This window comes from Castor canadensis, chromosome 13, assembly GCF_047511655.1.
Source record: "Castor canadensis chromosome 13, mCasCan1.hap1v2, whole genome shotgun sequence".
Lineage (NCBI taxonomy): Eukaryota > Metazoa > Chordata > Mammalia > Rodentia > Castoridae > Castor > Castor canadensis.
In genome coordinates, this window is record NC_133398.1 from 51,544,343 (window position 1) to 52,121,058 (window position 576,716).

General features: G+C 37.8%; 1 protein-coding gene, 2 non-coding genes and 2 pseudogenes across 8 annotated transcripts; 1 reads left to right on the top strand and 4 right to left on the bottom strand.

Annotated features, from left to right (window-relative positions):
- Positions 1-769: 769 nt before the first annotated feature.
- On the top strand, positions 770-277,550 carry Mllt3 (MLLT3 super elongation complex subunit). Of its 6 annotated transcripts, XR_012440426.1 has the most exons (12): positions 770-1,025; positions 2,461-2,641; positions 158,755-158,837; positions 169,016-169,159; positions 201,525-202,229; positions 245,060-245,135; positions 246,916-247,045; positions 249,332-249,431; positions 255,217-255,288; positions 256,406-256,477; positions 263,403-265,022; positions 268,539-277,550. XR_012440426.1 is itself a non-coding variant. In XM_020185764.2 (11 exons), the coding sequence occupies exons 1-11, from the start codon at positions 1,014-1,016 to the stop codon at positions 263,532-263,534; spliced, it is 1,707 nt and encodes a 568-aa protein (XP_020041353.2). In that variant the 5' UTR covers positions 770-1,013; the 3' UTR covers positions 263,535-268,087. The 6 variants fall into 6 exon arrangements, 5 of the variants coding, with proteins under 5 accessions (XP_020041353.2, XP_020041354.2, XP_020041357.1 ...); XM_020185764.2 differs by lacking the exon at positions 268,539-277,550 and having other exon boundaries at positions 263,403-268,087; XM_020185765.2 differs by lacking the exons at positions 770-1,025; positions 268,539-277,550 and adding an exon at positions 1,291-1,514 and having other exon boundaries at positions 263,403-268,087.
- LOC141415422 (acyl carrier protein, mitochondrial pseudogene) lies at positions 84,704-85,232 on the bottom strand (annotated as a pseudogene).
- On the bottom strand, positions 150,928-151,029 carry LOC141415907 (U6 spliceosomal RNA). The gene has a single exon (XR_012440858.1). It is a non-coding gene; the product is annotated as a U6 spliceosomal RNA (small nuclear RNA).
- A 49,849-nt stretch (positions 277,551-327,399) lies between the features above and the next one.
- On the bottom strand, positions 327,400-329,158 carry LOC109700556 (dnaJ homolog subfamily A member 1 pseudogene; annotated as a pseudogene).
- A 100,790-nt stretch (positions 329,159-429,948) lies between these two features.
- LOC141415867 (U2 spliceosomal RNA) lies at positions 429,949-430,133 on the bottom strand. The gene has a single exon (XR_012440820.1). It is a non-coding gene; the product is annotated as a U2 spliceosomal RNA (small nuclear RNA).
- Positions 430,134-576,716: the final 146,583 nt, after the last annotated feature.

Genomic DNA, 576,716 nt, shown 5'->3' on the forward strand with positions numbered 1-576,716 from the left:
GGCACCGCTTTGTGAAGCTTCTCAGCCGGGATCACTAAGGCGAGGGGTGGGGGGCGTTCCCTAGGAAGGAAACAGCATTCTCCTTTCTTGTTCATTTCATTAAAAAAAAAAAAAAAATTGGTGGCGGTGGCGGAAGAGCGGGAGTGAGGATGGTGGGCGGGTGTTCGTGAGTAGATGGGGAAGGGGCCGGGGGATTGTCACGGGTTGCAACAACCAACGAGTACTATCTCGATGCTCGTTTTTTGTTGGGTGAATTTCTCTCGCTCTCACTTTAAGTTTGTTTGGGTGTGCGTTCTTGCCTTTTCAGCACAAAACCACAAAAATACGTGGTGGAAAGTAAAAGAAAGCCCACTCCCCCCCTCCGCGAACGTGCTAACTAACGCCGAAGACTTGATTTAACACCCCTTCTCCGGCTGCTGGGAGCTCTAGGCAGTGGCTACATTCCAGCAGTTTTAATCCGTTTTTTATTGTAGGGCGAACGGAGTTTACACAGGGGTTGGGATGGCTCCCCAGCTGGCCGCTTTCCCCACTCCAGGGCCCCCTCCCTCCACTTCCTCCCCACCCCCCAGCAGGAACCTGTTACTTTAAGCGAGGCGTTCCAGTGTGGCGCTGCGGGCCGCCGGGGTTTCGCGAGGTGGCCGGTGATTGGCTCTTTCGAGCTCCCCCTGGCTCGCTCGCTCGGCCTCCCCGCGCGCTCCGCCCCGCCCGCGCGCCCTCCCTCCGCCCCGTGAGGCTCGGAGCCCGGGTGTCAGGCGCCACGGCGCATGCTCCGGAATCATCCTCTGGCCCTGGAGCTGCTGCTGCTGCTGCTGCTGCTTTTGGTTTTGGGGCTGAGTTTAATAAGCGAGCGAGCGAGCGAGCACTGGGGGAAAAAGGCAGAGAATGTCCGCCATCTACCCTCCGCTCCTGGGCGCGCTCTCATTCATAGCAGCCTCTTCATGAATTACAGCTGAAGGGGGGCAGGGAGGGGGGGGTACCACACAACACCCCAGCAAACCTCCGGGCCCCCAGGCATGGCTAGCTCGGTAAGTACATGCAAAAATAATAATAAACGACCCCCCTTTTCTCCTTTGCCCTGCGCCGCCGCAGCCCAGACAGCGCCAGCGCTCCGCGGTTCCAATTAGAGAAAGGTTGGTACGGCTTGCAGGGAGCTGCTGCCTCTCCCTCAGCCTTCGCTCCCCCCTTCTCCCCCCACCCCCCCGGCGCGCGCGCACACACACAGACAGACACACACACACTCGCACACACTCGCCCCTCCACCCCCCGCGCCTCCCTCCCTCCTCGCCTCTTTGCAATCACAAGAAGCGCACTCGCACACTCCCTCTCGCTCACACGCGCGCACTCACACACACACTCACACACGGTGGAAGGAGGCGAATAATAACTCAGCCATATTTCAGCCGCCACCGCCGCCGCCGCCGCCGCCGCCGGGAGCTGCGGGCACAGTCCGGGGACGCGGCGAGCAGCTCGCCTGGGCGGCCGCACCTCCGCCAAGCGCCGCGGCCGCTACGATGGTGCGTTCTCCGCGGCGCGCGTGTGTGAGCCGGAGTGTGCGGGCTGACAGCGGCGGGGCTGCACGCAACTTTGCTCCAGCGCCCGGTGTGCGCAAGCCGAGGCTCGGTGGCTGTCTGCCCGCCGCCCTGCCTTTCTGAATTTTTTTGGGGGGGTGGGGGGAGGTAGGAGGTACTTTGGGACCACTTTGGCTCTCCAAAGTACGTTGCGGGGGCTCTGTTCGGCTGGCCTCGCCGATCGCGTGGGGCTTTTCGCAGGGGGTTGCGGGGTGTTCTAAGTTATGGATGGCTCGGCGTGTTTTCCTGTGGGCGTGTGTGTGTATGTGTGTGTGTGTGACGACGTCTCATTTTTGTTGTGCACGAACCCCTGATAAGAAAGAGCACGGGAGTTTGTGCCCATCAGCAGAGACTGCCTGTAGTTTCCATTCCGCCTGGCACAGCGCTCCACACGCACGCACACATACACGTACACAAAGACTTCCTCGGCGTGTGCCTGTCGCCGCGGTACTTTCGGGGAGGGGGCTCGATAGAACCTCCCCGCTCCTATGGTCCCAGCCACCTCCCCTCCCACGCCGGGAAACCGCCCCGGCATCACCTCCTAATTGTCCCCTAATTTGTTACCGATGCATTTGTTGTCGTGCTTGTCGTGACTGAGTGTGTCTCCCTCTCTCCTCCCGACCCCCTTTCCGACTTGGGGGCAACATTCCGTTACCATCCTAGCGAGTGTGATGCGGGGCCCGCGGCGCCTGGGGCCCCACCGGCGCGACCCGGCGTATTTGGGGGTGTGGGGTGTGCGCGCCCACGCGCGTGAAACGTGGATGCAGAGGGCACTGCCGTTTCCTTTTATGTGCGTTTCGAGAAGCAGGAAAAAAAATGTCAGGCGCAATGTTCAGTACCGAACGGTCGCCTTCCTGTTGTTCACGGCTGTCTCTCCTCCCCCTGCCCGCAGTGTGCCGTGCAGGTGAAGCTGGAGCTGGGGCACCGCGCCCAGGTGAGGAAAAAACCCACCGTGGAGGGCTTCACCCACGACTGGATGGTGTTCGTGCGCGGCCCGGAGCACAGTAACATACAGCACTTTGTGGAGAAAGTCGTCTTCCACTTGCATGAAAGCTTTCCTAGGCCAAAAAGAGGTAGGGCTCGAATGCAAAAAGAGACTTGATAAAAACTGTCTTTGCTTGGCGAGGAAACAATCGCTTGGCCCCGGCGGTCCTTCTGCCTTGCTCCTCGCCCCCCCGCCTCCACCCCCTGCGCGGCGCTCGCCGGCGTAGCCTCGGGACCCGGGTGCGCGGCGCCGCGCTGGCCAGGTCCCGGTTCCGCCCGCGCGCGCGCGCGCGAGCGAGCGAGCGAGCGACTTCGGCTTCGAGAAAGTCACCGCAGAGAAAGGACTGTCAGGTGTCGAGTGTTTATTCATCCGAAGCCAACCCTCTCTGGTCCTCTGGGGTTAGCCGTGGGTTCTGTGGGGAAGGTGCAATTAGTTGTTGGGTTTGGAGGTTTGGGGAGTTGGGCTGGAGGGAATAGTTTGTGCCCTCCCCCGCCCCTCTTTTAACCTAGAGAAATTGAGATTTACCTGTGTTACTAGGAAAAAATGAATTACATGTAGTTATTGTTACGATTGGAGAAATCGATTCTCTTTGGGGTCTTTTCTGCCTTCTCTGCGAATGAGGGGCTGGTCACCAGTTGCCATAGTCTTTGCTTTTGGGGGTTAGCCATTGCCACATCCCACCCCAATCTGGCTTTTACTTTGTTGAGGGGCTTACGCCCACCCCCGTGGCAATTGATTGCTGTCTCTCGATTTTGGGCATCGTTCTTGAAATGTCTGTCGGATGTGATCGGCAGGGTAAGGGTTTCACCAAAGGTCTAACGCTAAGTTTTCAGAGAAAAGATGCTATATTGTGTGCCTATTTCTTCTGTCTTTCTTCACCTTGGTTCTTAGCCTTGGAGTCTGGTTTGCATAATTTTGCTGAGCCTCTGCAGTCCCAAACATTTTCCATAAAGGGTAGGACAGTTTTGGAAAAAAGAAAAGGGTGTCATTTTAAAAGAAATTTGAAGTGGGGGGGAGTTGATAAATCCTGGTTTCTATTCCCTTCAACCGCTGGAAAGCTACTGGCTGCTTATTTTAGTTGGATTAGTGGAGGGAACAGTACAAATACAATAAGGTGCTTTGTTTGTGAGCAGGTTTATTTATCTAAGTGGACACAATGGTTAGTAGTTATCTTCCATTTGATCCGTAATCTTTATTGGCATCAACTCCTGCAGTTTCTTAGAGTAACATCATAATAAATCCATTCTGCTCAGAGCTACGTGGAAATGATTGAACACTCGGGCTGGATAAAGAAAGGAGAAATGCTGTGTGCCTTTGAGGTGGCAGAGTTTGTGTTGATGCTTATTTTTGTTTCCAGTGCTTATGTAATGGGAAGTAGGATTGGGTTTTTGTGCCTTTAGTGGTTTGGTTTACAGCTTCTCTTCAAAACTTGAATGGTTGAATTTTTGATGGGCTTTGTTGGATGGTTAATAAATGCATCCAGCTTCTTATAGAGGGCTAGGAATATGCATTGCCTACAGGAAATAGGATTTAGTATTTGTTAGCATTTTACATCAAAATATAGAAAGAGGTATTATACTTTATATTTCCTCAGAGCTATGGTAAGGATGAGCTTTGTCAAGTTTTTGTCACTGTAGATGGTTGAATATGAGGCTGATTGGAATCTCTCTCTCTTTCCATGTGTCTGTAGAGCCACTGCAAAGGAGTTTAAACAAAAGAAACCACCTAAGATCCTTAGTACACACTGTTACTGCTACTTGGCTACTTGACTGCTGTTCACTTTAAGGTGAAATACACTTAACAAAAAGCAATGTTTATTGTGTTAGGAAAATTAACTCAGTTGGCAGAAGATGTAGCTCTTAAGGTAACTTGGTCTAGGCACCATGACAGTCAACAAATTGGCATTATGAAATTAAAGATGATCACCCTCTTCCGTATTTTACTAGTGTTTCTCTGCTTCAGTGGCCACAAGTGGTGATGTTTCCCTTTAATTCTTATTCTTAATGATTTTCTTTCCAGCCTGAGGGAGCGTGAGGGTACTGCCACATAGCCCACACTTGGAAGATGTTCCTAAGTGTGGTGAGCACTTGATAATTATGATATCTTCTCAGACCTCTCGAGTGAGGGATGTCTGTTGGTTAAACCCTATAATTTTTGTTCTCAACTGCGGAGTTTCTTTATGAAGTCTATAAGCCATTGTTTTAAAATGTTTATTTTTGGATTTTTATTTGTGTGTGTGGTTCCCATGATGTGACAAGTCCTGGGAAAAATGCCAGTTTACATCGCCCAGGAGAGACCTTGTCATACTGTAATTACACATGATTCAGATTGCAAAAGAAGGTTTCTCTGTTCATTGGGAATAGTTCTAAGTTCAAGCAATATCAAACACACCACTTAATACTGGGACTTATTTTTTGACTTACAAAATCTTCTAAAATGATAAGAATAAATGGAAAATAAGAATGCCAGGCATTTCTAAGTCTACTTCTAGTGCCTTTTAAGGGAGTTTGTGTTGCTATATTGTAGATCTATAAGTGACAGGTTAAAATTTTGCCCAATGGAGATGGAAGAAATTGCAAAAATGAGCTTGAGAAGGATCTGAGTATAGGATATTTAAAAGAAATGCTCATACTCCAAATTAAACTGTAAATGGCTATTAAAAGTGACAAGTTAAATCACTTTCAATAGATACAGTAACTGATAATCAAAGATGGACCCTAGAACCCAGCGAGAACTGCTCAGCCATGAAGGTGGATGAGTCCTGGTTTTGTAAATCCTTGGTTTAGAAAAGTGAATGGATTTTCAGGTTGGTTTCCTTTACTTCAAAATAATACTATGAAAACATGTAGAGAAGGAAGTTATACTATTTTCAACTTGTTGCCTGATGAGAATTACATATACCACTTCAGAATTGAGCTAACTGAATTTTAACTAATGAGGTTTTACTCTGTTTCATAGAAGTATGGGAGAGCCTCAATTTATAACTACTGCCACAAAGTCCTAGAAAAAGAGATTTTGAGGGAGTAATGAAGCCTGTAATATGCACTAGCCAGTACAGAGTAGACGGGTTACAGTATGGTGCATTAAAAAACTATCTACCTGTGAGAAAAAATTCGCATCTTATTTATTAGTCCCAAAGATTCATACAGTCTAGTATGTGAAATAGTGAAATAGTCACATTCAAAACATTTCATTTAAAATATTAATGTTTTCCTTTTCAGTATGATGTGAATTTTAGTGAACTTTCTCTCCAATTACAGCCATCCTTACTGTTGCAGTCTTTTCCATTGACATTTATGATATGAAATATGTTGCTTATTATTTTATGTAAGCTAATTTGGTTGCTGGTATGACTTGATAGCTTTTTATTTGTAGCCTTTAGTCCTTGGAGTGGGCAGATAAAGCATAATCAATCCACTGTTACAACTTTCCTTTGATTTAAACATTTGGAACTAGCTTTGGTGTATAGTCCTGATTTGCATCTTCTGAAAGTATTTAGATAACGTTTTATCAAGGCACATATTATTGGAGGGTTCACCATAGGATTTTGTGTTTACCTGGTGGATTTTCTCTTCTGAGGCATTTCAAAGGAAAGTATAAATTTAAAAAATAAGGATGGATGGAATTATTTATGTACAGTTGTGATTAGAATTCAGATGACCAGTGAGAACAGTTTTACTACTTGTCGTTTTGAAGCAACATAATTTCCCAAGACACTTAAGAGCTGAATTATTGGAGGAAATCTCTTGTCCTGCTGGTGAGAATGTCAATTGGGCATGGGTATTTTGGAGGGTATTTGGCAAAGTCTATTAAGATTTTGAATGTTTATACCCTTAAGCAAATTTTTAGGAATTTTCCAATAGATACAACTTCATAAGTACACAAAGATCCTACATATTTCTTGTGACTGTTTTTGCAATAGCACAGTTTTGTAAAGAGGATCTCAGTTGGGGCAATTAAATGATGACATTCTGTAAAAAGTAATCTTATTTGTAGGTGCAGGCAGATCTTAAAGATGTATTAAGTGAAATGAGGCAAGTTGCTAAGCTCCTGTGATCCCATTTAAGAAATGTGCGTATTCAGATAGAAAGTACATATGTGCATATGAACGTATATGTTAATAAATCCTGGATGAGTGGGCACCAAAGTTGCACCATTACTTTTCTTCAGTGGCTACTTGTGGTGTTAGTAGGATGGGATTTTATTTTTGTAGTGTTTGAATTGAGAGGGAAAAAAGTTAATTCCATATATTTAAAACATCACAAGCAGCACACATTACTTTGTAAGACTGAAAGACAAAGCCTACAGAGCCAATATAGAATATTACTTTTAAAAGACAGGTTAGCATGTGACTATGTAAGAGTGATCTTTATCTTAGGTGGGCATTATTGTTTAATGGTGAAGAGGAGCTAGGGTCAGGAATTACACATCTGCATCCAGAGAGACTCCTTGGGGGATCTTGGGCAAGTTATTTATCTGTTTTCTCACTTTTGTTATGGGAATAATGATTGATCTACAAATTCATCAATTGAAGATCAAATATAAATTCTTTATTTTCAAATTCATTGGACTTAAGACCTCTTTATATTCTTACAAGTTGAGAACTCCAAAGAGCTTTTCTATGTAAGTTATATCTGTTAATTTTACTGTAGAAAAAAATTAAAACATGAATTGTAAACAAATAATTTGTTTAAAGGTAAAAATAACCTATTCCCTGTTAATGTTTATCGTTTTAATGAAAAATAAGTATTTTCTAAAATAACAAAATTAAGTGATAAGAGTATAATCATTTATTTTTGTAAATCTCTTTAATGTCTGGTTTCATAGACAAGTAGGTTCATATCTATTTCTGTATTTAGTCTGTTGTGTTATCACATGTTATATAGCCTCTGGAAAACTGTACTGTCCACTAATGAAAGGAGGAGGATGAAAAAGGCGTATCCTAGAATTATTCTGAAAGTACTTGTAACTTTGCCAATCACCTGAACAGGTTTTAGGGGCAGACTGCGCTCTTTGAGAGCTGCTCCTATAAAGCGTTCAGCATATGTCTGACACAGATAAATTGCCCAATATGTGCATGAAAGCTAATTCTTTTTTAACCATTATTGTTCCTAATAAAAATATTCACTTAACAGAAAAAGAAAAGGTAGATAATTCCGAAGTGTTTGCCTCTATATTTTAGTGTAAGAATTATCAATTTTTTCAGGAAAGGATAATCCAGATTTACGATTTACTTAATGATTTTATAGTTATCATCATTGTCCATTCTATGGTATATTGTCTGCCTTATGCAGAAGTCTTTTACAACTTATTTTAGGTGGTCCTCTGTGGAACTATGTGAACTAGGCAGGACAGGGATATCAGTTGGTTTGATAATTTTGCCTTAAAAATCCTTTGTTCTTTCTATTTGTATTTTGTAGTTTCTTTCAAATGGTTCTTGCCTTAGCCTCTTTTTTTTTTTTTTCTGGCCATGATTTACAGATGATTCCAACCACTTAATGTAGCTTTTACACTGGTAAGGTATAGAACTTCTCTCAGTATCTTTGAAACTGGGAGATTACCTGGCACAATTGAGCAATGTAGCCTTTATGAAGAGCTCATAGTTTCCATTTTCTTACATGCATGTGGAAACCATGTTTTTTCTAATTTTAGACATGTGTATTGTAGAAAAATAAAACTATAGAAACTTAAAGAAGTTACCTAAAATTTTTATAGATAACCAGAGTTACTATTTGTTAAACATCTATCCACCCATCCCTGTATACACGTAATTGCTAACCACTATTTAACATTAATTCACTCAAGAAGTATTTTTTCAAGCTTCTACTATGTGCTTAGCTTACTTCTTGGGGCTGAGATAACCATACCTGCCCTCAGGGAAGATCATCTTTTTATATTGCTGAATTTTACATCATTCCATTGAGCATTGATTTATTACACTTCATTTGGACCATTAGATTGTTTCCAGTTTTAATTTGTTATGAATAATGCTGTAATGGACATCCTTGACATTCATTTTCATGATTTTTTCCAGTAATTTTCCTTGTGTTAATTTTCCAAAAGGGAGGTGGTTGAGATGTACAGATTTTAAATTTTTATATGAGTTATCAGCCATTCTTCCAAAAAGTATAAACTTTCCACTCTCTACTTACCCAGGGTAAATGGATGGTAATTTTCTCACATGGTTGCCAATACTAGAAATTAATAGCTTAGAAAAATCTTTACCAGTCTGCTGCATAAAAATTACCTCATTTTATTTTTCATTTATTTGATTAGTAGTGTTTTATTTGTTTTCATATATACATGTATTTATTTACCATTTGTCTACTGTTATGTGCTCATTTTGTGCCCTTTGTAGTTCATTTGCCACTTTATTCTCAAAAAATATAGAAAAATATGAAGAATAATACAATAAACACTCAAATCCCCACTACCAAGAATGAACAAAAGTTTACATTTTATCTTATTTTATTCCTTGTTGTGATTTTAGGGAATTAAGTATTATAGACGTAGTGTTTTCAAATGCTTCTCAGTCTTTTCTTCAACTCTTAACTTTTCTTTCTGTTTAGCTACACTTACATGTTTGTGTTGCTTATAAATGATAGTACAGTGTGTCTTAAAATCAATATGAGGGGTGTCATATTGAATGAATCTTTTCAACTGAAATATAATTCATATACCTTGAAAGTCACTCTTACAGAGTATACAGTTCATTGGTTGTTTTAGTGTATTCACCAGGTTGTGCAGTCTTTGCCACTATATACCAGGACTTTTTCATGAATGAATAGTTTGACATTTTGCCTTCTCTCCACTCCCCATTCAATATGTTTTTGAACCTGGCCACATTTCATGTTAAGGCAATTAATTCCCCTTAATCTCCTCTTCGTAATATTCTGTATCATAGGGATATATTCTATACCTTGCTTTCTTTCTCTCTTCTAAATCAAATAAGTGGTTCATTTTCTGTCGTATGTAGTGAGGCTCTTTGTACATGTTACCTTGGACAAATGAACAGAGTTTGGACATAGGCCTAGAATTTGAGTCATTGGATTGTACACACGTGTATTTTGATTTGTAGTAGACATTGTCAGATTGTTCTGCAAAGTAACTGTGACAGTTCATCTGACATCAGAGAATGAGTACCATTTCTCTATATTTCTGCCAACCTTGGCTATTTTAATATTTCTTATTTTTGATATTTAGTTGGTATATGGTATGCTTTTGTTTTCATTTGCATTTCTTGAGCTCTGAGTGGGAAACATTTTAAGCATTTTTATATGTTGTTTATTAATAATTTGGATTTCTCCTTTTTTTTTGTGGTACTGGGGACTGAACCCAAACTTGATTGAACTCAAGTTTTCCACCACTTGAGCCTTCTCCCTTAGCATACACTAATTATACAGAGGCGTTTCATTGTGATATTTCCATAATGCATACAACATTCCCCAATTAAATTCAATACCTCTGTAACTCTTCTTCACCCCTTTTCCCCCCTTCTTAAAACAGTTTTAACAGATTTCATTATTTTACTTTCATGCATGTGTGTAAAGTACTTCACCCCGCTGTACCCTCTCCTTTCACTCTTCCCCCCCCCCCCATGGTACTTACTCCCATATAGAACCTGTTTTTCATTCCTGTCATTCTTTTTTCTAAGGACCGTACTCTGTATATGAGACAGAATATGCCATATTTGTTTTTCTCATTCTGTCTTATTTCACTTAATGTGATGATCTCCAATTCCATCCAATTTCCTGCAAACTACCAAATTTAATTCTTCTTTATGGCTGAATAATACTCCATTGTGTATAAATGCCACGTTTTCTTTATCCATTCTTTGATTGATGGACACCTAGGCTTAGGCTGATTCCATAGTTTGGCTGTTTTGAATAGTGTCACTATAAACATGGTGTTCATTTATGTTGACATGTATATTGAGATGGAGTCTTGCTAACTTTGCCTGAGCTAGCCTTGAACTCACAATTCTCCTGCCTCTGCCTCCCCAGTGCTGGGATTAGATTTTTTTCTTTACATATCTTTTTAATACTTTTAAAAAACTATTGGGATGTTCATCTTTTTACTGTTTGTAGGATATAATTATTAATTTTGTTATTTGTGTTGAAAATGTCCCATTTTTTCTTACAGCCTAATTTATGGTATAATTTATGATATAATTTTTGCCATATGAGAAATTTTAATTTGTCAAAATCTATTTTTTTTAAAGTTTTCCTCTTTAATTCTTGTTTAAAGAATACAGTTTATAGGCATGGTAGTTTGCTTAATCAACAGACGTTCTATTTGCAGGATACAGTGGAAGATTGGTGACATGTAAAAAGGAGTGAGGAGGTCCCTGCCTTCAATGAGCTTGTATCTTTTAGAGAGGACACTTGAGAGTCTTCATCTTTGTTTACCCTCTGGCTTTACTTTTAATCAGAAGCCTAGAAATGTGGAGTGTTCTTGCATGTAGACACAATGAGTCACAAGTGTGCCTAGGCAAAGATAACTAGTAATAAATGGTGCTCAATGTTTACTTTTAAAACATTGAGTAATTATTCACTTATATTAGCAGACAACTGTTCAGCAGTAACAGGATCTAGGATTTAATTAAAGCATGGTAGATGCTATTTGAGAGGAAAAAGTTCTGTAGCTACATTTGGGCAAAATCAAATTCATGTTATGGATCAATTGAGGATGTTTTCCTTTGAGACCAAGTCATTAGAAGCATTGTTGCTGAGTGGTGGGTATCTCTTCACACTCTGCCCCACCTCACCCTGTGGCAGGATTGCAACTACATTAGGGATCCAGAGTCCTGGTTTAAGAAATAATGACCTAAAATTTCATACTTTTAATATAAGTGTGATAAGTTTTCAGTGGTTAAGGCCCAAAGAAGGTTATTATTATTGAGTTTTGAAAAAGCAAGGCTAGCATTTGGATGTGATTTAGCTGGTGAATAGCAGCTAACAATTAACTTTGTTGGATAAAACCAGGGCACTCTCATTTATTTATTAAAGAAATTATGGTTTACCTTTACTTCTAGTTCTGAGGTCAAATTATTTAAAATAATATTCATTAGTGTTTATAAAAATGTCTGAAGTTAATTAGTGCCATTACCCATGTCCGAAGATTGATATGCCATGAGCCAAATATAGCTTTTCTATTTTAAAGTATTTTTCTTAAAAGTGGATTTTTTTCTTTGTTTCTTTTTTAGTTGATTCCACAGTTACTTTCCTATCAATACCAGGCCAAATATTTTGTGCATATATGTTGATTTATAAAAGCAAAATATACATTAAAAATTTACTAAAATACTAAAAATAATAGCAGTGGCCTAGAGAATAAGGAAGTTTCTTACCTCTTAATGTTTCTAGATACAAATGTAGTTTTAGGATGCCTTTTAATTTTGGCAGGTAGATTTTTATGTTTAGCCCAGGCTAACCTGGAACTTGCAATCCTCCTGCCTCAGCCTTCCAAGTGCTGGAATTACAAGTGTGTGTCACCACTCCCAGCCTTTCTTGTTCTGTGGCAGGTAAGTTTTTATGTCCCATTTTCCCCTCTCCAAGAGAAGAGGGAGAGACTGGGGAGAAACTACTGTGTAATTATTTAAGGTATCTGTTCATCTTGATAAACATTTAAGATACCTTGACTATTAAAAAACAAGGTCCATTGTCGATCTTATATCATCCATACCTTTTACCCCAATACTTTGTTAAAGCCTTGCTAAATAATGAAAGTTTTATTACTAAAATAACAAACATCTTATTTTACAAGTAAGAAACATCTTATTTTATAATAACATTTTTTCATTTGATTTCTTTCCCTATTCTTGTATTATAATAAGCATTTGTTTTATAGTGACTCAGGAATGGAGAGTTCGAATTTGGTTGCTTTTTTAGTTGGATAGATTATTTAAATGTTGATATAGGTCAATATGTCATATCATACTTGTATGACTTTTCCTTTGTACACATAGAATTAGTATGCTGGCAGAAAGCTTCTTTCTCACAGGGAGCATCAGGTGTTATGTTCTAAGTGCTTTGATCTGTCTTGGCCTTCCTCTCCTCTGTGTATCTGTTGTTTCTCTTGGGTTGTGTTAGAGTTATACATGGGCGAGATGAAACCTCTGTCTCCTTAGATACTGGTTGATAACTTTATCAGTGTAGTCTCCAGACACTGAATGTTTTTGGCAACAATGTAATAAAGGTAGATACTGCAAATTGGGAAAAGGGTTTTAGAATCCTTGACTTTAGCTGTCACCCTACTAAACTGAATTATTACTTAATGTTCTGAAACTTTTGGATGTCTTAGAATTGACATTGTGTAAATAGAACCACCACTTGAATTTTGCAGGAAACATTGTGTTTGATGAAAATCACATTTTCTAGAATGAGTTCTACCTTTTGTAATAGGCAGAAATTAATTTTCCCCTTTTTTGTCTCCCCCCATTGTTATTTCTTCATCTGCTTTGGGTGCTTTTTAAAAATCTACACACAAATTTGAAGGACTTGGACATCTCTAACATTTTTTAAAACTACCTAATCCATGACATACATTTAGTCTTCTAACTTCAAAAATAAGGGTCAGATGTATTTCTGTAACTGGCAGAAGCAGTATTTAGTAATGCAGCAGGAAGGTGCTGACCTGGGAGGTAGAAAGGATATGTTTGTACTAAATAGGATGTGTGGGCTTTTACAGCTCTGAAATGCTATTTTTCTTTAGTTTTTTTTTAAATGATAATTTCTATACTCATGATTGATCTAGTGCTTTTATAAAAAAGAGACAGTAACCACCATGTATTAAATATCCACTATATATTGATTACTGTGCTATACAAGTAGGTATGTTATACTGTATTTAATTTCTCATTTTTTGTGAGTAAAATAATTTGGAGAAAGTTTTTTTTTGCTCTCTTTTTGTGATGGTGGGGAGCCAATCCAGGACCACGTATGCTAAACCACTAAGTGTCCTACCACTGAACTTACACACCCAGTTGGAGAATGATTTTTTAAAAAACCCAAAATATTGGTATATGAACTTCAGTATATTGGAATCTTAAGATGAATGGACAGTAAAATGAGATGAGTAGTTCTCCAAATAGATACTTAAATTTGGGCTATGAAAGTTAATTTCTAATCATATTGGTGCTGGTGACTATTACATTGACCATTAACTATGACTGTTTATCGGTTGGAGCATCCCAGGAACGCAAAAGATCCTGCATTTATTTGAAACTTCTTCCTAAAACTTGGGTTTTGACTGTGTCATTAGATAATTGGGTTTTTCATGTTGACTAGATTTTTGTTTGTATTATATCTAATGTAGGCCAGACCTTGAAATTTCATCACTTAGTTTGCTTTTCTAAACTACCTGTGTTTCTATTGCTAATAGACTAATAATTGAGGACTTGGAACTATGTCATTAGGTAAACAGGATAGAAGACAGTGTATCAAATATTTTATCATTCAGCATACTTTCAGGGCTTTCTGTTTAATAATTCAAGTAGAATTATAAAATTCTATTAATTGATTGCTTAATTGAAGTTGTTTTGAAAGGCAACTTCTCAGTTGCAACATGCTGCTTACCTTTTAGGTCAAAGAAAAAATAATTCCAGTTACTATTCCAACTTGAAAAAGGAAATGTTGGAATGACCGACTGGAGCCAACAATTTAATTAACATAAAAATATACAAATGCAGACATTTAAAATAAATCACCAAATAAATGAGAATCATCTTATGTTGTGAAGGCTGCACAATAGCTTATAGTTAATGCTTCTTGGCATAGTATCTTCCTGCAGATGCTTATCATCATTGATTTTAAAACTTGATCCAGTTCATTTTCTTTATATAAAAATGGCCAGAATTGTACATCTTTACACCCATTTTGAGAATTCTTTGACAGATAAAAAATATATCAGTGAAGAGAGGAAAAGAAAATACTATAGCAAAATTTTTGTTGTTGTTACTTGTTTACTTGCTTGTATGTAAGTAAACAAGTGCTGCCTGGAATTGAACCCAACCAGGACCTCATGCATGCAAGGCAGGTGCTGTACTACTGAGCTATATGCCCAACCCCATCAAAATGGTAGTAGACATTATCTTTAGGAAGTGGGGTATCAGGAGCTTCTTGTCAGCAAAATTTGTTGGCTATTTCAGGCTCTCTTGATTATATATATTACTGTGTGAAAGTAAAGCTAATTTAAATGTATATAGGAACAGATTTACATTTTTTTGCCATCTTGTCATTTTGAATTCTTCCCTTTGTTACTATGAATAGATGTACAAATATTTCATAAGTTGCTTGTAAGCTTTAATGAGAAACGTAGATCTTAACAATTCACATTGTATTGAAGGTGTAAAAGTAAAGAGATTAACTTGATTATATGTATTTATTATTCCTATAAGGTATTCTTTGTACCAGTAATATAACCGTGTTTAATATTTCAGTATATTTCAGTTGTCCCTTGGTACTTACGGGGGTTGGTTCTAACACTTCTTGACACCAGAATCTTTGGAGGTTCAAGTCTCTTTTACAAACCAGCATAGTATTTGCTTGTAAACTATACACGTCTTCCTATGGGACATATACTTTAAATCATCTCTAGATTACTTATAACACCTAAAGCAATGTAAATCCTATGTAAATAGTGGTTTTTTGTGGGAGCCAGTGGCTCACACCTATAATCCTAGCTACTTATAAGGAAGAGATCAGGAGGACCGCAGTTCAAAGCCAGCCTGGGCAAATAGTTCTTGAGACCCTATGTCGAAAAAACCCTTCACAAAAAAGGGCTGGTGGAGTGGCTTAAGGTATAGGTCCTGAGTTCAAACCCCAGTACCACACACACACAAAATAATTATTTGTACTGTATTATTTAGGGAATAATTATAAGAGGAAAGCCTCTACCTTTTAACTATGGAGTTTTATTTTTCCAAATATTTTCCACATGTTTGGTTGAGTCTATAGGTGTGGAACCTATAGAAACTGAGGCTGACTGTTTATATTTTTAGAATAAATGGGAATGCTTTGAAATGTTCTGGCCTTTTTTTCCCTGGGCAGTTTTGATAACCTTGTTAATTAACATGTTTATCTTGATGTGTGGTGTTCAAAATTTTTCCAGAATCTGCATCTGACTTTAAGAATTAACTACAAGTCAAAGAGCTCTCATCATATTATTTAGACATACACTGATGGTATTATGAATAAGTAGGATCTATAAGTGGAAATTAAAGACCCATTTCCAGTTTGTGGGTCTTTGGATGTAATTTGAAGTTAATTATAAGGAAAATATAAGGAATAAAAAGTATCAAAACCAGTACCAAAATAAGGCAGAAATAATACATTTGGGACAGGGAAAGAAGTCCATTTTGGGTGGAGAATTGATACGTAATTGCATAAAAACAAATTATTTTAGCAGTAAAATGACTTTAATGAAATTTCACATATAAGTTATGAAAATAATGAGGGTTAATATCAGCTGTCTTCAGAGGTCTCTCTGCAGTGCAAAATTGGTCTAAGTCTATAATTGTATGATCTGTGAGAAAACATCTTTGTTTTTTTTAATCATGGAAAAACCCCCATTAAAAGTGTACTGTGCACTAGAGCCAACAGCAAAGCTGTATACTGAACAAAATGAGTGTTTTCTCTTTAATATTATATGTTTTTACAACATTTATAAATTACATTTGGTCAGATTAACTGTACCTTAGAATGTCTATAGCATATAAAAAGTAATGTTTGTGATCAGGGTGTTTCCTATTAGCTGCTTAATAAAGTTACCACTTTAAGTTCTATGTGCTAGCATTTGGAATGACATTATTTTGCATGATTTTAATTTAGTTCTGTTAATAAAAATACTCAACTATTTCTATTGCTTTTGAGAGAATTCCAAATGTGATTCATAATGGTCTGATTCCTTTCTCCAGGATTAAGGTATGTACGAGAATGAGGAAAATATACTGGTCTGTGAATATACAACATTTACTTGCTGTTTTTAATTATTAAATTAATTTATATAGATGTTTTAGCTGAAGATATAGAAAATAAAACAAGTGTTTTAAAGTAAAGTAATTGTTTTAAAATTTTTTCTAACCAAATACCCACAGGACCAAGTTGAAGACTTGAGAGTTTGAGCAACACAGTGACCTGGTTTGGATATTGCAGACTATTAGAGATTCCAAATTTGGTATTAAGTAAATATACTTGCAGAATTTTGTTATAGGATGGACAAAGCTATGGTAGTCCAAGATAGTGTATAAATAGCCTTTATTTGGAGCGTATGGAGTGGGAGCATATTTTGCAGTGAAAGGGGGACCAAAGGACAAGGTGTTCTCTACTTGTGGGCTTGTAAAGACCTCAGAGTTTTCTTTATGTTATTGTAGAAAGACATTATTTTTGCTTTGGCGTGCTTAAAACTAAAGGGCAAATGATCCAAAAGAATAATCTTGAAATTGAATAGCAAGAAAACTACTTGACATTGTGGGCTGGAGGCCAGCAAACATGGGGCTTTCATTGAATGCGTGGGAAATGGGGCAGGCCTGGAATTTAAAGAGACAGGGTGCAGTACCCTAGAAAAGAAAAGCCCTCCTGTATGATTTGCTTACTTGGAGGAAAAAAAAATAGACTTAAAGTTTTCTCTAAAGGATCTTTATTGGATCAACTATTTAAAGCATTGAAAGACACTGAGTGAATTTTTCCTAACTACACCTCCCACACTCCCTAGCCATCCTCTCTTGTCTGAAATTGGTGCACAGTAAAGTTGTTTATAACAGAAGAGAAGCAGTTTTTCAAATAAAAGTACTTTGTAGACTGTTCAAATGGAGTATAATGTAATTCTCTGAAATTGAGCACTTAATACTTTGATTATGTAGCTGTTTAAAAAGTGGCGGTGGAATGAGGAGTGGGGAACTTCTGCTTTAGAAATTGCTGGTTTTTCTATGTCTGAGTTTTCCTCCCCCATTCACTCATGAATCCCTCCTCCCCTAAAATCCCTCAATAAAATAGTATTTAAAAGACTTGAATAACCAGTCCTATGTACCAGCTTTTCGCTTGAGGCAGTAATGTTGTACTATGTTCAATGGGTGGTCTTGAATCTCCATGGGAGATTTTACAGGCAGTGGGCTCCAAGATCCACTAAATGTATTATATCAAACATAACCAGTTAAATTCCCAAGCCACAGAGAACATACAGAGAGAGTTTTGCATTATTGAATTTCTATCATTAATTACTAGAAAACCAATTTATTTAATTTGGTTTGAAGAATTTATAGTTTAAATCCATAAAAGTGAAGAATATTAACCTGATTTTGGGAATTTACTTTCTAAAACAAGTAAGCCATTCATAAATATTTCATTTCAGGAATATCTATTTGTGTTGTGTATTTTAGCTAATACTTTTTAAACAATGTTTACTCCTTTAGGAAACCAACATGTAGCAGTCATTTTCAAATTTTAAACAGTTGAAGCCGCATTTCTCTTACTTGAGATGATATAAAGTGATGGAATATACTTATTATCAGGAAGTCTGTCTAATATGTTTATAATCAGCTTCTCTTACCTGTCCGTGGCCTCAGGTATAAGTGTATAATGGCCTAAAATTTAAAATTCCCCTGGCACAAACCTTTACTAAAGTAAATAGGATTGAAATTATAAATTAAATACTAGATTAAAATTGGCCTTTAGGAAACAAATTTCTCCACAGTCACACTTACTTGAATAAAGCAATATATTTACATATACATCCTAGATATTGAAATGGGAAATGTTGAAGTCATGCATATTCCCACAAAACTTAGTTTTATACTATTTCAGTACTTCTTTCAAGTATGAAACTGTGGTTATTAACCATAGTGGTAATACAACTTTGTTGATTGCTTTCTTTCCTTTATTCACATACTTCAAAAACTTGATTTATGAAGAATATTGGATTTCTATTTAAAATAAATAAATATTAGTTCTGATTAGAGGTTGAAATACTTGTTTTCCCAGGCCAGGTAGAAATTCAGGTATCACAGATGTGTAGTAAATGGCTGATGGTATATAATGAGAAAGCCATTGTGTTTTAAACAATATAAGTAGTTTTAGGTAGAAAATTGTAATCTTTGAGGAACTACATTTAGTTTACAAGAATTATTCTGTAGTATTTTAGGCCATATGTAAAATGCTGTGTGAATTCTGTGGTTTTCTTTACTGATGGATCTATAGCTCAACAGTTTATAGCAATGGCTAAGTGTTTGCCTTTTCTTTTTTAGTACTATTCTTGAACAGCTAAACACCTTTCCAGTAATTTTTATAAGAGGGTTTAGAGATGTGATAGCCATGTAAAGTTTATCTTGTGTGGCATTATTAAGGTTGTCTACATACAAAAAAGGGACACAGTTCTTATGATTACACATGAGAATAAATGGTAAAGATTGGTAAAAATTAGCTTGTCAAGTAAACTTACTGACTGAGGAATAATTTTGTTTTCACTGTCCATTCCCTTGGCTGCAACGATCTGGTTACTAAAGGCCAGTGTTGCCTTGGATCACTTCCTTGAGCTTTTGCTATGATCGTTAAAGGGAAAGTTAGACAGCTGCTGTAGATTTTGGCAGCGGCCTCACAAAAGAAATTGTTTAACCCTATTAGTTTCAGACACTACCATTTCTGCTTTGCAGATACACTTGCTGTGTTAGATATGAATGATACACTTGCTGTGTTAGATATCAATCTCTGTGGTTATGATTTGAACTTCTGGTTTACTGGAATGTAGTGTAGCAGAAAATGTAATTTTAACACTCATATTTTCTTATCTTGGAATATGACAGATCTTTTACATTTTTTTGCTTATATTCACACAGATTTCAAAATTTCACCTTACACTTCTCAGAGTTAGACTTTGCTTTTCTGTATCTAAAGATTTAAGGGAAATTGTCAAAATCAAGTTTGACTTGTAATCCTTGATAATTGGTTATTTTAATGTCCTTTTTAAAGTTAGGCTTGAAGTGTAGAGGAAGAGGAAATACTAAGTCATTGACTTCAAACTCTCATTTTAGAGTAACTGTAGAATTAGAACAATGCCATCTACTCCCAAAATTGATGTCATAATGTTGAAAATCCCAACAGTGTTGAGTCCTTTTGTATAATGTGTTTTCATTATTGCTGTCGGTTTAAAGGGCAAGGAAATACTTGATGGTTCAGACTGAAGGGGGCAAGATTTTGAAACCCAAGGCTATGTGATTAAATCAGTACATTTGCCCTGAGGCTTTAGCCACTTCATCTGAATTCATAGTCTGAAATTTTGGATTCCTTCTCTGTTTGAAAATAATACTTCTTAAAATTTTCAAGATTGCTTTTGCCTACTAACATGAAAACTACTGAGGCAAATTACCAGGACTAAGATTTTCATGCAGTCAAGACTGAAGATACATTCCAGTATTTTAAAGAGAAAGTTCACAGCCATTTTACATAAAATTTTACTGGGCTTTTCATTAATCTAAAATAACTGGTCTATAAGTACTTTATCAGTGAAAACTGCTCAGCATGTAAAAGGAGGAGTAGAAGAGCACAAAGGCTTCCTGCAAATTAAGGGCACAATGAGTACCAACGGACTTTCCAGCCATCTCCAGCTGTGAGATTATTATAGTTTTTGCAAACCCTTTTCTTTCAAAACTAAATCAAGAATGGTAGAGTCCTGATAAAAAGAAGTGTAGAAAAGCCTAACTAATCCTTAGATGAGTTACTTCAAACGTGCCAAAATAGAATAAAATCAGTTAATAGCTTGGATTAGAGGTTACTTTTAATGCATTTTTATCACTTAAATTGAGAATTTTGCTGTATGTTAATGCATTTGGCCTTGGTTAAAAACTCCAGAGAAAAATATAATTAAAGTTGAGAGATTGCACAATCATGTTGTTATGAAGAAATTTAGCATCAATGGTGGATGCCAGATTTGACCTAAGAGATAAAAGCTGTGTTTTTGAGATCACAAAAACAGGTGGCTCTGATTTTGACTGGTAAGATTTTGGGTTATAAGAGAATGCTCATTTGTGTAATTCTAAGAGTTGACTTGTATAGATTTTAGAAAACAGTGTGGCTGGATGTTCTTGGATATGTATGTACAAGTGGTTGCTTGCATAAGATGATAAAAGACTGCTGAAGTCAGATCTGGACTAATGTTTTAAAAGTATTTAATTCGTGCTAGTGGTAAAGAGAAGGAGAAATTGGATGCAGATTTTGGGCAAAAAGGAAAAGGTAGTCTTTGCTTTTTGTTCATATATCTAAAATGGTCTCATATAGAGAGGGAGACAGTATCAACTACACTTTTAATTCACAAGCATGTTTGGCAACTACTTAATTTGGGAAATTCTGGCATATTGTGATAGAATTACCAAAAGTATTGGGTTAAGGAAAAACTGATTTGGTATGATTGATAGGAAGAGGTAAAATAAAAGTGGCATGTCTTTTTTTTCTGGTGCAGATACAGAGATACAGATAAAGATGTATGTGTGTGTGTGTCAACCCTAATAAAAATTTATTACGAGAACCTGGGCTGTGGGAGATTTTATAATCATGTTATGTTTGCCGCCCTGCAAGATGCTAAACTGTAAGTTTCTCTAATTGAACTTCACGTTTATTTCCTTATTTCAGTAGGTCCATTGCTTTCACTGTGGCTCAGCAGGCAAATAGCCTGTCAGTCAGAGCCCATTCTTGTGCTGTGTATGTTAGGTATTTGTGTGTATGCCTCCTACATACCACACATATAGTGACTTTTTTTATAAGTCATGTGAGAACACACTCCGACTATAGTCAAAACATGCAATTGCTCATACATAAATTTCCTCTGTTGATATCCTGACTAAATATAACGTTATTCACAACATCTAGCTTGAATGAGTCTCACTACATGATATAAATACTATGCTGCTATAGAGTTATTTAAATTCTCGAGAAGCCAAACTTTCCTTCCATCCCAGTAACTTCCCCTGGGATAGGTTATTTTAGTAAATCAGAAAATTTCTCTGAAAGCAAAGTAATTCTTAATTTTTTGGAGGCTTGGAAATGGGCAAAATATCCTGAAGATTTCTGGGGTAGACATTCTAGTGTGGATAGATCCACATCGCTAAAAAGCAATTCAGAGGACTTGGACCTCTCTAATTCTGTCGGGGGACCCCTCCCCTCCACAATGCTGCAGAATTGTTTTATTTCTGTAGTTATGTCTTTGTGTGTTTATAGGAGTGGGAGCATTTTATCTTCTGTGTTTCTGTTGAGGTTGTTTTTTAGCAGTGCCCCAAGAAAAGTCTTGGAGATCAGCTTTGAAGCCCTGTAGACAGGCTGGATATCAAAGAGCCAGAGGAATTCGGCAGTAATTGTTTTATGGCTGGCCAGAAATCAGTCCTATTTGTATAGGTAGCACACAAAATAGCTGTGATTTGACAATTTGGTGCTATTTATACCTACCATAAAAAGAGAAAAGAAAAAGTTAAAGGGGTATTTTGGAAACAGGAACTAAGCTGTAAATGCAAATTGCTTCACCATTTTCTCAAAGGAACAAAAAAGGAAAAGGGTTTAGGAAGTTTTTATTGAAGCTATGTTATTGAGGATCTGTCTACTTTCAGGACATTTAATATTGTACTCACACTGAAATTACACCTCTTTATGTTTGCAGTTTTTTTTTTCTTTTCTCATCTGGCTAAAATTATTTTTGTGGAGCAAAAGAAACTGGAGGAGGAGGGATAGTAAAATCACAGTTTCCAAGTCTATCTTGGTAGACATTTACTGTTTCATCTTACTGTTGTTATTGAGTTTGGGATAAGAACAAGCTGTTGCTAGAGTTGTTTTTTTTCCTTTCAAGTAAAGTTGTATTTTCAACAGGCAGTTGCAGGTTGTTACTGTGCTGGTTGGGGAAGATTAGCCAGGTAAATTTTCATGGCCCTTGGGAAATAGGCAGAAGAAATTTCTTATGACTACTCTTGATCTGTCAGCTGGAGAAGTATTTCTGAATACAAAATGCCTAAATCATTTCTTCTTGTCATTTAGAATATTCTGAGCTCAAGGCGGCCTGTGTATCACAGTATGTCTGTACTTTACTGAGTAGCCCAAAGTGAAGTTTCACTGTTTCTGTAATGCCATTCAGATTTTTGGAGGTTGTCAAATGCTTCATTGTTTTGTCTTGAACATCCCCTAGTGCAGTCTGAGTCTGGGGGGCAGTGATGCAGAGAAAGCAAGAACATGCCTGTGATTGACTCTACTTTTTTTTTTAAGAATCCCTAGAAATGCTTTGGGGATCCCTGGGCCTTTGTCACAAATTAAAATCTTTTTTTTTTTTTAAACCATTGAAGGCATTTCAATGTTGTTGAATTTTGGACTAAATTAATTTGCTTTGATTTTAATTGTTTTCTCAGTGGATTGTGATGCTCCCATGATAACTAGAGAAGTCTTTGTCAAGTATATCTCAATTTCTGTGAGTAGCTTTACAATTTAGATGAAGAAAGTTTACCAAGAGCAGGAGAAAAGAGGACATTGGTGGAGGTAACTTGGTGTTGTTAGCATTGGTTTCTTTGAATGAAGAATAAGAGTTTTAAGAATCTGGTGTGTAAAGATTCAGAAGCTTCAGTATAAAGATTTAAAATGTGAATCTCCCCAAATCTTATCTTAATTAGAGTTCACAACGGGCTACCACTAGGGAAATGGCAAAGTGACTCTAGAGAAGCAGCGTTCTGGATTACTATTACCCCTCAGGAGAGTGATGGGAAAAGACAAGGACATATGTAGGTACAGACCTTTTTTTTTGTCATTGTTGTTTGTTTGTTTTGAGACAGGATCTTGCTATACAGCCCAGTGTAGCGTAAAACCATGCCGGCTACAGATCAGTTTGTAAATGTGTGTACACCAGAGAGTCAGGACTGGCTAATGAAGGGCTGTATTTCTAAAATATTGATCATTTATTCATTCAGCTTTGAGCACCACCACCAAGGTTCTTGATGCACTAGGCATTGAGAACAATATAGGAATAGAAGTGGTTCTTGTCTTCTAGAGTGCTTAGTCTGGCATCAGACATCTTTAAAAAAATCATAATACACAAGATGAGTGCTTTTATGAAGCTGTGAAGAAGAAAGCTGTGGAAACAGGACATGAGTGGTTCTGCTCAGGTAACAGAATTTGAGCTAAGTATGTTAGAAAACTACAAGTGAAACATCTGATAAGAGACAAAATTAGTGTGGGTTAAATTTTTTTCCCTTAATCTATTAAGATTAGATTTTCATCTCTCTGAATTTCACTTTTTAATGACTGTGTGATGTTTTTGCAGTTTCTGAACTCACTGGATCAACTTCATAGAATATAGTAGTATATAGCTGAAAAGAGATAGTGAAGCAATTTTTAGTTACCTAAGGTGTAATTCTGCACCTTGTTATTCACTTTTTACAGATGCAGGGTGACAAGATTGAAAATTAAGTAACTTGCCCAAGCTCCATGTGGCTTGTGAGTATAGTGACCAAATGTCCTATAAGGCTGGGGATAGTCCCCCTTTATGCCTATTGTCCTGTATCTCTGTCAAGGGTATTGCTCTTTGGATGATAGGTAGTGTGGTCACCCTGATTTTGATAGTATAACTAAGATGTAAATTCATTCCTTTGACTCCAACTCATAAACTCACCACTGCTGTACTGTGGTTTGTGCTATGCTTTTGCGTCCTGTGTCTGCCTTCAGGTTAGTCTAATGAGAGGCATTCTGAGGCTATAATTCTTGGCTTGGCAGATTTACCATGGACAATGGAGAGAAATATGGTCAGTTTTCATGCTACTTTTTTTTGCATACTATTACTATTTGTTTTAGAATGTAACTTAATTTCCGTTTAGAAACTGAAGGCACTTGGGAGAACTTAATATCTTAGGATCATGTTTTTAAAAATCTGTCATCACTGCATGGAACTAATCAAGAAAATTCTGGTTATTTGAGCCTTTTGGATGAGTGGAAAATTGGTGCATCTCTTGGTCATTGACATGGTGCTTTTCCTTTGATTCTCATTCCCCCTCTTTTCCTACTTGATCATGAAGTAGAGCAGAGAAATGACCTTGAGGAAAATAACTCTAATTTGGGAAAGAAAATTACAGACTAATGGTGTGATTTGCTCAGACTGGTTAACTTTCCTACCAGGTTCATTGTATAAATACAGAATGCATTCCATTTATGTAGCTCAACATTTCATGAAAGTATAGTTTTAAAGGGGTATTGTGAGGTATCTAAAACTTGAATGGATTTTATTTAATAAGAATCAGTTCTGTGAATGCCATAACTTTATTTGGTGATTTCTTTTATATACAGTGCAGTTTACCATTAAAGAAGATATGATCTGATCAGTGCTTCTCTGAAGGCTGTAGTCACCTCATTTTAACAATGATAGTGAGGCCTGGGCATTGTAGCTTAGTGGTAGAGTACTTGTCTACCATGGGCAAAGGCCCTGTGTTTGATCTCTAACACTGTATATATACATATACGTATACACACATATATGTATATACATATACACACATACACATAACATGGTAGCTGTTGGTTAGCTTTTGGATTAAGTAGAAGGGTAGGGTAGAAGCAAAACTAGAGCCTTTCTTTTTTGTGGTATGGGATTTGAACTCAGGTCCTTGCATTTGCTAGGCAAGTGCTCTGTCTCTTTATCCACACCTCCAGCCCTTTTTGCTCTGTTTTGGAGAAAGGATCTTGGTTTTTTTGCCCAGACTGGCCTGGACCTTGATCCTCCTAGGTAGCTGGGATTATAGGTGTGTAATATCACACCCAGCTTTTTTCTGTTGAGATGGTCTTGTAAACTCTTTTCCTGAGCTGGCCTGGAACCATGATCCTCTCAATCTCATCCTTCCAAGTAGCTAAGTATGCAGATGTGAACCACCAGTGCCTGGTTTAAAGTCATTTTTAGTGAACATCTGGTTAGATAATTGTGGGGTGGGATAGAAGTGCCTCAGGTTGCATGTTTTACTTCTCTCCCAGATTTACACATCTATTCAGCAGCATGACTTCTGCGCTTGTAAAGCTCTGACACTTGTATGATGGGGAAGGGAGACAGACTAGTAAGCAGGTGAATTTCAATGTAATTTAATTGAGTTATAATAAGAAGGTAGGGAGTTTTGTGGAAGCATTAAGGGGCAAGTTAAGATTGAAGATGAGCACAGTTATGTTTCCATTTATGTAGCAGATGTTTGAACCTGAATCTCTTTTCAAATTTGTACCATTTTTGGTGTATACAGCATTTTGATGTTGTTTTGCTTTTCTTTTCAGAGACTGTTTATGACCCAACTTGAACAATGTGATGAAATTCTTTAGCTCAAACTGTTATGAAGTTAAAAATAGATCTGGGCTAAGATTGGACTTTGTGGCACAAATTGTGGTTTGTAGGTTGTGGCTGTTATTTTTTTCAACAAATAACTATAATTTAGAAATTATTTAAAAGCAAAGCAAATGTTGCTGAGACAAAGGAGGACCTGGTTGATTTTTAAGTGGTGTTTTAGAACACTAAGCAGATGTCTAAGCTAGAAGACTGTTTGGAATGGAAGTGTTTCAGTTAAAAAAAATATTAGTAAGCTCTATAGAATAATAGGATCAGTGACTGCAGTACTGTAGAAACCTTACCTATTGTAATCTCTCTCTTCCTTGACTCCCATTTTTCTTTGTTCTCTTTTCTGGAAATTCAGAAGCATGAAGTAGGCTTCAGAGAAAGAAAAACCAAACTACTAATTATAAGACACTAAAACTTTCCTTGTCCTAGTTGAGTACAGGGCAGTGCAGCAGCAGCATTCTGCAACAATACCTGTATTCAGAGAAGGTATGGAAGAGTTTAGTAATAAACATTGAAAAAATGAGGAGGCTTAACCTCATTTGCCTGGCTCACAAATAGGCAGCTTTCTGAGGCTCTTAAAGAGTGAGCAAAGGCAATTTTGTCATGAAGGAAAGCAGTTATCTAATGTCTGTATAAATAACTTGATGAACAAGTGGGTCTATTTCTGCTCTAAGATTGTTAGTTCCTTGTGGACAGAATTCTAAAGAATCCTTGTCTATCACTTATGAACATAGGTGCTGGGTAAATATTTTATAGTAAGACCCTTTTGTAAAGCACTTGATACATAAATATTTTAGTAGTAGAGGCCACTATTTAACATCTACTGTTGCTAGGGTGAGTGCCAAGTACTCTCTAAGATTTACCTCCTTAGTGTATCAGTTACTGTGAATTGGGGTGTTATCAGTACTACCCCAAAATAAATGTTTGTCAAGGTTGCAGGTTATGAAATTAGTATACCAAAATCAATAGTATTTTATATAGTTGTAATGAACAATATGAGAATGAAATTAAGAAAACAATCCCACTTATGATAGCATCAAAAAATGAAATACTTAGGAATATACTTAACAAATTAAGAATAAATTTATGCTCTGAAACTATAAAACACTTTAAGAATTAAAGAATGTTTACACAAGTGGAAAAACGTTCCATGTTCATGGATTTGAGACCCTTAATGTTATGAACATGGCAATACACCAAATTGTTACAGGTTCAGTGCAATCCCTAACAGAATCCCAACTGACTTCTTTGTAAAAAATTGACTAGCTGACTTAAAATTCAGATATAATTGCAAGGGACCCAGAATAGCCAAAACAATCTTAGAAAAGAACAACAAAGTTGGAAGACTCATACTTTCCAATTTCAAAATTTACTTGAAAGCAACAGTAATTAAACAGTGTTGTACTGATATGAGAATATAAATTTGTGGAAAAGAACTGAGAGTCCAGAAATAAACCTAGGTATCCTTGGTTAACACAGGTGTCAAGGGAAATAGTAGTCTTTTTAACAAATTGTGCTGGGAGAACTGGATATTCATATGCAAAAGAATGAAGTTGAACCCTTTGCTCACATTATATACAAAACTTAACTCAAGATAAATCAATGATCTAAATATAAGGGCTATAATTTTAGAACTTTTAGACGAAAATGGATTTATTTTTATGACCTTAGATTTGGCAGTTGATTCTTACATATGCCACCAAAAGTACCAACAATAAAAGAAACACTAGGTAAAGTATAGTCTATTGAAATTAAAAAGTTTTGTGCTTCAAATAACACTCAAGAAAGTGAAAACAATGAGAAAACATTTAAAAATCATATATTTCATAATGGAAGTGTATTTAGAATACACACATGTACACTTTTACAATTCAGTAATATGACAAGTCAACTAAAATGGGTAAAGGATCTGAACAGATTTTTTTCAAAAAAATATAAAGAAATGGCCAATAAAGCACAAGAAAAGATGCCTGACATCATTAGTCATCAGGGAATTGGAAATCAAAATGATAGTGACAAACCACGTCCTACCTGGTATCTGGCTATAATAAAATACCAGGTAGCAAGTATTAGTGAAGATATGGAGAAATCAGAAACCTAACACACTCCTGGCAGAGTGTAAAATAGTGCACTTCCTTAAATGTTTAAACATAGAGTTATTGTATCACCTGGAAATTCTACTGCTTGGTGTATATGCGAGAGAAATGAAAACATAGGTCCAACACACAAACTTGTATAAGAATATTTATAATAGTATTGCATAGTTGCCAAAGGTAGAAAGAACTCATATGTCTGTCAACTAATGAATGAATTCACAAAATGTGGCTTATCCATGTATTATTTGGCCACATAATGGAATGAAATATTGATATATGCTCCAACATGGGTGAAACTTAAAGTCGCTGTGCTCAGTGAAAAACGATCACATATTATATCATTCCATTTATACCAAACATTCAGAACAGGGAAATTTATAGTGGTAGAAAGTAGATTAGTGGTTGTTTAGGGCAGGGGAGGTTGTAGGGTGGAGTGGGGAGAGAACAGTGGGAGTAGTAGCTGACAGGTATAGAAGCTGTTTTTGAGTTAATGACAGTATTCTAAAATTGACTATGGTGATGACTGCAAAATATTTTAGTATACTAAAAACCTTTGCAGTACATACTTGAGTAAGTGAATTTTGTAGTATGTAAATTGTATCTCAATAAAGCTGCTTTTTTTAAAGTTTGCCTAACTTTCGTTAATAAAAATGTTGATTCAAAAACAGTTTTGTCTATTTATACATCTGGGAAATAAATAAACAGCTTGCCTTTTTTTGGGGTGGGGGGCACATGTCAACATTCCAGAGTTTTCAATTGCCCCATATGAGTTTTTGAAGGAACATTGTTTGGTATGTTGAGCAAGACTTAAATAAGAATACATCTAGCTGCTTTTGTAAACGTTACTCTGTTTAGCTTTATATGTGTGTCTTGTTTCTCTCAAGATCTAGGTGACAGGAAGTGGTAATAGCTAATATTCATTGAATGCTTACCATGTGCCAGTATGAGTCTAAGTAATTTTCATGTGTAACTTAGCAAATTTTATAGTAATTCTATAAAGTAGGTATCGTTACCCTGAGAGTAAAGTATAGTTATCCCTGAGGCACAAAATTTAGTCAAAGTCAAGTAGCAGGTAACTGACTGACTGTGGTATTACATAGCAGCAATACTTAATAGTAGTCTTAACTAGGCCTGTCTTACCATAGATGTCTCTTGCGGTATGTGTTTAAAATAACTTATTCTAAGTGAAACCATATTTTTGATGTTCTAATGGAGGTTATTATGTGAAATGAAAACCACCAAAAAAATTAGTTCATTTTATCAGTATTGACAGTTGTGACAGCTGAAATCCAGGTACTCCATATACATTTGATTAAAAGCACTGTTTTTCCTAGTAGTTCTGTTGATTTGGGGGAAAGTTTAAAGCTTAATTAGTTTAATTCTGCAGGCTTTTATTTAGGAATGTAATTTTTGGAGTATGGAAAAGTACTATAAGAAAAGCCAAAGGAGACAATTCCTGAATTAGAATTAGTTGGTAACAAAGTCTTCTAAAATAGTTTTTCCTTAGGTCTGCCCATAATTTAAGTTTCTAAGTTATGTTGTCTTTCATTTCTAGCTTTGGTATTGTCAAAAACAATATCCACTAGATATATATGCCAATTTAAATTTAAATGTAAATTAATTAAAATTGAATAAGAATATTAAAACATACTTCCTCAGTTGTTAGCCACATTTCCTGGACTTAATAGTCACAGGTAGCTTGTGGCTGCCATATTGGACAGAGCTGGACTAGACAAATGTATACATCTGCAGGACTTGTTTGTACAGTGTAACAAAGATGGTGTATGTGATTTTGTGGGAGGTGGAGAGTAGAGAAAAAATCTGATAGTAATTTTTATATAAAATTAACATTGGATTATGATCATTAAAATACATAGAAATTATGTTCAGAGAAGAATGAAGCAAATGCTCACATGTCCCCATTTGTTAACATATGGCCAATTTTTGATGCATGTGCATGTCATTTAAAAGTGAGTTGCTGTCACCATGCTCAAGGCCTTGAAATGTAGGCACACACTCTATAAGAATCAGGATGTTATTTTTTAAAATAATATTACCATTATCACACACAAGAAAAAAATAATTTTTTTTTTTGGGGGACTGGGGTTTGAACTCAGGGCTTTGTGCTTGCAAAGCAGGTGCTCTACTGCTTGAGCCACGCTTCCAGTCCAAGAAATAAATTATCTACTAGTATCTACTATTATAGTAATATGAGGCCTTTTTAAACTTCCCATTTCCTTCCAGATACTCTTTTTGGTTCTTTTTGTTTTGTTTTGTTTCTCTCTCACTCTTTAATCTTGAGTGGTCTTCACACCTTTTATTTTTTATTTCCGTGACATGACTAGAGCATCAACTTTATTTTGAAGATTTTCAAGCCTACAATAAAGTTGAAAAAAAATACAATACCTCAGATTCATTAGCTGTTAATGCTTTGCTTCATGTGCTTGGTGTCTGTTTATATTGCTTTTCCCCAATCCTTTGAAAGTAAATTGAAGATTCATGACCTCTTACTCCTGAACACTTCTAATGGGTGTCCTAAGAACAATAATAATTTTCTAGATACCTCAAAACCGTGATCACATCCGAGACTTAACATTAACCGTTAGGTGTCCTATCTGTTTAGTATCCTTTGATCTAGGGCATTCCCTCCTTGTCTACTTTTTTGTGGTCTTGATTTTGACATCTTTTAAGAGGCCAGGCTAGTTGTTTTATAGATACTCCTTCAATCTGGATTTATGTGATCATTTGCTTATAAAGTCATTTACCTTGAATTTTTCTATCCCTGTATTTCTTGAGAATTAGAATTTGACTGACAAGCTTTGTGTGATGTAGGCTAAATATTTTTAGCAAGGAAGTTCCATGGGTACTTCGTATGTCACTTCTTATCAGGGGGCACCTAGTGTTGATTATTCCAATATTAGTGATACTGAGTTTTATCAGTTGACTAAAGTGGCAAAAGCCATTTACAAGATATGCTTTTCCCTTCACAATCACAGAGTGACTGGTGTGAGACTTTATATCTTTCGAATGTCAAGTTCCACAAGCCTTTCATCTAATGGTTTTTAGCATCTACTGACAATCCTTTATTGATGAATCTGAGTTTGCTATTTTATTGGTACTGCATGCTGGTGATTTCTTTTGTTTAATAGCACTTACATGTAAAAGGACAGATATAAGATCTATTCTGTTTTCCCCCTCTGCTTTTCCTTATTGGCATATGGTTTTTGACATTGTTTATATCATGGCAGATGTTTACTGTGCTTGATCTTATGATTAATTTAGTGAAATGTGGTAATATAAAATTTTGTCTATAACCCAATTTCTCCAGTAATTTTTAAATGTGGAGATCTGGGGATGGATGGAGAGAGGTGATTCTTATGAGTGGAAACTGATTTTAGTCAAGTATGTAGCCCATTTTAATTTATAATACTGATGTTCTCTTTTTTAATTTCATATATGCTTATGGTTTCTGAAGAGTCATGCTGCCCCAGAAGTAATGTCTGTGTCAGTAAATTTAGCTGTAGTTCAGGAAAATTTTGTGAGCTTTTACCGAGTTCTGGAGATGGACATCAGGAATGCCATCATACACTTAACAGCTTTGGGAGCAAGTGTTGGAATGTAACTACATAAACTTTCCCCCACCTTTGCCTTCTCTTTCATTGCTTCTTTGGTTTTATCACCAGGGATGGGTGTGAAAGCAACTTGTCTGAAATTTTGTTGCCCTTATGGAGTGACTTAAAATTCCCAGGATAGTTTCAGAGCTGATTCTTAATCTTGGAATGATGAAACAGACTTTTGGTAACCCTCTGGCTGAAGTGAACTTGAATTCTAGGGGAGGCATGGCTAGTCCTGAGCGTAAGTGGTTTTATTTATTGATTTTTGCTCTTTGCTTATGAGTATTTATTAAGGAATTTTTTAGGCTTTTCTGAGTAAAGTTTACTTTAAATATGAGAAATCTGTATAGCTAGCTATAGTGTTATAAGCCAAATTATGTCCTTCAAAGTCATGCGTTTGAAGTCCTAACTTAAGAATGTGACTATATTTGGAGGTAGAATTTTTCCCTTTGGCAGACAGAATCTTTTAAGAGGTAATTAAGGTGAAATCAGGTCATAGGGGTGGGCCCTAGTCAAAATGTCTGTTGTCCTCATAAGAAAAGGAGATTAGAGCCAGTGCTGGTGACTCACAACTGTAATCCTAGCTACTCAGGAAGTAGAGATCAGGAGGATCACAGTTCAAAGCCAGCCTGGGCAAATAGTTCTGTGAGACCCTATCTTGAAAAAACTCATCACAGAAAAGGGCTGGTGGAGTGGCTCAAAGTGTAGGCCCTGAGTTCAAACCCTGGTACTGCAAAAAAAGAAAAAAAAAAGGAGATTAGGACACAGACACAGAGAGAAAAGATCAGAAGGCACAGGGAAGGACAGCCAACTATAAGCCAAGGAGAGAGAAAGGCCTTGAAATCAACCTTAGGGCTGTTGGAGAGTACTGCCAAAAAAATAAAAAGAAAAAGAAAGAAAAGAAACCAAACCAACCCTCCTGACACCTTGCTTTTGGACTTCCAGCTTCCAGAACCGTGACAAAGAAAATTTTTGTTGCTTATGCTACCCAGTCTTAGACCTAGCAAACTGACGTATGCATTATTAACTAATATATGGTTATTCTGGTTTGTTTCTAAAGTCACATATAAAATGGAAGGGGAGATGTGGATCAGAAATAACCAAATGACATAGTTAAGTTGTGGGTGGATTATGAGATTAAAAGTCCAATTTCTCAAGAGATTCCTGCACACCCATGTTGATTGTGGCGCTATTCACTTGGCTCTGTGTTATGAAATCAGTCGAGGTGCCTATCAACAGATGAATGTTATGAAGAAGAATGAAATTATATCATTTGCAGAAAAATGGATGGAACTGGAGGTCATTATGTCAAGTGAACTAAGCCAGACTAAAACAAATACCAAATGTTTTTCATATGTGGAAGCTAGAGCTAAAGAAAAAAACTGAGCATGAGTATAAATGGGGGACCGTCTGGGGAAGAACTTAACAGGAGGTGGGAATTGGAAGAGAGGATGTGGGGAATAATGTGATAATGTATGGAGAAGTCATAATGAAGCTCATTTGAGAAATGCAAGAAGGATAAAAAATAAGGTAGGGGATAAGAAAAGTAGAGAAGGTGAATATGATCAGAGTTTATTTGGAGACATCCCAGTGGAAACCCCCACAGTACAGTTAATATGCACTAGTAAAAATGGGAAAAATCCAATTTCCCATCTTTCACTTAAAGTTATTGGGATAGTCAATTGGAAAAGGCAAAATGCTCACCCATAGGCTTGTCCCTGGTGTTTTGCTTTTGTTTTGTTTGTTTCTGATGTAAATTTTACTTAGTGTCTCTTGGGAATGAAAATTATGTGATCGAGATCATTGACTCCCCAATTTCTATTCATTCTAATTCTTAGCAGGTCTTATATTCTTTTGGGAGCTCATTTTCCGCCTTTAATTTCATCTTCCTTACAAAGCAGCCTTTACAGTGCCAGTGGTGGTGACTTGTGTTTGTGACAGGATCTTTCTCTAGTCTAGGCTGGCCTGGTACTCTCTGTCCTCTTTTCTCAGCCTTGAAGTGCTGGGATTACAGGCATATGTCTCCTCACCCACAAAAACATTTTAAAACACACGTGTTATCATTCACCTCTTTGCTACACCTTTCTCTTAAAACCCTTTTTTCTGTGAAAAAATTTCACATTGACCATCTATGGCAAGGATGAGTTCTCAGGTTGTACACATGTTTAGTAATTCTTAGATAATTTTTGTTTCTCAAACATTCCATAGTTCCATGCCTTTGCACAAGCCGTCCCTGTGTCAGGAATATACTTTGGTGCTCTCTCAGTCATCTTCAGTCACTTTTTACTTTGCAGTGCTGGGGATGGAAGCCAGGGCCTTGCATATATTAAAGCATGGTACCTTACCACTGAGCTAACACTCCAGCCCTCACAAGTGGCTTTGATTTTATTTGTCAGTACTTGGGTTTGAACTCATGGCCTCACACTCCACCAGCCCCAGGTGTTTTTAAATGTCTGTTTATAAGTTTGTTTGAGTCTTTCTGTGGCAGTGTTTGCTGTGTGCACTTCTCGGAATACCACCTACAGTAGAGTCCTGCCATATTAAAAATGCTGTGTCCTGAAAGCTAAAGAGACCTACTGACTCGGATCCTTTTGAGAGTGAAAGCTGGGGAACTGCATTCTATAAAAGTGCCCTGATGATTCTACAGTGAAGCACCTCTGCTGCAGACTGGGGGCAGCAGCATAGGCTTCTTTCCTAGTGACAGGCGCATTGTCAGTTAGAGAAAAACCCTACTGAATCTGTTAGGGAATTCAGTAAACTAGTTAAAAAGAAAAAAAGAGTTCTAATAAGTTCAAAATGTCACTACACTTACTAAAATGTCAACATTGTTTGAAAGTTCTTTGGGTTTGAAGACTTGAAACTCAGTCCTTTAATGTTAGAATTATGATCAGTTACTCTCTGAAATAGATGTTTTGGAGGGAGAGATAAATGTGTTCAAGTGTCCCTGGTGTTCTTATACAAAGTCTCACGTTGACAGTAAGTGTAGATGCTCTTCGTATTTAGTGCTAATCTCAAAGGGTGTCATGACTCCTGGGAAGGAAGGATGCCATTTTCATCTACCTTGATGTCTTGGCTGTTTAGAAGGTTGGAGAGTTGGTGACCTCTGAAATGAATGTAATACTGCTGTGGAGGCTTATTAAGATAGAGAGTGGTGAAAGGAAAGGTAGAAAAAGGTTTTTCAACCCCTGTCATAGGTAACTTTGTAAAGGGCCATTCATCATCTACAGAGTAGCTTCTCCTGGCAGGTAGCATTGCACTATCAAGGGTTTCCTGGAAGTTAACACAATGATCTTGAACTCCATCACCATCATAGAAGGACCTTAAGAAATACAAGCTTGTGAACGTCCCAATATTTGAATCTTTTTACGGGCTTTGTAGTGAACTCAAAAGCCAAATTAATGGATTTTTTTTAATTCTTAAAAATGAGGATCTTCATTCCTGTGCTTCTTATAATTAAGCACTTTTATAAGGTGGAAGGAGTAGGGGGTTCCTTGATATCTCAGAGATGGAAGTCATAGGTTTGAATTTGGCTCTGGTGTGCTAAAGGCCATGCAGTTAAAAAAAAAAAAATTTCCCTAGCCTCCAGGGACTCTCTGTCTTATCTGTAAAATGAAGAGAGACAGATTAGCTTCCCATGTTTAACTCCCAGAGTAGTGATAATAGAAGTGAATAAAAAAGAGATTGTATGATATGCTATAAATGATAAAATGCTAATAAATTAGTGGTTTAAAATTTTATTACTATATGCTATTACCAAAAGAATTAAGTTTTGACTAAATAGTCTGATTTATAGTTGATTATAGTTTGAGAGAAATCATTTTAGTCATGAGAGAAAATCATTTTATCTGTTTTATATCTTATTGGTGTTTTTGAAAGTTCTCTATGCAGATATGAACTTACTGGGAAATTGTTTTCTTGACTATCTGTTGGAAATATGCAATAATTAAACTACCAATTTTCATTTTTAAAAGTCTAAAAGAAATTAGTATGTTAACTTTATCTTAAACTGTAGAATCATGCATTTAAAATTTTATATGTGGTATTTTATCAATGAATTGGATGGCTACTACCTAGAAAGTTTGAAGGAAATTAATTCATCAGATCTTCTACTTAGGAGAGAATAATGGTTTTTGTTGAAAAACAAATTGAAGGTTTCATTCAAACTATTTTTAAAAAAATCAAAATAAAGCCTATAGAAAACAGATAAGAAAAAATAGTATACTAGAAATAGTTCTTTTCAATTTTCTTATTTTTTTGCTCCTTTTCTTCTCCCTACCCCCTGTCTTGTTCCACTCACATGAATGGAAAACCACACCCCACTGCCCAGTGAGGCAATTCTGCCATTTCTGTACTTATTCTCCCCCTCAACCCCTTCCTCAGAAAGAAAACAATAATAATAATAATAAACCCTCTTTGGGTTGAATTTAGGGCTTTAAATTTGAGTTTGATTTGTGACCTGTCATACATTGAATAATTAGCTTCTATGGTGTTTTTCTTATCTCAGTTTCCAGCTGCATGCCCAACTTGTGCCTCATCTCTTTTATGGCAAGTTAGTTTAGCTTATTTTGGGAATAGATCCAGTCCCTTCAGGGTCCTCCCTCCCCTGAAATAATTTCCTAAGGGATATATAGGAAATCAGTGATATCACATTTGGGATAGAGGTCAGATGCTTCAGTTCCCAGTTTCCTTTTTTTTAATCACTGAATGATCTTGACCATCTGATTGTAACAGTAGCCATCCATGTTACAGTTTTATTTTTAAAGAGATTTTGTGATTAAAAGGTCAGCAACCTGTGAGAAAATATGGTTACAGGTCCCTAAACAAATGAGTCCAGTAAGAGTGAGGCTGACAATTCCAGTCGTTTTTCCCTCCCCCAATTATTTATCTTGTCCATTTAATGCTTCTCAGTCCTGAGTGCATTATTAGAAAAATCTAACACATTAGCACTAGATGAGACCCAATCTGCATTTCTAACAGGCAGTACAGGTGCTTTCACCCCAAAGTGGCCATGAGACAACACTTTGGGAAATACTCTTGAACAGTGAAAAGGATATCTTACAGATACATCACCAAAGAAGATGCACATGGTATATAAGTCTGTGAAAATGCTCATATCATATACTGTAAGGGAAGTGCACATTGACAGTAACAACAATGAAGTCCTACTGCACACTTGTGAGAATGGCTGAGATCTGCCACACTGCCAGGAAGGATGTGGAGCAACATGAGCTCTCAATCCTTGTTGATAGGAATGCAAAACGATACAGCCACTTTAGCACTTTCTCACTAAGCTAAACATACTCTTACCATATGTTATGGACCATTCTCTCCAAATTTCCATGTTGAAGCCTCACCCTCATGTGACTATATTTGTACATAGAGTCTTTATGGAGGTAATTACGGTTAAATAAGGTCATAAGGGTGAGGCCCTGATAGGATGAATCAGTGTCCTTATAAAAACAGACAGGATGTTGTATACCATCAGTATATATAATTTTTATTTGTCATCTAAAAATACATTTAAAAAGAAAAAATAAAGCAAAAGATAGCAAAGAGCCTCCCCTTATCTGCCAACTGCCATTTAAGGACACAATGAAAGTGGCCATTCACAAGCCAAGAAAGCAGGTCCTCACCAGAAACTGGAGCAGCTGGCACCTTGATCTTGGAGTTCCGAACCTCAAAATCTATACGAACTAAACTTTTGTTGTTTTAACTACCCAGTCTGTGATATGGTGCTATGGCACTGAAAAAGGTTTAATACATAGAACAATCCAGAAATCATGCTCCTATATGTTTACTTGACTGGGTTGAAAAATTTGTTCACATGAAAACCTAGACATGAATATTATAACAGCCTTCTTCATAATTGCCAGAAATTTGAAGGGATAAATAAACCATGGTACATCTAGATAATGGAATCTTAATCAGCAATAAAAAGAAACCAGGTGTCAAACCATGAAGGATCATGGAAGAACCTGAAATGTATATTGTTAAGTGAAAGGAACCAAATTTAGGAGCTCACATTGTATGATTCTGATTTTCTGGAAAAGGCAAAACTGTGAAATCAGTAAAAAAGATCAGTGGTTTCCAGGGGCTTGGAAAGAGGAAAGGAGGAAAGAATAGGTGGAACATATTAAGATTTTTAGGACAGCCATACTATTCTGTATGATACTGTCATGGTAGATTCATATCATTGTGTATTTGTCGAAATGCACAGAACTTTACAAAACGAGGAGGGAACTCTGATTTAAGAGATGTCTTTAGTTAATAATCTGTCAATATTAATTTATCAGTTGTAACAAATGTGTCACACCAATGCAGGATATTAATGGGAAAATGGGACAGAGGGAATATATGGGAACTGTGTACTTTTTGCTTAATTTTTCTGAAACCTACAATTCTTCTAAAACTGGACTTTATTAATTAAAAAAGGGGTATTTGGGGTTCACCCTTGTTTTATAAGGAAAAGAATTATAGTTAAGAATTTAAAAATGAAAAAGTTTTTGTTGTAGTTGTAGGTTGAGAATCAGATACAGGACTTTTTTGTTTTAAAGATTAAAAGGGATGCTGGGTATGGTGGTACATGCAGGTAATCTCAGCACTAGAGAGTGGAGTAGGAGGACAGTGAGTTCTAAGCCAGCCTCCATGGGGAGGCCCTGTTTTAAAAAGAGGAGGGAGGAGAGAGTGAGATGGAGAGAAAAGGGTGGGAGGGGTAGGAATTGAGCCACTTTCAAACTAGAGGGAGGAATTTCTGTTTTTGAGTAATGATAAAGATCCTCAAATGCTTTTTGTAGTTGTTAATTATCACTTAAAGAAACAGAGAAAGGCAATAGTATTTTCCTACCAAAATGGAAAATACATCTGTGAAGAAGTATTGAATGTAAAGTGTTCACAGTGTTCCTGCATAGTGTGAGGGAGATCAATGTGGTGCTTCAGCAATTGTGATGGAGTCTCAGTCCAATCTGTGTTAGCTGCAGGCCCTAACAGCTTGAGCATTTTAATCAACTGTCCTTGCTCTCAGGATCTTATTTGAGACCAGCCCTTTAGGTTGTGTTCAGAAAACAAGCCAACCACACCAAGGGTTAAAAGAATTGCATAGTCTCCTTTAGTTTAAAACAAAACAAAACAAAACTTTTTTTCAAGTGAATTTCTTGTGTGAATTGAGGAGACTTATTTAGACTGCCCTTTTAATCATTAAAGTGGCCTCTTAGAACTCCTGATTTAATGAAAAGATAAAAATGTTTTGTAATTAGCAGATCAAAGCACTACTGTGGCTGCTGTTTACATTGTCAGTATGTAAATGAACTTCTAAAGGGAATGAAAAGAATTTGTTTAACACCTCTTTAATTTTGTTTATGTAATTCCTTTGCTTAAAAATCTCTCCCACTCCCACTTCACATTGATAATGCTAAGGTAAACATTAACTTACCACTCTCTGTTGTATCTAGGAACTTGAGAAACAGCAGAGTCTGAATTGTTGAGGTTTGCTATATTTAAGTCAGATTGAGTTCATCCAGCCTCCAAAAAAGAAACATGATCTTGAAAGTTTCCTTCATCAACCCTAAACCCATTGATAAATTGAACTTAAAGATGCACCAGAAGAATTGAGTGTATCCATGGTAATCTGGAATTGGAATTTGGCAATATCCTTCTGTGTAAGTTAACAAATGCAATGTAGCATAGCTTGCATTGCTTCTTTGGAATACAGTTGTCCTTTGGTCTCCATAGGGGATTGGTTCCAGGAACCCACTGGATACCAAAATCTGAGGATGCTCACTTTCCCTATATTAAATCACATAGTATTTCCATATAATCTACACATATCCTTCCATATATTTTAAATCACCTTCAGATTAGTTAAAATATCTAATACAATGTAAGTGCTGTGTAAGCAGTTGTACTGTTTAGGGAATAATGACAAAAAGTCTGTACACATTCAATTTATTTTAAGTAAAAATTGAATGTTGATGGCTTTATTTCAAGGCTCTATCTCTAGGCATGTTTGAGGAGGAATGTGTAATAGAAACCTTGGTAAGTCTTACCTACTGGAAAGAAAGTTGTATTTCAAGTTGTTCTGTTGCTGGTTGCTTTTTTGGTTTGAGCCTTGGTCTTCTTTGTGATTCACCATTACAGACAGAGTTCTGGGTAAAATTGCTCAAAGCAAATGGATTAAAAAGCTCTTTAAGAGAGGCTAAGAACTTATTTTGCAAGATTCTCAGCTCTCCAGTGGTGGGTTCCAAATTTGAATTTATCCAGGACTAAAATGAGTTCGAGGCAGTAAAGTGTGTTTTTCAGGAGTTTTCTTCTGATGTCCAAACTGAGCTTGAAAAAACCAAAAAGGTATGTTAACTAATATGCAAAGTGTTGGATATAACTCGTCACTGTCTAGTGCATAGTGATCCTGCATAGTGTGTGGGAGATCAATGAGGTGTTTGAATGTAATTAATTTTCATAAATAAACAGACAGGATTTTGACCTTTTTAGTTTGTTGTAAGGAGCTAATACTTATTAAATACTCATGATGAAGAAAGAATATAAAGAAGTAAAGTGTAGCATGTGTATTTTTTACCATTATGAGCATGTATGGGAAGAAGAATTGAGAATGCTTTGTTACCTTCCCCTACAATAAAGGTTCCTTTCTTTTTCTTTCATTCTTTCCTTCCTTCTTTTCTTCCTTCCTTCCTTTCTTCCTTCTTTGTTTTTAGTTCTTTCAAATTTTGTTTTTTAATCTACAAAATTCAAATACAAATAAAAAAAAAATGAGCATGTATGTCTGTCAATGAATAAGACTGGTAAATTTTGTGTACTGTGAGACTCTGGTCACCAAGCCAGAGTCCTTGGGTTTGCTAAGGTGACAACAAGCTAGGGTTTTCTTTATTTAATGGGCCTCATTAGTATAACTGGGAGAGGACCTCATTGCTCCCTACTTACCTCACACAAAGTCTGGTGAGATTTAATTAGTTGTATTTACAAAAAGGTACCTGGAGCCTACATTGAAGTGTTTGAATTCACCTAGTACCTGCCCCTCCCCTGAAGAAAACAAAAGATGGCTTGCTCCTTGGTCCTTTATACCTGGGCACGCTCACCTCTGTGAGTCACAGGCTTAAGGCCTTTTTCATATTACAGTGGTATACTGTCCTGCTTAGTCCCTCCTACTTGTGCCTAACTTTATTTTGGAAAAGAGTAGGGTAAGAGGAATGAACTCTTCCTCTAAGCAGAGACTACATTTCCTCATAGGTTTCATACTTTGCTAGTTCATAGAAAATTAACTTGCATATCTCTTTCCCCTCCCCTCCTCCTTCTCCTCCCTTTCCCTTTCCTTTCTGTTTTTTGAAACAGGGCTTTACCTTGCAGCCCAGACTGGCCTCAAACTTGAAATCCTGCCTTCTGCCTCCTGAGTACTGGGGTTACAGGTGTATACCAGCATGCTCAGCTTTTTTTTTTTTTTTTTAAGATTTATTTCTATTTGTTTATTCATGAGTCAGGACTATTGTGAGTAAATTATGTTACTTTAAGGGAACCCTGTCTGATAGACATATATGTCAGCCATATTTGTCATTTTATGTTTTAAAAAAGAAAAAGTTAAATTTTAACAATATCCAAAATATTGTAATTTCAACATGTAATAAAAATAATTTGCATGTAGTTTGCATTTTTTCCATACTTAAGTCTTCTAAATCTGGAATGTATTTAGATTTCATAAACTGTATAGTTGAACAATGTAGATTCATATGCTCAAGTTGTTTCAAACATATGCAACGATTTTCTAGCAATTGAATTGGTTATAGTTTTAAAATTAAAATCTGCATTAATTAAAATAATAAAATAAAAAATAGAGTTCCACAGTTTCACTAGCCACATTTCAAGTGCTCTGTAGCCGTATGTGGCTGATGGCTACTATGTTGGATGTCATAGTTTTCTTTATCTGAAATTATTTGTTTGATAGTTTTCCTATTTACAGACAATTAAACAGATTTATAATCACTTTTTTCATTAGCTCCATATGATTTAGAACAGATCTTAATTCAGAATGATTGAAAAGTTTTGGACATGTTTAATGTGTCAGGTATGGCCAGGGAAGGACGACTTACCTGGGATTAGCTTTAATTCATGTAGCAGTTCTTACATTCTTATTTAGTCAAGGTCACTGGAAGAGTCTGGAGTAGAATCCAGATCTTCCAAATTGTTGTATGTCTTTTCTGTGATGCTGAATTTTAATAATTCCCTTGCTGTGGAGCACCTTTTTACAAATGCTAAAAATTTCAAGGAATCTTTTTTTGTTTAGTGTACATAGGTCTGGATTCTCCTGTTGATGGCACAGACCACTCCAGCCAGTTGTAGCAGGGTAGGATTTGATATATAGGGGATTTGGTGTTTAATATATCTTAAGCAGGCTGGAAGGGCAGACTTTGGGTTGACTTTCTAGGAATGACTCCCAGAATATGATTTCATTGGCCAGCTAAGGAAACTGCTACCTAATCAGGAAGCCCAGCAGTCAAAGAGGCTGCTCTTATCACTGCAGCTGCCTTTACCTTCAGAGCCCTCAGGACCTATGCTCTCCATAGCTGGCTAATTGGCATGGGTGTTGACTCTTCACCCTTGAAACTGAGGATTGAATATTAGGACTTCAGTATCAGGAGCTCAGTCCCACCCCACAGTGTTTGCTTCTACCTTTCAAATCTCTCCAGGTGGCATTCTGTCCTCTAGTATGCAGTAAGTGGGGGGAGGAAGGAGGGGATAGGGGAGTGGTAGAACATATCTGAGTGAACAAGTCTTGCAGTAATTGCCCAAACCATTAGCATATAGGTGTGAAAGTCAGGTGTGAAAGGACCAAGTGAATCTCTGTTGACCTTGGGGCTGTTTGTCTTGCTGGGAGGATTTCTGAGATACAGAGAAGGCACATGAGCAAAGACAATAGGTGCTATGAAATGAATGCTGTTCTTTCTTCCACTGGGGAAAATAAGAACAATGCTCCTGAGTCAGACTTGGATGATTTTATGTTTTGAAAGAGCTGAGAGTTCAACTCCCCATGCATATATCAGTGTTGTTTAAATTTTCAGGTTAGTGTTCAAGCCTATTTTATGATGTTTTCCTGTGTCTAAATGCTCAGGACCTTTAAAATATGAGGGAAGGAAGATTAAGTTGAAATTTTGTCCTACTATTGTTTTAACTGGGATTATTAAATCATCAAATACAGGGATAAATCAGGCAGATTGAAAGAGATGTTTCTTGGGACTTCTGTGGGTGAAGATAACAGATACTGAACTATGCTGTAGAACTGATCCTGGTTGAAAATTGACTATTCTGTACCATGGTGACTCTTCACAAAATTATCATTCATCAGAATGTATAGTATAAATCAAATACTGTCACCTCTCAGATAGCTTTCCAAGGATACTGAAGTCCCTTATATAAAATGGCATAGCATTTGCATATAACCCATGCATATCCTCTTGTATACTTGAACCATCTCTCCGTCACTTATAATGCCAAATATAATGTAAATGCTATGTAAATAGTTGTACTGTATGTTTAGGGAATGATGTCAAGAAAAAGAAGTCTGTACATATTCAGTACAGAGCCTTTAAAAATATTTTTGTTCTGCAAATGATTGAATCCGCAGATGTGGAACCTGTGTGGACATTGGAATTAGGTTCAGTTGAATACCATTCATGGTTCTTTTGTTGCACCTCTAAATCTTTAGCATGTCTCGTTTTGATTAGTGTAAGGCAGTGAGTGTCTTAAGCGTGGTCCCTGGAAGAGGACAAGCACATTTTCACCTAGAAATGGAGCTTGTTAGAAATGTATGCTATTGGACCTTACCTTGAATCTGTTGAATCAGAGACCCTGGGTATGCTGCCCAGCACCTAGCAATCTGCATTTTAATAAGTCCTCTAGGTGATTTTTATTTTCCAGTTTTAGAACATGGCTATGGAGTGAATTAGTGTTGTCCTTTAAAGGAAATACCATATGTCATTTGCAGGAAAATTGATGGAACTGGAGATCATAATGTTAAGCATGATAAGCCAAACTCAGAAAAGACTAGTATTGCATGCTTTCAATCATGTGTGGAGTCTAGACCTAAAAAAATGATAGTATGACATGATTGTAAAAGGGATACTGTTGGGGAGGGGAACCAAGGGGTGAGGGGAGGGGGAGAAAGTGACAGGGAGGGGGTAACATATGTTATATAGATGAAAATAGGTAATGAAATCTACAAAAAATTATTAAAAAGTTGGGGAGAAGAGGGAGGGAGTTTAAGAAAGTAATATAGATGGGGTGAATCTAATAAAAGTGCATGACATGCATGGTACAAATCCCTTTGAACAATTAATTTGTAATAATAAAAATTAAAAAGGAAATACTAGAAACCAATTCTATCCCAGTCTGTTCTCCCTTTCTAAAAAACAAAACAAAATAAAAAAAAAATCAACCAAATTTTTTACTTGGGTAAAAAACAATGTCTGAATCGCAGTTTTCTCTCTCTTTCTCTTTGGCAGTACTAGACTTTGAACTCAGGGCCTTGTATTTACCTCTAGCCCAAACTTAAGTTTCTCATCTATTAAATGGGAAAATTTATAGTTATGGCTTTGGTGAGAATTCAGTGAAACAGATAATTTATATCACATGCATAGATTAGCACAACAATTAATTACCTCTATTATTATTATTATCTATCATTATGTCCCAGTTTTTCAAAATCATTTTGGCAGTAGCAATGATTCCATTTTACCAAGGGTAGACTTTAGCTTGGTATAGCTTTGATTTAATCTGCTTTAAAAATAAAATTTACTTGAATTCCTTTAACTTCTAGGTCTTTCTCCATTTATTTTCATTTTGATTCTGCTATTTGCATCATGTCTCAGTGATTAATTAATTATTCTATCTTTTCTTTGACACAGAGTGTCACTGTGTTTCCCAGGCTGATCTTGAACTCCTGGGCCTCAGCCTCCAGAGTAGTTGGGACATAGGCACATTACCACTGTGTCCTACTTGAGTGACTTTTAACAGCTTTCTTCTACTGTGGTAGTGAAACCAGAGTTTTAGACTCCAGGGTCCGATCCTGGGATTTCACATGTCAGGTCCAGCCACTTGCCCTATACACCAAATGAAGAGACATGGTGACGGGCAGAGAAAGGAGGTTTGTCATGTGGCATGGACAACCACAGTTCAGATAGCACTTCAGTTTCATCTTTAGGGTATAGACATGAGCTTCTGGCTTAAATAGAAAAAGAATTTAGGGGCAGGGGGAGAGAGGTGTGCATAAGTATTGAAAGTTTTGGTAACAGGTGTGTTCTTGTGGATCATTATTAGCCCTTGTTTTGGGAGGGGTTCTGGAGAAGTTGTCATCACTGGTCAGGATAAACAAGTCATTGTTGCCTCCCTAGTGGTCTGTTCTTAGGGTCTCTGCTGTTTCTTTGGGGTAGTTTCTGTCTCTTGTTATAAAGATGTTATCAGTCAGTCTGTCCTTTGTCATAAAAATATTATCCCTCACATTCCTGGAATCCAAGGTGATTGCAAAGTGACTTGCTTAGAGCAAAGACAGATACAAATGGAGTCAGTGATACCAGCCTTGTCTCCTGCTTTCAGTTAACTCGTGGGCCCAAGTAAGGAGTCAGTTACTTTTCAGCAAAAGCAGTATAAGTACATGTTATAATAGTCTTGGTGGAAATTGTGAAAGGATCAACAGGAGAACAAACCAAAAGTCTCATTAGGTCATTTTGTGCAGTAGCCTGGAGACACTTCAATTTATATGCACATGTAACGTGTACACTTTTTGGAGAGGCTGTATCTATGGGTGGAGAAAACACATCTTTTATCAAGAAAAGGTTCGTTCTTTCTCTGTCTCTTTCTCTCCTTCCTCCCTCCCTCCCTCCTTCCCTCCTTTTTTTCTTTTCCTTTTTTTGTGGTTTTGGAGAACCCAAAGTTCTCATGTATGCCAGGCAAGTTATCTGTCTGTTGTTCTTTACCCAGAGGTATTCTAATGTAAATTTTCATTCAAATAATAGAAAGTTAGCTCAGAATAACTAAGTGGAATGAGAAATCTTGAAGTTATTAATTTTAATTAGCAAAATTGCCGTATTTGAGGAGTGTAATGTGACATTTGTACACACACATTGTGAAATGATTAAGTCATGGTAATTAACATATCCATCACCTTACATACTTGTTTTTTTGTAGTGAGAACTTAAAAATCTACTCTTAGAAATTTTCAAACATACATTATTACTAACTATTATTGCTCGTGCTATACAATACATCTCAGGGCCTTGTGCTTGCTAGGCAGGCACTCTTCCACTTGAGCCATGCCTCCAACCTATTTTGCTTTAGTTATTTTTTCAGATAGGGTCTCAGATTTTTCCTACAGCTAGACTCAGACCATGATCTTCCTACCTACAGCTTCCTACGTAGCTTGGATTACAGACACCTGACATTTCCCCTGGCTTATTGGTTGAGATGGCCTGCTAATGTTTTTGCCCAGACTGGTCTCAAACTGCAGTCTTCCTTATCTCTGCCTCCCAAGTAGCTGGGTTTATACCATGTCTGGCTTTCTCAAAAGATGAATGTTTATTTAAGTCCTATGCCCATTTCCCAGATTATGTATGTTCTTGCTAGCTAGTTGTTTTAGTTCTTGGATATTAACCTCTTATCAGATGTATAGTTTGCAAAACCTATTTTCAGTTTCATTGGTTGTCTGTTTTTCTGTGGATTGTTTCCTTTGTTGTGAAGAAGTTTTTTATTTCTTAATTAATTTTTTGGTTTTGTAAGACAGGGTTTTGGTATGTAGCCCAAGCTGGCCTCAAACTCACAATCCTCCTGCTTCAACTCCCACCCTAGTGCTGGGATTGCAGGTGTGTACCACCATGCCTGATTTCAGACATTTTTTAGTTTGATATAATCCTGTCTATTTTTGCTTTTGTTGAGTTTTAAGTTTTTAAGTGTTTGTATGACTTACTTTAAATATTTATTCCTTTGCAGAGTTCAACTGCACTATATCAAAATAAATTTGATTCCTAAGGGATGATGTGTCCATGTGTGGGTACCTGTGGTGGTCTTTGTTCTCTTTGTGTGACTAAGCAACTCTGTGCCTTTCCATACTACAGTAGTCACAGGTCTTCTATTTTCAGTGAGTAATAAAGCATAGAGTTTTACTTAGAGCTTAACTTTGTAGGAAATACAGTCTAGTAATTGTGTTAGATAGTTTGCAATGTCTGCCTGTGACTCATCTTCAGGCAGTGACTTAAAGGTCAGAGTCTACTAGTCCTTAACTCTGCCTTTTCTAAGTGGGAAGTAAGAGTCAAAAGGCGTAAACTGGTGGGAAAAAAAAATCCAGACCAATAGGTTTTTTATTTTAAGGAGTTGATTTTGAAAGGACAATCAACATTGTTTTGAATTCCCAGAGCTGCTAACTAGTTTGAAACTTAATGTATTTGACAATGTTATTCATGAAAGTTGCGCCTTTGAAGTTTTAATTTTATTTAAATGTTTGATTTCTGTATCACACTGACAAAAGCAAACTGAAAAATACAGGTTCAAAATTCCTTTTTCCTTTTTTCACTCATGCCATAATTGTACATATACCTAAATCTGCTTCATTGTTATAGACATGGCAAGAATCTTAAACAAAAATAACTTGAAGTAATTCACTGAAAAATTGTTAAAACTGTGATAGCTGTAGGTGAAGTAATTTTCATATTTGTTTGAAAATGTAGTGTTTCTCTTTAGCCTTAATAATTTTAGTTTCATTTATATTAAACTGTAGTGAATAACATTCAAAAGATAAAATACTTTGAGTCCTCAGTTATATTTTGTTTCTACCAAGCTAGTAAGGTTGGCGGAAGAAAATTAAGACTCTATGACTTAATTCTTTGGAATTCTGACTGTTGTCACTGTTTAAACAAATAAAGAGAATGCTGGCTGCTCACAGAATTTTTGTCCCTTGGACAGTTATAATGTCCTGGCATTTTTCATATTCTGTTATCAAGCCAAGGTCTAGAATTTTAAGTGGGAAGTTGGCACCTAAATAATCAAATACCAACAAAGCCCATCTGAAAGTTCAATAAAGTAAAATTATAGCATTGCAAAATAAGAGAGTTACTGAGCTAAATCCCCACAATTTGAGGATCTTTAAAACAGTTATTGTGTGAGAACAGGGGAGGAGAGGTCGTTTGAGCCAGCTGGGGCATTACTTTGATCACAAATGGGGAGCCAGGCTCATTTTCCCCTTGGAGTTCCTGAAGAGGAAAAGGGCTTGCTGGTACAGACCCCAGCATATCATGGGGAAGAAGCCGTTCCTGAACTGTGCTTCTAGTAGACTGCCAAGCACGGAGCTAGTGCTTTCTGCAAAAATAAGTAGGTGTTGTTAGCTCTCCTTCATAGGGACCAAAGTGAGATGGACATAGCTAAAATGATAATGTGCTTAATTAAGTCAGGAACTTGTAAGGAGAAAAGCTGTCTGGAAATGATCTCTTGTCTCCCAAATCTTGTTCTAAACTGGGTGTGCTAAATACTGAGGATCCTTGTCATATTTCCCACAACTCTTGTTTTCAGTTTTGATAGTCATCATAGGCTTTCATATTTTTTGTAATGCCAAGCATAATTTAAGATATGTTTCAGGGACCCCCTTGGGTAAACTTTCTAACAACTCTCAGTCTTAGAAAAGTCAAGGGACAGCTTGGTAACTGTTTGATTGGGTGTTAATAATTTGAGAATGAAGATGATTACTTTTCAGAGTAGACCTGTAACCATTTTTAAAGAGGGAGTGAACCAGGTTTTCAAGGAGTGACATTGTTTAGTGGTGTGTGCAGTAGCCTGTGGAGGCCTTCTGGTCTAAAAACAGTTTTTGCTTATTAGCAGGTATTTTGAGCAAGTTCCAGGCTTCTCTGAGGCTTGACTTTTGTGCAGTGGGAATAATAGTTCCTTTAGTATGTTTGTGAATAATACAGTGCTGGGCACGTAAGCATTCCGTAAATACTAGCTGCTCTTGTTGATCTTACTGAGGTTTACAGAATGTAAATAGAATGTATTCTATTTACAATCATTTTTCCTTGAGCCTAAGTATGGACAGAAGGAGTGTAAATGCTACTCAAACATAGTGTTGAGTTGAAATCCAAGCCCATGGATAGTTTTACTTGGGGAATGTTTTGAATACATTAATTTTTCCCTTTCTGCTTCAGAACTTGATATTTTTTCTGGAAGGCATCACAGAGCTGTGATTCTTGCACTCTTGATAAGAATCCTTATTCCAACCCCATTCTTTTAAACTCTCTGAACTTCAAGCTCTTCATTTCTGAAATGCAGATATTACTTGTTTCCTGTCCAGCTATTGAGAGGATTAGATGAAAATATAGTTAAATTATTTATACATAGCAAAGGCTCAATCAACTTTAACTAAAAGGGAAAATAAACCTTTTTAAATAGATATTTCCCTTCAGGAGAAGGAATTTGTTTTACTTTCTGTTGGGATATTTTTATCAGATTCTTTTCATTCTATACTTGTTAGAGCCTCACATGAAACTTTATGTGGATTCTGGGTGTGTGTGCCTCAGGGCTCACTAGTTTGAAGTTTGGGTCTTGCTGCAGCTAGGTTTGCTAGGGTCAGGTGACATCCAGACAGGAGTGTCTCACGGGAAAGTGTTTTGTGCTATTATCATGTTAACAGTGTATGCTTATTTTCTGCACACAAAAGTAACATGATTTTTATAGAAAAACTCACAGGAGAAAGTAAAAGTATTTAGAATTCCTCCATCATGTAGTCATTAATATTTGAATTTTGTTGAATATGTACTCCTCCCTCCCATAGCTTTTGGTTGTGGAAATTTAAAAATTTTTTGAACAGTAAAATAGCATAATAAATTGTAATGGGGCTTGATTATGGTCAAAGTGGTAGATGTGAGACCCTGAGTTCAAAGCCCAATACTACCACTAAAAAAGCCTGAAAAAAAGCCTTATGTATTTATTACTCAGACTCAATAATTATTAACTTATATAATAAGTTAATATAATAAGATAATGTTGTATCATCCATACAAACCCCATTTCTTTCCTGTCTTCAACTGAACTTATTTTTAAATCTGTCATAGAATTTTATTTAAGTCATAAAATACCTCAGTGCCATATGCTTTTAAAAATGTTATTTATCACAGTTTCTAACACACACACACACACATACACACAAAATACACACCCTCTTTACCTCAGGGTATACACAAATTTTTTATTATTCATTACTGTATTTAATTTTTCTTAGCTAGAGTTGCTTACTTTGGGATTATTGATCAGTCATGGAACTAGGGCTCTAAGCCTCTTAATTGTCCCTGAAGGCAGCTCTGGAGGTAAGTATTTTGGTGGGTAGGGTTGAGGAGTGGGTGGTTAGAATTCCTGCACTTTTCTGTCTCTGCCTTTCCCCCTCTCACCCTTCTTCCCTCCCCTTCCTGCCTCCCTCTCCCTCTCTCTCCTCCTGAACAGAATGAAGAACTGTTAGTTCTCAGGGCTGGAAGCCAAGTGTTAGTCTATGTAGCCATTCTTGACTGAGCTGAAGACTTGCTTGGTTAATGTATAAGCCAATTGGACAATTTGTTCATTTAAAAATATATGTCACTATTGGACGCTTCCAGTCTTGGTCACTGGACCCATTTTGTAAATCTAGGTAATGATATGATAATGTGGTCAAGGCTATTTTATTGACCAAGTTGGGAAATGTTCTTGTGCCAAGTCTTGAAGTATGCTTTCTTGGAACCCTGGCAAGGAAAAGGCGAATGGTAAAGATGAAATGAATTAACTCTTAATTTCAATGCTGAAGTCTCAAGATTTACTAAAATTGAGTTTGATGTAGAACAGTTTTCTATGACACTTTGTGTTTGGGCCCATTATTGCTTGGGGTGAGTTTTGATAATTTGAGATTGCAACTAGCAAGATTAAAAACTTTTTTAAAAAGCTAAGAAAATAACTTGAATTATATATTAATTGGTAAATTTATGTTAAAAAACTTTTACTGAGGAGAGCATTTCTTTCAGCTCTTTTCATTGTGGAAGTCTGTGAGGTTTGGATGCTTGGAGAAAAGACCACCCTAATTTTAATCCTTTCAGCCCTATATTTTAACATCTAAGTTTTTTTTAATTAAAAAAGATTTTTTGGCAATACTAGGGTTTGAACTTCAGGCCTCTTGCTTGCTAGGCAGACACTCTGTCACTTAAGCCATACCCCTAGCCCCTATGCAGTTTTTTTCTTTTTGGGTCTTTGAATGATACTGTGATTTTTTGTTGTTGTTGTTGTTCTTTGTATGTATTCTGAAATTACTGCTTTTTCCTATAGGGTCTCACATTTTCCAGCACAATTTAGACAGTTCCTACTCTATGAATGAATTATTCCTTGGAGAGGCTGATGCCGTAAGAGTCTTACAGGCAGTTGCTGGTCTGTTCTTTGAAGACAGTTAATAGGGACTGCCTCCCAGAGTCTTGACTCGGTCTCCCTCTTTGGTCAACTGTTCTGGGTGTTTTTATTTTTTTAACAAGATAGATGTGCTACTATGCTTCAGTATCCCTGTCTTGGGTAGCCATTGGTCACTTCGTCATTTGGTATACCACCTGGTGCCCTAAATTCATATGTTTTTTGACCCTTTTCCTCCTTCGAATCACAGGTAGGCATAAGCACAGGCAAGTATAAGGACACAGACATCTGTTTCCTATTGCATTTGGTACCATGAGGACTGCCATAGATGCTCTCTGTTTATCTAACCTTTGAATATTGATTGAGTAAATTCTTATTGAGCAACTATTTGTCTCAGTAGTGTGCCAGGCACTAGATAAGGGGTGTAAGGTATTTCTTATTCATATGGAATAAATAGTCTGTTGGATATGATAGATCTGTAAACCATTAGCATGTGTCCATGCTAAGTATAGGAAATGGGCTGGAAAGATATATAATGAATGTAGCAGAGGTCACAGGGAGAAGAGAGGACTCTGTTTTTATTGTACATGCCTAAGTATTTGAACTAATGACTATGTATTGTTCACTCAATTAAAATAAAGAGAAGATGCAATGTGATAGAGGTATATAAAAATACACAGAAAAGGGACTAATTCCATGGGGAACAGCCCTTCATGCTGGGGATTCAACCCAGGACCGTGAACATGCTAGGTAAGTGCTCTACTGCTGAGTTATGTCCCCAGCCCAAGAACAGTTTTTTTTTTATTCTTTTATTCACATATGCATACATTGCTTGGGTCATTTCCCCCCCCTGCCTCCCCTGCCCCATCTTCTTCCCCCTTCTACCCTCAGTTCCAGGCAAGTCCTGTTCTGCCTTTATCACTAGTTTTATTAAAGAAAAGAGACAAGCCTAATAAGGAAGACAAAGTGTTTTTGCTAGTTGAGTTGAGGATAGCTATCCAGAAATATTCCTAGCATTGCTTTCGTGTACACGTGTTATGATCCATGTTGATTCATCTCTAACTGATCTTTACCCTGGTTACTGATCCCCTTCTTATGGTAACCTCTGTTGCTCTAAGGTTTCTATACTAGCTCCTCTGGAGTGGGGACATCAAATGCTTTCATGTTTTGGGTTTTCTGCCTATATCTATATCACCCAAATGAGCTCTCCCCTTATCATGTGATCCAAGTCCAACCACATTGCTGCATTTGCCCTAGATCTAAAGTCTGCATATGAGGGAGAACATATGAGTTTTGTTCCTCTGAGTTTGGCTGACCTCACTCAGAATGATGTTCTCTAGTTCCATCCATTTACCTGCAGGTGATAAGATTTCATTCTTCTTCATGGCTGAGTAAAATTCCATTGTGTACAAGTACCACATTCGTAGTGGGGCATCTTGGTTGTTTCCATAACTTGGCTATTGTGAATAGTGCTGCAATAAACATGGGTGTGCAGGTGCCTCTGGAGTAACTTGTGTCGCATTCCTTTAGGTATATCCCCAGGAGTGGGATTGCTGGATCATATGGCAGGTCTGTGTTTAGATTTTTAAGGAGTCTCCACATTTTTTTCCAGAGTGGCTGTACCAGCTTGCATTTCCACCAGCAGTGGATTAGGGTTCCAAGGAACAGTTTTTAAATTATTTTTTCACACTGAGTGGGAGTTATGGGTGGAGGAAGAAGGGGGTTAGAGAAAAGTCTTTTCATGTAGAGTGACTAGAATGTGCCCAAGACTAAGAGCAGGGCACATGTTTAGGGCTTCTGTAGTGACTGGCTTATTTCAGATCTCTGGGCACCACAACGTTCCTCTCTTGAGGAGTGGAGAGTAACATGCCATCATGTTTTCTTTGGGAGCTTGGCATATAATTGCTGAAATATATTTAAGATATATTTAATAGTTTTGAACAGATGCCATAATTCATGGCCTGGTCTCTAATGAAAGTTTTAAAACCTAGACCGTGGTTAACTTTGTTTCATTGGAAATATTGCATTAGGTGGAAGGTTAGCTAGCACTGTATATTAGATTGTGAAGGTAAGGATGTATTTTTGGTAGTAGTCCTATATAGAAAGTGAACAATTAGTTGTTCAGTCTCATGGAACACCCTGGAAGCTTTCCTTTTTGGGCAATGAATTAATTAGTTCTTGGTGTATATGTGCCCCTAAAGGCACAGTTGCATTACTGTTCATTGTGATTTCTTCATCCTTCCCAACTCCTGAGCTCAAAACTACCTGAGGTAGTCTTTTCAACTGGAAATGAATACTAAATGAGGTATCCTTTTATTCTTCCAATTGATGGAAGAAAACTCAGTACCAAGAAAAAAATGTATGATTGGGCATCAAATTTTAGCTTATTTATGAAGAATTAAAGCACCGATTTATTGTCCATACATGCCAGTTTTGTAGTGATACCATTTGTGGAAGTTTCCAGGGAATTTTTATTTTCTAACTTTCTATAGATAGATGAAAGGCATGTGAGCTGAGTTTCACATACCAAGTGGTCATGTTAGGTGTTACCCATTCTGTGTGGGATATCTCCCCAGCCGATGAAACATTTGCCTTTTGGAAGAATGGATGGCTCAGGGGATTAGTGATGGGAAGTGGAGGTTTTCACATTGGTTCAGATTTGACCTTGGTCAGTGATGCTTGAAATTCAGCACTATTTAATAGGCATTAAGAGAGCCCACTTTTTGATCCTCTTCAAGTGGATAAATATCCATAGTTCTTTAATGCCATAGTTGTGGAACTAATTGGCAGAATTAAATGATTTAAGAACTTTACTCCTCCTTTGCCCTTGTTAAATAGTTGGTTGTTGTTTAAATGAGAATGTCGGAGATTGCCTGGGTTGTTTCTGAGACCTGAGACTAGATAGCTTTTGCAGCAATTATTGTGTTGGAAAGCTTGTGCATGTCACATTGCTTTTTGTAGGCAGTAAGGTTGAGGAAAGGGCCATTTTTTTTCTTTCAGTTTGCAGTTTCCCCAAATTCAGGACTTGCTCACCTGATCCTAGATGCACATAAAAAATACCAGAGTCATTCATCATCCAAGATTCATTCCTCTTTTTCTCTGTGATCCAAATAAAGGAAATGTAAGGATGATTTATTTTCTGTCTCTTCATTTTCCCTCCCCTGAAAGAATTTCAGTACTTAAAGCTTTTTATGACACCTTACTTCTGATTGATACAGGGACTTTTGCTCAAGTGAAGTTGGTAATGTTGTTTAACATTTTATACTACTCGGTATCTGCCAGTCTTGATCACTCTCTATTTATAGAGCTTCCAGGGAAGGGTATGCACCCAGAGATGATATATTACCTGCTAATTTGTTTGCTGAAAGATGGGCCCATATATTTAGATTGATGACAGGTCAGAATATTTGGCTAAGTGTATCAGTCAGTGTCTCATTTTTCAAAACATGAAAACTCCAGTATGCTACTGTAAAAATTCTGTGCTGTAGATTGATTTTACTGACTAAATTTCTGTCCTGGCTAGACTCACTTATTCATTCATTTAAAAAGCATCATCTTTTGTTAGGTCTTACCTTGAATAACAGAAACTTAAGGCTGATTCTTTTTCTTCTTTTGCAAGTTCTGTTTCTCATTCTTGCTACTGACATCCCTTTTTCTTACTGCAGCATTGGATACCAACATCTTTATCACAGAAAAACGGTCAAGTACAGAAATCTAAGGAAACGAAGACCCTGTAGTCAGGGCCTTAACTGAAGAGGTAAAGGGAAAAAACAAAACAAAAAACGAACCAACCCAACAATGGGCTTCCTAACCAAGCACCATGCAGGAAGGCAGGAAAGCACTGCTTATTCTCTGCACCTAAGGGTGCTCCTTATTCCCCATGACCCTGTGGACATTTGTTGAACTGTTTCTTTCCCCATGAACATGGAAAATCTAGAAATGTATTACGTTTGCTTATTTGAATGAACTGTCAACCAGAAGAAAAGAAAAGGAAAAGTCTGTCTTTAACTATTACTTGCCAAATATGTAACAATACTCCCCTCCTCAGTAGGGTCTTAGCTTAGGGACAGCAAGATTAGATAGTGAGTGAATAAAAGGTATTCTCCATTGTAGTTTGCCTCAATATAGCAAGTGATCTTAGAAAAAACAAGTATAATTGCTTAGAAATTAGATCAGATTCCAGGTGAAACCATTAATGCTGTCCCTCGGTGATATGTTACTGGTTTTCCCAGAACTATACTTGTAATCTGTAGGATTTCAAGGTATTTACATTTGGAGGTGATCATAGCCAAAGGAATAAAGTTTCTTTCTTGAACTCTGCCTAGATTGCTTCTTTAAAACTCCCCAGCAGGTCTGACAGCTCTGAAAGGCTGCTGTGCTTCTCTGTCCTGGGTTTGGATTCTGGCACCATGCCAACTGGGCTCCGAGCTGTCATTGGGTGGGAGTGGGGTTCGCTGCAAGTTGTTGGGTAGTGTAAGTATACTGTTGTTATGATCCTATGACTCTCATTAGTTATGACTTGAAGCTGTTCTTCAGAGGAGTACCTAACACCTGTTCCACCACATAAAGTTTTAGGAAACACTTTCATTTCTCTTTTCCCCACCACTAGAAATATAGGCAGTCCCACTGAGGCTATTATTGTTAAGAACATTGTCTTCTCTTAGGAAATCAAAATGAAAAGTTCTCTCTACTTAGTCACACACTAAATACTCCCAATAGCTAACATTATGTGTGTCCAAGAAGGGATCCTTCTGCCTTTAAAAATACTTTTTTCTTCCCTGTATAGCTATCCTTATCTCAACCAGCAAAACCCCTTGTTCCTTCCTATTATTGCTTATACTCTCTCTACAACAAAATTAGAGATAAGGGCAAAATAGTTTCTGCTGGGTATTGAGGGGGGGAGCGGGAGGGGGTGGAGTGGGTGGTAAGGGAGGGGGTGGGGGCAGGGGGGAGAAATAAACCAAGCCTTGTATGCACATATGAATAATAGAAGAAAAATGAAAAAAAAAAAAAAAAAGAAAATGAAGAGAAAAAAAAAATACTTTTTTCTTGACCCTCTTCACATGGTACCATGTGAATAATGGTGGTAGTACAGTAGGCTTGGAAGCAGGCATGGCAGAATTCATCCAAATTTTAAATCAATGAATTTCCATTGCTACACCATATTTTTGCTGTTGAGTCTATGTAGCCAATGACTGGAAAATTACACAGATTATAAAACTGGTTTTATTCTGGAAACTACAGTCATTTAGTGTAAGGACAGAGCCCTTTTCACAAGCATAGCTCTCTGTGCTACATTGTAAATATTGACGTGTTTCGCTTTGTGTATCTTTTCAGTAACAAATGTCATTACATAAAAATGAGAAATACTACATATATAATATGCATATAGAGAGAAGATTGAAATTCTTATGTCTCTTATCCTCCCATAGAGCTCTCCCTTCTTGTCTCTAATGCTCCCCTACGCTGCTTCACACAAAAGCCAAGCAAACCAAAAACCAAAACTCTACATTCTTAAAAAGGATCATAGAGAGTTAATTATAGTGATATGCAGCAAGTAGGACAATTGTAGCTGTTGGTCTGTCCTGAAGCCTACAGAAGGTTCTTATTTCATAAGCAGAGATAATTTGTTTTTCTCTGTGTGCCATATGGTTTTGCAACTGCAGAGATCAAACAGATTTGCGGATGTAAACCTCAGTTCTGTACTTTAAAAAAACTTGAGTCGTGTGGAGATTTTCATGAAGTACTTGGATCATTCATGCCAACCAGGTCTGTTGGAGTCAAGGATACTTTGTCAGTTTTGAAAGCAGCTATGGATGATGGTTTTTATTTGCCTTGGGCTTTAAAGACAGCTTTGGAAAAGAAAGTTGGAACATAAATTGTCAACTGAAATGCAGTGATTATTTGTGTGTGTTTTTTTTTATAAAGACGATGATTAAAACCAGCAATCATTAGCATAGAAGAATAATAGTTCTGAGGCTGCCCAGGTGGTCTCTGGAAAAGATTGGAGTTTTGTCTAAGAGTAGTTTTAATTACACTAATTTATTTTGGAATTAATCAATTGGGGATAATCTTTAGAATTAAGAATGAATTTTTTGATTGTTATTTTTAAAAGGAAGAAAAGAACATTGAGTGTGCCAGTGACTTCCCTCTTGTTCTTAATGTCTACATGTATGTGTTCTGTCCTTCTGGTCAGCGTGTTGGCTTCTTATACAGTGCTCTGTTTATCTAAGGTAGATAGGTAGTTCCTGGTCCTGTGTTTTGCAATTGTAAAATTTAATGGCATATCCAGATTGTATCAAGTATCTCCATTTACAGATGTAAAATTTGATAGAGTCTAAGGCTACCCTTTCTGCTTGGAATGTTCTCTCCAGTGAGCATGTAGTGCTCCCATCCCACAATCCTGAAATCTTAGATAACATATTATTCCCCAAAGAAAGCCTTCTGGACTTCCACATGCAGCTCCTTTCACTCTTATGTTTTCTGGGAACCACCTATATATTTTTCTTTTGTCAGCACCCATCACATTTGCAGTAATTAATTCTTTAATTTGGTTTACCTGGAACCTCTGCTGTTTATCTGACTTCAAAATGTAGGAACTATTTATCTTGTTTTCTGCTCTGTTCCCAGCTCTTGGCTCATAATGGGTGCTTAGTAAATATTAAATAAATGACAATATAGTTGGTGTAAATCAGGCTTAATATGTATAAGGTGTAAGTCAGGCTTTGTATGTATAAATATAACTTTTTTCCTTTTTCTGATTTTCATATAGAGAGTTTTCCAAAATAGTAGTTCTGGCTTTTTTTTCTTTTTTAATGACTACATACCTTCTGCTAATATGTATTCAAAAGATCTGGTGCCTGGATATCCAGATGTTATCCTTAATTTTTTTTTCACTTCAGTTTATGTACAGCAGCTATTATTTTACTATTTTCTAGGCTTATAATTCCTCAACCCACAGCAGAAATAAATAGACAGTATTGAATTTCTCCATGAACTTTACAGTATGCTTCATCTTTGTTGGTAGAGAGAATGAGACCCAAGACTGCTTAAAAAGCTCTTAGGGATCATGTTGTCCAATTCTCTCATTTTATACCTGATGAAACTGCAGGCACAGGTACTTCACTTGGCTTTTCTGGAAGTAGAATTAGTTTAGCTAGTACCCCGTCACCTCACTCTCAGTACTTTTTTCTGCTATAAAACCTTTGTGTTTGGCAGAAAATCAGTTTTTCTGTTTACTAAAACTTTGTTCTGCATATAAAACATTCACGAATGTCCCATGCATACTTATTTTATACTCACTCAGGCAGTGGTGGTAACAGATACTCAACACTGATAGCACAAAGCACTTTATCTGATATTACTCAGGTGGAGATGGCACTCAAAGAATGCAGTGTGATGGGAGTGATGCCCTCCAGAGGAACAAAGTGATTTGGCCAAACACTTTGCACTAATAAGATCTGTCACCCTCTCTTCCTAACCCCTAAAGGCATTGGCTTTGAAAGGAATAGCCTCATCTCACAAACCCAGCAATGTATTTGGGGGTGGGGCTTCAGGTGAGTTACATGGAACACTGAAAAGAAAAAGAGGAGTTTCATCCTATCTAAGTGCTGTTCTTACCCCTGTTCAGAAAAGTGCTTTTCTGAGTAGAAACCTCTTCTTAGACATCATCTCGTACAATCAGCTTGGAAAGTTGGAATGTTAACTTGGATACTACACACTTGAACCAGTTAACCAGAGCTTTGTTTATTTTATGTTGTTTTTTAATAACAGAAGTCAAACATGTCCCATCTTTTAAAAGTAGCCAAACGTACATTTTCCAAAAGAGTGCCTTTTATTTTCTTGCTTTTGGAACCCAAATATTAAAAAAAAAAAACCTTGTAGTTATATCAGCATTTTAAAATGGAATCATAAAGTGTAAGAACTATATTTCTACATAAAATTATTTGTAATAAACACAACTTAGGGAAACTACCCAGGGAAAAATGATTTCCCAGGGGTCATATCAGGTCAAGTTCCTTTTGTCTGCTATAGTTCCCTGTACCTTAATGGTGGATCCAGGATAGGATAAACCAACCTCAACCCATCCTCACTCTGCAGCCTTTTGGTTAGGGGAAAACAATAACAGCCAACAGCAGCAACCACGAAAACAAGCAGTGGTCATAGTATCAAAGTCAGACCAATTGGACCCTTCAGGATGTTGCACAGAAGTGATGAAAAAGATACTCTTCCCTTCACTCTGTTTGCAGTGCCTGCAGATTTCAAATCCAAAGCAGTTTACAGTCATGGTTCTAGCCTCGTGGAGACAGAGCCTGCCAATGAAAATGATGCCAGCAAGTCTCTCAGAGTGGGTAAAGTGAAAATGAATTTCATTTACTAAGTGATATTCAGGGGTGTCTTTCAGGCATTGGTTATAAAACTCTGGTATACTCAAGAATTCCCTGGGAGTTTATTTAAAAAGGCAGATTCTTGATCTTTAACCCCAATAGAGTCAGACTCCCTGGGATCCAGGAATCTGCATTTCATACAGACGTTCCTCATGATGCTAATGCTTTTGGATGCTGTTTATTGACAAGAGCCTGTTCTTCAACTTGGCAGCTGAGGAGGTTATGTCGGTTTGCATTTAGGTGTGAGGGAGGTTTATGTTTATTGCAGTTAAAAAATTGTATTACCATTGGATTTTAGAAGATCCTTCCCCAAGGCCAAATATCGGGCCACATTTATTACAGCAAATTATTTGTTAAAAAGAAACTTTCTTTCCTAAAGCTGTGTTTTGGGGTTGGTTGGGGGATGTTGCAGTGGTCATTGAAGTCAGAGTTCTCTCATGGTCCTTTCTGTCCAGGGCTGCTGCCATGTCCCTTGCTTTCGTTGCCTTTGTGTAGTCTCTTTTTGTAGCTAACTGTAGTCTGAAAGGCTGCTGAGGAATGGTATAGGTGGACACCTATTTATGAAAGTGAGGTCTGTCAGAGTTTGGGGGGATTGTCCTTGGTGGTCAACACAGTTATCACTTTCTCCAGTTATTTTCCATTTGTTGTCTTGTGATACAAGGTGAAGAATTGAAAGAAGCTCCAAGGATAGAAAATACTCCCTCCTCTCTGGAATTTCTCTTCAGACTTTACTCTCTCTCTACATTTCTTCCTGTTAGATTTTTTTTTTTGGTCAGTGAAACACAAAGGATGAGGCCATTAGGAAAGGTGAAGTTGGAATTATTTGCCAGAAGTACCCATGATTTTATTTCTCTCCCTGAATTTTTATGGACCCTATTGCGTTTTTACTAGCTATCTTTCTGTAGGAAGGGACAATTGGAGTCCATAGATAGTTTGTTCTTTCCAAATAAATATTATCCTGAAATGGGAAGGGGAAGTAGTTAATTATGAAGATGTGCACTTGAACCTGTTCCATAAAAATCTAGATCAGGGAGTGGGTATGGTCCCTGTAGTAATGACTGTGATGGTGCTGGTAGTGATGATGTAGCATAAAATTGTGTGTCAAGCAGTGCTTTAAAGGTTTTCAGTACATTAACTCAGTTTTTGCAAAATTCCAATCAGGAACTGTTGGTTGTAACCACCCATTTTGTAGATGAGAAGAAACTGAAACACAGAAAGATTAAGTAACTGACTTAAATTAGTAAACTGCAGAGCCAGATTTCAAAGTCAGGTGATCTGTCACCATATTCCATGCCCTCCACTGCACTTTGCTATTCTGCTCTCTTACCAAATTAGCAGTACACAGCACCTAACCTAGAGCTGATCCTTTCAGAGAGAATGGTGGAATTTGAGGAGGGTAGGTCCTTTCTTGGCAGTGTGAACAGAGGCTAGGAGAGTTGTGAAAGTACAAAGCCGATGGAGGAAATGATGTTCCCTGAGAGACCTCCTGTAGGCACAAACTGAGGAGTGACTATTAGTTACTGGCTGGAAAGCCAGGCTATAGCCTTCATCTGAGTGACACAGCCTGATAAGTTTTATAGTTTTGTGATCTTCAAATTTTGTTTCAAAAGATATAATTTTTGGCATATTATAAAAATTGACTTTTTTTTGGAGACAGGGTCATTCTATTAGCCTAGGCTGGCCTCCAATTCATGATCCTTCTATTTCTGTCTTCTAAGTATTGGGATCTTAGGCATGTGCCACCATGCCTGCCTCAGAAGTTGACATTTAAAAACAAATGTTTTACATGATGCATTTAAGTGATAAAAATCTAACATTTGCATATCAATCTTCTTTTTTTTGTTTTTAGATGCTACTAGGGTTTGAACTCTTTATTACTTGAGCTACTCCACCAGCCCCTTTTTGTGTTGTTTTTTTAAAAAAATAGGGTCTCAACCAGCTATTTGCCTGGGCCGACTTTGAACTGTGATCCTCCTGATCTCTTTGTCCTGAGTAGCTAGGATTATAGGCACAAGCCACCAGCACCCAGACTCAGCCACCTTCTACTTAAAAAACAGTGAGCAACCTCTATTTGAAACATTTTTTTTCCTGTTTACTTGAACTCTTTTTTTTTAATCTCAGTTTTCTCCCACTTTTTTTTCTAATAAAATACATATTCATGTTTCAAAGTGTTTTATGGATTTTCATGTCATATTTATATAATAAAAATGTGTAAATACTTAAAATTTAACATACCCAGTGTCTCTAAGCATTATGCAATACAGAAGTAATTATTTGAACATTTTAATTTTAGTAGACTAGACTTGATGAAAATAATTTCATTGTTTTATAAGTTCTGATAAATGATTAATAAAAATGAAAAGTAAAAATGTATCCTTTAAACATTTATCTCTTAATCTATATTGGTGTTTCCCTCTGTGTTCATTGATTACACACACATACATACGGACACTGAAAAAAAGTTGTTCCCAGAAATGAAAATGAAAGGAGTTTTACTGCAAAGCCAGTCAGTTCTTTGGACTCTTTCTGCAGTTACATGGAAAAACTCACAGTGATCTGTCGTTGTAAATTATGTTTAATGATCTATTGGCCGAGGGCTTAAAGATGAGATCTTCCTTTAATTTTGTTTGAAGCAATCTGACTCACAAAAGCATTTGTTTCCCTGCTTCTAGATGTCTTCATTTCTTATTTATTTCTTGGCATGAAGACTAGTTTGCTTCCAGTGGCTCTCCTAGCTGTTACCTTGGAGGTTTTATGTTCATAGTGACGTAGCAGAAGGTGATGGTCTAGGACAGTCTCACTTTGTACTTCCTGTACAAAAATGAATATAGAATTTTTAACCTGTTGAAATCAACATAAGAAGCGTACTAAGGTAGAGAGAAGAAAAACAGAGGAGATGAATCAATTTGGGTTATAATGCATACATACATGAACATGTCACAAGGAAACTCCTTGTGCTATCTTAAACAAACAAAAATGTCTTTTTTTTTTCTTTCTTTTACAAAATCAGAGAACGGGAGGGTAGAAAAGGTCCTGCCTGGGGCAGGGGTTGGTTACAGTGGGAAGGGGGAGGAGATAGGGAAAGGGTGTGGGAGGGTGAATATGGTACAAATGCTGTGTACACATGTATGTTAATGGAAAAATGAGACCCATTGAAACTTATTCCAAGAATGGGGGGACAGGGGATAGAGGAGAATGATGGAGGGGGTGAACTCAAGTATGAATTTTAAGAACCTTTGTGAACCCCTCCCCAGCACAACAATAATTAAAAAAAAAAAAGAAAAAGAAAGTGAAAAAAGGGCAGTGAGTCAAGAGAGTGATATTTTCAAGCATATCATTTTTAGGGAAGAGGACATCAACAAGTTGAACATGAAGGAATATCTTTCTTTCCTTCTGAGTTTCCATGTACCCTAAATATTGTATATAGACCAATTTGAAGGCCATTGCTGTAAGATGTAGTATATAAATAAAATTAAAGTTTTATAATTCCCCAGCTTTGTGTGTTCAAGAACTCACTTTCAGCTTGTAAAATGTAGTTGCAGGCGAATTCATGTGTCAGCTTACACAGGAAACTGAGTTTCAACTCAAAATACTGTTTCTAGCATGAAAATAAAACAGAGAACCATTTAAGTTTAGTTAGGTTCACAGGATGATTTGTGAGGTTAGTTAGATGACTTTCCGGAGGAGAAATGGCCAAACACTGGTCTGGCAGCACAAGGAGAAGGGTAGATGATGGGAGTGGCCACCACCTCAACGTTTGTCATTGTTCAGTTCCAAGACACCCTTCTTAATTCTAGGTGGGCCTGCTACTTGACCTAGTTTTACTTTTTATGTTAGTGTATTTGTATAAATAAATAATTAAAATTAAGATGGAAGCTGGGCATTGGTGGCTCATGCCTGTAATCCTAGTTACTCAGGAGGATCATGGTTCAAAGCCAGCCAGGGCAAATAGCTCATGAGACCATGGCTCAGTGTAGGCCCTGTAGGACTCCTGTGACACACACAAAAATAAAATAAAATAATATGATTGTTTTACTCAGTCTTTCTCTTTCTACAGTTTATTGGGCAGATATTTATTTAGTTGCCGGTCTTGTTTGTGTCCAAAATAGTTTAGTTTTCAAAAGTCAAAAGTAGTTTTTTTTTTTTTTTTTTTTTTTTTTTAGTACTGGGGTTGGAATGCAGGGCAAGCACTTTTACCACTTGAGCTATACCTCCAGTCCAAAAGCAGTCACTTTTTGCCATCATTTCATTAGTTTGCAAAATAATAAATTACATAATTAGAAGAGGAAACAACCAAAAGCAAAAACAACAATAACAACAAAACACATATGGGAACAAACAAGTGCCTTTTGGTAAGATTATCATTATTGGAGAGGTACTTACCTGTAGACATCCACTGGGGAGGGACCACTCCAATATTTTGCTGAGAAAAAGTAGGTATGCTTGACAGAGCAAGGTAAGTGAAATAAGTTAAGAATTTAAAATATATTGTAATTAGCTTTGTTTTGTGGAACTTTGTTTTGTTGAGAATTCATAAGAATATTTCTCTCATTGGTTTTCTCTCCTGTTGCATGCAGTGTTGATTATTATAATGTTCTGTGAGTGTGTTTTATTCCTACCATCCAGTTGTGGTCTTCAGTAATTTTTAAAATGAGTTTTAAGTAGGGATAAGAGCTTAGATATGGAACTTGTGTTTTCTTGACTTCTAGAAGCTTTCCTCTGTTGGAGAGTGAGTAGTAAAACTTGTAACTAGGCTATGAATTTTCTTAAATAATAGGGAACAAAGGTCTTTAAAAATTGTTAACTGAGATTTTTTCCAAAGGTGAAACGAAAGCAGTCCTGTACAGGAAATAAGTTTTGGGGTGAGGAAGTGAGATTGGTCTGATTTAAATCATTAATGTGCCTTTAATAAAGGATTATATGAAAAATGTTAAGCAGAAAGTGTGATGCCAGTTAAAAATCATAAATGTGAAATTTATTCAGTTTGAACAAACAGTATTTGGAACTGAACAGAGAGGAAAGGGAAAATTCTTATGTGGAAAGAATTTGTTGTCATTCTCAAGGGTGTGGAATGCTGGTAGACTATTACACTTGACTTGCTTTTCTCTAAAGAGAAATACCTGACTAGGAAGTTTGTGATTTCACTTTGTGAAATTCCCTTCAAATTTAGTACTGTAGGAACATATTTTTGTTGACAGTGTTGTGTCTATATTTGTGTGTTGCAAATTTAAAAATCAACCATTTGTTTCTTCTAGAAGCTAGAATTTCTAATGTGGTTGTAAAAACTTAGTTACATATTCAAGCTCCTGTTTGTTTCCTGTCATCTAGATCTGTAAGATAAGAAAGTTTAAAAGTTAAGTAATTTGACTTCATTGAGGGAAGTCTGGTGAGCATTAGCTTTAATTTTGGGAGATGAATTTTCCATCATAGACATGGACTAAGCCTCACTGCAGTAGGGAGGCAAGGAAATGAGCAGAATCTTATTTGTACAAAACACTCATTGCAATCATTTTGGCTGGCCCAGGAGGTGCTTAGTAAATGCTGTTTAATGAGTGTTATGATGAGGCGAGGCCAAGTGAAGTGATGTAGGCACTCACTATGGATGGAGGAATTTGCCCCCTTTTACTCCTTATGAAGTCCTGGGCACCTGGCACGTGACATGCCCAGCATGGTATGTGGTTCTGTACTATCCTTGGAGTCTGTGAATGAATCCCTGTTACTACTTCCTTGTGGATGGGGTTATAAGCCCTTCTACAGTGTTTTGGAGCAAGTAATAATTAAAATGATAGTCTTGTCTCTCTTTTTATTCATTTGTGAAATTATTTTCCACAGACTTACACTTAGGGCTTTTAAAGTTATTACAAGATTCATGAGATTAAAGTATAAGACTGTGGCCATAAAATAAGTATTTACTTCTGAATGATGTCTGGTGATGAAGAATAATGCCCATTACTTACAATAAGATCACATTCTCAGATGATCTCGAGTACTTTCTGAAAGTCCAATACAGAGAAAGTCTTTATTGGAAAAATATTTTTGTGGGGGGGCTCAGCTACTCAGGAGGCAGTGATTGGGAGGACACGGTTTGAGGCCAGCCAGAGCAAAGAGTTGTTGAGATCCCATCTCAACCAATAAAGCCTAGCTATGGTGGCATGCACCTGTCATCCCAACTACACAAGAGGTGGGAGGTGTAAGTAGGAGGATCACAGTCCAGCCAGCCCAGCCAAAACCTGAGACCCTATTTGGAAAATAACTAAAACAAAAAGGCTAGGGGTATGGTAGAATGCTTGACTAACATAACATGAGGTCCTGAGTTCAAACCCTAGTACAGAAAAAAATCTGTGTATTCGTTTGAATTTTTTTATAAAAAAACTTTTTTATCTTGCAGTTTTTAGACACTTAGGATGAACTTTTCAAGATTCACTGAAATAGAAAATGTGGAATTTATGTGGGATTTGCATATGCTGATAGAAGTCTTCCATTTAACTTTGTAAAATTTCTATTAAAACTATTTCCTAAGTAAATCTAAGTTTTATTTAGCTACCAACTACATTGTTACCAAGAAAATCACTAACATATTTGTGAAGGGTGCCAAAGTGAGCCGTTTTAGATCCATATAAATAAAGCTTACCAGAAACTCAAAACTTACCCCTAATTTGTACCCGTTCATTGGGTTCCTAGGTCTTCTCATTCCTTCTGGTCTCAAAATGCCTTTTCTCCCCCTGGGAACACTCATACAAACTGGAGTGGGAGATGGTCTAGCAGCTACAGTCTAGCAGTGGTGCTGCAGTTACAGCAGAGGTTGCAGTGTCAGGCTTTCTCTGCTTTACATGAGTGATGTCAGCCTTTAATTAAAAAGAAAAAGTAGCTCAGGAAAGTGAAAGGACAGAAGCAGTGTTGCTAACTTGCATCTCAGCTTTGCCTGGTATCTACTGGGTGGACTTCTGCAACTGGCTTAGCTTTATTTTTTTTTCTGTGTTGAATAGGATTATAAATGCTTCCTTTTCCAGCTGTTTTATAAGAAGGCTGTAGATGACTGTAATGTTCTTTGCAAATAAGACTCTAAGTAATAAAGAAAAATCTTGAAACATCTTTTGCTACTGTTGCTCACTATCCTTCCCCAACATGCTTCTGAGAATTGATCAGAGCTCTATAAAAGGAAAAGTGGTTATAGTGTATCAGGAAAAGAAAACCATGAGAAATAAGTAATCCATAAACTTTATAGTCATAAGGGGATCCGGGTGGGTGGATCTGATGACTTGGCAACTGAGAGACGGAAGCAAGCTTAATTGCTGATTTTATCAGAGCAGGTTGAGTATTTGTATGTGCACATAGGGGGATGGGGATTGAATATAGACTTAACGATTAACATGGATTTCAAGAGGTTATAAAAGTCTGCTGCATAAATCCCAGGTAATTTTTCTGTGTCCGTAGGATGTGACACTAATGTTCAATAAATAATAATGTCAACTTCTGTCAAAATAGTAGGTGAACAAAATATGTAGTTTGCATTCTTTCATAGGATTTGTGTTTTGGGGCCTCCAGGTATTTTGTATCACTGGGAGTTTATGAAAGTTGATTATAGTTGATATATAATTAGTTGTTAGTTAAATATAGAAATCTGAAACTGTCATTTTGATCACTCAGCAAGATTTTTTTTTCCTATGTGATTCTAGAATTTTAGCACTTGCAACTTTGAAGGTTGCTTTGGGTTTGTTTTTGAATAGAAAATGTCATGGGAAAGGCTGGGTGTTAAGTTCATGATCAACCAGGGAAATGTACAGAATTCACAATGTTTGGTAGATACATTTCATTAGAAGATACTTGTTCTGAATCTTTTCCCAAGGAACGAAGTTCCATGTAATAATTTACCAAAGGGGAATTGGGAAAATGTAAATATTGCCTTTTCTTGGGAAGAGATTGGGCTAAAGTGCTTTTAAAATGGTCTATTCTTTGTAGAACACACTGGCTTGAAGAATTACACAGGACGTAAAAAGAAGCATAGTCAGTTATGAAATGTGGGAATACCTTAGGAATTCTTTCTTGAGGAGCTTGAAAATAAGTTTAGGGATTGGGATTTTTCCTTTTTACTCTTAGGTCTACTAGCTGCTAACACCATTTGTAAATTTAAGTTAAAATGTAGACTTTTAAATTTTCATCGAGTTTTTTTTAACCTTAACAATATTGGCCATTTATAGAAGATTTTGCAACATATTAAATGTGCTGTAGCATGTTATAAAACACATACGCACACACACACACAGTTAAGAGTTTTAGAATAAGAACAGGCAGGTGGAAAGCCATCTCTAAATATACATCTCTGATGAAGGTAGGACTGCATAACCAGGTCTTTTTTTATTTCTCTTTCTTCCAGTCGAGTGTCCCTTTGTTATTTATTCTATACCACTTCTCTCATGAGGTGCTTTATGCTTTTAAGCAAGTAAATAGGGTAACTTTAACTAGTTGGTTGGCAATTCATTAACAGCCCTGCTATAAGGATTAGAACTACGATCTAAAATGGAATTATGAGTTCTTGAATTGTAGGTAAGATTTTATTGCTTGCTTCCATACCCGCATTTGGAATTTGTGATATTGGAAGCAATGCCTTGCTTAAGGGTTCCTATAGATTGTAAACTGTAGGATTTCTGTTGATATCAACAGAAAAGGATTTTGTGTGAAATCCTTGGGAGGACAGTGAAGTAAGAATTCCCTAATTTGACAGAATTAATTTCTAATTTCTAGAACCACAATTCCTATGTGCATGTGGCAGGAAGAGAGGCAGTGGTCACAATGAATAGAAAGATTACTGAGCATCTTTGTTGTGTAAGTGTGGGAAGATATTTTTATCTGCTGCTTTAAAAAATGTTTTATTTTTAAATGATTTTATTAGCATATAATAGTTGTACAGGGAAATACACTGTGTTATTTATATACATGCTTACAATGGGTCTTAGATTTACTCCTCCATCATTCTCCCTCTTCTCCCTCCCTTGCTTCTTAGAACAATTTCAACAGGTTTCATTCTTCTATTTTCATATATGGATAGAAAATACATCCATTATACACCCTCATTTCCCCTTTCCTTGTGCTAACCCCCTCCCACCATTATCTACCCCAGGAAAAGATTTTTCCCATCTGCCCTTCATTTTTCAAAATTAAGTGTATATTACAGTCTGAGGGGGTTTTGGCTTGGTACTTCAGGTCTGTATGTCTGTATATATCATGCTTTTATCAAATTATGCTGCTCCCCGCCATTACTTACTCATTCTCTATCACCATGCTCTCCTAATATTGAACAGCTTACTGTACAGTGCATTATGTTATATTCATATATAGATGGATTGTTTCAATATTTTTCATTCGCTAATTTTTCTTTCTCTCTCCCACCTGTTGTAGCCCCTCAGACAGACTGACTCATACAATTTTGTTCTCTTTGTCACTGTATATATATATACATATATATATATATATACATATATATATATATATATATATATATATATATATGTATGTTCATATATGTTTCTCTATATACATTTAACTTATATAAGTCTAGCTTCCACATGTGAGGGAAAATATACTTACCTTAACATGAAGTTCTCCAGTTACATCCATTTATCTGCAAACAACATAATTTCGTTCTTCTTTGTGGCTGAATAAAATTCCATTATATAAATATATATATATTTAAAAATCACATTTTCTTCATCCATTCATCAGTTGTGGTACATCTGGGCTACGTCCAAAGCTTCGCTATTGTAAATAGTACTGTAATAAACAGAGTGTGCAAGTGGCTCTATCATATCCTGGAGTACATTCTTTCCAATATATGCCCAGGAGCAGCATCACTGGACCATATGGTAGTTCTGTTTTTAGTTTTTCGAGAGATCTCTATATTGCTTTCCATAATAGTTGCACTAATTTACATTCCCACCAATAGTGTAGAAGTGTTCCTTTTTCCCCACATCCTGACCAGTATTTGTTGGTTTTTTTTGTGTTATTGATGATAGCCATTCTGACTGGGGTGAAATGGAATCTCAGTGTAGTTTTGATTTGCATTTCCTTTATGGCCAAGTATGCTGAGCATTTCTTCATATGCTTATGGGACATTTATACCTCCTCTTTTGAGAATTGTGAGTTTAGTTCATTTGCCCATTTATTCAGTGGGTTGGTGATTCTTTGAGAGGTTTTTGAGTTCCCTGTATATTCTGGTTATTAATCTCTTGTCAGATTATAGCTGGCAAAGACGTTCTCCCTTTCTATAGGCTGTGTCTTTAGTCTGGTGATTGTTTCCTTTGCTGTCATGTGCTTATTTTTTATCAGAGTGGGATTTGAAGGTCCAAGTAGTTAGTGATCTTACTATTCTCAAACCAACCAGGACAAATTTAATAGTCTTGTCTGTGTAGACTATTTGTTAAAAGCATGTCATCTGGAACTAGACTGTTCAAGTTCAAATCTCAAGTTCTCTCCCAGTCACCTGTATGACCTTTGTTCATTAACTACCCTTACTTTCTTTATCTTCAAAATGGGGATCTTAAGTGTGTTACTCAGACTTCCCACTGCTCTGACAAAATACCCTAACATGATGTGTTTTGGTTTATGGTTTCAGTCCATGGTCACTTGGCTCCATTATTTCTGGGCTGTGGCCAGGCAGAATTATCATGGTGGGGAGCACATGGCAGAGCAGTGCTGCTTACTTCATGGTGGCCAGGAAACAGAGAGAGACAGGAAGGGTCCAGGGCAAGATTTACCCTTCAAAGGCACAACCCCTGTGACCTACTTCCTCCAAGCAGTTCCCACTTCTGAAAAGCCTGTTTATAATGAACTTATCAGTGGATTAGCCCACTGATGAAGTTAGTGTCCTTTTGGTCCAGTCACCTCTCAGTAGTACCACCAGCTGGGGATGAAGCCTTGAACACATGAGCTTTTGGGGGCATTTTATAGCCAAACCACAATACAAAGGTACCCATTTGATAAGGTTATTGTGTAGATTCCTAGCACAATTGTAGCACACATGAAACGATTCCTGGCACAGAATAACACACATGTTAAGTTAGCTGTTTAAACATTATAATAAATATTATTGCTAGGAACTATTTAACAGTTATTCATTGTTGTTTTTATAAGCTATGTTGGGTTGGTAATAGAGACGGTGTTGTTTTAGAGAAAGTTAAGCTCAATATCATTTTTATCTCAGCATTGGTGTTTTGGTTCATATATAGCCTCTTAAAAATTTTTTACATTTATAAGGAATCTCCATAATTTGTCAGTGATTTGAGTGGCTTATGTCTTGTAAAATGAAGGCAGTGTTCATAGATCTTGCTTTATTTTAATTATTTCATTTAAAATGATTATCTGTGTATCTATCTATCTATCATCTGTCTATCTATCATCATCCATCTTTGTTTTTTGGCTGTATGCTAGCAATCTCACTATGTTGTCCAGGCTGGCCTGGAGCTTGTGGGCGCAAGTGATCTTCTGCGTAGCTGGGAGTACCGGTGTATGACACTGCACCTAGCCTGGTATTTTATTTTTATGTTAATATCTTTGAGCAAAATATGTGTGTTGATAAATTGAGCAGACTGACATTCCCAGCTAGGGTAATATTGACTATGAGTGACTTTCAAAGGCATGCAGGTGAATAGTGTTCTCCCTCTGTGATTCTTTACTGCCCTTGATCAGCTTGCTGTCCAGAGCTGGCAGGGAAGATTACACCTAGAGCAGGAGATGACTTTCATTGAATCTGACTCATTAGGCCATACCAAATGAACACAATTAGGGAATAAAAACTTTATCTCTGGTGTTTCCAATAATTAATTATTATAATTAAAGTATATTTACTGTGTGTTTCAAAGGGATGTCAAATCTAATCTGTATTTAATAGCTCCTGGATAGCCTTACATATTTTCACTTACTGTTATTCAAACTTCCAATGCTGATCCCTTTTCAGTCTTCCTGTGGACTAATTTCAGGCTGTACCAAGTAGATGCCATGAGAGAGTCATCAGTGAGCTGTAGAACTGGAGAGGATTGACAGATGCCTTTTCCTGTTCCTATTACAGATATGCTGTCTAGTAGGGTAGTCATTAGCCACTTGGCTCATGTTTCGAGCACTTGAAATGTGGCTAGAATGAAGAACTGAATCCTAAATTTTATTTAATTTTAATTAATTTTAAATTTACATCAGAGACTGGATTGAGTTATTGGAAAATTATAAATATGTTTAGAATGAGCTATGTATGTGAATCTACTTTTTCAACTCTAAATTTTTGAGCTGTACTTACAGGTTAAGTAGTTCTAATGAAAACTAAGCATCTGAATTAAGATAAATTTCAAGTATAAAATATATACCAGATTTTCAAGATTATACAAAAGAATAAAAGAATATACAAAAATCTCAATAATTTTTATTATGTATTTGTTTTCTGGTGCTAGGGATTTAACCAAGGGCTTCATGCATGCTAAACATCCACCCTACCTACTGAGCTACATGAACAGCCTTCCCATAATTAAAAAAAAAATTGATGACAGTTGGAAATATTTTGGATGTATTTTGTTAAATAAAATATAGTATTAACTTTACCAATAATCTTTATGTTTTCTCATACTTTAAACTCTATGTGTGGCACATGTTGTAGTTCTGTGGGCAGCACAGTGTCCAACTCTGTCCAAAGTCTCTGTCTTTGCAAGGTTTTTGGTAAACTCTTATGTTCCTGTGCATTGGAGGATCATATTCTGTTAAGAATTCAGAGGAAAAAAATAATCTGGAAATAATATGATTAGCTTCATATAATTATGAACATGAAGAACAATCTCAACCCTGTCCTTTTCATGATTTCAAATGAGTGTTTCACAAGTAGATTTGCTCTCCAGGTTGATTGAGGTCTAATAGAGTTAAAGGGGCACGACTGAACTATGAGGTTGTTTAATAGCACCTATGTATGCATAATGTATTCCTATGTACTGCTTCTTTTTTTTATTGTGGTTTGGATCCCAACCCACAAAAAAACCAGTGAAGTTCACTCTCCCAACAATTTCCGAGTTACAGCATGATGTTGTCAAGAGTGTGCACATTGTTGTACAACAGATCTCCAGACTGCCCCTACCGCTCTCTGCCAGACCTCAGGCAGCTACCATTCTATTTTCTGTTTCTATGAATGTGACTACTGTAGCTATCTCTTCTACAACTACATTGTAGAAGATCATTTGACTAGATATTTGAGTTTATTTTTGGGTTCTCTATTCCATTTTTGTCTTTCTTATGATAGTACCATATTTTTTTTGTTGTTATTGCTGTTGTTTTTGTTTGTTTGGTGGCACTGGAGATCAAACCCAGTATTTCTTGAATGCTAGGCAAGTGTTCTACCACTGAGCTATGCTCCTAGTCCCTATTCTGTTTCAATTACTCTAGTAAGTTTAAAAACCATTGGTTTTATTTCTTTTTTCTTTTTCTTTTAGGTTTTATTTATGTTTTTAAGAGTCTGGTAAAAATGGTTAGCAAACTATTGTTAATACCTCACTTCTCTTAATTCTTTATAATGTATTGCATTTGTATCCATCATTTCTTCCTGGAAGTATAAGGGAATATCTTCTCTTTTTGCCTTTCACCTCAAGTGTGTTTGGAACAATTGGAAGATGTGAACCTACTTTTTCAAAAGGTATCCCACATGGTATGAGTTTCCTTAGGGACTTTGCCTCCTCAGGTGTTCTTCATCTTCCCATAGTGTTGGGAAGTCAGGGAGGGAGGTTGGGGTTATTTAATGCAGCCTGCTCTAGAAGTATGGTCAGGAGTTGAAGACTCTGGAGCCAGATTGCTTGGCTTTGAATCTCAGTTATGGCATTTAATAGCTGTAAATTTTGGGCAAGTTATTTGACCCCTTTGTTTCAGTTTTCTCATCTATAAAATAAAGTTAATGTTAGATTTTACCTCACAGCAATATTTTGAGGGTTTAAATGAAGTAAGCACAGTGCCTAGCACATTTTAAATGTGCTGTATAGGGTAACTTACTTCATTACTTTGAGTAATGAAATAAAAATGAGAACTTTGGGTATTTCTTAGGTTCTTGGAATGGCCACACTTCTAATTCTCTCAGAAATAATGAAAAAAAAATCCAACAATGAGGAACACACAGTTTTTGTCCATAGGAATTCTAAGACCGGGATGAACTATAGGAGATTATAAATTCCTAAATCAGTGGATGTTTCCAAATCTTTAAATGATTATACGACCATTGCATTTATATTAAGGAATATTATAAAAGCTGTCACGTGGTTTAACATTTGTCTTCGGGTTTGTAATTAGTTTTTTAAATGTATGAATAAAACCTGGGGTAAGATGAAGATTAATGTATTCGAGCAGCATAAACCATGATGATGCTTTGATACTGGAGTGCTTATAATATGCCATGTATGTCAAATAAATTTTGCAACTTAGACTTTATTTTCACATTGCAGTAAATCATCTGAAGGATCTGAAGTCTATAAATTTGATGGTAGTGCCTTTAAAATCTATTTTCTTGGTGTTTTAATTACATTTAACTTTTATAGTTTGTATTGCTTTATATTTAAATTATTCCAAATGTTTGAAATACAAGCACATGAAAATTCCCATTGGAATCAAGGATTACACACACACACTTCTATCGAGTGGAAGGACTCCTCCCCCTTTCATGTGTAAATGTACAAACACTCTCAAGTGTTTTTATTAGGAAAATCATGCACTGGAGTTCTTGATTCCAGATGTTTGTGAATGGTGAGATGATCATCTGTACAGGAAGTAAAAACATTCTTCTGATAAGAAAATATCTAAAATATCTTTGCTTGTACAAAAGGAATGTAATATATCTTTTTTCTCTAAGCTTTACATTTCTGTAACTGATAAAAATAACCCTTGCCCCTACTCCTGATAAATAGAGCATTGTCACTTTCATAGAATGATTCTCTGAGAAGAAGGGAGAGATGCCCGTGTACAGCATCACCAGTTCCCTCAGGAAATATATAGTAATTTGGTCTTACTTTCTTGCCCAACTGTAGTAACACTGCTCATTTGCTTTGTCTAACCTATTTAGAATGTGCAATATTTTTAATATCTTCAATTAAGTGAAGATAAGTGTATGTGAATGTATATTTTAATAATTGGCTACTTTGGGGCTTCTCATCTATAGTTGTCTAGTTGCAGTGCAGGGTACCTAGGTTTCAGGTCCCTGGATGCTTGTGCAGTCAAAAAACTTATTCTGAGTGAAGAACCAGGCATTTGTTCTTCGTTCAGATGCTGGTCTTAGATGTTCCACAAAGCTGCTCCTGTCTATAAATGTAGCACTTATATTTTCTGCATACTCTTTGCCTGTTGGCCATGGTTTTGTTTTTCTAGTTAAACAGCCACTACCTGCAGAAGGAGTTACATACCAGAACATGGAAGAAATAGTCTTGGCTGAGTAGTTTGCAATACTTTTGTTATTTAAAAAAATACACAGTAGATTTTATTAAAACAAACTGTCCTTCTACAAAAGATTACCCTTCAAGAGCAAATTTAAATTTTAGGGACTTTAATTAAAGTGTTGAGTAAGCAGGAAGAAGAGTCTCTGTTTTGCCTATGGTACTATTCTATTCCCTTCATTCTAAGCTTTTTCTTCTAAGCTAATTGTGGCTCCAATTGGCTCATTAGATGGATTAAAAAAACAAAAACCATGGAAACAGCATTTTATACTTGACACCTGGTGTTGCATAGTGGTTTTTTTTTTTTTTATTTGCTCACTGTTAAAGGGGGTAGAGTAAGGGTTGGATAATCTCAGTGTATTTTTTGCCTAAATGATAGCCATTCAAGTTATGAGTCAGAAATTTATTTATTGTGGTGCTATCTTCTATCACTGTATGCACTGCCAAATCTGGGGCACTTGCTCACTCCCAAGGACCTGGCGTGAGCACTGCGCCAGTTATAGGATAGATACCACAAGTCATTTTTTTCTTTCTGTTTTGCTCTCTAGTTATCCTCTGCTGTCCAGTTGAAAAAAGGATGCTAGTAGTAATACTCTTCGCGTGGCTGAATTAATGACACAGCATAGATTTCTGGCTCTTTGATTTTTCTAATGGATTGATTGGCGCTTTGCCTGCTTGACTACATTAAGAAAAAAAAATCTCCCTTTAAAAATTACAGTCCAAAATATACCTGTGATGGACTTTAAAAGCTACTTTATATTTAATAAGTGTAGGGGGTCCTTATAAGTTTGGACTAGTCTCTTACTGCCACAGTGCTTCATTTAGTAATAGAATCCCATTGCCACGTCTACCTCTTGATGGATTAAATGGCAACCTCATTGGGCCTAATTTATGCCTTGTTTGGCTTTCTCTCTGAAGAATAGACAGACATCTTCCCATTTCTCCTGTTCTTAATGTTTGTCAGGATCAAAGAGCTCTGTATTGATGTCATTGAGCACATGAGACATTGAGGAATTGGGGATCACTGTGCTTACTGGTGTTGAGCACCTCTGCCCCACCAAGATTCAGTGCCTCAGTACCTATTGTAATTCTGACTAATCTTTGCAGAGTCTGTTCCTGCTCAGTGAATGTGGTTTTCTTTCCCTGACTGTTTTGCCTCTCATTACTCAAATATTTTGTGATTGATTTTTTTTTTTTTGGATGTGCATTTCCTTCCTTCCTCTTGGTTTCTATTAAAAGTACATTGTGTCTATGTAAACCTTTCAGGCTCTGGCCTCTTTGGCATCAGGGCTTTCTGGGACAGCCCTGATTAACTGTGTGCTGTTCTGTGATTCCTTTCCTTGTGTTGATGTGGCTGGAAAGGCATTAGTTAGTACAAGCAGGCCAACATGCTCGTTCTTGTTCATCTAGACCATGATTGAGGTCTTTGGTACCAACACCCCTTTTTTTCTTTTGGTTTTATAAGTGTTTACTGTGCTTATTGAGAAGGAATTTTAGAAAACTGTATATTTTTAATTCGAACTCATTTTCTATTCATCCAGGGAGGACAGGCAAGGGTAAAATGAAGGGAGGTTTTCATATGAGTCTGTCAATTTATAACTGTTTCTAAATTTTAAATTATCTGAAATTTTCTGTTTGATAGCTTATATCAGGACTGAAGTAGAAACACAGGGTCACTATTTAAATTGGACCTTTGCCAAACGTTTTCAGATGTAGAAAACTCTAAAAATGAGTCGGTAATGAAGATTTTCTTCCATCATTGCCATTTCTGTTTATCTTACTTGCTTTTTAAAATTTGGATGTGAATTCACACACAACTTTGTAGTAACTTTCTAAAGACATACCTTGCAAAATTTTCACAGATAGATTTGCTAATATTCCTCTTTTATGCCCCACCACTGACGAATGGATTAAGAAAATGTGGTATCTGTACACAATGGAATTTTATGTAGCCATGAAGAAGAACGAAATGTTATCATTCGCTGGTAAATGGATGGAATTGGAGAACATCATTCTGAGTGAGGTTAGCTTGGCCCAAAAGACCAAACATCGTATGTTCTCCCTCATATGTGGACATTAGATCAAGGACAAACACAACAATGGGATTGGACTTTGAGCACATGATAAAAGAGAGAGCACACAAGGGAGGTGTGAGGATAGGTAAGACACCTAAAAAACTAGCTAGCATTTGTTGCCCTTAACTCAGAGAAACTAAAGCAGATACCTTAAAAGCAACTGAGGCCAATAGGAAAAGGGGACCAGGAACTAGAGAAAAGGTTAGATCAAAAAGGAATTAACCCAGAAGGTAACACACACGCACAGGAAATCAGTGTGAGTCAATGCCCTGTATAGCTATCCTTATCTCAACCAGCAAAACCCCTTGTTCCTTCCTATTATTGCTTATACTCTCTCTACAACAAAATTAGAAATAAGGGCAAAATAGTTTCTGCTGGGTATTGGGGTGGGGGGGAGAGGGAGGGGGCGGAGTGAGTGGTAAGGGAGGGGGTGGGGGCAGGGGGGAGAAATGACCCAAGCCTTGTATGCACATATGAATAATAAAATTTGAAAAAAAATCTGCATTTTTGTGTAGTAACAGTTGAATTTTTTGGTGGTAGACTGTTTTGGGAAGCAAATGACTTTACTTCAGATGTTTGTTAAAAAATTTGTGACAAATAAAAATTGAATACATTAATGATATACAGAGTAATGATTTGATATGTGTATATATTATACACCAGTTAGCACAGTGAAATTAATTAACATTCATCACACCATCCATGCTGTACATTAAATATCTAGACCTTGTTTATCCCATCCCTCAGCCATTAGCAACCACCATTTTATTTTGCTTCTTTGTTTTCAGCTTTTTGAGATTCCACAGTGAGATCATGCAGTATTTGCCTTTCTCTGTCTGGCTTACTTCACTTAGTATAATGTCTATCAGGTTCATTGATATTGTTACAAATGGTAGGATTTCTTTCTTTTTTATGGCTGGATAATATTCCACTATGTAGATACATGTGTACGCACACACAGTTTGTCTATCTATTTATCTGTTGGGATAGTCACTTAGGTTGTTCCCATATCTTGGCTATTGTGAATAATGCTATAATGAATATGGAGGTGAAGATGTCTCTTTAAGATACTGTTTTCATTTCCTTTGGATATATATGTACCCAATAGTGAGGTTGCTAGATCTTATGGTAGTTCTTATTTTTAATTTTGTACATAACCCTCATACTGTTTCCATAATGGCTGTACTAATTTACATTCTGGGACAGACTTTTAAACAGCCATTAAGATGACATTTTCTTAAATGTTCTAATGACAGAGGACAAAGTTCACAATAGAAGTTGAAAAAATAGGCCCAAATTATATACTTTATGACTGTAAATATCTTAATTTTTCATATGTATGGACATAGACTATTTTGTGTCTTTTTCTATTCTGGAAGTATTAGCAGTGTTTATTTGTAGGTGGTCACTTATGAGTGTTTGCTCGGTTTTTCATAGTGTATTTCTAGCTAAAAATAACCTTTGAAGTGTTCAGTCTCTCTGAACAATAGTTGCTGGATTACTAGATCACTGCAAAGACATTATCACATAGTTGAATATCTTAATTTTACAGATTAGATGGTAGCTGGTAAGGTTTGATGTATTGCTTGAAGTCATGACACTTAGGGGCCAATACCAAATCTGTAATTGAATACAGATGTGAAAACAACCTTGTGATTAATTCAATTTGGTCATTTTTGTGGGTTTTGAACAGTGCTGCCATTTACACTAATAAATAGTGAATGTTTTGTAAATATTTGTTTAGTTACAGAGTGTAAACTAAAATTAAGTTTTTAAGCTTTTCTAAGAATCAGTAGTTTACAGAGATAATACTGAGAGCCCTTATTTGGAACAGGAAGGGAATCTTCAAGCCATCCTTTCCCTAAAAGATTTTTAGAATCTGTTTTTAATTATTGCCTTGTATGTTATTACTCCCTTGTATGTTTGATATTTTCAAAATGATAGGGAATGAACAATTTCTGAATGTGATGTGTAAAGTGCAATTATACATTTAGTGGAATACTTCCCATCATAGAAGTTGAATCAAATTACTAGTGAAAAATTACTAGTGAAAGTGAGACAAAAGGAGAACATTTAGGGGAAGGTAAGTGAGAGGTGAAACTACTTTCTCAATGAGGAGAGTATAGGGTTAGAGTGGTGGCCATGAGGACAAAATCAGAAGTAGTTGACAGAAATGAAAATAAAGACAAGCAGTGCTTTATAAAAGATAAAAACAGATGAATAAAAAGCTGAATGGGACCTGTGGATGAAAATCCAACTTGTAATAGATAAAGGGGGAAGGAGGAGGAGTAACCAGTAGTGTGTCATAAAAAAGTTAAAAGCAAGTGTATGAGTGTAAGCAAGGCATCATAAGGTTATAAGTAGATGAATTAAAGTACATTTGGTGACAAGAAGTATGATGTAAATGAAAGATGTAATCTGTAATTCATTGAAAACATGTAAGCAGTTGACAAGGGAGTTTTGGATTGTGAGTTATTGAGTACCTATGTGTATTCAGTAATTGTTTTTCTAAAGATAATTGCCAGAGCACAGTGTACAAATCACAGGTGTAGATTTCTGAAAATGTTTTTCAGATCCTGAAAGAAAGTTGTTGGATAAATTTTCCTTTATGTCATCTAGGAACTAACATCTTCTACATCTTGGCAAATTTAAACTTCAAAAAATTTAATATTTCCATAGGAGCCTTTTTTTTTCTCTGTATTGTTTTTACACATTTAAAATTTGTATTATTTGTTCTTTTTCCTTTTATTTGCTGTTGTATTTTTGAGTTCCTTTTATATTCTGGATATTAATCTCTTGTCAGAAGAATAGTATTTTCTTCCATTATTGTAGGCTGTTTTTTAACTATTGATTCTTTTGCTGTGTAGAAGTTTTTCAGTTTGATATAATGTCATTTATAAATTTTTGCTTTCATTGCCTATATCTTTTGGCTCATAAACAAAAAACTTTGCTCAGACCAATATCCTGGTGTTTCCCGTGTGTTTTCTTTTAGTAGTTTCTTGGCTTTGGGTTTTACATTTGTGCCATTCATCAATCTTAAGTTGATTTTTGTGTATGGTGAGAGATAGGGATTTAGCTTCAGTCTTTTGCATGTGATTATGCAGTTTTCCCAGCCCCATTTATTGAAGAAATATCATTTCTCATAACGTATGTACTTGGTACCTTTGTTGAAAGTTAGTTGGCTATAAGTTTGTGGATTTATTTCTGGCTTCTCTATGTGGTTCCATTGGTCTGTGTGTCTTTTTATGCTAGTACCATGTTGTTTTGGTTACTATAGCTTTGTAGTATGTTTTGAAGTCAGGTATTGTGGTGCCTCCAGCTTTGTTCTTTTTCTTGATAATTGCTTTGGTTATTTAAGATAATAACCAGTTTGTGGTCCCAGTCTATTTTAGGATAGTTTTGTTTTTCTCTTTCTGTGGAGAATGTCATTCAATTTTGATAGGCATTGCATTGAATCTGTAGGTTGTTTTGGGTTATATGGTCATTTTAACAATATTTATTTTTTCAAATCCATGAAAATGGGATATATTTCCATTTTTGTGTCCTTTTCATTTACTTCCATCAGTGTTCTATAGTTTTCACTGTAGAGTTAATTAAATCTACTCACAGTTTTTTGTAATTATGTAAATAGGATTGCTTTCTTGATTTCTTTTTCAGCTAATTTGTTATTGGTATGTCGAAACACTACTGCTTTTGAGATTTTTTTTTTTTTTTTTTTGGTGGCACTGGGGTTTGAACTCAGGGCCTTACGCTTGCTAAGCAGTTGAGCCACTCTGCCAGCCCTGCACTACTGCTTTTTGTAAGGTGATCTTGTATCCTACAACTTTATTGAATTCCTCTGTCAGGTCTAACAGTTTTTGGTGTAGTCTTTAGGTTTGTCTCTATATAAGATTGTGCTACCAGCTAACAGGGATAATTTGACTTTCTCCTTTGCAATTTGAATGCTTATTATTTCTTTGTCTTGCCTATTTGCTCTGGCTTGGACTTCTTTTCTAAGGAGCTTTGAAGTGTTTTTCCACTGGCCATATATTTTGTATTTCACAGTATACAGATGTAATGTATATGTCAGATTAAATATTAGTAACTCAGCAATTTTCATATTGAAAAATGCATGTGTTTTAGTCTTGATAAGTAGGTAAGTGTAACAATGAAGATTCAGCCTTTTGGTTTTTTTTTCGTGGTACTGGGGCTTGAATTCAGGGCCTACCACCTTGAGCCACTCCACCAGCCCTTTTTTGTGGTGGGTTTTTTTGAGATAGGTCTCTTGAACTATTTGCTCAGGCTGGCTTTGAACCACCAGCCTCCTGATTTCTGCCTCCTGAGTAGCTAGGATTACAGGTGTGAGCCACTGGTGCCTGGCAAGTTCCCTTTATATGACTTCCTGGTGTGATCCTACTATATTTGTGAAATTAGTTTATTGAGGTATTGTTTTTCCAACCTTAATAAAATAAGACATTTTAAAAGCAAAGTTAACAAACATTAATGCCTCCTAATTGGTTTATGTAGGTTTCCCTTCAGTATAAGCATTTAAAAAATATACATCAAGAAATAGAATCATCTGATTTTTTTAGTTTCCCTACTCTTTCTTTGTAGTGGAGATGATAGGTAACCCTATGTAAATAGTTAAAAGTATAGCCCCAGAAAAAAGGGAGAGGAATCAGAAATAAGGAAATAAAATATTAGCCAGAAGCAGTCAGGCCTGTAATCTCAACTATTTGAGAGTCTGAGATCCAGAGGATGGTGGCTTGAGGCAAGCCTGGGCAAAAAGTTAGTAAGACCCCATCTCAAGAAATAAGTTGAGTATGGGGGGCATGTGCCTATCATCCCAGCTACTTGAGAGGTGTAGGTAGGAGGATACTGTTCAAGGCCTACCCAAGGCAAAAACACAAGACCCTACTTGAAATATAACTTAAAGCAAAAAGGGCTAGGGGCTGAAGCTCAAGTGGTAGAACTCCCGCTACCAACCAGGAGGCCCTGAGTTGAAAACTAACTGCCAAAAAAAGTAAAAAAAATTCTGAGTTTGGATAATCAGCTTTTGCCATAAAAAATTGGATTAGTCTTCTTTGCCAGTATTTGAATTGTAACTGTCTTTCCATGTCTCAGCCATGATCCTTATATAAAAATAAAGTCATGAAGCAGCAAGGAGAACTCTAAAATCATTTTAATATAACATGAATATTTTCATGACCTGATTGTTCTAAGGAAGCATAGCTTGATACTTTTAGAACAAAGTCAATTAAATGAACTAACTTGAGGTTCCTTGCTAGGAAACTAGACATTTATTTTGTATTATGTCTTTGTTGGCTGTCCCATCACCTTACTGTGATTTAACTAAAAGAGCTATACAAGTCAGTTTTCTCATCTCAATATATTTTCAAATTAAATTAAGAATATGATTTTTAAAGGGATTCTTTTTCCCAGTGAGGAAAGTGGTTTCTTTACATTGGTTAAAAAAAACCAAAACAGGGCTGAGGGTGTGTCTTAAGTGTAGAGTGATTGCCTAGCAAGTGTGAGGCCCTGAGATCAAGCCCCAGTACTACCAACCAACCAACCAAACCAATCAAACAAACAAACAAACACCCTCTCTACCCAAAAAACCAAAATCAAATCAAACAAAAATCCATTCCTGTGGAATTAAAGTCTCCATTTCATTTTGTGTTTTCTGCCTGAGCTGATGTTTGCAGATATGGATCATCTGAGTTAAACATGAATAAGTTTCTCACCCCATATCCTGAACAAACCTGGGCTGCATAGCCTAATTTTACTGATTTCAGGTGGGGCCATAGCATCATCAAGGATAAATGTTATAGATGACTTTAATGTTCAGCCAGAGTTGATAATCCTGTGTCAGCTTTTGTTATCAGCAAACAACCATATTATGACATTGGCAGTCTTTGACTTTTTTCTGGACATTGGACTTCAGTTCACCCTGGACTTTCCTAGAGTACAGATTAAAATTCCTTAAACTACTTTTCCTATACTCAGAGCTTTGAGATATTAACTGATGAATTCTTTGAACTCTTTTGACAATAGACTGCCTATGTTCTGGACTAAATAGTTGTCTAAAGATATGTCCATGTTGTGATCCCTGTGATGTGTAAATGAACCTTATTTGGAAAAAGATTTTTTGCAGATATGGTAAGTTGAAGATCTTGAGATAAGTAGTTCATCCTGAATTATCTGGACTTTTATGCATACCAAAATAAGTATTCTAATAAGAGAAAGGAGAGGAAGATCTGGCAGACAGACTCCCAGAAAGCCACGTGAAGATAAAGACACAGCTTGGAGTGATGGGGCACAAGTGAGTGATAACTCTGGCCACCAGAAGCTAGGAGAGACAAGATTCTCCCCAGGAGTCTTTGCAGGGCATATAGCCCTGATTACACCTTGACTTTAGCTAAATAAAACTGATTTTGGACTTCTGGTCTCTAGAACTATAAAAAGCCAAATTTCTGTTGTTTTAAACCACCAAATTTATGATAGTTTGTTTCAATAGCCACAGGAAATAAATATAGTTGCCCTTCAGCTAACAGTTGGGTTTTGGTAGTATGTTATCCATGTCTAGATAGTACCACGTATTTGTGCAATAAATTATTTTATTCTATAACTCCATTTTATAAAAAGAGATTGAAATCAGAGAAAGGCTTTATGTATGTGTGAACCAGACACGTATATATTTATGCACACAGTGTTATAGCTATAATCTTAATGTGATTGAGATAAAGATGGAAATCATTAGGCCGAGTCTTTAACCTAAATTTGATGCTCATTAGATTTAAGCTATGTTTAATGGTGAAGCAAAAGAACACAATTAATGATCATGGACTGGTTGCTGGAACTATTTTGTTGAAAATTGTTTCTAAAAGCATGAGTGATAATTAGGAATTTTAATAAACTTCTGTTGCACTGGGAATAGATATCTCTTATAACATTTACTGTGCTTCCTTGATTCTAAGGTATACCACTTCCTCATTTCTGAAATCAGGATATTGTACAGTAATGGAGTTAATTTAATGTCTTTTCTCTCACCCAAGATGATGCAGAAGTAATGGTGTCATTCTGAAAAAAAGGTGTTTTAGAGTTGTGGCCCTCCTGTTGTTTAACTCCTCAGGTTTGACTCTTGGACACTGTTGGCATACATTTTCTGAAATGCTTTATGTAAGAAGAAAAGCAGCGCTGATACAAAGGTCTGAAATTCTGATGTTCTGATTTACTGCTCCTGGCTTCAGTTTCTAGACGCTACTGTAGTAGAAACTAAATCTTAAAGTATCTTTGCTTATCGAGATACAGAAAGTTTTGTGGGAAAATCATGGACTTTTCAAGTAGACCACCTTAGTTGCTTAGTTTAGTTCCACTACTGATTAGCTATGACAAATAGGTGAGTGGTTTGATTAGTTTCTTTGGTAAGTGGGTATCTATTACAGGCTTGGGGCGGTTAAATGAGGCAATGTGTTTAAAATGTTAGAACAAGGCCTATCTGGAACTCCACAGCCCACATTTTGATTCAGCTTACTTCATGCCTGATAAAGACTTGAACTTTAGGGAAAAAAAAATCAGTGTTTACTTAGGAATAAAGCTCAATAAGATTTGAATTTAGCTGCTCATAGGTCTTTATACTGTTGGTATGAATCTTGCATATTGTTCCACTTATATAAATTAATTTCTTGATGGTCTGCCTCAGTATTTTCCTTCTCTGTTTATCCATCTCTGTCTACAACAACCTTAAATTGATCATTCCTTGTCCTTGTGTTTCTGGACTACCTGTAGAATGGTCTTTTTTTTTTTTTGGTTTTATAGATTTATTTTCAAAGGGCAAAGCAAACTATTTAAATACAAGTCCAGCAGAGTGACTGTCAAATCTCCCTTGCAGATGCTCACTTCTATCATCTGAGTCCTGTCTGATATTTTATTCATATACATCCTTCTTGTCTACAATGTAATCTATAATTTCTTGTGGACACATTAACTTTTCTGCATCTATATCAGGAATTTCAAACCCAAATTCGCCTTCCATGGCCATGATAATTTCCACTTGGTCCAAACTGTCCAAGCCCAGGTCTTTCATAAAATGGGAATTACCGAGAGCTTTTCTGGGTCAGTCTTGTCGTAGAGTTTCAAAACGTACAGAACTCGGTGCTTGGTTCCCTCTAATGTCAAAGGGGGCAGGTCACTGTACTGACGACGCCACTGGGTAACACTCCCTGGAACCTGTGCGAACGCCAGGCCGGCTGTGCCCCCCCTCCCCCGAGTGCCCGCGGGACACGAGGCAGTGTTGAGCGGCGGGCTAGGCCAGCGTGGGGATCCGTGGCAGCGGCGCGAAGGGCGCGGGCGAGCGGCGGGCACAGGCGGAAAGGACAGGAGCCGCCATGGCTACTGCCCTGTAGAATGATCTTTGGTCTTACCCTGTTCTCTGTGTTCTTCGTGAATATATATAATGTTTGTACCAAATAGATTAAAAGCTTTTCCCCAAGGATTTATGTGTATAACATATAAAGGACTTTGCTAAATCAATGCAAAAAAACCCCCAAAAGACTGCCAGTCCTATAAAAAAAGTGAATAAAAGACTTCAGATCTTCATAAAGTATCTAATATGTACAATAAGACTGAAAGATGCCAGACTTCATGACTCAGGAGGCAAATACAAATTAAACTACAATGCTGTCTATCCAGCAGAATGACTAGAATTAAAAGAACACTAAAGTGTTGGCAGGAATGTAGAACAACTGAAACTCTCACACTCTGCCAGTAGAAATATAAATTAGTGCGAGCATATTGGGAAACTGCCAGTAAAGTTAAACATAGACATACCCAATGATCCAGCTATTCTCCTAGGAATGTATGTATAGGCGTGTGTGTGTACTTGTACATGACCTGCAAGAATACTCATAAATGTGTTACTTGTAGAAACTTAAAAACTGTCTATCATGATAGCATGGAATATATGATAGGATGACATAATTACATATAAGTGGGATGAACTACCTATACTGTTATACTCCACAATGTAAGTGAAACTCACAAACATATTGTTAACTTAAGAAGTTAAGCAAAAGCATCTGTTCTACCTTCTGTTAATACAAAGTTCCAAAACAAGGATGGCATTGCCTTTGGGCATGTTGCATTTGTGGAACATGGTACTGGAAGTGGCCACTGAGGCTGGCTTTTGAGAGATCTTTCGTGTTCTGTTTCTTTACTAGGTGGAGATTTCTTGGCTTTGTTGATTTAGTTGAAAGTTCATGAAAGTTTCACTGCTTTTGTTGTTGTACTGTTCTGTATGTACGTATACTAATCTTCAATGAACCTTTAAAAAAAAGTTCATCATTGTAAGTCAGAGGAGGGCTTGGTAGTTCATGGGTGCCTAATAAACATGTTGGTTTTACTTGAACTTTATACTCCTAATGCTTTATGGAATTTTCCATGAAATCTTAACAGTATTTTCTCATCTTGAACATATATATTTTCTCCCAAGCAACATTTCATGCTATCCCTTCCATTTTGTTGATCTCCATTCATGACCAAGATTACAAAAGATACTGCTGTTTTAGTCTTGGTACAAATATCCTCACCATGAGTTTTCATAAATGCCTTTAAAGAATGTCAGAACATGTAAATTTAAAGGGTCAGTCTTCAAGCTACACTACCATGGGCCTTGTGAGACCAGTTATGAGTAACAGTTTGATGAAATGTATTAAAAGCCTGCGCTGACACATTAAAAGGGCTAAAAAAGAAATCTTGCAGCAATGAGGTTGTATAGCAGACCTATTAAGTGGAGAGGCATGTGTGCATAGTGACCTTCGGACTGCATGGACCTGCATTTGAGAGTTGACAGGAATGGTTTACAGATGAATGAAATAAGAAGCATGTGTACTGGGGATACTGTTACATTTGATAGGAAGAATGAAAACAAGAGCTTTAAATTTCATTTTAAACCTTGGTACTTAAAAAAAAAATCCCTAAGAATTGAATTTATTTTCCTGCTAGTAGAACTTATAAATGTAAGGAGTTAGGTGTTTTTATCACTGCCCTTTTCCTTTAGTCATTCTTGTTTAGTTCTTCTTTCTTGTTGATATCCTCTCTTGTCTTCCCCTTCTTTTCCACCTTCCTCATCTTCCCTGTCCAGCCCCAAGTCCTACTCCCTTCCACTGTAGCTTGCAGGGTTCCTGTTTTCTTTTGCCCAAAGAAGCTTACAAGGGTCTGTCATTTCCCTTTACTGTTTGGGAGGATGAGTTTTGACTTCTTGTCTCTTTTTGGGAATACATTTAAGAAAATAAGTGGTGGTGGAGGGGATATGGAGTTGGGGAACCCTAGCCAAGCAAAGTTCCAAGTAGGAACCTTATTTAGAGGTTTGCTGGGCTGGTTTGAAGGAAATGGGAAACAAGTATGAGTGGTAATTACATTTGTGGCCATTGGGAAATCTTTTGGTGGATCATTCATGACAGCAACTCTGTGCCACAGTAATTTTCTTAAATATTTTTATTTAAAATGCTACTTGTAGTTAACCACAGATACTTCTTTCCTCTGCTTCAAAAAGTATGGAAGATAATTTTTATTTTATTTAGTACATTTCATCAGCAAGAACGATTTCATTATTACATTGTACTTACTATGGTCCTAAGTTTTATGGAAATTTTTATAGAGACAAAAAGTTGCAGCCAGAACATTAATTTTGTTTTTTGATACAAATAGTATTATTTTAAGAGACAAAACATTTAGCTTTAAAAGGTTTTATAGCGAAGTTTTGAGTTCACAACAAAATTAAGTAGAAAATATAGAGATTTCCCATATACTCCATGGCCTGCACATCCATAGCTTCCCCCATTGTCAACATCCTCCAGTAGAGTGGTATGTTTGTCACAATTTGTGAAACTATGTGGACACATCATTATCACCCAGTTTACATTGGGGTCAGTTCTTGTCATACATTCTATGGGTTTAAATAAATTAATAATGGCATGTATCCACCATTACAATATTATATAGAGATGTTTCATTGCCAAAAATTCCTCTGTGCTCTGCCTATTCATTCTTCATTCCTTGCTAATCCCTTGTAATTTTTGATCTTTTATTACTGTCTCTATAGTTTTACCTTTTAAAGAATGTTTTATAGTTGGAATTGTAAGGAATGAAGCCTTTTTAACTGACTTCTTTTTTCTTAGTAATGGACATTTACATTTTCTTATGCTTTCCTCCCACTCTTCTTTTATGCCTTCTCAAGGCTTGATAGCTCATTTTTTTCTTTCTCTTTTTAGACAGTACTGGGATTTGAATTCAGGTGTTTGAGCTTGCTAGGCAGGTGCTCTACCACTTGAACCACACCTCTCATCCTAGTTCATTTCTTTTGATACTAAATAATAGTCCTTTCTCTGGATGTGCCACAGTTTATTTTCCATCCACCTACTGATAGATACCTTGATTGCATCAAAGTTTTTGTAATTTCAATAAAGCCATTACAACCATCTATGTTCAAGTTTTTATTTGGACTGAATTTTCAGTGCCTTTGGGTAAATACCAGGAGTGCACTTGCTGGGTCATGTGGTAAGAATATGTTTTGTCTTATAAGAAATTGCTTGACTGTCCTCCAGAGTGTCTGTGCCATTTTGCTTTCCCACCAGGATGACTGAGACTTCCTATTGCTCTGCATCTTCATCAGCATATGGTAGAGTTGGTATTCTGAATTTTGGCCATTCTAATACTGTGTAGCATTATATCATTATTGTTTTAATTTGCATTTCCCTGATGACATATGATATAGAGCATCTTTTCATGTGCTTATTTGCCATCTGTGTATGTTATGTGGTGAGATGTCTGCCAAGGTCCTTAGCCATTTTGAATTGGATTGTTTTCTTATTGTTAATTTTTAAGAGGTTTTGTACATTTTGAATAACAGTTACTTATCAGTTATATCTTCTTAAATATTTTCTTCTAGTGTGTGGCTTCTCTTTTTATTCTGATGATATTACCTTTAATAGAGTAGGGAAAAACACTAATTTTATTCATGTTTGTTTTCTCCCCTATTCTTACACTATTCTGAAGATTTCTATTTCCCCCTAGAAGCCCATGCTGGGCAGTGAACTTAGACATAGGAAATGAGAGAATAAATGTCAAATATAACCTCAAAATTTAATATCAGAAAAACAGAACCCTTCGAGTAAAAAATTAGTAAGCAAGAATTGTATCTTTCTTAGACAATACAGTTTTATTGTTGTGGTCATGAATGGTTATATTAATATTTATATTAATATTTTGTAGGGGAAAGGCTAGTTTTAAAATGTGCTATTTTCTTCTTCAAAATTATATTTCAGCCCTAATATTCATTTCTTCCTAAGTACAATATAGGCTCATATTAATTTTTTAAATTAATGCTTCCTTTGGTTACTTTTAAAGTGGAAAGAGATATCTTATTTGATTAAAGTGTGAATTATCTAAGATTATCTATATGGAGCTTGCTTCTGTACTTTAGCGATACTTTTAAATACTGGACCATTTTGGTGGTGGTTGTGGGACTCTTTCTTTCCTTTAAAACTTTTTTTTAATCAAAACTTGACTCTGGGTTTTAGAAATCAGTTTGTTTCTACATTTTTACGTTTGGTTTCGTGATGAAACTTTTTACAGCATTATTTTCAAGTGTAGAAATAAATCAGCAACAGTCAGAACTAACCTATACTTTCCCCCTTTAATATCAATTGGTAGGTGTCTTTCTGTAGTTCTTACTGTGTTTCTTGTTTTCTTCTATTTCATTCTTTGCTTCTCTTCTAGATTATTGTTAACCTTGAAAACTAAACTGTACTAAATAAATAGAACAAGAAATTATTACGGCTATTTTTTCAGTAATTAGTGAGTTCTAGTTGGTCTTAATTGCTTATGGTATCATGAAGAACAAAAGATTTCTCTTTCTTAAATCAGTAATTATTATTCAGTAATTAAGATTCAGTAATTATTTTAAAAACAAAGCATTGGGTTATCTTTTTTCATTGTCACTTGAGAACACATTTTTCTACCTTTTCTTCTTGCTTGGAGCATCTGTGTCAAAATTCTTTGTCAATTTAAGCCTTCCTTTTTTTGGTAGAACTTCTGAAATGTGAGATTGAACCCAAAGTTCAGTGAAGACTTGGATTTGACTTACATTTAAACGATTCCTTCTGTTGTCTTGAGGGGTTTGAACTCAGTTCCTGTCTATTGCCTCCCGTTGCACACACCTGCACACACGTGTGCACACAAATCAAGAGGTTTATGTTTTGGGAGGAAAAACTTCTCAGTTGATTTGGTTTGAAGACTGTACATGGTTTGGCTATGCATTTAGTTCTAATTTTTTTATATCAATTTAAAAGTTATGTGAATTCTTCTACATCTTCAACCTGTTTACAGCTCTTTTGCTTTAGAAATCTTGCCTTTTCTGCATGTTCAGCTTCTCTCGGCCATTACTCTCCTTTGCTCAGCTTTAGGACATGTTGATCCTCTGGCTGTGCTTCCCTCCTCTCTCTTCCCTCCGCTTTACTGCTCTTCTTTCCCCTTTTAGACAGGATCTCACTGTATAATCCAAGCCAACCTGAACTTGAGCTTTTGATCCTCTTGTCTCAGCCTCCCAAGTGCTGGGATTATAGATGTGCACCATACCATGCCTGGCCCTCTGGCGTTCATATATTTACTGTGTGGTGGCCATTGGCTTACTCCTGGTCTGCTTTTTGTTTTTTTGGAGGTACTGGGATTTGAACTTGGGAACCCCAGCACTTTTTTCTTTAATTCCTTCTCAGACAGGGTCTTGTGTTTTTGTCCAGGGCCAGTCTGGACTACCATCCTCCTATTTACATCTCCTATATAACTGGGGTGACAAGCACACACCACATGCCCAGCTTTTGTCTGGGCTGGACTTGAACTGCAGTCCTCCCCATCTCCAGGATTGCAGGCATGAGCCACTGCACCTGGCTATTAACTCCTGCTCTTTATTTAACGCTCCACGTAACTATCACCTCTCTAGGGAGGTCTGAGCTATCTCCCAGTAGTCAGTCCCCCTGCTTCCTTAGTAGCTAAACTTTGTTTTTCATTGACATGGTCTTCACCTTAGCTTCTGTTTATTTTATGTGTTATTTGTCACATTATTCTTAATTATTTCTATGCCTTCCTATTTTACTAGACTTATGCTACACACAGAAAATTGATAAACACAGCACAGAGGATGGAACCTAGCTTAGTACAAAGGAGCACTTTTTATTTTTATTTTTTTTGATACTGTGTCTCACTTTGCAACATAGATCTCCTCAAACTTGTGATCCTCCTGCCTCAGTCTTCTGCATGCTGGAATTACAGGCATGTACCACAACACTCAGACTAGTATTTTTTAATTGATATAATTCGTGTGCATTTATGTGACTGTAGTTCAACTTATTAGAGTTGCGACTCACTGACACTCTGTGAGTTCAACCACACGTCATAACATATATATATATATATATATGCACACAAAATACATATATAATAGTATACATATTTGTCATATAGTCAAATAGGTTTCTGCAACTGTTAATGTGACTTCCCATAATGACACTCCTCCACTGAGCAATCACTATGCACACAAAGTGGTGAAACAGAAGTATTAAACGTTCTACTTAGGAATAAATTTCAATTTATCGGATAGTTGTAGAGATAGTACAGGGAATCCCTCACCCATTTTTTCCTGTTGTAAAGTCTTACATTGCCAGGGTGCTTTTGGTAAAAAGTAAGAAGCGAACATTGGCACATCACTGCCAACTAATCCCTATACTTCATTCAGACTTCTCTAGTTTTTCTAGTAAGACAGTTTTTGTGTTTCAGGGTCCAATCTATGATGCCACCTTATAGCTAGAAGACATTTGTTTTAAAAGTCCACAATTTAAATACTATTCTAAGTTTTTTCTGGTTAGTATTTCTAACTTTTTCCTATTTAATTATTTAAAAATTGTATTTTTTCCTTTTGTCTATGAAAGGAAAGAATGAAGGAAGAATTAGGTCATTGTTAATTAGATTGAGCATTAATTAATTTAAGAAGTATTGTAGGGTCACTGTGTATCAGCTTTTCTGTCACTGTGACAAAATACCTGAAAAAAACAACTTAAAAGAGGAAAGGTTTATTTTGACTCAGATAGCTTTGTAGTTTCAGATGTTTCAGTCCATGGTCACCTGGCTCCATTGTTTTCGGACGGAGCCTAGGAGAATACCATAGTGATATGTGTGTGTCTAGGACATTGTTGCTTCATTGTGGGCAAGAAGGGGGAAGGAGGGAAGAAGAGAGGGGAGAAGGAGACAGACAGGCAACACACACACACACACACACACCCCTCACCTACACACACACACACACACACACACACACCCCTCACCTACACACACACACACACACACACCCCTCACCTACACACACACACACACACACACACACACACACACACACACACACACCTCACCTCCTAATGAGCCAATAAGCTATGAACTCATCAAATGGAGTAACACATTGAAGAAGTTAGAGTCCTCGTGATTCAGTTACTTCACAACAGCCTGTCACCTGGCAACTGAGCTTTAAGCCCATGGCCTTTAGGGGAACATTTTAAACCCAAGTCATGATAGTCAGCAAAATCCAAACAGTCCTCCCCTCTTAAAATTCAAAATAAGCGCTGAGGCTGTAGTTCAGTGGAATACTTTTGAGGCCCTAGATTTATTTATTTATTTATTTTTTATTGTTTCATTATTCCTATGTGCATACAAGGCTTGGGTCATTTCTGCCCCCTGCCCACACCCCTCCCTTACCACCCACTCTGCCTGCTCCCTCTCCCCCCCACCCCCTCAATACCCGGCAGAAACTATTTTGCCCTTATCTCTAATTTTGTTGAACAGAGAGTATAAGCAATAATAAGAAGGAACAAGGGTTTTTGCTAGTTGAGATAAGGATAGCTATACAGGGAGTTGACTCACATTAATTTCCTGTGTGCGTGTGTTACCTTCTAGATTAATTCTTTTTGATCTAACCTTTTCTCTAGTTCCTGGTCCCTTTCTACTATTGGCCTTAGTTGCTTTTAAGGTATCTGCTTCAGTTTCTCTGCGTTGAGTGCAACAAATGCTAGCTAATTTTTTAGGTGTCTTATTTATCCTCACACTTCCCTTGTATGCTCTTCTTTTTATCATGTACTCAAAGTCCAATCCCCTTGTTGTGTTTGCCCTTGATCTAATGTCCACATATGAGGGAGAACATACGATTTTTGGTCTTTTGGGCCAGGCTAACCTCACTCAGAATGATGTTTTCCAATTCCATTCATTTACCAGCGAATGATAACATTTCATTCTTCTTCATGGCTGCATAAAATTCCATTGTATATAGATACCACATTTTCTTGATCCATTCGTCAGTAGTGGGGCATCTTGGCTGTTTCCATAACTTGGCTATTGTGAATAGTGCCGCAATAAACATGGGTGTGCAGGTACCTCTGGAGTAACCTGTGTCACAGTCTTTTGGGTATATCCCCAAGAGTGGTATTGCTGGATCAAATGGTAGATCAATGTTTAGCTTTTTAAGTAGCCTCCAAATTGTTTTCCAGAGTGGTTGTACTAGTTTACATTCCCACCAACAGTGTAAGAGGGTTCCTTTTTCCCCGCATCCTTGCCAACACCTGTTGTTGGTGGTGTTGCTAATGATGGCTATTCTAACAGGGGTGAGGTGGAATCTTAGTCTGGTTTTAATTTGCATTTCCTTTATTGCTAGAGATGGTGAGCATTTTTTCATGTGTTTTTTGGCCATCTGAATTTCTTCTTTTGAGAAAGTTCAGTTCACTTGCCCATTTCTTTATTGGTTCATTAGTTTTGGGAGAATTTAGTTTTTTAAGTTCCCTATATATTCTGGTTATCAGTCCTTTGTCTGATGTGTAGCTGGCAAATATTTTCTCCCACTCTGTGGGTGTTCTCTTCAGTTTAGAGACCATTTCTTTTGATGAACAGAAGCTTTTTAGTTTTATGAGGTCCCATTTATTTATGCTATCTCTTAGTTGCTGTGCTGCTGGGGTTCCGTTGAGATAGTTCTTACCTATACCTACTAATTCCAGAGTATTTCCTACTCTTTCCTGAATCAACATTAGAGTTCATTGTCTGATATTAAGATCCTTGATCCATTTTGAGTTAATCTTGGTATAGGATGATATACATGGATCTAGTTTCAGTTTTTTGCAGACTGCTAACCAGTTTTCCCAGCTGTTTTTGTTGAAGAGGCTGCTTTTTCTCCATAATATATTTTTGGCGTCTTTGTCAAAGACAAGTTGGTTATAGTTGTGTGGCTTTATATCTGGGTCCTCTATTCTGTTCCATTGGTCTTTATGTCTGTTTTTGTGCCAGTACCATGCTGTTTTTATTGTTACTGCTTTGTAATATAGTTTGAAGTCAGGTATTGTGATACCTCCATCATTGTTCTTTTGACTGAGTATTGCCTTGGTTTTTCGTGGTCTCTGTGTTTCCATATAAATTTAATGGTAGATTTTTCAATCTCTTTAATGAATGTCATTGGAATTTTGATGGGAATTGCATGAAACATGTAGATTACTTTGGGGAGTATCGACATTTTTACTATGTTGATTCTACCAATCCATGAGCATGAGAGATCTCTCCACTTTCTATAGTCTTCCTCAATCTCTTTCTTCAGAAGTTTATAGTTTTCCTTGTAGAGGTCGTTCATATCTTTTGTTAGGTTTACACCTAGGTATTTGATTTTGTTTGAGGCTATTGTAAATGGAATTGTTTTCATACATTCTTTTTCACTTTGTTCATTATTAGTGTATAGAAATGCTAATGATTTTTCTATGTTGATTTTATATCCTGCTACCTTGCTGTAGCTATTGATGATGTCTAGAAGCTTCTGAGTAGAGTATTTTGGGTCTTTAAGGTATAGGATCATGTCGTCTGCAAATAGGGATATTTTGACAGTTTCTTTACCTATCTGTATTCCTTTTATTCCTTCTTCTTGCCTAATTGCTCTGGCTAGGAATTCCAGTACTATGTTGAATAGGAGTGGGGATAGTGGGCATCCTTGTCTAGTTCCTGATTTTAGAGGGAATGGTTTCAGTTTTTCTCCATTAAGTATAATGCTGGCTGTAGGTTTGTCATATATAGCTTTTATAATGTTGAGGTACTTTCCTTCTATTCCTAGTTTTCTTAGAGCTTTTATCATGAAATGGTGTTGGATCTTATCAAAGGCTTTTTCTGCATCTATTGAGATGATCAAGTAGTTTTTGTCTTTGCTTCTGTTAATGTGGTTTATTACGTTTATTGATTTTCATATGTTGACCCACCCCTGCATTCCTGGGATGAAGCCTACTTGGTCATGGTGAATAATCTTTTTGATGTGTTGTTGAATTCGGTTTGCCATTATTTTGTTGAGGATTTTTGCATCAATGTTCATTAAGGAGATTGGCCTATAGTTCTCCTTTTTGGAGGTGTCTTTGCCTGGTTTGGGATAAGTGTAATACTGGCTTCATAAAATGTGTTAGGCAGTTTTCCTTCCCTTTCTATTTCGTGGAACAGTTTAAGGAGGGTTGATATCAGTTTTTCTTTAAAGGTCTGATAGAATTCAGCAGAGAATCCATCAGGTCCTGGACTTTTCTTTTTGAGGAGACTCTTGATAGCTGCTTCAATTTCATTTTGTGTTATAGATCTATTCAGGTGATTAATTTCCTCTTGGTTCAGTTTTGGATGATCATATGTATCTAGAAATCTGTCCATTTCTTTTAGATTTTGGAATTTATTTGAATATAGTTTCTCGAAGTAGTCTCTGATGATTTGCTGGACTTCCATGGTGTTTGTTGTTATCTCCCCTTTAGCATTCCTAATTCTACTAATTTGGGTTTTTTCACTCCTCATTTTAGTCAGGTTTTCCAGGGGTCTGTCGATCTTGTTTATTTTTTCAAAGAACCAACTTTTGGTTTCATTAATTCTTTGTATGATTTTTTTGGTTTCTATTTCGTTGATTTCAGCTCTTATTCTTATTATTTCTCTCCTTTTATTTGTTTTGGGATTTGCTTGTTCTTGTTTTTCTAGGAGTTTGAGATGTATCATTAGGTCATTGATTTGGGATCTTTCAATCTTTTTAATATATGCACTCATGGCTATAAACTTTCCTCTCAGGACTGCCTTTGCTGTGTCCTATGGGTTCTGGTAGGTTGTGTTTTCATTTTCACTGACTTCCAGGAACTTTTTAATTTCCTCTTTTATTTCATCAATGACCCATAGTTCATTAAGTAATGAGTTATTTAGTTTCCAGCTGTTTGGAAGTTTTTTGTCTTTACTTTTGTTGTTGAGTTCTAGTTTTATTGCACTGTGGTCAGATAGTATTCATGATATAATTTCTATTTTCTTATATTTGTTGAGGCTTGCTTTGTGCCCTAGGATATGATCTGTTTTGGAGAAGGTTCCATGGGCTGCTGAGAAGAATGTATATTGTGTAGAAGTTGGATGAAATGTTCTGTAGACATCAAGTATGCCCATTTGATCTATTGTATATTTTAGATCTTGGATTTCTTTATTGATTTTTTGTTTGGATGACCTATCTACTGATGATAATGGGGTGTTAAAGTCTCCCACAACCACTGTGTTGGCGTTAATATATGCTTTTAGGTCTTTCAGGGTATGTTTGATGAAATTGAGTGCGTTGGCATTGGGTGCATATAGGAGACCCTAGATTTAATCCCCAGCACCACCAAAATGAAGAAACAAATAATAAAAATTAACAAACAAAAAATGCCAAAATTCAAAGTGATAATAGGTCTTTTACTGAGCATTGTTAGCCTTTTTGTTTCTGTGATGTGTATTTTCCTTTTAATCCTGCTTTCTTTTATGTCCATCTATAAAATTTTATAATGTTCTCTACAATTATATTGCAGTTTTTGTCAGGTTTATGTCTGGTAACTTTTTCTTTCTGGTAGAACTAAGACCATATTTTTCTATTATATTAAATTTTTTTGAGATAATTCTAGACTTAGAGATTTGCAAAAATATGAAAAAGGATTTCTGCACATAGGTTAGCTAGCTTCTCCCCATGTTAATATTTTAAACAAACATAGAACAATTACCAAAACAAAGAATTACCCGGGTGCAGCACATTGTTGATTCACCACTTCTTCAGTAACATCGCTTGTCTTCCAGGATCCAAATCGGGATCCTACACTGCATTTAATGGTAATGTTTCTTTAGTTTCCTACACTCTGCCAATCCCTTAATCTTTCCTTCTCTTTCCTGACTTTGAAAAATTTGAAGAGTGCTCTTGGGTACTTGTACAACTTTCCTCCACTTGGGGTTTGTGTGATGTTTACTCATGGTAAGATTGGGGTACGCATTACTGGGAAGGATTCCACACAATTGACGGACCCTTTTCTCAGTGCATGTACCAGTATATCCGTGATTCAGTATCTGTTGCTGTGCATTCTTTTGGTTAAGGTGCTGTCTCGCAGGATTCTCCTGTCAAGTCAGTATTTTTCTGTTATGTTTTCTAATAGTTTAGGAGACAGACATTGAGACGTCGTAATGTCTCATTTATGCTTAAACTTTTGCCCACTATTTCTTACTTTTCTCCCTGAATTTTGCCTGCACCAGTAACCTTTGGGGTGTTCTAATGGTGTTTCTCTGGTTCTTTTATTTGTAATACATTTATTACTTAGAATTATTCTGTGAAGGAAATTTGCTATTTATTAATTTAGTTACTTATATCACTATGCTTCATTTGTATTTTTTCTTTGGGTTACACTTATTTATTTTATTGCTAGCATCATTCCTATGTTGGCCACTGGGAGTTCTTCCAGGTTGCCCCCTTTGCCTTTCAAAAAGTCTTCATCTTTTCAGATATCTGCTTCTTTATTTTCTGCCCTGTGAGATGATCCAGGTACATCTTGTATTTTCTCTGTGCCGGTGCTGGGTCCAGTGAGTTTCCCAAAGTGTTTTAACTTTTGTTCCAAAGAATTTTCATTTTATTGGGGAATCGTATTTAGAAACCACGATCTGGGTGTTCATTGTTTCTGTCCCTGTCAGTGCATGTAGTTTTGAGAAATGTGCTTATCTTTGTTGATGCTGGCTAATTTATAGGCCTCTATAATAGGCAGTAAATGGGCCAGGTGGGCGATGGCTCACACCTGTAATCCTAGCTACTCAGGAGGCAGATATCAGGAGGATCGTGATTTGATAGTTCATGAGCCCCTGTCTTGAAAATAAAATCACAAAAAAGGGCTGGTGGAGTGGATCAAGGTGTACGTCCTGAGTTTATACCCCAGTACAGCAAAAAAAACACCCCAAAAAACCAGTAATTATTGGCCTATAATTTTTAAACAAGTATCAATATAGATTTCCTTCCATTTTCTTTTTTATGCTTCTAAGAAAATCTCTCCACAACTTGATGATATTAGAATGCTCATTAAATAATTCCAGTGGCTTGAGCTGCTTAAAATCTGAAACAACCTAACTGTACTAGCACATGGTCAGTAAATTAATGTTTAATGAACAAAATGGAATTTGACTTAAAAATACAAAAATTATATAACTATTTTCCATAGCTAGTTAATAAAGTAGAACATTTATTTTTACACTGGATAGTGTTTTCCCAGCATAGTGTTAAAATTTAGTAGATACTTAAAATTGCATGAGTTAAGTTTATTACAATACATTTTCAATTCTTTTCTGTGCTATTATAAGACTAATATACTCTTCTTGGAACAGATTTTGTCTGTTAGTATATGTATTGAATTTGGTAAAAATTTGGAAACAAAACTCAGGTAAAATCTGTTACCAGTTCAAGAATCTCACCTAATCTTTCTATATTATTGCAACTACTTGGTATCCTGTTGGAAGAAATGCAGATACTGTCTAAGTTCAAATGTAACTGGAAATTATTCCACATACTCTAGGCGATAGAACATTATAATAGGCTTGGATTAAAAAAAGAAATAGATGTTTCTGCTCAGCCTAGCAAATAAACTTTTATAGCATTATGTGCCTTTTTGGCATGGCAATTATTTAATACAATAACCTTACTGGGACACAGAAAGTGAGGAATAGCAGGAGGAGCTGACAGGTAATGAAAGTTTTGGAAGTAAGCCAAGGAATGGGAATGTAAGATTGTGGAAGCTGTCTGATTAACTGTAATGTAAAGAATTTGGGTGTGTATACATGTAGAGTTTTGTGCTTTTCTGTATACTTTTGTAAGGCTCTCTATCAGATTGTACTAAGAATGATTTTGTTTTGAAACATTGCTATATGTTTTGTACTAGTTGTGACCAGAAGAGCTGTTTAGGGCAAACATTGTTTCCTAAAGAATGTCACACAGCTACTTTCTCCTTCAGCTGGGTCTTAGGTGGGCTGATGAAGACTTACAGGAGTTAGGAGATGATGGTTGAGGCTGCTGTTTTCAGCTGACACATCCTGGAGCTATCTTTGGATTCCTCTTACTTACTGACTTTGCTTCCATTTTTTAAAAAAAATTTCTTTGTCATTATGTGTTATGCTCCTCTGGTACAGAACAGAGTATGTTTAGTGATACTGTTATGAATCACTTTTTTTGAGTGAAGGAAAATTCATGTTCCTCTGGTACACAATGCACACTGGCTCATTTTATTTCAGATGTATTACTCAACCACAAAATCTTTACATCAGGGTGCCTGTGTATGAACTTAGGGGAGGCCCACAGGCACCGAGATGAGGTCAGTGGTCTACTTCCAAGGGAGAGGTGGTTGTCTATGAGTCTGTGAGTTACAGGTGGAGGCTATCACTTCTAACAGCAGCTACTTGGGCCCATCAGAAGCTTGTCAGATAAGCATCCAAAGAGGAAAAAAACCACATTTTTTAGCTGCCTAACCATTCTACAAGATATTACAAAAAAAAAGGAGAAAGAAAGAAAGGCAAAACTTTGGGTGGAGGGAACAAAAGGAGACGGAGTTATTGGCTGTCCCAAGGAGAGGCTACTGCCTAGAGATACCAGGTCACTTTCCTCTTCCCTCTTTCATTTTATCAACTACAATAGAAGTTAAAAACTGTGACTTTATATGACTATAACCCAAGGGATGAAGAAAAGGAACTATAAACCCTATGTACCTGACTTGCCAGGTCCAGCAAGTATTATACTAGCTCCAGATTACTTAATAATTTAAAAATATGATCAGTCTTTAGTCGTAGCTCTGGAAGCCCTGGTTAACAAATGGTCCCATCTTCATGCTTACTATGAACAATTGGTCTGTTACTTAAAAATTGTCCCCATAAGGTAAGAACCTCTTGCCTCACAGACTTCTAGTAGTAACAAAGACACACATTTCACTTCTTAGATATATAATGCTGTGTCTGAGACAGTCAATAGAACTTTAGGGTTCCGGATAGGTCTGGAAAATAACTTGAGAGGTATAATGATCTCCTCAAACAACTTCTTTCAAATTCCAGTCCAACAAAGAAACCCTAAAAGTCTCTATCTTGCCATAGATCTTACCCTGTCTTTATATGTGTGTAACCTTACCCCCATTATAGAGTGACTTGCACCCAGATCAAGGACATACACTGTCCTGGGACGCATATCTATTAGTTCTATGGGTTAGGCAGCTACTCAGTTGATATGGGACCTGTTAGAACCTTAATTTCCACCACAAAAATAAGAACAAAAATTCTGTCTGATGCAGTTACACACTATTCTGTGAGTTATTACTCTTCTTACAGTTGGTTTGGGGGTTTTATTGATTCACAATCCAGAGGCCCACATCAACTTGAGTGAGAATCCACTTGAAAAGGACACCCAAGTCCCATGTCCCAGATAATAGTGTCCACCCCAACCTGTCCCCAGTGCAGATGACCTTTGTCCTCTCTGTCAGAGACTACCTTACCCACCAGTGCCATGGACTGCATCTCCTAAGGTACAAATTCAGCACAGGGCATTTTCTATTTTTCTTATAGAACCCATGTCTGCTTAGATATGATCCTGGAACACTCCTTGCTTTCTGCTCAAGTGTACACTCTATACTTACATACCTAAAGGGAAATCTGGTACAGGTTCTAAGATTAATGGAGATTATTGCTTTCCCCAGGAGGCACCTGCCCTGTGTTAGTCATCCTCTTTCCCCAAGGGAAAGGACTATCCACTCCCTGAAATCTTTTCCTACGACCTTCCTGGTTTGCTACCACATTCTCTTATCTTGCATCTCCAGACATAACCACGACAGCTACTCTTCCCTTACAGTCTCTGTTACTGAGACTTATATTCATCTTCCATTTATAGAGCGATGTACAGAAACCGTGGGGTGAGTTCTTAATAATTTTATGTTACCTTGACATCCACTCTGAATCTAAGTTTAATTTTCTCACCAGAAGCAGGACTTCATCACATTTGACACACTTTCCAGTCTCCACCTCCACTTCTTTAGTGTGGTCCATCTAACTATCTGTCTTACACAGCCACCTCCTGGTGACTACCTCCCTCTGGGATATATAGATATAACCTACTTGACTGACCCCCACTCCATGCCTGTACTGTGCATCTGTGCCGCAGTATTCTCAGTCACAGTCATAGTGTGGCCTCACAGAATTTGTGCCCATTTGTGCTGAACTCATCAGAACGAACTCCCCACTAGAAATCTGCTTGGGTGATTCCCTGAGCCCCAGTAAAGACCTCTCTCTGGCTGCTCACCTGTTGGTTTAGTGCATTGCCCCTGCAGTCTTTCCATCTACCCTCTTCCCTTGTGTGTCTGTGAATAATAACCTGCTCCTGTTATTTTGTGAGTTTCTGTTGTATTGTCTTTTCTGTCTGTCATTCGATCAACATGCCCAGACATAAGTTTTCTCTTAAAGCTCTCCTAGAGTTTCTGTAGTGGCAGGAATAAACTGGACACAGGTCAGACAAGACCCATAAGGGTGTCTGCCTGTATATACCAGTTTCCTGAAATAGAGACACCTGGGCACAGGTCAGACACTTAGGCATTAGGCTATCTTCCAAGATAAAGAATGTCTTATGAAAAACACATAAACATCTACAGCGATTTCTCTTGGAGTCCCATTAGGGCAGAGCTAAAGTGTATAACCACTTTGCAGAGGGAAATATAATAGCCTTACTATTAATAATGTTCTTAACATGTTGTCTTATGTACAGTAGATGTCTGATCATCTGTGTGTTGACCTATCCTGTACAGTGGAGTAGGTATGTATGTACTTATTTGAGGAAGGCCATATTACAGATGCCGATGTAAAAAGGCAAATTCCATAAACAGCAGGAATTCTAGCTGACAGAGTGAGAGGGTCTGCAAACTGCATGGTTAATATAGGAAGGGTTTAGTCATATATTGTACTTTTTTGGTATCATGAGAAGCTGTTGTAGTGATGGTCAGAGCTATTTTGGTAACCTCAGTTACTGGCTTCTGGGAACAGAGTTTGTTGAAAACACAATCAGCTGCATTAAGAAAACAAACCCACACATGAACTTCACTTAATGGTGTTATTACATGCTATGTTATGGAAACAGCATTGTTACTATTAAACTTTGTGCTTGTGTAAGATAAAAACATTTGTACACATATGTGCTGTTTATAAATGGGTAGTTTGAGGCAGTGGTTCTGAAACTTTATCAGGTTCAGAATCAGAACAGGCTGCAAAGCTTATATTAAAATGAGCTAGACTTTTCCTCCCAGATTTCTGATTGGATAATTTTGAGGTGGGCCTGAGAATTGGCACTTCCAACAAGTTCTTGGAAGGTGCTGATGTGGATAGTGCTGTAGTTATGGTTTGAGGATCACTGGCTTTAAGGTAAGAACATACCCATGGGCAGGTATCTGACCTTGCCAATTCATGGTTGTTTGCTGTTGCCATATTAAACGCCTAAGAAAAGTTTTTTATGGAATGGAAATATGGTAGCCAGTGGAACTGCAGACCAGGAGCTGGACAGAGAGACATCTATTGTTTCACAGAACCTGAAACAACACCCTTGCAGCCTTTCTTGGAGGCAGGTCAAGAATGAGTATTTTCTGCTGATAGAAATGGGGAAGTTAGATAAATATAAAAAACAAAACAATCCTTCCCCAAGCAGAATATGTATTTTAGGTTTGTATTTATTTCAAGAATACTTTCTAAAGCTTGCTCTTGAAGTGTGAGGGTAAAAAAGGGTAGGTAGAGGTGCGTATCTCATTTTTGGCTCAAACTAGGACTGTTTTTTCCTCAGTAAGCTCAGCTCTACTTGCCTGTTTGAGGCAGGCAGGATTCTCCTGCTTTCCCACTCTGAAGTGGTAGCGGAGTTCTGAGGCTGCTCACAGAGAAGACGAGGCAGTGATTGCTAATGTCCACTGTGGTTGTATTGCCTCCTCCTACCTTCAGTCTGAGCCTTTGTAGGTGCCTCTTATTTAAACTTTTTCTTTCCTCCCAAGTAGGTATTGGCCCATGTGTGTAGGGATCTCTGATGCCTATGTATCTCTTTGTAATGCATTTAATGATGCATAAGCCTTTTCTTGTGGTCTTATAATTGTTATGCACAGCTGCTCTTGCTTCTTGATAATGGCTTGGGACATGGAATTGTGAGAAACCGTATTGTAAAGCATCCAGCATAGCACTCATTGTATTATACTTTAAACTTCTGGGTTCTGTTGGAAAAAGATATCGCAATAATTGCTCAGTAATTTTTATTATGTATTTGCATATATTCTGTGTAATACTGGGTTTTGATCATTTTCATTTGGTCTTAAGCACTTATTTTCCTTGAATTTTTTAAAAATTATAAAAGTAATTTTCAGATGAGTCACCTCAAATTGATAACTATTCCTACACATGTGTGTGCACAGACACAGACACACACACACACACACATACACACACCCTCGAGTATCAGCTTGTAGTGACCAATGTTAACAGTACATATTTCTTCCATATCTTTCTCATATAGTCCATAAAATTTACACATTTTAATTTTTTAAAAATGTAGACTTTTTTTTTACACAATTAGGTAATATTCTTATGATATTCCAACTTTAATTTTCCACTTAAACATATCTTGGACTTACTTGAAGTTCAGTAGCAAAGATATATAATTAGTTGTTTTTAATAAGTACTTAATACTCTGTGGAGAATTTCAACTGTGATTTTTTTTCAAGTTTTCTAGTATTGATGGCAACCACATTTTCAGTTGTTTTTTCCACACAGTAATGGAAGAGCAAGCTTGACTACCCTGTAAATACTGATAGTTTTAGTTATTGAATAAACACAGAGAATGGGATTCCTTGATTAAAAGATATACAGCTTTCTAGTAGCTTGTATAGCCTGCTAGCCCCTTCCACCGTGTAGCACTTAAGAATGCACACCAGCTCTGAATATTAGCAATCACCAAGTCTTGGAAAAATTGATCTTTTGTTTGTATAATTTTTGTCTACTAGCAAATTTGAATACCTTTTCATGTTTTGTTCATTTGCATGTCTACTTTTTTCTGTTCATTTTTTCTCTTTAGTTCTTTTTTCTTATCAACTGTTTGGAGTTTTAAAAGATACTAATCCTTTGTCAGCTATATTGCAAATATTTTCTTGTAGTTTATTATTTAATAGCAATGCCTTTTCTTTTTTTTTCTTTTTTTTTTTGAGGTTCTGGGGATTGAACCCAGGGCTTTGCACACACTAGGCAAGCACTCTACCAACTGAGCTACACCCCAACCCTGCCTTTGTCTTTTAACATAAAGAAATATTAAGTAAGTAATACAATATGTAAGCCTTTTCCCATATGGTTTTGTATAGAATTTTAGGGTTTATAAGACACTTTCACATTTGACCCTTATAATTCACCTGAAATAAAAAGGAATAGTGTTGATAATCTCACCTTTACATGAGTATTCTGAACTTTGAAGAAACCAAATAACCTGCTCAAGTTTGTGAACAGTAGATATCAGATTTATACTCTTCAGCAAATACTGTGTCTTGGCCATAGTACTGTGTTGATGTTTGCTTACAATAAAAATAACTTAAGTCATTTAGCAGAATATAACACAAAAATATGGGCTTTGAATGCAATATAATTATAATCCGGTTTTCAAGGCTATATGTGATACAGGGTATAAGTTATTTTGTTAGTAAAATGTGTTTTGCTGTGTACATAACAAGTGATTTGAGCTGTGGTATAATTGTAGTTTTGAAGTGCTGGGCTATTTTAAACACACAGTATTTCAACTCTTTATGCTTAAAAACATCTAAAAGCCTTAAGTATAGATATTAATGAATACTTGTCTCAGGAGAAAGAGCAAGGTAGGGAAGTAATGAGTCTCCAACTAATTCACAAGGGTGCCTCATTCTGAGAACCTGGGTGTTTCAGTGACTTGGAGGCACAGCAGGCACAAGTAGAAAGTGATAAACACATTTATCTAGAGACAAAGAATTATAAAGAGCACAGTAAATACTTTCTCCTGAAATTTGAACAGAATAGATAGACCTAACAGCTCTCATTTTAATGAGTATACCACCCATAGTGAATAAGCTAAAAAAAAAAAGATTGTCAGATAGGTAGATATGCTTCAATGATTTGTGCTACTAGAAGTTACGGGACCCTCTCTTGCTCTGAATGGAGAGGGTTTGAAGAGCCCACGCAGAGATGATATTCACTGAGATCTTCATGGAACAGAAACTGTTGTGGATAGTATGCATGCATGGAAAAATATGGAGCCTAATACAATAGATATCTCTCTTACCTGGAAAGAACAGAGCCCTTGTTCTTCTAATTCCCATTGGGTTGGGCTTGTAATTCATTGTTGAGTCTTCACTACCTTTCTCCAAACAATCACCAAATTTCTTAAATGAAATTATTTAAAATGAACCCATGTACCATGTTCTTTTGGTTTTGAGCTCCTTGAGGCTGAGATGACAGCCATTTGAGTAAGGAAGCCATGAAATAGAAATGGTTTGAATATAGTGATATTGGAATCCTTGCAGCCATATATATGTGTGTATATACATACACCCCAGTACTGAAAAAAACAGACACACACATATGTGTGTATATATACATGTATATGTAAACTGGGCCTATGGAATCTGTATATTGTTATTTTATATTTATTTAGTTAACCTACCAAATACAATTTGCTACTGGAGGTCAAAACTTCTTTTAAAAAGTTGTTACTTTTAGTTTAGTTTTTTAAAAGAAGTGGCTCATCTTTATAAACTTGAATTGTATGAAGTCTGACTTTGTAAAACAGTGTTTGTTCTTATCTGTCTAATCCTTTTTTGTAACCTGAATCTTCAACCAATCTTTTGTCTTCTTCATTCTTTACCTCCAAGATTTACTTTCATTTCCCCCTGAAAGCTATGACTGGGGTTTTGTTGGCTAGGATTTCTTCTCTTTCGGTCTGTAGGTCCTGGGAGGAGTGTATTGGCACCAGGGTAGTGTCCTCGCCTATCTTTTTCTGCCATCTGTAAACACTTTCATTCTGCTTTTAGTGGATGGGCCTCCTGAAGATACACGATGCAGAGTGTTTGTGAAAGGAAACGGATAGGACAGAAGACATTTTCCTTCAGAGGAGAGGAAGGGGAGAATGTGGGGGAAGAAGTAAGGGAATAGCTCTGTTGTCATTATTACCTGTGCTTCAAGTCTTCTGTAGATTTTTCATTTACCTGTGGTTTTTTGAGGCCAGTAAGATGAACTTTATGACAGGAAAGTTGCAAATCTTTTAAATTTCTAGAAATTTCAAAATCATGGTACTCTGATTATGGTTGATATAAACCCAGAACTATTTTTATTGTGATGGTATAAAATAGAAACTGTCTTTTTGTTGTAAGCATTAGGGAAATTTGCATATCTCAATGTTATTTAGTTAGTTTTCAGATCTACTATAGCTCCTCATTCCATGTAAGCTGTCTTCATTTTCAAAAACTGTTTTATCTATAAAATGTTTTATGTATGTATATATATTTGCAGTACTGGGATTTTAACTCAGGGACTCAGGCTTGTTGAGCATGTATTCCACCTCTTATTGTTATATTTTACTGGCTAGTCTTGATCTTAGACCTCCTCATTTGAATTGATGATATGATCTTACTGTAAAATGTACTTTTCCTTTTAATTTTATTTTATTATGATTTTAACAATTAAGATGTTCAGCCAGTTTACTTATCTATTTTCTTGGCCTGAGGAGTTTTTTTGTTTTTTATTTTGGGAATAGACTGAATGATACTATGTGATTGGTAAGTTTTCTTCTAGTGTTGCTGCTCTGTCTTCAAGGAAGACAAGGAGCTTGCTATAGTTAGTAAGCAAACTTGAACGCATAGCTAGGAGGAAATTGGGTAATCTTTAGAATTCATCCGATAGCTTTGAACATGAGATTAATTTTGGTTTTGATTACTGAGTTATATTAGAGGTTTGGAAGAAAAGGAGGAAACACTTAAGGATTTGGTTTTTAAGGCAAGCCTTAAGAAAGGTTATGTAAAATTTGATCTTATTACAAATAAGTGATACCATTGTCATTTTTAAAAAATGGTAGAAGTTTTGAATGTGGGCACAGGTTACTTGGAGCAGGAAATTTTGTGGTTTGAAGCCAGTCTAGGCAAGTAGTTTAGGAGACCCTATCTTGAAAATACCCAACACAAAAAAAACAGGCTGCCAGAGTGGTTCAAGTGATAACCTAGCAAGTGGGCAGGCCCTGAGTTCAAACACCAGAAACAACAACAACAAAAAATTCTCTTAGCTTTTCATCAGTTACTAATGTTCTTTTGGTGCCTTATGAAGTAAGAATTATATTACTTCAGCAGGGCTTGGGAGTCTGAGGAATAAGGGTTGTGAGTTTGAGGCTAGCCTGGTCTAGACAGCAGAGCCTATCTCAAAATAACTAAGAAAATAGAAAAGTAAATTGCTGAAGCTGCTCAACTAACAGATTACATATATGGTCTTGTAGACTGTTTACAACAATAAACCTTAAGAGTTAGATGTGAGTAGACATTTGATCTGGACTCAGTTTTCTCCTTTCTTCATTTTAAAATATGATTTCACTGCTGAAGTCATATTGTAAGGAACAGAGTTCTTTGCCAAAAGTAGAGATTGTCTTTAAAATTTATTCCTCACTTTAGCATTAAACCAGGACCTACCTGTTGGAGGTTTTAGGACTGCTTCGCACTCTTGTTATGGCAACCAAATATCTAGGAAGTATTGATTTGGAATAAGGAGAATTAATTTTATGTCTTTGAGAAGGATTCATTTTTATGGGGTATTCTCTTTCCTCTTTTAAAAAGCAAGTGATTAACCAGTACTTTAATTTTCAATTAATCAATTTAGGTTTTTACTGGTAGATTTTGATTACATGCAGTTCTAACAGCTTCCAGATACACTTCTCTTTCCCATATGCTTACCATATGCTGAGTAAAACCAATGTAGAATAAATTAGTGTAAAAGTAAGAACACTTAGTTCTTTTGTAGAGTTCATCTTGAGTGACAGAAGACAGCTCAGAATCATTTTAGCTATGAGGCACCTTTTGAAAAGTGATATGGAAAAATAACCCATTTATGTGTGCCAAGGTCTGTTTTCATAAATGTAAATTTGAAAGTTCATTAAAATTTTGGCATGTGAGTTGGAATGCATAATAACTGGAAATGAGTCAAAGCCAGAAATCTGTATCCTTATACCAACAACATGTTTCACTGAAGACTGGCTTTGTGTGGTTATTTAATATGTAAAAGGTTAAAAAAAATAGCATTTATTTGATGGTAATGGTTGTGGAAACTACTCAGGATGGAGAGGCTGCAGAGGCTAGGGAGAGCTGGCAGTCTAACCAGTGGCCCAGAAAGCTCTGTAGTCATTCCTCTCCCCCAGCATGCTGGTGACTTCTGCATGCTGATCACCGTTACACATTTTGTACAGATAATAAGATAGAGATAGATGTTCTGTTTATCATCTATAATAAAGATGATAAAGAGATGAGGGACCATGAAGGATATTTCAGCCTCCATAAGAACACCTGAAAGATGGCCAGTCTAGGGTCAGACTTGGTGATATTCAATGCTAGTAATTTTGTGAACCATTAATGCTTAGAGATATTCTGATGTTACATGCCTGGTTTGACACAAACCTGTAACATAGCCTTCTAAGCTGAGGCTATAAAGCGAAGGCGAAGAGGAAATCCCACCCACTGTTGGTGCAAACAAGGCCATTTCTTGTTTGTAACAACGAAGTGCATGTTCTCACTGTCCCTTCAGACATCTGCATGTGGGACACAGCAAACAGTGCTACAGTTTAAGTAAGAATGAATGATGAGGAATTACCGTAATAGGAAACTATATTTTAGAGCTTACAGGCTAACCTCTTCAAATTCTTATCCTCTGCTGGTTGTTATTTTTTGCTGTTTTATATGTGTACTTTGTACAGATTCCATTTTTATTCTGTTATTCTTCTTTATGACTTTGTTTTTAAAGTTTCTTGTTCCCTGACATCTCAGGCCCTCTAGTTTCTACATTCCAATTTTGTCAGATAGGACAAAAAAAGGTTTATAATATGGCAAATAAGAGGATCACCAGGATGAAAAGCCATTCTTTTGAGTTTGTAATGATGTGTTCAGCCCATACACTGTCACTTAGCATGCCATTTATGGATAATGTTCTATAATTAACCAAGGTCTTGCAGAAAGTAAGTTTAAAATCACTGTCGTCTTGGTTTATTTCCTCTCTTAGCCTTTGATCTATTTGACTTTGACACATGCTTCTCATGAACTTCTGTAGATTCTCATTCTGACAGGATGCTTTGATTATCCTCCCTCCCTACCCCTAGCCCTGGTTCAAGCTATCACTCACCAAATTGGATGTTCTTACATCAGTTTTTTTTTTTTAACTCCATCTCCATTGCCCTATTCTAGGTCCTCCTTTCTTCTACCTGAATTTAGTAGTTTTTCCTACTTCCAAATTCCCTTCTCCGAAATCATTTCCCATACAGTGGCCAATTATTATTCTGAAAACAAAGGTCTCATCAAACTTTTCTACTTTTTAAAGATACTTGTTTAATTGCTGGTTAAAAATTATTTATATTTATAGGGCATAACTTGTTTAAAAAATGTGTATATATTATAAAATGACTAAATTAAGCTAATTCATATACATTGCCTCATATTTTTTGGTGGTCAAATACACTATCAATAATTGGCAAAATGCAGTGCATTGTCATTAATTCTAGTCACCATATTGTACAGGATATTTCTTGAACTTATTAAATTCTAAAATTATAATACAAACAATTACATAAATATTATAATTTATAAATTTATAATTATTTATAATATTTATATAATTAAATTTTTATATCCTTTGGACAGCTTTCCCCAAATTCTCTCTCCTCACTTCCCTAGTTCCTGGTAACAACCATTCTGTTCTTTGTTTCCATGAGTTCACCTCTTTTAGATTCCATATGTAAGTGAGATCATGTAGTATTTGTGTTTCTGTGTTTGGCATATTTCACTTAACGTAATGTCTCCTAGGTTATAATAAATGACAAGATTTCCTTCTTTTTAAAGGTTGAATATTACTCCCTTGCTTGTGCACGCATGCACACACACACACACACACACACACACACACACACACACACTCATTTTCTTTATCCATTCATCCCACAATGGACACTTGCACTGATTCTGTATTTAACTATTGGGAATAGTGATGGACCTGGGAATCCCAGCAGTGGGGTTGTCAGATCAATAGTTTAATTTTTTAGGATCCTCCATTCTGTTTTTTAATAATGATTGCACTAATTTATATTCCCATGAACAGTATGTAATGGTTCTCTTTTCTCAACATATCCCTTCAGTACTTTTTTTTTTCTCTTTTTGATGATAGCCTTTCTAATTGGAGTGAGATGATATCTCATTGTGGTATTTGCATTTCCCTGATGATTAATGATATTGAGCAGTTTTTCATGAACCTATTGGCCTTTTTAATGTCTTTTTTGTTGTTGTTGTACTGGGGTTTGAACTCAGGGCTCACATCTTGCACCATTCCACAAGCTGTTTTTTGTGATGAGTTTTTTCAGGATAGGGTCTAGCGAACTATTTGCTCAGACTGGCTTTGAACCATTATCCTCCTGATTTTTGCCTTTCAAGTAACTAGGATTATAGGCCAGAGCACCTAGAGCCCAGGTTGTATGTTTTTTTTGGGGGGTGGGGGTGGGGGTGGATATCTATTTAGATCTTTTACCTATTTTAAAATACGGGTTATTTGTTTCATACTATTGAGTTGTTCGAGTTCCTTGCATATTTTGGTCATTAACTCTGTATCTTATTTAATTGACATATGACGTTTGTGTATATTTACAGGGTATATACATATGATAATTTGATAAGTGTATGCAATCTGTAATGATCAAATCAAGGTAATTGGCATTTCCATCTCCTCTAACAGTTATTGTTTCTATGTATTAGGCACTATGAAATTTTGCTTATGTTGTTCCTATTGCCTGTAATAAGCACCCTTCATTTTCTCCTTGACAAATACTTCCCATCTTTTCCATTCTATTCTGTTTGTGGTTTAACTGAGTCTTCTACATCTTGAGAGTTTATTTGCCTGAGATAAGTCGTATTGTGGTTGTTGGTAAATTTGCCTTCATAGTTAGATACTTAGCTATCTGAAGAGAAGAAGACTGTGTCTTATTTATCTTTGTGACCCCGCACATAGCAGGGGCTTGGCAGTATTCCATCAGTATTTTTTGTATGGAATTCAGTTTGTCTTCCATTACATTATATAAAGAATCTTATAGAAAGGGAGGTGCATAAAATGGCATTTTTTGAATAAAAAGTTGTGATTTACAATACCACACTAAGATTCTACCTCACTCCTGTTAGAATAGCTAGCATCAAGAACACCACCAACAACAAATGTTGGCGAGGCTATGGGGAAAAAGGAGCCCTCATACACTGCTGGTGGGAGTGTAAGCTAGTACAACCACTTTGGAAAACAATATGGAGGCTTCTCAAAAAACTAAACATAGATCTATTATATGATCCAGCAAACCCACTCCTAGGGATCTACCTGAAGGAATGTGACTCAGGTTATTACAAAAGCACCTGCACACCCATGTTTATTGCAGCACTATTCACAATAGCCAAGCTATGGAAGCAGCTGAGATGCCCCACTACCGACAAATGGATGTTATTTATACACAATGGGATTTTTACTCAACCACAAAGGAGAATGAAATTTTGTCACTTGCAAGTAAATGGATGCTGGAGAACATCATCTTAAGCCAAGTTAGCCAGGCTCAGAAAAATCACATGTTCTCCCTCATATGTGGATTATAGACCTAAAACAAATGGAGTAATATTCTGGACATGGGTCATACGCTAAGGGGAGAACATGCAATGGGAGGACTAGGGAAACCTAAAACTTGAATGTGGTTGATGTGCTCACCGTATAGGAGCGAATACAGTAATCTTAAACTGGCAGAGGCTACTATGGGAAGGGAACCAGGAAGTAGCGAGGAGATCTGGTAGAGATGAACCAGTGTGGGTTGCAATACACAAGTGCATGGAAGCAACACTAGGAATCTCTCTGTATAGCTACCTTTATCTCAAACTAGCAGAAACAATATGTCTTTCTTATTATCTCCTATGTTTTCTCTTCAACAAAATCAGAGAACAAGATGGTGGAACAGGTTCTGCTTGGAAGTGGGGGTAGGAGTGGGACCGGAGGAAGGGGAGAGGTGGTCCAAACAGTGTATACATATGTAAATAAATGTAAAAATGATAAAAGAAAGGAAAATATTTGTGATTTACCCTTATTTATGGAGATAGGAAGGGGAGCTATGTTATAATTCTTTGGCATTTGAACTAGTGAATGTATGTCATGGACCATAACTGGTGAATTATCCAAAAAATCATACACATTTGGCTATTGTATGTGTACATTTTACAATGAGTAATTCACTTTGAATCAATTAAAGAATGATTTGAAAGTCTGGGTCATAAGCAGTTGTTAATAATAATTGGAAGGCCTAGAGTGATGAGGAGAATATTGGAGGGAGTTGAAAAATGATGCAGTTGAGAGCCAAGAAATTGCCATCAAATGAAATTGCCATCAATTTATGTTTATGACGTATGGCAAGTAATTTTTCTGGATCCACTTTGTGTAACACAGAACTCTTGTAGGACCTAAGTCAGTAGTTCATGCTAGACTGTAGGAGACAAATTGGAAAACAGTATTGGCAGAAACAAGAATAGAGAAAGTACTAAGCCCTAGGCATTTCAGCATATAGTTTGTACTTAGCCTTTAACTTGAACCAAGCAATTAATTGAAGAAGAAAATGGAAGCGCCAGGGAAAGCTAGAATGTAATCTAAGGCAAATTGTGTTTTCCAGCATAATTTCTGCAACATTATGTCTCATCCACTGATTTTGACACTTCTGTCATTGGGAAATGGGAGTCTGTGTCTCCTCCTTTTGATATTGGGTGGGCTTTTATGACTATTTCAGCCAAAAGAGTACTGCAGAAGTGATGGTCTGTGATTTCTGAAGCTGGATCCTAAGTGAGGCAGCTTTCTCCTTGCTGGAATGTGATGCTTAACTGTGAAACCTGCAGCCTCCACAGAAGTAGTCCACTTGTCTGAGGAGAGACCACATGGAAAGGCTTTGAGAAGACCAGCACTGAGATATTCCCAGCCTGCCTCTACCCATTCTAGACCTCTTCTGCTTCAACCGCCCAAATGATAATCTCTGAGCCAGAACATACCAATCACACATTGCTGAATTCTTGGCCCCAAAACCACAGGCTACAGTAAAATGTTTGTTGTTGTTTTAAACTAAGTTTGAGGGGTGACTTATTATGTAGCAACAGATAATTGGAACACATTTCTTTGGGGGAGCATTTTCTATTTTCTTGTAGGTGGTATTGAAGGAAGACAGGGCTGGAATTAGAGGCTTCTCCAAGTGCAGATTTAGAGTTGTCACAGCATTGGCCCTGTTCCTTGCATTTCTGTTCTCTAGTTGGGGTTAAAGCAGGAGAGATCTTTAAAAAGTTACTATATAAAAAATTTTTTTCTCTTCTTTTCATGGATCTTTAATAGTTGGTAATGAAGGGATAGCTAATGGTAACCTCTTAAACTAAGGTGACTAAATTGCAAGGAATGCATGTGTTTTGAGGGGAGTAAGACCATGGGCATTTTCTGCAAATGATTTTGAGGATACCACTATAAGAACAGTAAATGAGACAAAAATAGCCTGTTTCTCAAACAGGACAGAACTTGTGTTGAATAATTTATTATTCACTGTGCTTTTAAAAATATTATTTTTCTCCCTGCAAAATGTACAGGAAGGTACAGAAATATCCCTTATACGCTCTTCTCCCACACATGCATAACCTATCCTGTTACCAACAGTGTGCTAATTTTTTTTTAAATGAAATTGAAGTTTGAACTTAGGGCTTCCTAGCAAGTGCTCTACCACTTGAGCAACACCTCCACCTCATTTTACTTTTTCTTTTCTTCCCATTTTATTTTATTTATTATCATATTATTGTACTGGGGGTATATTATGGCACTTATAAAAGTTCTTACAATGTATCATAGTTGAATTCACTGCTGCCATCATTCTCCATTTATACCCATTTTGTTGTTGTTGTTGTTTATTTTCTGGATAGGGTCTCATGATTTTGCTCAGGGCAAACTTTGGACCCTGAGCCTCCTACCTCCACCTCCTGAGTAGCTGGGATCACAGAGTGGGCCACCATGTTCAGCTTGCAAAAAACTGTGCTTAAAAAAAAAAAAAAACCTAAAATCTAAGTGCCTCTTACAGGTTGTGTTGTGTCCTCAAAAGTGTATGTTGATTGTCTTTGACAAAGGAGCTAAAAATATACAATGGAGAAATAGCAGCCTCTTCAACAAAAACTGCTGGGAAAACTGGTTAGCAGTCTGCAAAAAACTGAAACTAGATCCATGTATATCACCCTATACCAAGATTAACTCAAAATGGATCAAAGATCTTAATATCAGACCACAAACTCTAAAGTTGATGCAAGAAAGAGTAGGAAATACTCTGGAATTAGTAGGTATAGGTAAGAACTTTCTCAACGAAACCCCAGCAGCACAGCAACTAAGAGATAGCATAAATAAATGGGACCTCATAAAACTAAAAAGCTTCTGTTCATCAAAAGAAATGGTCTCTAAACTGAAGAGAACACCCACAGAGTGGGAGAAAATATTTGCCAGCTACACATCAGACAAAGGACTGATAACCAGAATATATAGGGAACTTAAAAAACTAAATTCTCCCAAAACTAATGAACCAATAAAGAAATGGGCAAGTGAACTAAACAGAACTTTCTCAAAAGAAGAAATTCAGATGGCCAAAAAACACATGAAAAAATGCTCACCATCTCTAGCAATAAAGGAAATGCAAATTAAAAACAGACTAAGATTCCACCTCACCCCTGTTAGAATAGCCATCATCAGCAACACCACTAACAACAGGTGTTGGCGAGGATGCGGGGAAAAAGGAACGCTCTTACACTGTTGGTGGGAATGTAAACTAGTACAACCACTCTGGAAAACAATTTGGAGGCTACTTAAAAAGCTAAACATTGATCTACCATTTGATCCAGCAATACCACTCTTGGGGATATACCCAAAAGACTGTGACACAGGTTACTCCACAGGCACCTGCACACCCATGTTTATTGCGGCACTATTCACAATAGCCAAGTTATGAAAACAGCCAAGATGCCCCACCACTGACGAATGGATTAAGAAAATGTGGTATCTATACACAATGGAATTTTATGCAGCCATGAAGAAGAATGAAATGTTATCATTCACTGGTAAATGGATGGAATTGGAGAACATCATTCTGAGTGAGGTTAGCTTGGCCCAAAAGACCAAAAATTGTATGTTCTCCCTCATATGCGGACATTAGATCAAGGGCAAACACGACAATGGGATTGGACTTTGAGCACATGATAAAAGCGAGAGCACACAAAGGAGGGGTGAGGATAGGAAAGACACTTAAAAAACTAGATAGCATTTGTTGCCCTTAACTCAGAGAAACTAAAGCAGATACCTTAAAAGCAACTAAGGCCAATAGGAGAAGGGGACCAGGAACTAGAGAAAAGGTTAGATCAAAAAGAATTAATCTAGAAGGTAACACACACGCACAGGAAATCAGTGTGAGTCAATGCCCTGTATAGCTGTCCTTATCTCAATCAGCAAAACCCCTTGTTCCTTCCTATTATTGCTTATACTCTCTCTACAACAAAATTAGAAATAAGGGCAAAATAGTTTCTGCTGGGTATTGAGGGGGTGGGGGGGAGAGGAAGGGGGTGTAGTGGGTGGTAAGGGAGGGGGTGGGGGCAGGGGGGAGAAATGACCCAAGCCTTGTATGCACATATGAATAAAAAAAAAAAAGCCAAACAGCAAACAAAAACAAAAGAATAAATTAAAAAAAAAAAGACACTAAAAAAAAAAAAAGTGTATGTTGAAGTTCTAATCCCAGATAACCTTTGAATGTGATCTTACTTGGAAATAGGGTTTTTCAAGTGTAATCAAGTTAAGATGTGGTCATCATGGGTCAGTGTGAGCACTATGTCCAATGCCTGGTGTGTTTGATGCAGCAACAGACACAAGAGGAGAAAGCCATGAGGACATAGAAGTGGAAACTGGTATCATGCTGTCACATCAAAGGAACACCAAAGGTTGCCAGCAACCACCAGAAGCTAGATGAATCTAGGAAAAATTCTTCCCTAGAGCTTTCAGCTTTTGATATGGGACTTGGAGCATGAATGGTTAAATTTCTATTATAAGCCCCCTGTATGTGGTATGTTATCATGGCAGCTGTAGGAAAGTAACAATACTTAAAGTTAGATAAGGAAATGAAACAGTTTTGCTCTACAGAAGCTATGAAAATGAAAAGGTAAGGCATAGCATGGGAGAATATATTGTTAAACATATTTCTGACATAGGACTTGAATCCAGAATATATAAGCAACCTAGAAATCAATAATAAGAAGACAATTCAGTTTAAAAGTGGGTAAAAGACTTGAACTCCTCAAAGGAGATATACAAATGTCAAATAAACACAGTGTTCAATATCATTACTCATTAGCAAAATGCAAGTAAAAACTGAGGAAGGTGAGAGGCAGGGCTCAAGTAGTAGAGTGTTTGCCTAGTAAGTGTCAAGCCCTGAGTTCAAATCCCAGTACCACCAAACAAACCAACTATGAGGAGATGGTATTCTGCCTCCAGTAGAATGGCTAAAATTGAAAATACTGACTATAACAAATATTGGTAAGGATTTAGAACAACTGGAATTCTTATACATTGCTGATGGATGTTTACAATGGCATATCTCTTTAGAAAAACTGTTTATTTTAGTTTCTGAACATGCTAACCATATGCTTAGCTTGTCATTTTACTCATAGGTATTTACTCAAGAGAACTGAAAGCATATGCCCATGTAAAGACTCACGTACTTGTAGATGTTCATACGAGCTTTATTTGAAATAGCTCCAAACCAGAAGAAACCCAGTTGTCCACCAACAGGTGAATGGAAAGGCAAATTGTGGTCTGTTCACATAACTAAATACTACTCAACAATGAAAGTAATGGACTATTGATACATGCAACATTGTGGATGATTCTCATAATAAATAATTATATTGAGTGAAAGAATCTAGGAGTTCACTATAAAGAGTACATATTGTATGATTCCACATATATAAAAATCTAGAACATGCAGAATATTTAAATTGACAGCAGATCAGTTGCCTGAAGATGGGAGGGGGCAGGATAGGCAAGTGAAAGAATTAGCAAAGGATATAAAGAAGCTTTTAGGGTTGATGGATATGTTCATTATCTTGATGGTGATGATGGTTTTCTGGGTATAGATGTATGTCAAAACATGTCAAATTGCATCACTTTAAATATATGATACTTTTGTGTCAATCATGTCTCAATAAAATCAGAACAAGAAGAAAATTAAAAAGTTAAAGAAAATGTAGAGTTAAGTGGAGAGGTTCAAACCCTAGGCACTATTCTGTTAGCTGAACATCAGAAGTTGAGGTTTGCTTTACCATTTACTGGTGAATATGTCATACCTTTAATGACAAGAAACCATTTAAATCTAGAGCTAGCAAATAGACTGTGTTGAGAGTTATTCAGAGTTTTATCATGGAAGAATTGTAATGAGTTATAGACTAAGGGACTTACAGAATTTAAACCTTAATATTTTACATTTGGGAAATAGGGAATCTAGATAATCAGTGGAGCCTCTGTTTAGTTGGTGTGAGAAGCCAATATGAGACAGAGCTCATGGGGACAGGGTCAGTGAAAAGCTGTGCCTCAGAGTACCTACCATCTCTGTGGTCTCTTGAGCCTAGAGCCCTGTTCACTTGAAGACCAGCTTTGGTATGTTGGATAAGGATTGGAGAACAGTGACAATAAGTTTGAACACAGCAGAATAGCCCTATTGGCCACTCTACTAACTGACAAGTTTCTGTTTTCAGATGTATACAAATTCTACTTTTGGTCAGCTTTAACTTGGAACCATACAGGGAAGAGGATTCTGGGAAATGTAGCTCCATCTTAATCTTTAAGTTGACATGGCACAAATTACCATACCTCCTTAATTAATGAACTTGGTAATGAGTACTTAATAGGGACCTGAGGTCCAGTGTTCTCCAGTAATGGGTCAGCTATGTCAAACAAATACAAAATATCAATAGAATGGAAAGAAAGTTGATCAAGGCATGAGGAATAGTGTACAGCTTTCCAGAGTCAGTGCTGATTACAATGTAAACAATGGGGAGACTCTGCATCCCTTCTTACAAGGAAGGTGTTTATAGCAACATAAACACCTTTTCAACACAGTAACATAAACAGTTTCTCAAGGAAATGTTCCCTAGCATTCAGGAAATGTTTCTTTCTTTACAAACAAAAAAGTGTGTTTTTCTAAAGATTTAATTTACTTAAGGGGTCTGTTTAAAACAAGGCTAGGATTGCAGAGGGATAAACTTATTCCCAAAGCAGGGACTAAGCTATGGTTAAAGTCCTTATAGAAGGCACTTTGTTTAAAAATCTGTAGACTAATGGAGCACAGGTCAGTACAGGTGTACCATGTTACCTATTGGACACACCTCTAGAAAAGTTGTGTAAATTGTACTTCTGTGACTTAAACCACATTACAAATTCCCAGGAGCCTATGATTTGATATTTCCTTATGAAAAATCTAGAAATTCTAAGAGCCCTTTGTTACATTGACTACTATGAGCTCAGGGATCATGATAGAGGCTGTCTTTTTGTCTCAAACAAGCATATTTTATTCATTTGTAAGGCAAATAAATGCCTTCATGCAGTTGGTCAGTTAGGATTCTTAAAGTTCTTTAAGACATGGAATAATTTCATCTCCAAGACTCCCATTGTAGGGCTAAAAAGGAGAGGAAAATTCTTCAGCAAAAACACTTTCTTAATAGAGAATGGAGAACAGGTGTACTATTTTCAGTATGTTATTAAAAAATATTTTGTTCTGGTACTGCAATAAAAATGCTGTTGGTAGGTACTCAGCATAAGCCACATGTGTGTTTTTTGGGGGTATGGAAAGCACTGATTTAATTAAAAGATTTATCAACAATCTCTCAGAATTATTTATTCATTGCTGACTGTGATTTTCTGCAGCTTTCAACAACTAGGATGTATAAGCAGGAGAGATCATGCAGCCTCCTACCTTAACTTCTAGACCAATGTTTCTCAAACTTAAATGTGCAAACAGATGACCTGGGCATCTTGTTCAAGGCAGACTGTGATTCAGTAGGTCTAGGGTAGGGTCAGAGAGTTTGTGTTTCTGACAGGCTCCCAGATGAGGCTGCTGTCATTGACTGACAGATAATACAGAAGCAAGGGAGTAGGCTTTTCTGAGTATAACTTCTGGTGTGGTGGCTCATAATATTCAGCATTCTACCATAAGTGCGGTAGACACAGAGAAAAAGGCTTATCTTCCTATATGCCCACTTTTGGTCTTGAGAGCAGAAAGATACTGGTAGACTCCCACTCATTAAAGAGCATGGTAGTTTGGTAGGAATGAAATACAGATATTTCCATTTAACTAGTTATAAATGTGCTACATTTTTAAATTTATGAAAGTGAGCCAATTAAAAAGCCAACCTCTATCCAGATGCTAATTACCCTAGGAGGAAAAAAATCATATATATATATATGTGTGTGTGTGTGTGTGTGTGTGTGTGTGTGTGTGTGTGTGTGTGTGTGTGTGTATATATATATATACACACACATACATATATGTGTATATGGAACACAACTATAAATTTATATCTTTTTCCTGAGAAGAATGATTTGATAGCTTTAAAATTAATAAAATAAGGGCTGGGGGTATAGCTTAGTGGTAGAGCACTTACCAAGCATAGGGAAAGCCTAGGCGCCATCCTCAGTACTGAAAATAAAAACAACCCCCCCCCAAAAAAAACAATGTTCATATGGGAAATTAGATAAGTTGTTTGTGGCTATTAAATAAATCTCAGGGCCAAATTATGATTTATAAACAACTTTCCAATATTGAGGCAATGTTTGTGGTGGTGAAACTCATCTGTTTCAAGGATGCAAATGGGGAACTAATTTGAAAATACTTTTTAACTCTCATCTTTTTTTTTAACCTTTTAAAGTGGGCAGCCCGAAGATGTTGGTAAAGTTTTACCAACTGCTGTTAGAATAGACTGGTTTTGAATACTTTTGAAGAAAACTTAAGGATATTGGATAATATCTGGGAAATATCACTGCAGTATGAATTTGAAGTTAGGAAAAAATGATCAAGGAGAGAGAAAATACAAATACTTCAAAGAATTATTTGCTATTTCATAAAATAACTCAGGATTTTTTAATTTTAAATTGAACTTTGATAGTGTAAGTAAAGATTCAAAATAAAAGAGAGCAAATCAATATCTTAAAGGTTCCTGGATTACTGCATAAATCAGATCTCCTCTGAAGCATGGTGAAACATACAACCTAGTGGCTGTCTCTGTAGAGGCTACAGAAATTGGCCAGCCACTGTGCATCCTGACACAGTGGGAAAAAGAGTTTCTAGGGATCCTGAAAGCCAGATTGTGTTTATCTGCTGTAGTGATCGTTGAGAGTGAAATGCACTTTTGACTATGGTATTTTAATATTCTTCAGCTTGACTCTGTCAGCCAGGTAATAAAGGAGCACTAAGCAAAATGCATGCATCTTCCAAAATCCCAAGATTCTTCATTTATATCTGAGAAGTTTTCACTTGTATTTCAGGTGGTTGAGTATGTTGGAAATATGCATTCCAGAAATATGAGAAAGGAGATATGCGTTTCATAGAGATTAAAATGATAGCATGTTTTAAAGTGTGAGCAGTAGGAAAATAACTAGGATGATAACAGACCAAAAATTTTGTGTATACTTTGCAGGCCATTCGGGAAAAGACAATAATAGAGAAAACATGAAATTTCTACAATTTTTATGATTTAAAAAATTTTGATTATTTTATTTCTTTATACCTTCTGCAACATAAGGTTTTTCTGTGTAATTTTTTGGGGGAGAAGGATAACATTAGTTTTGATGGCTGCAAACATTCTGTATTTAAAAGAAATACCATTTGAGTACAATGAACATCTATGTATAGTGCTTTTCTTTGGTCAGATTGCCAGAACTGAAATTCATATTCTTCTAGTAAGTCTTTCCTTAAAAGCTGGTCATGAAATTGAGAGACTGTTTACAAAGAAATAAAGACTCTTCTTTTTTTTTTGGTGCTGGGATCAAACCCAGGGCCTCACGCATGCTAGGCAAGCGCTGTACCACCGAGCTACATCCCAGCGCCTGACTTTCTTGAGTGTTGAAAGATGATGATGTTAGGGCAAGGTGTTAAAAGGTAAGCTAGAGTTGTACAGGTCAGATTAACCTGGCTCTGTCTTGAACAAATATTTTTTACACCTGTTGAAAGGGGGAAAATGGTAAGTTTGGAAACTTGTTTTTTTGATATGTTTTAAGAGGTAGAATGGTTTCTGGAAAATAAGAGTTTATGTAGCAAATGATTTTTGAATTTATGTATAACTGATAAGTAAATGTAGAGATTAAATATGTTAAAATTACTAGAATATATTAATTGTATAAAGTAATGGGCTTTATTATGACACTTTGCTACATAAAAATGAGCATATTAATGGGGTACTATATTACGTTTTAATACATTTATATACTTTGTGGTGTTCAAGTAAGATTAAACATAATTATCTCCTCAAACATTTATCATTTCTTTATGATGAATGCTTTCAAAATCTTTTCTTCTGGATTTTTGAAATGTATAATACGTTATTGCTATCATTACCGTACTGTGTAATAACATACCAGAAATTCTTACTTCTGGGTGTATCTCAGTACCCACAGATCAACCTTTCCCAATTCCTGTGCCCTTCTTACCCCTCCACAGCCTCTGGAAACCATCTTTCTACTTTCTACTAAAGATCAGTTTTTTTTTTAAGACTCCACATAAGAGTGAGAGAATGTGGTGCTTGTCTTTCTGTGCCTGGCATATTTCACCTAACATAGTGATCTCCAGTTGCATTCATGTTCCCATAAACGACAGGGTTTTGTTCTTTTAGTGGCCAAATAGCCATCATGTACATGTACCACATGTCTTCACTTACCAGTGAATGGGCCTTTAGGTTGCTTCCATTCCTTGTCTATTGTGAACAGAGCTGCATCCCTGCATTGCATTGCAATATGGAAGTGCACATGTCTCTTGGCATACTGATTTTATTTCCTTTGGATATAAGACCTGGTGGTGGGATTGCTGGAGCCTATCATAGTTCTTCTCTAAATCTTTTGAGGAACTTCCATAACGTACTTTCTTAATGGCTATACTAATTTGCCTTCTCACCAACAATGTGCAAGGGTTCCCTTTTCTCCTTGTGCTTCCAGCACTTGCTATCTTTTGTTGTTTTGGTGATAACCATTCTTATTTGAGTGTGGCGATACCTTGTAGTACATGTGTAAAAAATACTTTTCCAATAAAAAGAGTAAGAGGACGCTTAAGGAAAGTTTTTCTAATAACATCAAGTTTATAATGTTTAACTTCTAAACCTCTGAACTTTATTTAGGGCAGAATTTTGAAGTAGTTGTGACTTAATAAGCAAAATGGAAAAAACGATTGAAATAAGACTAATACCTGTAGTAGAAAAAATAGAAACCAGCATACAATTCAGACTATAGACTGATTGGTAATAGTTGAGCTTGGTCAACATTTAGAGGTAATAATCAAATTGATTTGTTATAAATCCATCCTAGATGCTCCATAAAGTTAAAAACAACCCTAAACTTTCAATGAGGCTTTCTAGAAGAACTTTTTAGAAATTAGAAGCTGGGGTTCAAGACCAGATCTGTAAGTCCTATTTCCTCTATATATTTCATTAAAATTCTTAATTTAGTCTAGAGATTGTAGTTTTTAAGTTGATTCTAAGTTCTTACTGCAACTATTTCATACTGCTCTATGTAGTTAGAATATCTGTAAGGAATTTTTTTCTACTAAATTCAAGGCACTAATGTATATAATACTATATATGGGAACTTCAAGAACAATTAATACAGGGAAGTTGAAGTGCTATTTTCATGCTTCTATTTTTATGTTTCTAACTGTACTTTGAAGAAATTTTTGAACCTTAGTCACTTGTTACCTTATCACCTTATTCATTTATGCAACACTTGATAAGGAAAGGAGGATATAGGTAGGGTATAAGCCAGAAAGTAAAATAATAAAATGAACATCTGTGAAAACTGCCATCCAACGTAAGTACTAGAACATGACCAAAACTGTGAACTCTGCCTCTTCCCCATTCAGTTTTGTGGAGTTTACAGGTTAAAAAACTCTCAGCACCTACATATTCTAAATTATAATTACCATGCTACTAGCCTTTGAAAAAATCAAAATAGTTCTGTGCAATTTACAAATTAATGATTGCTGCTAATGCATATGCATAATTCCTAATGCCAAAGATGTAGGAAGTTTCAACAATAGGATGTTAGGGGCAGGGTATGGTGCCTCACTTCTGTAATCCCTGTTACTCTAAAGGTGGAGATCAGGAAGATCATAGTTTAAGGCCAGCCTGTGCAAAAAGTTCGAGAGACCCCCATCTCAGCCAATAAAGCTGGGGCCACTGGGTGTGTCTGTAGTCCGAGCTATAGGGGAAGTATAAATAGTAGAACTGTGGGCCAGGCCAGGCCAAGCCAAAATGTGAGATTCTATTAAAAAAAAAACTAAAGCAAAAAGGGCTGGGGGTGTAGCTAAAGAGGTAGAGCACTTGCCTAGCAAGTGTGAGGCCCTAAGTTCAAACTCCTGTATTGTCACAAAACAAAACAGAAAAACAAATAGGATGTTAGTACTGAAAATATTAATTTTGGATAGATTTAAACTTTTTGTTTAAGCTAGCAGTCATTTCTCTTTTTTTCAAAATAGGCTATTTTAAAAATCTTTTATTTATTCTGAAGCTAAAATGTCTACGTTATTCATATATAAACTATCAAATAGGTGTTCATTAAACAACATAAATTCAGATTACGTGGTGGTGATCTAAGGTTGATCTATTTGGAAGATAGATCTATCCATCAGGCAAAGACCTTCCATCTTCCCTTATTTTTTCACCGTAATCTTGGTATCAATCCTTTACTGTTGTTAAAAAATGAGAAAACATCAACATTAGAGAAAAGTCGTTTATAAAGTTCCAAGTATATATGCAGTTAAGAATTTTATCCATGTTTTCCCCCAAATATAATTTTTCCCATTTGTGCTTTTTGCTAATTACTGTTTTGGAATATAACAGTTGATGGTTTCTGAATTGATTTTTTTTTTAAGTACAATTAATGTGCTGGCGATTGAACCCCAGGCCTGAGTTGATTTTTGACTGAATCTCTCGTACAGAGCAGAAAATACTTCATTTTTTATTTTTTCAGTCTAGTTATAGCTGTTTGGGGTACTGGGAAACAAATTTTATTCATCTCATATAGCAACTGCAGGTGGTTGATTTTCTGTTTTCCTCATAAAAACAAATATTAGCCACGGCTTTCATTTTTCTCCTGGTTTCTTTCTGTACTGTCATTGCCTCTATCTGGATCTCCCTGCTTTCTTGAGCAGGGATGTGTGTGTCTGAATAGTGCAATATAATTGATGCTTGTTCCTCCTGCTTCTTTTTCTTTAAAAAAAACAAAACAAAACAAAACTCATATGGCCCTTCTGATCACTTTAACTTGTTTTCTTCTTATGCTTCCATGTTTAAAATGGATTTGTGGATAAGAATAAAAAGAAAATTGCATTTACATCAAAATTTAACCTTTTACTGACAGTATATAGATTATTGAAAATGTAGGAAAAAGTTGTTTGAATTTCTTCTTAGTAAATGTAGTTTTTGTTGTCAGGTTAAGTGTGCACATTCTGGCAGAAGGACATTAAAAAAAAAGTACCACTGACTTAGAAAACCTTTACCTTTTAAATTATTTTATTTAAAACTTCATCTTATTTTTGACCTTTAAAAAGTCATTTTCCTGTTGAGTGAAATTTAGTCCAATTGCAGTGAAAGTTTTAACTCATGTTATAAATGTTATTGGCCAATTAACTTTCTTTTATATAAGCAAGTGACTGGTCAGTTCTAACGCCAAGGTGTATGTTCTTAACAGGTTGTTTAAAGTCTCTAGTTCTCAGAACTAGACTGAGGCCAGAAAACATCTGTCAAACAGAGACTATTAACTTTGTAGTGTTGTGAGAATTAAGTGGATTATTATGTCCAAACACTTTCATAGAGTCAGTACTGGCATTAATTTTGTATGGCTGCCATAGTAAATGAACACAAATTCAGTGGCTTAAAACCACACCTATCTATCTCAGGGATCAGAAGCTGGGATTAGCTCAACTGGTCGCTCTGGGTTTCATGAGGCTAAAATCTAGGCGTTGGTGAGTAGGCTCTGGGAAGAAGAGGCTTCCAAGCTCATTCACATGTTGGCGGAATCTGGTTCTTTCTCATAGTGGGACTGGAGTGTCTCTGCTGGCCACCTGCACCAGCAAGGGAGTGCTCTTGTTACTGTTTCCAAAGTGATGTCCCTAACTCCTGAACCTGTTGGCCACAAAGGTGGTAAGGACTAACAACCCAGGGTTCCTCTTGTCATTTAGGAATGTCTTCTTCATCAGTAAATCTAAGAATTCCTTTAATGATTTTTGTTGCACTTGAAAATGGACTTGCCAAGAAAGAGAGCATAAATCTTCATCTTTAAGATACCAAGTTCTGCTGGGTAAAGTAGGGAATAGCACTCGAGAGGCTGGGTCAGGGGGATGGATAGTTAAGTCTTTTAATGAGTATTTGTAGGATATTTACATCAACCTATTTATGCAGATATGAAATCTACTTGGATCAGGAACACCTTCACTGAAAGACTATTACAATTTATTTTTTTGTGTGTACTCTTTCCTTTCAACTGACTTGCTCAGGACCTACCTCCTTGACCTCTTGCCTATCCCATCCCATGTGAGATCAGGAGAAATGAGTCTGTTGAATACACTTTGCAGGATAGTATTCACTTCGTCACTTTCTTTCACAAATGGTCTCTTGGAATCTTTCTTGCTTTTTCCAACCTAAATTGTTTTGCTATGTATATATATATATATATATATATATGCTTATCGTTCTCTCTAAGGAGAGTCTAAAGTGAAATAACTCTTTTATGATAAGACATTTAAACACTTTTTGCCACAGTGCCTGGCTTACTCTGCTGCCTTTGAATTGCAGTGAGGGCTGGCTGACGTGGTTGGTCTTTTCGAGAATGCCTTTCTGTCTAAATCAAGGACCAGCATGTCCACTCACCACTTAACTTGATTTCTGTCGCTTCTCAGGCTCATGTGGCAGTATAATTTCTGTCATAGAAAGCTAGCCATTTGTTCTCTTGAGACTGAATTTAAGCTTTTACCAAATTTCATCTCAGGAAAACAGATCTTTTAACAGTACTTTGAGAGAATCAGATTCTATGTACTGATTTTTTTTCTTAGTTTTCAAGAGTTAGTCATAATATAAGCATAAGTTAAAACTGCCATATTGGACTTAATTTATTGAGGACACTCATTCTGGTTGACATGGTCAGTCTATAATCACAGAAATGATTAGCATTCTACATGAGTTACTGACAACTTTTTACTCTCTTTCTGCTGATATGTATTATTTGTCATTCAATTCAGATCACCAGTTTGATTTTTATTTTTTCATTGTAGTAAAATATACATAACAAAATGTACTATTCTCACCACTTAATGTGCACAGTACAGTTGCATTAAGCACATTCACCTTGTTGTGAATCACCAGCTATCATCACCATCCATATCCAGAACCTTTTCATCATTCCAACCTGAAAGTCTATAGCCATTAAACAGTAACTCCCATTCCTCTTTCCATTTGGCCCCTTTCTAGCTACCCATCTGCTTTCTGTCTTGATTTACTTTTGTAATCTTTATCTTAAAAAGCACTTGTGCTTGAGTAGGGAAGAGACCTAAGGATAGGGAGGAATACTTGATTTATAGGTATCACATTTATTCCCTATCTAAAGAATTAATGAATAATCTTTATCTGCCTTGTATATGTGCATTGATTATTTTTCATTGGCGGAATTTGAAACACTAGGAATAGATTAATATACCTTTAAAATAGGTATCTGTACCATTGAAGCAAAAAATAAAAGCTTTCAACTTTGAGATACAGGTTTTACTAATATTCCTCTGTTTCAAATACATATGTATTTTCAGCTTGGCTTATCTTTAGATCTTTTTACTTCTCATCTTAAATGTTTAGTCTATGGGTACTAAAAATTATTGGGAATAATTCTTGGGTTTTTTTTAGACAGCTAGTGTCTTGATTTTTGACACCAATCTGTTTCACAGATTGTGTCTGTGGGTACAAGGTTACTTTGAAATTAGTTTGATAAGAGCGAGTTGTTCATAAATTAAATTTGGATTGTGAACACATTGCCTGATAACTAAATTGTTGGTATAGATTGACTGCTCTCCAGGAATGGGGACAAATGGTCATCATTCTTGTTTTAGGAAAGTGCTGAGTGGTACTAATTGGAGAATATAAAAACTCTCTCTCTCTCTCTCTCTCTCTCTCTCTCTCTCTCTCTCTCTCTCTCTCTCTCTCTTCTTACTCTCTCTCTCTATCCGGCATGGGCAAGCATGGCTTGAGTTAGCAGCACATTAGGTGATATTCTTGGGAGTGACCATAAACTTTTCTAAGGACAGGTTTCTCTCTGCATCTGTTCATTCATTTTGTGAACACTAGAGTGATAGGTTGGGCAGAAATAGAATTTCATCCCAGTAATTAAGGTCCTGTGGTTTTGCTAAAGAGCAGTGAAGCAGTGAGTTTAGCCTTGGATAGTTAGAGTTAAAACAGAGACCATAGCTTCATAAGGAACACTTTCCCCTTTCCTCTGCCTTATACCTAACAGACCAGGAGAAGAAATGATGGATAAGAGGAACCTTTTAGTATTAGCTAGCTCTGCCTTACAACTTCTGTGCATCAGTTTCAGAGCCTTTTTAGTTAATGCCTTTTCTGCCATTGTCCTAGCAATAAACATAGATGACTATGTGTATAAAGAATTTGTTTTCTCAGCCAGGCCTTGGTGGCTCACACCTGTAATCCTAGCTACTTGGGAGGCCAAGATTGGGAGGATTACAGATTGAGGCCAGTCCAGGCAAATAGTTGGCGAGACTCCATCTCCATAATAACCATACCAAAATGGACTTGAGGGGTAGCTAAAGTGGCAGAGCATCTGCTTTGTAAGCACAAAGCCCTGAGTTCAAACTCCAGTCCCACCAAAAAAAAAAAAAAAAAAAAAGAATAAAAGAATTTGTTTTCTCATAGTCTGATTGAGTAATTCAATTTTGTTATCTTGGCCAACAACTGATAATCTTGAATACATTTCTAAACATTCTGATGCAGAGGTGGTTTTAGTGTTATAAAATGTCATTAGCAGTTAATGGTATGCTAGCCAGCTTTCTGTCACTGTAACAAATACCCAAGGTAAATAAACTTATAAAGAGAAAATGGTTAGTTTGACTAACAATTTTGGAGGTTTCAGTCCGTGAGTTATTGACCTCATTGCTTTGGGCCTGTGGTGGCAGTATGTGACAGAGCAAACCGTACACTTCATCTCCAGGAAGAAGAAGTAAGGGATTGGGGTCCCATGATCCCCTTCAAAGTCACGGCCCCAATGGCCTAAGTACTTCCCGTAGAGCCCCACCTCAGAGGATCTACCCTTCCCATGAGTCCCTCCCTGAGGACCAGCCTTTAACACACAGGCCTTTGGAGCACCCTTAGCAACCAAGCAACAACAAGTACCTTTTTTTCCTTCCTAGATTCCTCTCTGTTACGGGTTTCTATTCATCAAAAGTGCTGATGCAAAAAGAGTAAGCCTTCCATGCCTCGCCTCTGAGGAGTAAACACTCTAACGGAGGCTTAAGACCTCCCCGGAAAGAGTGGGCAAGCTGGGCTGGGAGGTGGCAAGGACATGGTGCTGAGGAAGCAGCTCTGCCTGGGAGTTTGAAGTCCCCTAGAAGTGAACCAGATGTGTCCCTTGTAGAAAAATTTGTTGCCCTATGTCTTCCATAGAGGTGATACCAGTTTGCGTTGTTGTGCCCTTATCTTATTTTGCCCATCTTTTAGAAAATTGTGAGGTACAATGTCATTTCACCTATTTACTTGCTGCTCTTTTTGGTGAAAGGTTGCCAGTTAATGTGCTTTTCCCCATTTCTCTAATTAATTGTCAGGACCATTTTATGTTAGTGTTGGCCTTCAGGGGATGGGAAGTTTGTTGGAACTGTGTTAAAGGTAGGGATTGAGCTTTGGAAAATTAACCATTTTATGATATCAAATCCTGCCACTCTAAGAGCATACTATATTTTTTACTTTTACAGGTCTTATTTTCTATCTCTCTTAGTAAAGTTATATATCTTTATAGATAACCTGTGTTTCTTGCTTTTATAAGTGGGGCCTTTTGTTTTGTTTCATTTTGAAAATAGTTATTCAGAAAGCAGTTATTGCTATCACGTAGGAAGGCTATACCTTTCTAGTACATTACCTTATTTCTGGAAATATTTTTGGTTTTAGTACATTTTCAGTGGACTTACTTTGTTTTTTCTGCATGGATAGTAAGCTTCAAGTAGATATCTATGCCTCTTGTTTTTACTATAATCACTAGGATTTTCAAAAAACAATTTTGAATTTGGTGACATTGGTGGTTATTGTTCATTTCTTTTCCTTTTTTAGAGACAGGATCTCACTGTGTATCCCAGACTGGCCTAGAACTCACAATTCTCTTGCCTCAGCCTCCCAAATGCTGGACTTACAGGTATGTACTACCACATCCAGCATGGTAGTCATTCTTACAGAAAGGATACAAGAATTCAATGTTAACATTTTGACAAACACCAAAAAACACAGCTCAGGACTTGAATATAACTGATGACAGATAAAATGCATTTCAGGAAATGTGTGACTTTGACTTGTGTATGAGTGAAGTGCTGCTTTATGGCTGAAGACAATAGGTGCATCTCTGTGTGTACATCATTCCTATCACTGACCTTATTTTGATATTTGGTCAAGAAGTGCTGTACACAAGTAAAATCTGTTTGCTCAACCCTGATATGATTAGTAAAGTGTTATTATTCCTCTCCTTATTCGCCAATCCCACTTCTCGTGGGAACTCACTATAAAAGTTTTGTTTTGTAGCTTTCCAGTCTTGTCTGTATGTATTTAATCATTTATATACACATATATGTATGCATGAATGTGAATATTTGTATAAAGTAGAATGTATAGTAATTTTTTAAAAGCAGCAATATACGGTACATTTTTTTCTGTATGATTTGATGATTTTAAGTGTTTGAATTTACTGTTCTGGATGAGATGGTGGTGACATTTCATGGCTTTTTATGTTTGGAGCATATTGAAATAAGTAGCACTGTATCACAGTGAATAACTTATTGGAAAATAAGATATGTTGTTTAGGTTTTCATACGTATGGATTAATTATTCTAGGAGCCAATTAGCTAAAAATTCTCCTAAAATTATGTGTGGGATTTATAGTTCCCTAGGAGAATTTCACCAATTAAAAGAAATTTAAATACAACAGATATTTTATATGTAAAAGTCATCCCACTGAGTCTTGAATATGTTCTTGCTATAAAATATGATTAAGAAATGTAATTAAAGATTTTGTAACAGGGGACTTACATAATTTTGATTCATATTTTCAAAGATCTTTGCAATACTCCCCATCTTTCAGAAATATTTACCTGCACTCAAGATGCGGGTGTGATTATATAATTATTTTTGTCTGGGTTATATTGCCTTATGTTCATAATTTGTTTTCAGTATTTTATCAAATATTTGAATACTTACAGTTAAGCACTGGTAATGCCAAGTGCAGGGTGGAAGGGGGTGGTAGGAGGAACACCCAAAAGCAAAAACAGTTTTTTATAGATTTTACAGGTTACAGATTAGTGGGGGGGGGCAGGGAAGTACATTTCAAATGCAAAATGTTGCATGTATTCAGGATTCAGTAACAATTCCAGAGAAGAAACTAGTAATTTCAGAGGCTTTGGGAGGAAGATGGCAGAATAATCTTAATGGGGAGGGAGGGAAGAGGAGTAAGTTTTGGGGTGAATTTTAAAAGATTGATGGATGGGTGGTAGGACAGTCACATAGTGTTGACAGACCAAAATGCAAAGAAATAAAAATTTTTCTAGAAACTACTGGTGGTCGAGTACAGCAATTTAGGAAAAATTAAGCAAGGGAACAATTCTTCTAATGCAGCAGTACAGGATAATGATAGTACAATGACTATAAAGAGTTAAAAAATAACCTGGAGAACATGAATTGTATATTAGAGTTCTCCCATTAGATCTGTTTCATGAAAACTTTGAGTGAGTCTAACTGGAAAATGAACACAGTAGGAAAAAAAAACATTGATTAGATTTTTCTCCATGACCAGCTTGACTGGTTTGCCCCTTTGTACATACCATCTTTAGCCAAATCTCTTATTATCTATTCATGTACCCACAAATATCAAATCCACTGTATCAATAACTAAATATATATAACCAAGCAACTATATCAGTACTGTATTCATAGAGGTTTAAGATATATATTTTTAACATCTCTGAAATTGGGATATATCTATGTTAGTTTCCTTTACCATGATAAGATACTTGAGACAATGAAGTTAAAAAGAGGAAAGGTTTATTTTGGCTCACAGTTACGGAGTTTTAGTCTATGATCAAGTTGGCCTTGTTGCTTTTGGACCAGTGGTGTGTCACAACAGGAGCACATACTGGAAAAAACTCTAATGGAAGCCAGGAAGTGAATAAAGAGAGGAAGAGGCTACCACTCCATAATCCCTTCGAGGGCATGCCCCAATAAGTTAAAACCTTCCACTAGTTCCCACTTTTGAAATGTTTCCACTGCCTTTCAGAAGCACCAAGCTGAGGACCGAGCCTTTATCACATGGGCCTTTGGGAGGCATTCCAGATCCAAACTATAACATTCTGCCTGCTGTGTTTTCTTCTAAGTATACCATGGAGTATTGCTGAATCTTAGAACCAGGATCATCTTACACTTGAAATAGTGGTTCTGTCATTAAAAAACACGTGTGTGTGTGTATATATATATATTTTTTTCTACGTATAAAAATTTTTTATAAGTAGTAATTTTCAGTGGCGAGGAGTATGCATGATAATGTATCATGTGGATTTTGGGGTGTGGGGTTACTGTTTAGCTTTTGGGGTCTGAAATAATTCACAGTTGCTGCTCTCAAGTTGTCTTTTTCTTTTCTTTTCTTTTTTTTTTAATCCGGAGAAGCCAGAATTCTGTGTCATTTGTCAGTTCCAGTTCTTAGGTGAGTGTAAGATCAGCAAAGATAATTGGACATGGGCTAAGGCAACAGGTGGAAGATCTGTTCTGAAGATCTAAACAGTCACCCAACAGGTTATAGGATTATGTGTTAAACTCATGATTGATATAAAAACAATAGGCATATGTAAATGGCAAAGACAGGTGTATGAGAGTTGTCTGTGATAGCAGAAGCTTAATATGTCAGAAATAAATATGTACTCACTTGAACTCTTCTTGGAAAGAAAAACTTCAAATAGTCTTTAGTGCTTCTTATACTAATTATCTTAGTCACCATATGCTCTCTCCTTTAGGGATTATTGGAACTCTGTATTTTTATTACATCTACTGTGAAACCTCTAGACTGTGAATAGTTAAGAAATCCTAATAACATATCCTGAGTATATGTAACATATCACCTTTTAAATTTAAGAGTGACTAAAACAAGGAAATAGAGTGTCTGATAATGAAGAGTCTGACTATTGACAGGCTTTCTTAGATTGGGAGATAATGGCTCACAGGTGGTCTAGAGTCTGTAGGGATAGTTAAACTGGACAGAACAGGAGAAGACTCTTGAGTTTGGAGCACTTTCTTCAACATGTGTAGGTTGGAGGCTACAGATGTTGGATTGAGTGTATATAGAGACTGTGTATACTTGTCAAGCAAGAAAATAGATATGAAACCTTTTGTGGATGTCAGAAGCCTTAGCTTCAGGAAAAAGGGAGTGCCATCTACTCTAGTAACCTTGTTAAAGGCCAGCATGATAATGTTACAAATTGGGAGATGAAATTTCAAAAGACATTATAAATTTTTTTCTTACTCAGCAATTCCCTCCTGTATGTGTAAATTAAGAAAGTATTTTTGTTTTTGTTTTTTTGGAGAAGGCTCCCTATGTAGCTCAGATTGGCCTCCAATTGACCATCTTTCTGCCTCAGCCTGCTGAGTGCTGGGATTCCAGCCATGTTACCAAGCAAGAGAATTGCTTTCTTGTTTGCACAGCAAAATGGAGAGAGCTAAATTTGGACTTGTCTAACTGAAAACTAGTATATTTCTAAGGAAAAAAAACCCTCTTAAAATAGTAACAAGGTTACTTTCTATTGCCAAAAGCTATAGGAATCCTGCCCCGCTTTGATTCTGGGGATCAAACCCAGGACCTTATTCATGCTAACCACACACTACCGCTGAGCTATAGCTGCAGCCCAATAGGATAGCTGGAAATAGTCCTTGGTTTGGAGATGAAACAAGCTTGAAATACACAAAGTACCTAAAAATTGTACAATATATTGACAAATATTAGGGAGTGATGAAAGAAGAATAAGCTACTGTAGGAAAGATGTAAAATTAAATAGTTCCTGAAACGCTAAACTCTAGAATGCTTTCTCTGCACAGTTTTAAGAATCCACTAAGTTCTTCTTTATTTGGAATGACTTTGATGTCTAGTTATCTTGAATTAGAGATTGACATTTTGAATGACTTTGCTACCCCTGCTGGCCTGAGGATTTAAAAAAAATTATCATGTTATTATTGTACTGGGGTACATTGTGACATTTACAAAAGTTCTTACAATGTATCATAGTTGAATTCACCCCTCCATCATTCTCCTTTATCCTCCCTATCCTGGAATAGTTTGAACAGGTCTCATTTTTCCATTTTCATACATGAGTCCATAGTAAATCCACCTTATTCACCTCCTACACCCTTTCTTTGTATCCTCCCCCTCCCACTGGCACCAAACCCCAGACAGGAACTGTTTTATCTTCCTAGTCTTCATTTTTGTTTAAGATAGCTATACAGGGTGTTTCATTGTGATATTTTCACATTGTATGTATTATAACCCGAAATGGTTCATCCCCTCTGTTTTTCCTCTTTCTACCATAGTACCTTAGTATGGTTATTTCAACAGATTTAAAAATTCTAATTTATTCTTATATAGAAAGAACATCAACCATATTCACCTTCTTAACTTCCTTTTTACCCTCCCCCTCTTGTATGTGACCTCCCCTTAGCATGACCTGTTTTTCATAATATTGCTTGTATTTGTACTATCGCCTAAGGATTTTGTATTGTAACTTTACTACTAAAATATTTTTCAAAATAACAATAAGCTAGTTCGATTGTTTGTGTAAAGTTAACCAGATGAAGCTGTGGTTGAAATAACAAATAGTGAGGACTTGACCTGTCAGTTATTTTAATGGATGGCCAACTTTTTTCCCATTCCATTTGTTCTGTTGTATCCATAATCTCCTTTTTTGAATCATGTTCTCATGTGGGTAATAGACCATGTGAGTCATTTATTTTTGTATTCATGTATTCAGACTAAATAGAAAACCATTTGCTACCTTTACCAGGGAGCATACCTGGTTCTCTGAGGTGGTTACTACTCAGGTGACCACTAGTGGGCTTTCAATCAGGTTCAGTGGGAATGTTAGTTTTTTCAGTGCTAAGAAAGGACATTTAGATTGCAGGAAAAAAATGCTGTTTTAGCATGTTAGACACAATCTTGACTTTGATAAGTAACCCCTTTTAGTATATGTAAAGTAGTTGAATTTTCTCCAATGATCCATGCCTAAGAAGTAGAAGGAATTTTTAACTAGCAATATACAGTGGTTCTCCCTTTTTCATGAGGGATATATCCCAGACCTCTAGTAGATGCTTGAAACCTTATATAGTATCAGATCCTGCATATACTATGTTTTTTCCTATTCATACGTACCTGTGATAATGTTTAATTTATAAATTAGGCACAGCAAGTGAGTAACAATAATATCCAATAATAAAATAAAATAAGACAATAAAATGAAATAGAACAATTGCAACAATATCTGGTGACAAGTTAGGTGAATGTGGTGTCTCTCTCATGATATCTTACTGTATTTTAACCTTTTCGCTAAGAGGAAGTACTATGGCTTCTCCTTGGAATATTTGAATTGCCAGTATTACTATCCATGGGCTTTAGGGTCATTATTAAGTAAAAGAAGTGATAGTTGAACAGAAGCGCTGTGACATGACAGTTGATCTGAAAAATAAGGTGATAATAAGTGACTAATAAGCGGATATCTAGAAAAAGGGGTGGTTCACATTTTGGGAGGAATGAAATAGGATGCTGTGGGATTTTATGATGCTGCTCAAAATGGCACACAATTTAAAACTTGTACATTGTATCTGGAATTTTTACATTGAGTGTATTTGGACCGCAGTTGACATGGATAACTAAAACTGTGGATATAGGGTGACTACTATATTGTTGAGAGAAAAATCTACATGGTAGGTGAGGGGAGCACAGTGAGAGAAGGGGTAGAGGGTGGGGAGCGGTTTGAGTTCTAACTCCCAATAGCACCTCACATTGATATCAGGTAATCGTAGAAGTCTGGATCATTCGTTTTAGATGTCTCTTAAATGAAATTGTTCTTGATCCTTCAGGATCCTTAGGAAAATGTTGGCTCTTGTGATACTCATTGAAGAATTAAATCAGGACTTGTCCAAAAATCTTATGGAGCAATTAACTCTTCACTGAAACATGTGAGTTCGTTATTGGGAAGAAGCATGTTAACATTTCAGTTTCCAAAACTACTCTTAGGGAATTCATCTGGGAAAACTTTGCTTTGATGGGACTAGCAATGGTTTGCTCGTTCTCAGTTCTCTCTCTTCATATCTCAGGTTCCTGAATCATAAATAAGGTTTTAACCAATATTATTTACTTTTCAAGGCTTAGTTTTAGGAATACTCTGCAATACCTCCCTTAGAACTGACTGAGTCATTTCTTTATGCCAGCCCCACACTTGGCCACAACTAACACTGGATTTCTTACATTGTAGTGATTTACTTACAGGTTTGCTTTTTGTTATCCTTTGAATAAGGTCCTTATACAATAGCTATTTTTTGTATTTGAGCATTTTCTAAGTGGTCAGGGAAGAATTGAGCATGTACTATGTGCCCATCATTGTACAAGACACTCTGAGGTCTTAAAATAAATGAATCTGGAGTGGATAGCCCTTGCACTAGTACTCTATCCAAATCAGTTGGTTCTCTTCTAGACACCATTGGGCTGTACAGAAACACAAGAGCAAAATTGCTATAAAGTGTTCAGGTTGTCTTTCCAACATGTGGAGAAAAAGGAATCCTTGACCCCTGTGCAGATGCATTTTTGAAGAAGGCCAACAGCAGGCTGGCTCTGACTAGAACTGTCAATCTTCAGTTGAGTTTCTTGGTGGAAATTTGTCTTTGCTTAACTCAGCCTAAGAATTCCTCAAGTGGATCTGTTTTCATGGAGGAAATCCTTCAAAACTGGACTCCTTTATATGAAAGGCAAGGAGCCAGGAGTAAAGCATTGGAGGACTTGTCTAAGAAGTCCCTGGAGAAAGGATTCCATATACTTATTTCTAGGTGCCCTTCCTTTGAAGGAACAGGAAGGACTGAAGCAGGAAGGTTTAGGAATGTCCCAGCAGATTTGTGGCCTAAGTTCAGCTCTCAAGGCAACAGCTTTAGTTCTTTGTGCAGAGTTTTGATTTTATTTTAGTTCTTGCGTTTTGCCTCTACATATTGTGCATTTTATTGCCTTAAACCTGCTTTCCATAAAACCAGGTCAGTGAGAGTTAGGAAAGGGTTTAGCAAAGGAAGAGAACAGATCAGATACTTTCTGTATTTGTAGAAAAGGCTGTGCCTTGTAATATGAAGCGACATCTTGACATAACAGCAGAAGCTTTAGTCAGCTCATGGAGGCCCTGTGCTGCAGTGGCTCAGAGCATAGGTCTCAGGTAGTTTCCACTCATACTTGCACTTAAGTCAGCCTCTTATATCATGTGTACTGCAACATTGTTACGACTTGTGAAAACTCAACCATTATGGTACAGTATTGCCCTACAAAATAGTTCATGGTCTTTGTTTAAATTTAGCTATATACACAAATGAATGATGTTATCTCTATGTTGTTTCATACACTGATTTTTATACTTTTAATTGGTAACATACTTTCATTTTTTTGTAAAACAGAAAAGCATTCTAGCATTCTAGAAAGTGAAGCTAGGATAGATACTATCACTGATGTCTGATTAAAGAAACTGAGTCACAGGGACTTTGGGACACACCTGAAATCTCTTAGCTAGGTTGAAGGCTGTAAACAGGAATTGTAAATCACAGTACCTGACTTCTCTAGGCCTTATTCTTTTCTCTTTGAACTGCTTACTTTGAATGAAATGGGTTAGCTTTTCCCAGGGGAAAGCCTCAGCTTAGAACTGGGCACTGATTTGAAAATTTTCTAGGGTGGTTTGTTTTTTTTTGTTTTTTTTTTTTTTCAGGATTTGTTTGGGATAGATAGACGAGAGATGTTTTCTGTATTGTAGGGAAAAAAGGCTGTAAGGAAAAAAAAGATAATAGTCTAGAAGGAAAGAGCAGCCAAAAGTAATAACAACATAAAAAGCAAATTAATTAGAGAAATAGTTCTAGTGCTTAAAAGGAACCCTCCACAGTAATTGCCTTGGAGCATAAGTACAACGTTAAAAACTTTCATAAGAAATCTGAAAACATAAAAAGAGACCCCCCCAGTAAAATCAGCCAGCAGCATTAAGTCATTTTAGAAACATTAAAGTTGTAAAAGAAACCAATTTAAGCAGTTCCTTCCAAATTATCCTCCCCTTTCTAATTAAAAGCGATTCATCATGCTACGAATAACATGAGAGAATGAATTCAGGCCCTGCCAGATGAGGGCAGAACAGGATCTCTTTAATTGAGAGCCTTCAAACCCAAACTGTCATCAGGTCCTGTCAATCTCTTTCTTCATAGTCTCTCAAGTACATTCCCACAACTGCTATTTTACACCAAACCCTCTGTGGAAAATTCCATTTTGAAGTTCCTGGAGATGGAACTTCACTTCTGCTGAAGCCTGAACTTCTCTCCCTCTCTTCTCCTTTGTTTCCATCTCTCCCTCCCTCAGGGTACTTTCAGATCCATGGCCTCCTTTCTAAATACAACTAGACTGGGAAGTCAGTAGTATTCCCTTGTTACATATGAGCAAAGCTGAGAGGTGAAAATGACTTGCCCCAGGTTATAGCTATTAAATTGTAGAGTTAGAATTTGAAACCAGGTCATCTCATTCCCAGCTTTGTGCTCTTTTTACCTTGCTGTAGTTCCGTCTTCTGTCTTAACTTCATGATCTTTAGCAGAGGAACAGAAGATCTTTGAGGTCATCTTTGAGATGAACATTTTAATGGTTTAAAAGGCCATGATTAGTTGTTAGAGTTGTTCCTTGACAGGGTATAGTGTCCCACTTTGTAGTTCATCCATATTCTATGCTACATTTCTGGGTTATTTGCAAGAGGTTTGTCAGTCAGCCAGCCAATCAGGATATGGTTATTGAGACCTGTCAGGTATTGTGTTAGACACTGGGGTCCATTGATAAAGAAGAGAGAACAACTCCCTTTTCACAGAACTCACATCCCTCTCATTTTCACCTTTCCAGTGAGAGCCCAGTAGTGTGTGTAAAGCCTTGTTGGATACAGATAATGCTGTGTTAACTTCAGGCCACATATCAGAGAGGAGACTGCAGGGTACAGGAAAAAGATGCTACTCCCTTTGGCAACTACTACCAGTACACTGAGAATTGGAGATCACTGATGGGTTGCAAAGGACCTCCTCATCTCTCATTGAACTGGAAACACATCTACACTCAGCTCTAGGGCAGGCTTAGGGGATGTTGTATTTGAATGCTGCTGTGTTTTTCCTGATCCAGCCAGATGATGATTGTACTTTCTACTTTGGCAGTTGTAAATAGAGTATGAAGTTGGCAAGGGCTGGAATAGCACTTCCTCTGTAACCCAATTTAAAAATTCCTAAATACTTAAACATGGTGTCATTGAAAACATTCCTTTCTCTTCAGAGTTTTCTTTGTTGTTTTCACAGCACAGTGATTGGTCCCATTTTAGGGTCAAAGTGAGTTTGCAAATACAACCCCCACCATTAGGATGACACTTCTGTGGAACCTCTCTGTATCGCATTGGAACAGTAAACAGTTGAGCCAGAAAGGCTCGACATCCTTCATTTTATTACTTAGTCTCAGGGAGAAGTTATGTGGCTCTACCCCAAGCAAAGAGTATAGGTCACCTGGGTTTTAGAGAAGTTTAGGAGAGGAAACACTATTTGCTTTTTAATTTTTCCTGTCCAGTTTTATCTTCCTTCTGGTCATTTGAAGAGTACGCTCATGTAAAGGCGATAGTTTGATCGTTGCCTTCAGTTTTGGGTGGCAGAATTTGTTTTCATTTCTTTGGGTGTGTGTTTCAAGATTTTTAGTGGGAGTGTGAGAGAGTTTGTAAACAAATGCCAGGGCAAAACAGAGCCTCCAATTGTTTCATTCTTCTTTCTGAAATACTACTTTAAAAACAACAGGCATAAGTAACTTACAGAGTTTGTTGCCTTATAAAAGAAAAAAAGACCCTTGAAATTTCCTAGTATGACAGAGAGCAAACCTTGAAGCCGACACCTTAGACTTTTTCATTTTTGTTCCGCTGTTCTCATAGCAAGTAGAATTTAATAAGAAAGGAACCCAGGGTTTCAACACAAATCAGGTCTTAGTTCCAGACATCTGAAGCTTGTGTGGAATCCCTCTGCCATTCATCCCACTGGGCCCCAGGGAAGGAAGGAGACAAAAGTCCATATCCCTGTTCTGGTCAGAGTTGGTTCAATTAAAGGTGAAACTGTCTGTCAAACTATTTATAGTATGTTTATAGCTTGATGAAAAAAACCCAAAGACTAAGTTTTAAAGCCTGGCCTTTATTCCACAGGTGGGAAAGACTGTTTTGTTTTAAAGGATAGATTCCTTAAAATATTCTACCGTTGATACGAATTTAAACTATGATATGTTAACCAACTGATAGTTTTTTAGTCATAATTTTTAGCGGTTTGTGTTTAATATTTAAAAATCAATGAAAATGTGAGTCTTGTAGATGAAGGTACCACTTATTTTTAGATGGGCCTGTCGAGGCTTCAGGATAAAGTAGTGGTTTATAACGTGAAGTTTTTCATTTCTTCTCTGCACTTTTTGCATAGAGCATTGATTTCCATTGGCATTTCAAATGACTTTCAAGCATGCACAGTATGATTAATAGAACTTCCAGTGTAATTCTGTGAACTTTTGTGTAATTTTTGGTTTATAATTATATGCCATTTACTTTAATATCTCTATACTCATAAGTTCTTTTTTGGGTACTGGGGTTTGAACCCAGGGCTTCATGTATATTAAGTATGTGCCCTACCACTAAGCTACATCCCCAACCTACACAGTCATATACCTTCATAATTTTTTAATTAAGGTGCCATTAACTTTTGTTTTAAGGATGTAATTTTTTGAAAGGCAAGATTTCATAAGTGGCTACTATAACTTACATTTACATAATATAATAGAAAAGGAACATGTGGGTGAGGCATGCTGAAGTCTGTATCTATGGTAAACCTTTGTTAGACAGCAAATTTAATTATGAGGTATAATCCATTAACAGTGAATTGCTGTCTCGGGGGCTCTGTTGAAAGGTGTTTCTTTGATTTGGATCTCTCTAGTTTGCTTAAGAGTCAGACCTCATGACTTGCCTCAAAACTTGTAGAATAGTGTGTACAAATTCAAGAGTGTGAGAAGTGTTCAAGCACCTTTCCCCTTGCTACCTTAGCCATATTTATCATGTGGAATTTTATCCAGAAATGTCTTCACCAATAGAGGCATTCATCTTTAGATCATAATTTTCCATTCTTAGATTCAATAAATAAATTTGAGACAACTGGGAAAATTTTAGGTAGTTTTTTTATTTAGGAAAAAATTTATGGTACTGGTGAGATACATAGTTGGCTTCAGGAAGACAATTTTGTTGCTGACTAAAATAACACCCTCCCTGACTGATAGCTTTACTGATATTGCTACATTCAACCCATAAAAACGAAATATGTGTATTTTGGAGGAAGATTCAACATTGACACATCAGTAATCCTGATATTTAAAGTACATCAAATCTTAGAAAAGGTAGGTATTATAAATAAATGTAGCAGAAGTCAAGTGTGATTCCCCCCCCCATAAAGCCAATATGAAAATGAGTAGCTCCTATTCTTTTTTAAAAAAATTATTTTTCTATTTACTTATTGATTGATTGATGGGACTGGAGTTTGAACTAAGTAAGGGCTTTGTGCTTACAAAGCAGGTGCTCTACCCATTTAAACCACACCTCCAGTCCGTTTTCCTCATATTATTTTGGAGATGGTGTCTGATGAACTATTTTGCTCAAGCTGGCCTCAAACCATTATTTTTTTTCCCCAGCCTCCCAAGTAACTAGGATTACAGACATGAGCCATTAGTGCCCAGCAAGTGACTTTACTTCTTAACCCAAAGACCGTGGCCTACATTTTGCTTTTAAATGAGCCAAGCATTGTATTTAATTATCTATAAATGATGTATTTCTGATCCTATTGAATTGTATTTAATATATGCATTACTCATTTCAGTATAGCAGCATAATGATAGCAAGTTGTATGAAACTTTAATATATGTCAACATAATCTCACATTTCTTAACTGAAGATGATTTGTGTCTTATTTTTTAATACACTACATCAGAATTTGAAATTATACCATTAGGCTAATAAAATGCACTATGGCTTCTAGGAGGGGAGCATTTGATGGGTATCTTTGGGAAAAATTGAGACTTAGGGTATGTGATATGCCTTTTAAGGTAAATTATTGAGGGATATCTGTTTGGCTGCCTTCTTTCACATTATAAAAATTTATCACAGAAAGAATCACCATTAACAATCAATTGGTTGGCACTTCTGCTGAGTTTGACTTTCTTTCTGGAGCAGCCATCCCATCCTCACAAATAACTTCACCTTGAGACTTTACGGTTGTATAAATCATACTGGTGTTTAGCATGCATGAATCAATTCTTAAGGGAATGGATTCTTACTCATTCTTTTTCTTCCCCACTCCATTTTCTCTTGCTATTGTCAAGCAGCCTAAAGCTTTTGCTTGATGGGTTGCCACTCTAGGAATAATAATCCTTTGGTGAATTAATAGCATCAAGTTACTTTAGTTCAACTTTTAACATAATAATAGCAGAGTACATCTTATATTAATTAAGTCCTCTATCATTTAGAACACCCCTTCACCTATCAGCTATTTAAAAATGATGAAATTTGGAATAGACATCTTAGAGTATGTTCTTGCAAATGAGTGTATTTCTTCCAAGTGCCTTTTGTGGACATTGCTTTCATAATCAGCTTACTGCTGTATGAGAAAATCACCTTCCTTGAGTTACAGACATTCTTTGGTCTGCCATTAAACTGCATATAGAACACTACTTTCACATCAATAGCTGTATTTGAGAGGGATCTGTATGTAGGATAAAATCAAGTTAGGGTGGAATAGAAGTTAAGATACGGTGCTCGAGGTCTCAGGTGAACGAAAATGGAGACTTGGAGTAGATTGAAGCTTATGGTATATGAGTGAAGAAATTCATGTTCAGAGAAAACTGACAAGATATGGTAGGGAGGGTCATTTTTAGCGATACTTTGAGAGTAATTAACATAATGAACATTAAGTGTGGATCAAGTAGTTGTTGAAAGAGAAAGTAATATTGAAGAGATATTTGGGCATTAATATCTATCCAAACTAATTTCCAGTGTGTTCTAGACTTCTAAATTTTGCTAGCCTTTGACTCATAACAGATTCAAATTCTTTGCAACCACTCAAACCCTATCTTCAAATTTGCTTAACTCATGTATTTAAGAAAATTGTTATAAAAATTTCTGTAGGGTCTTAAGCTGAAGTTACTAAAGAATCTTGATTCAAATCAATCTAATAATTGAGTTAGAGAAATGATAATGAGGGTCTTCAGAAATTATATACAGTTGAGTTTAGGAGCCAAAAGATAGGGAAAAAATACTCCCAGTAGACACTTGAAAGCAGAAGCAGCTGTAGCAAGGCCAGTGTCTTGTGTGCAAAGAAACTGGTAACATTATCATTGGTTGAGCAAGTTGAGTTTATTCCTTGTCTGACATTTGACACTCCTATTGGACATCATCTTCAGCCTTCTAGAAACAGACATCAAGAGGATGGTTCAATAAATTCTATTTGTCCAATGACTAGGAAGTACAATAGTAATTTGCAAGTTGCACGATAATTACTTATGCATTATACTTCATTGTTCATAGGCCAAGCTTTGAGTCCATTATTGTGAAGCAGCAACTCCTTTGTTCTTTTACCTTATTAGCATAATTTTTGTGGTCTTTTTCTATCCTTTTTTTTTAGGTTTATCATTTTCATAGCAGTGACATTATGGGATTACTCTGTTCTTGTTATTTCCTTTGGGAAAAGTTTGAGTACTATCTGGTGGATTAAGCTTGAATTTTGGACCCAGGTCTGCTCCTTATCAAGTAATGAAAAACAACTGCTGTTCAGCCTCTAATGTTTAGAAAGTCCCTTGCATGACCTATTCATGTCATCCTGGCAGGATAGCTTGAGCAGTAAATAGACATACCACTTGTGTTTTTATAAAATTAAGAATCACAGGCTTACTCTTGAATATTTTGTTTTGTTATTGTTCTTTTTAAAAAAAATTATAATTGGTGAAACTCAACATTATTATAATTTTTATATGATTGCAATGGTGTTAGAAAAATAGCATTTTAGGGCATGATTGTACACAATACTCTGGTCCTTTAAAATTAACATTTTGTGAAGTGATATATTTTATGGGGCATGGGACGTAACCTTACCCAGTTGGTGGGGGATAAAACAATAGTGTAATTGTGAGGAAGTAAGGAAAAGTCATTGTCAGAGAGCGCATCTTTGGCCCTGAGCAGTGTGATCATATTAGAGAATCTCTTGGCTCTCAAACTTGAGCAACATCAGAATCATTGGAGGTTTTAGAGAACAAATTGCTGGAGACTTATCCCAGAGTATCTGATTAAATATTTCTGGGGCCAGATCAAGAAAAGGCATTTCTTGTAAGTCTCTCTAGTGATGCTAACTTTACTGATACAGAGATCATTGCTCTGGATGTAATTACTCTAATGGAGACTTAAAGTTATTTGGTTTTTTTTTTTTAACTGTAGTGCTAGTAACACTGTAAAAATGTAAAGAATGGTGGTGGTTGAAGTTTCTTAGAGATCAACTCTTGAATGACTAGGAGAGGATCAAACTGAAATCACATTGCTGAACTAAAATTATCAATAAAATGACTGGTTTAGAGCTTAAAATATTTCTAAGTTTTGTGTACTTGGTATCAGCACTTATAGCTTATGAATAACTTTTTTATTTCTATTTTGTTAACAAAAACATTCATGGGCATATATACATTTTCTGTGTAGTTGATTTACATCCATATAAAATATTCATCTGTTGCCACTAAAGATTTCGTATCTTCATTCATTTAATAATACAACCCTGGAGTAGGAATGTGGTCATTAGAATTCTTAATTAGAATCTAAAACACCTGATATAAAATCCCTTCCTATGCTGTCTTTGAGGATGGGTCTTATTTCATTCATGTTTACACTCTTCATCCTGTTTTGTAATAAATGTGCAGTGTTTGTGTAAGGAGTCAGAAAATTAGAGTAAATGGCACCTTCTCTTTGCTCTTTTTAGTGGAAATATGTATAAATGCTGGCAGAATATTCATATGTTAAGACTAATGATTGGTAGGAATTTGGCATTTACAAATTAACTTTCTAATGTCTTTACATTGGATCTGCACTGCCATATGAGGTAGAGAGAAGCTAAGTAACTTGCCTAAAGTTAGTTTCTGCTGCTAGGAAATGGCAGAAGAGCAGAGCAAGAATTTTTGTTTTTGTAGAAAAATGAGGAAGTAGAAATAAGCTGAAAGAGGAAAATACTTTTCATCTAAGCATCCAGCAGAGAGTGCTGGGCATAGAAGCCATTAATAAATATCTATTGATTGAATGCCAGGAATTAGCTCCCTGACCTCTGAGTAAATTGCTTAAGTTGTCATAGTCCATCTGTAAAAAGCGGTGGCTGTCAGTGTTCTTGTGCTACTTATTTCCTTGTTATGGATTTATGTGACATCAGTGATCTTTCAGGGACTTGGTGAAAAGTGTTAAATAAATCATACTTTTATTATTATCTCCAAGGAAGAAATGATTTGAAATTTGCTGTTTTTAAGCTCTTTGTCCTAAGTAGGAAATAAAATGCCTTCTTTACAATGTTTGATATGTATTTATTTAGGGGGCGAGTATGTATGAGAGTAAATGCATTTATTTATAAATAAATCATCATTATAAAATATTAAATACTTCTTCCTATGATGTCAAGTTCTATTGTTTGGATTCTACCCTCCCCAATGCCAAACTACGATGTGGTAGATTTAGAATTTATCTAAGTATTTCTTCATGAAAATAGAATTACAAGGAAAAGGCATTAATAGAGTGAGAAAAGTTGATTCAATTTCTTTTTTAGTATTTTTAAGTGTTACTCCATAAGCTTGATATGGGGGCATGAAATTCTAATTTATGTGATTTACTTAAGTTTAGTAGGTAATATCAGCATCCTTGTTCAAAAACATTCTCTGTGCAGAGAGAAACTAAGCTCCATACAGAATTTTCAACACAGGAAATGACAACACAGAAAGAACAGTTTTTATAAAATATAAATGTACCTGTTATCCCACAAGAAATTTTTGAATATGGGACTTTTCTCAAGATTGGGTTATAACACCTCCAAATATTTACTAACATAATAAAATGTTTCTTTTTTCCTATTCTTTTATCACTATTTTATCTTTCCTATGTTTCTCATAGCTGAGTTTGTATTTCCATTCTGTGGGTAGTATGTGTACCAGAGAGAAATGTATTCATCCATGTAGTTAAATCATCTGTTAGTGTGGTTGGAATTGGTGGCTGGATATTGAAGACAAAAAACCAAAAGTACTCTGGAAACATAAGTGGCTGCTTTCTTCTTTATAACCTTCCTTTTCCTTTTATATAACAGAATTCTTCAAAATTAACTGGAAGGCTGTTAGAAAAATTCACATTTCTGTTAATACTTAACATTTTGTACATCTAGAATTTATTTTTTAAAGTATGAAGCAGTAGGATTTTCATGTGTGATTTTACATTTAAGGCCTAATAGTTTTCTAATAGGATTTCCTATAATGGTGGGGGACTTAGTTTACCTTCATTCAGTTTTATAATTTATTTTGGGGGGGAACTGACACAGTAAACATTATGGTCACACTTCAAGAGCAAGCACTAGCTGACTCTTTAGGTTAGGGTCTTAATTATTCTGTTGTTTGACCTTTGTATTTGAGTTGTGTTCTTTTCTTTGACTTTAAGATTCAACTAGTGGCAGTAGCCTTATTTAATCTTTCTATTAGTCCGTTTCATCTCCTTGAATAGGGCATAAACCCATTCATCAATGTATCTTTCATATGGGCATGCTGTCTGGAACACTATTAAGATGGAGTGCATTGTGGCAGGGTGCATTCTATTTTAAAAGTAATGTAATATGTGCTTCAATATGATTAAGAACTAGGGTGTGACAAGAGCAATATATAGAAAATCATAACACTCAAGAGCTTTTTACATAGTGTGCTATGCCTAATGTGCAAATAGTTTGATTTAATTTTCTGTTTTACCTTTTTAAAAGCATGCTGTTTCTCATAAATGCTGCCAATTGTTCTATTGTTTCATTCCTTAATATTTGAGTTGTTATGCTACTATAATTAAATTATATCAAGTTCCTAAGGAATCAAATTTCTAGTTAGATTTGTCCATGTAAAACAGTGTCTTTTTCAGTAGATTTAATCTGATTTCATTGTAAGAGTGGAAATAAGAAAATGAAAATCTAATATCTAGAATTTTTTTGTGAGGAAACCCCTGTTAAAAAAAATCAGTATTGTTTTATTTGAAGATATAATAAAAATAAAACTACTCTCTAATTATGAAAAAATTATCAAAATACACTTAAAGCAATTTAAAGTGTTGAGGTTGGGGTATAACATACTTCTAGAGTACTTGCCTAGCACAAATGAGAGCTCAATCTCCAGCACTGGAAAACAAAACAAGAGCCAATTCAAATTTGATTCAGAATCTTTTTTTGTTTTGTTGTTTGCTTGTTTAGTCTCAATTTCCTGATTACCTGAGAGCAGATATGGTATTTATTTACCTGATAGGTGTTTTGAGCTTGAATGAAGATACTAAAAAGCAAAATGTATTTGCCCTCAAGTTAGAAGTAATATATACGATTCATCTTTATAATAAAAGAATTTTAGATTGAGAAGTGCTCTCTGAAATGGAAGCTGGTTTCTTATTTGACACAGTGCTGTGGTGGTGGTTATGGAACCTTAACCATGTCTCTTGCTATTTTTTTTCTTTTACAACACAGGACTTAGATAATGTTTCCATTTTCTCCTTATTGGTTTTAGTTCAATATTTCAAGTATTTCTGCTTTATAATACATGAGCTTGGAAGGTTTATTCATTGCCTTCCAGCACATTAGGTGCTCACTTGGGCTTTATGAATGTGAAGGTAGGCTGATTAGTGTAGACCGACTGCTAATAGTTTTAGTGGAATGAGCTGAAAGAATTCCAAGTTAATATTTTTGTATATCCATGTCAAAAATTAAAACAGATCTATGAGGGTTTAATTAAACAGATTGCAAGTATGTATATTTCAGTCTGCTTTTTGAGAAAGATTTTTAAGTTCCCAAATGTTTTCAGTTGACTACTACTAGCTTACTGGGAAAGTTCTAGATTCCAGAAAGTGTTCTCAAGGTCAATAGAGACGATCACATTTTTACTTTTAGAATGGATGATCTCTCTCTCTCTTTCAGGATTGGAGTACTGTTTATGGGCTTGGTTTATGTTATTTTTGGGTGAATATAGTAGATAATAACAATGAGTCATTCATAGAATTTGGGAGGTTTCACAATTATACTTGTGCATTTTCATTTTAGTTCATTGGTATGCATCACTGTTGGGAAAGTTCCATTCAAATAACATCTATTACTGGTAGTATTTGTGTTTGTTTTGATTTTTCTTTCATTTATATTTGTGCTGTTTCTCTCTACTAAGTAGTTCCTGCAGTTTATGGAGAGGTTTGATGCTGGTGCCAAAGTTGGTAGTCAGAAGGCATTTTGTAAAAGTTGACCTAAGAAGATGAGTAAAAGCTGTTCTTTCTCTTGTTATTATCTGTTCATCACAAACATACTTGAGTTACAAATCTGAGAGATCCACGTAGTTCACTTTGTAGTCAAGAGAAAGAGAGAACAGTAGTTTGCTACTGTGTTTGGTTGGAATGAGAAAGCAAAAACAAAACAACCCTAAACAAAAACATTCACCAAAAATTGATTTACTTTAATGATGTAGGTAACATTTTTAACAATATCCGTACTATTAAATAGTGCTTTCAGGTTTTACTTTAGCAGTGGTTACTTTTTTTGACATAATCTTGAGGGACCCTAGTACATTAATCTACCTCTTAGGATTTGTCCTTTATTTAAAGGTTACATTGTTGGGGGCAAATATCCTTTTGCTTTGTAGAATTGCTAAGACACATTGCGGAGATGTAGGATTTCCTGGAAGACTTTGAAATCTGGGTTTTAGAATAGTGGAGATCCTGGACTTTCCCTGATTTAATAGAAAAGATTGGAAGATTGTCAAGCCAGACGGGAACCACATTCCTATATACACACACTGTCTAAACAGTTGTCTTCACGTTGACATCTCCCATATTCTGACATTTTTTAATCTCTAATGCATCTTAAATCAATTACTAAGTTATCGCTATGCCAGACGCCATATAGGAGGCAAAAAGTAAGTCCATAAGATGTTGAAAAGAAGTCTTGTTTTTACCTGTTTCTTTAAAGTTAGGACAGTTTTGGATCCTTTCTTGAATATATATTTTTCCTATTGAAAAGGGAGCAATGCAGTAATTAATTGACAAGTGAAAAATTAAATCATTGTCTTTTATTGGATCATCATCTTTTAGTGTTTCTGTGAAGTTAGATTATGGTGGGCTGAGCTGTTTTTAGGGTTTAACTTTGATTTATTATATTTGATTATTTTATAACACATTGGCATTTCTAGTGTCCTACTACAATTGAGAGCTCTTTTGTGTATAACACCATTTTATTATCTTCTGCCTTTGGAAAAGGGTGCTTATAATAGGTCAGAATAAAAATGGAGTTGCAGTCTATGGGAGAGAATATGAGTATAGTGTATTTAAAAGTGACTCTTATACACAGTGTACCATTAAAAGGAAAAATTTTCAATTAGAAAGTATCCTTTTAACATGAATTTATATGTTGGAGAAAAGTGGAGTTCCATGCCTAGTATTTTGAATGTTGTCACTCTTACACTTTTCCTCTTCTGAAACATGTTATTTTTTTCTTGCAGCACTATTTCCTTCCTTTGGGTAGATAACTTTTCACTCACCATTTTTCCTTTCCTAAGATTGCACTTAAAATCCACTGTTTTTTCATGGTTAGTATTCCTCAGGCCAGATACTTCCTTCTGTATTGTGTTTAGAAACTCTGAAATTTCAAGGGGACAGATTGAAAAAAGGAAGTCTATCATTTCAAATTAGGTTGCACAAATTCCCAAGAATGATACCTATTTATAAATTTTTAAGAAGAAAGAAATTTAAGGAGAAATGAGATTGTGAAATGATATTAGACAAACCTGTGTGGGTGTTAAATGGTGAATTCAGAATGGATAAGAAGTATAATTAGGAAACATGTAGGAAGAAGCAAGTAGCCCTCACCTCAGAGAGGAAGAACCAGGTAAGGAGTAAGTAGTGCTGGAGGTTAATCTAAGGACAGGCTTTCTCCAGGTTGTTTACATGTCTTCCTCTGCAAGCAACATAAATATAATTTTATTCCTGTTAGATGAACCTATCTCCTCCTTTTTTTCTTTTATGCCTTAGCTTAAATGCCACTTTCTCTGAGAACTAAGATTCTGAACTAAAAAAGCCCTCCTATTCTCCTTGTCACATCAGCCAGCTTTATTTTTACCACTCTACTTATTAGTCAGTGCTGTTTTTTCATGTAGTTGTAATTGCTCAGTCCTTGTTCTCTTCAATATTTTCTTGTGTGCATGCTTGCTTTCTTCCCTCTTCTCTTTGTCAACCTCCCAACAGCAGATATAAGTTTACTGTTTAATTGTATTTCACATATATAACAGTGCTTACCCGGCCAAGATACATTAAAAAAAAAAATAGGGAACATTTCACTAATTCACATGCCATCCTTGTGCAGGGGCCATGTGAATCTTCTCTGTATCATTCCGTTTTAGTATATGTGCTGCTGAAGCAAGCAATCAGATACAAGTTTAAAAAGTGCAGGGGCCATGCCAATTGTGTTTATTGGTCTTCCTCAGTTCTGAGTCCTAGTAGAACTTAGTACTTAGCAGGTGACAGGATCCAGCTGGACTGAGAGCTGGACCTTATCTTTATTGCCCTAAGATAATATAGTACTTGCCAAATTAAATTAATTAGGTTGATATTACTGAAAAAAATTAATTAATATTAATGAAAAAGCAGGGTAATTTTATACATGCGGTCATTGCATTTCTTTTTTTCCCCTCTAAGTAGAAAGTACCAGTCTTAGCACCAGTCTGAGCCAAGTATAAATTCATGGAAGTCTGGGTAAAACATTGGTGCCAGAGGGCTATCCCAAGGGATTTTTTTACTTCTGCTATACACAGGAGTCATAAGGTGATAATTTTAGGAAATGGGACCCTTCAATCACTTATATATTTGATTTAAAAATTAAAAAGTCACAAAGAGGAACTGTAGTTCAGATGACCAGCTTTGCAGGTATAGTAGTAGACCTTGAAATGGAGAAACTCCTGCCAGGATTGGAAGCAATTCTTAGTTACTTCCCCAAAAGATCATTGCCTCTGTAGTTGCTTTTCCAGATGGACCTTCTGAAATACTACTATTTTTCCCAAGGTTTAACTTTAAAAATGACAGTTATCCATGGGATCTGAGTTAGTCTCCATAAAAGAGTTAGATCTGTCTCTAGGATGAACTTTTTCTGAAGATATAATTTTGCCACTCCCCATCAAATTAGCCTAGAAATATTTTTCCACTATGCTAATTATTTGAAGCGATTCCATTTACTGAGTAAGTTGGAAACTTGGGGAGAGTTGCTAGAAGGACTGTCAATTTTAGTGAAAGATATAGCTTGAAGAATTATGTAATATTTTATTAAAGTTCATATTGTAAATCAGCATAACAATTTCTGTGTTATGCTGGCTCATTTGTTAAAAGTTCCTTGAAGATTGTGAAGGCACTCAGTCCTGTTTTAGCATCATGATTGTAGTCCCTCACAATGAAATATGTTGACTTAACTTAGTTACATGTACTTGACTAACCCAAATGGCAACAATCCTCAGAAAGTTTAAATGTTATATGTACATTTACAAAAAACGGTCCCTTCTGGTGAGAAAGGCTAGTGATAGTCTATGTCAATAAGTAAGATCCCAAGTTAATAAAAATGAAGTCATTTTTAATGTAACATCATTAAGATTTTTGCACTATGGCCAACTTGGAGTCCTGAACTCTTGTTTCAAATCTAGGGGCTTTCTGTAATATTTTAATTAATGATCCTTCTTTTATTTGTGTAATCTGTCCAAGTGGACTTGAATTTTTTGGGTGGTATTGAGGTTTGAAGTCAAGGCTTTGTACTTTCCAGGCAGGCACTCCACTGCTTGAGCCATACCTCTAGCCAAGTGAACTTGAATTTATAAGTGTATATGGCATTAGGTTCTCTATACAAGTATAAACTTTATTTGTATTATCTTTTTCTCATCATCATTTTCAGACTTTTTTTTTCTTTTTGGCAGCAGTAGAGTTTGAACTCAGGTCCTCATGCTTGCTAGGCAGGCACTCTTACTGTTTGAGCCACTCCACCAGCCCTCAGACTATCTGCTTATTCTATCTCATTACACTAAGTTTTACTTTCCTAATGCCTTTTCTCATACTTTCTTTGTGCCATCTAGGCCTCGTATATTTTTTTCTCAACTACCAGGCTTTCACCATCCCTTTCATTGAAGCTTATGTCAAAATCATTAATTCAACTCAGTTTTATAGATGGTGGGCTTGGGGATGAGAGGAAGCCTGTGACAAAGCTTTAAACCTTGGAAGCCTTAGAATTAATTAGGGGTGAGGATGAGTCTTGATGATAGTAGACACATTAACACTAGCTAATATGATGCAATAAGGAAAAGCATGAAATACACAAAAAATAAGCTACCGTTTTTGTTTAGGATTATTAGCAGAAGGATGTTCAGAGTTGGTGCTATTTGTGTTGAATCTTGGGAATCTGGAAGAAGTAGACTGGTGGTTCACTGGCTAACCATGTTTGGTTTGTGTCTTTAAAACATTATGAAAGTTAGATAGTTATGCTATATTGAGTTATTTATCCCACTGGAAATATTAGTTTTTTAGAATTGCATTTGAATTTTAAAAATCAGAAAGATGAAAATGCTGAACAGCACAACTCAAAATTTGCCTATTGTTACTTTTAATCCTTTTTTCAGGGAAATGAAGGAAGTAACAAAACCATAGATGGGGTGGGGGATGTTTCTTTGCTATTGTTTAGAAATGAGCTGAATTAGAAGCAGTGGCGAACTGTGTGTATAAAAAATAAAAACAAAACTCAACTGTTGACTTTTGTTCTTTTCAAAATGTCAGTAAAGATGTAGACCATGTTTGGTGGCAGTGCGGCAAGCTAACCCCTGGTGCTCAGACTTCTAGGCGCTGGCCTTAGACTTCTGGATGCTGGCGCAGAACTGTTTGGGCCGATGAGTTGGTAGGATCTTGTGTTCCCCATTTCTGGGGGCTCTGATGTGGTGGAACTGGAGCGGGAAGGGAAGGAGTCCAAAAATGCTCAAGCTGGAAGGGACAATTGGCACAAAGCAGTAGTAATAACCAGTCTATATATAGAGAGAGTTTGTTGTGTTTCCTTCCTGAAGGGCTCTGTGTAGAAAATAAAGTAAAACCAATAATTATCAATGGGCAGCTGGGTCATGTCTTGTACAAAAGTATTCAGATGGGCATAAATCAGTGTCTGATTTATGGTCAGATGCTTTGGAGAGAAATTTACCAGTTATTTACTTGAGAATTAAGGAGAAAGCTGTTGCCTAGTGGTATTTCTTTACCTTAAATGGTCTTAGAGATTTGGTAGAGGTGCTGTGTGTGTGTGTGTGTGTGTGTGTGTGTGTGCCAGAACTTGGATCCTATTAATTAGTTAACTTTATTTCTTATGTAAGTAATTTGTTGTATAAGCACAAGTTCATTTATCTCTCTAAGAAGTATTTACTTTTTTCCTTGAGAAGTATATTTGGAAGTATTTACTTCTAAGTATAGCTCTTTTTCAAACCTTTTTTTTCTAAGGAAGAGTATTAAAAATTACACCAAGTAAGGATTTACTTACTAATAAGTATGGATATGACTTATTCTGGGTTAACCAAATCATTACCTTTCTTCTTTTCATATGTTTTTCTTCTTTGTGTACATTTGTTTTCAGCTTCAAAATTAAATAGTTTAATTGTTGGGCTGAGGATTAGTTCAGTGTGGCATCACAAGTCATGATTTTGATCCCCAGCACTGCATACACACACAAAAAAATTAACAGTCGATGTATATAGTTAATATCATATCACATGCTATATATTCGGATCTATAGTGTGCTTACTACTTTGAAAAGCTATCTTAGGGGAGGAAAGTCCATGTTTTTTTTAAAATTAAAACTTTGGTCTGATCCTCCTGGAAATGAATTTTGAAGTATTACATCCTCATAGATCTACATGCTACTTGTGAATTCTTGGGCAAAGAGAATTTTGAAAACGTGTCCTAGTTAGTGCCTTAGAGTAATAATGTGTGGGAGAGGAGAGGGAAGCTGTTATTTCTGGCTTTAAAATGTTAGCTTCAAAATGAACTTTGAAATCTTTTGATTCAGTTGGTTAATTCAATTGCCTAAAATGTTATGCTATCAGAATTATAACTAGTTCTGCATTGGGCACCTAGCTTTCAAGAGAAGTCTTATCTGTGGCAACACTTTCCATTACTTGTGCTAACTTTTTACAAGTTTTTGCTGATTGTAGGAAATTTGGGGAAGAGTTTGATTGGCTAAGGTCAACTCTTCATTGCTGTTGGGAAGACCATTTCTTTGGCAGTGGTAGAGGGTAGCATGAATATTTTTAAAAATTCATTTCAATAGATACTTGTTGAGTACCTATTTTTGGCTCAACATTGGTACCAGGAATCACAGATTTGAATGAGACAGGTGCTGACCTTGAGTCTGTCTTTTGGAGGATTCAGAGAGGTAAATGAGTATTATCTGCCTACCTGTTAAGTGCAGTTAGAGAAGCCGGAAAGAGGAACAGGGTAGTTGTTCTGAAAGAGCTAACATCTGGGCTGAATTTTGACAGAGGAACAAAAACATTCAATGATTGCTACCAAATTAATGTGCATAGTTTTAAGAATAAATTTCAGCCCTATCATTTTATTGTTACAAAAAAAATTTTGATGTCTTAGGCTGGTGAAGTGGCTCAAGTGGTAGAACACCTGCCTAGCAAGCATGAGGCCCTGAGTTCAAGCCCCAGTACCACCAAAAAAAAAATGGTTTTTTTTTTTACTTAAGGTGTATCTATCTTTCATAACTCTGAAACTTGGCCATTAATCACATGGATATTAAAGACTATCTGATTCATGAGCAAGGAGGAGGAAGAATGAGTTGTAGGGTTTAGGATGCTTAGATCTTGTAACCTTGACAACCAGATCATAGAGAGGAGACTCTTTTGATGAAGAAGTGTTGCTGAGTGACAGAGGTTGACCCCCTCCCAAACATGGCTCTACTTGTTTAAAAATAGTTGCTTTATATCTAATATACTCACCATAGTTTTTATCATGTCTTTTAGTTTTAACTCCTGTTTCTTTTATAGTTTAGAAACTCATTTTTATGATTCTGATGATAAGATACCAAAATAAATAAGTTCTCCTAATTTGACTTTCTTCAGATTGGTATTATCATCTTAAGATTATAATAAAATTTTATTTAAATTTTTATGATATTCTGGCATATTTATTATATATGTTACATATAAAAAGTTTCTGCGGTTTGCTTCTAATTAAGAACTCAGCGCTTTATAGTTCATTGTTATTGATGAAAACTTCACATTTAAAATAATTGAGATATGAGTTGGTAAATATTTTCTTTTAAAACCAGACTTCTGTAGAATATTAATACATAGCAGATCATTTCCATTAGGGGTGGAAAAATCCAAGATTTTCAACACAAGATGTGCTCACTAGCAGCTGTTCCCTATAATAGGAGCAATTTGCATGCAGAAGAGAAAATGAATTATACAAAAGAGTGTGTAGAGGAACGGCCATAACTTCTCTGGCATGTGCAGCAGCCCACAAAATAAACTTCCTTCAAATGACATTGGCATGATTAATCTCAAGCAACCTAGCCACTGAAATGCTGTTCTGAAAGGGCTCAGTAGCCTAGAAATGCCGTGGGTGTTACGTTAGTCACCTAGCTGGGTGGGGTAGGGCTGCTCTGTGCATTTGGTGGCTTCCATACCCCAATGCTCAGGGTATTTGAATATTCACAACAGGTTGGCAGGTAGTCAGTGGATACAGAAATGATGCCACTCTGGGTCCTTTTGCTTTTTCTGTTTTTAAATTAGAAAAATATATAAAGTCAAACGAGATAATCTCATTCCTGAGTTACTTTTTCTGATATCAGTTTGAAGAAATTTTCCTAAATCAGGCTAAAGGATACAGTCAGACACCAAAATCTTGCCTTCAGCCCAGTGGGGTGGCCCACACCTGTAATCCTAGCCCTTGGAAGGCTGAGGCAGGAGGATTGTGAGTTTGAGGCCAGCCTGAGCTACATAGTAAGACCCTGTTTCAAAACACGTAGAACTAAAAAGTATTGTCTTCAGTATGTACCTCTTTGTAACCATATTTGTACTTGTGGTGTATCTAGGCAATTTTCATATACATTATCAGCCTGATTTTTGTAATAAAACAACTTATGCTTATGGTTCCCACATACAGTGTCCTAGCACATTGCAGCCATGTTTATAGATGTGTAAACGATGTTTTCTCCTGTTAGAGGGAATCTTTCTAGAGAATCCCTAGTTCAGGACTGTGGACCTGTGTTTTGATCTAAATCTAGGTTCCTGTACTTGCTGCCTCCTTTTATTTTCATCCGGAGAGGTTCCATAGTAACTGGATATTTTAGGGTTAGGTTTCTTCTCTCATGTGAGTCACTTAATGAGAACTATGTATGCTAGACTCTGGGCTATATCTTTTATATACATCACTGTCTTTGTCTGTTCAGGCTGCTGTAACAAAATACCATAGATTGGGTAGCCTGTGAAGAACAGAAATTTATTTCTTGCAGTTTTGGTGACTGTATGTCCAAGTCCAGGAGGCCATCCTGGTTGACTTCTGGTGAGGGTCCTGTTTGGAGTTGCAGTGTGCCTTCTTGCTGTGTCCCACATAGTAGGAAAGGTGACAGAGCTCTCTGGGGCCTCTTTTATAAGGGCACTAAACCCACTTAGGAGGTCTCTATCCTCATGATCTAATCATCTTCCAAAGGACTCACCTAACACTGTTACTATTAGAGGTTAGGGTGTTAGCATATGAATTTTGGGGGACACAAACACTCAGTCACCATACTTAATCTAGACAGTCACATGGTCCGTAAGAGGAACCCAAGGTTCAGAGAGGAGAGAGGACTTTGTAGAGATACCCTGGCGTTTGAGCTGAATTGTGGGTTTGCAGCCTGAACCCTTGACACATTCTTTAACTTCTGAGGAGAATGTTATTTCTGCCCCTGAGGGAGGGGGATTAGCAGGTGAGATTCTTGACTATCTGGTTAAAAGGAACCCCCTTGCGTGTAAAGCAGTGATTCTGACAGTTAATGTTTTGGGAGGCTGAAAAGAGAAGAAATGATAGGACTTTGTGGTTGAGAAGGCCTTTGTGAAGAAATTGGGATTTAAATGAGTAAAGGGTGCTGAGTAACCTTCAGGTGTGAAGTAAGGAGCAGAGGGGAGCCTGGACCAGGTGGGAAATGCAGTGTGTATTTGAGGGGAATCTTTGAATGAGGCACAGAGCTTGTGGTAGGTAAAAAACAGGGGACTCCTGGAAAGGCCAGTGGGGCCGCTGAAGAAGACTTGGAGTACCGGGCATGCAGCCTGGATACTCAGCATATTCTGTTTTACTTTGTTATGCTACTAAACTGCAGTCTTAACTAGAATCATTTCAGTTGACTTGTAATTGATTTTAATTTCCTGGAACTTTTAAGGGAATAAAACCTTAGTTGCTTAGGACCTCTCATTCCCCAAGAGCTTGTATAATTGTTTTGCTTCCTTCTGACTCCATAAGAAGTACAAGAGCCTGATTGTTTCTTATATATTCTTATGTCATGATTAGGTTTTAAGTGTTTACATTTATAGCACTATTTCAATAAGCATTCTTTTGTGGGGGGGAGATGGAGGTGATGAGCCTTAATAGTCACTAGTAAAGTGACTATTACTTTACAGTGACAGAGCCTGTGTTTGAGACTGTCTAAAGAGGGAGGGTGGTGTAGAAATTAGGATGTCTAATTAGGGGTTCAGGTGGGGAGTGATTCATGTCAACACCCAGCTATAGATAGTACTTTTGTAGGAAACTTGCCATTCTTTTCCAACTTGAGAATAGAGGAGCTACCCTGGTTCCCTAAAGCTTTAGAGCAGGTGATAACAACTGAAGTCCATTTACTGGTGATCATGGATGACTATGATGAGTGATGTTCCACCCAAATTTCAGTAAATAACTTACATTTTTCCTTGAGATAGGAAAAAGTACTGTTACAGATTCTGGAGAAGAAAGAAAGAATAGATCAAAGTCTTAACTGTAAAGTTGAAAAGGGGCTCTGAAAACTGGGTGCCAATGGTAAAGGGATTTTTTTTTAGAAAAAAAGAATGTCTTTTTGTCTAATATTCTCATCTCTCCTATTTTCTTTTTAATGTTGCAGTGTGCAAAGACCCACCTTACAAAGTAGAAGAATCTGGGTATGCTGGTTTCATTTTACCAATTGAGGTTTATTTTAAAAACAAGGTATGTAACCTTCACCTATTAATCTTTCAGGAGATCTTCCATTAACTAAATGATTTTTTAAAATAACTTTGATTCACAAACACTTCGATCAGAAGTTGGTTTTAAAATAAAAGCTAATTTTCCTTCCTTAGGATTTTGGTCATCAGTGCCCTTACTCATAAAGGTGGCTATAAAAGAATCACTTCAATTTTATGCAGTCAGATTATATGCAATTCATTAAATGTTCATTTTAAAAAAGAGTAAAAACCATTCTGAAAAGGATTAATATGTGTTTTTAAAATAGAAAAGAGGAATTATGGTTTGTCAGTGAAATACTTCTTGTTTTCGTATTTCTAGAATTTTTGAGGCTTAGAACAATCTCATGTTATCTTTAGCCAATACACTCATATAACGCACACACATACAGTTATTTCACCTAGAAGTATATGGACTCTACTGGATTTAAAAGTTGTCAACAGTACACCTGTGACAGAAGACACAATACTGAATAAATTACCCTCTATGGAGCTTCTTTTCCTTACTTAACAAAATAGGGAGCTAAGACTGTCCACCTCATAAGGCAGCTAGAAGGATTACATAAAATGATTTTATGTGAAGTATTTTGTATATTGCCTCATATAAAAGTAAATGCTTAATAAATATTAGGTGTTTTTGATCATGCTGTTCCTTACTTTTCATCCGAAGATATCATAGTTTGTAAATGCACTACAAAATGAGACAATTCACTTTCTTTGGGAAAAGAACCAACAGAATTCCATGTTACCCAAGCTAGTGCTCCATAAAGTGGGGCCTTTAAGTAGCAGCATTGGTTAGAGAAGAGATTCCTGGACTCCACCCAGATGCATGAAATCAGACTCTTCCCTACAGCATAGTTGTCTGCATAGGTACCAGAACTTTCTTAGAGTGATTCTGGTGGTCGTAGAGGATGAAAGCCACCCATCAGGACACTTTTTAATGTGCAGGTACCTTCCACTGGAAGAGTGGATTTTCAGTTCAGCAAAGATTTGTTTGTGATTAAGAGATAATTCACTTTTACTTAAGCTACAATAAAAGTATTCTGTGAAGTAGGAGATGGGATAGATTTTATTTTCCATCTTTTTTGTTTCTTTCAGCCCTATCTCCTCATGTGCCACATTACTGCTACACCATCTTTCTACAAATCTTCTACCCCATTAATTAGTAATTGTAGTTTTCTTATATTTACATTTTTGGGACATATATTGTAGTAATTTATTTCTCCATAGTTAAAGTTCTAGTGCCTATTTTGTCCTTCACAGTATGCCAAACACTTTACATATGTTATTTCATTTAGAGGTTTATAACTTTCTGTAATTTTTTGGCAGTTCTGGGATATGAACTCAGGGCCTTATTTTTGGTAGGCAAGCACTCTAGCACTTTAGTCACATCCCAGTTGTTTTTGTTTATTTTTTTAAGTTTGTTTTTCAGATAGGGTTTTGCATTTTTTTGCCTGGTCTGGCCTAGACGTGCATCCTCCTATCTCTGCCTCCTGAGTAACTGGGATTACAGGTGTACACCACTATACACAGCATAATTTTAAGAGGTAAAATTCATCCATGTTATAGGATATATCAAGACATTTCTTTTTAAATAGCTGAATAATATTTCATTTTATATAAATCACATTTTGTTTTTTCATTTGTGATTTCATGTCCATTTGACTTGTTTGCACTTTTTTGCCATTACGAATAATGATGCTCTGAATATTCTTTAACAAGTTTTTGTGTGTTAATGTATTCAAGTCTCATGGGTATATACCTAGATAGAAATGTTGACCACATTCTATATAATTCTGTTTTAGCACTTTTTGAGAAACTGTCTGTTTTCTAAAATGACTATACTATTTTACATTCCTCCCATCAATGTATGAAAGTTCTGTTTTCTCCAGTACTGTTACTTTCTTTCTTTTCTTTTTTATTACAGTCACCCTGGTAGGTATGAAGTGGTGCAGAGAAATGATTTGCAATTCTTTGATGACTTTTGGTATTGAACATCTTTTTCATATGCGTATTGTCCATTAGTATATGTTCTTTGGTGAAACGACTATTCAGATATTTCCCCCAATTTATAATACATTTTTAATTGAAGTGGTTGTGTTTATCCGAAGGAATTCTGAGCCTGGCCCCCCCTTGCCCATCTTCTTTTTTATTGTTGCAAGTTTGATTGGTGAAGATCATATGGTACTTTTTCCCTCTTGTTGAATCCTTCTATTCAGTGTTTTAATATCATCTAACAGTTGGGTTATTCCATAGGAAGAATGTAGGCCTTTAAGCCAAAAAGTCTTGTCTCAATGACAAGAGGGAACTGGAACTCTAATCCCTTGTGAGAGGATTGTTTGGTTATGGGAGCCCACTCTTCCATCACCTTAGTTTGACATTATACTGGATTCACTTTTCAAATAATGCTGCAGTGAAATATATTCTCTTCTTTTTTGTTTTTACCTCTTCTGGTCATTTTTACAGGCTCTCAGTTGAGCAAAGAAATCTATTTCCTCAATTGCCTATTTTCCTGCTTTATAGAAATAACTATAAACTTACCATACACTAGATTTATGGAGAAGAAATGAAGGATGGAGAGGCAGCAAGTCGCACTCCTTAACCACACACATACACATACACACACACATGCAGTCTTAAAATTCATGGAAAAGAGTAGAAAACAAGATATAATGAAGACACTTTGGGCAGTTGTTCTTAAGACTGTAAGACACACTCACTTCATAAGAGATTTTAGTTTCTTAAAACATTGAAGGAAGAGAGAGGCACATGAGATGGCAAGCAGTTCTTCCTTTGGGGCTACTGTAAAATAGACATCAAGACTAAAAACTTCAGTAGAGTTTCTGTTTAGCATCCAAAGTAGTCTATTTCTATATTCTAGTTTCAGGTTTCCTTTAAAATTTCATATGATTGCTATTTACACATGTGTGCCATGAGACATATTGCAGTGTTTGTTTGTCATAATAAATTAGGCTACACTAATTGTGCATACATAGAAATGTGGACATACATAGAAATTGTTCATACATAGAAATGGTGACAACAAATAGAATGCCATATAGTGCTTGATGTATATGTCTCAAAAATGATGATGACTTAAGAGTTGCAGAAAAAAGTACGTATACACACATTGGTATGTAAGGTTATGAAATTTATGTATGTTTTTAAAAGCCTGAAATGAATAAATGGGGCTGTTGAGATACACATGTGTAGTAAGAGAGCATGCACCAGAATGGCAACACAGGAATCCATGGGCTTTGGTTACTGAGAGAAGGGGGAGAGAGAAGCTTATAGTATGAACTTCTATTTCTTAAAAAAGAAAAAAAAAGGAATTTGGAGGAAAAATTAAATCTGTTTCATCTCAGTATCTCAGTGGAGGGTATGAGAGTGTGGTATTTTAACTACTTTTCTATATTGATTTTTTAATAAAAATTGTTGCTTTGTCTCCCCTTTTAATTTATCTTCTTAGAGAATCTTAGAAACCAGTCATTTGCTATATTCTGATTTGGATCTCTGAGCTGCACATGTTTTCTTTAATTTGAATTTTAGTGTGGTAAGAACACGAGATCTATGATCTTAACAAGTTTTATATGCAGAGTACATTACTAGTGACTGTATGTGTGATGTCATATAGCAGACTTCTAGAACTCTTCACTTATTTGTAAGTTAATGCCTGTTGATTTTGTTTTGTTTTGTTTTGGTTTTGGCTTGCTAGGCAGACACTCTTACTGTTTGAACCATGCCACCAGCCCCAATGCCTGTTGATTAATAATTCCCCATTTCCCCCTCCCCTCAGCCCTAAGTAACTACTATTCCAGTCTTTTTTATTTGACTACTTTAGAGACTTCATGTAAGTGGAATCATACAACACTTTTCTTCTGTGTCTGACTTATTTCAGCCAGCATAATGTTCTTGAGGCCCAACTGGACATATTTCTTATTTCTTTTCTGACTGAAATGATTCATAGGCAAAAATTTTGTAGGTCTAGGCTACTGCCCTAGAATGTTCATTTCATTTCTTTTGAGCACTATCATGGTGTTTATTATAGGCATTTATTCCACTCTGTCTTGAAAAGTGAATATCCATTGTACTAATGGCTTTCACAAAAATACTCAAGAGTTTTCCTAGGAGTTGAGAATAAGCACACCAAAGTGTTCCACCTAATGTTGGGAGAGCCCTCATACTGCATATGAAGGCCATCATCCTGCCCTGAGTCCCCTCCCAATCCTGTGCCTGTCCTGCTTTCCTAATGAGCTTGTCTTCAGTACCGCTCATTTATTTGAGCTGTCAGAGTCAAGAGGCCAGTAGAGTGTCAGTCCTCTTGAGTTTGTATGTGTTTATTCTGTCTTATTTGTATTTGTGCTCAACAAAACCAGCCTATCTATGAGAGTCATGTGTGTTTCAGAAACTCAAAACTAACAGGCACACTGAAACATAATCGATTGTGGCACTTTAGGTTTCAAAGGATCCGTGCCTCTCTCTTTCAGTCTGTACTCAGAAGAAAAGTGCATGAGTGAATGTCAAGGGCTGAAGCTTCTGCATAGTGAGAGGGGTAATTTGATGTTGCCAAAACCAGATCTGTTCTCTAGAAAACGTATTATCTTTATATACAGAACAAATACATGCTCTCTTATTTGAACTTAGAAGTATCTTTTCTGAGGAGCATAGCATGACAAAATATTGATGACTGCCCTCTAAGAGAAGATATTCAGTTGGCTAGAACACAAGTTTATGAGTACTTTTTCCTTACTCAAAAAATCTTTAAAGGGAAATTTTACTCAGGTTTTGTAGAAAGAGCATCTTCTAGTCTTATTCTTAGGTTTATTGGTAAGTGATGGCTTTTTTGTTTGTTTTGAACCATCGAGGGCTGTTATTATTTCATTCTTTTTGTGCTGGAAATTAGTTGCATTCATCCACTGTATTTTTCTCTATAAAAAGTATACAGAGGTGGCTGGGGGGTGTGGCTTAGTAATAGAGCACCATCCTCAGCACCAAAAAAAAGATAAGGAAAAATATACAGTAGTATATTTTCTCCTAGTACACTTAGAAGTTTAGACTATGATTCCATTTAATTATTGTTAGCTATTTGACATACCCTTTTCAGGTTTCTCTCGTCCATTTGCATAGATGAAAATATAACAATGTAGAGATTGGCAGAGGCAGGGTATGTTACCCTTTAATGTTTTTTCCATGAATTACCTTTAGTTCTTTTAGCAATATCCCTTTTCAGGTTAGAAGTTTAAATATCTGGATGGAATTCTATGATAATAATGCATATCCTTTTTAACTTTTGCTCTTATGAACAATGCTATAATGAATATTTGCAACCCATATTTAAATATTTCAGTGGAAGAGATTCTTAATAGAATTACTGAGTCAAACATCATTAATGTGTAGTATGTTGACAGATATTGCCAAAATGTCCAATAATATGGTTTTCCCAATTTACAGTTAAATTACAAGACAGGAAACTGCCCTCGTTTTTAATTAATTCTAAGGCTGCATTGATTATTTCACAATTTAGGGGAGAGATAAGACAAAAATGATCATAAGTACTTATAAGTGAGACATCTAATTCAGATTGCACTGGAAGGGTTAAGAAAACTTTCCAGAGAAACTAATGCTATATTTAGTTGGGTCTTGAATACTGAGTTTATGATAACAAACTTAGGCAATGGAGAGAGTATGCTGGGGGAGAAGAAGTTTTAGGCATGGGGAACACTCTGTGAGAATGTAAATGAATGTGATGGTAGGAAGTACCGGGGAACTGCAAATGCTTCAGAATTGTGAAAGGAGAGAATGTAGTAAGAGAGCAAAGAAAACACAGGAAAGATGGTAGAACATAATGTGATTATTCCAAGGAAGTTGGGTTGTATTGTAGAAAACAGTGGGCCTTTAAAGGCTTTTTTTTTTTTTTAGGACTGGAGGTGAGTTCAAGTGGCAAGAGCACTTGCTTTGCAAGCACAAAGCATTGAGTTCAAATTCCAGTCCCACCCAAAGAAAATAAAAGGCTTCTTTAATTAATGGAAAAATATCTGATTTTTGTGTTAGAAAAAGAATTCTCTTATTATTGTGGGAAGTAGAATGAAGTAGGTTCAAAAACAAGGAGGAGACTAGGTGAGGTGAAGGTCTAAGCTAAGGCAGTAGCCATAGTGGCTAGAGTTTAAGGAGTATCTCATTGTTCCTACTACATATAACTGGGAGAAAATTTGACTGTAGTGAATGAGGAAGACCAAAGAATGGGGCATGACTTTTACGTGTTTTAACCTTGGCAATCAGTTAGGATTGCTTTTTGCTAAGACAGAGATTATAGGAGAAAAGACAGGTGAACATAACTTTAAAGTAATGTATGGGTTTTGTCTTGCTGTAGGATAATCTACACAACACCTGCCCGTGGTAACTGAGTGAGAACTGGGTTGGTAATGCAGACTTGGGAGTCACTGTCATGTTAGTTGAGCTGATTCGCTGTGAGTGGGTAACTTCTTCCTACTTTGAGAAAGATGAAGAAAGAAGAGAAGCCTATGAAAGAGATTAAGAAAGAATAGCCAGTTAACTGTGAGGAAAACCAAATGAGAATGATGTCCTACCAAGAGAAAGGAGGAGCATGTTTCATGCTAGACTGTATAAGAAGTGAAAAGTGAGTGAGGAAATTAGTGGGGACCTATGGTTTGGGAATGTTTTTATAAGGAGGTAGAACTGTGAATTTCTAGTAAGTAGTACCTACATTCTGACAGTTCTAGATGTTAAGACTTTTAAGTCACTTTTTTTCATCACGTGTTAGTAATGCACAACAAACTGAGCTCGAAAATATCCTAAAAGAGAGTTGTGAGAATTAAATGCACTGAATGTTGAAGGGCATCTTTGTTATCATTTTCATCTACTGTCTTCATCTCACCTTGGATGGTTAAAACTAGTGTGTAAAGAGGCATAAATGTGCAACCAATCAAGGTAATGACTTGAGAGTGAACCTAGGTTTCATGAAATTCTTGTTGTGTTCTCTTGGATAGGATGCTTTTTGTCTACTTAGTTCTTTATTCAGATAAATATTCATCTGACAGAGATTGCATGTCATATATTAGTTTATGTGCAGCTACTAAACTAGTTGTCAAGGGTACAATGATCATCCAAATATTGTTCCCACTTTCAACAATCTTATGATATAGCACAGAAGATGAAGATAATAAGACGACAGTTATTCCGAGATGTAGCAGGGATAAGAGGGAGCTACATGCAAGTGAGGTGAGGGCCAGGGAATTGAGTGAACCACAGTGAAAGCTTCCCAAAGTAAAAGAGAAAGATGAGATGTTATTCAGGGAAAGCAGAAGGTGGAGGAAGGGAGATAGGTAATACAGTGTGTCATAAAACAAGATTGAAACCCAGATTTAACTTAGAACACAATAGGTACTGAGAAGCAATTGGTGACAATGTATTGCTGAACTATCAAGTGGGCAGAAATGGTGTGGAAAGACAAAAAGCCAAGAGCCAGATTGTGAAGGCCCTTAAGTGGCATTCAAGTAAGATTAGGTTTTTATCCTAATGGCCATTGGAAGCTGTTGAAATTTTTTTTTCAATTCTTTCTTTTTTTTTTTTTTTTATTCATATGTGCATACAAGGCTTGGTTCATCTCTCCCCCCTGCCCCCACCCCCTCCCTTACCACCCACTCCGCCCCCTCCCTTCCCCCCTCCAATACCCAGCAGAAACTATTTTGCCCTTATTTCTAATTTTGTTGTAGAGAGAATATAAGCAATAATAGGAAGGAACAAGGGTTTTTGCTGGTTGAGATAAGGATAGCTATACAGGGCATTGACTCACATTGATTTCCTGTGCATGGGTGTTACCTTTTAGGTTAATTCTTTTTGATCTAACCTTTTCTTTAGTACCTGTTCCCCTTTTCCTATTGGCCTCAGTTGCTTTAAGGTATCTGCTTTAGTTTCTCTGCGTTAAGGGCAACAAATGCTAGCTAGTTTTTTAGGTGTCTTACCTATCCTCACACCTCTCTTGTGTGCTCTCGCTTTTATCATGTGCTCATAGTCCAATCCCATTGTTGTGTTTGCCCTTAATCTAATGTCCACATAGGAGGGAAAACATACGATTTTTGGAATGTTCTCCAATTCCATCCATTTACCAGCGAATGATAACATTTCGTTCTTCTTCATGGCTGCATAAAATTCCATTGTGTATAGATACCACATTTTCTTAATCCATTCGTCAGTGCTGGGGCATCTTGGCTGTTTCCATAACTTGGCTATTGTGAATAGTGCCGCAATAAACATGGATGTGCAGGTGCCTCTGGAGTAACAGTCTTTTGGGTATATCCCCAAGAGTGGTATTGCTGGATCAAATGGTAGATCGATGTCCAGCTTTTTAAGTAGCCTCCAAATTTTTTTCCAGAATGGTTGTACTAGTCTACATTCCCACCAACAGTGTAAGAGGGTTCCTTTTTCCCCGCATCCTCACCAACACCTGTTGTTGGTGGTGTTGCTGATGATGGCTATTCTAACAGGGGTGAGGTGGAATCTTAGCGTGGTTTTAATTTGCATTTCCTTTATTGCTAGAGATGGTGAGCATTTTTTCATGTGTTTTCTGGCCATTTGAATTTCTTCTTTTGAGAAAGTTCTGTTTAGTTCACATGCCCATTTCTTTATTGGTTCATTAGTTTTGGGAGAATTTAGTTTTTTAAGTTCCCTGTATATTCTAGTTATCAGTCCTTTGTCTGATGTATAATTGGCAAATATTTTCTCCCACTCTGTGGGTGTTCTCTTCAGTTTAGAGACCATTTCTTTTGATGAACAGAAGCTTTTTAGTTTTATGAGGTCCCATTTATCTATGCTATCTCTTAGTTGCTGTGCTGCTGGGGTTTCGTTGAGAAAGTTCTTACCTATACCTACTAACTCCAGAGTATTTCCTACTCTTTCTTGTATCAACTTAAGAGTTTGGGGTCTGATATTAAGATCCTTGATCCATTTTGAGTTAATCTTGGTATAGGGTGATATACATGGATCTAGTTTCAGTTTTTTGCAGACTGCTAACCAGTTTTCCCAGCAGTTTTTGTTGAAGAGGCTGCTATTTCTCCATCGTATATTTTTAGCTCCTTTGTCAAAGATAAGTTGCTTATAGTTGTGTGGCTTCATATCTGGATCCTCTATTCTGTTCCACTGGTCTTCATGTCTGTTTTTGTGCCAGTACCATGCTGTTTTTATTGTTATTGCTTTGTAATATAGTTTGAAGTCAGGTATTGTGATACCTCCTGCATTGTTCTTTTGACTGAGTATTGCCTTGGCTATTCGTGGCCTCTTGTGTTTCCATATAAATTTCACAGTAGATTTTTCAATCTCTTTAATGAATGTCATTGGAATTTTGATGGGAATTGCATTAAACATGTAGATTACTTTGGGGAGTATCGACATTTTTACTATGTTGGTTCTACCAATCCATGAGCATGGGAGATCTCTCCACTTTCTATAGTCTTCCTCAGTCTCTTTCTTCAGAAGTGCATAGTTTTCCTTGTAGAGGTCTTTCACATCTTTTGTTAGGTTTACACCTAGGTATTTGATTGTTTTTGAGGCTATTGTAAATGGAATTGTTTTCATACATTCTTTTTCTGTTTGCTCATTGTTAGTGTATAGAAATGCTAATGATGCTGTTGAAATTTTAACCAGGGAGTAAAAAAGGATAGATTTTTGTTTTATATAGGTAATTTTAAAGATTGAGTGATGGAGAAATTGAGCAAAATATATTCTAAAGCAGGAAGACCTAGTAGAAGATGGAATTTATCGTAGTTTGGACAATAAATAAGAGCATGGCAGTATGAGTTAGAGGGCTCATTCAAGGAATACTTGGGGAAGAAAATGGCAGCCTCTGATGCTGGGTATAGAGCATGATGTGGGAAGAGGAAGGTATTGGTAGTGGCACTCCACTTAGGAGATTGAGGGGAAGATGATGAGTTTATTCTTTGTGGCATTCTCCTAAACACAAGAAACTGATTTATCACATACGTCCTTTTTGTTTTGTATATAATCCCATAATAATTTTTCTGCTACTACTTTGACACTACAACTTTTAAATGCCTAGGTCTTTTCTATTCCTTACGATGATTAAATCTTTGCTTTTAAAATTTCTATTTTTACCAACTTGTTTCTTTCTTAATTTTTTTTACCCTCCAGGAAGAGCCTAAGAAAGTCCGCTTTGATTATGACTTATTCCTGCATCTTGAAGGCCATCCACCAGTGAATCACCTCCGCTGTGAAAAGCTAACTTTCAACAACCCCACAGAGGATTTTAGAAAAAAGTTGCTGAAGGCAGGAGGGGTAAGTAATACTCTTTTTCAAAATGTCTTCCTATAAAAACCTAGTTGTTTTTTTGTGTTAAGAAGTTTACTAATGTTTTGGGAGAGGTAAAAGTGATAAAGAGAAGTTTAACTGTGGATTCATGGTTTCAGATGAAGAGATACGGATATGAGTCTGAAATTACTTTGTTGGTTGGAACAGCCTTAAGATCTAAGCTGTTCCAATTTATTTTGACAAAGCCTCAGACAAACCCACAATAAACTCTCCTCATTTAAGAAAAGAATGTTATATTAGTTTATAGAAACTTTGTTGTATTAGTTTACAGAAACTTTCAGGAAAAGTTGAAGGTCACGTTAAACTGGTTGGTCAAAGTCTACTTTAAAAGAGATGCCATTGGGACCATTACCCCTACTCCAAATGAACTTCCTTTGTTATCTTATGTGGGTAACTCAGTCTGTAAATTTGAAATTTGTCCTTTAGGATCTTCGGTGAGTTTTTTGGGAAGGTTTTCATATAATTTTATATTCATGAAATTATCATTTTCTGTGAGAATATATAGACCATTACCAATGAAGATGCTTCACTTCACTGATAAATTCTACTTGGGGACTTTATAGGAAAGCATTGGGTTTTATGTAGCATTAGAAGTACCACAATTTGAGAACCTAAGGAAGTTATGGACCCCATCGTGAGAAAATTGTTCATAGATATAATTGTGTGAACATATTGGGTTATATGGACCCCATTTCTTCCTTTTTTATGGTACCAAAATTTTAATATTAAAATTCCTTTAATATTTATCAAAGCACAGTGTTGATGCTACCTATTTACCTATGATTATACCTTTAACAATCACTTGGTCCATTTAAAATCCAATCCTTATTATTTTTCTTTTTATGAGAGTGGCATTTTATGCTTCTGATTATCCCTTTTGGGTATGTTGTTGGGTAATTATAATATGTAAATTATGGGACTTGAGTACATTAGGCTTCTGATAAGGGCAATAGAGAAAAGTAAATATGGCATAAGAACTTTTAAAAATAGCCACTTAGTCCCAGCCTACTCAAGGGTCACCTGTGAGTAGGAGGAGAGGTTAGAGGTCAGTGATAATGTGGTATAGTGCAGAACTGCATCCAGACTCTTGTTGATGATTTCTTGTCTTTGACTCCACTCAGCCTTTATCACAAAATGGTCCTCCTTAATGTCTAACTTTCTTTCTTTGTGTTTAAGTGCTCTTTGAAGCCAACAGATATTTTCTTACTAGATTTCAATTGTGTCTTGACAACTCTAAAATAATAAATTTGAAATGTGAACTCTTCCAAGTTCACATTATTTGACCTGTATTATAAATTCTTTAAGGGACTGATTGCAGTGAATTTTGTAGTGAAATAAAAATTCACTTGAAGTCATAGTAATCCCATAGGTTCTATCTATTTCATATGGGAAAATTAAAGTTATCTTCTTTGAAAATGTAAAAAACAATTAATAGATTGAAACATTTTTACTTGTCTAGATTTTTGACATATTATTTTTACCTGACACTCAAACATTTACCTTTATCTTGGTATTAATGAGGCCTGTGTTGATGTTACTAGCTTTAGAGCCATTTTTCCTTTTACTAGAAATCTATCCATGATTGTGTCTCTTCAGGTAAACTTTTTTAAGGCTGGGTTTTGGGAGGGAGATGGGGTATTCCTTATTTCAAAGTATGACATGTGTGACAGATATATTGTTCTACCTTTAAAGAAAAAAAAATAGAATACCCTTCTTCATATGTACAGAGTGTAATCGTGTATAGCTTAAGGCATGAGTGGAGTAAACTTAATGTTTGGCTACAGTTCATTTTCATTCACTTTTTTATTTTAAACCCAAATTACACAGTGCTATTAAATTGAGCTTGGCTCTTCTAGAGATCAGAAAGGTTGTTCTTAAAGATGGAAGCATCTTAGAAAAAAAATGCTTTTTAGCTCTTAGAAGAGAATGATTCAAAAGAACTTTTTGCCAGAGAATCTCGAAAAGTTGTAGGCTTTTTCTATTTCATAATCTACAAACCTATAGCTACATGGCAATTTTTTCTCTCACTAGATTTCTTTTTTTTGTCATAACTATTTTGTAAATAGTGTTAAAGAAATCTTTGTGTACTTCCCCCTTATAAGAAATATACCTTGTACTCTTCTATTGAATAACTCTAATATTAAGGTTGTCCTTGTTTCAAAAGAAAAAAGTACTTTTGTTGGCCAGATACATTTAGATTGAAGCATTCTTTTCTGAGACTATTGAAACGAAGAATGATTTCTTTTCCAACTCCTGAAGGTAATTTCCTCTATATTAGAGAGCTCATTGGAGTTCACTGCGGAATTGTGGATTTTGTTTAGGACCTCACCCCAGTCTGATCTTAAATAAAAATAAGACAGAAGGTAGAGGTTAGGAAATGGAAAAGAATAACTTAAGAGCTTCTTTTTAAATTATTTATAATTATTATATATACTTTATATATATTTATAATATTTTTTATTTCTATTATTTTATTAGTAAGGGAGAAGAGTCCCTTTATTTTGAGATTTTATCTTTTGATTGTCAGGGGGAAGGGGGCAGTGAGCACAAGACTTTTAAGGGCAAGGTGTTATAACCTACTTGTCCTTGACTTTTAAGCAAAGGACCAAGCTTGCTCCATGGAGAGAAGCACCTCTATTTCATTGGGGCATTTCTATTTGTTTCTCATTAAAAATGAACTACAGTTCTTTTCCAGATCAACAATTCTCAAATTGTGTTAATCAGGTTGTTAGGATTAAAGGGCAGATTTTTTTCCCTTTCTATTCATTTACCAACTTTATAATAGGTGGAATTCAGTCATATTGAAAAATGGTGTGGACCCATGTTTATTGCAGCGCTATTCACAATAGCCAAGTTATGGAAACAGCCAAGATGCCCCACTATTGACGAATGGATCAAGAAAATATATTTATACACAATGGAATTTTACTCAGCCATGAAGAAAATGAAATCTTATCATTTGCAAGTAAATGGATGGAACTGGAGAACATCATTCTGAGCGAGGTTAGCCAGACTCAGGAGACAAAAATCATGTGTTCTCCCTCATATGCGGTCTTTAGATCAAGGGCAAATACAGCAATGTTGTAGGACTTGGGTTACAAGACAAGGGGAGAACATATACAGGAGGTACGGGGTTAGATAGAAAACCCAAAACATGAAAGCATTTGATGTCCCCACTCCAGAGGAATTAATACAGAAACCTCAAAGTGACAGAGGTCAATAGGAGAAGGGAATCAGGAACCAGTGTAAAGATCAGTTAGAGATGAATCAACCTGGGTTGTAACACATTTGTACATGAAAGCAACGCTAGGAATCTCTCTGTATAGCCGTCCTTATCTCAACTAGCAAAAATGCTAATGTCTTTCTTATTATTGCTTATTTCTACTCTTCAATGGAACTGGAGGAAAGCGCAGAACAGGTTCTGCCTGGAAGGGAGGGGGGAGGGAGGGGAGAGTGTGGGGGCGGGGTCAAGAGGGAGAAATGACCAAAACAATGTATGCACATGTGAATAAATGAATAATTAAAAAAAGAAAAGAAAAATGGTGTGGAAAGACTTGCTATCTATTACTCCATGACACTGAGTTGAAAGAAAATGAGTTTTTCTTTTGAGTATTGACAAAACAAAGAAATATATTAGCTATTGTGTATCATAAAACCACAACTGATTATTCCACTGACTTGACTCTAAATTTCTGATTAGGTGGGAGTGCAATACATTCTGATTAGGAGGTTTTTAGTAAAAACCTCATCTCTGTTATCTTTCTAGCTGGGTTGCCCTGGATAAGTTAATGCATCTTACTGAATCTGTTTATTACTGTGAAATGATGTGGTAATGTTTTGCACACAGGGAACGTGTAACCTAGTATGTAGCTCAGAGTAGATTACCCAACGCTGTGGTTCTTTTTCTTTTTGTTACTGACTTAGAAGATAAACAGATGCTAAATTACCTTTATATCAAGCACTTAAGTATGTAGTGAAAAAGGTTCATTATCTAAGCTACTCGGTATTTATTCACAGAAGAATGTGGTTAGCATCAATGTGACATTGATAGACCTCTGTTGTGTTTAAATGTTAGTCTTTGGCATCTTTCTTCAAGTTTTCATGTTGGGTGTTTGTATTCGTGTAAAGTGTAACTTCAGGTTTATTTGGAATATCGTTTTTTTAAGATTTAAGTTTTCATTGAAAAATTAGCAGTTTTTACCATTATCCTTAATTTTAAATTTTTGGAAAATTAAAGGCTTTTAAAAGCTATGTCCCCTTCGAGGATTTCACATGTTTATGTCCAACAAGGTAGTTGCATCTTTGTGCTGCTATTCATAAAAGGGGCAAGTATGTTTGGAGAATTGAATTTATTTTATAGCTGCTCCCCTTTTTTGGCCTAGAAATCAAGTGGTTTGCTTTGGTTCTGTTGTTCTTTATGGGATGGCAGGGGATATGAGCCAGCCTGCCTGCCTGCCTTCTTCCTTCCTTCCTTCTTTCCTTCCTCCCTCCCACCTTCCCTCCTTCTTTCCATCCTCCCTCTCTCCTTCCCTCTCCTTCTTCCTTCCTCTCTCCCTCCCTCAATTAAACAGGGCAAAGTCTAAACATGTTCAGTCTATTTCTGAATCACTGGCAAGCAGTTAATTCTGAGGACTGAGAATTAAAACTAACCACAGCAGTTGTTAAAGCCAGGGTTTCTGCAGGCAGAAATCCAATTCTGTTCAGACACCACCTGTTTCAATAGGACATTTCAGACGCCCACTTGGCAAGGTTTGCTGGAGAAGACATGGGGAACATGCTTTCAGTCTGTATTAAGGCTGCAGTGTAATGCAGTCCTATTTCTCTGAGTGACAGTTACATTTATGTATGATCTGGTTTGCAAGAAATAAATTGTAATTTTTCTAAAACACTGCTTATTATGAAGTGAACTTCAGGTCCACAGTGGACCTCTGTCAAGGGGTTTTGGTTGTTGAAAGGCCACAGGGGTCTTATGATAAGGAGCTTTCATTAATGCAGCTGTGTTACATTGCAAGGAGCTGGAATGAACCTGTGTAGGGTGATTTAGTATTTCTCTGTAGGAGAGTTAGTGAGACTTCTAATTTCTAAACTGTACAGACCACATTCTTTCTCTCCAGTTTTAATTAGATGATTTTCATTAGCACAAATTAATTGTACAGAGGCGTTTCATTGTGACAATTACGTACATGCATATGAAATACGTTGATCAAATTCACCCCATCCATATTACTCTCCCATATTTTAATTTTTTGAAGAAGTAAATATACATACCATATAAACTGATATAAAGCAAGCCAATAATCTTGCAATGAATAAGCTTGTACATAGGTCTTTGTGTATGTGGGTAAGTAGTCTGTAGGATAAATTCCTAGGATTAGAGTTGTGGTTCCAAGGCAAAGTAGAATTTAAGTTTTGGTAGACATTAACAAATTTCTTGTTAAAGAGGTTCTAATACTCTGTGCTTATACCTACATCTGTGAAAGTATCCATTTCTCCTAATAGTGATTTATTAAGCTACCCAGCCCCCCAGTCTGGTGAGTGGAAATGATATCTCATTTTTAATTCACTTATGAATGATGATGAGCAACTTTTCATATGCTTAAAAAGCCATTTTCATTTCCTCTCAAAGACCACATTTTAATGTGTTTTAAATTGGAAATATTCTAAGTGTTTCAGTTTCAACTTAAATTTATGGGTACTCTTCCCACATACTTACATTTGGAAAGGTTACAAAAAGATACAGAAGCCTGTCTAACCAAGGTCTGTATTTTCAGTCTTTCTTCGATGTGTAACAAATTATATTCTTAGGAACTGATTTGTCAAGACTTTGGCTTGTAAAAATATGGGTGGCTTTTGTGGCAAACTCATTGTGACAGTGCCCATAGATGGATAGCTGGCTGCTTATTTTTAAAATGACTCAAAGAAAATAATACAGAAAAGATTATTTTACTGGATATATAGCATCATCAGATTTTTGGATATTTGTTTTGGAATAGGTGTGCTTTTTTATTATTTTATGACATATATCATCCTGTAATTGTCTATCTAAAAAGATAAAGAATGCTGCTGTTTTTCACAGGCACTGATAAAAGATGATTTATTTAAGTCAATGTTAAGATCAAGCAGGCAGCCTCATTCATTTGATAGTTTCTCAGAAGTTAATTTTCTGTCATGTCAGGAATTTTCTTCTTCTTTCTATATTTTTGGCTGCCTCTCTCTCAACTCTGACAAATTAAGTTATGAAAATAGAACACATATGTATACACATATGATAAATAGAATGTCAAAGTTGTAAGCCATAATTCCAAATATAACAATGATTTCTTAAGTTCTTTTAAGAAAGCAGGGCCATGAGAGTAGGAAGATATTTATGACATTCAGAAAATTCAGTAGTTTTATGGTTTAATATCTTGTAAAAGTCACTCAAGTTGATTACAAGTCAGCCACAGAGTTTTGTATATATGCACCAAAAAATACCTGCAGTCTAAAACAATTTTCCTGCCTTTGTTTTTTCCTTCCTTCCCAACTACATGTTTACTTTTTAAGTCAGGAGGGAAAAAATAAGAGTCATACTTTTCACTCAGTTCAAAGCTCAGATATTCTAATGGCATAAACTAAGCAAAGGCTAAAAGAAAAAGAGGACAGGTAGACGTTCCCAGAGTGCATGCTAAGGAAAGTTCTGTTGAGTGCTGGTTTAGCTGTCAGTTGTGTAAGGTGTGCTCCATTTCCTTCGTCAGACCTCCCGGAAATAGCAGTTCAGCTGACTATATATAGGAAGATCTTAATGTAGTGCCCTTAATTTATTCACAAAGGGACCGCATAGATATGCTATCTGAAAGAAAGCCATGTACAAACGTGCCCTACTCCCACCCCAGTGGGAAAATAAGAAATGAACAGAAAAGGTAGAAAATGAAAGAACACAGATCTTATAGAATTTTCAAATTAAAAAGCAGGTTTTTTTTTAAATACAAAAATATCAAAACTGACAATGATTGACTTAATTTCTCTTTCCCTACTTGACTCATGTAGTTCTATATGCACTTGTGTGTCTCAAAGCTGAATACTGAGTTTATCTTTTCCTGAGTTTGCTCTCTTACTTTTAGGGTAGTAAGGGAGTTGCTTTTGAGAACAGCTGCTTATTCTGATTGCCCTCACTAGATGTTTTTAGGTTTCATATTCTATAATGTTAAGTAAAAACAATTTGGGGATAAAAGGTGGGGAGAAAGGGAAAGGAGGCTGTGTTTTCTGATTTTTTTTCTTGTTCCATAAGTTATTAGAAAACCCAACAGTGATCAGAATCTGAAGGAGCAGTTTAAAAGATAAATGTCTGAAATTCTTGAAATAGACATTTGTGGCTCATTTCCAGGGAGTAAGTATAGATGGTAGGTGGCTTAATATAATAATCTTTTATTACCACAAGGGACATAGCCATAGTGTAATAGAAAGAATGTTTCATTTGATATCTAAAGGCACAAATTCAATTCTTGGATGTGCTGCTAATTCACCTTGGGTTTTAGGTTGGTATAAATCTAAAATAAGCTTAACATCCCCTCCTTCCACTTGAGATTATTAAATATAAGGTGGTACATTCTTAAGCAATCAGCAAATAATCATATTTATTGAAATGACTTCTTTTTTTTTCCCCTATAGTTTCATTATGTTCCGAGTTAAGCCATGGTTTTTGTTACCTGGAATGGGGAAAATAAAAAGTTTACAATTTGAAGTCTTTAATCTGATAATAGTATTCTACAAATAACATACTTTAGCTTCAAGAAGGAATCTATGGTGGTGCATGCCTGTAAGCCCATCACTTAGGAGGCTGAAGCTGAAGGATCGCAAGTTCAAGGCCAGCCTGGACTACACATATATAGCAAGACTGTATCTCAAAGTTAATTAATTAAATAAATAAAATTTAAAAAGAACAAATCTCACTTTTTCTTGTTTTTAAAATAAATGTGAATCTTAGAAGATGCAGACTTTCTAGAAATTCAAAAAAGAAAATAAATCATTGTGGTCTTCACTATGACTCTGGTCTCTGTCAGTATTCTGTATTGTATTTTTATGTAGATGAGACCCATCTAACATTTATATTTTGCACTTAATGTGTTAAGCACAAATCATGTAGCTTTTAAACTTTGTGTTTATTTATCAATGTCATTCTGGTCTCCCCTCCTCTTATAAGATTGTTTTGGACTAAGGCAGAATAGGAAGGATATGATGTGTGTGTCTGTGTATATGTATAGGTAGGAAATAGTAAACAATTTCTTTATTCTTTTTGGGGGGATATCATACTAGGATTTGAACTTAGGGCCTTATGTTTGCTAGGCAAATTCAAAAGAAGGTAAAATGGCATGTAGATTGCTTAGAAATGGCAAGATAGTTAGAGGGCGAGAAAAGGTGCTTGGTTGAAGCACCTTTTATAAAAGGATGTAAAAATTATGTATTATATTTCTCTGATTTTTTTCATTATTATGGACCTAGGAAACCTAACTTTCCTGTAAAACTGGACCTCCATTGGATTTTCATCCCTCTGTAAAGTTAAAGTTCTAATAAATAATTTTTGCAAGAAAAAAAAATAAGGTAGTTTTGGGGGCCTAGAGGTAGTGTGAAATGGTTAATATAAAAAGCCTGTTAGTGGAAAGATTGGGTAAAATAAGGATTTCCCATCCACAAAACAAACCAGTTCATCCAACAACAGTTAAAGTAAAATGGAGGTATAATAAAAATTTTATTGACCATATGAGTTTCAGTTTCAGCACAAACTCTTGTTGATTCAAGGTAGGAATTTGTGTGGGTAATGTAGACAGACGTCCACCCCTATGGTATCCGTGATATTGGGAAAATGAAAAATAAGTGCTGTCACTATCCCCAACCCCCCCATGAAGTCCCAACCCAAGGAATATGGCACAGCTAGTGGAGTATATCCCTTGGCTGGGCATCATTGTGCAGGGGACCATCAGGTTAACCATTTTGCAGTGGCACTATTTACAGGTTCATTTGCTATTAAATGAAACTGTCTTGGCTCAGGCAGTCTAGACAAGAGTTTTCTGGGGAAAATAACAAATAATTCTTAAAAATTCTTCATTGGAGTATTCTAGTTTTGAATAGCCATGTCCTTCAAAGGTTTAGTCTGGCCTCCCATTCTGCTTTCTGCTTTTAGCTTATGAAACTGTCTTCCAGCATTCAGATTCATAATGGTCTGGTTTAAGCCCAGGGAAGAAGAGGACTTTTGATGAGATCATTGTGGTAAGCTATGATGCCAGTGACTGTGAGACCAGACTGTGGTACTTCAACACATTACTAGTTTGAGAAAATGGACTGGCAAAAGGAGATGTGGTGATATCTACCAGGATGTACTTACCGTGAGGATGAGTTGAGATAATATATCAGAGCTTATTAGCACAGAGACTACTGTATAGGAAAAACCTATTAACACTTTTGTTGCTAATAAATTTAGATTCCAGATAGGGCTTTAAATGAGTAATTCATGCAGTTTTGAAAGTGAATAAATACTTACATTTTGTAGCTGAATAGATAATAGGTCAACCTGCCCATTTTATAGACCAGTGAACTAAGGCATTAAATCTGAAATGATCGGTCAAACAAGCAGGGTTTTCATTTGCTGTTCTTGTGTATTCTTTGTATGGTAACACAGTTCAGTGCTTGCTTTCTTTTAAAAACGCAATTAAAAGAAGACAAGGAGTTAGAAATTTAAAAAATCCCCAGGGCCATTTCTTTTAGTTGCTTTAGGGACAATATTGCAATCTTGTATGAGTCCCCTTCTGAAGACAGTGTGGGAAAAGTGCCAGATTGAAGCAGCTCCCTTGCTGCTATCAGCAGAAGACATTTTTTACTTACTGCTTTGTAGACTTAGGCAGACTCTGCAGACTCAAGTGTCTGTATTTCTCTTGCCTCTGAAAATATGGTGTGAATGGAGAAAAGGATGATTAGAAAGCTCCCTTGCCCTAAACGTTCTTAAATCACTATCAACCTATCTTTGAGAGATTGGTTAGGATTTCATTTTCCATAAATTAGAGGCAAACATAATTTTTGAATCTTTTAAAAAAATTTGAACAGCAAGACCATGCATGACTTTAGAAGTGGTTTTCCTTGGCATTAATCAGCTTATGAAAAAGTCTGTAATAAAAACAACAAATTACTTTGTAATCTACCAGGTTTTTGAAAGTAGAGATGCAAATAAGTCATGGGGTAGTAGTGATTGTTGGAGTGCTTAGATATTAAGATTTTTTTTCCTCATGGTATTAAAGTAGGATGGTTATGGGTAGGACAGTGTGACAGTAATACACTAACACTCTATGACTAACTTGCCACAACTCTGCGGAAGCTGTTTTGGCTTCTTGATAATCATCTCTCCTCCCCTCCTTAAATGTAAACAATCTGAAATCGTAAAGATAGTAGAGAATATTTGAATCTAGGACAGGTAGGACAGGCTCAAGAGATCCAAGATGGCTTTTCAAGTTTTAGGAAGACTTCTGGCAGATTTTTATCCTTTTGTTTTTGAACTCATAGATTGAAGTTCCCTAAACAAAACTGTTTTCTTTTACTCCTGAAAATCCAGGTTGAGAAGACTTTACTAAGTCTTTCTCTGTCCCTTCTTGTTTCAGATGTCATCCTTCATTGCACCCATTGCCTGTGCAGGAATATCTGAAGTGTTTTACAAATTTTAAAATAACAAAATAATTAAAATTCTCTTCCAAGAGAATTCTTTTTAAGTGTAATTCTTGTCTTATATGGAGGAAATAAAGTACTTTTCATTTTAAAATATTTGAATACCTCCTATGGGTGAAGTTTAATGCCAGATTCTGGGTGTATAATGAATGAACATGGAATTGTTTTGCTCTCTATCAAACCCCAACCTTTGACCAATTTTCAGGGGCTAACAAATGTTCATTTTTTTCAAGGGATTAAAATAATACAGCTCAGATTCAGAAGAAAGGAAAGGAAGAAAACAAAACAAAAAGAAATTCCTATCTCCCACTCCAGGCCACATTGATGTTGCTTTTAGGAGGAAAGCTGTGGTACTTGTAGGTATCTGCTTCTTTCAGTGGAGTACCAGAAACTTTTTTATTGGACCTCCATCCCTTCATTCCACCCAAGGAGGTTCTGAGAGCCCCTAAAGACCAAGGATGGCCCCAACAACAATGTTTTCTAATTTGAAAAGCTGATCTTTTGTCTTAAGTTGTCAAGGTAAAAGCGGATAAAATTGCTTTCCACGTGCAACAAATCCTACCAAATGGAGCAGTTCTAAATAAGCCATATAAAAGTTGTTATCAAATAGATCTTCAAGTTTATAGTCATCTTCTGCAGTAGAGATAATATGTTTTAGTTTAAAGTAGATGAATGAGTTCATGTCCTGTCTGTTTTTCTTGTTTGTTTGTATATAATATAGAAGTACAACCTTGTTTGGCATTTTTTGAAAGTAAACCACTGCCTTTCCTTATGTCAAGGAAGAGTTGGGGTCAGGTGTGGTGGCATGCATATATGCTCTTGGCTGCTTAGGAGGTAGAGATCGTAGGATCACAGTTTGAGGACAGCCCAGCCTGCCCCCCTACCTCCATATAAAGAAAGTTAGTGAGACTCTGTCTCAAAAAATCAGCCAGGCATCGTGGTACACATCTGTAATCCCATCTACATGGGAGGCAGAGAGAGGTAGGAAGATCACAGTCTGAGGCTGGTCCTGGGTAAATGAAAAGTAAACTAAAGCAAACGAGGTGGGAGCATGAGGCCCTGAGTTCAACTCCAGAACCGCCAAAAAAAAAAAGAAAAAGAAAGATCAAGAGAGCCTTGGTTTAGCTGACAAATCTAACTTGTATGCGGAAGTTTTGGTTGCTTTGGGGATAGTATTTAGATTCCTCTTAGAATAATATGGTATGGTTCATGTCTGCTCAGTGTGCTATTAGTCATCCAAGAATTAGCCAAGATGGGTGAGAATTCTACAGACTGAGGTCCATTCTTAGACACCCTTTGACTTAGATGTCTTTCCCAGGTTCTTTAACTCATTGTCCATTAACAGACATGGGGTTCTCTCCCAAATACAATTACTTATTTACTTTAGAATAAAAAAGTATGAGGAATTCTTTCAAATTTATAAAAAAGTTATAAAAATAATACAAAGGATTTTTCTTTCCTGAACTATTTGCAAGTATGTTGCTGGTGTGATGCTCCATAATTCCTGAATACTTTAGTGTCTATTTCCTGCAAACAGGGACATTCACTTACATAACCACAATAGAATCATCAGAATAAAGAATTAGCATTGATGCATTACTAAACTCCAACCCTCAGGTTCCACTCAGGTTTTGAAGATTGTTTCAGTAAAATGTCCTATATTTTTATAGAAAAGGATCCAGTCTGTAATCATATGTGGCATTTACTCACCATGCCTTCAACTAGAAATAGTTCCTGGTTCTTCCCTTGACTTTCTTTCTTTTTTTATTTTTTTTTTATTTTTATCTTATTCATATGTGCATACAATGTTTGGGTCGTTTCTCCCCCTTTACCCCCACCCCCTCCTTTACCCCCCCCACTTCCTCCCTTATCCCCCCTTATCCCTCGCTACCCGGCAGAAACTATTTTGCCCTTATCTCTAATTTTGTTGAAGAGAGAGTATGAGCAATAATAGGAAGGACCAAGGGTTTTTGCTAGTTGAGATAAGGATAGCTATACAGAGAGTTGACTGACGTTGATTTCCTGTACATGTGTGTTACCTTCTAGGTTAATTCTTCTTGAACTAACCTTTTCTCTAGTTCCTGGTCCCCTTCTCCTATTGACCTCAGTCACTTTAAAGTATCTGCGTTGAGGGCAACAAATACTATCTAGTTTTTTAGGTGTCTTACCTATCCTCACCCCTCCCTTGTGTGCTCTCACTTTATCATGTGATCAAAGTCCAGTCCCCTTGTTGTGTTTGCTGTTGATCTAATGGCTGCATATGAGGGAGAACATACGATTTTTGGTCTTTTGGGCCAGGCTAACCTAACTCAGAATGATGTTCTCCAATTCCATCCATTTACCAGCGAATGATAACATTTTGTTCTTCTTCATGGCTACATAAAATTCCATTGTGTATAAATACCACATTTTCTTAATCCATTTGTCAGTAGTGGGGCATCTTGGCTGTTTCCATAACTTGGCTATTGTGAATAGTGCTGCAATAAACATGGATGTGCAGGTGCCTCTGGAGTAACCTGTGTCACAGTCTTTTGGGTATACCCCCAAGAGTGGTATTGCTGGATCATGTGGTAGATCAATGTTTAGCTTTTTAAGTAGCCTCCAAATTTTTTTCCAGAGTGGTTGTACTAGTTTACATTCCCACCAGCAGCCTAAGAGGGTTCCTTATTCCCCACATCCTCGCCAACACCTGTTGTTGGTGGGTTGCTAATGACAGCTAACAGGGGTGAGGTGGAATGATTCTAACAGGGGTGAGGTGGAATCTTAGTGTGATTTGAATTTGCATTTCCTTTATTGCTAGAGATGGTGAGCATTTTTTCATGTGTTTTGAATTTCTTCTTTTGAGAAAGTTCTGTTTAGTTCACTTGCCCCTTTTTTTATCGGTTCATTAATTTTGGGAGAATTTAGTTTTTTAAGTTCCCTATATATTCTGGTTATCAGTCCTTTGTCTGATGTGTAGCTGGCAAATATTTTCTCCCGCTCTGTGGGTGTTCTCTTCAGTTTAGAGACCATTTCTTTTGTTGAGCAGAAGCTTTTTAGTTTTATGAAGTCCCATTTATCTATGCTATCTCTTAGTTGCTGTGCTGCTGGGGTTCCATTGAGAAAGTTCTTGCCTATACCTATTAATTCCAGAGTATTTTCTACTCTTTCCTGTACCAACTTTAGAGTTTGGGGTCTGATATTAAGATCCTTGATCCATTTTGAGTTAATACTGGTATAGGGTGATATACATGGATCTAGTTTCAGTTTTTTGCAGACTGCTAACCAGTTTTCCCAGCTGTTTTTGTTGAAGAGGCTGTCTTTTCTCCATCTTATATTTTTAGCACCTTTGTCAAAGACAAGTTGGTTATAGTTGTGTGGCTTCATATCTGGGTCCTCTGTTGTGTTCCACTGGTCTTCATGTCTGTTTTTGTGCCAGTACCATGCTGTTTTTATTGTTATTGCTTTGTAATATAGTTGGAATTCAGGTATCGTGATACCACCAGCATTGTTCTTTTGACTAAATATTGCCTTGGCTATTCATGGCCTCTTGTGTTTCTCCCTTGACTTTCTTGAACTTGGAAATTTTGAAGCTGTCAGGCCAGTTATTTGGTAAATGACCCAACTTGGGTTTATATGCTATTTCCTAATGACTAGATCCAGGAATATCACCGAAATGGCCATGGGTTCTTTTCTTATACCACACCACATGGCCATGATTCTCACTGTACCATTACAGAAGATAATTCCAATTACTTGGTTCCTCTGGTGTCTTTCAGGCTTCTCCACTGTAAAGTTACTTTCATTTCTCTTTGTAATCAAGTATATTATTGGGAAGTTCTTTGGCAAAATGTAAATACTTCATTATGCCTCAAGTTTGAGTTTATTCTTTTACTTATTATGTGTCACACGCTTGTGGGCATATATCTTTTCAATGAGTTTCATTCCCTTACTATTTATTTTCATACTTAAATTGTCCTGCCTTTACCAACAGGAGCCCTTTAATCTAGTTCCATATCTTTTGACTGTTCTGATCAGTCTTTGTGTATGTTCTTACTTTTTGCTCCAGGATCATCTTGCACTTCTCTTGTCCCTTGTTAGTGTTACAAGATTATTTGAACATTCAGCCATTTCTCCAAAATGTGCGGCCCCTTTTAATGGCCATCATGATGCCATGTATGCACCTCCTGCCATTACTGCTTCTCTCTTCCCTGTTGCTTACTTTGCTTGGCTCTGTCTAATAGCTTTGGGATTGAATTGTTCAGGAAGGAAAAGGGCACAGTTTATTTTGATTTAATGCCTTGATGCTAGCTCTGTGTGGATGGGCACTGTAGCTGATTGGATTTGATGTTCTTCAGTGCCTACTATATAGTGAGCGCTCAGTAAATGTATGGATTCATTCAAAGATGAATATTTACTATGCATCTATTAGGAACCAGTTATTATTCCAGGTGCTGGGTGTATATAACAGTGAATCAAATAAAAATAATAATAAAAGCATACCTCTGTAGGAGGTCTTTGAAGGGAAATAGGTCTTTGTGAAGGATGAAAATAATTTTATAAGGCAGTCATTTCCTTAAATACCGTGTGTTCACTTTTTAAAAATTTTTTTAAATTCGTATTTGCATACAATGTTTAGGTCATTTCTCCCCCCTTCCTCCCCCCCTCCCTCCGTCCTCTCAGTGTGTCCATTTAAAGTTATATATATTCAAGGAAAAAATGTTTTGACTTTGTGCCTTTTTTTTTTTTTTTTTTTTTTTTCCAATGCTGTTGATTGAACCCATGGCCTTGGCATATCACTCGCTAGGGCAAGACTTTGCACTTTTGAGATTACAGGTTTTATTAAAGTTACAGACTGTGTCACCATTTTGGACCCTTGATAATTTCTTTCCTTGTTTTAGCATAGCTCTGTTTTCCCTCCACCCTGAAGAATGTGGTGCCTCATAGACAGCTAACTACTTTCAAGGGCAAAATGCAAACTCCAGCTAACTGTGCCCTATAGTTTGTTAGAAGAAAAAGTGAGTTAAGTATTTTTCTACTATACTCTGGTAATAAATAATAGAAAAGATAAGATCATCATCTCCTTACTATTAATCATCTATGTTATTTAACTCTTGTGAATAGAATTATAACGTATAAAAACCAAAGTCTTTCCTCTTTTTTGCATTATAAAATTATTCAAATATTTATTCACTCAATACATATGTGATTGCCTAGTCTGTGCCAACTACCTACCTCATAAGACTTATGAATCTTAAATGATGCAGTGCTCATACCATGCTTTTCTCATAGCATCTTATGAATATGTGCCTACTGAGTCTGCATGTGATTTTTCCCTTATTAGCCTTTAAGATTCTGGCATCAGGAATTTTGAGTTTTTCTTAAAATAAAAATGTTATGTTACAATTGAAGATTCCTGGGCCCTCTGCCAAGGTTCTTTTTCAGTAGGTCTGGGATGGGCCTACAAATCCGAATTTCTTTTTTTTTTTTTTTAATATTTTTATTAGTGCACATTAGTTGTATATACAGTGTGAGGGTTTTTGTTGTGATATTCCCATGCATGCATATAATATATTGTGATTATATTCAGCTCTCTATTATTCTTTTCTTATCTTAAAACCTGAATTTCTAATAAGCATCCAGGTAATACCTATGTTTTTGATCTGCTGGCCATATTCAGAGACAGGCTGTTCTAGGTTGTTCTAGATGTAGCTTTATGTTACTCTGCATACTAAGTATACTAAGTATAACAATTTAGAGCCCCACATCAGCATGTATAAAGAGATCCCTTTACTTTGTTTCCTAATCAGATTTGTTCTTATGCATACATTACGTGGGTACATTTGATTAGATCTTACCTTTGTCTTATTTTGCATGTCAGTGATTAGCACTGAAGCCCAGCATGTGTTTTAGGGGCCAGTCATGCTTCCTTCTCTCTGAAATGTTTGTTCATGTCTTCTGCTCATTTTAAAATTTATTTATTAGAAAGTCTTTTTATAATCTGAAGATATGAGTCCATTATTGGTTGTGTTTACTGTTTATACCTTTTCCTGGTTTTCTTAGTAGCTTTTTTACCTTAAGATATGTTTCGATAGATAGAGATTCTTAATTTTAATGTCATCAGATTTTTTTTAATGGTTAATTCTTTTTGTGTCTCATTTAATATGCTCTCTTATACCCCAAGGTCATATAGATACTCTCTTTGCTTTTTGATATGTTTAAAATTTTTTATCTAACATTTCAGTATTTTTAAGCATCTGGAATTGATTTTATGGGTGGTATGAGGTAAGGGTCTAATTTAAATTTTTTCCTATATAGAAAACTGGTTCCAGCAACATTTTATTGAGTTGTCTATGCTTTCCCCAATGATCTACCCTATCAAACATCAGATTTTCATATATTTGTAAGTGTTGGGGAGAAGGTACAATTCTGTCCCATTGGTTACTTGATGTTTTCAGCAATACCATAATGTTGTAACTACTAGCATTTTATAAGGATATTTGCTATAGAGTCTGACAAGTTTTATTACACTATTCTTTTTGTCATATAAACTTTGGAATCAATTTAAGTTTTGGGCAAAACCATTGGAATTTGTATTGAAATTACATTGAATCTCTGAATAATGTTATTATCTACGAATCTAGTCTATCTTTGATGTTTTTAAAGTATTAAGAAGTTTTGGGTAAAGGCCTGCCTAGTTATATGTTCTGTTTATTACTAGGTAGTTTATGTTTTTATTGCTATTATAAATAGAATATGAAATGTTCCCTGTTTTTTGCTGATATGTAAGCATGCAGTTTATGTTAGCATGCTGATATCACTTCTACCCATTTTACCAAAGTTATTAATTCCAGTAATTTTTCTGGATAGATGTTTGTGTTTCTTTGTAGTGGTATATCACATGTGAATAACAACATTTATCTTCCCTGTTGTTGAGTAACAACATTTATCCTTTTTCCCCTGTGTTTTTTGATACTTTATCAGTAGAATAAAGGGAATAATAATGCTAATTTTAATAATCATTTTTATTGGACTTTGGTAGCTACCTTTTCTCAATGTCAATGTAAAATAATGAGTCTGCTTTAAAGGAAATAAGAAAATAATTTATTTTGAGCCAAATATGAGTGGTCATGACTCTGGAACAAGAATTTAACTTAACTTGAAAGACATTTTCGAGCCATGAAAGAGGTTGCATCAACTTTTCTAATCACAGAACAAAAGTCATAAATCAATGGATTTACCAATCATTTTTAAGGGGGTGGGAAGGCATCAGTTGTTGGACTACAGCAAAGGGGAGAAATCTCTTCTATAGGTTTCATAAGTTATCTTATACCATTCTTAGTTGTAGGGTTGGTAGAAGCTAGCAGTCTGCTGACTTAATGGTACATACTGAGAAGCTTAGCTGTTAGTAACAAGAATGTTAGGTTAGACACACAAGTGAAGGAAACTAGCTATTGAAGGGCCTAAGACAGTCAAGGTCATTTTGGTTCTGGATTGTCAACATTCAGTCTCCCCACAAACATGGTAATCTTGTCAGTCAAGGTCAAGCAGGTACAGGATCTTTAATGTACGTGTGGCTTCTTTAGAGAACTTCAGTTCACATCAAGTTAAGAAATGTATCTTCTAGTCCTGCTTTTATAAAGAGTTTTGTTTGTTTTTACTTTTAAAAATTCATGGATGAATTTTGATTTTTATCAGATAACTTTTCAGCATCTATTGCAATGAACAGATGGTTTTGTTCTCCTTTAATCTGTTAGTGTGGTGCTTGACAAGCAATTTTGTCATGCTAAACTACTCTTGAATTCTTGGCTTCAACCCAGTTTAGTCTTGCTTTATTAAGACTTTTTTCCCCTTACAGTTGGATGAATTGTGCTAATAATTTTGCTCAAAACTTTTGCATCTATATTATTGTTAGATTGGTCGGTGTGCTCTTAGTCTTGGCAGGTATTGTTGCTTTGAAAGAGTTTCTGTATCTTCCTAGATTTTGCTTGATGTTGTTTTTGTAGGAAGATTTTAAATTACTTAATAGACATTGATAGATACTTACAAAGTACTTTTCCTGGGCTCGGCATGTGGTCATTACAATCCTAGGACCTGGGAGACTGAGGTAAGAACAAGAGTTCTAGGCTAGCATGGGCTACATAGGGAAACCCTGTCTTAAAACAAACCAAACAACAACAAAACAAAGTAACCTTTCTGATTTCTCTTTTTTTTGGTTGGGGGGAGGGTGGGGTTGATAAACTAGTATTTCCTTAAGTATTTACTTTTAAATTTTGTTGGTGTAAAATGACTTCTAATATCTTTTCCTGATTTACTTAAGCTGTGCTTAGAGATGGAATTGTCTTTTTTCTTTCCTAATGTGTATTTGCGCTTTTCTCCCTATCTTACAATCATTTTATAGAAGATTGCAAATATTGTTAGTTCTTTTCATTAGACTTTGCTGAGTATTTTCTTTTATTAGAAATTATTGCGTTAATTTTTACACTTTCTTTTTTTCTTTTGCACTGCTGAGCTCCATACCCCTCCCTTCCATACAGTCTTTCTTTTTACCTGAGTTGATTATGTCATTGTTTTCCTAAATTTGTTAGTCACCAGTTTTTCATATATAAGCATTTGAGGCTAAAATTTCTTCTCCAGATACTATTTTATCTACATTCCATGAATATGGATGTATAATATTTTTTCTTACAATGAAGTTAAAATTTTCCATTTTAACTTCTTCTTTAACTTGTAAGTTATTTAGAAGTGTATTTTTAAAATTCCAAGGTACGCTTTTTTTGAAAAATACATAATGCAAAAGTTTTAAAATTTAGTTTGATTATATCAACATAATTTCCTTTTTTACTGTTTTATTAGTGTATAGTAGTTGTACAGGGGGATACATTGTGATGTTTACATAAGTGCTTATCATATGTCTTACTTTTCCTTTACTGAAAATTTCCTCTTGGTAAACTCACTTGTTGATCTGTAAAAGTTTCAACTGCTGCTGCTCCCACTATGAAAAGTGGTTTTTCTGGTTGTAGAATTCTAGATTGTCACCTAATTCCTTTCAATGCTTTGAAAATATTCATCTATTGTCAAGTGTGGCATCAGATTTGATTTAGAGCTATGATAGTAAATGGTGGCCAACTACTTCTCTGGGGGAAAATCTAGACTTAATGTTTGCTGATTTCCATGGTATAAATACTCTCACCATTTAATATTTGCAGAGTTGGGAAGAACATACAATTGTGAAATATTTCTGCCATCTTGATAAGAAAGATGCAGATACCTCAAGAGCACAGATCATAATGAGATGTAGTTAAATCATTAGAAAGTGATCAGTTTCAGTGAACTACTCTTAGTACTTCTCTACTTTTAACTTTATGTAATAGCCTTATTTAATGTGTATATATCTTTTTATTTTTTGGCAGTACTGGAATTTGAACTCAAGGCGTCATGTTTACTTGGCAGATGCTTAACCCCCTGGAGCCACACCCCCAGCCCTTTTTGCTTTGTTATTTTTCAGATAGCACTTGTGTTTTTGCTGAGAGGCAGGCCTGGCCCATAGTACTCCTACCCATGCTTCGTGTGTAGCTGAAAGTACAGGTGTGCTCCACCATGCCAAGCCTGTTGTTAAGATGGAACTTATCTAATATTTTGTGCCAGCTGGCCTTAAACCATGATCTTCCCAACCTCCACTTCATGAGTAGCTGGGATTACAGATGTAAACCATTATGCTTGGCCTATGTTTTTCTTTACACAATGCTTTTATGGTTTGAACACTGACTAACAGAATACCTGAAAATTTAGCAGTTGGCTCTAGTAAAGCTTCTACCACCCAGCTCCAGCACACCACTAGATACCTGTTCTTTTTTTAAATTGATCTCTTTTCTCTTAATGCTTTATAATCCATCTTTGTTCTTCAGTTTTTATATAATGTGTCTAGATGTAAATTCCTTTTACCTTTTGTATATATTATTATTTTTACATTATACTTATTGTCTCTGTGGATCATGAGAACATAGGGATTTTTTCCTTTTTCTTTTTTGGTGGTACTGGGGTTTGAACTCAGAGCTTTGTATTTGCTATGCAGGTGATCTGCCACTTGAACAACATCTCCAATCCCCTTTTTGCTCTGGTTATTATGGAGGTTGGGCCTTTTTTTTTTTTTTTGCCCAGGCTGATCTGGATCCTCTGAATTTTAACTTTCCTTGTAGCTTGGGATGACAGATATGTGCTACTTGCTCAGCTATTAGTTTGAGATGAGGTCTCACAAACTCCCTGTCCAGGCTGGCCAGGAGCCTTGATCCTGCCAATTTCAGTCTCCTAAGTAGCTACAGCTACAATGTGGACCACAACACCTGGCTGAGAAATAGGTTTTTATATCCCCTTTGGACAACCTCATTTTTCATGCTTGATTATAGATTGCAGTTCACATTTTAATTTCTCCTATCTCATTTCTCTTTTACTTTCTCTTTCACATACTCTTGATTCTTACAGTCTTTCCCCCTTCTTTTTTTACTAAGCATAGCAATGAAGAGTTTTATTGTGATTATTTGGTATCTAGCTACATTGTAGTGAAAGCTCACATAGTGTGTGCCGTATTGCCCTAATTAGGATGGTTGTTTACCCTGAAGCCATAGCACGTCTGCCGGTTTCATCACAGTCCTTTCCATATGCTGAGGACTCAATAAATATGTATTAAATAAGTGTTGACAGAAGAAGATCGCATAACTATGATTGTATTTGCCTTCCTCCCTCTCTCCTTCCCCACCCCCATCGGGGTTTGACTAAGGGCATCATGCTTGCTGGACAGGCACTCTACTACTTACTTACTCTACTACTAATACCCTCATTGAATTTTTTTCTGGTACTGGATGGTACTGAGGTTTGATCTGGGAGCCTTGTACCTGCTAGACAAATAGTCTACCACTTGAGCTATGTCTGTAGCCTTTTAGCTTTAGTTATTTTTCAGATAGGGTCTTCAGTTTTTTGTCTTGGCTGTCCTCAGTGATCCTCTTACCCAAGCCTCCCGTGTAGCTGGGACCACAGTCATGTGCCATCATGCCCAGCTTACTTGTTGAGATGGCCTCTTGCTAACTTGTTCAAGCTGGCCTCAAACTTCATTCTTACTGATTTCTGGCTCCTGAGTAGCTGGGATTATAGGCATGACCTACCATGCCTGGCCTCCATTAAATTTTTATGCATTTTTCAGCCTATACTTCCAGCCACTACATTGTGATTAATAGTATGCACTAGGGATTGATTATTCTCTGTAAGTAACAATTGCTTATCAAGCTTCATTGTGAGAATTCTAGTTGATACTAAAAGAGCAGGCTGTAATGATATTACCAATATATTTTAAAGCTTATTTAAGAAAACGGAAATTGTACCAAGCTAAATATACGTAAACCTAGAAAGAGAAGTGATCTAATTATTGCTTTGAATTTCTAGTTTCCAACCACAAAGATAAACAGAAGTTTGCTTGAAACTGCAGTCTTCTAAACATCACTTACTGTTGTACTTAATTATGACTTAGTGCTTAAACCATAGCAGTTCAGAGTCCTCTATAAATAGGAGGGTCTTAAGCGAGATTGGATTCAAAAACAAATGTATTTTATAGTACATAAAACATCCAGAAGGTAGTCATTCAAGGAAAAAAGATGTTTTAAAATTTTGTCTATTTGTAATATTAATTTGTAAAATATTGAATATATTTTTCAATTGATAGTTTACATTTAAGCTTCAGATTTAAATTGAGATACAACACTTAAGTGTTTTCAGTATTAAGGAAAATATTTTCCACTTTACTTTTAGTGATTTTTGAATGAACAAAAGACTAGGGAAATGAAATTTTAACTACTTAGTCTCTTTACTTTTGAGAGGCAATACTTTTTTTCATTTGTTTCCATTTCCCAACTATAACTTAAAGGTTTATTTTCATCTTCTGTTACTGGTAGAATATAAAAACCTCTCAGTGCAATCTAGGTATCAAGCTACATCTGTTAACTGAGTGCTAACTGTAATTTGCTCAAGAAAAGTAAGATAACATTCAAACCACAGAAGAAGGAAAATCAAAATGTTTTTAAAATATAGCAAAATACCAGTCACATAATTGAAGAGTTTATTTTTATGATGCAAAATTTATTACCAAAAACCTCAATTGCATAGGGGTACATGACAGAGGAAAAATATAAAAGTGAATTTGGAAGGTTGACAAAATTTAACCTGAAATGATGCTCATTACATGGTTCAAAAGAATCAAATGCAAAGGAAAATGTTTAACAATGAATAAAACTCCTAATCCTTCCCAACTCCTTCCTGCTCAGGGAAGGAGCCACTGTAACTGTTGTGAAATCTTAAGATTGCCCAAAGTTCCCATACAGTATTTTTTTGCTGCTGTCTCTTAATGAGAATCTACCCATTTGTTCCATCTCCTTTTCCTCCTGCTTTTAATTCTCTTGAATACATTTGTAATATTCTAAATGTTGAATGTAGGGATCATTTCCTTATTTCACCAACTGCGTTGTCTCTTACTTCTCAGCTTTGGTAAGTTCTTGGTATCTTAAAGTTTCTTTCCATTTTCTTTCTTTCACGTCTGTCAACCAACCACTTTACATTTTCAAGGTTGATAACATTGTATTGTGTCATAAAAGTGTTAAATCTTTGCTGTTCATCTGTAGTAGTAGTAGTGGTTCTAGTCACCACAAGTACTTATATAGCTCCTGCTATGTGCCAGGCACTTTGCATGTTTTATATATTCTTTATAATAAAGGTTGAATATTTCTTTTCTGAAGTGCTGGAGACCAGAAGTGTTTTTAGATTTTTAATATTTTAGACTATGTTCATATAATTAATGAAATGTCATAGAGATTAGACCCAAGCCTAAACATGAAATGTGTGTTTCACATATACCTTATACACATAGCCTGAAGATAATTTCATACAATATTTTCATGCTCCCTCATTTTGAGTGCAACTCATTACATAAGGTCAAGGGTATAATTTTCCACTTGGGATGTCATGTTAGTGCTCAAGTAACCTCATAGAAGTGGTCAAAAAGTCTCCTAGCATTTGGATTTAAGATTTTTGGGTTATGTATACTTAACCTATGCATACACAGACACACACACATGCTTTACCATATATTAAACTTATTTAATCATCAAGTTGACATTAATGGTTTAGGTAATACTATGATAATATTGACAAGGAAATTTAAATTCATAGCAAGTTGATTACATTAATTTATAAGGGTTGCAAATCAGTAAGCATTATTTATTATTATGACTGTAAAATATTTATTCACAGCTAAGATGTTTGTGTTATATTTTCTTTGTTGTATAGTCATTTATTTTTGCAACTTTAAAAATTGTGCTTTTCTTTATCATAACTTTGTTTTTGTGCTTAATCTCTCACATTTCCTTTCTTTCTAATCACCTTTTCTAGGCACCCTTATGGGACCATCTAGTTTTTTATACAGTGGCCTCCCCCATCACACTCTTTTTGGAGGGGACATTTGGTATTTGAGTCTAGTGTTTTTTGTTGTTTCAAATTATATAATGTACCAGACTTTTATATAGATTTTTAAAACATTTATTTGTAAGGTGGGAAGTATCTTACAGTTTTCTGATACACTTTGAAATCATTGGCGATATCTGTGCTCTGCCAGGACATTTTTGTAAGAGTGATTTTCTAATATTACATAAGTCCTCTAAACATAGCTCTTCCAATTATCTATCAACTTTAAAATATTTGCTTGATAGCAGAAGACTCAAAATTTAACCCACTTGAAATGTATTAAGAAGGATCCTCAAAATTATTTGCCACTACCCCAACAGAAATTAGTATGTTCTACCCCCTCTACTGGAACTAACTAGAACTTCATTTATGTAGTTCTGCCTAGACCACAGGCATGGTTGATGTTTTTATTCCTTAAAGTCACTGAGTTCCTCTCTATTCTATCCACTCTTCTTTCATTCCTGCTCAGGCTCTATGTTGTTTTTAACCAGTTGACTTTACTGAGAGTCCACAGAATTACAGTGTTAGACAACAGATATGAAACAGGCTACCTGGACTTGAATCTCGGTTCTAGCACTAGATAGATAATTGATATAGATAGATAGATAGATAGATAGACAGACAGACAGACAGACAGATAGATAGATAGATAGATAGATAGATAGATAGATAGATAGATATCTTTGGGCACGTTAGTGTTTGTGCCTCAAACTCTCCTTATAGAGTTAATAATAGCTACTTCACAAGACTTTTGACTTCCCAGATGTAACTGCTCTCCATAGCTGTTATAAGGCCAGCCTATCCAATAAAGGCTTGGCAGAACTCATAGCCAGGTGTGGCTAAGGGAAATCTGCTGTTCATATCCAGATTCTCTCCCTCAGAGGTCAACATCATCTTTTGATCCTCTTTCACGTTACATGTTGGTTCATGCTGAACTGGTGGACGATTGTAGCATCTTACATCATTTGTGTAAAATACAAAGTTGTCTGTATTTCTGTTGGTGTGGTTAGAGCTATGCTGGTTCATTATTGTACAAATCCAGGGAAATTGAGGAATTTAAGGAATTTTATAAAGCTGCCTGCTGCTTTTCCCTGGTCTAGTCTAGAAAAGGTTTTATTTGCTTATTTCTTTTCCTAAAGATTTTCCTCTAACTTTCTGGTTGAATGTCGCACCAAAAAGTATCAAAATAAGAAAACCCTGGAAAGCACTGCATTCCCATACCAACAGACCTTTCTTTTCTTTACTTGTGTGTATATAAATGTTCTTTTTATGTCCTGGCTGATGAGTCTGAGATTGAATCAAAGACTCCCAGTACAGTTTTTAAGTGCCGTGTCTCTCTTCTAGTTGTGCCATGTTCTTTTTATTCCCCTCCCATTGGCTGATAAATGTTAAATTATGGATCTATTTATCCCTACCAAGTGTTGAAGTATTTTCTGCTTTACAATGTTAGTGTCTCATAATACTAGTTTTTAATAAAGCATTAATAGTTTAAAGTCAAGTGGTGTTAAGAGCCTACAGACATTATAAAGAGTTTATTTTTCTCCTCTTTTCCTCCCAACACACACTGTACATCTCCTTTTCCTTCTCAACTTTGAACCATTTGTCTGTTTCTTTTGGTGTTTATCTACTTCTTTTGAACTATGTATAAATTGCTATTTGCTCATTAATGTGTTCCTTTTATAGCAGATCAGGATTTAAATCAAAGAAATTTTAAATTCAAGAAACTTCACCATATTTGGTTGATGTAGAAAAGTAGATTGTTTATCTCTTCTAAGTCAGAATTATACTTGATAAATTTCTCGTTGGTATTTAAACATTAAATATACATTTAAGGCAATTAGACACACAGTTGAAGCATAAATTGTGAAATTTGTTTCTCTCACTGTCTTCATTACATGTGCTGTTATATTATTTGCATATTTTGTCTATCTTTTCCTAGTTTCTTACACTGAGTACTAAGTGTATTTTTGTACTTGTTTCACTTCTCTCCTTATTTCTCCTCTTTCCCTTTTTAAATATTACAATAAAGACTACAGATTTTCCTTTGAGCATGTTTTCTGTGCCCTTAGATTCTTTTATATGAAATGCTCTTTTCATTGTTTTGTTTTTATTTTTCTCCTTTTATTAAGATGTGACCAGCCAATATATGATAGATATGATAGATTTATCATACATTTTGAAAGGAGTATTTAAAAATTTTATAATACCTTTTGGTGATTTTTTTTTCCTGTACTAGGGTTTGAACTCAGGACTTTCACTTACTAAAAGATGTGTTGATTTCTTATTTAAATGAAATATTTTTAAGCTTTTCTTAAATACTACATACGCTTTGCTTTATATAACTTAGTCTTTTATTGTTGTTTATGCTCTTTGTTGCCCTTAACCTTCAGTTCCATATTGTCTGAAATTAATGCTTTCTTTGTGGCACTTAGCTGATATTTCTTGGCCCATCCCTTTGTTTTAAACTTTTCCCAATCATTTGATTTCAAGGTTTCTTGCAGTCTGAATTTGATCTTCATTGTTTTTAGCTCAGCCTGACACTGTCTTTCAATGGGACAGGAGAATGCAGCTCTAAAAATCTATTCCATGTGATGCCTGTTTTTGTTACTCTCTTACCTTACGCATTTTTACATACATCACTTTCCATTGTTCCTAATTCTGTGTGTAGTTTTCAGTGGATGATCATTCCCATGATTCTTTTGTTGATGTGACAATTTTCTGTACTTTCTCTTCCCTTTCAATGACTCATAATCCAGTTTTTCTTCCACTTTAACACAAAAAGATGCCCACATTTTCCTCATGTTGGCACTGTCCTCTGCTATTCAAAGAGATAGTTTAGTTTTGTAGGTCCAGATTTCTGTTAGGCTTTTCCATGTCAGGAATTCAACACTTGTAGTTCCTATAATTTATTATCTATTTAGATTTAACTTAATGCAAGATACATTGCACTTTTTTTTCCCCCTCTCCATCTTTCCTCACAATAAAGGATCCCTTTTTCTGATTTGGTTATTGTTTGGTGAGAATCCCCTTTAAAGTCCTTTCCTGTGCTGGGGCATTGGGCAATATGCTCTGTGAATCTTAAATGTTGGCACATACTTCTTTCACACTGACAATGTGTAGGATGTTTGGGTTGTACAGTGCTCCCCCTCTCCCCATCCACAGTTATGTTTTCTGTGATTTCAGTTACCTGTGAATCAACTGTGGTCCAGAAATAATGAATGGAAAATTCCAGAAATAAATGATTCTTAACTTTTAAGTAAATGTTACAATTGTTCTGTTTTATCACCAGTTATTGTTATTACTTTCTTACTATGTCTAATTTATAAACTAAACTTTATCATAGGTGTGTATGTATAGGAAAACGGTAATACACACAGGCTTCAGTACAATCCAAGGTTTCAGGCATGGACTGGGTCTTGGAACAGATCCCCTGTGGATAATTGTACTTTTTCTCTCAGCCATCTAGATATGCTTGTTATTTGTTTTAGATTCCAGTGTTACAGGTTTAAGTACTTATTGTTTCTAGTAACTTGCCACGTTTTTCTTTTTATCCTTAAAGTTTAGCAGTTTTAGTGCAACTATCTGGGTTGTGCGTCCTTTGTCATTTGTTTCATCTGGCTCTTAGAGAGAACACTGTGAATTTGCAATTCAGTCCTTCCTTTAGTTCTTCAGAAATTTTCTTCCATGATTTCCTTTTCTATCTTTTCTATTTCTCCCTCTGTAGACTGTTCTAAAACTGTTGCTGATACATTAGGCTGCCTCAATGTGTCAAATCCTCTTTTCCCATTATAATTTTCCTCTCTTTCATTCTTATACTATTTTTAAGGTTTCTTTTGATTTCTTCTCTGATACCATGAGTAGTTTTATTCTCTCCTTTTTCTAGTGAATTATTCAGCTTCAGAATTTTTTTTATTAGCATGTTTTAGTTATACGGTGGGTTTCATTGTGAGATTTACATATGTACTTATGATGTATCTTAATTAGATCCACCCCTTCCATTATTTGCCCTCATCCCTTCTTAGAAAAATTTTAACAAATTTCATAGTTTAACTATTATACATACATACAAAAGATTGAACCTTATTCACCATTCTTCACCCTCTTCATTTAACCACTCCCCCACAGTGGTATCCTTCCTCCCCTAAAAGGACTTGTTTTAGCTTCTTGTCTTTCAATTGTTCAAGGGTTTCACCTTGGTATTTCATACATGCATAATTATAACATCATGAATTTCGTTCTAGAAACTATTTTTCAGATTTGACTTGATTTTCCTTAAAGTAGTCATAGTGTTTTTGATGTCATTATTTCTCCTGTCTCCTCCAAAAGATCTATTTGGTCTGTCCCCTCCTTCTTTGCACCCTTAGGTATGTCATTTATGGCATGAATTGTTAGAAATATTGTTATGTACGGATGATTTGGGGCTCAGGTTAAGCTGCTAGGGGACCTTAGGTATTGAGGTCCTATAAGTGACGAAAGGTGCAGGCCTTTTCTTCCCGTTGCCTTGTATTTCCCAGCTCCAAGAGTAAAGTAGACTATCCCAATGAGTGCCTTAGGGGCTAGAGAGGCTGACCACACTGCACAGTTGTTGCATGCAGTCTTCCTCTGGGTCTGGCTTGGAGTCATAGCAAGTTCTGCACCAGCCCTTTCTCTTGTGTCCACTGCTTTCTGGCTCTAGAGCTAACTGGTATTAGAGAAATGAATGGAGTTGAAGATGAATGGGTCTTATGTTGAAGTGGGGAAGGTAAATCAAATCCAAAACTTTTTTTCACCCAGAATCCTGAATTTTTATGTTTAATTTGTAGCCTCAAGTAGTATGTCATCTCTCTGTGCCATTTGTCACATGTTTAGTGACATTACAGAAGAGATTTTTATTTTGGAAGTTTATTTTTGCTGTCATTATTTTCTGTACCCCTTCATATGCATAAACCCTTAACTATACCATAATACTTTAGAAGTGTTCTTCTCAAATGTTATTTGGACAAATAAATTATTTTTAGGAAAGTTTATTGGTTTTGAGAAAGAAAACTTTGGGGAGAGTTTACCTGTTCATATGCAAGTTTCATTGAAGAAAATGTGACTGTTCTGAAAATCTTACACAACACAAAAGCCAGTTAAAGTAGGACAGAAGAAAGTTGGAAGAAAGAAACAGGAATCAGCTTGAGTTATCAGTGGAAAGAAAAGGAGATAACATGGAAATTGGAAGCCATGTACAGTCAGAAAACCTTACTGGCCTGCAGTTACCACCTCTCCTTTCTTAAGCCACCTACTAGAGTTGCTGACAAGTAGTATTAGAGATTATACATTGAAGAGAACGATTCTGTTCCCAAAAATCAAAACAAGGAAGTACTCAGTAGAATTGAATGCATGAAAGAAAATGCTGTACCTTATATTCATAGGTTATAAAGTTAGTGCAAATATATGTGTATTTATGTTTGAACAGTCATTTGCTTTAAATATTTGAGATTTGAATTATGCACACATGCTGTCTTTGGCTGGATTGCTTGATATTTAATTTGTCCTAATCAGCCTCAGGCAAAAAGAATTTTAATATACAACATGTGTAAACTTCACATTGAATGGTAATTAGTCTGTGCTGCTCAGTGGCACTTAATGTTGGATTTAATGGTTCAGTAAAAAATTTAAAAAGCCATTCAACTAGATCCCATGTATGTGTGTGTATATGTGTGTACATGTGTGTGTGTATATATATGTATATAGATAAATATAATGTATGTATGTATGTGTGTATGGTAGATAAGCTGAGAAACAGTGAAAGCATTTATTCTGTGCCAGTAGCAATTTAATGCCTGACTGTGTGTCTAAGCCAATGTAAGCTACTGCTCTACGTTTATTGTGTGTATGAATATGGAGTCTGGTGACATATATTTAAACTTTATCATTTAGTACCTGCCCAGGCTGCAGAAAATGCTGCCCTGTATAATAGAAACCATTCTCTCTTCTTGTAGTTTTCTAAATTTTATTTATTTTAGACATTTTTATAAAACATGTTTGTCCTCTTAACATTGAGCTTTCTTACCTTAAAGAAGGTTTTTTAAGGTAGTAATTACAAAGGGAGGAAGAACAAAAATGGTGAGGCCACTTACTTGTGTTTGTTGAGTATTTAAAAAGGTAACACTAGCCAGATGTGGTTGGTACATCCAAGCTGTTCAAGAGGTAGAGACAGGAAAATCACAGTTGAAAGCTAGCCTGGCAAAGTCAGTAAGAGACTCAGTCTGAAAAATAAAGCAAAAAGGGCAGGGAGTGTGACTAAAGTGGTGAAGTAGACCTGAGTTCAATCCCTAGTACATAAAAAAATAAAAAGTTACACTGACTACCCAGACCATCATAGGGGAGTAAAAAGTTATAAAAACTTACGTTTCAGAAGTTTCATACCTAGTATTATATACATGTAATTAAGATAAGAATTAAACATTCTAGGACATAAGAATCTGTATCAGATACCACTGGGTGCTTTGTGTTAAGAATTCCAGATTATTCTATTTAAAAATAAATCATGGAAAGACTCCTGTAGAAGTCCCACCACCCTGTGCAGGAATGGTGCTGTTTTTTAAAGCCTAAGATTAGAAATATTTTGGTAGTTTAAGAATATGTCTTTAAAAGTTACATTTATTAAAATATGTATAATACTCCATACTCCACGTAGGTTGAATGTTAAACAGCAATGCTTGGGTATTCTAGAGCCGTAATTAGAGTACTAATTACAAGTTGCCAAAATTCAGTGAGTCAATAAGCCAATTAAAAACAAACTCAAGAATATTAGATTTGAAAATGTTCTTCCTTAATTTAGTTCGTCCATTGTATTTATTTTAATTATTCATAGTATTGCTTAACATTCCAGGAAATGTCTTATAATAGAATTTATGAAATAATGAAGTTTCACTAATATGAATTCTATCTTTAACATTATGTTTTAAAATCTCAGATGAAGATGTTTTATGAGGATCTGTTTGGTTTGGATAAATGGAATATATCCTTTTATTGTTAAGACAGATGATTTTGTAAGAAACAAAATTACATATTCCCACTATCACAGAACAATAACTTACCATTTTCAGATTACTTTCTGTTTTGCATCCATGAACATATATGCATACTTCCTCCCACCCCCACATATCCAGTTGTAGGAGATTGTTAATTTTAGAGACAAGTAGGACCCCCTTGTCTTGTCTGGCTCCTGTTTAAATAGGAGCAATTGCCTGTTTTCTTGTGATTGTACAATAGTAATTGCTTAAGACTCCAGTCCATTTTATGGTTAGAGGAAATCTTTGTTCTTTTAGATTTCTTTTTACTTTTTTCCTAGTGGGATGGAGATATATTCTTTAACTGATGAAATTTTGGGGGCAGAGTAAAAATTATGTTTTTTCAAAATTCAGAATTATTTTATTTCTTCTTTTGGTAGTGGGGGGGAGGTGTTGTGATTCTTTACATTGCAAAGTCATTTACAGTATAAAATAACTTGGCTTCATTGTGTGAGCCTGGACTGTTTTCTTTCTTTCTTCTCAATCTTGTGTCATAGCTTTAAGCTGCTCCCCAAGTACAAACTGTGCTTCGCTCCCTGTTGTTTCAGTTTATTCTGGTCTCTGATCTCCAAAGTATCATTTCATCTTCTCTTTTTAGTAATTACCTGCTTATCCTCTAGGACCAAATTCATGTGTTACTTTTCTATAAACTTATGAATTATTCTTCTCCCCATGCTCCCAATAAAACTCAGTACTCCCTTTCTTTTGAGGTTGTCATAGCACTTTATAGGTAACTCTTCCAACAGTCAACGATCATAGGTATGCCATAGTTATTAAAAGTGAGGGCCATGTGTTACCCGTCTTTGTATTTTCTAGAACAAGCAGGTAGCTAATATTTGTTGAATTAAAATGCTTTAAAACTCCATGCTTCCAATAAGAAGACAGCTTGCCTCATTAAATTCTTTTGATCGTAGTAACTTTCTCTCCCTATGTTTCTTGTATACACTATCCCACTTGTTACACCATACTGGTTGGTTCATATTAAAATATTCTTGGTATTTTAGAGGTAGCTTGAGAGCAATCAAAGAAGGGTTGTTTTATGTAAATCAAATTCAAGGAAATTGTCTTTGCATTATTGGTTGCCATACAGTTTTGAGAGTTTCCTTTTCTTCTCCTTTCTGCAGGACCCTAATAGGAGTATTCATACCAGCAGCAGCAGCAGCAGCAGCAGTAGCAGCAGCAGCAGCAGCAGCAGCAGTAGCAGCAGCAGCAGCAGCAGCAGCAGTAGTAGCAGCAGCAGCAGCAGCAGCAGCAGTAGCAGCAGCAGCAGTACCAGTTTTTCAAAGCCTCACAAATTAATGAAGGAGCACAAGGAAAAACCTTCTAAAGACTCCAGAGAACATAAAAGTGCCTTCAAAGAACCTTCCAGGGATCACAACAAATCTTCCAAAGAATCCTCTAAGAAACCCAAAGAAAATAAACCACTGAAAGAAGAGAAAATAGTTCCTAAGATGGCCTTCAAGGAACCTAAACCCATGTCAAAAGAGCCAAAACCAGACAGTAACTTGCTTACCATCACCAGTGGGCAGCAAGATAAGAAGGCTCCCAGTAAAAGGCCCCCCATTTCAGATTCTGAAGAACTCTCAGCCAAAAAAAGGAAAAAGAGTAGCTCAGAGGCTTTATTTAAAAGTTTTTCTAATGCACCACCACTGATACTCACTTGTTCTGCTGACAAAAAACAGATAAAAGATAAGTCTCATGTCAAGATGGGAAAGGTCAAAATTGAAAGTGAAGCATCAGAGAAGAAGAAATCAACTTTGCCACCGTTTGATGACGTTGTGGATCCCAATGATTCAGACGTGGAGGAGAACATGTCCTCTAAATCTGACGTGAGTAGAATTACGGCTTTCCTCCTTTGCCTTAGTAGTTTTCAGAGGTTATTTCAGATAGCTTTCTGGTAAGGAATGAGGAAAGAAAAATGAATGCTGATCTCTACAAAGGTAGAATGGTGGTAGGTGTGGTCTAAGTGCGAATTCTCTTAACTGATGGGAAGAAGGAAATTAAGTCATTAAGGAATCTATAGACTATTCTATGTTGTCTTTTAAGTTTCAAAGGAAAAGACACATTCCACTGTATAATAATGGGTCATTTGAATAGCAGCAGAAAATTTCTGTGCCCATTAAAACTTTAGTGTTATGCTTTTCAATGACTGCTGGTTTAGGAAAATGAGAGGAATACAATAAAACTTGAATGCAAGGGGAAAATAAGTTTAAAAGAGAAAATATTGGGGTACAGCTTTGATGTTGATTGTTAATTAATGAAGTAATTTTTACAAAGATGGAAACTGGTAATAGTATTTTAAAACAGATTTAGGAAGGCAATTTGATTTAACAATGTACTACATGTATTTACCACATATAATTTAAAATTTTTGACATTTGTGTGTACCTATGAAACTATTTTCATTTTGAAAATGAGGTATTAATTTTCTTCTTCATTGTGTGGCCAATAGTTTGGCAAGGGGGAGTACATAATCATCTCTATGCTTGTTGATGGGCAGGATTGTCCTCTTTAGATAGCTAAGGAAGTATCAGACCATCTAATCTCCTTCCTCCTCAAATGTTATTTGATATAGGGATTAAAAATTATAATTACAGATTTTTAGTGTTAGAAGGGATTCTCGGGATATCTATTTTGACCTCTTACCAGTGTAAGAAATCTTACTCATCCAGTGATAGGAATGTTAGTCAGAGGGTATTCTGTTCTATTTCTGAAGAAGCAGCATCACTTACTGTGAAGCTTTTTCTTTTTCTCAAGTTTCGGTCTTTTTCAGTTCTTTATCAGTAACTGTTAGTCCCAATAATCCATTTACTTTAGCTTGTCGGTATTTCTAGACAATGGCAAGGAAAGATATCTGGGTGGAAATTTTAGAATTCTTCTCTTTCTTTCTATTTCATGGTGTTGCTCACAGACCATCCTAGTTTAAATGGTGGCAAAGGGTAAGAGGCCTTTCCCTGTTCTTGACTCTTCAACCAGAGTCCAGTCACCATGCCAGTCCCCAGTGGTTCAGAGACCACCTCTTCACCCCATTCTTTACAGCTAACTTTGCAGTTCTAAGAGAAGATCAGATAGGAGCAGAGTGGCACATAAAATACTAGACATTGAGTAATTTGTCATTTGTTCTATTGTTTGCTAAAGGCTCAGCAGTTATAGTTTGTGACATGGAAATGAGACCTGAATTGGTTTGTTGCAATATCTGAAGTATTTATTTTTGAGTCCCTGCCTAACAAGTGCACGTCCCTATTTTTAAAATTGTTTGCTCTGTACCTCTTCTCTTAATTTGGAACTTATTCTTAATGCAGATTTTAGTTGGAACTTTTTTGTGTGTTTGACTTTTGTTTCAGATCACCCTGAAATGCTATTGAAATATAACTAACCTATTAAAATTGTCAAGTTTAACAACTTTGTCTTTCTATATTCTAGTATGTTATGATTCTTCTAGAACAAAGGTTTTCAAACTGTGGGCTATGAGTCACTGGTGAACTATGAAATCTATCCAGCATGTCATTACCAGCATGCACTGTAATTAGTATGAGTAAGCAATGGTTTGTGAAAATTTTATTTCATAGAGGTACATGTGTTTCTTATAATGGTCAAAACATTGAAAGGCATTTCATTAGAAAGTTTGCTCTTTGAAAATACCAATGGTATTCATAACGCACTACTGAGGCTACACACAGTGGCTCACATCTGCAATCCTGGCTACTTGGGAAATGATGATAGGAGGATTATAGTTTGAGGCCTGTCTGGACAAAAAGCTAGCAAGACCCTATCTCAAAGAACAAGATAGGTGTGATAGTGCATGCCTCTGTAATCCCAGCTATGCAGTCTGAGCAGAAATGAGATCCTATCTGAAAAATAACTAAACCAAAAAGGGATGGGGCCGTGACTCAAGTAGTAGAGCACCTGCCTAGTAAGCACAAGGCCCAGAGTTCAAACACTAGTACCACCAAAACAAATAAAGACCACTATTGAAAGTCCTTTCTATATGTAACTATCTCAGATGGGCTTTCTCCTTGGATAATTCTGTTTATTCTCTGTTTGTCTCTTGTTCCTTCTCTTTTACATATGATTTGTAAAGTATGGCTTTCTCTTAGTAAAATCCATACTTGGTATATTTATCCAAAGCAATACTTTGAAAGATCTTCTGCAAAGAGTTAGACTTGTAATTCCTTATAGTATGTCATAACTTTTCAAAATGATTTGTGACATTTTTGGGGTCACACATCCAGTGATTGCAACAGTGGTTTTGTAATGTGCCGTGTACAGTATGACAGAGAAAGCATCTAAAGGCTTTTAGGTAGTGTTTGGGTATAAAATCCAACAATTGTGCTTTCCTTATGAGTCTTTTGGTGATAGACTCTTTCCTTGTTGCTATGTTGATTAAATTCTTTCAGTGTCGGTGTCATAACAAGAAAATTGACAAAAGTGGTGCCACATACATCATGGTCCACGATAAGAGAGGGCTAAAATTCCATTTACTCAGTGGTAAACATCACCTGTCTGTGATGTTTTACCTGGCATCCCACCTGTGGACAGGGCAGAAGGAATAGTAGGCAACTGGATTGTGGAACTCATTCCAGAGCCCAGAGCCTCCCTTGGCCAGTATGTGATTTGGTGGCATGGAGATGCCCAACTTCAGGGGCACATCCCCATTGTCCTGGAGCTGAGCATGTCAGCCTCTCTGTAAGTATGATTAGATAGTCTGATTTCTCTAATGTCCATTCCAGTGTCTTTATTTGAACATGAACCAGATTTATGTTCATTTGTGGGGGAGTGGGGTAGCAGGAAATTTTTCGATATAGCTGTGGGATCATGGACTTTGGAAACACAAAAGATCCAAAAAGAAGCCAGAATACAGGAGGCAGAGATACTTCCTGGATCATGCTTCCAGGCCAGTCCAGGCAAAGTTACTGAGACCCTATCATAAAAACAAGCCCAGGCAGAGTGGTACATGCCTGTGGTCCCAGCAGTCAGTACGCAGAGGTAGGAGACTCTCCATCCCAGGCAGCACCAGGCAAATGCAAAACCCTACCTAAAAAATAAAGCAAAAAGGGCTGGGGATGTAACTCAAGTAGTGCCGCTAGCAAGCAGGAGACCCTGAGTGTAAACCCAAGTACTGCCAAAAAAAAAAAAAAAGTCAAAAGAATTTAAGAATTAAATTCTAGAAAAAATTTTATGTCCATAAAGAATATGTCTTGCCTTAGGACAGGTTCATTAAAAGTTAAAAAGAAGAATGTTTTTAAAGAAGCCATTCCATAATTAAGGTAGATTCAAGCTTATAGAAAAATAAAAATCAGTACTATTAAGATGGATTAAGGAGCTTAACTTATTAATTCATATGGCTCTTTTTGGTCTAATTCTTAAATTCTTTGTGTGAAAAAGGGGAAAACGGATGGATGGCCATGATTGGTATGCTGTGTGTTTTTGAAGGATCCCTTATCCAGGTAGCAGGTCAATAATAAGGAAGTTGGTGTCACACAGCTTATGTTTTAAATCCCAGTACCACCAGTGATATTTGATAAACCTTTTTTGTTCCTTAATTTCAAACTTTGTAAAATGGAGATCATAATAGGAACCACTTGGTAGGCTTATTGTGAAAACTACTAAGTCAGTTTCCGTTAAATAGGTTAGTGTGTGAAAGCAGTTAATACACTACTCAAAAAAAATGTTAGTTAAACTTGGCTTCTGAACCCTTATACTTTATAACTTTGAAAAAGATTCTGATATTCAAAAATATAGAACTCATGTCCTTTTTCAAGTGTGTAGGTTTGTGGGCTTGAAGTTGGGGAAAAGTACTTGTTTGTCATTTTGCTCTGAATTTTGTCTTAAGGAGGTATGTGGTCTTGATTTTGATATGCTCATGTTACATAGTCACCGGAAAAATATAGGAAACAGTATGAGTTTTAAACCAAAAGTTAAGACAAAGTTTCCCAAGATCTTTTTTTTAGCTTTTTAATTAAATGAGATAAAGAAGAAGAACACCCCCAGAACTGCACTGGGCAGACCCTTGGTTGTTTTAATTTTTTAAATTTTATTACTTACTGTTAAAAGAAAACACCCTTAGAAATTATTTATCTTTGGTTTACTATTAATATAATTGAAGGGGCAATTTTTAAATGTTTTTGATTCTTGAAATGTTTCTCATGTTACAAAGAAATGTAATAGTGTTGCATGAAACTTCATCATTTTCCCTATAGAAGAATTTGGGTTGGGAAGAGAAAAGGATGTGGTAGGACTGTTTGGTAGTGAGCAAAAGCATGTTAAGGGAATGTTTTAGTTGAGAATATTTTACATTCAAGGACCTCACTAATTCCCATTGTAGGAAAGTGAGTCTTGGTTTAGGAGTTCATCTTTAGGTGGCATAATGGTCCACTTAACTTCTGGTTACTAGATGAGTGACTGCTCTTATTGTTGACTGACACTGGCAACTGGAAAGAATGAGGGTCTGAGTGTATCATTATCAACAAAAAATTTATAAATTGATTTTTATTAACTTGTTTATAATTTAATTGATAATAAAAATAATTCACCCCTTCTGTAGTTCCTCAGTGTTTGTTTTTTTCATATGACTCAGCTTCTAAAGAGAGGCCCATGGAATTTATTTGGTTTTGTGATACGAGGAGGTTTTGTATTGAGAGCAGAGGAGGAAAAAACAGTAAAGAAAATTTTACAATTGCCATTTAAGATTGGGTTCAGTTTTGATAGTAATTTCCATATTGTTGCCTTCCCTTTTTTACTGTGTGTTGTGGAGACCTAATCATAATTTACAAGTGAAGTTTAAAGTTTCTGTTACCTTTCCTTAAACAGGGACAAGTTACATTTGGCAAAAATGTCACTTACTTCAACTTGGAGTGTGAGAAATGAGATTTCAACCACATCTTTTTGATGATTAGGGCTTACCAAAGTTGTTTTCTTGGATAGAAAAATGTAATCTCATCACATGGTAGCATATTTTCCTCAAAGGTGGATGGTGGTTCAGATACAGAACAAATACTTCAAACTGCATTAGCAGAAGTTTCTTTCAAAAAAAAAAAAAGGAAGGAAAGGAAAAGAAACTTCCCTTCTTTTGTTGTGCCTCATTTCCTCCTGCCCCACCCTGTTCATTGCCCTGCTTAAACTGTCTGGAGCTGGCAATAAACGTCCTGCTGTTGAAGCACAGGCCTTAGGATTTTATGTGATGGAGGTTGTTGCAGCCAGAGAAGAAGGTCTTTATTGTGTTTTCAAAGTGGCTTTTTAATGACTTGTAATTCCAGCACATGCAGGAGCTGTAAAGTCTGTGAGTATGGCCAGTGAGCAGCTGGAGAGGCCATTCATTAAGGGCTGTGGCACTCTCCAGGGGGGCTCTCCTTCTGGGCTCCTATTTTCTGTGTTTTATAACTGGAGGTAAAAATACCTGAAGGGGTTGCAATTCTTCCTCTGGTAGATTCAGCTCAGTGTGGGGTGTTAATTAAAACAGTTGGAACAAAGTTAACTGTTGCATGCATGGAGATACTTCACCTGTCTCTGCTTCATAAGGCTTTTTTGTGTTTTCTAGTTGGATGTGATCAGTGCTGTTTAGCTGGTCATTGATTCCTCCTTTAAAAAAAAAAAAAAGGATTAGAAGTAGTTAAAAGGGGGATTAGAAAGAAAAACATACACACAGGCCTGTTTTCCTTGTGCATGCTCAGCCTGTTGTGATATCTTAGTTTTTAAATTAAATAATACCTAAAAAGCCCTGAGTAACAATATATTGTAAACAGTCAGGGAGCTCTATCATTGCATCTCAGCATTTTCACTCACGTACAATGAGCTTGTTTTTCTTTTTTGCAGTTAAACCCAGGACCTCACACTTGCTGAGCAGGAGCTCTACTACTTGAGCTGTGTCCACAGTCCAAGCTAGTATCCTCTCTAATAAATTCTGCCTTCTTCAGGAGCGCTGCATCACCTATTCAGTGCACTGTTTTTGCATTTATTATTAATGTAATTGTGTCATCTGTCATCTTTAGACACTTGGCCAATGGTGTGAGTCAACATAGTTTTGGCAAGACTAGCTCCCCCTTCACCCATGGAATTCCTTACAGCTCTAGCTAAACGTTTCTTGAGTGCTTACTGTGTGCCAGTTACCCTGCTAAGCCCTTGACATGTTTTAATTCATTTCACCCTCAAAACAATTCTGTGGAATAAGTATTATCATTTGGGTAGTGGGGAGGAGACTAGGGTTCAAACTCAGGGTTTTGCTCTTGCAAAGCAGGTGCTCGCAAAGTAGGCACTCTGTGACTTGAGCCACACCTCCACTCCATTCTGCTCTGGTTCTTTTGGAGATGGGATTTCACAAACTATTTTCCTGGGCTGGCCTTGAACCACTATTCTCTTGCTCTCAGCTTCCCTAGTAGCTAGGATACAGGTGTGAATCACTGGAACTTGGCACCATCATCTATAAAAGATGAGAAGACTGACATTCAAAACTTAAGAAACCACGTTGCCATGTTTAAAAGTGGCAGAGCCAGGATTTGAACACAGTTGATAAGGGAGTATTCTTAAGAGGAGGTTGAGGGTAATGCAAATCTTACTTTTGCATGCATTCATATAAAATTTGCAGAGATGCGGATCATGAGGTTGACAACACTGCTTTGAAAGTTTGAATCTCATTTTCTTTTCTTACTTATGAACCGTATCTTGTTGACCTATTAGTTTAGGCTTTACCAAGAGCCTGTGCGAACTGACAGGTCATCCAGGAACCTCTAACTTTTCTTACATATGCTAGCTTCAAATGAAACAGGTTCAATGGTTCTAGACTGCACATTATTATGATATATCATTAGTATTATCTCCTTGCTCCCAGAATTTTTCCCACTTGTTTTTGCATGTGAATTTATGTTTAACAGAGCTGAGCTGCAATATCAAGCTTTCCCAGAAGGTGCCACCAAATAACAAATGGTGTCTTCTAGTTTGGAAGCACCTCAAAGGATCTTTTGGATACATTTCATAAGTTCATTTTATAATCTAGTCATTCAAAATGTAGGCTGTGCTTTCTTTAAATTAAGAGACAAGATAATGCAAAGGTGTAGGAAGAGAATAGTTTTCTTTTGGTGTCTAATTATTTAAACAACTTTGAGAAATTGTTCTCAGTGGATAACAATTTATGATTGTAAACTTTCAAAGTAGGGTCAAGGTCTATAAAGAAAAATTGCCTTTAAGAGGCTTCTTTAGATCATTAAAGGTGACCGTACAATGAAATGTTCTCAGATAAAGTCGAAAATCCTTCTATTAGGAGAAAATGGAAAAGTATTTACTGAAGTGTTTAGAGATAATACTGTTGCCTTTAAATCTGAAAACACAAAGAATGGGGAGGGAAGGAGATCAGAGTAGGGAAAGATATACAGAATGTGTGACATAGAAAAGGAAGAAAATGTATGTGTGGGGCCCTCAGATACTCCTGTTCACTAACTGACCAAGGTGGTTACTAGAGAGCCCCTGGCTGGGGACCTCAGTGCTTAGAACAATAGTGCTGTTTTTTTTTTTTTTAATTAAATTGCAGACACGTGCTATATTATGTGGCTGTTCTGTTTTTTAAGTATTATGATAAACCATCATGTCACTTTGAGTTATGAAAAACATTTTCTTCTAAGCATGTTTAACTATCGTAGTCTGTGGTTAAAGTTCAATAACAGTTTAAAAATATGAATGTGGTAGCCACTTCATATGTAATACAAGTATGGTATTAAGCAGCACAGATAGTACAAAATTAGAATTTAAGCTGGCATAAATTAGTGGAGGTGAGAGTGTGGGATTGGTAGAAGGCATTCTTGGTGGGAAGAATGGATGGCAAATGTAGACAGTGTGTGTACCTCATGGAAATGAGGTGATCCAACTGGTTTAGTGGAATAGAGTGCCTCCTTGCCAGGCAAGTGCTGAACACTTTCACTATCCATTATTTAACCCACACAATGGGTGGAAGTGGCAGAGTCAGAATACTAATCCAGGTCTGCTTAGCATCAAAACTCAGGCTTTTTGTACTGTACCTCTGATGAAGCCTTGCTTAGAGAGATGTCACATGAAATTAAAACCATTGTGATATTTGCTAAATGTTTTGAGGAAAAAAAATTAGTAGTGTTAACCAACCATCTGGCCCACTGGTAGAGGTGCCACAGTCCAGTGGCAAGGAAAGAATAAGAAATAAAAAGCAGCTATAGTATATGACTTAGTTAGGAATAATGGATGCAGGCAGACGCCAGCATGAGTTCTAAAATGCTGATTCAGTCCTGCTTCGTGTACCTCAGTATTATCTAGGTTTTTTTTTGGGGGTGGGGGGCTGTACTGGGTTTTGAACTCAGGGCCCTGTGCTTAATTAGGCAAATGCTCTACCACTTGAGCCACGGTGCTCTGAGTTTCTGAGTTTGTTTTTCTGATAGACTCTTGTGTTTCTTCCCAGGTGAGCCTTAGCAGTGATCCTCCTATGTTCCAAGTAGCTAGCATTATAGGCTTGTGCCACCTTGCGTGGCCACCAGCACATATTTCTAAAATGCCACTTTCCATTTACTCTACCCTAGACTCTATTGAGAATCAAAGTAGACTCTTTCCAAAAGTGTACCCTAGTTTAATTTTGTTTAGAATCTGACAAATTCCATTCTACATGACCTGATGCACATTCAGTAGTATAAAGTGCTGTTTGCAATTTTCTTCCTCTTTCCCATTATTTTCCAGTGTTGTTTTAATTAAAACTGAATCTCAGACTTGTTGCTGATCTTGTGCTGGGTTATTTTAAAGTGGCAGGTTATCTGATAATCTTAGGTCAGAATCAAGTATGACTAGCATGCTGAGTTGCTTACCAAGTCTGCCTTCATTGTACAGCAACTGTCAGAGACCTGCAGCAAGTCCCTTCCCCACTTTGAAGAAAAGCCAGGCACAGTCCTTCTTGTTTTATAAAATGAATACAGGAACTCTCATAGTTTACCCTCAGAATACAAAGGTTTGGAGGAGGAAGCTGATGTGTCACGTGTTGTCTGTCTATCCTCATTGAGTCTGTGGACCTACTAATAGTTCCATGTCTCTTTTCTCTATTTAGAAACTCTACAAAGTAAGTAAGCATTCTCAACTGGGGTTTGAAATCAGGGCCTCACCCTCAAGGCAGGTGCTCTACTATTTGAGTTATATTTCCAGCCCCTGAATAAGTATTTTTTTTTAGGATTTAAGCAAATTTAGAAACCATATCCAATGTCTTATGCAGCATTACTTCATAGTTGAGACACTGGCAGAGTTTTCAGTCAGGAGAACACTTCAGTATTGTCTTTTAGCTACCTTTTTTTTTTTCTTTTTTTTTCTTTTATTATTCATATGTGCATACAAGGCTTGGTTCATTTCTCCCCCCTGCCCCCACCCCCTCCCTTACAACCCACTCCACCCCCTCCCTCTCCCCCTCACCCCCTCAATACCCAGCAGAAACTATTTTGCCCTTATTTCTAATTTTGTTGTAGAGGGAGTATAAGCAATAACAGGAAGGGACAAGGGTTTTTGCTGGTTGAGATAAGGATAGCTATACAGGGTATTGACTCCCATTGATTTCCTGTGTGTGGGTGTTACCTTCTAGGTTACACCCTTGAACTAACCTTTTCTCTAGTACCTGTTCCCCTTTTCCTATTGGCCTCAGTTGCATTTAAGGTATCTGCTTTAGTTTCTCTGCGTTAAGAGCAACAAATGCTAGCTAATTTTTTAGGTGTCTTACCTATCCTCACCCCTCCCTTGTGTGCTCTCGCTTTTATCATGTGCTCATAGTCTAATCCCATTGTTGTGCTTGCCCTTGATCTAATGTCCACATATGAGGGAGAACATATGATTTTTGGTCTTTTGGGCCAGGCTAACCTCACTCAGAATGATGTTCTCCAATTCCGTCCATTTACCAGCAATTGATAACATTTGTCAGAGAATTTGAGGCCAAGTTTAATAACTTGCCCATGATCACAGAACTCTTACTGCCAACTAAAGCACCAAGGATACAGCCCCTCTTAGGCATGCCATCATTGTTTCCGTTTGGAACGGTTCACAGTCCTTCACAATCCCTCCTCGCTTTTTCAGCTCTCCTCCTCTTAACATTTTAAAGTGGTTCCTAGTGAGCTGTTACTATCTAGAACATGTCCCCACACACTTACTTCAGCCCACCAGCTGTGGCCCTGACCTCAGCATGTGCATGACCGTAGGTTTCATGTCCTCAGCAGAATTGCACCTAGAATGCTTTATGTCATATCTAAGTGAGAAAGGTGTGAGTTCCAACGGATGCTGCAGAGGGTGATTGGTGAAAATTCTGCTAAGTTACATCCTGGTCTCTTAGATTGTCTCTGAGAAATTACCAACCAGAGTAATCATGACTTAAAATATTTCAAGCAGGGAAATTGCTAAGCAAAACAGAAAATGATGTATTTATGTATCTGACAAATCAAAAGTCTTAATATCATTTAATGAAAAGAGCATTAAAACACTCCAGTGTAAATGGAGCATTCACTTGGCCAAGCTGATGTTGTCAGTGGAAGAAACCTGGATCCTCCTCCCTCCCACCCAGCAACCTCTTTCCATATCTGCCTCTGTGCCCTGGTCTGTGCTCCTTAGTCTATCTATACTTGTAATGAGCACCCTGCACACCAAACAGCCCCACTTTCTCACACATAACAGCCTGCCTCCCCCAGTAAACCTGATACTCTGTAGGCCACAGTCCGGCATTCCCCACCCTTTGCTAATGGACTTCTCCAAGGTTCCTCATCCCACCATGGTGTGTCTTTTGCTCCTGAGCCAGTCTTAAAACTACCCCTGGAAAAGGTCCCCAGTGCCACCCAGCTTCTAATATTGAAGCTGTTGTGAGGCACTTGGTTTGGCCTCTGTGGCTCCTTTGACTAACGTTTCCACTCTGCTCCTTGGCTTTCTTGTGCCTACTCTTCTCTCTCCGATCACTCTCTCTAAGTCTCCTTTGCCTGCCCGTCTTCCTCTACCTCCCTTACATTATCCATTCTCCATCTCCTTTTCTGTCATGTAATCATTCCCTGTGATCACCTATTACCAACATAATTTTTATGTCTTCTTCTCCAGTCTCCCAACTGTTCTCATAAGCCACTAGCTTGGATAACTGGCCAGCGGGTACCTGAAACACACTAGATACTCAAGGCACAACCTATTCCAAACTGAAGCCTCTAATTCAGGCACTGCTAGTTGTCTATTCAATATCCTTTATCCCCTTTTTACTAATAGAATCTCAGTTTTGTGGAAAAGTAATGAGCCTAACAGGGGAAAAAAAAAAATTCCATAGGCTTCCTTGCAGGTAGAAATGGTCATGTGACAGTCTGGCTAAACAGATATAAATAGAACCTTTAGATGGAAGTTATAGGAAAGCCTTGTACAAAGGAGCTAACTCACCAGCCATGTACCATTTTGTCTTTTCCCTTTTTACTTCTTCTTGCCTGAAACTTGCATATGATAGCTGGTGCTCTAGCTACCATACTATGAGAAGTATATGCTAAGTATGGAGGAGCACAAAGAACAGGAAAGACTGGATTCCTGCCTCCTGACATTATGGAGCTGCCATACTGATCCTGTTTATCATATTGGAGTTCTCATTCAGTCAAAGAAAAATAAACTCCTATCTTAGTTCATTTTTAGGTGTCTATTAGTAGCAGCTGAGGATACTCCTACACCACCCATTATCCCAAAACATCTGCTGTGCTTCCTAATTAGGTTAATATGCATTCCATCTGTGTTAGTTCAAGTTCGAAATGTCAGTTATTATTGAGTATATCTTTTCAACAAATACTGATTGAGGGCCTATCATGTGTTACAGGGCAAGGGGTTAGAACAGTGAATAAGATGGGTGCGGAGCTTACCTTTCAGTGACAGGAAATACATAATTTTAGACAATTATTGGTGCATGAAAATTGTTTTTACCCCTTCAAATCTCATTTCAGTTGGCTACTTTGCCTTCTCCCAAAATGTCTGTGAATCGATCTCCTTCTCTATCCTTCCTGTTTCTACTTGCTCTTGATGTGGTCTCTCATTACTCAGTTCAACTCAGGTTGCACTTTGAGTTGTTCCTCCTTTTCCTGACTTTTTCTTTCCTTAGGTCCTTTTCTACATAACTTTCTAAAACGGACAAATTCTAGAAGGAAATAAACAAAAGGATATAACTTAACTCATTAAAACAGTGTTATGGGTCAGTTTCATTGCCATTTTACAAAGCATTTCATTGTTTCAAAACCTCAGCTCCCATATAGAATAAGTACCAAATTCTCTTTAATGTGTCTCTTTGTTCTTTTCTAAAGTCTTTTATTAGGGAGAATTTCAAATATACATGGAGTATATGAATATTCATTCACTATGACACAGTTTTAGCTGATGGTTCTTGTTACATGTGTAGTACCATCCCCTTCCTCAATGCAATTTTTTATAAGATCTAAGATATATTCTTTCATTCATAGATATTCCAATATGAATCTCTAAAAAATAAGAACTTTTAAAAACAAACTAAAATACCATTATCATATCTAAACTAATAATGTTTTATACTCAAATGTCTAGCCACTGGGCAAATTTCCAATAGAATCAAAGTGCCATAATTCTTTTTTCACAGTTTACTTATTTGAATTAGAATCCAAAATAAGGTCCACACTTAGATATTTGTAAAAATACTTTTTTGTTTTTGTTTGATTGAACTCAGGTCCTCACGCTTACTAGGCTGGCAGTCTACCACTTATGCTGTGCCTTCAGCCCAAAAATATCATTTAAATTTCTTTTAATTTATGTGTTCTCCCTTATGTGTCTGTCCGTCTGTCTCTCTCTTTCTCTCACATATACAGACACACACATAAAAGTACAAGGGGAAGAAGGTAGGTTGTTCTAGAATTTTCAGTTTGGATTTTGTTGAAATTATCTGTGATATGTGTATATATATTTAATTTTTTTTTTAATCTGTACTGATGTTTGAACTCAGGGTCTCATGCCTACTAGGCAGGCATTCTGCTGCTTCAGCCACACCCCCAGCTCTGTTTTCTGTTAATGAGTTGTCACAATTAGAGGCATGATCAGATTCAGGTTAGTTTTTGGTTTGGGGAGAGCAAGACTGTTTATGGGTAAAGTTGTGGAGTTTTGTCCATCAGGAAGCCTATAAGGTAAGGTTGTCTCCATTTTGTATGACAACCTTGATGTTTTTGTGTTAATAAAACCTTTGATGTTCATTGCCTATGTGGTTGATTCATTAGTAGCTGCAAATTGGTGGTATTTTTATTCCAGCATTCTCTCCATTTATTAGCCAGACTTCTCCTAAAAAGAGCAACTCTCCATCTTCTATCTCTTGTTTATCAAGAAGTACAGTTTGTAAAGGAGAAGTAAAATACAATGCTCAATTCTTGCCCCCTATTTATCAGTTATGAGTTTGGTCCCTGGCATCCTTTTAACAGTTTCAAATGCTTTAAATTTTATTTTAAGCCTTGCTTTTAAGTCTTCAGTCTGACCCTTTATTCCCTTGTTTTTCTTTATTCTCCCTTATACTTCAGCCATCCTAAAATATTAGCAACTCTCGGTCCCCCGTTGTGGTACTTTCTGATGCTTTATGAACCTGTTCTGCAGTGCTTTTCTAATAATCTGCCCCCTTCGTGCTTCTTCCACTGACCACTTATGTATGCTTTGAGTATCGCTGTTTTTATGTGACTTTTTTCCTGAGCAGTTGAATATGTTGAAGATGTTCACTGTCTCTAAATTTTCTGTTTTCCCAGATCTTTGCTGTACGCCTGATGCGTAATTGGCACTCAACAAATGTTAAGTTACATGGTGCAAGCTGTTAACATACATGTTTTTATGAATTTAAGACTCCTCTTGATTAATTTATATATTTTAATTGAGGAGTCTAAACCATAAATGCATCTCAGCAGTCTGGAGATGGATTTTTTTCTTGGTCTGCCCCCTTTATGGAGGTGGAGTAGATAGGCCACAGGGCTGGGAGAACTCACTGTGTAAATGAGACAAGGCTTGGTCCTCTCAGTGGTGCACAGTACAGGGTGTAAGCCCTCTTGTGCAAATAAGTTCATACAACAAAATCCGGGGATAAACTGGAGGCCAAAGTAAGCAAGGTGTGTAAATTGGATTGCCCTTTGCCTGCTCTTGAAGCCCCTTGCCTTTGTGTGGGAGCACATACTCTAGCCAAGGTTGTGAAGCTCTTCAGAACTCCCAAGGAAAGACCAGAGATTGTTTTTTAAACTGATTCTACCATGAATAATATTAAGCCCCCAAAATAACACAGCGAGGCAAGGACCACAAATTAATCTTTTATTGAGACAGCAGAGAGATGTGAATCTAAAATCCCAAAACATTTGCTTCTGTATTTTAAAAAAGCAAATAGTTTTCAGAGAAATTTCAATAGCAGGATGTTAAAGTGAAAGAAATTTCTGCCTCCCTGTTTCCTATAGAAACTGTGCAGAGGCCTGATAACATGAAAGTTATCGAACACCTTGTTTTTGCTGTCTTTGCCATCATGAAATATGATTATATTTCCTCTAATGTTTGTATGCACTCTTAAAATTATTGCAACTGGTAAAGTGCCACTTGTATTCTGTATAAAGGGACTGGGTTTTCCCCCTTCTGTTTCCTCAGGTTGCATAATTGTCAAGACATATTAGCTTACTTTAATATCCTTAATTTGGTGGATAAATATTAAACCATTACATTTAAGTATTTGCAACCATGCAGTTAAATGTTTATTGTATATGTGGAAGAATAAATGACAAAATACAAAATATTTAAATTCCTAACCGTAAGTTGTAAGTATTTTGAAAAAGAGTTATACTGAACAATAACACACTGAAAGAAACAAGATGTGTCTGTGGGGAGGGGTACAGTTAGTTCCCTTAAAAAATTAGCATCTCAGTTGTGCCTCTGATGGTATTTCTGTTCACAAATATAGATTTAGTTATATTCACTGGAGACTATAGCATATTGGTTTTAACCAAATCATCATTGCATGTATAAAACAAAAATTATATTCAAATGTAATTTATCACTTAATAGGAAAAAAAGCCATCATTTTGGAAAAGAAAAAATGTTGGCACAGCCATCTTCTCATTTCTTAAGGAAAGGCACAGCCTCAGCACATGAACATTGAAATTTTATTGTCTCTAAAATATAGGTAAAGATAAACTGATAGGGTCCCTTTTGTCTTCACTTCTTGGGTCACCTAAGTGGAAATGTGCGTGCTGCTGTGTCCTCCACCTATGCCCTCCCCCCCCCCACCGTCCCTTCCAGGGCCCTACAAGTTCTGCAACCAAAAGAAGTTCATGCAGTGGGCCTGCACTGAGAACAGCTCTCTTCCTCTCTATAGAGCACACTCACGCCTGTCCTCACAGGTAGATACTCTCTTACACTGTGTGCTTTTGTTCCCAAGGGTTGAATGAACCATAAAGCTAATGTGGTAGTTCCCAAGTATGTGGTCTGTTCTACTTACAATTAATTACTTGATTAAAGCTATATAAACTAATAATGCATACAAAAATAATTGTTTCTGTGAAAAGTAAATTGAGACCTGAAAGGGAGGGAGGTGTCTTGTCTTGTTAGGTCTAAAACACCCAGGGGGAAATCCAGAAGAACTCTAGCATTCTAACAGTCACACGAGGCTCTGGCTTCTTGTTCATAAATGGTGATTGTAGATAATGCAGTAAGAGGTCCAACGTTTGTTGGACCTCATTGAAAATGCCTTGATCATGCATCAAAAGATTGGTTGATTAATGTGTACTTATAAATGTTAAGTAAAATATTTAAGGTGTGTGTATTTAATGAGTTTTAGCGTCTTCCACCTGACAAAGTGCCTCTCGCTGAAACTCATAAATGCTCCCCACCAGGATTTGAGTTCTTTTTCCCTTGGTCCTGGAGGTAGGCTTAGTCTCACTTCAACAACAACACGTTTCTTGCCTCTTGCCTCTGCTTGTATTCTCTCTGTCTCTGTCTCTGTCTCTCTCTCTCTCTGTCTCTCTCTCTCTCTCTCTCTCTCTCTCTCACACACACACACACACACACACATACACACACACACACATCCTCAAGTGTCTTACTGAATCCTCCCTCTTGCCTGCAGTGCTTTTCAGTTGAGTTTATGGCAGTCTGTGAGGTTCTGGCAGCTCTGGCAACATCTATACCACCACCATTTGCCTTCTGCATTAGTGTGCACTTGTACATATGTGCTGGCTACAGGAATCTGCTTATAATCATGGCACGTTGGGCATAGGAAGGTAGGTTATTTGTCCTTTACTGAGAACACAGATCTTTTTTTCTTTTCACCCATTTTTATTGAGACCTAAGTAAACCAAATTTTGGTTTTTTGCAAAGAAACATTTTTAAAATGTTGCTTTTCAACTTTTTAATATATATATATATTTTAATTGGCATGTACTAATTATACATATTTGGATACACTGTGACATTTCAACATATGTGTATAAAGATCAGATTGGGGTAATTGGAACATTCATCACCTCAAATATTTGTCATTTCTGTTGCAGACATTCAAAATCCTCTTTAGTAGGTATTTTGAAATACACAATTAATTGTCATCAACCATAGTTACCCTACTGTAGCTATCCTACATTGAAAGTCATCCCTCCTATCACACTGCACCCCTGTAGTCATTAACTATCTTTTCTTTTTCTCTCCCTCCACCTCGCCCTTCTTAGGCTTTGGCAACCACTGTTCTATTCTCTACTTCTATGAGGTTAGCTTTTTCACCATCCGCATATGTGAGAACTGCTGTGTGTGTTTATATTTCTGTGCCTGGCTTATTTCACTTAATATAATGTCCTCCAGTTCCACCCATGTTGCTACAAATGGCAGGATTTAATTCTTTTTAAAGACTAAATAATATTCCATTGTGTATATGTATCACATGTTCTCTATCCATTTATCTGTCAATATACTGAGGTGTTTTATAAACAAAGGAAAAAACTAGTGTCCCAGAAAGAGTCTGGAGAGCCAGGACACTGGGTCTGACAGTTGAACTAGCTTTGTGATCTGGAGCAAAATACTTACATCTATCTTTTGTGCTTAATTTCATGGTCTCTGAAATGTGAATCATATCTAACAAAATTGTTGATTGAATCAAATAGGAAGCAAATAGTACCTGACATATAGTTGAAACTTTGTAAATACTTGTAGAGTCTAAATATTTCTAAACTAGTTTTTCTTTTTTTGTAATAAAATAAGGATCCTGGTAATAACCACCTTATGGATGAGAATATATGTCTAAAGGACTCCAAGATTTAAAGTATGCTAAAAAGATGTCAAAAAGATAGCTTTGCCTAAAAAAGTTAGTAATAACTGAAAACACAGTCTAGTAAGCATTTTATTGTTTTAGTTGATAATTTTTGTTCTGCTGAGATGTGGCCTTGCTTTTGTGATGGTTCACATATGCTAGTTAACTTTTGCTAGTATGCTTTCATTTGTCTTATGGCTAGAACTGTGACTGTTGAAGGTGAGGGGGACTCTGCTTTCTCAGACAAGCCTGTGTCTGACCCCTGTGGGTCCTTTTTCATAAAATCTTGTAGTTAGTTATGGTTTTTCTTCACCCTGCTTACCTGGTGCTCTGCTGTCAATACTTCTGTTAGCTCTTCAGCAGTTTAAAGCCTGTAAAAATACAAACTTGGCTAGCATGTTTTACTCCATCTGAGGCCATGTAGTGTGCCACACAGGAAAGATTTATTTTGCTTTCATTGTGTGTGGCTATGAACTGTGTCAGTGAGTCAAGGGCAAAGCTTTTAATTGTTACTGAAAGGACAGTTAAAAGGTGTTTAGCCTAAATTTCTTTCCTGAATGCCAGATACCCTTCCAGGTGAGAAAGATGCCAGGTTTTTTTTGATTGTTTCATTACAGAACAGAGAACACATAGCCAAGATGAAAAGGCAACATGATTTTGCATTAGATTCATAACTACATGTTTTAAAGTAGCTTTAAAAGTTACCCCATTAGTACCTTTTAAAGCTACCCATAAAACGCCACTTTACATCTGGCACCAGATCTATTAATTTGACTCCTATGAATATGTAGGAATATTTTCAAAAACTCCTGTGGTCTTGTAAAGCCTCCAGGCCCTTATTAGCTAAAAAATCCTGCCTTCTGCCAGGGCATGGAGCCAAGGTAAGATCCTTAAGTAGATAACATTTAGCGTTTGAAATAATAATAATGAAAGAGAAGTCCACATGGAGCTTTCAAGTTGTTATCCATTTGAAATATCCAGTATGGAGTTGGAGGCTGAGGGAGAAGATTAAGCAGATGTCAGGTTGGTTTCAGCAGGATGCACTGCCTTACCACCTTCCCTCCAAAGTGTTTTATGCCCAGCATCCTAGGGAAGGCAGTGACTAATTCTTTTGATCCATCTGTTGCCTTGGGAAACATTAGGGATTGGTTCCTCCAACTGTTAACTTCACAGGTGGTGATCAGTGGACTTGGGGAGATTGTGGCCTTTGCATACTCTTGTGGGGCCTTTCTTCACCTGCCCTTCTTTTGTATGGATCACCCTGGACTGAAACCTTCCCTGCACAATCCTTATCCCCCTCCTAGGGGAAAAAAAAAAGTTAGGACAAAGCTTCTTTAATGTGCCCCCTAAAAAAATAAAATGAAATAGCCAGAACTTTTATCTACTGGTCTATTATTATTTTATTTTCTGCAAGCCTTATTTTTCCTCTTTCCATAACATTTTACTTCTTGTGTTTTTTATTTTTTAACCTTTCTCAAAGAGGGGTTTAAAAACACTTTCCGTGTTGGTTACAAGTGTATCATAAGGTATTGTTTTAACTCTTTATGGCTAAAGGTAACCTAGGCCAAGATGAAAGGAGTAGAAACTAGTTCCATATTCTGAATAGAGCAGTTCTTTCCTCTGGGTAGTGAAGTTGTACACCTAGACATGGAGTTAATATCTTCTTTATGGACCCCAAATGTACCTCTTAGGAATTTTGAGTTAAATGATCACCATCTATTAATTCTTCTCCTAGTCTCCTGCCAGGATTAAGGCAGTGTAGTAGCCTGAAACTGTTAATTCTCTAACTCAGGGCCAGGCTACCCATTGGCTCCATGTCTCGAGAGGCAGAAACATACCGTGTTTCTTAAAACTGCTCCCCATCCTTTTGTTTTGCACAGCTTGCATCTTATTTTGTATTCAAATAAAGAAGAACTTGTCTTGACTCTATAGGTAGCAAATATCTGAAACTTTGATTTGGATTCTGGAGGAGGTACCTGCTCCCCAGCTCTTACCTCTACCTTTTTCTTTGGATTCCTGTGTTTGATTTCTCAGCCTTTCTCAGCCATAGCCTGTGTGGGAATCCACCCAGCTCTTGTGCAGCAGAAAAAAACCTACAAACTGCATGAGTCATTTTTCTCATCCATGAAGAAGTAGGAATGGTAGTGTTGAATGATTTGATAGAGTTCTGTGAAGGATAATTAAAATAACTGTAAATCTTTTTTTAGATGTAAAAGCTTTATAGGAATTATAACCCTTATTCATCAATGATTAAATGTTTTCAATCCCACTGAACAATGAACAGACACTTAATAAAGGACAGGAATGTAAAACAGTCATGTGAAGGGGAGGGAACGAGTGGGAGGGAAGGTTGAGTGAAGAGGGGAAAGGAGGATGCAAATGGTCATTTATTTTCTATATATGTATGAAAAAGCAATATTGAAACCTGGTTTCAATTAGGGTTATCACATTTTCCTTATTACTTTTAATTTTCTGTGATCTTAAAGTATATTTATCTGTTCCTATTAAGTAACTGGTACTTTAAAAAAAAACATGACTAATTATTTTATAGGGCCAATAATTTTTTTTTTTGTCTTTCAACTAACATTGCTTCTGCCAGGCAATTTAAGATAGTTATGCTGATCATGGTGGCATACTTCTGTAATCCCAGAATTAAGGAGGTGGGAGGAAGCAGGATTACAAGTTCAAGGCCAGCCTGCATTACATACACAATGAGACCTTGTCTCAAAAAACCAAGGTCTGGGATGTAACTCAGTGGTAAAGTGCTTGCATGGCATGCACAAGGCCATGGGTTCAATCTCCAGCACCACACAAAAAAGTTCTCATATCTGGTATAGCTATTGTTGTGAAGAAGGAAGGCATTGCAAGTATTTACAGTTTTCAGTTACTGATCTTTCATAACATATAACCTAGAACATTCAGACCTGTATTTAATTATTATATCATTGAAAGGAAGTCTTTATAATAAGGGCTGCAGTAGATAATATAATGCTCCCACTAAAGTTAGTGTTACAAATGAGCAATAAGAGCAATCAATACCTAGTACCAATGTGAACACCTACTTCTGTGAGCAGTCCTCAGATTCCAGAAACTGCCCATTGGTAAGTCCTGCGTGTTTCCTATAAAACTCCAAAATTGAATTTGAAGTATGTATTAAGAATGCAGTATCTCATCAGTCTTTTGGTGACACCTTAGGGTAGTAAGATAGAGGAAACCACAGACTGGGTGACCTCAGTTGGGTGGATTGCACTGAATATACAAGCTCATTTAAAAAGTTCACGTCAGCCTGTAAAAATATCTCTTGTGGAGCATTACAGAGTTTTGCATTTTGTCCAGTTTATTACCTTACAGTGAATTTCATAAAGCTATGTAAGACATGCTGACCAGTGCCCCAAAGCTGGGAAGGATAGTGTATTCCACTTAATCCTAGAATTATGATTTTAAAAAATTCTTATCAAGTAGAAATGCTAGGCTTACTCCAAGAAAGTGAAATTTAACAAAGATAAATTCCTTCATTTAAAATCAAGTAATTATTTTGACCAGTAAAAGATAATGGACATCAGCCTTAGAGATAATTTATATGGGGAGAAATGATTTGAGGGATTTTAGTAGATTGTGAACAGTATATGAGCTACTTTAAGATTAAATTAATACAAAAATTGTGTATGAGTCATGGAAAATTAAAGCTGTCCCATCAGATTCTATCTGTTTTTTTGTTTTGTTTTTTGTTTGCTTGTTTGTTTTTGAGTTTGGTGGTACATTTTAAAGATGGCAAAAAAAAAAAAAAATAGAAGTGGCACTCAGAGGAAGCTGACTAGATCCTGAAGACTTTGAGAACCACCAGACATGGTTTAAGGAAAGATTAGGAGGAGACAGTAATTATCTTGAGTTTTCAAATAGTGCTCTTGGAAGTTTTTTGGAGTGTCCTAGTCAGTAGTAGATTTGTCTTCTCAGCAACTCGGAATACTCAGGCAGGATACAGCAACTTGGGAGAGGCCTTTGGGGAGTGGGCAAGAGGTTATTTATGGTGGGAGATTCCCACTAACTCACCTATAAGATGTGCTGATTCTCTTGGCAAAAAACCACTGGTATGTCCTTCCTTAAACCACTCATTGATTTCCATATAGTTGTGTCTTTTACTTTAGTTGTTTCCTGTGCCTAACCTTATATAGCACCTGGGCTTTATTGTGTCAAAGTAGTAAAATAAAAAGGGATAATATGTATATACTAAAATCTTAACTTTCACAAACTTGCATAATTTCTGCTTGTTCACTGGATATTTTTCAAATACATGTCTTCCTTCTGCTAATTGCACCTTTAGAGAACTGCATTTCATAAAGACAAAGAATGACTTACCTTTCCTTGTTTTAGGAAAAATAGGGTAGCTTGTAGAAATAAATGAAACAACATAAGATTAGATATAAAAGAGGTAGAAGTAGATAAGTTAGAGACAGATAAATATAGGGTCCTGTCTGTAGGTCGGCATATTTTCTCTTGAAAATGTTCAGTAAATAGATAGATACAGATATAAATGAAACTGTGCTTCCATGTGTTTCTGGCTGTTCTTTGATCCTCTTATGCTCCCTTGGTGCAGCTCATTACATCTAGTTTGAGGTCTTTTGGTTGCAGGCCGTACAACCGTACAGTAAAATTCCCTCATAATATTTACCCTCCCTACAAAATTAATATGGGGAGAATCAACCCAGTTTCTGCCAGATTATTATCTTATTTACCACTATCTGCAAGAACCTGTTCTGCTTCCTTTTCTTCTTTTTCCCTCACTATTCTCTTTCCTAGAGACATAAGCCAGGATTTTCTGCACACAGATGGTCAATTGTCTAGATATAATTTTATTCCTACAGAATAATAGGCTGATATCATTTGATTTGATGTTTACAAAATTTTCTGCCCAATCCCCTAAGTGAGTATGTAGGACCAAGCACGAAATTCACCATTGTGACATACAAACTATTGTCCAAAGTTGTTGTCACATAAGCTGTTCTACATCTCGATCTGGTGGTAAGTTACGTGAGGATATACTTATTTTAAAAATTGAGTTATGCAACTAGATTTGTACCCTTTGTCACATGAGGGTTACTTTATATCTCAATTCAACCTATAAAATACAGTATTTGTCTTACTATTATAGAATTTCTCCAACTGATTAATTCATATTTCTAACTTTTTTTTTAAAGAAACTTTATTTGTTCCCTCTTATCTAAGCATTTTGGAGAGATTGTTGTTTTCATTTTTGAAGAACTTTTGGTATATGTGAAATATTAAAGCAAAGGGCAGATCAACTTTATACCATAAACTAAACTCTAAAGCCTCTGAGGTCTGGTGTCATATCTAGATTGTTCAACACTGTTCACCAGGTGTGTTAACACATTTCAGACACATGAAGAAACAAGTCAGCAAAAGACACATACAGGTCTTATACAGCTTGCTGATACTTTTATACAAAGCTATTCATTTATGATTTTTTGAGATCAATACTTTTTTTCGTATCTGATCTTTGTATAATTACCTATTTTCATTTTGTATTAATGATATTTTTTCAATTAGTAGATCTTAATGTATATAACAAGATTTTGTTTTACTTTTAAAGCCCTATATATATTTTCAACCTTGAAGAAAATGAATATCCTACTTTTTTATTACTCTATTTAAACTCATCACCTTTTACATCCAAATATTACAATGTACTTTTCTAGTTTATATTCTTCTTAATGTAACACTGTCAAATCTACTGCTGTTTTTTTTGGCTAATATTTCACATTTTATCTGTAGTTCATTGGAAAGGTTGCTGCCAAACTCACCATTAATTCCCCTTGTTGATTCTCATGGCATTTTCATTTTAGGAGCTGCTATAATAATCTGATGGGTGAAAATATTATACAATGCTCAAAGTATACATAACTTAATTACATCTTAATCTTTGGAAATGTAGGAACTGAATCAAATTGCCTTAGTAGACAGTAAAAAAAGGAAAAACAATTGAATGAGTAGCTGTCAATATTTGTTCAGTTTTGTTTTCTACAGATAGCTTTTATTGCAATACATATGGCTGCTTTAAAGTGTTTAATCTGATGCAGTACATACACAGTGACGGCACCCGTCATGGCAATCCATTTTAGAACAATTTCATTGGCCCCAAAATAAACTCTGCACTCTAGCTATTAACTCCCAGTTTTTCCACTGGTTCTACACTTAGGAAACCACTCATCTACTTTCTGCTTGTACATACATGCCTATTCTGGATAATTTATATCCATGGAATCATTTAAGTAAGGTGTAGTTTTTTCGCGTCTGGCATCATGCTTAGCCATGGTATTTTCAAGATTCATCAGCGTGAGCAGAGCTTCATTCTTTTTTTTTTTTACTAAATAATATTCTGTTGTATGGATTTGCTGCATTTTACTTATCTGTTCATTGGTTGATGGATGCTTACCTTGTTTTGACCTTTTGACTATCATGAGTAATGCTATTGTGAATTGTTGGGTGCCACTTCTCATGTGGTTTCTATGTTGATGAAACATTGACTTCTTAACACAACAGTTCTCATAATTCTTGGCATTCTTGTTGGTCTAATTTTTTCTATTTCTCTATAATTCTGAGCATCTTGAGAAGGTTTAGAGAATTCTGACAGATGTTGAGTGAGATCAGCTATTTCTCTCCCTAGAGGAATATTCCATTGGATCAGTTACTCCTGATAGTCCCACTGCAAAAACAAGGTAACTAATGGTCTCATTCACATTCTTACTGTTTTTGGGAATAACTCTTTCTTAATTCACTGGCATATAAGTTTTGTAAGAAACTTTCCTGAAAGATCTTATCTTTTAGAATCATTTTTTCCTTACCTTCCTGTTTACTTTTTGTTTTTGACAATTACCTTATTGTTGTTGCTCTTTAATGGGAGAATTTTTTGTGGGAAATCAAACAGCTTTTTAAAAACACAAGTTCTACCATTTTTCCTCAAGCTTTGATTTTTTTTTTAACAGTTGACTGTTCAGTTTTGTTTATTAGACTAAGTGTTCAAAAGAAGAAATAAAATGCAGATTTCTTACCCACCCAGGACTTAATCTACCTTTTTGTTTTGAGGTTTACATAAGAATTGATTTGGTTAAAGAGTCTAGTGTGGGAAATTTCTTCTAGCTGAGAATCAAAACATTTATCTTCATAAATGTCAATTTGAAGTGAAAGTACACACATTTGTTTGACTTGATTGGATGTTATTTTGAGTGGTAGTAATATTATAGCCCTGGCCCATCCTCACCATGACAATGAACCTGTCTGTATTTCTCACTGTAGAAATTGAACTTCCTGATATCTAAAACTTAGCCCAGCTAAATTCTGAAACTTTTGAAACAATTAATAAATCACACTTGCTAAATAAGTGACCTCTGGATAGGCTTCCTGTAGGAGTTTTCAGTGACGAGAATTATGAGTTTGTAACTTTTTTTCCACATGTCTTTTCTAAGATGTTGTATCAGAGGAACTAACCATTTATTTTGGAAAAGTAATTTATTTTATTTGTATACTTTTAATAATATAATTGGCATGAAAGCTCCCTCTTCAGGATAATACACAGCAGTAAAGTTTCCCATAGTAATTCTGAAAAACTTGGACAATAAAGTCATAACGTTGTTATTTTGTGGGATAAAATTGGTTGCTATAAGACAGTGTCTTAAAGGAACAGAAAACTGCATAACTCATGATTAAGGTGATTAAGTTTTTTTTCTTCAACAAAAGCCAATTTGTTGTGTTTATAAAAAATAGACCAAGGTAAATATTATAGTAAACCAAATCAGGGAAATATGGTTTAAAAATTTACCAAATCCCTACCCACTGTAAGCATAATGGTGCTGTTCTACATACCCATAGAACTGGGATCAGCAAACTATATATATCCCCAAAACCAAATCTAGCACACTGATTGTTTTTTAAAAAGAAAGCTTCATTGAACATGGCCAGGCTCGTTTGCTTACATTTTTGTCTATGATTGCTTTTATGCTACAGGGTCAGAGTTGAGTAGTTCTGACTGTACTACCTGTGAAGTCTAAAATATTTACTATTAGACCTTTCATGGGAAAAGGTTGCCAACCTGTGCTATACAGGGTACAAAGTAAGAATGACTCCCTTTCTCTCCTTATCCTCATCCTTATCTAGGGGCATTGTGGGCAGAAAGGCTAAAACAAATACTTTGATAATCATACACAAAGCAGAATATAGAACAGTAGAAAAGGACATGAAAGGCCATCTTAAGACAGTTAGAAGTAGACTTTCTTTGTTAGAGTAATGAATATCAAGATAAAATAGCACTAATGAGCCCTTAATTCATTATCCAGGTTTAGGATAATTTGACATTTTATACATACCCAGTTTGAAATTTTTTTACATATCCAGAAAATAGCCTGGCTTTCACCATAGATACCAATAACCATAAAGGGTAATCGGCATTTCTTACTGGGATGGGTCTGGAATATTTGGTGTGGTTAGATACTCAGTTGGGTGTATCATTCCAGTACATCTTTAGAACAGAAGCTCGGGCATCCATGGAATGGGGTCTGTCATCTCCAGTGATGTCTGTGGCAGCTGAAAGCTTCTATAAATAGGCTTTCTCCACTCCTGCAAGGTTCATTACTCTGATGATTGGGCCTCAAGACAAATCTTGATGATAGGAACCAGACCAACTCCTTGTTGGTCTTTCTTTAGCAAGGAGGAGGACAGAAAAACACCACAAATTTCAGAGGCTAACTTGTCAGGCTTCTGGTTTATTGGCTTTCAAGGAAGTAAACTTGGGACTGTTGACCAGAGAAGTATTTGAGGGATCTTCTCTCTACTCATTGGCCCACTATGCCAAAAATTGTTTTTCCATAAACATAAACTGATGGCTAACACTGCTCTGGTACTCAGTGACTCTCATTGCAAACCCTTTTTCATCTCAAGTAACATTATAGGAAGTATTTTTCTTTACATGGAGTACTTTGAGCCATGTTGACCAAGGGTCATGAATCTTTACTTTGTTTGTGTATAAGATACAGAAATAGCAGTGGCAACTGAAAGTGTGAATTTGGTTTCAGTCTATGACAGCAGAGCTATCCTACCAGAGCTAGGGAGGAGTGATAGGCCTGAGAAAAATGTCATCTAAATTCCTTAGGAGCCACAGATTCTAGTTCCCAATGCATCTCAGCATCAAGACCACAGAGAGACCATTGAAATGGAGCTTGTCAAACCTAAAGTACCATCTCACAATGGTCTTTAAATTATAGTTTTATTAGAATAGAATGCTTTGTTAATTACTGGTGGATGATTATATGAGACTCCCATGGATGACTTTCAAAGAAAACAGTCTAGGGTTGTGGTTCTCAACTTGGGGTAGTTTTAAAAATATACTTTTACATCTGGCACTGTTTGGAGACATTTTATTTGTCATAACCTGAATGTGGGGGTCAGGGGAATGGATAAAAATTCTTAGTTGAGATTTTAGCATTTTAGGATAAATTATTAAACCTTTCTAAAATCCTTCTGGACATGAAAAAAAAAAGACTTTTTTTTTTTTTGCTGCTTTGATCTCAGTTGAACCAAAAAGAAATATTTTGTTTATGTATTTAAAATGTAATTATAAAAATATTTGAAAAGTGTGGGCTAGTTTTATAAAGAAGAAAATAAAAAACACCATAGTCCCACATTTATTTTTATATATTCTTCAAGATTGGAAATATATGGAATGAGACCATTTACCAGGATAGCCTCCTTAGGGAAATCAGCTGAAAGATAGATTTGTCTTGTTTTCATCCTGCTTCTCCTGTTTTTTCCCTCCTCCCTTCTCTTTCAGATAATACTGCTATCACACAAATTTTAGGGTCAGTTTATCAGAAAGTGATTAAGTGGACTATAAATGCCTGAATAAATTTCCCAGCATCAAAAATTCTTGAAAGTATTGAAGTAGAGTGAGGAAAAGGTTTTATAGAATTTTTATTTTATTCTTTTCAATGTGCATGTTTAATAGCTTGGAGATTTTTATTAAGTACCTTTATTCATTGTAAGTCTCATTAATAAAAATAACTTCCCATTCTGAATCTAGAGGTGACTTTTTTTCTTTTCTGGATGAAGTTTTTAGTTGATTTTGAGATCTGAAATGGTAAGGGAAAGGAAAAGACCTGATAATCTAAACCATCACACAGTGCTGTCTTCCGGAACTTCCAAAACCCTAGGACAGTGCAGCTGGTGAGTGCTATATTTTCTATACTCTTGGTGAGTTAGATTTGGTTTGGCAGAGAACTTTTAGGAGTGATAAGACTCTGTAAGTAGAACTTTGCAGTTTTAGCCAAAGAAAACAGACTGTAGGTTTGATGACTCTATTTGATTTATTAGTGCCATATGCAGAGCCTTTTGATCTCCAAGATTTAGTAAACCAACGAATTGATATTTATCAGAACTCCATCACATGGGAAGAAATCTTGATTTGCCTGTAGTGTTGACACTAACGTAATTATCTAACACCTGCATCCCATTGATGGTAATTGTGTTAAGATATATTAAATTTTAATGATAAGTACAGACTAAGCATTAAAAACAAGTTTTGGGACAGCATTAACATTGGAAATATTCATTTTTTAACTACATCATATTTGTTTACTTGTGTCTGTAACAAAACTTCTTACTAGGAGCACAGGAACTGCATATATGTAGTGATTATGGGGGTTTTCTGGTGTTTTGGTGGTACTGAGGTTTGAACTCAGGGCTTCTGGGTTATTAGGCAGGCACTCTACAACTAGAGCCACACCTTTAGTTCTTTTTTTACTGGTTATTTTGGAGATAGGGATCTCACTCTTTGCCTAAGCGGGCCTATTTTACATTTCCCTCTGTACCTGGGATTATAGGTGTACACCACCTATAATGCATGCTCAGCTATTGGATGAGATGAAGACTTGAAACTTTTTGCCAGGACTGCTCAGTAACCATGAGCCTTGCAATCTTCACCTCCAGGAGTAGTATTACAGGCTCAGTGAGCCACAAGTGCCCAGTGTGATTGTGGTTTTTAAAGGAAAAAGAAAAAGAGCTTGACATTGATGACATCACATAAGCAGATACTATATAATAAAATCTACTCACAATCTTAATTTGTTGGACAATTTAAAGGCATTTCAATTATGTTTAAGATTTCACAATGCCTCAGAATTCCTTTACAGCAAAACCCATAGGACAAATATTTCTGCCAGTAAGCAATCAGCATCCATCTTTTTTTTTGTCTTTGTATTGCCAAGACAGATTAATGTATGACAGAAGTCTATAAGTCTGTAAAATTGAAATGAACTGTCAAGAACAGTAATATGATATTCCTACTTTTTTAGGTGGATCTTTTTCTTTCTTCCTTGTTTGTTTATTTACGAATAGTAGGGATCATACCAGGCAAGTGCCTTACCACACTGCTAAACCCCAGTTCATGGATCTTTTTATTGAGACTCTTAGGGCCACATTTTTTGTGCAGGAAGAAAAAGCTTCTTGGTCTCAAGCAGTGGAGTTTGAATTGTTAATATTTACTTGGCTAGGCAGTTCTTGCCAGTAGATGACTTATGTTTGGATTAACTATCTTTTTAAAAGAATGCTCATCTTTGTTTTTTCTATTTGTGTACAATATCATGTTTCTGGAATATCGTGTATTTCAGGCATTGAACTGGGTATGCTATCAGTTCCTTGCTTTAGAAGTTTGTGAGGAAATAACTTTTTAATTGGTCTGAGAGAAGTTGCCTTATTTCTTATAAGTTCAAATGTATTCAAGGAAAACTATCACAGGCAAAGAGGCTGGACAATCCAGTGGACTCAGGCATGACTAAATATTAGTTGTTCATTCCATGCTCTATCCTGACTGCATTACCTACATACGTACATTAGCTGTAGGAATTGGTACCATGATTAATTCCCTTTCCCCGCTTCAGAGATGAGGAGACTGAGACATGAACAGATTGTTACTTAGCTAAGATCACACAGCTAGAAAGTGGTAGACCCAGGATTCAAACCAGGTATGATGTTTCTGGAACCTGAGCTGTGAATCACTATGTCATTCCCTTCCCCCATATTAATCTGGAATTTTCAAAATATTTGGCATTTTGATTAAAAAGTAAATTCCTATCAAAAGTAAAATGTAATTATTTAAAATTGTTTGCCATTTTTTATTGTCTCTCCTAATCACAGAGCTGATAGCTGCATTTGCCTTCTGCTTTTCACATATTACTGTATCTTAAAATAAGTGAATCTCAATACACATGCATAATACAATACAGTGATGTTGCAGGTATAGTTGGTAGTCTCCTGTAAATAGTACCATCTGTGTTTTCTCACTTTCTTATTTACTGGAAGATGTTACTGAGGCTCCAGTTATGAATAGGAGCTTAAAGTTTATGTTTGGTATCTTTACCTTTTAACTCTTTACCAGCCTTTATTTGCACACACACACACACACACACACAACCGCACAAAGAAAACCAAATATGATCTTCTGAGTGACTGCCCTGTTTACAGAATAGGGGTGTGTACTATTACTGATAGGAGGGGCAGGTCCTAGTTAAAATAGCCTTAAGATAAATAAATCCTGGAACCTTTATGAAGTCATGTCTTTATTATGTTCTTCAAAAAACTCTATAGACTTCAGCAGGGAAATTGCTGAAGATCTTGATGTCAGACTTCCTTTAGAAAAACGTTCTAGAATAATAAAGCAATGTGATTCAAGATCCGAATATTCTAGGAGAGAGTTAAGTGTTTGACATCTGATCTCACTAGCAGAATGTCTGCTTACTGCACATATAGTAGTATCAGATGGAAGAAGCTATTTCTGAAACAGTTCAGGGTGGATGTTTGCTTCTGATTAGCCTGTGTGTGTGTGTTGGATGAATGAGCAATTGCAAAGTCATGACCATGTGTTTGCTGTCATTTAAACTGCCAATCTAATTTAAATATGTATGTGGGTGCCCAAGGAGGCTTCTTTCTTTTCAAGAGGCTCATTCTAACAGCTCTCAATTCCTTACTGACACATGTGAACTTTAAACCACTTCTGTATTCCTGAAGGCCACACTGTTGTCTTTCAAAAGAGGTGAGGATGATTTCTTTGCTTGCTCTATTTCTGATTTTTAAAAGCCAGCTGTTTATTTACCATGAGCAGAACCATCATAGGAAAGATGGCTTCTAAGATGTTCTATAATGTAATGAAAGGGGGTGAGGGGTAAGAGTGTAATGAAAGGGGGTGAGGAGTAAGAGTGACAGAATAAGAAAACTGCAGAGAATTGAAGTTTGTGGAAGAATTGAGGAAAATCTTATCAATTTTAGATCACTAAATTGCATGCTTAATCTAATTAAGAAAAACATTAGAGAAAAAGTTTATAAATAGGAAGTATTGTATAATGGAGCCCCGGTATGCATTTTCCCCTGAGTTACTTAGGTAGGAAAAAGATATATTTCTCTTCTGACTTCATAGCCTTTACACCTGTTTTCTCTAGTAGAGAATTATTAAAATGCATACTAAAGAATAGAAGTTTTTGTACTTATGAGTATATTCTACTTACACTCATAAGTACTAAATAATTTCTCTTAGTTCTTTACAGAAGCTAAGGATTAGAATTCTAAGTGGCTTACAATCTGACATGAATCTTTTCATTCAGAAAAGCGTAATTCTGTTCTTCCATATTTCATAATTATATAGCCGATCATATTTTGAAAACTCTACATCCAAAATATTTTTACCCACTAAAACATTTTTAGCTATAAGATGAAATACTGCAAAACTTAACAAAAAATCCCGTAACACCCCAATGTCATCTAACTACCAGAGTATTTGACAAAAAAATCAGCTATCATTTAATTGCATATTAAAAATTTTTTAATTTTAATTATAAATTCTTATATAAGTATTTAACTTTTATAAACCTGTTCAGATGGAATTTGTTTTGACTTTCATGTTAATATATGTGATACATATAATCTAAGAGAAGTAGTCACAAAATTTAAAGAACATAGCATTCGTTCAGTGCTATTCAGTTTCACACATGACCAATAATATCTGCCATTTTTTTCCTAAAGAAATATAGCAGTTATGTAGTTTTATATTTGGACTGCCAGAAAGCATGCACATTCATCAACTAAGATAAATTCTCCTGAAACTATATTCAAGGAGAATTTGTGGGTCTCAGTAAGTTAAATGCAATCACACGATGTCTTACTATTATATAAAAATGGGCAAAGTAATTACATGTAAATGCTAATCTTGATAAAAGGCTTTTTTCGGATGGGGTAGAACATACTGTGCTTACATACATATGAGATGTCTAAACACCTAAAAAGAAAAATCTTTTTTGAGCAGCATTTCCTTTTGAAATGTTTTCATTCCAACACAATTTGGAGAAAACAGAAGCTGATCATAATAATTCCCTTTCATTCCAAGAAGAGTCATATTTAATGAATTATATTCTAGATCATAAAGTGGACTCTTAATGCTCCTTCAAAGCTACTCTCTTCTTTCCTCTCCCCTGTCACTCAGGCCATACTCAGAGAAGTCTGCCACTTGTTCAGTTTATCAGGAAATTCATGAGGATAAAGTCAATATTTCTAGCTTTCTTTCATATGTTTAGTTTATAAGAAAACACCACTTTGTAGACTAATTTGACTTTCAGGTTTCCAGTAACCAGCTGGAAAAGAGGACATGATCTATTACACATTTCACATTGTTCACAAGATAAAAACCAGCCAATCTTTTAGATGTTTAAGTCAGTTGCAGTTAAGTGAAAAGAAAAATCTGTGTTTTCTACTTGGTTTTCAGCCTTCAGTCTTTTATGTATAATGCATAAGAAGGTAATATGTAGCTTTTATTATGTGGAAAGAAATTTGTAAGTATGTTGAAGTTTTAAAATATCACATGCATATTTAAAATGTTTGTGTGTGTGCCTGTTGTAGAAATAAACTTTTCCTGAATAATGATTGTATGAGTAGGAAATGCTCTTGTTTTGTGAAGATTAAAAACAAATTTAGACTTTTAAATCATTCCTGAGATATTGAAATTGAATGTGTTTCTAAGGATTAATTCAGAAATGGTTCCAGACTATCTACTAAGAATGCAGTAAATCATTTGCGCTAGTGCTCTAATTGAACAGTGTGGATCTTGGACTCTCATTAACTTGTCTGTAAGGAAAAGAAAATTGAAGAGAGAGAGAAAGAGACCGAGGAGAAGACCTTTAGCCAGTGCTGTCCTGAGCTGCCGTTGTTGAAGGACATCCTTTGAGCTAATTTCAGTCCCATAAAAAAAAAAAAAAATCTATTTAGTGATTAGTAACCAGTGGGTAGGAGCAGAAAGCCCAAGTGAATAAAGACCATAAATACTGAAGTCTTTGTGATAACAGCCTGTAAAACTGTCAAAAAGCATTGCTTAAGTGACAAAAGATAGCCTGAAGTAACAAGAAGTGTTCGCTCATGAGGCAATGCTCCATATTCATGGGCAGAAGACATAATTTAGTTTTCTTCAAAAATAAAGATTCTTCTTGAATTCAGTACCTGCCCCACTTTATTTGTTTTACATTGTGTCTGTTTGTTTTAAATTTGTGGTTGACTGCATTTGTTAGTAGGAATCATGATGCCTGATTAAAGATAGACATGTTTCCAAAAGTAGAGCCATGATTACTGAAACTTCTGTTTAGATCCATCAAGATCCACTTACTTGCTGAGAATGTTAGGCCTGACTGGAGTGAGTGGGTGAGTATGTGCATGTGTGCATTTTTAAAAGGCAGATGGTTAGGGATTAGCTGCTGACAAATGGCTTTTTACTTGTTTTTAAATTAAATTCTAAAGTTCGTACTTCTTAAATATTTCTCCCTCAGGGGAAAAATAATAAGAAAATAAAAACAAAAAAATGTAAGTCTTTATTATAAAAACTATTTGTGTTCTTCTTGCACAGTATTGAGATTCAAATGATGAAAGCCTTACCAGCCAGTACTTCAAGTTTGTTCTTAGGGTTGGAGAAAATTCAAGATGATGAATCCCAGGTCTTTATTCTAATATGCTGTTTGTTCTGACTCTGATGATAATTGTGTGGCATTTGAGTGACAATGTTAGCAATCTAAATTCTGTGTTTTACCTTCAAATCCCAAATGTGTGTTTTAGAGATGTGATTTCAGTGGATTTAAAGTATTGTGTTTCTCCAATAGAGAATTTTATCAATTTAGAGTATTTGCTTTTTGACGTCCAGGCTGTGAGAACCAGAAGTGTCATTCATTTGAAGGGAGCAGATGTTAAAGGTTCTTGCCCCTGCTTCCCTAATCCCAAACACCCTTGAAGAAGAGAAATGTTCTATTACCCAAATAGGCATCTTTCTGGTGGTGAGAAAAGGCGGTAAAAGGCAGTAAATCTGCCTTCTCATTATGAAGTGCAACAATAGATTGATTTATGAAGAAAAGCAACTGTTAGGCTTATATAAGATGTATGCATGGAAATTCATGTTCATTTGGAGCCTGACAAGTGGTAGCATTCCTCCTATTCTTAACAGGAATCTAATATTACTAATAAGGAATATGTGATTCTGAATACCACATTTTTTAAAGGGTTACACTGAGAACAAAATAAAAGAATCTACCTCCTAATGTTTTCACATGAGAAGTTTCTTAAATATGCCATGTTTTTGCTATTTTAGTTCATTTTCATTATGACAGAGGGACTTCTTAAAAATAGCTTCATTTTTATTAGCTTTTTGTTAGGACTTGCCATTTTCAGTAGAAGCAAATGTGAAGTATAGCACATTTGGGTGTTTGTTTATAAACGGTTTCATTTTGTTCTGTATATTTTTCAGTAAACACTATCAAATGAGAGGTCTCAAATAGAACCACCATGAAGATAATTTAAGTTTCTGGGGGCATTGTATAAAGTGTTTTGTATTAAGTTTTGTTTTAAGGAAATCTAGGTGTACTTTAAAATCTTTTAAGTAAGTTTGTGTTATCTCTTAGTGAGTAACTCTTTTTACAATATTCTATTTAACTTAAAATTAAACTTTTCGGCTCCAAGTTGGTTTTAAGCATAAAACATAAAGTCCAAAAGTTTAGATAGTCTCTGAGTAAATTAGAATGATACTGTGATGAATATTTCACACATACCACTTTATAATTTAAAATCTATGTGATTTCAAATGAAATTTGAGCAAGGAAATCACAGAATTAATACTAGTAACTATCAATAGTGTTGGTATTAAAAATCATCTCTCAGTCAACATATAATACCAAAATACATACATTTCCCAATTGTAGTAATAGTCACTGTACTAACAAGTTATATACAAGAAAGCATATACAAAAATTGAATGTTTAAATGGGAGAGAAGAAAATACAAATGGAGGTTCTATTGTTGTTGTTTGTTATCCTATGGATTACTTTATACACATCTACACAACACACATGTGTATACCTATACCCAAGAAGGGTTAGGGTTCCCTGATCTAGGTAAAGGGATCCCATATGTTGGGAAATACATTGTTATTTTAATTAGGAACATACAAGGCTTACAAAGAAATAGTCTTTGTTATATAAACAATCTTTGTTGTATAAACTTATAGTGAGAAAATGTTGCATTTTTGACCTGGTAATGATTAGACTGTTTAGTCAGTACGTTTTTCTCCAGTGGATTTTAGTTTTTTGGAAAAGTACCATGGAAATCAGCTCTTAGCAAATAAAATGGACTTTTAATGTCACTGCCCTGATAGAAAACCCAAGCTTCATGTTTAATGGGGGAAATTCTGTAAGATAGTCAAAAAATTAAAATGAATAGATCTTCTTGACACTTACATAAATCTATAAAGATTCTACTGGTGTCAATCAAATGCTGTCTGAACATTTTAAAGTAATCCGTTTTTTAAAGGTCTAAAATTAATGAAGTGCAGGTAAATGTCTTGTCAAGATGATCTCAGATATATCTGTGTTTTAGTTCATTTCAATTAATTGCCATCTTTATTTCCTAAATTCATTCAATTTAATGTACTTTAATATTTTAAATTTCATAATCCAAAACTGAGACTGATAGCCACATATAACATCCTTTTTAGGACTTCACTGATGCTCTTATATAGAGAATACAACAATATTTTTTCATTATTTCAAGTTCCTAGTGTTCTGTAAATGAAGAGTTCTAGCAACAGTTATAGGATCTTATTGTGAACTTATCAGCAGTTATATTTTAATGTTCATTGCTCACTTCTCTCATGAGGCATTATAGTTTGACCCCTTAACTTGTAAGTTTCTTGTTTTGTACTTATCCCCCTCAAAGTGAGAGAGAGAGAGAGAAACAGAGAGAAGAGGGAGGGAAAGACCTGTTAAAAGATAAGTTTCTGGCATACTTAATTGCCAGTTGTGAAACTCCACTTCTATGTACATAATCTTTGCTCAAATGTATGTTTATAGGTGGTGTAACAGTAAGTGGTCTGTTTCCAGATGATTTTGCATTCTTAAAGCTCTTAACAAGTAAAGATTCTCAGCCAGTAATCTCTTAGAACACATCTGGCACATACACCATCCTGCAACAACTGGATTGTTTGAAAGAGCACAAGTTCTGGCTACAATAGTCAGTAGCAGCCTTCAAAGTAAGACTGGTGATGAGAGATAAAAGACTTGAGGCTCTTCTGCTTAAAAGAGAGGAAGCTAAAAGAAAATTATAGCCATCCCTAAGTGTGGAAAAGGATCTTATGGAGAGATTTATAGACCCTTGTCCCCCAAGGCTATTTGTTTCCTGATGAGATTTTGCGCTCTCATACAGGGAGTGATAAGTTCAAAACACAACAACATTTAATAATAATTGTAAATATGATGAAAATAATGAAGAAAGGAAATGCAATTGTAAAAACAGAGGCACCTCAATATAAAGCCAATTATCCTGGCATCTGGATGATTTTATGTCTGTAAGTTGAAAATGTAAAAGAAATAAGGACCTTTCCTGTTTTACTAACAGTTTGTTGAAAGGATAATTCTTAGTCTCTTACTATATTATGAGAAAATGTTGTCCATAACAACAGCTTTTGATCATATAAGAGCCTAAGAGGCTAAATACAATTCTAATCTAACATCAAGCTCATTCAAGTTGTCATTATATAAATAGAGTCTGCCTGAAAGAAATGTAGAATCTTTCCTGTGGTCACAGACTTGAGAATCTAGCATTAAAGACTGTAACTTCCAGTACAACCTTTCCTTTCCTCAATTTCACTTTGTTTTGAAAGAAAATGCTGCTCTCCTGAAACTATTCCAGGAATGGGAGAGGGGAAATAAAGGAGAATGATGGAGGCGGTGAATTCAACTATGACGCATTTGATATGTTTTAAGAACTTTTGTAAATGCTATGATGTACCCCCAGTACAACAATAAAAAATAATGGACAGAAGGAAAGAGGGAGGGAGGGAGGGAGGAAGGAAGGAAGGAAGGAAGCAAGGAAGGAAGCACTGTTAACATATGGTTTAAAGCATTACTTCTTTTTTTTTCCCCTTGGATGTTATGGGCTTTTGTGTTGCAGAGTTAGGAAGAGCAGGTAGATCGGCTTTGAAGGCAAATAAATAGTTGTATTGTGTTGCCTGGTTCATCCTCTTAAGCAGGGCTAGGTCAAAAGGATGGGGCAGTTCAGAGGAGAAACTACCCTGCTTTCCTTTACAAAAGTTATTAAACTAATGAGGCTCCTAGCCAGGACCCATAGTAGTATTGATGGGGCAAATGTTAGAAGTAATTGATTGAGAACAGTAAGCCGCTGGGATGAATTGTTTTGTTTTACCACTGTTTTTCTTTGAATGTGAATCGCAAGATATCTCTTGTGGACAGTGAGGGGATTCAGTATATCTTTCACAGTAACATAGAAAATGGTTTACTGGTACTAGTGTTAACTATGTTCAGAACACTACCTTAAATTAATTGCTCTTCTTCAAGGTTGATAGTTGTAGTACAAAGTATATGAAGTCAGAAAACTTGGTTCTAATCCACATAATGTCACTCCCCCCCCACACACACCCCTCACCTACTCTTACATGCTTCAGTTTTTTCATCTGTAAAATGGCAATAAAAAAAATGCTGTCTTTGTCAGCGGGGGGCTCTACCACACAATACTGTAGACTGAGTAGCTTAAACAGCAGGAATGTATGTCTTCCAGTTCTACAGGCTAGAAGTCCATGATTGAGGGGCCTGGAATATAAATGGCCACCTTCTTGCTTTGTCCTCACATAGTAAAAAAGAGAAAAAGAAAAGGGAAGCAAGTTTTCTAGAGTTACTCACTAATCCCTATAGTCATGACCTCATTTAACCTAATTACCTCCCACAGCAATTATCTCTAAAAACTATCACATTGTGGGGTAGGGCTTCAGCAGATGACTTGTATGGGAGGAGACACAGTTTAGTCCATGGCACTTGACTTCCTCTTTAAAGCAAATGAAATAAGGAATATGATAGACCTACACAAAGGTACACATGAAGGTTATAGTTACCTCTCTTAATTTCTATACCTTTCTATAGCATAATGTTTTGATCTTTGTTTGAAGTTGTAAAACCAGATGAAAATAAAAATTCTCATTTCTAGCAGTATTATAATTCATTCTTATATTAATCTGGTTAAGCTAACTTAAACTAAGTGTTGTTTTGTTACTTTTCAATACTTATTTCTTAACTTTGACCTCATCTTTTATTGGCAAAGATATCTCAAAATATTATCTAGTCATGGGAATTGGTAAGATAGATTTCACTTATTTAATGGAGAGCATTTTCTACAGTCATTTAGTATGGATGTAATGTCATTGTTCTTAAAAATTAAATGTATATTTGAAATTAAGTGGATATTTTCAGTTTCTTACAGAGAATAAGCTTCTTTTTATAAAAACATGAAATGTGCCTGAAGTAATTCCAGTTGTTAATTAGTTTTACTGTATTTTTTTCTTTTTCACTAAAGAAAGATGCATATTCTTCCCTCCTCCATTTTCTATATTTTGGTTGCTTTAATGATCAAGTTGAAATTCTGTTCATAAACATAGTTGCCCATTAGAAAAGACAAAACTTTGGACTTGTGTTACCTGGAAGGAAGTCTGCTCCCAGCATAAGGAACAGTATCAGATTTTGCAAGCCCTCTCCTGTGTCTACCTTAACAGGTGTTCTCTTTTGAAACACTTAAATTCTAGAAGTTGTAAACATGTGGTTTTCCTTACTTGTCCTGGACCAAAGTAATCCTTTAGAAAATCCATTACAAAATGATTTTGCATAGCCATTTAATGTTGAAGATTGCATTGCAAGTCTTATAGGCCTGTTGCTTTGTTAGTGAAGATCTCATTTTAGCCACTAGAGGAATTTGTGTCTTTTAAATAATGTTGGCAACCAAATATTGATTAACTATCATTATAACAGCAGTGGCCTACGAGTTTTCTACTTTATTATATCAGAGTAATGTAATCACTTCTATATGAGGTTCAGTGCTCCTGCTCTATGAGGAAACTAATGCTTGCACCATCTTCCCCAAATCGCAACTAGTAAGCAATAGAATTGAGGTTCTTAAACTCATTTGACACTGTGGATCATGCTAGTTAAAGAAATTTCATGACTCCTGTTTGACTACCCAGGGCATCAGTAAGAAGCAAGTAATTTTTTCAGTGGGAGAAAATTTTGATATTTCAAAAAGTAACAATTTAGCAAGGAAAAACAAAATCAGAATTTCATTGGACTTTCTTACTCTTATTTTTTGGTTTATTGTCCATGGATACACACACACAAACACATTGTTTTTTCTTTTCTTTTTTTTTTTTTTTTTTTTGTATTAGAGTTTGAACTCAGGACCTTGCACTTGCTAGGCAGGAGCTCTACCACTTAAGCCATGTCCCCCGCCTTTTTTTGCTTAATTTTTAGGTAGGATCTTACGCATTTTGCCGGGTGCCAGTCTTTGACCATGTGATCCTCTTATGTCTCTCTCATAGCTGAGATTATACTAGTGTACCCTACCTACCATGCCCAACTTAATGGTTAAGATGAGGGTCTTGATAACTTTTTGTTCATGCTGACTTTGAACCCTGATCCTCCCAATCTTCACCTCCCAAGTAGCTGGGATTATAGGCATGTACCCCAACTCTTACCCCTAAACACAAATTTTAAATGTTTCCTGGGGGATAAAGTCAGGAAAGAAGGATACTATGTCTTGTTAATCCTTAGGGCCTATAAAGATCTTTATCTAGTTCTGTTTATAGAAATTTTTTTTGTAAAGCAAATAACTTGTAGTGTATATATCCTTGATTTGTATTTTTGAAGGGTAGGTATGATTTTCTTAAAAAAAAAAAAAAAAACACGCTTCACTTAAAGCAAGCCACAATTCTGTTGTTAGGACTAGATGGAATAAGAGACCAGGTCAGCCTCCTTTGGTGTCAGAGGGCTTCTGAATCTGAGCAGTTAACATTGGGTTGGATTCTACCTAGTTAAAAAGAGTTTAAAGTCCATCCACCACAGTATGGACAATCATGCTTCATAAATGTTTGTGTTGGTACTCATGTTCTTCCTTTTTTAAAAAATTTTATGAGCATATAGTAGTTGTACAGGGAGATACATCATGATATTTACATATGTGCTTACAATACATCTTAGTTAGACTTACCCCTCCATTGTTGTCCCTCTTCCCCTTCTCTTTCCTTCCTAGAACAATTTCAACAGGTTTCATTCTTCTGTTTTCATATATGGATACCAAATACATCCACGTCAGGGTGCTTTTTTTAAAACACTTTGAAGAGTGTACAGGGAGGCCGCCTCTGCAGAGATCAACATATTTCTTATTTCTCTTATGATGTATACTCTTAGGCTTTCTTAAATTTAAAGTTCTTTCCAAAACATGTTTTTTCTCATTAATAAAAGAAGTGTCTTCCTAAAAAACTAGCTAGCATTTGTTGCCCTTAACGCAGAGAAACTAAAGCAGATACCTTAAAGCAACTGAGGCCAATAGGAAAAGGGGACCAGGAACTAGAGAAAAGGTTAGATCAAAAAGAATTAACCTAGAAGGTAACACACATGCACAGGAAATCAATGTGAGTCAATGCCCTGTATAGCTATCCTTATCTCAACCAGCAAAACCCCTTGTTCCTTCTTATTATTGCTTATACTCTCTCTGCAACAAAATTAGAGATAAGGGCAAAATAGTTTCTGCTGGGTATTGAGGGGGGGAGCGGGAGGGGGTGGAGTGGGTGGTAAGGGAGGGGGTGGGGGCAGGGGGGAGAAATGAACCAATCCTTGTATGCACATATGAATAATAAAAGAAAAATGAAAAAAAAAAAAAAGGCCCTTTTCTCCCGTGGTATTGTTCTTTACTGTTTGTTTTCTGATAATTAGCAGTTGTGGAATTATTAACCTTGTTCATGGGTAAGAAGGTTTGGTTGTTGGCATTGGCATGGTGCTTGAGACAGAGGTATCAAGTTCAGTGCAGCTAGGTAGAGAGATGTCCACTGTCCTCCCTTGTCATCCTAGTTAATATCACTCTTAGTCAATAACTGGCAGAATGGCTCCTTAGGTCTAGTATAACATGTGCTGGTCAGGCAGCATAGGGAATTAGAGCTCTCTGCTCACTGTAAGGAAACTTCTTTTTTGGCTCCCAAATGTTTTCCAAAGCTATCAAAATAATACCATTTGCAGGCACTTTTCATGGCTGAAAAGAGCAACTTGGAGAGGAAAAGGAGTACTCTTTGGGTCCTGGGAGAACTGTTTTACAGCTGGGCATTGCACATAAATGCTCACTGAATGCCCTTTCAGTTGTGTGACTCACCATTGGGGATCGACCATGGAAGAGCCACTCAACAGAAATGAAGAGCACCTCACACAGGCATTTGTACTTGTAAACCAACTCTTTGTGAGCTGCAAACAGCAATGTGTAAGACATTGTACTACAATTCTCAAGTAAATCTCACAGTGGTGAAGAGTTGGTAGGCCGCCTGCTTCTCATTAAGATCTTGTCTGGCTCTTTTCCTGCAGAATGAGTGGTAGATTGCTGACACCTGTTTTCCCATCCAGCCTGAGGATGTGAAGTGTGCATTAGGAATGCCTGAAAGTGCTTCCTTGTGTCCGAGTCAGTGGAGCTTGGTGCTGCTTAGGGAGAAGGGAGTCTTTTGCTGGGAGAGGAGATGAAAAAAGCCAGTGGTGAGAAACTACAGTATCAACTGAGCTGAGATTCTTATCACTTAGTGACTTTTGATTGTGCTCGTAGTTCATGCTCCAAGTTTATTGAACAAAGGGAAAAGAACATATGGCCTATACCCAGGGAGAGCACACATATTTCTCATATAAGATGAATATGTGGTTGAAACTATGAGCACATTAGAAATGGGTGTTCAAGAGAAATAGACAAGTCTTAACACCTGAGTGTATCAGCAGCATTAAGATATTTAAAAATAAATTTGGCCTTAAATTTGTAAAAGTCAAGTGTGTTGGTGATATTATCAGTGTCTTTGCACACTTCTGTCCATTTATCTGATCAAACTACCTTTACCTGCTATAAAATCTCTCATAAAAACTGGCAGACCATGGAATGAAGGGTTTAATGTACTGTCTTTAGACATGGAATGCCTGCTGTATACATTATGCTAAGTATGGAAGGGGTAATAAGCACATGCTTTTTCAAGTGCTGACCATCTACGGTCTTACCTGATGAGAAAAGACACATCACACACAGCGCAATACTGCCGCATGCCTAATACAAAAACAGATGAGCCTCTGTTTTCAGGAGGTTTGGATTGGTCAAAGAGAATGGATGTTGAACTTGTTCTGAACGTTAGAGGATGAGGAGAATTCATTGAGAGTCAGAGATTGGGGTGTGTGTAGGAGACTTTTTCCCTGCCATTGATAGGCTGTGGAATTAAAGGTATTTTTCTTTTTTAAATAGTGGCAACATTTTCCACTTGACTCATTTGTGGAACTTGGCTGGGTCTCGTGAACATTGGCCTCCATTTGTGAACTATGGCTGAATGGGGTTAGGGTTGGGTCATGGCCTTGGACCGAGTGAAATTAACTGGCTCATAATGGGATTGAACTAATGACCTTGGCCTCATTACTACTACATTTTAACCAGTTGAGTCAATCAGACATTGCAGAAAGAGTAATCAAGGTATCTCTTAGAAAGAGATATGTATAACAGTAAACAGGAGTGAAACTGAAGCCAGATTCTTTCCTCATCTTACATTCTTGAGTTTCCACACTTGTGTCTGCATTTAATAAAAAATAAGGTGGTAGAAACTAAAAGGACTACATGACTCTCCTGTGTTAGAATTTTGACATAATGACAATGTGAAGTCATTTTTCTTGCATAGCATAAGACTTTCTTGCAGAGCTGCTTTAAGAAGCAATATTTTCAATTTTAGATGTGTAGAATACCATAAATTTATTGATGATGGCTTTCTCTTCTTCTCTAAAGTCCGAGCAACCCAGTCCTGCCAGTTCCAGCTCCAGCTCCAGCTCCAGCTTCACACCGTCTCAGACCAGGCAACAAGGTATCAATACCTCCCCAGCAAACTATGAGACATTTTTCTCATAAAACATCTTAATGAGTTGATTTATGACCTATCTTCTACTGTTTTATTATTTGAATGGTAACTTGGCTTTTATGCAGTTGTATTTATTTCCCTCAGGAATGCACTGGAGTATTGTTCTGATATATGAGGCAAACTCTAGAAATTCCCCCTTTTCCAGTCCCTGCCATCAGATTCTCATTTCACAAAAGGATTATAGACACAGTCCATTCCAGGGAGTTCCCAGAGGGACTACAACAGCAAAATCTGGACTTGACAGGCTTTGACACAGAGAAATAGTTTTTCACTCTTCCTCCTTGGATACCTTTGATGTTATTTATTTTTCTACAGAGTAATAGATTTTTTTCTTTTTTTTTCGCAAATGTTAATCCTGTTTTCAGATCCTGTATTCATGATCAAGTGTTAACCTCAACTCTGAACAAAGAAAATTAAACTAAAACTTGTAACTAAGTAGATTTTCCATGTGTGTATAAAAATCTTCAATGAAGGCTCTTTTTATTTTTACATGAAAAGAGTATCAGAGGATAAATTGTTTTTTTAGCATCATAGTGAACATCACCTTTTTCATTGACCACACTGAATTCCTAATGGCCTTGTATGTTTTGAAAAGGATTAAATTGTTGTATATGTTTGGACTAAGGCTAAGCTTCCAGGAAAAAATAAAATAAAAAACAGTGATAGTTTTGGCTATTCAGAGCTCTTGTTCCATTGACTTCCAAAGAACTAAGCCTACTACAAAAGCAGAGAAATTTGGGTTTTGCAGAATGTGAGATTCCAGGGAGTCAATATTTATTTTAGAACTGAGCTAATGATAGCTCACATATTCCCATCATAGATCAGACTTTAGAAATTTCCTAATCCAGTATGAAAGTACCTCTCTCACTTTCTTGATCACCTTTCTGATTCTTCTGCTAAGATTAAAAATACCTATCTTGTTTTCATCACATCTAGAGAAGCAAAATGAAAAGAAGCCACACTAATGACTGAGTTTTCAGTTCTTTTCTGTCCTAAAAAATAAATGTTACAGCTTGATTTTTTTCCCCTTCCATCTAGTACAAGATATTGTCTGGAGTATTCTAGGCACTTGATTTATTAAATGGTCTTATTTATGTTAATACATGCTGGTATTCTGCCAGGAATTTCTTAAAAAGTAAAATGAAAATTGGCTGCATAAAGTTGTTACAACAAGCCCTTCTGTCCAAGGTCAATAGGAAGATCAGAGATAGGACATTACACCATGGAATTGAAGTACTTTATAATCTGAATTTGACTGAAAAGCTTGCTTGACCTGAAATTGACCTTGAAATAAAAGGAACAGCTAAACCTTAATAGATCAAAAACTACCACACAAAGACTGCATAGCCAAGACTGAGTTATAACCACAGTGATTTATTAAACTCAACTATTCAATACATGGATTAATTTAACAAACATCAAATTTACTAATCTGTTTCTTCTAGGTGTAATTTTTCTTAGGGAATTAAAATACAGAGAAGGAAAATTGCTAAAAAATCGAGATACTTTAATGAACATTTTGGAGAATCTTTTATAAAAACAGTAATGTTTAGATAGAGGTTGCATTCCAGAAGCTGTACCAAATTTTGTTGCAAAATTGTATAAGTATATAGGATGATTACTCTTAACCAGTGTTCATTGTTGGTAAGCATTCACCTGTGTTTACATGGTTAAGTGTATTTGAGGTATTATGTTTGATTACCTGTGGTTCACTGTTATTACACAGGTCCTTTAAGGTCTATAATGAAAGATCTGCATTCTGATGATAATGAGGAGGAATCTGATGAGGCAGAGGATAATGACAATGACTCTGAAATGGAAAGACCTGTAAATAGAGGAGGAAGCCGGAGTCGCAGGTGAGTGTCTTGGGAAGAGAGAAGTTCCTTGTGATAGAGTCATGTCTTTTCACCAGAACTACTGTATAATCTTAAAGGTGTGAAGCACCAGGAGCAATGGCAGTAAAGGGTCACATCCATTTGAAGCTGGGACATCTTAGCATACTTACCCTTACCTTTACGGGAAACTATTTCCCTTTTCTCAGAAAGAGGGGAGGTTTTTCTTTAAAACTTTTGCATAAAAAACCATATTAGAAGTCCTTGTTATTTGAAAGTATATGCCATGTGGCATATTCATTTGAAGAGTGCATAGAGCTGTTTCTGGAGGTAGCCTCAGAATGTGAAGAAACATGCTTGCTGTTTGTAGTTAGAAATATATAATTGGCTCTAGTGAATTATGTTTGGGACCTAATTAAAACGAGGATCACCTGTGTATGTTTTCCAGAAAATAAATTCCTTTTAAGTGTGCTGACAATTAGGTTCCTTAAGTAGCTTTAATGCTGTGAGGCATAATTCCACATTATAAGATGGTAATTCGTGTCACTTATAATTAATAGTCAGCTTGAAATTGCCTTGAGGATTTCATTTCTTTATCATGAAGAAAACAAATAGGCATGCTTACTTTCATGTTTTGAGTAGTAAAAAATGTGAATCTACTTGAACTTAAAATCCAATTATATTTATAATATATTGCAGTAAGTCTTTCCCAATTATCCATTACAGTGTAGATGTGCCTGAAGTACCTAAAAAGAATGCACTGTTAACCCAAGCTGGACAGATGATATGCTTCCTTATTGGCAATTTCTTAGTGTGCTTTGAAAGGTGTAATTCCACATTATCCATAGAATATAAGCCCTGTCAGAGTTCTCAATGACTCTATCTTATGGCATCTTTATCCATCCTGCCTCCCAAACTCATCTGCCTGTATTCCTTTTAGAGGACCCCCTGGGCTTGGCCTTATAACATTTCCTCTAGAAATCTTTCATCTGACAAGAAGGAAACTGGTAGGGCAAAAAGACCTAAAAAATGGACTGGGAGTTGGAGTTAAAGGACTTACTTAGACCAACTGAAATCCTGTCTACTGTCTGCTCTCCAGTTTAGCTGATGAAGAAAGTACATGACCTATTTAGACAGTTTTCCAAGTTGTTGTTTAGAAGATCTGGATAGTCTGTGATTAGTTGCTGTCCACCCTCTTCTGCCTGTCCTGGGTCAAGTCATGCATATTTTACCTGCTCGTGGGTTGTTTAATGTGGACTCACATTATTAGGAACCTTTATCTTTTTCCCCACCTGACATGTGCTGTGAGCACGGCAGCACCATGTAACATTTGATCTTCAGTGCACTTGTGAAGCCTCAGCTATTTAATCAGTTTAAATACTCAGCCTTCCACTTGAGTCAAGAAGCATTTGAAAGCAGCGCTTCCACGGAACACTTCATTAATGTAATTTAGTTACGAAAAACAAGTTCCATCAGTTTTTGCTAAAAGGATGTTACACTGTATCCTTTTCGTTTCCTATCTTGTATCGTGTCTATCTGAATATGTAATAGAGCTAGAATATGATTGCCTATTCAGAATGAAAGAAAAACTATACTGATTTCTAAAGCATTTTCTGTCTCTGAGAAGAATATTGTATTAGGTTACTGTATAACCAGAGAGAGGATGCATAGATTTTGAAGGAGGGTAGACATTCAGCAGAGTGGCAAAAGGAATCATCTCCTCTCTGATTAGAAGAAAATTCCACTTTATTCTGAAAAGAAAAATAAGTAGGAGAGAGGTGATATTTTTATTTATACTTAGTTGTTCAAAGATATTTTATTTTTTTTAATACAATTATCCCAAACACAGTTTCTTTGTGTTGCTCTTGGATATTTCCAATGGATTTTTGTTTCAGTGTTCAGAAATAGAGTAATTCTTGAATCATGACACAGTAGAAATGATTGGTTCTAGGATGTTGGGCTTAACACATCAGTCTAGTACAGTGGCTGAGCACTAGTTTTGAGTCACATTGCTTGGGTTTGAATCCTAGAGGCTCTACTTTTACCTCAGTAAGTCTAGCTGAATGACCAGGTCTCTCTGTCTTTTTTACTCACCTGGAAAATAGGGGATCATTAAAATAGAAATAGCAAGTGAAGCAGTTAACATAGATCCTGGATACAAAGTAAGCACCAATACATGTTAGTGATTGTGAGTTAAAGCCAACTTTTCAATGATTAGTGTTTGGATTTCTTGCTTTACGTGCTTATTTCCCTGGATAGTTCAAAAATCCCATTTGAAGGGATACATATGACTATTCTGTTTCTTTTCAGAGTTAGCTTGAGTGATGGCAGTGATAGCGAAAGCAGTTCTGCTTCTTCACCCCTTCATCACGAACCTCCACCACCATTATTAAAAACCAACAACAACCAGGTAAATTGTGCACTTTGTAATTTTCAAGACTGAAGAACTAGATGTAACCATTTTTACACAACATACATACTTTTTACCTCTTGATTTTAAACAAAGTCCCTTTTTATACCAAATAGATGGGAATCCACAATCTTAGGAATAAGCACATAGGGTAGAAGAACTCCAGTTGTCATGAGAAAATGAGTATGCTCCAGTGGATGGATGAATTAAGTAGGTGCAAGAAAGGATGGTGCCAAAAAGTGCTGCCCACTTACCCCTGATTTCTGTGTCTTCCTCCTCAGCAGTAAGAAGGTGACTTAATTAGAAAGACTATGACCTTTGGAGCTAGTAGAAAGCCTCATTCTTTGCTTTGTTACTGCTAATTTACTGGTGGGAAGTTAACTTTTCTGACCCTCAATTTCTTCATTTGTAAATGACATTAACACTACCTTGCAGGCTATTGGAAGGATGACAGATAATATATGTAAAGAGCATGAAGAAGTGCACAGCACCTGCTTAGCACTTAGTTGATGGTCGATGTTTGTTGTTGTAGATGCTCAACCTCAGTTTTCTCATTACAAAAAAAACTTGAGACTCTAAGGAATAATTAATAAAACAGAAAATAGTGGTCATTATCATTGTTATACATTGAGCTTATTAATTTGACAGCCAACTCAGAATATAGTTACCTGGATAAGGCCTAAACAGAAAGATTTTTTTTTTTTTGTTAACCCAATGAATAAGATTGGGATATTTGCATTACTTACTAAAATAAACTGTTTTCAAGTATCATGAATATTGTAAAAGCCTTATTGTGTGTCGGGTTGGTATTCATTACTGTACATTATTCTTATCTTTTTGTTGAGGCAGATTTTCTATGATCGCTACAATAATTGCTTAATTCTAGTTACTGTAATGAACATTAACTTGAAAAATGAAAGAACTTATGTTTTTCTAAAATTACTCTGTTTCATAAGTCTAAATTCTGTAATTTAACATATCTTGCCCTTGAATTTGTGATCTTTGTTTTAGTTAGAAAATGCTATCTTGTAGCTGAATCTTTTCTTTTTTACATTTTATAAAAAGCAAAAGCAAAGAGTTCTTAAAATTTAAAATGCATTATTTATAAAGTTCATCTGCAACTTAAATCCTTCATTGTTAAGTAGGAACGGTATCAGTGCTTTTCTCTGCATCAGTTACAGTTCAGCTGCAGTTTTTTTGTGTGTGTGTCCTACACAGGACATCTTATTCTTCATCCTGGCTCTGAAGTCCTGCTCCTCCCCATCTCAGGGGTCAACCAGCTTTTGGGCTGGCTGTTTTCCATCATAAAGACAAAAGAAGAGGGACACAGTATTATGGCAAATCAGTTGAGGAGGTAACTCCTTAACTTGGGATCCTTTCATAACCTTGTGTAAGATCTGGCAAAAGAACAGGATTTGGACCTTGACTATATTTTATATTAAATTTAAACCTATTTAGACCTGATTTCTTCTCTCAGTGGATACTGTTATAAGAATTAGGATTTTTGCAGCAGCAAGGCAGGTGTTAAGGGCACTGTGTATGCTTTTGTGCTCTTACCAGTCTCCTTCATTGTGTCTCCCAGGCACCACAAAGATAAGGCTTGCTGAGTAAATGTACCCACGACAAGCCCCTATCTTACCCTTTAAACCCTGAATGGACAGTCTTTAACTGACTCTGGGTTTAGGGAAAGGTTTAGATTCTTTGTCAAATTCTTTTTTACCTGTCTAGCAAAACAAATAGAATTATCTGTCTGGAGAGGGTAAAATTATTTTATCTGATTAAATAGAATACTGTTGGTTCCTTGACATGTTTATGCAATGAATGTAGCTTCACACAATATATGTCCTTAATCTGGTAATATTCAGTTACATGTTGATCCTTCCATATACATATAAACATAATAATAAAGTCCATATACATTCACTTTCAGCTACTCTAGAGTAGGAAATATATGTACCATAGGGGTGCTTACCTTCGTGAACCTACACTTGGAACTGAGAGCAAGAAATGGTTTTTAAAATGTTATTCAGTGCCAATTTCTTTACACTCAAAACACCTGCATTGGGACAGGTGTGATGCTATCTTTTAAGTCAGTATTCAGAGACATTAAAAAAAAATACTAGTATTTTCTCCATGCTGTGGAGTGGAATAGCAAAGTTTCATTTTAAACCTGAAAGTCACTTAAATTTTACCCTGGAATATATTTTTAGTCTTATATTTGAATGCATATGTGAAAGGAGAGAGAGTGAGAACATATTCAAGCATGGGACAGAGCAGGAGAGTATCTGAAATTTCACATCAAATAAGATGGATGAAAGCACACTGATTCTGAAATGGACAACTCTGAGCTTCCTTCTCCTATACATTTTGCCTTTTATGTTAGTTGGCATTTTGTTGCTAACAGAAAACCTGAGGGAAAAACTTGAAAAAGGAAAGATTTATTTTAGCTCATGGTTCCTGAGGGTTTCTGTCTTTGGTCACTTGGCTCCCTTCCTTCTGTGGTAAGGCAGAATATCATGGTGGGGACCATGTGGTGGAGCAAAGCAGTTCACCTCACATGGACAGAGGGAGAGGGAAAGCAAGAGAGGAAAGGACTGTGGATAAGACATAGCCTCAAAGGACCTACATACTTCAACTAGGTCTCATCTCTTTAGTTTCCATCACCTCCCAATATCCTGTCAAATTATAAATCCACCAATGGATATTCCATTGAGGAGGTCAGAGTCCTCATTATGCAATCACTTCCCCAAAACTCTATCTCTGAAATTGTTAACATTGAGAGCCAGGTCTTCAGCACATCAACCTTTGGGGTACACTTTATATACAGACTCTAACAACTATTCTCCATCCTCAAAATAATCTCGTAAATTTCAGTAAAGTACCAGCCACACCTGAATAGTCTACTGCTTTCTCTCAAACCTTCCAGGGACTAAGGAAACTGTAACATGCTAATTGAGTCATTTTCTAACTCCTGAAAAAAAGTGAACACAGAAAGAGCCACATGTCAACAAACCAAGTAATTAACCTAAGTATTAGTAGGACTACTAATGAACATTAACATGAAAAATCTATCAGAGAATCCATCTGATAAATAATTGAGTTGTCATTCCTCACAAAGGTCTACAGAAAAATGTGATCTTTGAAGTTTGATTCTTAAACCATATCCTTAGATTAAGGACAGAAGTGCTACTAATCATAATTATTCCATCTTCAGAGATTACTGTATCTATCAGTGGTTTATCTCTGCAGTTTGGGGGGGGCTCTGTTTCCCTCAGTTCAGCTTCGTCAGTAATAATAAAGGTAATTGTACCATTTTAACTAGATACAGCTTTTTTCACTGCAAACCTCCTTTGTGTGAATTTGAAACAAACAAACAAACAGACAAAGAAAAAAAAACAACACATCATTTTTTAGCCAAGAACATGACAGGGAGGAGGAGAGTGAAGGAATTTGAAGGAAGAAAGTGATGCATTGGACTTGAGTTAATATTCAGAATTCACCTATTGGCCTGCCAGTCATGTTGAATGAAATTCAGAAGAGTTTATCCAGTTAAACTGGTTTGAAGTAAGCCTGTGAAAGACAAGGTGTTGTATTTTTATATTCTGGAGTCCTTTCCCTAATGATAAGAAATGATCATAAATAAAACAATTGTCTTCAGCATGGCTCAGCTCTCTCAGAATGAGGTTTTGACAAAGCTGTTTATTTTGGAGCAGGGAGAGATCAAAGAAGGAAGATTAACTGAGCCCTGTCTGAACAGCCACTCAGTAACTTGAGGCGGGTCAGGGACACCCAGAGCTTTTGTTCTGCCACTGCAGCCTCAGAAGAAAGAAACCAGAATTTCTATGTATTTTGGCCTTTTGTGCTGTAGCACTTACGGAATGTGTGGGGAGGGACTTAAGCGCCCAAATGTTCTATTTTCTGCTTTGAAGAAAAGGTACCAGGACTGTCTAAACCTAGTTTGCAAAGTTCCATTGCAAATGTAGCATCCTCAGAGACACTGAGATACCCAGAATGCAATGAGTGCGGAATGGGGCCGTGAGAGGGGATGGGATGTGATGGACGCAAAATTCGGTTCTCTAAATGCACAAGGCATGTAGGCAGATGCTGTTTTTCCCTCCTGCCCGAAATCTGTCTCCTTGTCGCCCAGCCCTAGCCCAGTGTCTGAGTTGGCCAGGAGTGCCATCTACTGACCTATTTACTCCTAGGTCTCTGAGCACTGATTTTCCCCTGGAGGTCTCATTTCCAACAATAGAGAAGGGGATATTCTGCATGTAGTGGAGTATTTGGTTTCCATTATAGTGGAGTGTGTTTAAAAAAAAAAAGATTACCTTGCCTTTGCTGTTCAGTAGTTTTCCTTGTGTTGCCAGAAGCATTATATTTCAAGTTAGCCCAGTCACAGAGGGTCATCTGGTTATCTTAATGCCAAAAATGAAGAAATAAGTGTGAATCTCAGGAGAGACTACTAAAAGCTTGCTTCTTACCCATGCATTGTCCTCAATTCAAAAAGAAATATTTATATTTAGGAGTATTTGATCTGTCCAGAATGTTATGGTCCTATCCTAACAAGTAAGGTACTTATTAGTAGTATGAAATTTTAAAGCAGAATGGAAATCTTGGTATTACCTTTTTCATGTCTCTCATTTCATCTTTTGAAGTCCAAAAATGGCAAGACTAGTGTCCCAGTCCTGTGCTGTTATCACTACAAATTAAAAGTGGATGCATTCTTAAAATCTTCTGTATGTTAAGGAACATGGTAGACCAAACAAAGCTGTGATTGAATTAGGGTAGGGAATGGTAAAAGGAAGAGTAGGAGGAATATGAAACTTCTCCTTTACTTAGCATCTCCTCTTTAATAATACTCTCTTACTATAACAAGTCACTTGGCCATGATGTTGTAACGAAGAAGACAAATAGCTTTGGTTTTTATTTTTATGCACATTGTAAACACTTATCATTAATAAATTTAGTGCTTCTTGGCCTTTTCAAATGAGGTCCATTTAAAAATATTTCCCTCAGAATCCTCAATTTTGAAGCTCCTGTGTAATAGACCAGTTGCTTTTATTAAATAATTTTCTCCTTTTATTAATTAGAAACATAACTTCCTACCAAGGCTTCTGAACAGTATGCAAAGCTGCTACTAATCATTAGTTAATCACAGTTGGTGCAGGTAAAAGGAAAGGCGCTTGGCAGTCTATCATATGCAATCATTTCATTTCTTCAACCAGAGAAGACAGTCCTGTCTCTTTTTCTGGCATTGGAAGATCACAGATGGGAGCATCAGGGTAACCTTTGTTCTCAAAGCTGCATCGACTTAGTGGGCATGAGTAACTTCAGAATCTGAAGGACAGTTACTACAGAGGGCATTTAAGGCTTTGGTTTTTTTTTTATCATCCCTAGCCCTCTGAGCACTGGTAGTCATGCTGAAACAGCGGAATGAATAGAAAAAAATTCTTACCAGCAGAGACTGTAATCTCAGAATAACTCAGCTGCTGTACATATGCATGAGAGTGTTGTCACAAAAGAGAAGCAGCCTTGGAATCTTAGATCAATTTCCTTATCATCAACTTCTTTTTAAGTTCTGTTGTTCTGACTCAGCATTTCAAATACGAGTAATTTATTTTCCCAGAAAAAGTAAAATTAGAGGAGAAGACAAGGTATAGAAATGCTATTTGGAAAATAATATTATTATCTAACATAGCATTCAGTGAGTGCCTTTGTTTATGTGGGTTGTTAGCTAGCTGGTGCTTGAAATACAGTCTAACACAGTGTTCTCTTTGATCCCTAGATTCTTGAAGTGAAAAGTCCAATAAAGCAAAGCAAATCAGATAAGCAAATAAAGAATGGTGAATGTGACAAGGTATGTTTCCAGTCCATTCCTGTGAGTGCTATCATGCTGTTGAGTCTTCATTTCTTTGTGTTTCCTTTGGTCATCCTTGTTGGCTTTCCTTTCAGCTTCATTGAAGAAGTGCACAAGATGCTCAGATGACAAGTAGTTTATCTCTGTGCTTTGTAGTTCATTTTCCACATCTTGCTTATATCTTTGGTATTAAGCTTGCCTTCTGCTACCAATTGCCATGATGCTGCCTATAGAGTTTCAGGCACATCAAATTGGGAGGCATAAAGATTGTGGTAAAAGAGTAGGTTAAAGAATCACAGATACAGGTGAGCTAGCTATCTGGTCCTTGTGCAGCTTTCCCAAGGTGTTCATCACACACCTGAATTCTTGATTGCAAGACCTGATAGGGTTCAGTCACCTGTATGGGGCAAGGCAGACCTCTCTAATGCTTCACAAATCTTCCCTTTGCCTTTACGGAAAAAGATCCTGGGGTTACCCACACAGTTATGCTAACAAAGACACATCAGTCTGAGCATATGGAGAGAGGGTGCCCCTCTGCCCTTAAGGGGAGCTCTTCACAAGCCAGATAATAATTTGTATAATCTCTGGTTTTCATAAGGTTCTATCCTGTTTTTCGTCACTTGCTGACATGATTACTAGAAGGTTTGGTATGACACTTGCATTAAAAAATTGCCCTAACATAACTGGTCATGTACACTGATACTACTTCCATACTGCAACTTACGCTTTTTTGTTAGTCAAAGACCTTCTGAGATTGAAGAATTAAAACATGAAAGTAGAATTAAAACATGATAACATGTTTAAGCTCGAAATTTAGCATTGAATTTCTCCTACTGTTTGTAGAGGCCTTGTTCAGGCCTCTACAAATATACAAATATACTCGCTTATATTTATTGAAAGAAAATGGAAATGAGAATTGCCCTCCTTGCCCATTTTAGAGCTGGCTTGATAAAGTTAAAGAGGTCAAGGTTGAGTCAAGAGAGACTTGGCTGGCAGAGGCCTTTGGACACTGAGTCTACACAGCCTTGGGACTGGCAGAATGAGGACCCTACAGCTTCTGCATGTATGTTCTTATTTATTAACTGCTTCTACTTTGGGGGACACTTTTCTCTTTCAGGCATACCTAGATGAGTTGGTAGAGCTTCACAGAAGGTTAATGACACTGCGGGAAAGACACATTCTGCAGCAGGTGAGAATTTTTTTTTTTTTTAAAGCACAATCCTTGCCAGAAGCCTCAAGGCCTAGCCTATCCTGGGGTAGGATAGTGGCACTTGGAGGCCATAGCAGCCCCATCTGATCAAAGTGAGTCTCATGCTACCTGCAGAAATACTTGAGGAGAATTCTCATTTCTGAGGCCACCTGGAAGTACATTTTAGGGGCTCTGTGGTGATTCTCTCCCTTCCCCCCCATTTTGCAGATGATGAAAAGTGAACCCTCTCAGAGGTGACACTGGTATGCAGTGATCCCTCAGCCAACTAATGTAATGTGGACGGAGGGAGGAGACATTAGGAATGCAGAAACCTTTTGGACCAGGCTTCTGGTTTCATGGGAAAACAGTGATAAGAATTTGAGTCAAGTGTTGTAAACATTTGTGATTCAATTTAGTAACCTTTTGCCAATGCTATTCTAGGGAAAATAAATATTTTCTTCATTTCCCTTATCTTGTACACTGTACATTCTATTATTATAAACTCAACTATGGAATGCTTGTAGAGTGAGGAAACTTCTATTAGTATAATGTGATGTTTTGAGAAGATAAGAAGGGTGGTTTTTAGTTTTTGTACAGTTGCAGTACATGCCTTTATTGTATTAATAGTAGCTATTGGTAAAAATAATTTTTCTTTAACACCCAGGAAAGCTGTGTGTTCCAAATTCCAGAATGGTTTGTAGATTGTTTCACTTTAATTTTTTTTTTTGCTACTTTGAAAAGGTTTAAAATTAGTAGTTAATCTACGCCAGGTGTGTGTGAATTATTTCTTAAATGTTTAATAGCTTATGGTGACATTTATATTCTGTGTAGATTTTTAGCTTAAATCTATAAATGCACACTCTCAAACTTGCCAAGTTTCCCTATTGGTCTGTTAAGCTTTTAACCCTCCTAATGTCTGAACAAAAGACTGATTAGAGATCTCTGATTCTTAACTGTGGGTAAGTTCCAAGTCTTGCATTTCCTTTAAGTGAGGGTAGGTAAGGGGGCAACATTTGAGGGTGTAACCTAAGTCCTATCTAGTACTTTGCTGGTGTAGTCATCCCTCAGCATCTGCAGAGCATTGGTTCTGCACCCCTTGTGGACACAAATCCCATGATGCTCAGCTCCCTTACATAAGGTGACTTAAAATATGCGTATAACTTATGTGTTTCCTCCCAATCTTTAAGCCATATACCTAATACAATATAAGTACTTTGTAGATTATTATTTTACTGTATTTTGTTAGGGAATAATAACAAGGAAAAAAATCTGTGCATGTTCAGTACATATGCAGTTTTTCCCCAAATATTTGCAATCCACAATTGGTCCTGTCTGAGGATGTCGGACCCCTGGATGCAGAGGACCAACTGTACTTTTCTTCAGCTTTCTTTTGTAGAAATGAAAAGTGTCCAGTCTGCCATTTATCAATTATTTGGGACTAACTGACTGAATGCTGATGGTAAATCCATTAGCTGATCTTCTCATCCTTCCCCAAACATCAACTCTGAACCATTGTAGAACAGTTGTCCAATGAAGCCATTAATGTCCAAGCAATTAAGCTAAATTGTAAGTCTCACAGGAGGGTAAGACAGATGTTTGGGCAGGATTGGGACATTGTCACAAAGAAAGTACAACCAATGTGTCAAGGATAGTAGGCCCTGGGCAGGGTCTTACCTTGGAATGTCATTGACATTTCTAATTTAGTGTTTTCCTTTATTTTGACCTTGAAAGAACTGTGAGGGAAGGTGGCTTACTTGAGAATTCCATCCAAGTGGATTATTTTAGTATTCTAGAGGGAGAAAGTAATATCTATGAATTTTTAACCTGGTATAAAGGCACTCCAGGGCACACAGCATTTCACCCTAATTGCATTCCCAGGCCGGTTGAGAGCTCTCAGTCTTTGGCCTTTTGCCTTGTAATGCAGCTGGGGCTTGTGATTATGATACCATGATGCATGTCCTGTCACGGTTTACTGCTTAATTAATTCCTATTGTAAAACATAGCACTACTGAGAACTAATGTTATTCTCCACCTTAAAGGCTACTCATCTCGTGGAATGCATTCCACAAAGTCTATGTATTCTCTCCCATGCAGACTTGAACAACAGAAGCAGAATTTCTGGTGGGCTCAGGATGACATCCATGGCCTCTTCCAGTTAAATGTGTCCCTGTCCCAAAACTGGCAATTTTATTTGGCTCACAGAAAGTGGTTAAATAGCATTATTTTACTCTGGAGGCATGTTGCCTTAGCTCTTAGGATGTAGTTTAATGAACAGAAAGTATTGGATCAGGGGAGACTGTGTTCCTAAGGCACTTTTCCACAGGGCAAAATACCTTAGAGCAGACACAATCGAAGTAAGAGAAGTGAGCCCAGCCCATAGGACTAACTAATAATTTGATTCTTCTTTACATGATCCACATTTACTTGCAAAGTGAGGTTGAGTGTTTCTAACTCCCTCCCACCTTCAGCAATTCAGCTGCAAGCTTAAATTTGCATTCTAGTCTGGAAGAAAAAAAAATCAGAGAAAAATCAGGGCTTCCTTAGAGGACAGTTCATCAATTTAGATACCAGCCATTATTCTGTTAGAATTATCTTCAGGGATTGAGGAATGAGTGGCTTCTTGGAGTAACAAGAAGTAACAACACAGAGAAAGAACCCTTCTGAGAAGAGTCCTGCTGAAAATGATTTCCTCTATTGTGGGAAATTACATGTTGTGCCTTAGCTCCTTGTACATTGGAGCCTGATGGCTTGCCTCCTAATCCAGGGGAGGCACATATCTTCCTGTGGTAGCAGCGTTTCCTAGTCTACAGACAAAAGACTGACTTCACCCTAGGTTGAAACCTTGTTGGTGACTTCCCACTCAGTGAGAGACGACTTTGGATGTAAAGAATCCTGGTATTTTAAAATATAATCAAACTAACAATGATGTATTTACCTTTTTAAAATTAAAAGCCAGGATTAACAGAGGGAGCAAAAGATGTTAAACCAAACCAAACCAAAACAAAATAGCCAGCAGCCTTTGTGCTACCCTCTAAAAGGCTGACATGGCAGGAAATAATCCATCAAGAGTGTTTTCACAGCAACCATCATCTGAGGAATGAGTTAAGCAGTTTACACACTCTTCCTTTCTCACTACCCATGAGTACCTTGTGCCCTCACATGCTTTTCATATCTGCCATCCCTCTAGCTTATATTTTTATTCGACATGGGCATTATGATCACATCATGCTGCAGGTAATGACTCCAAGGAGCCACACTGCATCAGCAGCGAGGGTATTCCTTCAGAAAGGCACAGTGTTCCACTGGGGATTAGCAGGCTTTGTGGCCTGTGTCATTGGAATAAAGCATGTTAATGTGGTATTTCTGATGCTCTAGCTATCAGGATTCCTGGAAGGAAATGTGCACTTATTTTTCTTTATGGAGCCTTTACTTAATTGAGGACATGGGTGCATGCTCCAATAATTCAAACCGTTGCTGCTATTCCCTTTGGCAAATAGTTCCAAACTCCCTAAGTGCTGCCGCCACTGCCACTTTAAGACTGTCTCGGCATCCACCGCGATGTATTCTTATCGACTCCCATGAAAATGGGACTTATTTTATCAGATTTATCAGATCTCCTCTATATCTTGTTGGGTGTATGACTGCAGTCATGGTGGGGCATCTGGTGGTGGAAGAAGTGGGAGGCTGGCTGGGAAACACTGGAAACCCTCAAGATGGAGCCTGAGATCACCAGGCTGGATTTCCTAGTGGGCAGAAGTGTTTATTTGCTTTAAAACTAAGTGGCTTTTTCTAGAGGCAATTTTGATTGCCCTATGTTCTATTTATTAAGTAATGAGTGAGCAGCTATATTGAATTGTAGAAAGCTATTTCCTTAAATGGTTAAGTACCCTGTCATTCTAAAAGGAAAATGTGGGGCTCTACTTCTGTTACCCCCACATTACAGTTTTAACCCATCATTTCAACTATTTGCCTTCATCCTTTCTTTTCCTGCTTCTTCCCTTGCCCCAAAAACTTTTATTATAATTATTTTTTTAAAAAAGGAATTCAGATAAGCATTTTTGAAGTTTTAGTTTCTGCACTTTTCTTGCTTCATTTGTTTTAGTGCCAATGAAATAACTAATAGTCCATACAGGTTGGCTAAATCCCTGGGCTGTTTAATTGCCTCCCAGATAATTGAGCATAAGTTTATATTTATGTGGCAATCACCATGGTTCCCTGATCTATGCACCAGGTTACAGTTTATAAAGAAGTTTCATTTACCACATCTTATTTGATCCCTTAACAACCTTAAATAATAAGTAGAATAGGGAGCATTATCCCTGTTGTACAGATAAGGAAACTGAGGCCCAGATGTTGATATTCCAATACTATTCAAACAGTGAACAGAGTCAGAATTGCTAGGCCAAATTTAGGACTCTATTCTGAATGCTTTGTCACCTGCCTGTTGGCCTGCTGGGTGGAGAGAGGTGTGAAACTCAAGTCTACTCAATGTTTATTTCCATTGTGTAAATTTGAAATGACAGTAGATCTGAAGAAGCTATTTGTTTCTATTCTGAAATTTTCACTAGACCTGTAGTTTTTGTAACAAAAAAGATAATTTACTCAGGAAAGAACACTTAAGTTCAATCAATGTTAAATATATATTAAGTCTATGACTGCCACAAAAGGTTTGTGTGAGTGGATCTAGCTGTGTATTTGCGTCCCCATGTGTGTATATGTAGCATGTGTGTATATGTAGATGTATGTGGTGACTTGTTCAAGGTTCTAAAACTATTAACTAATAAAACAAATGAGTGTCTATTTTAGATCTTTTTGTGTTAATAGTAAGATCTTTTCTGATAAATTCCTTCATCAGTGATATAACCATAAGTGGTCAATCCCTTCTAATGATCTATTTAGATCATTAGAGTCCAGTAGTTTAAGCAAGTATGATTCCTTTTTCTCTTCCTCCTCAACATATTGCAGTAGACCTTGAGGTAAAGAATCCATGGTTGACTTTTTGACTTAAAAGATACTGCTGAGGACTCAGACTCTTGTGTCTTTTTGCTCTGCCATTATTCATCCTTAGAGGGTAAGATGACTTGTTGCATTTCCAAGCATTGCATCTTCATTATAGACAGGAAGGAGGGAAGAAGGCAAAAGGCCCATGCTCATTGTCCAAACCTGGAGTCCCCATGACAAGTAAATAGGAGCATCTGTTGAGTACTATTAAGTGAGTCCGAGGAGGCAAGTACTTTAGCTGGGTATGTGACTACTCTCTAGAACTCAAGCTTCTGGTGGTAAAGAGGAATGAGTAAAGTCAGTTTGCATTGTCTGTCATGGTTCCACAATTGGAATAACTTCTTTTATTATTAAAACCATACGATGTTTCCAAAAAATAGTTCTAGGGATTGGGGAAGGCAGCAACTGCTCAATCTAGAATTGTACAATTAATTGGATTGAGGATTACTTTGTCTTTTTATACTTCTGTGGAAGTAAAAAGAAAGATATCAGGAATCAGGAGAACATTTTCCATTAAGCGCCATTGACCCACAGGGAATAATTTACGAATGTTTTAAGGAAAACTAATTGTAAGAAGAGAAGGTGAAAAGTTTCAGTTCTGCATTTTTCAGTGTGGCATTAGGTTATCTAAAACTTGATTGGATAAATCAGAGGTTAAATAATTACAGTAATCTTTAAGACAACTGACCTGAAGAGAATCAGAAATTGTGGAAAGGGAACAACACAGGCAAATGGAAGTAAAAGTTTGCTAAGTGTCCTCTGTGCGGAAATATTCTCCCTCTTGCATTGGTCTCCCACTCACAAAGCTCAGTAAAATTTGTCCCCGTCCCTCTTCTATACCCACAGCACACCTACTGAAAAAACATAGTCCAAACCCAGCATCCATTTCTGATGACATGGTTACCAACATGGGAGTAGAGAAACACTACATGGTGAAAGAATCTCTCAAACCAATAACCAACATCATCCTTAACACTGAAACTTTAAAAACATCCTCCTGAAAACAGTACCTGTCACCACTGCCATTTAACATGTCACTGTTATGTAGAATGGTGCCAGTACAATAAGAAATGAAGTATAACTGTTCCACACAGGGAGATAAAGGCATCCTTTCTTTTGCTAGATAAAATTTATCTCCCCTAAAATTTTACCCAAGGGAATTAACTGAACACAATGAAAAATTATAAATCTATGTTCTTACTCATTTTTTGTTCTTTTATTTTTGAATTAGCATACATTAATAATGCAAAGGGATTACATTGTGATGATTCTATACTGTTCTTATTCATTTTTTTCTTAGAAGAATAACAACATGTACAGCTAAATGAATTTTCACAAAGTGAACACAGAACACAGCCTATGTAGCCTGTACCCAAATTCAGCAGCAAAACAGTTCCAGCATCCTGGGAGCCCCTCCAGTCAGTACCTATGATCTTTAGAGGGATTTCTGTTTTTCTCTTTGTGGATTCCTGTGTAGTTCCAGTAATTTTCAATAATTATATGATGAGAAAGAAAAATGATCATTATTTTTATAAACGTGTTCATTTTAAAAAAGAATTTTGTTATTACATCTAAGTATAGTCACTGTCTATTAGTCAGTAATTATTAAAGGTGTTCTGAAATTTTATTTGCCCCTAACCACACACCCACATAAAGTACTCTGTAGACAACTCGAAAGTAAGAATCAGTTTCCGGGGTCTGAAAAGTGAGAGCAAATCTGTTCTCTTTGAGAATTTTTCAAAAGTTAAATATACCCTCTACTTACCAAATTGGCTAAGAGATAATTTGGTGCTATTTGCTATAGGACTGACCTGCTGTAAGTATGAGTGTTTACTACTTGCTTCCATATTTGAGCCTCCATCTCTCTCTTTTTGCCTTTTGATGACTATTGCTTGTTGCCCAAATTTTCCCTTTATTCTTTCAGATCGTGAACCTTATAGAAGAAACAGGGCACTTTCATATCACAAACACAACATTTGATTTTGATCTTTGCTCGCTGGACAAAACTACAGTCCGTAAACTACAGAGTTACCTGGAAACATCTGGAACATCCTGAGGATACAACAACTGGACGCATCAAAAACTATTGTTTTAATTTTTTTTGGTTGTGATTTTTTTTTGTTGTTTATATGAAAACACTCAGAATGATGCAACCAAAAGGGAAAAAATAAAAATCAAACAACCTTCAGCTTTATTTTTCTTTAAAGCCAGTCATCATCTCTTGATAAAGGAGAGGTTACGCAAACCAGCCTCAGCGGACCACTCTTCTCTCCAAGGAAATCCTCGGGAAGAGTCAGCCTGGATAGCCTTGAAAACAAACAAAGCAAACACAACACAAGAAAACTTAAAGAATGTGTATGCTATCGTGTATCTCTGTCTGTGGTGGTTCATTCCACAGGACGAATGCATATTCAACACACTGCCTTATTACATAACTGATCTATTTATTACTGCATACAGATATTCTAAAGTCGTTGAGGGAATGACACCACCAGACATTACAAGTACTCTGTCCCGTGGATGCTCTTCCAATGCAGCGCCCTTGCCGTCCCAAGCCCAGTGACCTTACTTGTACACCGTGCCACTTTCCACCAACTTTTTCCAAGTCCTCTAACTTGTTGCAGTCTGTATTTTCCACCTGTTGTTTTTCCAGTTCCAGGACACAGATTCTCAACTGGGGGGACCAAACAGCCACCTTGATTTTCTTCCTTGTGGTCTTTTTCCTGAAAGTTGGGGGCCCAGTCCTTGGCTGTATCCATTTAATGATCTTGAACCATGGTAGAAAATGCACCAAATAGGATCATACGAATTGCTGTCTAGCCTTAGTCAATAAACCTGTAGGACTTTTAACAAAAGTGTACCTGTAACGTCCTGAATCCAGCACTGCTGAGCTGTCATCAACTTGTGTCATTTTACTGTTAAAATATTAGGTAAATATGGAAGTAAAGGCATTCCAAAATATCATCATTTAAAAAAAAAAAAGAGGAACTTTGGTCCTATTTTCTAGAGAAATGTTATAAAAATTCTTAATTTGGACCTGTTTATTAGTGAGAGTATCAACTCTCTTCAGCTGCCAGTGTGGTACTCATTTTTCCTATAAAACCAGGAATCAGATTTTCATTTGTTCACATATGGTTCTCTTAGACTCTTATATTTGAAAAATTAAGATCTTTCTTTGGGGGAAATTCTTGGTTCTTCTGCCATAGCAGACTATGTATTAAATTGTAGATTCAGTGGTTCGATACCTGTTTATTCATTCATTGATGTTTCCAGAAGGATTCCCTGTATGGATGAAAGTAAAGATGGTTGGGGAGGGGGGAGATTTTTGTTCCTGTTGTACCCTTGTTTTGAAACCAGAAATCTGTCCTGTGGCATGCAAAAGAAAGCAAGTTATTTTTAAAAGAAAAAAAAAAAAAACCAAAGTACTTTTGGTGTCATTATTCCATACTCTCTGTAAATGGAGGAATGAAAAGTGAGAACAGCTCACCTTCCAAGTTACTCAGCTGAAAAGGAAAGAAATGAAGAAATACTTCTGGATCCAAAGGTTCGTCACTGGATCAGCCTTAAGAAAGTCTCTACGTGTGCTAACAGACCAGTTTCCCCCTCATTTGTTCTCATGCCAGATGCTGTCTTTTCATTCAAAGAGTAACTGGTGTCCGTACAGAAAATGGTCTCTCCAGACCCATTCTTTGAGGCAGTAATGTAAATGCAGATTGATAATGGAATGATTTCTGCATTTTAAAAAAGGGGATTTTTTTTTAGTTTCTTTCTATCCAAAGAAACTATTTTTTCCTTTAAAAAATTATAATGCAGCCATGCTTCTTGTAAATTACTTCTCTGAAGTGTCCTCCCAAAGGACAAGTGTACTTTCTAAAGAATGTTACATTCTTCATGATGAATGTTACATTCTTCATGATGATTGGCATGACCCCTACTTGAAGCATTTGTTGTGTAGTCTACTTCTCAGTGTGCAATGACAGAGAAACTTTCCAAATCATTTTGGACATTAGGTGACTGATGAATTGTGTGGTTTTAGTTGTGTTTTGTTTTTAACTTTATAGGTGAAAGGGGAGGGTACTTCCTACATGGAAATATTTGCAAAAGTCAGAAGTCTTTTAAAATTTCTAATGTGAATCCACATTCTCATTAAACCAGAAATGTATGTGGTGTAATTAACATGTCTGTAATGTAATGAAAAACGTACATCTGTAGTGTGGGCCACTTTTATTTCATAACTAAATTGTGTGGCAAAATCAATGATTTGGCAATGTAAAGGTTTTGTGTTCCTTAAGTGACAAACCAAGAAACTGGGTCAGATAAATGACCAAGAAAGCAGGGGGAGGAGGTTGTAAGAAGAACAGCAGCTATTATAATTGTGATAAAATTTAAACCTGAAAATTAGCTAATAATGCAGAATATCATAAAATTTGAGGTTGGAAACGGATAACAAAACTAAGAAAAACTTCCCAGTCCATAACTCATCCAGTCAGCAAAATGACTTTCCCACAAAATTCTGAGTTAGAGTCACAATGTTGATTTTGTTTTTGAAGCAGTCCTCTTGCTCTTAGCATGTAACTTTTAAATGCAGAAGTAATAAATCCCCTTTCAATTAACCTCAAAGAGTTATAATTCTTCTCAAAGTAGCCAACTCAGTTCTGCCACATTTATGTAAATTCACCTTTGAGACCTGTTAAGACTATTTTTGACACATTTACCCTAATGGTGGCTTTGGTTTTTTTAAGCACAAAGGGGAAATGGCAAGGTTTAATTTCTTTAGTGGGTGTATATATAGGTATAGATATATATATACATATATATAAATAGATGTTTCAAATAAAATTAATTGGGTGAATGTGAATATGGTTTATACCAGCCAGAATATGATAAGCTGTCTTTAAATTTTTCCCCTGTGATTTGAGGGGGGAAATGTATGTACAGAACTTTCCCCCTCCCCTTATAAATTACCTTTTGCTTCTGGTTTTGCAGCAGGATGTGTGTGAGAGGGAGTTCTTAGGATACACTAGTCATGTTAACAACAACGTTTGCAATTATTTTGTGACTTCACCACAGTCTGCTCTCTCCCTGTAGACAAATTGGGTGTCTGTAGATGCTTACTTATTATTTCAAAGTCAAGAAGTATGTAAAAACTACAGATCAGAAAACAAGAGTTTTAGGGGGAAAAAACTCAGAAGAAAGTGTCCTAAACATTTTTAAATTGCTAATTGCTAAGCAAATCTCTGTCATCTGAATAATTACCTGTTCTGTGGAAAGAGCCAATAAAAATTGGTTTCCTTCCATTAAAATGTTTCTTCCACCAAAACAGTTTTTTCTAATGCCTTTTCAGACCAACCTAATCTTAAAAAAAATTTAAGCCTGCATAACATCTCATTTGCCATTTCAAGCCCCACAAATATTTAACATATTTGTTTAGGAAAGACTTTACTCTTAAATGTTTTAACTCTACCTATTTAATGGAGTTGGATGTTCAGTGTTGGAAATGGTCAATGTCTGTGTTTGATGGCTTGTGTTCATTTTTCTCACTGTGGAAGTGATCAGCTCTGGAGTAATTTGCTGTACGCTTATTACTTTCCACCTTTAGCGTTTTGTGTACTAATCCTATGTACTGCTCCTATATTTATATATATTATATATACATATATATATATTATCAGAGTAATCTTACTTTGGACTGTTGCTCTCAAACTATGACTATGATGTAGAGACTACTACATAAAGCTGCAGTGAATATGAAAGAGTCAATTCCCATGGTGTAGGTTAGTCTTGGGCTGGAAATCTACATCTTTTGACCTCTTCTGTTTTATACAATGCTTTTTATTATGTAGGCACTGCCATCCCTTAATATTCTTGTAAAGATGCATTGAAGAAGTCAATTTAAAAGGAAGACAAAGCCACCACTGTCTGTAAACTGTAAATATGTATTTTAGCACTTGTACTCCAGTATTCTGAAAATAGAGTTATGATGGAAATGCTGACAGATCCGTAACGGTGACCAGAGCTACCATGCAGTGCAAAAATAAATTAAGTAAAAATGTATTCTTGAGATTAACAGTGCAAGGCCAATATGTTTTATAAATCTGTCAGTATCTTTTTAACGGATTGTGTGTATGTGTAGTTATGTTGAAAGAAACACTGTGTATGTGTGTACATGCTTTTATGTGAACTACAAGGCACACATAAGATGTATTTTTCATCTTTAAAACCCATGTTGAAATGTAAATACAGATTGACAGCAATAGGTGTTTATTTAAATTCATACCTAATCTATTGTGGCTCTTTAAAAAAAAAAAACAAAAAACAATGTATAGTCTTACAGATTGGTTTGACCAGTTGGCTTTACAGCTTCACTTCACATAAGGAAAAATAAACCCTTACCCTTTTCTCACTAAGTGATGTTTTTCCTAAGAAGAGTGAGTGGAGAGGCCTGAAGCTTCCTGAGAAATAGCAGTACACCCAAACCAACTGAGAGCAGAGGCCAGTATCTAGCATCCTTGTATGTGTCCTAAAGTCAATATAGTTTTTAAACGCTGCAGAAATTGAGCAAGTAAAGGTGGGGCACATTCGCAGAATAAACAAGTTATTTGTGCATGATACTGTTGTCTTTTCCCCAATTCCTTTTTAAGTTTTTGGTCATAAATGAAACAGTATGCTATGGCTAGACAGCGTTTGCTTTAGCACCACTGTTGCTACCTTTATTAGACAGGAAGGAGAAAACTACTACAACAAAGAGTAAAATACATTCAGTTTGATAAGTAACCAATGAATTGAAGGCGATACTCACCTTGGTCGTAAAGAGATTTACATCAGATTTGAGAAACTGACCTTATCTTCATCCAAGCTAACAAGCTACTTAGGGGATTGTTGTGGACTGCCTTGGTCTCATCAACTAGACACTGACTGTAGGTAAGGTAGCATCCATCCCAGATGAACTCTAAAGTGGCAGGAAAACAAATGACCACACTTAATCGGACTAACCTCTTCCCTTCTTTCAGCATAGATATGCAATTGATTATTTGAAATAATGGCTTTGCATTTTCTGCAGTGTGGGAAATACAAGTTCAGCATCACAGGCCTCTGAAGACAACCCAGGATGTTGTTTCAAAGTACTGTCACCCTGGAGTGCACCGTGCTGTGGTTTTCCTCCAGGCCTTTGTTCCACAGTAGCAGAGCAGCTCACCCACCTGGAAACCTGGAGAGGGATGGCAGATCAAGATCTCTCTGGTTGGTACTTCAGGGGTATAATGTCCAAAACTAGTGCTCTTGACTTTTCTGATTAGTGGAGCAGTTAAGGGTATTTTATTGATTTTCTCGGCCAGGATACCACCCAAACAGAATACACCAAGCACATTTCAATGCTGCTGCTTTCTTTGCTAGGTAGTAAGATCCATACGTTCCTGTTTATGCGGTTCCCTTCTTCAGAGGCATTTCCAGTCTTTTCTAAAGGTTGTAAAATTGTCCTAAGCTTTCAGCTTAGTCTCTTGATCTTAATTTCTCCTTAATTAAAGAAGGGCAGCCAATATGGTCCCAAGAGCTTGTGAAGGAAATACACGGCACAACCCAAAATCTCTCCCCTAGTTAGAACTGGACCTTATGGCTCTTAAATACCAACAGAAATAATTCCTCTGAATTGGAAGGCTCCTTGAGTTTTGTAGTCACAGGGTGATTACTGAGGTCTTGGGCAGTTTGCACAGAATAGATGGCCACAAGTGGAGAGATAGATGGGCATACAGGCAAGGCTGTTTGTTCATTGTCGCCTTGCAATCATGGTTTCCACAGCATTCAGCCCTCACCACAGAGTTCTGAGGTTTCAAAAGGGTAGAAAAGGATAAATCCAGGCCATTAAAAGGAAATAATCAAAGCTATTGAAAAGACAAAACAAATGAGTTTCACTAAAAAGGCCGCCTGTGGAAGGAATAAGGTTGAAATACTGATCCTGATTTCCTAGACGAACAGCATTCCTCACACATGTGGTTTGTGTATCCGCGTCTGGGTGGGTGGTCTGGGGAGAAGGTCTAAATGCAGCAAGATGGCTTAGTTTCTGAGCAGTGGAGGGAGGCTTTGGGACAGGCTCAACCCGTGGCATCTGCAGTCCCTGCAACATAAAGAGGCTTTGCTTCTGCTTTGTTCCAGGAGGGAAAGTTTTAACTTGGCTATTCACTGAAGTGTGAGTCTCTATTCTGCGCAGAATCCATCAAAGGGAGGAGTGTATGTGTGAGTGAATATGTTTAGGCACCTCCTTGCCCCTCGTCCCTGCCCAAGGGGCAGGCTATATGGCTTGGAATGTAATACTCTTCCATTTGTTCTAATATATCCCCTGGCTGCTAGGTATCTCTTGAAAGTGATGCTATTTTAAATAACACTTCAGTCTATGTAAGACATTACAGGATATTACATTAGAGGCACATATTATGATTATGGTCCACAAACAAATGCCAAAAGAAGATGGACTCCCCCCAAAGCATAGTTATTCCAATGTTTATGCCAAGTGAAGTCCACTCTGGTTAAGCCAGGACATTTTTTAAGGGAATCCTCCTGGACTCAAAAACAAGATGCGCAGCATTGACTTTTGACAAACATGAATCATGCCAACTCATGTTAGAAGACAGGTCACTTCATAAATGTCCCTCATTATGTACCGTGTACGGTTTATATTTTGACTTTCAAATACTTGGGGGATAGCTCATTGTTTTCCAGATTATATTTAGTTCTTTACAGGCTGGTCATCTGTCTCATCTACAAAAGCAGAAGCTCCTTGAAAGCAAGGACTTTGTTCACTGCCAGTTCTCCAGAGCTTACAACAGTTCCAAAATGTATTAGTCATGTGTCTTTGTCAGATGGAAATTTGGGAGCAATTTATTCAATGCGTCTCTCTTTTGACAGTTCATGAAAAGAGTTTCTTACTTAAATTAGTTTGAAAAAACTGCCCAGTATATGACCTTGGAAAATCATGACATATTCATATATTGAACCCCTAGGAAATCACATACTCTCACAACTGAACTTGTTTAACTTCAGTGCAATAGTTCCCAAATTGCACGTAACATAATAGTAGTTACACACATTAATAATAGATGGTTGGTTTTTAACTTGGGCATGGTGGCACATGCCTGATATCCCAGTTACTGTAGATAGGCAAAGTTAGCAAGACCTCCTCACTTCCATCTCAAAAGCAAAATACAAACAAAAATGCTGGAGGTGTGGCTTAAGTGGCAGAGCTCTTTCATAGCATGTGTGAGGCCCTGGGTTCATTCCTCAGTACTGAAAAAAAAAAAAAAGGGAAAAGAAAGCAATCCCTTGACCCAAATCATTTTTGTATCATATTTTATTCTTCAAGGTTTATGGTAGAGTTTGATGGTAGAGGTTCAGAAAAGGAGAATGCAGCCATTGGTTTCCCTAGAAGTGAATTTCTAGGCTAGGTAACCACTTAACTAACTGTTCTAACTAAAACATTTCTGAGAATAAAGTGGGATGGTATTAATAATTGTGCCAAGTTAACTGAATAAACTGCGGCTCTCTTTGGCAAACCAGGATATCTGGTTACCTTAGGTCCAAGGAACACACTTCAGTACTTGCTGAACTGAAAATATACCCACATATTTCTCTGTCATTTGGCATGTGCATGGTAAAAGGTGTTTAGTTGAACTCTGTATGGTAACAATATCTTTTCTAACCCATTGCCAAATTCATGGCTGACATTCTTATAACAAATGTTCGGAGAAAAGCATAACAAATTTAATTAATCAAGTTTTATATGACTCAGAAGCCCTCAGGAATGACCTATATGCCCAGCCAAAACTGCTTTTATACTTAGGTTTGATGAAGAATACAGTGTGAAGAGGAACAATTAGACAAAAGGGGAATATGACCTAACAGTAACATTCTGAGGAGAATGGAGCCTGTTCAGGTTCATTTTGGTCTCCAAGTATATGGCAGGATGCCTCTGGAATAAGGATCTTATGATCCACTTTCAGGTAATGTAGGTCAGAGAATATTTTTTTATGACCATGCTTCAGGAGAAAAAGGTGAGAGGGAAGTCAGAGTGACTTGTTATTTTCTCAGTTGCACTCAGTTTAGAATACCCAGCGTGGTGAAGTGCCATATGGGTGGTATCATGTTTTGAACTCCAGTAACTTTGCCTCTTTATGGTAACATGCAGCATCTCCCTCACAGTAAGGGTGGCTCTTAGGGTCCATAGTTTAAAGGGCATTTTCAGTACCACTAAAGAGCCATGATGGTTGAGATAGTCTCTGGCTATCGCCTACTTCCCCTCCACACACCTCTGCCCCTGTGTTAGCCTGTTATTTGGATAAGTGAATAGTCCAGTACTACCTGTGAGTCATATGCATGGAGGACCCATTCCTTATTCTGGGTACCTGGTCCTGTTTCCTGAGCCTGTTGTACATTGAGATTGTAGTTATTGTCCTTATTCCCAACACATCTGCTTGAGATGCTACATCTTCATTGCCACCTTCACTGTGCTGGCTGCTTCTAATTTCTGGCTGTTGGCAGGATGACCGACCCATCCTCATGGGAGTTGTTTAGTTGGCAGCTTCTCTCACTACTACAGCATGTTCTGGAATTCTATTGCTCTTCACTCTGTCTCCAGGTCCTGCTATCTAATATCATTTGATGGGCACAATTCCTAGCATAGAACAAATGCTCAAAAAATCTTGAACCAATGAACTAATATCCATAAATAAATCTCTTCTTTGACTTGTAAGTAGGTTGCTATGTGGATAGCACTTTCTGCTGCCTCTTCCCCCAAAATTATGTCCTGTATTCTGCCATTGTATTAAAATTAGTAAACTATGGTGACAAACGTCATAGTCATAAAAGTCCGGTTTGAATACCAAATCTGTCACTCCAAGCCAAGTAACCTGAGACAATGTGTTTTCTTGAACCTTGGTTTTCTTATTTGTGAGATGGAATTAACAATAACCTCTTTTTTGTCTGTTTTAAGGTGGTTGGTGAGATTAGATGTTTGTAGTATATTTAGCATAGTGTGCCTGACCCATAGTAAAAAGCTCAATAAATTGTAGGTTGTTTTTTTTTTTTTTTTAATGCTGGTGAAGTCTAGTGAAAGGCCTCTGTTCTCCATCCGCAGAGAACTTTGCCATTGTGTAGGATTACCCTGGACCTGTTTCTATCAGCCGCAAGTGTCTTTAGCCTGATTATCAGCCCATTGTGATGTGTCCACTGCACTAGCTGCCATGGTCATTGCCCTCGCTCACGTGCATATTCTTGCAGAGTAGTCATGGGCTATATAACTGACTGTTGCTCCTCTGAAGCTATTTTTAGCCCATGGGGAAAAAAGGGATTCATAGGCAAAATACCAGTTTTCAGTTCTTTTTCTAGCTTCAGAGTTAAGTCACATAAAACAGAGTTGAATACATTTCCACTGGAAGAGCTCTGTTGCTAGAAATAACATTGATGAAGATGAGATTATAGTCTCAAGCCCCTTATCAGCCCATTGATTTGACCCCTGCCTGACTAAAACCTTCCCAATCCTGTACAGCCATGTCATGAATGAGTGTTCTGGGTGACAGAAAGAACAGCATGAGAGCATGCTTTTCCAAACATGACTTTATAACACCTGGAGGGGGCCTGCTTATACAATATGATTGTTGCTGTCATCTTTACACAACTTTGGTTTAGCACTGCGGTGAGTGGCATTTGGTGGGAAGGCATCCTCTTAATGTTGATGGTTTCAACTGAAGGAGGCTCAGGTTGTGATCTTGATTAGCCAGGCATTCAACTCATTTACCATATTCAAGACATTAGAATCATATCACATCTTCTCTTTTTTTTTTTTTTTAGTTTAGACATGTATAGTATTCAGAAATGGCCAATGTGAGACATTTTCATGGTTTTAGTCATGGTAGTAGAAATTCAATCATTCAACAGACAATTATTGATTCCTTACCGTGTGCCAACCACTGTCCTTAGGAGCTTGCGGAAATGTAGCTGCAGTGTCCAGGATAGTTCCTTTCCATTTTGTTTTGGGTAGAGTCTCTTCATTCCTAAGCAGCAACATCACGTGACTAAAACTTTTCTGAAGATATATGGAAATCCTTAATTGGCAAGGAGACTGTATAGTCTTTCTGGGCTCCCAGCCTCTTCTTCCCATTGCTGATAGGAAACTTCTTAGTTTCACCAGAGTTTCACAAGTTTTTAAAATGATAGACCTGAATAAATGGTTCAGCTTAACACTATGCACAGGAGCCATCTGGGGCATGGACTGAATGAAGACATAGCCCCGCAGAATCTGCTGCAACAGTGATGTGTAGTTGCTGTTTCTGCTCTGGTTTGTTCAATAAAGATTAAAAACTGATGGCCTCAGCTTCGTCTGTCACCATCTAACTCAGTGCTTCCCAGATGCTGAGCTGGGGTCTGGTGTCCTCAAAATTACTCAGGGAGCTTTTATAAACAACACCTCTTCTAGAAATTCTGATTGGATTGTTCTGTGGAGGGCCTTGGATATTGGTATTTTCAGATACTCCCCAGGTTACTTTAATGAGCATCCAGGGTGAGAGTGTAAAAAATAAAGTCCTGGTTTCTGCCACCAGAGATTTTTATTCAGTAAGGCTAGTGCTGGGTTTAGGAATCCTATTGTTAAAATTCCCCAAGTGATTCTAACATGCAGCCATGTTTGAAGGCTGTTATCCTGGCAACAATCTTTGTTACTTTTGGTGATCAGAATTCTGTTTTCCTTGTCATGAATATATTTCTGAAGCTTACTGATCTGCACTCTGGGGGTGGGCTCTAGAAAGACTCAGGTGTAACACATGTGTGCTCCATGTTGTTATTATCATGGAATCAAGGGAAAAATTATAGCATTTGCCTCAGGAAGAAACTGAAGCTGTGCCTTTACTTACATCAAGCATTTGGCCCACAAATCCATTCTCAACCCTGGTGTTGGATGGATTGCTTTGCCTTTGTGGCCAATATTTTTGGGAATAGGTTGATAGTGTACAAAGCACAAGATAATTGGATTGGTGGAATGGTAGGCATTAGTTCCTGAGTAATTCTCCTGAGACTTTCTGTGTGTTGATAGTTATCTGGAAAGTTAGGTGTAGTTAGTTCCCTGTTAAGTCATCTGATAGGTTATTTATAAAAAAAAAAAAAAAAAAGATGGATGGTGTTCTAAAGCATGGTGCACAGGGAAAAGGCAAATCAAATGCAAGTCTATCTGGATAAAAGTAAACCAGAAATACCTAAGCCCTCTTTATGGCCTTTATTGCAGTCCTGGGGACTAAACTCAGGGCCTCCAGCTTGCTAGGCAAGTACTCTACCACTTGAGTCATGCCCCCGGCCAGAAGTACTTAAGAAGGCACCATTCAAGTTTTCTCTGATGAAGACAATGTGTCACTGAAAGCTTTAGTCTGTCCTGGTTTATACAAAGTATGAAATTGTGAAGTTTCTTTTATATAAACAAATGTGTAAGCAATTCAAATGAAAAAGAAAATTTCTTCTTGCTTCACTTTTACTTTTCAGTGGATACATTATTGCTTCATGTACTTTTAAGCACTAATCAAAGTAAAAAAAAATTGTTTCCTTGGGGTTATGTAGCCTTCTCCTTTGGTGTGACGTATAGTAGCTTTGTTAATGTCAACGTGATTCACAGTTTGGATTTTCAAGTTCAAGGGCTTTTGTACGACTCATCCAGGGTCTCCCTGTGAATATTTACATAGTTGAATTATCAGTCTATTGTTCATGTTCCAACACATGACCAATTTACAAACCTCAAAGCCATCTTCTCTACTACACAGTCGTGATTGCTGCATTGAGTGATGGCCTAAAGCAAGAGAGGTTTCAGCTTAGGTTTGGATGTGTCCCTGCTGTAAACCAAAGACAGTGGTGATTCACAGTAATTTTAGCAGGAATAGAAAAAAAAATTAAGTCATCTCTGTTTTACAGGATTCCACACATTTTCTCTAAGGCTGATTATTGATCTTGCACTGAGATTTCTCATATCAAAAATCATATGGAAATGAATTATGAACTATCTAAATCATCAAATACTTTCTCTTCAAATTTGAAAGCATCAAGCTGGGTCTGGTGACCTATACCTGTAATCCCACCATTCTGGAGGAAAAGACAGGGGTCATTAAGAAGAGGCCAATCTGGGCTGCATAGCAAGTTCCAGGTCTGCCTGTGCTGTGTAGTGAGACTCTGTTTCAAAAAAAAAAAGTCACAATGTACCCCCAGTACAACAATTTAAAAAAAGATAAAGAAAAATTGAACCAACATAGTTGTTCGCCATCCAGGAAAAAATATAAATAAAATTTTAAAAAATTTAAAAGATGTCTCTGATTTTAAAAGGGGCATCAAATACCTCCACTTGACAGGTATAATTTGTGAGAAAGACATTTTCTTTGATAAGTGAGTATTGCCTTATGAGGAAGATAGTTGGCTTTACTCCTTAAGTGATCCCTAAGTCAGTTTAGCTTTGGGCCAAGCTTTAAATTTCAGTTGGTAACAAATGGGGAGAAAGATTCGTAAAAATTAGACATGAATTTTTAAGTCCCCTCCATTTTTGTTTTAAGTTGATTGTTAATGAATAAAATTGGTATCCAGAATAGAAACGTGTGACAAACCTTGTAAAAGCCATTGTCTTATAATGGAGAAATTCTCAACATGAACCCAAATGCAAGGTGTAAGCAAATTTATACTTGGATTTTTTGGACAAAAAAAATGCCTTGTGCTTTGAAACTACCTCTATTATTTCACCACCTCAATTCTGTGGTTTGTCACAAACTTTGGGTGACAAATATACCTGCTTTTTGGAGGATTTTCTTTTTTATCATTCTTTGTAGCTTTTAATTTTGTGTGCCATTAACCTTCCTGAATATAGGTCTTCTTATTGTAAGCTGCCTTTTATTTCAGTATTGTGGTATAATTTACAGTTAAACCAGCAAGTAACTATCTTCCAGACAAGTCCATCCATGGGTATTCCTTCATCAGTTGCTGACTGAAATGATTTACTGAACTAGCTCTGAAGATAGCAAGTTGAGCAAGAGGCTCAATGTGGAGTTTAGAGTTGGATGAGATATTGGACAAGTAAAGCCAGAAGTTACAGGACAGAGGGACATGTATGGGAGAGTCAGTAAAGGGGCAGGTATCAAGGTACATCTGTAGATTTTTAGAACAGGTAACAGCCTATTTGGGAAGACATTCTAGGCAAGGGGAACAAAGTAGACAAAGTGGGAAGGATAGAATATTTGGGGCAACTATGTTTACTGTACTATGACTCAAAGACAGGTGCAGCAGGTAGAGGGAAAGCAGATAAAACTGGAGAAATAGAAAGAGAACATATGATGGAAGTCTTTGTTGATAATCTAAGAAAGTTCGGGCTTTGTCCAGGGGATAAATGGGCAGCTACAGTGGGTAGTAAGGTTGGGAGTCGTATGGTAACCATGTATTGTGAAATAGGACCCCATATTTCTGCCTCCCACAGTGTATCCACTGTAAGTACCCTGTGAGCCTAACCTTCTGTGCTCCTATGAGACTTTTAGCATGAACCTTTGCTACATGTATCTCAGTGTATTTTAGTTACCATTGTATTAGTTACCTGTTGCTATATAACAAACTCCCCCAAAATTCAACTGCTTAATACAAAAAAAAATTTATTATCCCTCAGTTTCTGTAGAATGAACTGGTTAGGTGCTCTTAGCTGGGTTTTCCAGTTCAGAGCCTCTCACATGATTGCAATGAAGATGCTGACCAGGCCACAGTCATCTCAGGGTTCAACTGGAGCATGATCTGCTTCCAAGTTCATTTAGTAATTATTGGCAAGATTCAGTTCTTCATGGGCTGTTGAACTGAGGACCTCAGTTCTTTGCAGAGTGAAAGACATCCTCAGCAGGATTCTTACCACAGGGCCTTTCCAACTGTCAGCTTGCTTTGATAAAGCCAGCAAGTGAAGTAGAGTCTGCTGGCAAGATAGAAGTCATAGTCTTTTATAACCCAGTCATGGATGTGTTATCCCATTATACACACAAAGCACTCTCTGCCACCGAGCTACACTCCAGTCCACATCCCATTACTTTTACTGAATTCTATTCATTAAAAGTAAATCACTAGGTATAACCTACATTCAAGTAGAGGTTACCTTTATTACCATGTCAATAGGAGGAATCTTGACATATTGTCTGGATGGCTCTCTACTTAGAGTGCTAACCTAAGGGGTTTACTTGGATGATGAATAATAATGTCTCTTGAACTGACAGTGCTGGACACCTGGAAACAGTTCTAATATCCCAGTCCCTCAGATGAACCCAAGGAAGCAGGGTACAAATTTGGTTCCTCAGCTGGGCTCCATCCTCCTCCAGTGAAAAGAAATGTGGCTGAGCTCTGAGCTGTAAGGAGAGGAGAAGACTTAGGTAGAGTTAAGAAACACACATACATCGTGTCATCTTGGATATTTTAGACTACCTCTTATGGTTTCACCAACTCGACTCTGGTTTATAAATCATGACTTTTTCTTTCCATCTGAGATATTTTTATGGTTGGAAGGCACCCCCCACACACCTCCTAACTTTTTTGTTGTTATTGCTGTTGGGCACTCATCCCAACAAATTGTCTTCCTGCACAGCACTGAGGTAAGAGAGTCTTCCCTGGGTTTATCTGTTGCAGTCATGGAGACTATACTACTCATCTATTTCATTTTCCAAAATTTCCTTTGCAGTTATGACTCTCTCTCAAATGTGACTGACCCTTCCCCCAGCACTCTTTTCCTTGAGGTATATGAAATCAGCTAGTGTAGAAAAGATGACCATTATCCAAATCTGCTCATAGAAGCAACACTAAAATTTCTTTTTCAAAGACATTCATTCATTCAATAAACAGTTATCGAATGCTTACTCTGAGTCAGTCTTGACACTAGTCAGGAAGAGTAAAGCACAGTATCTCCTTTCTAGGAGCCTGTAGACTAGTGTTTTCTGAGGTTGGTTTGTCTCATTTCATATAATCTTTCCTTTACATGAAAGAAAATTAATAATTAGAATTAGAAACATTAACAACAGCAGCAACAACAACAATTTGTTCTTCAAAATGTTGAAAAACTTTCGTGACCTGATTTGCCCTACACTTTAATGCTATGTGTTTATTTAAGAAAAAAATTGATTTTGGTCAATGACAAGAACCAGGAGAGGAAAGAATCCATGATATAAATTAATTTGGAGGATGAATGTGTATAGCAGATGGCAGACCCAGCTTTCCATTGTTTTCTTCTTCATCATCCTCCAACTCTGCTTCCTTCTTTGGTCAAAATCCACCTCCCCCCAACCCCACACACTGAATGAACATGGAGAAAGTGTTTCTCACATGGACATTTTGAACTTGAGGAAGGACAGTAATAAGCCCACAGTACTGGAGAGATAGCTCTGCTGTATACTGTCTCTATGACCTTATCCCAACCAAACCTCAACTGTGAACTAGAAGTAAGAATAATACCTTAATTCATTTGTTAAAAATGTTTTATTGCGAGCAGTTCTTCTGGACTCTGACAGTTCACAAGTGAACAATGCAAAGTCCTGCCCTGGTGTTGGTACATTCTACTTGGGGGAGGAAATAAGCAAATATGTAAACAGGTTGGGGATGGCAGGCATGAGTAGAGAAAGTTTGAGCAGAGTTTGAGAGGGTGAGCATGGGGTACAGTGTCCCCCTGGAAAGGTGACATTGGAATAGGGACTAGAGAAAGGAAAGGCAAATATGACTCTCAGAGGAGGCAGCAAGGTTGATAGACAAATGGAGGAAACAGTGAGAGACCTGCTACAGTGGCAAACTGAAAGACAGTTATCTAGAAAAACAGAGCTCACAGGGTCTCGCTATGGCTTGGAGAAAGGTCTTGGTTTTTCCATAGAGTGAGAGGGGTAGCCACTGAAGCTCTCTGGCAGATACATATATTTGATACATTGTAAGAACTTTTGTAAATGCCACAAGGTACACCCACCCAGTACAATAAAAAGAATAAGGTATAAAAATCTGCACATGTAAACGTGGAAACACAGTAAATGTTAGATCCACAAAAAAAGAGGCCTATCAGTACAAAGCATCAAACCTTTGGAAACACATTTGCAAAGTTCTGTGCTCTCCAGATGCACAGCCTTGGATCCTAAGAAACGGAGTTGTTTTTCCAAAAGATGTCCATACCGATGGGGTTATCCCCCTTGAGGAGATAGGAAGGGGCATAATGGTTGAGAAGACTTGGCTGATCAAAGTTTCATCACTCAAAATGCTAGCTGTGGTGAAGGAAGCCTTTGGATGGAGCAGCTCAGACCATGTCCATGGAAGCTGAGGTGGTTCTGGGTACATTTTTGCTAATGCTTTTGTGAAGACTGAATTTATTAAATGCCACCCCAGCTGCCCCCATAGATATTTGGAAAAGCTGAATGTGATTCTGATATGTGGAAGCATGAGAAACTAATGCAAAAAGGGCAGTGATGAAGGAGGAAGGGGGCTGAGCCCCTGTGCCTAATTTAGTGTCAATACTGCATTGGAATGTAAAAATGAGCTTGTATGGAGAAACAGCAAATTAGAACTCACTCAAGAGGTTTGCTGAGAATAAGTACTTCTTAATGGATCAGGCTGTGAGTGGAAATTGAAAATGAATACACAGAAAGAATCAAGCTGGGAAAAGGGCAACCTGGCTGCTGGCCTCTGGCCCTAGAGAGGCAGCTGTAGAGGACTAGGGAGGAGAGGATTCTGGTTTGCAAATGTGAGTGAATTTTAACAGTGGAAGGTGACGTGTCTTGGAAGTGCAGTCCTTCCTAAATGAACATCAGAGGAGAAAAGTTTGTTAAAGTGAACCCTGGAGAACAGTGGATCCCAAGAATCACTGTGTACCCAGCAGTCTCTCTGAATTCTAGGAAGTCAGGCAAAGGGGCTCTTTTCCTCAATCTTGTCTGTAGAAGAGGGAGGATCCACAGGGCACAGGAGAGCCTGGAGTTCTTTCCAGACCAGTTTGTCTCTTCTAGCAGCATTTACTTCAGAGGTGGTTGACAGACTGTTAAGAGTAAATGTGGAGTGTTATAAAGTCAAAGGAAGCAAGGCAGGCACTCTCTGTCCTCTTTGTTCCTTTTCCCCTTTTTGACCTCATTTCTGAACTACTAAGTTTCCCTCAGGTCTTTTCTTGCTCATCCTTTTTTCCCTGTACCCTACTGTTCTCTTTCATTTGCTTTCTTCCCCTGCCAGTTTTTAAATCCAAGTTTTCTCTTCTTTAATCACCTCCACTAAAGTTTGAAAGCAGTGAGTGATGTTTGTGTTCAGATGTTGGTCATTGCCATAGCATTCCTTCAGCACCAAGGCAGAGAAGAGTAGAAGGCTTTTGGTCTGCCCTGGGGAGGGGGGACAGCCTTCTGAAGGGGACTGAGTGTGGAGCAAGAGGTTGGTAGTAATTTAGAAACCAGGAATTTTCCTTTAAAGCTTTGGGAAGGTTTAGAGGCGCTATTTATAATCCATCAGAGGATTAAAAAGAAAATAGGCAGGTTCTGGGATATTGCTATAGATCACCTAGACAAGATGAAAAGATAGAGCAACTCAGGAAATGTGTTTACAGATAAGAGGCAAGTTTAAAAAGCTGAGCCATGATCATGGAGACTTTGACTGATTGCACCTACTTAATAATGTATAAATGAATGTTATTCAACAACTACTTATACTGACTGACAAAACAGCAGTGAACAAATGAAGGCAAAGGAAGAAGCCTAGCAATAAATCTCGGCAGCCCAACTTCTGCTCATGGCACTGACCTTCCGCTCTTGTCCTTCAATGTTACCTGCAGCTAGCTTGGGAAAGGGAGGATTGAGTCTTCATCTGTTCATTCACTTATTGCCACAGATTTGAGTACCTACTCTCGTGTCAGATTAGGTGCATTTAGAAGAAAAGAATTAACCAAATCCCTGAAAGACGTGGGAGAAAGACAGGAAATAGTCCCTGTTAGTAAAAATAAGACAATGAAAGTTTTAGAGATGTAGAAAAAATTCAGTAAAAACATAAGAGGGACACTTCAGTCTGGGAGGTTTTTTAGAATAGGACCTTGTAGTTCCAGTTAGGATCTAGAATGTTCCCCAAAGGCCCATGGGCTAAAGGCTTAGTACTCAGCTTGGCTCTACTGGAAGATGGGGGAACTTTTAAGAGATGGGGCCTAGTGGGAACCTTAGGTCACTGGGGGGAGTGCCCTCCATGGGGTTGTGGGATGCTAATCTCTCTTCCTTTTTTTTTTTCCTTTTTCTTTTATTATTCATATGTGCATACAAGGCTTGGTTCATTTCTCCCCCCTGCCCCCACCCCCTCCCTTACCACCCACTCCACCCCTCCCTCTCCCCCCCCAATACCCAACAGAAACTATTTTGCCCTTATCTCTAATTTTGTTGTAGAGAGAGTATAAGCAATAATAGGAAGGAACAAGGGTTTTTGCTGGTTGAGATAAGGATAGCTATACAGGGCATTGACTCACATTGATTTCCTGTGCGTGGGTGTTACCTTCTAGATTAATTCTTTTTGATCTAACCTTTTCTCTAGTTCCTGGTCCCCTTCTCCTATTGGCCTCAGTTGCTTTTAAGGTATCTGCTTCAGTTTCTCTGCGTTAAGGACAACAAATGCTAGGCATCTTGGCTGTTTCCATAACTTGGCTATTGTGAATAGTGCCGCAATAAACATGGATGTGCAGGTGCCTCTGGAGTAACAGTCTTTTGGGTATATCCCCAAGAGTGGTATTGCTGGATCAAATGGTAGATCGATGTCCAGCTTTTTAAGTAGCCTCCAAATTTTTTTCCAGAGTGGTTGTACTAGTCTACATTCCCACCAACAGTGTAAGAGGGTTCCTTTTTCCCCGCATCCTCGCCAACACCTGTTGTTGGTGGTGTTGCTAATGATGGCCATTCTAACAGGGGTGAGGTGGAATCTTAGTGTGGTTTTAATTTGCATTTCCTTTATTGCTAGAGATGGTGAACATTTTTTCATGTGTTTTCTGGCCATTTGAATTTCTTCTTTTGAGAAAGTTCTGTTTAGTTCACTTGCCCATTTCTGTATTGGTTCATTAGTTTTGGGAGAATTTAGTTTTTTAAGTTCCCTATATATTCTGGTTATCAGTCCTTTGTCTGATGTATAGTTGGCAAATATTTTCTCCCACTCTGTGGGTGTTCTCTTCAGTTTAGAGACCATTTCTTTTGATGAACAGAAGCTTTTTAGCTTTGTGAGGTCCCATTTATCTATGCTATCTCTTAGTTGCTGTGCTGCTGGGGTTTCATTGAGAAAGTTCTTACCTATACCTACTAACTCCAGAGTATTTCCTACTCTTTCCTGTATCAGCTTAAGAGTTTGGGGTCTAATCTGTCTTTCTCTTTTGAACCCTGGCCATAAGGTGAATGATTTTGCCACATGGCAGAAGCCATAATGTGCTTCCTTACCACAAGCCTGAAAGCAATGGGGGTCAACTAACCATGGACTGAAACTGTGAACCAAAATGAGCCTTTTCTATTTTTAAGTTAGTCATCTCAGGTATTTCTTATACTAACGGAAGGCTGACCAACACAGATACGGTGTTTTATTCCGGTGGGAGAGTTTTGAGATATTCCTGAATGACAACAGAAAAAAAAATCTAGTGATATTTTGACTTCTTTCCAAATCATGACTGAATGTAAGTGGCGCATATTCAAAGTTCACTGAGAAACTGGAAGTGAGCCTGAAATGAATAAATGAAAGGAATCCTTATCATTTCTTCCCCTGCCCACAACATAGGCTTTTTTATTGTTTCTTTGAGAGAAAAAGATCCATACAGGTTTGACAGTATAATTTATTTCTATTCTTGTTAGAGAGAATGAGAGTGTGGCAGATTCAGAGAACAGATTTTTCTGGAGTTGAAAAAAGACAAGGTTGTTGCCCAAAGCCTTTGGATTAAAATTGGGTTTGACAATGCACGTTGTTTCTACGAGTCAATACTTCTGATGTCACTAAATATAAAGACAGTGGGTAAGATTTGGAAGGTGGCAAAGACAACTGTCAAATGTACCTGCTCTCTTGGGGTCCATAATCTCTAAGCCAATCTTCGGTGTTACGGGAAATTCTTAGAAACCTCAGAATAGTTACACAAAGAACAGCTGGTATATTTTAGTTTCATAAAAATATCAGGCTTCCACTTGGCAAAGAAGGTCCCCAAATCTTCAGATTCTCATCTAGGGAACCAAAATTGTCCAGTAATCAAAAGTGGGTAGCTAACTATCAAATGGTGTCAAAGAGGAAATATAGGGGCTCTTGCTAATCAGTCTGTGGCAGGTTATGAGATATTGATATCGGTCACATACACAAGATGAAAAGATAGAACACTCACTAACAAACAATAGCAGTCATATTAAGAAGCCTAGTAGCAAAGATTTAAAACAAACGAACAAACAAACATTGCCCCACACCTGAGAATCTTCTGTGATGAGTGCCAGGCACCAGCACTTTTTCAAGTTTCTGAAGTGATTTTTCACATGCAACTAGCATTAAACCCCACAGCTCTTGGAGGCTGCTAAGCTCGAACATGTGTAACCCAGTAACTGAGATCCAACATGATTTATCAAGGTGATAGTTGTAAATGTTGTTCAGTGTATAAAAAGTAGGATTGAGTTACTCAGATTTTTTAGAGCAAGGTCTTCAAATGTCATTGATCATCCTTTTGCCAGAAGTGTGGTTTAGTTACAGCAAACAGCCTGTCTGGAGAAAATGGAGTAAAAGAGCTTAAGTGTGTCACACTGCTGTGGCTTACCAGGCCTTTCTTGGTTTCTGTTTTGAAAATCCACTGGTTCTTTCAGAAAACCATTTGAAGGAATTGGAAAGAAGATTTGGATAGGAAACCCTAGTGAGATACGTATTTACTGAGTTGAAGCCAAATAGTAAGTCTCCTGCACATGAAAACCGAACACAGGTAAATCTCTACCATACGGCAGCTGTATTTCCTGAGAAAGGTCATGAGTGATTGGCATAAGCTTGAACAAAGACTTCAAGCCCAAAGCTTGAATCAATTATGCAAAATACCTCTCTGAGGTAGTCAAGTACAGTGACCACCCTGGATTTTCTAGACTGCTGTAGATTTTGGCTCCCTTATCAGTCTATTGCTTCAACATCCAGGTTTTTTAAATCCCAGTACCTGATGCCCAGTAAAGATCTACTCATGTTTGTTGAACCCCTCCAAGTTACTTTTCATACATAGAACCAAAGTATAGCTACTGAATACCATAGCCACTCAGTGAGCTGAGGTCAGGGGCACCCCAGAATGAAAGTCAATTTCTGTGGCAATCCTACTAGGAAGATGATGTGGAAAACCAGCTGCTTCTGGTACATAAGCCAAAAACTCCCACACTTCCCTTCTGACAGCTCAGTTCTGTGTTCACCATTTCTTCTACATGGGCTTCCTTTTGGGGTCTCACACCTGTTTCTCATAGCAAACTCTAGCTTTGGCTCTCCCGTTTCCATTAACTTTAGGCATTGACACCCCCCTGGAACTCACACTCCTGGCTACAAGCAGTATTTCATCTCCACTCAACAGTCATTGTTCTTCAGATGTCCCTGCTATCCCGGGGCAAGAGGAAGATGCTCAAAAACACCCTAATGCAATTAGCCATGTGAAAAACAGGGTGTATTATTCACCCATATATTTTGGTGAAGAAAGATAGCTGTTAAAGCTATTCCAGCAGTTCTCAGCCATGGCTCACCTTTAGTGATCTAATTGGGCCTCAGCAAAACCCATTGTGGCAACCTGGGCTTAAGCTTTTGTCTCTGTCTTCAAATCACATGACCAGCTATTGTGCTTTTCTGGTGGAATCATTAGCTCATACAAAGGACCACCAGAGAGGCATTCACCCAATTCCCTCTTTTCTATGGAGCAAGGATGAGTCCATCTGCCACAGGGCCTTGACACAGTGATTGCATGGCCTCCAGGATTCTTAGATGCTCCCACCCACAGGGGACTGGTGTAAGGATCATCTTCAAATGTTCTACTCTGTTTGCACAGGAATCTGTCCTGAACATAAGGTTCCTCTGTTGGTAGATTAGAATTCTCTTCAACCAAAGAGAACCAATTGCTGGTGGGAAAAAAAAAAGATTCACAACATGGAGGCAGCTGTGGTTGCTCTTTGTTTTTCCCACTTTTAAGAGTGTAGGACAGTTAAAAGTCTTGGAGCATTTAATTTATTTCTACCTCATTTCATCTCTCAAAGGGTTCAAGGCACCTAAACTTCATATAATTTCATATCTTAAATGACCAAATTCACATATGGATAAGAACAACATACTTTTTCCAGTCAGGTTGCAAACCCATTTCTTCCAATCTGGTCACAGCTCTCCAGTGTTTTGGGTGGCTCTTCTTCTGTGTCCTGGCTAGTGAAAGTCTGCACTGAAAATGCACCAGTCCCTGTGAAGACAAACCTGTTAACCTGTTGATACCTGTCAATTGCAGTGCTCTCCCCAGATGAAAGAGACATGCTAAGAACTCCATTAGGAGTAGCTAGTGTGGAGTTTTAGAAATATGGGTAGGGAATCTGCCTACAGCAAGGAACACCAGTGCTGGCATGCCCAGAAAATCCTAACTGGAGGTGGAGTAAGTGACATTTGGCAAAGATGTCCTCTTTCCTAATTGCTCAGTCTTGATGTAAAAATGTGGTTTGTTTGTATGCTTTTTAAGGGAGACATTGTGGTGAGCCTTTCAAAGACAATTTCCACTAAGCCCTTTCTTCTTCAGTTCCATTTCCTCTGGGTCTGAGGCTGGTGGAGGCATGGCTGGGGGAGAGGCCGCACCCTCTAGAAATGAACAGTCTTCACCACAGAGCTGCCTGCTGGCCTTTCATCCCAGATTGCCTGAAACTTGGCCACAGTCCAGCCTGTGTGCTTCACCTTTTCGTGTGCTCTGTGTGAAGTGAGCATTAGAAAGGTGAAGCGTGTGCCAACTTTTTCGTACAGTGCAGTGAGGTGGGAATTTGATTACTCTTAAAAGAAATCCACCTCCATTTATTATGCAGATGAAGTAAAAGGGATATATGACATAAATTTATTTTATACTTAAATGAGACAGAGAGAGAGAGAGACAGAGAGAGAGAGAGGGAGGGCGGGAGAGGGCTTTGTTGTTGTTTATGTAACATCTGCTGTCTCACTAACCCACTAGTCTGGTGAGAGCAGTACCAGGCAAATTGTGTGTTGTGTCCAAGCCAGAGTGTTTAACTCATGGTAGGGGTCCGGTAAATTGTTGAATTAATAATTGATCTCTGAATTAAATTTCCTCTATCTACACCATTAAAGTCCTAAGTATTCTAAAAAGTTTCAAAATACTGGATGAATATAGCTTGCTTTAGCAAACAAACAAAAATAGCATTGCTGAGAAGGATCCTGTTTAGCGTCTTAGTTACTACAAGTGCTCATTAGACTTTTCTTTTTTTTTTCTTGAAGGTGTTCTTTCAACTGAGAGTGTATAAGTGGATTCTGAGCCTTTCCAAATGCCTTCTCTTTTCTACTTGAAACCCTGTTCTCCCAAGCCGAAGAGTAGATGACTACAGGGAAAATGTGACTCATAGCAAGTGTTGTTATTAAATCACCTTGAAGGGTCTCTTGTAAAAGATAACTCCCTGCATTGTAGAAATGTCTTTGACAAGAGAGGATTAGGGTGAAATTGCAATTACCTTGACAAAAAGGAATGAATTAACTTTCCAACTTGCATTTTTGCAAGGCACAGATTCAAGCTGTGTGGAATATAAACATAGAATGCATTCACAATAGCTTGGGGCACTTGAAAATTCAAAAGATGGGCAAGGAGCCCTGAGATGCTGGGTGACTTCAGAGGTATTCCTTACCACAGAGGGAACGCCTGCCTGAACAGAACTGCCAGTGTGATTTTGCAGCATCTGCTCAGTATCAGTGGGGTGCAGGAGACAGTTAGGACCATGCCTGCCTCCTAGAGCTGATGCTTGCAGAGCATGGTTGCAGGAAATAAAGTTGTGCTCTTCTGAAGATTTGACTTCCCAAACTGTCCCTTCAATTCAGCAAATATTGACTGAGCACTTGCTATGCATTGGGCCGTGAGTTCAGGCAGATAGTCTTGGCTGTCAGGGACTTGGAAAAGTCAGACATTAAACAAATGGAATGAGTGTGAACCTGAGTCCATAATTCATGTGCAAAAACACACACTTTTTATGTTTTCTTTAAATCAAAGCTGACTCTAATCTCTCATCCTGCTACGGCAGCAGGAAATTCCAGCTCCTAGGTTTGCACCAGAAGCCTGGGGCCTTTATGAGGATTCTGGGAACACAGGAAGGGCCACTGGTTTTTCTTCCATCACTGCTGCTGTGGGCATCTCTACCTTGCTAAAGGCCTCAGATGGGCAAGGAGGCCCAAGTTGTGAGGCAACTCAGAGCTATTCCTCTGTTTCAATGCTGCCTGTGGCATATGAGTCTTTGCCTAAACTGGGAAATCCATGACAAGGTACTGGCTTCCCCATTGCACCACTTGGCCATCATTCTGAGGCCTGTTCACAGCTCCTGGCACTGCCCGGCAGCACTTCTGTCTGACCCAGACAGCTTCTACCTAGCAGGGGGAGGGGCCAATGTGCAGAGCAAGGCCTGAGCCACCCTTGGATGGATGAGGTGTGAGAATTTAACTCTCCAGCATCTGCTATACTCTTAGCAAAGTATTGCCATGTCAACATATGACTTAAAATTATTAAAAAGGCCTTGGAATGTTTGGAAATGTGCTCAGGGGAAATTATCCCACTAACCCTTGGTTACACTTCTGTGAGCTTTGTTAAGCTTAGCATCTGCCAACAGTCATTAACCCTCCCATTTATTATTATATTAATAGATTATATGTATTGATTATATACATAATTAATATATATATTTCTGAGGTTTGAATACAGGGCCTTATGCTTAGGCAGGTACTCTATAAATTGAGCCATGCCCCCAGGCCCCTCACCTTCCCCTATTTAAAGAGCATCTCTCTCCTCTCTCTTCTGTCATCAAAGGCAGTGTGCTGTCCTTCATCTTACCTGTGGAGAAGCAATGTCTTCACTCATTTTCTACTTCCTTCTGGAAAAATCCTCATAGCAAAGGAAGTCCAGAACCTCGAAGAAATGAAGAAGTGGAAAAATAGAAGAATACCCATAAGTGAATAGTTCAATAGGCTCTCCTACCAGGCCCAAAATGACAAACTCTGTGAGGACTATGAAAGAAGAATGTTCCAGAATCAAAGGGCCACAGCGTGGACTGACCTGAGGGGTCAGAGAGGCTTCCTTGCAAAAGTGATGGCTGCTATGAGAAGAATTGAGCCCCAGGATAAAAAGGAAGTTGGTCAGAGGAAGCAGATGACCTTTCTTCAAAGCAAGGCGTGTCTTTTGGGAGAGATATCAAAGTTGATCTCAATCAGAAAGGAGTTGCTTCAGCCTCACCCCCATGTTCCTCCATTACTGTCCCTAAGATGTTGGGGTTTACCTGCTTTCAATGTCTGTTTCAGTTAGGATGCTTTAGCTGTAGGAAAGAAACCAGAAATCAAGTCAACCTGGCTTAAAAAAAAGGTGGGGAGAGGGAATGAATTCTGAGAATCAGGGACATCGTACAAAATACAAAGGCACTAGTGTGACAGCATCTCCAGGAGAGTTTGGAAGTAAAATCTGGAAGCCCCTTGTGATTCACAATTACCTTTGTTCAAATATTGGGTTGGATTTTTCTACTATCCTAATCCCCAGTTTCCACATCTGTGCATTATACTTTCAACCATCTGAAGACCAACTTGATTCTCCACTGGCTCAAGTTCTAAATTCCCAAAGAAGAAAACCAGACTGGCTTAGTAGGGTTAAGGTGTGCCCACACCTTATCCAATCAGCTGTGTTCAGAGTGTGTTAGGGGAAGACTCTTCTTTGGAAAAGGGGAATTTTCAAGTGTGAAGGGCTGCACAGATGTTTATTGCAAGGTCCATTGCCCAAGAAGAAAGGTATTCTCTGAGTGGATGCCTCTTGGGCCTGGGCTGGGTATGAAGCATGGCTCTAAGCCAAGCCCCTGCTCTCACCTCACAGGCAGGGCCCTCAGGACTCATAGCTGGCTCTCACCAGACATGGCCATCTGGGTGTGCAATGCAGTAAGAGTAACTAGAGAATTCACTCTACTCTAGTTAAACCTGCAAACCCAAACCTCCCACTTCACTAAATGATGTATGATTCTGTTATGTAATCTGTGGGTAATAATAGCTACCATTTATTGGACAGCTAAAATGGGCCAGGCACTCTACTAAGTGTTAAGAACAATCTAATGCTCACAATTCCACAAGAATAATTTCATTATTCCGTTCCATCTGTTGGTCCCCATATTCTCCCACACAATGTAATCTCAAGTCTCACAGTAAAATGACTGTCTTCATCTTTCTGTTCCTTAATTGGCTTTTAATAGGAATGCATTCAAATGGTTCAAAACTTGGAGTATGGACTGTTGGTTATGTGTGAAAATTAAGTCTCCTTCCCATTTTTATATCCCAGCCATCCTATTCCCTGTCCCCACCTCAAGATAACTATTGTGATTGGTTTCTTATAGATGCAAGCATAAACGTGGATTTTGTTTTTAGGAATGGTAGATTACTTTTCATATTCTAAAAAACGTTAACACTGTCTCGGTGGTGGTTAGTACAGAGAACCTATCTTCTTTGAAAGGCTTCTTTTGAAATATGGTAAGGATATGCCATTATCCATGCAACCACTAGTTTACTCATGATTTCTAATCCCTTGCTAATATAAACAATGCTGCAAGAATATCTTTGTGATTTTACCTCCATATACTTGTGCCAGCTTATCTCTAGGGTAAATTTTCAGAAGTAGAATAGCAGGGTTTTACATGTTCCACTTGCCCTGCGTTGAAATAGCAGAGACAGTATGAGCGCAACATGTAATAGCAGAAGTAGTGCTGCATTAAAAAATTTGATACTTGCTGATTTGAAATATGAGAAATGTGGCTGATTTGCCTTCTCTCAAGTATCTTTCCAAGTGTTTGAAGTCTTTCTGGAGTGTGTGTGCTAGGGGAAACACTGTCTATTCAGGTCCTTTGCCCTTTTCCCACTGTGTTTCTGGCCTTTTCCTAATTGATATACAGTGTTGGAATATATTTAGAGAATTAGTCCTTTGTCACTTTTGTAACAAATGGTTTCCTCAGTGTTTTCATTGTCTGTCTTTTGATTTTGTTGTGTGTGTTTGTTATGTGTAATTTTTAAATTTTATGCAGTTGGGCTTATCACTTTTATTCTTTATGGTTTCTGTGATTTTTTTCACATATAAATCTTTCCATTTCTAAGATTAATTCGTCCGTGTTTTTTCTATGATTTTTTCACATATAAGTCTTTCCATTTCTAAGATTACAAAATAATTCCTCCGTGTTTTTTTCTGTGACTTATGCCCATCTGGAATTTACTTTGATCTGGTGGGTGAATAGTAATCCAGTTTTATTTTTTTTTCTATAGGACTATCTAGTTGTCTCAACACCATTTGCTGAGTTACATGTTTTTGCACACTGATATGAAATGCCACCTTTATCATATTGTGCATTCTCCTATGTTTTAGAGCCTTCTTCTGGATTTTAGGTCTTAAATCTGCTGCAATGTTTTAATTACCCTAACTTTGTATTATAGCAGCTGGTACACAATCCGTCTGCCTTTCTTGCTTTTCTTTCTCAGAATTTTCTCTAGATATTCATGTTACTGTGTATTTTCCACATATGATGTAAAATGTTTGCTTAGTGAAAAGTCCTGTTGGTGTTTTCACTAAAATCATATTTCTAAGATTCTCTAGTTATATTGTTCTTTAGAATATTATTATAAATGGGATCTATTCTACTATACTTTGCAGCTGACCATTGTTTCAATTTAAGTTTTTGTTTAAGGCTACTTTTAGAACTAATTTTGAATATTGCTGCCTCTTTGAATTTTCATATTAATTTTAATATTTTCCCTATTAATTTTGGTACTTTTCCTCCATAAAAATATGATAATATAATGTGTTTATATTATTATAATATATAATATTCCCTCCTGGTAAGTTTGGAACTAGTTAATTTCTTATCTTTAATTGTGTTGGCATGTATCTCTAGACTATGTAGTAGTGTACACAGAAGTCCTTATCTTGTTGCTAACTTGAATAGAAATTGGGTTGTTTTTTTTTGTGTATCTTTCTGTTACACATGCCCCAGATTTTGGATGGCACATACCTTTTGCTTCCTAGAACTTTGCCAATATGGCCTTCTCTATGCCTTTGCACAAATGTTACTTCCTCTCCTCTATGTGAGAGACCTATCCTTACCCTTCACGAGCCTTGTCAAATGCTATCTTCAGTATGGAGTCTTCCTCATAACTCAGGCTACTAGTCACTTTCTCTGCTTTCCCATACTGTCCAGCTCATACTTTCATTATTTATAACACACAGTATACTATTTTGTAACCATCTGCCTGCCTTTCTTTAGGTCATGAGCTCCTTCAGAGCAAGTACTGTGATTAGAGCTTGATATGGAGTGGACCAGCTAAGTAGCTTCTGGGAATACCGATTTAATAGGGGACACTAATGCATCAGTGGAGTGAACTCTGTACTTCTTCTTGGCCTGATTTTTTTTTTTCAGTATAGAGTTTGAATTTAGGGCCTAGCCCACCCTATGGCTTTTAAATAGTGTGTAGATCACAAATTATAATTTGCTCTGACCTGCTTACTAAGCAAGTATATCCAACTGCCAAATTTGTATATACAGATTTAGGCTATGCCATCATATATCCATGTCTAAACAGAACTCTTGATTTCCTGTGCCTACAAATCTGTTGCTATCTCCTGCCCCCCTCCCCTGCATCATCCCTCATCTCAGCCAAAGGTTGCCTTGACTCCACTCTTTCCCATACCTTACACCATAACATTCAAGTTCCATAGACTTCACCTCCAAAATATGTCCTGATTCCAACTACTTCTCACTATCTCCTTTGCACAGTTGTAATCATATTCCAATACACCCTTAGTTTTGCTTGGATTCCTGTAATCAGTCTCAAGTGTTGGTCCAAATTCTACTCTTTCCCATAATAATCCATTCTCCACACAGTAACTGGCAGGATCTCTTAAAAGGGTGAATCAGATCATGTCACTTGCTTTATTAAACCCTTTAATGGTTTCCCATCACACTTAGAATGATATGTAATCTCCTTATCATATCCTATATAATCTATGTCTCTTCTCTCTCCTCTAATTCCCCTGCCACGACCCCTGACTGAGTCTGCCACAGCCCCACTGGCCTTCTGTCTTTTCCCCAAAGCCACAAGCTCCTGTGTACCTTTCCATTTGCTGCTGCCTCTGCTTTTCCCCGAAGTCTTTGTGTGTACAGCTCCTTCTAATCAAGAGAATCTCAGCTCAATTACAAATAACAGCCATAGTCAGGAGTCAGGGTATTTCTTGAACTCTTGAATACCACGCACTTGTACTCTTGGTACCATCTCCCATTGAACCTATCACTACCTGAAATCCATGTGTACATTTATTTTTCAGTTGCTCATTTTCCTCCATTCCCTTCTAAAATGCAAACTTCATATGAATAGGGCATTATCTGATTTGTTCTTTGTAGTAGTCTCAATAGCTGGTACAGTCTTGGTACATCTTGGGCACATAGTAAATATTTGTTGGATGAATGAAATAAAAATACATATAGTACCAATTAACTTAACCATATGATACAATTCCTTAATGGCAAAATGGGAATGGGTTTCTGTCTTGCTATTATAGATGTAGGACTTCTGTGATGGAAACACAAAGAACTTCTTTCGGAGATCCACTGAACTTCGCTGAGAATTTTTTGTCAAACACATGCTATTTTCTCAGCAAACCAATGGCTATACTCCCCAGAGACCACTCAGGGGACAGTGGTCTGAATGTGGCAGGCAGTTCTAATTCTAAAACCACATAATACTGATAGAGTGCTAACCAATTGGCAGGGGGTCAATTATTTTATTCTCTAAACTATGTTCCTCCACACAAGAAATGGTCTGACTTAAAAACAAACTGCAATTTAAACTTGGGAAGAAAACAAGAACTCTAGAAAAGAGCAAAAAAATTTGAGTATGTAATTTTAGCCAATGAAGGTAAAGTACACAAATTAACTTCTGAACACAATGATTATTAAATCATTTTCTTCACATCCTCATTAAATATCAACCAAACAGCTAAAGAACTCTTGTTTAAATGATACCAAATAATAGGCTGCTTGAGCCTGTCTTACTCATCCTTTTCCCTGAATCTTGTCCCAGAGTTCTTGATAAAGGCTGATGTTCCGTAAACATTTGAGAAATGAAAGGGGCAGGTGAGAGTCTTGATTTTTTCCCTTGGCATACAAAGAGCTGAGGTATTTGTGCTTTAAGCACAGAATTCTCCGAAGGGAGCCATTCATTGCGGAAAGCACACTGCATGCCCTAAGGCCCAGGGAAGAGTTTACAGCAGGAAGAATCAGATACACAGAGCCCTGGCTTGTGTTTACATTACCGGAGACCAAGCGAACAATGTGGCCAGACTCCATTACAGCCTTTTTTTTTTTTTCCCTCAAGCCCGAAATCTTTAAAACATCTCTCAGCAAACCAATGGCTTGCTGAGAGTGTACTGAAAATCTCCATGTAGATGCATTTAGTGTAATTAGATTCAGCCAGCCTTGGTAACATTGGTATGCGTGATGTAATTAGTAAAGCAAGGAGCTGAATGCACTTGTGTAGGCTCTCGGGCCCATGCGGGAGGAGGTGAGATGCTGACGCACTGTACAGAGACTGTGCAACTGTAAACATCGTCTGCGTGGATGTTCTAATCATGACTGTGAATTGGCTCCCCTCTGTCCAGCAAAGAGGTACTTAGTACCTTTATCCTCTGAAACTGAACCTTTCAAGTTTAGGCTGCCCCCACCCCCCCACAGAGTACAATTCAACTTTCTGTAAGTCTTAGCATTGTGGAGGGAGACAGAGATGAAGCTGTGAAATTCTTCCTTCCAAAATAGGAGGACTTTTTTAATTGAGCAAACAGAGTTTACAAAAGTTATAAAGAACCTTAAGGATTAAGTCAAACTAGAAACACCTGGCTGAGTGTTTGGAGCTTGTGGAGGTGGTGATGAGAATGGTGATTTCACAAGTATGGCAGTAAATATCCCGTAGTGTAAAGTTGTGGCCAAGAAATGGCTGCTCAGGGAGAGACTGTGTGTGGTAGGCAGAAAAATGGCTCCCTAAAGATGTTCCTTTCCCTGCTGCCTGAAACTTAGAAGTTGTTAGTTTATGTAGCAAAGTAGAATTAAGGTCGTAGACGGAATTAAAGGGCTGATCATGTGCCCTTCAATTAGGAGATCTTATATTATGCTTTCGAACAAAACGAAGGGTAGTGAAGAGAGGAGAAGCCAAAAGTAGCAGTGGTAGTAGAGGGAGGAGGCAGACAAGAAGCTGGGATGGCAGGAAGAAAGATATGTTTGAAGAGAGGATTGTGGGTCAAATGTGAACACTGCCAATGGCAATGGTTGACCCACTGGAAAGGCCATGGGTCAGGAGCCAGATCTGACTTCAAGATCTGGTTCTGTCACACCAGGCTATCTGCTCTCAGAGCACTGGAGTTCTCACTTGAGAAAGGGGGATGGTGAGGCTTTCTCTGCCTCCTGGGTTGTAGGCTCAGTGAGGAGCAGACATCAATTCTTTGTAAACTGCAATTTTGGATAGGCAGCATGGTTTGATGTCTAGGTGAGGTTTAAACCTCCCAATCAAGCTACCAGTTTTCTGTTTGCCCCAAACTTCCTTGAATTCTCACAGACACACTTGAGGGCAACCTTGGAGCCACCATATCTGACTCATAGCTAGCACCACCTAAACTTTTGGTGAAAACCTCAAATCTGATCTGGCTGGCTGTTTTGGGCATACTTCCCATAGGATTTCACATGGTTGGCTTATTTGTGAAATTAGCAGAAAATTCATCACAGCTGGGAGACATCAACTCACTAGAACATGAGCTCTCATAGAGGAGTATCTCACTTCCTTCTTCAGCCCTTGGCTAAAGGCCTCCATCCCAGGTAGAAACCCAAGCAGGTAAAGCTCTGTGAAGCTGGACACTGGGCAAAGCTCGTCCCTTTGTCTCCCAGCTTCTTTGCCATCTGTCAGCTGGGAGAATATAAATGGCTTTCTGACCAGAGCTAACTGACTCTTTGGATATAGATGGATGGAGAGCCAATGGTGATAAAAATTTGGAAGTCACCCAGCCTGCCTTTTCTTTTTCTTCTTCTTTTGCACCGAGCTTGTTCTAGATCAGGTCTTCTGCACCTCTGCCTAGTATACCTTCTGTCCTGAATATGCAGCCCTCAGATATCCATGTGGCTGTTTCTTTCCCCAGTCTGGGTCTTGGTATGAATGGACTACCTGCTAATGGTGCCCATTTTCATCCTGTTACTCTCTCACAAGCTTTACTTTCTTCCGGGTCACAGTTGACACTTAATTATTTGTTTCCTTTTGACTTTGTGTATCCCATTCTCTGTCATAGCCCCAGAGCCTGGATTGGAGCCTGGACATTGTGGGTGCTCAGTGCATGTTTGTTGAGTGAGTGCCTAGATTGAGTACTCACTGTGTGCTCCATGGGCCGCACATAGACATCCTCATGGACAACTCCAGACAACTCTAGGAGGTACATTTTGCTCTATTTACTTTATAGATACTTTAACAAAGGCAGAGAGGGACTGAGTGACCTGCTCAAGATTCCCTAGTTGGTAAGTAGGAAACCCTGTGTTAGAACCAGTGCTCCAAGTAGTAGCAAAATTTGGATTGACAGTTCCTGCTCAGTTTGAGGCCCACATAGTTGAAGGAGTCAGGGTTTGAAGTCCAGAGTGACTCAAGACCAATGTCTTTCCAAGGGGTTCTTGAACTTTAATGAGTAATCGAATCTTCTGGAGACTTTGTTAACCTGGAGATTCTGATGCAGTTGATGTGTGTTGGTGTCTAGGGGAGGAGGTGGTGTTAAGAATCTACATTTCTAACAAGTTCCCCTCTGCTGCTGGTGGCTACTTTCAGAGCCAGGGTTTAGAGTTCTCTGATTGGAGAACTGGGTCAGCAATTGCAAAACAAAGGCACACTGGAGGGATTTGATAAATCTATGGTCAAATCAACTGCCAAGCTGAGCAAAAAGAGCTCAGTTCTTTGTCCCTCTTCCCTGGGACAAGCGGATGTTATCCCAGCACCCTCTGCAACCTGGTCAGAGACTGAATCCGGAAACTGGGGTCCAACACATGTCTCTGAACTGAGATTTGGTTTCCAGTTGTGTAGCACTTGGCTCAAGACCAATAAAGGGGCTGAGCCAACTGTTTAAAGCCCTCTAGCAGAGTGTTTCCGGTCCTCCCCTCCTCCTTCCCCCAGTTGGATTCCATTCCATTCCTGGACCCAAGTGCATTGGTCCAACTCTAAACTCCAAATAAGAGGCCTGCCTGGTGTCCAGAAGTTTCTAAGAATGCTTACACTTTGCTGGATTTGTCTCCATTTAGAAAACATAAAATATCTGCTTTGTTTATAGGAGAGGATTGTTATTAAAGTGCTTTGAAAACTAGAAAGCAGCATTTCCCAAACACCTGTTCAATGAGTTTTTGGTAGGACAAAGCTCCAGTGTTAGACAACATTGATCACAGGGTGAGAAAATTACTCCCTCTTCAGTTGTCTTCCAACCTTCCCATTAATTTGGAATAAAGTCTCACTCAGGACTAGTATGTCTTAAACACTTCTTTTGTATTTCCTAACCTTTTTTTGTTGTTTATTCATTTATTCATATGTGCATACATTGCTTGGGCCATATCTCCCCTCTGCTCCCTGCCCCCTCCCTCTCCCCCACCCCCTTGCTTCCAGGAAGAACCTATTCTGCCCTCTTCTCCAATTTTGTTGAAGAGAAAACATAAGAGATAATAAGAAAGACATACCATTTTTGTTAGCTTGAGATAAATATAGCTATATAGAGAGCATTGCTTCCATACACATGTGAATTACAACCCAAATTGGTTCATCTCTACCAGACCTCTGCACTACTTCCGGGTCACCTTCCCATAGTGGCCTGTCATTTTACGATTACTTTATTCACTCCTCTACAGTGGGCACATCAAACACGTTCAAGTTTTGGGTTTTGTACCTTTCCCTATTCCTCCTGTATGCATTCTCCCCTTAGCGTGTGACCCAAGTCTAATAATATTACTGCATTTGTTTTAGATCTAAAGTCCGCATATGAGGGAGGACATATGATTTTTGGCCTTCTGAGCCTGGCTAACTTGGTTTAAGATGTTGTTCTCCAGTTCCATCCATTTACTTGTGAATGACAAAATTTCATTCTTCTTCATGGCTGAGTAAAATTCCATTGTGATAAATGCCACATTTTCTTAATCTATTTGTCAGTAGTGGGGCATCTTGGCTGTTTCCATAACTTGGCTATTGTGAATAGTGCCGCAATAAACATGGGTGTGCAGGTGCCTCTGGAGTAACCTGAGTACATTCCTTTGGGTATATCCCTAGGAGTGGGATTGCTGGATCATATGGCAGATCTATGTTTAGTTTTTTAAGAAGCCTCCATAATGATTTCCATAGTGGTTGCACTAGCTTACATTCCCACCAGCAGTGTATGAGGGTTCCTTTTTCCCCTACATACTCGGCAACATTTGTTATTGGTGGTGTTTTTGATGATGGCTATTCTAACAGGACTGAGGTGGAATCTTAGTGTGGTTTTGATTTGGATTTCCTTTATGGCCAGGGATGGTGAATACTTTTTCATGTGTTTTTTGGCCATTTGGGTTTCTTCCTTTGAAAAAGTTCTGTTTAGTTTAGTTGCCAACTTCTTTATTGGCCTAACCTTTTTTTAAAGGAGAGAGAGAGAGAGAGAGAGAGACAGAGAGAAAATAACAGTATCTAGCTAGAATTTAATAATAATATTTTGTTTTCTTATGTATTTTTTCTGGTTACCTTCTATCTCTGGCAAATGATATAGGTTTTCCATATAAGATACGTATATCAATTTCCCCTTGTAAGAGAAATTTAAATAAAACATGTACAATGATTTCAAAAGTAGCAAATAAAATTATAGGTTGAATGCAGATATAGTAGAAATTGTGAAGGTGATATGCAAATGAGTCAGTCTCAGAAAATAACATTGTAAGGAATGTAAATGGGTGTGGCCTGAATATTATTTATGGGAAGAAACAAAGTCTCCTGACAGCTCCATAGAGCTCCATGGTATTGTCTCTGGCTCATAGCCCTACCAGAGGGTCCTTAGGTAAACGATGGAGAGGACTATTAATCCCACCCAAGAACATGCAGCAAAATCCCAGCCACGGTTAGCAAAAGTCGTTGGGCCTTTATCTGGGGAGATTTTTTGGGGAAAATAAACAGTACGGCTATATTAAGGCTCACCATCTTACATTTGCCCACAGCAGAGACAAATCAGTTGCTGTGCTTTGAGCCTTGAATGTGTGGCTGTTGCTGTTGTTCACTAAGGTTAAAAGAGCTATAGTGAACTATAAATAGATGTTTTCAATTCTGTGTTATCCCCTGAATCATATTGGAACAGGCCAAAGGAGTTAAAGAATCATCCTGAATTTTAGCATGGTAGGGAATAGCAGAAACATCACAGATTTGGGTCTCAATCCTGGCTCAGCTACTGTTTGGGGGTGGGGAATTGTGTTCCCTCCAAATTCATATGTCAAAGTCTTACTCTCTAGCATCTCAGAATGTGATGATGTTTGGCTATAGAGTCCTTAAAGAGGTAATTCATTTTTTTCTTTTTTTTCAGATAGTCTCCTGTTTTTGCACAGGGCTGACCTCAGACTTCAGTCCTCTTATAGCCTTCTACATAGCTGGGATGATAGGTATACACTACCTATACCTGACTTGTTTGTTGAGATAGGGGTCTCGCTAACTTTTTCCCAAGCTAGCCCCAAACCTCCATCCTCTAGATCTCAGCCTCCCAAGTAGCTGGGATTACAAGTGTGATGCATCTTACCCGGTTTCTAAAGAGGTAATTAATTTAAAATGAAGTCATTGGGATGAGAATCCATTATGACTGGTATCCTTATTATGAGGGAAAAAGGGAGAGAGGGAGGAGGGAGCGAGAGAGAGAAGAAGGAAAAGAAGAAGAGGAGGAGGAAGAGGAAGAATAAAAAGGAGGAGAGGAAAGAAGAGAAGGAAGAAGGAAAGAGAAGGACAAAGGCACAGGGAGAAATTAACAACTACAAGCCAAGGAGAAACCTGGCCTGCCAGCACCTTGACCAGGCACCTAGCCTCTAGGACTGAGGAAGATAAAAGTCCTGTCCTTTGAGCCACCTAATCTGTAGTACTTTATTATGGGATCCCTAGCAAACTTCTCCAGCCACTTACCATTGGATGGTCTTAGCTTGTTTGACATCTCCTTTCCTCCACTCCACCCCCGCCATGTGTTGGGACAAGGTATCTACTTCACAGTTATGTGCTTAGAGACCCTGGTGCACACAAAACACTTAACACTGTCCCTACTACATGATAGATCCTGAATAACTGATAATATTTATTTTGATCTACTTATTCAGATCAATCTTCCCCTTTGCATGTCAAAAGGTTTAAGCCAAAAAAAAAAAAGGTATTATTACCACCTCCTGATGTAAATCTTGTGAAGATGTTAGTTACTATTGTCATATAGCCCTTAACAGAGATATGTAGTCACCTACACAGACTCTTTTGTAACTCTTAAAATGGTACCACCCAGCTTGGAAGAGTCCATTTTCTTTAAAATGAATGTCTCTAAGTAACTTTATGCTAAATGGTGTTTTCCATATCAGATCTGCTCCATGGTGATGGTGTATGCAGTGGAAAGGCATAATGGAAAGATTCATTGTGGGTTGGTGGTCCCTGGAACTAGCAGTAGTGACTCTGGTCATGCTTGGGACCATCTCTTTGCCCTATGGCTTATTATCTAAGAGACTTTAGACAAGTTACTTTTTCTCTCTCTCTTTAATTCCTTTGTAAAACAGAAAAATGAAAACAGAAGGGCTGTCTTATTTTATATAAGAATTATATTCCTGAAGGCTAGCATATTTCAAAATGTGCATAAGTAAATCAACAGTAATTTACCTATATGGATAAATACATAGTATGAAATATGTTTATTCTGATAGGTAAAGTATTATTTTCACACTTTTAACATTGCACCTTTTTGAATGATTTAAACTTTTCAAACTTGCATATGTGGGGATTACCTGGATTTTGAGTCTTTAAAAAAATTCTTTTTTATATATCTGTATTAAAAGAGTTTTTTAAAGCAATTTAAGACTGAGCTTACTATAACATACTCTTTCTAAATAGTTTCTTTTCCCTTCAAAAAAGAGCACCCAAGTCAGTCAGTTTTCCTCTGTGCTGCAGAAGATGAATAAACTCCTAGAGGAGTGGGGCAGAGTTGGAGGGGGGAGGGAGAGGGTGGAGAGGCAGTGTGGGTCCCATCTGGCACCCAGCAATGAAATAGTTAACCTACCTCCCACTTAACTCAAGAGAGACCCTGCTTGAGGCAATCCTATGTGAGGTGGCAATAAATCCAAGCCAGGCTTGCAATGTGGAAACTGAAGCTAGCCTTTAATCAGAGATTTCAGAGTCACTCGGCATAAACCCGCGACCAACGGATTCATACTTGGAACTCTTTTATAGCCACGTCATGAAATGTAACATTCTCAGGGAACTTGAGTACCTCTAAGGTGGTCATTGTCATTTAGAGACCATAGGCTCTTATGATGGCTCTCCCCAAGTCTTGTCCCATCCAAACCCCCAAAGCATAAGGTACCCAGTGCACGCTGGGCTGAGAGCCCACCAACCTCCCTGTCTCCGTGTTAGCTTCAGGAAGGCTGTGAAGGACCACTATGAGCTTTTGCTACTGGGGTTGCCTACTGCAGAAAAGCATTACCAGAGTCCCCAATGAGGAGAAAATTGCTTCTTAGGTTATCAAAGCTCAACGAAATTTTAAGATATGGCTACCATCAGGTAGAGGGAAAGTTTGTAGGAGTGAATAATTGGGCAGCTAAGTCTTGGAAGATCTCCAAGGCTCTGGTGCAAATGTCTGGGCTTGATTGTTTTAGTAAACCTCTAGTTATTTGAACTAGGCCTGGCTCCATGGGTGGGGGGGCTATCATCATTTGTGACCCCCCGAAACCATGCTGTCAGAACGTGGGAACTAGATTACTTCATTCTGCTCCTGGGAAAGGGATCAGACATATGGGATTTTAAATGAATGTATTAAATTTGTTGATTATCAAAGGGAAAAAGAAGAGAAAAATAAACAAACTCTCTTACAAGATCTTGGCTGCGGTACAGGGGCTCAGAGTTTAAATCATTGATTTCAACCATAGTAGATGCTGCAAAAGACCTTCACTGTTCCCTGACTCAGTCAGGTAGAAGGAGGGGTGTACTCTTCTATCAGGGGGCCTCTGAGGCCTTGTCTCATTTTTTTTTTTTAATGTAAATGGTAGGGCAAGAAGAAGGATGCTAATTCTGTTCCCATGATGTATGAAACCAGGTAGCAGTTGCATGGCAGGTTTTTGCTTTAAAAAATATAGATATATTTATATATCTTAGTAAACATTTTTTAAAAACAATGTGTTGAGATAGGTATTCTTACGTGCAGGTAAGGATAAAGTGGCATAGCCTTTTGAGAGATAAGTTTAGCAAAATATATCAAAGACTTTAAAAATATTCATAGCTTTTGATTTAATCATTCACTCTTTGGAAATCCACCTAAAGGAAATAATCCAAAAAAAAGTGGACAAAGACTGATATATCAAGATGCTCTCATTGTATTGTTTATAATAGTGAAAACCAAAAATCTTCAATGTTTACCATATGGGAAATAATTAATCGCATTAATGTTGGTCCAGACCTACACTGATGCCCTCCTTGGAAATTAAACTGACAGCACTACCAAAGACACATCTATGAAAGAGATAATTGCTAAACTGAACTTCATTAAAACAACAAACTTCTGTCTGTGAAAGACAAACTCAAGAGAATGAGAAAACAAATCCCAGACTGGAAGAAAATATTTGCAAATGGCACATCTGATAAAGGACTGTTTTCCAAAATATAGAAAGAATTCTTAAAATTTAACACTATGAAAGTAACCCACTTTAAAAAATGGGCCAAAGATCTTAAAAACCATCTTACCAAGTGAGATACATATGACGAACATGAGAAGATGCTTCAAACCATGTGTCATCAAGGAAATACAAATTAAAGAAACAATGCTAACAGCAAATGCTAGTGTGGATTGGAGAAACAGAAACTTTCATTCATTGTTGGTAAGAACGCAAACTAGTCCAGCTACTTTGGAAGACAGTTTGGCAGTTTCTTCTCTTTTTTGGTGGTACTGGGGCATGAACTCAAGGCATTCTTCTTGAGCCACTCCACCAGCCCTGTTTTTTTGTGATAGGCTTTTTCAAGATAGGGTCTTGTGAACTGGGCAGAGGGGATTATGAAAAGCCTATGAGAACTGGATGTAAGCAAGGTGAGATGCGGCTTAATTGCTTTTACCTGTAGGCCGAGATAGGCACAGCCCTGGTCACGAAACAGAAAAAAGCTGAACAGCTGTGTCTCCTAAGCTTGCTTCAGAGAAGCAGGAACGCAGGTTTCTCCTATTACAATGTCACACTCCTTCCTGAGAGCCTCTGCTCCACCCTGCTTGCCACTGTTTATAAAAGGCCTGCTGAAGGAGGGCTGGGGGCTTGTGCTTTTGCCTTTGGCTTTTGCTTTGGAGGGTTTTTTGGGCTTTTGCTTTTGCTTTGGGATTTTTGGTATGGGAAGCTTTTGGAAAGGAAAAGAATTACTGAAGGGAAAAGAATTGCTAAAGGGAAAAGTATGGCTAAAGAGGGGTTACACTGAGAATTTTAACATAGGCCTTAGAAAGAAAGAACTTTAACATAGGCTTTAGAAGCTAAAGGAAAGCCAAAGAGAACATGGGACAATGCAAGATAGAGCACAGAGGCTTTAAGAAAGCTAAAAAAAGAATGCTAAAGAAAGCTGCAAGCCTGGGGGCAAAAAACTTTAAGAGCGATTAGGCTAAAGATAAGCTAAGAGAAAACATGGGACAGTGTGAGTCTCAGGAAAAAGATTTTAAGCAAGGTTTTAAAGAAGACTTTAAAGTCTCCCACAACCACTGTGTTGGAGTTAATATATGCTTTTAGGTCTTTCAGGGTGTGTTTGATATAATTGGGTGCGTTGACATTGGGTGCATATAGGTTGATGATTGTTATTTCCTTTTGGTCTATTTCCCCTTTTATTAGTATGGAATGTCCTTCTTTATCTCGTTTGGTCAATGTAGGTTTGAAGTCTACTTTGTCAGAGATAAGTATTGCTACTCCTGCCTGTTTTCGGGGGCCATTGGCTTGGTAAATCTTCTTCCAGCCTTTCATCCTAAGCATATGCTTATTTCTGTTGGTGAGATGGGTCTCCTGTAAGCAACAAATTGTTGGATCTTCCTTTTTAATCCATTTCGTCAAACAGTGCCTTTTGATGGGTGAATTAAGTCCGTTAACATTAAGTGTTAGTACTGATAGGTATGTGGTGATTCCTGTCATTTAGTTGTCTTAGTTGTTTGAAGGTTTGATTGTGTGTACCTAAGTTGAGGTAAGAACTTTCTCAATGGAACCCCAGCAGCACAGCAACTAAGAGATAGCATAGATAAATGGGACTTCATAAAACTAAAAAGCTTCTGCTCAACAAAAGAAATGGTCTCTAAACTGAAGAGAACACCCACAGAGTGGGAGAAAATATTTGCCAGCTATACATCAGACAAAGGACTGATAGCCAGAATATATAGGGAACTTAAAAAACTAAATTCTCCCAAAACTAATGAACCAATACAGAAATGGGCAAGTGAACTAAACAGAACTTTCTCAAAAGAAGAAATTCAAATGGCCAAAAAACAAATGAAAAAATGCTCACCATCTCTAGCAATAAAGGAAATGCAAATTAAAACCACACTAAGATTCCACCTCACCCCTGTTAGAATAGCCATCATTAGCAAAACCACCACCAACAGGTGTTGGTGAGGATTCAGGGAAAAAGGAACCCTCTTACACTGTTGGTGGGAAAGAAAACTAGTACAACCACTCTGGAAAAAGTCTGGAGGCTACTTAAAAAGCTAAACATTGATCTACCATTTGATCCAGCAATACCACTCTTGGGGATATACCCAAAAGACTGTGACACAGGTTACTCCAGAGGCACCTGCACACCCATGTTTATTGCAGCATTATTCACAATAGCCAAGTTATGGAAACAGCCAAGATGCCCCACTACTGACGAATGGATTAAGAAAATGTGGTATCTATACACAATGGAATTTTATGCAGCCATGAAGAAGAATGAAATGTTATCATTCTCTGGTAAATGGATGGAATTGGAGAACATCATTCTGAGTGAGGTTAGCCTGGCCCAAAAGACCAAAAATCCTATGTTCTCCCTCATATGTGGACATTAGATCAAGGGCAAACACAACAAGGTGATAAAAGCGAGAGCACACAAGGGAAATATGAGGATAGGTAAGACACCTAAAAAACTAGCTAGCATTTGTTGCCCTTAACGCAGAGAAACTAAAGCAGATACCTTAAAGCAACTGAGGCCAATAGGAGAAGGGGACCAGGAACTAGAGAAAAGGTTAGATCAAGAAGAATTAACCTAGAAGGTAACACACACGCACAGGAAATTAATGTGAGTCAACTCCCTGTATAGCTATCCTTATCTCAACTAGCAAAAACCCTTGGTCCTTCCTATTATTGCTTATATTCTCTCCTGAACAAAATTAGAGATAAGGGCAAAATAGTTTCTGCCGGGTATTGAGGGGGTGGGGGAGAGAGGGAGGGGATGGGGTAAATAGTGGGGGGGGGAATGACCCAAGCATTGTATGCACATATGAATAATAAAAAAATAAATAAAATAAAGAAGACTTTAGAAGCAAGGTTTTAAAGACCTGCAAAGGAATAAGGCCTTAAAGAATAAAGATTTAAGAAGCAATGAGGGTTGGGCATCTCCACCCAAGCGCCCAACATACCGACCCCACTTTCTGTCTGTCTATCCTATGTCTTTTTTGAATCTCCAGTTGCCCCCAGTTAAGCCCAGTTAGGTTCAGCAATAACCAAGAGCTAGCGAGAAAGCTTGCTCTAACAAGTGAGGGAGCTAGAAAACAGCACACTCTCCAGTGAAGCATTTGCCTGGGCTGGCTTCTAACTTCAATCCTCCTGATCTCTGCCTCCTGAGTAGCTAGGATTACAGGCATGAGCCACCAGCACCTGGCAAAACTAAAAATACGCTTACCATATGTTCTAGCAATGGAGCTCCTTGGTATCTACCCAAAGGAGTTGAAAGCTTATGTTTACACAGAAACCTGCACATGCATTTCAATAGCAGCTCTGTTAATAATTGCTAAACTTGGAAACAATCAAGATATATTTCAGTAGGTCAACCAATAAACTGTGGTAAATTCAGACAATGGGATATTACAGCTAAAAAGAAATGAGCTATCAACAAACAGGAAAGGAAGAAGTAAAATTACCCATATTTGCAGATGATATAAACATATACTTAAAAGACCCTAAATAATCCACCCAAAATTCTTAGATCTGATAAATACTTTTGATAAAGTAGTAGGATACAAAATCAACATACACAAATTAGAAACTTTCCATATACCAACAATGAATAGACTGAGAAAGAAATTAGGAAATCAATCCCATTCACAATTGCCTCCAAAAAAAAAAAAAAAAACACAGAATACATTTAGCTAAGAAGGTGAAACACCTCTACAGTGAAAACTATACGGCACTGAAGAAAGAAATTAAAGACACTAGATAATGAAAAGACCTCCCATGTTGTTGGACTGGCAAAATTAACATTGTGAAAATAGCTATAATACCAAGAGCAATCTACAGATTCAATGCAATCCCCATCAAAATCCCAATGTCATTTTTCACAAATAGAAAAATCAATCCTTAAATTCATATGGAATCATAAAACACCTAGAATAGCCAAAAAACTCCTGAGCAAAAAGAGCAGTACTGGAGGTATCACATTCCCTGACTTCAGATTACACTACCGAGCCATAGTTACAATGGCATGACACTAGCATAAAACAGACATGAAGACCCAGAAATAAACAGCCACCTGATTTTCAACAAAGGTACCAAACATTTGTTGGAGAAAGATAGTCTCTTCAGAAAATGTTTCTGGGAAAATGTGGTATCTATACATAATGGAATTTTATGCAGCCATGAAGAAGAACGAAATGTTATCATTCGCTGGTAAATGGATGGAATTGGAGAACATCATTCTGAGTGAGGTTAGCCTGGCCCAAAAGACCAAAAATCGTATGTTCTCCCTCATATGTGGACATTAGATCAAGGGCAAACACAACAAGGGGATTGGACTATGAGCACATGATAAAAGCGAGAGCACACAAGGGAGGGGTGAGGATAGGTAAGACACCTAAAAAACTAGTTAGCATTTGTTGCCCTTAATGCAGAGAAACTAAAGCAGATACCTTAAAGCAACTGAGGCCAATAGGAAAAGGGGACCAGGAACTAGAGAAAAGGTTAGATCAAAAAGAATTAACCTAGAAGGTAACACCCACGCACAGAAATCAATGTGAGTCAATGCCCTGTATAGCTATCCTTATCTCAACCAGCAAAACCCCTTGTTCCTTCCTATTATTGCTTATACTCTCTCTACAACAAAATTAGAGATAAGGGCAAAATAGTTTCTGCTGGGTATTGAGGGGGGGGAGCGGGAGGGGGCGGAGTGGGTGGTAAGGGAGGGGGTGGGGGCAGGGGGGAGAAATGAACCAAGCCTTGTATGCACATATGAATAATAAAAGAAAAATGAAAAAAAAAAAAAAAGAAAATGTTTCTGGGAAAGCTGGATATGCACATGTAGAAGACTGAATCCCTATCTCTCACTCTGTACAAAAATCTATTCAAAATGGACCAAAGATGTTTACATAAGACCTGAAACTCTGAAACTACTAGAGGAAAACATAGGGGAAACACTTGAAGACACAGATATAGGCGATTATTTTCTGAATAAGACTCCAATTGCTCAGGAGATAAGAGCAAAAATTAACAAATAAGATTGCATTAAATTATAAATCTTCTGCAAATCAAAGGAAAGAATCACCAGAATCAAGAGACAACCCATAGAATGGGAGAAAATCTTTGCAAGCTATTCATCAACAAAGGATTAATTTACAGAATCTATAAAGAGTTAAAAAAATTAAAGTACCAAAGGAACAAATGGGCAAACTAATTGAACAGATAGTTCTCAAAATAAGGAGTACTAATGGTGCTAATGGTAATAGAAGCATAGGAAATGCTCAGCACCCTTAACCATAACGGAAATGCAAATGAAAAAAAAGGTCAGAATGACTATCATCAAGAAAACAGACAATAACAAATGTGGTGGGGGAGGGAGGGGTGGCAAGGGGGAAGGAGACTTTATATATGGGTAGTGGAAATGTAAATTAGTGAAGCCAGTATGCAAATTAATATGGAGGTTTCTCAAAAAACTAAAAATAGAAGTACCAAATGATCCTGCTATTCCATTCTTGGGGAATATATCTGAAGGAATGGAAGTCAACATAGTAGAGATATCTGCACACCCATGTTTAAAGTAGCACCGTTACAATAGTCAAGCTATGGAATTAGCCTGGGTGCCCAGCAACTAATGAAGGAATAAGGAAAATTTGGATATATTTGAAATGAAGTATTATCCAGCAATAAAGAAGAATGAAATTATGTTGTTTGTAGGAAAATGCTTGGAACTGGAGATCATCATGTTAGCAAGATAAGCTAAGCTTAGAAAGACAAATATTGCATGTTTTAGCTAATATGTGAATATAGACCTAAAAAAATAGTATGACATGGACTATAAAAGAGTGAATGCTTGGTGTGAGGGACCAATAGGAGAGGGGGAAAAAATGGCGAGGGTTATGGGGGGAATATGACCAAAGTCCATTATATATATATGTATGGAAATAGATAATGAGACACACTAAAAATCATTTAAAATGAAGGGGAGGAGAAAGGGGGTTAAGAAAAAGTCATATAGTTGGGGTGAATTTATACATTAGGTACAGGTATGGAAATACCACAATGAAACCCCTTGTACAACTAATTTTTTTAATAAAAAATTAAGGAAAAAGAAATAAGCTATCAAACCATAAAATACATGGGAAAACCTTAAATGCTTACTACTAACTGAAAGAAGCCAGTCTGAAAAGGCTATATTATATGATTCCAACTGTATGACATTCTGGAAAAGGCAAAACTGTGGAAGCAGTTAGTTTCCCGAGACTGGTGGTGATGGAGAAAGGGAGTAAACAGGGAGATCACAGAGAATTTTTAGGTCAGCGGAGCCACTCTCTGTGTATGGTGTCTGGATGATGCTACAGTGGTGGATACATGTCATTATAAACTTGGCCAAACCCATAGTAGATCCAACACCTAGAGTGAACCCTGATGTAAACTGTGGACGTTGGGTGATTTGGTAACAAGGTAGGCTCATCAGTTGTAGCAAAGGTTCCGCTGGTGAAGAGTGTTGGTAAGCAGGAAGGCCATGCAAGCAGCAGGTATATAGCAATTCTCTGTACCTTCACTTCAGTTTTGCTATGAACCTAAAACTGCTCAAAAAAAGTCTTTAATGAAGAAAACAAAATGCTCAGGACATCATAGCAAGAGAAAAAAAGCAGAAAATAAGATTATAAATTGATGGTAATGACACCATAATTTTGTTTTGTGAAACCACGCACAGAAATAGAGCTAGGCATCAAAGTCACTTTAAGTGGGTAGGATTATAGTTAATTATTCTCTTTTTCATATTTTCCAAAGTTTCCAAAATTGAGCCTGTACAATTTTTTATATTAAAAAATTAGCCCCCAAACAACATGTCAGAAGCATTTGCCAGTCTTCACTTCATGATACAAAGTGGGGCTAAGACTGTGCTTACTTGCTTGCCAGGGAGGACTTTTTAGCCCAGACACCTTTTACCTGGCCAAGGCTGTGGACCCCAGAAGATGCTAGAAGTAGAACAGAGTGAGTGCCCCGGTGTTTTTGCTTTTGTTTGTTTGGGGAGCAAAGTGGTTTGTGGCCTCGTCAGTTGGGAGAAGAGGTAAAAAGAGATGTTCGTCTCATTTTTAATCCCATTGGGTAATTACCAGCCCTTTCTTGTGGTTTTACTGGGACGCTTTTTTACTGAGTGGGTGGATTTACACTGTTTGTGTTTGTGTGTTGTACTTGGATTATGCCTTAATGTGTTGCCCTGATGACAAAGGGTTTGCAACAGCGGGCAGGCAAGCTTCCTTGCTTTTAATAGAAAGCACATTCCAGCACTTTATTTTATCTGTAACATATAGAACTGCTCAGAACAAAGAGTTGCCCCTGAGACATGGTCCCCAAGAGTCTTTAATAAGGACCAGACCCCTGTGAAGGTATTAATTAAATATTTTAAGCAGAGTGGCTTTAGCTGGCGTGGGCATTTTTATGAGAGAGGGAGTATGTTTAAGACCAGGGCTGTTTCTGTAACAGGAACCTGTTTTGAAGGAAATGTTCTTGGGTGGGACTCCATGGGTACCAGGCTATCAACCCTCTGGGCCAACTTGATGTCAAAAACAGACATTCTCAAAGTTTTAAGCAACATTAGTCCTTGCTGTGGAATTTGGACACAATTCTAAAGGGTGCTTTTAACACAAAGAGAACAGTGAGTGTCTATGAATAAGCCATGCAATATTAGAGGTACTTTTCTCACAACAGAAAGAAGTTTTGACAAGGCTATTTTACAGAAAAAAGAAATAAATAAAACTTTCCAAGGTCACAAAGTTTGATGGAAGAGCTGAAACCAAAATTAAATTTAAAGTCTCTCTACCTACCTCTCTATACTTCGATCCCTCCATCCTTTCTTCCACCCACTCTTCCATCATTTATTTATATTTTCGAATGCTGTATCCTTTCCAAGAAAATATTAGAAACAAAGATAAGCTTAAAGGATAGATCTTGGTCCAATGGATGAACATTTTTCTGAATTCAAAATAATCACAGTTGAGTACTGTTTACTATAAAAAGCAGTTAGTTGATTTTTCTAGAAGGCAGCATGACATGGTGAAAAGACCAGTGCACTTGTAATAAAAGGTTTATGTTTGGATCCTGGCTTTGACATTTACTAATTTCAGTAACACTGAGCAAGTCCCTCTACGAGCAAGTTTCCACATCTTCAAAATTAAAATTGCACCCTGGCATTGTGCTCAGTAGTTGTTCAGTGAAGGTGAGTTAAAACTGAATTGGGCCCTACTAGTGGGGTGACGGGTAGAGAAAGCATTGTCTTCTAGTCCCCTTTGGCCCATTTGAAGTATTCAGGAGCTAGGACTTCAGTGGGCTCATCAGGACCTTCCCCTTTGTGTTCGTCACTTTGTATTGCTGTGATAAAATATCTGAGAAAAACAACTTAAAGGAATAAAGATTTTTTTGGCTCACAGTTTCAGTTTATGGTCAGCTGTGGGCCTGAGGTAATGGTGAAATCTTGGGGCAGAAGGGTGTGACAGAGGAAAGCTGCTCACCTCATCATGGTGGCCAAGAAGACACAGAGAGAGGAAGATGCTAGGGGCAAGATGTACCCTTCAAAGGCATGTCCCCAGTTACTTCCTCCAATCAGGCCCCACCTTCCATAGTTTCCACCACCTCCCAACAGTCAATTCAATTATGAATCCATCAATGGATTAATCCATTGATTAGATCAGAGTCTTCATGATCCAATCATTCCCTAAAGCCCTCCCTCTGAACATTGCCTTGTGTCTAAGCCTTCAACAGAGTAAGCCTTCTGGGGACATTTTATACCCAAAACACCACACTCCTTCTTGCTAATGAGGGCCAAAATGAACAACTAAAGTGGACATATTCCTGGATGAGATATTGGAGCCCCACAGGGAGTGAACATGCTCCAGTGAGCATCAGGATGTAGCAGGATATGACTGGCATGACTCCCTATTTTGGCCAGCCTCTCCTGTGGGGCTCAGTGTTCTACTCAAGGACTCCATCTTTCCTCATGTTACCAAGCTCCTTTCCTATTGGTCATGGTGCTCTATACATGGGACCTTTGAATCCCTTAAATAAAATATTCCTTCATGTAGTCTGAGCCCAAGGCTTACCCACATTGGAAGGGCTAATTTTTATTGTTCTTTTGATGTGCTTGCCATTATGCTCCAATGCCCCTCCTATGAAACCTCCAAGCTTTCCCATCTTGCCATCCTTGTCTCTTTAGCTCAAGACCCCCATCTTTCTCCTCTTGTGACTACTACTAAAGATAATTGGAAACAATTATTTGAGATGGAGCACTGTATATTGGTAATAGTGGATCTAGCTTTGAATCTTAGCTTCAGTGTGTATACAAATTAATTTCTCTGAATCTCAGTTTATTCATCCTTATAGTGGGCAAATAATCACTTGTGTACAGAGCTGAGAGGACATAAAGTATCTGGTACTATTCCTGCCACAAACTGAGCGCCTTGATATTGCTTGCCTGGCTTTGTGGCTGTCTTGCCTTTTGTTGCTACTATTCTGAGTGCTGGGGACTGCCGCTTCCTTATAGAGTGCATCCACCAGCGCTTGCAGTGGGAGCTGTGTAAGGCAAGCCGATGAGGGCTTAAGTCTAGGAATATTGTGTTCTTAAACTGACAGTGACTCACAACATGCCTGTGTGGATTGCTAAGAGTCTAGGCATTTGCAAAAGTGGGTAGATGGTGAGTAGGGGTGTGACATGGGTTTATGAGCAAAGGATGTTCTGTCCCTGGGACTGTAAACACAGCACTGTCTGCAGCCTAAAAAGGCTTTGTTGGGAGGGCCTTCCAAGACTGTGTCCATTGTTTGGACTGTACTAAGGCTACTCAAGAAAGTGCCCAGGGAGCTACCTGTGTTGTGTCTCAGAGCTGTCATGGGCTCCGTAAGAATTTTTGGTGGCTGCTTGAGCAGTGAGGTCTGTCACTGCTCCTTCTTGGACTTGCTACACAGAGAGATGTACTAAGGATGTACCAACTACCTATCAAGCCAAAGAGAGAATTTGTCCAATCACCTGGGTTTGTTCCAGATCACTGTTTATCTCTTAGATGTGCAGGCCCACTTCCTAGGCCATGATTGATCAGAATGAGCCCTCGTCCCCCTGCCTCATTCATAGTCCACATGCCAAACTCTTCCCCAGGACCAGAGTACGTCCCCTTTTCCCATCCTCCCCTCCCCTTGATTTCCATCCTTTTGGTCTTCAACTTAATCTCTCCAAAGCCTGACTTCCTGTTTACAGCCTCATCCTGGTCCCTTGACTTGGCTTCTTTGGTCTCCATGTCTGGTTTCTTATTTTGATCAAGATTACTATGGAAAACTATGCTAATGCAGTTGGGGTCTCTTGGAGCCCAGTCTGGACTTAGAGGCACATTCTGGAACCTGCCCCCAAGATTTTCCTGGATCACAGCAGCATCCAGACAATCTGATTTTTAGTTATAAGGATGGTCTTAGGAATGGAATAGACTTAGGACTGAGCCCTTGTCCTGTCATTTAACCTTCATCTAAAACACGTGGATTAAATAAAAGAATAATATAAAACATATATGCAATGCTTGGTACATGATGAACACTAAATGTCAACAAAAAAATCATCCTCACTCTTAAAAAGCATGCCTCTCTGCATTCTCAGCAGACCCTGAGTTACGTTGGTGTCATAGTCCATTTTGTGTTGGTGTAACAATACCTGAGACTGATGGTTAATAAAGAATGAAAGTTTATTTGGCTTATGGTTCTGGAGACTGGGAATATGGAGCCTGAGGGCAGGACATCAGTATCTGCTCACTTTGTGGGGAAGGCCTTTTCACTGCATTCTAATATGACAGAGAGCATCCCATGGCAAGATAGAGCAATTGTGGTAGCTCAGGTCTGTCTTCCTTTTCTTGAACAGCTACTAAGGCCGTCATGGGTGTGTGTGTGGGGTCCTCACCTCCTGGCCTCATCTAATCCTAATTATCTCTCAAAGGCCATACTTCCAAATGCGATTAACACATGAATATGGGTAATAAGTTTACAACACACGAACTTCTGGGCCCCATGTTTAAACCATAGAAGTTGGTTTGTGAGATGAGAGTGGTTGTGGAGATTAGGCATTATCACTGGTGTCCAGTTGGTTTTTTAAAATGTATGTAGATACACATGATATATTTTTGTATGTACATATGTGTGTGTTTATATGCACCAATATGTTTTGAGCTTTTATTTATTTAAAATTAATATGTTTAGTAACTTGGAATTTTGTAGGTATCTGAGCAGGGTATGCAAAAGTGACCTGAAGTTGAGGAAGGAAGACCCAGGATTTGAAGGAATGTGACCTCTGATATTGTACCCTGATATCCAGTGGCCATGCACATTGTTCTCCTGTTACCAGTGTACACTCAGGAGTTTGGGGTTATTTTCTTGCATCCTTTGTGCCTGAAACCTAGTATTTGTCCCAGTTGATGTTTATCAAATTAAACAATAGCGTAGTGGCCAAGTTCTCTTTCAATTAATATATATTTTCTCCTTAGAAAACCCAATACATGATTAATTGAACTCAAGGGCTCTACTCAGGTTTTCTCTTAATACAAAATTGTTTTCAACGTGTATCAAGAAAGTGTACTGGGGTTTTGAAAGGCCATTTTGAGTTGCTGTAGAGATGAGAAAGGGTGCCAAGTTTTCTCAGACTACAGTAGCTGCTCTGCCCAGGCTTCTCGTCTGGATGGAGCAAGTTAAAATGTTTCATTTCATAGGGGGATATGAACAAATTTCCTTTATGAGACTACTTGAAATTAGGATCATTCTAGTGTAATTAGTTAAGAAGAGGTCATTACTAGCCTAGGGTGGGTACCGACCCCAATATGACTTGTGTCCTTATAAGAAGAGTAAAGACACCATCAGGAGAATGCCATATGACAGGTAAGTCTGAGATTGGTGTTATGCATGTCTAAGTCAAAGTATGTCAAGACTGCCAGCAGACCACCAGAAGCTAGGTAGAGACAAGGAAGGATTCCATTACAGGTTTCAGAGAGAGTATGGCTCTGTTGACACCTTGATTTTGAGCTTCTAGCCTCTCTAAACTGTGGCTTGAAGTCACCCAGTTTGTGATGCTCTATTACAGCAAACCAATACAGGGTGTGCTATGGTTTGAGTATGTCCCCAAGGATTCATGCATTGGAACCTTTATCCACATTATGGCAATATTAGGAGGTGTTCTAGAGCCTTTGAAAGGTATCTGGGAAGGATTGGGGAACGTGGTCAAGTGATGGAGAGCTTAGCTTAGCAAACACGAAATTCTGAGTTCAAAATCCCAGTACCACACACACACACACACACACACACACACACACACACACAGAGATGTGTGGTAGGGAGACCAGTGCAAAGTGATTGAATCATCGGGGGTGTCATCCTTGTAAAAGATTAAGTTTTTGTGAGAACCTGTTGATTCCTAGTGTGAATTTTTGTAAGAGAGTAAGGCTAGCCCCTTTGCAGTCTGTGGTTTCCTGACTCACCATTCCATTTCTTCCTCTTGGCATTTACCATGATGCCATTTACCCTCACTGATGCAGCTAGGTGGACCCTCACCAGACAGGCACCATGCTCTGGATTTTCAGCTGCCAAAACTGAGGTAGAGGTAAACACACCTCTTTTCTTTATAAAGTCTCAAGTATTTCATCATCATAACAGAAAATAGATTAATATAGGGACTTTTGGGAGAATCAATACATTTATTCTTGTCAGATCCTGAATTATTTAAGATTTTATTTCATTTTCTTCAGGGGATTAGGGAATGAGTAAAACTTGCATGTGACTCCCTCATTTCCTCTCCCCTTTGTTTTTTGTCTCTCTTTTCCTCTCCCACATTTCTCTCTAAACAGAAAAAAATCTTTTGTACTTAAAACTGAGAGGCTATTGATTGACTGAAGGTTTCCATGAAAGTGATTAGTTCCGACATCACATTCCAGTCTGATGACTTATTTCTGCCACTCCTGTTATGTAATTCTCCAGGACGATATCTCCATTTGAGAGCTAGATACACCATAGTTACTTTCTCCTTTACACTGGGTCACATTTTGATTGGCTGGCTCCAGCACAGTGTCAGCACATTCTGCTGTGCTGAAATTGTGTGTGGAGAAACACAACACCCCAGCTTTGTATCCAAGAGCCCAGCACAGGCTGGCTGGACTTCAGTCTGGCAGAATTCAAAGACTTGACCCAATTTTCCACCTGATCCTCTTTCTGTTCTTCATATTTTTAAATCAGTCCTAGTTTTCTTTCCTACAGCTATTGCCTCCATCTGCTCCTCCATTTTTCCCACCTAGAGCATAGCACCTATCTCCTCTCTGGTCCTGCCTTGTTCCTCTTCCATTCTTCCTCCACTGGGTGATTTTCCCAGGCATACTTTGATCGTGAATCGTGTCAAAATGTCCAGTGGCTCTTCTTGAGCACCAAATCAGCTACAAACCCCACATCTTTGTACTTAAGATCCTCTGTAATTGTCCCCACAAATTCTCCATAACATGTCCCCAGATTACTGTAGCCTCATCTCCTGTATCTAAAAATGGTATCATGAGCTGTCCTATTCCATGGCCTTAATTTTCCTGCTGCTATTTCTTTGTTTATACTTTTCCAACTATTGGAAGTGTCTTTGTATCCCTTCCTCTCTTCATCTCAAATGTCACCTCCCTCTACAAGCCTTTCTTGATCACCCAGTCAGAAACACTCTCTCCTCTTGAATGCACTTGATGCTCTGTTTTTGTACTTCTCTTCTGGCTCTTCTCAGATGCTCCTCTGAGGTTTGCACATCCATCTGCTGACCTTGTTCCCTTTTGCTTGCTTAAGGGCAGGCGTTTTTCACTCATTTTATCTTCTTGCTTCTGAAGGTGACCTTCCTATACTACATTGAACTCATCTTCTATTCAGGGTTGGTGTACATGTTGTTCACTGTGCAAAGACCCTTGGTCCAAAGGGGTGAGTGGGGTTGAGATACAGCTCATGTTCTACTGTCAGGCTGTGTACACTCATACAAGGCCGCAGCTCCTTAGGAAGCTGCTTTTTAAAAAATTCTCTTAAAGATGCAGTGTGTGCCAGTGTTGGCTGGCCCAGTTCTCCGGAACTCAGCTGTCCTCTACCTTATCTGTGCCCTTGGTGGCAGCAAGCTTGTGATGACTTCTGTGCATTTCACCCCTTGTCTCACAGAGCCCCATCTCTGTCTACCTTTTTCTAGACTGCTCCCCCTGCCAGCAGTGCCTTCACTGGACTTCCAGAACTTACAGAGTACATTTCTATGGTAGCTCTTTCTATAGTAGCTGATGGGCATCCCAGGGACAGCTTTCTGTAGCATCAAAAATGCTTTGTCCCTGTACTTTGTCCTCACCCCACAGCAAAAGCCTGCAGCAGCCGCAGGTGGTGGCGTCACCACAGCTTAGGATCCAAGACATTCATTCCAGCCACTAAAGCACTAAGCTTTCCCTGTGATCACACATTTTTGTGCCAGCCAGAGCTCATGCATGCCTTTACAGACCTGTGGCCAGAGGCATGTTGCTACCAGTGACTGCTTAAAAGATGCTGGCCAAGCTGGCCCAATAAGGGACAGGAGCAGTAGAACCCCAATTACGTGCAAGATGAGATGCATTCGAAACAACTGACAAGAAAGTGTACATCGGAAATCAGAACAGCTGTGGGCTCCTCCACAGCAGATGGGTATGCAGGGAATGCTATGCAGCTTTAATCACATTTAACACGCCTGTCAGGAAATTGGGTCCATCTCAGTAATAATTCGGGTTATAGACATTGTTTGTTTGACAGAGTTTGGCCGTCTCCTGCTTGCTGCACCCACATGGCTAGAAAAAAACTGATTTCTGTCCCTTGTTTTCAGTGGAGAGTGGCCAGTCAGCTCTGGGGACTAAGTTAGCAGCAGGTTCACGCTGGGGTTGGGTGCTGGGTGAAGGGGGCTCTGGAAGTCATCAGCCTCAGACTTAAGGGCAAGAGCTCAGCTGGGATTGGGGCAGAGTCCTCAAGGAGTGAGGGTCCCAACCCTGATTTATGATCACTGTGAGATAGCACCAGTGTGAGTGTCTTTGTGCGTGTGATTTTGTGCTTGAATTCTGAATTTTTGAGTGCTACTATCAATGGAAGATTCATAAAGCATAGGAAAAAATTCCAACTTTTCCATCCTGGCCAAAGCAGCACACAGGTTCTGTTCAGCATTTGCCAAGCAAAATCCATTCTGCCAGTTTACAGGTCTAAGTAGCATGGTGTAACAGGAGAAGGGCTAGGGAGAGACTAGATGGGAACATCAGTCATTTGTTCATTCATTCATCCAGGAGATGGTCATGGAGTGTCACTTCTGACCAAGGCACCGTGCTGCTGAAGCCACATGGTTTATTGAGGCCAACTCTGTCTGCTCTGAAAGATACATGGGTCGTGAGGTATTTGGTAGAGATTCTGCACAATCATATTATTTAATCTGCATCTCATAAATGAGAGTACTGGAACACAGAGAGGTTAATGACTTGTTGGAGGGCAGGCAGCTAAAGGGGGAGGAGCTAGCATCAAGAATCTGCCCCTCATATAACTACTGGAGTTCTTCTTCCCTCAGGCAGAAGGCAGTATGACTGTGGACAAATGGCTGTGCCTTTTTGTGTCTCAGTTTCCTCACTCATGGAAACTGAGTTTCTATCTCCTGTGGAGGTGATGTGGGTTATTTCTTGGTGAAGTGAAAGAGTGATGAAGCAAATATTTGGGAAATTCTAAAGCAGGATGTAAAACTAAGTTGCTATGGTTTTTCTACACTATTGTTCAGAAAGAAGAAAAAAACATTTGCATGCTGTTTCAAACTGTGGCCGTGTAACAAATTTCTTCAAAACTTGGTGGCTTGAAATAATGACAACATATGCTTTGCTCACAACTATACAAATTGGGCAGGGCTCTTTGGGGACAGATTGTTACTCCATCTGGGGTGACTTGAAGGCTGGTATCTGAAATGATCCAAAGGTGTGCTCATTCCCAAGTCTGGTGGTTGATAATGGCTGTCAGTTGAGACAATTCCTAGTGCTGTTAGGTAGAGCCCTGCTGATCTACTCATGGTTTCCACGGTGACCTGTATTTCCTCCCAACATGATAGCTGTACAAAAGGGGGTATCTTGAGAAAGAAGGGGGAGGTGGAGAGAGACAGGGGAAGGAGAGAGAGTATACTATATTGTTTGGAGCTGTTATCCTTCTTCCCTGACAGATTCAAGGAGAGTGAACAGTTCCCACTCTTGGTGAGAGGAGTGTTCAAGTCACATTGTAAGAAGAACATACAGAAATGAGAGGATTTGGAAAATGCAAATTGCCACATGAACCCTTGCATGACACCAATGTGGCCTTTCCTGACATGGAGGTACCTACATGTCATCATAGACAATACCAATGTACTCATGAATACCGTTGTCACACAGTGATGGGCAGATGATGATTGTAAATCACTATCTTTTGCATTTCCTTGTTTCTAAAACCCATTTCTCCCAGCACCTTGAAACTTCTGAAACTTAGATGCATCTTACAGTCTGGGAATTCTAGTGTGTTCTTTTCTGTCTATCCCTCCCTTCCTCCTACCAAAGGGAAAAAAAGAGAAAGGGTTGTCAATTTGCTTGTATGACTTGAAATCAATGGCATGCAAAATTTGAGAAAATTTGGTGAAACATGTGCTTAGAGTATTCATTTCTCCATATGTATACAGTTAATAGATATTTGAGTATTGGCTATTATCAGGAAATTTAACCAGGACCAACAGAGTGAGAGATGACTGAGATTGGAAGAATTAATTGAAAATGGTGAAGAGGTGGCTTTGAAGCATAACAAGGGTTCAGAGCTCAAGAGGCTTCCTTCAGATCAGCAGAGGCAGAGTGCATATTGTGTATACCAGTGTGGAATCTTGATTAAGAATTTTCCTCCTTGCTGGGTGTCATGGCCCATGCCTGTTTTCCCAGTTACTTGGGGAGGCTAAGGCAGGAGATTGAGGCCAGCCTGGGCAACATAACAAGACCCCAGGTGAATGGAGGGAAGTAAGAGAAGAGGCTGCAGATGCTACCCTGCTTCACTTCTTGTCTGGCTCTTTGAAATCTAGCACTAGGTGACACATTATTTTGCTTGGTTCTCTAGCTGTATCTTTAGTTTCATAGCACTTGCAGAATTACTTAAACTCTTCAAATGAAGATTTTATCTTCTGCTTTTAAAATCTCTGCTTTTTCCATATAGTATCCTGCTGGGCACAGAAACTGAATCTACAGTCATGGTTTGACTCTGTGCCACACAAAATGGGTTGTAAGCTTATTCACATGGCCAGCTTTGAATCATCACATCTCAACAGTTCTCTCTGCAGTCATTAGTAATGTACCTAAAAGCACATTTGATATTTTTCAGACAAACAAAAGCTTCACATCAGGATCATTGCGTATTTTGACTTGTAAAGAAACCTAGTCCTTGGCTATTTGGATGTGTTTGCTGCTTCTAGGTGTGGAATGGGCAGAGGCAGACTGGAGTTGGGCCAAGATTAGCAAAGCCTGGAGTACACATGAATGCCAACAGAGTTTAGATCTCTTGCCACCTGCAGGCCTCTCCATGGGGTCTGATTAAGTCTAGTGTGGGACTCAGGAATCTGCAGATTTAGTATGTACCTAGGCATTCTAATGCAGGTGATCAAGAAACAACTTGAGAATAACTAACATCCAAGCAGAGAAATAAATACATGTGACCAATAAGTAGATGCTCAAAACTACTGATATTTAAAGAAGTGTAAATGAAAATGATATGATGTTTTAAACTTACCCAATTGGTAAATATTTCTCTCAGTGATGATACACAGTATAGGTAAAGACACAGCAGGTGATCACTCTTGCTAAGTGGGCAAGGAAGAAGCTATGACTTGTTTGGAGGGTGGGTAGGGTAGGGGGTGGGTGTGTGTTAAGAGCATTTACAAATCTCCATCCCTTTCACCCTCAAGAATACTTGGAGGAATTTATCATAAAGGAGTGATCAGAGCTGTATGCCAAGAAGTAATAATGTAGTCCATTGTAGGTATTTATTATGTGAAAACTAGAAATAGTCTAGGTGTCCCACATGAAAGGTATTTGGTTAAACATTTTGGCAGATTTACCTGGTGAAATGACATGCTAACTTTAGAATGATGTTGCCGAAGGGCATGTAAGGTCACGAGGAGGTTATTGTGAAGTGAAAAATAAATTCATATCTGGAAAAAAACCATTTCTCCATATTTTTTGTATTTTTCAAAATTTCCATAATGAACATGTCTAAATTTTAATAGTTGGCAAGATACTAATTAATGTTACTTTTAAAGGGGGGAAATTACCTTTGGCATCTGTCGGGCTAGATTTGCATTTCTATCACTGATGGAGTGTGATTTGGGGCATTAATCTGTGTGTTTCAGATTCCTCAACTGTAAAATTGAGTAAATGCTAACAGCATATGGGTTTGTCATGAGAATTAAAAAAGATAATTATGGAAACACACTTGACACATAGTCAGAGCCTATAAATGTGGATTTTGTCTCTTCAAATTTTTGAAATCAGAAAGAGTACTAAACTCTCTGGCCAAAGATCAATGAAAAGGAATTTATTTCTTTTATACAAACCATGGAATTTCAAGTTGTTTCTTTTGGATCCTTTTCTGGGAAAGAGTTTCTCATGGCACATTAGATACTGTTAGAAGTGAGCACTGGAATTTATAGTTGGCACCCTAACTGGCTAATTGCAGCCTCTGGTCTTATTTGTTTTCCCTTTTGTCAGTTTTAACAGTTTAGAATATTTAAATACTTTTTCTCTTGCAATTTTAATAAACGAAAATCTTATGATCCTTGTCTAGAGAGGCAATAGAACTCAGATTATTAAAAATTTCCATCTCCTTAAAATCCCATAGAGTCCTAATACCATTTACAGTTGCATCAAAAATATAAAACACCTAGGAATAAATCTTATAAAAGAAACCTCCAAAACATTATTCAGAGAAATTTTTGAAACATCTAAATAAATGTAGGGATGTCCATGTTTAGGCTCTGAAAGATTTAATTCTGTCACATTAATCTATATGTATATGTATTCTATAATCTAAAATGTTTACAAAAGAACTATTTGTAATAGCCAAAAATTGGCAACAACCTAAATGCCGATCATTCATAGAATGGATAAACTTGATGTATTACAAAATAGAATGCTATATACTCATGATAACGAGCAATCTACCACTGCATGCAATACCACAGAGAAATCTCAACAACAAATATGTGTCATAAAAGAAGACACACATAAAAGAATATACACCGTATGACATCAGTTACATAAAGTTCAAAACAGGTAATGGTAATCTATGTGATTAGAGTTCAGTCTTGCTGGGGACTAGTGATTAGGAAGGAGTATAGGGGAAGTTTCTGGTGTTGGTTAGGTTCTATTCTTGAATGCTGGTTATGTAGTTGTGTTAAGTTTGAGGAGTTCATGAAGCTCTATTTAATGATATGTATATATTTGAACATATTCTATACTTCAATAAAAATATAAAAAACCTTATAGTTTTCTTAAGATAATAAGTATAGATAAGACAAGGCTTCATTGATTGTTGAATTTATGTTTTATTTAAAAATTTATGTTCAATCTTACTGAAATCTTTGTGGCAAAGCCCTACTGACTACTTGAGAGAGGAAAGAGACTGTGGTTATGGTGCTGAGGTTGGCACATGGAAAGGTAGAATAAAATCCACTTCCGAAAGTTTTGGTTAGAGCCAAAATAGAGAGGTGAAGCAAAAATGTGATATAGATTGAACAACTGTCATGTGCCAACTACCACTGTCCCATTTGTTTTGTTCTTATATCTTAGTTAATCCGTACAATAAAACTATGAGATTATTTTTACATAGTCAAAAACTGAGACTCTGAGAGCAACATTGACTTGGTCAAGATAAGAGAGGACTGTATTAGTTTCCTGGAGCTGCCATCACAAATTGCCACATAAAGTTGTTTCTCTTATAGTTGTAGAGACCAGAAATCCACAATCAAGGTGTCAGTACATCCATACTCCCTCCAAATAAGGAAGATTCCACTCCCGTCTCTCCTGGCTTCTGGTGGCTCCTAGCATCTGTCTATCTTCAATGCCCTTCTCCTTTGTATCTGTCTTTTCTTCTGTCCTTGTAAGGATGCTTGGATTAGAGCCTAACTAGATAATCTAGGACGATCTCATTTTGAGATTCTTGATCATATCTGCAAAGACCTTTTTCCAAATAAGGTTACATTCATAGTTTCTGAGGTAGACATAGCCATAGCCATATCTTTTTAGAGTTCAATCCCCTGTAGGGGCTCAGGTTTATAAATAAAAATGAAGACAAAATCAAATGATAATTCCAAAATCTGATGTACTTTTAGTACTAAGATTTCCTTTCTCTCTCTCTGGTTTCTTTTTTTTTTTTTTTGGTGGCACTGGGATTTGAACTCAGGACTTCATGCTGGCTAGGCAGGTGCTGTAGTTAGAGATTTCTTCTCTTCAGTAATAGTGGTCCCCACTAGTTCTTGCACAATCACTCAGGGCAATGTCTACATGCCCCAAAAGCATCTTCCTGAATATGCTAGAGTCCCATGAAGAAAGAAGAATGATGTTCTGGGAATATGCTGCCTATGTTTCTTGTTTCCGCTAACTATTGTTGTTGATACTGCCCAGCCTAGGCCTTTTTCACCAGGAGGGTGTCCTCTTATGGTCCACTGCTGTACTGGATGCTAACAGCTCACAGCACTCTCTTCTCAGAGAACTGCCTTTTCTAGAGGGAAGCTGCCTCAGTCCAGAAGTTATGCATCCTCCTCCTCTTATCTGACAAGAGATACCAAAGTGGCACCTTACCTGAAGATAGGATGGACATTGTGTTGCAGTGTGTATCCCAGAGTTCCTGGGGGACCACATGGAAGCCACCTGAACTGCATCTTTGTTTTACTTTCTCCCCTACCCTATTCTGGTCACTTGCTTTCTTTCTCCTAAGCCTACTCTCCCAATAGATTATTTTCTCAAGAATCCCCGTCTCAGACTGCTTCTTGGGGACCCAAACTAAGGCAGTGTCTGTTAGAAACAACTTGTCTTTTGTGCCGGACCCTGTGGTTTAGAGCCCTTCATTTGTTTGGCAGATGTATGTATCTGTGTTTCCAAGGATGGAACCAAAGTCCTGACCCCTAGTGTTTTACTGACAGATTTTATGAAGACCCAGCTTGGAAAACCAACATCAATAATGTCACTGAGAAAGTCCTTGGCACCTAGAGCCTTGCTTTTTAATCAACTACACAAATCATTGGGGAAAAAAACTCAAACATTTGCTTTAATGAAGTTACCAGTTCATTATCCAAAGAAATATTTTCTTCACCTTAAAATGTGATCTTAACTTGATTATACTTTTTATAAAACCGTAATGCTATAGGAGCCCTTGACATTGAATTTTATAAACCAAGTGAGCTATTAGTCTAGCAGAAGTATTGTCCAGACATCTTGGTTAGATGTGAATCAATGAATAGCTGATGGATCTACAAAATCATCAGCATCAGCTCTTTTAAAGATAGCCTTTGTTTTAAATAAACAACACACACAAATATTTAAAGATATATATCACTGCAGACATATTCTTAGAATAAAACAAGACTGACTATAAATTTGGTGTGCACATAGAGGCATTATGAAAAAGCTTTGTGGATATATAAACAGAGCTGGGAAGCGAGTGGTGCCCCAGAAAAAGAGTGTGTGGTGTTGTCTTGGGTGTGGGCTTCTTATTTGCGGCCTGGAGTCTAAACCAGCAGAGTAAGGGTGGATGCCACCAAGGCCCGAACATTTACACCAGATGTTACTCTATAGATGTACATTCTAGCCAAAGCAGAACTGTCAGGCTTCAGGGTAACATGGGTATAGGAATTTGGGCAGAAAGAGTTTGTGATTCTCCCTGCAAGTGCACAGACATCATTGTGACCCAGCTACTTCCAGCAATCTCTAATTGTCTTATTTTTCTTTGCAGTCCTGCTCCTTCATCACCAGTTTGCCATAGCCTCTAACCTAACTCTGTCTGTATTTACTTTTAGCTTCAGATTCCACTGCTGAGAGCCTCTGTCTTATGGTATTTCTTAGTTCAGGTTCCAGAAAGGGAGGTCTACTGGCTTTGCTTATTTGTGTGCACCCAGCTAGATCATCATGGCTCACTGGCCAGTCTTCAGATTCATCATCTTGGTCAGGAGCCTACTTCCAATCAAACCTCCTAGGGCCTGGCTGAGATGGGGGTCGAGAGAAAAAGTTATGTATCACAAAAGGCAGCTGCTTACCTTCCTGGGACAGGTACAGGGACTGGTATGTTTAGTAATGACATCCAAACTTCTGCACTGTGACTTTGCTCACCCCACAGTGTGGGAGAAGGATCTCAGAAGGCAGAGTTTTTTCAACCTCAGGAGATCTGGGAAGCCATGATTCACCATATTTGGGAGTTCACCTTCCGTCATTGTGGTTGAGAGATACCCCAGGCCCAAGTCAGAAGATTTGGTTTATACATCAGTCCTGCCAGCAAAATGCAGTGGGCCCTTCACATCTCTGAGCCTCGTCATGGTGTTTCACTAGACCTTTTCTGGGGCTCCCTTTACCCATATATTCTCCAACTTCACAACTATAATGTAGCAGTCAAAAACAGATCGAGGTGACAATACTCTCCCTTCTTTCTCCCTGTACCTCAAAAGTTGATTCTCAACCCAGCAGCCAGAATGACACTAGCTAAAACATCAAGCTGCATCAAACTACTCTTTTGATCAAAACTCTCTAATGCTTCTCATTATTAAAGCCAAGCACTGTGACTTAGAACATCTTTCATGACTCCTTCCTCCTACCTCTTCCTCCAGGTATCCACATGCCTCCTTAAACCACTACATAGAAGAGCATCTCCCCAGCACTTCCAGCTGACCCCTTTCCCCTATTTTAGTTACACCCATAGTGCTTGAAGCCATAATTACTGGTGTCTTTACTTGTTGTCTAAACCCCACTTCCCAGAACACACTGGAGTGTAAGTGTCAAGAGAGAAAGAATTTTGGTGTTATTCACTCTTACATCCTCAGTGCTCAGAACAGTGTCTAGCGCACACTCGTTGATCGAATGTATGGAAACATAAATCAGTGTATATAGGGAATATAGGGGAGAAAATCAATGTCTTTTCTCCACCCACCATAAGGTTCATAGGTGATACCCCTATAACAAAAGACAGATTAATAAGAGAAAAGCATAACACATTTATTTGCTTTAAGGTTTACCTGGCATGGGGGCCTTCACAAATGGAGACCTGAAAAAATGAGGAAAACTATAATTTTATTCAAGGTTTGATGAAAAGTGGACAGTCACGTAGCAGTAGGAGTAGACAAAGTGGGTTTTATCTAATAGTAATATGCTGGGTTGAACCAGCAAGTTCTGTTTGTTCAGATTCTTCTTGGCCTCTCTGTGTCTTCATTCTTTTCCCTCAGAGGTAGGCAGGACATCTGTCACATGTTGGTCTTATGACCTACTTGGAGAGGTTATAATTACAACGTGTAATTATATATGTTGTTATGATTACAACATGCATATAATGTGCTCTGGTTGAATTAGTCCATACATATTACTCTCTTTACCATCCTCCCCTCTTTTTGAACAGTTTTTGTTGGCTTCATTATGCTTTTTTCATACATATATAATATGCTTCTATAATATTTGCCCCATTACCATCTTTCTTTCCCATCCTCTCACCCACTAGTTCTTCTGCCCAAACAATTCTGCCCTCTTGCAATCATATAATCATATTATAATCACATTATTATTATTATTTTTTGCTTTGTAATCAATATATTGAGGAGACATTCATACATTTCAAGAATTGCTTAAATTCTGATACCCAGACTTAAGCTTGTGAACATGACTTTAAACATACAATTAACACTATTCATCATAATTTGCTATACTACCAACATTGAATTACAGTTACTTTGGAGCATAAGCCAAATGGTTTAAAGTAAGCCTGTACCATACCTAAGGAACACCTTCCTACGTTATACATGCAAATTACTTTTCAACATACAGTTCTCTTCACTTTTATTTCTAAGTTACCCAGATCTGGAAGACACTCAAGGGCTTATCATGGTCCAAAGGGAAGGGAAAAGAATGTACCATGACTGGTCAACATAGTTTATTTTATATATTTATATATATATAGCTATTTTTAAAAGATGGCACAGAAGGGAATGCAATTCTAGAAGTGCAAGCCCTTAAGCAGCAGCATATGATAAGCCTCTTCTTTAGAAAGGTATCATTTCTAAAAGCGAGAGCACACAAGGGAGGGGTGAGGATAGGTAAGACACCTAAAAAACTAGCTAGCATTTGTTGCCCTTAATGCAGAGAAACTAAAGCAGATACCTTAAAGCAACTGAGGCCAATAGGAAAAGGGGACCAGGAACTAGAGAAAAGGTTAGATCAAAAAGAATTAACCTAGAAGGTAACACCCACGCACAGGAAATCAATGTGAGTCAATGCCCTGTATAGCTATCCTTATCTCAACCAGCAAAACCCCTTGTTCCTTCCTATTATTGCTTATACTCTCTCTACAACAAAATTAGAGATAAGGGCAAAATAGTTTCTGCTGGGTATTGAGGGGGGGAGCGGGAGGGGGTGGAGTGGGTGGTAAGGGAGGGGGTGGGGGCAGGGGGCAGAAATGAACCAAGCCTTGTATGCACATATGAATAATAAAAGAAAAATGAAAAAAAAAAAAAAAAGCCTTCCCCCTAAAAAAAAAAAAAAAAAAAAAAAAAGAAAGGTATCATTTCTATCGATGATAACACAGGCTAAATTATGTATTATGCCACCTTCAAGTAATAGTTGAGGCAATGGAATGCAGAGGCATCACAATGAGTCCATTAATACAAGTAACTAGACAGACCAACAGTTCTCTACAAGTTAACTTTTGTTTTTGGATTGCCAGTTAAATACAAAAGTTTTAATTTCATAGCTTAACAACGAAGTGTCATACACTAACATCAACACAGAACCTAGCATTTCAGTCTAAGCTTGTTCATGTACACAGAGGAATCAATTACAAGTATGGTTCAACAGATGGCTAGGGGAACTTTTTAAAAGTAGTTTTTACAGGTATTAAAACTTCACCTTGTACACTGAGGTCATCGTACATACAGGGCAAAGTCAGAGCTTTTATATTTGCTTTTATTCTTCATTTAACTTTCAAAACACTACTATAGTTGAATATTAAAACAAAAACAATAGCAAGTAGTGAGCATATGATGATCATAGTCCTTCACTCATTCACTACCGCATATAAAATGCTAGCAGTGAGTGTTATTCACTGGCCCCATTAATTAAGAGGTTTGACACTGAACACCACCTCTGGGATGATGTTCATCATCCTCATAAGCTTCTCCATTATAATGGCGCTGTCTTTCCTGATTTGGATCAAAGTCCACCAGTTCTACTTGATCCATTTCATCAGTCTCTTCTACTTCCTTCCTCTCAGGAAGGAGTTTTTCCAGCAAAGAAAGTTTATCAGGAGAGAGAAAGCCATTTTCAGGAAAGTTTACCTTAAACTCAATGATTAGGCGTCCCTTTTCATATGGTCGACGATAAATTGGCATGCCTTCATTTAGCACACACTTGATATCGCCATGCTTGACAATCTGACCTGGATGGGAGGTGATGACTATGGTTCTGTTGTCAAGAGTGGATATTGGCTTTTGGAAGCCACACAATGCTTCAGCCAACTGTATGTCCATACACATGAAAAGGTCCTCTCCTCATCGAGTAAAAACAGCATGGTCCTTCTGATCTAATACAATGATAATATCTCCTGGCTCCAGTCCTGGTTCTTGGTCTCCTTCACCATGGAATGTTATCTTCTGGCCATCTTTCATGCCTTTATCAATATGAACTTATAGAATCTTCTTCTCTCGAACGATTTTCCTTCCATTGCAGCTTTTACATCTATCTTTAGGACTGATCCTTTCTCCATGGCCCTGACACTCCATACACACAGACTGAACTTGCTGAACCATTCCAGGTCCTATCTGATAAATTCTTATTTGCATTCCAGTACCTCAGCAGTTGGGACAGCACTCCACTGCCCCTTTCTTACCACCTCGGCCTTCACATTTGTCACAAATCACATTCTTTTGCAGAGCCAGTTTTCTTGTTGCACCATTATATAAACCTTCTAAGGTTACCAAGAGCTATGCACAACATTTTTACCTCTCCTTTCTCTTTGCATCCTTCCTCCTCCTCCAAAAAACGTATCAAAGATGTCCATGGGGGAGCCAAAACCACCACCTGCTCCACCCTCCTTAATTGCCTGTTCTCCTTTGTCATATAATTCCCTTTTGTTGGCATCAGAGAGAACTTCATAAGCTTGAGAAATCTGTTTAAACTTTTCTCCTTCATTTGGATTCTTATCAGGGTGGTACTTTAAGGCCAGTTTCCTGTAAGCCTTTTTCAATTCTTCCTGGGTGGCATTGGGTTTGACCCCCAAAACATCATAGTAAGTGGTTTCTTTCACCATTTTCTACTGCCGGTGAGCGACTGGGGCCAACGTGGAAGGGAGAAGGAGCGCCTATCTGTGCGCAGCTCGAGCAGCCTCTGCCCCTTGGCCTCGCACCGAGCGTTCTGGAAAGTTCCCCACATTATTATTTTTTAGGTCTAAATACTGCTTATGAAAAACACGTGATATTTGTCTTTGTGGCTTGGCATGTCTTATTTTGGGTGGCAGGTACTGCACCCCACCAGGGACAAGTGTCATTTTGGAGGTGATCCTTACCTTTCACTGTGTGTAGTATTGGCTGGACACATAGTTTGCCTCCCACTGTAGAAGTCACCAAGGGAGTTGCTGCTTCTTCTCAGCTCCTGAAGCCAGGTCTGGCCAATCAGACCCCAGCCTGGAATTAGGATCCAGTGAAGCAAACATTAAGCCTTCTTAATATTCACCCAAATCAGCTGCAACACACCCAGGGCATCACTGGTGGGCTCCATGGCCAGTCTCCCATTGCTGCTCCTCTCAGTTCCAGCTTCTCTGGTATTCCACAAGCCTCTGATAAGCTGATAAAGTCCTTTTCTGCTGAAGAGCCAGGATAGAATAACTACAGCTTGTGACCAAGAACCTTGATAAGAACAATAGGTGTCATTAATTTTCGGTTCTTTGAAGGTGGTGGCCATACCTTTTCTTCCTTTCATTATTTTGAGTTGTCTAATCAGCCCATTGGTTTATTTCAAAGACTGGTTTCTATGAAAACTCTACTGGAGGTTGGAGGGTTTGATTTATTATTCTCTTGACTTGCTTTAAAGGAGATTGTGACCTCATTAGATCATATCCTTAAGAGAGGAATTGGATCTTTTTTAGCTTTACAGCCTCAGGTTATATCAGGGTAGCTGACATATATCTAACCATCTGACATTTGTGGGATTGGGGAGCTCAAGAAAGATGCACTAGTAAGACCTAACTTCCGCCTTGAGAGGCCAAACCACAAGACTCCTCAACAGCAATTCTTTCTGGATGATGACGGACAAGGTCTTAGAAATCTCACTCTTGCATCTACCAGAGGGTTTTTATGTTGTCTGCGACTACACTGAGTTGCTTTGGTTTTCTGGTCTTAGTGACAGTGCTTCTCCTCAATTATTGGCTTATTGTTGAGATTTTGACTTTTGGACTCTATGAATCATGTAAGTCAATCATTCTCAAATGTATGTAGTTGGCATTTTGAATAGGACAATTCTGCCCTACAAGTCGCTGTATCTTTATCTTTCCTGACCCACACCACAAAATGTAAGAACCAGCCCAAGTCATTGTGAAAAAATAAATGTGTGCTGTAATTTCTCCTTCCTTCCTCCAGATGGGTGGCATCTTAAGCTGATTATGTTTTCCTCTTTTTCTGACTGTTAAGAAGTTCAGAGTTAAATCTGATTATGTGCCTTAAGACATAACAGGCAAATTTTGTACCATCCTTGCTAAAAGATATTTTTCTTTTCTTATTTGACCTTCTTCATCCTTTTTTGTTCTTCTTTATGTATTATATTCAATTTGTAAGCCTGTTCAAATGTTTTTATGTTTAACAAAATAGAGTCCAAGTAAACAATAAAATAGTATAAAATTACTTAGATGGAGTATGTTGTTTGTAGATGCTTTTCTTTTATATGTGAGATCTGTGCTAGTCACCTTCTTTAGCTTTTCTTTCCTAAAATGCTTTGGGAATAAAATCACTTGTAGAAACACATCTGATGTCATTTGTCAGTTGCACCTAGTAGTGCTGTGAGAGAGGCCATCTGCACGCTGATAATCTTAGTCAGTTGTAAAGTGACTCTTTGAAGGTAATCTGTTAGGTATGAGCAGGAGAAATAAACAAGGAAATCCTATAAAAGAAAGAAACAGCAGCATCTATCTGGTGAAACCCACTAGCCCTGGAGGAGAGAAGAATAAACACACACAGCCTAACTCTCAAAGCTGCAGGAGAGCATATTCTGGTTAGGATGTAACTCCCCAGACATCTGTTGGTGACATCTACAGTCAGACACGCATTGTTGGAGGGATCTGTAAATTATATGGGGGACAGTTTAATGATCTGCAAAGCCAGCTTGGATAACATCTTCAAAATAGGGCAAGAGAATTAATTTAGGTGGGAGGAGAGAGTGGTGAGATGGGTGATGGAGGAAAGGGCTCTCAGGAAAGACCTCTTGGTTAGTAAAAACTTTGTACTCGGAGTGGATGGAGTCTAGGGGAGGCTGCTGTGTGTATTTCTAGGAGGATTAAGCAGGAGCCAGGGGAGGAGCACAACCTCTTTTACAAAGAGGAAAATTAAATAGGAAACGGGATTTCAAAGAACAGAAGCATGTTCCTTCCTTTACTGCCTCCCCATTTATTTAAGAGGATAAGCAGCATCCTATTATAGTAGACTAAGTGCTTCCTAAAAAATATTCCAAGATATCAGCTTCTGTACTTTTATTGTGTTGAAATGCTTTTATTTTGCAAATAATGTTTATGCAGAGTTTCAGTAGAATGTGAGTTCCTTGAGGGCAGGGAGTTTTGTCCTGTTGTTCACTCTTCTATCCCTTAGAGTCTGTTACGTAGTAGGTGCTTAATAAGTATTTGTTAAGCAGATGAATGAATGAATGAATTGGCAGGTAGTTGGGCAGAGAAAGACCATTACCTTTCCAGCAGATGCTACACTTCTTAGAGAAACATCTTGATAAGTTATCTGGGATAAGTTGGGGGAGAGAAGGCAACCAAAGACAGCAAAAGACTTTGTGCAAGTAATAAACTTGATTTGGTGGTGAAATTGAGGGGTGAATAGCAGAAAGGGGAGGGAGAAGGAAGAAGATACTGACAATGGATATTATTATGAGTAGTTATGACTAATATTCTTAAATTATAGGCTGTGGGGTAGTGTGTGGGAACTTCTTACCATGATTCCCAATTCCCCAGTAAAAATATCCTTCAAAAATCTTCCCTATGGGTGAGAGAGAGAGAGGGGGGTATCAAGAAGAAAGAAGTCTAGTTCTTGTTACCAAGAAAATGACAAACAACACCATCAAAGGTTGTGTGACTCAGATCTACAAATTTAGTAAAAATGAAGTGTGAGACAGAGGTTATCAGAAAAAGGCAAACTTCTAAGAAGTTGAGGAAATCTTGGGAGACAGGGGGCAAGGAAAGCTTATGCTTCTCTCTGGCTGTGGAATGGGGGGTTTGGGCTGACCTTGTTTGGGTTTTGAAGGACAGTTGATAAAAGGGATACATAGAAAGTAGATGAAATAGCTGCCAGGCATAGACAGAGACACCCAGAACTCTGCTCCCTCTACTTGTTTCCCTTCCCATTGGAGCTGCTAGTTGCTGAGAGCAAAGGTGAGAAGGATGTTTGCAAAGATTAATGATGGAAGAGGGGACAGAAGAGGAGTGAGCTGAGGAATGGGGAACCAAAGATTTCAATCCAGGATGATGGTCTAGTGGGGATATTCCTGATATCATCATATCTCCAGTCCCAAAATCATGGGTTCATTTCATTTCTTTACCTGTACCACTGGGATACAAACACCTACCCTCCAGAGTGGCTGAAAGGTTCACATGTATTTATACTGTTATGGAAAAATGGCGTTAATAATTACCTGGGTTCTTGCATCTGGCAGGAGAATTCAAGCAAGATGCAAAAGATATAGTAAAAATAATAGTAAAGTTTATTAGGAAAGGAATACACTTTCAACAGATTAAAAACAGGTTGTCTCTAGAGTCAGAAGAGTGGGGTCGGATTTTAAGGTTGGGATATTTATTGAGAAACTCTTAGCTTTTAGTCCTTTTGGCCCCTGGGGTGATTTCCTGGGTTTGGATCATTGTCTCATTAAGAGAGATATTGAGTAATCTCCTAGTTCTTGCTCTAATTGATGGAGAATTTCAGTTTGAAATTCCTAAACTTTGCTCTATCTATCTCTTAGCTTTGGGTTTTTGTTTTGTTAAATTTACTTGTGGAAGCCTCCTTGTGCCAGACTTAGTTGATGTTTAGGATGTATATTACTCTTGGGTAAAGAGTGACTTAAACTTTAGGGTAGTGACTAACTCCAAATTATCCTGTGATGGCCCCTGCGATCTGGCTACCTGATTTTAAATAGAGATTAGTGGAATTGGGAAGTTAGATTATAATGATTTCTTCCTTTCCTCTTCTTGTGGCCACTACTTATGTCTAACTGCCACTACCTATTGGTACTAAGGGACAGCCATAAAGCTGTTGAGATTTTTGGTGACTTCTAGACTCTTCCTTGGCTAAGACTCCCTCCTGCACCCCAGCTTAAATATACGGGCCCTGAAATTCAGGACTTAGGCCAGAAGCAAGTGATCTCCAATAATCCTCCAGGGCCATTTGTAAATTATTGAAGCAACAAATATTGAATCCTTATTAACCAAATTGTACCTAAAGTATTTTTCTTAGTGACTGTAAAGAAACTCTCTAACTGCAAATCATCCATTATGGGTTCCACTCTTGATACTCCCTTGAGAGTCTTCCTCCCACATTGCAGCTCTCTTGGTCAGAGACTGCCCACAATAAGCAAGGACAAATGGGAAAATGTGTTAACTGAGTATCTTCAAATAGGCCCTGAAAGGGTGCCTAAAATCTTTGCAGGAGACAGGAACCTGAAGAGGGGGACCTGAGCCCTTTGATAGCGCTGGGGCTATGGCTACTGCTTCAGGCAGCAACCTCTCCTCTGTTCCTCCTTGAAGTTCAGCTTTCAAGTGTGGCTTCTGGAAATGCAGCTAAAGAATTCTGACCTGAGTGTAAGAGTTTCTAATCCATCCTACCTCTTAAATCAGTGTTAATCTTCTCAAGCAAAGTAGGCTAAAGTAGTTGGCTCTCACCTCAGGCCAGTCACTTCCTATTCCCAGTGGCTGGCACAGGAACTGAGGATCAGGGAATCTGGCTCAGAGGGAGAAGCCAGAGGCCAGGCACACCCCTGCAGGATAGGAAGCCTGGAGGTAATCCAGAGAAGACTGGGGCTCAACTCCCATTTACTGACACCACAAAGGAAGGACCAACAAGGAAGCTAGAACCATTCACCCATTACTTGCTTGATTCGTCCCTCACCCACTCATTTGTTAGGTCTAGGAACCAAACCCCTTATAGATACCAAGCACACAAAGATAAAAGAAATTGTATTTCCCCTTCACAGTGAGAGCTAAAGATTCTCCCATAAATGGAACATCATCTTGCAATGTACCAGTGCCATTCATTTATTGATCAACTACTATGTGGAAGACACAGTGCTAGCTGGGAAAGAATAGTCCATAGGGTGTTATGGGAGCCCACCAGAGGATGGAACATCTAAGGCCTCACCTCCAGCCTCCCCTGACTGCCCATTCTTGCTCCTCTGGTGGCTGAAACCTCTTTGTCAGGTGTTCCACCCTTCCCACCAGCGGAACCCACAAAAAAATGCAGCTGAGAGATAATGGGGGCAGGAGGGAGTCTGGCTGGCAGTGTGGTAGATACTACCATTCTGACACATTGACATGCTAATGAGTTCCCTGTGGGATATGGACAAGTAGCTGCCATCTTCCTATTGTAATCTTAACAGGAGACTTAGACAAGCTTGAGGTGGGCAAAGAGGAGGGGTGGTGGTGATAGTGGTGGTAAAAGCTAGATTTACAGAAAATTAAATCTCTTTGTAGTTAAAAGGACCATTTAATTTAATTGCCATTTAAAAATACTGTAGGTTAGCATTTTTCCAAGGAGGTCTGAAGAACACTTGTATCTCCACAGGCATTTTAAAAAGTGTTCTATGTTAATTTTTGATCAGCCAATTAAACAAAAGCAAACTTGCTTTCTTTCAATTGCAGAACTGCTCAGTGCCTTGGCCTTGTTGAAGTGCATGTCTCCAAGGACGCAGAGGTTTAAAATCCACTTGTGTAGGACCTACTGAATGTGGAGCAACTCTAGCGTTCAGAAGAATATGGGTTGTGAAATGTACTGCTGATGTTTCAGCAAGTTTGAGGATACTGTTGTTTATAATGGCACATGGTTAATTGTTTTAGAAAGAAATATGCATTTGGCACTTAGCAGATATGCAAACCAAGATGATCTGGGTCTCTGTGGAACCTGAGGACAAGGTCTGGGTGACTTTCCTTCAGCTTCCTGTTGACAGTAGTCCAGGACCACACAGTAGATAGCAGTATCTATCCATCCATCTGACTGCCAGAAGCTCTCTCAGAAGCCATATATGTCCTCTCCATCTTCCTCAATGACTGAGGAAGGCCTCAGGGGTATGGGCAATTGGCAGTCAGTCTGCTGCAAGAACAGAGATATGTCCCTAGACATTTGTCAGGACGCTGCTTTCTCAGCCGGCGAGATCCCTAGGCTGATGAATCACAGTTGGGGGTGCGTGGGCTGAGTCTAGACAGACCTCTGTGCCCACTGCTAGAGAGGCAGAAAACGGGCACATGCCCATCCATATGAGGTTCTAACAATGGTAATTCCATCATCATAAAGTCCTCAGAGATGTATATATTTCAGAAATGATAGGCCCTTGGAACCCATTACATCTCTATGTCACAGGGGTGTTAATTTGTGGAGACTAGGTGACTTGCTTGGTCTCTTTAAGTCTCAGCTTTCTATAAAATGAAAATTTTAGATTCAGAGGAAGTAAAAGTATATTGACTGCTTACATCTTGTCATAGATTCTTTTCTTTTTTTTTTTTTTTTAGATTATTTTCATATTATCTCATCTGATCTTCACAAGGACACTGTGATATACATAGTATTGACTGAGGAACCCAAAGCCAGGATGGCCTCTTGTTCATATTTCCACAGTTGGTTAAGTGATAGAAATAGTATTGGATGTCAATAGTATTTGATTCTTTTGCTCAAGCTCTTTTCCTTCATCATTCCACAAGCAAAAGATTTGTTTTAGAAGTTCTTGAGTTGGTGTTGTCGTAAGGAAATCTTTGAGGAAAGGAAAGATCAGTTAGCACACTGGAACCAGTATGACTGTTGACTGTTGTGACCTGTGCCTTTTTGCTGGTTGTTCCCCCTGTGGATCAGAAGAACTGAGTTAGCTGAGAAAAGGGCTAACTTTATTCAAATTCCTTTTAAGTAGGAATTCATTGAATACCCTCCATGACCCTGAGAACTAGATACTGCTATCCTGATTTTAAAAGTGTGGAAACTGAGGCTCAGAGTGGTAGTCTGACAGGAGGTATCATCACTTCAGTGCCCCTACTTTTAACTGCCTTGTTAAATCCCAGATTTCCCTGGTCTCTTGCATTATTTATTGAGCCCTGACAGTTTTGCCTTGTGTTGCTGGAGATGGGGCCCTGAGGGCTGACTGTGACAGAAGTCAGATTGGCAGGAGGAAGTAAGCATCCACAGCTCTTGTCAAGAGCCAGTCAATGTAGACACCTGGATAAGCTCAGAGGTGCAGAACAAGAACAGAGGCCATGAGAGCCTGGGGCTGGAGAAAAGGAGATCTGTATCTCCCGGCCAGATGTGAAGTTTACTCAGAGCCCTCATTGTGTTACAGCCTGGAAGGGGACATCCAGGAGGGACAAAGGACAGGTATACTACATACTACAATGGAAATGTTCAGGGTTGGCTTTGTGCCAGCAATACCAAGGACCATTGCAAAAATCCTCCCATATAAATGGGGTAAAACTAGTGTTGAGCTACATCTGCCCTAGAGGGCATCATTCTGGTAAAAATGCAGGGCGTGATGGTACAGGGGCTGCCATTCACATGGAGTATTGCATGAAGGGTAAACCTCAAATTTTGCAAGCTTTCTAGTTTTTACTAGAAAATGTGACCTGAACCATGTCGCCTCTTCTAATGTCTTGCTTAATTTTATTGCTTAGTAGCTTTCCTGGTTAACTTTAGAACAAACCAGTCATAAAGGGAAAAAAAGGCACAGATGAATTTTGGAATTGCTCATGAGATGAGGAATAGATTAGGTCTTAGCTCCAGGGAGCACTCCGTGATAAGTGATAACATAGGTGCAGACTCCAGTTGAGGGCAATTCATGAATTTACCCATTCCGTTATCTACCCATTTATTCAGCTCTGATTCATTTACTCTCAGTGAACACTTAAAGACACTTACTAGGAGTTTCTCTGCCAAGCAATGGAGATGAGAATAAAAAGGCCATGGTTTCTGTTCTCAATATTGGAAAAAAATTAAAACCAACCCTGTAGCACAGAAAGACACACGTGTCAATGAGAAAATGTACAAACTACGGTACCGTCAGTAAGGAGGGCATGACAAGGAGAAGGGGGAACATTACCACAGATGGAGTCCATTAAGGATAGCCAGGGTGGAGCATCCAGAATGCATCCAGATGGCATATTCTGAACAGATATTACTAGATGGTTTCCATTCAGTAGGCTGATGCCTAAGTATGAAATGAGAGAATGCTGGTGATAGGGTTTTGTAAATGGACAAAGATAGTATATGCTTATTTCTGGGCTGATCTGCCTTTCCTGGCAAACAGCAGGGTTCCAGGTAACTCTGAGGCACTGGTGACCAGCAAAGCTGTTAGAAATCCCAAGCCTCCTGCTCCTGTTGGAGAATTCCTGAAAACATTACTTTGGGATCAACAGTGATTCCTTTCCTCTACTGGACACTATGCAAGTGTTTTGTATAAGTTATCTTCAACCCTGACAAATTGCCAGAGACACTCTGATTGTACTCACTTTACAGACAAGTAAAGTTACTGGAGGTAACTGATTTGCCAAACTCCCACAGGTAGGAAATGACAAAACCAAGATTAAACCATGTTTGACTCCAATGGAAACCCTTTCCTTTGGCAAAGTCCTTTTTATTTCCTTATAAGTCATATTCTTAGTAAACTGGGAATAAACCTGGTCTGAGAACATGGTGTTATTCATACAGAGGAAATACAATGTGAACAATACTGTCTTCTGTTTATGGGTACCTTTTGTTGTTGTTGTTGTTGTTAATATTTTCCATAGTTTTCAAAATGGCCAGCTTTATTTTACCAATAGGAAATACTAAACTTTACATGAAAAAGAAAATATAATTGTGACAGTACTTGAAATCTGACTGGCATCTTATGGATTTTTAAAAATGACATTGAAAATGGGTACTACTTGTATTTATCTACCCAGAAGCCAAGATCCCTAGCAAAAAGATTTGCCCACTCCTACCTTTAAAAGTTATTATTTCCCTTTAACTGTCTTGGTGACAATATTTTCTTTGGAATAAATGGGGACTCTTAGGGATTCTATAATTACTTGAGACGATTAAGATCTAGTTAAAGGCTCTGACTATATCCCAAGCAGTAGAACTGTGATTCATTTATCTTTTGGGAAGCTTCCAAGGTCTTTTCTTCAATTCCCACTCACCACCTATCTTGGCTAGGCATGTTGGGGGGGCATTATGAATATATTAAAACCAAACATTACTTTTTAGAAAAAAAGTTGTGGTTGATAAAATTTAATCCTTCCACATGGTATGATATTAAAAAGAATTTTCTCTGAGACTGGAGTGATATTATTTTGTCAAAATAGTTACAGTGTTTGTGAGTGTTCTTTACTGCTGGAGTAACAAAATACCATAAATTTAGGCACTTAAGCAATAAAAATTTATAGTCTTGCAATTCTCGATTTCAAAATGCAAAATGGTCCTCACCAAGCTAAAATCAAGGTGCTAGCAGGGCTGTGATTCCTTCTGGAGGCTCTAAAAAGAATCTGCTTTCTTGCCTTTTCCAGTTCCTAGAGGCCACCCACATTCTTTAGCTCGTGGCTCCTTCCTCCATCTGCAAAGCCAGCAACATAGCATCTTTCTCACCATTCTCCCATGATCACATCTCTCTCTGATTTTTTACTTCTCTCTTTTTAATGATTTATCTGAATTTCAACTTGATTGGCCTGAGAGACATTTAGGAGATTAGTAAAGCACATCTCTGGGTACGTCTATGTAGACATTTCACTGAGGATTACATCATAAGGGCTCTGACCTAATCAATGGTTTAACCCATTGATGGATTCAAAATTTGGATAGACTATTGGGAAGTGGTGATATTGGGGAAGGTGGGCCCTAGTTGGAGGCAGTGAGTTGTGGGAGGTGTGCTTTGCAGGGTACATCTTGGCCCATGTATCTTCTTGTTACTCCTCTTTACTTCCTGGTGCCATGAGGTAAGCAGCTCTGTTCACCCACACCCTTCAGAAATGATGTTTTGCCTCACTATAGGTCCAGAAACAATAGAACCAGCAATTATGGACTGAAACCAAGAACCAAAATTAATCTTCCCTTCTTAAAACTATTTCTCCCAGGTATTTGTTACAATGACAAAAAGACTAATACACTCTTTCTTCCACTCTTTAGGGCCCTTGTGATTAGACTGGGACCACCTAGATAATCCAGCATAATCTCTCATCCCAAGGTTTTAACTTAACATAATCACATCACAAAGACAATTTTTTCTGTGTAAGATAACAGATCATAGACTCTGGGGGTAGAACATGGACATCTTTGAGGATCATTATCTCCCTACCACACTGGGTATTGTGCATCGGTGTATGGTAGGGGAAGAATTTGGGAAGAGGGAAATTATAATGCAAAAAGTTTTAGGATAAGGAAACTATTGACTTATTCTCAGCACTCAGCTTGACCTTCCTATTTAGGACTTAAGGATCTTTTTGGTTGTCTCCCTTCCTCTTCCCAGACTCTAGAAGCTAAGGCCATGCTTTTGTTTTTTAACAGTCCACCCAATTTAGAGCAGGAGAAAAACAGCATTCACTAGGGATTTACCATGTGCTAGGTTATTTCCATGTATGATTTTATTTACTTGGCTTAATGAACTGACAAATTAGATATTTAGGCCTTTATTTTACAGATGAGAAAAAGAGCCATAGAAGCCCAGAGCCTGTGGCTCATGCTTGTAATCCTAGCTATTTGGGAGGCTGAGGTCAGGAAGATCATGGTTCTAGACCAGGCCAGGCAAACAGTTCACAAGACCCCATTTCAACCAATAGCATGCGCCTGTCATCCCAAGCTGCATGGGAAGCTGAGATGGGCAGGATCACAGTTCCAGGCCAGTCTGAACAAAAAAGCAAGACCTTATTGCTTAAACAACCAGAACAAAAGGGTTGGGGCTGGAGGCATGGCTCAAAACTGTAGAGTGCCTGCCTAGCAAGTGCATAGCCCTGAATTCAAACCCTAGTACCACCAAAAAAAAGAAAAAAAAAACCACAAAGAAGAGTCATAGATGTTAAATAAACCGACCATGTTAAAGTAAGTCAGTAGGTTTTGTTTGTTTGTTTTGGCAGTACTGTGATTTAAACTCAGGGCTTCACACTTGCTAGGCAGCCTCTCTACCACTTGAGCCTCTTGGCCAGCTCATAAGACAGTAAGTGACAGAACTGGGATTCAAATTCCATTTAAATGGAATTTACCACCTGAAACAGCCTAATGGACATATGACTGTGTATATAAATCAGTTCTCTTTTCACTTATTTCACATATTACATTTATACACATATATTATATACACACTAAATATCCATATCGACACCCTTAGTTAAGGCAGAAGCTTAATTCCAACTCTAACACTTTTTCCCTCTCTTCTATACTACTGTGTCCAGCACGATCAGAAGGCTACAAGCACATGCGTAAAGGAAGTCACTTATAGAAAAAGGACGTGTGTCACGTCCTTCAATTTGATTGACAATTAGGAAAGGTAGTGTTTAATTAGGACCTTAAAGTTTCTAAAAGTTAATGAATGTTTCTCTTATTTTTGGAGTTTATTTCCAAATATCTGAGCTTTAAAAATATTTTTAAATTGTATAATGCATTCGTCACTAATTGCAGTCTGGATCAAATCAGCCTGGCTGGGTGCACTGCAAACCAAAGGACTTGGTAGACTTTCTAGGCACTAAAAATGAGCTGAAATAATATACTTTAGAGAATGCACAACGAGTTTACAAACAGGTTAATAATGCCACTGATTTACACTAACCGAACATGCTGAAGCCTGATTCTCTGAAATGATTAAGCTTTTGGTAACTGAAGGAAAAGATAAGAATCTTTTTATTGTGCAAAGAGAACAATAACACTCTCTGTGTGCACTCATTTACCTTAGAGAAGTATGTCTGTGCTGGGGTTTTATATATATTTTTTTCTTTTCAGTTTCCTTTCTTTTTTCCCTTGGGGGCGATTTCATGCTCAGTGCGCACGACTGGAACAAATAAAAGTAAAATGAGCACAAGCTTGTTTGGGATTCATTAACTCTGGAGGTGAATTCCACTACCTGGGGAAGGTAGATGAATCATCCCTGGGATTGTCAGAAAGCCCTCACTGAAGGCAAAGCTCTACAAAATCTAAGCCTGGTCTCTCCTCTGCACTCCAGAACTGCAGCAAGGGGTTTGGAAAACCACAGCATTATAAAGCTTGGTGACTGTGCCTGCAAGGGTGGGAAATGTGAAGACTTGGGGGAATCACCCCAGGAGGTGAGGGCTGGGCGGAAAATATAAAAATATAACGTAGTAGGTAAAGTCCCAGTTGATAACTGATAGGGAGATAAGAAAAAATTCGAAGTGCAGGCCAGATACCCCACTTGCTGAAATGATTGCAAAGGCTTAGCAGGATTCTTTGCCTTCACTGTGAAGCCTATGGAGCTTCTGAGCACACTGAGGAGAGCATGGGCTAAGCAGCGGGGGAGGGGGCAATACAGGGTGGGGGGACGACATCAGAGTAGAGTGACTGCAATCTTAAATCTCATTCAGATCCACTTTTCTCCAAAACACTAGTCTTGAGTTTCTCAACCCCGTTCCTTGTGAACTCAGCAACAATTGAGGCGAGGGCTCAACTTGTTTCACAAAATAGAACAACATGGCAGATTAAAAATAGTCATAAATTCTTTGATGCTATGACTGTTTTCACCAATGAAATATGACAGAGTGATGGTGGGTCAGTTTCTAAGACCAGCTCTTAAGATTTGAGCATCTTCCAACTTGCTGCCTTTTGGGATGCAGTCACCAGGCTGTGAGGAAGCTCAAGTAGCTCCTGAAAGACATCTGGAGAGGAACTGAGGTCTCTGACTGGAGCCATAACCTTCCCCCGGATAATGTGGGTGAGCTGTCTTGAAGGTGGATATTCAGAAGGCTGCCCCAAGTGATGACACGAGGATCCGATATGAGCTGTCTCCCCAAACTTTGCCCTATTGGCAGGTACGCAAGAAAAATAAAAGACTATTTTTTAAAGTCACTAAACTAGAGGTAGTTTATTATGCAGCAATAATAGATAACTAGAATAATGGAGACTGGATTGTCAGTGCAGGCATTAAAATTCAGTTACAAAATCTTTTGCCACATAGAACCCAGAAACCCTGTCAGCAGTATTACAGGTAGTTTTCAGAAATGACATATGAAATAAGCCATTTACCACTAAGTGACAAATGGTGAAGGAGGATGATACAAATATTAGTCATGCTAAACTCTGCACTTGGGGGTCCTTTTGGTCATATTCCTTCCTAGACGGGTAGGGTGATGTTTTAGTTGGAACCTCAGTGTCCGCCAAAGCTCATGTGGTAAAGGTATTGTCCCCAGCTTAGCACTGTTGGGAAGTCGTGGAAGCTTTAAGAGGTGGGGCCTTTAGGTCATTTGGGGGCCTGTGCCCTTGAAGGGGATTGTGACACCTAGTTTCTTCTCTTTCTCTCTCTTGGTTCCTGGTGCTGAGTTAAGTGATTTTGGTGCCTTGCCCAAAGCAATGGGGACAATGGTCATGGCCTGAAACCTTTGAAACTGTGAGCTAAAATTAATCTTTACTCTTTATAAGTTGATTGTCTCAGGTATTTTTTACAGAAATTGAAAGCTGACTAATACAGGTGACATCTGTCATCTAGAACCTCTTAGAAACTGATTACATCATGAAACCGAAAGTCTGAAAGTTGTCACCTCTGCCTCTTTTGTGGCTTATGGAGGTGGTCATTCTTGGTCTAGGTGCCCTGGAATCAAGGACCATTCAGTTACCATTCTTCTCCCTTTACCACATGAAACAGTCTAATGGATGTATGACAGGTCATTTCCAAGTGACCCTACTACTAGCAACTACCTGTAATCTTGTCAGTGTGCTGGGATTTCCAATCCTGGTAGCACCCCCACACATGCCTGAATACACGCGTAATACATTTGTTGAATGGATGTGTCCAAAGGATGAGATTAGTCCTTTTAATCTATTCCCACTCTCCAGTTCCTAGCAGAGAGCCTGGCATAGAGTGAGTGCTAAACAAATGCTCATTGAGTTGATTTTGATGGCATTATTTCCAAAATAGTAACTTGATGAATAAGTAGAGTCTCTCCCTCCCTTAAAAATATCAACTCCAAACAGAAGCATAAAAGAGCCAGAGCTCAAAGCAAGAATTATTCACAAATCCCAAGTGCCTCCATCCGTGGGTTTAATGAAAGTCATTCTGCAGTTGCGAATGCTGTAGTAATTACAGGCAGGCTAATATCTCTACCATATGGTTTGAAAGCAGGTCTGAAATCTGAAAGCCACTATCAGCAGTTTTATTTTCTGCTGCTGCTTCTCTGCACCCCACCCCCTGCCTGTCTTTGTCTCTTTGCTTTTATCTCTTTCTTTCAACCTCACATTCCCTTTCTCTGACACCATTTTTCCTCCTTGGTTCCAGCCCTGAGCTATGTTTTTAAAGCCTTTCATATGAAACATCCAGTGGTTCTGAGAAGTAATTGCAGTGCCCAGCATAGGTCGTGACAAAGCATCACCTGACCCAGTGCTAAGAAAGGGAACCAAGGATGCTCTGACCTCTTGTGAATTCACTGGGTCTCTTCATCTCCCAGGTGAGGTTGCATGATTGAAAAAAAAAGACTCCAATTAATCTCTGTGCAATGGGATGGGCCTCCTGCAGGGGCTCCCAACCCTGGCTGCCCAGAGAATCAACTGGGGAGCCTGACCCCCGCCTCCCCTGAAGAGTAGTGTCTGAATTAATCAATTCTAGGTAGAGTCCAGACATCATATTCTATAACATTCTCCAGGTGATTGTAAAGTGGAACCAAGGTTGAAAACCCCGACCCTAGGTCCCTGGCCTTGAATAAATAGCAATGAGATCTAGACTTCCTTGTTTTGTCTACCTGTTACACTTGGAAGTGAGACAGTACCAGCAATTATTATTATCAAAGTAATGCCAGCTACAAGACAGTCACTCACCTGCATGCAACTATTTAATAACAATAATTACATCTGTTTAGTCCAAAACACATTCGTGAATGATTTGGTAAAGTCATAAAAACTCTAGGAAGTGAGCTGGGCTGGAGTGAGTTTTTTTATTTTGTATGTGGAAGCTCCAATTGTAGGGTCATAGAGTAGAAATGTCTTCCCTCACACTGCCTTGGAATAATTTGAAGCTCATGAGGTCTAAGAGTCAAGACTTCCTGTAGGGATAATTGCCTTGAGAGAGACAACAAAACTGGGTGACTTTCTTCAGCTATCACTGTTATTCTTCCCCTGAAGGGAAGAGCTTGGAGTCTTTCTTTAGCAAATTAGTTGATGAGATTAGCTAGCTAATGGTCACTTTGGAAGGTCAGAGAGCCCTGAGGCAACACTGAAAGGGGTGCTGTCAGGAGCTGGCTAGATGCCAGCAGTGCAGTCAGGCAGAGGGCTGATGAGCCTGGGGCCAGTGAGGGCCCTAGAGTGTGAAACTTTGTGGGTGGGTGTGGGTGTGGGCAGGGGGGAGTCCCATGTTGCCCAATGTTGAGAAGTAGGCAGGGTACACATGAAGGAAATAGCCACTAATTGTTAAAAACAAACAAACAAAACACCGGTTCAACTTACTCAAGCTTAAGTTTCTTGCCTAAACCTTGTCTGCCTGAACCTCAACATTCCTACCTGTGGAATGAAGATAGTTTTACCTTCTCTTATTCTCTTATTATGGCATGATGTTGTACCAGGAAGCAAGACATATTATGTGTGTTTTGAAAATTCAGGGTGCTCTACCTTCTCTCCCCCATTTTTTTTTGGGCATCACTGGGGTTTGAACTCAGGACCTCCTGCTTGTTAGGCAGACACTCTACCACTTGAGCCTGCCATCTTATGTGTTGGGTATTTTCAAGATAGGGTCTTTGTGAAGTATTTCCCCAGGGGCTGGCTTTGAACCACAATCTTCCAGATCTCTGCCTCCCCAGTAGCTAGGATTCAGACATGAGTCAGTGGAGCCCTCCCTGCCCATTAGGTATTTTGATTGAGGGAGTAGCATGGTGTATTGGAAAGACTGGTGGACTATGTTCAGAAGACCTGGCACTTGGTCCCACTCCCATCTTCTGCTAGCCATAAGATACCTGACAAATTGTTCAACTGTTTCATTTTATTCGAAATGGGATAATAGCCACAGAGCCAGCCCTGGAGATGGGAAATGCCAATGGGGAAGCTCATGGGACGGTACAGAGCAAACGATTAATTGTTATATAAATGTAAGGAAATACTAGTACCATACCTCCTATGCCTTTCCAGACGCATCCTCTGATAGAATATTAGTGGACGTTGAGCCCTTCAAGATGACCCTCACAAGGTGCAGTCTTTGCTGACTTTCCTCACCCAGTAGGGAAGGTGCAAGGTGCATCTTTCCTTTTCCAGTGTCTTTTCGCTGCGGGCTGAGCCTGCTGGATACTCGCTCTGACCCCTCTGTCTGGAGAAGGCATACGCTGCAGTCAGCTGGCGCCTTGCATCTCGTGAGCAGCTCATCTAGATGCATCAGTGATCTGATTAATCGAGGTGAGAGCTGTGCTTCCAGGAATCAAGCCGTGAAGCTTACCCCATGCTTAGAGTTCAGACAGCAAAGTGGTTTATGGTTGAGGTTGAAACTGAGGTCCTCTGCCCAGTGTGTGACTCATAGAAGCAATTTGTCCCAGCTGAATGGCATTAAAAATTTGGGACTTTAGATAATCATCTAGATTTCAGGTTTATCTTTCTTTTTAAAAAAAATCTGATGATACGGCAATGTTGCATTTGCTGTCCAGCATAGTAAGTCATTAGTTGAGGGGAACCGGCTGTGCTTACACCCAAGACCTATACTCCTGGGTTTAGCATACTCACATGAGGTGTGCACACTGCTGACTGACATTCTGTTTTGCTTCTTTTTATGGCTGTAGAGATTAGAGTTCTCATTCTTTAAGGACTTGTACCCTGGTGACAGTGGACTTTCATTTCACTTGGCAGATTAGATCAAACAGTAATGGTCCCTGAAGGGCTGTGTGGGAAAAAATTCTGTTTTCTTAGGAAAGACTCCCTGTTGACTGGTGATATCTGCCATGGGCACCAATGGGGGCCCATTGACATTTGTGGCCAGGCCACCTGGGGGCTAATTCTAATTCTACCATGCCGTGGCACAAGCAGGATTATCATTTCCTCACCTGCAAAATGGGTATAGTGTCCCATTTCTATCTCTATCACAGGGTTGCCATGGGAATTAAGTCTGATGCTGTGCACAAAAGAGTGAGAATAACAGCACGTTTTGATTTTCTTGTTGTGTCGTATCAGGTTTAAAATCTTTCTTGAGGCATGCTTATTATTTAACAAATTTGGAACTGGCCTCTACTAGACAAGTTACAGGGATAACTTTGCTTTAGTTTCTGAGTTGCTTAGGGAAGTCTTCGTATGTCCTTTTATTTGAATATACAACGAGGAAGAATCTGTGGTAGATGAGTTTTCTGTGTAGGGCTTATTTCCTGGTCTTAGGAGTTCAGTGTTGGGAGTCTGCTCAGCTGTGTGATCATTCCTCCCTCACTTCTTATCAGAAATAATGATAATAATCACAGTAATTGTTATAATAGTAACATATTATTTACCTGGTGCTTTCTACGTGATACGCCACACGAATGCTGTCATTTATGATAAACCCAGAAGTGTTACAGTCCCCCAGATGACAAATGAGGAAACTGAGGCTCATAGAATTGAGTAGCCTCCCCATATTTCACAGCTATAAAATTGTAAAACTGTGATAATTATAACCGCAGCCAATGTTTTTGAGCACTTAACTATATGCTAGGCACTGTCTTCAACGTTGATATGAACTATCTCATTTGATCTTAGAGGCAACCAGGTTAGTAGATACTTGATTATCCATGGTTTGATCCTATGAGAAAACTGAGGGCCAAGGAGGTTAATCAATTTGCCTAGTGTCACACAGCTCTTGGGACTCCAGGGTCCAATTTACTGCATTGTCTTTGCCTTGAGTATGAGTCGCCAGGCTAGCTTGTGCTCTGTCCACTGTGTTTCCTGCCCTGTGCAGACTATGGTTCTATCCTGACAAGCTTCCAGGTGCAGAAGGAGCCCAGCAACAGAAAAGGGAGCCCCATGAGTACAACTCTGGAGGAAATGATGGTTAGAGGGTCTCTTATTGGCCACAGGATCATATGGGAGTGACATCATGTGGGTGGGTGCCTCAAAGAAATAAAGACCAGCTCTCTAGTTGTACACAGTCAGGATTTACAGTTGGATAGTTATTTCGTTCCTGGTAAGACAGTAAATGAATTCTCAGAGCTCTGTTTGAGAGGGAGAGTTGGAGAAAAGCTCTGCTTTGGACGCAGTGTGTATGTCCCTCCAAATTCATAGGTGGAGCCGAAGTCTCCAGTGTAATCGCAGTTGGTGGTGAGAGCTTTGGAGATCTTTAGGCTGTGAGGGTGGAGCCCTCATGAATGGGAATAGTGTCCTTATAAGATGAGACACAAGAGAACTTGCTTCCTCTCTTTCTCTGCTCTCCACCATGTGAGGACACAGCAGGAAGATGGCTATCTGCAAACTAGGAAGGGTGCCCTCACTAGACACTGGATCTGCCAGCACCTTGATCGGGGACTTCCTAGCCTAGAACTGTGAGAAGTAAGTTTCTGTTGTTTAAGTCACCCAGCCTGTGACATGTTTGTTACAGCAGCCCAAACTCATTAGGACATGCTTTTTCCTTTTGGGAATTTTTCTTTAACATTTATTAGGCCCTAAAGTTAGGCAGACACATTCTTGATCTGTAAGACCCATACTATGGATCTGGTGGAAGATTCTATAGATTTCTTGTATTTGCAACTGTTGAAAACTATGGCCATAGCCCAAGAAGCAAGTAGCTACCATTAATAATCCATCTCAATTCAGGAATCATAAGTTCAGTCTTAGACTGAAATTAACCAAGAACACACACATAGTTGGTGTGAGAGCTGGGACCAGAATCTAGATTTCTGAGGACTACTTTCTTGCTGTTTGTTTTAGTCACATGAGGACAGACAGGTGGAACAAATCAGACATATATTGACTGTTTATTATGCTCTCTCCAAACACTTTATATATAATAACTCAATTCTCATAAGCATATTGGGAAGGACTATTATTATTCCCATTTTATGGATGAAGAAACTAAGGCTCATGATGTTAGAAAACATCTCAAGTTCGCATAGCAAATGAGATTGACTTCAAGCTCATGCTCTTAAGTGTTGTGCTCTGTGGCCCACTGGCTTGCTGAGGTGGTCACCTGAAAGGCTCTGACTCTGGACCACAGTTGAAGGTGAGAAGTAGGAAGGTAAGGAGTGTCTTAGTCTTTTGGGGCTGAAATAACAAAATACCAAAAATGGATGGCCTATAAATAACAGAAATTTTTTTCTCATAGTTCTGGAGGCCTGGAAGATCAAGTTCGAGGTCTTTTTTCTTGAACTTGGAAAAAGATCAAAATTCAAAATCTGAAGTATGGCTTCTACTGAATGCATATTGCTTTTGTATCACCATATATTGGAAATGTCATATGTTGAACCATTGTAAGTCAGGGACCATCTGTATTGGGGTAACATAAACATTCAAACCTTGCAGTAGGAGAGACAGGGCTGGGCTATATGTGCTTAGAATTCCTGATGATGGTCTGTGGATGTTGAAGTTTGAATGATACCACCATGAGATCTGTTTGAAAAGAAAATGATCTGTTGATTCTCCAGTTGGTGGAGAAGTCAGTAAATGCTCCCAATGCTCACACCTTTATATAAATGCCTTGATTTTTGTGCCACGGCTGGAAATTATTTTCAGTATAGAAATCTGTGAAGATTTAATGAGGTAATATCTGAAAGTCATTAGGTATTTCAATATCTGAAAGTTGAGGTGCTTGGCAAAGGTGCTATTTAAGTTCAAGACATAAATTGTCTCAAACGTTTTCTGTGAAAGAAATCTCACTTGACAATAACGTAGCACACTGTTAGTGGCTACGTGGCACCGAGAAACAATACAGGATCACTGGGTTCTCTGGAAATAGGTAGGGCTCCTGGTGCAGCTCTCCAGGAGCTACAGTGAGCTTCCATTGGTAGCTGTGTTTGGGGTGGGATGTGTGGCGGCTTTGGTTGGGACATGAACCAATGTAGTGAACCCTCATGGGCTCTCTAGTCAGGTCACATAATCTGGGGCATGGTTGTGTAGGAAGATGGTACAACTAAGGTGGGGAAGTTGCTGCAGGAGCCTTCAGCCCACAGACCAAGAGGGCCCAAGTCAGGTAGTCAGGTCTGTGCTGTCTTCTTCTTACTATTATTTTGCAATGCTGGTCCTTGCACATGCTGGACAAGCATAGTACCCCTGAGCTGCATCTCCAGCCCTCCAAAGTCAAGAACTATTCCTTTTCCTCCAGTATTTCTTCCTTCTTCCTTCCTTCCTTCCTAAGGGAGATTTGCATATCTGCATTCTGTTTATTAGTATTGGCTTCCTGTTAAATTACATCAACACAACTCACCGAGATATATTTCTTTTATTATTTTCTGGGCCCAAGATATGCGCTGAGTGGTTCATAAAATTCAAATGAAATCATCTTTCTTTCTGACTGAATATTTGCACATTTATAGGGTACTTTGCTTTAAGTAAAACCAACATGGGTAATTCTGAAATTGCAAAAACAGCCAGTTAAGGGGTGAATTATTTGTTTTACAGAGGTGCTATCTCTGAGTTATTCAAAGAATATGTTTGAGATGTGATGAAATTATTTGCTTTATTAAAATTTGATACAGATATACTTCACATTATGGGAATTCAGTAAATATTTTGATGATGTCATAAGTTCATCTCTGATACAGTGTCAGGTGTATAGTAAGTGCCTAAGAGTTAATATTTGTTCAATAAATGGATCTTTCTTCGAAGGCAAGATCTAGTTCCCTAGCTATCTCTGCCTTGATATCCTGAAGCAGCCTTAAAACTTATTACACAGGATCTTCTTCCCCTTAAATACCAGGTCTCCCCTGGCAGAGGGTGTCCAGGGACATTGAACAGCCTGCATTTGAATCCTGGCTCTCCAGGTAACAATCTGTGGCCTTAGAATGTTCACTGAAATTCTCTTTGTCTCATCTCCTTCACCTATAGCATGAGCATATGAATAGTGCCTATCTTATAGGGCTGCTGGAAGACTAAATGAGAATGGCTAGCATGGATCTGATGCATACTACACATAGTGAGTGTTAGCTATTGTTATTTCCTCTTTAAGCCAAGGACCCATGGATAAAGTTAGAAACTTTGCTGTCAAGTTTGCCTTCTCTATCTTTTGGCCAGATCCAATGTGACTTCATCTCTTCCTGTTTTTGTTTGCCCCAATACTGCCCTAGTGCAAAATTTTGATTCCCTTTTCCTTCCAACACAACACAACCTCTGAAGACCAGGGCATTCCTTCTAAACCACGATTATTTTCCTCCCCTCTGCTTGGGAATCCACCTTTCTGTGCATGGAAATCAAGCCATTGATGAACTGCTTCTGGCCAGAGACCCACATTCCCAGCCCACCTTCAGCCATTCCTTGCCTTCGCTCTCTGGGATTCCCTTATCTTTCTTGTCTCACCAATACCATCTAGGCACAGGTTCCCTTGAGACCATCATAGTTCACAGAAGTGATTGCTCGCTCATGTGTATCCCATGCAACTCAATGCCTAAACCGAAGCCTAGTACTCACCACCTAGTATTGATTTCACCTGCCCCTCTCTACCATCCTTACTTTCCCATTCCATATTAGTGCCTTGAAGGTGGGAACCCTTAGACCACGAGATCTTTGTCTATTTTTGTATTACTAGGGCATAACATATAATTGCAGTTCAATAAATTATTTTTCTTTTTCCTATTATAAAATTAAAATATTCTCATGGCCAAAAATATCTCAATAGGAGTACATGATTTAAGAGTGAAAGTCCACTGTCCTAAGCGTTCTCTAGGTTCACATACATTATTTCAGAGATTTGCCACATAAACATTAACTCAGACAGATTTTTTTTAAATGGAATAGGAGTAAGTAATTATGGTGACAAAATAAAAAACCTAGGTTTTAAAAAAAAAGCAATAAACTTTGTCTGTGATGGGTGGACTTAAAACACAAGTTACCTTTCTGTTTTAAAATAAAGACTTGGTTTTGTGAAGAAGCAATATTGTTACTCTGTAATACCTTCTGTTTTTATAAGATGCTTCCCCATCATAATTTCTCCTTTCATTTGAAAAAGTAAAATACAAATGCACAAAGAAATGGTGGGATATTAATTTCTCTTTTGAACCTAAGGGGAAAGCACATGCTTCTACCAAACTTCCATTTAGCTTTGAAGGCAGAACAATTTTTCACTTGGAACTCACACAGAATTTCAAAGATGTTCGGCGCTAGTGCCCCCTTTCTGACTGTCGCAAAGGCAGGGTATAAATCTGTCTGAGGGCTATATGCGTGTGTTTCATGCACAGTGACAGGGTACAGGGCTGGGTGGGTCCTCTGCCTTGCCTGGAAGTGAAGACCAGCTGGTCTCCTTCACCCCTCTAGGATGGCTCAAAGGCTCTCTCCTTTCTGCTGTTTCCAGTGCTGAATTGATCACCCCATTTCCCTTCATTGTCTTCTTGGAAGACTCATTTTGATGTCTTGTCCTTAGCTGTTTAAAGGCACATGTTTTAACCTGATAGTTTATTTTTAATTTCCTTTTTTTTCGGAGTTCATTGTTCTTTGAAACTATCTTAGCTGTCAGAGTCAAGGATGCTCCTGTGAGGGTTGAAGCCTTTCAAAGAATCAGTGCAAAGTAGCCAGACTCCCTGGATTAACCAAACCCATCCTGCATGGGCCACACAGCCAATGCCAGCTGAGGTCCTCAGGCTCACAGCAGCAGGACATCCTGTTTGAGTTTAGAAATCCCTGCCCTGGCTCGCTCCACCTCACTCCTTTCCCCTTGCTGTCCCTCCTCCTGTCCATCAATAAAACAAAGAAATTGAAGCATAATCTCTGAAGAAGAGACTTCTCAGGCCTTGATTGTCACACTGGCTTGGAGCCAAGCTTGAGCCTGCCTCAAAAATGGACCCAGGAGGGAAGCTACAATGAGGTAGTCAAAGGCCCCCCAAAAGCAAGGTCATCAACCACTATCCAGGGACAAATTCTCATTTGCTCTGCCTTCACTTTGTTTTAAAGGAAAAATTAAAATTGTTCTAAGACGTAGTCTAGCCTAGCATTAAAATTGTAGGATGTCATGTTCATATATATAAAACAAAATTGAGAGTGAATGTCTGTGTACATGTAAATGTGTGAATGTATTTGTATGTGTGTGTGTCTGTCTGAGTAAGCTTGTTTACAACCTGGCTATAAAATTATCCAAGGCTGGAGGGGGGAAGAATAAAGGAGAATGGCGGAGGGGGTGAATTCGACTATGCTATATTTGATATATTGTAAGAACTTTTATAAATGCCACAATGTATCCCCACCCAGCACAACAATAAAATTAAATTATCCCAGGCTAAAAGTCTGCTCGATTACACTAAAGGTGATGTTTATAATTTCCAAGTATGTTTTTCTGTTTTACATATATACTGTTTATCTGTATCTACAAATAGTATTATATACTGTGTAGTACGCTATAAAATGTTATAAATAGTATCTCACTGCATGGATCATCACAAAACCAAAATGAAGAAGCCAGTATGTCATGTCAGCATTCTAAGTGCTTTTCTTATCATGATATTCTCAAGAAAAGAGGATTTTAATGCATTCTCACTCAAAATGCAGCAGATGACAACCACAAGAGAATAAAGCTGCTAATTTGTAATATTTGAAAAACTTTGCAAAGAAAAAGTAAAAAGAATGCAAGTGCAAGTTTAGCTACAAAAGAAGTAGTAAAATTACTCACAGAGTGGGGTGGGAGGTACATTCCTCTCTTCTGTAATGAAGGAGGTCTATAAGAAAGACGTTTCTACTAATTTGAAATTCCACCAGCTGAAAAATAAAACCCTGCTGGCTTCTTGAAGAAGCGTCTTGGCACCTTATGCACGGGAAATGAAACTTTTCGTTTTGGAAGTGGCTTGTAAATTTGCTACTCCCAACTCCAGACTTTCCAAGGCTGCAGAACAGGCTGGGGTGGAGGTGCGATTTGCATAGTTTGCCTAGTCAACAGCAGCAGATCAACAGAGGAAGACTAATTAATCAAAGGCAGCAAAGAAGTAAGTTTTAAGAGAATGACAGAGTCATTCATTGAACATCATTTGCTTGTACTTTAGCAAGTTCTCTGTTTTTAATTAGTGTCAGGATGTTTTCAGTGAAGTCATTTAGAAGGAGGCTCTGTCCCTGGTCAGGTGTTGCATCCTGCAGTTGGATCTGGTGAGAGGGAGGAAACCCTAACATCTTCACCCAAAGCTGGAATTTCCAGGCTTATCTTCCCTTGACCCTTTGTGTCCCTGCACTCACAGCCTTCGAGGTTGGAGCCCTGTTGTGGGAACAGCAGGAATCTCACTGTGGAGCAGCTCCAGTTTGTTGTTGATGTGGAGGATAATTTTGAACACATGAAGCACATTACCGGAACCCTGGATTTCCTTGCTTCCAACTGATTGATAGGAAGCAGTCAACTTTGGATGTGATCAAACCAACCCTTCAACCCACCAATGTATTGAGTAGGCTGCCTTTCCTCGTTAGTTTCATAGTTTAAGTAGTGTTTCTTCCACACCATTTCTCAGGACTCCATAGGTCTTTCTAATATATAAGTTTCCCTTGATCTGTATGGCCAGGATACACACCTCTATTTTTGTGAACTAGAAGACTGAGGAAAAGAAGGGTTTTAGTCAGGCTAATGTTAGGAGCTGTTGGAAGCAGGATGAGGACTTCCAAGTCTCCTGAGCTTGGCAGTAGCTGGCAGGGTGTTGGGCCAGAACCTGCTGGGTGGTTTAGTCCAGAGAGTGGGGGTGGTAGAGACCAGGCTCAGGGCAGGAGATGCTCTTGGTGAGTAAGGCTGGCAGGTCATTAGAATATAGAGACAAATCCAGAGGAGAATAAAAAAGTAAAGGTTAGGAGAAGTGGCAGTTAGATTTGATTTAGAGATAAGGCCTTGGTGGAAATAGATATTCCAGCTGTGCTGATGCTATCTCACATCTCTACCCTTCCTCTTCCTTCAGCCTAGCAAACTTCATGGGAGTAACCTTTCAAGGTTTGGCTTGACCTTCCAACAACTTCCCATTACTTTCTACTCAACCCTGTGCTGGTTTAGTGGCTTACAGCCCCCTTAGCACCATCACACATTCCTCTCCTAGGAGGGATGGTAATTTATTTTCATTGCTTCTCAAGGCAATAAGCTTCTTGAGGACAGAGATGATGTAATCGTCTTTGTAGCCTCTGACCAATTTATTAACCACTTATTTTATGCCAGGCATTATGATGGATGCCTGATGTGTTTTTCATTTCTGTGACAAAATGCTTCAGATAATCAACTTAAAAGGAAGAAAGGTTTATTTTGGCTCATGGTTTCAGACTTTCGGTCCATGCTCAGTTGGCTCCATTGGTTTTGTTTGTAATGGGACAGTACATCATGGTGGGGGGATGTGGCAGAGAAATTGCTCAGTTCATGGCAGTATAGAGGCAGAATGAGAGGAAGAGGTCGGGTCCCATATCCCCTTCAATAATCAACCTTCCTCTCACTAGGCCCTATCCTTACAGGTCCCACCATCTCTCAAAAGTGCCTCAGTTGATGATCAAGCCTTTAACACATGGGAGACATTCAAGACCCAAACTATAGCACTCAACATGTATTCTTCAATTATTCCCACAACACCCTGATGAAGTAATGCTATCATGGTTTCTATGATAAGGGAGTTGGGCTCAGAGGAATTAAAGTCATATCCACAAGGCCAAAAAACTAGCAAATAGTGGAGTCTGAATGTAGACACTGGTGATTGATTATTGTGCTGCCTGCTTCCCTACTGGACCATCAGTACACATTTGCTGAATTGCATTGGCAATTTTTATCATGCTCTGTTTCATGTGGTAGGTGCTTAGTTACTTGATTTTGGAACTTATTAAGACTGTAACACTTCGTATTCATCTATGGGAGATATTTCTCACAGGTTGTAAAAACTGAACCTGTGGATGGGTGTAAGAAAACTTCAGTTAAAACCAGGTAAGCATAATTGATGTGTGTCCTGTAGGTGGTAAGAGATGGTGATGATACATGGTTTTTATTGGCTAAGATACATCATTTTTCATTTCTATTATTTATTATTGTAATTTAAAGCTGAATAAGAAATTCTAGGAGAAGGATAGGTCTGAAGGAAGGGATAGAAGAAGGGAGGAGAAAGACTCACTTTTTCTTGAAGGCAAGACTCCTGAGTCTATGCCTCAATGACCAGAATGTGTCAGAAGCCCATGGATTTTCAGGGGCAAAGACACTGTACTTGGTTATGAGCCCTTTATTAGTGCAGAAGGGGCTGGTGGAAGCATTGTGCTCACATGGACCAACAGGTTTCCATCTACAGTTTAGGCAATCCTCCTCAAAGCTCTTCTTCCTGGGATCTCCCTTCCTTTTTCTTACCCCTGAATGGAGAGCCTTTCTGGCTCTAGAGGCTGTCCAAGTCCTTCACCAACCTCATGGTCTTTTCAGGTCCTAGTCATTTTAAACCCTGTTAAAATCTGTGAAAGAAAAGAAACTGAACACCAAACTTAGAATTCAGAAACTTCTACTTCCATTAAATTACCAGTATTAAAAAGGAAACTTCTCAGTTTGCCTTCATTCCCCCCCCACCAACCCAGCCACCCCAATGCCTCTATTTCTCATTCTTGACTTCTAAGCAGTGAGATACTCTGAGTCAAATCCCAGAAGTGGTGCTTAGCCATGAAACTCAATCATCCAGAGAGGAGTTTTGAGATTTAGTGAGGGTTCAAGTTCATTTACATCCTTCTTCCAACACTCAGCACATTGCCTTTGGATGAGCTTGCTTGGGCCTACTTTGTGTGTGTGCTCACAACCCTGATTTACTTGGATTAAATTCTCATCTAGGCAGGCTCCTCCCAAGATGAAAGGTGAATTAAGAAACTAACTTCCTCATAGCACCTTCTGGCCAGGTAGAGGAGCTGCTCTGCCATGTTTTGCTCTGCCTGCTCTTCTCCTACCCCACCTCCCACACCCCACTGCATGAATACCAGTGGGTAAGAGAAGAAGATATCAGTTCCTTGGCCAGCTGAGGTGAAGTCCTCACCTCTCCTGAAATACTTAGCCCAGTCTTTCCCCCCTAAATATCCCTGAAAGCCACCACTGAATAAGGTGTCCTCCTAAGCCAGATGTAGACAAGTGAAACACCCAACACCCTCTCCCAGTTAAACTTAGGTAAATCAACTCAATGACCAAAAAAACCAGAAGGCAGGACAATGTAAACTACTGTCATAGCATAGCCCACTCTTTCTTTTAGGGTGAAAATGAAAACTATAGTATTAGGACCTGCTATGTGTTGAGCATGGGGCTAAGCTTCTTACAAACATGATTCCACATAATTTTCCATTTTATATACTGTCCTTGTGACTGAGGTTTAGAGAGATTAAATGCCTCGCTTGAGGTAGATTATGGAGCCTCATTCTTTTTATTCCTAAATTCAAGTTCTGTTGTTCTCATGCACCTCTTTCTAAGTCATTTGCTACCAGTACTGACCTTAAATTGGGCAAAAGAGATCTTTGTCCTAGATCCCAAGCTTTAGAGGGACTTCTCATGAGGTAAGGAAGTTAGGAGGACAGACTCTGTGCCTACCCTGGGCTTGCATTCCCCCAATCTGGCCCTCTCACATTGTAGACTATACTTTGAATACTCAGGTCCCAAGAACTCTCTGACCAGAGGGCCCTAGTTGGACTTTGCAGAATTAGCAAAATAAAGATACAGGATGCACACTTAAATTTGGTTTTCAGACAAATAGCAAATTTTAGTATAAGTATATCCCATGCAGTGTTTAGGACATATTTAATACTTTAAAATTGTTCATTATATATCTAAAATTAAAAATTAACTGAGAATCCTGTATATCTGGATATTTTGTGGCAACTCCAGCCACAACCCCCTTCCTAGATCTGGTGGGCTTCTTCCCAATGGTTATTTGGGTAGAATGTTGTATATATTAGTTAGCTTAGAATGAATAACAAAATATTATAGACCAGGTGGCTTAAACCACAGAACTTATTTTCTCTGCATTCTGGAGGCTGGAGACTCAAGGTCAAGGTGTTGGCAGGTCTGTTTTCTGTTATGGGCCACATCCCTGGCTCATAATAGATGACTGCCTTCTTGATATGGCTACATGGGTTTTTTTCTTTGAGCTTGCTTAGAAAGAGGGAACAAGAAGTGAGGGGTAAGGGGTGACTCTTTCTTCTTATAAGGCTACCAGTTCTCTATGAGTAGGACCCCACCCTTATACATCAGTTAACTTCAGTGACTTCCTAAAATCCTTATCTCCAAATGCAATCACAGTGGGGGATTAGGACTTCAACATAAGAATTTTTTGGGGTGGTGGGGAATGCAATCATTCAGTTTGCCAACAGATGTACACAGAACTCAGATATGCACACTTAGGTGTCCAAAGGAATGCAAATAAGGCCCATCAAGGAGCTAGGAGCACAAGGAGGAAGGCAAGGGGGGCTTACTGGAAACCTTCATTTCAAATACTCTTATTAGGGGTGAACCTGCTCTCTAGGCCCCATAGATTGCTTTATTTTATTTTACTTTTTTTTTTTTAAATTAGCATACATGAGGGGATTTCATTGTGATAATTCTATACATGTGTACAGTGTACTTTGAAGACGTTCACACCAGATTGCTTTATTTTCTAAATAAATTTTTATATGCTCTCCTCATGGTTAACTTAGTTCACAGAGCATGAACCCTATTGTTTTCTTGACCTCCAGATTGGTCTGGGATGAGGTGATGATAGGTGCTAAGACAAGCTACTCAGAGTCTCAGTGTAAGGGAAGTTTAAATGCTGATGCAGATGGCTAAATTAGTTTCTTAGTCTAGGCAATGGACAAATTGCTGCATGTCAGGGTCGAAGTTCCTGGCTTTAATACATCAAAAGACACTTTACCTCTTTGAAGCCCATTTTCTCATTCTTAGTAAATGAAAAAGAATCCCTGCCTCCTGAAGTGGTTGTGAGGGGAAATGAAATTACCTGTGAAAGTATCAAAGTGCTTGGCAGGTGTCGGGTCTCATAAATGTAGTTGAGTGTGCATAGGCAGAAACAGACTCTGGGCTTCTCTGTCTGTACAGGCTCCACTGGACCACCCACAGCTCCTTGTCCAGCCTGAGGGCTCTTTGGTCTTTTGGGAAGCCAAGATGTTTCCAGGACAGGAACTCCTGAATTACGGAATGGGCTTGTCTCTGCCATACAAGCCTTTTAGAGTATTTTAATAAAACAAGCCAGAGGATGGCTTTCTAGAACCATCTGACTGTAGATCTACAAACTCAGAATTTACTTGACTGCCTAGGAAGCAGGAGATAACTTCTGTCTAGGAAGCAAGGAGGACCCTTTCCACAGGATAGTGCTCACCAGAGCGGAAATCCGCCTCTCTCCTGCCCTGCATGAAGACTGCTAAGATCAAGTCTGACTAACAATCTTTGAGACAAACAAAAACTGCTTTGCTTTCCAGAGTCAGATGAGTGCTCTTTTTTTTTTTTTCAGCACAAGTAGCAAAATATGAAAAGAGAAATGCAGATTATTTTCAAGTTCTGGCTAGCACCACAGTGTGCTCAGGTCTTCTCTAAATCTCAAATCTGTAGCCACAACATCCTCCCAAGGCCCACCTTCCTTTCCTCCTTCCTCTCTTCCTTTCCTTCTTCCTCCCAGTAACTTCTGATCATCTGCGAGCGATCCTTAGGAACAGCTTCGGAAGGGAGGGCCATGTTAGAAAGCAAGAGCATGAACTTTGTGCCCTGGCACCAGCTCTGCCATCTTCTGGCTGTGTAATCATGGGTAAACTTCTTAACGTTTTGAGGCTTTGTTTCTCTTGCTACAGTAAATTTTATGACCTACTTTCACTTACCAGTGTCTGGCCCCTAGAATGTGCTCACTAAATTATTATTATTGGCTATTATTACTGAAAATTATTCTTAATATATATGAGTATGCTTTTTTGTTTTACAGTACTGGTGATTGAACCCAGGGCCTCATGCTTGCTAGGCAAGCAAAGAGCATACCTTATACTCAATAAAGCATCAATGTCAGGTGCTTAATAAAACACAAATGGATAAATGAATGGAATACTTTTTTGATAGGTTCCTTTTACAGTTTCATAAAAGAAGAAAACAGCCCAAAGAGTTGCCTTGGGGGGGCATCTTGTCTCAAGCCCCCAGATTACAGCCTCTGGTGTTCTGGTGTTTGCAATTCAGTCTGCAGCTTGGCCTGATGAAGTGAGACACACCTGGCTTCTGCTTGCTCACTGTGCTTGTCTGTCCCCACCTCCTCTATCTGTCATTGATTGGGGTCACGTTTAGCTGTAACCATCCCTGATTACTGCAGGATCAAACATGCAGGCAGCAATAATTAGGAAATCACAGACACATACCTTTCCGATGGCATAATCACCTGATGTCTGGTGCCAATGCCCTGACAAGCTTGCACTACAGTCCACTATGCAAACAGTTACACTTGCCGCAGGTGAAAACAGCTCTACTTTTCAGGGCTGAGGAAGGATGATTTTGTGCAGCAGAAGCCTCTTAATTATTTAGGATGGTAGTGTCTTTTTTTTTTTTAGTTCAATTATGCAAGGGTTTCAGAGCACATGGTTGTAAATTCAACATTTGCTGTTCCTAAAGCTTGCACTTGATTGGTTTAAATCCAACTTGTGCACTGTGTCTCTTATATGTGACAGCGAATATGGATAAGATAAATGGACATCCTTTTGGCAGAGAATCAAGTACAGAGGAAAATTTATCTTTTCAAATGTTTGATTCATAGCTTCTAGCCAATATAAATGAGTGCTTACTTTTATGATGACTCCTTCCCTTTCAAATCAACACTCAGAAAGGTGTTTGGAAATCAGTAAATGGAAATTTATGTGTAATGAAGGTTGCATTTGTTAGATAGTTTTCCTTCTCTGTCTCTTTCTCAGAGAGTGTATATGTATCCCTCTAATATTTAAAATTGAGGGTGGGCAGCCTGTGGGTGTGCCATATTTTCCTGTCCCAGATGGGAAGGCCACCTAAGGATGGGGTATCAGAGGTTTCAAGTTCTCTTCTGGAAAAATGATTGATTTAGTACTGAGAAGCATGAGATTTACCCTGAGGAAGTGCATCTTGTCTGCTGGTGATAGATTTATTTAACATTCCCCACCTTTCTCTCACACTGTGTTGGGTTCTGATGAAAACTCCTAGAAAGTAATACCTCAGTATTTCTCTTGGATCATTTATTCATTGGGCACCTAATTTGTGATGCCAGGCAGTTGGTCATGAAGTTACAACAGAAGATAGAGCCCAGTGTCTGCCCTCTGAAGTTTTGCAGCCAAGCTTGAGATAGAGAGAGCAGCCTTATTACTTTTCTGCTCCCTCTAGCAGCCTTCGCATCCTTGCTATTTCTCTTACTCAGCTGGGGGCTCTGGTGTTCCCTGTTTTTTTCTCTTCTTCCTTCCACATGCTTTGAGCCACACATAGAGTGGGTGACAGGTAGGTTGGGCCTGGATGACAGACTGGATTCTAGCCACCTTGAGATCATCACAGTTTTTGCATTTCTTCTAGGTCTCACCCTTTTCCAGGACCAGGGACAATGGGATGCTCTTCCCTCTGTTCCTCTCAGGGCAACTGCAGAGAACTTCTGAGGAAGTTCACACTTTGTCCTCCCTCTGGCCAGCCAGACTATTCCCTTCCCTTTGAAGTCACTTTATCCTCCTTGGTCCTCATGTTTGTTCTCCCTTGACTCTTTATATATATATAAATTTTGGATGTCAACTTCCTTATTTGGGAACTCACGTTCCATCCCTGATTTTCCTTGTCTGATTATATATGTAAGTTTAACTGGGTTTGCTGTGGAAGCTGCTGACAGGTCTATATCATCTCTTTCCCCATTAAAAACAGAGCTCTATGCCAGAGAGTAAAAGTCAGAGCAGAGCTTGTGTCTTGATGGAGAGAAGAAAATAAAGACCAACAACTTTGACCTTGAGCACTGAGCTTTGATCCTTGGAAAATACTGTCTAAACTCTCATCTAGTTAGGGGGAAATTAGGTCAATGCAATTCTAAATTCCATTTGTTCTCAAGCTGGTGGCAAAAATTCTTCTTAAAATAATATTTGAAAATTAGTAAACTGAGGATACGCAAGTGAAGGATTTGAGTAATTTTAAAGCTTCTATCATTCCTTTGTATTACAAAAGATGATTATTTGAGGGAAAATATAACTATTTGTAATAGAAGACTGACTTCCATGGGCCTTTTGATTTTAAACAGAAAACATAATGACCCTATTCTGAAAGGCAGAGGGTCCATATTTGGCCTCTAAGAAATGTTTTCATTGTGGATGGAGTGAATTTCCATGACTATATTTCCTTTGGGAAAAATGTATGTTTTATACTACACAGTCCCGGGATATTACTGTTAGCTGTCAGTTGTGTGCGAGACCTTATTGAGCAGTTATTCCAAAAGAGGTGGGCAAACTTTAGGCATTATCATTCAAGAAATCAGTCTGTAAGCATGAGCTCAGGAGGCCATTGGACATAGTTGATGTCTAGGCTGTTCCAAAATGCTCCAAAGTTGTGCTGGTAGCAGAACATGGAAGAGTGGAGTAAACACTGTGCGTGTGTGTGAGTGTGGGTGTGGGGGGGTGCTGTAGATTGAACCTGTGACTTCAGCACTCTAGTTAAGATCTATCTCTGTGAGCTAAGCTCTCGACCCTGAGACACTACTGTCATTCTTTCCACAAATATAAGTGTGTCCCAGGCACCAGTTAGCCTTCAATTCATTTTATGCTTCCCTTTAGAAATGGTAAACTTGCCTAAGAGTATGTGTTCAACTCAAGGGGTTGAGTTGTCATTATACATTCTTGAGGCTGACTGGGTACTAAAACACCAGGAAGATGATGCAGATGGGTAGGGACCACATAACTGGACCACTTGCCAGGTTAGCGTAACATCACGACCCTGAAGAAAAGTGAGATTATACACCATCACATACCAAGGAAGCCATAAACAAACCAAAGATTTTCATTGGCAAAGCATAGCTAAAGTATTTAATTGAATCCAGCAGCAGAGTCAGTATATTATATTTATATTTTAAAACAATTTGCTGTATGTGTCATGGCATATAGGAAAATCTGACCATTTTCAAAAAGGCAACAATTCAAGGCCACTCATCACTGAGTATAAACAGTCTAAAAGGGACTTACTAATAACATCAAGATGAAATAACCACTGATGTTTGGATTTATATAGAATGATCAATGCAATTAATCCATCAGAAACAATTTGGGAATTTTGCTTTGATATGAGGTTTAGGAACTAAAGGGTTCTTCCCTTTAGTTCAAATCAGACAAATGTCTAGTCTTAAACTATTTCACTGATGTTAATCAGAGCCCACCTTGCTGGCTGGATGTACCTGTATCTAAACAGTCAGTTTTCCCTAAAGGGACTGTAACCACATGGTTGATAGAGATTACAAATGTTGCATAGGCCCATGCAATACATAAACATATAGCTGTAATGTATTTAAATAAAGACAGATGGAAGAATGTGCCCACTCAATGAAGAGACAGGAATATGAATGTGTATTGTTAGTGTTCTGATCAGATAGTGCTTTAACTCCACATCCTAGGGAATATGTGCACACATGTACCCAAGGGAGCCCCAAAGAAAGGAAATTGCAGTAGGCACACAATTCATCTCTCACCATCCACCTGCCAAATGTTGGCAGACTAGTCAGGGTCACAACCCGCATGTTGTGAACCATGGTTTTACCTCCCTGGGCAGCATGTGGTTTTGACAGCAGAGACTGAGTTTACATTTCCAGATGCCTTATGTATGTGGTTAGTGGACAACTATGGCCTCTTTATGTGTACATGGCCACAAATCATTACAGATTGTGGCCTGGCTGATGGACTGATCCCCTGCAGATTCTGCATGTACTTCACCTTACTCCAACATGAGCTGGAAGAAAACGTGCAGCTCTGAGAACTTCTGAGCAAAGCCTCTGCCTCTGTGAACTGATGGCATGTGAAGACACATTAGCAGTAGAGGAAGAGTAACTTTTCCTTCATTTCCTTACAAATTCAAAAAGCAAGTCAAGAAGAGGAAACAATGGCAGTCAGATATAATTGGCCACTGGGACTTTTTCCATGTGGTTAGGTTCTGATTCATCCTTGGAACAGAAAGGAACTATCTACCTCCACAGTTCAGGGTTTTCATCAACAAACTCTATGACTCTATTTCTTTTTCTTCACTCCCACTTTCCTTCTATTCATTCTTCCCTCTCTCTTTCCTCTCTTCTTTCCTCTGCCCTACATACTTAATTATTTTTCTCAGTTCACAAAAGATTTGGGACAGTAAAGAATAGGAATAAATGCTATAAACCAATAATAGTTCTATAGCAAATGAGAGCACAAACTAACTATGAAGACCTGTATGGTTTATTAGTATTACCATAATTATTGCTTTTTAGTTATTTTTGGATAGGGTCTCATATTTTTGCTTAGGGCCAACCTCCTACATATGACTCCCATTGTAGCTGGAACTAAAGTCTTGCACCACCGTGCCCAGCTTGTTAATTGAGATAGGATCTTGCTAACTTTTGCCTGGATTCCCAATTTCTGCCTCCAGAGAGCTGATGTTACAGGTTTGAGCCACTGTACCTGGCAGTTTGTTATTGTTTTATAGCACATATACATATGTCATTGTTATGTAACACAGTTAACCTACAAGTATCCTCAGAGTAAAGATCAAAAGAGAAAAACAGAACTTACATCATTTTTATTTTTAAATGGAGGAAACTAATGCCTAATATATTTGGATTTGTGAGTAAGGATTCAGGACCTGCCAGACTTGCTTTTAATTCCATGAAATTTTTTACATATATAGATAAGAATAGAAAATATCACAAATACCCAGTAAATACACTCACCTCTTGGCTTTAATAATGCCTACTAGCTTTCCATATTTCTCCAAGATATTGCAAAGGCAATATTTCAGATATTAGTAAAAGTTCCTGCACACCATCCTTGACTTTCATTTGCTCCCACCTATCAGAGGTAATTATGAATATAGGATTTATTATTTCCATGCACATTTTATCTTTGATCCTGTTGGTAGTCATTAGATTTTTTTTTAAATGAGCTTTCACCATAACAGAAAAGATTCTGGAGCAGAAGTGTTCAAACTTCTAAAACTGCATTTGACATCATAACCTGGTCACTTACCTAAGCACTCAAAAACCATGTAGCCTTCTTTCTTAGACCAGGTTCCTTAGCTGCAAAGCCCAAATGTTCTTATGCAAGGAAACCTGCAGAGCAGGGGAAGGAGCTCAGCAAAGCTGTGGTTTCCCTGGTCTAGCCCCAGCCTGATCCTTTCGGGAATTATGACCCTGGATTCCACCACAAGGCAAGGGAACTCTGCCTCTTACTTGTCAGTCATTGGCTCCTGCCCAGTTGGTGTGGGTTGGGAAGAAAAGAGTCACTTCCCAGGCATTTCTAGTTGAAGTGACTCTCATGAGCCAAGGGCAAGTTTCTAGAAGAGAGCACTGTAAATACTTAGCAGTATAACACAGCAGCTGGGGAAAGCATGCAAGCCCCTTTATGGGATTCTGGTCTAGTGACTCAATAGCTTAGTCCACACCTTCCACCCTGGGATACTTGTTCTGCTCTTTTAAAAAACTTTTCCTCTCCTTTCCTCCCCACTAAATTGATTTTATTGTCTGTTAATGTATCTTAACCTGCATTAAATACACCCACCAGAACTGCTGGAATATGTAGGTACTACCCCACGGGTCTTCAAAGAACTTTAATTAATTTTTCTGCCAGCAATGTATGAAAGTTCTAGTTTTGTCACTTCTGTGTCATTGTTTGTCGGTGTTTTCAGACTTTAGTTAGTACCACACTTACGATTGTGAATAGATACATCATTACTGTTGTAAATCAATTTTCTCTGGTTATTTTTGTAAGAAGTTGGTTTGCCGCTCAATGAGGTTTCTCATCGCAACCTCGCTGTTTACCTTTGAGGGTTTTTAAACTTTACTTATGTATGTATGTATTTATTTATTTTAATTTCTAGGATTTCTTTATAGCTTCTAAAAAGTAATGTTTTTGTTTTGGTTAAATTGTTTCAAATACCTTCATTCTGTGTATGACTTTTTACTTTGTAGGACATTTTGATGCATAGAAATTTTTAATTTTTTTTCTTTTTTGGTGGTATTGGGGTTTGAACGCAGAGACTTATGCTTGCTAAGGCAGGCACTCTACCACTTGAGCCACTCCACTAGCCCAAACATTTTTTATTTTTTTTTCTTTTTCTTTTATTATTCATATGTGCATACAAGGCTTGGTTCATTTCTCCCCCCTGCCCCCACCCCCTCCCTTACCACCCACTACACCCCCTCCCTCTCCCCCCCACCCCCTCAATACCCAGCAGAAACTATTTTGCCCTTATTTCTAATTTTGTTGTAGAGAGAGTATGAGCAATAACAGGAAGGGACAAGGGTTTTTGCTAGTTGAGATAAGGATAGCTATACAGGGTATTGACTCACATTGATTTCCTGTGCGTGGGTGTTACCTTCTAGGTTAATTCTTTTTGATCTAACCTTTTCTCTAGTACCTGTTCCCCTTTTCCTATTGGCCTCAGTTGCATTTAAGGTTATCTGCTTTAGTTTCTCTGCGTTAAGGGCAACAAATGCTAGCTAGTTTTTTAGGTGTCTTACCTATCCTCACCCCTCCCTTGTGTGCTCTCGCTTTTATCATGTGCTCATAGTCTAATCCCATTGTTGTGTTTGCCCTTGATCTAATGTCCACATATGAGGGAGAACATATGATTTTTGGTCTTTTGGGCCAGGCTAACCTCACTCAGAATGATGTTCTCCAGTTCCATCCATTTACCAGCGAATGATAACATTTCGTTCTTCTTCATGGCTGCATAAAATTCCATTGTGTATAGATACCACATTTTCTTAATACATTCGTCAGTGGTGGGGCATCTTGGCTGTTTCCATAACTTGGCGATTGTGAATAGTGCCGCAATAAACATGGGTGTGCAGGTGCCTCTGGAGTAACAGTCTTTTGGGTATATCCCCAAGAGTGGTATTGCTGGATCAAATGATAGATCAATGTCTAGCTTTTTAAGTAGCCTCCAAATTGTTTTCCAGAGTGGTTGTACTAGTCTACATTCCCACCAACAGTGTAAGAGGGTTCCTTTTTCCCCGCATCCTCACCAACACCTGTTGTTGGTGGTGTTGCTGATGATGGCTATTCTAACAGGGGTGAGGTAGAATCTTAGCGTGGTTTTAATTTGCATTTCCTTTATTGCTAGAGATGGTGAGCATTTTTTCATGTGTTTTCTGGCCATTTGAATTTCTTCTTTTGAGAAAGTTCTGTTTAGTTCACTTGCCCATTTCTTTATTGGTTCATTAGTTTTGGGATAATTTAGCCAAACATTTTTAATTTTTAATAAAGCCAAACTTAGCTATATTTTCCTTTATGTTTTATGTTTTTGGATGCAATTATTTAAAATTTTTCTCTAGATTGGAGACATAAAGACTTTCTACTTTTTTTCTTTGAAACACTTTGAAATTTTATTTTCACACTTCAAATTTTATTCATCTGAGATGTATTTTTTGGTATAGAATAAGGATGCAATTTTTATTTTCCACTGAAATAACCAATAATCCAGCATAATTTATTGAATAATCCATCTTATCCTCACTAATTTGTAAGCCACACCCTCATATATCATTTTCTTGTATGCACAGATCTGCTGTTCAGTCTCCCTATTCTTTTGCATTGCTCTGTCTAACTGTGCCAATAGCATGCTTTTATCATTGCTATAGATTTATGATAAATCAAAATACTTGATAGGGACAAATTACTCATTTTTTCTTCAAAAATTTCTGTCCATCCTTTAAAAAAAAATCTTACATGCATTTTAGGATTTTAAAATTCCATAAACATTTCTTTCTTTCTTTTTTTTTTTTTTTTTTTTTAAGTGGGACTTGCCAGGCAGGTGCTCTACCATTTGAGCCAGTCCTCTAGCCCCTCCATAAAACTTGTGATGAGATTTTTATTAGAACTAAATTTATACATCAACTTGGGAAGGTGACATATTTATGATAATTGAGTTTTTCTATCAATAGATATCATATGTTTGTTCATTTATTCAGGCCTTCTATATTCTTTAATACTCTCCCCCAGAGTTATTTTTCTATAACATTTTTCTATACAGCTACAGTCCATAAGCAGAGAGAACACTCCTGAGTTTTGCACATAAATTTCCCTGAACTTTCTTATTGTTTCTTACTTTGTGTAGATGCTTTTGTTTTCCCTGGACAATCATATTATCTGCAAATAAGGAAAGGATTGTGTCCTAGGTTTTATGCTTCTGTTTCTTATTTTATCAGTTTATTTCATTGTAATGGATGAAATGTTTTAAGATAATGCTTGTTATTGATTTATAGTGTTAAAGAAGTTCCCCCATAGTTTATAATAGGAGTTTTCAGAGATTTAAAAAAAATCTTGCTGAATATTATATTTTATCAAATGATTTTTGTGAATCTATAAAGGCAATTATATAGTTATTTCTTTAATCCATACTTCAGGTATAGGATATAAATTATCTTACACTAAACCATTGTTATATTCCTGGGATTAAACCCTGTTTGGTTATATATTGCTAAAGAATTTGCTAATATTGTATTTAAGATTTTGTATCTGTTTGCAAATATATCTTTTTCTTTTATAGACCTTTTCTGGTTTTGAACAAATGTTATACAAATGTTGACATAAACTAAGCTAGAATGTGGCCTCTTATTTTATTCTCTGAAAGAAAATACCTGGTAATCCAGGTAGGATACAAAAGCAAAATCTAGTTTTAAATCATTTACAAAAGTCTCTCAAATCCAAGCTTTGCTTTTTATTAGGCAAATTTAAATAAGCACTTACACTGTTTTTTCTGATGTCTTTTAACTTATTTCTATCCTTTTTATTTTAGGCTTTTCCTTGTTTATTCTTGCTTATTTTCTTTGACTCTCTTCTAGTGAACTAAAATGGTTTCTACATTCTTTTCTCCCAGCTGCTGTTTTAAAAGCTAGATTTTTTCCCTACCATTGTAATTGTCACTCTTTAATGTTAGCAAAGAATTTAACCATCCATTTTTTTTCTGGAAACATTAGCTATTTAATATTTCCATCTTTCTACCAAACATAACAAGATCTTGGCCTGCTTTTACTACCAATGAATAATGTCCCTGCTTCCATTTTTAAATTTTGTTTAAAACATTTGATATATCTTTAAACATTTGAAAAAATTAAAAATAATTAGTTATTTTTATTTCTCTTTTTGGTGTTCGTTGTTTCATTTCTTCCCTTTGGGTTCGCTTTTTTTCTGATGAAGGTAAATCATTTAATAGTTCCCTTAGTAAGGGTCTATGGGTGATAAACACTGAGGTTTTTTTTCCCCCAGAAATTCAGTAGTTTATTCCTTTTAAAAAATGTGCAGTATATAGCTCTCTTCCACTAGATGTAATGAATAGCATTTAAAATGGAGATCTTTTATTATTGGATTAACACTAAGTTTTTGTGTAGTCATTTTGTCATAGAAAAATAGAATCAAAATGCCTGCAGAATGGGAGAGCGGGTGGGGGAGGGAGGGAGAAAGAGAGAGAGAGAGAGAGAGAGAGAGAGATCTTTCCCTGAGCTTTAGAGCTTTGCTGACAGGAGTCAGTTACACAGGCATCATGCCAGGAACTGAATTCAGCAGAGGGAACAGTTTTCTGGGACCTAACCATACCTTGTGAGACTGGAGAAATAGTGGAGTGACCACTTGTGCCTCGTGACCTGGAAATTTCAACGGATTTGCAACTTTACAACGATCCTTACTTGTGTCCCTTTCCAACCACTAGACTTGACAACAGGCCAAGCCCACGGTTTTCCCACATCTAGCTGAACCTGTGTTTCCAGAATTGCAAATCTATTCTGCACCCAAATAAAAATGGGTCTTTGCTTTATTTTAAAGTCTATAATTGGTCTACAGTCTATATAATTGCCAGATTGGGCATGAAATTGCAGATGGACAGCAATTTCCTGTCAACACGGCTCATATTCTGTTATTTTTTTTGGCATTGATTGTAACTAAGGAAAATTCTGCTCTCTGAGAGCTTTAGTCTTTTACCTGTTCCTCGTGTGTTCTGTAGAGTCATTGTGATTTGTCTAGATGTGGCTTTCATGTTGTATATTCTATTTAAAACTGGGGGATGCAATTCTAGTCTCAGTACTTACATTTTTTTCAATTTTAGAAACCATTTATTACAGTTCAAATCTTTTTCTCCTTTATTCTCTTCCTTTCTAAATTACTATTTTATATTTTTTCTTCTTTCTTTGGGCATCTAACATCTCCTCTACCCTCATTATTTCAAACAAGTCTTACCATTTTCTACCCCATATTAGCTTCTCCTAGTAAACTTTTGTTTTTGGGTGGTCCTGGGGTTGGAACTCAGGGCCTCCTGCTTGCTAGGCAGGAGCTCTACCTCATGAACCATAACCCCCGCCCATTTTCCTTTAGTTATTTTTCAGAGAAGGTCTCCTTTTTCTCCTGGGCTTTCCTTGGACCTGTAAACCTACTACCTACATCTCTTGAGTAGCGGGGGTTACAGGTATATGCTGCCACAACTGGCTTACTTGTTGAGATCAGGCCTTGCTAACCTTTTGCCTGTGCTGGCCTTGAATCATGATTCTCTGATTTCTGCCTCCTCAGTACTTGGGATTACAAGTGCCTGGCCCCCATAGTAATTTTCTTTTTCTCTAAGATTCCACCCATCAACAATTGTACTGCTTCTAATTTAAAAATAAGTCCAGCAAATGTCCACTCTCACCACTCTCACTGCCACTGCTCTATCCTAAGCCACTGTTATCTTTCTGCTTCTACCCTTTTCCCTCACAATCTATTATTAGCACTTAAATTTTTCAGTTGTACTCCCACCCGTGACACTCCCTGTCATCTTTATCTTGTCCGCTTTTCTCCAATGTTCTTATCATAATTAGGATGTATCTTTTTTTAAGACTTAGTTTTTACAGATTCTGATTATATTCTGTCTTTTTTTACCATTATGTAAGTACCGGTGGTACAAAGTATTCCAGGAAGAGTTAAGAATTTTGTCTATTTTGTTAACTGTGTGCTTAGCACTTAGAATAATAATAAAAATTCAACATGTACTTGTTAAGTAAATATATATGTATATATACATATATATTCATATATACACATATATATTCATATATATATGTATATTTATACGAAGAGAGAGGAATGAACTTCTCTTAGATTGGAGACTTTGAACATTTCCTTTTGAGTTGTTCAGATTAGATATTTTCCATTTAGCTAGGTAAGAGCTGAGGAACTTGAATAAATGAGAAATATATCTGAAATAATTAAGAACATGATACTATTTCAGAGAATCAACGTCTCACCCTGGATCTTAGCCTGGTTTTAAAGTAAGGGAATTGTTTCTGCATTCTAAGTTAGGAGAGGATGAGACATGAAGAAGAAAAAGAAATGAGAAACTTTACTGCCGCACAAGTGAAAGCTAAATAAACAAACCAGCCAACTGTCTTTCTGGGCTTATGGCAGAGGTGCTGGGAATCACAGGAGACTTCTTGGGACAGGTGTTGTGTAACAAATCCTGACAAATCCAAGGACCATCAAAGAGTTCTCTATTTTCTATACTGAGAAGCTTTATGATCCAGGAAGTGGTCAGGCCATCTGGGATCTCCTGTGTGCCCAGATGGAGCTCTAATTGAATATGTGAGAAGAGAAGGGAAGCCAGGTTGCAGGGAACATCGGCTGTTTGGAGAGAGCGTGGGGTGCATGAAAGGGGGTGGTAAAACAAAAGGGTTACTTTCCCACCAAGCACCTTCAAGAGAGGTCAGGGTCTTGGAAATAAAATGACCAAGATGGAAAGAATGACTTCCATTTCTTTAAGGTGATGATGTCATCAGATGCTCTCATTGACATAAAGTGCTGTGCATATTCTTGGGATGGGGATTTAGTGAGAAATATATGCAAGCATTATGTGGCGAGGAAAAAAATTATTTTTGACTACAGGAATGAGCATGCATTCTTCAATAAAAGGAATAATAGCTTGCCTTTATAGAACATGTTATTCTTTTCAAATTATATAGACCACCTCATTTGATATTTTCAACCCTGTGAGGTAGTTAAATAGACCCTCTGAAAACAGGAATTGAACCATTAATTCTTAACTACTACTACCCCACTCTACCAGAGTCTAGTATAGTACCAGATACACACAGAGTTTATTATATGAATTCTAGTTTTACAGTTGAGATGGAGAGAACGTATGTAATTAGTTGTCAAAAGTCACATATCTGGATCCAGGAGCAAGTAGTAGTTTTAAGTCTTGTGCACTCACTATTTCATCATTTGTGCTGTCAAATGTGCCAGTATCCAAGGACCACACTGATGCAGGGATAGGAAATGTAAGTGTTCTTGGCAATTACTCTGTGCCAAGGGTCATTGATCTTCCTGATGAGGAGCTACTGTTGATTTACCTAAGGTTTAATAATTTCCCAATGAAGGCACGATTAAGAATTACTTAACATTAGCCCAACTTGCCAGTTAGGGGGAGCTTGGCTCAGCCAACATGTTGGCTAGAATGCCCAAGTCCATCAAACCCAGGACATTTTATTAACTCTCTAAGATTGGTTTGGCCCAGCTTCAAGAAAGTAATGCCAAAGAAGTTTGAGAAGAACAAAGCAATGTTTCTTCCAGCCCTAGGTTATGTACTCAAAAGGCCTGCCTTTCTCTCTCTCTGTCTCTTTCTCTCTCTGTGTGTGTCTCTGTTTCTCTCTCTATGTCTCTTGAATTAGGACTTGAACTCAGGGCCTTATGCTTGCCAGGTTGAGCTACACCCCAAATCCTTTTGCTTTTAGTATTTTTCAAGACAGGGTCTGTTATTCCCCCCACCTGTTCAGCCTCGGACAGACAGCAATCTTCCTACCTCCACTTCCCAAGTAGCTGGGATTGCAGGTGTGTGGCATCATGCCTGACTCCTTTTTCCCTCTTAAAGTCAGTGTTCAACTCCAGCACTGGCATAGAAACAGACCTCTCTTCAACTTCCAGGGTGTTTCCCAGACCTAAGTGAAGCCTCGCACAGTACTGTGAGCATACACCTACTAGTAGGAATCTTGCTTCAGTTTGTTCAATAGCTTGTGTACACAGTCTTCTCGGTGCCCTCTCCCACATGTGTTAGCAATGAGTCTTTGAAACCATTTGCTAATGGAATGCTCTGGGGGCCACCCAACCCACTGAGTAATTAAAAAATAGGGGTCTAAATTAATTTTTCTCTCTATCTAGTAATATGAGTGTTGTGCACTCAGTATTTTATCATTTGTGCTCCCAAATGTGCCAGTATCCAAGGACCACACTGACACAGCAACAGGAAATGCAGGTGTTCTTGCCAAGTACCCTACAACCTCACATGTAATGTCAGAGGTGATATTTTTCACTAACACTTTTCCTTTCTCAGTTCCCTTTCTTATTTTGCTAAAGCCAATTAAACCATTAGCAGTTCACTATTGGGATCCATTGAAATATCCTGTATACAAGTCTGTTCTCCTTGGGTCCCCCTTTTCTGAGGCTCGCAGATCTATAGTAATTTGTTATACAGCATTAAAAGATACAGGCCTCTTTTCTTGGGCCAATCTGTATGAACTTGAGTAAGGTACTTTGTCACATCCAGCATCAGAACTAGAACTTCATAAGATGTTAGAAGTTCAGAGACCCATCCTATGACAGTAATTCGCATCATGATTATTTTTCTAATAATCCATAAAATCCAAAGGTTTTCTATTCCTGTTCTGAGGACATTCCAGATGTGGAGTATGAACTCATTTGGGGTGTTTTCAACACAAGCAGACTCATAGACACAGAGGTATACATCTCTCTCTCTCTCTCTCTTTCTTTCTCTCTCTTTTCTCTGAGTCCATAGTCTGTAATGGTTGTGGTGGTAGTAAAACTGTATTTAATGAAGGCATAATTATAGGATGGGGCACTAGAAATCTTGAGAAGTGTAGATTAGAATAACAAAGTCTAATTAAAGATCAGTGACATGCAAGTGTTCTTTTTATCAGTAGACAAATCAAAGACGCAATTGCTAGGTAGACAAATATGAGAGACAGAATCCATGGATACTTTTGGACTTGTTGGTTTTGCAACAAACAGGGGCAAATGAATAGATGAATTTTGAGATCTGGGATTTTTTTCTCCCTGAGACTGGGTCTTGCTATGTTGGCCAGGCTGATCTAGAACTTACTATCCTTCTGCCTCAGTCTCCCAAATAGCTATGATTACAGGCGTATGCCTTTGTAGTACTTTCCTGGATTAGAGTTAAATTCCTCCTGTATGCCTGTTAGAAGCTCAAGTCTCAATATCCACAGATCATACCAAAGAAGGGAAACAGGAAATAAATCTGGGGTTTCTAATGTCTAGCTGACTATTTTCTTTGAGAACATTGGAAAAAGGATATAATTGATTTAACAAAATGCTTGGGGGGATGCAAAAGTGGGAGGTGTTGAAAGTTCTAGTAAAGATAGAAAAGCAATACAAAAGCAAACTGAGATCAGGCGTATAGGCAGGAAATAGCCAGATGTGATTCAGATTGGAGAGAGGGAAGCCACAACATCTGGGGAACAATAATATGAAACAGATATTCTCCAAGAGAAAGCAATCTGGAAAGCAGTAGTGTAGTGAGAAACCTGGACAGCCCCATTAAGACAAATGGGGTCTTGGATACTTGTGTAGCAGCCAAAACTGGCCGTGTTGGGTTTGGAAACCGCAGCTGGAGAGAGTCTGTTCTTTGGGTGTGTGGATGTGAAACTGTGCTCAGATGAAACACAGCTCAGATGAAAAGGGAAAAGAGGAGGTGATGTTCTGCTAATGAAGAAAGGGGTGGATTCTGAGAAGTAGATTCTCTCAGCTCTCAGGTAGCTCAGTAGGGCCTTTGGCAGCCAGAGTCCCTGGGCCAGTTTCAGGTTTTGACCAATCACTTTGCTTATACCAACTGCATTCAAATATTATCATGACCCGAGTGTACATAAAATAGAAAAAATTTGGGACTCCTGGGCTTAAAAGACCCCAATCTCCATCACCAGCTTCTTCTTCCTGAATGCTCCTAACAATTAAAAATTTCTATCACACAAAAACAAACATGCAGAGAAGAGCACAAAAAATAGGCTTTCAGCTCAATGAGTTACATAGGTGAATAATACATCTTGTAACTAGATGAGTTAAAGATGATGAATGTCGCCAGGACTCTCCTTGTCACCTCTTTCTGATCACTACTCATTCCCTGCAAGGATAACCACTACACTGAATTCTAACAGCCTAGACCAGTTTTGTTTTGTTTGGAACTTTATATAAACAGAATCCTAGAGTTGGCGATTTCGACTTCTGGCATTTTTGACTCAACCTTATGTTTATGAGTTTAACACATGTTACATACATGTTTATCATTCTCACTGTTGTATGGTTTGTCACTATGTGAATATACCACATCTATTTGTTCATTCTAGTGGGTTGTTTCAATTTAGGGCTAACGGGAACACTTTTGTTCTTGCTTTTTTGGTGAACATATGTACACATTTAGTCTTAGACAGCTTTTGAGAATCTTTTTGAGATAGCTTTCTCCAAATTATCCCTTTAGATGCCTGAAGCCCCCATGAATTGAAGACACTTTCAATTTTTTTTTTTTCACTCCTTCTTGGAAAGACTTAAAAGTGACCAGTTATGGCTATTACCCAGTATTCTCAATTAAGGCACATGGGGAATATTTGCATGCAAATATTATTATAGCAATTGGAACATGTAATGCTTATCAGGATCCTTTCAGAAACATTTGTTTACAACTTGAAATAGCTAGCTTTCCATTCAGTGTTACTGAAGACCAGAGAGATAGATAGCTCTCCATTTAACATGCCACAAATGAAGCACTGGATGTCATTGCTGCCTGAGGAGAGAGAATAGAAGAAGGTCAGAACTAAGAGTTGCTACCCAAATTGTCTTTGGGAATACCCAGATAACCTGGCATACTCCTTTTTTGAATACTTAACAAAAACACCTGATTATTCTTCCCTCTGATGAAGACAACAGAAATTTGTTACCTGTGGAGGCCTAGATTTGTATAACACAAAAAACCTTAAGTATTCCTGATTCCTGCCTCCATTCAACCATTTCTTGTCTTAGAAGAAATTTATTTTGCAGGAAGACTAAGTACGTCCTTCAGCTTTTATTTAGAAGAGGAGACGGAGAAAGAACCCAAAATCCAGTTTAATCTCTGACAGGTCATCCTGTTCTTCTAGGGCCAGCATTTCTCTTACAGCACATGTTTTCCCAAGGCAAACCAATACAACATAATGCATTATTTAGGAAACACACTCTGCATTAGACTGACTACCCAGGGCATTTTTGATATCAGGAACTAACATCACAATGGAAAATGAAAAAAAAATCAAACTGTCTTGTTTTGTTTGAATGGCTTTGTGATTTATAATTTTAAAAATACAACAATTAAACACCCCCACATAAAGTAACAGAAACTTGGGCTCAATTGAACAACAAAAGGATTTATTGGAAGGATGTTAGGAACATCACTGTCTTGAAGTAATGGCTGAACAGTTGGACCTCAGGCCCTGGAACAAGTGTGAAGAAATTGCATGCTTTCTCTCTAGGGTGATAGACCTGCACATTCTGGAATAGAGCTTGCTCCTTCGATCAGTTACTATGACTGGGGACTGGGCTTAGCTTGTGTGATGGACTCTACCTCAGGGCCAGTTCTGTTACCAGAAAAGGGTCAGAGGAGGTGCTGGCAGACAAAAGCAATAGCCTTATATTACAAGGGTGACGGCTGAAGTCATCAGCTTACTGAAGGAAAAGAGCAGAAAAGGTACAAGAGAAAAAGGAAAAGTGTCTATAAAGGCAGTAATGTTGGTATGTGTGTATAAGAAGTCTTGGACTAATGACAGGGCTGGAAGATATAGAGAAAACCTTTATTTAAGCAGATAGCATAATCAAAGGGGTTCTTTGATCATTATAGCTGCACAGCTTTTTCTATGAAGTATTATTAAACTCTCTATAAGAAGGTAACTTTGTTTTTGGGAGTCTTCTCACTCTTCCCATGGAAAGAACTGTTTTCATAGCATAATCTTCAATAATAAGAGGATTAGAGCTATGGTCTGAATGCTTGTATCTCAAACAAAATTTGTACATTGAAATCCTAACCTCCAAGGTGATGGTTTCTGGAGATGGGGTTGTGGGAGATGATTTGGTCATGAGGACAGAGCCCTCATGATTGAGCTTAGGATCCTTACATAAGGGACCCTAGAGCGCTAGCAAGTCTCTTTCACCATGTGAGTATACAGTGAGAAGGTACCATCCATGATCGAGGAAATGGATCTTCACCAGACACTGAATCTACAGTTCCTTAATCTTGGTCTTCTCTGTCTCCAGAACTGTGAGAAATAAATTTATGTTATTTATAAGCCACCCAATTGATGGTATTTTACTATAGCATCCTGAATGGATTAGGAGATTTAGGACTGCAGCTCTTACCTTATAGCAGAGCAGTTATTTAAGTTGGATAGGATTTTTGCATCTGTATACGTAAGTGAGATTAGACTGCAGTTTTTCCATGTTGTATTGACTATAGTAGCTCCCTCCATTCTCAGGCTTCCAACAAATTTCTTATTGAGTTACACTTAGGTGGCAGACTTTATGATAATGGAGGTACTAGGGACATGGGAGTACTCATAGTGAGCAGAGTCCCTGTCCTTGTGGTGCATAGAGTTTAGTGGGAAGACAGATGCTAATTGGATGTAGTAAGGTTTTCTCAATAATGTGGTAAGAACATTTAATGTAAGTACTACCCCCTTAATCAAATTTAAGTCTAGGATATATTATTGGTGACTATAGCTACCATTTTGTAACCAGATCTCTAGAGTATATTCAGATTCTTCATCAGAAACGGTATGTCCACTGACTAGTAACTTCCCATTTTACCCTTTCCCCAGCCCCTGGTAAATACCTTTCCACTCTCCGATTCATGGTTTTGGCTAGGCTCATTGCATCACTATTCACAATAGTAGCCAAGATGTGGAAACAACTTAAATATCCAGATGAATGGATAAAGGAATTGTGATATAGTCATACAATGGAATGCCATTCAGCCTTAAAAAAGATGGAAATTCTACCATTTGTGACAATATGGATGAACCTTAAAGACATTGTGCTAAATGAAATAAGTCATTCACAGAAAAATCAATACTCCATGATTCTGCTTACAGGAACTATGTAGTAATTTTTAAATAATCACAAAAATAATATTTTTTAAAAGATAAAAAAACTATACAAATCCCAATACCAAGGCCCATACCAATTAGGGTAGCAAATGCTTATTAAAATTTTGCATATCTTTTATTTTTGCCAAGTGGCACTGGAAGCTGTTTTTGAGGGATATTCTAGAATCTGATATATGATTAGTGGCAATAATACAAATATTTTTCTCCTCTTTCTAATATCAAAGGCAGGTTTCTTATAAAACCTGAAGTTTTGTGTGGGTCAGGACATAGTCTAGACCTGAATGGTTGACGTTGACTCTTATCAGTTAGAGCTAAAGAATTTGGTACTTGTGATGCTTAACCCATCTCTCATTGCTTATACCCCTATCACTTAGGACTCTGTGCATAAGAACCTCCTGCACAATGACTTGCTCCACCTGCTTTTCTCCTTCTTGACTGCTAGTTAACCAAATACTTATCTTTTGTCACTAATCTCTGTCACCCAACAGATTTGTCTTGTTTGGGCCATTAGTGTACTGTCAAAAATTACTTTTCACATTGCCAGCACTTGCTTTCTATTTTGTAAGTGATGTGAATATAAAATGCAACTATGAGAGGCCACACGCCTCTCCACCATCCTGCCAGGTACTGGGTCTGGGTATATGGGCCTGACTCTCAAAGAAAACCACATCAGGTATTTTATCCCTTTTAATACTGTGTAGGCTTGTTCATCCTGTGTGAACCTAAACTTCAGAGAACTTGGTTCTTGGAATTCAGGAAGAAATAACACTTGCTAGAAACCCTGACAACGAACTGTTCTCAAGATCCCTTAAATTAAGCTGTCTACAGGTTTTACAAAGTCTCAAAATTCTAAGTAATTTCTTTTACTTGCAGTGTTGAGATAGTCCTAGGAAAGACTCTATCAAAAGTCAAGGGACATAGTATTTTAGTTATTTCATAGTCCAGGCATGTTTAAAACAAATGTATACTTTTGAAAGGCTTTCTTTTTTCTTACCAAGCACAATCTTAATGTGGTTTCTATTGATTCCGGTTCTACTGTGGATTAGGGAAGAATCACTTTTCTTCTAGAGGCACATTTGACTTTAGTCGGGATTGTGATTGGAAAAATATCTGTGATCACTTCATGCTTTGTTCGGCATCAGAGTGAGCATGGCTGGTGTTCGGCTTTAAGTTGCTGTGGGATATGAAGTGAGAGCTCTCAGGTCTGAATGGGGATCCAGGAGCTCCCAGGCTAGGGGTGATAGTGAGTAAAGGGGACCATGGTTCTCAAAGGAAGCAATTGGTGTAATTGGTGAAGAGAGAGTTCTTTTGATTTTAAATTTTAATAGAGAGGGCTCTCAGAATATTTTTTTACAGGATACAGAGTTTACAAGTAATAAAAAAGAAGGTAAAAAAGTAGTCTTCTTGAATGGCTATTTGACTAGGATTTCATAAGATGAATGTTATCTGCAAGAAGACTAAAATCAGGGTAATTGATGAGTCAAACCGTGTCTCTTATTACAGTTGAAGGTCAAGTGGCCAGATAAGCTGGTGACTAGGGGGCCTGGCCTGCTGAGACTTGGCAGTGCTCTTGGCTGGTTGATTGATTGTGGACAATCATGATAGCAGGTGATATTTAATTTGCTAAATAGCAACTTCCATGATCTCATTAACACTTTCAACAGTTTATGAAATAGGTATGACTTATGTTTCCATTTTATAAAAGTACATGTGAATGACAGGTTAAATAATTTAGCCAAGTTCACAAAGGTAGTAAAGACTGAGCTGGCATTGAGCCTAGGTCTTGTACTTTAGTCACTCAATTGGACCTTTGTTGCTGATTGGACAACCCATATTTCCTTGTTCCCCAGTAAGCCAGCTGAAGAAATCCACAGAGCTTTGGCAGGATTCTTCCCATATGAGGGGCCAGCTCTGAGCAGGAGTTTTTCTAGCTCCAACATGGGTGTTTGTATCACATTGCTCTGACTCTTGAGTTATGTTTCAGCTTCTGGGCAGTAGCCAGAGTGGGGGGTCTATCTACTCATTCTGGATACAAGTGTATCTAGGCTATTTTTTCCTTTATTTATGGTTTGTGATCACTGCCAGCAAGTTTCTTGGAGGAGTGCATTTAAATATTCCACATTTGTATTGCTGTATGTGTATGCTGGTTGAACATTTATGATAAATCAGGTTTTTAGGTGCCCTATGGGGAAAGTGCTGATGGAGAAATACATTTGAAGAAAACTTTTCTCTTAGCAGTAGTTACTTGAGGAAACAGGCTCCATTTATCTTTCCAAGACTTCTGTGAGATGAATACAGACCACCCGGAATCATGGCTCTGCATATCAGAAGAGGAAAATGAAGTACATAAAGTGAGTCCTGGCTTCTTCAAGCATGTGTCCTGTGCTCATTCTTCTCCTGTCCCTCCAGCTATCAAATTCACCTTTCAAGCCTGGCAAAATTGGCCAATGTCAACTTTCAGCCTAATTAACCCCCCACTGCTTGACAGGTTGTTTCAGCCCTTCCTGTGGTTTCAGCACATTGAAGTCACCACCTTAGAAACACCTTTTCCGATTCCTTTTTCTTCCCCAATCTAAATTAGTCTCCTATAACAGTATCTTATCACTGCATTTTTTTCCCTCCCTGACCTGGCTTATCATTTGTACTTATGTACTTATTTATGTGACATTTGTTTAATGCCTGTCCCTCCATAAGACTTGAAGGGCACACAGTTTGTTACTGGTTGGAACAAGCGACTTGTTGTATAGAAGGTGTTTTAAATATTTGCTGAAGAAGTGTGCTCCTCCTGGGATCTGTAGAAACTTGTGCATTTAGCTTGCTTATTATATTCTACCATTTGTGGATCTCTCGCTCTCATTTTTCATTGGGCTATAAGCTCACTAATAAAAATATTTATAATCCCAACATCCACCACAGTGGCTGGCACATGTCATTGTTCAATAAAGTAAGTGAGGTTGAATGGGTCATGCATGATTTATACCTAAACTTTACCATTGTGGATAAAATTCATTTTACTTCAGTCTAACATTTAAAGCACCTATTAAGTGTCAGACTCTAAGCAGTATGTTACTAAAGATACAAAAATGTGTGAGTTGACAGTCTAGAAATGACAACAGTCACACAGGAGATGATTATAGGCAGTGTTGCCTATGAATAAAAACAATATGCACAGAATAGTATCTTAGCATGGAAGATAGACAGATGCCTCTTTCCTAGCCCAATTTAAATCCTCAAGGTTCAGAATTGGTGCTGTAAAGAGCATGTGTACATTAAATGTATTATGAGTGCTGAGGACAATGATAAAGTATGCATTTAGTATAAGTGATGCTGTTGAACCATGAAGGATGAGGCAGGGCATGTTGGAAGTGAAACGAGAAGTCATGAATGATCTTAGTAAACATCTGAGAAAATTTCAGTCTTTCATTTATGTGTTTCTCTTCAATCTGGTCATTGTAATTGCTGGAGGAATTGTTTCCTTGGCCAGTGAAACCAAGGCCTGGGTTACAAAATGCAGGAAAATTTTTGATACTAAAGTTGAATAATTTACTTATTCATTCATTTATTTTGGACATCCCTGAAAATGTATTAAATGAGTGAGTTAATTGAAGTACTTTTATAATCAAGTTTAGACTGGTCTCTATACTCAGAACCACGGAGGACAGTCTCATTCTCCAGTCTTTCAGTCATTTAGCAAGTTCTTCTCAGCCTCCACTATGTCCCCAGCAGTACTCTGGGGTACAAAGTTCATTGTCTCTGTTCCTGTATACATTTCTCTAGCTAACACAATTTGATGGCTTACCCTGTAAACTGCCTTTGGGGTTTCTTCATTTCTAGTTTGAAAGATGTAAATAATCTTAAAGATGATTATATTGAAAGATGTAAGTAATTAGGGACTTTTAGGAGCTCATTGCATTTATGTTTAAAATATTTAACCCCTTTATCTTTAAACTCTGAATATGTTTCTATATATTTTGTTGAATTTTCTTTTGTAGGTTGAGTCTAATTCAGCTAAGGATAGTAAATTAGTAATACTAATTTGTTTCTAAACATAATTTTTGTTAGTAGTAAAAGAGTTTCTGCCCATTTCCATTAAATACATATTGAATAAATATTCAAAGGATATTGGCTTACCAAATTTTGAATCTGTGGATGTTTGTATATCATAAGGCACCAGAACAATGAAGATAGCACTGCCCCAGAGTTTGGGTTGGGATGTATTCATTTCCTTCAGATAAGGATAATGTATTTGGTCTTTAACCTGGCATTCGCCATGCCCCAAGTACACAGTTGCAGGTGCCCAACCAGAGAATCAGCTTTTGGCTCCAGAATAAAGCCAAGTAAGCTGTCCTGTATGCTGATGATCTCACTCAAGTTAAAGCCCAATATGGCACCATCAGGCTAAAGAGGAAGTTTTAATTGAAGCAGCATAACCTACTAGAGCAAAGGGGGATTTAGAAGTTATCTAGTCCACAGACACGTGGAAGTCCAGGAGGTTATGTTACATGTCTGATTTCATCTGCTAATTAATAGGAGGGCTGAGGCAACATGTTAATGCTTTGATATGCAGCAGAACTGAATTAGGAGCAAATTTGCATGCTTAACTTTTGGGCAATTTTCCTTCCTTAAGAAGGACTATAATATCAAGTTTCTTTGCCACAGTTACAAAAGGATCACAGCATGTGGTAAGGTAATAGGGGCTCCAGACTGAATAGGAAGAGAGTAAGGTCCATCAACAAGCAGAGACAGAAGCACTCTGGAGACTTCCTCTCTTGCCCTGTCCACAGCTAGGATTTGACAGAGCTACTGAAGGAAAAATCATATGCTAACACAGACTTCTTTTCCTTCCTTCCTTCTTTTCTTCCTCCTCCTCCTTCTCTTCTCTTCCTCCTCTTTCTTCTTCCATTTCCTCCTCCTGCCTTTTTCCTTTTCTGTCTTCCTCCTCTATTTTTGTTTCTTCTTTTAGTCAATGGCTCTCCAATTTTAGTACTGCTAAGAGTTATTATCAAGGGAGGGCTGGGTGTTAGAGCTCAGTGTTAGTGTGGTTGCCTGAATTATTATTCAGGATATCTGTTATTAATAGGGAGTTTAAAGATATTCAAGCCAATTTTTCTAATAAGCAATATTTGTCAACCTTGAAACTTAACATTGGAAGAGATAGAAATCTACTCCAGTGCACTAAAAATTAAGTACTTAGCACATTTGACTGTTTTCTAAATAAAACTTTAAATATAAATTTCAAAATTGACATTGGAATGTGTTTTGCTAAAAGTCTTAAAAACTCCTACTTTCTGTGTTGATACCTACTAGCTCATTCTGAGTCTCATTGCCAGTTATTAAGGGGTTTAATCATTACATTTTGGAAACCTCTATTTTTTTCTCTTTTCTTTTGCTATCTAGCAATCTATCTGACTTGCCTTTCTTCCCTGTTCCAAAACACTCCTTTTTGAAGCATTCAAATCTCAGAGTAGAATTGTGATTGGTAGCCACAGTCCAAGCCAAGTGTGTCTTGTTTTGTACTTTGATTGGTGGGCAATCCCTCCCCACTTCTCCCCTGCCTGAAACTCACAACTATCCCCTCTAGCCCCAGGCCCCACTGTAACTGCTTTTTTCCCACCTGGCAAACAGCCTCTATGGATTCTGGGTGGCAGGCATTGACCAGACTTTAATACAAATGCTCCTGTGGAAAATGGTACCAAGTTAGGTGAAGAACAAAGCCCCTCCAGCTTCAAAGTGGAACCCTCAGTTTCTGCACAGAAGGGGTTTCACACAACTGCTGTTAACAACAACAACCACCTCAGGGGAAGAAAAGGCCGACTACAAAGAAATGCCAAACAAATAGTCATCAGTCCTTCCTTTCTTTCTCTGGAGTTTAGCACAAAACCTGATCAGGACAGCAGTTCTTTGATAATCGTTTGGACCATGGCTGCTGCTAGTTGCACTTCTTCTGCCTCATATATCTCAGTAATTCATGGAGGTGGGAGTGCTCCGTGCTCAGCCAGGCTTAGAGATGTGCTTGGCATGACTACACACACACACACACACACACACAGAGAAACACACACACATGTACTTAGAGTAACACACAAACATATGATAACATACATACACACATTCATGCACACACTGTGGAATGGAACAGGTTGGCTAGTTAAGGATTCTCGTGACGTCCCAAAGATTACAGACTAAGTTATGTATTTCCTCTTTTCTTTTCTTTTTTTTTTTTTGTGATTCTTTCTGTTTACTCAATTCTAGTCAACTGCTATGTGGCAATGGTAATTGCATAGTAGCCCTAATTGCTGTTTTTGAGAAAAAGAAATTGAGACTGAAGGGGAATAAAAATGTAAAATAATAAACAATTTTTAAATGTGCCTTTCCCCTCTCTCTAAAAACCAAAGAAGAGAGAGAAATTGTTTTCAGCTTGATATATTCATGACTCAAAATAAAAGGAAGCATGGTCCTTTGTGGAATGAGGCAGGCACTAAATAAGTAAACAAATGACAAACTCAATGTGCTTAAGTTGTTCTTTCTCTGGTAACTACTTCTTCTGTCTCAAACTCTCACTTTCCTTCTTCTATCTCCTTCACTCCAAAGGCATGACCCTTTCTCTCTTCTCTTTCCCCTTCCTGGTCTGTGTCATCAGGAGGTGGACAGGAGCCATGCTTAGCTGTGGTTCTTTGCCATGTCAGTAGCCACACCAGTTGGTGTTGAAAATCTGGCACTGGGAGATGAGACCATCTGTGGTGAAGTTTAAACTTTTTTGCCCCCCCTTGAAAGCTGGCTGAAGCCTCTCTTTCTCTGTATTCACTGAGGCTGAAGGTGACAAATGCAGTAGGATTAAAGCCATGGGATGAAGTTTGGGGCAAAACAAAATCCTTCCCCAAAGACAGAGCTTGTGGTGGTTCTTGGCCGCAAGGATAAGCAAATCCCCAGTGTCTGGAGCATACAGCCAAGGGACATTCCAGCTCCTGCCCCATTCTCTGTGCACTTGAAGAAGGCAGACAACTGGCTGGACCTTGGGTATTGGGAGATTCAGACTGACTCTGCCTCTTCTTTGTTAAATGGCTTTGGAATAATTCTGGGCCCTATTCTGTGGTTTGCAATCAAAGTGCTCTGTTTCAGAGAACTGTTCTCAGGTATAGTTTGTGAATTGCAGAAGAAAATTACACACTTTTGACCTCCAAATGGACTCTACAGCTTGACCAATTACCTGAGTCACAACACGGGAGTCCAGGAGGCTTTGCTTGTTTCCAAAAACCCAGTCTGGCCTTAAGGCTGTGAGTGAGGCTATTCAGATAAGCATGAAATAGGCTCTGAGTCAATGCCAAATGCTTTGGGCACAGGCCAATTTACCACAAAGTTACTAAAGAATAAGCTTTTGGGCTTTGGGGTCTCTGGAGGCTCTTAGAGTGATCCTCACAATGTGTTCATGTTTGCATTGCTGTTGCAAAACTTACAAAAGTAAGCTGTTGAAATCCCAGTGAGTTTACCTCATCTCCATTTCAACTTCCCCTCTGGGCAATTTTCTCCTCCTGTGGTACGGGGTTGGAATGATATAAGGCAGTTGAGTTAGTGATAGACTTAATTTGGTTTTAGTGGGATAGATTTATGAGAACCAAAGTCACATCTATCTATTGTGACTTTATCACTGGCCATCTTGGTACAGGAAGGTTTCTAGGTTCTTGTCTACAGCCCAGTGTGCCCACTCATCTGCTGGAAGATGACTGTCAATATGAAAGTATCCCTTGGTGCTTGCACAGGGTCTAGGTGGGCAGGGGTCTAGATTTCAAGGTTTGAAATGTGTGGAACCTGAGACTGGGTTGTCCAGTGGGGTTAATAGCTGTTCTGTAAGATTAAATAAAATGTGTGGCAGTGTTAACCGGTGCCCAGAACAAACGGTCAGTAAGGAGAGGTACTTTTCTTTCTTACTAGAAGGCTCTGAGTGCCATCACCATGAAAATCAGATATTAGAATGCCTGGGAGATTGTGATAGTCTGGAAACACATTCTTAAAAACAAACTGATGTTACTGTCTTCTTTCTTTTTACCTCTTTATTCTCAAAGCGAAGAGAAAAATTTTGAGGATTCTGGTATTTGAATGCCAGGTAATAGAGGTTCTCCTATTCTAAATGATTAAAAATTTAAAACCCCCTAAAGATGTCCCCCCATGACATTAATAATAAGAACCAGGACTGGCCCAGATGGCACCTGAAGGAAGCAATGTCCATTTGATATTACGAAGCAGCTTTTGGCTTTATTGATTGTGGGGTTGTCTGAGAATAGGGAGAGCAGCTTCGGACTTAATAATACATGGTGCCTATCTGGGGACATCTGTGCCCAGCCAGTGACTAATATTACCCTCTGATTGTTCTTTCTGTTGGTTCCTCAGATGTGGCCCCTACCCAGTCTTAATTTTAGAGATGAAGTTAAAATGGGCCACTTACTCTCTCATTTCTAAAATAATGGCTGAAATAATCTCCAACTGAAGGAAAAAAAAAAAGACACCTGAAACATTCTTGTCAGTTAATAAGCAACCGGGTGGCTAAAGACAAGTTTTTCTCTGTGGAAAAAGGACCATGTATCCCAGTGTCCTTCCCAGTCCACCTTCTGTTTCATTCTTTTTTTGCTTTCTTTTCTCTACAAGAAAAAAAAAAGGTGCCTCATTTAACTGAAAGCAAGTTTCCCCACATTGGGTAGCCAGATTCATCCCTTTTACCCCGGCATCACCTTGGTGAAACTTCAAGAATGTGCCCATACACAAAAGAGACTGCACTCCTCCTTCTGGGAGGCTCCCTCAGGGCCCCAGCAGGTTTGCCAGCCAGGGAAAGTTGAGCAGTCTTAACTGTGCATCAGGCTGTACGATGGCTGCATCCCGGTTACTGAAGGATCAGCACCTAGAGATGGATGGCACTGGGGAGACAAGAGAGACAGAGAGGGAGAGGAGACCCCATGTGTTCCACAAATTGCCTCTCTCCCACATCCACCCAGCCAAGAGTGTAGGAAATAATTCCTCCTTTGTCTGCCAGCTGGCATTCAAAGCTGTAGGGATGAGCCTGCTGGACCTGTCTGGGAAGCTTGTTAAACTGCACAGAGTAAGTCAGGGAGAGGGAGGGTGGGGAAAAGATTAAAGGGCGAATACAATCTGTGTGAGGCAGTGGCCCTGACTCTAAAGAAGCAGATGATCTAAGGAAAGGAAGAGCTTCCCTCTAAAACCAGGGACTGCCTGCAATGCAAATGACCCCGCCTGCAGCTGCCTCTGGCAGGCAGCCACCCGCCTCCCAAAGAATAAAGTGAGAGCAACAAATTCCCTCCTGAACCCTGAAGCTTAGTGACTTCAAACGAGTGAGAAAGAAAAGTGACATGCTTTTGCCTTACCCCAGTGAGCTCATCCATTCCCCAAATTGTCCAGATGACCTCATCACATGCAGCTGTGTGCTCCAGACTCTCCCACCCTCAAACTCAGGGGATCACATCTGGTGTGGAGCCTTAGTACCTGGGGCTGAGACATCTGGAGGCCACTGTCTTTGAAAGCAAAGCAAAATGCTTTGTAACCTCCTTTCACTCTCGTGATGCAGCCAAGAGGCAGAGAAGTCATCAGCAATGTGTTCTTGAGTGATGGTCTAGTTGACCTCTGTGTAGTGAGGATTTGCAAAGACAGTGAGGTCAGGGCTATCACTTTGGGTGTCTTTTCATTTTTTTCACCTTTACATTCATGAGTAATTATAGGTCTGACCTTAGAAATGATATTGGTCTCTTTCAATCAGTCCTGCCTGTGTTTTTTTATGCAGGGACCTTACTGTCAAAGGTAATATTATCCATATAGACATGGATAATGGCCCAAACAACAGAATTAAACTGACTTTAGAAATTTTCATGGTAAAAATGGGCACCAAATGTATGTATCTGAGGAAAAATGTATAGACTTAGAAAGGGGTCTCTTTCTCTATTGTGAGAATATAATTAATCCCACCAAAGAAAGCGATCTGGCAATCTTCTATATATCAAGGGGCTTAAAAATGCTTATGTATTTTGATCTAGAAACTTCATTTCTGGGAATGTTCATGTAAATAATACAGAAAGCCACCAAACTATCGTAAAAGATATTCACTGAAGTACTGTTTGTTACACTAAAACCAAAACCAAAAAATCAAAAACAACCCTCCCCACAAAACTCAAAGAACCCAATTAAATGTCCGACATTAGAAGAGCTGTGCAAATTGTTACATCCATACCATAGAATATTATTCAGTCATTAAAAATGGCATAATGCTGGAAAATACCAAACTACAAATAATAATTAAAACTTTATATAAGATATGTATACATGAACAAAAGAACAAAAACTGTGTACACAAATTTCACCAGTTATTTTAGGAGGTAATGAAATTACTGATATTTGTTTCTTTTTTCTTTTTTCTGTGCGTTCAACTTCTCTATAGTAAGGACTTTATAACCAGGGGAAAAAGTTATTTTAAAGGGAGGCGGGGTGGGAATCAAATCTTTTGCAGACCTGTGCCTTGGCTGGATATAATAAATTATTAACATAGGGGCCATACATTGAACTGATAGTGGTACAGGCCTGGTACAAGAAAATGACAAAGTCTAGGGGAGGTGATATTCAATTCCAGCTGACTGTTATCATGAGGAAATATTTAGAACTGCTGGACATTATTTTCTAGAGAAGTCCTAAATCAAGATTTTAAAGAAATATACTAATTATTAAGTATTCAAGGCAATAAACTCAGTATTTTTTTTAAAGACAAAAACAGATGCATGTTTTGGGCAAACAAAATACCCAGCCCACCAGACAAGTATTAGCAATTCACCCACTGGACAATGCAGGGGTCTGTGGAGCCCCGGCCAGCTGGGCGCGGCAGGCCTTTCCCTTCCCCCGCTACTACAAAGCTTCAGGAATGGCCTCTGTACCCATCTGCTCACACCCTCGCTGTCATCTCCTGAAGGCAAACTCTTAGAAGATGGATTTCAGATTCAAAAGATAGGGACATCAGATCGACTTTTAAATGCATATGGTCAAAGAGTCTTCCAGCAAGTTCAAACAAGTTTCTATCTCCATCGACTGTCCAAAGGAGAGTCCCTTTCTATCACTCTCAACCACAGAGTCTGGTCAAACCTTTTCTGATCTTAGAGCTAAATGTTTACATTAAGTTATATTTAATGCATTTGTTCAATTAATGGTCTAAAAGAGACATCATGTGTTTATTGATCTTTAGTATTTCTTCTTTTATGAGTTGTTCATATTTTTGCCCATTTTAAACAGTGATTTTTTTGCTTCATCTTATGGTTTTATGTCAGTTTTTATTGTGTGTGTACTATGGATTCATACCATTTTTATCCCATGTGAATTACATTATTAAAAAATTATTATTTAGACAGGTGTGGTGGCTCATGCTTGTAATCTTAGCTACACAAGAGGCAGAGATCAGGAGGATCGTGGTTGGGGCCATCCTGGGCAAAAAGTTAGTGAGACCCAGTTCAACAAATAAGCTGGGCGTGGTGGCAGCTGTGTATGAAGCATATGTTCGAGGATCACAGTTGCAGGCTGGCCTGGGCAAAAGCAGGAGGCCCTATCTGAAAACAATAATTGAAGCAAAAAATAGCTGGGGACATGGCTCACATGGTAGAGTGCTTATCTAGCAAGTGCAAGGTCCTGAGTTCAAACCCTGATGCAACAAAAAATATCATTTACATTTTAATCTTGTATAATAGGATAATTTTTTTAAATTACTGTAACACAATGACAGTGTTAAGTAGGAAAGTAGGAGAATAACTTAACTACTCAATTTATATACAGTGTAGATTTTAAGAAAGCAGTGAACTGAACTATACTCAGTGGAGTGCTGGATAATGTTAAAAGTGATGATAACAAGAGAGAAAAATAGGAGACTGTTCTGCAAGACATGTAAAGAATTAGTATTCTAAAGCATATATAAATAACCCTTACAAATTGAGAAAAAGGGCAGACAACCAATAAAAAACCAGAAGACCGGAACAAGCTGGGTGCTGGTGGCTTACACCTGTAATTCTAGCTACTTGAGGTAGGGAGAATTGGTAATGTGAGGTCAGCCTGGGAAAATAGTTTGCAAGACCCCCTCTCCAAAATAACCAGAGCAAAATGGACAAGAGCTGTGGCTCACATGGTAGAGCACCTGCTTTGAAGCACAAAGCCCTGAGTTGAAATCCCAGTCCCACCAAAAAAAAAAAAAAAAAAAAGATTTGGACAATTCATAAAGGAAGGCATCTGAATAGTGTGTGTGTGTATAACTCAGATAAATATAAATTAAAATATCGATAAAAACACACCTAGCAGATGTTTGCTGATACCAAATGTTTTTGAGGATGTAGCATATCGAGAATTCTCATAAATTATTGATGGACTAAATGACCTTCATTGAAAGATGCCTAGTCTAGGCACACATGAATATATACCATATATATTCATACTTCTTGAAGAATCCTACTTAGTATACTAACATATAGTGCACACACATGCATATATTTGAAGCTTTGTTTTTAATTTCCCCAAACATTTCACACATCAAATAGCCATCAACAATAGAATAGACAAATTATGATAGGAAAAACTATACAGACACGAATGTGAACAAATTAAAGCTACATGATTTAGAATGGTTAAAGCTTATCCTCCTTGTTTTGGGAAAGAAAATTGTGACACAAAGGACATATTTATTATTCTATGAAGAAAAAGTTTAAAAGAAATTATATGGTTTAGCGATGCTTGCTTAGGTAATAAAACTATAAGGAAAATACTGGTTATTTCTAACAGATAGAATGGTGCTGATGAGTGGATGGTGTCTGTCTTCACCTAGGTGTTTTCTATCTGTTTTGAACATTTTTCTAATGCATATGATATTTAAAAATAAAATATAAATCTGAAAAGTAAGGAAAGGCACAGAAGTGAGGATTCAGGAAGTAAAAAGAAATACTGTGAAAGAGCTAGACAGCATAGCAAGGATCTGAAGCCTGCAGAAAAATAATATTAATTACTTATTCCGAGCATTGGAGTATACAAGAGTTTTTAGGACAAAATTATCTGATATTCAATTTGGTTTTATTGGTATATTTCTTGTCGTTGTAAACTTTCAATAAATTGTATTGAACATGTCAATTCTTTGAGTGAGACTTTAAGGAAATCAAAGAAAAGTAACCAAATTAGCATAAAAAAAGGGAGGTGTATTTTTGATTTAGATCAAGGGTTTTTTGGCAGTACTGGGATTTGGAATTCAGGGCCTTGAGCTTACTGACAGGAGCTCTACCACACCCCCAGCCCAAGATCAAGGATTTTTTTTTTTGAGAAAGGTATGGAGTGGCTATAAGAATGTGAGCCTCCAGGTACATACTGACGTCTTGGAGTGGAAGTGAAGAGAGTCCTACAGGAACTGGAACATGGCTTAGGTTAAATGGATTTATCGCTTTAAAGAATGGTGTCTTACCTGATGCTTACAGATGTTGGTTTATGGTGGGATTTTCTCTTCTTTCTCCTACCTGCTCTTTATTCCATTCCAAATCTAAAAATTATAGGTAATAAGCTTATAATTTATCGGTCTTTTTTTGATTTATGGTTTCCATGTATACTTAAAAGACATTTTCTCATTTTTAGACATTTAAATTCTAGGTTTGACTAGAATTCTACTTTGTGTGAGGAAGAGGGAATTATCAATTTTGTTTTCCCAGAAAACCAGCTCAATATTTTTCTCTGTTAATTAGAAATGTTTCATTTAATCATATGTTAAATTTTTATATTTATATACTCTGTCCTAGTCTATTGATTTTGTTCCTATGCTATTACTAGCTTCTTGATTTTTATAGTTTGATAAAGCTAAAAACCTCATAGGGAAAGTCTTTCTTGTCAGTGTTTTCTTGGTACTTTCTTTTTGATTACTTTTTTCTTATATCATTACCCTTATATCATTTACCATGTTATGAAAAAAAAAAAACTAGATAGAAACAAAACAAAAAATCCTTTTGGGACTTCAATAGAAAAGTCACCGACTGTATAGATTACTTCGAGTAGCAATATATGTTATTCTTATTCAAGGGCCTGATGTCTTTAATTACTCAGTTATTGTGTGTGTGTGTGTGTGTGTGTGTGTGTGTGTGTGTGTGTGCTTTGCAATGCCTGGCTTCAAATGCAGGGCCTTGTGTATGCTAGGTAAGTGCTCTACCACTTAGCTAGATTCCCAGACCTTAGTTTTTTGAGACAGAGTCTCACTGTGTAGCCCAGGCTGGCCTTGAACTCTCCAGCCTACTGCTTCCACATTCTGAGCAGTGGGATTATGGGTTTGTGCCACCATACTCATCTTATTTGTGCTTTGTTGCATTGATTGATTGTGCATGTATGTATAATCAACATCCTAATATTTTTCATCTCTAAAGTATCTTGTTTATTAGTTTCAATATCCAGTGCTAATTTTATATATTGCTTATACATTAAAAGATAAGCTGTGTTTTGTTGGGAGAGGTCAGTTGGGCTTTAAAATATATTATATTTTCTTTTATTTAATGGAAAGTCTCTTCAGATTCCAGCACTAAACTGTAGTGTTTTGACTTGTATGAGTTTTCAAGTTTTCTGTGTCTCCACAGATACTTTAGGGAAGATAAGGAGGCGACCCCAGAAAACTCTGGCCAGGCACCATTTTAGAGCAGACGTCTGTCTATTCACTGACTAATAAATAATTGAATTTCAAGGTTGAACTTACGTATCTTAATGCTGCTCAGGTTACAAATCCCATATTTGCTTTCTTTATTTCAAACCCATTCTTGTCATCTTAAAGTGATATATGCATGTAATATCCGTGCATGTTTTGTATGTATATGATGCCAAAGTATATGCAAGATAGGAGGTTTGTGACAGTTCCACCACTTGTCATTGCTGCTTTTCATCAGACTAAACTGGAGTGTAGATCTTGGTACTTTTATTTAATTCCAACTTTAGCTCTTTTATGATAATCAAATGTCAATTGTTCAAGTTCAGAGATGGAAAAGCACTATACTGTGCGCCTAGGGGTTCTTGAAATAAAAGGTTGGGTAATTTATATTTTTAATATAAGTGATTTAGACCCTGAGGCTTGATCCAATTAGGTAGAGAATCAAATTAGCTGGAGATTAAATGAAGATGGAGTGAGGGGACATCTTGCTGGAGTGCAGTGGTTCTCTCTCCCCCTTGGCTGAGATATTGGCTCCACATTGGTATTACTTGGAAGCTTTGCAAATGCTGATCCCCAGAAATTTTAGTTAATTGGTCTACTGATCAGCAGTATCAGGGATTTAAAAATCTCAACTGATTTTTTTTTTGGCAGTACTAGGGTTTGAACCCAGGGCTTTGTGCTTGCTAGGCAGATGCTTTACTGCTTGAGCCACACCTCCAGACCTCCTTGCTCTGGTTATTATGGGGATAGGGTCTTGCTTTTTGCCCAGGCCAGCCTGGACTAAGATTTTCCTATTTTTCGCTTCCCACAGTTGCTGGGATGACAGGTGTTGGCCACCATATCCAGCTTTTTTTCCATTGAGATGGGCAAACTTTTGTGCCCAGGCTGGCCAGGAAGAGCACTGCTTCCAACCTCAGCCTTCCACATAGCTTGGGACATTCACCCAGCTATTGGTTGAATTGGAGTCTCACAAACTTTATGACCCAGCTGGCCTCAAACCAAAATCCTCCCAATTTCGACTTCCTAAGTAGCTAGGATAAAAGGCAGGGGCCACCAGTGCTTGACTTCCTCAACTGATTTTAATATGCAGCTGTGGTTACAAATGACACAGTTCTTAATCCACAATGAGCTAAATGTAGCCTGGGGGACTAGTTTGAAATATAGGCTCCAGGGCTCCACCCAGACACCTTCTGGAACAGTGAACTTGAGCAGGGCCCTGGAGTCTGCATTCCTAACAAATGTCTGTGGATTCAGATGTAAATGATTCCTGCTCTACACACAGATGTGGCTCTCAGACAGTAGTCTTTCTCTATCTACCTTTAACTCAGCTTCCAAAATAACCTTCTTGAATGAATATCTCTTCCCAATCTAAAACATAACACTGGCTATCCATTGTCTATAGGCCAGCTGCCCAGTCCTCCCCTACTCCAGCCTTTCCATTCCAGCCCCTGCATGGGAGCGTCCTTTCCACAAATGACTTCTGCCTTCTTTCAGAGCAGCTGAGGAAGCGATTACTTCCACCTTCTAAGGCCTTTCCTACAACTACCTGCCTAAATCCTACTCTCTAGTAGCCAGCACATCATGACTTCCAAGAAACTTTTCAAATTGGGATCATTTAGGCTTTCCTCTGTGGGCCTATTGCAACTCATCTATCTGTACCTTGCTCTTATTTTGTTTGGTTTGATTATCCTGGGCTGTGGAAAACTGAGGTCACCAGTCTTCCACCAGCTGTCCTCTGTGCACAGCACTGTACTTTCGTGAGTTGATGCCAGGTACTTCCGATATGTTTGAACATTAATATTTGTTCACCCTCCTAAAGTCAATCATATTGGTCATACGGTCTCATGTGCAGATGCTTTTAGTTTAGGAAATGGCTTGGGGCTACAAACCTTCCTTTTTCTTTTTTACTTCACATTTTTTATGATACAGCCACATTGCTAAAACGTAACTGAATTTATTTCTTCTACCTGCTGCATAGTATTCCATAGATGGCATTACCACTAAATTTTCCTTATGTGGTCTCTTCTTAATGGATGTCCAGTTTGCTCCCAACTCTGGACTCTCGTAAGAAGCTGCATTGAGCATTTTGTTAAGTAGCTTCTGGTGGATCTGTGTGAGGAGTTTTCTGAAGAATATACCAATGCTCTCCAGCTGGTTGTACAGTTGCACCTTCTTTTTTTGTCACAGATACCTGCCTTCTACAGTATAAATGGGCCTGGGGGCAGTTATGGCCCTTTAAATCATCCAAGCAAAGGAAGCACAACTTTTGAACTCAAGATTTTATAGAGGGCTGAGGATGTAGCTTAGTGGTAGAGTGCTTGTTTAAAATGTGTGAGGCCCTGGGTTGAATATCCAGCACTATAATTAAAAAAAAGGGAGGGGGGTGCAGGGCTAGGAGTAGCATCCCTGGTGTAATCTCAGAGACTTGGGAGGTAGGGGATTGGGAGGATCTCTGTTTAAGGCTAGCCAGGGCAAAAAATCAGTGAGATTCCCCTCCCCCCAACTCAACCAAAGAACTGAGTATGGCGATGTGCTTCTGTAATCCCAGCTATGTGGGAGGCATAGGTAGGAGGATCAAGGTCCAAGGTTGACCCAGAGCAACCCCATTTTAGTACAAAATGCAAGTCAAGATCATATATATATATATATATATTTAATTTTTATTTTATTCATATGTGCATACAACGTTTGGGTCATTTCTCCCCCCCTCCCTCCCTTTCCCCCCCTTACTCCTTGCTACCCAGCAGAAACTATTTTGCCTTATCTCTAATTTTGTTGAAGAGAGAGTATAAGCAATGATAGGAAGGAACAAGGGTTTTTGCTGGTTGAGATAAGGATAGCTATACAGGGAGTTGACTCACATTGATTTCCTGTGTGTGTGTGTTACCTTCTAGATTAATTCTTCTTGATCTAACCTTTTCTCTAGTTCCTGGTCCCCTTCTCCTATTGGCCTCAGTCGCTTTAAAGTATCTGCTTTAGTTTCTCTGTGTTAAGGGCAACAAATGCTATCTAGTTTTTTAGGTGTCTTACCTATCCTCACACCTCCCTTGTGTGCTCTCGCTTTATCTTGTGGTCAAAGTCCAATCCCCTTGTTGTGTTTGCCCTTGATCTAATGTCCGCATATGAGGGAGAACATATGATTTTTGGTCTTTTGGGCCAGGCTAACCTCACTCAGAATGATGTTCTCCAATTCCATCCATTTACCAGCGAATGATGACATTTCGTTCTTCATGGCTGCATAAAAGGATCATATATATTTTTTTTTTTTTTTTTTTTTTTTTTTTGTCTTTTTCTTTTTTGGTGCTGGGATCGAACCCAGGGCCTCAGGCATGCTAGGCAAGCGCTGTACCACCGAGCTACATCCCAGCCCAAGGATTATATATTTTTATGAGTGGAAGTGAGAGAGTAATCCAAAGATTTGTTCTATCCTAAGAAAAATGGATCTGGAAAATGTTAGGAAAACCACCGCTAGCAAAGAAAGCTCACGAGAAAAGTCTCATGTCCAAGAGCAAGGTTGAATGACAGGCTTGAGCTGTCAGGCTGACCAGGGAAAGATGGTGCAGCCCTGACTCTGGGCTAGGTGTGGCTTTTATAGAAGAGGGAGCTTGAGGAAGTTAGTGCGTGAGGGGGAGTCTCCATTAGGGGTGGAGCTGTCTTAGAGCAGAATTTCTGTTAAGGGTGAAGCTGCCTGGGGGAGGCTCCATATCTCAAGAAGTAGGCCTGAGGATAAAATGGCCTCTGAGTCACAAAATGGTGACATTATTACTCTATCAGAAAACATGGGGAGGGGCTACAGCTTGATTAGGCCAATTGTATGGACTTGAATGACTCAAGAGTAGAGAATTGGAGATTTTTGCTGTTGGAGAATAATATTCTAAAGTCAATTCACAAATATCAAAATTTTAGGCAGAAGAAGGGAAGTTGGAAGAGAATTGCCATTAGACAGAGAGAGCATTTAATACATAGCAAATACAGTACTAAACAATGTACAAATAAAACTAACCCTCGTAAATCAGTCCTATGAAGTAGATACTATTTCAGTCATCCCCTTTTAAAGAGAAAAAAACCCTAAGGCTTAGCGAATTTAAGTAATTTGCCTAAAGATATTCAGTGACTAAATAACAAAGGTAAGGTTTGAGCCTAATGTTTTATTGTTTTGTTCTAATCCAGATTTCTAGCTCATAGCTAGTATAGAAAGAAACACAGTGTTGTTTTTGTTTTTCAGTCAGACAGACCAGGTTCAAGTTCCAGCGTTATCTGTATCTTACCAGCTCTATTGTGCTGGGTTAATTATTTAACTTTTTGAGACTACTTTTTACAACTATACAATAGGGCCAGGTGTCTATTTTTCATAGCGTTGTGAGTGTAAATGAGCACCACTGGTGACATATATTAGATTCTTACTAAGTGCTACTTCCCTTATTAAATCCCAGCCTCTATCACAGGCCAGGGGCTTAAAGTTTTCAGTTATTGTCTGAAGTTTTACCCAGCTTAATTGGATAAGGCCAAGACCTGAGAAGGATGGGAGGCTGTGTTCAAAGAATTGCTGTGACAAGCCAGAGGTAGACCTGGTCTATTTTGAAGTTTCCCTGAAGACTGCCTTGGCTGCTGCTCCTTCTAAGCCGTCCATAAGTCACCTGACTTATCTCCAGAAAGAGAGAAACAAAGACACCAATGGAGCAACCAGACAGGAGCTCATTCTGCCTTCTTCCCCAGACCTCATGCAGGGAGTGTTGTGGGTTCACACAGCTATGAACCAATGCAAACTCTCCCAGGGAACTGCTGGAGAGGAAATTAATTAACCCCTGCCATGGCTTCTCAGCAGGGGGCCGGGAATTAAGCTGTCATTCCTCCTGGATGCTTGGATCAACCCTACTCTGGCTGGCTTAGCTGCTGAATGAACAGACGGTCTCCCCGCCCTGCCCAGCTGCCCTTCCACTGAGAACACTGCTCCAGCAGGTACGATGGGCATTCCCTTTCACAGACAGAATTGTGCAGCCACTGGCACTTGTTTCCAGGGCTGGAAACTCAGGAGAAACCTCTTCCAGGGGGCTCAGAATCAGCTAGCCGTAGCTAAAGTAATGCGATTTGCTGAGACCTTGAGAAAGTAGCGTTAGCTGTGGACACCAAGGAAACTGTTGAGCATTTGGGATTCTCTGGCATCTCGACCATTGTTAGCTCTCCAAAGGGAGGCTCATGCCACGTGAAATTCAAAGCTGCTGAGAGCTCCACTTTTAATGAGATCTTTCAAAGGGAATAGCTCAAATGGTCCATCAGAATCCTGTCAGGTGCATTTCATGGTCCGGACAGATCTGACATTGCCCCCCCCTCCCTTTTTTTCTTTTCTTTAAGGTTTCCCCATAAACCAACAGTAATAAAATATAACTTAAAGTTCTTCTGGAAAGGTATTGATTTCTTAATAGAAGCTACTGGTTTTCTGCATCCATGGCCCCAGGGACTTTCACTGAGTGGTTATGATGACTGGCTTACCCCACCAAGCCCCCCAGAGCCCCCAACAGTTGATTTATCAAAGGAGGATGACAACTTCATTGTTGTTCCTTGGAAACTTTGGCTTCAAAAACTACTTGGGGCTTTAGGCTGGGGGGGTGATGCCTTTGGGAGTGTTCTTGTATGGAGTAACAAATGCACTTGAAAAATGCTGGGTTTTTTGAAAACTGAGATAGAACCAACTCCTTTTTTCCCTCAGCCCCCAAGGGAATATGTTCTTTTCTGGAACTTTCCAAGAACCAATCAATGGAAATCAAACCTGGTAATCCAGGACTGTGGGAGTTGAGCTTGGGTAACCCAAACGTTATCATGTTCCCCAATCTGTGTGAAGGTATTCGAATTGATATGAAAAACTCAATTTCCTACTTGTATCAACTTTCTAAAGCCATTGCAAAAATTCACCACAAGTTGGATAGCTTGAAACAACATATATTTATTTTCTTAGCCTTCTGAAGATTGGATGCCTACCATCAGTTTCTCGGGCTAATGTCGGGTACCAGTTGAACTGGATCCTTCACAAGACTGTAGTGGAGAATGCTTCCTTATGTTTCCCAGTTTCTGGAGGATGTCCGAGTCCTTGGCTCATGGCCTCTCCTTACATCTTCCAACTTTGCTGTCTATTGTCATTTCTTCTATTCTTTGGACTCTGACTCTCATGCCTCCCTTTTATAAGAACCATTGTGACACTCTCCCCCCTAAAAAAGTGTCTACATGGATATTTCAGAATAATATCCACATTTCAAGATCATTAGCTTCCTAACATTTTACCAAATAAAGTCACACTCCCAGATTTTAGGAATAGGATGTGGGCATAGCTAGGGAGCTGTAATTGTACCTACCATACTATGTTTGATTCTATTTCCTCATGTAGGACTTTTGACTACTGCTTTTGTCCCTGAAGTGTTGTTCAGACTCCCTATGCGTGTCCCGCTCCCACATGTGCTCTTGACAGATTTCCTTAAGGCAGCCACAACTCAGAAAGTAGGCTTTGCAGATCAGCAGTGCTGGGTCCCATGAAGAGAAGTGGTGGTGTTCTCTCTGATTTGGGACTGTACTTTGTAACTCTGTGGCAGAAGTTCCATAAGGACTCCCTCAAGAACAGCTTCTACCTCTGATACTCTTTTCCCAGGGATGGAAAAACAATCCATGAGGCCAGGTAGGGATCAGGCACAGGCACAGTGCCAAACTCTGCTCCATGTGATATGCCAGGAACCATGTTATTGCTGGGGACTCAGAGATGAAAGACAGTCTCACCTCCTGAGGTTCCTGACAGTCTACCTCTTCAGGCAGACTTCTCACTCTTTAATGAACAGGGGAATCACCTGGGATCTTGTTAAAGTGAAAGTTTAGATTCAGTGGGTGTGAGGTAGGCCGGGAGATTCTGCATTTCCAACACTTCAAGTAACAAGGGTTTAGAGGAGACTGACCATCCAGACTGTTCCTTATGGTTATGGTTCAGGTACTTTGCCACAGATGCATAAATGTTGTTGGTGCAAAGGAATGCACCTAGCCAAGGCTGGGAGAAGGAGACAGAATGATTCCCAGAAGAAATGACCCCCAGATAGGGTCTTTAAGTTTGAATGGAAGTTTGCCAGGCAAAAGATTGAGAAGACAGCATGCAGAGAGAGAGAACATCAATTACAAGGGACTGGGACAAGAAAGATCTAGAACAGCAAGATTAGAAGCACGATTGCAGCAGAGAGCTTAAGAATGGGAAGGTGGCATTAAATGAGGCTCTTGAGCCCAGCAATATGAGTCTGACCATGTAGAATGTCCTATCCTAGCCTTAAAAGTTTGGACTTCATTGAGTAAGCAGTGGGGCCTGAGGGAAAGGAGAAAATGGAGTTAGAGAACGATCTCTGCTACCATCAACTCAGGGAAATGTTCACACGGTTTTGATTGGTAAATTATAGGGTACTTAAATGACTGACAGGAAATGTTACCTTTAAAATACAGGCCTCATTTGAAAACCATGGGCATGTCAAGGCAATGCCATATTTGAGGTCAGACCAGCCCTGCTGTATTATCCGATGGCGGCAGAGGCCAAACCATGTTCTGATATCAGTGGAAGTAATGGTGTGTGGATGAGGTGGGAGTGGGGGAACAGGACCTGCTGTGCTGGCCCATGAGGGAGGAAGGGGTCTCTCAAGGCCCTGCTCTCACACTGCTTCTCCTCCCGGCTTCTCACCTTAGTCCTAACGGTGCCTTGCCAGCACATCGTCTCTGAAAAATTCTTGTAAAGCTGCCACTTTGGGAGAGTATATATTGGGCCAGGACTCAGAACTTGACTCCCATTCTCCACTCCTCACATCCCTGCTGCCCCAAGATCAGAATAAAAGTTATAGAAACAGATGTTTCTATAACACAAGATGTATGTAGATTGTGCTATCAGAAACAAATGTAATCTGGACTCTGGTAATCCTAGTTTGTAATCCTAGCTACTCAGGAGGCAGAGATCAGGAGGATTGTAGTTCAAAGTCAGCCTGGGCAAATAGTTTGCGAGACCCTATCTTGAAAAACCCTTCACAAGAATAGGGCTGGTGGAGTGGCTCAAGGAGGAAGTCCTGAGTAGAAGCCCCAGGACTGCAAAAAAAAAAGCAAACCTTAAGTAAGAGACAAAAGAAAATTATAGTCACAGATGAGTGAAGATATCCAAGATGAATAAGAAGTGTCTACCATTAACTAAATATTCAATATATGCCAGGGTTTGTACTAGGATTTTAAAATGTATCACATTTAATCCTGGATGATCTGATGACATAAGCATTTTTAAGAAAACTAAGGTCAGAGAGATAATTTCATTTCTTAAGGTCATGTGGCTGGGAATTGTAGAATATAGACCATGAACTCAGGACTGCCTGACTCCAAGCTGACTCTACAAAACCACCAGGACCAACAGCAAAAACAGGTTGTAGGCCAGATAGGTATTTGGCAAAGGATGCATTCAACATGTAGAAGTGATGTGGTTGATGTATAGTAAGTGATCGAGTATCTAGGGTGCCCGTGCATATGACTCCAGGCAGAAAGACAATGAACAGAACGTTTGTTTGCTAGGGAAGTCAGCTGGTCACTTAGAATGGTTAGAACCTGAGACATTGCAGAGAGCTGGTCAGAAATATACAGGTAGACAGGCTAGAGACAGGGCACTGAACTGGTGCAGAAACCTACTTACCTGAATAGGGCAATAGGTAGAAATGTGTATCAAAAGCAAGGTAGAGACCAAATTTTCAAAACTGATAAGTTGGTCAGAGGCAGAGAAATATTAACTGTGTCTCAATGAACCACTGGTGTAAATCCCACAATGTCAGGGGCCCATTTTTTTGCAATCACAATTTCAAAGCAAACTTAGACCTTAACTCAGTACACATCAGATGAATGAACACATGAGTGTGTTTGAAAGGGGATGCTGTCTGTTTTTTAATCTTTATTTTCCTGTTAAATAAAGATTATTATTTTTCCTTTGCTACCTAGCTTCCCAGTCTCTACAAATTTTATGGTGCTTGGGACTCACTTGGTGGGGGAGAGTGCTATTTTTACGTGAAAAAATTTAGAAAACACATTCAGTAGCATTAATGTTGGAATTAAATAACTTTTTTTTGCTTTTTAAAAAAATTGACAGATAAAACTATATTTATGTAAAAATGATGTTTTAAAATTATGCATGGTTATGGAATAGTCAAATTGAGCTAATTAACATATGTATTATATTGCTTTATTTTTTTGTGGTGAGAACATTTAAAAGTCTCTTAAATATTTTCAATAATACAATATGTTGTAATTAATTAGATGTAGACACCATGTTGTACAATGGAGCTCCTGAACTTATTTATCCTAACTGAAATTATGTATCCTTTGACCAGTATCCCTGCCCCCTTGTCCCAAATGACAGAATTTCTTATATATATATGTATATATTTAAGACTGAATATATTCCTGTTGTATTTAAACACCACATTCTTCTTTATGTATTCACCCATCACTGGGCACTTAGATTCCATACCTTGGCTATTGTGAACAATGCTGCAACGAGCATGGGAGTGCAGGTGTCCCTTCCACATACCGATTTCATTTCCTTGGGATAATATAGCCAGTAGTTAGTTCTCTTTTTATTTTTTTGAGGAAACTTCATACTGTTTTTCATAATAGCTGTACTAACTGACATTGCCATCAATAGTGTGCAAAGGTTCTCTTTTCTCCACATCCTTGTCATCCTGTCTTGTGTCTTTTGACAATAGACATTTGAGCGTATGTGAGGTAACATTTCATTGTGATTTTTAATTTTTATTTCTCTGATGATTATAGATGTTAAACATTTTTCATGTACTCTTTGGTTATTAGTATGTTTTCATTTGAAAAACATGTATGTCAGCAGATCTTTGCTCTTTTTTAAATCAGGCTATTTTCTTGTACTTGAGTTGTCTGAATCCCTATTTAATTTGGATAGTAACCCTTATCAGATGTAAGGTTTACAAATATTTTCACCCATTCCCTATTCAGATTTTTCTCATTCACTCAGTTAACTGCTTCCTATGCTGGGCAGAAGCCTTTTAGTTGGGTGGGGCTGAGCAGTTTCTAACTTGCACCCACTGGTGCCAGTGATTCTAGGCTTGCATTTTGAAAACCGTTGTTCTCCTCGGTTCTAATTCTAATACCTAACACTAACACTAACCCTAATACTCTTTCTTCTTCCCCCTCTAGGCCATCCTCTGGCTCTCAGGACCAGCCGTGAACCTCGGTAAGTCTCTAGCCTGTGCTTTCACTGCAGTGCATTCTCTCTTCTTTGGATGCATCCTCCATCCTCCACTGATCAGAAAGGTGCATATCTTCATGAAGCCCTTTCTGCCAATAATACTCTAAGGTAGGGCAATTCTACAAGATGTTAAAGTTATTCAGTGGAAAAAAAGGCTTCTGTTGTCAAAGATGTTTGGAAAATGATAGTTATCCAAAGCCACCAGATCCCTTTACTACCACCATTTCAGGGACTTTGATAGGTTTCAAAGGGGCACCCCTTGTTTTTCTGTAGAGGAAATTTTGGGACATGTTTTTTCAGCTCATGATCATCTCAACGTCTCCAAACATCTTTCTGACATTTATAATCCAAAACACAGAGTCTCCTGTGCACATCAAGGCTGAGGGGTCTGGAGAGGGGCCGGGAGTTGGAACCCTGCAGGATCCAGGGGTGTGCTCCTGAGGAAGGGGCTCCCCCTTCTCTATACCCACCCTCCATCTCTGAGATTGCCAGACCTCATGGGCAGCCCAAACCTGGATGTACCGGACCCATGTAGAAGGAATTCTGTAACCCAGATGAGTGGCCCAGGTGGCTTTGGGTGTGGGTACACAACCAGCTGGAGAAACCCACTGGGGTGGAAGAAGCCTGAGCTCCCAAGTCTCGGTGGCTCCTGCTCCAAGAGTGGCTGTTCCTAGGGAAGGCAAAGCACTGGAAGCCACCACTGAAAAAAGATGCCTGCGTTCAACAGATTGTTTCCCCTGGTTTCTCTTGTGCTCATCTACTGGGATCCTTAGTACTCTTCTTCCCAAGTTATCTTTGGGTTGATCATAAAACAACAGCTCACTAAGTGTTCCAATGAACATAAAATTCTTCTCAGATTCATCTACAAGCCATGTGGATTTAGATTTTAGGTTTAATCCAACTTTGTCTTCTCCTCAGTGAGAGTTTCTTCTATGTAACTTTAAAACATAAGGATTTAACAAACTACTCTTGTCTTATCTCTACATAGAAAGACCTGAACTATGAAACTCTTTAGAAAATAACTTTGAAAGAATTACTTGGCTCTTAAAGAAATCTTAGAACATTTAGACAAGCAGAGCATTCTGACAAGAAGACTGTGGCTGAAACATGCCAATTGTTAAGATTTGGGTTATTACTGTGTTTTTTTCCCTGCCTTTAAACATAAGCATTAACACAAAACTACTTGTTTTCTACCAAGCTTCTTTCTGTGCCCAGCAGAACAGGGTGAGGAAGCATTTCTGGCTGCACTTCCCTTCCCAACCTGTGCCAGTTTGGTTTGCTGCCTGACCTCCCCATCAGTCTGTCTCCTGCTCAATCTGGAGACTGAGCAAAACTGGAAATCTCCACTTTTGTACCTGGAGCTCTCTCTCAAATGCCAAGAATTTTTCTGCATGGGTTCTGTCTGAAGACTATTTCTACTCGACATGAACACATGCTGAAGGTGGCAGGAAGGGCTTATGACCAAAAACAGCTGCCAAAGAAGAGTGCAAGTCCCAAGAGCAGTATCCTCATCAGCAAAGCCAGAGCCTGGCATGACCCAGAGTTAGTTCAGGGAAAGAAAGAGACTTGGGAAAGCAAGAGCTGAGTCATGGTGTCATGTTTCAGCATTACACAAAACCTAAGAGAAGTGGAACGCTTAACTTCTCATTTGTCTTCTCTTTCTGTATTTAGGAATAGTTTATCTTTGATTGGAGGGAGGTAAGTTAATGTGGCTTCATTTGCTTCCCATGATGTAGGAAGAAAAGAGCAGGTTAGTTGAGGAATCAACAGGATGATGATGATTTTGGCCAATTCTTTAGGCTCTGGTTATTAATGTCTCTGGAAACTAAAAAGGACAGATAATGGGATCATCAAATCATGTCAACAGTCTCCACAGAATCACGGAGAACTGGAAAGACGCCAGAAGAGTCCTTGTTTCCAACAAACATGGGAAAGATGAAGGATTTCTGAAACTGTGCTCAGTGAAATTTCGAATGTATTTAACAATTGGATGGTTTATAAGTACTTGGAAAGTCACACGATAATCACTGGATGTCAACATGGGTTTATTACAAAGATGTATTCCAAACCTAGAATTTCCTTTCAAAATAATGAAATCTCATCCAAGAGATAATAACAAATATCTGTGTAGGGATTAATACTGACCATGTGTGACCTCTACAGAGCCTCTTGTATCCTCATAAATAATTCTTGAGTCAAGTACAATGGTAAAGTTGATCATTATTTGTACTTAGACTTTTAAAAACTTAAAATGTTAAGGAATTTATATAGTCTTCTTAGTAAAATTTTGCATTTAAACAGATTTTCTGACTCCAAGGCCTACGCTTGTTTCTATTTATTTATTTTGCGGTATGGGGGCTTGAACTCAGGACCTACACCTTGAGCCACTCCACCAGCCCGTTTTTGTGATGGGCCTTTTGAGATAGTGTCTCGCAAACTGTTTGCCCAGGCTGGCTCTGAACTGTGATCCTCCTGATCTCTGCCTCCTGAGTAGCTCGGATTACAAGTGTGACCCATGGTTCCTGGCTTATACTTGTTTCTGATAGCACACTCTGCATACGTCTTGGGTATGTTGATTTCAGCCAGGTAATTAATTACCAAAATCTTTATAATTTTGAATATTTTAAAAATTTTTAATTAGTACACAGTAATTGAACATATTTATGGGGTGTAGCATGACATTTTAATACAATGTGTAATGGTCAGATCAGGTTAATGGCATATCTTATCACCTCTGACATATGTCACTTCTTTGTGTTGGGAACATTCAAAATCCTCTGTACTTGCTATTTTGATATATTCAATTATTTCTTGTCAACTGTAGTTAGCTTACTTTGCTATAGAACATTGGGAATTGTTCCTCCCGTATCCTTGAACCCATTACCCATCATCCTCTCTCTGTTCCTCCACCCTGCACACCTTTCCCAAGCTCTGGTAAATATTATTCTATTCTCTACTCCTTTAAGACCAGCTTTTTAGCTTTCACATACATACAAGTGAGAACAAATGCTGTTTTTCTTTCTGTGCCTGACTTATTTCACATAATGTAATCCAGTTCCATCCAGATTGCTGCAAATAATAGAATTTCATTCTGTTTTTCATTTTTATTAGTGTATATTAATTATACAAAGTAAAACTACTCATTATGACATTTTCATGCTTTTTTTTCTTCTGGAAGTACTTGGTCTTGAACTCAGGGACTCTTGCTTGCAAGACAGGCACTCTACCACTTGAGCCACTCTGATAGCCCTTTTTTGTGTTGGTTATTTTTGAGATAGGCTCTTGCTTTATGCCTGGGCCAGCCTGGACCTCAGTCCTCCTATTTGTGCTTCTCTGCATAGCTGGGATGACAGATGCATGCCACTGAACCCAGACTTTGGGTGAAATGGGATCTTGTGAACAATTTTGTCTTTGCTGGTGTAGATCCTTCTAATCTCTGCCTCTTGAATAGCAAGGATTACAGGTAAAAACTGCCATGCCTGGCTATTTGGGCAGTGTGGGCTTTGAACTCCAGGCCTTACTCTTACTAGGCAAGTGATCTGCCACTTGAGCTATAGCTCCAGCTCTCTGTTGTTAATTTTAAATCTATATTCTGCATATGAGAGAAGACATGCAGTATTTGTCCCTTTGAGTCTGACTAGTTCCCTCTATTTTCTTGTAAACACAATGATAAGATTTTTTGTTCTTTATGAATGAATAACAATCCATATATATATATATATATATATGCATATATCACATTTTCTTGATCCAATGTACGCATTGATGGGCACCTAGGCTGAACCTATAGCTTAGTTATTGTGAATGGTACCACGGTAAAACATGGATGTGCAGGTTTCTCTATTGTTAGCTAAGTTTGATTCCTTTGTGTGTATACCCAGGAGCAGTATAACTGGATCATATGGGAGTTTTACTTTTAGTTTTTTTTGAGGAATCTCCATACTGATTCTACTGTGGCTGCACTAATTTACATTCCCACCAACCAAGTATGAAGATTCCTTTCTTCCCCAAATCTGCAGCAGCTTTTGTTGTTTTCTTGATGACGGTCATTCTGCCTGGGGTGAGATGAAATCTCAGTGTAGTTTTGATTTACATTTCCTTTACAACTGAAGATATTGAATAATTTTTCATGTATTTACTGCCATTTCTACTCCTTCTTTTGAGAGTTGTCTGTTCAGTTCATTTACCTATTTATTGACTGGATTATTTTTTGGTGCTTAGTTCTTATGAGTTCTTTATATAGTCTGGATATTAATATCCTGTCAAATAAATCACTGGTAAAGATTTTCTTCCATTCTGCACACTGTCCTTTGACTTTGGTAATTAATTACTTTGCTGTGGAGAAGATTTTTAACTTGATGAACCCTATTTTTTGTCAATTGTTCACGCTATTAGAATCTTATTCAGAAAGTCATTGCCTTTGCCTGTATCTTGAAGCATTTCCCCTATGTTTTTTCTTCTAGTAACTTCAAAGTTTCAGTTTTTACATTAAGATCTTCAATCTGGTTTAACTGAACTGATATTTGAACATGTTGAGAGAAAAGGATCTAGTTTCAGTCTTCTACTTGTGGACATCCAGTTTTCCAGAACCGCTATAGAGGCTGTCTTTTCTCAAAAGTGTGTTTTTAGTGCCTTTGTTGAGAGTTGGCTTTAACTGATGGGTTTATTTCTGAGTCCTCTATTCTGTTCCCTTGATCTACATGTTTGTTTTTGTGCCGGTACCATGTTGTTTTTATTATTATGGCTTTGTAGTATAATTTGAGATCAGGTATTGTGTTACCCTTTAACTCAGGATTTTTTTTTTTTTTTGGTTCCATATAAATTTTAGGATTTCCATTTGTCTCTGTGAAGAATGTCATTGAAATGTTGATGGGAATTGAATTAATTCTGTAGATCACTTTCCACTATATAGGCATTGTTACAATATTTATTCTGCCAATCCATGAGCGTGGAAGGTCTTTCCATCTTCTATTGTCTTCAGTTTCTTTCCTCAGTGTTTTATAGTTTTCACTGTCGAGGTCTTCCACCCTTAGTTAGGTTATTCCTATGTATTTTTTTTTTCATTTTTCTTTTATTATTCATATGTGCATACAAGGCTTGGTTTATTTCTCCCCCCTGCCCCCACCCCCTCCCTTACCACCCACTCCACCCCCTCCCGCTCCCCCCCTCAATACCCAGCAGAAACTATTTTGCCCTTATCTCTAATTTTGTTGTAGAGAGAGTATAAGCAATAATAGGAAGGAACAAGGGGTTTTGCTGGTTGAGATAAGGATAGCTATACAGGGCATTGACTCACATTGATTTCCTGTGCGTGGGTGTTACCTTCTAGGTTAATTCTTTTTAATCTAACCTGTATTTTTGAGGTTATTTTGAATAGGATTTGTTTTCTTAATTGCTTTTTTAACATGCTTATTATTGGTATTTAGAAGAGCTACTGGTTTCTGTATGTTGATTTTATATCCTGCTACTGTGCCAAAAGTGTTTATCAGATCTAAGAGTTTCTTTGTGGAGTCTTTGTGTCCTTTAAGTATACGATCATATCATCTGCAAATAGGGATAATCTGACTTCTTTCTTTTCTTTCTCTTTTCTTTCTTTCTCTTGCCTCATTTCTCTGGCTAAGAATTCAAGCACTATAGTGAATAAGAGTGGAGAGAATGAACATTCTTGCCTCGTTTCTGATTTTCGAGGAAATGCTTTCAGTTTTTCCCCATTCAGTATGGTGTTGACTTTGCTATGTTGAGGTATGGTCTTTCTATTTCTAATTTCTCCAAGGCCTTTTCCATGAAGGAATGTTGAATTTTATCAAAGGGGTTTTCTACATTTATTGAAATGATTATGCAGTTTTATCCTTGATTATATTTATGTGCTATATTTGGTTACCTATGTGCATATGTTGAACCATCCTTGCATCCCTGGAATGAAGCCAACTTGATCATGGTGTACCTTAATGATCTCTGAATTTCAGTGGTATCCGATGTAATATCCCCTTTTCATCTCAAATTTTATTAACATGGGTATTGTCTCTCTTTTGATTGGTCTGGCTAAGGGTTTTTCAAACTACTTAGGTTTTCAAAGAATCAACACTGTCTCATTGACCCTATGTATTATTCTTTTAGTCTATATTTCATTATATTTTCCCTGATATTTATAATTTCATTCCATCTACTAATTTTGGGTTTATCTTATTCTTGTTTTTTTTTTTTTTTTTTAAGAGTTTGAGGTAATAATCGTTAGGTTATTTACTGAGATTTCTCTGATTATTTTTTTCTGACAATATTGGAGTTTGAACTCAGGGCCTCATGCTTGCTAGGCAGGTACTCTATCACTTGAGTCACACCTCCAACCCTTTTTGGAGGTGTTATTTATTGGATAGAGTCTTGCACTTTTTGCCTGGTACTGGCCTCTGACTGTGATCCTCCTGCATATACTTCCTGTGTAGCTGGGATTTAGGTATACACTATTCAATCTGACTTGTTTGTTGAGATGGGAGTATCATTAACTTTTTTTTTTTTCTGGTTTGGCCTCAAGCCATAATTCTTCTGATCTCTGCCTCCTGTGTGGCTGGTATACAGGTATGTGCTATCATGCCCAACCCTGAGATTTTTCTGATTTTTTTAAAATGTAGGCACTAATAGCTATAAACTTCCCTCAGAACTGACTTTGTTGTTTCCAAAAGTTCTGGTAAATTGTGTTCTTATTTTTATTTGATTCAAGGAATTTAAAAATTCTCCACCCTCTAATCTCTTCAATGACAGATTGATCATTGTCCCATCTCCATATGTTTTTATGGTTCCTGTTTCCTGTTCTGTTGCTGTTAATTTCTAATTTTATTCCATTATGGTCTGATAAGATACAAGACATTATTTAAGTTCTTTTGTATTTGTTGCGACTTGCTTTATATCCTAAAATGTGATCCATTTTGGAAAAAGTTCCTTGTGTTGATGAGAAGAATGTTGCAGCTGTTGAATGGAATATCCTGTAGATGCCTGTGGATCCATGCAGCAGTTTAACTCACATTTCTTTGTTGGTTTTTTCTCTGGATGACCAACCTGTTGATGAGAGTGAGTTATTGAAGTCATTCACTATTATTAATATCTGGACCTATCTATCCCTTTATGTCCACTACTGTTTTATGAAATTAAGTGTTCTAACATTCAGTGCATATGTATTTATGATTGTTACAGTGTCCTGATGGAATGTTCCCTTTATTAACATGCAGTGACCTTTTCTGTCTCTTCTCATTAATTTCTACTTAAAGTTAGCTTTGTCAGATATAAGGAGAGCTATCCTTGTTTGCTTTTGGATTCTGTTTACTTGGAATATCATTGTTCAACCTTTAACTTTTAGTCTGTGTGTGCCTTTGCCAGCAAGATGTTTTTCTTAAAGGCAGTAAACATGGTGGCCCACATGTTAGGAAAGGAGGTGAAAATTAGAAGGATCACAGTTCAAGATCAGAACAGTGAAAAAGTTAGTGAGACCCCCCCCATCTCAATTAATAATCCAGGTTTGGTGGTGTGTGCCTGTGAACCCAGCCACACGGAAGGCCACAGATAGGCAAATTGCCATCTGAAGGTGGCCTTCTGCAAAATGCGAGACTCTACCTAAAAAATAAGGTGGAGTGCTTGCCTAGCAAGGTTGAGGCCCTGAGTTCAAACTCCATAGTGCAAAACAAACAAACAAACAAAAAACCAAACCTTATTTTTTAATTCATTCAGCTGGTCTGTGTCTTTTAATTGGAGAGTTAAGACTGTTTACATGTGTGGTGACTATTGAAAGTGGTTTACAGAGTTAATAATGTTTGATTCTTCCCTAATTCTTATTTGTTTATCTATTTTTCTAATGAGATTTATTCTTTCCCAAGCACTTGTGCTTGTGTATATCTTTCTTCCTCTTCTGTGTATAGTATTCCCTTAAGTATCTTCTGCAATGCTTGGAGTGGTCATGATTTGCTTTAACTTATGCTTATCATCACAGGACTTTATTTCTCCTTCAATTTTAAAGCATTACTTTGCTGGATATAGTAGTCATGGCTGACCATTATTTTGTTTCAGGGCTTGAAATGCATTACTGCATGCTCTCCTTGCCTTTAGCTGTTATGTGAAGAAGAGAAAAATATCTGATTACAAAATAAAGAAATACAACTAGATAAATGTAAAAAGATGAATTAAAAAAAGAAAAATTGACATTTTAAATAAAGGAGAAAACAGAACACTGAGATCTGCATTGGAAGGGGAGAACAGAGGGTACCTAGCACTCTGCCTGCCTGTGACGGTGATGTCGGATCCTACCCACCAGTAAACCACTCTGCAGGAGGGAGCAGACTGGAGTAATCAACCACTTCTGGGCATAGAGCACTCAGTCCCACCTGGTAGCAAAGTATACTCAGCAGGAAGGCACTTCAGAAGTCAAGGAATCTGCCAGCTATGGTCTTGGAGCTTAGTCTCTGTAGTAAGCCACAGGGAATAGGACTAGCACCTGGCTGAAAAGGGTGGGGCCACTGACCTTTGTACACTCCACAGCCTGACCTTCTCAGTGGGTCTGTGTTTGGCCTTCCCCTTCTCCACAACTATCTGCAGTGGCCATTGTCCACCCACACTCTGTTGCAGGGTGTTCCTGGGCTTCCTGACTTGTGACTGTTCCTTGTCTTTAGGTCCCCAGAGTAGCCCAACTGCAAACAATAGTCTCTCTTTCAAGATGGTGCCTAGCCACAGCATTTGAAGATATGGGAAGTGACATAATGAATTTCTTCTCCGATGTTGGCTGCCAAGCAAGAGGAGTCACTATCCACCCAAATCCTGCATTGTATTTAAGTCTTGAGAGAACTTTAGGTTCTCCTGCAGTGAAGAATGACAATCTGTTGTCACCAGGGCTGCCTCAATTACCTTGTGGTTGCAGCTTCAGTTTCCCCTCTGCCCCACAAGCCAGGTTGGAAAACCATAGACTGTTTCCTACTTTTCTGTGTGTGGTCTTTCTGTTTCTCTGTGCTATTTAGCTGTCCTGTCGCCTCTTTCTTTCTTTCTTTCTTTTTTTTTCTTTTATTATTCATATGTGCATACAAGACTTGGGTCATTTCTCCTCCCTGCCCCCACTCCCTCCCTTACCACCCACTCCACCCCCTTCCTCACCCCCCCATCCCCTCAATGCCCAGCAGAAACTATTTTGCCCTTATTTCTAATTTTGTTGTAGAGAGAGTATAAGCAATAATAGGAAGGAACAAAGGTTTTTGCTGGTTGAGATAAGGAGAGCTATACAGGGCATTGACTCACATTGATTTCCTGTGCGTGTGTGTTACCTTCTAGGTTAATTCTTTTTGATCTCACCTTTTCTCTAGTTCCTGGTCCCCTCCCTTTTCCTATTGGCCTCAGTTGCTTTTAAGGTATCTGCTTTAGTTTCTCTGCATTAAGGGCAACAAATGCTAGCTAATTTTTTAGGTGTCTTACCTATCCTCACCCCTCCCTTGTGTGCTCTCACTTTTATCATGTGCTCAAAGTCCAATCCCATTGTTGTGTTTGCCCTTGATCTAATGTCCACATATGAGGGAGAACATACGATTTTTGGTCTTTTGGGCCAGGTTAACCTCACTCAGAATGATGTTCTCCAATTCCATCCATTTACCAGCAAATGATAACATTTCGTTCTTCTTCATGGCTGCATAAAATTCCATTGTGTATAGATACCACATTTTCTTAATAAATTCATCAGTGGTGGGGCATCTTGGCTGTTTCCATAACTTGGCTATTGTGAATAGTGCTGCAATAAACATGGATGTGCAGGTGCCTCTGGAGTAACCTGTGTCACAGTCTTTTGGGTATATCCCCCAAGAGTGGTATTGCTGGATCAAATGGTAGATCAATGTCTAGCTTTTTAAGTAGCCTCCAAATTGTTTTCCAGAGTGGTTGTACTACTTTACATTCCCACCAACAGCGTAAGAGGGTTCCTTTTTCCCCGCATCCTCGCCAACACCTGTTGTTCATGGTGTTGCTAATGATGGCTATTCTAACAGGGGTGATGTGGAATCTTAGTTTGGTTTTAATTTGCATTTCCTTTATTGCTAGAGATGGTGAGCATTTTTTCATGTGTTTTTTGGCCATTTGAATTTCTTCTTTTGAGAAAGGTCTGTTTAGTTCACATGCCCATTTCTTTATTGGTTCATTAGTTTTGGGAGAGTTTAGTTTTTTAAGTTCCCTATATATTCTGGTTATCAGTCCTTTGATGCGCCTCTTTCTTGATTCCCGATGCTTTTCCTCTCTCTGTCTTTCCTTTGTTGTCCTAACTTCCCATTCACATAGTCTCAATGACGAAGCTTCTAATTCAGTATTTTACCCCAGGCCTCTCTTTATTTGTTATGACAAAAATATAGTCAAAATCCTTATTGATATCTTAATTTAAAGTGTGCAGCACAATGAATGACTAAGTATATGGCATTGTGAGTGGTTGACTCAATGTAATCAAGGGATATTGATTTATAGCTTAATTTTTTTTTAGAATGAATTGTTTGGTCATGTGTGTCCTAAACTCTCTCTTTTGTCCAGTTTTGTTCAGTAATTTTTAGCAATACTTATATGAAAACATGGACAACATACATTAGGTAATATTACCACACTCTACCACTCAGATATAAAGAAATGTGATTTTGTTTTCTACATTTGAATTTAGTTTGGTTCTTGACCCACCACATATCCTAGAGCACCCAATCTCTTCTATTCCCATTTTATTTGTTATTTTTTTCTGATCAGTTTAAGTGGTATTAACTCAGACTCAATTCATTTTCTTTCGGGTCAAGTGTGGCCTTTGAGGACATTTTTGTCTTGCCTCTCCTTCCTTTCGTACAGAGGATATCCACACACAAAGGGAAATAACACTGTGGCCCTAGGAGGAAGGCTTTTCAGCCTCTGTGTCTCTATTGGTGACAAAATGAGTCTGCCTGGCCACTGAGCATGGGCTGATGTTTGAGAATCCTAACACAACCTTCACTTGGATGATTTCATTTTCTGGGCCTCCTTTCTGTATACAAGATCACTTCATTTCATTTTTCTTCTTACTGGGGTATATGGGGACTTCTTAATACCTAGTGTACTTTGCTAAAATTGTAGGGAATTGGGGAAGCTCCTGCAGGACCACTGTCCTGAAGACAGTGGCTCTGCACTGAAGGGCATGCTGTGAGTGATTGTTTCCCAGGCAAGCATGGCACAAACCCCTGGACTTTTTGAATCTTTCAGGATTTCAGTGGTCATCTTTTTCGGATACCCACCCCCCAGTATGAACTTGCAAATCGAAATATTAGAAAACTTGGGAGATGGAGGAGTTGGAGAGGTCACACTCTTTCTTTTCCCCTAGCAGAAGGTCTGCCATATAAAAGGTGGGGAAGGTTCCATCTTTCCAAGGAAACTCCTCTAGTGACAGAAATGTGATTTTGGACACAAGTCTGTCTCGCCTCAAAGCTTTTGTTGTCATAATTGTGTTTTGCTCAACTACCATTTGGTAGTTGTTCTGAGCCTCCTTCTAGGTAAATACCTAGGAGTTGAGAACATACTTGATGACTTGCCCGAGATTCCTTATGAAGCCCTGAATGTATGAACTGCCAGACAACTCAGTTGCACCTGGCACATCTCCTATCACTCACATCACATAAAAGGATCCTGGAAGCACCAACTGATTCTCACTTAAGAGTGATTTGATGTCCATATCACCATGGACACAAGTACTGAAAAGATAGAGGTAGGGTCAGTGTCCGACAGGCTGGGAAAGCACTGCTAAACTTACCCTGTGGGCATAAATCTGTTCTTCCTTATCAAGAGTTTTTGATATTGACTTTGCCATTTTGCAAAGGACTGCAGCAGAAAGTGAGTTCCTGTGAGATGGGGCAGAGGAAGATGGAGAAAGGAAATCCACAGCTACCATTTGTCTCATTAAAATCTGTCAAAGTCAGAGGAACAGAAGGCAACACAGAGCTAAAATCAGATGTCAGTAACTTTCAGAATACGTTGACATGTGAAGAGTGCAAACTAGAGTGGCAGTGTGCCCTTCAGCTGCCTTGGCTCTCAGCTGAGAAAAATAAAGCCCTTTGCAGGCTGGGCAGGCAGACAGCAGTCTAGCACCTGAAGACAAGAGGTGCAAAGGACAGTTAGAGCTGATGGGCCACAGGATCTTATAATGACTTCCTGTCTTTGGGGAAGTATTTTCTCTTGCTGAAATCAGCTAGGAGAGCCAGTGTGATTTTGTTTGTAAGAAGTACTGTGACAAGGAGTTTACCATGAGGAGCTCAATCTGCAACTCTTTTTACCTGTACTTGTAAGGTTGACAATGTATACACTTGTATTAAAGGAAAAAACACGACCTTATCCACCCAGACTGAAAGAGTCATTTCTTAGAGTGCAAGAAGTAGAATAAAGTTCAGGTGGTACCATGGAAAAAGTGCAGACTGTGTAGGCAGCCCCAGAGGGTTTCAAATCCTGGCTTTTCTCTACTTACTGTGTTTCTTTTGGCAATTTATGTAATTTCTCAGTAACTCAGTTTCCCTCATCTTTCAAAGAGAGATGCTTATTTCTTGCTTTCAGGGTTATTGTGAACATCTACCATGTAGTGGAAATAGCATAATAGGATCTCAATCAATGCTAGTTTTCTTGTCTTGCATGTTTTAGAATCTATTTAATCTAATCATTTATATTTTGGAATCTATTTATTCTATTTATTACCTATAACCTATAGGATGAACTTATGATTTGAAGTTACCACAGGATAGAATTAGGTACACCAGGTTCCAAACATACAGCCACTTCCTCTCAAGACTTGACCAGATCGTATAACTTGTACCCACCCACACCTCTACTTGAACTCCTTCTGCATTTGTACCTCTTTGGCTATTCTGAGCTGGGCCTGTACAGTAGGTATTGCTCTGTTGCTACAGAAAAGACAAAGTTGTTCCTGGGGAAGAAATTATTTAGAAAAAGGAAATAAATATTTCCACCTACAGATGGTGAGCAGGGAAAAAGAGTAAATATGCTAGTAACATAGCTTTTGGTAACCATTTAAAAACCAGAAGTCAGTTTACATAAAATCTTATGAAAATGCAAAGCTTAAGTTAACATATTTAACAAATGGTATATATTATGAAGAATAATGAAAAATGGAAGCAAAAACACTTCACAGAAGTGAGTAAAAATAAATAGCAGTTAATTTAATATTTGTTATGAAAACATGTGGTCAAAATAACCATGCTAATGGATTGAAAGAGATGTTTCTGTGAATCAGTGACTTTTTTGAAATAGTAGACTTATTTATTTAAGTAAATATACATTTTTTCCTTGTTCTTTGAATATATTGCATTAAACCTATTTAAAACCAAAAGCTGAAGTTTGAAGCCTTTCAGCAAGATATCGGGATGGCTCCCTTTCCTCTAACTTAACACGAATTTGTTGTTGCTGCTACATGCAATAGGAAGATCAAATGAGAAGAGGTGAGAAGAGGTAAAACTCAAGTCAAGTGGCATAAACTGGAGAGGGAGATGGGCTGGAGGAATAGTGGGGTGTCTCATGCTTCATGGAATAACAGAACATAGTGCTGGAAAAGGCCCAGGCCTGCAGCTGGGCCTTGAGAACAAGTACAGCTGAAGACTTACACAATCACTGCTAGACTTTCTCTCCCTCCGTCTCTTCCCTCTCTGCTTGCTGACTTGTTTCTCACTCACTGCATGTTCTCCACGAAGTGACTGCTCTGGCAATTCATGCTTCCACCACTCTCTCCCATCTCATTCAGGACCTCTGGTAGGCAATTCTGATGAACCAGCTTGGGGCGGGTGCTGTGCTCCCTATATCCCAACAGCACACTCCACTCTAGCCTAGGTGCAGTCAATCATGACCAGGATCAGGAAACCTGAATGCAGCTACCAGGCGGAGAGCAGTAGTTTTATGCATGGAAAAGAATAGAGGATGCCAAAATAAGCCCAGGCAACTTTAGCCATTGATTCTTGACAAAGATATCAAAAACATGTTGAAGAAAAGGCAGCTTTTTCAACTAATTGTGTTGGGGAAACTGATATCTACATGTAGACTTATACATAAATCAAAACAAAATAGATCAAAATTTTAATGTAAAACCAAAAAATTTGAAACTCCTAGAAGAAAACATAGGACAAACACTTCGACATATAGGGCTCATCAACAATGTTCTGAGTAGGACTTCGACAGCTCTGGAAATAACAGAAAGTAGTGACAAATAAGATTGAATCAAATTTGCTTCTGCACAGCAAAAGAAACAGTTACCATTGCGAGAGACAGCCCACAGAATAGGGAAAATTTTGATAGCTGTTCATCTGACAAGAGATTAATATCTAGAATATATAAAGAACTCAAAAAATTAAACACCAGAAGATCAAATAACTTAATTAATAAAGGGACAAATGAATTGGAAAGTTCTCAGAAGAAGTACAAATGGCCAATAAGTACCCAAAGATATGTTCAACATCCTTAGGCATAAAAGAAATGTAAATAAAACTATATTGAAATTCCTTACCTCAAGCAGAATGGCTATCATTAAGAAAACAAACAACAACAAATTCTGGTGAGGATTCCAGAGAAAAAGAAGCCTTATTTACTGTTGGTTGGAATGTAAACTAGTCCAGCCATTATGGAAATAAACCTGGAGTTTTCTCAAAAATCTAAAAATATTACTACAATATGATCCAACTATACCATTCCTGAGTATATACTCAAAGTAATCAAAGTCAGCATTCAATAGAGGTATCTGCACACCTGTGTTTATTGAGGCACTAGTCACAACAGTCAAGCTATAGAATCATCTTAGACACCTATCAATGGATGAATGGGTAAAGAAACTATCATATATATGCCCAATGGAGTATCATTCAGTCATTAAGAATGAAATAATGTCATTTGCAGGAAAATGGATGGAACTGGAACTCGTCATGTTAAGCCAAAATAAGCCAGAATGAGAAAGATAAATGTTGAAAGTTTTCTCTCATATGTGGAATACAGATTTAAAAATAACAATAACGACAAAGACATGAACATAAACAGGGGACTCTTGGGGGGGCAGCAGAAGGAGAGAGGGGGACCAGTGAGGGTGGTGGGGAGTAAATATGATTGAAGTACATTGTGTACACATATGAAAACGTCATAATAAAGCTTATTATTTTGTGCAATAAAAAACCATGTAGAATAATTTTTAAAAGTATATGGTCCAGATAGTAATAGTTTCTTCTTTTCTGAGTCTCAAATTATTAGTGCTGAACATACAGAGTCATTCCATCTGGTGTGAATCCTGGCTTTCACTAGTGTTATGTCTTGGATCTGAAATGTCCCTCAAAAGCTTCTATGTTGAAGATTTGTGGAGCAGCATTCAGAGTTATGGCTTTTGGGAGGTGATTGGATCACGATGGCTCTAACCTCATCAATGGATTAATCCAGTGATGAATTCATAGCTTAACAGGCTATTGAGAAGTCATGAAAGCTTTAGGAGATGGGGCCTCATTGGAGGAACTAGGTCACTGGGGATGTTCCCTTGGAGGGTACACTTTGTCCCTGTTCCCTTCCTCTCTTTCTCTGGTTCCTGGAAGCTTTGGTCTACCACATGCTCTCTGCCATGAAGTTCTGCCTCATCACAGAGCCAGAAACAAGAGTCAAGTGACCATGGACTGAAACCTTGAAACCGTGAGCCAAGAAACGTTCCTCCTTTTAAATTGTTTGCCTCACGTATTTTGTCATGGTGATGAACAGGTAACTATATGACCTTGGACAAGTTGCCTAGCTTGTTCAGGTCTTAATTTGCTTACTTTCAAAACAGGGATGGTAATACCTCATGAAGTTCAGGTGAAAATTACAGGAATCATTATATCTAAAATATACTCAGAAGAGGGTTTAGCACATATTATGTGTTAATAAATATTGCTATTGTTAAACAGAAGAGGAACAATAAATAGTAAGGAAGTCCTCCCTAATTATCTATCCTGCTCCATCCTCCCTCCTCACCTCCCACTTGACACAACTGTTAGAAGTTTGGTGTATGTTTCTTCAGAATTTCGAAGCTTTTATTCGTAAGTATAGAAGCTTATTTCTAGATTTTGCGACTTGTTTTTTTCTATTTACCATCTTTCAATTTAACACATCATAAATCAAGACTCATTTTTTCTTAAACTAGTAAGAGAAAAGTAGATGTAGAAGTGGGTGTTTATACACAAAATAGACCTAAGACCCAGAGTCATCAATGTGTACTAACTTCCTCATTTGTACTCTGGATGAATTCCTGGAAATAAAACTTATGCTCATTTCTTAGCTTCCATGACTGGCACTTCTCATCTGTAAGACAGTACACTATGTTTCCCAAGCTTTCCAGAAACTGCCAGAGTTTACTTCTAGTGGAGATTATGGGAAGTTACTTTAATGACTACATTCCTGAAAGAGGTTTCTTATTATGGTCTAAAACTTTCATTGACCTCTCTTTTTATACTTGAAATTACAGTTAGAATATTTTCTGATTGATTCCTTGGCAGTTTGTTGATTGTTCCTCTGTGGTGATGATTTACCTTCTGGTTCATCCAACTAATCACAGCTATAATTTTATACACATAAATAATTTGACCTTTTCCAGTAAAAGTATCCGAGTCAAAAATCTCATTATATTCAGAGAAATGTCTCATTTGGTGCAGAATTGAAGCTCTACACTAAAGTTATAAATCAAAAGCCTGAAAATTTAGATTTTACCATAGAGCCTGTAAGGTAAGAAGGAAAAAAGCCCAAGTGCTTGTTCGTTTATAGGCACGTGTGACTTGTCAATGTCTCTCTATTTCTTACCTCAGTGTGTCCTCAGTTTATTCTTCTGCCCTTCCAAATGCTCCATGTCCTTTCCGGTTAGATCACATATCCTACCTGAACTCTTTGTTGACTTTAGTTTCTCTCTAGCTCATAAAGCCCCTTAAGCCCTGATCCAATTAGTTCATCCCTCCATCCCTCCACCATTCAGGTATTTATATAGTAACAGGTCTTAGAGCCTAAAAGTAATCAAATTTTGATTTTCAACTTAAAAACACTTTCAGTTTAGTTAGATTACCACTAACAAGTAACAACAACCTGGGTGTTTCTGAGCTAGCACTCTCATTCGGGAGGCTGAGGTAGGAAGACCATGAGTGGAGGCCAGCCTTGGTTCCATAACAAATTCTAGGCCAGCCTGGGCTGCATAGTGAGACTTTGTCTCAAAATGCAAAATAAAACAAAAAAAATTGCATATGATAAATGCTATAAATGTTTCATAGCTGAGAATCTTCTCTTTCTTGAAATATGCTTAAAATTTTGTTTGTTTGCTTTTTTAAAGGAAAGTATGTGCTAAATTCTTTGGATTGGAGTCCTAGTGAACACTCTGAGGGTTTCTAGTACATCTTGCATTATCTTTAAATCATGTGATTATTTTCCTACATGTATTCCTTTTCTGATTTTAAAAATTGTGGTAAAATATACATAGCATAATATTTCACATTTCAACCATTTGTGAAAGTATATATTTGTAACATAGAACCACTATCACTATCTATGACCAGAACTTTTTATCATCTGTTATGGCTTGAGTGTGAAATGTCCCTCACAGGCTTACTGTGTTCCTTTATATTTCTTCTTGAGTTATGAGTAATCTTCACATAGGTTTTTAGCTGTGTTATTTGGTACATGGTGGGTCTTTCAATGTACAGGTTTAAGTATGCTTTTATTTCTAGAAAATTTTACTTAGTTATAGTTTTGTTTTTCCTTCCTTAAAAGACTCCAATTATATGAACATTTTAACTTTTCTCTTTCTTTTCCTTCCACCTTTCCTCATTTTTAGCCTTGTGTAAATACTTCTGTTTTAGTCTGTTCAGAGTACTATAACAAGAAATGTATTTATCACAACAGAAATGTGTTTGTCACAATGTTTTGGAGAATGAAAAGTTCAAGATTAAGGTGCTAGCAAGTTTGGTGTCTGGTGAAGGCTTAGCTCTTCATAGATGGTGCTATGTGTCCTCTCATGGCAAAAGTGACAGAAAGAACAAACAGACTCCCTTAAGCCTTTTCTGTGTTAGGTATTTTCGAGATAGGGTCTCATGAACTTGTTTGCCTGGGCTGGCTTCGGACTGTGATCCTCCTGATCTCTGCCTCCTGAGTAGCTAGGATTACAGGTGCCCAGCCCCTTAAGCCCTTCTGAGGGCATTAATCTCCTTAATGAGGGTGGAGCACTCATGAACCAATTACCTCCCAAAGGTTTTGCATCTTCACATCATCACGTTAGGGTTTAAGTTTCAACATATGAATTGACGTAAGCATTCAGGCCATAGCAACCTCTTATGGAAAGAAGCAATGTTTGGTGGGTGGGAGGGTTCGTTCTTCCATCTCTCACTTTCAAGCCCTTCTCCCTAAGTGCAGGTGTAAAATATCAAGTCTCGGATCTGTATAACATTTGCCTTCTAACTATCTGGGAATGATTTTTCCACACTTTCTGTGCTTTCTCCCTTTCTTTCTTATAGCCTTTTCATAAAGCTCATCAAGCTACCTTATTTCACTGCCTGCACTCAGATATGTAGTGGAGCTCTGTGACATCTGAAAATTCATATTATTTCTGATAGGAAATTTGAAAATTGTGGAATGTTCAGGTAATGCTTGATGTGTGGATCATGTATAATAGTTATTATCTAATCCCTCTTGTTGCTCATATAGTTTGTGTGGATATTTGATTCCAGCATCCATAATTATCCTTAACAGAAAAGACTCAGTTTAACAAATTCACTGTATTTAGTATTTCTTCTGTGCCCTTTCAAGTTATTTATCAAAGACATGAGTACTTAGTGGATGTACAATTGATCTGAGAAAATTATAATGAATCTTAAAAAAAAAAATTTCCCTTGGTCTATTGCTTTGGATAGAAGCAATAGGGGCTTTAGTAAACACCTTACTCTTGGAACCAATCATTTCTCCTGACAGCAACTCTTAATTGGAAAGCCAAGTAAAATTTGAGCCTAGTGAATAGAAACATTTCTTTCCTTTATCTTATCCTTGAATCTTTATGCTACTGACTTGGCAAAATGTTAATTGATGTGTTTTAATACTGTAGTAATACTTACCTTTAAATAACTTTCTGATACTTCTTTAACAGAAGAGCATAAGAGTGCAAGTCTAATACACAGAGAGTCTCTAGATATTGGTGCAGCATTTGGTAGTCAAAAGCTTGTCCAGGTTTCAGATGAAAAGGAAAGGAGAAGCAAACAGTATGTTGCCACAAGAAAAATTAAATTTCTCTTCCTTTAAATTATAAAGAGAGTCTAGCAACATAAATATTTTGGATGAAAAGCTGATGATGAAAAGATATGGGATGTGGTGTCCAAGAAAACAAATAAGAAACATGCTATAACTAGGAGTCAGTGGGGAGGTGGGACTGACTCCAGAGGACTAGAGAGGAGAAGACTTCATTGATATGGAGCTGAAGGAAAATATCCTAGGTCATTTTATAGATTTACAATGTAATATGGTGTATTGAGAAGCTGTGAGACTAAATACAGAACCAACTGCTTCCCAAAGCCTTGAACGCTTGTTCTGGAAAAGGAATGTGGTGTCAAGATTTGTAAGATAAAGTTGTTTTACCTAATCAGGTCACCTAGGAATACTTAGGGTCTATATGCATTTTGCTCAAGTAAAGTTCGACACGAAGATCAGACAACATTTTCTGTTAATTACATTTCTCAACCTAACATTGTAGTAAGAATGCTTGTATTTTGTAAGATCTCAGGAGTAACGGTGAGGGAGAATGTGCCATCTAGCAATATTTGAAAAACTAATTACCTGAGGGAATTTGGGAAAATTTGTGCAGATGGATGTACTACACAGGTAATAAGCTTTTATAAAAGATGAAGTATTCTAATTACAAAGCAATTATTATAATGTGTGACAATTTTAAATTCCCTTCCTTATTTTGCATGGCATTTAGTTTTTATTGGAAGACAAAACAAAGCAGATAAGAATTTGTCATCTATTTTTGGTTTTATTTTTTAATTATTCTTAAATCATCCTGGGTAGCTGGCACTTTTTATTTTAAATACCATCCAGAAACAACATTTGTTTAAAAATTATACTATAATGAATGCATATTCCCATTTTTCAACTACTGTGTTGATGGCATATGAATGAGTTAATAGAAGCTGCATCGATTATGCCTTGTATATTTGTGTAATTCCTGTTTTGTTTGATTTCTTTGTATGCCTAAGGACATACACTGTTCATCGCTTAGTGTAGAATTTTAAAGGTGTTTATTAAATATTGCTTTGCAACTTTGCAGAAAAATGTAAGCATTCATGGAAACCACACAATCCTGGTTTCTGTCGTATTTTTCTTACATCTAAAACAAAAAGGAAAGTTCACAGAAATTTTAGAAGTCCAAAATAAATGCTATCATCTACACTTGTAAGATGATCTTGTTCTATAAATTTGGTCAACAACCAAATATTTGGAAAGAGTAAAGAGAAAAAAATAAAACAGGAGGCCACCCTTAGTCCACTCAAGGCCTTGTCCTGTGTGTATATGTGTGTGCATGCACACGTGTGTAGTGTAGTGGGCGGAGTGTGAAGGGGTGATATGTGTAGGGTAGGTACTTTTATTTTAAGCAGTTATCTGCCAAAATCACTGACTCAATTGAGTCACTTGGTGAAAGAGCAAGTTTTCTGTTGGAATAAAGAATTTGAAAGTGGGTAAATGGAAGGAACTTGCCTTATTTTTTAAAAATAACAGTTATAATGCCCACCACTGATTCTCTACACAACAATTAACTGCTACTCCATCTTTTTCAGATGAGCAGAACCACAACCTACATTAGTAAGTAAAAATGCAGACCCTTGCTTTCCCACTGACTTTGATGGGAGTGACTGCTTGATGCAATTATTACTGGGAGCAGCATCTTACCCTGTTTATTTCCTGTACTGCTTTTCCTCGCTTCTGGTCTGTGGTTAAGTGAGTAATCTCTGCCACATCCAGCCACCACAATGCTGTACCCCTCCCAGGCCCAGAAGCAATGGAGTCAAGGACTATCCGCTGAAATCTCTGTGAGCCAAAGTAAATCTTTTCTACCTTTAAGTTATTCTGTCAGGTATTTTAATGACAGTGATGAAAACTACCTAACACAATTATACATTTTATCTCAGGCAGCCCAACATTTTAATTAAGTAGGGTTTCTATTTTTCACACTTAAAACACAAAGAAGTTAACATGGTTATAGTTTACCACAGGCAATTTTGTTACCTGACTAGTATCTGTAGAGTTGCATTGCTCTTTTTGTGCTCCTGGGACCCATGAAGCTCTCTATAATTATTGTAATTCCAGAGCTCTGCTCTTAGTCCTCTTTCTCCACTGCATCTCTTTCATCCCTAGTAAAAGCCTGTCGCCATCTCTCTCCTCCTTTACCCTTTCTTCTACCAGCCAACATGGGGTCCTCCACTGGCCCAGAGGATTTCTCTGTCAAAACACTAGGCTGCTGGTACCCAGTGTGACTTCCCCACCTACCACCTTATAATATGTGCTTGCTCTCTGTTCAGGCATAACACAATTTAATTTTATTATTATTTTAATCTATATACAGGAGTTTTTATTTAAGTTCTCAGACAGGTAGGATTATGTGTATTTTCAGCAGTCGGATATGGTATCTCATTTATAAAGTAACCGTGTATACCAAACTAAGTCAAGTAACTGATACAACCATATAGAATAACCATATACATGAGTCTAAATGGGATAAGAATATCCATATTTAAAACTCTCCCATGAAATCTACGGTATATGGTTGCATGATTTATGTATAGCAACCTGCAAAGAGCTGCTTAATAGCTAGTCTACCGATCACACATTATTTATTGAATACTCACTCATTTTTCCAGTCAAAAATATGTGCTAAAACATTTAAAATCAGTATGTATTTGTATAGAAAACTTAGAAATTGCCGACAAAGAGAAACGAGCAAAATTCACCCGAGTCTCTATATTCCAAAACAATGTTGTTAACATTTTTGAATTTTACTTTCCAGCATTTTCATCCACATAAGTTTCAGTGGGAATTTTTTGTCTTTTAGTTTGCAGCTATTGATCAGAAGGAATTGAGGCCGTAGGACAAATGGAAGGAGAATCATGTGAGCAAGGCTTCTCTAAAACTCCACCTGAGCTCCTACTAATCATGGAATAACAGTTACAATTTTGATTGCTTATTATGCTCATGCTGATGCCCTTTAGTTCACAAAATAATGTAATTATGAAGCAATATTTTTTCTTATTTTAAAGCTAGGTACCTAGTTCAGAGCAATTAAAGAATCTGCCACAGGTAGAATGGGTGTTAAGCTCTAAAGTTGAAACTGGCGTCCATGTCTGACTAGACTTCAAAGTAGGTGAGGTTTTTCCTCTTCTGCCTTCACCCAATTCCACATAATAGGATCAACAGGAAGTTGGTGTTTGGTACCAGTACTTTTTGTTTTTTTTTTTAATAAGGAGACTATCAAGAAGAATGCTTTGGAAATTAGTCCTGTATTTGTTCTTTTGCAGTTCTTGCATCTTCTATTGACACATTTTTTAGCCTCTTTCTGCCTTGTTTCCCCATACAATGATCAGTGGTAGACACTAGACATGTCATTCCAAATAGTAAGAACCACCAATCAGCAAGATTCTAAGAGTTTTGAGCACTCCTGGACAAAAGATAAAGTCTTTGATTTAATTTACCCTGCATGGGGTGTCATCCTTAAAAACCAGGCAGCATTCTGCACCCACCTCCCCTTTAAATGGGTTGATAGAGCAAGGGGGAAGATTCTAGAGCCTAAAGCTGACAAAGGACAGCCTACACCAGTTCATTGGGTATGTTTACTTTCTTAAGTCTGAATCGTGGTCAAAACTGGTCACAGCTGTCCTTTCTCAAGGAGATTTCACTCCCAGACCCAGTGTTTGGATTTCAGCTCATTGTTTAATAGGTCTAGAATTAAAACAGTCACCTTGAGGCAGGAAGGTTAGCACTCCATTAAGATGGATGGGGAAAGTTCACACCTCTCACTTTTGCTTTATTTCTTTGCTTTTCTTTCCATTTGTCTGCAAACGCAGCAAGACTAAAGCACAAGCACGGCACAGTCTGTTTTTATACCCACTGGGCTGAAAAGGTGATTTACTGAAGAACGTGAATTTTCCAGGAAAAAGAAAAGTCCATAGAGAGTTCCAAAATCTGTAAAAATATGACAGGATTATCAGAGGAATAAGAAATCTTACACTAGATCCTTCAGTTCTTAAATCAACCCCCAAAGAGATTTTAAAGCTCGTATACTTCTTGGATGATTCTTGCGAGTCTACTTACGAATGTTCTTCATATAATATCTGTTAAGAGGGAGAGCTAAAATCAGCACTATTTGTGTGAATTTCTGCATTTCTGTTCTATTAGTGTTCACAAATATTGATTCAAAGGGAGTTAACCCTTGCTGATGCTGACTATGTATGGGAGATCATGCATGATGAAGCAAGAAAACACATGATTTCCTCTGATACAAGTCAAACTCAGAAGAGTTATCATAGAGAATCATACAACAGGACTATGGAGGAAGAAACAAGTACATTCTGACTGAGGCTTTTAGAAAAGCTTCTTGGAGGTGAGATTCAAAAGCAATTTGGGGGATCTGGAAAGAGAAAGATTAACTGAGTATGGGAGATCTTTTAACAAAGGAATTAAGACAAATCAGATTATGTATATTGAGAGCTGAGAGCTAAAACTTACTCTTAGTTACCTATAATGGGTATGGCAGAAAACCACAATGTTTTCCCAACCCTATCTCCTCTTCCAATATACAGAATAGTGACATTCCCCATCCTCTCTGGGTTGGGCGGGGTTATGTGACTGTCTTTGGGCAAATGGATGAAGGTAAAATGATGGGTGCCATTTCTCTCAACTTTGTCTCCTGGCTTGTTTGGTTAGCTGAATACAGAGAGTGCAGCAAATACTTCTGAGGAAGCCCTCACAGATGGTGGTCCCATAAAATGGGAGGAACCAGGATGACAGACTCAAACAATAGGCTGCTGATAAAATACCTGATCAGATTGGAAGGGAACAAAATTATTGTGCAAAGCTATTGAGCTATATTGTAGCAGTGGGGATCATAAAACTGCAAAGGTAGTCTGCAAATGACTGAAGCAAGTCATTTGCAAGAATTTAAATAGTAATAAGGTTTGCACTAACATATGCTAGTAGTGGGAAAAAGGCAATACCCATTCATTTCATTGTGGACCTGGTTGAGCCATTTGGGTGGTAGGGAATGGAGGGGCTAGTTTTATGCTGACAACTTAACTTGTGATTCTAAATAAAACTGTTAAAAAGCAATGGAGGAGGGTTTACTTCACTGAAGTGGGTATGCAAATATTTTATAGATTATGGAAAGAGGAAAGAAATTGGTGTGTTCTCAAGTTTGCTGGTCCAGGACTACTTAAAAATACTTTTTTAAAAATTACAAGAGTGATATATACTCTTGTAGAAAAATTGAGACAAATGTCAAGGAATAAAATTATAAAAATGTATAATCCTATGTTGTTTTAACTTTTCTTTTTAGCCATGCTCCTTGTTTCCCTGTATCTCTACATATATGTAACATTATATATATACTATAATCTACATCTTAGAATTACCCAAATTATATAGAATGTGTGTGTGTATGTGCGTGTGTGTGTGTGTGTGTGTGTGTATAATCTGGTTTTGTTACTGAATTCCTTTGTAAACCTGATTTTAAGTGTTGTGTAAGTTTTTCATTATATGAGTAAAACTTAACTTTTAACTTTTCCCGTAAAGTTACATACAATTATTTCCAGGAGTTTTTGTTGTTATTTAGATAAGAATGGATATAATTATTCATAAATATTCAGCCCAGTTCTTGATTAGTATGTTAGGCTAAATTTCTAGAAGTATGTTTGTAGTCAAAGAGTTTTAAAAATTATGGAATATCTTGATGAATGTAGGAAAATAGCTTTCCAAAAAGATCACAACAGTTTATTTCCCCACCAGCAGAATACGTTACATGTCTTATACTATGTTCATCTACACTGAATACCAGTGTTAAAAATTCTCTACTATTTTTAGTAGTTTTTTTTATAGGTCAGAGACTCAAAAACAATAAATGGATGATGTGTTTGGTAACCTGTTTCCAGTTAGCAAAGTGACTATCTCCTGCTGAAGTGGGTATAAATATTTCATTTTAAGGAACTGTAGGCATCCTCTGGTCATGATGGTCATGGAATAAGCTCAGCCAAACTGTGAACAAACCACCCCAGGTCTCAGTCATCAGAATTTTATTTCTTGGGCAGCCTGCTGGTATTGCAGGTCACTTACAGGTACTTGGCCCATGTATAATTGCTATAATCTTGAAAAGGGAATATGGTTAAATCATGTATTTACTCTTTTATTTTTCACCTTGAAGGGACACATGTCACATGACCACACTGACTCTGAGGGTTCCAGCAAAGACAATGCTACCATATGACTGACAAGAGACTAGAGAATATGCAGCTGACAGAACTAATGACTATCACATCCAGTGACATTTCTCCTTTGAGGATGGGGCTGAGTCCATAATTCACCTCCTTTGTAGTGATTCCCAGAAGTGTCCTTTGGTTCTCTTCTGATCTTCTAAGATCAACAAACTTTGACTTGTTGACCAAATGTGGCCTGCTTTTGTATGGTCTGCTAACTAATTACATTTTTTTCATTTTTAAATGTTTTTGAAAAAAAGAAAAAAGAATATTGTATAACATGAAAATTATATGAAATTAAAATGTTTGTCCATGAATAAAGTCTTGTTAGAACACAGGGATGTATCATGTACTGTTTATTATATATAACTAGTTTCATATAATAGTGGAAAAGTCATAATAGAGGCTTCATGGCCTGCAAAGACTAAATATTTACTATGTGGTCCTTTACAGAAACAATTGGCTAAATGCTGATCTTAGACATGGCTCAAAGGGAAACTTTGCTAATTTCAATATGGCTACCTCCCCATCACACCTTGGAAAGTGATTACTTTGCTGGATGTTTCACATTCAGCTCATTAGGTACACAATAAAAGTGTTTTTAAAAATCTCCTTAGGATTGGTGTGCAGTTCCAGTGGTTATGGCAGAGTCATGGATAGAAGAATGATGAGAATTGAATCCAAACAGCTAAATTGGACTGAGATTAGAGGAGAAAGCCATTGAAATTACCATGAGGTTACTTGAATTAGATATTGAAGTTGCAAGCAGGGCCTGCTGTTTCTTACCAGGACTCTTCACTTCCTTGAGGATATGTCATATAAATCTGCTCAATGTTTCAGAATCAACCTGTGTACAAACATAAGCCCTCACTGTGACTCCTGCTAAAATACATACATACATATATTTAAAAGGCAAGAAAAACTGTCTTCTCAAGTAGAGGAAAAAACCTCCAAGTTTTGCCATTTACATTCCCAGCTTTTTGCTGCTAGAAGTATTTCACTTTCAACTGTGATTTTAAAAATAATGTTTTGGATTTCTCCTTAGAGGTTTTATAAGCATTGAAATAGAACTGGCTTTCTGGGTGACTTAACCAGCTGCGCTGTGTGGGGTTTCTAAGAAATATGTGTTCCATCCATTGTCAACATATTCCTTGTGTTAAGACAGGGACTTCTAAAGTAATGTGTTGATCCAGTGATAGAGTGTTAGTTCTCTTTCAGATAACACTGCACCAGTTAGTAATGCTAGGGATAGAATGGGAGACACATCACATGCATATTCCAACTAAGGTCAAAATCTATTCTTTTTAAATGTCAAAAATGACATTCCCTAATACTCATGTATATAGATTCCATTTATTTATGCACTTAAATTAACTCCTTTCTAATCCAGCTTCCACAGCTGCCAAAGACTTCCTGTGAAAGGCATTTTCTTCTAAACTACTCATAATTCACATCCAGCTCTGATTGAAAAAGTGTCTTTCTTGACTTAGTGCTACAGCTAAAAGAACAGAAGCAGACTTAACTAATTTCAAAGGTAAGTTTTACTTGGTTTGAAAACAGACACCTCTGGTGGCTCCTTGTCCCTTTCCTTTCCTGAAATATCTTCTTTTTGCAGTCTCTTTCTTTTTGCACTTGGTCAGATTTTTTTTTAAAAAATAAAATACCCCTGGCGGGGGGGATGTACTGTTCCCATAGGTTCTGCAATACCAGGTCGATTCCCAGGGTGGATAGAGCAACCTTCTATCTTCCTGCTCTCAAAATTCATTGACTATATTGTTCTCAGAGAGAGGACAGATTAGATATTAAAGTGATAAGAAAGGATACTACATTTGATCTTCATTAGAGGTTGAGAAGTGATAAAATAAAAGACTTTCAAATTATTGAGCATTCTATGTCATTCAGAAGGAAAAGATTATTATAAAATAGTTTGTGTATAGATTTATAATTATATTGTATATATTAACACATCTGATCAAGGCCTAAATGGCTTTACTTTCAATTCAAAGTATAGATGCACAATTTGAGGTGTATACTTATGTGTGTAGTGGGGCAGAAATATTGAAATTTAAGTCATCCAGAAAAAAACTATGGCACATGATAGCGTTGCCTATACAATATTTGGCTAACTCTAGAACACAGATGTCTTTAGGCTGAAAATAGAAGTTATATCATGTCAATAACAATAATTGTCATAGTTGTAAAGAATTCTCACCTACATTACCCCATTTAACCTTCCCAATCATCCTCTGAGATGAGAAGGCAAGTGTTATTATTCATTTTTATGAAAAAGAAAAGTACAACTCCAAAAGACTAAGTGACTTGCCTAAGGAAGTCATCACTGGGTAGCGACAAGGTCTAGTTCTCCTTGCCCCTAGTTAATTGTGCTCCTCTGTGATGCTCTCTTCTTAAGACAGGTAGAATAGGTACTAACCATAGGATATCCTCTGCAATTTGTAGGTGGAGTTTTTCTTTTAAAGAGAAATTTTTACTTTGATCTTCTTTTATGTGATAAACATCTCTTCTGAAAGTGGAACTCAAGTTAAGGTTTGAATTGGATGAATTAAAATTCTGTTTGTTCAAGAGTTTACTGTACATCTATATTGGGTGCTTATCAAACTCAGGAATGGTTTTTTTCTCTAGTTTTGGACCAATTTTTTTCTTCTAAAATAAGCTATGAAGCAAAAATTTTCAGACATCAACACCTAAAACCCAGTCAAGTCACTTTTATGTTGCCCATTTATTATTGTCTCAAAATATTATTATAGTAATTCATATTACCACATGGCTGTCAGTTTCCATGAAATTTTTATCTTTTTGAGATGTCTGGCAGATCTGGAGATACCACTTTGGGAACAGAGCAATCTCAGAGAATTATGCCTCTGATTAAAAAAAAGAGTTGTTCTGGATCTTTTTATAATCTTTTTTGGGGGGAGAAATGATTGGCAGGAAAGGTATCAAAGCATAAGTCTATGTGCTTCAGTTAAAGTGGGTCCAAGTTTAGATTTCTCTGTGTTCTTTAGCAGCAAGGTAAATATCAATCTAGGACAGCTTTGCCTAAAAGTTCCCATAGAACTTGAAAAGCATTGCATGTTCCATGTACTGTAATAAAATAACATAAGGATCTTTCTGGAGTTGGTGTCCAGATCTTGAATTGCCTGTCTAGCACAAAATTTAATAAATTTTTTTAATTTCTTCATTTTTCTCAAGAGAAAAAAAAGTTCATTTTTATCATGAGTATGAAGATACTCATATAAATAGTTGCTGGGACAAGATGCCCCACTACTGACGAGTGGATCAAGAAAATGTGGTATCTGTACACAATGGAATTTTATGCAGCCATGAAGAAGAACGAAATGTTATCATTCACTGGTAAATGGATGGAATTGGAGAACATCATTCTGAGTGAGGTTAGCCTGGCCCAAAAGACCAAACATCGTATGTTCTCCCTCATATGTGGACATTAGATCAAGGGCAAACATAAGGGGACTGGACTTTGAGCACATGATAAAAGCAAGAGCACACAAGGGAGGTTAATGGATAGGTAAGACACCTAAAAAATTAGCTAGCATTTGTTGCCTTTAACGCAGAGAAACTAAAGCAGATACCTTAAAAGCAACTGAGGCCAATAGGAGAAGGGGACCAGGAACTAGAGAAAAGGTTAGATCAAAAAGAATTAACCTAGAAGGTAACACCCACGCACAGGAAATCAATGTGAGTCAATGCCCTGTATAGCTCTCCTTATCTCAACTAGCAAAAACCCTTGTTCCTTCCTATTTTTGCTTATACTCTCTCTTCAACAAAATTAGAGATAAGGGCAAAATAGTTTCTGCTGGGTATTGAAGGGGTGGGGGGGAGAAGGAGAGGGTGGGTGGTAAGGGAGGGGGTGGGGGCAGGGGGGAGAAACAATCTAAGCATTGTATGCACATATGAACAATAAAAAAATTAAAATAAAAAAAATAGTTGCTGGGAGGTAGTGTCAGTCAAACAAGTTCAAAAAGAGAGCAAACATTATGTTGGTCAATTTTAGAAGGAAAGTTTTTTTTTCTTTTTTTTTGATAAATAATTCTGCTTTATTAGTCCTAAGAGACAAAACCATGTCACCCCAATGAATACAGATTAAATTTGTATTTTCACTGTTTTTCTTTTCCATCTTGTCACCCTGAAAGGTTGAGATACCATGTCAGTTTTATCTTAAAAAAAAACCTACTTATTAATGAAATTAATAATCTGAATGCAACAATGGGTATTTATGAAAATAACTTCCTTTAAATTTATTCTTTGATGGGCATGAGAACTCAAAAACACCAAGGATTGGGCGGGGGTGGAGGCAAGCAGGCCTCCCGACTAACAAATCCACACTGTCATCCTGCCTCCCCAAGGCTTCTAGATGTATATCTCTTTGCCTTACTATAGAATCTCCTGTTGCTTAGTGAACATAGAATCTGAATAAGTTATAGGAATTAGGTTATACTAAAATTATCTGATTCTCACCCAAGAATGGAACATTGTTCCCCTCAGAGGGGTACTTTGCCAATGACACAGGATTACCTGATTGTAGAGACTCTGACTTCCTCTTCCAGCACTGTTTAGACGGAACCTATCAACATTTTTGTCTTCCAGACTCTGTGCTTCTGTTCTATTGCTGATAATCTCTTCTCCCTCAACTTCACATCCTTTCTTTTGATAAGTTCATAATTTCAGACAAGTTCCAGTTCTCAGTATCAGTAGTTCTAGAAAAATATCTTGCAAAAATCATAATATAAGTAAATGAAAATATATATGCAAAGATGTTTGTAATACCAGTTGACAATGAACTACATATTCATTGGTTGGGGATTGGTTAAATTAAAAATGTTATATTGATATAATGGCATAGTATGCCACTAGAAGAAAGAATGCATAGAGAATATGTACTGATTTGACAAGATATACACAATAACATACTATTATAAAAACAAGTTGTATAGCAATAGGTGTAACAGAATTCCATCTTTGTGAAAAAGAAATATGTACATGAGTAGTTATTTGTGCATGATATAAACATACCTGTATCCTTTCGTGTGTATATATATATATATATACATATATATATATGCTTTAGTTCACATGAAAAAATATAAGAAGAATACCCTTATACCATAGCAGTGGTTAATCCTGGGGAAGGGATGGGATGGGTATGTTGTAACTGATCTGAGACTTTCATTTCTTCCTTTATATGCACACAAATGTGTGTGCATACACACGCTGTGGGATCATGAAGCAATTTACTTTTTTTTTAAGAGTTCCTTTCTTTTCTTCTCCCTAATCTTATGTTCTTAAGAAAATCACTATATTCTAGGATAAATTTCTATTCACTGTTGGAATTGATGGATACTATGAAAGAAGTATGAATTGCTAAAATGGGCTTTCAGGAAGATGAGACATTGCTTCCAACTGCACAGGATGAGGGTAGAGAGACAGTGAGGAAGACATGTGATGTTTTATAGCCCCTCTAATGATAAGCTTTGCTTTTGCAGAGCAAAATGCCCACTTTTTTTGTGCACTGTTGTTTGAATTCAGGGTTTCTTGCTTACAAGGTAGGCCCCATAGGGCTCAAGCCCCATCTCCAGCTCAGATGCCCACTTCTGAGTTGCTTTTAGCACCGCTCCCTCTCATGGTATTAAATGCTTATCAATTCCAGGATTTGGGACACCCATACTCCATCTCCTGACTGTCCCTAAAGTTAAAACCTGTTACAGTTTTTCACGAAAAACCCTAAATTCTAACTTTTGGTTTGCAGAATGTGTTTACTCTGCACACTACCACTCTATGCATTGTCACTTTGCTTGTGACAATTACTTAACAATAGTTGCTGCCTAGCAGATTATCAGACTCATTTAAAGAAAGTGCTGTCTGTAGATGACCTTTGAACACAAAAGTCTGTTATCCTTTCTCTTTGGAAAAACAAGATTATTTCTTGAGGTCTAATCAAAAATAGCAAACTATGAGAAAAAAATGAACTATCACTGAAGAGTACCTTTTGTCCCCAAAGAGTATTTACAGAGCATTTCATAAGTGGATGCAGACTGTAACATTGAATGAGGCAAAACCTTTCCTGTGAAGACAGCATACAGTTAAACCTAAGTATGCAAAATTGAATGACCCCAATTGGCAAATCTTGCACCCCGTTACAAACAGTGGGCTCAGGAATGTGGTCCATGCAGTTTGCACAGAGCACCCCCTCCATCCATCTCCTCCTTCTCTGATTTGTGTGTGTTTTGTTAAACAGTGGATCTTGCCATGCTTTTTAGAAAGTTGACAAGAAGCAAGCTGGAAATTAAAAATGGGTGCCAGGAGGCTTTACGGGAGTCTAAATAAACAGACAGGCAGGAAAGACGTGTGTCAGGCTAAGATTTCAGGCTAGTGGTCGGAGTGAGTTAACAGACATCCATGCAACAGAAGGCTGTGTTTGTTTTCCCTGTCCCTGCTCTAGCAAATTTATTGGGTTATCTGTCTTATTTTGACACTTGGGTGTTTAAGGTTTCTGTTCTAGGTGTCTAAAGACATAAAAAAATTATTGTACAGTTTACATTCCTGGCAGAAGCTTTGACATGTGCTAGCTGAAAAGTTCCTATCTGCCAGTAACTTCGGAAAAAAGCTTTGTGGAGTTGGGTTTTCATAGAGAGTCCAGAAGGCCTCTGTGAATATCATCAAGAGTACAGTTTCTTCTTTTATTTTGTCCATATTGTCCTAACATCTAGTGAAGTACCATTTTCTTCTATTGTAGTATTTTTACTTACCATGTGGCTTATAAAGAACATTACCTGTGTCTTGTAGAAGGAGAGGTCATTCCCATAAGTGGAGTTTGAACTCAACATAGATCAACGAGATGCAGTTTGATTCACTACAGAGGTCAGGAATACACAGTAGTATTGAGTGGATATTAGATGTTGTGATAATGTACAATCAAATTATTATAGTCCAATGTGTAGAAATACTGACATTTTGATGACTGATGTATTGGCTGTCCATAAGTAATGTATTTCTTCCTTTCAGAATATCATTTCACTTATAAATTCATACTTTGCCTTGTTCCTTAAAAGGTTTGAGGTGATAGTAACTAATTAAGGGGTGGTAGAGAATTCAGCTCTTCTCTGGCATAAACCTATTTTCATTCCCTTTCTTCCTTCCTTCCTTCCTTCCTTCCTTATTGCCTTCCTCTCCTTCCTTCCTTCTCTCCCTCCCTGCCTCCCCTCTTCCCTGCCTTCCTTCCTTCCTTAGACTTGATAGCTGGTAGCTACAGTTCCTGTTTCTCATAAAGCTTTTGACAAAAGTTTTACATCCAGGCCACTGGATGACATTTTTCTTTTCTTGGTGGAAGTCACTTCCATCCACTTCACCACTGGTAAAATTACCTTTTTGGGCAAAAAGAAATGTTTTTATTTTTATTTTTTAGAAGTAACAAACTTGGATTTAAATATAGACTCTGCACCTTCATTGACAGGTGGCTGAGCCTCAGTTTCTCATGAGTAGAAATGTGTACAGTTTTGTCCATTTTAGAACATTATGGAACTTACACATAACCATGTACTTGAACGGAGCCACATGGTTCTTGGTTCTAACAGCTTATTTGGAAAGTCTGCCTCTCTTTCATTCTTCAAGTCATGTAGGATGTGGAGAATTAGGCATTTGAGAGAAACAAAGAAAATGTTGTGTTATAGAGAATATATAATTCATTGCTTTCCTGTTTATTTCAGATCAATATAAAGTAATTTTTAAAAGAAAAATGCATACTTGTCATGGTGATGGGAAGCAACCTTGTCTTGGGTGCCTTCTATGTCTAAGTGCTAGAACAGGCTTTGAGATGGATACAATTATATAACACAAATCTATTCACTAGTAGATTAAGAACAACTTGAGAAGATGAAATTTATATAATAAAATGTCAAATAGTAATAAAAGAAGTACTTCATGGATTCAAATAAGCAATGGGTAATTTTTATCAAAAGAGTTTTCTGTCCTATAGAACTTGCAGAACCTTTAATAGATTAATATACAGTAAGAATTTCTAAGACGAGGAAGAGTAACCAAAGTTTCTACACTTATTTGGCCTTGGAATGCTTTAAATTGTTTTAATTTTATCTTTATGACATATTAAGTAGAGAAAGATAGACTGAGGTCATACAAGAGCTTAAATGCTAAAGGCAAAAATCAAGACTACCCCAAAGGCACTGATGTTTGTAGCAAGGGGAGCATTATGATTCAAGAATTGAAGTGAAGTCTTGGGAAGGGTGTGTCCCTGGCAATACACTAGATTATTGGTGAAAGTCATGAGAAAGGGATCTATTCAGTAGAATAGTCAGATAAAAGCCAGATGATAGTTAAGGAGATTAGAGGCTGAGACATAGAGTCAGTAGCTAGCAAAACATGCTTAACCATCATTTTGGAAGTGAAAATGTGTGAACAAGTCAAGAGAGTTATAGTTCAAGAACGTTTTATTGAGGATAAGGAAGATGTGGGCATAATAGATGGTCAAAGGGAAAAATGGCAACAAGAGGAGATGACACATGCTCCCAGGGGGAGGGAAAATAATTGTGAGATCAGTTTTGGAAAGACTGGGAGGAAATAAGATAGGAAACAGGAAGGAGAAGCAGGTAAGATGTGGAGGAGATAGAGGAAAGACAGGAATGGAACTCTGATTTTATAACATGGCTTGTGTTGTGTACCAAGGTCAGAGACCATCACATGAATGTTCATTCTTAATTGTAACAGCAATTCTGTGGCATAGAAATGATGGCTTTAAATTTATAGATAGGAAGTGTATCCAGGGTCACATAGTTACTAAATGGTAGACCAGATATTTGAACTCTGGTCTTGCTGTCTACAAAGCCAAAAAGAATAGGTGAAGATGGAGGAAAATTCTGAGAAGAGAGGAGAGAAGATGAGGGAGCTCATGGCAAACAGCCTCAGTTTTCTCAGGAAGTCAGACAAGGGGATTTGCCTGAGCAGTGGTTGAGTGGGAGGTGTGGGGAGACAGGTTAGGTAATAAGAATAAAGGATTTGGAAATTTCAATTTTATTTAAAAAAATTTAATTAGTATTTTATAGTTGTTCAAGGGGATATATTGTGATGTTACATATGTGCTTATAATATATCTTAATCAGAGTCACCCCCTCTATCTTTCTCCCTCATCCCCTTTCCCTTCATAGAGCAATTTCAACAGGTTTCATTGTTCTATTTTCATACACAAAAACAAAATGCTGTCTTCTCCCTTTCCTTATGCCCTCCCCCTCCCACTGGTACCCACCTATGAACAGGACCTGTTTTACCTTCTTGTCCTTTATTTTGGAATTTTCAATTTTAGAAGGGCAAGACTTTTATATGTAAGGTAATCCTGGAGACTTGTTTAGAAGTACAATAGTCATATTGTTCAAACAAGGATACAACTGAGTGAAAAAGAGGACTTCAACTACATGGGACACCAAGATAATAGTTATAAACTGGTGGGACACTTGTCACCCTGCTTAGCATTCCCAGAAATAGACAGCATATAATGCTCATGTAGTCTTGTGCAGTTACTGACTTCCTGAGCCATGGATATCCAATAAATAGGAAAGATTTTTGACAGGGGCCAATATGGGGCAGAAGGCAGCCACCAGTTATCTCTGGGGACTGGAAAAATATATTCAAGTATCATCCCCAGCCCAGGGTCAGAGCCAGCCTGGATGGTCCTTCAGTCTACATCTTTATATTGTTCTGTCATTTGAGTGCTTGCTGGATTCCTATAGTAGAGATGGAGCAATCAATCTGCTCCCTCCACAACTGTATATATATGTACATGCATATGTGATTGTGTATCTATGTACACACAAATATGTGTTAGTGAGGATATGTATTTTCATTGTGTAATTCAGTTGTACAGAAGAAAATAGCTTATTGTCTATTATTTATTTAAACCTCTTCCTGAATCCCCTGCTTTCTTTGATAGTGGGTAGGTGGTGGTGAGTGATTACCATACTTGAGCTTTTTGAGTAATGGCATTCTAGTCTCTTCAGAGGATAGAGACCCTTTGGTGAGAGTGACAGTCCCTATGAGAGAAGAGCATGTAAGTCTTATGGGGATTCCTCTCACATGTCTAGACACTGGACCTTCAATTTGCTCAGAGCCCGGTGACCTGTTATCTTTTCACATATTCCATCTCACCCTCCAGAGACTTCTACTTTAGTTCACCTCACTTTTTCATTGGGGGTTCTCAGCTTGGGTCCCTGGATATTTGCTTTTACACCTACTATAGCATAAGGGAATTTATAAATGTTTTCTATATTTAGATAACACAGGGAGGCTGATATTAATTCAGGCTCTCTTCCTCTGCCTAAGTCCATGGTACCACCACTTTTATACTCTTAGGTGACTCTTTTGGATTCATTAAGATTGTAGTCTCTGGAACGATCCTAGAAGGTGAATTTCTCCTCTTCTGTCCTCCTTCCCAATTTATTTAAGGTTTTTAATTCTTTACTGAACCTCCCCAAACTCGATGACTTCTCAGGAGATGTGCTTCATCACATCTTTGATTTTCTTCCTCTTATTCTCTTTGATTTCCCCTTACAAGAAATGACTACCTTTCTTGTTAGGTAAGAATTTTCTTTAAGTTTAGCCTTTTTTTCCCAAGCTTCATGAATTAGCCATGGCAGAGCGATGGTTAGAATTTCTTATTACAAATATAATGTATAAAAGTATTGGTTTATGAATGTCTAATATATAAAGGTTGTAAATTACCAGTATCTCCAAGTGACAATCTGATTGCTTAGTCCAAATTTATTCAAGAAAGATGCATATAATAAGGCAAAGCAAAGGAATTGGCTTGAGATTAATACAACATAATTCTTGTATTGAGAGTCATACTCTTACAGGGAATTAATATTATTTAGACTAAGAAAACAATATGGAATGTAAGGAGGTAAAAGCTGCACAAGAAAACAGCTATGGGGATTTGCAGGAGAGATAAGTCATATCTGACTGAGAAAGGAAGGATAGTAAGAAGGAGATGTCTTTGGAAAGGAGCCTGAGGGGATGGCCACCTGGGCATATTCATAATTGACAATAGTTAAACCAAAATATTTCTCCTAGTTCTGTAGAAAAGGTCTGGCAATAAAACTCAGGAATGGGACGAATGAGTGTAGGATGCCAGTGAAGCTGCTTGAAGGTCACTGACCCCAGAGCCCACAGTAATCTAGAAGGCTGAATGCAGCCAGAAGTTTTCTGGTGAACTATTGAGGCAGGGAGTGAGCCAAGAAGCAGGAAAAGAATTTGTCAGAAGGAGGAAATGGGTGAGGGGCAGGTTGTGGCGGAGAGGAGGAATACCAAGACCTTCGAGACAAGCAGCATTGTGGGATGTTTCAGGCTATGCACAGTACAGCGAGCAGCTAACATGAAAGGAGACACAGGGGGTACAGAACAGGAGGGTGAGCAGTTCTGAGGTTGTGGTTTTGGATGACTGATTAACTGAAAGCTGGAAATAGGGGGCCATATTTTTCTTTTTTGCCTGCCCATTGAAATTCCATTCAATAGCTGTCAATACACTGGTCCATATTTTCCATTGTGGCTTGGTCTTCACAAGGGAATAGAAAGGTCACCATTGGAAGATGTCAAATTTAACCTATATCCAGCTGTGCCCAGCTGTGGGCTCACCAATTGCATAGTCACCACAATCTACTATGTCACTTGATCAGCATGTTTCACCCTTTGTTTGAAGGCTTTCAACACAAGCAGAAGTAGGGTTTGAAAGAAACGGATTGACTTTGCCTACAAATCTGGTTAAACAAAAAAGACAAAAGCTCAGAAACACCTGAGTCAGCTTCAGTAGTTAGAAATATAGCAGTTTAACACCATATAAAGGACTGTCCAATGGCTGGTGGATCAAATTAAATTCTGAACAAACAACTCTCCAGCTGCATCTCAGTCAGTTTTAAAATCAATGCAGGTGATTTATGATTCCTTAGGGTTGTATTCTGTTTGCAATATGCTGGGATTTCCACATGTAGCTACCATTTACCACTAATGAGCAGCATGCATTCAGTCCCTGGGCACCTGGCAGGAAGGTACCATGTGGTTTTGTTGGGAAGCATGGACTCTTTCCAAGTTAAGAGGATCCTTAGCTGGGTCAGGAGCTAGGAATTGCTAGATGGAGCTGTTCATGGCAAGCACTGAGAGCTTTCATTTTTTTTCTTCTCCCAGAAGCATCAGTGCTTTTTAAATTTAATGGTTCTCTAGTGTGTGAGAACCCTTTGGGACAAATTTGGTTCTCCAATTCAGCATGCTGATTCAGACAGGAGTTGGATAAAGGCAGAGGACAGCATTTGGTTTTCTGCACCATTTACTCTGTTACAAACTGATAAACATTAGTCTTGGGTCTTTGTTTTCATGAGAACAAAATAATACTCCAGTGCTTAGCACAATATCTGGCACATAGCAAGAGCTTTGAACAAATATCTGCAGATATTTGTTTAATAAACAGCACGTGGAGGCACACATAAAGCATGTGTCTCTGGAAACAAGTGTCTGGAAATTCTCTGAAGAGCTTCTGCTAGCTCATGGGGACACTATCAGAGGGGAGAAATTATGATAAAGTGACTATTTTCTACTGCTTTACATTATGGCAGGCCCTAATGCCTTAATTCATTCATTGTTCAAGATTATCTTTTTAGGGGAGTACTATTGTCATTCCCATTTTATTGATGAGGAAACAGAGGCACAGAGAGACCAAAGTGACATGCTTGAAATCACACAGCTAGTAGGTGGTGTCTGGGATTTTAACATAGGTGGTGTGCTCCCAGAGGCCGAATTGATATGTAATTGGGAATTCTCTCAGGTAATTTATATTTGGGTAATAGAGGTTTTTCACCAAGACTGTCAAAGGACTACCTTTCAAATGACTAGAAAGAAAATGATGTATTTGCAGTTTCTGTGTTCTCATCTTCCATGGCAATCAAAAATATAGAAGTGAATTCATTCAGACAACTGATTTCAGATTAAAGAAACTGGAGAGTGACCATGAGGTGGGAGAAGTGGTGGAGAAGAGCAGATTTATATACTGTTCTTAAAGCAGATTCTTAGGTTTTGAAGTTAAAGTTGAAAGAAGGAGAACAAAGACAGAGTCTCTGAATTGACACATGAGTGAGGCCTTCAACTGGAAGTAATATGATTTCTCTGAGGTGGGAACTTGAGGCTCATCCACTGCAGAGGACTCGTCTTGTCGACACAGACATTCCATCTCCTGTCTGCATGAGGTCAGTTAACCTTCCAGGACAATAGAGTAATGAGAGAACTAAAATGTAATTTTATAAATGATTCTTAGTGCTCAAGGAAAATGCAGCTCTTATAGGACAAAGGAGGGGTAGAATCTTTACTTAAGGTCCTGAGATAAAATGCAGGTGACTTGCTCCTAAAAACATTGAGCACTGGGATCCACCTAATATTTTTGCATAGTAGAACTTTTGTAGGATACTGGGATAAGAATTGACCTCACAGAGGGCAATGCAGAATGGTAAAGTAGAAACTTTTTCCATTTGATTCCATGCATGAGAAGGATCAGTATAAATGGAGAGACTATTTTCAGAAGAGAGGGAGAACATTGGGAACAATAAGAGAGGAATAGGAGTGGTGAAAATTCTGGAGAAAGAGAAAGGAAACAGCATAAGTTAGGAATTAGCCTGTGGCTCCAGTGCCAGCTCCCTGGGGGTGGGAGGATAAAGCCTTCACCACAAGGTAAGCTAGGCAACCTCAGCAACCTATATAGCCTCAGTATAAACCCATACCTCCTATAAACCTTAAAAGCAGTGTGGTGATTAATTTCACCTATGTGACAGGCTACCATCAGACAAGAAAGACATTTTTTCATTCCCAATATCTCATCTATAGCAAGTGGTTATCTTACAGTTCAAGACAGAGCTACTATGAGGATTTGAAAACAAGGCATAAGTGTGGCTTGGGGAGTCTTGGGACACATTCTGGGAGTGAGACTGCCATGACAGGGAGTTATAGAGAGGGAGAGGGTCTGAAGTAGGCCCATTGAGTTTAAGCAGCAGGAGCTTGGGCAGTGAAGGGCATGGAAGTCAGTGGCTCTGCCCTCCTTTGTGAGAGAAATTCCCATTGTCTAAGGATCACTGAGGAAACAGGGCACCAAGCCTGTGGTTTGCAAAGTGCTTGGGCTGCAGAACCTTTCTAATAGCTGCGGGTGTTTGATGCCAGGTGATATTTGAGACAGAGATACTCTGGGGACTGGAAAACAAGAACAATCATAGCTTAGAGACTCTTGAAACACCTGGATACAGTGTCAAGGAGGGAGACAACCATGAGAGGCAGTCATGGAAAGGAAGAGGGTCTGACCTGAGCCTACTGAGAAGTTCAAGCTTTGGGGAACGTGGACAGTGAAAGATGTGCTGGTTGGTAACATTGCTCTACCTGGTGAGAGTAAATCCCACATTGCAGATACAGAGCATCAAGTCCATGACTGACAAAGTGCTCAGTTTCCAGTACCTGTCTGGCAATTCAGCTGCTATGCTTGTTAACAGACAGAACTAAGCACTGAGCAGAGGACCCAAGGATCATATGACTTCTCCCCAGCCTCCTTCCTCCCACAGGGTGATAAATTACTGAGCAGGCTCTGAAAGCACTGAGACCATCATGCAGAGTACCTTAGAACCTCAGTTCTCCATCACCACTATAGAACTCAGTAGTCTGTTTGCTTCCCCTGTATCCGATGCATTAAGGAGATCCTAGGCTTGGATGTTTGCTACCCCTGAGGGTACAAACTGGGGGAGAGGGGCTCTGTAGCAATATGTCCTACAGATTCAAAACTCCTTGATGTCAGTAGTGGTTTTCACTACACAAAGAAGAGAATCTTCTAAGGTGAAATCAACACAGAAGCAGACAATTGACCCTTTACCAACCTGCCCTCAGCACATATATAGTACCAACTCATAGAGTGGAACTACAAGGGACTCCAACTAGTTTTCCTTTATCTGGTGCTGGGGATCTGGCCTGGTGCCTTGAACATGTTGGCAAATGTTTAGTTACTACTGAGCTATAACCCCAGACCAGTGGTGAGAAACTATACCTCAACCCTGCCACTACACACTACACAACCAATGACTTTGCCTCAGATGCACAAATCTCAATGCAAAAACACAGGAAATATGAAAAAACAAGCAATATAACTCCTTCAAAGGCAACAACTCCACAATAAACACCAATGATAGTGAAGTGGATGAAATCTAAGACAAAAAATTCTAAAGAATACTTATAAAACTAATCAAATGGAGAAATGTTCAACATCCTTATTCACTAATGAAATGCAAATCAAAATGACACTGAGATTCCATCTCATCCCAGTCAGAATGGCTTTCATCAAGAAAACAACCAGATCCAAGATGGTGACTGGGGCACAGTTGAAGACAGCATGAGCTCTGTGAATCAAGGACCTTGCTGAAACACTGGAGCCACACTTGGTAGAAGTGAAGCACCAGGGAGAGTTGAAACTTTGGCACCCTGAACCCCTAGCCTGTGGAACCCTTCTCCATGCCACAATACACTGAGAGAACAGGTCGGCAACCATCCCCATGCCACTGGCTGCCAGCTCCAAAGGTGCTTGGGAGACCTTTGGCAAACCAAACAGGCGAGCGCCAAGCATCATGCAGTATCCCTCAGCCACCCCTGGGATAAGCCAGCACAACACCCCTGGACAGACTGATCCCCTGCAAAAACAAAACAAAACTGAACAACAAACAATGGAACTGAAACCTAGTGCACAGCAGAGAGGGCAGGGTTTGCTGAAAGCGCACCAGAGAAAGGGGGAAGAGCAAGGAGCTGAACTTGTGCAAACCATCAGTAAAAAAACAGCAGGACAGCTGACAGTGGGCAGGTGATAAGCTGCTGCCTGAAGTAGGGAAGGAGTGAAGGTGGCAGACTACAGAGCTCAGTCCCTGGGCACCCACAGTCAGACGGCTCTTGCAGTGTTAAGGAACAAACAGCAAACCATCACAACATGCTGACAGTGGCAGCCAGCTGCCGGATCACTGACCTTGCCCTTGCCCCAGGGAAAGGGGGTGAGGCAAAGACACAAGCCCCTAGTAAACAAGCACAGAGATAAGCCAACTTCAAAGCAGGACAACTAGTAGACTGCAGATCTGCCATACCTCACTGCAGGAGAAGCTGACCAAGCAGCAGCTGCTGAAAGACAGAAGAAAAAAAAAAAAAAAAACTACCCGTAGGCCAACCACCTGGCAAGACTAAGACAGAGCTTCTGCTTAAATACCAACACTGGGACTGGATACTGGAGGAGTAACACCAGAACTTAAACTAATACTGAAATTCTATTGATCTTGAACCTGGAGTTTTTGTTTATTTGTTTGTTTGCTCATCTCTCTCCATTGATTTCTTTGAGTTTTTTCCTTTGTTTTTGTTTATTTTGTTTTTCAGGTTTTTTTGTTGTTTTTTTGTTTTATCACTGTGAATTCATTAATACTAAATTACACCCAAACCAGGGACAAAAACAGCACACATACAATTATCTAAAAACCCAATATAGCCACAAAACAAAATTTAACCAAGGGAAAGAAAACAGGTGACTGAAACTACCAACTAGCCTATCAAGAACAGTTATACAATACCAACAGGAACAATGGGAAGAAGAAAAAGGGATGGAAACAATGCCCCCCCCCAAAATAACTTAATACAGGATTCAGAGGGAAATGAAGAAAATGGATACCCAGTTTCAGATGCCAACAAAACAAAGATAAATGATGGCAAGGAACCCAATGATGCCCACAAGAACAACCTTAAAGAGGATATCCTGCAAGTAATCACTGAGAATTTCATGGAGATGATACTAGACATGGTTAACCAAAATGTACAAGAGGCACTCGAGAAATTTCAAGACACCAAAAATAAAGAATATGAGAAGACACAGAAACAAATAAATGAAATCATCGGAGCCCTAAATAAACACCAAAGTGAAACAGAGAACACTATAAATAGGAAGATAAATGAATTAAAGATGAAAATAGACAATATTAAAGAGGAAGTGACCCATGACATGGAAAACCTCAGAAAAAAGAATGAAACAGAAACACAAAGCACAATAGAAGGCCACTCCACCAGACTAGAAAAAGCAGAAAACAGAATCTCAGAACTGGAAGATAAAATGGAAATTCAAGGAAAAACTGAAGAACTATTAGTTAAACAACTCAATATCTATGAAAGGAATATGCAAGAACTCAGTGACTCCGCAAAAGACCAAACCTGAGAATCATAGGCATTGAAGAAGGAGAAGAGGTCCAAACAAAAGAGATTCACAATATATTCAACAATATAATAACAGAAAATTTCCAAATCTAGAGAAAGTTATGCCCACTTAAGTACAGGAAGTCTCCAGGACACTAAACAGACTTGACCAAAATAGAACTACTCCACAGCATAGTATCATTAAAACAACAAGCACAGAGAATAGAGAAAGAATATTGAAGAGTGTAAGAGAGAAAAACCAGATAACATGCAAAGGTAAACTCAACAGAATTACAGCAGATTTCTCAACAGAAACCTTAAAAGCAAGAAGGGCTTGGAGTGAGGTATTCCAGACACTGAATGAAAATAACTTCAACCCTAGGATACTCTACCCAGCAAACTATCATTCCAAATAGATGGAGCAATAAAAGTTTTCCATGATAAGTAGAAACTAAAACAATATATGACCACTAAGCCACCACTACAAAAGATTCTTCAAGGAATTCTGCACATAGAAAATGAAAGCAAACAAAACCATGTGAGGATAGGCAGTACCAAACCACAGGAGAAGAAAAGACAAGGAATCAGAGAGTAACATAGATTCAGCTGCACACAAACCCTTAAACAACAAAAACAACTAAATGACAGGAATCACCACATACCTATCAATATTAACACTGAATGTTATTGGGCTAACAACTCCATCAAAACACACTGTTTGGCAAACTGGATTAAAAGGAAGACCCAACAATTTGTTGTTTAGAACAGACCCATCTCATTGACAGAAACAAGCACTGGCTTAAGGTGAAAGGCTGGAAGAAGATTTACCAAGCCAATGGCCCCATAAAACAAGTAGGAGTAGTTTACTTATTGGACAAAGTAAACATCAAACTTACACTGATCAAATGAGATAAAGAAGGGCATTCCATACTGATAAAAGGAGAAATATACCAAAAGGAAATAACAATTACCAACCTATATGCACCCAATGTCAATGCACCCAATTTCATCAAACATACTCTGAAGGACCTAAAAGTATATAAAGACTCAAACAAAGTGGTAGTTGGAGACTTTCATATCCCCCCATCATCAATAGATAGGTCATCCAAACAAAAAATCAATAAAGAAATTCTAGAACTAAATCACACCATAGATTAAATGGACCTAGTTGATGACTACAGAATATTTCCTCCAACTTCTGCCTATATACATTCTTCTCAGCAGCCCATGGAACCTTCTTCAAAATTGATCATACCTTAAGCCACAAAGCAAGCCTCAGCAAATATAAGAAAATAGAAATAATCATATGTATTCTATCTGATTACAATGCATTAAAACTGGAACTCAACAACAAAAACAACAGCAGAAAATATGCAAACAATTAGAAGCTGAACAACACATTGCTCAATGATCAATGGGTCATTGATGAAATAAAAGAGGAAATTAAAAGGTTCCTGGAAATTAATGAAAATGAAAACATGACCTACCAGAACCTACGGGACACAGCAAAGGCAGTCCTGGGAGGAAAGTTTATAGCCATGAGTGCACATATTAAAAGAACAGAAAGATCTCAAATCAATGACCTAATGCTATATCTCAAACTCCTAGAAAAACAAGAACAAGCAAATCTCAAAACAAGCAGAAGGAGAGAAATAATAACAATAAGGGCTGAAATTAATGAAATAGAAACAAACAAAAAAAAATACAAAGAATCAATGAAACAAAAAGCTGGTTCTTTGAAAAAATAAATAAGATTGACAGACCCAATGAGGAGAGAAAAAACCAAAATCAGTAAAATCAGAAATGCAAGAGGGGAGATAACAACCAACACCACAGAAATCCAGGAAATCATTAGAGACTACTTTGAGAACCTATATTCTAATAAATTTGAAAATCTTGAAGAAATGGACAGATTTCTAGAAACTTATGACCATCCAAAACTGAACTAAGAGGATATTAATCATCTAAATAGATCTATAACACAAAATGATATTGAAGCAGCAATAAAGAGTCTCCCAAAAGAGAAAAGTCCAGAACCTGGATTCTTTGCTGAATTCTATCAGACCTTTAAAGAAGAACTAATAAGAACCCTCCTTAAACTGTTCCACGAAATAGAAAGGGAAGGAACACTGCCTAACTCACTTTATGAAGCCAGTATTACACTCATCCTCAAACCAGAGAAAGACACCTCCAGAGAGGAGAACTATAGGCCGATCTCTTTAATGAACATCGATGCAAAAATCCTCAATAAAATAATGGCAAACTGAATCCAACAACACATCAGAAAGATTAATCACCATGACCAAGTCACATTCATCCTAGGGCTGCAGGGGTGGTTCAACATACACAAGTCTATAAATGTAATACAGCACATTAATAGAAGCAAAGACAAAAACAACTTGATCATCTCAACAGATGCAGAAAAAGCCTTTGATAAGATCCAACACCACTTCATGATAAAAGCTCTAAGAAAACTAGGAATAGAAGGAATATACCTCAACATTGTAAAGGCTATATACAAGAAACCTACAGCCACCATCATACTTAATGGTGAAAGCCTGAAACCATTTCCCCTAAAATCAGGAATGAGACAAGGGTGCCCACTCTCCCCACTCCTATTCAATATAGTCCTGGAATTTCTAGCCAGAGCAATTAGGGAAGAGGAAGAAGTAAAAGGAATACAAATAGGTAAAGAAGCTGTCAAAATATCCCTACTTGCAGATGATATGATCCTATACCTTAAGGACCCCAAATACTCTACCCAACATCTCCTAGATACCATAAACAACTTCAGCAAGGTGGCAGGATACAAAATCAACTTACAAAAATCATTAGCCTTTGTATACACCAACAATGAACAAACTGAGAAAGAATATGTGGAAACAATTCCATTTATAATAGCCTCAAAAAAAATCAAATACCTAGGAGTAAACTTAATAAAGGATGTGAATGACCTCTACAAGAGAACTACAAACCCCTCAAGAAAGAGATCGAGGAAGACTACAGAAGATGGAGAGATCTCCCGTGCTCATGGATTGGTAGAATCAACATAGTAAAAATGGCTATACTACCAAAAGCAATCTACATGTTTACTGTCATTCCCATCAAAATCCCAATGACATTCATCACAAGATTGAAAAATGTGCCCTAAAGTTCATTTGGAAACACAAGAGACCGCAAATAGCTAAGGCAGTACTCAGCAAAAAGAGCAATGCTGGAGGTATCACAATACCCGACTTCAAACTATATTACAAAGCAATAACAATAAAAACAGCATGGTACTGGCACAAAAACAGACATGAAGACCAGTGGAACAGAATAGAGGACCCGGATAGGAATCCACACAGCTATGCCCACCTTATTTTTGACAAAGGTGCCAAAAATATACAATGGAGAAAAGACAGCCTCTTCAACAAATGTTGCTGGAAAAGTGGTTATTTGCTTGCAAAAAAACCTGAAACTAGATCCATGTTTATCACCTGTACTAGTATCAACTCAAAATAGGTCAAGGACCTTAATATCAGGACCAAAACTCTGAAGTTAGTACAGGAAAGAGAAGGGAATACTCTGGAAGTAATAGGTATAGGCAAGGACTTCCTCAATAGAATCCCAGCAGCTCAGCAACTAAGAGAAAGGATGCACAAATGGGACTTCATAAAATTAAAATGCTTCTGGACAACAAAAAAAATGGTCTCTAAACTGCTGACCACCCACAGAGTGGAAGAAAATATTTGCCAGCTATACATCAGACAAAGGACTGATAACCATAATATACAGGGTACTTAAAAAAACTAAACTCTCCCAAAATCAATGAACCAATAAAGAAATGGGCAACTGAACTAAACAGAACTTTCTCAAAAGACAAAATTCAAATGGCCAAAAAACACATGAAAATATGCTCACCATCTCTAGCCATAAAGGAAATGCAAATCAAAACCACACTAAGATTCCACCTCACCCCTGTTAGAATAACCATAATAAAAAACATGACCAACAACATATGTTGGTGAGGATGTGGGAATAAAGGAACCCTCGTACATTGCTGGTGGGAATGCAAACTCTTGCAACCACTCTGGAAAACAATATGGCGGCTTCTTAAAAATCTAAACATAGATCTGCCATATAATCCAGCAATCCAACTCCTGGGGATATACCCAAAGGAAAGTGACACGGGTTACTCCAGAGGCACCTGCACACCCATGTTTATTGCAGTGCTACTCACAATAGCCAAGTTATGTAAACAGCCAAGATGCCCCTTTACTGACAAATGGATTAAGAAAATGTGGTATTTATACATAATGGAATTTTACTTAACCACAAAGAAGAATGAAATCTTACCATTCTCAACTAAATGGATGGAACTGGAGAACATCATTCTGAGCGAGGTTAGCCAGGCTCAGATTACCAAAAATCATATGTTCTCCCTCATATGCAGACTTTAGATCTAGGGCAAATACAGCAATGTTGTTGCACTTGGGTCACATGACAAGGGGAGAGCACATAAGGGAGGTATGGGGATAGGTAGGAAACCCAAAACATGAAAGTGTCTGCTGTCCCCACTGCAGAGGAGCTAATACAGAAAACTTAAAGCGACAGAGGTCAATATGGGAAGGGAATCAGGAACTAGTGAAAAGGTCAGGTAGAGATGAATCAGCTTGCGTTGTAACACATTTGGACATGGAAGCAATGCTAGGAGTCTCTCAACTAGCAAAAATGATTTGTCTTTCTTCTTATTGTTTATGTCTTCTCTTCAACAAAATTGGAGAAAAGGGCAGAACAGGTTCTTACTGGAAGCAGGGGGTAGGAGGAAGGAGAGGGATGAGGTGGGGAGGCAGAGGGGAAAAATGGCCCAAACAATGTATGCACATGTGAATAAATGAACAAAAGAATTAAAAAAAAGAAAGAAAGAAAACAAGCAACTAACCAACCAATACTGAAGAAAATATGTGACAAAGAACCCTCATATAATGTTTTGGAGAATGTGGTCACTATGGAAATCAGTATGAATTTTCCTTAAAATCTAAAAATAAAACTATCATATGATCCTGCTATACCATTCTTGAGCATATATTTGAAGAAATGTAAGTCAGGATATAATAGAGGCACCTGCACACCCATGTTTATAAAAGCACTATTCAAAGTAGCCAAGCTATTGAATCAGCCTAATTGCCCATCAGCAATTAATAAATAAAGAAAAAGGAGTACACATACATGATGGATTAGTATTTGTCCATAAAGAAGAACAAAATTATGTTGTTAGCAAGATAGTGTATGTAACTGGAGATCATTAGGTTGAGTGAGATAATCCAAAGTCATGAAGACACATTTGCACTCGTATGCAGAATCTAGACCTAAAACACGAATACTAATGTAATACTACTACTACTAGTGATAATATGACAGGATTGTAAAAGGGGGATTGTTTGGTATGGGAAGCCAGTGGGAATGGGGAGTAGGAAAGGAGTGGGTGATGAAGTGTGGTGTAATTAAAGTCCACTATATATATGAAAATAACACAATGAACCCACTAAACACTGTTAGAAGAAGAGAGGAGGTGAGAGGATGAGTAAGTGGTCAATTTGATCAAGGTACATTATATGCATGTATAAAATATCACAATGAAATCCTTTTGTACAATTAATTTATGCTAATGAAAAAGGACTGGGCTGGAGGAGCATCCTGTTATCCCAACTATGAGGCAGTGGAGAGGAGATGACTGTGGTCTGAGGCCCACCCAGGGAAAAGCACAAGAACTTAATGGAAAAATAAACTAAAACTAAAAATACTAGGGGCATGGCTCACGTGGTAGAACACCCCTGAGTTCAGCCTCAGTACTGTCTCACCCCCTGAAAAAGACTGACCTAACATCAAATAGTCTATAAATAAAATAATAGGCAAAACATTTTGGAATCTGTTTTCAAGTTTAACCTAAAATTTTAGGATCCTGATTTCATAAAGAAAAAAGAACAAACTATTTTAAAACTTGATTTAGAAATAGTTCCTAGAAAAATATTGAGTAAACCCCAATACCTCCTGGGAAGACAAGTGGCTGTTGAAAATCTGAAGCTAAATTGTGGAGATTTTTATGAATGAGCAACATGTGGATTAAATTACTCATATATGAGAAAAATCAAATGACAAAGCACTCTTGGCAGTTTTATTGAGTCTGAATTATTTGAAAAACCATTCCAAGATACCTTAGAAATCCCAAATGGGGCCTAGTTTACCAACCATCTTTGGAAAATCAAATTAAAAAAAAAGATGGTCTCTATTAGAGTGTGTAGAAGTCAGGATAAAAAAAAAGTTATCTGGTTTTACTGTGTTCTGGGTTTCTGCAGATGAGTGAGCCTGAGTAGGGACCATGCACAGACCTTCCTGTAACCCTCAGGCTGTGCCTGGAGGTCAAGGTTCATTCTTAGTTCCTTTGACAATCTGTCTCCTTCTTTCTTGCTTTTTCTAAAGAGAGGTTTGGCAGATGGGCTAAAATATGCCTACTCACTGTGTTCCCTAATTTTTAAACTCAAGATATTGTCATTGATGAATAAGAACTGTTTTCTGAGGCATAATCAGTGGTCAACTGACTATATGCATTATGATTTTTTTGTGGTACTGGGGTCTGAACTCAGGGCCTCACCTTTGCTAGGCAGGTGCTCTACCACTTGAGTCACATCCCCGGCTCTTCTTGCTTTTAGTTATTTTTCTCCCAGTTTTCCCCTGGCCAGCTTGGACTGTGATCATACTATTTATGCCTGTCATGTGGCTGGGATGACAGGCATGCACCACCACACCTGGCTTATTGTTTGATTTGAGGATCTCGATAACTTTTGTTTGGGCTGACTTTGAACCTCAATCCTCCTGATCTCTACCTTTCAAGTAGCTGAGATTACAGGTAGCCACACTGTGATTCTTGTGGATAACTTTCACTCGGTATGTGAGGCTACCGGGGAAACTGGCTCTGTTTAAAAATCTTGTTACTGTTTTGAAATAGGCAGCTCTAAAAATAACTTGAACACTTACTGACTAGTGAGTAGGAGAATAAGTGTAGCTATCCAAGGGAAATTGAAAGATCCTTTTATTGATTATTAATATTAAACATAGAAAGAGATTGGAGGATATGGGCATGGATTTTTGGCCAAGTGGCTCAGGGATCTTTTACTCCCATATATAGTTTAACATATAAGATGTCAAATACAGACATGAAATATTTTCCAAGACTATCTTGGTTTTTTGGACAAATACTGTTAAGTCTTGGACATTAATGTTACCAGGTAGGATTTATAAATGCTTAAGCCCTCTTTATTAATAAGCGACAGTGGCAGGATCTGAGTCTAGGTTTTCTGATTCTAACTCTGGGGCTTTCACTGCCAAAATATATTCCTTAGATTAAAAAAAAATGTCCTAGACTCCTCGATTGGCATTAAATGTTGAACAGGTTTATAAAATGGAGACACATCCCATGTTTAAGGTCATGTTTAAATTCAACCACACAAGGGCTCTGGTAAATAATTAACATGAAAATGTCTTGTATTTTGTTTTGCATATGTGTCATTTATTATAGATGTATTACTATGTGCATAATTTACTTATATACACACATTACTGAACTGGGTTGCCAACACAAAACATGAATGTTATTCTTTATAGATGACTTATGGGAAATTTAAAAGTGCTATTGATGATGCTCAAATGTGCCTTATATCCTAAGTTGAGACCTTATATCCTAAGTTGAGACCTAAACCCTGTGTGAGATATGACTCCATTTACTATCATATCGCTGGATGACAGCATTATCTCTTAATTAAAATAAATATGTGCTTTTTTACCAGTCACATCCAAATTGCCCTTAATGTGAAAAGGTCCATGCCAGGAGGTGAAAAGTGGTAAGAGCGAAGGTGTACAGACACATTTTGGGTAAAGGCACTGTGCTGTTGGTTACTCCAAGGAAGTCCATTTCCTGTCAGGGTACAGTGTAAGATGGTCAAGAAAATTTATGTTTTAGGTAGTGTCCTGTCACCCTACATTTCTGAATCATTGCAGTTTTTCTGTGTTTCTTATAGAGAGGCTATGATCAGAATGCAAAGGGAACATTTGGAGTAATTTCAGAGGTAAATCTTCCTTCTTCTCTTACAAGAAAATTCAGCAATTGAGAAAAGTGATCTAAAGAACAATTCCAGAGAACAAAATGTAAATGTTAAGTTTTTGCTGCCTAGGAGCGCGCCTGCCATTTCTTTGCTTTGCGTATACTTTTCTTCCTTCTTGGCCTGACTCCTCTGTGCTGTGTCTGGCTATTGCACCTTCTGCTCTAAAGCACGATTTAAACTGTGTGTCCTCCAGGAAGCCCTCTCTAACTAATGGGTCTAAATTAGATGGCTGTGTTGTAGGCTGCCAGGGTAACAATGGGTGTAACACTGTAATAGCATTTACTTGTGTTCTAATATAAATTTGTAAATATCAGAAATAGACTGCTTGGGTGCAAAGATCATGTTACTTCATTCCACATGTCATCTATGAGCTCACATGTTATCTGCTGTGAGTTTCTGGCTCAGTAGATCTTCGATAAATGCTAATTGTGTCGTTAATAATGGAGAGGCTAAGTAGTGCTGCTTAATACCCAAGCCCCACTGTGGATGGAATTCAAAAAGAAACAGCTCTTTCCTTGTTATGTTGCAAACTGTGTCTTGCTTTTGGAAAAAGTAAACAAACACATTTCCCAAATGCAAGGAAATACATGAATATATTTTGGAAGTTTTATCCACAGAGAAATGTTCTAACAAATTGCAATATTAAAAACTATAAACCCATCCAATGGTTGGATTCCCTTAAAAATAATTTAATTTGAGCCAATAATTTTTAACTTTATTCACATTTATAGATTTCTATGTAGTTCTAACCCCACCCTGTGATTATCACTTAAAAGGAGACATAATTGTTTGTTAAGCCTCTTCCATGTACCAGACACAGTGATAAACACTGCTTTTATGTCATGGCAGTTGATTTGTACCATGACCTCATGAGCTAGAATCATTATCTTCATAGTGTAGATAGCACAGCCCAGCACAAACTAAATGATAGCTCAGTAAGTGGTGTTTGAATTGATAGTGACTGAATAATTAAAATTTAGATTTTAAATTAAATAAAATTAATTATACTTAAATTTTAAAATAAAAATTATTTCATTGGGTCAGACTTCTTAGGATGAATGTAATGGTTTAAGATTGAAATATGAATTATTTTTAATAGTTGTGGCTAAATTAATTTTCAAAAGAATTGGAAGAATCAATTTATACTTTTCTCTAATAGGATGCAGATTTCATGGAAGGGTTTGAGTTTTGTCTTTCTTATCTGTGCTAGGCACACAGGTGATTCTAAAGAGATGTCTGCTAGATGAATTACTGGATAAAAGTCTGCTGTCACCAGCAAAATAAATTTTCTTTGAAATCCGCATAAGGTGGTATCTGAGAAATAGACACATCTACAAAAGCAGATAGGCTTCTTATTCCTGAAGATAAGATTAAAAGGTGACTTTTTGGAAAGCAAATTGGCTTTATTCGAAAAGTAATTGATAATTGTACTTTTGCAAGCAACAAAAAGTATTTCTCTCTCTTTCTGCATATAAGAATGTAGTGAGTCACTTTTAAAAATTTGAATAAATCCCAGATTATCTTATGTCTCAGACTATCTGTTGACTCATACTTAGTATGTTGGTGGAGCTAGACACACAGTTTAGCAAGTAAAAGTAGTCAAAATATAGTTCTAGGCTTTGTTTGAAGTTTTTCAAAGAAAGTGGAAAGGAATCCAATCTAATACTGCTTTTTGAGATTTCTCCTCTTTTTGTTTTCTTCAATTTTCTTTTTATCTTTAGCTACTCTCATCCCTACTGATCTTCAAATTCTCATTCTCAAAACTCTACTAGACTCTAACCTGAGAGCTCCTTTGACTTCTTTCCTCGGAGTCCCACTGGTCTCTCTCCTAGATGAGTTGTGGGATCTTCAGACTGGGATTTTCCTGGATTTCATGACTCTAGGAACCCCTCATACTTGCTAGGCAGGCATTCTTTTTTTTCTTCTTCTTCTTTTTCTTTTTTATTGTTTTATTATTCATATGTGCATACAAAGCTTGAGTCATTTCTCCCCCCTGCCCCCACCCCCTCCCTTACCACCCACTCCGCCCCCTCTCTCTACCCCCCACCCCCTCGATACCTGTCAAAAACTATTTTGCCCTTATCTCTAATTTTGTTGAAGAGAGAGTATAAGCAATAATAGGAAGGAACAAGGGGTTTTGCTGGTTGAGATAAGGATAGCTATACAGGGCATTGACTCACATTGATTTCCTGTGCGTGGGTGTTACCTTCTAGGTTAATTCTTTTTGATCTAACCTTTTCTCTAGTTCCTGGTCCCCTTTTCCTATTGGCCTCAGTTGCTTTTAAGGTATCTGCTTTAGTTTCTCTGCGTTAAGAGCAACAAATGCTAATTTTTTAGGTGTCTCATCTATCCTCACCCTCCCCTTTTGTGCTCTCGCTTTTATCATGTGCTCAAAGTCCAATCCCCTTGTTGTGTTTGCCCTTGATCTAATGTCCACATATGAGGGAGAACATACGATTTTTGGTCTTTTGGGCCAAGCTAACCTCACTCAGAATGATGATCTCCAATTCCATCCATTTACCAGCGAATGATAACATTTCGTTCTTCTTCATGGCTGCATAAAATTCCATTGTGTATAGATACCACATTTTCTTAATCCATTCGTCAGTGGTGGGGCATCTTGGCTGTTGCCATAACTTGGCTATTGTGAATAGTGCCGCAATAAACATGAGTGTGCAGGTGCCTCTGGAGTAACCCGTGTCACAGTCTTTTGAGTATATCCCCAAGAGTGGTATTGCTAGGTCAAATGGTAGATCAATGTCTAGCTTTTTAAGTAGCCTCCAAATTGTTTTCCAGAGTGGTTGTACTAGTTTACATTCCCACCAACACTAGGCAGGCATTCTTACCACTTGAGCCCCTCCACCAGCTCTTTTTCTATTTGCCCAGGCTGGCTTTGAACCTTGATTCTCCTGATCTCTGCTTCCCAATTAGGATTACAGGGTGCCTTTTTTCTTTTCTTTTATTGTTTTTATATTCACATACATAAGTATACATTGTTGTGCCACCCCTCTTCCCCCAACTTCTGGACAGAACATTTTCTGCCCTCTTGCTCTTGTTCTCTGATTTTGCTGAAGAGAAAGCATAGGGCATAATAAGAAAGACATAGCATTTTAGCTAGTTTGAGATTAAAATAGCTATACAGAGAGATTCCTAGTGTTGCTTCCATGCACTTGTGTATTGCATCCCACATTGGTTCATCTCTACCAGACCTCTTTGCTACTTCCTGGTCCCCTTCCCATAGTGGCCTCTGCCAGTTTAAGATAACAATATTCACTCCTCTACAGTGAGCACATCAACCACATTCAAGTTTTAGGTTTCCTTTCTTTTCCCTATTTCTCCCATCCATGTTCCTTAGTGTACAACCATGTCCAATAATATTACTGCATTTGTTTTGGGTCTATAATCCGCACATGAGGGAGAACATGTGATTTTTGGCCTTTTGAGCCTGGCTAACTTCGTTTAAGATGATGTTCTCTAGTTCCATCCATTTACTTGAAATGACAAAATTTCATTTTTCTTTGTGGTTGATAAAATTCCATTGTGTATAAATACCACATTTTCTTGATAGTAGTGGGGCATCTTGGGTGTTTTCATAACTTTGCTATTGTGAATAGTGCTGCAATAAACATGGGTGTGTAGGTGATTTTGTAATAACTTCAGTCGCATTCCTTCGAGTATATCCCTAGGAGTGGGATTACTGGATCATATGGCAGATCTATTTTTAGTTTTTAAAGAATCCTCCATATTGTTTTCCAGAGTGGTTGCAGTAGCTTACATTCCCACCAGCAGTGTATGAGGATTCATTTTTCCCCACATCCTTGCCAACACCTGTTGTTGGTGGTGTTTCTAATGATGGCTATTCTAACAGGGGTGAGATGGAATCTTAGTGTGGTTTTGATTTGGATTTCCTTTATGGCCAGAGATGGTGAGCATTTTTTCATGTGTTTTTTGCATACTTTTTTTTTTTTAAAGAGAAGCTCTCTTGGAAAGGTTTGCTAAAAAACAATAACCCTTAACTTTATTATATTTACTTCTTCTATCATTGAGTTATAAATGGTGTTTAGAATTCACTCATTGACCTGAAGCATTGAAGTCTTTCTGGTCCCTTACCAAGCTTTGCAACTTTTCAACATTTTGGGCCTTTTTGTTTGTTTTGAGATGGACTCACTGTGTAGCCCAGGGCAGCCTTGAACTCTTGTTTCTCTTGCCTTAGCCTCCTGAGAAATAGGATTACAGGCATGTGCCACCATTCCAGCATAGTTTGGGCTGGTTCTTTTTGGTGGGAGGTGGAGGGGCTGGAATTGAACCCAGGGTCTTGATCAAGTGCTGTCCAACAGAGCTACATCCCTGACCCCATGTCATAGTTTTCCCAAAGGCTCTGAGTATAGTCATCCACCATTGAATCAGTTCTCTAGACTTTGGCCTTCATATTCTGCCCCTCTTCCTTCATGGACCTCTCCTTTTCACCTTAGACATCTCCAGCTTTTTGACATTTTCCTTTCTGTCAAAACAGGAAGCATTCAAATAGAATTTACCTTTTTAAGTTCAATTGAAATTTGCATCCAGATGCTTCTCATAAGTACTTGTCTTTGAAAACTTTCTCTGACCCACTTGTGAAATGCGATCCCTCGAGTGTATTTTAGGCAGGCTGAGATTATTGTTCAGGTGTTTGTACCATTTGCCTGAACTATAAACTCACTCACCTGATTCAAAGTCAGTTTTACTTTTATGACTTGGGTAAGTGATATTGTAACTTTGGCAATGTGCAGATATAAGAGAAAGAAAACAGTCAAGCAAATGAAGTCTGTGATTACATGTTTGTGTTATAAGGAAAAAACTAAAATCCTTACCATAATCTTTGCAAAGCAGACACTCTACCACTTGAGCCACACCTCGCGTCCATTTTGCTCTTTTTGTTTTGCAGATGGGGTCTCCAGAACTATTTGCTTGGGCTGACTTCAAACCATGATTCTCCCAATCTCAGCCTCCCAAGTAGCTAGGATTACAAGCCTGAACCCTGGGTGCCTCGCATCATAATCTTTTTGTTCTTTAAAGCATTTGAAATACTGAGATAAATTGATAATTTAGAAAAAATGTGTATTAACTTGGTAGTTGTAATTTGAAATGTATTATTAAATTTGTAACTTTTAATATGGAAAAAGGAAGAATATTATTAATTTTGTGAAAAGTGTTGCATAATAAGAAATTTTGAGGATTTTCTTTTCCTTTTTTTTTTTTTTAAAAACAAAAAACCAAAACAGGCTACTGCTATGTAGCCTATATTTGGCCTCAAATTCAAGATCCCCCTCCCTTGGCCTCCTGTGTGCTTGGATTATTGGCATGCCCCACCTAGCCTGGTTCAAAAATGTGATTTTTTTTAACTTTTAACATTTCTTTATTTAGATTTATAGAAGTTTTGCTTATAAGGTTTGTTATTCTGCCCTGTTAGGTGTTTGGAGTTTGTGAAAGAATCAACTATACCAAATTTGAGATGTGTCTGCATATCAGAGTTCAATCTAGAAGTAGATCCAGTAGGAATGTGTGTGAGTGTGTGTGTGTGACCAGGGATTGGACTATGTAGTGGGGGCAGGGGTTAAGTCAGAACTCTGTAAGGCCATTATGAAGGAAGATCATGAGTAGGCTGGAACTCCATAGGACCAAATCATTGTCCCCAGGAGTAATTTTCTTTTTTTCTTTCTTTCTTTCTTTCTTTCTTTCTTTCTTTCTTTCTTTCTTTCTTTCTTTCTTTCTTTCTTTCTTTCTTTCTTTCTTTCTTTCTTTCTTTCCTTTCTTTCTTTCTTTCTTTCTCTCTCTCTCACTCTCTCTTTCTTTCTTTCTTTTTTCTTTTATCTCAGCTTCACAGGAGACAGTTAGGCTTACCCAAAATAATATCCCTTCATTAAAGTGAACTGAATAAGGCTTCTAAATCCTTCATGCAACATCTGGAGTCATGTCAGGTTGATTAGCTAAAGGGCTGATGCTCAGCCAAGATGTCAAGTAAAAATAAAAAATCACAAAATGTTTCAGGTATCTTAATTTAATTTGGAACTAGGTTGTACTCTTTATCAGGAGTTAACCTGTTAAATTTAAAATTAAGCAATACAATTAAAAAGTATGTGATACATTTTCTTTTGAGATAGAATTGTGTTCCTGAACAGAATTACAAAATTTACAAGTTGAACCTAAAGATAATTATAAATTATTTTTTATAATTCTAGAAGTCATGATTACTCAAATAGTTTGTAAATAGTCTTTTCTATGTGCAAAGCTTTGCATGTTTGTGAGAAAGAAGATCTTCAATTGACTAACTAACAGAGTAGAATAGAGTAGTGCACAAAAGTTCTGTACCCTGAGATGGTAGTGTGAGAATTCAAAAAATAGAATCCAACCCATTAGGGACTGAGATTAGAAGCCTTTACAAGATATTTGAATGGAGGACGTGAACTGTTCAAAGCAGGCTCTGTGCATCTATGCAGTCTTCTCAGTGTAATTCCCCTGTGCTATTAATGATAAAATTAAAAATAATAAAATAGCACTGAAAAAAGACATTTGGATCAGTGTTTGATGATGATAATGACTAAAACAATTATGATTTCATGACCTGTGTGGTCTAGTCTCAGAGATATATTATGGTAAAAAAAAATCCAGTAATCAAAATACATTTCAAAGTAGCATGCACAAGCACCTGGGTTCAATCTCCAGTGCCACACATGCACACACATGCGCACATGGAAATAAGCTAAGGGTTTTGCTTGCATGCTTGATGTACTAGTAGATCACGGTGAAGTTTAAAAAGAATTGCTCTTTCTTTAACATTGTCTAGCTTACAGCACTTCAACAATTCTCTGAAAAATTTTCTTTGATTCTCAGACCCAGGCACTTTATTGGTTTTTCTTCCCTTTTATTTCCTTCTATGTGGTAAAGCTTTAAATAAGTGTTTTAACCAAGGAGAACAAGGGAGATCTAGATTTAAGAGTGGACAGGACTGATAGCAGATTTGAGTCTACCTCCTGATGATGGTAATTCAGTGTTAGCATCAGAGAAAATTAGCCACACTGACAGCAGTATGGATACTAGAAAACCTAAAGTAGAAAAAAAAGCTAAAATATGTTAAGTTATGTAAAAGTAACACCAATCACACTTAATTATGTAAACATATACCACTTATGCCTAATTACCCCAGTGCATAGTCAGGATTATATACCCCATTAACTGTGCCTGTAACATTAACTTGGCCATAAATTCTATTTAAAGCAACACTAACCTTGTACATTGCATCCTAAACTGCTTCTTTTGCTCATAGCCTGCACATGCTATCTGGTCACCTGCATATGCATTTGAAGAGACCCTTTCAAAGGGACCCTTGTCTAGACTAGCTGCCACATGTCTGAACTTCTGCAGTGGCCTATTGCAACTCTCCAGTTCGCAGCCTTTCTTCCTTTCCAATTTACTCCACCCATTGTAATTAGAATAATCAAAAGCTCTCTGGACTCCCTTATCACATAAAAGCTTTGATATTATGTTTTTAGGCCTTTGACTTCTCCCTATACCACAGTTGTTCTATAAACAGGGAATTTGTCTGAGGCACCTTCCTTGAAGCCCTTGGACCTTTCCTGAGGAAGCTGCAGTGTGAAGTAGTTTTGTTCCTGAGGCGTATATGGACCCAAGGCATTTTCCTTGCATTCAAATTCTTTGTCTCCTTTGGATTCAATGTTTACTTCATCTGCCTCAGGTTTGCTAGTCACTCTAGCCCTTAAGAATGAGAAGAGAGAAAAGAGGGAGCCCAGATTCTGGGGGTCCAGTTTAGGCTCACCATTGATAATTGGACAAATAATTTGCTTTCAGTAAGTGGGACAACGTTGTGACCTTTGTGGATCACCTCCTACCTCCCATGTAAAGAGTAAGAACAGGGCCTAGAGTCTTCGCTCTCATTGCCTCTGTGTGTCTGTGTGTGTGCATGTGTGTGCATGCTTTGGGGTAGGAGGGGTATGTATTGTCACCCTTTCAAGAAAGTTGTGCTTTGAACTGCAGGACTCCTTTTTATAAACAGAAAGTGTCTAGAACAGTGTATTTGTATCAGAGCCCACACTACAGAAAATTAGGAGCAGTCTTGGGCTGTTGTTCACCATCATGGTCATTTGTTCATGGATGTTCTGTCCCTCCAGCCCCTGTGGGAGATAAGGTTAGGACAGGCTCTGACAGGATGCTGGAGAGAAAAGCATGCTGAGGCAGGGAGCTGAGCTCGGCCTAGGTCAGGGTATCCTATATGATGTCAAAAAGGCAAGAGTCAGCCAGAAATGGGAGGTAGATGACAGGTAAAGGAGACTTGGGCGACTTTTCCACCCCCACCGTTCCCACCCAGCTTTGAGCCACCATAGCCTTTCATCTGGGATCTCCTTCGCGCCATTTTGTAATTCTCCAAAGCATTCTTCACAGAGCCGCCAAAATGCTGGTCTTTTTAAAGCAACCAGACCATGTTTTCCTTTGCTTTAAAATCCTCCCGTGGCTTCTCCATGAACTTACAGGCCTTGCAGGATCTCATTCAAGCCTCCATTTCCACTTCCCACCTCATCAACTCTCTTCCTTAGTGGGCCACTTGTCTTCTGAAGTCCAGTGTGAGGAATGGACTAGAGGCTCTTTGACCTCTAGTCCATTCCTGAACTCAGGTTGTCAGTTCACGGGGTCACCTCTGGGATGCTGAACTAGATTTCCCTCCGTCCTTCCCTGCCATTTTTTGTTATGCCACCCCGTTTTATCTTCCTTGCAACACCAGGTACATGTGAAATGAGCTCTCGTTCATTTACTTCTATCTCTTTCCTATGAGTAGATACCTGATTTGTCTTTTTCACCATGCCATCTCCAGTGTCTGATACACTGAATGCTATGTAGTTAGAATCTTGAAAGTGTTTAAGAAATAAATTAAATAAAATAATTATGCTACACAACTATAAGCTACTCTTAGAATTATACACAGGAGAATTGGGTTGCCATTAAGATGATTCTGGGATTGTAAGAATCTAAGCAATATTCCCTGTTCTTGAGACAATCACTATTCACTGAGAGATACAGCACCTAGGTACAGAGCTGTACTGTAATGTGAAAAAGGCTCCACTAAAGTAATACACAGGAAAAGCATGGGAAAGAGTTCTGCCCAGGGCTTCACTGTTTTGCCATTAAATAGAACTCCTTGAAGTGGAGAGCTCTCTCACTTTTCATCCTCATAGTCTCATTGCTCAGAAGAATTTTGGAGCATTTAGCTGCTCTATGAATGCTTGTTGAATAAATGAGTGAGTCAAGACTTGAACACTTACTAAAAGCTTTCCATACAGAGAAGAGGAATATAAAAATTCTAGGCTAAGGGAGCCTATGAGAGTATAGAGCTTTAAAATATGACTTGTCATTGAAAAGACAAGCAGCAAGAAGTTTGAGGATATTTGGGTGGCAAGAGATAAGGAGGAAAAGGAGCCAAGGGTTAATTTGTGGGGAGCTTCAAATGTAACACTGAGTTTAGAGATAACTGTGCAGTATATGAGAAACCGTGGTCCAAGTATAAGCCAGGGTTGGTGCAGAAGCGAGATACAGTTACCTATAAAGTTAGTGGTATATATATATATATATATATATATATATATATATATATATATATTACCCAAGGAACATAGTGAACAATGGATTTGTAGGGGAGGGGTTATAGGCAGGCAAGCATTTAGGAGATTTTTATATTATTGTCCAAAGGAGGACTGATAAAGCTTGAACTAAGGCAGTAGCAGTGTGAGTACAGAGAGGCAGTGGGTCCAAGGACATTTGGAAGGTGAAATGGCAGGATTGGTTTTTGAGAATAAAAGTTGGGGTTGTTGAAGAATGAGGCCAGATTTCTATTTTGAGGATCTGACGGACTGTGATCACATGGTGAACAGGCAAAGGAAACACGGCTGGGCCATATGGTGGCGAGGGGGGAAGGAAGATGATGAATCAGTGAAGAGATTTATAACCCGATTGAAAAAATCCAAACCCCAGGTCTCTTCTGCTTCTGTCAATGGCAAATTCAGAAAAGAGAAACTATTCAGGTAATCTGGTAGAAAGAAGCCTTTACATAATCTGTAGCTTTGACTTTCCTGCCCTGAACCATTCAAATAATACTGTAATCACCAGAGACTTATAAGAGTCCTGTCCATTTGAACAATTTATTAAATATTGAATATTAATATGGCTGGCATTACTATGTTCCTGGCATTACCTTACATAATTTATGTGTATCATTCTATAGACATTTTATGTAGAAGAAATTATTTATTATGATTCTTATTTGACAAAATCTGCATCTCAGTGAGGTAAAGTGACTTGTTCAAGGCCACATATCTGACTGAACCAGGTCTTGAATTTGGTTCCTCTAAGTGTATTATCCACATTTAACTAGTAGGTCATGTTTTTTCAAACTGCCAAAACTAGTTGTGAAATCGATTTAGTATCAATTAACATTTTAAAACAATGAATAAAATTTTAAAATATCAGCATCCATCACACATACTAAAGCTAATTATTGCTTTGTAAGCCTTTTGTTCTCCCTGACCCCACCCACACAAAAAGTTAGGATTGCAACATGTACATGTTCAATATTGAGGGTGAACATGGGCTGGAGGTGTTCTGAGAGAGAAAAGCCCTTTAATTTGGGATAGCAGAATGTTTCACAGAGCAGGTACTTTCACTGAACCTTTAAGGATGGCAAAATTTCATTCTGGACGATTGGTTATTACATTTCACACAAAGTGGATGTACCTTTTGAGTATCATCTTGTAAGAGGTCCTTCAAATGCTTTTGCTGGAAAGCACTGACTACTTGGGCCCACAAATTAACTAAAAACAGAAGGAAAAACTTGGCATCTCCATCTCCATTTTGTATCTGTTGTCTTTTTCTCTGAGCTAGGAAGGACAGGAATGACAAGGGAGTGAAACTATCCCTAAGGAACAGTGGAGCCTTGCAGACAGACCACCCCTCCAGATGAGGACCATTACCTATAATGATGAGGCTGCATCCTGGAGCAGGAGTAATCATGTCTTGGGAACTTGATCGCTCCGCTCAAGTGATGTCAGTCATAACAAGGACTTAGATAATGGTCAACCAGGCCCCACTTGATCACTCAAACATACCTGTGACGGAGACTGTTCACCTATGTATACCTTTTGTCTCCTGCCCTAATTCTATATCTATTTGAAATTAAAGTTCCTGCCCGTACCCCAAAGATGGCTGAAGAGAGGCTGAATGTTTACCTTGCTTCTTTCCACGGCATGTCCCAAACCGTATAATAAATCTCCTTTCTCTGCCTTTCACCATGTCTCTTTATTTGATGTATAGGGGAGAGTGGTCAGACCTGACATGTGGAAGTCTAGGAGTTTGGGCCTAGGATTCTAAACTCTGGTTTCAATCTTAGAGATTATGTTTTAAGGATACTAAGCAAAACCAAAAGAGTCAGGGAATGGAATCCCTACATCATAGGCTGCATTTGAGTTTTGGCCATGTGTATCCACTTCGCCTTCTTCAAAGGAGCTCCAGTTTCTTTGAGAAATTAGCTATCTGTTAGGGGGAAAATAGCTGGTTGTTAATACAGTGATCCTCTGTCAAGTTAAGGAATGGCCATGGGACTGAAGCTGGCTGTGATTTACTCATTCCCATGTTTGCTGCCTGCTGCTGCTGTGTCTGCTGCTTCCGCATTCTCCCTTGCTCCTTGCTATGTGTGTTCCCTAACTTCCAGCCCATCTCGTATCTTGCTAATACCTATCTGAGATCTTAAGTTAGACCCCCAGCTGTAGCAATGATCTTCCTTTCTTACAATATCTCACTGAAAATCTCCACAGCACCTGTACATTAAATGTGTTACAGAAAGAATTTGGGACTTAGATGGAGGCCCTGCTCTGAAGTTTGAACCCAGTTTTTATTGAGGACAATTTTCAATGTCCTTTTTTTCTTTTTTCCATCATTGTCTCTCCAGAACTGGAAAAGCTTTTGTGCTTAGAAGTTTTTATGACTTTAAGAAGTCCTCTCAGTTGTTAAAATGACTTAAAAAAATGTAAATAATTGCCTTAATGCAAAAAGGATGTTTCCTAAAATAAAAAAAAATTAGGCTTAAATTGAAGTTTCCTGGTCTAAAAAGAAAAAATCAAAACCACTCAATCAACAAGGCTAAGCCTTCTCCCCCTGTCAGAATGTTTACTGGGAATTCTGTTGCTCGCTCAGATGATTGAGAGGATTAGAATGAGGGAATGAAGGGGAGAGGAGACATTGCCTCAGGCAGAAAGGGAACCAGAACAAGGGGAAAATGTTCTGAGAAAGCAAAAAATGTGGGCAAAGCAAAATTATTTTTAAAGACATTAAGAGGTTGGGGTGGGGTAAAGAGAGGAGGAGGAGGCAAGGAAAATATATGGAAGAAAAAAATAAGAGAGCTGGAATGAAGTTTGGTCTGGTTTTAATTTGTGTCAATTGACAAATCCATGAAACTGTTCTAGGCATGAGTACCCTTCCATAATGTAAGAAACTGAAACCAGTCCAGAATACATTTTCCTCCTCTTCCTAAAAATATGATACATCCCGAAGATAGAGGCAACATCTCTATCTTTGTTCCTTGTCTCTGGCTCCATGTGCTCCCTGTCCGTTCTTATAATATCTCTATTCCTGTACAATTCAGAGCTTGTATAATTAGGGGAATTAAAGATATGCATGAACATAAAATGTGTGTGTTTAATTGTGCTGTCAAGTCAAAAATGATAAAGACAAGTGGTGGATGAACAAAATTCCTCTTTTAAGATTTTGTTGAAAACTTTTGATCCTCAAAGACACCCATTTCCGGCACTCTCTCCAACTTTGGAGTGAGATGAAAGAATTTTGTTCAACTGTGTCACTTGTTCATGTTCAAATGTATTTTTAAATTTTTACTTGCTGAATTCTGAAAAGAATTTAGAGATGATTAGGCAGGTATGCTTGACTTGGTGAAAGTTTCTATAGAATGTTAGCTTTGTTGATTCACCATGGGTAAATTAGTGGCAGTGAGAAGCAATTAACTGACAAAGTGAAAAAAATTTCTAAAAGACAGTCAGAAGATGAACAATCTGGTAGGATATGGGTGAAAGGCATGATGAGGTTTGCACAGAAGAAGAAATAGAAACGTTTTCATAAACATATGAAGAAGTGATCAACTTGATCAAGATATTGAAAATTGAAATCACAGAAAGATATTTTCAGACCCAGTCACTAGGCAAAAATGAAAAATTCAGGCTCTACTAAAATTTGATAAGACAACAGAGCCCTCACACAATGTTGGTAAGTTGGTAGGTGTAATTAGGCCAAATCACTTGGGAAGAACTTTGGTTTATTCTAATGAGACACTTGTATGTAATGTAAGGTCCTCAAATTTCACAAAGTATCTATAAGAGAAAATTTATAAAAATGTTTCTGTGATCATATTTTTATTCCCCAAAAATATGAAAAAAATCTATGAGTCTGTTAATCACCTTTCAGTTACTCCAGTAAATACCTGTAATAAATCAACTTCAAAGGAGGAAAGGTTTAGTTTAGACTTAGTTTTAAGTCACAGCATGTCTGTACAACTGTATACATAGCCTCATTTGAATAACAGGTCAAAATATCTAAATTTGAGGTGTGGATCTCTTGTTCCAAATCCTAGCTTCTACCTGTGATAGGTCATGGTCTAAATTTTAGACAAAGTTTCAGATGGGATCTGTGATTCTGCTTCAGGAAGATAATGTTAGTGGTGTCCAGAGATAGTTTTATAACTATGTTTAAAAACAAATGCCAATGTTATATTAGTACAATGGTCAGAGGGCAGACAAAGATGTAAATTCTGGCTTTGCCATTTCCGACTTGTGAGATCTTGGTCAAATCACTTCCCTTCTGTTCTGAACTTCGGGTTTCCTCACCTGCAATATAGGTATATGGACCCATGTTTTGGTAAGAGTTTTAAAAATTGAGTATTATAACTACATATACCTCCCTTAGGTGTGTCTTATCTATTGTCTTAGTAAGCACCATGAAGACACAAATCATGTCTAATTTATTTTTGAAAAAACTTCATGGCACTGTACACTAATCCTTTTAAAGAACTTTTATTGGACTAGAATTTTTACAGTTGTTATTCATTAAAGCCTCATGGAAAATGTATAGAGGTGGCTTTATCGCTTTCCTGAGTCTCAGAAATGAAGGTAGTTGCCTGCTAGTGAGTGGTTGGATTTGAATCTAGATCTGCTTGCCTATGTTCTTTTTACCATGCCATGATGTGACCTCCAGCTGTGTTCAGCTCATGTTTGTTTAATGAATTCAAGGATCTTACTTTCAATAAATGAATCTTCCCTTGGGCTACCCCAAATCCTTCCTTTCTGAAAGTAATAAGGCCTCTGTGGGGTAGAGTTACCAACCACACACAGATGCATTGCCAGGTTGGTTTAGGCAGAAAGCTGTGGCCCTAAGAAAGGAAGCCTAGGGTATGTTAAACTTTTATGGAGTGAGAAGACTGTGGGAAGTCTAGTGTATGGGGCACCTCTGGGAGGTCAGGTTTCAATCCATACTGAGGAGAGGGTAGATAGGAAAATAAATGAAAATTGGCATGAAAGCACTGGATATGTGACAAAGAAGGGAGGTAGGAGGAGACATAAAGATATAAACAGGGACTTAGTAATAACATAGTACCTGAAGAAAAGGCATGAAACTGTGGTTGGCTTTGAGTGTAGAAATGTGAGTTAAAAATTCTTTTTTCTACTCTTCTATATTCAAAATTTTTACAATGAGCAGTTCTTGTAGTGCAAAATAACTTACGAGCTTTACTTTAAAAATACTTTGCTTTTTCTCTCTATAGATTTGCAATACAGAGCAGAATCACATAGGGTTTTATTTATTTGTTTGTTTTTCTGTTTTGAACCTGTGGGAACCTTGAAAATATTCTGATCTGAGTCCCCTCTTCCTTACCTAATAATCAACCACAATACCCACATGCCTACTGCATATAGGAGATTTTGCCAAACATAGGGTAAATCAAGAGGAATAATATATGAGCAGAAGGTGTGTTGGGAGGGAAATTATAACCAGAAGTACATATGCCAGTGTTCACTGCTGCATCAAGGATAGATAGAAAGTATTAGAAAGACTGTTAACTCACTTAAGTCTATTCACCAGATAACTATTAACACTATTCTTCAAGTTAAAGGGACTCTTAGTATTTTAAGTTTAATAACCAGGTGTAGGGAAAGAATGCCAAGGTTCTGAACAGTTAGGTGTGGCATTTTTAAAATGCTAGTCAGCTTTGTACTTTGTGAGTATTGTCTCCAATTTTTGCACCAATAGTTTCTTGTCCTAGCCTTGAGCTCAATTTGAAGGTTAATTTATGCTCTACCTTGTCTTTAATTCAGTTGTTTTATAAAATGATAATAAAAATTTTACCAAGGCTATCTTCGGAGAGGGAGAAAGAACTCAAGCATTGCTCCTTATTACACATGTAACTTTAATAATAGTTATCACTGTTTATTGAACATTTGCCTTGGACTAGGCACTTTATTTGTATCATCTCAGTCCACATGACAATCCTCTTAGGATTTTTTTTCCCTATTACACAATTAAAGAAATATAATTCACAGGAGTTTAGTAATTTTTCTACTATTCCATGTGTATAATTATGAGGTATGGACTGCTAATTTTGAGTTCATGATCTTAATTACTTCTCTCCTAAGTCCTCTTTGGATAAGTTATTTACCTCTCTGAGACTTAGTTTTGTCATTCAAACAGTAGAGAAATTATTTCCTCCTTTGTAGTTTTGGTGGGAGAAAAATCAATAAACTGATATGAATGCGTGAATCTCCTCAAAATTCACATTCTGAAATTTTAACCCCTCAAGGTGATGGTCTTAGGAGCTGGGCCTTTGGAAGGTGACTCCGTTATGAGGAATCAGCCATCATGATTAGGATTCATGTCCTTATAAAAGAGACCCAGGGAGCTAGCCTGTCCTTTCCATCACAAGAAAATGTTATCTATGACTAGAAAAAGCCCCCACTAGACACCAAATCAGCCTTGATCTTAAATTTCTCTGCCTCCAGAATTATGAGAAATCAACCCATGTTATTTATAAGCCACCCAGTCTAAGGTATTTTGTTATAGCAATCCAAATGGGCACAGGCAAATGTGAAGCATGTAGTGGGGGTTCAATAGAGATGGTTATTCTTTAAGACAAAACTAGAAGCTTCAGAACTGATGCTTAGTGATGAGCTCATTGGTTGAACTTAAGTCTTTGGGTTAGTGAGTTTCTGTTGCTGTGACAAAATGCCTGACATAGACATCTGAAGGGAGGAAAGATTTGTTTTGTCTCATGGTCTCAGTCCATCATGACCAAGAGGGCATGGTATAGCAGCAGGGGAGAAGGTGGGAGGGAGAGAGAGAGAGAGAGAAAGAGAGAGAGAGAGAGAGAGAGAGAGAGAGAGAGAGAGAGCTGAAGGACACACCAGAGATACGTTCTTCTAATCTAGGTGCTTTTCAATTTGATTAGATTGACAATCAAGATTAACCATAATGGTCTTCCATCTCAGTTTTTTTTTTCAAGTTTATGGAGTTTGCTCAATAAAGAAAAGAAAATTCTCAACTAAAAACATGTATGCAAAAGAAGAACAAGAAGATAAGATAATTCCATTTCAAATTATTTATGTAGGAGCCAAAAGAAAGGATAAATAAAAAAGTAAGAAGCAGAGTTTAAAACAAAACCATGCACATTGGGATAAAAATGCAATCAGCTGCTTTCATTTTTTTGCCTGATTATCAGCAAGTGTGCTAAACAGTAATATATAGAGAGCACTCTGGTCTTCAGAACCAGAGCTGATTTTATGGACAGTGTTAGTACATTTCCACAGGGTCCCACGTTTAGAAGAATTCTGTGTCATCATGCCTACCAAATTAGCCACTGATTTGTAGCTAAACATGCATAGCCAGAACCTTTGGTACCCCTTCCTCATTGAAAGCCCTTGGTTCAATGAACTCTTTCCCAGGAGATCTCTTGGAATGCTGTATTAGCAGATTTTTCTTTTCTTTTTGTTTTTGTTAGCAAGCACTCTTTGAAATTATATATAATGCATATTATGCATGAAACTCTAGGTGTGTAAGAATGAAAGTATTACAGAAAAAAGTGGCCTGCCTATTTTTTAAGAAGGAAAAATAACAGTACAGAGGCCAAAATGCACATGTTGAAGACTTCCTTAGGGGGAAGTTTCAAATTTCTGCTTATGAGTAAATTTACATAGAATCTGGATATCCGTGTTTCTTAAAACACCCAGATCTTTTTAGTGTGCAGCTGAGGTTGAGAACCACTGAAAAATAAACTTGCTGGAAGCAGTGGACAATCTTGGCAAGCATTTATATAATGTCTTTTATAATCCTCTAGAGTGTCTATATGTGATTAACTTTGTATTTCTAGAGTAACTAGAGCTTTGTATACAGTAGGTGCTTAGCCAAATTTTATTGACAGATGGGACATCAAATATGAATTTAATACCTTTGTTAAGGAACATTGTTGACACAATCTGGATCTAAGCTTTTTGGACCTTTTTTAAAAAGTTTGCCAGCTGGAGGCATGGCTCAGTGGTAGAGTACTTTCCTAGCAAGCACAAGACCCTGAGTTCAAACCCCAGCACCACCAAAAGTAAAAATAAAAATGTTTGCCACCACCTGGACAATTAAAAAGTTACATTTAAAAAATATCACATGATATTACCAAATAAATCTAACAAAAAACTTACAAATCTTTTATACTAAGTACTGGGGAAATTTTTAAGAAGGTCTAAATAAATGAAGCTACACAATGTTCATTGATTAAAAGATGTCATAATGTAAAAATGTCAGTTACTCCCAAATTGACAAGTAAGTTCAGTATAATTCCACTTGAAATCCCAGGAGGCTTTTCTGTAAGAATTAGCAAGATGAGCCTAAATGTAGCTAATATAGCCAAACAATTTTTGAGAAAAGATTGAGGAAGAAGAACAAAGTTGAAGGAGACATCCATCCTATCTAATTTCAAGATTTAATTACTGTAGTAATTACCCACACTGTGATATTGGTTAAAGGATAGACAAATATGAAGGAAATAGAATAGAGTTTGCAAATAAACCTATACATGTACAATTAGTTGATTTGCAATAAAGATGCCAAGGTAAATTTTCAACTGACTTTTCAATGGGGAACAATATTTGCCACAGACGGATATGAATGAATTGGGTAACTGATCTTGATCTGTGTTCCATACCACGCAAAAAAATTAATTTGAAATGGATCTGAAAATTATCCTAGGCCTCATATGAATGTTAAAACTATAAAAATCTCTAGAAGCTACACAATCTTGGGTCAAGGAATGATACTTAATAGGACATAAGAAAACATTAATAATGAAAGAAAAATATGATAAATTGTTCTTAAAAAGGAAAAAGAAAGAAAAAACCCAGAAAACTAAAAACCAAGCCACAGACTAAGAAAAAAAATGTATGTGAAAGGTCAACAGAGAAATGCAACGTTTCTGGTGTTGAAGATGGAGAAAGGGAGTGATAAGCCAAAGAATGTAGGTGATCTCTAGAAGTTGGAATAGATGAAACCTTCTTGAGGCCTAGAGCCTCAAGAAAGAAATATATTTCAGCCGACACTCTTGCTTTCAGCCCAGTGAGACTCCTGTGGGAATTTTAACCTATAGGACTGCAAGGTAACAGATTTGTGTTGTTTGGAGCTGCTAAATTTGTGGCATTGTTACAGCAGCAATATAAAGCTAATACAATTCCTGAGGATTTTCTATGTAAACGATTTATGTCTGTATACACAGTTTTACTTCTTCCTTTTTAATCATAATGACTTTTACTACTTTGATTTTCATACTGTCCTGTATAAGAAAGAACTCTAGTTCACTGTTGAACAGAAAAGGTGCAAACAGACATTCTTGTCTTGCTCTCCATTTTTGGGGAAAGTAGTCAGCTCTATATCTTTCACTATCATGTTAGCTGTAGTCTTTTCATAATTACTGTGTGTCAGTTGAAGAGGTTCTCTTCCTAGTTTACTAAGAATGTATATCAAAGAAATGTTAAATCTTCTTAAATGCTTTTTTTTTTTGCAACTATTGAAATGATTCTATGACTTTACCTCCTTTTTTTCCCTACCAGTGTGGCAAATTACGTATGGATTTTTGAATGTCCAACCAAGTTCTTGAGATTAACCCCTTTTTATGTACAGATAGATTTGAGTTGCTAAATTTTGTTGAGAATATTTACATGTATATAATTTATTCCAGCATAACAAATTACCAAAGGCTGAATAACTTAAAACAAAACATATTATCTCAGTTTCTGTGGGTCAGGAACTGGCATGGTTTAGTTGGATTTTCAGTTTAGGATCCCACAAGGCAACAATGAAGGTATTGGCTATACTGCATTCTTATCTGAAGGCTCAACTGGAGAGATTCTGCTTCCAAGCTTGTTCAGCTTGTTGTTAGAATTCATTTCCTTATCACTGCACAAAATGAGGACCCGGCATCTTGCTAACTATTGTCCAAAGGTTGCTTTTAGTCCTTTGAGACACCCTCACTTCTTTGTCATATGGATATTCCACCTTGGCCACTTCTTCAAAGTCAGGTAAGAGACATCTCTAGATGAGTCTACTCATCTCTAGATGAGTCTAGACATAGTCTTATTCAATATAATTATGGGAATGATATTCTATCACTTTTGTCATATTTTATTTGTTAGAAGCAAGTCAGTTCCAACCTACACTCAAGTGGGAGGGGATTATACAAGGGCATGAACACCAGGAGGTGGTGGACTACCCCAGATCTGTCTATCACAGCATCTTTGTTCTTGAGAGCTTGTCATTTTCTTGTCTTTGGATGTCTTTGTCAGTTACTGTTATTAAATCTATGCAGATCATATTTGAAAATGCTTTCCATTTTCATATATTTCTTTTAATTTTTCTTACTTCTAACTGATTTCCAGAATCAAAGCTAGGTTGAATTGTTAATAGGTACATTGAAGCTTTTGTTAGTAGAAGATATTTAAAACCAAACCAAAACAAAACAAAAAAAATGCTCTTGAAAACAACATCATTAGTATTTTGGTTTTTCTTTTTTGACATAAGGAATGAGTCTACAATAGCTACCATAAAGTATTGGTTATTTCTCAAGTCTCAGCCAAGGGCCTCTGGGAGCTTTATTCATGTTTATCTTTTGTCAGTCAACCTTCATAACGGTTCTTGACAGAGTTTCAGAAGAATTCAACTTGAATAGTTCACAACATATACAGTGAATTTCTTTCAACTGATCTGGATTGGAAAATTAACAGCTGGTGATAACAAGGTATATACACTGGCAGTAACAATTTAATCTTACTGCATAGTTCTTGTGTTTTTGATGATTAAAATCAAAATGACTCCTTTTTTATTTTTCCTTTTAACTCTCACTAGCTACACATTGGTATAAATAGGTCACCAAATGCATATTAAACCCTTGAGTTTAGAAATTTGATTTACTTTTCAACTTAAAGCAAAGATTGGGCACTGGTCATTCCTTTGCAATAGAATAACAACTTAACCTAAAGATGCTCTCATAGTTAAGCAGGAAAGTGGGGGGCATGGAGCTCTCGAGTCAATCAGAGCCTGTTTAAACTGTGACACTGTCTCTCAATAGCTTACTGAAGCTAGCTAATAGCTCCAAGCCCTCCTTTCTTCACTTGTAAAATAAGTACAAAAGTATTACTTAGTTCAAAGAGTTGTGGGAGAATTAAATGAGGTAATTTATGCACAATGTTCAGCATAGGTTTGACACACAGTAAGAACTTAATAAATGTTAGCAATTACTATTCCTGTAATTGTAAAGAGGAAAGAGTTTGGACTTTGCAATTAAACAGAGCAGACATCAGGGAATTGACTTCTCTTGAACTTCAGTATCCTTATTTCTAAAATGAGGAACATGAAAATTACTTCCTAGGATTGTCATCTAGCACTGTGCCTGTTGCATAATAAGCACTTTTTATAAGGGTGAAATTTTTTTCTCTTCTCTTCTTCAGTATCTCTTAGAAGTTTTTGACATGCAAGGATGGGAGCTGGATTGTTGCTGCCTAAAGAACACGCTTAGGAAAGATAAAGTCTAGGCTGTGGTTACATGGGATTCTGAACTAAAAACATTGTACCATTGTGTCTATTGTGTGAGGAGTTAGTACACAGCTTGATGCATTTCTGTAGGTTGTGGCCTGAGACAGGAAAAAGCGGAAGGAAACCATGCTTCTTTCTTTTGAGGAAAGTATGACTCACTTCTGCTCATATCCCATTGGTCAGAACCTAGTTGTCTGACCCCCACTATGCTGCAGGGAATGGTATTGTTGTCTTTGGCTAGGCACACTTGTAGGGTAATGGGTGAGGCTATCAATTACTGCCAAAACACATTTCTAGGCTAATTCTATCAGATGAATAAAGGTGAGAGAATGGATTTCCCTTTCAAGTGATGGAGATGTATTTCTTAAGGGATAAGAATAGAAAAAAGACAGCTCAATTGTCCAAAAGATAAAAGGTGGTATCCTTGCAAAACTGACATTATGATTTTTTATTATTGTTAGCATATAATAATTGTATAGGGGGATACATTTGGTATTTACATATGTGCTTACAATATATCTTAGACTTGTCCTCTCCATTGTTCTCCCTCTTTCCCTTATATATCTTCTTAAAACAATTTTGATGGGTTTCATTCTTCTATTTTCATATATTAATACATTGTGTTTTAAAGTGTTAACAAGGCTTAACATGACTGCGGCTGTCTTTGTTTCTCATTTTTCTCCAACTCTTGCTTGCTAAGGATGACCTAAGTTACCTATTATCCTCAACTATCATTAAGCGCAGAGGTAAACAACCCTTTTCCTGATCTTTTGCCCCAGAGTCAATGAACTGATCGACAAGTATTTGTTGAGCTTTTAGAAGCATTCATTTATTTGTGGATGCATTTGCTCATTTTCTTAGTTACATGCATTCCAAAATGTCATTGAGCTTTTACTTTGCATTTTGTTCTAGAAATCTTAATGCATTCTAGACATGATCTCAGTGCTCAAGGAAATCTTATTTACTGATAAGAGAGACCAGCATTGAAAAGTTCATAATACAGTGTGGCAGGTGCTAAGAAAGGATAAAGCACAGAGTACATTTGGAGGATGAACCTGGGAGGAAGTGGTCCATAAATAGAATCTATTGCTCTGGTACATGAAGTGGCAAATTCAAGAGAGACACAAGACTTGGCCATTTTCTCTGGGCACTGTCAATCATAACACTTAGAAAGAAATGCGTGCTGTTTTTGAAAACCACACGCCATTAAATGATTAAGGATTCTAAGATCTGTAGCATTCAGAGTAGAGGGAGATTCATGAGTGCTGGAGAAGGAAGCAAAGGCTTTTGTATAAGGTGAATCTCAGGAAAGGTTTGGATGATGTAGAATGAGGCCAGCATTCCTTTGTGGGAGCAGTTTAGACAAAACCATAGTGAGTGCTGGGAGTCTGAAGGGGGGAAATGGACTAGGAATTACCACTAAACTTCCTTCATGCAAGGTACAAAAATCTCAGTTTTTGGTCTTGGGATAGCTCCAGAATAAGTCCCAATAACTTCTACTCTGTCCCATGGACTTCTCACCAAATACATGACATAGACACGAACAATGGCAGAGTTGTGCTTAATGCTACTAAACTTTTCATTCTAAATTGGCAGCCTCAGTCTATAATTTTCTTAGATAGAAAACCTTTTGGCTTGGGATCTTGCCAGAAATTACTTTCCCCCAATTAGATTCTAGCTTGATGCAATCGTTGCTTAAAAATTATCTCAAATTGAAACCACCTAATAGCCATTTTTGGACTCAAGAAGATGGGAGAAATTCAACACACTACAGACAGTCCATTCACAGAGTGCATGATCCAAGAACAGAAGAAAACAGAACCTTCAGTGTGTTCTACTTTGGGTGTAGAATTTCAGGGAGTATCTTAATGGGGAATTTTCCACAAGCATGTCATTTTTTTGGCTTAGCACCAATCAAATGATGACTTCAGAGGAAGCTCAAGTTGAACATACCTTTAGAAACAGGTTTGATATGTTCATCTGTCCCTTCACCACAGGCATATTCCAGAGAGGCTGGCCAGAGAGTGATTGTGGAATTGGATTATATCCTAGTTCCCCAAACAGTAGCTTGACACCAGCTTTGTGAATGGACTGCAGAGAAAGGAATGATTCTACAGGTTGGTGCTACAATGTGTATAAGCTTATGCACATAGAATGTGTTCATTCTATATTTGAATGAATTCATGAATAAACATTACTGAACCAAAATACCCTTTCATCCCTGACAGGGTGACCTTCTCTTCTCCCAAACATTTCTGCTTAGGTTCAGTATGGAACTTTTGTGATGGGGTGCTGCATCCCTCTAGGATTTACCCTTGATTTCACCTGTAAGAGGCCTTGCTTTAGCCTTTGTTAGCTAGAACTGAAGCAGCCTAAAGTGTAATGCTAATTTTGCTTCCCAATTAAGATGATGGCCTTCTAAGCTTTCTTCCCATACCTCAGCTACTATGAGGTTTCTCTCTTTTTTTTTTTTTTGATAATGTGGTTTTATTTTTTTTTTATTATTCATATGTGCATACAATGCTTGGGTCATTTCTCCCCCCTGCCCCCACCCCCCCTTACCACCCACTCCGCCCCCCTCTCTCCCCCCCACCCCCTCGATACCTGTCAGAAGCTATTTTGCCCTTATCTCTAATTTTGTTGAAGAGAGAGTATAAGCCATAATAAGAAGGAACAAGGGTTTTTGCTAGTTGAGATAAGGATAGCTATACAGGGAGTTGACTCACATTAATTTCCTGTGCATGGGTGTCACCTTCTAGGTTAATTCTTTTTGATCTAACCTTTTCTCTATTTCCTGGTCCCCTTTTCCAATTGGCCTCAGTTGCTTTTAAGGTATCTGCTTTAGTTTCTCTGCGTTAAGGGCAACAAATGCTATCTAATTTTTTAGGTGTCTTACCTATCCTCATATCTCCCTTGTGTGCTCTCGCTTTTATCTTGTGATCAAAGTTCAATCCCCTTGTTGTGTTTGCCCTTGATCTAATGTCTGCATATGAGGGAGAACATACAATTTTTGGTCTTTTGGGCCAGGCTAACCTCACTCAGAATGATGTTCTCCAATTCCATCCATTTACCAGTGAATGGTAACATTTCATTCTTCTTCATGGCTGCATAAAATTCCATTGTGTATAGATACCACATTTTCTTGATCCATTCGTCAGTAGTGGGGCATCTTGGCTGTTTCCATAACTTGGCTATTGTGAATAGTGCCGCAATAAACATGGGTGTGCAGGTGCCTTTGGAGTAGCCTGTGTCACAGTCTTTTGGGTATATCCCCAAGAGTGGTATTGCTGGATCAAATGGTAGATCGATGTCCAGCTTTTTAAGTAGCCTCCAAATTGTTTTCCAGAGTGGTTGTACTAGTCTACATTCCCACCAACAGTGTAAGAGGGTTCCTTTTTCCCCGCATTCTCGCCAACACCTGTTGTTGGTGGTGTTGCTGATGATGGCTATTCTAACAGGGGTGAGGTGGAATCTTAGTGTGGTTTTAATTTGCATTTCCTTTATTGCTAGAGATGGTGAGCATTTTTTCATGTGTTTTTTGGCCATTTGAATTTCTTCTTTTGAGAAAGTTCTGTTTAGTTCACTTGCCCATTTCTGTATTATTGGTTCATTAGTTTTGGGAGAATTTAGTTTTTTAAGTTCCCTATATATTCTGGTTATCAGTCCTTTGTCTGATGTGTAGCTGGCAAATATTTTCTCCCACTCTGTGGGTGTTCTCTTCAGTTTAGAGGCCATTTCTTTTGATGAACAGAAGCTTTTTAGCTTTATGAGGTCCCATTTATCTATGCTATCTCTTAGTTGCTGTGCTGCTGGGGTTTCGTTAAGAAAGTTCTTACCTATACCTACTAATTCCAGAGTATTTCCTACTCTTTCCTGTATCAACTTCAGAGTTTGTGGTCTGATGTTAAGATCCTTGATCCATTTTGAGTTAATATTGGTATAGGGTGATATACATGGATCTAGTTTCAGTTTTTTGCAGATTGCTAACCAGTTTTCCCAGCAGTTTTTGTTGAAGAGGCTGCTATTTCTCCATCATATATTTTTAGCTCCTTTGTCAAAGACAAGTTGGTTATAGTTGTGTGGCTTCATATCTGGGTCCTCTATTCTGTTCCACTGGTCTTCATGTCTGTTTTTGTGCCAGTACCATGCTATTTTTATTGTTATTGCTTTGTAACATAGTTTGAAGTCGGGTTTTGTGATACCTCCAGCATTGTTCTTTTGACTATTACCTTGGCTATTTGTGACCTCTTGTGTTTCCATATAAATTTAACAGTAGATTTTTCAAGCTGTTTAATGAATGTCATTGGAATTTTGATAGGAATTGCATTAAACATGTAGATTACTTTTGGGAGTATAGACATTTTTACTATGTTGATTCTACCAATCCATGAGCATGGGAGATCTCTCCACTTTCTATAGTCTTCCTCAATCTCTTTCTTCAGAAATTTATAGTTTTCCTTGTAGAGGTTGTTCACATCTTTTGTTAGGTTTTCACCTAGGTATTTGATTTTTTTGAGGCTATTGTAAATGGAATTGTTTTCATATATTCTTTTTCAGTTTGTTCATTATTAGTGTATAGAAATGCTAATGATTTTTCTATGTTGATTTTATATCCTGCTACTTTGCTATAGCTATTGATGGTGTCTAGGAGCTCCTGAGTAGAGTTTTTTGGGTCTTTAAAGGTATAGGATCATATCATCTGCAAATAGGGATATTTTGACAGTTTCTTTACCTATTTATATTCCTTTTATTCCTTCTTCTTGCCTAATTGCTCTGGCTAGGAATTCCAGTACTATGTTGAATAGGAGTGGAGATAGTGGGCATCCTTGTCTGGTTCCTGATTTTAGAGGGAATGGTTTCAGTTTTTCTCCATTAAGTATAATACTGGCTGTAGGTTTGTCATATATAGCTTTTATAATGTTGAGGTACTTTCCTTCTATTCCTAGTTTTCTTAGAGCTTTTATCATGAAATGGTGTTGGATCTTATCAAAGGCTTTTTCTGCATCTATTGAGATGATCAAGTAGTTTTTGTCTTTGCTTCTGTTAATGTGGTTTATTATGTTTATTGATTTTCGTATGTTGAACCACCCCTGCATTCCTGGGATGAAGCCTACTTGGTCGTGGTGAATAATCTTTTTGATGTGTTGTTGAATTCGGTTTGCCATTATTTTGTTGAGAATTTCTGCATCAATGTTCATTAAGGGGATTGGTCTATAGTTTGGTGTTTATACAGTGCTTCTATGGTTTCCTTTAGTTCTTCTTTTGCTTTTTCAAATTCTCTATTTTTGTTGTCTTGGAATTTCTTGAGTGTCTCCTGTACATTTTGGTTGACCCTATCCAGTGTCATCTCTATAAAATTATCATTGAGTACCTGTAGTATGTCTTCTTTTATATTATTCTTATGGGCTTCATTGGGTTCTGTGGCATAGTTTATCTTCATTTTGTTGGAGTCTGGGTCTGAGTATCTGTTTTCTTCATTTCCCTCTGGTTCCTGTACTAATTTTTTGCTGTGGGGAAACTGGTTTCCCTGTTTTTTCTGTCTTCTTGTCATTGCTCTTGGTGTTGTTATTGTCCCTGTACTGTGTACAATTAAGTATTTTCTGGCTTGTAATAATACCACTAGTGATATTTAGAATGGAAGGGTGAGAGGAGATGGAAAGCAAAGAAGTTAAAGGAAAAGGGAAAAACTAATAAACAAGTAGGAAAAAACAAAACAAAGAAACAAACAAAAAAAGTTTCAAAGATATAAACAGGGAGAGACATTGTACTAATCAACTGTAAGCTGAAAAGGCATTAGAGAGACAGAAAGAGGATTGAAAATAAAAAAAAAAAGTAAAAAATAAATAAATGAAAAAAAGATCTCCAAGTTCAAATGCAATGAAGTTTCAGTCTTAATTATTTTGATGTTCATCCCTCAGCCTCCTATCCTGTAGATGGTGTCTCAGATGTTGTTCTGTAGTTGTCTCATCAAAGGGGAAAAATGAAATAAAAGAAAACTGCACAAAACAAAAAACCCCACAAAGTGTCCCAAGTTCAAATGCAATACAGTTTCAGTAAGTTTTCAGCGTGCAGTTGTAATTCGGTTGTTCTCTCATTAAAGGTAAGGAGAGAGAAAACAAAACAAAAAAAAAGAGTCTGGAGACAGGTCTGTGAATGGCTATCTACAGCTGTGGCTCACCTGCCCGCTGCTGTCAGCCTGCTGTTGCTGGAGGCTTTATTTATGCAGATCTCTGGGGTGAGCTTAGCACTCACCTGGCCCCGCAGGCTTTGTTTACTCAGAGTTCTCCTGTGCGGGAGCCTCTGCTACAAGCTTTCCCCTTTCCAAGCACACTGGGGGAGGTGACACTGCACCTGCTTTCTCAGGCCTGCGTGTTTATTTACAGCTCACATGGGAAGTGAGCCTTCCCTCCTCTCCTGTGGAGTTTTCCTCCCACTGCCACTTTTACAACCTTTCCTGCTCCTGGTTGCTGGGTGTGTGCGGCCGCTCCCACCCTCTCCAGCCAGGCCCGGCTTATTTATTTACAGTTCTGTGAGGGATTCCCCTCCCCCACTTCGGTGCTCAGTGCGCCCCACGGTCTTTGCTATTGTCTTTATTGTTCTTGTTACTTATTACTCAGTTTCTCTTTTTTTCCCTGGGTGGGGGTTGGTCTGTCCAGAGGGCTATGCTGATCTGGCCCAGGGTTGTCTGTGGAAGTACCGCGTGCCACTTATCTCACCTTGTGGTCCGCGCGTCTTCCCAAGATGTCTGGGCACTGTCATCTGGAGGTGGGCTGGGGGCCCTCCTGGTTTCTCTGTTTAGTGTGAAGTGGAGATGTTCTGTGCAGGCTGGAGGTGTGGAGGAGGCAAAGTTTTGCCTCTTCTTGGTGGTTTTGCCTGTAAGGTGTGTCTCCACCATCTCTCCCAGATTTCACTATAGGAGGCACACTTTCTGCTTCTCCCTCTAGCCACCATCTTGGAATCTCTCTCGAGGTTTTTCTCTTATGGTAGAAAGGAGCACAAACTCTTTCTGGGTCTGTGTGAGCTGTATGAATGATTTCATCTGCTCCTTTGAGATGGTTCTTTCCTTGATCTCAGAAAGTTTCCTCATACACAAGTGCTGTTTGGGGACAGCGAGGGTTTACTGTGCAGGTCTCTGGAGTATTCTTTCCATTTAGCTCTCTCATCTCTGGCACAGTCCTGCACACTGCAGCACTTGAGCCTCACTGAGTCTCATGCCCATCTCCATCCCAGGGAAACCACTGGCCTCCACCTGGATCCTCCTCCCTGAGATGTGTTCTGGACTCTCTTTCCAGGCAAAAAAAGTCAGGGCACTCATAAGGTTCACCTCATTCATTTCTGCTCTCCTTGAAGAGCAATCACTGTCAGAGGCTGCCTGCAGTCTGATGTCTGAATCTATTGTTTCACATTTTTTCTGATTGTGTTAGTTGTTTGATGTGGAAATATAAATCTGGTCATGGTTACACCATCTTGACTAGAAGAGGAAGTCAGTGCATAAAAACTTATGTAAAAGATCATTCATCAATGTCTTATTGTTTATGAAGAGTAATTGGAAATAGGCAAAAAGCAAGATGAAAAAAGAAAATAGGAATTGGTGTAATATACTGTGGCATCCATATAATGTGGTACTTTACAGCCATTAAGAATCATGTTTTCACAGAATATTTACTGACATTATATTTAATTCAAAAAAGGTACATGTATAGTTAATTATATGATTTAAATTTTTATAATGTATATGTTACATAACTGTAATATAAATATACTTTATATGTAGCTCATATGTATTCATTAATATATATTAAATATATGTTAAAATCAAACTTAAGGTATGTTTATATATGTTCTATGTTAATATACAGTAAATAATCAAAACATAACATACAATATATAATAGATTAAATATGAGAAAGTATGTACACTTCATATAAATATATATTTATATATTTTTACATGTATAAAAAAGAACATATATGTGGTCTTTGATGATCACACATATATGTGCATTTCACAAACATGTTCAGAGAAAATGATTTGTGAGCTATGTACTAAAATGCTAATAGTGCAATATTTTCCAAATTTTATAACATATGTCATCATTAAGAAAAATAATAATTGAACTTATTAAAAGTAAAAATTTCAGTAAGGAACTGGGAATTCTAAATCCTAGCATGTCAAGATATTTATTGTGGAATCTATTCATAATAAGCATAATCATTGTCATAGCAAATATAAACAGACTTCTTTTATTTGCCAGACAATATTCTAAGTGCTCTTTTGTGTATTAATCATTTGAACTTCACAACAACCCTGAAATAGTAATAATTAGGTCTCCATTAATGAAACTGGAACAGTGAGAGTTTAATTCACTTGACCCAGCTAGTGAATGGCAAAGCCAGGATTTGACTCCAGTCAGTGTGCAGAGTCTGTTTCTTATCACCGTGCTATGGTGCCTTGCTCTAAAAAAAAAAACCACAGGACAAGAAAGGGCTCAAAGAATTTCTTAACCAAGAACTATACTCGCTAGCAAATCTAAGAAGGGTTGATACTGGGGAAAGAGCCTCTGGTGACTGGAGGACAAAGACATCAGCAAGGAGACTTGGAGATACTGTATTGTAAGAAAGTGTTTTCATCCAAAAACCCTGGGGACTGGTCACAGAGTAGGGCATGCCAGACTTGTCATAGGCCAAAAAGCTAATGTAGAGAGCTATGATTTGCACTCCAAGCCACCTACTTCACCTGTATTTTCCCAGTTGTAATTATGTACCTCTCAACATGTGATTGTTAGTTTGGCATCCAGGGATTGAAGCCTTAACTTTGTTTTCTTGTACTCTGCCAACTAGGTTGGTAGAAGAAGGATATAGTGGGGAAGAGTGTGTGCAGGTTACAGTGTTCCAAGCACTGGGGAAACTGAGAAAGAAGAATCCTAAGTTAGAGTCCAGCCTGGTCCACATAGAGAGACCCTGCCAAAGAAGAAGAAAGAGGAAAAACAGAAGGAGGAGGAAGGGGAGGAGGAGGAGAACGAGAGGAGGAGGAGAAGGAGAAAGACTGACACATTTACACTGAGATGGATTACCTTTAGGCAAACTCTCTCCTGGAGTCCCAGGGACTACACTGTCCAACAAATCTGAGAAGGGCTGACACAGACTCTGCAGAATGTCCACCTAGGCAAGGCTTCCTGTACACCCTGAGGTTATTATTGCTTTGAATGCCTGAGATCACTCAGAATGTAATGCCTCATTATAGACTTAAACCCAAGCTATAAATCAAACATTTCTCCTTTAATATAAGGAAGTTTTAGATTAGTTTTCAAGAACACCTGGTATAAATTGAGGAAATCTTATATAGAAAGAAGGATGAAGGACTGAAACTGCATTCCCATACATGTCTTTATCATGGAAGGATGCCTTTAAGGCTATCTGCATACATGGCACATTTTATTTTCCCTCTGAAGAATGTGTGAGGTATTTCAAATGGACCAGCAAATCCACAGGATTTTAAATACTCCCTTAGATGCTGCTTTGCTTTCTGCACTGGATAAGCGTTGGAAATTATTGAGGATTGTGTTCTTAAATTGACTAAATGTTCTTCTTTCTTTTATCTAGAGAAATCTTGTTTACAATTATTTCTTCATTCTGCATTCCAAACTTGCACTTTGCAGAGGTAGAAAGATCAATATGAGTAGCTTAGTGCTGACGAATGAGGCTCCAGTTACCAATATGTACAAGCAATATGGCAAAGATTCTCATCCAGTTAGCTCTTCTTTCTTTTTTAAATGACTTTTGGCATAGACTGGCCCATTTTTATTCATAGCTGTTATCTGTAAGCACTGTTTTCCTTCTAAATGTGCTACTGATTTTAAAATGAAATTATTTTGAAAATGGGAATCCACAACTTTTTAAGATTTCTATAGGTTTGCCAAATAATAATATTTTCATTTTAGATTGTGTATTATCTCTTTGGTTCAAATAACAAAAGAAGAGATGAAGCAGCATCCCCCAGTGGACAATGAGGATCAGATAATAGTCTCTTAATAAGCCATTAACATTCCAGTGCTAGATTTGATGATACTCATTTATGTGTTAACCTAGTGCTTTTCAAATTTTAATGTATACCCTTGTCATCTGGGATCCTCTTAAGATGCAGATTCTGTTTCAGCAGATCTAAGAGGGGCCTGAGTCTACAATTCTATCAAGCTCTCAGCTGATGTAGATACTGCTGGTCCCTGAGAAGAAAGGGTTAAAGAACTTTGTGTCAGTTAAAGTCCTGGTAGAAACAGATGGCACACTCAAATTGGTAATTTGAGGAGAGATTGGTAATGGACTTATTTATAAATGTACAGAAGCATCATTTAGAAAAGAAAACAAAGGCAGTGCCATGCCTTTAGGCTAGTAACACCTGAGAGGGAACACTTGCCCTAGATCTTCAAAGGCAAGAGTAACAATTTGGAGGGGGCTGGTTCATTGACTGTGCTCTAGTCAACCTTAAGGGATCCTGCAGAAGGGGAGGAATGGGAAAATGGGAATACACGTCCTACCTCACCCTCCTCCTGTCCTCCAGCTTTCCTGCCAGTGCCTCCCATTTGCCAAACCCAACTCACAGCAGCAGTAGGGTAAGGGAGCCTGGGTGTCACCATCCACATAAGTCAACTTCTCAAGTACAGCAACAAGGTAGAAAGGGGAAAATAAAACTGGAAAGGCAATCAGAAGATAACCAGTTGCACATTTTATTTAAATTAACAGATGCTTTGAACGCACCCACTATATTTCCTTTTACAATTAATTGTGAGACACCATTTAAAAAAATGTACCACCAAGAGAAAAAAATTCTGTCAATTAAACTACAACCTACCAATGATTGGTAACATGGTTCCTGACTTGAGAGGTGTTAAAATTTGCAATATATTCCTATCCTAGAAGTGGTGAAATACAATATTTTTTTCTTAAATCTTGTTGAAAATCAAAGAAAGGATAATATGAAACTCTACAATTGTTTGAGCAAGTGGATGGAAACAAAATTTTCATCACAACATTTTCTTTTTTTCCCTAAAATAATTTAACATCTGATTTCTGTATCAAGAAGAGTCATGGTAACCCCACTAAAGGGAAAATATATATAACTATTTTTACTGCTTAGCCACATGTTACTTTTACTGACTCTTTGGGATCCCATCTAAGACTTGTTCTCTTGTAGTTTGAGATGGTGAGAAGGAAGAGATTGGCAGACATGTAATGCCATAAAAGTATGCAAGTGAGTCTTTGAGAGTTACACTTATTCAGGTTAATGCAAGTGTGAAAAAAGAATTGTATTTAGTGAAAGAAGTTGAGCCACTTTGGGTGAGATTTTATTTTGAAGTTGATTTGATTATTTATTGAAGCTTTTAAATTGTTTTTGTTAAAATGAAGATATCACATATTAACAACAGATTTTTTGAAATCCTCATACGGTTGGATCAATGCTAAAACAAAAGTAAAATTTCCTGCACAACTATTACTTGCTTTAATATCACAATGTAAAGTACTGCAATATAGTGATTTTATATTTAAGGCTTAAGGAGTTTATACCACAGGCCAAGGCTCCAGGTTCCCAGAGCTTCATATAGGGTTTCAGTGGTGATGCCATGGTTTCTACCATCTATTTTCCCTGCCTTTTGATAAGTTCCTCTTTAGCAGCTCTTTCTTTATTTTAAAAAAAAATTTTTTTTTTTTTTTGCAAATCTGAGTTGATACTATTTCAAGACATCAGCAGTTATAATGTCATTACTCTTTAAAAGGGAAAAGGTCAGGACCACATTCCTTTCCTTCCAGGAAATTGCTTGTAAATTGTCCACCCCAGAGACCTCTGAGCTGTCTCTCAAGGGACATTGGGTAGAATAGAATTTAAGAAGCCAAAAAGATCTGTCACCCCATTCTTCAAGGCCAATAACTATCTACTCATCTATGTTTCCGGACTCAGGGGCTGTTCCAATAAATATTCTGAGAACAAAGATCTGCTCCGAGGTAAACAGTGCCCACCAGTACAGACCATAGAGTGAGCGCCAATACCATTCACATAGCAGCTTGTGTCATGTTACTGCACTACAAAAATATTTTGAATAAATCTTGTGAGGGTCATGGTTGGCTATCAGACCAGCCCTCAGTAGAACAGTGGTCACAGGCACTTCTAATTCTCTAGAATCTTTTTGGGGTCCACCAGGTGCAGGATGCCATCACCATCCTTCAAACAAATTTGAAAAAAAGAGGATGAGAAGTCACTGAGACATTACTTGAGATTTGGACCAAAGTACAATTTCTCCAGCAAGGATTTACATTTAAAGTCATATTTCTGATGGCAAAGTTCAACATGTCATCTGCTAAAGGAATTGTCAGCATCAGAACGAAGTGGGGGATATGTGTGAAGGAAGACAGGGTTTTTTCAAAATTCCAGAAACCAGACCATAGTTTCAAGGGAGAGTCTCCTGGCCTACCTGTGTGAATTACCACTATGGATTTAAGATCTAGAGAGTCTGAAATGTCTCTAGGAAGACCATAGGTGTAAGAATGCTGCTTCTTTCTATGTTAAAACATCCAAAAGGGCAGGTAGTGGGACAAAATATAAAAGAAATGAAACAAAACAAAAACAGAAATCACCCTTGAAAAGGGTGATTAAAGGAGAATGAATGTTAGATAAATAGTAACTGTGGAATGGACTATTAAGACTGGGAGCTCGAGTATGTTGTAGTAAAAGAAGTATTATTAATCTTCCTGAGTGTTCATAGTTGCATTGGAATATTAAAAAATTGATAAGAATTAATTGCTTAATTTAAAGCATTTGTTGAATAGTTACCAAGCCTTGCACACTGTGTTAGATGCTGGAAATAGTGTAGTGAACTTGATGAATAGCTCCCACTTTCAAAAACTTAGTGTCCCATGGAAGCCTTGGACTATTATTTACCCTTTTGATGAAGGGTATACAGGTGGTTACAGAAGTATGAGTAAGGGGATGTATTAGACTTTATTTTTGTCACTGTGACAGAGTGCCTGACATAAACAGCTTAAGGGAGGAATGATTTATTTCAGTTCATGGTTTTAGAAGATTTGGTTAATCATGGCAGGGAGAGGATGGTGGAGTAGGGCAGTACACATCATGGTGGCCACAAAACAGAGGGAAATATAAGAAGAGGCCAGGGCGAGATTATAGCTCCCGAGGACATGCCCACAGTGACACAGGCCCCACTTTGTGTCCTTCTCCACCTCCTAAGAATGCTGTCATATTATGAGTCCTTCAACCCAATCCATTCACTAAGTCAAAGCCCTAACTGTCTCAAGAAAATACCTTCACAGACACACCCAGAGGTGTGCTTTACTAATCTCCCAAGTGTTTGTTCATCCAATCAATTTGACAATCAAAATTAGCCATCACAGGGGACATCTAGAAAGTCTTACCTGAGAAAGGGATGTAAGCTGAAAACTGAAAGCTGAGCAGAAGAAAGGGAGTGAACTTCATCATAAAAGATAATAGGATAGCACAAAAAGTCTTCATGCTCGTGGATGAGTGGTTGCTCAGGGAGACATGAAATTGCCAGGAGAGGTATGATTTGGGTATATTTAGGTAGTAGACAGCAGTAGGAAAAAGTCCTTACTACTATTTTACCTTTACCAAGGCATTGTGTATCACATCGATTTTCTGCAAAACAAAACATAACCAATCCTAGAATTGAGGTATGTAGAAAGTACAATCATGTCTTGCAGATCTACTTTGGAGGCAGAAAAAAAAAAACTACAGTTCCAACCTCTGATTGTTTTATGTAGGTTTGATATTTGGTAAGTCCCTGGAGGGAGCCTGAAAAGTATGTGAGGAAAGCTGTGGAGACCTGGCCTTTAACTCAAACACACAGAACATTTGTCTTCATTCCATCCTGCTGCAGCCTGCTTCTTTTTCATTTGTGTGAGGAAGAGTTCTGGAATTTTATTACAATTAAAAGACTTTATGGGATATATACAACTTGATCAGTCTGGTAAATGAACAGAAAACCCAGTACAAAAAAACAACATGTGAGCAGATTTTACCTCATAAAGGGTAATGATTTCATTGCTTAAGAGAGAAGGAAATAAAGACAAGTGTCCTTTTCCAGGTGGATGAATTATTATAGCTATAGGATGGCAAAGGATGTACAGGGGACATTAGCCAGTACTTTTTCCTGATAAAACTCTATTCATGTATTTCAGAAAATATCATTGTCAACCATTTCTTAAAAAAAAAAAAAAAAAACCTTCTAAAGACGTAACACAATCTCCTTTGGAAAACCTGTAATGATTATTGTCATCCCTTGATCGATACTGTCTAGTTTCTTCTGGTGTCTAACCTGAAGCTGTCTGCTTATACATATACTTTTATCTTTTTGTTCTTTTGGCATTGGAAGCAACAAATGCATTATCATCTCATAATGTGTGCATTAAAGCTTTTATACCTCTTTTGGCTTTCTTTTCATTAAGTTGTGCATATCCTAAATCAATGTTTTAAAAGAACAATATTCAAAATCAGTGGGAGAGAAATTAACAGAGTAAGGGAGGCTTACCTCTGAAAATACCAGGCCTGAGCTCCTATGTAAATAGGTAAGAAATTAGGGGAGCTTTTTCCCTGAGGGAGCTTGATGTGGATTTAACCTTGATCTTCACCTCATCCTGCCTTTTACTAAGGAACAGTCAAGAGTAGAAGATGGGTTCCCTAGAATCACTTGCAGATAGGCTTGTACCCAGGCATATTTATTCAAAGGACATGATGGACCTGATTATTTCCTCCCACTTCAGAAACAAAAAGAAAATGACCTGTCAGTGTCCTCAGGAAGTCAACAAGAAGCCTTAGGGAGAGCCCAAGACTGTGTTCTTTATATTTGGAGCATAAGTTTAGTTTCCTCTTTGGCCAGAAGGACAAAATGGTTTGTTTGCTCTGGTATTGTTTGGAGATTGAATGGAAATGTATGAGGTGCATCTGATACCATGGACGTATCTGTCCATATCTATTTTGATCCTGTTTCATTAAAATCACCATTTAGCATCTGAGAATAGTTATACACATCAGAGTCTTATTTCTAACAAATTCTCTAGACCTGCCCACCGACTTTTTTCCAGATCTGTTTGAGTCTATATTCTCTATTTCCTTAGCCTGAGACTGGTAATATCATTGGCAACCAATGAACATTTGAGAACGAATGTTGTCAAAAAAACGACCCTGAGTTTCATTAACCATATCTGTCCATCTGAGGAGTCTGGTAAGTAACCTTCTCTACTTTTACTCCCCAGTGTATACTTCTACCATGATGTCATCTGCTTTAAACTGTTAAAGATCCTGAAATTCCAGGCTCAATCTTAACATTAGTCTGCTTGGTTGGTGTCCACATTGGAACAATCTTGGTCACCTTACAGGGGAATCAGATAACCTGTTCATCCTGTGAGAAGGTTGATCTATACTCTTGGTAGAGGAAACCATGTGTGTGGGCTATTTAGTAGGGTTCACACACCTGTAATAACATACAGATTGGATTAATATCATCAAGGGTCCCAAAGTGACATTTGTCTAACAGTCTCTATTATATTGCCTCTAAATATCCAGCAGAAAGGAAAGCTCATATTAATATAAAACACAAGAAAGAGGAAACAGAAACAAGAAGAAAACTCAAACACTAAACTCAATACTAAAAATCAAATTTGTTAGACAACTCAGTGCCAGTATCTAGTGATGAATCTTGGCTGACTATAAATGTATTGCAGGTTTAAGTGCAATAAAACAAAATACTCAGAATTCACCCCAAGGTATGACGAATTATGGAACAATCTGAGTACTCTTATCCTTGCTTCCAACTATCAGATTACATTTATCAGAGATGAAACTCACAAAAAGAACTGGGCAAGAGGCAGGTGGGGGGGTCATAGTGAAGGCTCAGTTATTTCTAATAGCTCTGTTCCTAAGCCAAGGTTGTAGGTAGGGCAGACAGTGGAAGATATTTGTAATAAGCCAAGAATCTAGTTTCTCATGAAATATATTGGTTCACAGTGGCTGAAATTCAAGTTATGGGAAACAGAGAAGGTATTATTTTTGTCAAAGTAGATTTGAACTAGGTGAAAGTCCCTAAGAAGCTGATACTTGGAGTAGGACTCAGTGCATATCATTTTACCTGCCATTTTGGGAAATGGCAGAATTGCCACACAAAAGGTAATGACCAGGGCCAAAGTCACCTCACCAAAACACAGTGTTTCTGGCTGCAAAACAAGACAACAGAAGAAACAGTTTGAGACTATCCCAATGAAAAGATTTGTAAAGGGAAATGTTTTTAAAAGAACAAGAAAAGAAAATCCAACCCAGGCTGAAGAAATAAAACTATAAAATAGGAAAAGGCCAGAGGCAAGGATGTCTCCAAAATAATGTCTTGCTAAGCCCAGAAGAGACGATCAGACAATTATTTGGAAAGAACAATGGAGAAGAGGAATTCATTACTTTTAAGAAATGGAAATAGAAAGATGGGAGGAGATAAAATGTTGGGATAAAACCAGCAAGTTGCAATAAGAGATGTAAAAAATGCAGAACAATTACAATAATGGAATTGAAATCCAGACTAAAGTAAAAAAGAGAAGAAACAAAACTAATGAGAGGGAAGACTATTGACATGAAATACAGAGAATGGACGGTGAACATGTAGCTACTTGGTATTCCCAAATGAGAATATAGATTATAATACAGAATCAAAGGCACACATAAGAAAATACACTGCCAGGCGCCAGTGGCTCATGCCTGTAATCCTAGCTATTCAGGAGGCAGAGATCAGGAGGATTGCAGTTTGAAGCCAGCCTGGGCAAATAGTTTGCGCAACCCTGTCTTGAAAAAACTCATAAAAAAAAGGGAACAGGTGGAGTGGCTCAAGGTGTTGACCCTGCGAGTTCAAGAGTTCAAGTCCCAGTACTGCAAAAAAAAAAAAAAGAAAGAAAGAAAGAAAGAAAACATACCTGAGAAAAAGAATGACTTACAGATGCAGGTGGCTGTCCAAGGCAGTCAAAAAGAGTCTCACTTTTGGTTACACCTTGGCAATACTTTTGATACAAGGTGGCATGAGCTGAATAGTTTTCAAAGATTTGGCCTCACAATGCCTGCACACTCTTAACAATTATTAAGGACCTTGTATTAATCAGAGAAGAAACTGAACTAATAGGATGGATAGATGGCTTAGACATTGTGGAGGTGGACAAGTCCCAAGTTCTGAAGGCTGGGTTGTCAAGGTAGAGTTACAGGAAGAGGCAATATTTCAAGTCCAAAGATGGAGAAAAAACCCTCATGCTCCAGCACACAGGCAAGTCAGGAGGAAGAAATCTCTTACTTGGGGGGATGTCAACTGTTTTTGTTCTGCTCAGTGTTCACCTGATTGGACAATGTTCTTCTACATTATGGAGGGCAATCTGCTACTGATTGAAATGCTAATTCCATCCAAAACCACACAAATACCCAGGATAATGGTGTTTTGTTTTGTTTTGTTTTGTTTTTGAGGTGATGGATGTTTTAATTAGCTTGATTGTGGTAATCATCTCACAAAGTATACATGTATTCAATCATGGAGTTCACTTTAAGTATATAAAATTTTGTCAATCATACTGCAAAATAGTTGTAAAATTCACATTCTTTTTAAAGCTACACTGCATAATTCTTTTGGGGAGGTCTTGTGGGTCTTTGGGACTTTTCTTTACCTATTCACTACTCTTGGAACATTTCTTTCTTTTTTTTAAAAATTCACTTATTCACATGTGCATACATTGTTGGGTCATTTCTCCCCCTGCCCCCCTCCTCTCCTATCTCCCCCCAACCCCCTCAGTTCCAGGCAGGTCCTGTTCTGCCTTTATTACTAGTTTTGTTAAAGAAAAGAGACAAGCATAATAAGGAAGACAAAGTGTTTTTGCTAGTTGAGTTGAGGATAGCTATCCAGAAATATTCCTAGCATTGCTTTCGTGTGCACGTGTTATGATCCATGTTGATTCATCTCTAACTGATCTTTACCCTGGTTACTGATCCCCTTCTCATGTTAACCTCTATAGCTTTAAGGTTTCTGTATTTGCTCCTCTGGAGTGGGGACATCAAATGCTTTCATGTTTTTGGTTTTCTTCTTATTTCTATATCACCAATATGTGCTGTCCACTTGTTATGTGATCCCAGTCCAGCCACATTGCTGCATTTGCCCTAGATCTAAAGTATGCATATGAGGGAGACATATGAGTTATGGTCTTCTGAGCTTGGCTGATCTCGCTCAGAATGATGTTCTCTAGTTCCATCCAGGATAATGTTTGACCCAGGATAATGGGTACCCTTTGGCCAAATTAAGTCTATACACAAAATTAAGCATCATAAACCTTAAAGAACTTTTTAATGTAGATTTTATCTATCAACTTTTATCATACTAGAAATTAAAACTGAGAATTTAAAGAAAATGTTATGTATTCATTAAAAATAAGCACATTGCATTTTAAAATAAAAGTATGTTTTTTGAAGAAGCCATATTTTCAAAAACAAAAAAAATGGAATCATTTTACAGTTTTCAAATTTCTTCAATGTCTAGCTTAGTAGAAGACAGAGGAAATTATATCTATTGTGGCTGATTCGCTTTAAAATGTTATGATTGAAGTATATGAAAAATGTCTAGTATCACACAACTGCATAGTTGGAAAAGAAAATACTTAATAGCCTTTTCAGATAATTATGGATATTAACATACTATACCAAAACTTAAAAGTGGTAGTTTTTAAAGGCAATTATACTATGGAAACTGATTAAGTAGCTTTCCATACTGAATTACAGTCAAATGCATTGCTTGTCTTATACATTGAATGAATCTTTACTTTGTACATCATAAAACACATGTTGGCCATTTGGGAATATATTGTTCTCTTGAGTTACACAGATCTTAGAAGTGTTGACATATTTTTATTACACAGATTTAAATAATCACATTTATTAATATCACAACTGATCTTTTCAGAAAAGTCCACATATTAGAATGCTGTCATGCTCACAGTGGTGGTTAAAAGTTTTCCAAATTTCTTACTTTCATGTGGAAACATAAATTTTATCATTGACAATAGGCACTGCCAGTTCTCTTCCTTGAAATAACAAGCCCACTTATTTTACTTAAAGAAAATACTCATTTAATTTACCACAATTTGTTTGTTAGTTGTACTTTCATGCAAAAGAAAGGGGGGGGGGCATTCCAGAGAAAAGTGGTTCTTTCAGCTTGCAACTCAAACAATTGCTCAAGTGATTTTTCCTCAAGATGGGCATTATATGTAGGCTTACCACTGAAGTGCCACATGCATACGCCCCATGTTGTCAAGTGTAACATGCAATGACTTATGTGAAGTCTAATTTAGTATTACTGTCTTGATTCTTGCTAAGCCACATTGCTTGCACTATCAGTTCAACTGTAAACATCATAAAAGAAAAAATAGTAGTATTACCAAAATTGTTTTGACTTCATGCATTTCGTGGAAGGTCTCAGAGACCCCCATGGGTCCACAGGTCACCCTTTTAGAACCATTGCTCTGTAAGCATCCAGCAGATGAAGACGTTTTCTACAAAGGAATTTTTAAAAATCTGCTTACCTTTATAATAATTGGGAAAATATAATGGAGTAACAAAAATTTTGAGAGACAAAGTTGATGATCCAAGATGTCTTACATGTTCTTGGTAGAATGCCTGTGAAAAGGAAAGTATTTTGAGCTGGGAGTTTGTGTTTTATGCCTGTAATCTTAGTTACTCAAGAGGCAGAGATTAAGAGGATTGCAGTTTGAAGCCAGCCCGGGCAAATAGTTTGTAATACCCTATCTCAAAAAAACCTCAACACAAAAAAAGCCTGATGGAGTGGCTCAAGGTGTAGGGCCTGAGTTCAAGCCCTAGCACCACACACAAAAAAATATTTTATGGGAATGAAAAAACAAAAATTAGTTGTTTACTATTTTAAAGGCCTTTAAAAGTGGCTTAAAAAGAAAGTGATGCATAAATGTACTTAATAAGTTAAAAATATAGAGGAAACAAGTGAAATATTGCAAATAGAATTTACACCAGAAATCATTAACCTTGAATAAAGACAGTGATTTACAATGGCCATGATTTTATCCTATCAAAAAAGAACCATCTGAGCAACGTTATCTCATGTCCTCCCCTAGCCAGCTGCTGAGACTCACCGTCTCCCTCACTGTTTCTATGAATCAACCCCCAGTTATAAGACGAACAAGTACTCTACTGGGGCCATACTGTATAGCACAGTGGCTTTAGTTAGAAGTACTGGGTTGTTTACTTGAAATTTGGTAACAGAGCAGATTTTAAATGCTCTTGTTTTTCTCATTTCCCCTATGGTAACTGTGCTTGTGTTAATTGACTGTGGTGATCAGTACACAATGTATATGCTTATTAAGTCATTGCATTTGTACACCTTTAATATATACAGTTTTGTCAGCTAAATGTTTTAAAATTATATTAAGGAAAAACAAAAAAAAGAAGGAAAAAATTCAAAAATTTTATGAATATTAAAATAAAAGTATACAAGTACAAGTTGAAAGAAAATAGAAATGGTCAATTAATATGGTTTTTCTGATCTTTCTTAAATAAAGTGTGAAAAAAGGTAGGCAAACTGTAGAATATTCAGATAATACATGTTGACTTTATATAATCTTTGCCTTCTGCAGAAGAAAGTGACTTTAAGCTGTAGAGAAAGGAAATGTTAACCTCTCTTTGAGACTGGAGCAGTGGGGTCCATGCTTGTGGGCTGTAGATTTCCTGAGTAGAGCGTCTAATATTGAGGCTGAAATATCACATGGGGCCTGACATATGAGCCCCAGACATCAAGTGTATCTTGAAACCAGATAATTTAGATTTCTTGGGCTCTGTTCTTGTCCCTATTGTCAACATTTATTCTTACATAAACTTTACATTCTGGCTTTAACTATACTCTATGAAGCCAGAGAGGATCAATAACCTTCCCTAGCTGGTGGAGTGGCTCAAGTGGCAGAGCGCCTGCCTAGCAAGTGTGAGTCCCTGAGTTCAAACCCCAGTACCAAAAAAAAAAGAAACCTTCCCCAGTATTGCTAGCATTTAAGACAATGTCTTCTACATAGTAGGCATTCAATAAATATTTATTAAACAAGTGAATGAATTTGGGATCGGAATGAACCAGTACTTCTAACTTCTATTCCTCAAACTAGCATGGCAAGGTAGCACAGGGTAAAAGTCTGCATGTGCAAGGTCCACTAGTTTTCTCATGAGGAAAACAATCTCCATGGACACCTTAATCTCATTCTAGGAAAGAGCCTTGACTTGTAGGGGCTTGAGTGTCAAGTAGTCAAACAATATTCTGCAAGGGTGACTGAACACAAGGCTCAAGCATATAACACAGCCCCTTGTACATCTTTCCAGCTGTTCCATGATGCTCTGGATTAAGGTGATCACGGGTAGAAACAAAAAGACTAATGTCTTATTTGAGGTTTTCCTCAAATAATTCAGGACTCTACGGGCTTAGGAGCTGTGGGGTATAAGGAACCTGAGAGACAAACAAAAGAGGAAGGGGACACAGAAGAGCAAAGGTTGAAATGCAGAAGTAGATCCCTGTGACTGAGAAGATGTGCCAGTAGAAACAAAAATCCCACAGCCATAGAAGAGTGCACAGCAAGAAACATGGGCACAGCAAGTTCTCCAGACAAGGGGACTTCTCTGAGGCACATGGCTAAGCCAGTGAGTGCAGAAAGGCTACTTTAACAAGATGAGGATTCTGCTCTTTCCTCCTCAGTAGAAGCCAGAAATAGGCAAATGCGAAACTGCAGTTGGGGTTTGGAGGTTGGGACTGAAAGAGTTGTGTGTCCTGTGATAAATCTCAGGCCTCAGGGTTCTAGGACACAGGGGTGAGAGGCCATGAAACAGGTGACCTGGCAACATGGGCCATGTGGTCCCAAAAGTGAGACAATGGAGCGTTGCAGGATGAGTTATTTGAAGTACAACCAAGGAATCTGGGTCATTGGTACTACTGGAGAGGAGATGTCAGAGGACTGCCGTTATGAATACTTTGTGAGATTTCTGACAGATTTGATTCTACCAGAGAGCTTCTTACTCTGAGTGGGAAGAGGAGTATAGGCACTTGGTGTTAAGAGTCTGGTGAGCTATGATGTAAGAAGACATGGGACACTAACAGGGTGTGATCTTCTGGGATCAAATCCTGCAGGTAAGAGTTAAGTCATCTCTGGATTCTCACTTCTCATGCATTTTGCCTAGTGTTGGGGGCAGGGAGAGGACAGGACTTCAAAAGGAAAAGCAGCAAAAACACAGGTTTTAAAAATAAATGTAGCAAAGGAGCCCGTTTTTAATATTAATGAACATAGTTTGATGTCTATATATCTGAGGAAAAGCATATTTGGGAAAAACCTTTGCAAACTATTGTGAACTCATAATGAATATTTTGTAATCAAAGGCATTTGGCACTCAGATACACAATTTTAAATTGGAAAGATATATAATATAGTTTTGCTATTCATTGACAAGAAACAGTAAAATAGGGAGGTGAATAGGGGTGGGGAAGAGAGAATTTACTTTCCATTTTATATTCTTCATGCTACTTGAATAATTGGTTTTTGTTTGTTTGGCTGAAGATCAAGCCCAGGGCCTCAAGCATGCTAGACAAATGCTCTACCGCTGTTATTGTTTTTGAGACAGGGTCTTGCTATGTATCCCAGGCTGGCCTCAACTTATGATCCTCCTGCCTCAGTCTCCCAAGTCCTGGGATTACAAGCATGTACCACCACACCTGTTTGCTAGATGAGTATTTTTGAACAATGTGCTTGTGAAATTCAAATGTTAGTCAAACACTACTATTATAGCTTAGGCTAGTCCTAGAAATAACAATGAAATGGGAAAATTTTGATTTGGGAGTTCCATTCTCATGAACCCTTTTCCCTCTGCATCTTTCATCCCCTATCAAAACCTTTTTCTTGGAGCTAGAGTGTAGCTCAGTGGCAGAGTGAGTGCTTAGCATGTCAAGGCCTGAGTTTGATTAAAGAAACAAAGCAAATAAACTATTCTCCCTTCATATTAGAATATAAATACTGATAAGAATTTAAATAATGACACTTTCTTTCATTAATAATTAAACCCCTGAACTAAAAAGAATTAAAAGCAGACCATGGAACTTTACCTGCTTTTGTTGTTTTAAGAAAACAATAGATTTAATAACAGAAACAATTCTTTCCCAATCTCCTGTAATGCTTAAAACCCTTAAATATCTCAGTATCTTTCATAACTAAATTCCTAAAAAGAAAAGAAATTTCTCTTTCACAACTGAGTATAATGAGGCTCGTGGTGCCTTCACTGTGGCAGTTTCTTGGTCTCATCTAGGGGACTATGTGAGAAGTTGAAGTTGTAGGAATTGGTTTGATGAGATGCACGGAAGCAATGAGGTCAGAGATGGTACTAACTGAGAACCCATTCATGGGCAGCCTCCAGCGATCCATGAGGTCCCACAGTTGTTACCAAGCTATGGAACAGCTGGGAACTGTTTTACTTTGGAGAGCCCACTGAAGTGGTGACATATGGTACATGTTTCATAAGAAACTTTCTGGGGAAAAAAGTGGTGGGAGAAGGAAGGGAACTCTAATGCTTAGAATTTCCCAATTCTCATGGCTAACTTCAGGTTACCAAGTTGGCATTAGGTCACTGAAGCTGGAGTTGGAAAGAGGTGTGTACCACTGGTTCTCCCAAGCCAAGCCAAGGCAAGCCAAGCCAGGCCAAGGCAAGCCAAGGCAAGCCAAGCCACCTTTAACACACCACTACACTCAGGATAGGCTACTTGATTTTTTTTTTTAACCATGGTACTTATGAAATTAAAATACTAAATTTTTCAACTTCCAACTTTCAGGTAACTGCTGAGAAACTCACCTAGTTCAAATGGAAATTATCTTCTTCAGATGAGTTACAGGCTTCTGTGAGCTATGAAAAGTGAGGCTTGTTAATAGAATCTCCCTGTTCTACAGTGAAAAGGTGAGCTCTGCTACCTAATAAGGTATTATTTTTGGAGGAAAGCAAGTTAGCTTTGACATTTATTTATTTATTTACTTATTGCAATATTGTCTTGGAAACCCATTAACGAAGGAGCAATTGGTGTATGGAAAGGAAAAGAAATTACTTTGGCTCAGAGCAAACAATATAACCTAAAGCACCAAATTGAAGGAAATGGGGTCTGGGATCCTGTGCATCAATTGGTGGGTAATGAGAGTCAAGTCCTAAAGGAGAAGCCCACAGCAGAGGCCTGCATTAGCATACATGAATTTATCTCAGGTTGTAATGTAGGCAGAGGCTCCTCAATGAATAATTGCTGAAGTTGCAATTGTGGGAGTCATCTTTCAAAGATATAAGTTTTATTTTTTTTCCCAGGCTACTGCAAATATGAGCTTAATAATCCTTTCAGTGGGTACTGTGTTATCATAAAATAATCTAAATGCTACTAAATGGTATTTAAAACGATTTCCAGACACTGGCAGACTCAACGGAATGGCAATTCGGCTGCTAATGCATCTGTAACACAGCGTGTGGGAAGGCGGGGAATGAGGCCACATCTTTGGGATCGAAATCTTTCTCCAGGATTCTTTTCGCTTCTTTCTTCGACTCTCATCCAGTTTCTGGCACTCTACTTCATCTCTCACTGATTTCCATATTTTTTTCAGGTCCTGCCAAGCCCTGGGCTGTGGCATGAAAAAGGCAGTCTATCTACCATTTCTCTCCAATTCCAGCAGATGTGAGGTTCAGTCCAGCAGCGGGAAGGGGAGATCAGAGATGCATGCAGCCTTTCCTGCAGCCCAAGACTGAGTAGCTAGATGGAGAAGCTAAAAAGACCCTGGCAGTGCACTTTTGTTCATTATGCCTTCCTACTGACTGAGCATGCTCTGGTCATATAAAGAACTATTTCACCCAGCAATGAAAATGTCCATGGTTCCACTGTCACATGAAAATGAAAGTATCAGAACCTTGAAATTCATGATGTAATCATGTGTGCCTGAGTGAGATCTACGGACAAAATGCAAATGTCCCCAACCCTTTGGCACATCACTGAATGGCTTATCAGGACCCTGGGCCAAGGGAAGACAAAACGACTCTCACGTTTCTCTGTTAAGATACCTCATGGGGAAAGGCATTCTAGCACTTTAGGATACAAAGTGCTTTAGGTGGCTTTTCTGGAAGAAAATAATTGAAGTGCTTCCAGTTCTTAATTTTGGTGGTTGTTATAATTTATTTATCTTCTTACTGTGGTTAAAATGCTTACAACATAAAATACCTAATTGTTTTGTTTTTAGAAAGAATTTGAAAACTATTCCAAGCAACAACCTGCAAGTTCCCTCCTCCTGCCCCCACCATGGGGAGTAAAGGAGGGAAACTCAGAGCATTTCCCACCTCCCTTTCCAGATTTCAGCAAAATGTGATAAAGTGGGAAAGGAAGGCTTGGAGCATGAGTACACTGACGTCTCCCACTGCTGACAGGCAGCCAGCGGGCAACGGCGTCCCAGCAGCCATGTAGAGTGAACGAGTGATCATGGGAGGCTGGCGGTATCACTGGCAAGGAGACGCCTACCACAGCACAGCTGCAAACAGCAAAGCTGCTGCCTTGGGTGTTGCTCCCAGACTCTTGGTTCCTCTAAGTACTCTCTCTACGTGACTTTCCTGGAAAAAGAGCCAAAAAAGGTTTCAGCACCAACTAAAAAACAGTTTGAACACCCGAATCTGCCATGCAACTGAAAAGACAATGTGCATGCATACAAAATTGGAGTTATTAAAAGGTGTTATCCCTAATAATTTCAGTGGCCTTCTGCTCTGGTTGCGGGTATCAAGTTTGTAGCCTTAATTTCTGGAATGTTGTCAATCAATGTCAAACAGTCACTGAATAAATCTGAGCCAATGAGAATGGAGAGCTCAAGTACAATGCATGATCGACAAGTTTATCTGGCATAAGATTGATGGGGCAGCATGAAAGTCACTCAGTCATAGAACCAGGATTTGAAAAATCAAAATACTTTGTGGGTCACAGTGAGAATCCCTGAAAGGTGACGAGAATGTTTGGAATTAATCCAATAGCACCTATCGGGGATGAGGGAACAAAGCTATAATATACCCCATCTGAGAAGGATATTTTCCCTTAGATGAGGGAAAATAACATTAATCAGTTTTTTATTTTTTGCAGTACTGGGGTTGGAACTCAGGGCCTTGCACTTGCTAGGCAAGTGCTCTACCTCTTGAGCCATGCCTCCAGCCCTTTTTGCATTACTTATTTTTCCGAATAGAGTCTTGCATTCACTCCTCCTATTTCTGCTTAATGAGTAGCTGGGACTATAGGCACAGACCACATCACAGATGCTTTTGGTGGATTAGATGGAGTCTCATAACATTTTGTACAGGTTGGCCTCACACCATGATCCTCTAGCTCTCTGTCTTTTGAGAAGCCAGGATTATAAGCATGAGCCACAATGGCCAGCTTAATTAGAATTTTTATTTTAGGGTATAGGCCATAAATTCAGGCATAGAAGTTTTCTATCCTTACTCCCACCCAAGACCATGTGAGAAATATGAAAAATACGGGCCGGTAACAATTAAAATTGCTAGGGCTGGTGGAGTGGCTTAAGTGGTAGAGTAACTGCCTTGCAAATGTGAGGCCCTGAGTTCAAACCCCATGCTGCCAATTAAAATTGTTGGTAACATTTGGTAAGGTCAGTGATGTGGTGAAATAGGTCCTCTGAAACCCTGTGAGGGTAAAACTTGTACAGCCTTTTTTGAAGGCATGTAACACATGCCTTTAGTTCCATGAGTGTCATTTCTGAGAATTTATCACACAGATATATGTACCAAGTATACAAAGATCTAATTGTATTGAGCTCATTGTTCCATTGTTCAACATAGCAAATACCGGAGACAAACTAAATGTCCTTCTATAGAGATGGGTTAAATAAATTGTGGTAGAGCTATACTACGATAATACTGCAGCCATACAGAAAGTGAAGCAAATCTTTTTGTGACCAGAGTGAAATATGTTCATGATATATTAATTGGAAAAATAAGTGGCAAAACAGAACAGTGCAATCCCATTTGTGTTCAAAGCCCAAGAAAAGCTCATGCATGTTTATGTTTGCACAGAAAATTGCAGGAAGAATAATGCACAAAACTGCAAAGAGAGGGGCCTGGTGGGACTGGGTGCATACCTGTAATCCCAGCTATAGGGGAGGCAGAGGTAGGGAATCCCAGTCTGAGGCCAGGCCTGAGCAAAAATGTGAGACTCCATCTGAAAAATAAAATAAAGCAAAAAGAGCTGGGGGTGTGGCACAAGTGGTAGAGTACTCAGTTCAAACCACAGTACTGCAAAAAAAAGAAGAAAAAAAGAGTGAAAAAGTTAAACATATTTACACTGAGAGAGGCAGGTGGTTGCATGGCTGTGCTTTTTCTTTCTTTCTTTCAGAATTTTTTTTCCTTTCCATCCATTGCTCTTTCTTTTATTATCTTTCATGACACTCAACTATGTTTTCCTGCCACATCCATTTCACTTACACCTAAGAGGCAGCGATACTATTACCTTTAATTAACAAGTATATTTGTTTCCTAAAACAAATTACCATAAACTTTGTGATTCCAAACAACGTCTTTTTATTTTCTCAGAGTTCTAAATTCCAGAAATCCAAAACAATAAGTGTAGCAGGGCCCTGCTTTCTCCAAAGTGCTTATCCTCCCTCACCTCTTCCACCTCCTGGTGACTCCAGGAGTCCTTTGCCTCTTAGCTGCAAAACTCTGACTCTGGATCTAGGTTTTCTCCTCTTCTGACTCTGAGAAGGGCACTTATTGGATTTAGGGACACCTGGAAAACCAGTATGATCTTATCTTCAGGTTCTTAACTTCAATCTATTGAAATAATGTCACATTCTCAGTTCCAGGGCTTAGAATATAGACAGAAAGTTACTGGTATTTGAAGACTGAAGTGCTACAAGAAGTATAAAAATGTTGAGCTCACTAGAAAGTATATATGGCGCTTTATTTCTATTAATTTCCCAGCTGCTGTCTCCTAAGGACTTACTGGAGGCTGCCATGGGGGTGGAACAGAGAGGGATTCTTTAGGGCAAAAAATGTCTCCACATTAGAGTAACCAGGCTGGGCAGTTCTGAGAGGTCAGAGCCAAGGTAGAAGGCAGAGTCGAGGGGAGGCCAGCTTGGAGCCAAAGGACGCAGGAAGGCGGCTGGTGGATGGAAGCAGCTTCTTCAGAGTCCTGCCTGCTGGTGGGATTTTGTGGCTTTCACACAACTGTACTTATTGAAGCCTATTTCTGGATTGTGGATAGGTGGAAGGGAGAGGGGATAAATATCACCATCCTATTCTTGCACTTGTTTTCAGCCAATGGGGAGATATAAATGGGTGGAGTTGGGGAAGATGGTCTACAAGCCCCAGAAACCTGTGCTGACCAAGGCTCTTCATAGCAGGTGGAGCAGTCTCAACTGAGGACTGCTTTGATGTTTCTCTTCCAGGTGACTTCTGCCCGCTTTGGAAGGAGGAGGCTAGAAGTAGTGAGAAGCGCTGTGTTGGGAGACTGTGCTCAGAGTGACTCCTACTTCCTACAGCAACTGCAGAGTGCACAGGCCTGGTTGAGTAGGTTATGGTTTGGATCTTCAATGTCCCCCCAAATGCTCACATGCTAAAGGTTTGGGTGCCAGTGGCAGTATGGGGAAGTGATAGAACCTAGTGGAAGGAAGTTAGGTTATTTGGGGCTTGTCCTTGAAGGGGATGTTGAGCCTGGCCTCTTCCTCTCTCTCTTTGGCTTCCTGGCTGCCATGAGGTGAGCAGCCTTTCTCCATTCCGTGCTTCTGGCATGAAGTACTGTGTGGTGACAGGCCCAAAACAACAGGGCCAAATAACCATGGAATGAAACCTCTAAAACTAGGAGCCAAAATAAATCCTTCCTTCTTATCAGTTGTTTACCTCAGGTGTTTTGTTGCAGTAATCAAAAGCTACATAGGAACCCTCTGGGAAGTCCCTACACTAGCGCTCTTCAAAGGATGGAGCAGCCGTTAGGCCAAGAAATAGCATCTTTAGATGCTATTGGCAGACCTGTCTGATGTTAGACAGCATCTTCCTTCCCCCTCCCAGAGCTGTGCCACCTCTAAGTCCCCTTAACCAGCATTTATACATTCCCTACCTGGTCCCTTTGAAGAGATCCAATCTCCAGTTATAACACTGTTCTTTTATGGTATTTTGAAGATATTTTGTTTCCCTGGCACCTGAGAAAGAATGTTTCACTGGTAAAGTAAACAGGAAAAAAACACCTGTTATTTTTTACAGCTGTGGATTGTTTGAGAAGAAAATAACAGCAACAATAAATCATAAGAAAGGATTATCAGAGAGAACTTAAGAGCCACAAGAGTCAACTGTGCAGCTATTAAAGGCTCTTGGGGGCTTTTCAGGCAAATAGAGGTCTCTTCCTTTCCCAAGTCCTTCAGCTGCAGAGGACACCTCTTGGTGTCCCAGCATCAATATCTCTGGTCAAGCTTAGGATAAGACCTGAGAGGGGCTGCTGGCTTCTCCTCATCTGACAGCTGGGGTCAATAGGAGGCAGGTCTTCCCTAAAGGACTAAAGAAAGGAGCCTTGTGTGGTAGAGAGCCAAAGGTGAAATAGAACACCATTGTCTTTGAAATTAGAATTACTTTTTTTATACAATTTAATTTGTTTTTAAAAATAAATACATTGTGAATAGTTGAGGTTTAGAATAGGATGCTATGGATATGTACAGATAGGTAAAACAGTTACTATTGTGAAGCATGACCTCTGTCACCTCACATGACCAGTTAAAATTGACGTTTTTAATAAAAATCCTCAATTCAGTACAATTTTATTAACTGTAAAGCCTCATGTTGTACATAAAAACTCTAGATTTGTTCATTCTACAATCTGTTTATTTGTATCTTTTGATCTGCCCTTTTCCTCCTGAGCCCCACACAGCCCTGGTAACACTGTCTTATTGTCTGACTATATATTTGAATTCTTTTGGTTTGCTTTAGATCCCACACATAAGTGCAATCATTCAATATTTTTCTTTCTGTGTCTACTTTATTTCACTTTGTATAACGTCCTCCAGGTCCATCCACGTTGTGGCAAATTCAGTCTTCTTTTTAAAAACTGCATAATATTCCATTTTATACATATACCACAGTTTATTTATCCATGCACCCATACTTTCACATTCATTGCAGCACTATGCACAATAGCCATGACAGGAGAACAATCTGTCTGTGTTTTTCTCACCTGCCCCTTAGTGGCTCACTTCTCCACACGGGGGATCTACTGCTTTCCTTTTAGCTCTCTCTATTAGTTTCCTAAGGCTGTCATTAACCACAAACTGAGTGGATCAAACCGCAGGAACTTACTTTCTCTCTATTCTAGAAGCTAGACACCCCAAACCAAGATGTTGCAGGACCATGTTGCCCTTGAATCCAGGAGGGGAGACTCCATCCTTGCCTCCTGTAGCTTCTGGTCATGTGCTGGCATGCTGGTGTTCCTTGGCGAGCACTTGCAAGCTCTGCTTCCTTCAATCTTCTGCCTCCACAAGAGCGTGTCTGTGTTTTTTCTTTCATCAGAACTCCCTGGTAGTAGGGAAAAAACAGTACACCAGGAAAACCAAGAAGCTGGGTGTCAATTGCATTGCAAGCTCGATGATTCTCTTGTTTATCATCTAGAAAATGAACATAGTTTCTGATACTTCTACATCTATTAAATTCTAGAGGACTTTTTCTTTGCTCAGTCTTAAATTTTTACATGTCATGTATTAATAATGATTTCTTTTTAATGGGGGGAATGTAGGCACACTAGGAAAGTGGAGTATTTTGAAAGGCAGTAGTGCAAGTGGCCCTCCAGATTTTACAGAGGAAGTTCCAATTTTCTTTTATCTCCCCTGATTTTTTTTTGTGGTACTGGGATTTGAACTCAGGGCCTTGTGCTTGCTAGGAAGGCACTCTACCACTTCAGCCATCCCCTCACCCTTTTTGCTTTAGGTGTTGTTCAGTAGGATCTCATGTTTCTGCCAGGGCCAGTCTGGATAGTGATCCCCTATGGTTGAGATGACAGGCTTGTGCCAGCACACCACCCAGCTATTTATTGGCTGAAATGCAGTCTTGCAAACTTTTTGCTCAGGCTGGCCTTGAACTGCAAGCTTCACAATCTCCACCTCCTGAGTAGTTGGGATTACTGGTGTGAGGCACTGCACCTGGCCGTTCATTCATTCTTCACCAAATAGCTGAGTCTGGCTGTATGCCAAGTCCTGTGCTAGGAATTGAAGAATGAGGCAGCCATAGCCCTTACCTGCGTGAACAAGGAATTCATGGTCTAGCAGAAGACCAGTAAACCCCAACTCAATGGACAGGTGGAATAATTCTTCACAGAAGCTCCTGAGGCAAGGCACTTGGGTAGAGTGACTCCAGTGGTAGAGTGCCGCCTAGCAGGTGCAAGGTCCTGAGTTCAAACTCCAGTACCCCTCCCAAAAAAGGAAAAAGAATCAGAGGACATGAAAAATGGAGCTTCCATTGAGAAATTTGGAGGACCACTTGCAAAACACTCTCCTTTACTAGTTTGGAACTACTAGCAGAAATTTAACTACATTTCTCTACATTTTTTAAGGTATTATTACTAAATGAATACATGATGTGAGTCAAATAACCTGTTTCAAACAGATAGGTCCTTTGATTTGCACAAGCTTGGGTTCAAATAAGAGCCAGGAAGGAGCTTATATGCTTTATTATCCATTGCAGCCATCAGCCAGTCAGTCAGCACCCATTGTCAGCAGCAGCAGCAGCCTCGGGAGCACAGGGTTGCTTAGTGCAATGGGTTTTATACCAAAAAACAAAAGTTGAATCCAGCCACTAGTTCCAACTAGTTGTCCTTGAGTGGTCGCTAAGTAACAGTGTACTTATCTCTAAAGTGCTGCTGTTTAGGCAAATAGCTTAACAATCACTTTCCTTACGTGACATATTAAATTTGCTTAAAATTCCCTCCATAGGGAGTGGAATATTTAAAAGCAGAAGAGAGTGAACCACTCCTAGCTATGGGCTTGCTCCAATGAGTGTGTGGGAAGGAGGGTGTGAACCATGTCCTTACTGCCTGCTCGTGCTATTCCACAATGTAGCAAGGTTGGGCTTCGTTAGCCACCCACAAGCGAGAGAGCCTAATTCTCTGGAGCCAAGTCTTTGGGATCTGGCCCAAATTTGACCTATATTGCTGACTAGTTTAGTAATATGGCCTTGGGGGTCTTTTAACCATACTATACCTCCAGTTTCTCATCTGTAAAATGGAGGTAATAATCCTATCAGAGAGTTGTCCTGGGGATTGCATGAAATGTGAAAAGCACTTAGCATGGCGCCAGGCGCATACCAAATGCTCATTAGATGGCAGTTGTGTCATTATTTCTGTTCCCAATTTCATTTCTACTTTGCTGTGTAGCTAATATGAGTTGTTTCCAGGCTATTAAAAAGCAATAAAATTAGTAATACCAAAGTAGTGACACAAAATAATGCTTCATAAAAAAGATACAGAATTTCACTTGGATCTAGTTCAATAGAGAATCATGGAATTTTAGAGCTGTCTTGAGCATACAAATTTTTTGTTATTTCTTACATGTGGAAGCCAAGGTCCAAAGTAACTTGTCAACATCACATAACTTAGAGACAGAGTTGGGACTGGGACCCCTAGCTTCTGCCTTATGATTTTGTCCATTGCACTTGAAATGCTGATTTCCAAGAGGAGGCAAATGAGAAGAGAAAATTAGAAGCATTATTTGCAATTTGGATGTTAAAGGAAATTCTAATTCTACTAGATCCTTGCTGGATCTGGGAGTGGGGGAACACTGAATAAAAGCTTGATCTATGCTGACCTGTGGCTCAACCAGAAAAAAAAAAAAAAGACAAGAAAACTCTGAATGAAGACACTACAAAATCCAAACTTCATCCCTGCCTCCCACCCTTTCTCCCTCCCTCCCTCCCTTCCTTCCTCTTTTCCTCCCTTCTTCCCTTGCTCTCCTCCCCTTCCCCCTACTCTGATAACCTCCATGAGACTAGCAGGTATGAATTAATCGGAACTGCCAAATTGTTGCTACAAAATGGTTGCCAACAAAACCATTAATTGTCTTAAGTGAAATGGATAATAAATTATTGGACTCCATGGTTATAGTGGCAAGGACAGGAGCCTTATAAACAGTGTGTCTGCATTGAGCAATGAGTCCATGTCAATTTCTTAGGTACACATACAAGACAATAAGAACACAGTATTAATGCTTAATTCATACTGTTAGAAAATTAAAGCCTCCCTGGGGCTGTGAGGGAAAAACACTAGCATTTGTAAGAGACTTATATCATAGTCTCCTGTGGGAAATTACTGACATTAATGGCATACATATCTGAATTCTAATACCGAGCTTTTAATGTGTTTTTTGACAAGTAAATACTGGATGTTTTGTGGTACAGGGGGTGGACCTTTAGATGAGAATTCTTAACACTTAGGTTTTGATGCCAGGCCTACATTGACTTGTTTTTTTTTTTCATAATTCTAGGTACTTCTGTTCTCTAAGATGTCTAATCTGTAAAAAGAAAAGAAAAAGAATAATTTACTCTACAAGGAGATATAGTTTTTATTTTATTTATATTCTGTAGATGCACATTTAACTACATACACATACACACACACACAAAATAATTTCCTCAGTTACACTTTTCACAAAACCTAAAAGTATGAGAATTTGAGTTTAGGAACCTAAGACTTTACGGAAAGAATAGGATTGGTTAATGAAATTTTTAACCAAACCTGTGAAAGTTAAATATACGTGTAATAAACATATTCTAGAATGTTAAAATGAGGCATTAAATGTAAGAAGTAACATTTTATGTGTCTGTGGGAGGCAAGTCCTAAAACTGCCTCAAATATTTCCACCCTGAAATAAACACCCAGTGTAATCTCTTCTCTTTGAGTGTGAGCAGAATCTGTGAGTAGAATGGGATAGCATTCCATGATGAGTTTATGTTATATGGCAGTGGTGAGAAGGTTTTGGAGATAAAATTAATGTCCTAAATCATTTGACTTTTAATTAATCAAAAGAGAAATTATCCTGAGTGTGCTTGACTTAGATGAGCCCTTCAAAAAGAGAGTTTGGAGGAAGCCAGAGAAGGTACCCTGAGTCCTACAGTTGCAAGAAAGTGACTACTGCCAACTAGCATTTACAAGAGGCTCTCAAGGCACAGAAGAGATGCCAATCCCAGCCAACACCTTGATTATAGCTTTGTGAGACCCTGAACAGAGGACCTGGCTAAGTTGTGTCTGAATTCTCGGCCCATGAAAACTGAGGTGATAAGTGCATTGTTTTAAGCCATGGTGTCTGTAGTAATTTGTTTCACAACAATCAAAATACAAATATAGTGTCTTAATGGAATATTTTTCAGTCATAAAAAGGAATGAAATTCTGACATGTGCTTACATGGATCAAGATTAAAGACATTATGTAGGTAAAATAAGCCAGTCACAAAGTGATAATATTGTATGATCCCACTTATATGAGGTATCTAGAAATAGACAAATTCATAGACACAGAAAGAGGAATAGAAGCTACCAGAGCTGAAAGATGGGAGAATGAGGGAGTTACTGATTAATGATTATAGGGTTTTCTATTTGAAGTGATAAAAGAGTTTTGGAAATAAATAGTGATGAGGTTTATACAGCATTGTGAATGTTCGTAATGTCACTGAATTGCAGATTTAAAAGTGATTAAGATGGTAGATTTCATGGTATGCATATTTTTCCACAATAAAAATTAGAAAGTTAATATAGTGTCTTAATTTAGTTAGTGGGGCTGTGTATAATGTCTCTGTATTAGCTTCCTATGGCTATTGTAACAAATTTCCATAAATTTAGTGGCTTAAAGCAAAGTAAATTTATTCTCTTATTTTTCTGGAGGTCAGAAATTCAAAATCAGTTTCCCCAGATTAAGATTAAGATGGCAGCAGGGCTGCTTCCTTCTAAATGAAGTGAGGGAAGACTCAGTCTTCTTGGCTTTTTCAGCCCCTGATAGTCCTTGGCTTTTTGCCATCTTTAATGGGCATATCATCTCAATCTCTGCTTACTCCATCACTTGTGATTATATCAAGAAACCTGGATAATATGGGGTAATTTTCCCATCTCCAAATGCCTAACTTCATCATGTCTTCAAAGTTCTTTTTGACTATAAGGCAAGATTCAGAAATTCTGAGAATTGGAACATGGTCACTTTTGGGAGCATTTTTCATTCTACCACAACTTACTCGCTAATTCTCAAAGACTCACATTAATTTCACATGTGAAATACATTCACTCCATCTTGAGGTTCCCAGAAGTCTCATCCATGACACAATTGTTCTGGTCTTGAGCTAACTTTTGAGATGAAGGTGAGGCACTGTTAAGGGTAGTTTCTATGCTTGAAGACAGATAGTGTTCCCTAAAGGTCCATGTTTTAAAGGCTTGGTCCTCAGGGTGGTGCTACTGGGAGGTATTGTGGATCTTTAAGGGGTGGAGCCTTATGGGATGTCCTTAGAGCACTGGGAATGTGATATGAGTGGCTTATGGGGCCCTGGTCTGTCCTCTCAGTCTACTTTTTTTTCTTCCTGGTTCAAGAGGTGAGCTGTTTGTTCTGATAGGCACACCTGTCAGCCAGCACCCTTACCAGTGGCCCAAAGCAATAAGACCACTCAAACGTGGACTGGAACCCTCAAAATCGTGAGTTAAATAAAACTTTTCTTTTTATAAATTAACTGCTGTTGGTATTTCATCGTAGTAATGCAAAGCTGACTAATACAGTAGCAATGAAGGCAATGAATGGAAACTCTGAACCCTCTACCTCTTGTAATGAATGGAATATCAATTTCTCAGTTGAGATTGCTTGAGGCATTGGTAGGTGAGTTTACTGGCCATGTCACATATTTGTCTAGATACCCTGGGTACTTTCTCTCTTAGAAAGCAAAAGTGTGGTCTGAGCAGTCTTGCTCTGAATGTCTATTTGTAACTCCTTAAAACGTTGCTCAGGTTCATTTATACCTCATTCTGAGAGTCTGTTCTTAGACTTCCCAAATGTTCTTAAGTATTAGGCTTTATAAATTGACTTCTGTGGAAGGCTTTGCCTCTCTGTTATTTTTTGCAAAACACTGGATGTCTTAGCTGTCAGCAGGAATGCTGTGTAGAGCCAAAGCACACTGCATGTCCAGTCTGAATACACTGCCTATGGTTTCTTTGGTTCAATGACAAACTCAATCAGTTGTACATTGATGGCTCCCTGAAACAACCTGTTAATAAAACCATGCTGAGTTTATTCTTATCATGGTCTAAGGGTAATACACAGTGGCAAAACAAATACTTGTGCAATTGCCATCATCAAATTTGACAGAATCCTAGTGCATCTCAGAGGACAGAGGGAAAAATCAGGATATTTATTCAATTTTGGGTCTAGTTTAAAGTAGATCTTTCAATATGGGGACTTGATTAGGATTGAGTGAGAATTGTGATATAGTTCAGGATTGGTGAACACAAGAAAGCAAACATTTAGAGTCAAGGGTTCAAAAAATCTTAGAGAGCAGATATTCCAGTTATTTTGATGCTATCCATCAAATAGTTGGGTAGTTTAACTTTCATTTTAAATGGCCACAGTTGTATCCTTTCAGCTCTAATTTGGATAGAGCTGAAACAAATCTCTTATTTTTCAGGGTCTTGACACTTCCCAATAAGAGCAACTCCTAGGGATTGCCATTTCTCCACTTTATTTTTAATTTATGGCAATATAAGTATTTCCTAAAAATAAAGTATTTTTGAGAAACTTGGCACAAACAATTGTCATTTGGACATGAAAGCGATCACTCACAGTAACTCCTGTGAGCCACTCTCAAATTCCTAAGGTTGTAGCACCAGTACAGATAGCCCAACGATACATAAATGACTAGAAACATACAAAATCCCAGCATATTAGTCCTTTGACATTGTTCAAAGGTCTTTAATTGGCTTGATCTTTGCCACACCCTTCCTACTGAGGGCTCTCTTCTACTTCTGGGCACCTTCTCACAGATTCAGTTTTGGTTCTTACCTTTGTGTTCACCTTAGCATTGTTTAAAAGCAATGACACTCGTGCCCCTTCCATACTGCAGTGTGTTTATCTCAGATAAGGACATTCATTCTCTTATATAACCACAGCTCAATTATCAAAATACTAAAATTTAGCCCTGATATATTATTTTTTTAGTCAAAATCTATATCCAGATTTCACCGATTGACCCCAATGAAATCATTCATATCTATGTTTTGAGGATTCAATCCAGAATTCATATTGCATTTATTGTCATGTTTCTTAAGTCTTCAGTCTGGAAGCATTTCTAAGACATTGCTTCCTTGACCTTGTCACTCTTGAATAGTACAGGTCATTGAATAGTACAGGTCATCATTGAATAGTACAGGTCATCATTGAATAGTACAGGTCATTGAATAGTACAGGTCGGTTATTCTGTACAACGTCCCTCAAGTTAGGGGTGCCTCTTTCCTCATGAGTAGAATTAAATTCTGCATTTTGAGAGGAATTCCTACGAAGTGATAGTCTCAGCTATTTCTGCAAGTTGAAGGGGAGAATTTTTCTAGTTTATTTGATCTACTCCAATATTGAATCATTTTACATATTCAGATCTTACTTATTGAGTCAACTGTTTTCATCTGATATGTATTCAATAACCAAAAAGAAAGTTAAAAATGGCATGAGAATCACCAAATCCAGGGCATATTATCTAGGTGTGGTAGACTAGGCTGAGACGGGTTTATGCCATACTTCTGAGATACAGTTGATGAATCTAATAAGTAAAAATATAAAACATGCCAAGCACTGATGGCTCACAATGCCTATAATCCTAGCTACTTGAGAGGCTGAGATCAGGAGGATCAAGATTTGAGGCTGGGCCTGGCAAATAGTTCACAAGACCCTATCTCCAAATTAATCATAGCAAAATGGACTGGAGGTGTGGCTCAAGCAATAGAACACCAGCTTTGCAAGTGCGAAGTCCTGGGTTCAAACCCAGTCCCACCCAAAAAAAAAAAAACTTAGTCTGAACTAAGTTCAGACTAACAGAAAATATTTTTGAATATAAGAATGTCTCAAATATTGGGTCCTAATTTCATCTGCCATCTATACCCAGAGAAAACTACTTCAGCCTGCTTTTTTCTGCCTCTTTGAGTTACCCTGAAGCACTCTGAATGCATGTGTATCAATCTTAACAAGTCCCCTCTAGGGCCCTTACTTAGTAACTTTTTATTCTAATGGGTCATCAGTTTCCAAGCTTGCAGAACAGTAGAAGCAGTATTTTTCAAGGGGAGGGGCTGTCAGAGGTAGCTCTGCAGCACAAACAGCAGAGGTTGCCTGGCAGCAAAGGAAGAGAAAGAACAACTTTCAAAATAAGACATAAGAATTAATTCACCACAGAATAAGAGAACCAAATGTTCTTGTCTTTTCAAGGATGGTGCCTTAGTATAGCCTTGTCACTGAGTTTGTTATGAAGATCCTGGGGCATCTAAAAGAAGTCACATTATGTTTAGAATATCACATAGCATTTCTTTGATCCTTTTTGGAAGTATTAACAGGCTAAATAATAGCTAAATAAACACTATGAAGGCAAAGCAATGTATGACATATTTGAAAAAGATTTTAAAACCAGCTAAAATCTAAAATGACAAGGTCTGGGTTTTTAATAAAAAGAAAACTTTCAATATAGGGAAAACACAGTCATCTAGAATAAATTGTTTCCTGAGACTTCTAAACTGTAGACATTTTCCTATTATTACTTTTATTATTGGTATGTTTCAGGTGAGTATTTTAACTGAGTTGGAATGTAGTGAATAATTTTCTTAATATCTTATTTTCTTTGGCTCATGGATACCCAGTTCTCCCCAAACAATTAGCCTTTAAGGTCATAATTTCAACTGACTCAAGTCATACCTGTTGCCTTAAGTAAGAATTTAACAAGCTTTTGGAAACCTTGGGACTCAGAAACACCGTCTAAGACATTTTGCTGGGGGGAGAGAGAGCGGGAGTATGGGCTATTTTCATTTCCAAAAGACTATGTCTTTACAGTAAAAGGATTGACTCCTAGGAGTTCTTTTAAAGCTAGGCAAGTTTCCTACTAAAATACCATTTAATTAATACCCGTGTTCTATAAATTTTTTAATGCCTCAATTTTACAAAGAAAGATAAATATGTCACAAAGCTGGGCTGTGCAGATGGACAGAATTCTCTTAAAGTGGGTCCTTAAAAAGTGGAATATGGATATAGACACAGAGTGAGACAGTCAAATGTCAAAAGAAATCTGTCGGCTTTTTAGCAGTTGAATAATTCAGAAGATGTGCATTAAGCCAACTTCTTAATTTCCCGGTTTCCCCCCTTTCTAATTCTTTCCTTTTCATCCTGTGATCTTTCTTCTCTCTCCCTCAAAGCTATTTGTTGCAGAGATGCCCTGAAAGCAGGTGGTCTTCCTTATATGACAGCATCTGCTGCCCCAAATGAGAGGAGAAAGATCTAAAGGCAAAGGAAATGAATCCTGTAGTCCTATAAATGCCTTTAAAAAAATAGCCTTGTTTTTGATTATTTTTTTGTTGAATCAACTGAAACATGTTTATTGTTCACAATAAAACAAATTGTCTAAAGGCAATGATCCTCCTCTTTTTAATATTTTTGATAGTCGGGTTTGTTTTCTTTCCAACCATTTTCTGGATCAGGTTTCTTCCCTGGGATTTTACAAATGGTGTGGGTGGCTGCAAACACTCTGAAGGTTTTTCTTAAGCCGTTTGTTAATGATATCCTCTCAGCATCCACTCCTGCCTTTATAGTTGTGATTGTTAGTGAAGCTTCAAGGGCACTGTGGTGTTTTTTTATTCTTCCAGCCCTAAAGGAGAAAAGAATTCCCAGGAGCACTTTTGGCAGGCTTATTATTATCCAGAAACAAGAAATCAGAAAGCCTGAACTGGAAGGCTGAACATTTTTTTTAAAGTATCTAAACCTGAATGGATAGTGGTATAGAAGAAAGAACAAGGGCTCTGGGCTCATATGGACCTGCAATTAACCCCAGCTCTGCCACTTACTAACTGTATAACGTGGGTCATTCAAGAGTTTACACTCTAGGTTCTTACCTGAACACAGTTATAATGTACAATGTCACCTACTTTACAGGTAGGAAAGATTTTTTTAACCTCACTTTCCTCAAGTAGTTACAGTAATAGCCACCCTACAAGGTTGCTGCAGAGACTAAACCCAAGTACAAGATGCTTGCCCTGGGGGTCCTTAAGTGCTAGCTTTCTGCAAGGATCACCTTTCACTTTCTCCATTCCACAGTCCAGTCCACATAAACCCATGTAAACACCCCACATGCTTGTCCATGACAGTGGGACCAGGATTCTTAATGTAGCCCCTGCTCGTTATGGAGAAAAACTGGATGAGATGGCAGTTTGTCCCAGCCTGTCGTGTTGTTGCAGCAAACTTTGATTGGCAATTGAAACCCTTTGTCCAGTTCAGGAGACCATTAAAGGCAGCGCCTACCCCAAAGCCACTGTTGGCAGCCTGAACATAGAGAGGAAGTGGGATGACCTGGATTGGCAGGAAGGCATTTCCTTTTTGAACCCCTGCCCATTTTGTTCTTTTTCTGGTTTTCCCCAAAGCTATGAAATGTAATGGTACACTGCTGGGATTCACTGCTTTAGGACCATGAGACAGATGTTTTCGGCTCATCTGATAACACAAATGGTCGCATACAGCCCTAGCAGCTCATCAGGTGGAGTCTGTTTTGGAACAACAGAAACTGCCAGGAACAAAGGTTGTTTGGCAACATTGTGTTCTTTTCTCACTTCCCCTCCTCTCTTTTTTCCTGGAGGTTGTTGTCCCTTCCTGCTCCAGGCTGACTGGCAGGCCAGTTAAGTCATCACTGTGGGATTCTCATCCCACTGTGGGATTCTCATCCCTCTGCCGGATCATGTGGAACTCGGGTACCTCTTGTTCCTTAGCCTTCTGCTTCTTCCGGAGTTCTGATTGGCTTTCGTGCCAGGTGTTTGAGATGTCTGTTGACCAAGAGAGATGCACTCTGCCTGGAGATCTAATGAGGAGTAATGTTCTGAGCTGGATATCAAATTAATCAACTGTGCTGTGTTTATATTTCCAATGGGGAAGTCAGAGAATTAGGCAGCTGATTTGAATAGTATAATTTCTATAATAAAAGTAAACACAGCAGGTGATGTGAGTAAGGAAGAATAGCCTAATCTTGAGGGTTTTTTTTTCGTGGCTTTTTTTTTCAAAAACTTTAAAAATTATGCATCTTTACTGGGCTATAATTTATATAGCATAAGTAAGAGTACAATTCGATGATTTTTAATAAATTTATAGAGATGGGAAACCCTCAGCACAATCTAAGTATAGAACTTTCAACATTCCCTGACTATCTCTAACACTCCCCACAAATCTGTGACCAATTCCCACTTACATACCCCAAGACCCAGCAAACATTAATCTACTTTCTGCCTAAATAAGTTTACATTGTTTACATTTCACATAAATGGGATCATAAAGTATGTAGTCTTGCGGATCTGCCATTTTTCATTTATCGTAGTGTTTTTCTATTCATTCAGACGGTAGCATGTATCAAATTTTAAATTTCTTTTCATTGTTGAGGAGTATTCACTGCATAAATACACCACAGTTCATGTACACATATATTAAGTTGTTAGAAACTTGGATTGTTTCCAGTTTGGGGTTAGTAATGCTCCTATGTGCATTATGTTTAAGTTTTATGCATATGTTTTCATTCTCAGATATATTTTTAGGAGTAGAATTGCTAAGTTCTTGGGTAATGCTCATGTATAGCTGTTTAAGAACCTACTAAACTGTTTTGTGAAGTGTATGTGCCATTTTACATTCCCGTGAACAATTTCTGAGGGTCCAGTATCTACAGATAAGCAATGATGCTTAGTATTGTGTTTCTTTTTAATTATAGCCATTCCAGTTGGTAATAGTGATAACTCATTGTGGTTTTAGTTCCTCTAATGCGTAATGATTTTAAGCACTTTTTAATGTGCTTGTTAGTCATTTCAATGTCATTTTGCTCATTTTTAATTGGGTTGTCTTATTATTATTGAGCTTTAAAAGTTCTTTATGTGCTGAATGTAAGTCCTTTATCTGATATATGATTTGCAAATGTCCCTTATGGTGTGGCCTGTTTTCGTTTTTGCTTTTCTGAGATAAGGTCTCAGTACATAAAACAGTCTGGACTTGAACTTTTGATCCTCCTGAGTGCTGAAGCACCCTCATACATAGCTCCTTTTATTTTCTTGCTGGTGTCTTTTGAAGCACCTTCCATTTTGATGAAGTCCCGTGTATCGGGTTTCTTCCCTTATGATTTATGCTTTTGGTATCATATTTAAGAACTCCTTACCTAACCAAAGATTATGAAAATCTCTTTCTTCTAAATGTTTCATACTTTTAACTCTTGCATTGATATCAATGATCCATTTTGAGTTAATTTTTATGTATGGTGCTAGTAGAACCATTTGTTGAAAAAACTATTTTTTCTGACTGAGTCATCTTGGTACCTTTGCTAAAAATCAATTGACCATGAGCATGGGTTTATTTCTAGACTCAATTCTGTTCCACTCATCCAAATGGTTATCCTTATGTGAGTATCACACTGACTTGATAGTGTAACTTTATAATAAGTATTTTTTCACAATTATTTTGATTATGCTACCTATGTCCTTTGCATTTCTATTTAAAATTTACAATTACCTTGTTAGTTTCTTAAATTTCCTCTTTGATTGTTGCTAGTTTGTAGAAATGCAATTAAGTTTTATGTGTTGCTCTTGCATCTGGTAGCCTTTCAAAGTTGTTCTAGTAGTTGTGCCTGTGTGTATGTGTGCTCCTTAGGAGTAGCTGCATATAGGACCACATAGCCTCGACATAAAGATGGCCTTACTTCTTCCTTTCCATTCTATTACCTTTATGAAGTTGGGCACACAGCATTCAGTCTTTCACCATTAACTTTGTTGTTAGCTGAAATTTTTCCATGGATGCCCTTTACCAGGTTGAGGAAGTTCTTTTTCTTTTATTATGAGTTTGTTGAGATATTTTAATTATGGCTGAATGTTAGACTTTGTCAAATGCTTTGTGTAGTACATCTACTGAGATGGCCAAGTGTGTTTGTCCTTTATTACATTATAGTATGCATTATATTAACTGATTTTCATCCTTTAAGCCAACCTTTCATTCCTGGGACAAATCTTGATCTTTGGTAATAATTCCTTTTATATGTTTGTGAATTTGGTTTGATAATATTTTAAGAATTTTTGCATCTATATTTGGGTAATATTGGTCTACAGTTTTCTTATGATGTCTCTGTCTAACTTTGGTATCAGAAAAAATACTGACTTCATAGAATGGATTAGGAAATGTTCCCTCTTCTATTTTTTGGAAGGGCTGGTGTTATTCTTCTTTAAGTGGTAGAATTCACCAATAAAGTTATCTGGTCCTGGGCTTTTTTTGTTGTTGTTGAGTAGTTTTCAATAACTGATCAATCTCTCTGCTTGTTATAAGTCTGTTCATATTTTTTCTGTATTCATGGATCATTTTTGATCCTTTCTGTGTTCTAAGGAATTTGCTTATTTAATCTGTTACTCAGTTTGTTGGTGCACAGTTGTCAATAGTGCTCTCTTATAGTCCTTTTTATTTCTGTCAGGTCTATATTAATGTCCCCACTTTTATTTCTGACTTGAATTATTGGTATCTTTCTATTTTTCTTAGTCAATCTAGCTAACAGCATATTACACTCGACCTTTTCAAAGAACCGCTGTCATTTTCTGATGGTTTTCTATTCTCTATTTCATTATCTCTGCTGTAGTACTACTCACTCTTTTCTCCTTCTGCAAGCTTTGGGTTTAGTTTAAGTTGTAAAATTAGGTTATTGATTTGAGAGAGATTTTTCTTCTTTTTTAATGTAGGCATTTACAGATAGCTGTAAGTTTTCCTCTGTACACTCCTTTTGCTGCATTCTGTAAGTTCTGGTATTTCTCATTTTCTGTTTCATTCATCTCGAAATATTTTCTAATTTCCCAGAAATTATTTTTTTGACCAAATTAAGAGTGTGTTGTTGGAGTTCTACATATTTATGATTTTTCAGTTTTCCTTGTTCTTGACTTCTAGTTTTATTCCATTATGATTAGAAAAGATACTTTGTATGATTTCAGTCTTTTAAAATTTATGATTTGTTTTGTGACTTAGTATAAGGTCCATGTATAAGGTACATTAGTATAAGGTACATGAAAAGAATGTGTATTCAGCTGCTGTTGAAGGTATGTGTGTATACACACACACACACACACACAGTTTAGCTGGTTTATGCTGTTGTTCAAGTCCTCTGTATCCTTACTGATCTTTCTGATGTTTCCCTGTTTCCTCTTAAGGACTCTTATGAATACATTGGGTCTACCTGGATAATGCAGGATAATCACCCCACCTTACAATTCTCAACTCCATCACATTTTCAAAGTCCCTTTTATATTTTCAAGGGAACATATTTACAAAGTACAAGTTTAGAAAATGAATGCCTTTGGAACATTATTATTCAGTTTATCACATTAACTAAATCATCTTGGCTTAGAACATACCTATAATTAGCACACCCATTACCTCCAGCATAGGACAGCATTGACTCAGAAACGGAAGAGTATGCAAACAACATGTGGCAAAATATAACATCAAAATTGTACCTTAAAGCACTTATAAACTATCAGAATAATGGACATTAATTTATTAGAATAAAACAGGGCTTCAATTTGCAGGATATGGAAATCAGGTCAGAAAAGTATACTTAATATATTTATTATATTCAATGCATTTATAGTGACTTGGTAAGGAATTTTACAAAAGAGAGAGGGCTTCTTTTTTATGTTCAAAGAGAGATAAAATGTGAGTCTCTCCCAAATATTTCTGAGATTTTTGGGGAGGGAAGGCATGAATTTGTATCATCAGTACACTTTGAGCTCTGAATGAGTTTTTGTGATATAATAGGCATTATTCTTATGCATGTCAGACAAAATATGTTTCATGGTGGGGAAATTTTATAAATTAGGGGTTATGTTTTCTGCTGGAGTCTTTTGTAACTGCATTTTAAAAAATTGTTGGTTCATCTTTGTTTGTGTGACTCACATTATGTCCTGCTTGAAAGACCTTGATCTGACTTCTATTCAATTAAATTTTATTGCTTTGTACTCCAAAGCTAAACCATAACCATAAACCTACAAGAAAAGTTATGGCTGAAAGAGAGAACATCACAACATGTTAACTGCCTTCTTTCCATCATTTAGAAATCTCTAGTTGTGAGCCAGGTTTCTGACCAGTAAGTTTAATATTAAATGTTGATGCTCCATTGTTAGATTTTATTTTAAAGTTTTTGTCTATCAAGGTAAGGACTTTTGAAGGATAACGATAAAATCCAGTGGGAAATAACATGAGGATTGTTTTGATAATTTACTGGAGTATAGTCAAGTGATGTGGTTTTGTGTTCTGGTCTTGAAACTTACAATTTATATAACCTCGGGGAAGTCAGTATTTTGAACCTCAGTTTTCTCATCTGCAAAATGAAAACAATACCTACCTAAGACAGTTAGTTGTAAGTTACTAAACTGTGCTTTGAAAAGTTCAATGTACTAAACAAATCAAATAGATTTCAGCACTCTCAAATGGAAAATCTCCCTGCACCTTGAATAGTAATAGTGGACCAGCACATATGTTAATTGTCACTATCAAGAATCAGCTTATTTGTTTGGGAACAAATAATCCACTGTCTGGGTTAGGGGGTTGATAGGACAAATGTAGACTTTATATCTCCCCGTAAGAAAATGATTTTTTCATTGTACTTCTTGATTCACAACCCTGACTCTGATCAGTCATCTCATAAGTAACTGTAACCTGATTAGGGATGTTTTGATGAACATGCCAAACCTGTCCCATTACAGGAGAAAGGAACTGAATACATTGCCTCTTTTTTTTTTACTTTTTATTTTGTTCATATGTGCATACAATGTTTGGGTCATTTCTCTCCCCTTCCCCCTCCCACCCCGTCCTCTCCCTTACTCCCCTCTGCCACTCCCTCCCTTCCCCCCCTTCCCCCCCTTCCCCCTCACTATCCGGCAGAAACTATTCTGCTCTTATCTCTAATTTTGTTGAAGAGAGAGTATAGGCAATAATAGGAAGGACCAAGGGTTTTTATTAGTTGAGATAAGGATAGCTACACAGGAAGTTGACTCGCATTGATTTCCTGTGCATGTGTGTTACCTTCTAAGTTAATTTTTCTTGAACTAACCTTTTCTCTAGTTCCTGGTCCCCTTCTCCTATTAGGCTCAGTTGCTTTAAAGTATCTGCTTTAGTTTCTCTGCGTTGAGGGCAACAAATGCTATCTAGTTTTTTAGGTGTCTTACCTATCCTCACACCTTCCTTGTGTGCTCTCGCTTTATTATGTGATCAAAGTCCAATCCCCTTGTTTTGTTTGCCCTTGATCTAATGTCCACATATGAGGGAGAACATACGATTTTTGGTCTTTTGGGCCAGGCTAACCTCACTCAGAATGATGTTCTCCAATTCCATCCATTTACCAGCGAATGATAACATTTCATTCTTCTTCATGGCTGCATAAAATTCCATTGTGTATAGATACCACATTTTCTTGATCCATTCATCGGTAGTGGGGCATCTTGGCTGTTTCCATAGCTTGGCTATTGTGAATAGTGCTGCAATAAACATGGGTGTGCAGGTGCCTCTGGGACATTGCCTCTTTATTGACGGGTCAGATGTACTTGGTTAGGAGTTGAGTCACTAATATTTAGAAATAATTGTTTAATAATATGTAAGTGGTAACAAGTATCACTCTTAAATTTAGTTTTTAAATATGATAGCATTAGAAATGGCATGATTGATTTAGAAGGAAATTCACTGACAATATGAACCTTCTGAACCAAAATTTGTAAGTATATATGATATATATACACATGTACACTCTGTTGGAGTTCAATTAAGTAAACAAAAATTATTTGGAATTTTTATTATGTCTTTAATTTCTATTATGGGTTCAAAATAAAATTAATGATTTAGGGACAGATAATTTCTTCCAATATTACCCAAGAAGAGCTAAGAAAAATGTCTTTAGCCAAATAATTTTAAATGGTTTAGAGAATGCAATGCAATAGAGACAGGTTTATTTTTTAAGTTTATTTGGAGAATGGCGAAATAAGTAGGAAATAGAGCTCCTTTGCTCATTAGTGTCATTTAAGTCCACGAAAGTGCACATGTCACATTCAGTCACATTCTGTCTACTAGAATGCAGTCATATGGCCATGTCTACCTACTCCTAGGTTGTGTGTGGTGTGTGTTTTACTGGGATTGAATCCACCTCTTTGCACATGCTATGTAAACACTCTACCACTGACCTACATCCACAGTCCTATAGTCAGGTCTTGATGCTCCCTAACCAAGCTACAGAGACCAAAGGAGATTGAGTTGGCTGAGATCAGGCCATGTGTTCTTGCTTCAATTGCCTGTAGCTAAAGAATCTGATTTTCATTGAGACATCAATCAGGAATTCCCACAAATTTGGAAAAGTTTTGTAAACTGATGAGCCAAAGAATGTCTATTACCTAGTACATATTTAAGTAAAGGTATGTACTAGAATGACCAGACACTGTGAGAAGTTCAATTGACTAATTCAAACATTTCTTGGTCATTGATAGAGATAGGAAGAGAAGCTTGTATGGTATATTATATTTTGCAGATGGATACAACAATATCTCCCATTCCATATCCTCATCATGGATTCTGAACTCCTCTCACCCCTGGGGAATCTCCTTTCACTCCCCTGTGTCTGGGAGATAAGATCCTTTATTTATTTTCTTAGTGAATCATCTCTCTAGCCAGTTACTGTTTTATCCATGAATGCATATATTCAGTACTCAGACTTATTTTTGTTTTTGGAAAAATGGATACCATTATAAAATTCCAGGCTCTTTGCTAAATGCAAGAGCTGATTTAAACCTCTCAATTTCCCACAGGGTAGGTATCATTATCATTATACATGTTTTTTGGAAATAGAACATGTCTGGGTTTTATTAGAATTTGGATACTAAGATAAACTTTTAAATAATCTACATACCCATTATCTCTACCATAGCATAGCAGTGTAGTGAAGCATTAAGAATATGGTATATGGAACTGGCATAAATCCTGGCTCTGTCCTTTAAAGTGTTTGACCATGTACAAATCACTTAATCTTGCTGTGCCTCAGTTTTCTCATATATAAATTATGGATAACAGTAGCACTGTATTGAAGAGTTGTCGTGAAAATTACACCCAATATTTGTAAGCAACTTAGAGTAGTGTCTGGCAAATAGTTAAGCACTGTATTAATAGTGATGATTAGAAATAATGTTAAAAATAAGACACAATGTAACTTCTCTTTATAGTCATATATATTTTTTCCTTTTAATGTTACCTAAATTATAATTTTGTGAATCATATGATGTGGGAATTTTGCAAAAGCAGCATCTCCTTGTTTACTCTCCCATGAGAGCACTTGATCTGTAGATATCTAATTGATTCATTCTGAGATGATAAAGGTTTTGATACAGCAAGTAAATATGTACATGGAAGGAAGTAACTCTCTGAACCCTTGAGCCTATTTAAATGTTCAGATCTGCTTTCTTTCTTGACATATTCATAACTGAGAGAATTGTATTGTCTTTTTGCAGAATGCTTCAAAATGTGGTACAGGTGAACAGGAAAGACACTAATTCACTGGAGTATTTCAACACTTGGCAGATTACCTCCTGATAGGTTTTTTATGACTGAATCATTGTCACTAAATTAACGCAATTGTGAAGTTGAGGGATCCAATGTTAGTCAGAGTGGGTGACTGTCCTTTGGACTACAACTGCTATGGGTATCTATTTACATAAGTAATTCAACACTTGATTCTACTACATTACCTTGATAGAATTTCATCTATCTTGTGAAGTCATAGGCACATATTTTGTGTTGGGCAATTGGGAATCAGTGTAGACACTGAGTTGATGCCCTACAAGGGGCTAGAGCTGCACTCTCAAAGTCAACAGTAAATTAAGGCAACTTAAAAGCAACAAAAGGCTCAGACTGTGGAGATTCCACAATGGATGGGAAGCAAGAAAAGGAAAACACCAAACCCCTCATGCATATGTAGCACCAGATGGAGATAAAGGATTCATACAACAGGAAATTGGAAAGCAGCCAATGTGGCTATAGAAATTCACGTGGGGGTGTCTCAGTCTGTTCAGGCTGCTGTAACAAAATACTACACACTGGATGGCTTATAAACAACAGAAATTTGTCACAGCTCTGGAGGCTGTAACATATGAGATTAAGGTACCTACAGATTCAGGGTCTGGTGAGAGGCTGGTTGTGGCTCATAGGCAGCCATCTTTTGCTGTGACTACATGGTAAAAGGAGTGAGGGAGGTCTTTGGGGTTTGTCTCATAAAAACACTAATCCAATTCATGAAGACTCTGCCTTCATGACCTGCCCATCTCCCAAAGCATCACACTGGGGATTGAGTTTTAACATATGAATTTGGAGAGGGCACACAATATTCACACCATAGCAGGGAGAAAAAGGACTAGAAATGGAAGCCAGCATCAGGAAACAGAAGCACCTTGGTGAAAGGAGTAAGAAGAAACACTAATCTAAGGTACTAAGATACACTATGTACAAAAAGTTGCTCTTTCTCAAAGATCTTTTTATGCCCCCCTGATGTGACACTTTCACAATTTGCTGAAATTCCCTGGTTATATAACTCTCTGTTACCTTTCTAGGGCATAAGCACGGGTGGAGCAGGGCAGTGGCCAACAGATATTAATTGGATAAATAGATGAGGGAGAGGAGGGATAATTAAGCACTCAATGTAAAGAAAGAACATCTAAAGGCAAGAAGAGGAGAGCAAAATCGAACAGCAATTAACAAATACACATCAAAACTCAGATGATACCAGATACATCATGAGCTCAGATGATATCAAGAATAGAAAAGCCTGTCTTGCTCTGATTTGCCATGTCTCAGTTTCAAGCATTTTAATTCAGCAAAACCCAAATGCTGAGTTCCTGCTTTTAAAAAAGGGAGGTAGCTAGGGAGGATGAAATCCATATGTTTCCGATTCATTTACACAAAACTCATTGAAATTCAGCTTAGTGTAGGGCGATTGAATGTCATATATGCCAACGCACAGCATAGTAATCGTTTTAAGCCATTTTTGACGCTCCAGGAAGTCTGCAAGAATAAACAACATGAAACCCCAAAGGCCTAACAGTGCAGTCTGAAAAGGAAAGCCAGAAATATCTTGATGAGAGCCTACATTTCCAAATTCAACAGTCTGCTGTGAAGAACTCAAGGATATTTTATGAAGCCTAGGAGCCAAGGAAATAGCAGTCAGGGCATGACAATTGGAGAACAGATAGAACTCTCACCAGCAAATGTTATGAGGGCAATCGGAATGAAAGGGCAGGATTCAAAATTCAAATGGAAGGGAGACTGAGGCTCTCTCTGGGAGTAACAGAAGAGGATTGAAGAAAGAAATACAGACAAAAGAGGGAATGGAAGATGATCAAAGAGAGACAAACTCTACCTTTAAAGAGTAAAATTTTATAACTGTAGTGTTGACTGTGTCCAAGTGTCATTTTAGTACTTCACTGTGTTTCACACCCTGATTCAGCCATGTAGAGACACACTTTCTAGACCACAGGAGAGAAGACAACAGAGAATGACTGCATTCCAGTAACCTGAATGGTGACTGGGGAGAAAGGCCAGGATGAAGTCAAGGGTGAGGTGAGACGCCGGCTTGAGCCACTGCCAAGGTGATGATAATGTTACTGAGATCTGCTAAACTTCACGTGGCTGAGATACATCTATGTGACCACATTAAGGAAGTGATAAGATCTGTGCATTTTGATAGCATCAACACATGGAATCAATAATTTTGAAACCTAAGAGTAGGTGAAAACTTTGAACAATAGTATCTAATATATATTGAATGGTTCCGTGTGTTGGGGACTATTTTAAGAGCTTTTTGTTTATCTCATGAATCTTTGTAATGTCTCTGTGATGTAGGAACAATTATTAGTCTGAGTTCACATATAAGAAAACAAGGGATTAAAGATTTCTTCTCAGTGAAACTGAGCCACTCCAGAGGAAATAACCACAGACCAGTGATATGAGGAGGCCGTCAGTGAAGGAAAGCCCACCCTCCAAAACTTGGATCCTAAAACCAGATCTAGGGCTGGGAATGAGGCTCAGTAGAGCAGAGTGCCTGCAAAACTTCCCTAACACTTGGTTCAACACACACACACACACACACACACACACACACACACACACACAACCATTTGTTAAAAAAACAAAACAAAACAGATATGTAGTGCTTCTCTTCTAAATATTGGTAGGTCGCCAAGGATGACCATACATTTTTTTAAAGGCTCCAAAATGAAATACAAAGAGGAAGACAAGCAGGGAGGAAATGCCTTAACCCCCCCACCCCCCACCATGATAACACAGTAAAAGACATGAAGAATGCCTTTGCCTTAATTTACGGTTCAGTACACAGTAACTTTTAGTGAAGATTTAGCGTGTGCTTGACTATGACATACCCACATTGCAGTTGCTGGCACCACTCTTCCATAGATGTCCACTCTGACCCCTTCGTTAGTCATCTCGTGCATGACCTCTCTATCCATGCTGATTTGTTATCTGTTCTATCAGTCATGTCCTCGTATTATGATTATTGCTTGTTATTTCTTATACTTCTATTATTTTCCTTTATATGTTATAAAACTTTTATGTTATATGTGCAAAAGCAAGACTAATTTTTTAATAATAATTAAAGCGTTATCGTTATTAAGTGACCCTCTTTATTCTGATACTCTTTATCTTTTAACTAGTACATTTAGTCCATTTACATTTAATATATTTGCTGATATATTTGGGTTTATATCTAATATCTCACTATGTGTTTTCTAATGTTACTTCTTTTTCATAGTCCTTTTTACTTCCTTATTTTAATTACTGACATTTTCCAGCTTTCCTCTGTTAATTTGAAAGTGATAATCCTGGATAATATTCCTTAATTCAGAATGTTTTTCCCCTTTCCGATCACGATTTCATTAGAATACAGCAGAATAGAGAGCAACTGAATAGGCTACAGTTTTTTTATCAGTTGCATCCAGTTTGCATGTTGTCACTGAACAATTTAAATCAGACCAACCAGTATATGAAATCAGGCTCCAAAATGTACTTATTGTTGTAGGCACTGTATTCAACTCATTGAATCTTTTATTGTGAAATATAGTTGATTATGACCTTTCATCCTATACAAATTTATGAACCTGGTGTGAATTAAGATGGACATTAACCAGATTGAAAAACATTTTAGATTCTTAGAATCAAGTAGACTTTTTTTTACTGTTATTTACTTATTTGTTTACTTAATTCATTTATTCACATGTTTATGCATTGTTTGGGTCATTTCTCCCCTCTGCCCCTACCCCCAACCTTTACCCCTCCACACCACTTCCAGGCAGAACCTGTTCTGCCCTGATCTCTAACTTTGTTGAACAGAAGACATAAGCATAGTAAGAAAGACAAAGCATTTTTGCTAGTTGAGTTAAGGGTAGCTATACAGAGAGATTCCTAGCATTGCTTCCGTGTACAAATGTGTTACAACCCAAGTTGAGTCATCTCTAACTGATCTTTACACTGGTTCCTGATTCTCTTCTCGTGTTGACCTCTGTCGCTTTAAGGTTTCTATGTTAGTTCCTCTGGAGTGGGGACATCAAACGTTTTCATGTTTTGGGTTTCCTACCTATTTCTATATCTCCCATATGTGCTCTCCTCTTATCTTGTGACCCAAGTCCAATAACATTGCTGTATTTGTCCTAGATCTAAAGTCTGCATATGAGGGAGAACATACGATTTTTGGTCTTCTGAGCCTGGCTAACCTCACTCAGAATGATGTTCTCTAGTTCCACCCATTCACTTGCGAATGATAAGATTTCATTCTTCTTCATGGTCGAGTAAAATTCCATTGGGTATAGTTGCCTTGGTTTTTTTTTGTGTGTGTTTTTTCTTTTGCTTTTTTTCTCTATTTTTCCTTTTTTTTTTTTTGCTGGGGACAGAACTCAGGGCCTTGCACTTGCCAGGCCAGCCCCTCCATTTTCTTGATCCATTCGTCAGTAGTGGGGCATCTTGGTTGTTTTCATAACTTGGCTATTGTGACTAGTGCTGCAGTAAACATGGGTGTGCAGGTGCCTTTGGAGTAGTCTGTGTTGCATTCCTTTGGGTATATCCTCAGGAGTGGGATCACTGGATCATATGGCAGTTCTATGCTTAGATTTTTAAGAAGCCTCCAAATTTTTTTCCAGAGTGGTTGCACTAGTTAGCATTCCCACCAACAGTGGATTAGGGTTCCTTTCTCCCCACAGCCACACCAACACATGTTGTTGTTGGTGTTTTTGATGATAGCTATTGTAACAGGGGTGAGGTGGAATCTTAGTGTGGTTTTGATTTGCATTTCCTTTATGGCTAGAGATGGTAAGCATTTTTTCATGTGTTTTTTGGCAATTTGAAATTCTTCTTTTGAGAAATTTCTGTTCAGTTCAGTTGCCCATTTCTTTATTGGTTCATTGATTTTGGGAGAGTTTAGTTTCTTAAGTTCCCTGTATATTCTGGTTATCAGTCCTTTGTCTGATGTATAGCTGGCAAATATTTTCTCCCACTCTGTGGGTGTTCTCTTCAGTTTAGAGATCATTTCTTTTGTTGTACAGAGCTTTTTAATTTTATGAAGTCCCATTTGTCCATTCTTTCTCTTAGTTGATGGGCTCCTGGGATTCTATTGAGGAAGTCCTTGTACTTATACCTGTTACTTCTAGAGTGTTTCCTGCTCCTTCCTGTACTAACTTCAGAGTTTCAGGTCTGATATTAAAGTCTTTGATCATTTTGAGTTGATACTAGTACAGGATGATAAACATGGATCTAGCTTCAGTTTCTTGCAGAAAGATAACCACTTTTCCCAGCAACATTTGTTGAAGAGGCTGTTTTTTCTCTATCGTATATTTTTGACATATGTGTTAAAAATAAGGTGGGTATAATTGCGTGGATTCATATCTGGGTCCTCTATTCTGTTCCACTGGTCTTCATGTCTGTTTTTGTGCCAGTACCATGCTGTTTTTATTGCTATTGCTTTGTAATATAGTTTGAAGTTGGGTATTGTGATACATCTAGCATTACTCTTTTTACTGAGTATTGCCTTGGCTATTTGCAGTGTCTTGTGTTTCCAAATGAACTTTAGGGTAGTTTCAATCTTGGTGATGAATGTCATTGGGTTTTGATGGGAATTACATTAAACATGCAGATTGCTTTTGGTAGTATAGCCATTTTTACTATGTTGAGTCTACCAATCCATGAGCATTGGGAGATCTTTCCATATTCTGTAGTCTTCCTTGATCTCTTTCTTGAGGGGTTTGTAGTTCTCCTTAAAAAGGTCATTCAAATCCTTTGTTAAGTTTACTCTTGGGTATTTGATTTTTTTTGAGGCTATTATAAATGGAATTGTTTCCATATAGTCTTTCTCAATTTATTTGTTATTGGTGTATAGAAAGGCTAATGATTTTTGTAAGTTGCTTTTGTACCCTGCCACCTTGCTGTAGCTGTTTATGGTGTCTAGGAGATGTTGAGTAGAGTTTTTTGGATCTTTAATGTATAGCATCATGTCATCTGCAAATAGGGATATTTTGACAGTTTCTTTACCTATTTGTATTCCTTTTATTTCTTCCTCTTGCCTAATTGCTCTGGCTAGGAATTCCAGTACTATGTTGAATAGGAGTGGAGATAGTGGGCATCCTTGTCTGGTTCCTGATTTTAGAGGGAATGGTTTTAGTTTTTCTCCGTTAAGTATGATGTTGGCTGTAGGTTTGTCATATATAGCCTTTACAATGTTGAGGTATATTCCTTCTATTCATAGTTTCCTTAGAGTTTTTATCATGAAGTGGTGTTGGATCTTATCAAAGGCTTTTTCTGCATCTATTGAGATGATCAAGTGGTTTTTGTCTTTGGTTCCATTAATGTGCTGTTTTACATTTATAGACTTGTACATGTTGAACTACCCCTGCAGCCATGGGATGAAGCCAACTTGGTCATGGTGAATGATCTTTCTGATCTGTTGTTGGATTCAGTTTGCCATTATTTTATTGAGGATTTTTGCATCGATGTTCATTAAGGAGATTGGCCTATAGTTCTCCTATCTGGAGTTGTCTTTTTCTGGTTTGAGGATGAGTGTAATACTGGCTTCATAAAGTGAATTAGGCAGTGTTCCTTCCCTTTCTATTTCTTGGAACAGTTTAAGGAGGGTTCTTATTAGTTCTTCTTTAAAAGTCTGATAGACTTCAGCAAAGAGTCCATCAGGTCCTGGACTTTTCTTTTTTGGGAGACTCTTGATTGCTGCTTCAATATCATTTTGTGTTATAGATCTATTCAGGTGATTAATATCCTCTTAGTTCAGTTTTAGATGGTTGTAAGTTTCTAGAAATCTGTCCATTTCTTCAAGATTTTCAAATTTATTAGAATATAGGTTCTCAAAGTAGTCTCTGATGATTTCCTGGATTTCTGTGGTATTTGATGTTATCTCCCCTTTTGCATTTCTGATTTTACTGATTTGGAATTTTTCTCTCCTCATTTTAGTTAAGTTTGCCAGGGGTCTGTCAATCTTATTTATTTTTTCAAAGAACCAGCTTTTTGTTTCATCAATTCTTTGTATTTTTGTTTTGTTTTGTTTTGTTTCTATTTCATTGATTTCAGCCCTTATTTTTATGATTTCTCTCCTTCTGCTTGTTTTGGGATTTGCTTGTTCTTGTTTTTCTGGGAGTTTGAGATGTATCATTAGATCATTGATTTGAGGTCTTTCTGACCTCTTAATATATGCACTCATGGGTATAAACTTTCCTCTTAGGACTGCCTTTGTTGTGTCCCATAGTTTCTAGTAGGATGTTTTCATTTTTATTGACTTCCAAGAACCTTTTAATTTCCTCTTTTATTTTATTAATGACCCATTGATCATCCAGCAATGTGTTGTTCAGCTTCCAACTGTTTGCATGTCTTTTACTTTTGTTTTTGTTGTTGATTTCTAGTTTTAGTGCATTGTGATCAGATAGATCACAATAGATAATAGAAAATAATTCTATTTTCTTGTATTTGCTGAGGCTTGCTTCATGCCCTAAGATATGTTCAGTTTTGGAGACAGTTCCATGGGCTGTGGAGAAGACTGTACACTATGCAGAAGTTGGATGAAATACTCTGTAGACATTGGCTAGGTCTATTTGATCTATGGTGTGGTTTAGTTCTAGAATTTATTTACTGATTTTTTTTGTTGGGATGACCTATCTATTGGTGATAGGGGGTATTAAATTCTCCCACTATCACTGTGTTTGAGTTTGTATATGTTTTCAGGTCCTTCAGAGTATGTTTGATGAAACTGGATGCATCGATATTGGGTGCATATAAGTTGATAATTGTTATTTCCTTTTGGTGTATTTCTCCTTTTATTAGTATGGAGTGTCCTTCTTTATCTTGTTTGATCAATTTAAGTTTGAAGTCTACTTGTCCTAGATAAGTATTGGTACTCCTGCCTGTTTTTGGGGGCAATTGGCTTGGTAAATCTTCTTCTAGCCTTTCACCCTAAGCCAGCGCTTGTTTCTGTCGATGAGATGGGTCTCTCATCCATTGTTGGATATTCCTTTTTAATCCAGTTTGCCAAACAGTGTCTTTTGATGGGGGAATTGAGTCTGTTAACATTCAGTGTTAATATTGATTGGTATGTGGTGATTCCTGTCATTTAGTTGTCTTTGTTGTTTAAGGGTTTGATTGTGTGCAGCTCAATCAATGTTACTCTCTACTTTCTTGCCTCTTCTTCTCCTGTGGTTTGGTACTGCCTGCTCTTTCATGGTTTTGTTTGCTTTCATTTTCTGTGTGTAGAATTCCTTGAAGCGTCTTTTGTAGTGGTGGCTTGGGGGTCATATATTCTTTTAGTTCTGCTTATCATGGAGGACTTTCATTGCTCCATGTATTTTGAATGATCATTTTGCTGGGTAGAGTATCCTAGAGTTGAAGTTATTTTCATTCAGTGTACAGAAGACCTCACTCCTTGCTCTTCTTGCTTTTAAGGTGTCTGCAGGTTTTTTTTATGGGTTTACCTTTATATGTTATTTGTTTTTTCTCTCTTATGGCCTTCAATACTCTTTCTCTATTTTCTGTGCTTGTAGTTTTAATGATAATATGTCATGGGGTAGTTCTCTTTTGGTCAAGTCTGTTTGGAGGCTTCCTGTACCTGAATGGGCATAGTTTTCTCTAGATTTGGGAAATTTTCTGGTATTGTTTTGTGGAATGTATTATGAATTTCTTTTGCTTATACCTCTTCTCCTTCTTCAATGCCCATGATTCTCAGGTTTGGTCTTTTGATGGAATTGGTGAGTTCTTGCATATTCCTTTCACACGTCTTGAGTTGTCTGACTAATAGTTCTTCAGTTTTTTCCTTTAATTACCATTTCATCTTTGAGTTCTGTATTCTGTCTTCTGGTTGGTCTAGTCTGCTTGAGTGGTCTTCCATTTTGTTTTGTATTTCTGTTTTATTCTTTTTTCTGTGGTTTTTCCATATCATGGGTCACTTCCTCTTTATTATTGCCTATTTTCACCTTTAATTCATTTATCTCTCTATTTATGGTTTTCTGTTTCATTTTGGTGTCTATTTAGGGCTCCTATGATATCATTTATTTGTTCTTGTTTTTTCTCATATTCTTTATTTTTGTTGTCTTGGAATTTCTTAATTGCCTCCTGTACATTTTGGTTGACCATGTCTAGTATCATCTGTATGAAATTCTCAATGATTACTTGTAGGATTTCTTCTTTCAGAATGTTTTGTGGGCTTCATTGGGTTCCTTGGTATAGTTTATCTTTGTTTTGTTGGAGTCTGGATCTGAGTATCATTTTCTTCATGTCCCTCTGAATCCTGTACTAATTTATTTTTGGGGGGAGAATGGTTTCCATCCTTCTTTTGTCTTCCCATCATTCCACTTGGTACTGTTTCTGTCCCTGGCCTATGTGTAATTTAGTATTAGGTAACTTACAAAAGTAAAACTAACAAAACCTAGAAAGAAGGAGAAAAAAAGAAAACTAAAAAGATGGAAAAGAAAAAAAATGGAGAATCAAAGAAATCAACAGGGAGATATGGTGGACAATTAGACAGCTAAGAAGACAAACAAACACTTAAGGAAAAGAGAAAAAAGAAAAAAGAAAAAAATATTCTGGTTCAGGAACAGTAGAATTTCAGTCTTAGTAGGTCTGATATTACTTCTTTAGCATCCAGTCCTGTTTGTCTACATTTGCTAGGCAGGGTTGGAGCCAGCATCTCATGGTGTTGTAGCCCTCCTGTGACGGGTGGTGGCTTGTGTCCTGGCGGGCCGGCAGGCCAGTGATGGGCAGCGGCCTGGCTGTTCTGCTGGGCTGAGGCCTGGCATGCCTGCATGGTGGAGGCCCTGTGGATGGCAGCAGTGTGGAGACCTGCTTGTTCTTTCAGTGTATTGTGGTGTGAGGAGGCCTTCCACGGGCTAGGGGTCAGGGTTCCAAAGTTCTGGCTCTTCTTTGTGCTTTACTTCAGCCAAGTTTGTCTCCTGCATCTCAGCAAGGTCCCTGATTCATGGAGCTCATGTAGTCTGCGTCTGTGTCCCAGTTGCCATTTTGGATCTCCGAGTAGACTTGAAAAGTTAAAGTAGCTTTCAAATGTCTGGCCTTATTTATTTTACATTAACTTAATTAGCTTCAAATTCAAAGTGAGATAATTCTGATGTTGACACCAAGTTTTATTATGTGTGTGTGTGTTTGTGTGTGTGTATACGCACACACACATATATTTTTTCTTGGCATGTTGAAACCATATATATTTCATATTCCTTTCTCTGCTCTGCACAGCTCTACAGAGTGACTAACACCTGAAAGTTGTATTTCTCAGATTCCTGTGAGTGGCTTTTTATTAGGCTTTATCAATGGGACACAGAAGCAAGATTATGGATAAGAAGAAGAATGAAGTCTGGTTCTTTTTTCTTTGTATCTGGGGTCATCTTCCTGAGTGGCCTTGTCTGTTCCATTTCTCTTACTTGCTTCTGAACAGATGCAGTGATTTCTGCATTTGGATTCTGGCAAACCCTCCCTGAGTTCCTCTAGTTTATGGGTGACAACAACTTCCTGATGTTGGGTTGCCTCTATGTTCTCCCTGTGTGATTTACCAAGTATTTCATCATCATTATAATCAGCCATCCAGGCTAAATGCCTTCTTTTGCAAATACTTAGAGTGGCTCCAATTTTCCTAGTTGGAACATGACAAAAACCTTGTCAGTGATTGTGTTGTGTGTGTGTGTTTGTATTTAAGAATGAATTCAAGTTGGTTATTTCCTACTTTAGTGACTGTAGCTTCTTATGCACTGTCCCCAAATGGTAACTATTAAAATATGAGCTAGCTAGACACTTCAAGAAAAAAATTCACTGGAGTCACTGAGTAACTTAATATACTCATTCAGTGAGTTGTGACACTGTGAATTATATGAACATTTTCATTGGTGTTCAAACATATAGTCACTAATTGATTGATATAATGGTTCTGAAAAGATAAACATCACAAAACAAATAGTTCATTTCTTTTCCTGATTAGGCTATTTACTAATTCTCTGAAAGAATATAGAAATTGCTGCCCATCTTAATTTCATCCTGTTGCTGGATAATCCCAAGGAAGTCCCTTCCACATGTAGCTCCTCTTTAATAATATCTGCCCTCTAAATGGGAAGGAGATCCCCAAAGACCTACCAGCTAGGATTGCTGATAAAATATGATCTAATAGCTAAAAGAAGCTAAAAGAAGATTGGGTCCACATAAATTATTCTGGGAGGACTTTTAAACCTTAGATTTGCTACTCATAAAATCATTTCACATTAGAAATATTGAGACCCTTGTTTCAAGAAAAAATGTAGTAAGAAGAATTACTTTACAGCATTTAACTTTTTCCTTTGAGAGACAGCTCTATTAATTGGTATTTCCCTTCCCAGCCAAAGCTGTACTCTTGTTTTATTTGTCCCAGTGCCTGTTTCAGATTTTCACTTCCTTGTTTTGAATGTTGACTCCTTTAATTACTTTGTTATACATGTGCCAAGAAGAATATTTTTCAGTCCAGCTTTGCGTGCCTGAAAAACATGAAGCAATTCCTCTAAATAATATACCATTTGACACATTATTGGCTTGTGCTCCTTTCCTACAGTTTAGGCCAATGTTGAAAAGCTTTTTTACCAATGTAGACAGATTTGGGCACATACATATATTATACTATGCTTCAGGTAGTTAGAAGTCAAATACTGATAATATTGTCTCCACGTTTGAATTGCTAAGCAAGTTATATGTATTTAAAAGGGATAACCTAACAATAAGGCACCTGCACACCATGCTTATTGAAGCATTATTCACAATTGCTAAATTATGGAAACAGCCAAGATGCCCCACTACTACTGATGAATGGATTAAGAAAATGTGATATTTATATATATATAATGGAATTTTATTCAGCCATAGAGAAGAATAAATTTTGTCACTTGCAGGTAAATAGATGGAACTGGAGAACATCATCTTAAGTAAGGTTAGCTAGGTTCAGAAAGTGAAAGTCCACATGTTTTCTTTCATATGTGGAATATAGACCTAATACAAATATAAGCACTATTATGAAAAACAGGTCACACTAAAGGGAGGTTAGCTATGAGAGAGGGAAGGTAAAAGAAGGAAGTTAAGAAGGTGAATATGGTTAATGTAAACTTCCTATACAAGAATGAATATAGAATTTTTAAGACTGTTGAAATCACCATAAGAAGGGGACTAAGTAGAAAGAAGAAAAATAGAAGAGATAAATCTATTCAGGTTATAATGCATACATACATGGAAATGTCACAAGGAAACAAACAACTGTCACAGGGAAGCAAACAAAAATATCATTTTGTTTTTTAAAAAAACAGAGAACAGGAAGGCAGACAGGTCCTGACTGGGAGTTTCGTACCAGTGGGAGGGGGAGGGATGTGGGGATAGGGTGTAGGAGGGTGAATATAGTGCCAATATTGTGCAGACATGTATGTAAATGGAAAAATGAGACCTGCTGAAACTATTCCAAGAATGGGGTGGGGGATAAAAGAGAATGATGGAGGGGGGAAGAAATTCATCTAGGATGTATTATAAGAGCTTCTGTAAATGTCATAATGTGCCACCAGCACAACAATAATAAAAAATGAAGGAAAAAAATAAAAGGGATAACCTAGGAATGCTCAAAATATTACAAAGTCAACAAATGTCTACTTAACATCTACTATGTGCCAGGCATTGTGCTAGGCATTACAAGGATACAACAAGTAAACTTATAGTTCACGGAGATTATATTTAAACAAGTTATTTAAAGTATTTTAACATCATTCCTGACATGTAGTAATGTTCAATAAATGGCATTAATTGTTAATAATTTGGTATCTTATATGCAGATCTTGGGTTTTGTGTGCTGTAAGGAATCAGGCTGTGATAAGGAGATACGTTCCATGGCCCTGACCCTGCCTGTGTTACTTCCCATCTACTTTATCTGTCTACCACCACTATTATCTATCTATCACTAACAAACATATCTACTCTAACCTTTGTTCCTGCTATGGTCTGAATGTCTGTGTGTCTCCTAAATTCATATGCTGAAATTTTAACTCCCAAGGTGATAGTATTAAGAGGTTTTTGGGAGGTGACAAGGTCATGAGGACATAGATAGCTCTCATGATTGAGATTAGCACCCTCATAAGAGGGACCCTAAAGAACTATGTCCTTTTTCTACCAGGTGAAGTTATAGTAAGAATATGGCTGTCTATGGAAAGTGTATCCTCTCCAGACACTGAATCTGCCAGTGCCTTGATCTTGGACTTGTCAGTCTCCACAACTGTGGGAAATAAATTTCTATTATTCAGTCACCTAATCAGTATTTTTTTAAATAGCAGCCCAAACTGATGAAGAGAGCTCTCTTTACTGCTTCTTATTCCCCTTCTTGAAAATGATAATAGCTAACATTTAGCTTTAACCAGGTTCTGTACTAAGTACTTTATAGGTGTCATTAAATCCTGTAGCCCTCTCTTTTTTGCTTACTAGTAACCAAAGCCTAGTAAAATTAAGTGAACTGTTTACATGACTAGAAAGTGGCAGAATGAGAACTTGAGTCCAGGTAACGTGGCTCCAAAGCTATGTTCTTCATGCTGGGCCATGTTACCTGAGCCCTGGGTTTCATGTCACTCATTTGTCATATTCCCAGGTCAGGAAGATGCTGTTCTGAAACTCTGATCCTGACAGACTGTTGCTGACCTGGCTCCCTTCCAAGCTCTAGTGTGAAGAGCTAGAGAGTTATGCAATTGAGAAGAGGTAGAACAGTCTACAAGAAATAAGAGTTCCCTATGTGGTCTTCCTAGTTGTTCCACATAGACACTGAAAAGGGCATCATGGTATGTGCCTGTAATCCCAGCACTCAGGAGGCTGAGGCAAGAAGATCATCTTACTAGGTAGCCTGCCTACAATTGTGAGATGCTGTCTCAAAAAACACAATTAAATTAAAAATGAAATATAAAAATAAAAGAGTCCACAGTTTTATGAGAAAGAAGAAAAAATACAGTTTTAAGGGAAGAGAAACCTTCTGCTTTAAAAAATTGAATGGTAATCAATTAGATCAAATAGCAAGTGAGATTCTCTGGGAATGGGAGCTATGAGTTGGGACTGCCATGAAATTGTGGTCAGTCTCCACTGAAGAGCTTTTATTTTTGTCACTGTAGGTGATTGGCCGCTGCTCAGCTGCAAATTTTTTTTCTCTCTGAAGATTATTGATGTCTGGTTTGTGTGTGTGTGTGTGTGTGGTACTGAGGTTTGAATTCAGGGCTTCATGCGTCCAAAGTAGACCCTCTACTGCTTAAACTATACCTTCAGTCCATTTTGCTTTGGTTATTTTGGAGATGGGGAGGGTCTCAAAAACTGTTTGCCTGGGTGGGCCTCAAAATGTGATCCTCCTGACCTCAGCTTCTTAAGTAGTTAGGATTACAGGCATGAGCCACCAGTGCTCAGCCAGTTGTAACTTTTTGGGCGTTCTCCTCTTCCCTTCACTGCCATCCCTCCCCGATTACCATACATTGTGCTTTCAAGCTGTAACCAAGTAAACCCTGGACAGCATTCTCAGCAGGAAAAATGTTGTTTTTATCCCAGAGGACATATGGCTTTAAGACAAAGATGGGATTAATTTGCATTTCTGTTGACAACCAATTTTAAGTCCATGACGAATCCTTGATGTTGCCATTCTGGTATAAGGTTGAGCATTGTTTGCCTAAGTACTTCCTTACTCTGAGTTCCAGTCAAAAGATGCAATAGAGACGCCCACTGGGTCAGCCTATTCCTTTCTTTCTCTTTCCTCTCTTTTTCTAGAAGTGATTACATGGGATGAAGGATGGATTCCAATAGCCTCTTTGTTGAGATATGAGCTGGCCACCCCACATAGCGGGCATTTTGTCTTTACTCCTTTATTTGGAGCTATTCGTTCTCAGTGCCTTGGCTCCCAAAGTTTGTGTGTGTTAAGCAACCATGAAGGTGTCTTACAGATGAAGCAAGATGGAGTACCTCTTGCTCACCAAAATTCTTTGGAAAGGAGAACTGTCAGTGTTCAGAAAGACTTTTGATATGATAGCAGCAAAGAGCTGGTCAGCTTGGGTGTAAATAGATCTGTTCTTTGTTGCCTCTTTGAACAGCTGTTCTCTTGATAGTATGTGTTGGGAGGCATGACTCTAGGCCCAACCTAAGTTCAACTGTATCACTCACTGGTTCTGTAACCTGGGACAAGTTATCTGACAACTCATACCTTAATTTTTTTCTCTTGTATAATTAGGCATAATAAGAGTAGTTCCATTACACCATTGTGAAAACAAAATGAGTACGCATGTAAAGCCAATAGAATGCAGTGAGTCACCCAGTAATAACATGTAAGTGTCTCCTTTTTATGTCTTAAACATGTTAATCCTCATTCTTCTTCCAAATTTCAACTTAGGTGCTACTTCCTCAAGAAAACCTCCTCTTCTTCAAGACTGGATCAGTTGCTTTGTTCATGCCTTCAAAGAAACCTGGGCTTTGTTTGCAGTCATGCTTAGTGATATGGTCATTTGATGATGTCTGTCTTCCCACTAGGCTGGAAGCATCCTTTTACATTGTATACCCAGTGCCTGGCACAAAGTCTAGTCTGTAGTAGGGTCTCATTAAAATCTGCCAAATGTACAAGTGAATGAGCTGCATATAGAAATGTTAAAAGCCACTAAATTGGTAAGTTTCACTGAGTTCAACAAAAATAGAAGGAGCACTAAATCTGTACCAGACACTCTGAGAGGAACAGGTGAGATTCAGATGGAAAAGATGATTCCTGCCCTTAAGAAGTCGCCAGCAAAAGGTCAACAGCTATGTATCAGATAAACTGTAGTTGGCTGAGATGAAGCCTATTCAAGTCATATGCCCACCCTGTGCTGAGTCACTCTAACCACAACCAAGTATGAGTAATTCAGGGCATTTTTGCTTTGAAGGATATTATGGAATCCTAATGACTTGATATTAGATATATTCATGGGTAGCATTAGGGCCTACATAAAAGTAAATAAGTAAATAAATAAATAGGATAATCAGAACAATTCTAGTTCTGTAGAAAGTAATAATTTGTATTTCTTTGGAGCTTTATAACTTTATATCAGTTCCCTTTAATGACCTTCTAGATCATTGCATAATTTTCAGTCCCAGTTTAGTAAATGAGAGAAAGTCTGCAACTCTTCCAAGAAGCCAGTGAGGACCCAGACCCAGACTCCTCCTCCTAGACACACTGGCCTCCGTGACCCAGCAAAAAGGATGGTATAGAATGGCACAACCCTGCCTCTCAGTGTGCCCAGCCATCCCTCTGGCTCTCCCTATGGGTCTGCTATGGCTCAGGGTCCTGTCCCCACAAATCTTGTTGCCCCACAGCAGTTAGGGTAGGCTTCCCATCTTGTAACTATAGCCCCTTAGGTTCCATAGGCCCTTCAGCTGAGGCTTATCATACATGCCCCATTATTGAAATGTGGTTTTTCAAAGGCTACATATGCATGTTCCTCACCAGTTAGGCCTAAGACACAGAAGGAGGTCCAAAGTCATCTCATTCCTACCAGGGAGGAGCCTCCTTCCTGGACTCTGTTTCCAAGGATTAGACAACTATGGTTTACTTTCTTTCCTTGGGAATGTTAGTTCTAGGCATTGTAGAATCTAGCTGTTCTCTTCAAAAGCCCTCTCTCTTTTTTTTTTTTTTCAGAAGGCTTGGATGTCCTTATGCAAAGGAAATCCCTGAAGCCTTCTCAGATATTCCAGAGTTCCTTAGAGGTACAGGCTTAGATTTCTCTTGTGACTCAACCTTTAAATGAAGTTGTTCTTTTTCTTCCCTAAGCACCACTAGTTTCTGCCATCTCCTCCTTGTCTATCATGTAACCCTGTTTAAAGGCTACCCTCTAGAAAGTGCTGGACTAGTGGCTAGCTAGATCCCCAGAGTAGTGCTCTCTTAAACCCAGCCAATTCCTGCAACAGCTTAGCCACCAGGGACTGTGTCTCCCTGTGCTATACTTGCCAGGCTAGAAAGCACCAAACAAATGCTCTGCTACTAGATGACAGGCTCCCCACTCCAGGTGCCAGCCTCTTGTCCTTTGTTTGCTTCATGGTAGTGCTTGGAGCTGGTGCAACCAGAGTGCAGAGTCTGGCACCTGAAGGGGTGAGGGTGGGAGGCTTTCGGCAGCAAGCCTACCTGTCAAGTGCTTTTGGGATTAGGAGTGCCCCTTGCCAGCCCCTGCTCTGGAGGAACTTGATGGGTGGGCACCCTGCCAAGAGGCATAGCTCAAAGCCCTTCTGTGCAAATGTTTCTCAGACCCCAACTGGCTACTTAGCCATTTGGCCAGATACCAATCTTTCCAGTAGTGTTTCTGAGCCCTACCCATCTTGGCTGGATTGAGCAGACCTACTATCAAATACTATCAATTTTTCCTTCATATTTATGAGGCAGACCCTGAAGCAGTTTGTTGATTTAAGTCCATGTCTTTCCTACCCCAAGTGCTCCCTTTCTCTCCCCCATCAATAATTTTAATGATACAAGGCTGGTCTTGTTCTTTTGAAACAAAGCCCCTGTTCTGGGTGGATGTTCCAAGTCAGAAAGCCTGGTTGTGTTTATCCCAGGCCATTGGCTGGTCATTCACATGCTTTTTGTATTTGGTAAGTGACAGTATTTGCAAAAGCTGATTGCCACAGCAGGCAGAGCAGAGACAAGACTAGCAAAAACATGTGTCTCTGTCGGCAACATATGCTGTAGGCTTTTCTTCTTTGCTCGGAGGACTGACACTTCCTACAGGAAGAAGTAATTATTTTACATGTGCATAGATTACACTGGAATGAAAGAGAGAGGAGGGCTGTTGCTTTATAATGAAAGAAAAAATACACACAAGTTCTCTCTCCTCTTCTTAAAGACTGTGTGATTCACAAAAAAATATTAAGTCTGTAAACTTCATCTGCCACAAGTGGACAAAAGACTCACCTCTCTGGTTTGTTGTGAGGACTAAATGACAAAATGCATGTGGAAAGTACCTTGGGTAGGCTCTGGAGAAGTGCTCTTCTTTCTCTTCTCCAAGTCAGCTTGCCAGGAAGAAAAACAATTGTACACAGTCATGATGCTTCCTTTTACTTGCAATGCCTTTGACTAGTGAAAGCCATGGATGGTGATTCTGGATGATTTGGGATAGTTCTGGAAGCACTTAGAACCTCAGAATTTGCTTCAGTATTTTAATGAAGCCATAAAAATGAATCTGAAAGTGGGTCTTGAGAAAGCAGATGCCAAATGGAACTCAGATTCCCACATTTTAAGGAATTTTGCCCTATTGGTGGCAGTTCAAAAGAATTGGGTGACGCACTTTGGGATGGAGCTGGCAAAGACCTCTAGTGTCTTGCTGTAAACTCAGAAGTCTCAGCAATAGTGCGACAACCATTTGGTTCATTATTCCATGCAAGTAGTTTTCTTCCCCACCCTAAAGCTGGAACCATTCTGCACTTGTATGGATTAGCATGAGTTTCTCCAGCTGTTCTCCACATTCCCCAGAGCAAAATATCTCTCAAACTTCTCCCTCATACCTGTTTCTGCAGTAGTTAGCACCAAGATTTCTTGAAAATAGCAATAAAAAAAGTCCCATCTCCCTTGATGTAGACTCACAGTATGGTGCAAGTGGATACATGCTAAATTAATAAATGATGATAGCTTCCATTTATTGTGCACATACTTTGTGCTTGGGATTGCCCCAAGCACATATTTTTAACATAATTTACCACAATCTTAGGAGATTCTCTTAACCTTATTTTACAAAAGAAAGTTAGATACATTAAACTCCTTGCCCACTATCACAGAGCTGAGAAGTAGAGATGAGACTTAATCATAAGTTAGCACATCTTTATAGTCTGGCATTCACCCTCTGCTTATACTGAGTGAATGAACATTAGATCTTAAGGGACTTTTGTCAACACCTGAGTTTCTGGCACCTTTGATCCATGCTATCTTTTCCCTACAGTTTCAGACTTGCTTCTCTCTTGATATAGGAGCCATCTTTTAGCCTCGTGTCTATGGCTTGGTACCTACCACATTCTCCAGTTCTTACAGCCAGGTCCCTGTTTTCTTCTGTGCCCCTTCCTTTCAAGTCTCTCCACCACTGTGCTCCAAGTTGCCTTACTAGGGAATCACCTTGGGAGTGGAAACATGTCCCCAAACCTAAATCCAGGAACTGGAGCCTTGTTGCCAATTGCCATAATGCCAACCTCCTGCCTTACTGCTGGTTTCACCTGCTCTCAAATTCTCATCCCTCTAGTTGTGCCACCTGTGGGAAAAATGTTGCTATTACAGCTTCGGCCCCCTAGTGTTCATCCTTGTTCTTGCAACCTCCAGATATTTCCTCTGCCCCTGGCCTGACTTCCTTCCTATCCATTCACCCAACCTTGTACCCAGTGCCTACTTCCAGGTCCATTTCCAGCTTCCAGATAATCTAGATCTGCCCCACATTCCTGCAGTTATCCAGGGCAGGACCAGGGTGTCTCAGACATAGCAGTACATCTAGCACAGTCATCACAAGTGTAATCTGAGGTCGGGGAAGTTCAGGCTGTTGCCAAGATCACAGACTAGACACACCAAAGCTAAGACATAGGGTCAGACCCTGGTTCAGTGTCTTTCCTTCATACCGTACTGCCTTCTTTTCCCCTCTGTCTGTATTTTCTCCTTACTATCTTTTTCTCTTTCACCCACACCTTTTTAATTTAAGTTTTAACATCTGTTCTCTCTTAGACCATTATTTCTTTGACATTTTGTATTATGTTGAATTTCCATTTCCATTTAAGACCTATCCATTTTTCTTACTTAAAACACATTTTGAGTCTACTTTTTAAAATTTTTTTATGTAACTTTAAAAAAAATTCAGTGTGATTCTTTCTTTCTTGCACCTTTCCTGACTTCTCTTTCTTGCCTCCTTAACAGCAGAAACTATTTTCTACCTCCATGTGGTTTTCTTTTTCTATTATCTGTGCATTATTACATCAGACCTGTAAGCTAACAATCCATTTTTTGCTTATTATTTGTGAAACTAGTACTTTTAAAATGCAAATGAGGGGGCTGGTGGTGTTAGTTTCATTCCTGATTTTTATCTTGGGGAAAAAAGGCTTTTTTTCTGTTTCTTTTATTGACTCTGCTGAAAAATGATCATAGAAAGGGAGAGGAAAGGAAAAGGATGCATGAAAGTGCCTTGTGCTCAGCATTTCTGAAATGTGTCAGATTATTATTCATGGGGTCCCCTGCAAAGAGCACCGCATTGAGAGTCTAGCTTCCACTCTTGGGCCTTCCACATCTGACTGACACTGCACAATTGTAGCCTTAGAAGTAACCAAGGAATAGTAGAGGTCCTTACTGGGTTATTGGGCACAAAGACCCAGGTCACCTGAGAGAAAGCAATCACAACAATGAAAAGGATGATAGTGAATATTTAAGGAGCACTTACACTGTATCAGGTATTAGGACAAACATCTTACTTTGATCACTTTCTCTCATCTCTCATTAAGGCTGGCTTCTCACTATCTTCATAAACAGATAAAGAAATAGAGACTGAGAAAACAGGAGGGCTCCTGCACTGCCAGATGCCAGCTCCAAACCTGTTTGGGAGATGCAGACCAACAGGTGAGCAAATAAGTGACATGTGGTACTCCCATAGCTACTCCTGGGATAAGCCAGCATAGCCCCCTGGACAGACTGACCCCCTGCCCCGCAAAAAAATAAAAATAAAAAGCCTGAATAATAAACAAGGAACTAAAAGGAACACGCAGCAGAGGGGGCGGGGTGCTCTGAGTGCACCGGAGAAGGGGGGATGGGCAAGAGTTGATCTCTGCACGAACTTTCAGTAAACAAAGACTGGAAAGGCAGAATGGCCAACAGTGGGTGGGTGATAAGCTGCTGCCTGAAATAGGACAGATAGTGGTCCACAAAGCTCATCTTCTGAGCCAGTAAGCAACATCCAAAGTCAAATGATGTTGCAAAATTGAAAAACAGTCAGCAAACCAGCATAACACGCTGACAGCAGAGAGCCAGCTGACAGGTCTCTGACCTTGCCCCAGAGAAAGGGCGTGAGGGAAAGAAACAAGTCCCCAATAAACCAACACAGCAAAAATCCAACTCCAAAGCAGGATGGCTAATGGGCCACAGAGCTGATCTCCAGAACCTGAGAACAATATACAAAATCAAACTGCCACATGTCACTGAGGGAGGAACTGACTAAGCAGCTGCTGCAAAAAGACAGGAAAAAAACCCAGCAAGTCTCCCCAACCACCTGGTGAGACTAAGACAGAGCTTCTGCTTAAATACCAACACCAGGACTAGATGCTGAAAGTAACACCAGAACTACTAAGACTGAAATTCTATTGTTCCTGAACCTGGAATTTCTTGTTTTTATGTGTTTGTTTGTTTTGTTCACTGTTTGTCCACCATCTCTCCCTGTTGATTTCTTTGGTTCTATCTCTTTTTTTATTTTTCTTTGTTTTGTTAGATTTGCTATTGTAAGTTAGCTAAGACTAAATAACACACAGACCAGGGACAGAAATAGCACAAAGTGGAGCAATGAGAAGACAAAAAGGGATGGAGACCATTTTCCCCTCAAAAATAAATTAATACAGGATTCAGAAGGAAATAAAGAAAACAGATACCCAATTCCAGACTCCAACAAAATAAAGATAAACTATGCCAAGGAACCCAACAAGGCCAGAAGAACATTCTGAGAGAAGAAATCCTGCAAGTAATCACTGAGAATTTCATGGAGATGTTACTAGACATGGGCAACCAAAATGTACAGGAAGCACTCAAGAAATTCAAAGACAACAAAAGTAAAGAATATAAGAAGACACACAAAAAAAAAAATGAATTCATAGGAGCCCTAAATAAATACCAAAGTGAAACAGAAAACACCATAAATAGAGAGATAAATGAATTAAGGGCAAAAATTGACAATATTAAAGAGGAAATGACCCATGATATGGAAAACCTCAGAAAAAAAGAATGAAACAGAAATACAAAACACCATGGAAGCCCACTCCAGCAGACTAGAACAAGCAGAAGGTAGAATCTCAGAACTTGAAGATGAAATGGTAATTAAAGGAAAAAATGAAGAGCTATTAGTCAAACAACTCAAGACCTGTGAAAGGAATATGCAAGAACTCACTGACTCCATCAAAAGACCAAACCTGAGAATCATGGGCATTGAAGAAAGAGAAAAGGTGCCAGCAAAAGAAATTCATAATATGTTCCACAAAATAATAACAGAAAATTTCCTAAATCTAGAGAAAACTATGCCCATTCAGGTACAGGAAGCCTCCAAACAGACTTGACCAAAAGAGAACTTCCCCATGACATATTATCATTAAAGCTACAAGCACAGAAAATAGAGAAAGAATATTGAAGGCCATAAGAGAGAAAAAACAAATAACATATAAAGGTAAACCCATAAAAAAAACCTGCAGATTTCTCAACAGACACCTTAAAAGCAAGAAGAGCAAGGAGTGAGGTCTTCTGTACACTGAATGAAAATAACTTCAACTCTAGGATACTCTACCCAGCAAAATGATCATTCAAAATACATGGAGCAATGAAAGTCCTCCATGATAAGCAGAACTGAAAGAATATATGACCCCCAAGCCACCACTACAAAAAACGCTTCAAGGAATTCTTCACACAGAAAATGAAAGCAAACAAAACCATGAAAGAGCAGGCAGTACCAAACCACAGGAGAAGAAGAGGCAAGAAAGTAGAGAGTAACATTGATTGAGCTGCACACAATCAAACCCTTAAACAACAAAGACAACTAAATGACAGGAATCACCACATACCAATCAATATTAACACTGAATGTTAACAGACTCAATTCCCCCATCAAAAGACACTGTTTGGCAAACTGGATTAAAAAGGAATATCCAACAATCTGCTGCCTATAGAGACCCATCTCATCGACAGAAACAAGCACTGGCTTAGGGTAAAAGGCTAGAAGAAGATTTACCAAGCCAATGGCCCCCGAAAACAGGCAGGAGTACCAATACTTATCTTGGACAAAGTAGACTTCAAACTTACATTGATAAAATAAGATAAAGAAGGACACTCCATACTAATAAAAGGAGAAATACACCAAAAGGAAGTAACAATTATCAACTTATATGCACCCAATGTTGATGCATCCAATTTCATCAAACATACTCTGAAGGACCTGAAAACATATATAAACTCTAACACAGTGGTAGTGGGAGAATTTAATACCCCCTATCACCAATAGATAGGTCATCCCAACAAAAAAATCAGTAAATAAATTCTAGAACTAAACCACACCATAGATCAAATAGACCTAGCCAATGTCTACAGAGTATTTCATCCAACTTCTACATAGTATACAGTCTTCTCAGCAGCCCATGGAACTGTCTCCAAAATTGAACATATCTTAGGACACAAAGCAAGCCTCAGCAAATACAAGAAAATAGAAATAATCCCATGCATTCTATCTGATCACAATGCACTAAAACTAGAAATCAACAACAAAAACAAAAGTAAAAGACATTCAAATAGTTGGAAGCTGAACAACACATTGCTGGATGATCAACGGGTCATTAATAAAATAAAAGAGGAAATTAAAAGGTTCTTGGAAGTCAGTAAAAATGAAAACATGACCTACTAGAAACTATGGGATACAACAAAGGCAGTCCTAAGAGGAAAGTTTATATCTATGAGTGCATATATTAAGAGGATAGAAAGACCTCAAATCAATGATCTAATGATACATCTCAAACTCCCAGAAAAACAAGAACAAGCAAATCCCAAAACAAGCAGAAGGAGAGAAATCATAAAAATAAGGGCTGAAATCAATGAAATAGAATCAAAACAAAACAAAACAAAAAAACATACAAAGAACCAATGAAACAAAAAGCTGGTTCTTTGAAAAAATAAATAAGATTGACAGACTCCTGGCAAACCTGACTAAAATGAGGAAAGAAAAATTCCAAATCAGTAAAATCAGAAATGCAAAAGGGGAAATAACAACAAATACCACAGAAATCCAGGAAATCATCAGAGACTACTTTGAGAACCTATATTCTAATAAATTTGAAAATCTTGAAGAAATGGACAGATTTCTAGAAACTTATGATCATCCAAAACTGAACCAAGAGGATATTAATCATCTAAGTAGACCTATAACACAAAATGATATTGAAGCAGCAAAAAAGAGTCTCCCATAAAAGAAAAGCCCAGGACCTGATGGATTCTTTACTGAATTTTATCAGACCTTTAAAGAACTAATAAGGACCCTCCTTAAGCTGTTCCATGAAATAGAAAGGTAAGGAACACTGACTAACTCACTTTATGAAGCCAGTATTACACTCATCCCAAAACCAGGCAAAGACACCTGCAGAAAGGAGAATTATAGGCCAATCTCCTTAATGAACAGCAATGCAAGAATCCTCAATCAAATAATGGCAAACTGAATCCAACAATACATCAGAAAGATCATTCACCACGACCAAGTCGACTTCATCCCAGGGCTGCAGGGGTAGTTCAACATGTACAAGTCTATAAATGTAAAACAGCACATTAATGGAACCAGAGACAAACACCACTTGATCATCTCAATAGATGCAGAAAAAGCCTTTGACAAGATCCGACACCACTTCATGATAAAAGCTCTAAGAAAACTGAAAATAGAAGGAATATACCTCAACATTTTAAAGTCTGTATACAAGAAATCTACAGCCACCATCATACTTAATGGTGAAAAACTGAAACCATTTCCTCTAAAATCAGGAATGAGACAAGGGTGCCCACTCTCCCCACTCCTATTCTACATAGTAATGGAATCCCTAGCCAGAGCAATTAGGCAAGAAGATGAAATAAAAGGAATACAAATAGGTAAAGAAACTGTCAAAATATCCCTATTTACAGATGATATGATCCTATAACTTAAGACCCAAAAAACTCTACCCAACATCTCCTAGACACCATAAACAGCTACAGCAAGGTGGCAGGATACAAAATCCATTTACAAAAATCAGTAGCCTTTCTATACACCAATAATGAACAAACTGAGAAAGAATGTATGGAAACAATTCCACTTACAATAGCCTCAAAAAAAATCAAATACCTAGGAGTAAACTTAACAAAGGATGTGAATGACCTCTACAAGGAGAACTATAAACCCCTCAAGAAAGAGATCGAGGAAGACTACAGAAGATGGAAAAATCTCCCATGCTAATGGATTGGTAGAATCAACATAGTAAAAATAGCTCTACTACCAAAAGCTATCTACATGTTTAGTATAATTCCCATCAAAATCCCATTGACATTCATCGCAGAGATTGAAAAATCTACCCAAAATTTCATTTAGAAACACAAGAGACCACAAATAGCCAAGGCAATACTTAGCAAAAAGAGTAATGCTGGAGGTATCACAATACCTGACTTCAAACTATATTTCAGAGCAATATCAATAAAAACAGCATGGTACTGGCACAAAAACAGATGTGAAGACCAGTGGAACAGAATAGAGGACCCGGATATGAATCCACGCAGCTATGCCTACCTTTTTTTTGACAAAGGCGCTCAAAACATACAATGGAGAAAAGACAGCCTCTTCAACAAATGTTGCTGGGAAAAGTGGTTATTTGTTTGCAAAAAACTGAAACTAGATCCATGTTTATCACCCTGTAGTAGTATCAACTCAAAGTGGGTCAAGGACCTTAATATCAGACCTAAAACTGTGAAGTTAGTACAGGAAAAAGCAGGGAATAGTCTGGAAGTAATAAGTATAGGCAAGGACTTCCTCAATAGAACCCCAGCAGCTCAGCAACTAAAATAAAGGATGGACAAATGGGACTTCATAAAATTAAAAAGCTTCTGCACAGAAAAAAAAATGGTCTCTAAACTGAAGAGAACACCTACAGAGTGGGAGAAAATATTTGCCAACTACACATCAGACAAAGGACTGATAACCAGAATATACAGGGAACTTAAGAAACTAAAGTCTACCAAAATCAATGAACCAATAAAGAAATGGGCAACTGACCTAAATAGAACTTTCTCAAAAGACAAAATTCAAATGGCCAAAAAACACATGAAAAAATGCTCACCATCTCTGGCCATGAAGGAAATGCAAGTCAATACCACACTAAGATTCCACCTCACCTCTGTTAGAATAGCCATCATCAAAAACACCACCAACAACAGGTGTTGGCAAGGATGTGGGGAAAAAGGAACCCTCTTACACTGCTGGTGGAAATGCAAGCTAGTGCAACCACTCTGGAAAACAACATGGAGGCTTCTTAAAAAACTAAACATAGATCTGCCATATGATCCAGCAATCCTACTCCTGGGGATATACTCAAATGAATGTGTCACAGGTTACTCCTGAGGCACCTGTACACCTATATATATTACAGCACTATTCACAATAGCCAAGTTATGGAAACAGCCAAGATGCCCCACTACTGACGAATGGATTAAGAAAATGTGATATTTATACACAATGGAGTTTTACTCAGTCATGAAGAAAAATGAAATCTTATCATTTGCAAGTAAATGGATGGAACTGGAGAACATCATTCTGAGCAGGGTTAGCCAGGCTTAGATGACCAAAAACCGTATGTTCTCCCTCATATGCAATGTTGTTGGACTTGGGTCACATGCTAAGGGGAGAGCACATATGGGGGGTATGGGGATAGGTAGAAAACCCAAAACATGAAAGGGTTTGATGTCCTCACTCCAGAGGAACTAATACAGAAACCTTAAAGCAACAGAGTTAAATATGAGAAGGCGATAAGGAAGCAATGTAAATATCAGAGATGAATCAACTTGGGTTGTAAAACATTTGTACATGGAAGCAATGCTAGGAATTTCTTTGTATAGGTATCCTTTCTCAACTAGCAAAAATGCTTTGTCTTTCTTATTATTGCTTATGTCTTCTCTTCAACAAAATTAGAGATAAGAGCAGAACAGGTTCTGTCTGGAAGCATAGGGGTGGGGGTGGGGGGAAGGGATGTAGGGGGGAGGAATGACCCAAACATATGGACATGTGAATAAAATACAAAATTAAAAAAAAAAAAAGAAATAGAACCTCAGATGTTAAATACTTGTCCAAACTTACATGGCTGGTAAATGAAAGAGCTAGAATTTAAGTTCAGGAAGCTTAGCTGAAGAGCTGGTCCTTCTAATTATACAGGGATATTTTTGGAGATTCAATTTTAAAACAGTTTGTGATACTTTAGAATTAAGATGAGTCTAAAGGGCTGAAACCCTTGAGCATCCAACTCTATATTGTCAGGCAATAGATATGTATCATATTCTTTTTGAACAATGCTAGTTGGCATATTATCAGTCCTACCTACCTATTTATTTATTTACTTATTTTTGTGGTGCTGCGGATTGAACCCAGGGCTTTGCATATGTTACAGAAGTGCTCTACCACTGAGCTGTATCACCAACCATTCAGACCGAACCTTTAAAGGGGTACTATTACACTCAATCATAAAAGCAACTTTTTGAGATTGCATTTGGGGCAGGATAACCTTTGTTGTGAAGGTCAGGGTTGCTCTTAGTAAGATATTCACAGCCTCTTGGCCTTCTACCTATCTTGGGATAACATACCCCATCCCTTACCTCTCCTTTCTTTCTTTTCAGAGTCCTGAAGTCAATATAATAAAAAATGTCTTCTGAAGTGGGCATGTTAGCTTGTGTCTATAATCTCAGCACTTGGAAAGTAGAGGCTGGAGGATCTCAAGTACAAGGTTAGCCTGGGCTACATAGTGAGACTCTGTCCATAAATAAATAAATAAATAAAATGCCTCCAGACATTTCCAATCATTCCCTGGACACAAAACTATTTCCCAGCTGAGAACCACTGTATCAGACATCGCCCCAAAACATAAGCACCTGACTAGTAAATAGTCTGTATGGGACCATGTTTTACATTTTACTTTTTTTTTTACCATTGCCCTAGAGCTTAAGCAAAAATGTTATTGCTGCTGAGGAGATGATGTGCAGAACTGTTTGAATCTACTTCTCTTGTATCTCAAAACTTCTCAGAGAGAATTATCAACCCTAGATACCTATGCTTCTTTTTTCTCTTCTAATGGCCTTAGTAAGAGTTACTTTCTTTTTCCCTTTCTTTTCCTTTTTCTTCTCCCTCTTCACTCCTATCTGAGCCAAATCATAAACTTTGCCATTTCTGATAAGGAATAACTGTTCTGCTATAGATATCTTTCTTTCCAGGGAAAGAAAAGGCAGCTATTTTGACAGGAAATTGGCTGATATGAAAACCTAGCATGATAAATCTTTAAACTTTTCATAAGTGTGGAAAGACACTCCTTCTAAAATCTTGATAGAGGTTTTCTTCTGTGGCTTCATTTTTCACCATGTGTCTACTTTTTCTTAGACACTAGCATATCTTTAGAAGACCTATACATCTTCACTAAGTGTTCAACTATTCAAAACAAATAGTGTGGTAATAACAGCTAATATTTATTGAGCACTCACTGTAGGATAGTACTCTAAATGCTTTACAAATATTGCCTTACCCAATCATCACATTTAATTTTAAAAGTTTGTTAAACTTAGAACTTCACTTCAGGTATCAAGGTAAGGGTTTGCATTGGGGATGTTCAGAAAGTTTAAATGGTTTTCTCAAAGTCAATAAAAAACAGCATGAGGACTCAAGCCCTGGCCTTTAGGGTACCACTACATTCATTGTTCCTACTTTCCCTCTGAATTTCTGTAAGTAAGATAGTAGCTTTTTTCTAATATATATATTTTCCATTTAATTATTCAGTACACTTATTCAGTATATTTATAATTATTCAGTATACTTAGCTACATTCTACTTAAATGAATTAAAAAAAACTGGAAAAAGTCACAATATGTAATATTCCTATGGCGGAAATACGGTTTGAGTTTTAAACACCCATGTTTACCAATAGAATTTAGTAATATACGTTCCTTTAAAATAGAGCTATTTTTCCTTAGTGAACATTTACAGACAATTGTGGGATCAGAGCCAGTTCTATTTTAAACAGTATCTACTGCTTCTTGATTTCAAAAGGCCAAAGCACTTAGGAATGAGCACATTTTCCCCAGTAGCTGAGTCTATTTGTAAAATATCTTAAGAGAATGGGGTGAATGACCTTAACAATGACAAAAAATCGATATAGGAATTTTTTTATTTCATCTGAGATTTAGTTCACAAAGTGAATATGTGTAGACCAAATATTATGTTTTTACATCAGTTTCTGTTACAAAACTTGAAGAATGTTCCTATAATAAAGAAAAAAATTAGCCGGGTTAAAATCATTTTGTAAGTAAGAGGTGACACTGATAGCTAAGCACAGAGGACAGCTGATTAAGAGCTGAGAGTGCTTTGGGGGTATTTTCAAATTCTTGACAAAACTTCCCCAGGTCTCTAACTTTGTCTCTTTGGTCAACTTTGTCCTCACTGTTCAGTCCTCTTTAGAAAGATACCTATAGTACTGAGTTACTTCTGAACTTGTTTGGACTTACATCTTTCCCCCTTGGCCTGGGTATTTATAATTTATTAGATCAAGGATACAATAATATGCTTTACAGCAGATGCTGCCAAGAGATACTAAAATTAAGCATTTCTTCAGCAATTATTCAATTTTGCAGACTCTGAAGTGTGAAATCTGTCCATTGTTGCAAGGATCTGTCTCTACTTCACCCACTAAAAACTAGAAGGCAAGTCACAAACATTTCTCATGACCAACATTTCCAATTCACTTTTCATCTCTTTCTGTTACTAACCCTACACATGAGGCATCATATGCATTTCGCAGATGAAGGAGCTGAGGTTCAGAACAATTAAATGACACACCTAACCATGGAGAGGCGAAGTTTGAGTTTGGAGCCAGGTGTCTAAGCCTAATGCTCTTTTTCTTTTTACTTTATCATGCTGTTCAAGATCTTTTTAAAACACCAAGAGAGTTTCTAACCTTGAAAGCCAATAGGACCATATTTTTCAGTCACAAAAATTCCCTTAAGTGCTTGTTTAAGACACAGCTTTCCGAATCTAGGAAGTCCAAATCTGTAGATTCTTGAATCAACTTCAGAGTTTTATGAACTCTAAGATTGCATTTGACCTTTTGTGCAAGTGTTGTGTATACATCATTCAGAGATTATCTTTCACCAGCTTCTCAAAGGGATCCCTGATCCCTAAAAGGGAAAGATATGGGCTATACAAGAAAGACATTGAAAGTGCATCTTGTCATTTTCCAGTTTGGGATCAGCTGCTAGGAATAAGAAACAGTGAAATAAGTTTGACCTGCAAACTATCTTGACATCTATGCCTCCCCTGCCTCCCTTTTATATCATCCCTCCTGTCTGGAGTCCTTCCTTTCTCTTACCATAACCACCTCCCATCATTGTCTCATGATGGGAAGACACTCTCCTTATAGGCAGAATTCCTTCTACTACAAATAATGAGGAATTTTCTGTTCCCTTCTCTACATTAGCAGTAGAACTGAGCACTCAGTGATCCAAAGTTGCCTAACCTTGTAAACAGGATACAGTTTATGTGAAAGAACCCAGTTACCATATTCTCTGTTGTCTGAAATCTGCAGAGAACAAAAAACAATGGTAACATGACCCTTGGGCAAATGCTAATGGCTACATAATTGACTTAGCAGATAATTATAAAACACAGTTCCATACTGAAGCACAATAGATGTAATTATTGCACTTTATAAACTAATTAATGAACACTAACTCAATTCAATAATTAATAATTCATTATTTAACCTCTAATTAAATAATCATCCTTTCTTTCCCTGCAAACTTTACGGTGGTTTAATTGCTTTGGGCCAAATATACAAAAGAGCACTCCTTCTCTGTTAATTAAACAGTGAAGAGATTTGAAATCATTGTAACTGGGAGAATTAGGGAATTTAGATAGAAGTATCTCCCACTTGAAAGAGACAAGAGCATCTCCTAACCTCCACTCCCACTCAAAGCTTTAATCACTTAAAATGATCCAGGGTAATTGTGACTGAGGAAGCTCATAAAATGATTGCTTAATGGAAGGGTGTTCAAGGTATAGATGAGGACTTCAGAGCAAGGCGAGAGCCCATCAGACTAAATACAGAGTCAGAGTACGTACCCTAGGGCGCTTTGGGGCTGTAAATAGTAGTCACTGGCTTGTGTGATCCAATTGTGCATACTCTTCCAACATTATGTTCTCTGACATTGCATTGGTATCTTGAAATCAGTCATTGTGGGAGTATTTAGCCAATGGAAAATGGTGCACACTATAAATCAAGACTTGTCCTTACCTCTCCTCTCTTGTCCCTTCCTTCTCCCTTTCTCTTTCTTCTTTCTCTTCTCTTTCCCCTTCTTTTCTTAAACATTCATCAGCATACCACTGCCTCTAGAGCAGCAAAATCTTACATTGTCTGACTTTAAGTGTCAAAATCTCAGGATTGAAGCTGCCTATGGATGAGAATTCTATCCCTAGGGACCTGGGAATGGAACCAATGTTTTCATTGTCTGGGTTCTGTGATCGGTTTTGTGGCACCTCTGTTTGGCTCATCTGAGAGAATCCTCAAACGGCACTGTGATGGACACTTATTATTCCTTGTGCCCTTCTGATAAAAAATACATCCTTCCCTCACAATTATTCATTAATTTTAAATTTATTTAGAATCTGTTTGCTACTAGCTTACTTTTTAATTAAAAAAAATGAATTCTTAGTATTTCAATAAACAATAAGGTTACTTTCTACTTGTCAAGTTTGTGGGTATATGTATAGTCCAAATAAAATTTATGTCTTTGACTCCTTTATGTTTATTGAAAAGTGGAATTCTCACAGCATACATAATGCTTTGTGTAGAGGCCGAGGAATAACAGAGCAATCTTACAAATATTTTCCTTGCAAAAGGGTTTCCTCTGGCAGGAAGTGCTAGTGGGAGTGGGGAGGGGGTGTGACTAGGTGAAGTCAGCATTTAGCTACACAGCATCACACACTAAGACATTACACCTCCTCCCTCCCTCCCTTCGCTCTCATTTCCTAAAAGGACTCATTTTATTTAATAGTTACCAGTAGCTTCCTCATCTGTAAAACTGCAATTATGGTACACTCACCTTGTTCTTACCTTATATGAATTAAATGAGTTAATAGTGACAAGGCTCTTACAGAAGTTCCAGGCACATGCTCTATGAGTGATGCCATCAGCAGCAGGTAAAGAAGTCAGCATAAGAAGGACATGGAGTCTGAAAGGACGGGGTTTGTCCAGGAGTTTATCGGTATAATCACCAAAGATCACAGGAATGTGGGAAAAGTGATGAAGGCTCAGATGACTGGTATCTTCCCTGTGCAGCTAGTTGGTCCCCTGCCTCCTGATTGGCATCTGAAGTCTCCCATGTGCAGCATTTGCACTCACATGCATTGCTGCATAATTGTTCAAAAGGAGCTCAGTCAGTGCAGCAGCCCTTTCCAGTCCCAGATAGTGTCCCAGGTCCCCACTTTAGATAGTGACTTATCTCAAACACACATGTGATCACATGACTCCTCTCCCAAAAAAACCCTTTACAGCTCCCCAACGCTTTCAGACTGAATTTCAGATGTGATAGAACAACTGGCCTCTGTCCCCATTCCTGAGTTACTTTGCGCCATGCCCCTTACCTCTAACTATTCAGAGCCAGTGCTGTGTCTCAGTCCTGCCATGTGCTTTTTATCGTCTCGTGTGCTATTCCGTGTCAGCAATGTATTCTTCAGAGAGCTCCCATTAAACATTCTAATATGGCAAATTTTCTATTCTATCAAAGTTCACCTTCATCATCATCTCTGTACTCTGTGTTGCCAATCTAAAACCCCTCAAGTTTAATGCAGGCCCATTAGCCGTGTCCTCTAGAGCACACTTTGTATAACTCTAGCATGGGGCTTTTCGCACTGTAACTGTTTTCTTGTTTCACCCTACTGTCACACACACACACACACACACACACACACACACACACACACACACACACACCAGCAGTGTTAATTATCATCAAGGTTAAAAGCATATTGCCTGGGTTAGTTTGGTTCTACCATGGAATCACATTTCCACAATTGTAAAATGGAGCTCACAAGCATAACCATTTCTGGAGTTGCTGGACACTGAGCACAGTAACCTATGTCATATCTCAGAAACTGCCTGGCATTTCTTAAGTGATCAGTAAATCTGACTATGGTTATTTTCCCCTGAGATCAAGTACCATTCAACATTGCAAGATCATTATTATAAGTTAAGGGCAGCACAGGCTTTAGGTATGAGATCATGAACCCTGAAAATTGTTTAAACAGAGTTCTTACCTCATATGGTTGCTGTAAATAATAAGTGAAATCAAGCAACTCACTTTCCCATATAAACTCTTAAAAAATGTTAGGCATCATTATTAACTGATATCTACTGAGAGCTACAAATGATGTGTGGGCCAAAGAGGACACAGCTCCACTGCCAGTGACTGCCTAGGACATAGATAACTGCTGTCCCCTGGCCATGCATTGACCCATGGACTGTACCATGGCCATAATGCCCAGCTCTGATACCATGCTGTTTGGCCCCATTGCCCTCCAAACAGCTTTGGTGACAAAGATCTGACTCCTGCTACAGTTGTACCTCAGGTCCCTACACTAAATCACAACCAGTGATAAATAGCTGGGATGTGGGAGTAAGAGTGATGGAGGGGGTGTGTAGTCTGGCCTGAGAGACTCACTCAAACTTTCGAGTAGCCTCCACAATAAATCCAGGACTGTCACTTGGTGATTAGTTAGAGGAAACAGAAACTGCAGGACAAAGCCAGGAAATGACCTTAGAGACTAAACACGGTGTATTTTATTTTAGGGCTTTTTCTCACTTAGAAGTGCTGCCAGGTTGTTTAAAGAGAATGAGTGTTATCGGGGAAGGATTTGGGGACTCTGCCAGGGTTTCGACAACATGTGGTAAAAGATTTACAAAGGCCGGAATCAAAGGAGGAGGACAGACAAGAGGATGTGTACTCGAGAGATGCCGCAGGTGGGCTCAAGACTGACAGAACTTTTTATTGCCCTTCAGGGAGCTTTCTAGTAAGTGTGATGGGTTCCCAGAGGTGGAGGCAGAAGCCTGGAGCATATTGGCACATTTCTGTGAAAGACAGAAGAGTGGAGGGAAGGGTGGGAAACCATTTGGATTATTTGGAATCCTTGGGAATTAATCGGGGAAGGGAGGGGAGGGGTAAGGCACAAGCACTACAAATGTGATTTGGGGTGCTGTCCTGCCCTCATTTTGAGACAGCAGGAAATCAGGGATGTATTTGAGGAAAAAAAATAAGACAGTAACTTAAAACCATTCACAGGAAAAGGTGAAGAAAAAAGGTGAAATGTGTTGAGCCCCTTGTATGCTGCTGAGTGCTGGTTGGACCATTTTTACAAACCCACTACCAACTTAACATGACAGACAAGACAACTGAAGCTTAACTGCTTAAATTCAGCTCCTGCGTTGCAAGTGAAGGAAGTGAGTTTTATGCTCAGACTACCTGACTCCAAAGCCTTCTATTACTTTGCCTCCCAAGGGGTGGGCAGGTGTAGTTTAATAGCTGGCAGGAATTCTGCCCTTCTCTGCTTCCATAAGCAACTGTCTTCGCCAGCTCACTGCAGTGGTATAGGATTCCCCAAAGCCTGGGCCCAGGAGGTCTCCCCAACAGTTTCCCTGCATCCCAAGGATGTTTCTGCTTTACCAAACATGAGGATATTCATATTCTCTCATCTGTAGCCACCTGTCTACAGGTTTCTCTACTTATTATATTGCTGGATTGGCCTAAGCATGTTTATGTTTAATGATTTCATTAGCTGAGAGATACAAAGGAGTAGTTCTCGGGGTATTTTATTTCTTCTGTTAAAGAGAATTTGTGAATAGTTCCAGAGATTTTTAAAAATATGCCAAAATAATTGCTAATCATAACTCCATTTCTGGAGTACTCACTGTGTACTAGGCACTGTGAGAGCACTTTACAATTGCTGTCTTTTTTTTAACCACAAACAGGTAGGCGTGTAGGAAAACCTGGCCTGGAGGTTGGAACTGTATTTTGAAAACACAAGTTCGAATGTCTTTAGGAGGAGCCTATCCTCTCAGTCTTTACAGTCCTCACCACTCCCTATTTTTTACCCAACTTAACTAACTGAAGTTTTCACCATGTTGCCTGTGCACTTGTCCTTGTCTGTCATGCCTGACCAATAACAACTGGACAACCTACTCAAGACCTTTGAATAGGGCTAGGAGCACACACAGAAGCAGGCAACAAACCAGAAAGAGAAACACAACCCTACGTTCATGTTCATAGGCCCTGGGGTTCTTGTCTTAAAATGCTCTTCCCTTTTGAATTTCTCACTCAAATTGCTCCCCTTGAAATTGGTATGACAATGTAGAAATATGGTAAAATTTATGTAATTAATATTAATATTTTATTTTTTCACAAAGGAATTTCCCTGCATCTCTGTTTCTTCATCTGCAAAAGGAAGGAGTGGGACAGAAGAACACTAATGCCCCTGGACAGCTGCGTGTGTAACCTCTGTCTTAAAATGGCCTGATAAAATAAATCATAAATTGATCCCTGCTTTATTGCAGAAGCCAAGAAAGAATGTCCAACTTGACTGATGCTCCTCCGTGAGGAAGTGCAGGTTAGGATTTGAAAATAGGTTCTTCTGACCAATGCATAAGCTCTTAAACAGTATGAAACAGTCCCTCATCGTCATGGGGTTTCTATAGGATGGTGTAGTGTCTTTTCTTAAGGACAAAAGAAATGGCCCTGGATAATTGTTTAACAGCTTTGAAGTACTTTCTAGCTCTTTTCTATTGACCCTATTCTCTGTTCATTGAGTACCTATCTTACAGATATCGTTTCTACTTTTCCATGCTATCAAAGACTGTATTTCACCTGTATTACAATCACAGGCTAGTGAGTCACTCCAGGTCCCTGTGAAATGTATGAGAACAGTGCTATAACAGGAGCAAGTACAGGAGCTAGTGGCATCACCTTCATAGCTCCTCTTCTTGCACAGAAACAATTGGTACGTGGTAGCTGATTGATAAGTGTGGGCCATTATTATTTCTGTGGTCATAATCATTATTATTATTATTGCTAGCAATGATCAGGTAATAGTGTTCATGTGACTATTCAAGATCACCAACTGAAGGGTGATATTTGCTTTTATTTTCTGATTATCTTTCCTGGTTAATTTGTAAATTACATTATTCGTCCAAGTTGGACAATATTCTTGCGTTATATAAAGAATATAGACTATTAGCTTCAACTTATTCATTTGTTCATTCACCACTCACTTATTCAGCACTTACTGAGTAACTGACTATTAGGAACTGAGAGAGAGTGATTGGAATTCTTGCCCTTAAGGTTAATACATTCCTATGCAGTGTTTTCAAACAGCAGGACACAATTCATTAGTGATACATAAAATTAATTTAGTGAGTCATGACAAGCATTAAGGAAAATAGAATAGGTTAAAATACCAAAGTGAACCTCAGGTAAGTATTATTTCACAAGCATTTACTTAACAATATCTTCGAAAGTGTTGCATGGTAAGATACATTTCTTATAATAAGTGAGATCAAATAGCATCAAATGCCACTGGCTTGGTGGTCTAGAGAAGAGGGTAAAGAAAAACAGATGCTTGAATGAGAAGATGACCAGATGGCTAAATTACAAGGGCTTTCTTTACCCCTCAGGTGTTTCTCAGTAAGTCAACAGATGTCCACAGACTGAAAAACACTCGAAAACACTAGTCTAATATCTCTCTAAGTGTCAATGCTTCATGCTTTGGAACGACACCTCTTTCTTGTCCTTAAAAATCTTCTCTCTCTGCTATTTATATGACTAAAATTAGTGACCTGCTCTTCTAACTCTAGAGGTAGAGTCACACAGACACATACATGCACATATATTTTCACACTCTTTCTAAATTTGTAAACTCTAAGCCTTTCCTTATAGAGAACCCATGAATGCTAATCACATAATCACATTCTCAGTGTCACAGACAGCTGAAATATTTACAGGATTGAGTGGGAACCAATGGATGTAGCAAGGCTGACAGGCTTGGCAGCTTTGTTAGAAATTCAATAGTAGCCTACTTGCTGAAGACCAAAGCCAGGAAAACCAATTCCTGTGCCAAACATGGGTTCCAATAAAGTTCACGTTTCTATTCTAGGCCCATTGCTAGTGTGTGTGTGTTTATGGATGAGTCCAGCAGTTGTTTATTTTCTTTTTCTAACCCCTTTGTGAGGTCTCTTGCAAACCGCTTCCCAGGTCTGTGCTTAGAAACTTCTGCTGCACATTATCAAGATTTTCAACCAAATCCAGACAACACAGTCCCGTTTTGTTTAGATTTGTTTTCCTTTAAGTAAAGTCCTCCAACGAAGCTTTGAAGCAAACATCCTAGGATGATAAATGAGAGAAACTTACACCTCTTTGAAGGACTGTGATTCTACTTTGTCTGCTTGGAGCTTAAGCCAAGCAGCTCTAAGTTGATTTACAGAGACAACTGGGAAAATGAGAAAGCGTTTCTGTGGAAATAAGGCTAATTAAAGATTAAATTCACCAGTTCAGTCTTTGTTTTACTTTTTTCTTATGCCGTGGTTTCTTGAGAACCATGTTCCTTTACAGTACAGAAGCTCTATTGCTTTAGGATGTCACAGGGTCTTAAATCATTGGAAAATATATTCCTAAGTAGAGTATTAGACAGTCATTAGAGACATCACTTTTTGAACCATTTGTAGCCCTGTAGTGGAGGGGGGCAGGAGGAACAATGGTTTGCCTTCCCAGTTTGTTCCAAATGAACAGCTGCTTCTTTTGGCATTTGGCTAACTCTTCCCTAAGCCTGAACAAAATCACTACGTGCGAAGAAGTGGATAAATTTTGAAAAAAATACATACATTAAGGCCAAACAGATTGTGCATTTTCTTCCACATATGAGAGTTCTTTCCAGCAAGATCAGAGAAAAGGTACTTTGATGTATCTTGGGATTGGTTCTGGTAGGTGGAGGGCTTACTGAATGCAAGTAAAATGAACCAAACCCTTTGGTTTCCAAACCAAGTGAAATCTGAAGTCACAGATGAGTGACAACTACAAAGATTGTACAGTTTCCAAAAGTAATAATTGCTCCCCAGGTAATTATTAACAGTAACCAAGGCTGCTAATCACCTTCTTTTTCTCTGTTACCTCCTGCTCACTTCACTGCAGAGTTCCCTTTGTGTTTCCATGGAAATACAAAGTGATTTATATGAAATATTTTTTTTAAAAGCAAACATGGGAAACCCATCCTTTATGTGTTGATCTTATTACCTCATTTCTCTTGCACCACTTTGATATCAGATCGAAGAGATCATGTCAAACCCTTGGTTCATGTATTTTGCTTCTATGTCTTCACTTAAATCTACTGTGAAAACATAGATGAGACCAGTCTGTTGCAACTTTCATAAGTGAGTGGATTGATTTTATCAGACTACTCAGTATCTAAATGGCAGTAGGTGTACCGTATCATTTTCTCTTATGGAAGTAATGGCAGCATTAATTCTCATTTAAATTTAATATTCTTTTTCCATATTATCCCTGCTGTTGGCTCCAGATCTCAGTCCTCTTGATGACCATATCCTGTCCCTACTTATCTTCTGGAATCCAGCAAGTTAATGCAAGTAGGCATGCATACCTAGAATAATGGCTGCACATAGTAGGTATTTCAACACATGCATTTTTATCCCCTTCACATCTATATTGTGATCATCCTTATTAGCAAATAGATGGCTATTCAAGGGCACATTTGCCATTCAATGCAGGATTTGTTTGACTGTTTTCATTAGTAGCAGTCAACTCTTTTTATCATCTAGTTCTTCAATGAAAGATCCAGAATGGAATACACACACACACACACACACACACACACACATATTTTGGTGGGACTGGAATTTGAACTTAGCTTCATGCTTGCAAGGCAGGTGCTCTAGCACTTGAACCACACCTCAAGTCCACTTGCTCTGGTTATTTTAGAGATGGGGATCTCACAAACTATTTTCCCAGGCTGGCAATCCTCCCAATCTCAGCTTCCTAAGTAGCTTGGATAGCCACTGGCACCTGGTTCTTTAATATATTCATACTTAAATAATGCTAAATTTATTAAATTCTTTGATTTCAATTTGTTCATTTAACTTTCCTAAATTTTAAAAGTAAACATAAAAATCTTAGTGCCTGTACTGTGTGAAATAGAGGAAAGAGTCTGAGCTTTGAAGACCAATAGATTTAATTTTCTCATTCTAGATATAAGAACTCAAACCAGTCACTCACTTTCTATGACTCGTAGAGTTTTTTTCCATGTATAAAATGGTAATAATAATACTGTATTCATCAGCTTTCCATCACTATATTGAAATACCTGAAATAGCTTATAAAGAGAAAAAGGTGCTCACAGATTTGTAGGCTACGGTCCTTGATTGATTGGCTTCATTGATTTGGGCCTGTGTTGAGGCGGTACATCATCATGGGAGAAAATGCTGGGAAAAGTCATTTACATCACAATCTAGGGAGCAAAAAGAAAGATGAGGGAGGAGTCAGAGGTCCCATAATTCCCTTACAGGGTACATCCCCACTACCTAAAGCTCTCGCACTGTGGAGTGGTTCCACCATTCCTAATGGTGCCAACTTGGAGACCAAGCCTTCAACACGTGGACCTTTGGTGAACATTCAATATCCCAACTATAGCAAATCCCTACCTAAGTTAGGGAGTGGAAAGGGCTAAGTGAAATTACATATGTGAAGTGTCTAGCATGTTGTGGGCTTTCAAAATCCTATTATAATTATTGTTACTGCTTTCTGTCATGTACTTTTTATAATTTTGAACTACAAAACTAATACATATTTGAAGTAAGAAAATGTAGACAAATTAGCATAAAGAAGAAGGATAAAATGGAAGAGAAAGAAGAGGAAGAGCAAAAGTGAAGGAGGAATAGAGGAAGATGAAGAAAAAGCAGACGGAGAAGCATGGGAGGAGGAAAAGGATCACCTGTACCCTCAAGGTGGAGATGATCATGCTAATGTTTTAATGTATGAACCATCCTGTGGCAATTCCTCTACATATATGCAAAACACACACCTACGTTCTCAGATAGATAAACACTTTATACAATTGTGACCTCTCAATTGTATTTTTTAATACTCTTGACTTTCACACTTAAAAATATATGATGAACATTTTTCTATGTGAAAAACATAGAAGAGTTCATTATGATAACTAATATGCATACCATGTTATGATGTTCAGATTGGTTTTTATTCAGCACCCATGCCTTTTATAATTAAGATTTGTGTTACATCCTAATTAAAATCATGATTGTTCCCATAAATCTATAACCAAGCAGTTTATACCTATTATAAAACTGCAAATGGAAGACCTCTTTTGTCTCCCCAGTTACCCAAATATGCTCCTTTCTTCCTGCGTTTTTGCTCCCATTCTCCTCCTCAGACAGAAATGCTGTTAACGGTTGAGTGTATATCCTCTCATAACTTTTTCTAAACATTTGGGAGGGGGATTGGAGGGTTTTGTTCCATTTGCTTTCAACCATCAGTCCTTGAATTTAAATACATTCTCTATGATTTAGAAACATTTAATACTTAAGAAAATATTTACACAGCTTTAGACAAGGAATAAAGTAAATCATACATAGTTCATAGTTTATTTATCTTGAATTATGCATAAGACTATGTTAAATCTAGAAAATCAGCCACCTCAAATATTTTGGGGTAGTGAATGCATATGGGTGAACAGAACATAAATCATAAGTAAAACATATTCAGGAAATCACTTAGTAGCCAATGTAGAACATTTTACAGGCAGCTCACTTAACCTTAGGAACTTTTTCATGAGTTTCACCACTACACTCTTCCTAATCCAAGCCCTAGAATTAGATATTGTACATATAAATAAAAAAAGTATCTATTATGTTTTCATGTTTTTCCTAGTAACAATGTCCTGGTGAAAGCACCCTAACTTCCTTAATACTATATTAGAGTTGAAGTAAAAATTATGACATACTATTTTAATATGCTGCTTATAAGAAAGAGAATGTATTAAATAAATAAGATAAAGATCTATTTAATGTTATTTTGTACACTGCTTTCATAGCTTAAAAAGCACCAACCTAGATTTTCTGATCTGAGATACAGATCTGAATTAGTAAAATTGTCATGAACACTTTAAAATTAGCTAATACATTTGTGAATATTTTCAGGTGATGATACAAAGAAATGCTTAATTAGTGGATCCTATACTTTCTGAAGATTCATTTAAAATGCAATCTTATGAGATTTGGGTTGTTGAGTGGGACCATTCCTACTGGTTTGGAATTGGTAACTGGAGCCTAATGTTGAGAGCAGGAAGAATGAAAGGGCCTATACAGCATCTTTAAAAGAATCTCAAAGCTACGCTAGATCGCATCAAGAGCTACTAAGAGGCTAGCTCTGCCATAATGATCTACCTTCCTATTCCCCACTGCTCTTCAAACACTTTGTGGGAAGATCACTTTGTGGGAAGAAACACTTTTGTGGGGAATGAGGGACTCACTAAAGTCTCAGGCCTTGTGGTTTATTTGTACCGTGTTAACCTTGCTAAACAGGAACTGTTTCCCAGAATTCCCTTCTCAGTATGGTGGGGGTTGGGGGCTGGGCTGCAGGAGATATTTGCGTGAAAACTAGAACACTGAAGTAAAGCAATGGTCTTGTTTACTATCAGAAGGTCAGATGCTGTTACAACTCAAGCATGTTGAACTGATTTAACAAGCACAAGGCAGCAACCCAGCTCACAGCTCTTCTGGTTCCCATCAAAGTCTCTCCTTCAGCTTAGCTCCTAGGTCAGATGTATGTTTCGTTTCTGCAATACTCCCCATCTTAGAAGTTGGAGACTTGGAAATGATGATAGATAGACAGAGGTTCCCACTCCCCTCTTTATATCCACCTATCATTTCTCAGTCCAACAATTTATACAAAACCAAGAAGACCTTCAGATTTGCCTGTTATTGTGATCAACTGTGGGTGAAGGAATGTTAGCCATTTATTTTCAAGGTGATTATCAGATGCATACAGATTAATATTAAAGACTTTTTCCAGGCTTTCTTATCTGTATGGATTTTAATATAAAGTTTTAATGCTCAAATCTGGACATCACACAACCAGCACTAGATGCAGAAGTAATAGTTGTATATAAACTATATGCAGTCAGATAGACCCTCCTTATCCATAGGTTCTGCATCTACAGATTCAATCAATCACAGATAAATAATATTCAGAAAAAAGTGTTCTATATTGAACATGTACAGATTATTTTCTTTCCATTATTCCATAAACTATATAGTATAACAACTATTTACATAGCAATTCCATTGCATTAGGGGCTATACGTAATCTAGAAAGAATTTAAGGCATATGGGACAATATCTGTAGATTATATGCAAATACTACACCATTTTATATAAGGGACCTGAGCATCTCAGATATTGGTATGTGAAGAGTAGGGAAAAATCAGTTCTCCATGGATGGATACCAAGAGATGGTTGTGTACCTAAAGAAGAAGCAAAGACAGACACTTGGAGAATTGAGGATTCCCCAATCAAGGGGAGCAAAACACCTTCCTATTCCAACTGCATGTTCTTCCAAGCTGGAAACCTGAAGGAAGGCTCTCCTCAGTGCTGCCAGTGGAGTGGGGCAAAGGGTAGAGAGGGAGTAAGGTGGACAATTGAATGTATCCTCCAGAGTTTGAGTAATGGCTAAAGATGAGCCTAAAGCCTGACCCTTTCCTAGAGATCTCTGTGGATAGCAAGCTGGCCCCATGCTGTAGTACTCCTGAGAAGAAGGGAGCAAATTCTCACCCACTTTGCCTTCTAGGTTGTGTAAGAGGATTTCTCCCAGGATCCAGTATACACGGCAGAAGTCATAGAGCGGTCTAGGTGACTATCAAGTGAGGTTGCCCTATCTGAAAAGGGAGCAGAGATGTAGACCTAGGGTAGGAAACAATGGTAGAAACAATTGCCCTTCAGCAACGGGGTGGTGGGAAGAAGGCGACTACCATCCTTCTTTAAAAACATATGGAGACTTTCCACATTCAGAGGCCACCAGTGGTAGACAGACCAGGCCAACCAAGGTGAGATCTAAGATGCCTACCACTATAGTCAACCCACCAGAAACTCCCACCCTCTTCATTGTTCCCATTCCCAGAAGATCCAGAGTGGGTAGGACTGAAGGAGATGGCATCTCTGAGTCAGACCTAAGAGAAGGAGGGAGAAGAGGAAGTAAGAGAAACCCACTTGCCCACCAGTGTTTCAGGAAGGAGAGGAGATTTATAGCTCCAAAGCATACAGTGTTTTCTTAACACTGAAGAGACTATCTTCAAATTTTGAAATGTTAGATTTCAAGAAGCATAGTAGCCTGGTGTCATGTGTGATATAGGTGTAGAGATTCCCCTGGGTCTTGATGTGACCTAAAGGCATGAATTTTAGAATAGAATAATATATAGTGTTTTTGAAGATTACCTTGAGTTATTAAGAAAATATTAAATCAATATATTATATACATAGGGAATATAAGTAAATATATAATATATATTATTTCTTTAATTACATGTTTTAAAATGTCAAAGAAAAGAAATCTATTATGTGTATATACAATACCCTACTGTATATATTATGTGGTCCACTAATAAGTCAGATAAATTGGATGCTTCAATGGTGACTATGTTCACATGTGTATAGGCACGTTTGTGGTATGGTGGAATCATATACACACCAATATCCAAAGAGATGCTGTTAAGATGCTGGTCATCAGCTAACTCTATACCTTTCGCTTCTATCTTTCAAGGCATTATCTTGATATAAATGACCTTAATATATTTTTTTAAAAAACAGGGAATGAGATCTTGGGTTCTTCATACTTTTTGAATGTGCCTGTTTTTCCCATTTCCTCTTTTGTCTCTTAGCTTCTGATTAAATTACTGGTCTTGGTTTCGTGGAATACTTTCACATTCTGCAAACAACGTAGGATCACTTTCCTCCCAGAATCCTCCCTTGTTATACTTAAGAGTGTCCAAATGCCCATCATTTAAGACCTTTCCCTTTGCTTTTATAGCATAGTGGATTAATTAATAGAAGAGATTTTGGGTCTCATAGACCTGGGTTTAAGTCTTTGTTCAGCAACTAAGTAACTTTGTGATTTTTTGCAAAATACTTGACCTTTTTCCTCATCTTTAAAATGGGCATGATATTACTGTCTATTCCTTAGGCTACTGTGAAGATTAAGCAGCTAGCATATGTAAAGCCTTTAGTCCAGTATTAGGCACAGAACAAGTTCTCGAAATACGTTTCTTTGATTATTGCTATTTCTTAACCCCTTTTCAATTTACAGTTGCCAGGTAGTGAATGTCTCAATTTTTTGTTACAGGATAATTTCCTCGATCCAATAATTTACACAAAACAAAGAAGACCTTCAGATTTGCCTGACATTGTGATCAACTGTGGATGAAGGAATGTTAGCTATTTATTTTCGAGGTGATTAACAGATGCATGCAGATTAATATTAAAGATTTTTCTCCAGGATTTCCTCTCTCTGTGGATTTTATTAAAAGTTTTACTACTCAAATTTGGACATCATACAACTATTTCCATGACAACCAGTAACAAGAGGTATAGTTTAGGGTATTATATCATTGTAATAACCAATATGCTGGAGCAGAAGAGGGAAAAAAATCCTATTTAATATTAGATTCTTCAAGGAAAAAGAAAAGCTATGCTCTTTTTTTTATTTTATTTTTTCCAGTTACATTCAACTTTATTTTTTATTTTTTTTTTATCATACTCCCTACTTTTTTTTTTTTTTCATTTTTCTTTTATTATTCATATGTGCATACAAGGCTTGGTTCATTTCTCCCCCCTGCCCCCACCCCCTCCCTTACCACCCACTCCACCCCCTCCCGCTCCCCCCCTCAATACCCAGCAGAAACTATTTTGATATTGTTTTCAAGTTTGTTTCATTCAGAAATTTCCTTGCATCAACTGAGTTTCAATTATGAAATCCCAAAGGAAGAAAAGAAAACTTATTGTCTTCACAGTTCATTGTTGGACTTGCTTAATAAAAGCAGTGTCTGCTTTGTTTTGTTATAATCCCTCATTCTTTGAGATTTAATGAGACAAGATACTGTATTTTGAAATGAACACATACACAAAACCAAGTCCATTTTCTCTTGGGATAAATCCCTTATAAAATTCCAGCTCAACAAATTTAAATATAATAATGGCTTTGACTAAATCTGTACATGGTAAAATCCACTAATGGAGACCACCCCATAGTTCAAAGAAATAAAACAAACAAAAGATTATTTTAAGCAGGTGGTCTTGTATACAAATTCATGGTAGCTTATGTTCAATTTTTAACTAGAAGGATTCATGTCATTATAGAGTTAGCACTGTTCTTTTTTCTTAATGAATGTCACCTCTCTTTCCTTTTCTCTCCACTGCAGATTCTCAGGTGCTTACTTAGTAAGGTGTCAGCTTCCTTGGAAAGAATTAACCAACAGTGATCATAAGCTCAATTGAGTTCTGGGTCAACAAAAATGTCCTGGTATAGCCCAGAGAAAGGAAACCTCCAAGGTGAGGGGCTAAAGATTTGGGGAACAAATGGAGATTGCATGAGTGTAACCCATGCTTCTTTCTCACTCTTTGGCTGCTTAGTAGAGAAGCTTGGTTTGAAGCCTGATATCTATTTTATACATATTCAGCATTATATACATGAAATAATATGAAGGCTGAAAAAAATCTCAGAGCAAGGAAAAAAAGACCACCCTGAATTCTGGCTCTCCAGTCCAACTGCTACTTGTGCCTATGTGTGTTTTCTTTCTAGATTTTGACATAGACATAGACATAGATACAATACATACACGGTTCTAATTATTAAGGATATTTTTATGCTGTTATTTTTCATTAAACATCTCATATTACCTCACAATCATCATTTAGATGATGGCACTAGTGATTGGCAAACCATTTCTCCCCAACCCAATCTGGCTTACTGCCCATTATGTAAGTAAAGTTTTATTGGAACAAAGCCATGTCCATTCATTTTTGCATTGCCTACAGCTGCTTTCATATGACAACAGCAAACTAGCAGTTGTGACAGAAGCCCTATGGCCTACAAAACCTAAACTATTTACTGTCTGACCCTTTATAAAAGAACAACAACAACAAAAATGTTCACCAAGCGCTGGCATACATTTCATCAAGTGGATTCTCTAGAATTTATTTAATCATACTCATTTCCCTGGACATTTAGACAGCTTTCTCTTGCCTTCTTGCTAACATCTCAATGAATTTCAGAGCTCATACATTTTTTAAAGTTTTAAGAAAGATTTCCTTAGTCTAAATTCACTCAAGAAGCCTTATTGCACCCAAACTCATGAATATTTTGACAGCTGTAATTTCTAGGTAAAAACCTCATCAAACAAAGCAGCTTGTCCAATCAGAGTACATTTCTCTCTGACAATAGGGTACTCGACATATGGACATAGAACAAGAATGGACTTTGAGTGACTTGTAAATATATGACTAACTGCTGGAGTAGTCTTAGAAGAATTATTCTGCTTGCTGTATGGGCATAGGTTTCCATGGTGATTGTGTGTTCACTGTTCAGTTGTTTTGCTAGTGGCCATGTGTCATCTACATGGACCATTCCCCTTCCTATTTGGTTTATCTTGCATCCAGATTCCTTCTTCTCAGTAATTTCTGCTCCCCAGGCAGATCCAAACTAACACAGAGCATGTGGAGAGACAGTTAGTGAACTCTGATGCATGTAGAGTGCTCTCCACATGCAAATATGCACCTTGTCAGGAAGATGGGTATGTGCTTTCTGCACATCCTCACCCCACTCATTGCTGGGATATAAGAACAAGATGTCTTGTACACCAAGGGCAAGGCAGGTTCCACCATTGGAAATGAAGAGTTGATCCTCTAGACTTGAACTTGCTCTTTTGTAACCTAAAAGATATACTAACACTCTTCCATTTGTTTATTTATTTTATTCTTTTTTGCTAAATTTTAATTTTTTTCCTTTTTGGTGGTACTGGGGTTTGAACTCAGGGCCTTATGCTTGCTAGGCAGGTGCTCTACCACCTTTTTGTTTGTCTTAAAAATGAAATGGGGCCATTTGAGCAATGGATTGGTAGAGAGAGTTTCAAACTGTGGCCTCTGCTCTTAGATATCAAGATAATACTCATGTTAGTGGGGCCACATAACCTTTATGAACTTACAAAATCATAATTTCAACTTATTCTCCCTCTCTCCCCCATGCCCTCTCATACCTAACAATCAACAGTGATTCTGTTTTGCCCATGAAAGTTTTCTCTGTGTATGAAGGAGGAAATCTCACATTTTACTGTTAATTATCTCTCTGGCATGTATAGTTCCTTCATTTTTGCTTACACCAAAGCCTTTCCATCCTTTAGTTAAAAATAAGAACCTTAAAATAATAAAGAATTATTAAGAATGTAAAAAAGTGGCAGATATGGAGGTTGCAGGAGAAGTTTGTTGTTTTTTCTGGATCCAGTTTACAATATTCACTGAGCTTTTGTGGCAATAATATTGGCTGCTAGACAGTCTGCACTCAGTTCTGTTTGTCTTCTGATATTTCTATCTTATTTTTCAACAAGCCTGGATAAAATCTTTGAGGCTAGAGATCTCATATGTTGTGTATTGAGACCTATCGCAGCAAGACTCTAAGCTTCAGGTGAGGATATGTTTCCCCTCTCTGAAAATTTTAGGGCCAGCTCATCTAACTCCCTTAGGTCCAAACATCTCTGTGCTACTTACTAGCTCCATATCACTGTGTGGGCGAGTCGGTTAAACCCTCCACTCCTCAGTTTCTTCATATAATGGAGAGTTGTGAGTAAAGTCCATTAATGTGCTTAGCACAGTGCCTGTAACACTTCATAAATAATAGTCATCATTAATGTAAGTTGAAATAGTAGCATTCACTAAGTGCCAACTACTTTCATGCACATTAGTTTAAATCTATTAAGTAGGAATTATCACCCCTCATTTTATAGCTAGAAAAATAGCAAATGAGAAAAATGTAGTTTGCTTGTCCCAGATCACATAGTGAGCATCAAGGCTGGGATACCAACCTAGGTCAGTCTACGCTAAAGACTAGTGTCTCTACCTCTCTCATGGTCTATATACCCAGTCCATCAGGATCCTGAACTAGGGAGTTGCAGTCTAGCTCTTCTGCCACCTGCCAAAATTGCCACCAGTAAATAGACTGAGTAGGTAGAAAACAGGGCCCTTATGGATGTCATTTTCCAAGCCATTGGGGCTGGCTGATTGCTCTTGTGCCTCCTGGGTCTCCCTGATGAACACCCTCTGTGACTCTGGCTGGGCAAGTCTGGGGCAGTGGGCAGGAGGTCAGCTCTGTAATTCCATAACTGCTCATTCACTGACTGCTTAGTGAGAAGCCATGATGACAGCAGAGATCCTTTCCTCAATGAGTAATTGCTCCGTCACACAAATCTATTTAGACCACATCCTTCTGGGGTACAACCACCAGTTGATTTAAGATGCAAACCTTTTGTAGCTCATTGCCAGAAGGATGAAATATGGAGTTTACCCAGACTTTTCTTTGCTGAAGTATTTATTGTAAATCATTAGTTTCTGTGTATTGCTATCCATATATCAAGCAATTCCTATCCAGCTCCAGGTGCTGAAAGAATTCTCTGTGCTTTTCTAGAAAATTCATCATTTGTCTAAGAGTATAATTAATGTATACTTTTTAAAAAAATCCCAAGCTCATATATTCACATGGAGAAACTTGGGTCCAAGGACACTCAATTAGCTGGGAAGAGCCAATGTGGTTTTTAATGCAAGAACCACAAACCTTTGGGGATATTTATGAACACGGATAACAAATGCCTGGCCTACTATTCAGGCTTGCAGCCAGAGAGGGAGGAAAATGGTCAGGCAAGGCATAGAGTATCTCCCTGTGCCAAGCCTTGCATTAAACATTTTATATAGCTCTGCTAATTCTCCTGACAAAGCCCTATGGATAAGTATTATCATCCTCATTTTACAGATGAATAAACTGGGGATCACTGTCTCATACCACAAACCAGTAGAACAACAATTCATACTGAAAATAATTAACTTTCCCAAGTCTTTTCACTACATCACCACATACAAAGAATCACAGCCCCAACTAGCTTACTCCTGGCTTCTGCTGGTCTTGTTCTTCTGCGGGTGGCTTTATAACAAATAGGGTGGCTAAGGTCCCCTGTTATCAGGGCTGCCACTGAACATGAAGAAGGAAAGCTGTTATGTATAGCAAGAATTTTCATCTCGCCACCAACAAAGATCAAGCACATGAAATCTGAATCTCCCCAGGGGTGGGAGAAGGAGTAAGGTTCTATTTTTCTCTGACCATTCTGTCCAGAGCATGCAGCAATATGGGCAGACAATTAGTATGAACAGATTTGAGTAAAACACCAAATCTGATTGATGCTGAAAGCACACCCATGTGGGAGCACACAAAGGAATGGGGAAGAAGGGTGGTCATAGGAAGCGGGGCCTGCTTAGAAATTCTAATCCTCATAAGCTTCTGAGGAAGCTGCTCTTTTCACTGGGTGCTTTTTAAATATTTATTGCTGAACACTGTTTTAATCCGGATGAAAACAGCATGTCCACAGGAAAAGACGTATCGTAGCTAAAATGAATGAAGGTGGCTCTGCCATTTAAAATGTCTCACAAGGCTCAGTAGATACCTAGTCGGCCTTGTAAAGGGTAGAGGTAACCTTGAAATGAATCTGAACAGGGTCTAGGAAGTACTATTGTCAGCCAGTTCTGCCTGGGTTACTTCCTGAGTGGACGATCCAAACTTCTGGCAGAACAGCAGTCAATGTAGTTCACAGGTGAAGAGCGACAGTCAGGATTCCTCTGCCAGGGTTTGAATCCCAACTCTGCTGTCTCTAAGTCTTGTTCTTCTCATCACTAAAATACAGATGATGACGATTACAGTCCTTGTTTTGTCTTGATATCAGTTGAGAAAATGAATTTAAGTCACATAGCATAGACCCTGGCATAGTACAAGCATTAAATAAATGAAAGATTCATTATTATCACTATCATTTGTATTATTGTATGGTGTTTCTAAGTGTTACTGGATTTCTTCCAGAAAATGAGGATGCCAGATATGAAATAAGATATAGAAAAGAAAAGTGTCCATTGGAGACAGTCAGAGAAAATTAATGGTAAATCTATTGGGAAAATTTTGGTTTAAATCTAGTTGAAATTGGAAAGGAAAATAAGAGCTCCTATCTTGCTGTGAGGGACAGAGGCAAATTAACTGTTTTTCAAATCTAGTTTGTATTGGCAGATAAAGTGTGTTGCTTGAGTCCATCCATGTTATCATGTAGGTTCTGAACAGAGTTAAACCTGTACAGAATTGTATAAGATCTGAACAGAGCTAAACCTGTGCAGAATTGTGAGGACAAGTTTGTCTGCTGGACTCCCAGATGCTATTGTAATCCTGTTTTTTTCCATCAGTGGAATTATTTATAACTGTTCAATGCAGTTTGCTCTCTCTCCCATCAGTAACAGTGCATCAGACACTGGGATTTCACTTTTTGTCTTTGGGTGAATCCAGAGACTTTGGAGTGAGTGTGCAGAGTGGTGCTGACCCCTCCTCTGGTTTTATCAGGCTCATGAATGGGGAACTCAGATTTTGCTCCCTAGGGAATGGACTAAAAGTTTAAGATCTCCATAGCCTGAAAGATTATAGTACTCCAGATCCCACATGAAGGTCAAAATGAAAACAGTGTTAAATTATAAAATAAATACATCTTTCAAAGTGATATAAATCTTAAGTATGTGCTGGAATTTTAATATCTTCCTTCTAACTTCTGTTTTATCCTATCTCTCTGTGCCTCTGCTTTGCTAGTGCCCTAACCTCATGCTTAATTTGATTATTGAGAATCCAGCACCAAGATAATATTATTAAAAATTTTTTTAAATACTAAAAATTCTCTTCTAGACTAAATTGTGAACATCTTGTCCAGTCTTGAGAAAAATGTCTTAGTCTCTCTAGTTATTATTCTCAAAAAGCACATCCAGCTGAAGAGCTCAGAGTACTGTTTGTCTTTTTACCTTTTAAAGCATCTTTCTCCTGTAATAATGGATAATCTACTGATTGATTTGTTACTCTCTTGTTATGTTCCCCTCTACTCCATTTCCTGAGCTGTTGCCACAGAGGACTTTCTAAAATTCAAATCTAATGATACCACTGCCTAGTTTGATACATTTTGAAAGCTCCTCACATCTAGGGCTATCATTCCCAAATGAGGAAAGGAATTCATCTTAGGGTAAGCAGCAACTCATCATGGAGTGAGTGAGGGCATATGAAAGCATGACAGATATTCTATAATGCCAGTGGTGATAATGTAAAACATTATTTGTACGTGAACAAACACGAATATGTTATGGAGTGTAACACATAATTTGCTTGGATGTTAAAGACAAAACATGGGATTCCAGAGGAATTTCACACTTGAAATCATTGGCTCCTGGACATGCTCCAGAACTTACTGTGATATGTAATCAACTTCCTAGATTTCAGAGTGGAAGAATTAGGGAAGCTCTGTGCTGATGGATAAAATCAAACTCCTTGGTGCAAACAAAGGTCTCCAAAAATCTGGAACCAGCTCTGTCTTCCCAGGCTCATATTTCTCCCCCAACCCCACCCTTTCCAACATTCCATGCCTTACAAAAGCCATGCGCCTGTTCATCTCGGCAGTAGGCAAAGACCTTAGTGGCCAAGCTGCCTGGACTAAGCACACATGGGATCCAGTCTCCCAAACATTAAGCAATAGAGTGGTGAAGGGCTGGATGCTGGTACTATACTGCCTAGGTTTGCATATGGGCTCCCCCACCTATAAACTAGATGATCTTAGTTACTAATCACTTAAACATTCTTTGCTTCAAATTCTTCATCTATAAAACAGATATTATAGCAAGGTAACAATTCTGTAAAGAAAACCAAAGAGTCCAAACATAGTGGATGTTTTCAAGAGTGTCTGATACTTAAAGAAACACTAGCTATTTACCATTCTGAAACCCTCCTTGCTACTGTCCTGATGAAAAAGACCCTGATTCCCAGACATTCTCCCATAGCCTCCTCTCAGCCTGGGCCCTGTGATTCATAGTACAAGTGTACTCTGGAATAAATTTCAGTTCTTTTTATAGTTTTTTTTCCCTTCCAGAAGGTCAAATCATTTTGAGATATCTGTACACGACCTCCACCCTCCCTTTATCTCTTGGGCATGTGGGCTGAAAAGAGACTGAAATAAGAGCATGTTCCTAAGTGGAGCATCTGAAACAAAAGTTTAATATTGCATTAATTGATACTATAATTTTTTTATTGTTTTATTATTCATATGTGCATACAAGGCTTGGGTCATTTCTCCCCCTTGCCCCCCCACTCCCTCCCTTACCACCCACACCACCCCCTCCCTCACCCCCCCACCCACTCAATACCCAGCAGAAACTATTTTGCCCTTATCTCTAATTTTGTTGAAGAGAGAATATAAGCAATAATAGGAAGGAACAAGTGTTATAATTTTTAATTGAGATAAATTCAGATACCAGATTATGGTCTTTAAATATAAAATATAAACATATAAAAAAAGAAAGAAGGAAGCCAGTATTTGTTGCAAGGTAATTAGCCAGTTTTCAATCCACAATTCCTATAATAGTTCTGCACACATGGAATAATTATCATTCTAGGAAGATAAAACCTGAAGACATGAGATATGGGCTCATGCAGGCATTAAGTCCCCTCTCCCTCTCCCCAATTAAAACATGATGACATTTCTTCCTACTGAAATTTGAAAAGGCAAGGGGGTATTTTAAAATTATTTTTAATTAAAGAAATCTCCATTC

Coding starts and splice junctions, on each gene's coding strand:
- Mllt3 (XM_020185764.2), top strand. Junction 169,160..201,524: donor AGTTGCTGAAGGCAGGAGGG/GTAAGTAATACT, acceptor TCCTTTCTGCAG/GACCCTAATAGGAGTATTCA. Junction 202,230..245,059: donor ACATGTCCTCTAAATCTGAC/GTGAGTAGAATT, acceptor TCTTCTCTAAAG/TCCGAGCAACCCAGTCCTGC.